Below are 576,716 nucleotides of genomic sequence, written 5' to 3'. Positions count from 1 at the left end.
CAATCTATACTACTATAATAAAGGAAGAACTCTCAGCCTTTGAGGTGGGTAAACTCGGGAACCACAGCGCCAATCCACACACCTGATACACCGTTGGAATCGTCAGGGTGTGTAGATGGTTATAGGCTATATAAATTTAAAAAAAAACGTTATTTAAAAAATGTAAAGTAAAAAAAAAGTAGTCCCTCCGAAGCAGCGCCGGCCGCGACGTGCGTGCTCACGTCAGGAGCGCGGGGAGGAGCGGCGTCCAGGAGCGCGATGAGGAGCGGCGGACATGGCGCGGGGGAGGAGCGGTGACGTGAGGAGCAGCGGACAGGCCAACGGCGGTGCGAGCAGCGGACAGGCGGGAGGAGCGGCGGCTCAGGTAAGAGGACCCATGTCGGGGCAGGCGGGGGTCGGGCAGGCGGGGGTCGGGGCAGGCGGGGGACAGGCCGGGCGGGGCCCGGGCTGCTGCACAATGTCGGGGCGGGCGGGGGTCGGGGAAGCCTGTTGCACCCGGGCTGCTAGTTAAGTATAAGCATTGTGTGAACTTAAATTGAGTTAAATGTTCTGATATTTATTTGGTGCCGAACCATTGAGGATGTTATAAATGTTGTCAATGAATATCATGAGTGATTTAATATGCAAGGGCAAAAGCAGTGCATGGCGAGGGCGTAAGTAATAGTTACTTTAGGGAGAATTTCAGTAGTTTTGTTAGTTTCAAATGGTATGTTTTATGTGACATTGTCACCTAACTATGACATCCCTTTAACCTTTGTTTCCTTTTTTTTCCAGTGAATTTCTAACATTTTTCAATGTAAAGTTAGACAGTCTTACAATTCCTAACTATAACATCACTTTAACCTTTGTTTTTTTCAGTGAATTTCTAGGGTTTTTGTAATGTAAAGTAAGATGTCTGTTGAAATGCATGGAAGGGGCTTGCCTGGCATTGTCTGTTGTGCTGCCCATGCCCAAGCTTGCTGCCCTAACCCCACTCCTCCTTGCCCTCCATTGTCCAATTTCATACCCTTTCCACCACGTCCAGCCCTGTGTGGCAGTTTCCACCACAGCCAGCCTTGTGTGCCAGTTGTTCTGCCATTGCCATTTCCGCCTGCCCTGCACAGTTAGCTTGCTGCCCCCTACCCACAGCCTCCCTGCCCTCTTTTGTCCGAGTCCATGCACCTGCCCTCTCTCTCCTGCCCCGCATTGTCCGATGTGCTGCCACTGCCCACCAGTTAGCTTGATGTCCCTGCCACTCCTCCTGCCCTCAGCTGCCCGAGCTATGCCCCTATCATTGCACTCCTGCTTAGCCTCCGTGCTTAGCTTACTGCCCCTATCCTCCTCCTCCCTGCCCTCTGATATATTTGTGCATGCCTCTGCTCCTTCCCTTTGTCCATGTTCCATGGACCTGTCACTGCCCCTCCTGTCTACTTGAGTGCTCTGTTGAGCTACCACTGCCCTTCTTGCCTGCCCAGTGAGAGCGTGGTCTGTGGGGATGTATGAAAATGTGTGCGTATGAATGGGATATATGTGTATGGGTTATTAGAATCTATATCATATGTACTTGTAGAACAGGACATACCTTTCAACATATGTGGTACCGTTACATGTCTAACACAAACATACAACCACTTTAAAAAAAAAAAATCTTCATAAATGTTCATATTATTAAACATGTTTCTGCACTTCAAATTTGTCCAACTTATATAATTATTTTATTTTTCAGCTATATATATGACATTGTGTCTCCCAACCACTGGGAGCAAGAGTGTTGCTGTGTGTAATGTGACACTTGAAATGGGAGAAAATTAAACTGAAGCGTTAACTTTATGTTCATGTGGATTCCATAAAACTCATCATTAACATTTTCTCCCATTTCAAAGTGTTGCATCTACAAAAAGCAGGCATCTTGGACCTAGTTGCCTGTAGACATTTTATTTTGAACATCATAGTGTTGCGGGGATTGTGCACATTTACAGAACTATGCACAGGGAACCAGGACCTCGGTAGATAGTGGTGTACCTCAGTACCCAAAATCCCCAAAACCGACTAGCAATAGCGTCTCATTCGTTCTCCGACTAACAGCGAAGCTGCCAATGATTAGACAACCCAGAACACGACACTCCTGACTCTCTCGGGAGCAAGACAACTCTTTCGCTCACCGTTGCAAAGTCATCCTGTTCCCCGGGCACCCCCCAACTTTTTGCTGACTGGAACTGGTGGTAACTGACCCTCACTGACCCTGGGCTCTGTTTAACCAGGCCCAGTGCCAGTGCCAAACTAAAAGGAACACATTAGAATACAGTTAAGACACCCAACCTACACTAGGGTACACTATAGTATGGTGGGGTACCCCTGTAATTGGCATGACATTCCCCATAAGCCCCTAGTATGTAATAGGGCAGGGGATTGAAACTACCTAGAAGTCTCCAGTATCCTGGGGCATGGCAGTTTAGAGGCCAGTAGATTTTCTGCACTAGCATGTGTGCAGTGCTGAAGCCTGAGGTCAGTTTAAAAGCAGCACTGGTGGCCAGGACAGGGGTGGGGGGGTCAGTTATCTATAAGGAGCGCCCTTATAAAATGAGTTTTTATATGCCTGGGTAAAGTGAAATTTTATATTTCACTCTCCACATTGTATTAAAGAGCTGCTCAAATTCGACTTTGATGCTAGAAGAATTGGGTAAGGATGATCTGCAATATTTCTGCAGATTCAGCACCCCTGAAGTCTCCCCTAGTTGCACAGGGGGTGGGGGTCCTGTAGAAATTAGGGAAATACTTATAAAATATGTTTTTATAAGCCCTGTTGCTAGAAAACTGGCCCAAGTCATTTTCTCCATTGCAAACCCCATGGCCCATAGGTTAACATGGTAGGAAGTTATTGATTAATAAATATTGATAGGAGAGGACTAGCCGTACCATTCAAAGACTTCCCAGAATGGTAGTAGTAAATCCAACAATATTATATTGTTGAATTTCTCCTAAAGTATACATACAAGAAGTTATACGACTTTCTTGTTTGTAAGTCCAAATTCAGCCTTCCACTGGTCTGCCCTGATTGGTCAGAGTTAAGTGGATTAGCCAGGCTGCTTTGAAGAGTTGATAAGTGTTGGACAGGCCGCATGTTCGAGCTGTACCCCCTCCCCGCAATGGGACCAGGACCCTGGCTCTCCCTGCATCCCCAGCCAGAGTCCACCAACGACCACCCGAAGTACCCTGCAATCCCTCCACTACAAGACCCCAGCTCCGGACCCAGCTGGCCCGGGTCACCATCTACCCCACGACATCGACCCGGCCGCCATCTTGGGGCACTGCAGCACGAGGCCGCGTGGCCTCAACTCGACCCTCACCCTGGGCCCGGCCGGGCCCGACATCGAGGCACCAACCTCCCCCCAGGAGGCAGAGTGACCACTTGGCGAGTCAATGGGAGAAGGAATCGTCAACGGCTCTCCTCCGCCAGGTGTCGATCCCCCCAGGCCGCCTGGGCGCTGGCTCCACCCCCCTGCTGGGTGTCTGGACTCCCTCCTCCCGGACCTCCCGGCCCCCAGGCGCGAGGGTCCGGACATCAAAGGGGACCAGACCTATAACTGGGGCAGGACCAGACCAGGAAGGCAGTTGTATCCTGGAGTCGAGAGACCCGAGAAGAACTCATCCGTGACTTGGCCTGCTGGCGCTGCCGCGGCCCCTCTGCCTCGTGAAACCATCGTCTTGGCCTGCTGGCGCTGCCGCGGCCCCTCTGCCTCGTGAAACCACCATCTTGGCCTGCTGGCGCTGCCGCGGCCCTCTGCCTCGTGAAACCATCGTCTTGGCCTGCTGGCGCTGCCGCGGCCCTCTGCCTCGTGAAATCATCTTGGCCTGCTGGCGCTGCCGCGGCCCCTCTGCCTCGTGAAACCATCGTCTTGGCCTGCTGGCGCTGCCGCGGCCCTCTGCCTCGTGAAACCATCTTGGCCTGCTGGCGCTGCCGCGGCCCTCTGCCTCGTGAAACCATCGTCTTGGCCTGCTGGCGCTGCCGCGGCCCTCTGCCTCGTGAAACCATCTTGGCCTGCTGGCGCTGCCGCGGCCCTCTGCCTCGTGAAACCATCGACTTGGCCTGCTGGCGCTGCCGCGGCCCTCTGCTTTATGAGACTATCACCTTGGCCTGCTGGCGCTGCCGCGGCCCGATCCACAGACCCTCCAGCTCGAGGATTGTGAGCTCGCCTTTTACCACCACCTGTACCGATCCGGTACTAAGACTGTCCCGCTACCCCCTTTCCCTACAGAGACTAGAAGTGAGAGGACCCCCGGGTCCAAGTTATCCTGTATCGCTGATATCCTTGCCTTAAGAACCTTATATAAAGCCTTGAACTCGACTTGGTGTGGTGCCTGTTTGTGGGGAGGGAGGGTACTTGTCTGTACGATCGCCGGAGACGGTCCCCCTCGGGGATCTCTCCCTCGGTATCCGGCCGACCCTCAGGGTCCCCGTCTAACATTGGTGGCCAGCGACGGGATCCGAACCTACGCATAATCGTACAGAAAGTCACTCGCCCCACCACACACAACAACCATGTCAATAGAGAGCGGAACAACGGAAAAATTTCAGATGGAAAAATTGGAAGACTACAACCACCGGGAACTGAAGCAATATTGCATAGAACTTGGACTTCCAACCACAGGTCTTAGCACAAAGGAAGACTTCAAACGAGCCCTAGAAGCTTGGGCAGAAACGGGTACGGCCGTACCCCGAACACAAACAACCGAAACGAGCCCCGCACCAACTAAAGAAAGAACGGATCTCTCCCTGGAAGAGATCCGAGAAAGAGAAAAAACCAGACTCCACGAATTAGAACTTGCCCGACTTCGCTTGGATGGGGAACTCAAGCTGGCAGAACAAAAAATAACCCTGGAACACTTACGACTCAGGGAAGAGCGGGAAGACAAGCAAAGACAGAGGGAGCTAGAGGAAAAGAGACTAGAATACGAACATGAGCGCAATCTCAAAGCACTGGAGATTCAGAAACAGAATAAAGACCTCGGGCTCCCCGAACGACCGACCCCGTCTGCCTCGACCGAACCCAAGGTTCACATCCCCAAAGATGTCATCCGGGAATACCACAAGAACGATGATATCCAGCAGTGGTTTAAAGCCTATGAGGTGGCAATGACCTCCCACCGGATTCCCCGAAGCGATTGGGGAGCCGGATTATGGGGGAGGTTTGTCAACGAAGGGCGGGACGCCCTGCTGCAACTCCCGGACCAGCTGATGACCTCCTACGACCACATGAAGGCCGCCCTCCTCACTCGATACGGGCTCACACCTGAGATGTACCGCCAACGGTTCCGCGACTGCAAACGGATTCCGGGTACAACTTGGGTGGAGTACGTGAACTTTTTTAGCCGAGCCTTCGAGGGGTGGATCAAGGGCAACAAAGTAACCACCTACGACCAACTCTTTGACCTTATCGTATGGGAACACCTGTCGAACAACTGCTTCGTGGAGCTCCGGCAACACCTCCTGGACAGCAAGCTAACCGACCCTCGACAACTCGCCGCCGAAGCCGACCGGTGGGAAAGCACCCGAGTTGGCCGGAGCGCACCCAGCGAAGTATCCAGATCGTATCGCCCCCGAGGGGGAGGAGGAAGTCAGGGTCGGGGGAGAGACCCCGGCCCCTCGTCACCCCCCAGAAACCCCTCGACCCCGGTTGGCCGGGGAAGCCCTGCCGTCCGGGCCGGTTTCCGGGCCAACATTACGTGCCACAGGTGCCAGCGACCCGGCCACTACGCCAGTGATCCCAACTGCCCAAAGAATCCGAACACTACTCCCCGCCAAGTTGCAGCGGCGGCCCTAGGGGAAGAAATAATCCCGGAAGACCAAGAGGAGTACGAGACCGATCCCTCTGAATGGGCACCCGCCGCCATGGCACTGGTCTGCTTAGGGGAGAGAGACATGATTCCGCGGGCCCCCCTTCCCGCCAACACACAGAAGTACGGTCAATGGGTCAACATCAATGGCCGCCGGGCGGAAGCCCTCCGCGACACCGGGGCCAGTGTAACGGCGGTCCGACGCCACCTCGTCACTCCAGACCAAATCTTGCCGAACATTCTTTGCCCTGTTCGATCAGCCGACAATTCCGAAAGCCTATGCCACATGGCCTGCGTCCCCTTCGAGTGGGGAGGAGTAACAGGGATGTTAAAAGTAACTGTCCGCGATGATGCCCCCGTGGACTGCCTCCTAGGAAATGACCTTGAAAGCTCTCCCTGGGCAGCTGTCGAACGGAGGGAGCACCTGGGGATGCTTGGCCTCCCCGAATGGGTCTGCGTCACGACCCGGTCCATGACCGCCCGCGCGGTCCCCAGCCCAGAAGAGCCCGAGTGGCCAGAACCTCCTCCCGCGCTCATCCCAGAGGAGGCCGCCCCAGAAGCCATTCCCTTGACCCAAACCGAAGAAGGACCCGACCAGCTTCGGGACGTCCCTGACCTGGCACAATGGCGGCAGGAGGGAGGCCCCACGCAGGAACAATTCCGGGCCGAGCAACAAACCTGTCCTTCTCTCGAAGGACTCCGGCAGCAAGCCCTGGCCCAGAGCACCGGGGATACCTCGGGGGCCCACTGGATCTACTGGGACCAAGACCTGCTCTACAGCGAGCAGAAAATTGCAGAACTAGGGGCCAGTCGGGTGCTGGTGGTGCCCCTTCGCTTCCGAGACTTCCTCCTGAACTTAGCCCACGATGTCCCCCTTGCCGGACACCTGGGGCAGGATAAAACCTACGACCGCCTGGTGACCCATTTTTTCTGGCCCCACATGCGGAAGGATGTCACCAACCACTGCAAGGCCTGCCCCACCTGCCAGGCCAGCGGAAAAAGTGGCCGAAAAATCAAAGCACCATTACAACCCTTTCCTGTCGTCACCACCCCGTTTGAACGAGTGGGAATAGACATTGTGGGGCCCCTCGACCCTCGAACAGCCCAAGGACACCGGTATCTCCTGGCTCTCCGCAACCAGACCCGGCGGTTCCGAGACACCGCCAAAGCCAACCTCGAGGCCAGTCAGGAGGACATGAAGAGGTGGTACGATCAGCACACGTCCTCCATTGAGTTCGAACCTGGACAACAGGTCTGGGTGATGTCCCCGGTTGAGCCCTGTGCCCTCCAAGACAGATGGTCCGGGCCCTTCAAGGTAATCGAACGCAAGGGGCCCGTCACCTATTTAATCGACATGGAGACTGCCCGGAACCCCCTACGGGTCCTCCATGCCAACAGGCTCAAACCCCATTTTGTGCGATCCGAACTCAGCCTCCTAATGGCTACCGATACTGGGACAGAAGAAGACTCCGAACCCCTTCCGGACTTACTGAGGGCCTTCGAGCAGGATGGCTCAGTGGAAGGGGTCCAGCTCTCCGAGGCCCTGTCCCCGGAGCAACGCCAAGACTGCCAAACGCTCCTGAGGCAGTTCGCCTCCCTGTTCTCCCTCATCCCCGGAGTCACCCCCTGGTGCCTCCACGATGTGGACACCGGGGACAGCCCTCCTAGTCGACACCGAGCATACCGCGTACCAGACCGGGTACGAGCCTGCATCCAGACCGAGGTGTCCAAGATGCTGACCCTAGGAGTGATCGAACCCTCAGACAGTCCCTGGGCGAGCCCAGTCGTCCTGGTTCCCAAGGCAGCTGCCCCGGGCGTTGCCCCTGAGCTCCGGTTCTGCGTGGACTATCGAGGGCTGAATGCAGTTACCCGGACCGACGCTCATCCCATCCCCCGGGCAGACGAGCTAATTGACCGGATGGGGGCCGCCCGCTACCTGAGCATCTTCGACTTAACAGCGGGCTACTGGCAGATCGGCCTCACCCCTAGGGCCCAAGAACGATCCGCCTTCTCTACCCCAGACGGGCACTACCACTTTAAAGTCATGCCCTTCGGCATGAAAAACGCCCCGGCAACGTTCCAACGGCTGGTAAACCAGGTACTGGCGGGCCTGGAAGACTTCAGCGCCGCCTACCTGGACGACATTGCTGTGTACAGCCACCAGTGGACCGACCACCTCCGCCACCTGCGGGAGGTTCTACTCGCCCTCCAGCAAGCCGGGCTCACCATCAAGGCCAGCAAGTGCCAAGTTGGCCAAGGGTCCGTGACCTACCTGGGACACCAAGTGGGAAGCGGGCTGGTGGCCCCTCTCCAACTCAAGATTGCTGCCATCCAGGCCTGGCAACCCCCTACGAGCCAAACGGAGGTCCGGGCCTTCCTGGGGCTCACCGGATACTACCGGCGGTTCGTGAAGGACTATGGCAGCATCGTGGGGCCCCTCACAGAGCTCACCTCCAAAAAGAGCCCCAAAACCGTCAACTGGACCCCGGGCTGCCAATCAGCTTTCGAGAAGCTAAAGACCGCCATGTGCACGGCCCCCGTGCTCCAGGCTCCCGACTACAGCCGGGAATTCATTGTGCAGACGGACGCCTCCGATCATGGTGTGGGGGCCGTCCTCTCCCAACTCAACGCCGAAAGGGTCGACCATCCGGTGGTCTTCATCAGCAGACGCCTCTTGCCCCGAGAACAGCGCTGGAGCACCATTGAGAGGGAGGCCTTCGCCGTAGTCTGGGCACTCAAGAAGCTCCGGCCATACCTCTTCGGCACCCACTTCCGGGTGCAAACAGACCACCGACCCCTGCAATGGCTGATGCAAATGCGGGGGGAGAACCCGAAGCTGTTGCGCTGGTCCATCTCCCTGCAGGGGATGGACTTCACGGTGGAACATCGTCCAGGCCAGGACCACGCCAACGCCGACGGCCTGTCACGCTTTTTCCGCCTCAGCGAGGAGAGTCCCCAGGAAGATGGCTGACTCTCCCCGCCTTCAGCTGGGGGGGACGCATGTTGGACAGGCCGCATGTTCGAGCTGTACCCCCTCCCCGCAATGGGACCAGGACCCTGGCTCTCCCTGCATCCCCAGCCAGAGTCCACCAACGACCACCCGAAGTACCCTGCAATCCCTCCACTACAAGACCCCAGCTCCGGACCCAGCTGGCCCGGGTCACCATCTACCCCACGACATCGACCCGGCCGCCATCTTGGGGCACTGCAGCACGAGGCCGCGTGGCCTCAACTCGACCCTCACCCTGGGCCCGGCCGGGCCCGACATCGAGGCACCAACCTCCCCCCAGGAGGCAGAGTGACCACTTGGCGAGTCAATGGGAGAAGGAATCGTCAACGGCTCTCCTCCGCCAGGTGTCGATCCCCCCAGGCCGCCTGGGCGCTGGCTCCACCCCCCTGCTGGGTGTCTGGACTCCCTCCTCCCGGACCTCCCGGTCCCCAGGCGCGAGGGTCCGGACATCAAAGGGGACCAGACCTATAACTGGGGCAGGACCAGACCAGGAAGGCAGTTGTATCCTGGAGTCGAGAGACCCGAGAAGAACTCATCCGTGACTTGGCCTGCTGGCGCTGCCGCGGCCCCTCTGCCTCGTGAAACCATCGTCTTGGCCTGCTGGCGCTGCCGCGGCCCCTCTGCCTCGTGAAACCACCATCTTGGCCTGCTGGCGCTGCCGCGGCCCTCTGCCTCGTGAAACCATCGTCTTGGCCTGCTGGCGCTGCCGCGGCCCTCTGCCTCGTGAAATCATCTTGGCCTGCTGGCGCTGCCGCGGCCCCTCTGCCTCGTGAAACCATCGTCTTGGCCTGCTGGCGCTGCCGCGGCCCTCTGCCTCGTGAAACCATCTTGGCCTGCTGGCGCTGCCGCGGCCCTCTGCCTCGTGAAACCATCGTCTTGGCCTGCTGGCGCTGCCGCGGCCCTCTGCCTCGTGAAACCATCTTGGCCTGCTGGCGCTGCCGCGGCCCTCTGCCTCGTGAAACCATCGACTTGGCCTGCTGGCGCTGCCGCGGCCCTCTGCTTTATGAGACTATCACCTTGGCCTGCTGGCGCTGCCGCGGCCCGATCCACAGACCCTCCAGCTCGAGGATTGTGAGCTCGCCTTTTACCACCACCTGTACCGATCCGGTACTAAGACTGTCCCGCTACCCCCTTTCCCTACAGAGACTAGAAGTGAGAGGACCCCCGGGTCCAAGTTATCCTGTATCGCTGATATCCTTGCCTTAAGAACCTTATATAAAGCCTTGAACTCGACTTGGTGTGGTGCCTGTTTGTGGGGAGGGAGGGTACTTGTCTGTACGATCGCCGGAGACGGTCCCCCTCGGGGATCTCTCCCTCGGTATCCGGCCGACCCTCAGGGTCCCCGTCTAACATTGGTGGCCAGCGACGGGATCCGAACCTACGCATAATCGTACAGAAAGTCACTCGCCCCACCACACACAACAACCATGTCAATAGAGAGCGGAACAACGGAAAAATTTCAGATGGAAAAATTGGAAGACTACAACCACCGGGAACTGAAGCAATATTGCATAGAACTTGGACTTCCAACCACAGGTCTTAGCACAAAGGAAGACTTCAAACGAGCCCTAGAAGCTTGGGCAGAAACGGGTACGGCCGTACCCCGAACACAAACAACCGAAACGAGCCCCGCACCAACTAAAGAAAGAACGGATCTCTCCCTGGAAGAGATCCGAGAAAGAGAAAAAACCAGACTCCACGAATTAGAACTTGCCCGACTTCGCTTGGATGGGGAACTCAAGCTGGCAGAACAAAAAATAACCCTGGAACACTTACGACTCAGGGAAGAGCGGGAAGACAAGCAAAGACAGAGGGAGCTAGAGGAAAAGAGACTAGAATACGAACATGAGCGCAATCTCAAAGCACTGGAGATTCAGAAACAGAATAAAGACCTCGGGCTCCCCGAACGACCGACCCCGTCTGCCTCGACCGAACCCAAGGTTCACATCCCCAAAGATGTCATCCGGGAATACCACAAGAACGATGATATCCAGCAGTGGTTTAAAGCCTATGAGGTGGCAATGACCTCCCACCGGATTCCCCGAAGCGATTGGGGAGCCGGATTATGGGGGAGGTTTGTCAACGAAGGGCGGGACGCCCTGCTGCAACTCCTGGACCAGCTGATGACCTCCTACGACCACATGAAGGCCGCCCTCCTCACTCGATACGGGCTCACACCTGAGATGTACCGCCAACGGTTCCGCGACTGCAAACGGATTCCGGGTACAACTTGGGTGGAGTACGTGAACTTTTTTAGCCGAGCCTTCGAGGGGTGGATCAAGGGCAACAAAGTAACCACCTACGACCAACTCTTTGACCTTATCGTATGGGAACACCTGTCGAACAACTGCTTCGTGGAGCTCCGGCAACACCTCCTGGACAGCAAGCTAACCGACCCTCGACAACTCGCCGCCGAAGCCGACCGGTGGGAAAGCACCCGAGTTGGCCGGAGCGCACCCAGCGAAGTATCCAGATCGTATCGCCCCCGAGGGGGAGGAGGAAGTCAGGGTCGGGGGAGAGACCCCGGCCCCTCGTCACCCCCCAGAAACCCCTCGACCCCGGTTGGCCGGGGAAGCCCTGCCGTCCGGGCCGGTTTCCGGGCCAACATTACGTGCCACAGGTGCCAGCGACCCGGCCACTACGCCAGTGATCCCAACTGCCCAAAGAATCCGAACACTACTCCCCGCCAAGTTGCAGCGGCGGCCCTAGGGGAAGAAATAATCCCGGAAGACCAAGAGGAGTACGAGACCGATCCCTCTGAATGGGCACCCGCCGCCATGGCACTGGTCTGCTTAGGGGAGAGAGACATGATTCCGCGGGCCCCCCTTCCCGCCAACACACAGAAGTACGGTCAATGGGTCAACATCAATGGCCGCCGGGCGGAAGCCCTCCGCGACACCGGGGCCAGTGTAACGGCGGTCCGACGCCACCTCGTCACTCCAGACCAAATCTTGCCGAACATTCTTTGCCCTGTTCGATCAGCCGACAATTCCGAAAGCCTATGCCACATGGCCTGCGTCCCCTTCGAGTGGGGAGGAGTAACAGGGATGTTAAAAGTAACTGTCCGCGATGATGCCCCCGTGGACTGCCTCCTAGGAAACGACCTTGAAAGCTCTCCCTGGGCAGCTGTCGAACGGAGGGAGCACCTGGGGATGCTTGGCCTCCCCGAATGGGTCTGCGTCACGACCCGGTCCATGACCGCCCGCGCGGTCCCCAGCCCAGAAGAGCCCGAGTGGCCAGAACCTCCTCCCGCGCTCATCCCAGAGGAGGCCGCCCCAGAAGCCATTCCCTTGACCCAAACCGAAGAAGGACCCGACCAGCTTCGGGACGTCCCTGACCTGGCACAATGGCGGCAGGAGGGAGGCCCCACGCAGGAACAATTCCGGGCCGAGCAACAAACCTGTCCTTCTCTCGAAGGACTCCGGCAGCAAGCCCTGGCCCAGAGCACCGGGGATACCTCGGGGGCCCACTGGATCTACTGGGACCAAGACCTGCTCTACAGCGAGCAGAAAATTGCAGAACTAGGGGCCAGTCGGGTGCTGGTGGTGCCCCTTCGCTTCCGAGACTTCCTCCTGAACTTAGCCCACGATGTCCCCCTTGCCGGACACCTGGGGCAGGATAAAACCTACGACCGCCTGGTGACCCATTTTTTCTGGCCCCACATGCGGAAGGATGTCACCAACCACTGCAAGGCCTGCCCCACCTGCCAGGCCAGCGGAAAAAGTGGCCGAAAAATCAAAGCACCATTACAACCCTTTCCTGTCGTCACCACCCCGTTTGAACGAGTGGGAATAGACATTGTGGGGCCCCTCGACCCTCGAACAGCCCAAGGACACCGGTATCTCCTGGCTCTCCGCAACCAGACCCGGCGGTTCCGAGACACCGCCAAAGCCAACCTCGAGGCCAGTCAGGAGGACATGAAGAGGTGGTACGATCAGCACACGTCCTCCATTGAGTTCGAACCTGGACAACAGGTCTGGGTGATGTCCCCGGTTGAGCCCTGTGCCCTCCAAGACAGATGGTCCGGGCCCTTCAAGGTCATCGAACGCAAGGGGCCCGTCACCTATTTAATCGACATGGAGACTGCCCGGAACCCCCTACGGGTCCTCCATGCCAACAGGCTCAAACCCCATTTTGTGCGATCCGAACTCAGCCTCCTAATGGCTACCGATACTGGGACAGAAGAAGACTCCGAACCCCTTCCGGACTTACTGAGGGCCTTCGAGCAGGATGGCTCAGTGGAAGGGGTCCAGCTCTCCGAGGCCCTGTCCCCGGAGCAACGCCAAGACTGCCAAACGCTCCTGAGGCAGTTCGCCTCCCTGTTCTCCCTCATCCCCGGAGTCACCCCCTGGTGCCTCCACGATGTGGACACCGGGGACAGCCCTCCTAGTCGACACCGAGCATACCGCGTACCAGACCGGGTACGAGCCTGCATCCAGACCGAGGTGTCCAAGATGCTGACCCTAGGAGTGATCGAACCCTCAGACAGTCCCTGGGCGAGCCCAGTCGTCCTGGTTCCCAAGGCAGCTGCCCCGGGCGTTGCCCCTGAGCTCCGGTTCTGCGTGGACTATCGAGGGCTGAATGCAGTTACCCGGACCGACGCTCATCCCATCCCCCGGGCAGACGAGCTAATTGACCGGATGGGGGCCGCCCGCTACCTGAGCATCTTCGACTTAACAGCGGGCTACTGGCAGATCGGCCTCACCCCTAGGGCCCAAGAACGATCCGCCTTCTCTACCCCAGACGGGCACTACCACTTTAAAGTCATGCCCTTCGGCATGAAAAACGCCCCGGCAACGTTCCAACGGCTGGTAAACCAGGTACTGGCGGGCCTGGAAGACTTCAGCGCCGCCTACCTGGACGACATTGCTGTGTACAGCCACCAGTGGACCGACCACCTCCGCCACCTGCGGGAGGTTCTACTCGCCCTCCAGCAAGCCGGGCTCACCATCAAGGCCAGCAAGTGCCAAGTTGGCCAAGGGTCCGTGACCTACCTGGGACACCAAGTGGGAAGCGGGCTGGTGGCCCCTCTCCAACTCAAGATTGCTGCCATCCAGGCCTGGCAACCCCCTACGAGCCAAACGGAGGTCCGGGCCTTCCTGGGGCTCACCGGATACTACCGGCGGTTCGTGAAGGACTATGGCAGCATCGTGGGGCCCCTCACAGAGCTCACCTCCAAAAAGAGCCCCAAGACCGTCAACTGGACCCCGGGCTGCCAATCAGCTTTCGAGAAGCTAAAGACCGCCATGTGCACGGCCCCCGTGCTCCAGGCTCCCGACTACAGCCGGGAATTCATTGTGCAGACGGACGCCTCCGATCATGGTGTGGGGGCCGTCCTCTCCCAACTCAACGCCGAAAGGGTCGACCATCCGGTGGTCTTCATCAGCAGACGCCTCTTGCCCCGAGAACAGCGCTGGAGCACCATTGAGAGGGAGGCCTTCGCCGTAGTCTGGGCACTCAAGAAGCTCCGGCCATACCTCTTCGGCACCCACTTCCGGGTGCAAACAGACCACCGACCCCTGCAATGGCTGATGCAAATGCGGGGGGAGAACCCGAAGCTGTTGCGCTGGTCCATCTCCCTGCAGGGGATGGACTTCACGGTGGAACATCGTCCAGGCCAGGACCACGCCAACGCCGACGGCCTGTCACGCTTTTTCCGCCTCAGCGAGGAGAGTCCCCAGGAAGATGGCTGACTCTCCCCGCCTTCAGCTGGGGGGGACGCATGTTGGACAGGCCGCATGTTCGAGCTGTACCCCCTCCCCGCAATGGGACCAGGACCCTGGCTCTCCCTGCATCCCCAGCCAGAGTCCACCAACGACCACCCGAAGTACCCTGCAATCCCTCCACTACAAGACCCCAGCTCCGGACCCAGCTGGCCCGGGTCACCATCTACCCCACGACATCGACCCGGCCGCCATCTTGGGGCACTGCAGCACGAGGCCGCGTGGCCTCAACTCGACCCTCACCCTGGGCCCGGCCGGGCCCGACATCGAGGCACCAACCTCCCCCCAGGAGGCAGAGTGACCACTTGGCGAGTCAATGGGAGAAGGAATCGTCAACGGCTCTCCTCCGCCAGGTGTCGATCCCCCCAGGCCGCCTGGGCGCTGGCTCCACCCCCCTGCTGGGTGTCTGGACTCCCTCCTCCCGGACCTCCCGGTCCCCAGGCGCGAGGGTCCGGACATCAAAGGGGACCAGACCTATAACTGGGGCAGGACCAGACCAGGAAGGCAGTTGTATCCTGGAGTCGAGAGACCCGAGAAGAACTCATCCGTGACTTGGCCTGCTGGCGCTGCCGCGGCCCCTCTGCCTCGTGAAACCATCGTCTTGGCCTGCTGGCGCTGCCGCGGCCCCTCTGCCTCGTGAAACCACCATCTTGGCCTGCTGGCGCTGCCGCGGCCCTCTGCCTCGTGAAACCATCGTCTTGGCCTGCTGGCGCTGCCGCGGCCCTCTGCCTCGTGAAATCATCTTGGCCTGCTGGCGCTGCCGCGGCCCCTCTGCCTCGTGAAACCATCGTCTTGGCCTGCTGGCGCTGCCGCGGCCCTCTGCCTCGTGAAACCATCTTGGCCTGCTGGCGCTGCCGCGGCCCTCTGCCTCGTGAAACCATCGTCTTGGCCTGCTGGCGCTGCCGCGGCCCTCTGCCTCGTGAAACCATCTTGGCCTGCTGGCGCTGCCGCGGCCCTCTGCCTCGTGAAACCATCGACTTGGCCTGCTGGCGCTGCCGCGGCCCTCTGCTTTATGAGACTATCACCTTGGCCTGCTGGCGCTGCCGCGGCCCGATCCACAGACCCTCCAGCTCGAGGATTGTGAGCTCGCCTTTTACCACCACCTGTACCGATCCGGTACTAAGACTGTCCCGCTACCCCCTTTCCCTACAGAGACTAGAAGTGAGAGGACCCCCGGGTCCAAGTTATCCTGTATCGCTGATATCCTTGCCTTAAGAACCTTATATAAAGCCTTGAACTCGACTTGGTGTGGTGCCTGTTTGTGGGGAGGGAGGGTACTTGTCTGTACGATCGCCGGAGACGGTCCCCCTCGGGGATCTCTCCCTCGGTATCCGGCCGACCCTCAGGGTCCCCGTCTAACAATAAGGAACCCCTCGGGTTAATCACTCTGCTGGGAGGGCAGTGTGCTGGTCTATAGGAATGCCATGCCAGGGGGTGGAGTCGTAAACCATCCTCTTCAAAGGCAGAGGGGAGGCCTGGGTTCCAGTTTCACTCTGACACTCTTGATCCAGAGTCAGGGCTAGGCTTAGGGAAGGTATGTGCAGATGGTAGGAGGAGAGTCCATGGAAATAAGCCATCCCAGGGGGTGTGTTTAGACAGCTCGTACCTACTTGCTGGAAAATCAGCCATTATGGATTTGGAAGAATGATGCACTCTGGGACAAAATAATGCCACACTCTACAGGATGTGGTCATTACTATGAGGAGTTGCCCTGCTCTCATTGGTCAGAAGTGACCAGGTGCTTGACCCAGAGAATTATGAATACGTATCTGAGAGGGGCAGAGCACTGCAGACCTGCTGCTTAAAACTTACTGAACCAAGAAGTGCCCTGCTGAAAAGATTTTGCTGTGCAAGGAACTCTGAGGCCTGACCTCTGAAGGCTGCACCAAGTGAAACTGCAGCCTGTGGATTACCTTGCTGCCAATGGACAAGAGCGGAACTCCCTGCAAGCTACAGGTTAACAGAGCTCACCTGGACAGCCCCACAAAGAATTCAAAGCCTGGAGTACCAGTGGATTTGTAAGGGTTTGTTCAAGTGGATTGCAGAATTGAAGTTTCACACTTTCAAGGACCCTCTTGGAAATTCCAGAACCTTGGATTGTGTGTTGGATACTTTGGGACCCGCAAGCAGAACTCCAGGAAGGTGTTCTAACTGGACCCCGCTTGCTGAAGAAGGCGGCCCACCACAGTGGTGAGAAAATTCTTCAGAACAATTTATAAAGGTGTGTCCCTGACAGAGAAAACGAAATGACTAAAAGCGGCACTGTTGGTTCCTAAGCACTAGAAAGTGACTAATCTTTAAAAATTCATATCTCGGGTTCCCTACAGTGGATTGTTTTCATTGTGGTGTCATTTAAAAGGTAAAAATATTACCTATTTTTATAAATTGTTGGAGTTTTATTTTGTGTTGTGTCTTAATTATTTACTGAAATGGTGTTTTTAAATGCTTTACATACCTGTCTTTGAAGTTAAGCCTGTCTTCTCGAAGCCTCGTTACCAAGGGTTGAGCATAGGAATAATTTTCTAAGACCCATGCTGGGTCCTATCATGTGTTAGTGGCCTTATTGCCAGTGGCAGACCTACATTTGCCCCTACCAATAACCCACTTTCCAACACTCACTCACTCATACTTGTCCACAATAAGAGTAATCAGAGCCACGATATAGTTTCAAATGTTTATTTTAACAAGCGTGCTCTATGGTGCAGTACACTTGCCGTTACTAGCAGAAAAATGATCAGAAACAATATTGTCAGCATTGTCACAATTCCATAGAATACAAACGGGATTATCATTTTATAAAGACAGTGGAAAAGAAGTACAATACCTAACCACCCTCCTCGTGCTAAGATATACTTTATTATAAAAAAGAAGACCTCTGGGCTTTGTCAGCAGATCCATACCTCAAGGCCTAGATGAAAGGTTTCCATCTCAGGACAAGCACAGCTATTCTCCTTGGAAAGCTTCCTCTCCAAGTGCGTGAACAACACGCTTAGCTTGCAGTATTAAAGCATACGACTTTCAGTAGTGCAGCTGTGTGTCATGTTATGTCTAGGTGCGAGGGACTGACCAGAACAAAATAACAAGGGGCATTGTTGATCAACCTTGTACAGTGTGTGCAGACTAAACCTCAGAGCACAGCAGAGAATGTGAAAAGCAGACAGTTCTCATGTGCAAAGGGCACAAGCAAAGTCTTGCAAAATGAAGGCATATAGTGCCGTGCGCAAAAACAGCCTCATGGCAGCGAAGCTCATGCTAACTTAGCAATGTCGACAATGTACCCGCTGTCCATACTACAATTGGTCCATCAACCTTTTATAAGTTATTTGATATTGATAATTGACTAGTGTGTTCTCCATTGTTATACACCATTTGGTAGGTTCTTAATCAATGCAGAGGTAGGTCCAGAGAGACAGATGCATGTATGCACCCAGAGGCAGGTACCGAGAGACAGGCTGCTGGATGCAGACAGACAGATGCATGTATGTAACCAAGCTGTTGCATGTATGTACCCAGAGGCAGGTCCAGAGAGAAAGATGGGTACATGAGACATGGGCAGAGCAAGAGGTAGATAAAAAGAGAGAGGTGCATGAGTGAAGTCTGAGGCAGAGGCTGTGAAATTAAATTGAGACTGTAACCTCCAGTCCCTGGTTCCTAAAGAGAAGGCATAGAACGGGCCAGCACAGAGTAAAATAACAGCCTGACTAGCTCTGTCGGTAGAGCATGAGACTCTTAGTCTCAGGGATGTGGGTCAGCCCCATGTTGGGCGAAACGTTTCTGTACACTTTTGCCTCTTTTTCACCTATATTAGTGAGACTTAAGAAATACCCTTCCTGCTCTTTGTTTCATGATCGCTATCTTTAAGGACTCATTCACACTGCGCTTTCCACCCTGGGAGGCACCAAAGTCGAGAAGGGCTCATCCCTATCTCCTTTGAGCCCATTCTTAGGTATACAGCCTTTACAACGAAACTTTTACAACGAACTACCATTACAACAAAACTTTTACAACGCAAACCATTACAACGCATAGCGCTGGGGGCACTCTAGGATAGGGAATAGGTTTAATGTACTATCCAACACCTTCCCTACTATCCATGGGGACTGGAGTTGGAATAGTAAATTAAACTATTCACTATCCAGCGCCCAAAAGCATTATGCGTTGTAATGGTATGCGTTGTAAAACTTGCGATGTAAATGTAGGCGTTGTAAAAGTATGCGTTGTAACGTCATACATCCCCATTCTTAGCTAGACACAGACACCTATACTCAGGCGCACAGCTACAGTTGGGTTGAGGGGGCTTTAACCCTCCCATCAGGTTCCCTGGGCTAGGCTGGCTGGGCTGGAGCTGCTGGCCTGACCTTCAACAACAAGGTATCTTTGCCAGGACAGTTGCAGCCCTGACAGCCCTATGGGCGCCTTTATTGCTTTGACAACCAAAATACGAATCCATGTTATCATTATATAACATGATTGCTTCTTTCCATAATAAAGAGTTGTGCCTTGCTATTTAAATTGAACGGGTGAGTCAAAGCTGTAATTATCACACCGCACACCCACCAACAAATAATAGGAGGGAAACCCAGCAACAATCTCACTCTAACAAAAGAACTAGAATAAATACCCATCAAATGGCAGCTAAAAGATTGACAATGTTTTGCCAGAAGCATTTTTCCTTCCATTTAAGTCTATAAAGTTAGCCTTGTATATTAAAGTACAACACACATTTTAAAAGCATCTTGCCTCATGTTTTCTTGGTGCTGTGATATTGTGCAACACTAATTAAACATAAAGTGCCATTAAAGTGCACAAAGGATATATAGCTTTTCGACATCAAGGAAACAAGAATGCTCCATTATTTGCAGACATCTACACACAACCTGCATAATTGTTGAATTCCATTAGGAGATTCTCAAACTTTCATCTTTCTGGGACTGATAACATAAACATGATTTAGTTAAAGTCAGCGCACGTCACTTGCACGGATGCAAAATTGGAGCAGGACCAAGGCTGATTTGTATATCACTGTTTCCAGTCACAGGTTACATGGGGGGCAAAAAACACTGGACTAGAATGCGGCTCCAAGCAGTTACCAGTGGGTGAAATTAATTCAAGCATTCCATCCATCACTTTTTTGCTTTCTTCGGTGTGACACTCAAAGAGCGACGGGTGTGCCCAGACCTGGGTCCTATGTTCAAGGTGTTATAGCACTCAAGCTGTACCTTACTGTTTAGGCCCAAATAGGCCAAAACTGGTTTAGGGTTACTTGTGTTCCCATTCATAGGGCTCCCAACCTGGTAATTTTGTCTAGGCTGCTCCTATCTCAGCAGGACCAAGAGTGATATGCATATTTCCTGTACTTTTCTGAGATGACATGGTGGACAAACAACAAAACCAATGGCCTGGAACATGGGCCCAAGTTACAAGTGACTGATATATTTCAAGCATTCTACCAATCACTTGCTTGCTTTCTGCAAAATCTGATACATATTTGTGAAAAAGGCTACATGAATGTTGCTGGAGTTTGCACCCTGGCCTGTTCCACCAGCCAAAAAGCCATGCAGCTGTTAAAGGACTGGTCGCAGTAAATATGGTGACCATGTAGTGGCAAGCATTCCCTCCAGCAGGATGGTTACTTTTTCTGGCTTTGGGTGATCTACATTTGATGCAAATACCACTTGTATCCCACCCTGGAGATCTCCTTTATTAGAATCTTTGGTGGCAAGCATTGCAAGCAGTGTGGTGGAGGACTGGGGAGATGGTAGATGAAAGATTGATGGAGAGAGCAACAACGTTTCCCAGTGGAGAATATGGTTGAGGAAGGTCAGAAGAGATACTAGTACAAGGGACTGTAGGAGAGTAGGATCTGCTTTTTATAGTTACCCCCACTTTTTGCTGCTGTTTCACTGTTTTCAACTTAGATTGGCTGGGATCCTGCTATCCAGGACCCCAGCCTAGCTGCTTTCTCCTCAAAATTGATTGCACGTACTTTAGGTACACTCCAGAATGCATAATGGCTACCCTTACAAGTCCCTATTATATGGTATACTATTTACCTAGGACATTAGTACCCCAGAAGCCTCCCAGGGGCTGTAGCATGTATTATGCCACCCCTGGGAGACCATTCAAAATGACACAACAGGTCAGCTACTGCAGCCTGTGTAAGGTGGTGCATGCACCCCTTACTTAGATATAGGTTCACTATATCTACCTTATATCACCGCACATATAAACCTATCAGTCACCCCTATGGCAAGGCTTATCAATCCTGAAGGCAGGGTGCTGGGTTTTATGTGAGAGGGTGCCCAAGCATGAGCAGAGTCCCTCTGCAGTCTTCGGAATCTATTCTCCGGAGTTGTTCTGTGATGCAGCCAACCATATAATCTTAAATGCATTATAACCTCGTGGTAAATGCTAACTTTAAAACGACTGCAAGGAAACATTTTGTGTTTGGTATCAAACACCTTGGAATCATATCTCCCCACCAGTAACTGGCAGGGGAGGTATGATTCCACTCTCCTAAAGGGACATATGCGACACACCGGTACACCCGGTACCAGCTTTCTCGACCATGGCTTCACCATGGATGCTGCCAGCCACAGACACGAGTCTGCCCTCCTGCTGCTGAGCCAAGTTCAAGCAGAGGAAGGCTTGACAATAGGCTTCCTGTCACAGGGAGGTGTAACCACCTCCCAGACAGGCTTTAGTGTGTTGGGGGCTGGGTGAGTGCCCTCTCAGAGTGCTTTGATGTCTGCACTGGGGGCACATTTGGTGTCCCTGGGCATAGCCCAGCTCAAACCGGTTGCAGGAACCATTTGCTCCTGCTCTGGCACGAAACTGGACAAATTACATGGGTGCAGCCACCCCTCTGTCCTGACCCTCCTATGGTTGGGTCCCCAGAGTTTGTCCCACCTCTTCCTTGGGTATAAAGTAATTACCCCTAACTACAGGACTTTAGATTTTACCTGGACTAAACCCTGCTACAGAAACTAAGTACTTCGACGATCTGCATGATGCTGGACAACTGAAGAATCTCCCTTGGAGTAAAGGAGTTACTCCCCTGCTAAGCAGGTACCAAAACGCATCTGATCGGTTTCGATCTCCGAAGCTCCTGAGGACTCTGAAGATTTCTGCAACACTGAAGGTGGGTTCCCGAGGTCTCTGAGGTTGATCTGCGCTCTCAGCAATTCTGATGCCCATATCCCTCGTGGGCACCATGCAACCTGAACCCCTGTGCACCATGCTCTTTTGCAGCAGCATATGCTTTCCGGTGACCCATCAGGCTGTGCTTTGGGCTACTTGTAGTCCTGACCCGAGCAGTGTTTCCACTGAAGATTACCGGCCTACAGTCCACGAGTGTTCCGTGGGATGGTATTTCGTGATTCATCTCGAGGTCCCTTCTCGATCCCTGGTCCATTGGCCTGTGAGTCCCTGTGAAGGTAACTTTAACTTTCCTTGGGCTTTCATGGTTGCTCCTGATGTGCCCTGACTCTCCATTTCTTGGAGAGTCCCCAGGTCTTCAACGAAGCTGATTTCCTCTGACCACGTGGGTTACAGTTGCCAAGGCTTGCTGGTGTTCCATTCGAACACTGACCCCCCAGCACTCAACTTCCTTCATGGGACAGCTCACCTCCAGACTTTGGTCATCCTCGACGTCTCCTGGTCCCTGTGGCTGCAGAGTCAAGCATCGCGTCAACTCACTTGAAGCACCCGACATCGGTGGGCATTCGTCTACCGTGCCCCTGGTTTTATTTTTTTGTTTATTTTATTTTTAAAGTTATGTATAGTGCTAGCTAGACCAGTAGGTATCAGAGCACTTCACCTACATATTGTGCAAAACTGAAGGGCCTTACATTACCTAGAAGGCTGACAGTAAGTAAGCAAACCACGGATAAAGAATACAGCATGAACAATAAATAACTGTGCAACGGAGGGGGAGAGAAAAAAAGAAAACAAGGTGATTAGCATAGTCCGTTCACCAACAATCCTTGAATGGGAGTCAACTCGGGATATTGAGGTCTAGGTCAGTTGACGTTCAGGAAAGTATTGGTTAAGGAGATGGAGTTTGAGGTCCCTTTTGAAACAGGAGAAGGAGGGGTTGCATCTGAGGACTCCAGGGAGAGCGTTCCATATCCTGGGAGCGTTGCCAGAAAACGATCGGTATTGGGTGGTTTTCTTTTTCATTTTTGGCGGAATGAGAAGGAGTGAGTTGGAGCTTCTCAGTGTTCTGGCTTGACCTGCTCTTACCAGTTTGTTGTTCAGGTAGTTGGGGGCCGGAGAGTGGAGGCTTTTGTGTGTGATGCAGGCCAGCTGGTAAATACATCTCCCTTCCATGGGAAGCCATTTGAGGGATTCGAGAGCTGGAGTGATGTGATTAAATCTTTTTACTCCAGATACAAGTCGAGCGGCCATGTTCAGCACTGCCCATAGAGGGGCTAGGTGAGCTTTTGGAGTCCCTGAAAGGATGGCGTTCCCGTAGTCGATTTTAGAGAGAACCAGGGATTGAACTACTGTCTTGAGGTCATCATGGGGAAGAAAAGGTTTCAATATCTTGAGGTGTTTTAGAGAGAAAAGAACAATTTTTGCAGAGTTTTTGATGTGGGCCTCCATTAATAGGTACTTGTCAAGGGTGATGCCTAGAGACTTAAGTGAGTCGGATAGAACGAGGGGGCAGTTTAGGGCAACCAGATTCTTGAGCCACTCTTGGATAGGACGATGGTTGCTTTTTGGAGAGAATAGGATCAGTTCCGTTTTATCTGGGTTGAGCTTTAAGTGTTTGACGTTGAACCAAGTTTGGATCTCCGTTAGAGTGGCATTGAGGTGTTGGATGTCATCGTAGGACTTGATTTTGAAATAGATTTGGGTGTCATCCGCGTAAAGGTGGTAACTCACTCCAGGTTTTTTCAAGATGATTGTAAGAGGCTCCATGAAGAGATTGAAGAGGGACAGGGAGAGGATTGACCCTTGTGGTACCTCAAGTGTGACTTTTGTTGCCTTCGAGAGACAGGAAGTCACCCTGAAGTGACCAACGCTCTGTCCCCTTTGCTTTCAGGTTCTTCCCATCTCCTATCCAGGCTTGGATCACACCGGACACTTTTCCTCTTCCCGGCAGCAGCACTTTTCAGCATCACGCCATTAAAAACGAAGAAGATTCTCAACATCACTTTACACCTATGCACCCGGCTTCCCTGGGTTAGGTAACACAAGTACTCCGGTGCTTACAGGGGTGCTGGCCTAAGAACCTTCTATGTTTGAAAGGGTTTGCTCAAAGTCCTCTCCAAAGTGTCCTTAATCTTTAAAATTCCAAACAGCGACTTTCCCATAGAGTTGTACAGAGCTCGCGTCTGTGTTCTCACACTGAACCCGTCCTCCGTGGGTCCCCTGTGTCACTACTTTGGATGGTTCCTTGGGGTCACCGCGATTCTACGTCCTCTGGGCACTGTGTCTGGTTAGGTCGTGGTTGCTATACCACTTTCTTAGTATATGGTTTGGTCTACCCCTGGAGCCTGCTGTGTATTGTGCTACTTACTGTTGTTCTAGTGATTTAATATTGTGTGCTTTGTTCTCTAATCTCATAAAGAGGTTAGTAGACAGTGTTTAGTAATAAATACATATATTTTCTATATTCCTTGTGTGGTTCTCCTTTCATTTGGTCATTCAAGAGATTCCGATGTGGTAAAACAAGCTGCTTTACATTCCTTCGAGACTTAGACTGAAGGCTGCTCTCCATACCTACCACTAGGATAGCTTTCAATAAAAGTTGTCTTTAACCTAATCATCAATAAGGGTTGTTTGGACTGGTACAAGGTGCCCACTATAATTAGTGGTCAACATATACCAGGCCAACTGCTCACAGGGACTGTAGTGGAAGTTGGAATGATTGTAAGAGTAAAGGATGCAGCAAAAGGATGAACATTGCTAAACGCAGTAGAAGGAGGAAAATGTCGGTGGTAGAGTTGAAGGAGGAAGTATGAGTAGGCCAATCACTAAGGAGAGCTAGGTAAGGGGAGAAAACGTGCCAAGCTGTTGTATGATGAAGAGCAGAGCAGGGACTCAGAAGGATGTGGAAGGGCTTGCTGCTCTGGGACAACTGGGTGATTCATCTTGTGGAAGAGGATTGGAGAGTGTTTGGTTGAGGATGGTAGAGAGAAGGGCAGCACAGATTGCATAATGATGTTCACAGTCTCCTGAATCACTCGTGTTCTCTCACTATTGTTATGCACATGCCAACATGAAGTACTTAAGAGAGATCTAGGGAAGGAGGCACTGAAAGAGAGAGAGAGAGAGAGATAGAGAGAGAGAGAGAGAAAAGCCTAAAAATAGAGACCCAGACAAAGTGACAAAATTAAGGGACATTTTCGGTTGATGAGAGAGATACTCAGAGAGACACAACGATGAAGAGAGAGAAACATATTAGTGGTTCAAAGTTAAGAAACTTTTGACATATATTTTTAAAACTAAGGGACTTCAATTGTTGTCTCTGTCTTAAAATGTTACATTCCTTATTTGTATAGATTTTTAAGCTGTGATAAGGTCATCTAAAAGAACAGAGTGGGAGAGAGAAAACATGGGCAAAGCAGAGACAATAGGAAAGGATACTTGTGGGTGAAGCAGGTATTGGCCAAGACATTGGTTTCTAATTGGATAGGCAACAGTGATTTGTAGGTAACCAACCGTTGGCATCTTACAAGGGGTAGGGAGTGAAGAAAAGGAGATGTAGTGGGCAACAAGAGGGATGATGGGAGGGAAGTAGGTTTTTGGGGTGACAGTGAAAAGAACCAGATAGTGACAGTGCTTTGTAAATCATGGTATACTATTTGTGATGCTAAGGTAGGTTAGAGATTGTCCCATTGATGAAGCAAAGCTTCGCATATTTTGCGACTTGCCGAATTCATGAACCTCGTCTATGTGTAATCCAGTAATAAGTTGTACGTCTTACTAACGTTTATTCTATGTTTAAACGAGGTTTCCCGACGCTTGCCTATGTGTTTTACTAAAATAATTAACTCGAGTATTTTAAAATGGCCGCTGCTTGGAAGTAAGTGTCTGCACATGCGTCAGTCACACTCACGTGTCCTGATGTGTTTGCAGAGTTGGAGGGAAATAGATGCGCATGCGTAATACATAGCTTTGCCAGTAACGTGGTACTGCTCGTGCCACTGCTCTTGTGTCTGTTTATATGTAGCTAACATTTAGGTTGCATAAGTATATTTTATAGTGATAAGTTGAAAGTACAAACCCTGTGATGTGTTTTCATAATGTTATTTCTATGTATTAATTTGTTCTCGCTTACTTTTCATGTACCGCGGGGAATGGGGGTCTGACTGAACTGAATACCATCTTGGAGGGCCTTTCTGCGCATGCTCCTCCATCTGGGGAACTGACAGCCTTGACTGGTGGAACTTGGCCAGCTGGCAGAGATGGGCAAGATGCTCCTGAGAACTGACCTGAAACCCCAGGAAAATGGAGCCATGTGTCCCTACTCGGCAACAATGTTAATTGTCAATTGTATTTCTCTGCAGTTTCTCATGGGAACCCCAATCTTGCTAGGCGGTACCCAAAGATGCAAATTAGGCATCCAAATAGTGTGTTATGATTGGTGTGTTACCCAAAGCCTACCTTAGGACCAATCCAAATTGAGGGATTCTGACACTTTGCAACATTGGGGGGTGGTACACGGTCCCCAAACTGTATATCTACCCTGGGTTCACCTAGGGAAATTGTCCGACTTGTCTGGTTTAGCTGACCTGTCACTGACCCATCGTACTCAATAGGTGACTGAAGATACAGAGCGCTGCGGAGCACTCTGTCCGAAATTGACCATAGACTAAGGTTTTACTGAACCTTAAAGTGCTGGCGAAGCACTTTGCTGGGAGTTCGCTGATCCAATCGGGGTCTTGATTGATAGCTGCAGAGAGGGTGGAGCGCAGGCGTTGCTTCCAAACTGCGGGTGTGGTCCTGTCCTGAGCGGTCCTGTCCTGAGGGTTTGCTGTCCTGTCCGGAGGGTCCTGTCCTGATTCCTAATCTGAGGGTATCCTGTCCTGTCCTGGGTGTCCATTCTGCACCTGCTGTCCATTGAGGGGTATCCTTCCTTGAGGGTTTCCTGTCCTTAACTGACCCGTGGCCAGGGTTTGGTTTTCACACCAGTCTAGGTAAATATTGCTCAAAATTCTTTGAACTTGCACCTTTCTATTTTTCTGTCTTTGCTTCAATAAAGAGACACCTTTGCACATGTTTGATTTTTCCATGCTTTTGCCGCAACTATTGAAACGTAAAGTCAATTGCATATTTTCTTAACTTGATCCTATGTTATCCTACCTTTTAGAAATCATATTTTGCATTGCAGTTTGTCATTTTCTGATATGGTCTAGAACGGCCTTACTTAAATTTTCCAAAGAACTTTTGCCCTAAAATGCATAGCGTTTCTTGTTGCATCTCATATTAGTATTTTCATGATTACCCTGACTTTATTTCTCTATAGTTATGTACTTTTCATTATCTTGGTTATTGATTGTCTCATTCTTGTAAACGTAATGCTCAACGAAAACAAACTTTAGATAAAGCTTTTAAAACTTCCAGTTGTCCGTGGTCATTTAAAACAGTATTGAATGTCATTTTGGGTTGGTATTTTGCTGCCTTTCCTTTTACAGCTAGCTCCCTGATCCGTTGAGGTCATAGGTACCCGTGTCGGTGGATGGTAAGTCGGGTACGCTGAGTAATAACAGTAGGGAAACACACACAAATTGGTAGAGCCCGTGAAGTCGCCCGATCAATGTATATGGTAAATTGAAAGTATATGGGCCCTGAAGCCGGAAACGGCGAAATTATTGGCTGGGTGACCTCGCGCGCTCTATCAGTTTTTCTGGCTAGCAGAGGATGGTTAGGGACTAGTTGAAGGTTAGGCAGGATTAGTCAGACTAGTTAAGTCGGTAGCTGCTAGTATATTAATGCTGCTATAAGAGCGGCTGTTCCGAGGGACCCGATCACTCTCTTGTGAATACGCTGCTGAAATTCATGAATTGTTTTATTATTGTTATTCTTGTTCTTATCTTGTTATATGTATTAATACATGCATTTGTAAACCGTGTCAGTCAGTGTTGTCCGAACTCCCCGGGGAATTGAAAAGGCAAGTGGTGAATAGAATCCATTGCCTTGAGGTCACAGGCTTAAGGAAAGTTAGGTGCAGGTTAGGATAACCGGGAAGCACTAACTAGGGTTTTTCTGAATACGTGTGTGAATAGATGTCAGTAACGAGGTTCATTGGCAAAATTCCCATAGTGGCGTAACCTAGTAAGGGTCACATCGGAAGAGTAGCAGGTTCCTTGGAGCTTGGGTGAAAGCAGAGGGGTCCGCTGGGAAACCTTAGACTCGGATATATCCCGGAAGAGTGGATGAGTTTAGGGGAATAACAGGTTCACCGATGCTAGAGTGAAGGGTAGGCGGAAGAGATCTGCCCGCAGCGCGTGAAAAGTAAATGGAAGTAGTTTACTTGCAGTAAAACAACGCTGTCCTGTCTAGACACTTGAACACTGTGGCGAATGTGTATTCGTTGTTAAATAACCAAGCACTAGCACTTTAGAAAGAAAGAAAGTTTCCGTTACCTTGTGAAGGGAGGGAGTCAGTCACGAAGCGCCTCTGACGTCACTCCGTGCCGCGCTGGGATTGGTAGAAGCAGCGGGCGGGTAGCGGGGCTGGAATTGTAAAGGAGGGGTGAAGCGCCGGAGCGTGAGGACAGTCTCACGAAGGGGCCGCGCACCCATTGGCCGAGATTTTTGAACGCGTGCACCCATAGGTCGCACGAAATTGCAAAAGGCGTTCTGATTGGAGGTGACATTGTAAACAGAGTTAAACGTAGAAATCGTATGTGGCACTCGTATTGTCCAGAGACTAGACCCGATCCAAGAAGCCAAGGGTTTGAAAGGGATCAGTGGAAAGCCAATAGATACGATATTATGTACGGGACTAAGAGAAAGATGTCCCTTGGAAATAGGGTAAAGAATTATTTCAAAACGGACAAACCAATTAAGTCCAGAGAGGGCGTTATTGTCCCGCCACCGAATACTCCCGCCTCTTTCATGATGTTTGATCGAGGGTACAATACCTGTGTGTGGTTGGAAAATTGGGTGAAGTACACAAAAGATGACGGAATATTGGCGTTTCCGTTAGACGGTACTTTCAATGGCAGGATTTTATTTAATTTAAGAACCCGCATGAATGAATTGCATCCCAGACCGAGACTAACGCAGTATGAGGCATTAGAGGAATGGGAGATTGAGGCTTTTGAAAGAGAGAAACCCCGGTTGGACAAAGGTCTGACCAAGTGGTACCCAAGGCTGAAACAAGAGACCAGAGATAAAAAGATGAAACAGTGGAGACAGAGCATGATTGTTGAGGGTCTGTTTCCCATGATGCCAGCAGGTACCCCTTCTGCGGGAGAGAAAAAGACAGAAAAGAGTAAGCATTGGGGAGCGCTTGGAGAGTCAGACGATGAATTGTTAGATGACATCTTTACGAGAAGTCCGCCCCCTTATGATGAGGGAGCCCGACTTTCCAGTACAGGAGGGAATCCCCAGCGTCCATCTATTAAGGAGGAGGACAGATCCCTAAGTAGGGGGGGAGGTGGTCAAGTACTGCCCTATTTTGAGAATCCTGGACCCGCGGAGGTACGAAATATATATCCTAGTATGCCCGTGAGCCCGGAGGAAAAATATTCCCGTGAAAGAGCCTTCTTCCCCGGACCTCTTTATGAAAACGAAGAAAAGCCATTAAGTTCAGGAATGCCCTTTTTGCAGCCTCCATATGGGGAGGAGCGCAGGTCATTTGGCACAGGAACTTTGTTCCCAAAACCAAATTATGGTGGGGGACCAAGTGAAACGCATCCTACTGCCCCGAGTCTTACCCCTCACCTGACCCCACAGATGATACCTGACCGGACATTAGGAAGAGTACTAGATGAAAGGGAGCAAGAGGCCCTAGCTAGACAGAGGACAGAAATAATTCAGAAAATCTCCCAGTTAAATACCAGTCCTGAGGCTTTGACTATTCCGGTAACAATCGGACCAGTGGTTCCGTTGTATGGGAATAATCAAGGAAGTCCAAACCCTCCAGTTATGAACCCTATCATGGCCCCGCCGAGGCAGGAGCCCCTACTGATAGACGATCAGTCCAGTGAGTGCGAGTCCGAAGTTGCGTTTTTGGACCTGCCAAACAAACAGACCGGGAAGTTAGTGCAGAAGAGGCATAATCCTTTTAATGCGAAAGAAATTAAATTAGAATCAACGTCAGGTACTAGGAGTGTTTCTTTGGTAACTCCGGAAGAAATTGAGAATTGGAGTCGTGAATTAGAAAAACAGACTCCGCAAACGAAACCTTTAGACCTCTACAAGCTGAGGGTAGAAATAGAGGAATTGATGGCAGGAAATGTGGGATTAGACAGATTAAACACCTATTCTGAAGAAGAGTTGCTGTTTATGTGTAAAAGCCTTACCAGAAGTACTAGGGTGCTCCACGAAAAGTTGACAGACACTGCAGCTAGTATGGGGGTAGATATTTCAAGATCCAAGCCCTTGCAAAACCTTACAGAGCTGAATTCTCAGACAAAGATATAGAGAACTTGAATGTGTCAGGGAAAAAGTTGCAGATTAAAGAGTTGATTGCAGTTTTGCAGAAATGGGGAGATGTGGAAAAATGGAGAAGCAGGTGGGCACGAAAGAAAGATGAGGCTCGATCCAGACAAGCCACCCCTGAGTTCCCTTTGAGAGAAGTAGACAAGCCCGAAACATTATGCCCCATGCGTGAAGTGCCAGGTGGGAGGTATGTGCACGTTCCATGGTCCAGACAGGATATTGTGTCTTTTACTAACGATTTCCCGAAATTACGCGAGAAGCCAGTTGACTGGTACCGGCAAGTGGAAAGGTTCGTAAAAGTGCAAAAATGCCTGTGGAAAGACCTGGATGGATTTTTCGACATTGTGGTCCCGGTAGATCTATGGACCGAGTGTAAAATTGCCATAGGCTGGCCTAGTGAGGAGTACCCGAGGGACTCTAGCACAGGGGAGCCGTCGATTGAAGTGATGAAAAAATACGAACAAGTAATGCTGCATTTGAAAAATAAGGTGCCAGCAAAGGAAACTGATTGGACCAGGATAGATAGAACCACGCAGGAGAGAGACGAGACAGTGCACTCCTATTATGAAAGGCTGTTGCAGGTGTTTAAAACATACAGTGGTATAGATAACATCGAAATGAAGGATATGACGCATTTCATTTACAGGTTTGTAAACGGTTTAAGGCCTGAAATTTGTCAGTGGATAAAGGATAACAAAATTTGTTGGCACTCCAAAAAGATAGACGAGGTCCTGCGGTACGCAAAGTACTGCGAGGACGAGATGGCAGAAAAGAAAAAGGCTCTCAAGGAAAAGGTCATGTGGGCTCAGGTGAAGCTCGCAGAACAGCAGGAAAAACAGTTGAGTAATATGGTCAAAAACACTCAGAACCAAAGTCCTGGGGGTGGGGGAGGAGGCAAGCCCCGGCCCAAAATGAGCAGGGAGGAGGCTATGAAGAAATTTCCCTGTCACCAGTGCGGAGAAATTGGACACTGGCGTAACGAGTGTCCTTATTTGCCTGACGATAACCCCAAAACACCTGATTTAACTCCACAGACGCAGAAAGAAAGACCAAGAAAGACTCAACCACAGGTAAAAACGGTTCAGGTGCCCCGAGCTCCTAAGCAAGTACATAGGGGAAAAGGCGCAGAGGGTGATGAGATAGAAGTCTGGGAAAGCAATGAGAACAGAAATGCAGCAACTTCGCAGTATCTGTTGAATGATACCTTCCTTTGTGATGACCAGTACTGACGGGGCCTGAGAGGGGAGGACGAGGAGTGCGTACTTGGCGCCTCCTTGCCGGTAGACCAGTCTGGACCATACATTGAAGGAAAGGTTGACGGAAATGATGTCACTTTTCTGTTGGACACTGGCGCTACCCGTTCTACTGTGAGAACAGTGGACGTTCCAAACCTACCCCTCTCGGGAGAAGCCATCCAAGTAGTGGGTGTATCTAATCAATTGATTAGTACTCCTGTTACCAAGCCCATGGAGATCTCAATTGGAAACTTTAAGGAAATGCATAGATTTGTCGTTTGCGACACCAGTCCGGTGAATTTACTGGGACGTGATTTGCTGTGCAAAATGAACTGTACCATCTTTTGCACACCAAAGGGTGTTGAAATTCAGACCCCAGATGAAGACGGCATTTATAAATTAATGTTAATCAGACCTGACTCAGAAATTAAACGAATGACCATGCAGGATTTGCCCCAAGAACTACAAGAAGCAGTGAAGCCAGAGGTATGGGACTTTACTGGGAAAGATGTAGGGTTAATGAAAAACGTGGACCCCATACAGATAGCAATCAAGGACAATGCAGTATACCCCAATACTAAACCCTACAGGATGAATGCAGAAGTGAGAGCAGGTGTCACTCTGGAAATACAGAAATTGCTAGAAGGAAACATCATACAGGAAGTAATGAGTAGCCCATGTAACTCACCGATTATGGGCATCAAGAAGCCTAGTGGCAAGTACAGAGTAGTGCAGGACCTACGAAAAGTCAACAAGATAGTAGTCCCCTGCTGCCCTATTGTCCCGAACCCAGCAGTGATTCTGTATCAGATTCCCTGGGATGCTGAGTGGTTCACTGTGATAGACCTGTGTCATGCATTCTTTTCCATTCCCTTGCATCCAGATAGCAAATTTCTTTTCTCATTTGCCTTCAATGGTCACGTGTATGTCTGGAACAGGGTCCCTCAAGGGTACACAGAGAGCCCCTCTATCTTTAATCAGATCTTGAAAAAATGTTTGGAAACTTTGGTCTTACCTGGAAACTCTGTCTTAGTGCAATACATAGACGACCTCTTGGTGGCGTCTAAAAGTCATAGGGATTGTGTGATTGACACCATTGCCCTCCTGAATCATCTGAGTGAGAAAGGACATAAAGTGGCCCCTGACAAATTACAGTTCTGTGCAAAATCAGTGAAATATCTGGGGCACCAGATAGAGAAAGGGGTCAGGAAAGTGACGTCAGAAAGAGTGAGAATAATACAAAAGATGCAGTTACCCCGTACTCAGAAAGAGATCAGAATGTTCCTGGGTGTGATAGGATACTGCAGGCAGTGGATTCTGGGATTTGCAGTCCTAGCTAGGCCCTTGATAAAAATGACCAAGAGAGGAACACCAGAAATTGTAGAATGGGATGATGAAAGCTTAACAGCCTTCACCAAACTGCGAGATTGTCTGTGTACAGCCCCTGCCTTGGGAATGCCAGACTATTCCAAAGAATTTGCCCTATTCTGTGACACTCGTGATAATTGTGCATTGTCAGTCCTGACACAAGATCATGGCACAACGAGAAGGCCTGTGGCATATTTCTCTGCCACCCTGGATCCAGTAGCTGCTGGATTACCAGGTTGTCTGAAAGCAGTAGCTGCTACCTGCGCAAGTTTAGAGCAGAGTGAGTCCATTGTCATGGGACATCCGGTAACTGTGTATGTCCCACATGGAGTGGTAATTTTACTGACCAGAACAAAAACTCAGTATCTCACCCCTAGTCGGCTGACTAAATACGAGAGGATTCTTGTGGGTGCTGCAAATGTAAACATTGTTAGGTGCAGTATTTTGAACCCTGCCACCTTACTCCCCGACCCAATGGATATGGAAGGTGGGGTGGATGATGAGCATGATTGCATTGATTTAACAGAATTCAATACCAAGCCACGTCCAGACATTAAAGAAACACCATTGCCTGTGCATGACAAGGAATTATTTGTGGATGGTTCATGTCTGAGACATGAACAAGGAGGCCTGAGTGCTGCCTATGCGGTAGTCTCCTTAACCAAAATTGAAGAAGCAGGTTATCTATATCACATAAAGTCTGCACAAGTAGCTGAATTGATTGCTATGATAAAAGCTTGCCAAATTGGGAAGAACCTACGCATAACAGTGTATACTGACAGTCAGTACTGTTATGGGGTTGTGCATGACTTTGGCCAGTTGTGGCTACAGAGGGAGTTCCTGACTTCATCAGGTACCCCAATTCGAAATGGAAAAGTTGTTCAAGACCTTTTAGAGGCAATCCAGTTACCAAAGGAACTGGCAGTGGTGAAGTGTGTTGCTCATAAGAAGAGCATGGACACTGTATCACTGGGAAATGATTTTGCTGATCGAGTGGCCCAATGGTGCGCCAGAGATCGGTATATTGTAAATCCAAAACGAGGGGGGCCAGGAACCAGCTGCCAACTTCAGGTGTTTGAAGAAGTGCCTACATGGGATGAAGTGAAAGAGTGGCAGCAGGCGGCACCTTGGCAAGAGAGAGAGAAGTGGAAGGAAGATGGGTGTAGACCAAGACGTGTGGATGGTGTCATCTTGGGCCCAACTGGTATGCCTGTGTTACCCAGACACTTACTTAGCACAATGGCGAGGTTGATACATGAAGGATCACACATTGGTAGGGACGCCATGATACTAGTGTTCCAACAGACTTGGTACAGTAAAAAGTTCAGGAAAGTAGCAGAGTCCCTCTGCCAGTGGTGCCTGTCATGTCAAAAGATGAACCCAGGGAAGAAGACAGTGGTGGAACTGGGGAAGATTGGGAAGTCCGGGGGTCCCTTTGTGAGAATACAGGTTGATTTCATCACCATGCCCCGTTGTGAAGGGAAGCGATATGTCCTTGTCATGGTCTGTTTATTTTCAAAGTGGGTGGAAGCTTTCCCTACTCCCCAAAATGACGCAAAAACAGTAGCTAAGTGTTTACTAAAGGAACTGATACCTAGGTTCGGGGTTCCAGTCACTATTGAATCAGATCAAGGCTCACATTTTCAGAATGAGGTGATCGCCGAACTCTGTAAGGCCTTTGGAATATCTCAAAAGCTTCACTGTGCATACCGTCCAGAGGCTTCTGGAATAGTGGAACAAATAAATGGAACTATCAAAAACAGACTAGCAAAACTGTGTGATGCATCTAAGATGAACTGGGTGAAGGCCCTGCCCCATGTCCTGATGGGACTCAGAAGTGTTCCTGACCGCAAGACAGGCCTAAGTCCCCATGAAATCATTATGGGAAGAGTGATGAGACAAGCATGGGTGCCAGGAAGCAAACTGTTGAGTATTACTGATGATTTGGTGCTTGAATACTGCAAGAGATTGGGTGACCAAGTGCGTTCTATCTCTCGCCAGATCGGAGAAGACGCCATCCTCAATCCAACGACTCCCCTCCACAAACTGGTCCCGGGGGACTGGGTGAAGATAAAGAAACATACTCGGAATAGCTGCCTGGAGCCAAGGTGGGGAGAGAAACGTCAGGTGATCCTGGTAACTACCACAGCAGTAAAGTGTGCAGGGGTTCCACGTTGGGTACACGCCAGCCACACCCAGAAGGTATTACCAGACGAGGAGCCTGGAGAAGAAGGGCGTCCAGCAGAGGACTCTGCAGGAGCCAGACCAGAAGTAGCTGACGACGTACAGCCCAGTACCAGTCGAGCTGCAGAATCAGCAGATGTTGGCCCAAGAATAGTTGATAACGAACTACCAGGAGCCCAGCCTGCTGAAGGGGTCCAAGAAGCTGAGCCAGAAGTAGCTGAAGACGAGCTGCCGAGCATATGGCCAGAGGAGTGGATACCATTGATTGATCTCACTGAAGACCCCATTCGAACAAGTGAGCGACTTTGGGAAGGTAGAGAGTGGAATAGGGAGGAAAAGCAAGGCACAGGCGAAGAGCCTCAGAATCTTGAGATTCACATCAAAACTGAGGAAGGAGAAGGTCAGACAGGGACAGAACAAGTGATTGATACAGAACAAGTGAATAATACGGAGCAAGTACTCGAGACTGAACAAGTGAAGGATACAGAACAAGTGATTGATACTCCTCCACTGACTCCTGATATCGGGAAGGGACAGACTAGACATAGCGCAATAGTTCGAGCAGAAGAAAGCCCAGAGATCGAAGTGCTTGAACAGGATCAGATAGGATTAGAAGAACGTGTTCAGGAAACAGAAACAGAGACATTTGAAAAGCAAAAAAAAAATTCTCCTGAACCAGGCCAGATTAGTAACCAGGCAGAAGAAATAGATGCTAGCCCTGGAAACAATCTGATAGAAGAGGAAGAAACTGAAACAGAATTGCCACAAACTAAGGAGAACAAGAGGGCCAGAGAAGAAAACGAAGTCCAAGTACCAACTAAAAGACTCAAGAAAAGAAAGCACATTGAGCCTGGATACATAAAGAAATTGAGACTGAGAATAAAAACAGTAGAAGAAAAACGTGCAGAAGAAAGGAGAAGTGCTCGCATAGCAGAACAACCAGAAGACACTTCCAAAAGAAGGAGTGATCGAATAAAGAGACAAAACAAAAAGTACAAGTCACCTGAATGGACACTTGTGTTGGAAGAATTTGAAGATCTTGATCTAACTGACGAAAGCGACGGAGAACCCGTCCCTGAGTACTCTGCCGAAGAAGAAGACGAGCCACCGTGAATTTGCACAAAGTAAGCTACTGGTGTAAAGACACAAAGAGGGGTCGAGAAACTTCTTCTGAGCCGAAATGTCTGATTCAAACGTGAATGGTAGACCTAGTCGCAGCTGTTGCAAAACATGCTGCAAGGTATGTGTCTGTAGTATAGTTGTCCTGATATTACTCTGGATAGGACTAACAATTTTCATTCCCTTTGCTGTAAGCAAAAATACTAATATTGTCCCTACTGAAATTGTAAATACTGACAGTGATGAGCTGACAACACAGAGTGTAGCCAGACATGAGAGAGCACTGAGACAAACAAAACAAGACTTAGAAGCATCAGATGAGGGAGAACTACATTATCATGGAATTAAAAATAAGACGCGCTTAAATGTTTTCGCAAACTTGTTAATACACTATGTAGAGACTATGGAAATTGAAGATTGCTATGTCTGCATGAAGCTACCTACCTCTGTAGCTGAAGGCGTGACATACCATCACTTGCCGCTGACATATGGAATCTCCTGTAGCATTTTAGCTAGTTTATTTTACAAAAGAGGACCGTTACAGTACTATTACTCTAATAATGACGTGATCTTTTCTGAGCTTCCTATACGTGGGAACTTGAATCCTGTACATACCAAAAGCGACGTAATACGATATATGGGAGACTATTTCCTGACTATTGGTGATATTGACATAGGTGACGCACACAGAGATAACTTGACTTGTTCTTTGCGTGAGCAGGAAAAGATGTTCCTGAACATGGCAGAGAAAAGGAGAATTAAAATACAAAAGAAAGCAAATGACGAAAGTCAGAAAAGACCAAGGTGGGCAGAGAACATGGAAGGAACCTCAACTGGTGGGGCGGGTCCTGCTCTGTTGCTGGATTTTGAAAAGAAAGGCAAGCTATGTCTTCACCGCGAGAAGACTAGCTATTATAATAACATTTTCATTGGTTCCAGTGAATGCGAACATAATTACAAGGTAATTGGAGGTTGGGGTTTCAAAAATGGGTCAGAGCCTGTGTTTCCTGGAATTTATTATATCTGTGGGGACAAGGCTTATTTCAAATTGCCGGATCACTGGTATGGAAGTTGCTATTTTGGCATTGTCTTCCCGAAAATATACCATGTGAATGGAGTTGCTGGAAGCAGTGAAAATACTAATGGCTTAGTGCGTAGTAAAAGAGAAAGTATAGGTGAAATAATGGGTAGTATTTTCAGTGCACTGATACCTGGAGTGGGAGTGGTTCTGAACACTCACAGAATTTGTAAATTGTCCACTATAGTGGATGCGTTGTCTACTGACACAGCTCATGGATTTCTGCTGGTCAATACCGAAATGGTTGCGATCAGATCAATGGTTTTGCAGAACAGACTTGCTCTTGATACCTTATTAGCAAAAGAGGGCGGAGTCTGCCGGATGTTGAAGGCGCAACATTGTTGCACTTATATTCCGGACAAAAGTGTGCAGCTCAAAAGATATGTGAAAAACATTACTAATTTGGAAAGGGAACTCAAACCACTCGAGGTTGACAGTGCCTGGAAGAGACTGGTAGATGGTCTCTCAAATGTAGGTCATTGGTTTGCTAGCATAGGTAAAAGCTTATTGTTTAAGATACTGATGCCAATTGGAATTATAGGTCTTATCCTATTTTTCATATTTGCCTGTTGCAAATGTCGCAAACACACCGGAAAGCATCAAGTGAATGCCAGAGGAGTGAAACGAAGTGTGGATGAGCTTGAATTAGAGGAAATGAATAATCAGATATACAAAGGGTGAAGAATTGTCACCCTACTAAAGATGAGAAAGAAAAGTTGAGCAAATTGTTGGAAGAGATAGAGATGTATAAGGTGTGAGAAGTTGGCATCTGGTTCCATTTATTTTGTGATGATAGTAAATATCATCAAAGAGGGGATTGATGAAGCAAAGCTTCGCATATTTTGCGACTTGCCGAATTCATGAACCTCGTCTATGTGTAATCCAGTAATAAGTTGTACGTCTTACTAACGTTTATTCTATGTTTAAACGAGGTTTCCCGACGCTTGCCTATGTGTTTTACTAAAATAATTAACTCGAGTATTTTAAAATGGCCGCTGCTTGGAAGTAAGTGTCTGCGCATGCGTCAGTCACACTCACGTGTCCTGATGTGTTTGCAGAGTTGGAGGGAAATAGATGCGCATGCGTAATACATAGCTTTGCCAGTAACGTGGTACTGCTCGTGCCACTGCTCTTGTGTCTGTTTATATGTAGCTAACATTTAGGTTGCATAAGTATATTTTATAGTGATAAGTTGAAAGTACAAACCCTGTGATGTGTTTTCATAATGTTATTTCTATGTATTAATTTGTTCTCGCTTACTTTTCATGTACCGCGGGGAATGGGGGTCTGACTGAACTGAATACCATCTTGGAGGGCCTTTCTGCGCATGCTCCTCCATCTGGGGAACTGACAGCCTTGACTGGTGGAACTTGGCCAGCTGGCAGAGATGGGCAAGATGCTCCTGAGAACTGACCTGAAACCCCAGGAAAATGGAGCCATGTGTCCCTACTCGGCAACAATGTTAATTGTCAATTGTATTTCTCTGCAGTTTCTCATGGGAGCCCCAATCTTGCTAGGCGGTACCCAAAGATGCAAATTAGGCATCCAAATAGTGTGTTATGATTGGTGTGTTACCCAAAGCCTACCTTAGGACCAATCCAAATTGAGGGATTCTGACACTTTGCAACATTGGGGGGTGGTACACCGTCCCCAAACTGTATATCTACCCTGGGTTCACCTAGGGAAATTGTCCGACTTGTCTGGTTTAGCTGACCTGTCACTGACCCATCGTACTCAATAGGTGACTGAAGATACAGAGCGCTGCGGAGCACTCTGTCCGAAATTGACCATAGACTAAGGTTTTACTGAACCTTAAAGTGCTGGCGAAGCACTTTGCTGGGAGTTCGCTGATCCAATCGGGGTCTTGATTGATAGCTGCAGAGAGGGTGGAGCGCAGGCGTTGCTTCCAAACTGCGGGTGTGGTCCTGTCCTGAGCGGTCCTGTCCTGAGGGTTTGCTGTCCTGTCCTGAGGGTCCTGTCCTGATTCCTAATCTGAGGGTATCCTGTCCTGTCCTGGGTGTCCATTCTGCACCTGCTGTCCATTGAGGGGTATCCTTCCTTGAGGGTTTCCTGTCCTTAACTGACCCGTGGCCAGGGTTTGGTTTTCACACCAGTCTAGGTAAATATTGCTCAAAATTCTTTGAACTTGCACCTTTCTATTTTTCTGTCTTTGCTTCAATAAAGAGACACCTTTGCACATGTTTGATTTTTCCATGCTTTTGACGCAACTATTGAAACTTAAAGTCAATTGCATATTTTCTTAACTTGATCCTATGTTATCCTACCTTTTAGAAATCATATTTTGCATTGCAGTTTGTCATTTTCTGATATGGTCTAGAACGGCCTTACTTAAATTTTCCAAAGAACTTTTGCCCTAAAATGCATAGCGTTTCTTGTTGCATCTCATATTAGTATTTTCATGAATACCCTGACTTTATTTCTCTATAGTTATGTACTTTTCATTATCTTAGTTATTGATTGTCTCATTCTTGTAAACTTAATGCTCAACGAAAACGAACTTTAGATAAAGCTTTTAAAACTTCCAGTTGTCCGTGGTCATTTAAAACAGTATTGAATGTCATTTTGGGTTGGTATTTTGCTGCCTTTCCTTTTACAGCTAGCTCCCTGATCCGTTGAGGTCATAGGTACCCGTGTCTGTGGATGGTAAGTCGGGTACGCTGAGTAATAACAGTAGGGAAACACACACAAATTGGTAGAGCCCGTGAAGTCGCCCGATCAATGTATATGGTAAATTGAAAGTATATGGGCCCTGAAGCCGGAAACGGCGAAATTATTGGCTGGGTGACCTCGCGCGCTCTATCACCATTGAGGCATGAAACTGCTCAGACGCTCTGCAGTATCTAAAGGCTGACCTCTCATCTGCCTTCTTGTAATAGTAAAACATTTTTTTTTTAATTGAGATCCATCAAAGTTTCCAATTCATCCATATAATACAGTATAATTTCTTGGCTATACACCATTAATCAATAAGCACAGCATACGTACTCAGGAATATAAAATAATGCACAGAGCAGAATAAAAGCGAGAGTACCACTGCTTTAAGAATCATTAAAGACCAGATACAACACAGATTTTAGCGATAAGGAGCTATTAAGGTGCATAAAGTGCGTAAAGTGCAAACTAAAAAATTATGTGTAAATGTGGAAAATGTCGTTCCTTGTATATATATATATATATATATATTTATATATATATATATATATATTCACTGAAAAAACCATAGGTTATAGACCATATATAGTTAGGAATTAGCATTTAAAAAACCTTATTTTACTCACACAAAACCATTGAAATTCCATATATAGTTAGTTGCACTAACTATATATCGCGCACCCGCAATCCACTGCTGATCATGTCACATATTACATCATTCATGACATGGTCAGTGACATCACTGATGACATCACTGATGACATCTCAAATGACATCACTGATGACATCACTGATGACATCTCAAATGACATCACTGATGACAACATCCAGTGACTGTATGTTTCTGTAAAGTTAAAATATGTCTTACATATTGAAGAATGAGTGGATGTATAAGTGTCTGGATGAAGGATTTAGTAGGTGCGTGACTGACTGTATGAGTGAGTGATTAAATGTGTCTCACTGAATGCATGGGTTAGTGACTAAACTGTCTTAATTTGTGCATCATTATGTCTGTTGTTCTGTAAACTGCTGCATGTGTTGATCATTAGCTATACGAGAGGCTATATGTGTTATTAATTGGTTGCCCAAGTATTTCTATGGGAGATTGAGTTTGTGTGGGGGTGGCTGGAAGGTGTGTGACTCTATGCATAGATGTGTGAGCAGTTTATTCACTAGGTGTATGAGTTCAAGAGTGCATGTGGAAACAGCTACATGGGCAGTTGACTGTGTGCATGCGTGTATTGATGAGTGAATGGATATCTCAATGCTACATGTCATAGTAAGTACATATGTAAAACACAGTACATGTGAGAGTTGGCATATATAAATAACTGTGCATGAGAGCCACTGAATGAGTGAGTGGTTGTATCGATCATTGTGAACTTGTATCAGGGATTGTATAAGAGAGTAAATATGTGTTAGTATATGTTTCAATAAGTAAGGTGTGTTTGAGATTGTTTCTTTGCATGACTGACTGGGTGTGTGAGTAACTCCATGGATGAGTGGCAGTGTGTGAGTGTCTGTATACACTGAGTGTATCTAAGGTTATATTAGAGTCTGAAGAGGTTTATCGTATTAGCACAAGAATGATGTCAAATGAGATGTCATCAGTGATGTCATCAGTGATGTCATTTGAGATGTCATCAGTGATGTCATCAGTGATGTCACTGACCATGTCATGAATGATGTAATATGTGACATGATCAGCAGTGGATTGCGGGTGCGCGATATATAGTTAGTGCAACTAACTATATATGGAATTTCAATGGTTTTGTGTGAGTAAAATAAGGTTTTTTAAATGCTAATTCCTAACTATATATGGTCTATAACCTATGGTTTTTTCAGTGAATTTCAATGGTTTTTTAATAGCAAATATCATAAGCTGTCGAATGTCAAGTACGTGGTAAGTAAAAACATTTTCGTGTTTATGCACACTGATCTGCTTTGAATGCTGCCCCCCACCCCTCATTTCTATTAGGAGTACTCTCTCTTTGCAGATAGTGAAGGGTAGTTAACGCAGGCCTTTGCCCCCGTTGTAATCCGTCGTGCCTGCTTCTCTCTCCATTTGATTGATTGTTCTCTTTGGTTCATTCTCTATTTACAAACAAGCACAGAGTCGCAATACTCTGTTTAGTCTTTGCAGATAGCGAAAAATCGTGTAAAAAAACAAAAGGAATCGAGCAAAATCAGTAGGCCACTAATGGGATCTCTTTTTGACCTCCCTAAAATAGAAACATTAGGAACAACCTGTTGATAATACCAATGTGTATGTACATAAGCGTCGTTCATTTGTGTTCACAGTACCCCTTCTTGATTGTTTGAATCGAGCATTGAATTGTTCGAAGTTGGTTCTCTTAAGAATCTTCTCTGCCTGCAAACGAGGAAGAATAGGAATATTCTCTCTCCCTTTGCAGATAGTGAAGGGTAGGTAACGCAAACCTTTAACACGTCGTGCCTATTTCGTTCCTCATTGATTGATTGTTTCCCCAAACATTGACTGTTTGGGAATTGGTTCTTTTTGGAGGTATTCCCTGTTTGCACATATATGTAGGAAAATCTTTGCAAATAGTGAAAGGGTACGTAATGCGGACCTTTCTCCCCCGTTGTAATCTGTCATGCCTATCTACTCCCCACTGATTGATGCACCTGTTTCACCCGGACCATTTACTAGAGATACGTCATCTGGCCCGACCAGAGAGCACCCCTAGTGAAAAGGACATATGCAATAATAACGAAGTGATCACTGTATCCTGTTAACAGAAACTTTAGCATGAAACAACCTGGAAAGAAAAGAATAGGAAAACGAAAATCAGTAGGCCACTGATGAACATGAACTTTTATTAAACAACGAACAAAGAAACGATAACATAACATAATGATAAAACCTATTAATGTCCTAGAAACAAGAAAACGTTAAAATATGCCAGTGGTGAGAGACCAGAAAAACAGTAAGAGAAACCAAATCACCCCTCGCTGTCCCACCGCCTGCCACGCCAAAAAAATCGATAGACTAGGGAAAATGCAAGTCAGTAGAACATCCGCCCCCACTCTGGAAACTTCCAAGGTGGGGCAGGGTTGCGGCTACGCCCAGCCGGGAGCAGCCCATATAAGGCGGGTCCTGCTGCCACGCCTCGGCCAGGAGATCCTAACGTAGGGTGTAGCCGGAGGAGAGGCCGAGGCCAGCGGGACCCGGCCAGGGGATTGCCTTTACAACGCTGAAGAGTTGCAGGGGGGGGAATATCTCCTCGACCCTCCCCTCTCTCTCCCAGTCCGGCCGCGGTGGCCCTTGACAGTTTCAGGTAGTCCCGCCACATGCTCTTCCGGTCCGGCCACCAACGGTCGGGGGGCCGAGGCCGATGGGATCCGGCTGCAGCCGATAAACCAAGGAACCCGTTCATGGGGCCAGAGCCAGGGGCGTCCGGCCGACATCCACCGGAAGCCCGGCCCGAAGACGGACGGGACACTTCTTCTTTCTTGAATAATGGCTGCGACAACACTGGGGGGGGATGTCTTGCACATGCCTCCGACCCCCCCCCCCTCGTCCTCATCGCCTGGTCCGGCCATAACAAATCTCAAGCGAGACGCCGTGGGGTGCACTGGGAGGGAGAGACGATGCGAACAGGCCTCTCCCGCCTCCCCAGTGGAGGCTTCCCACCTGCACCCTCAGCGCTCCAAGCGCCCGGAAAAGGGTTCTTCCACTGTGGCGATGCTGCAACGTCTCGCCCGGCAGGGTGGAGCCCGTCCGCTCATTTGACCCCGCGATCGCCAGTAGCTACCGAACTCTCAAAATGGCGGTCGACCTGGCAAGAGCGGGCCCAGCATAAAGAAATGGCCCGGTCACTGGTTGACTCCACCACCGTAGTCCTCCACGACCTTGAAGATTCTAGAGGAGCCGCGGGAGTCTCCGACCCCCGATGGGGAATGACTGCCATGATCGCCCATGGAGTGACGAAACTGTATCCGCGGGACGTCGGCGCTCCCATGCTGGCGCCAGCCTCACTTTGAATTACTAGAATCCTGCAGACCTCAGTTCCGGTGAAAGCACAGTGTGACCCGGTAGGAAAAATTGTTGCACCCCCTCCCCTTTTTGACTGATAGTTCAAACCACCGATCCTTTCCTTTGCCCTTTTAACGGAACTTTGGACTGCCTCCCCCTCTTTTACATTTTCTAGAGAAAACAAAACATTAACCACTACATTAGCATAGCAGTTGACACCAGAACTGTTTTCAAATTGAAAACCAACAACATCTTCAACAGAATCCTTTTTGTTTCTGCTGTGACCCTGCTACAGCACAGGCATTGTCCCCAGCAGTAATTCTGCAATGCCGGTAAGAATAGCTGTGGTGCCTACTGGACTCACTCACCCCCGCGGCGCCCCACGCCGTTATTTGCTGGGCGGCAACTTACTAGACATCACTTTCGTGCCATCTAGATTTCAGCGCGTTCTGCTGCCTTGGAACTATTCGCACAACAGACTGCTACTGACGACCCACCCCCAGGCAACATCTTCTGAATTTTCATAATTTGAAAGAACTAGTAACATGTCCTCATCAGGAATTCAAAAGAACTTGCCACGGTCTCTTCGTTGTTTAAATGTTTTTACTGTTTTTGTTTTGTTGTATATATTTATATGTTATTAAAGTTTTATATTCCTACTACTTTGTTGGAGTGCTATATATTTTTAATGTGACACATAATTGTAAAAACTTTGATGTACAAAGAGTCATTCCTGGAATCTTCCGCTTCAGGCTCGGTCCCCTCCCCAATCACAATACAGGATGGTTTTCAGATAGTAGGAACACGTGTGGTGTGACGGATCTCATCGGGTGTGGGCCTTGATCTACTATAACTCCTTTGAAGAGGGGTGATTCTTTACAGCTGGAGCCATAAACTACATCTGCAGGGCTAGCTGATAGCCTGGACAATCGGACACAGAGGAAGAGGAGTGTCAGAGGGTGCGGTAGTGAATAGGGCGAAAGGGAGGTGTCGGGCGGGCACAGAGTGTGATTCTCAGGGAAGAGCAGCGCAGATGGGGGGAGGTTTATTGCCCATGCATAAGACAGAGAGCGGGGGTGACCAGTGCCTGGGGAAGATGCTTGCGAGGGTGGGGAGCCATGCTACGAATCGACAGCGTGCAGAGAGTGGGTCTGGTCAAGGCATCTAAAATGGCTGCCGTGCACGACAAAAGTGTGGCATTTCAAAAAAGGCAAGATGGCGCAAACAATGTTTTTCAACACTTCCTCATTTCCTTCGAATCGAACGTTAACAGACGTTGGTGCATATTACCAAAGTTAAGCGATATTTATCGCTAACGATGCTTACCAACGAATTTTTTACCGCTAAGCATCGTCAGATATTATCGAAGATAAACCTTGCTATTATCAAGGTTTATCGCAAATGCGATAATAAACGGCCGCAATGCATGAATATCGCTAAAAAGTCAGCGATATTCATGCATTACCGAGCTAATGCTCTTAGCCATGTTATCCACCTCCCATTGGATAACATGGCTAAGAACTGCTCAGGGCAGGTGTTACTTTTTGGAGATATTCGCGCTTAGCGCGAATATCTCCAAAAGTTGGTAATAGGAGATAGATATCTTGCATGTTGTAATGCAAATTATTGTGGTATATGGAACTCATACCATAATCTCTCAGGAAAGCAGAAACTGATCCTTTTGGGACCGCCTGAAAAGGCTTAGGGGGTGAGGGGTACTCTACTTTGCCCCCTTTTCACGTTCCGAACTATTTTATTTTACTCTCTTCTGTAATTACACAAAATAGCAGCGATAAGATGCATCGGAGACACACAGTGAGAGAAAGGAGGCCGGAGATGAAGAAGAGATGTCAAATACACATTGGAGATAATATAGTGGCAGAAGGGAAGTAAATATGAGTAAACTTACCATGTAACATAAAAATGTTGCACTCTATACTATAAGTCTCATTTTATACTACAATCACTTCGCTACAACCTCATAAATTAAAAATAAAAATGAATAATGTCTCAAACAATTTTTGATTTCTAAATATAAATTTATTCTTCAGAATTTTCTAAATTTGAAAGAACTAGTAACATGTCCTCATCAGCAATTTCCTCATGAAAAGTCTGCAATGAAGATTCTTGTAACTCTATGGTCTCCAAACATTCGATAAATTCGCCATCAACAGATTGATCAAAAAAATCATTCAAGTCATCTCCTCCTTGTGACAATATTTCATTATTGGTGCTGTCAATTTCAATCAATGTAGTGGAATCATTCAAGTCATCTCCTCCTTGTGACAATATTTCATTATTGGTGCTGTCAATTTCAATCAATGTAGTGGAATCATTCAAGTCATCTCCTCGTGACAATATTTCATTATTGGTGCTCTCAATTTCAATCAATGTAGTGGAATCATTCAAGTCATCTCCTCCTTGTGACAATATTTCATTATTGGTGCTGTCCATTTCAATCAATCTAATGGAATCATACAAGTCATCTCCTCCTTGTGACAATATTTCATTATTGGTGCTCTCAATTTCAATCAATGTAGTGGAATCATTCAAGTCATCTCCTCCTTGTGACAATATTTCATTATTGGTGCTGTCCATTTCAATCAATCTAATGGAATCATACAAGTCATCTCCTCCTTGTGACAATATTTCATTATTGGTGCTCTCAATTTCAATCAATGTAGTGGACAATTCAAAAGAAATTGCCACGGTCTCTTCATTGTGAGCCATTTTATTTTGAAATTGCTTGCTGTAAATTGCAGAAAAAAATAATCACTTTCATTTATCGTTTTTAGTAATACATAATATAAAACTAACTTTATCAAGTATTTAGTATAACAGAAGGACTGCAAATAAATAACAGAAAACATTTTTCAAATTATCTTCAAGTGTACAACATAGTTCCCCTTACAAATTAACGACTCACCTTTTTAAAAGTAGGAGAAGTGTTAGTACTGTGTAAATCAAACACCAGAAATTCACCACCAAAAATTCCTCACAAATGTACCTCAGACAGTAGTATCACAAAATGGCTGTGGTTTCCTCTCATTTGACATATATACATAACCAATTAACTTTCATCACACACAAATACAAAACCAAAGTAACATTTTAATTGGTTCTAAATTTCAACACTTTCAAATGTGTTTTCCCCATGCAATTTTCCATAGGACATTTACATACGTCTACAGCCTGAATGGCTGAACGGAATTACACCAAACTTGGCAAAATGGTACATCAAACCTAAGAGGTCAGGAAGGATCTACTATGCCCCCTTATGGTCATTTCCCCCTTCGCTTTGGCCTCCTCTTGTCTCTCGATCCTACCGAGAGACAAGATGGCGGCCGCTACGGACTGTTTGGAATGTTGACAGACGCCGGAGAACCAATCAGCTTCGCAAAGCTCCGTAACGCGAAAACTACGCGAAGCGGAGCGCTGTTACAGATATATATCTTTTTTTGAACGTTAATTTCTCAAAATCCACTGGAGCACATATATTGAGACCTAGCAAAGGCACATCGGGCTACCAGTCCCTAATATTTTGCCAAGTTTCGTGCAAATCCATTCAGCCGTTCGATTATTGACATTTAGATACGTCTACAGCCTGAATGGCTGAACGGAATTACACCAAACTTGGCAAAATGGTACATCAAACCTAAGAGGTCAGGGAGGATCTACTATGCCCCCTTATCGTCATTTGCCCCTTCCCTTTCGCCTCCTCTTGTCTCTCGATCCTACCGAGAGACAAGATGGCGGCCGCTACGGACTGTTTGGAATGTTGACAGACGCCGGAGAACCAATCAGCTTCGCTTCACAAAGCTCCGTTGCGCGAAAAGTACGCGAACTGGAGCGCTGCCCGGTCCGCTGTTACAGATATATATCTTTTTTTAAACGTTAATTTCTCAAAATCCACTGGAGCACATATATTGAGACCTACAAAAGGCACATCGGGCTACCAGTCCCTACAATTTTGCCAAGTTTCGTGCAAATCCATTCAGCCGTTCGGGCTAAAAGTGAGGCCAACCGCCCTATGGAAAACTTAATGTTAAAAACACGTTTTGGGACCCCCCTTTTTTCTCGACCCCCCCTGGACGAACCCCCCCCCCAATTTTCAGGGGCTGCTCAGAAACAAAATGTGCCATTTTCCTGAAAATTTCAGCCAATTCCGTCCACAAACGCCAAAGTTATTAGACATAGAATTTTCCAAAAACCCATAGAGAAAAAATCCTAACTATATATACCTACTGGCGACCGCCAGTAGGTAATATATATATATATATATATATATATATATATATATATATCACTCCACAGCAACTTTTCTTCAAAGAAAATACTCGCGCTCGGAAGGTGCCACAGTTTATTTTAGCAAAAATAAACTGTGGCACATTCCGAGCGCGAGTATTTTCTTTGAAGAAAAGTTGCTGTGGAGTGATTAATTGCCAAGAGACCTGCTCGGCTTTCTCTCGCCATCTGTCTATGGGCTATGGACTTCATGCAAACGGGTCGTCTGAAAAAAAAATATATGTATATATATATATATATATAAGCCGCAGTTTAAGAATTACTCAATAACTGTCTTTTTTTTTTTAAATGATACAAATGTACTTTACAGTGATTGGTTTCTGTGACAGAGATTTTACATCAGCTATGTACCGTTTTAATAACTACAACAAATATGTATGTTCACAAAAATAGGAGCTTGGCATGTTCCGAGTAAGGGACATCACAGTATACATGGAAAAAAATCCAAGAAAAAACCATGACAGTATACAACCAAAAATCTATGAGATTTACCGATGTTATACATATCACACCCTCTTTTTCCTTTTTTCCTTTGCTAACAACTCACACTTTAAAACAAATGAATTTTGAACGTTGTTTGAAATGAAGAAAGATGGATTATTGTATTTAGAAACTTTTTCATCAGGATTTTGTCTAGTCTGTTTTCTAAATTAACGTGGGTATTGCACTAGCACTTTAAAAGAGACATTCTAGGCTCCAGGACTCTATGGTCCAGTAAAAGGCTTGGAGCCGAAATGCGTAGACTGTCCTCTATCATTTATGATGACACTATGGTTTGAATAATGCACTTTCCATTTATTGGTTAAGTGAAGAGATAGACCCTATCCCAGGACTTTCAGCCAGCTATTAGATGCCAGTTTAATTGGGCATTCGGTCTCCAAATGCGAAAATATTTCATTCCAGAACCCCTGAACCAGAGGGCACTGAGTGATTATATGCATCCAATTAGCAGCCAGTTGATTTAAACAACGGAAGCAGCAACTGGACTGGTTAGGGTTAATCTGGGGGAGCAACTGGGGGGTTCTGTATAGTAGCCATTTGCTAAAAAATAGCATCCAGCGCCAATTAGCTCCACGTAACACGCTAAAATTAAGTTTATTAACTTCAGTCCACATTCTAGTTGTTAATTCCAACCCTTCATGTTTTTTCCCATTTTGTCATTGCTTTCTGAGTATGGTCTAGACCTCTCTTAGGGCCATATGTATCATCATACCGTTTAGCGATTCCTAAATAGCGATTTTTAAGGAATCGCTATTTAGAATTCGCAAAACGGTATGTATGTACAAAATCGCTTTTTTATAGCGATTCCTTACCATTCCTAATTTGCGATTAGGAATTTGCTAATCGCAAATTAGGAATTTTTTCAAGGGTGCAGGGGTGTCTCAAGAACACCCTGCTGCACCCCTGAAAATGACATTTGGGGACATATGGTGCACACACATGCCCTAAGGGCATGTATGAGCGTCATATGGCACCTTTGGAATTTAAAGAAATTGCATTTTTAAAAGAATTCGCAATTTACCACCAATTAGAAGTTGGTGGTAATCTGCGAATCCTTATTGGCATTTTTGCATTAATATTTGTTTGATACATTGCATTTAAGGCATCGCAAATTTTGCGATTCCTTAAGTGCTATCGCAAAATAAGGAATGGCAAAATGTGCGATTCCTTATTTTGCATCAAACATGTTACATACATACCATTTTGCTAATTAGCATTCGCAAAGGCCGAAATTCACAGAATTTCGGCCTTTGCGAATGCTAATTAGCTTGATACATATGGCCCTGTGAGGCCAAAAGTTTTTCTCATTCCCCGGGTCCCCTATCTACATCTGCTTCAAATAGCACGAGCACCATATTTTTACTCTTGTTTATTTGAACCAGATCCAAATTACTGAAAATACAGCGATCTATAAGAGCCAAGGAGAAGGAAATCATTTTGGATTAAATGCGATTTCAGAAATATTGAGCCACCTTTCCACCACCATAAAGTCAGATACTTTCCTAAACTCAGCTTTGGCCCATTTTCAGAATATTTCAGATGAAACTTTAGTCCCTAATTCAGATGCGAGTTGGGATAAGAGGGTTGCAATGTTAAAAACAGGAATTGCTTATCTTCTAAAAAAAATCCATGCGTGTATGAAGAAACCACTGCATGCTCTTATAACGGATTTTTGGGCGAGATTTAGTTATTTTTTGCGGATAGCATATCTGATGTACTGAGCAAATTAACAACATAAAGTAGTTCTCAAATATTCCTGTATGCGATTCTAGTTTGAACCTAGACATATATTGTGCAAAGTATGCAAAATAATAATCTCTAAGATTAGGGAGCACTAGCCCACCTTTCTCCAAATCCTCATATAAAGTGCTTAGTGCAATTGAGGGAAGTTCTTTTTCTCCAAATATAGGACGTAAACATAGATTTGATCTTTTTGAAGAAGGATGCAGTTAAAACACACAGAATAGCTGAAAATAAGAAATTGAACACCGGGAGTACAGACATCTTAATCAGCGAAATGCTCCCCATAATGGTTAATGGAAGAGAGTTCCAACGTGAAAATAAATCCTGTACTTTTAAACGCAGGCGGGAGAAATTTAGATCATATAAATCTGCAATCTGGGGTGAACATGTAATTCCTAAATAGCTCTTAAGACTGAGAACTCGAACATGGGGCAATATCCATGTGTAAAACATCTGGCTTACATCTACATAATATTATTTCAGTTTTAATTTTATCAATTTTATACCCACTGAGACCTTCATAATGTGTGAAAATCTCAAAACCTTCGCCTTATCAGAGTTGATAATTAACATAATATCATCTGCGTATAATTTTAAATTCCCCATGGATGGCAAAGGGGAACGAATATCTGAGTTATCTCGGATTGCAATGGCCAGTGGCGCGATAAAAAAGGCAAATAAAATGGAGGACAGTGGGCATCCTTGTCTGGTGCCTCGCTTAACACTGATTTTTCCCACCTCACCAGAATAGACAAGAATGCTGGCTTCTGCATTGTGGTACATTCTTGGTATCAACCCTATGATCTGGGGGGGAGAGGGGTATGCCAAATCTAGACAAAATACAAAATAATATCTCCCAGACCACAAGGTCAAATGCTTTCTCAGCTTCCAACAAGAGCACCAGGGCCGGTATAGTCTTGGTTTCAAAGTAATCCAGTGCTTCGGCTAAATAGTGTGTATTCGTCCCTAACTGTCTCCCTCCAATGAAGCCGTTTTGAGCAGTGTTTGATGCTGTTGTGTTAAATCTGTTACCTAAAAGTTTTGTGATAACTTTGTAATCCGAATTTAATAATGTGATTGGATGATATGAGTTGGGATTCTCGCCATCCTTCCCCTTTTTAACAAAGCTTACCACATTCCCTTTAAAATACGAAGCTTGAATCGGGCCCCCCTCTTCCATTGTATTGGCAACCAGTAGAAAATACTCAAGTTAATCCCCTGAAACAGCTTTCAAAAAGTCCTGCTGGTCAGCCATCTGGTCAGCAGGCTTAGCCATTCAGGAGGTTTCTAATAACCTCCGACAATTCTTCTTTAGAGAAGGGGCGCATCATATTTACCCTCTTGGTCTCAGACAGCATTGGGATATTCTGTTCCCGAAGGAACGACTCAAGTGACTTGCTATTAATTGATTGTTTTTGTCCATAAATGCATCTATTATGTTCCAGCATTTTCCCCCCAATGCTGATCAAGTCCTCGGTCTGCATGCCAGTCACATGACATTTCAATGCATTTATCTGATTACTTTCATCTTGCTCCCGAACCTGCCATGCAAGGAACCTACCAGTAAAATTGCTTTTTCTTGTATACCTTTTGCATATAAGTGCAATTTAAGAATACAGTGGCATATTACCAAGCAATAGCGATAATTATCGCTATTGCTTGGTTAGAGACAACATTTTACCGCTGAGCTGCGGCGATTTTTATCGCAGATAAACCTTGGTATTACCAAGGTTTATCGCAAATGCGATAAAAAACGGCCGCAATGCATGAATATCGCTGAAAAGTCAGCGATATTCATGCATTACCGAGCTAAATCTCTTAGCCATGTTATCCGCCTCCCATTAGATAACATGGCTAAGAACTGCTCAGGGCAGGTGTTAGCTTTTGGAGATATTTGCGCTTAGCGCGAATATCTCCAAAAGTTGGTAATAGGAGATAGCGATGTTAGCGACTGTTTCCAGTCCCTAACATCTTGGCACGCCCACTTTGCATGTCATTAGTGATAAATATCACTGACATGCAAAGTGGGGCCCAAGATGGTCGCTATCTCCTACTAGCTGTCGCTAACTGGTGTTAGCGACAGCTAGGTAATAGGGAGATAATTTTATCTCTGCTTTCTTGGCTTTTAAAGCCAAAAAAGCGGAGATAAACCCCCTTGATAATATGCCCCACAGATTTTAAATAATAAGCCTCACTTAATGCCCGTTTATCCTGATCAAGGTTTCTTAGATTAGGAGCTGAAGGGATTCTAAATAAAGTTTCATAATATTGCTGCACGCTCCGTTCTAAGGTTTGCTTTAGTTCTTTCTTTTTATACATTTCGGCATCTTTACCTATTCTCAACCCCCAAATGTATGCTTTTAAAGAATCCCAGACAATATGAGGGGGAGTGGTCCCATGATTAATTGCCAAGAATTTCTTCATCTCTGTTTTACAATATAAAACTCAATTTTCTTCCTGAAAAACCTGTTTATTAAGAACCCATCGACTAGAATATACTAAAATTCTCCCTAACTCGACCACCAGAACAATCATTGCGTGGACTGAAAATCCATTTGGTAAGATTTGTTTATTGGTAAAAATCAGGGTCTTAGATACAAGGAAGAAATCTATACGGGAAGAAGCGCCAAATCTACCCGAAGAACAGGTGTATGCAATTTTGGTAGGGAACGTTTCCCTCCAGGGATCAATTAACCCCAGAGTCTTACTATAGGTTTGAATAATTTTAGAGGCTTTTGATTTTAATTGCCTTTTGGTTTTAACTGAGGAATCAATCTTAGGATTTTGCAGGAAATTAAAGTCTCCACCTATAATTACTTCGCCAGGAATTTGTATTAATGATGGGAATAATTCAACATATTCAATAATTCTCGCCTCGGCGCCTACTCGAATCATGGGTTCACACTCTGCAACTCTGGGCAATAGCTTGCTTAATCTCCACAACGGCCCCACCGTGATGGGATGCCTGGCCTTCACCTTGGGGATGCCCAGTAGGGGTTATCTCGCAGGGAAAAGCCAGGACGGGTTCCCAAAGCAAGCGCCTTGAGACCTTACGGTGAAGGGCGCTATATAAGAACGTATGATTTATGATTTATTTTACATATGGCTCAGTGTTATCTTCGACTGGGGCATACATGCTAACAAATGTGAGACAACTTAACCCCAACCTACAGGTCACTCAGCACCACCTTACATTTTTATCATTCTCGAAGTTTACCACGTCTATGAATTTCTTACTCCAAAAAATTGCAGTGCCCCAATGTGCTGCCTGGGAAGAGGAAAAACCCTGGTATGTAGCCCAGGATCTAAACATGGGAAATTCTGCTAACTTCCCTGCCGGTATATGAGTCTTTTGGATTAAAACCACAGATGGACTTTCTGTTTTGTTACGTGTTATGTTAAAATTATTTCTAGAGCGCATGTGCACTGATTGGTTCCTTGGCGCTAAATATAGGAGTAGCCGGACCCTGGCGAGATTATTCACATGCCTGAATAAAAAGCCATGTCTTAAGGAGACTCTTGAATATAAGTAGGTCTGTGCAGGATCTGATACGGAGGGGGAGGGTATTCCAAAAGTGGGGTACCAACACCGCAAACCTGCTGCCACCTGGTCTCTTCTGTTTGTGGGGTGGTATGACCAGGAGATTCATGTGGACAGAACACAAGTTGCGGGTGGGTTTATGTCTCTTGATAAGATTGGAGACAAATTTTGGTTCAGCATCATGTAAAGATTTGAAGATGAGACACCCTTCTTTTGATGGCACAGTGTTGTGATATCGGGAGCCTTTGTAGCTTACGCATAAGAGGAGAGGCGGGTTGCCATCTCAGCTGATGGAAAATCAGTCTAGCTGCCTGATTCTGCACCTGCTGCAGTTTCTTAACTAGATACATTGGCAGACCAATTGTTTTAATCCAAGTTTCAATGGCCTGCATTTTCTTTTTATTATTAAGGCTATTAACATTTGAAGAGACCACCTTGAGAGTGTTGTTCATCTTAGCTCACCTTATCTTATAACACAGTATAATGATAATGATAAAAAAGGGAATCCTCCAGTGTGAGAAGCGGACCCCAAGAGCTCTGCTGATCAATAAAGCACTAAGCTCAACAATAGTGCTTCTCATCAAAGAAACTTATAATATTCAATTGCTTCTTCCTGAATACATATACACATACACAATTATGCATACAGTTCTAATCATGATTTCCGATGTAACAAAACATTGTGAGGTTGGATCTCTTTTTATCCCCTTGCTCCCAATTGCCCAACCCCATCACCAAACCTCCCCCACGTTGTTCCCCGCTCTGCCCCTTCCAAAAAGCCGTGGTGAATGGCTTGCCACCCCACCCACACCTGACAGGTTTATCCCACTCCCAAAGCTGGCACCTTGACCTTATGCAAGAAGTTATTGGCCTACCCTCCCCCTCTCCCACCACCTCAGGAAGCTGAAGAAAGTAGCCAGAGAAAGACCCTGAAATAGAAGATTTTAAGGAGAAGGGAAGAAAAAAAAAGGATGAAGAGAAAAGACAACAGATATACAGCTAACCATAGGGAAATACAGGACTTATGACTTATTAGATATCTGCTGTAGTAACCCTTGTGCTTCTGGGACATTGCAAAAGATGTGAATCGTCCTTTTACAAGCACCTTGAGTTTACTTTGCTGAGCAATCGTTGCCTTAGCCCCCTGTTCATTAAGCATTGTAACAAAGTCTTTCCGTTTTTAGGCTGCTGAAGCGGACATGTCTGAAAAAATACGGCATAGTGAGACTTCAGGTGTATTAAACTGTTGTTACCTGACTGCTTTGGTTAGAACTTGTTCTTTTACTCGATAATCTCGGTAATCTCCAAAATAGACCAATATCATCTGAGGAAATTTTCAATTTAGAGGTAGATGTGCTTGCACATGATGGGCTCTCGTGATAGTAAGATCCCCGGTATACTCCGGGAAAACATATTTTAAATAAAGGAACCAACATATTGGAGTGACTCCTGTCCCTCTAGCCCCTCGGAATGCCGAGGATACAAAGATTTGAATGCCTGGAATGGTTCTCCAACTGCTCCAACTTGTATTCCATGGAGGTCTTTTGGCTCTGGGAAGCCCCAACCTTTTCCTTCATTATAACTACATGGTTATCCAACTGCGATATTCTTGTTTTAGCTTCACTTAATCTCTCTGGAATTTTGGCCATAGTATCTTCAATTTGTTTGAGCCGGGCATGTATAGCTGCTTTCTCTATAGTTTACAAGGCTTTGAGCTCCCAAATTTTCCTACAAAATTAAATTAAGCAGGCTCTTGGCATCCCACTGCAAAGTGAAAGGTGTAGCCACATGAGAGAAACCCTCCTGAGAAAGATCAAACCCGGACTCCTTTTGTCCAGCTGACTCTTTTGCCATTCTTGAAACTGTCTGCTTTATAATTCCTGGCACAGACAGTTCCTGCGATATCTCCGTGGGGCACGCTTGAAGCTGCGGCGAAATATTACAGTCACCATTAGAAGAAGTGTCTTCTGAAGAAGATAGAGACTGTGGGGGGGAACATTCTCCAACCTATCTATGCCACGGCTTGTACAAAATGTCACCTTAGGGAATAGAGAGTAGTCTTTAAATTCCTTAGATTTTACAACCTCAGCATCGTGCTCAGAATTGGCCCCATCTAATTCTGTCACAGGTATCTGATTTGGAGAGGTACCCCCCTGTTGTTCACTGACGGCAGGGCTAAGGCTTGTCTCCAAATCTGCTGATTCCTCCTCCTGACAGGTTTTCTGGGAGAGTTCTGGGGCTAGCATACTATGTTCTGGATTTTCTATGGGCATTGCCAGGTCTTTCCACAAGGAGGCGGCACGGTTTGGCCAGGCTTCATCCAGCCCCACTCACTTTTTCACCCACTGAGCCAAGACAGGCGACTAGATGAGTTGCCGCTCCAGTAGCTTTTGAGCAGTTCCACATTTTTGGGACTGATTCCAATCATTTTTACTGTTTACCTTTCCTCTCCCCTTCTTCCCCTCCTTCTGAGGAATGGTCACAGTCTCAGATTTAATGTCCAATTATGTGCTGTATGCCGCAGTTGTGAGAAGTATAGGAATACAAAAAGAGTCAAGTAACATATACTAGCTGTGCCTAAGACTCCCCCAGCGACCCTCTACTGGATAGCGCCTAAAACTCTTTGTCAGAACAAACAGCAGAGCGCATGCACTTACCCCCGGTGTGAAACCTGGTGGTCTATAACAATAAAAGGGCTTCATTTACTTCCTATGTGTCGCTAAGCTGCTGTCAGGAGGAGGGGTGGGGGACAGCCCAACATGCAGGAACGTGTCTTATTGAGTTTTTAACATTCACTGTCCATAACCAGTGGATAAAAAAAGAAAAGAAAAAAATACATTAAAAATTCAGAGTTCACCATAGGGCCAAAACAAGGAATGATGCCAGGGCAAAGAGGCAAAAATGGGGGGCTCTGATACCAAATCTTCCAACTCCACTCCTTCAGTGTTCCCTCCTGAACACAGGTCACACAGTACTGCAGAATCACTGATTCTCACAAAGCTGCAAAGCTTTCCTCCCCTTTTCCTCTGTCCCTCTTCTTCCCAGTGAAAGCACAGCTCAAAGCGCCTCAAAAATGCTCAGCCAAGAATCCTCTCAGGTCTTCGAGAAGCCCGATGCAGGGTACGACGTTACCCGTGGCTATTCTATAAGCCGACCGCAGCCATTACCGTGAACGTACATCTTCCCGATGTGGGGGGAGGGAGTTGTCTGTGATGAGATCAGCCGTAAACCATACGGTCCTAACAACCCTAATAATAACATTTCAATGTGTGCCCACTGCTGAAGATGGAGTAAGGTTTGGAGGAATAATGGAGGTCCTAGGCGGGCATCAAGGTTAGGAATTAGGTCATTTTACAATTGTTTAAGGCGTGTGTGAGTGAATGGGCTAGGTTAAGTGGAGGAGCAGTGATCATTAGTCATGTTTATCCCAAAAAGTTTTCTTAATTGTTCTGCATTTCCACGCATCACTGCTGTTAGAAGCCAGACTACCATTGTTCTATAAGTACCTTTGTATGCTTCTACTGAACATTAGCCCAAGACATAATTTTTCATGATACGTTTGCCCCACATAAGGATTACAAGGAAATATATACACCATGCTATGTGTAAAAGATTAAGTAAACAAACATTACATTTTAAGTTGTAGCATTTTTGTCCATGTACTGTTCCTGCATATTTCTCGAAAGTATTATTATTCAAGTCTCTTCTGAAAATAATATTCAAGGATGTGATACATCTAGCGTACTCACACATAGTCGACCTCACCTTACCTCACGGGAGATAAACACGGTGCGGACCACCTCTCAAGCATGGCAGCGAATTAGTCAATTAGCAAAAAAAACTCCGAGATATGCCCCCAACCTCCCGCTGGCTCACCATCCCGAATTATCAGTGACGCTGGAAAAAAACAACATGTCACTATTGGAACAAGTGAGCATCACCCAGCTGGGCGACTTATACCCGAATGGCACGTTTATAACTCCGGATGATTTGTCATATATCAGCAATCAGTCGCTGCTTTTCAGATTCTTGTATCACATACTGAGAGCTGCTGCCCGGGTATTATACCCTTCCTTTCCTGATGAGCCCCCTACTTTGCAACCGTTACAAACGTTATTGACCACAACCACTCACCTACATATCATTTCACGACTGTACAGGCTGGTTCAATCAGAAATTGGAGCTGACACGCAGATAGCTCGTGAAAACTGGAATACTCTGCAAGATAACCCTCTTACGGAGGAAGACTGGACAGCCTGCTGCACACTGATTACGCTGCTAACTCCTAATGGTAATCCGCGTCTCATCCATTATAAATATATACATCAAGTACACCATACCCCAGCCAAATTATGCAGGTATAATCTAAGGGATGATGCTAGATGCAAAAGATGCGGGACGGATCAGGCAGATTTTGCACATCTTGCATGGTGCTGTGGGAAGGTGCAGCAATATTGGGAAACTGTGACTAGTCACTTAGGGCTGATGGTATCATGCACGCTGGCATGCACGCCGCGACTGCGTTTACTTGGCCTCGATATACCATTGAGGTCTAGGAGAAAGAAATTGGTGGCCATAATGTTACTGCTTGCAAAGCGGAGGGTGTCTATGCACTGGGACAGTAAAAGAACCCCAGCGTTCAAAGATTGGATACTGGATGCCATATACTGTAGAGACAACTTTGTATTATATGCGTAAGAACTGCCTGCTGCTTCTAAGCCCTCAGATATTTGGGAACCTCTTACTGATTATTTACGTAAACACCCTGATTTGATTAAGACAACCCTTGATTCTTTGATTTGATTGCTGACAAGTCTTTTCTTTTTTCTGTGTTGTGAATACTTAGCCATGTGATAGTTGGGTACTGTGTACTATGGATCTTCTTGATATATTACGGTACAAAAGGGGGTGGAGATGGACGGAGCATCTGAACCAATCAAACACTCACACCCAGTCAACAGATCTGGGTTTGATCCATCACCATTCTTTAGCCCACTCTGCCACCCCAGTTCAGACATGGCCATATGGAAATCAGTCTAACCCTGTGCCTCATGAGAACAGTCCAGCCCGAACTGCCACGCCATGCCTTCCTTGGACCGGAAACAAGCTTCCGAGGACCGGTTTGTGGCATTTCAGCCGTCTTCAGCCCGACTTGCTTGAATCCAGTGGCAAAGTGAGCAAGGGACTCACGTCTGAGCATACCCTGCCAACTTATGGCAAACAAAGCGGTACAAAAGGGGGTGGTGATGGACGGAGCATCTGAACCAATCAAACACTCACACCCAGTCAACAGTTCTTGATATATTACGCATTATATGCCTGTTACGCATGTGACCGATGTTCTGTATTTTTTATTGACAAAATCAATAAGTAAATTAAAAAAAATTAAAAAAGGATGTGATACATGGTTGGGTATTGGGTCTGTGCTGCTATGGACTTCAAATGACTTAAATACCAAAGCAGAAGTGACATCAAACACATTCACCGCAAATAGCTACTCACAGCTGACACCTTCACCCTCCTTGACTTCCACACCAGACTCTCATTGAGTCCTTTAGCTGGAAGTGAAGAAAAGGAGTGTGAACCAAAGAACAATTGAACTGGGGTTAATATCTGATATTCCCACTGTATTGATGAACCCCAAAACCAGCAGGTGGCAGGACAGTGACAGATTAGCAAATGGCGTAACAAGGTTCACCTGTTGATAATCTAGTTACATCTAATTTGTATAGTTAGAGGCACCATTGATAATCGCACTTTATGCTCAGTTTCTGATCTCCATGTGCTGTTAACACTATATTCTTTCCAAATGATAGATGCATTTCAAGCAATGTTACTAGCCGAGTGTATCCAAACAATGAATACTTGATGAGAGATGGAACTGAAGATTATTATGCACTATCACTAGAAATAGATTCACTATTATGTATGTTACAGCGCCTGGGCATGAGGCATCCTTCTAAGGGACAGCAAGAGAGTTGCTTGTAATAGGCTTGTTGAAATGAAGTAGGAGGCAATATGATGATTCAGATTATGGATGTTTTATTTAAATTGGATGGTAAACACTTCAGCCTCTGCAGCGCAGCCACCATCGGGTCAGATTAGGCTCTCTCCAACTGACTTACTTTAAGAACAAACATTCTGGACCAAATGTATCAACACATTTCCCCATTGACACAGAATGGGCAAAACCCTTTGATACATCTGGCCCTCTATCGCTAGGAACAACCAGAACACAGTCCCAACATTCTAGTTCAGCTAACACTGATTTACAACACATATCAATGTTAGCTATAATACCGGATACTACACACCTCCCTCCTTTCCTATTAAAGAAAGAGAACAAAAAAGTATGTACATGCCAAGTGAAAATGCACAGTAAAATCATACATACTCATTTAGATAATAGGGTCTCTTAGAAACCCTTGAGCTTTTCTTCAATACAAATTTGTTGGCACTAGTGCCTTTGTCAGAATCATCATAACAAAGTTCATCTTCATTTCTCATAACTACTTTCGCCACGCGACCCACATTCCAGATGCAATGGTCTTCTGTCCTAACAGCATTTTCGAAAATGTTGATGACTTTCATGGGAGATGACAATTTTGATCCTGTACCAAACACACCACCACGAGGAATTTTGACTCTAATTAAATCTCCAACCTGAACAACAGGTTTCTTGGTAGCTTTGCGAGAGTCGAACAACTCTTTCCTTTTAGAAGCTAACTTGTCTTCCCTTTGTTTTTTTTAACTCTTCCTTTGGTTTTACAGACAAATCGTCATTCACCAAGTCATTAACCCATGAAGGACAGACTAAAGTATTTGCTTTCCTTCTTTTGAATAACTCAAAAGGAGAGAAACCTGTGCTAGTGATGGAGCAAGGATTCGCATGTTAAGCGACTTGCTTGTATTCATGAACCTCGAATAACCCTAACTACGTAACCAACCTGTTTGTCTTACTAATTTACCTTTTCTTCATCTATATTGGGAAACCGAGTGAAGCTTGCTTATGTGTCTATTAAAATTAATACGCTTGCAACTTAAAATGGCTGCTGCTACACGGGAATTTAGACTGCGCACGCGTCGGTCATAACCATGTGACGTGACGTATTCGATGTCTTGGTGGGAAATTGTTTGCACATGCGTAATAGAGCTAAGATGGCTGCTCTGTGTTCTCACATGCCTGAAGCTTGCATTGCTGCTTTCGCTAAGCTGTTCGTTCTGCCTAATCTTAATGCTGTAGTTTATTATAAAGTAATGGGAGTAGTATAGTGATTCATGGTATACAGTGAAATCATTTATTCCGTGTTCTAAAACTGTTTCTTTTCCATTTCATGTAACACTTCAAAACTTGGCCTATCATATCATGCTGTACTCCATCTTGAATGATACTGCGTCTGTGCGAGATCCGCGAGTCCGCAGAGCAGTGACCTTTGAATTGCAGCCAAGGAGCTGACTGACTGAGAAGATGCTACTGGGAACCTGAACTGCGACCCAGCTAGAAGAAGCTGAACTGTACTGCAATTGTAACAATTGTATACAATGTTATATTCACCATTGTTAACCAAAGGCATATGTCATGAGAACCTGGAATTTAAGGGGCGTGTACGGAATCTGAATAAAGAGCCTGAGAAAGTCTAGAAAATAGGTGGTGTGATGACCTGTCCTCCTCCCTTGTCCAATCAAAATTGGGGATCCTTACACTTGCAACATTGGGGGGTGGTACACTGACCCGAAAAACAGTATAACTAGCGTAGGTTTAGCTAGAGAAATTGTCCGACTTGTCCGAATAGCTGACCTGTCACTGACCCAACGCACTCAATAGGTGACTGAAAACAGAGAGCTGCGGAGCACTCTGTTGGGATGTTGGAGAAACCCAGTCAGGTTTTGGCAGATTCCTTGCAGAGAGGGAGTAGCGCAGGAGTTGCAACCAAAGCTGCAGGTGTTGGTCTTAACCTTTGGTGAACCGGTCCTGATCCAAATTCTGGGTTATCCTGTCCTGACTTTCCATGAGCTGCGCCTGCTCGCCTACTGGCACTTAAGTCCTTGGGGTTCCTCCCGTCTTTTCCAACTGACCCCAGGCCAGGGTTGGTCTTCACTCTATCCTAGGTAAATATAAAGTCTGTGTGGGTGATTGTACATTTCCTTTTCTAAATTCTCTAATATTGCAAAGCTTAATTGCATATGTTCCTTTTCTTTCCCCGTCCCTTGGTAAATAGACTTTCACGTGTTTTCATTGATTGCTAGTGTGTTCCATTTTTCTACCCACCTTTAGCTAAATGCTAAATCGTTTCTATATAGCATATGTTCCTTTTCTTACCCTCCCTTTTAGAAGATATGCTGAATTTAATAGTATGACAGTAGAGCGTGAGTTACCTAAAATAAATGGTAAGGTATTACGATTTGGTATTATGGGCCCAGGTGAGTATTAGTAAAAATGTCCTAGCTGGGTGACCTGCGCGCTCTATCAGTAGACTTTTCTGGTAGCAGAGGTATGGTTAGGGATTAGTTAAAGTTAGGTAGTTAGTTAGTTAGTAGGTTAAAATTCATATTTTATTGATCAATCAAATGTGCTATTATTGAAATGTTTATTTGATGCTGCTATATTGAAGTTTATGTATTAACCAAACTTGTTCGCACCTGTTATATGTTTTGTCTGGAATCCCCGGGAACAGAATAGCGGGTGGTAATAGAATCCCCATCGCAGTGAGGTCACTTACTCGAGGAAAATTAGTGCATGGTTGGGCAGAACTGGAAGCACTAATTAGGGTTTTTTCTGTGTGAATGATTGAATAAATGATAGCAAAGAGTTCGCTGGCAAAACCTCTAATGTGATATAACCTAGTAAGGGTCACACAGAAGGAGTAGCAGGTTCGTCGAAGCTTGATTGATAGCAAAAGGGTTCGCTGGTGAAACCTTAGATTTAGTATACATCCCTAAGTGGATAAGTCGAGGGAGTAGCAAGTTCTCTAATGCTTGTGTGAAGGGTAGGCAGAAGGGATCTATCCGCAGTATATGAAAAGTGAACAGAAGAGGTTTACTTGCAGTGTAAGAAATCTTTCCTTTCTAGACACTCGAGTACAGTGGCGAATGTTTTACGTTGTAAATTAAACAAAGCACTTGCACTTTAAAGAAAGAAATTGAGTTCCTGTTTCCTTGTGGAGAAGTGTGGGTCAATGGTTAGAGCAGGCAGACCTCGATGCAGAGCTTTGGACAGGGACCAGGGTTCGATTCCCGCCTCGGTGGGTCTCGGGCTCATTAATTCCACTGACCGGCTATTCTCGCCTCAGTGCCTATTCTGATCATGGGTCTCGCGCTGCAACTCTGGGCAATAGCTTGCTTAGTCTCCACAACGGCCCCCACAACGTGAGGGATGCCTGGTCTGCACCATGGGGGTGCCCAGGAGTGGACACTTCACAGGGAAAGCCAGGAAGGGTTCCCTTGCGGTATTTGTACAAGCGCCGGGAAACCCACTGCGGGTAGCTGTGCGCTATACAAGTACAAAAACATTTACCTTGTGGAGGAGGGAGTCAGTTGCGAAGCTGCACTGACGTCACTCAGTGGTATTGGTCGAGACAGCGGGTGTGTAGCTGAGATAGCATTGTAAAGCAGGCGTGAGCGTGAGAACTTGACTCACGGGAAAGGCTCCGCACTCATTGGTTGAAAATTATTGCAACCCCAGTGTTGATTGGTTGTTGAGAAAAATAAGATGCGCTAGGATTGGAAGTGATTTTGTAAACAAAGGAACTTTGCGGAAAGTATATGTGGTATCCAACTTATCCAGAGATTAGACCTGATCCCACATACCAAGGTTTTGCTAGAGAACAGGCGATACGAGGTAGACCTCGCAAAATGTACGGAGGCAAGAGAAAAATGACTTTTGTCGACAAAGTTAAAAATTACTTCAAGAAAGACAAGCCCATTAGAATTAGAGAAGGAGTTATTATTCCCCCACCAAACACTCCCGCATCCTTTATGATGTTTGACAGAGGTTACCATTCTTGTGTATGGTTAGAGAATTGGGTGGAATATACTAAAGATGATGGGATTTTTGCATTTCCCTTGCATTTCCCTTGGAAGGTACCTTTAATGGAAGAATTTTGTTCGACCTGAGAACCCGAATGAATGATTTACATCCCAGACCTAGATATGAGGCGTTAGAGGAATGGGAAATAGAAGCTTTTGAGTGGGACAGACCAAGAATTGATGAAGGGTTCAGTAAGTTTTACCCAAAGGTTAAAAGAGAAACCAAAGAAAAAAGAATGACAGAATGGAGACTGAATATGTTAGTGGAAGGACTTTACCCAGTACTAACGGTAGAAGAGCCTGTGGGAGGTAAAAGGACTGAGAAGACTAGACATTTAATGACCAGTGGTGATTCCGATGATTACATGGAGGATTTATTAATGAAAAATCCACCACCCTATAATGAAGAAACAAGAATAGTAAATCCAAATAACCCGTTCTTTAGGCCTCCTTATATTGAGGGGTCAATCTCATCAAACCCGACTGCCCCGTTTTTAAAGCCACCTTTAATTCCACAAGTGATACATGAGACTTCTATCGAAAGGGTGTTACAAGAAAGAGAGAAAGAAGCTATAAATAAACAGAGAAGTGAATTAATTCAGAAGATTTCCTAGTTAAATACAAGTCCTGAGGCTTTGACAATTCCAGTAACTATTGGCCCAGTTGTTCCATTGTACGGGGATAAACAAGCTAGTCCGAAAGCTCCAGTTATAACCACGTCAGTAGTACAGCCAAGAAAAGAACCCTTGATAATAGATGATCAGGCAAGTGAATGTGAATCAGTGATTTCCTTAATGGATTTACCAATACGGGAACCTGAAGGTGGTTCCATGAGGAAAACCACTCCTGTACCCGCAAAGGAAGTACAGATAGAAACTTCATCAGGTACGAGAAATGCCACTGTAGTAACTCCTGAAGAAATAGACAGATGGACCCGAGAAATAGAGAGACCAAAGATACAGCCCAAGCCATTTGACATATATAAATTAAGAATTGAAATAGAAGAGTTGATGGCTGGGAATGTGGGATTGGAAAGATTGAATACCCTTAGTGAAGACGAATTGCTGTTTGTCTGCAAAAGCATCACTAGAAATACAAGGGTGTTTTACGAAAAATTAATGGGTACTGCAACTAGCATGGGAATCGACATTGGTAAATCTAAAGTATTGCAGAAACCATATCGAGTAGAATTTTCTGACAAAGATTTAAAAAACATGAATGTGTTGGGGAAAAAGGTCAAGATCAGAGAGCTGATTAATTTGATGCGATCAAGACAATTTGGCTTCAGAATATGTTTTAAAAGAGACAAAAAAGGTAGAGAAATTATGTCCCATGCGAGAAGTACCAGGTGGAGGATGTATGCAGGTGCCCTGGTCCTGACAAGATATTGTATCATTTACAAACGACTTCCCAAAATTACGAGAGAAACCTGTAGAATGGTACAGACAGGTTGAAAGATTTGTGAAAGTTTCAAAATGCCTCCTGAAAGATCTAGATGGGTTCTTTGACATTGTAGTTCCCGTAGATTTGTGGACAGAATGTAAAATTGCTGTTGACTGGCCAAATGAGGAATACCCTAGAGACCCAAAGACAGGGGCTCCTTCCGAAGATGTCATGAGAAAGTACAATCAGGTGATGTTGTACCTGAAAGGAAAGGTGCCTGCAAAAGAGACAGACTGGACCCAAATAGATAGAACTACTCAGAATAGAGATGAAACTGTACATTCAGATTATGAGCGTCTGTTACAAGTGTTCAAAACGTATAGTGGCCTGGACAATTTTGAAATGAAAGACATGACCCACTTCATTTATTGATTTGTGTTAGGGTTAAGGCCTGAGATCTTACAGTGGATCAAAGACAATAAAATCTGCTGGCAGGCTAAACCAATTGATGAAGTCCTAAAATATGCTAAATACTGTGAAAATGAGCTGGAAAATAAACGAAAAGAATTAAAAGAAAAAGTAATGTGGGCACAGGTAAAATTAGCAGAGCACCAAGAACAGCAGTTAAGCAAAATGACAAATACTCAGAATCAGGGCCCTGGGAGTGGGGGAAAGCAGAGGGTAAAAATGAGCAGAGAAGAGGCTAGAAAAAAGTTTCCCTGCCATGGGTGCGGAAAGATGGGGCACTGGAGGGACGAGTGTAAGGCTGTACAGAATGATAATGTGCAAATTAATGATTTAAATCCACAGACGCAGAATGAGGTACCACGGAAGACCCAGCAACATGTAAAACAGAATCAGTTGCCTCATGCACCTAGGCCAAATTATAGGAGCAAAGCACAACAGGGTGAAGACACCGAAATTTGGGAAGGAAGGGAGGATAGAAATGCAGCAACTTCGCAATTCCTGTTAAATGATACATTCCTCTGTGATGAACCTTACTGACGGAGCCTGAGGGGGGAGGACTAGGAGTGCGTGCTTGGCGTCTCCTTGCCGGTAGACCAGTCAGGGCCATTCATTGAAGGAAAGGTTGAAGGAAATGATGTCACCTTTCTGTTGGACACTGGTGCTACCCGTTCTACTGTGAGAACAGCAGACGTTCCAAACCTACCCCTCTCGGGAGAAGCTATCCAAGTAGTGGGTGTTTCTAATAAATTAATTAGTACCCCACTTACAGAACCAATGGAAATTAAAACAGGGAATTTCAAAGAGATGCATAGATTTGTTGTCTGTGATTCAAGTCCCGTGAACTTACTAGGACAAGATTTGTTGTGCAAAATGAATTGTACCATCTTTTGCACTCCAAAGGGTGTAGAAATTCAGACCCCAGATGAAGACGGAATATACAAATTATTGCTAATAAGACCTGACTCAGAAATTAAAAGAATGACAATACAAGACTTACCTGAAGAGCTCCAACAGACAGTGAAACCAGAGGTATGGGATTTTACTGGAAAAGATGTAGGATTAATGGCAAACGTTGACCCAATTAAAATAACCATAAAGGAAGATGCAGTTTACCCAAATACTCGACAGTACAAAATAAGTGCAGAAGTAAAAGCAGGGGTTGCTATTGAAATAAAAAAGTTAATGTAAGCAGGCATTTTGCAAGAAGTGTTGAGCAGTCCTTGTAACTCGCCCATAATTGGAATAAAGAAACCAAGTGGTAAGTACAGGGTCGTACAGGACCTGCGCAAGGTTAATAAAATCGTTGTTCCTTGCTGTCCTGTTGTGCCAAACCCTGCAGTGATCTTGTACCAAATACCATGGAATGCTGGATGGTTTACTGTCATTGATTTATGCCATGAAACTTGGTGTACAACTACACCAACAATGGAGGGTTTTTGTTGTTATAACTTAAAGGCTTCCCCCTCTCATATGGGTCGGCCCAGTGGGGGCTTAGCTATTTGGTCCAAAATAAAACCCGGGGTGCAAACTAAATTGATCCCTACACCAGGTACTTGTTTTATGGCTATGAGGTACATCAACAGAATGAAATTGTGTATTATTAATTTTTATAATAATGATTTTGTAACTCGTCCTAATGATAATTTTATTTCATTGTTTATTTTTATTGATGATATTATGGAAGGGAACAAGTATGGGCCCTTTGATGGCATTTGCATTGGGGGGGATTTTAATGCCCATATGTATCGCACTAGCCCACTATGCAAAAACGGCGAGGAGCTGAAAAACCATCTAGCCTCCCGCGACCTAGTAAATGTAATGGAAAATGTTGGTTCTAGTGTAAATAATATAACAACACCTACTTTTATAGGTCATGGCTGTGCCTCCACGATAGATTACATATTTACATGCCCATCAATAAGCGATATAATTTTAAAAGCAGAAGTCATCTGTTCCACTTATAGCGACCACTATCCGCTTAGAATATATTTACACAATCCTCAGACCATGAAGGCTGCAGCAAAGTCAGAGATTGGGCCACAAAATCTGGCATTATCTACCGATAGATTAAGACTAGTATGGAAGGGGGTGGACAATAAAGACATTCTAGCCAGAGTAATTAAGAAACATCCTGAGACAGTAGAGACTTGTCTATCACTCATGAGTCCTGGTAGTGATGTGGTTGATGCCTTTGGCAACCTTTGTGGGGCCATTAAAAGAGAATCCTCTAAACCAGCTAGGAAGAACATAGTTCATGGTCCCCGCTGGTTTGATTCTTCTTGCTCTAAGGCCAATAGGGACCTGAGGGATGCCTTAAAAACGACTCCAAGGGATATTTCACTCGTGAGAGAGTTAAGATCAAAATATTAAATTGCCCTACGCATTAGATCCGAGGCTTTAGTGATTAATCACTGGGAATCTCTCACGCGTACTGCCACATTAAAGGATACAACAGGCTTCTGGAGAGAAGTTAAATCCCTAAGATCTTTTGGTTCTAGCATCAGCCCAATCAACTGTAACATAACAGGTGAGGCGTGGGTAGAGCATTTTTCTCAAATGTATGCTATATCAGCCACTCCTCAAGATACTGTCCCCCTATCCAAAAGCGCTGCACCTCTGACCTTTTCACTAATGGAGGTCGAGGATGCTATAATTGATAGCGCCAGTAATAAAGCCCCCGGCCGGACGGGCTTTCTATTGACCAGATTAAATCAGAAATTAATTTCTGGGCCCCCCTTTTATGCAACCTATTTAACAACCTGAGTGATAGCTCAATCCCAGAATCTTGGTCGAACAGTGTCATCGTACCGATATTTAAAAAAGGTGACAGGTCGGATCCCGCCTGCTACCGTCCGATCTCACTGATCGATAATACGCTAAAGGTTCTTGGAAGGGTAATCTTTAAACGGATAAGGAATTGGGCTGAGGATAACAACGTTCTTCATTGTAGTCAACTGGGATTTAGAAGCCAAGTAGGCACTGTTGAACAATGTCTAAATTTAAATTTGATTATGGCTAAATACATTATTGTTAAAAAATCCCCTCTTTATTTAGGTTTCATGGATCTGAGTTCCGCTTTTGATTTTGTTAATCGTTCTAGGTTGTGGTCACTTTTGCTTGATTATGGTTTGGATGACTCACTGGTATATTTTCTTTCTGATTTGCATAGGGACTTAAAAGCGAGAGTACGAATCAATAATGATGGTGATTTATCCAATGATGTTCTTATTAGCAGAGGAGTCAGACAGGGCTGCGTACTCGCCCCACTGCTTTTTATTTTATATATTAATGGGTTGAGTAGCACTTTGAGTAAGATTTCTAAGGACGTCCCAATTATAAATGGCTCCCCCATTACTACTTTACTCTATGCGGATGACGCAGTATTAATGGGGCGTACCCCGAATGCTTTACGCATTTTAATTTCTGGGTTTGTTGCCTTTATGTCCGACCTTGGTTTAAACACCAATTTAAAAAAATCTTTTATCATGAACTGCGGCCCAAAAAAGTACAATATCACATCAATTAAATCCGGCATCAATATTCTAAAATGCACTAGCACTTTCCCCTATTTAGGGTTGTTATTCTCCAACTCAGGCTCATGGCAGCCACATGTTGCCTATGCGAGAAATAAAATTGGCAAGTCAATTAATTAAATTTTATCTCTCCGCCAACCCAAACTGGCTGATGTTGTTACACCCCTGCTCAACATTTATCGTACTCAATGCCAGCCAACTGGGACATATGGAGCAGAAGTGTGGGGTTACTGTAACAGCACGGCTCTCCAGTCGGAGGAAAACAGATTTTGCAGGAGGGTGTTGGGGGGAGTCCTCTGTGCCCCTACATTTATTTGTCACAATGAACTGAGGCTGCCATATATTGTTGATTTTATTAGGTCCAGGCCTGCTCTTTTCTGGATCAAAATATGGTTAAACCCAGCAGCATCCTTAACGCGCAGTATAATATCTGACTGTTTGTTAAGTGATAGATTCTATCACATACCTTGGTTAAATGCAGTCAAGAATAGCCTGCAGAGCGTGGGTCAAGGTTCATTATTTAGCTCACCTAATTCTATTGTACCCGCTCATAAGAATAGTATTAAACGGGCATTGCTTGACTCATATAAAGAGGAACGAATGAGATCTGAATCGTCTAAACCTGTTGTTATTAGATATCTGCGCATTATTGACTCAGGTAGTGATAATTTGAATAATTTTTACAGATATTTGTCAATACCAATAGGAAAGTGGAACCGGAGCCTTTTATTTAGGTTTCGGGATGGAAGCATAGTTAATTTGCTCAGCTTCCCCCTTGGCTATAACAAAAAATTAGATGAGTTGGATTGTCCCTGCCCTTATGGCGGAAAACAAAGTTTATTGCACTATCTCTTCTTCTGTGGCCACTACAAATTGTATACCTGTAAATATTTAAGGCCGATTCTTCATAAATATAACATTAGAGACTTCAATCTCGCATTAAAATTTTTGCAAATGCTGCACACTGATTATGTTATATATACTGTGAGCTGCTTTGTAAAAGTTTGTGTGAGATCGAGGGCAAGCATGGAACATGGATAATGGATAACAGTAGTAAGTTACTTTTATGCATTTTTTGTACCCTATCATTTTGTTGCAAATTGACTATAGATTTAATTGTATTTGTGCCCCGATACAAACGATCACTTCGGGAGTATATAAATTGAACATTGTGATTATGGATTCCTATAGATTAATGTTCCTCCCTTCTTTATGTATTTTGCACTTTATATTATGTACATCGCACTTTATGATATATGTGCTGCCTAAACCCAATTGGACAATCAGTTTTTCAATCTTTTTAATCTTTTATACATGTTTTTAATCTGTTTTAAATGTATTTTCATTCTGTATGTACTTTTATGGATGTACTAAAAATCCGAATAAAGATCATTTGAATTGAATTGAATTGAATGCCATGCATTCTTTTCAATTCCATTGCATCCCGACAGCAAATTTCTTGTCTCATTTGAATTCGACAGTCATGTTTATGTCTGGAATCGTGTTCCTCAGGGGTACACAGAGAGTCCTTCGATTTTTAATCAGATTCTGAAAAAATGCCTTGAATCTCTGATATTGCCTTGAGAATCAGTTCTGGTGCAATATATAGACGACCTCTTGGTGGCGTCTAAAAGGAGGAGAGACTGTGTTGTTGACACCATTGCCTTACTGAACCACTTAGGTGAAGCAGGACATAAAGTGTCGCCAGACAAATTACAGATCGGTACCACCTCAGTGAAATATCTGGGGCACCAGATAGAGAGAGGTATCAGGAAGGTTACCACCGAAAGGATTAGAATAATTCGAAATATGGAGCTGCCCAATACCCAGAAAGAAATAAGAATGTTTCTTGGGGTTATAGGATACTGCAGGCAATAGATTGTGGGTTTTGCAGTCCTAGCAAGACCATTGATAAAAATGACAAAGAAAGGAGCTAAGGACCCAGTGGAGTGGGATGACGAAAGCATGTCAGCTTTTGTGAAATTACGAGAATGTCTGTGTACAGCTCCTGCATTAGGAATGCCTGACTACTCGAAAGAGTTTGCACTGTTTTGTGACACACGAGACAATTGTGCACTTTAAGTCCTGACCTAAATTCATGGTTTGACCAGACGTCCAGTGGCATATTTTTCCTCTACTTTGGAGCCAGTGGCTGCTGGATTACCTGGATGCCTGAAAGCCATAGCTGCAACGTGCATGAGTCTGGAACAGAGTGAATCCATCATTATGGGACACCCTGTATCTGTGTATGTTCCACATGCAGTTGTAATTTTGCTGACCAGAACAAAAACCCAGTATCTCACACCCAGTCGGCTGACTAAGTATGAGAGAATCCTTGTAGGTGCAGGAAATGTAACCATTGCCCGATGCAATATTTTGAATCCAGCTACCCTACTACCAAATTCACTCACAGCAGAAGTGAAGGGAGAAGTTGAGCATGACTGCATTGATTTGACTGAGTTTAGCACAAAATCACGCCCTGACATAAAGGAAGAGCCCTTAACTGATGAAGATTATGAGCTGTTTATAGATGGCTCATGCATGAGACATGAGGAAGGAGGCTTAAGTGCTGCTTATTCAGTATGTACTTTGGGAGGTCCAGTGGAAGCATCCTATTTGCATGGAGTCAAATCTGCACAAATAGCTGAATTGGTTTCATTGGCAAAAGCCTGTAAATTTGGAAAGAACATGAAAATAACCATATACACTGATAGCCAGTATGGTTATGGCGTTGTGCATGACTTTGGCCTATTATGGATGCAAAGGGAGTTTCTGACTTCTTCAGGTACTCCTATCAGAAATGGACATTATGTGCAAGACTTACTGGAAGCAATCCAGTTACCAAAAGAATTGGCTGTGGTCAAGTGTGCTGCTCACAAATCTGGCAATGACAAAGTGACAGCAGGTAATCGATATGCTGACCAATTGGCCCAACATTGTGCAAAATACAAAATGGCTATTAATAAAAAGATTGGGGTAAACGGAAACAGCTGCCAACTTATGATGCTAGAAGGAATAAATACACGGGAAGAAGTGAGAGATCTACAGGATGCAGCAGAGCCAAAAGAAAAAGAAAATTGGAGGAAATTTGGGTGTCAGAGAAGGGATGAGGATGGTGTCATTGTTTACCTTGATGGTATGCCTGTGTTGCCGGACTGTCTGCTTGCTCCTATGGCTAGATTGATACATGGAGACACTCATTTGGGAAGAGATGCTATGATTCGCATCTTTAGGCAGACATGGTTCAATTCGAAATTCAGAAACGTAGCAGAGGCACTCTGCCAAAGGTGCCTGGTTTGTCAACAATTCAATCCCAGAAAGAAAACTGTAGTTTTGCCAGGAAAGATTGGAAAGGCAGAAGGCCCTTTCATACGATTACAACTCGACTTTATTCCGTTACCCCCTTGTGGAGGAATGAAGTACGTCCTTGTCATTGTCTGTCTGTTTTCAAAGTGGGTGGAAGCTTACCCTGCTCGCAGAAATGATAGCATCACTGTAGCCAAACTGTTACTTAGGGAACTGATACCACGGTACGGATTTTCAGTCACAAGTGAATCAAACAGAGGAGGGCATTTCCATAGCGAAGTAATAAGACAAATTTGTGAAGCATTCAAAATTACGCAAAAACTACACTGTGCATATCGCCCAGAGGCTTCTGGAGTGGTAGAACAACTGAATGGCACTATCAAATCAAGATTGGGAAAAATGTGTGAATCTACTCAAATGGAATGGCCAGATGCTTTGCCACTTGTTTTGATGGGACTCAGAAGTATTCCAGACCGGAACACAGGCTTGAGTCCACATGAGATACTGATGGGAAGAGCAATGCGGCAAGCATGGGTGCCAGGATACAGACTGATAAGCATATCTGATGATTTGGTACTAGAATACTGCAAAGAACTGGCTGACCAAGTGCGTTCTATCTCTCACCAGATTGGGGAAGACGCTGTCGCCAGACCGACAACTCCAGCACATGACTTGAACCCAGGTGATTTGGTCGTAATAAAGAAACATACTCGGAAGAGTTGCCTTGCACCGAAGTGGGGAAAACCACGACAAGTAATTCTGGTTACCACCACAGCTGTGAAGTGTGCAGGTGTGCCACGGTGGATCCATGCCAGCCATACGAAGAAAGTGACCGAACCTGAAGAAACTGAGGCGGAAGGTTGTGCAGCTGAGGGGTCTCAAGAGATTGGTCCTGAAGTAGCTGAAGAAGAACAACCGAGCTCCAGTCAAGATGATTGGGTTCCAATAATCGACCTGACTCTAGATCCAATAAGAACAAGAAGACAAACCTATTTAGATAGAGAGTGGAATAGTGAGGATGAGACAGGAATAGAAGGCGATAATCAGATCATCGAAATCCAAATCAAATCTGAGGATGAGGAAGATCAGATAGGGAAAGAACAGGTTATTGACACTCCTCCAAGAACTCCTGAGCCTGAAAAGGTACAGATAGAAATTAGGGTGGAAGTTCAAGCGGAAGAAGATCAAAAGTTCGAAGTGCTTGAACAGGATCAGATAGAACTAGACAATTGTGTTCAGGAAGAAGAAATTGAAACAAACCAAAGCCAAAATCAGTATACACCTGAACAAGGCCAGTTTAGTAACCAGGTAACCAGGCAGAAGAAACTGAAATAAGACCTGGAACTAGTCAGACAGGAAGGGAAGAAGAAGACAATGAAGTAGATGTGCCACAACTGAGCGAGAATAAAAGAGCCTTTGAAGAGGGCCAAAGCACAGTGCTAGTTAAAAGACTCAGAAAAGGAGACAAAGTACCTAGATTTGTCAAAAGACTGAGACTAAGACTAAAAACTATCGACGAAGAACTTGAACAGGAAAACAAAGACTCCAGTAAAACTGATCCGTCTGTGATTAAAACTAGGAGAAGAAGTGCCCGAATAAAGAGACTAAATAACAAGTATCAGAGTCCTGAATGGACTTATCTTGTGTTGGAGGACTTTGAAAACTTGGAAATAAGTGACGAAAGTGATGAAGAATTGATTACTGACCAGACTGACGAAGAAGTGAAACCAACCTGAAGATGCCCTGAGTAAGCAACCTGTGCAAAGTTACAAAGAGGGGTTGAAGCTTCTTCTCGAGTCAAAATGTCTGATTCCTCTGTGAATGGAAGACCGAGACGAAATTGTTTAAAAACATGCTGCAAAGTATGTTTATGTAGTGTAGCATTAGTACTTATACTATGGATAGGACTAACAATAACTATTCCTTACATGATGAGTAAAGATACTAATTTATACCCTACCAAGCCAGTGACAACGGATACAGAAAATCCGCAAACGAAAAATACACCACAAAGAGTAGATACACAGGAGAAAGCACTTAGCCTTAGACAATCAAGAATGGACTTAGATGCACCAGATGAGGAAGGACTGCACTTTAATAGATTTAAGAACAGAACTCATTTAAATGTATTTGCAAACCTTTTAGTACATTACGTAGAAGCAATGGAGATAGAAGACTGTTACGCCTGTATGAAGCTGCCTACTTCAGTAGCTGAGGGTGTGACATACCATCACTTGCCACTAACATATGGAATTTCCTGTAGTATTTTAGCTAGATTATTCTATAAGAGAGGACCTTCTACAGTATTATTACTCTAACTCAGATGTGATATTTTCTGAACTTCCTATACGTAGTAACCTAAATCCTGTACATACTAAAAGTGATGTAACACGTTATATGGGTGAATACTTTCTAACTATAGGTACAATAGATTTAGGTGAGGCACACAGAGATAACTTAACATGTTCATTACACGAAGAAGAGAAAATGTTTCTAAATATGGCAGAGAAAAGAAGAGAACGTTTCCAAAGAAAAGCAAATTACAAAAGGCAGAAAACTCCTAAATGGGCTGAAAATATAGGGAGCACCTCAAATGGTGGAGCTAATGCTGCTATGTTGCTGGATTTCGAAAAGAAGGGGAAACTTTGTCTTCACAGAGAGAAGACTAGTTATTATAATAATATATTCATTGGCTCCAGTGAATGCGAACACAATTACAAGGTAATATGAGGTTGGGGTTTCAAAAATGTGTCAGAACCTGTGTTTCCCGGAATTTATTATATGTGTGGGAACAAGGCTTATTTCAAATTGCCAGACCATTGGTATGGAAGCTGTTATTTTGGTATTGTCTTTCCAATGATATACCATGTAAATAAAGTCACTGGAAGCAATGAAGGAACTAATGGATTAATACGTACTAAAAGAGAAAGTGTTGGAGAAATAATAGGTGATATATTTAGTGCATTGATATCTACAGTGGGAGTGGCTCTGAATACACACAGAATCTGCAAATTGTCAACAGTAGTAGATCGGTTATCAACTGACACTGCTGGAGGTTTCCTGATGGTCAATACCGAATTTGTTGCGATCAGATCTATGGTTTTACAAAATCGACTTGCTCTTGACACCCTCTTGGCAAAGAAGGGCGGAGTCTGTAGAATGTTGAAAGCGCAACATTGTTGCACTTACATTCCAGACAAAAGTGTTGAAATCAAGAAGTGCATGAAAAACATCACTAATTTGGAAAGAAAGCTTAAACCACTGGAGGTTGATAGTACCTGGAAGAGATTAACTGATGGTCTCTCCTCTGTAGGTAGTTGGTTTTCTAATCTAGGTAAGAGTCTTGTGAGTAAAATACTGATGCCAATAGCGGGAATAGGTTTATTAGTGTTCATAATAATAATTTGCTGCAAATGTCGAAAGCGCAAAAAGAAATATGCTGTGAATAAGAGAGGAGTAAAAAGGAATGTCGATGAACTCGAATTAGAAGAAATGAATAATCAAATATATAAAAAAATGAAAAATTCTCATCCAAATAAAGGTGCTGAGAAAAAGCTAAATAGAAAGTTTGAAGAGATTGAAATGGGTGAAATGTGAAAAGTTGGCATCTGGTTCCATTAATGGTGATGATAGTAAATATCATCAAAGAGGGGATTGATGGAGCAAGGATTCGCACGTTAAGCGACTTGCTTGTATTCATGAACCTCGAATAACCCTAACTACGTAACCAACCTGTTTGTCTTACTAATTTACCTTTTCTTCATCTATATTGGGAAACCGAGTGAAGCTTGTTTATGTGTCTATTAACATTAATACGCTTGCAACTTAAAATGGCTGCTGCTACCCGGTAATTTAGACTGCACATGCGTCGGTCATAACCATGTGACGTGACGTATTCGATGTCTTGGTGGGAAATTGTTTGCACATGCGTAATAGAGCTAAGATGGCTGCTCTGTGTTCTCACATGCCTGAAGCTTGCATTGCTGCTTTCGCTAAGCTGTTCGTTCTGCCTAATCTTAATGCTATAGTTTATTATAAAGTAATGGGAGTAGTATAGTGATTCATGGTATACAGTGAAATCATTTATTCCGTGTTCTAAAACCGTTTCTTTTCCATTTCATGTAACACTTCGAAACTTGGCCTATCATATCATGCTGTACTCCATCTTGAATGAAACTGCTTCTGCGTGAGATCCGCGAGGCAGCAGAGCAGTGACCTTTGAATTGCAGCCAAGGAGCTGACTGACTGAGAAGATGCTACTGGGAACCTGAACTGCGACCCAGCTAGAAGAAGCTGAACTGTACTGCAATTGTAACAATTTTATACAATGTTATATTCATCATTGTTAACCAAAGGCATATGTCATGAGAACCTGGAATTTAAGGGGCGTGTACGGAATCTGAATAAAGAGCCTGAGAAAGTCTAGAAAATAGGTGGTGTGATGACCTGTCCTCCTCCCTTGTCCAATCAAAATTGGGGATCCTTACACTTTCAACATTGGGGGGTGGTACACTGACCCGAAAAACAGTATAACTAGCGTAGGTTTAGCTAGAGAAATTGTCCGACTTGTCCGAATAGCTGACCTGTCACTGACCCAACGCACTCAATAGGTGATTGAAAACAGAGAGCTGCGGAGCACTCTGTTGGGAGGTTCGAGAAACCCAATAGGGGTTTTGGGAGGTGAAAGTGCTGGCGAAGCACTTTGCTGAAAAGGTTCGAGAACCCAATCGGGGTTTCGGCAGATTCCTTGCAGAGAGGGAGTAGCGCAGCCATTGCAACCAAAGCTGCGGGTGTTGGTCTTAACCTTTGGTGTACCGGTCCTGATACAAATTCTGGGTTATCCTGTCCTGACTGTCCATGAGCTGCACCTGCTCGCTAACTGGCACTTAAGTCCTAGGGGTTCTTTCCGTCTTTTCCAACTGACCCGTGGCCAGGGTTGGTCTTCACTCTATCCTAGGTAAATATAAAGCTTAATTGCATATGTTCCTTTTCTTTCCCCGTCCCTTGGTAAATAGACTTTCACATGTTTTCATTGATTGCTACTGTGTTCCTTTTTTATACCCATCTTTAGCTAAATGCTAAATCGTTTTTATATAGCATATGTTCCTTTTCTTACCCTCCCTTTTAGGAAATAAGCTGAATTTAATAGTATGTTCCATATCTTACCTTCCCTATAGTATTGAGCTAAATTAAAATCTCAAAATTCAAATAAGTTCTTCTTTAAACTGTTATCTGAATTGCAAAAGTCTTTGAGTTTAGTATGTTCCTTTTCTTTACCCTCCTTTAATCAAAGTGCAAAAGTCTGTGATTTAAATTAGCATGTTCCTTGTCTTTACCTTCCTTTATTTCAAGTTTCTAAATGATTAGTATACTCTATCTTTTGCATAGCTATAAGTTTTTCTTGATTTTGATTATAGATAGTCTCATTACTTTCCTGCTCATGACATATGAAGATGATGATGATTAGATAAAAGTTTGAACCTACCCAGAGTCTGTGGTTATTTCATTTTTCAAATGTTATAAATGTTCTTGAGTACCTGACTTAAAAACTCAACTCCCTGATCCTATGTGTTTGGGTTCCTAGTATCTACATTGCTAGGTTATAGATATAGGAATTAGAGATAGAATCACAAATCATACTGATAGTAGAGCGTGAGTTACCTAAAATAAATGGTAAGGTATTACGATTTGGTATTATGGGCCCAGGTGAGTATTAGTAAAAATTTCCTAGCTGGGTGACCTGCGCGCTCTATCACTAGAATGGGGAGTTATTCTGTAGTTCTTCACTTTACAAAACAACTCTTCCTTCCAACACAAATTGTTCGTAATTGCACGTTGTATGGCCTCCTTTAATACTTTGTTTAACCTCTCAACCATGCCATTTGTCTCGGGATGATACCAAGCTGATTTCTTGTGCCTGATGCCCCTTTCTTTCAAGAATTCTTCCATCTAGCGGGAGACTAACTGTACCCCATTATCGGTTAAGAAAGAATCCGGAAAACCTTCCCTCTCAAAAACTTGCTGCAAAAACACAATAACATCACGTGACTCAATAGAATTGGTAATGCCAACTTCTGGCCACCTGGAAAACATGTCAACTAGCAACAAGTACTAACACATAATTATCAGCACTCGCACACCGAATGGGACCTAAGATATCAAAGGCAACGTCTTTTCAGGGTTCTTTCGGTATATCCCTTATCCCCATAGGCTGTACTCTACATTTAAATGTTTTGTCAGCATTGCAACACTCACCACAATCTCTCACCGCACGTTCAACCTGGATATTCATTCCAGACCACCAATACATTTGTCTCAATCCCTATTTGGTCTTTGATATACCTGGATGACTCTCATGAGCTAGAGAAATCAATCCCTCTCTCAGTGATACTGGGGGAATTCATCTAGTACCCCTAAACACAAGTCCACCTTGAACAGACAATTTGTCTTTGACTCTCCAAAAGGTTTGTAACTTCTCACTATTTTTATCAGAATTAGACCACACACTTCCAATCTTTTCCTCAGCCATTTGTAATATGGGATCTTTACTAACTTCAATCAACCACTCATCTTCTCTAATGACTCCCTCTCTTATCAAACAAACATCCAAACTCTCATCTTCATCAACAACATCCCCACTCTAATCAGATATATTGACTAGGGAGAACAACAGTCAGCAACCCAATGTCTAGTGCCAGGAACATATTTCACATCGAAATGAAACTCTTGTAAACCAATTACCCAACACCTGATCCTAGCTGAGACTACATCTAACCCTTTCCTTTCACAAATCTCCTTGAGAGGTTTATGGTCAGTTTTAACTACAAACTTGCTCCCCCACACAAACTTTCTGAGCTTTTTGCACAGCCCAAGACACAGCTAAGGCCTCTTTCTCTATAACTTAATAATTCTGTTCTGTCCCTCTCAAGCTCCTGGAGATAAACAAAATAGTTCTCTCTGAGCCATTATGTCTTTGTAAAAGAACTGCTCCATGTCCTTTAGAACCGGCATCATACATTATAATGGATTTATAACCTGGCTCAAAACTCTGTAGGCAAGATCCCCTCTTAACATTTTCTTTATTGAACAAAATTCATACTCACACTCATCATTCCACACAAAGGGGATGCCTTGCAAGGATATTTGCTTCCTGGAGGGTGATTAAAGAGCAGCTTAAACTCACAGCGCGTTGCTTGTTCTCTTGTAAAAGTTGATCCGAGTAATACGAAGCAAGGTCAGTTACAATGCAGCAGTCAGGTATTTGAAAACGAGGTGTTCAATGTAAATAACTTTAGAGTTGAAGTGTTGTCATACAGGAATAGGTCCGCTCTTCTCCAAGTCATCGCCAATAAAATGAAGTAGGAGGCGATATGATGATTCAGATTATGGATGTATCATTAAATTGGATGGTAAACACTTCAGCCTCTGCAGCGCAGCCACCATCATGTCAGATCAGGCTCTCTCCAACTGACTTACTTGAAGAACAAAGATTCTATCACTAGGGTCAACCAGAACACAGTCCCAACATTCTAGTTCAGCTAACACTGATTTACAATACATATCAGTGCTAGCTATAATACAGGATCCTACACTTGTATTTTAACGTAAACCTATTGAGTGCTGAGGGATGGGCTACGAACAGAACAAAGACAAAACAAATGCATTTAAACTGCACCATTTGTTACACATTTTGCAAAATCTCTCTTGTTTGCTTAAATATCTTATTTGTTTTTTTAAGTCTTAATAGGTTAAGACTAATTTAACAGGCCTAGAGCATTTTGGAATGCACTATCTGCTTGGTCTACTGGCCAAATGTGCATTCAAATGTAGCTTTCACGGTTCATTCTGCTAAAATGTCTTCCTAGAGAACCATTAAACCCCACTAAAGAATATTAAATTGAGGCAATGTTGTTGGCCAAGTGTGCTTCAAAGTGCACCAAAGGCTGTACATTTTCCAGAAAAAAATTTCCCCATATTGATCAGCTTACAACAACAGACAAGAGAACCCTTACAACACGTTTTGACCCAGGTTCTGAATATGGCCCACTGCCCCCTTTTTAGGTCTCGCCTTTCCCATTCCGCAAGGAATGGATAGGGGAGAATTATAGTAGGTAAAAAAGTTCTCAAACCATCGGCGGATTTCAAACAGTTCACGTGAACACAAGCACGTGCTTTTCCCCCACAGGCTTTTTTTAGGTCGACCTCTGCCAATGCGCTTGCGCATTGTAGATGCCGAGAGAGCTTCGCACTTCAAAGGTTCCCTCCCAGGCATCCCCCAGCGTGCGCTCGGCCTCAGGCTGTTTCACTTTCACGGCCGCGAGGCCGTGCTTCAAAGGGATCCGCTCCCGCGCCCCCTGCTTCACACTTTTCACGGCCGCCAGGCCGGGTCTCGCATTTCTCCTCCCCCCCCACAGCAATGCCAAGAGCTTGCTTTAGGCTTCCTTTCCCAGCCCATGGCAAAGCATTTTTCAGCTTTTTAACATTCGCGTTATTCTGTGCTTACAAAAACCCGCAAATATGTTTTTTGGGGTTTTTTTCCAAGCGAAGGGCTTTTAGGCTTTCTTTCTCTGCCGATGGCAAAGCATTTCTCTTCTGCACTGCACGCTAACAATTCATATTGATAGCGGTGCGCCTTTCCCCAATGCCTTAACATTTAATAATAGTAGGCAGCACATTGCCATAGCGCGTCTACAGTATATATTTTGTGAATTGTTTTTATTACATTTGTAAAAATACAGCACATAAAGTTGCCACGTTTTGTTATTGTCGTGTGTGCCGCAAAATTGTTTTACTTCTAAAGGCTATGTGCTTTTCCAAAGTGCTGTGCAGAAAGCTTTATGTTTATGACGGTACGTACCAATCTGCATTCTAACATATTGCATTGCAAATGCTTGTTTTAATAGTGCAAACCGGACAATATCGGGCAGCCCTCCGTTAATCTCTCCAGCACAGACGCCGCAGCCTCTCCTACGGTTGCAGTCTATGCTCCTGCCTCTGACCAAGACCCGCCTTTGCCACTTTGTGGCTCGTGACCTGGCCATGGGCGAGGTAGAGGAGAAGGGAGTATCTGTGAACTTCCCGGGGCGCGGATCAGAAGGCGATTAAAACAAAAAGTACTTACACGTGGAAGAGATAGTAATGCATATCGGGTATATTTTTTTAAATAAATTAACATTGTGGCGTACGCGCTGGTATGCCATACCCTTTGCCGCTTCCTCTGGTCATGGTTTTGTAAATCAGCTCGAAGCCTGCTATGCCCCAATGTTCCCCCTCCCTCCCCCATCCATGCCCTTCCTGTGGTGTGTCTTTTTTTCCGACACGGTGTTCGCTTTATGGTGTTTCCTGCAGGGCGCCTTTGTTTTCTTTCCTCTGCTGGCCAACACATTGCTATAGTGCGTCTACAGTGTATATTTTGTGAATTGTTTTTATTACATTTGTAAAAATACAGCACATAAAGTTGCCACGCTTTGTTATTGTCGTGTGTGCCGCAAAACTGTTTTACTTCTAATGTGTATGTGCTTTTCCAAAGTGCTTTGCAGAAAGATGTATGTTTATGACGGTACGTACCAATCTGCATTCTAACATATTGCATTGCAAATGCTTGTTTTAATAGCGCAAACCGGACAATATCGGGCAGCCCTCCGTTAATCTCTCCAGCACACACGCCGCAGCCTCTCCTACAGTTGCAGTCTATGCTCCTGCCTCTGACCAAGACCCGCCTTTGCCACTTTCTGGCTCGTGACCTGGCCATGGGCGAGGTAGAGGAGAAGGGAGTATCTGTGAACTTCCCGGGGCGCGGATCAGAAAGCGATTAAAACAAAAAGTAATTATACATGGAAGAGATAGCAATGCATATCGGGTATATTTTATTTAATAAATTAACATTGTGGCGTACGCGCTGGTATGCCATACCCTTTGCCGCTTCCTCTGGTCATGGTTTTGTAAATCAGCTCGAAGCCTGCTATGCCCCAATGTTCCCCCTCCCTCCCCCATCCATGCCCTTCCGTGGCGTGTCTTTTTTTTCCGACACGGTGTTCGCTTTATGGTTTTTCCTGCAGGGCGCCTTTGTTTTCTTTCCTCTGCTGGCCAACTGGCCTATCTTCCTTACAGTTGGTGTTACATTTCAAGCAGCGTGTCTTGCTGAAAACGATCACAAAGCTTTTAGCAGACACTGCTGTGTCAACAACGGTCAAAGGCGAGCTGAACAGAGCTCACCTCTGATCGTTTACATAGCAGTTTTTTTTTTACTTGAAGCTTCTCAACCGTGTTCAGCAACACACGCTGCTAGTCACAGCTTATGTTGCTTCACACGTCAGCAGCACAGTTACGGAATTTGTGTGTTCTTGTTGGAACTGGTGCTCATGTACAGTGCTCCAATACCTTCAGGTCGAACATGCACTCTATTAAACAGCACTTACATTGTCATGAGCAGTCTTTTTATTTTAGAGGCAAGCTGAAGAGAGCTCACCTCTGACTGTTGACACAGCAGTTTCTGCTTAAAGCTTCACGACAGTTTTCAGCAAGGCACGCTGCCAGTCAAAGCTTGTGTTGCTTCAGACGTGAGCAGCACAGTTCCGGGATTTATGTGTCCTTGTTACAGCGCTCCAATACCTTCAGATTGAATTTGCACTACATAAAACTGCAGGACAAAAAAAAGCATAACATTGGCAAGCCCACCATTCACATTTCAGGCAGTCACTTCTCAGGTCATTTCGGAAAGTGTTGTAATGTTCTGGTGAAGAAAATAACCGCTTGTTTGTTTACACTATAGGGTTGTCCGATTTCCCTTAACACAGTGGTGTCTCAGTTGAGAAACTGCGCATAAATCACATCTTGCATTTAGATTTTAAAAATGTATCTGAGAGTGTAGTTTTGACACTTACCTTGTTGTGCCTTTTGGCCCTCTGCAACACCACATCATCACTCAGTGCTACCCCAGCATCACTCAGCACCACCACATTATCACTCAGCACCACCACAGCACCACTCAGCACCACCACAGCACCACTCAGCACCACCACAGCATCACTCTACACCACCACAGCACCACTCATCACAACCCCAGCATCACTCAGCACCACCACAGCACCACTCAGCACCACCACAGCACCACTCAGCACCACCACAGCACCACTCAGCACCACCACATTATCACTCAGCACCACCACATTATCACTCAGCACCACCACAGCATCACTCAGCACCACCACAGCATCACTCAGCACCACCACAGCATCACTAAGCACCACCACAGCATCACTCTGGAACACTACAACATCACTCTGGAACACCACAGCATCACTATGCGCTACCACAGCATTATTATGCGCCACCACTGCATCACTCAGGGCCTCCACAGCATCACTCAGGGCCTGCACAGCATCACACAGGGCATCCACAGCATCACTCAGGGCCTCCACAGCATCACTCAGGGCCTCCATAGCATCACTCAGAGCCTCCACCGCATCACTCAGAGGCTCCACAGCATCACTCACGGCCTCCACAGCATCACTCACGGCCTCCACAGCATCACTCACGGCCTCCACAGCATCACTCACGGCCTCCACAGCATCACTCACAGCCTCCACAGCATCACTCGGGCACCACAACATCACTATGCGCTACCACAGCATCACTGAACGTCACAGCATCACTCGTCACCACCACAACATCACTCCGCGCCATCACAGCATCAATCTGTGCAACCATTCAACAACAACTGGTTCAAATATGTTCTCTCAATGTATCAAGCTTTATTACAAATGTCACAAAAAATGTGAATATTTCACTTCTGTTCTTGCATTTTCGTCACAATAAAATACACTGAACATAATCTTTACAAAAAATATTTACAAAAGTTTAAGCTATTGCCATTATAAATTACAATAACTTTTATTTAAGTATTATTTATTTAAAAAAAATTAAAAGCCATTGTTATTTTTAATATCAATACATCTAAGTCACGTAAATACAAAACATGTTGCATTACAAATGCTATGGGTGTCACATTTGCGAAAGTTATAACTATTGGCATTGTAAATGACAAAGCTATTAATTTAGTTATTTTCAAAACCAACACATAAATAAAAAAATTGTCATTTACAAGACCAATAGCTCAAACTTTCCTAATGCGAGACCTATTGCATTGCAAATGCTTGTTCAGAGTGTTAGCCCTGACCAAAGTTTGAGTCTAGTTGGGCCCCTGCCTGTACCTATATATTGCGAGGTCTGAGTCCATTACCACTATCCCCAACCCTCACCCCCTCTAAAGGGAATTAAAGGATGTGATCTCTCTTAGAGTGAAATCAAAGTGTGTATAAATATGAGATTATGTAAGAAGTGGGATTTGAACCCACGCCTCCATTCGGTGACCAGAACACCCAGCTGGCAGCTCTTGAGTCTGGCGCCATCCTGACAGCTGAGTCATGCCATTCGTTCTGTGAAATGGATACACGTGATAGCGCTTTCTTCGGTGTTATTCAGCTGCACTTCGCGCCCACAAACTTCCTCTCCCCAACGATGTGAAAGGAGCTGAGGCTGAACTTCCCTCTGGTTAACCCTAATCCTCGCTTTGCACAGCGAGAAAGAACAGCACAGTCAAGCTGTGTTTCCATTGTCTTCTTCTGTTGCACGTGTACTCTGTGGTCTTCTGGGCGCTACGTCTGATATGGTGTTTACAGCTGAGAAGATTCCACGAATGACCTCCTCTGGCATGAGCATGTGGATTTAGTGATGGGATCCCAGATGTACAAGTCAGACTAAGAACGGAGCCCGACTGAGACAGCTTCCTGGGCACACACACAGCTGCGCCCGAGTACTTCACAGGTCTTTAAAATACCATTTGCTTGTTAATGAGACTTTGTTGCTTTTCACCCCTTCTTAGAGCGTCTGCCTCCCCACTCTGCCTATTGCTGGAAGAATTAGCCCTCCACCCCCTGAAACTGTTATTAGCCTCCCCCTTACCCCTCCCCCCCAAATTTGACTCTAGTTGCGCCTCTGGAAGGAAGCGAATAGACATGTGCCCAGCAGTGGGTCCGGACTGAGGCAGTGGGTCCAAAGGTGGGTCCATGAGGCTGGGCCGAGAGAGAAAGAGAGAAAAAAGATGCGCACGAGTGGAGTCAGAATTAGAGGCTGTGAAACAGAGGCGTAACGCACAGCCCCGTAGCCCCCCAGGTGCGGCGACGCCCAATGGGCTCAAGGGCCCCACTCAGAGAGGAGGATAAGAAAACTCTGTAAAGAGACAATCTTTAACAATAATTTAGAAGAAGGCCAACTGGATGGGTCCCTTCACACTGAGATATACTTTTCATGGGAACTATGGAAGGTGGGGCCCCTCCAAGGGGAGGCGCAGGAGCCCATCTCTGCTGCCAGAGATCGCCCCGCCCTCCTGTCTCGTGCTCTCCAGCTACCAAGTTTCCCAGGTCCATGCGTGATGTGCTGCCTCAGCTCTGGTGTTCCTTCTTTGAATTCTGGGAATGGTAGCCCTGTTAAATAATGGAATAAGAGTCCCAGAATTCCTGGACTGGTGTGGTAGATTTGCGACACACTGATTCTTGACGCTAGGCCTTTTTCAGGCACAGACAAATTTCCCAAAAGGCCAGTCCGACCCTGCCTCCCGCCAAGACTAGAAACACTAAATCAATTCTGCCGGTTTATTTATTTAGTGCATTTTCATAAAGCGCAGACATTACTCAAAGGTATCAGAGCGCTGTACAATAGAACCAGTTACGTTACAAGAGAACAGCGTTACACAATAGAACATTACAAAGATAAATAGGAGACTTAAAAGGAAGAGTACACAAACACAAAATCCAATACAGCACGCAAGGGTGTGAAATGTACAAGAAAAAATACAAATTTACAATGATGAGCGAACTTCCAAGAGGGGCCTGAGAATAAAAGTCTTAGGGCCAGATGTAGGAGCCCAAATACCGGTTTCGGCCGTTACCGACCGGTATTTAGGAATTGGCATGTAGGGGCCATTATTTTACAGAATCGGTAAATTTACCGATTCGGTAAATTTACCGATTCTGTAAAATACCGAATCGGTAATTTTACCGATTCGGTAAATCCAAATGTAGGTGACACTCCTGAGAGTGTCACAGGCCCTTAAGAGTCGGTATTTTACCACACAATCCTATTGTGTGGTAAAATACCGAATCCAGGTGTGCATGCACATCTGTGCATGCACACTGTGCAATGTGACACACAGACATGCTCTAAGGGCATGTATGTGTGCCACATGTCACACATGCCTTTACTTCGGGTGCTAGAGGGTGTCAAAGTGATACCCCCTGCACCCTTGCAACATTCGGTATTTACCGATTCGGTAAACACCGCGTAGGAACTACCCGAATCGGTATTTCCCATTGATTCCTATGGGCTTCACAGCCCATAGCCCATAGGAATCAATAGGAAATACCGATTCGGTATTTACCGAATCGGTAAATACCGAATGTTACCAAAAAATACCTACATCTCCCACCTTCATATTTACCGATTTATAAATACTGAATCGGTAAAATTCGGTATTTATGAGTCGGTAAATGTCCCTGACCTACATCTGGCCCTTTGTTCTGAAAGTGTCTTTGGAAGAAAAGAGAATTGAGGTCAGCTTTGAAGATCCGGGTAGAGGAGGTGGCACGGAGCAATGTTCCAGATTCTCACCGCATTGCCTGAGAAGGATTGCGCCATTGATCTTTCCCTTTTTAAGGGGGGGGGGCTCAAGCAGAAGCTCTTCCGCATTGCGAGAAGGTCGAGAGCCTCTGGACAATTTCCAGACTGGTTTGTCAGCCAGTGCTCCTATTAGAACATTGAAAAGATAAAAAATATATCAATGGTAATTAATATGTACATAATTTGGGCCAGATTTACTGATCTTTGGTGTGACACAGCAAGGGTAGTTGCTACGCGGTGTTGCGTCAACGAGAGAGATCAGGGAAAGGTACATTTAAAGAAGAATGGCAGACATGTTTCTTAGAGTTCTACAAGACACAAACAGCTTCCAAATGGCACTGTCTTGCATGTGATGCTTTCAAACAATCGTAGCCTTTCATCCGACAACGTTTTGCATTTTTGGACCCATATTTAAATTTTTACCATTTTGAGAAAGGGTTAAAATCCCAGCTTGCAAAGTGTTTTCTACAAACCACCAGGACTGGCTGGGGTGACTGAATGTGTCAGCTTGGCTGCTGTTCACCCCTTTCCCTTTCATAAGGTCTCATTTAGGTCAGGGGCTGTGTTATCAGTAGTCCAATAGGTGCAGTGGTACCAGGGACCAGGGTGAGAGATGCCATTTACACCCTAATTCTAACAGTTTTTTTGTAACAAGCCTAAAGATCAAAGGGCCATTTTCTTTGCTTGCATTGGGGCATGTGGCAGTCTTGCTACTCCATTAATGTAGCTTGTGCCCCGGGTATTTCTTTTTCGTTGACTGCTCGATCTTCAGTGCCCTCCAAAACCTCTGCTGTGTTAGCTATGAACTTTTTAGGTCGAGACCTGCGTAGGCTGCGCTTGCGCAGTCTCACAGGGGAGATCTTATGTGTAGAGTGTGGGGGCTTGAACCCGCCCCTATTCTCCATTGGCTGGCTTCCTAAACGGAGGCCAGCCATTGGAGGAGAAGGGCATCACTCCGTTCAATCCTGGATTCGGGGGGGGTGTTTTTTACTTTCTGTCTCTTTTCTTTCTCTCCTCTTCCCATTGGCTGAAATTTTACATTCCAGCCAATGGGAAGAGGAGAGAAAGAAAACACGCCCCCGGATCCAAAAATGATGCTGAGTTTCTCCGAGGCATTCTTGCTTCGCCTCAGAGAAGCGTGGTGGTGTCATGGCAGAGCTCGCTTGTTACTTCAGGGTTACATCGACGCTGCTAGCTGCCTGCTGTCCGAGAGACCGTCGCTCATCTGCTCAAAAACCCGCCACGGAGGCACAGACCCAGCCGGGGGCCTTCCAGTACCGAACCAAAATCAGCTTGCCCTCTGTTCCCGTTCCCATTACTTTACGTTTGACGGCCTTGGCTGTTGGTGTGGGACGGGGCAACGGGTAATTTCTGTGGGAGATGCGGTCGAGGCAAGGACCTTCCATTTTTTCCGCATCGGGTGAAGCGGTGCCACGCTGCGGACGGCGGCGAAGGGGTCCGTTACTACACCCTCCAAAGTCTCCCTAAGGAGCTTCCCCTGAACACTTGGCGACTCAAGTGCTGTGAGTGCAGGAGCCGTACTCGGCTCCTGCTGAGTGCACAACTCTGAGTGATCCATGGAGCTGGCCCGGCTAGGACCGGGTGCAGCTTGCGGACCGCTCGGTGTGGCCCACACTGAGCACAGAGGGAGCTGCCCGCCAAAGGGTGGTCAGCAGGAGCCATATGCAGGAGTCATGACGGTGGCTCCAAATCCAGGGACTCCTACCGGTATACTCATTTGCATCCTGCCTCCACTGCCTCAGCACAGCACGATACAGCAGACACCAGGAGGACATCATGAAGTGAGTGGTATCTGCTGATTCAGCACTTTTGTGTTGGTTGAATTAGGCTGAACTGAGTTGTTCACCCCATGTGGAGACAGGAGCTTTCTACTCTGAAGGACACAGAGTCGAGCACCAGGAAAGATACCAGTGAACATAAAATTCCAGTGTTCAAAAAGCCGAGAACACTAACAATTAGCGTATTACTATCAAGGTGGAAGGAATGATTGGTAGTTCCGCCTCAGGCAGATCTAGTGTTAAAAAAAAAACCTTTCTTTATGCTTACTGTATGGAAAGCGCAGCAAAAATGCTCAAAGTCCAGTGAAGTGTGTTTTTTTCCCCAACCCTGCACTACACTTCAGTGGATTGTAAACACCGTAGTGATTGCAGAATCAGTTTACGTTGACCATTCCCCTGAAGGCTGCACCGGCTCCAAGCGCCTGCGATCGCTTCCTCTGTTCTCCTCGCACATGTAGTGTTATTGTTGCACAATGCACACTTTTAATTTGAGAAATACTCGCAAGGCATAGTTTAGAAAAATGTGATGGTTGCCCAAGACTCTGCAATATTCTCTGCACTGTTGGATTTGTTCAATTATCGAGCCTTCTTCTGTCATCAGCCACTAGACATTCACATATGCCCCTGCTTGACACGATAACGTGGCCGGGGCTTGATGACACAATTTATGTGTCGCTTTACCCCATGATGTGTACCTGGGATTTCTGAAGCCTGTTTGAGCAAGACATAATTCTCATCCTTCAGCCCAGCGCAACGCACTTCAATGCCTCGTCAGGGGTAGTAAGTACTATATGAACACAATTGCAATGTTCTCCCACTTTTAACATGCAGTTAGATTTCCGGTCCAGGCTTTATTGCGAGCCTTCTATAGGAAGTCGTTTTCGCTTTTCATTATGCACGCAGCACTACAACTCCCATAATGCAATGTGCAACGCAGACATGGATACTCTATTCCTGCCTGACAGGCAATAACCTGAGATTTGTTTCCCATTACAAGCAGGGCCCTGAGTATCGTGGGGCTGACTGAGTGTGCCAGACAGACACACACCCTTTAATAACACCGCAGCAGTCTGGGCAGGAGCAAAACAGATAGTTCATCATCAGGCTCTGTAGCTATTCAACTAACAGAAACGCATGGCTCCTTTTAACTGTAATAAGGTATCTAGATTTACATTTTAGTATGGGATACTCTTTTTTCTTTTTACCCGGATCAGAACCTATCACAAGAGCCCCATTTATTTTATTTGCAAACGCCAAACTTATTTTTTTCTTTTTGATATATCATCTGATTAGGTGTGTGCACACTGGAAGGAATCGCAGATGTTTACTTTAGCCCGGAGTAGAATAAACAGAATTAATTAAGCAACAATACACATAAGCTGTTGAAATGTCATATCACCATGAAATCCGGCAGCAGGCAAGCCCCAAAACACCAGTCCACCAACACCATACTCCAAATAAGGACCAGAAAGTTGATTGAAACCAACAGCTAGTTCGTTTTGTGTGTTCTGCCTTGGAAGGAACCCCAAAGGGCTAAGGCAGATCAGGGATGCTCAAGAGAGCCCCGGACTGCCTGCTCGTGCCCGCGTGCCGCCTATTACTTGGAGCATCGGAGGCTCCACAGGAGGGAGTCTCGCAGGCAGCCACAGCGCGTACAAAGCTTTCAGAAATCCCAGCAGGAATCCCAGAGGCAGGGCTCCCGCAGCCGCGGTGCGAGCCCTGCGTGTCCAGTCGTCGAGGGACGCCCAAGAGCTCCGGTGAGTGGGGCTTGGTGGGGGGCACAGTGCTGGTGAGCGTGAGATTGAGCAGGAAGCTGACGGAAAGAGTGTGGTGTACAGTGGCACTGAGCTCTGACAGCTTGAGACCCGGAACAGATGGTTTCAAGGCACTGTGTCAATACAAGGTGCTCCTGGGCACTTGTTTTTTTTAACATTAACTTTTTAATTGAGAGTAGAAAGTGCTTTTTTATGTCCTTTTTAGGTCTCGCCCTGGAATTAGCATCCAAAGGATGCTTCCAGGGACGGAGACGTATAGTCAGCTGTCTCGAGGGAAGGACGGACGAGAAGGTGCACGAGCGCAGTCCAGGCTGGATTGCTGTGCGCGAACGCGCACGTTCCGTCCTGCGCCGCCCTCCCAGCCTACCGCGCATGCATGCATGCACACAGACAGACACAGACACACACACACACGTCGCAGACAGACACTCGCTCGCAGACAGACACTTGCTCACACACACACACACCCTCCCCCACAGTCACACACACGCACTCCAAGACACATACATACACGCACGCACGCACGCACACACACACACACACACAGGCCGCGCACGCGCGCGCGCGTACATGCTCCCCCCCTCCCCCCGCCCGCCCGCCGCTCAGCAACGCACTCACCGGCTTCCTCTCCTCAGCTGCAGGGCCCGGCAGCAGGACTCTTCTTCCCTCCTTCGGCACCGGGGCGCAGGGTAGGCTCCTGCCTGCTCCGGTGCTCCCTGCTCCCAACACGGCTCCAATCGCGGCTCTTCCGTGGGAGGCGGGGTAGGCTCCCGCCCTCCTACTTCCTGTTTCCGGGTGTCGCGCCGGCCTGCCTGACTTCCTGGTCGCAGGCCGGCAGAGTAACGAGGATGTTTTGCGGTATGTATTTATTTAGTTAATTATGCATTTTTATATAGCGCAGACTTTACCCGAAGGCGGTATTTATTTATTTATGTATTTATGCATTTTTATATAGCGCGGACTTTACCCGAAGGCGGTATTTATTTATTCATGTATTTATGCATTTTTATATAGCGCGGCTCGAATCCACTGCAAAGTAACCTGGCGCAGCTTGCAGGCTTCCTAAGGCCGTGCAGATAGATAGTAGTCGTTGTCTTTTGTTGCGCACGTAACTTCATCCAGATGTACTTTTCGGACCGTTGTTCCCTGAGACTACCAGTGCATTTCTGCTTCGTCAATTTCTTGAATGTAGTTTGAGTTTTAAGCCTATGGAGTGAAGGGAACTCGGTTTGCCATGTACACCTCCCTAATGACTCAGTAACATAAATCAATAATACCTGCCGGGCTTTTTAGATTGACGGTTTTTCAAAGCATTATTCGAATAGGTGTCGACATTACTCCGTTTACCTACCTCGAAAGGATGAAAGACTGAATTGGCCATGCCGCGATTCTAAACAGTGGATGCAGCTCGCAGCAGACGTCAGCTGCTAGTGTTTATTTCACTGAGTGTTCATGTCTGAGCTTGCTGTGGGTCTGCCAATTTAGATCTGCTATTCATTCGTAGAAGTCTTTTTAATCGAGGATGCGTGCACCCATGCACACCAGGACGCAGGCGCCGCCAGCTCATGATGCACGAAGCACTGTTTGTTTTCTGGGGCTGTTTGTGGCATATTGCTTTTGTGTTCTGCTTGCGTATCACGTATGTTTAAAGTGCTGTAAAGAACACGCATGTCTGATGGTTGGTGAACTGAAAGCCGGCCAAAATATGTCTGCTCACATGCCATCGATAGGAGAATTCCCTCACGATTGCTTTCTCACTCGTACTACCTGCATCCACGCTTTTTCCCACCACGCCAATTCTCGCCATTTGTTAAGTAGCTTTCTTTGTGACTTTGAACGGTACTACATTGTACATCTTTTTTTGTAATCGTTTGGTGCTATTAAAAGTGTCACAACATTTGCACAATGTTCATCCATTGATTCATTCCGTCAGATCAAACTGATGACAGTTAATTTAAAAGATAGTCGCGTTTTGTGGCACGTGCCCCGTTTCCTTTTGGCCTCTGTGTTCCAACGTCATTGCAAAATAATTTGATCTGGTAAAAAATCTGACCGTGTTGGTCAGGTGCAGCTTCCAGTCCCAGTACGGCTGTGCCATAATCGTCATCACATATGGTCAACAACGCAGCCAGACCAACAGAGGAAGGACGCAGTGTGCTTTGGTCATTTGTGCATTTTATTTATTGGCGAGGCGCTGATATGAAGAAAGAGCCTTTGTACACAGGTGCACAGTGTCAGAAGGCAAGATAGCTTTTCTTCCGAGTTCACAGCCTCCTATACTAACGTAAAATAGTGACTAGTGGTTTTTGAGTGATAAACTCTGCCGATAATACACATTTGCTTTATGGCAGGATGGCACTCTTCCTGCTTCTCCCTTCTCTTCTTACACTCACCGTGTTTTTCTTTGTCTCTCTAGCTGTGCTGTTTCTGTCTCTTTCACCTCTTTTGTCTATATCTATCAGTCTTTCACTGCCTTTGTCTCTCTAAGTTTTTCCTTCTGTCCGAATTTATTTCATTCTTTTTATTCCGATTTTACCCTCACAGACAGTTTTATCTGTTTGTCTGCTATTCTTTCTCTCTATCCCCTTTTCTCTCTATTTTTCTTTCTGTTTCTCTCACTGTATGTCTTTTTATTAGAAGTTTCCGCGCTTTTCTGTCTTTCTGTATCTTTTTAATCTTTGCCTTTGTCTCTAACTACTGTGCATTCTTGCCTTTTCTTTTCGCCCCTTTCTTGCTACCTTTCATTCTACTCTTCTATTTATCTCTTTGCCTTCTACTCTTGCTCTAGCCCCAATTAACCTCTTCTTTATTGGTTTCCAATAGGTTTACTCGATGTGATTAGCACCTTCAGGGGCAGAGCTACACAATCTTAGTGTCTCTAACAGGAAGGCAGCCAGGTTCACAACACATATTGCATTGCAAATGCTATAGGTGTCACATTTGTGAAAGTTAAAACTATTGGCATTGTAAATGACAAAGCTATTACTTTAGCTATTACTATAGCTAAATAAAAAAAATGTAATTCGCAATACCAATGGCTCAAACTTTCCTAATGCGAGACCTATTGCATTGCAAATGCTTGTTGTATGAATTGCAATGATTTTAATTAATTGTGCAAATAAACATATCTATCTATCTGCTGTCAGTGCTGCACATGTTTCCTGTAAGAGAGACTTGCATTTCTTATTCTTAAGTATTTCACATTTTCTCCTGCTCTACCTTTACTTGCTAACACTTGCTGATTTAGGCAGTGTGCCACCCCTATTGACTACCAATTTGCTTTTGTGTAGTCTTGAAAGCATGTAAATGAGCACGGCTGGGCTTGATAGACCTAGCCTGAGAGTGGCAGAGGCACTAGGTTTCTATTGGCTGATCTTGGCCATGTCCCGGGGGCCTTTGTTCGTGGGGCTGAGCACCAATTACTGACTCTTGAGTGCGCTGTTCTGCCGTTTCTGAGCCGACACTAGGGCCTGCTTTAGCGCTGGTGGCACCCAGTGTGACAATGTTTGTTGGCGCCCCCTAATGGCTACCTCTGCCACGGATTACCTCACTACCACCTTTTAACAGTGCCCCTCCGGTATCCATAACCACACTCTCTCTCAGACGCATTTAATTAGTTTTATAGCACCGCCACCACTCACACCAGTGTAGGGTGTCAGAGCACTTTACATCACACACACTGTTTGTTATTCTCTATATATTAGATACCCTTGTTTGTCAGCTGTGTGTTGCAGGATATAATTTGAGACAGAGTACAATGCTGTTCAGTATGTAATCCAGTGGATTACTCCAGTAGTTTGCTCCCAAAGGCTGGTACATGTTGCTAGTAGAGGATTGGATAGGCGCTAAATTGTTCAGGGTACTTCCCTATAGGGCACTTTTCCTCATGGTGTTTTGTTTTGTCTAGTGTATCGATGGGTGGTTTCCATTAACCCCTTTGCCGCGGCGCAAATTCCGCCACGGTGCGGGGGTACTAGGTGGTGGGCGTGGTACTGCGGTGCTCATGATGGCTCCCGGCCGTCATAAATCACGGTGGGCGTGTGCTCATGACGGCGGGGAGCCGTCCGAACTCCGCCCACTGATTAATTCTCCCGCACAGGCGGGGAATGAACACCATGTGGGCGGAGTGGCAACGTTCTGACGGCTCCCGGCCGTCATGAGCACACACCTACCATGACTCATGACGGCTGGGAGCCATCATGAGCACCAAAGAGGTTATAGGTGATGTGCATGTCTGCAGGTTCCTTGGCGATTCTTAACCTGTACATCTTTGAATGGGTGCTTGCTTTGCACGGTTATGGGTATATTTTAGGGTCTTTGTGATTAGAATTAGCATCATTTCCTTTGCAGAAATTTTGCGAAATATCCATCAAATCACTGAAATTATGCAAAATCCTGGCTTTATCCTTTTGCATTATTTTTTTACAACAAAATGTGCCTTTGCATTTTTTTTGGCACGAGAACACATATCACACTAAAAAAATCTAAATTGCTCGTTACACCAGCAACAGTAGCTCACTTAGGTACATTCTCTCTCTTCCTGTGCTCCTGTCATAGGATTTTTACCCAACCAAAATGTAAATTATGCGAGGTGGTGTAATCTCAGGCCTTTTTGTTTAACAATCATAATGGAAAATGCAAGAAGTCACCTGAGATTATGCTCGTGTATATGAAATTCCACCTTAGCCTAATTGAGATCCAATCGTGGTGCTAGTCTAAATATTCTGATTTATGTTATCTTTTTATGTTGTAGGTAAATATGTTTTGTAGTTTATATGACTCTTTGGTGGTCTTTCTGCTGTGTGGCACTGTAGTGTTTAGATTGTCAGAGTACATTATTGCTTTTGTCTTTTAGTTTCTCTTTGTGAATGCCTAGGTGGGCGCGTGTCCTGGATTATCATAGTGTTTGTGATGCAAGTGTCTATGACAGAATAAAAATTATTGCCCCCCTAAGTTATATTAGTTCAGTTAGGACAGAGTCAAATAGTATTGCGAAGGGACTTTCTGGCTTTAGGATTACTGCAAATAAACTCCTTGGGAATTGTTCCTGGCTCTGGCATCTCACAAGTGAAACGTGCAGCCTGGTCAGTTCACTAGCCAACAAATAAGGCTCGGGTGTGAACTGCACTGAGAGTTATGACCCAGGGGGTACGGAACCCAGTGAACAAAACAAACAAAGCCTCCTTAACCAGTTTCAAAGGGATGTAAATGGCCAGTGAAAAAAATCACCCAGCGGAGACCACAGCATCTCAAGCTGCAGCACCTCGGGCTGAGACACACTGGCTGAGACACGCGGAGGAGTGGTGAGAGCTATGGGCGCTGCATGCATGATCACAGGTAACTGGAGGCAGGTCACAAGTGCAGGGCTATTATACATAGCGCTTTAGCACAAATGGCCCCGCGAATCACACAAGGGAGAGGGGGAATTCTTTTCTCCCCCACACCCTTGTCCCCCCGCACTCCAAAATATGGGGAATATATCCCCCGTGTCCCCCACACTTCCTACGCCCATGCTCAAAGAAGTACACAAGACATGCTGACCAAGGCTTTTCAATATTTATTGAAGCTTTGTGATTTTTGCATGAAATATGTGCACTGTGATAACCAGTAGAATTAAACAGATTGGTGTAATCAGCATTACAAGAACAAAGAAAGGCTGAACATTTCCACCATTGTGCTAAGACAGTGAATATATGCAGGCATAAAAGTACTGAGTATAGTTGTACTCCTTCCTAGCGCTCCCTAACCTAGTATTGCCTACGGTGGGTGATCTGCCAAATCCCTGCCAGTATGGACTAACTCCTCGTTACATGTGGGTAAGTGTCATCAGGTTGTCTGTCTAGGTGTAGAGCTGGACATCCCGTTTGTTGGTATGCAAGAATCAGCTGAGCTGGAACTCTGCCATATGTTAACCCACAGTATCAGCTGAGTGCTCCTCTGCCCAAATAAGGAAGTGGTTGTGTATTTATAACACTAGAACCCATGTGGCCATGTCGCAACCTCTGTCAGGCTGTAAGTGTTAATTCTAGTTGGATAGCGTTGTTGCCTTTCGAACAATAACATAAATAACATTTGCGTAGTAAACTTCATCCCTTTACTAAATATTCAAGGTATCGTGATAGAGGGCCTACAAAGTGGAAATGTAATCAATTTGGATTTAGAGAATATTATCCTGCATGTTCACGCCCGCAAATGTATGTAAAAAGTCACTGTGTGTAAAAGAGAAGGCAACTTAACCTGTTTGCTGCTTGGAACATTCTGCGCCGGTGCGGAGTGTTCTATTAAGCGGGCGGGACCACGTCGGCCAACGGACGTGCGCAGCACTACGGAGGTAGTGCTCGCAACGGCCGTTGGCCGACAGAAGCAGCAAACACGTTAAGAAACGTGAGTGTGTAAAATGTCAACATTTCTAACCAGGCCGATACTGACCATGTAACATTTGAAGCCTTGCAGCAGCTGAGTATCTTTGGAAGAAAGACAGGAATGCTTGACAGATTGCTACCCCTCTTCACTCAAAAATGTTTCAGTCCAGTCACCCCTTTTACATCACATGGTAGTCGGATCCTGGGTTTCCATCCTCAAGGTATGGAGATTGGCGGATGGCACTCCAGAAACCTGACTGAAAACGTGCTGGTTGTGCAGCCGAGCATAACTTGGATCATTTCTTCAGAGACTCTCCCTTTGGCCCACTTCACCCCACTTATGTTTGCCCACCCAGGGTTGAACACAGATGGAGAGCTTTGGATTTGAGCTAGGGTCAGGTATTGGAGACTCCGTAAGCGTTAGGTGCCCAGAGTGTTTAATCTGACCACTAGGGACAAGGTAAATTTAGATCAGCGGGCAAAATTAAGCATTTCTGAGGGGAAGAACATACGTTTGCTTGGTTGTAATGAGCATTGGGTGCTGAAGCTTGTTTCCTGGGAGCGCTGTGGGAAAATTGTGAAAACTACCAGCAAATCGAAGAGACACTGACTTTCTTTCTTGTTTGATGGTTGCTTTTTACCCAAGTGTCCTTATGAGGAGCTGGTCACAAAAAAATAATTATGATAATTTCTGGTGTGAGGGACCAGGCCATATCTGATGTGTCTTGTGACTATTATATGTGAGTCCCAGTGCTGGAAAAACATTTGTCAAAGTTTTTGATTTGAGCGCCCTGTTGGAATACTTGGTGGTGTTATTGCTAGCAAACTAACCAGCGGTTTTCCTCTGAAAGATACGTCTGCACAGCTGTGTGTCGAGAAGAGTTTTACAAAACCAGGGGATTGTCCAGATTATATTGAGGTACTCTGTCAGAGCTATCAGGCCCATCTCTACACTGCTTTGTCAGCCCAGGTTCTGGAGACCCAGTTCTGAAACAACAGCAGCATGCGCAGGTCGAGAAAGAGGTAAAGGAAAGAGGTGCATTGCAAATGTCATTTGTGGAGCCGAGAGCACTGCAGTATCACTGGTGCAGCTGGTCAAGGCTCTAGTTACCTGTCTAATAGAGATCTCAGTGGAAAATGAGGGCCTCGTTTTTAAGGAGGTCACGCAGTCATCTTGCTGCGCTGCACTGCGTGACAGGGAAAGATCTAGAATGCACCGTATTTTAGGCACTACAGCACATTCTTGTCCTTTCCCTTGCTCTGGCGCCCTTGTGGCAGTCTAACGCCAATGTATGCACCCTTACTCCATGGTACAAGGCTGCCTGTGTTGCATGCAGGATTTGCTTTGTGCAGGAAGGGCCACCTTCCTGCACAAAACATTCCTGGAAGGCATATTCCTCTTACTATGTGTGCTGCAGAAATTTCTCCTTGTTACGCCTCCCATTAGAAGGTGTATATTTATGGCGTATCCCCAGGTGTACATGTTCTTGTTAATCTGGGGATGTGTCAAAATCCACGGGAGTTGCGTGGAAACACCCACTGGGGTACCAGTGACATTAGAATAGAGGAGTGTAAAGACAAACACCTGGTGCCTTTACCATCTCTTCGTACGGAGCTGTGAGTTGTTCTGGAAAACCACATACTCAATATGGTTACTTATTTATTCAGTAGAATACTGATTCATTTTTGGCAGTCCTTCTGTACATAGATGATTTTACTCTCCTTTTGTGAACCTATTGATTAAACTTGGTTAATGCCAGCTTCATGAGCTGGACATGAATAGCCAACAACAGAAGATCACACAGTGCTTTGAAACACACGCCTGACAACTGCTGTTAGAAATGTAAACAGACACTGCGATGGGAAGGTATGTCTGGCCAGTCACCCATAGGCTCATTTCTGTATTGTTCGTTGTTTCTTGTGTTGTCATCATGGTTGCAAGCTACGTAATCTTTTCCTCAGGTCAGGAGTCCATTTCATGTTATTTCCTGTAATATAATTGCCTGATTAAAGATCATGTGATATCATTTCAGGTGATGCTTTAACTTGGCTAATTAGTGCTGTATATGTTATCTATGAGGCAGTGGGATGGCTCTTTTCTGTGCTGCACATGCTTTGTGGTGAAGGGCTGCACTGATGTCTAGCAAGAAGTATGAACAGTATTTTGTGAAATGGAGACCGCCCGCGGCATATTTCTGGTTTGCATTCTCTGTTAAAGAGGGTGGCCAGCACAGCTCCTTTCCATGCTATATCGATTGAGAGTGGGGAAGACACTGCTACTACTCCTGGCCATATATGATTTGTCCAATGTTTGTTTCTTTGCAAAATTACTTCTTTTGTCCTTTCTGTGTGGAGGGAGCTTACAGAACTCATTCATGTGCAGTGCCTGTTCTGGAAAGCATATTTCACTGATGATGCTAAAAGTGTTCTGTGTGAAGGAATGTTTTACAAAACACAAACCTAACGATGAATCAACAGAGTACTGAACATTTGTTGAGGGTTTGCTATACGATTTATAAGAGTGTGTACAGTAAGTGGCGATTACACAATACATTTAATATTTTTAGGCACAAGGAGATTATGTGATTTGCCCAGACTTACATAATGTTGAGTCAAACGTCAATGCTGGGATTCCAACCGGGGGTCCCCAAGTTCCAAGGGTAGCAACCGAGCAGTGGAATTTTTAATAAACAAGGTAAACATTACAATCTGTGTGGGTATATAATATATGTATAAATATATTTATTACTATGATTGTGTGTGTATGTATACATTTAAAAAAATAAATATATATGTATATATATATATATATATTAATATTAATACAGTTAACATATTAAAAATCAATAAAATGTCAAATACATATTTTTATTAATTATATATATATATATATACACACACACCACACTAATAAATGTTAATATAAACAATATAATTTAAAATATTTGTATTATGTTAGACTATATACAAATTATATATATATATATATATATATATATATATATATATATATATATATATATATATATATATATATATATATATATATATATATATATATATATATATATATATTTATTTATTTTTTTCCTCAAAAAACTGAATTCGCAGCCCACCTCTTGGTTAAAAAAGATGTTATTTATTGCAGATCACAATATTCTCCTACGCGTTTCGAACCAAATGTTCCTGTTCACTGTAGTCTATAACATTTGTCCCTTTTCCCTTTCACCTTTTATAGCTTGCCACTTTCAATCCTTTCTGGTGCATTATGGGCATTGTGGTTTATTCGTTGCATGTTCAATTCACTATGTTTACATATATAGTTGTGAAGCATATATTTGCATACCTGTCTGTGGCAACATCATGCTGGGGTTATAATTTATATATCTGCAGTATATATGCGCACGTAATATTGAATTCAAATATAGCGTAACAGGACTCTTTGTTGAACAATATATATATATATAATTTTTTTATTGGAGCTTGTCCACCATAATGCCTTTTGACCAACTCAGTGGTCTTGATCACATGACACGCCCACGCTTACAACTCTGTTAATACACCCTTGCATTGTACACTAAGGTAAACAAAAAAGAAATTTCCTCACTCTGTTGCCGTGATTAAACATAAATCTCATACCAGATATTCTCATAATGATTGAGGTTATATGTCAAATCAAATCATAATAATTCTGTAAATCATCATTATCACATGATTCTTGAGTCTTTCGAATGTACTCATGATTCAGGAATTACAATTCTTGTTCCATTTGTTATATATCATTGCTGACATTAATTAATTAATCCGCTAGAACAACAAAACAAATATTACACCATAGTGGCCTTGTTCATGGTTATTTACAACTCATTAATCCAATGCATCAATCTTCCTAAAGAAATTAATTAAGATTTACTACATATCAGAGCCTCCGTGGTCACATTTCTGCATAGTGCTTACTTTTATTTATCCCACATGAGAAATTTATTTAAAAGAATATTGATAGTTTTGCCCCTACACATGAATAATTAGAATATTTCTTTCAGAAATCAAATTAGATCAACAGCCAAAGGTTTGCGGAAACATTTTGTTTTTTCCTTCCCTTCATTCAGCGCGTGGTCATGACAAATGGATGTTATTCCACATATTTAATAAAACTTCAAAACAGTACCCTGATCATCCCCAATTACTCAAAACCTGAGCTACATATTCATTTACAAACTTGAATGTAGCTCTTCATCAATATTAAGGCTATTAGGGGCTTTGCAGTCCAATTTTATGATATATTTCATTTCTAGTACCCTCAATTGCTTTGATCAATCTCCTTCTCTCCTATTTGGTCGTATTGCATCTATCACAAAATATGTGATCCTTTTGGGGTCTTTATTATGATAGATCTCACAACAATGAGTCACCGGATAGGTTGGATCATTATTTGCGATAGCACACACATCCTGAAGAATTCTTTTATGCACCGTCAATGTGGTGCTACCAATATATCTTAGCCCACACTTGCAAGTTAGAACATACACAGCATATTCTGTTCTACAATCGAATGTTCCTTGATAGAAAAGAATTTGTTTGTGCAACAGAGAGATGTATGTCCTACTATTTACACCTATGCTACATGCTTTGCATCTCAGACATTTTTTGAAACTTGGTTTGGGTTTTAATCCCCCAACTCTCTCCACAATTTCTGGACTTCTACGTACAGATTTATCTTTCAATGAGGGTGCTTGTCTAAAAGATGTTTCTGGACATCTGGGTACAAGGACCCTACTACAGGATCCGCCTTTACTATATGCCTATTTTTTTTAACTAAGGCCATCGTATCCTTCCCATGAGTTCTGTCTTTATGTTGTTGTGAATTTTATCTCATTTTTGTTTCTGCCTGTGACTTTCTGCTTTTTAGTATGTTTGGCAACAGAATTGTCTCCCCATCCAATTTGTTTGCTGACGCCTGAGCGTACCCCAGGGATCATCCCTCAGCCCGACGCTGTTCAACGTCTACATGGCTCCTCTAGCCCACGTCGCCCGACAACACGACCTCAACATCATCTCCTACGCCAACGACACACAGCTGATCCTCTCCCTCACCAAGGACCCTCAGACCGCCAAAACCAACCTCCACGAAGGAATGAAGGCCGTCGTCGAATGGATGAGGAACAGTCGACTGAAGTTGAACTCAGACAAGACGGAGGTCCTCATCCTCGGTTCCAACCCCTCAGAATGGGACGACACCTGGTGGCCAACCACACTGGGAGCAGCACCTACACCCACCGACCACACACGCGAATCATCCTCGACTCCACCCTCTCCATGACCAAGCAGGTCAATGCCGTCTCCTCCTCCTGCTTCAACACCCTCCGCCTGCTCCGCAGGATATACAAGTAGATCCCCACGGACACAAGAAGAACAGTCACCCAGGCCCTCGTCAATAGCAGGCTGGACTACGGCAACGCTCTCTACGCAGGAATTCCAGCAAAACTCCTAAAGTGCCTACAACGTAGCCAGAATGCTTTGGCACGTCTAATCCTGGACGTCCCCCGCCGCAGCCACATCACCCCCCCACCTGAGAGACCTGCACTGGCTCCCCATCAACAAGAGTATCACCTTCAAGCTCCTCACCCACACACACAAAGCACTCCACAACACCGGTCCAGCATACCTCAACATACGACTCACCGTTTACATCGCCACCTGCCAGCTCCGCTCCGCGGGCCTCACCCTTACCGCCGTCCCCCGCATCTGTCGAACAACCTCCGGCGGCAGATCCTTCTCCTTCCTCGCCGCCAAGACATGGAACACCCTCCCCACCCACATACGGCAGACCCAAGACCTACTCACCTTCAGAAGACTCCTCAAGACCTGGCTCTTCGTGCAGTAGCAGCACCCCTCCCCCCCAGTGCCTGGAGACCTCTCACTTTGTGTGCTACAATTGCTTCTATCTTGGAGCATTTCCCCATATGGAATGCTTAATATAGTGTGTTTTGGATGAAAACTCTTCACATGTAGTGTTGTGTTTCCAGCTGTAGACTTCCTATACAACCTGGATTCCAATTTACTGTTCTCAATATACATTTCTAAATCTAGAATTGTTATATTGGTTTTGCTAATTTCATTGGTGAAATGTAGGTTCAAAACATCGTTTTAACAAATTCCTTTGCTGATTCCATAGACCCCTTCCAAACAACAAATAGGTCGTCAATAAACCTGGCCCACACAATTACATGTTCATCCCATATTTTTCCATGGACCCTGTGGAGCACCTGCTCTTCCCACCTGCCTACATGCATGCATGCAAAACTGGGGGGGGAAACAGATGCCCTTCGCAGTCCCACAGATGTACTGAAACAGTTCCCAACCAAACAGGAAATCGTTGTTCTCTAAACATCTCTTAGCCATGGTGAGTATCATCTGAGTGTGTTTATACAGACTCAGTTTATGTTCCTTAAAAGTGATCCATGGCCCTCAGGCCATCCTCATGGCAAATGGCAAATTTCTTTTAATAGCCCCACCGGCCCAAATCCCGAAGTGCAAGACTGGATCAAACATATTATGGCGTTCAATGTACAACCGATCATTGTGGATTCAGCGAAGTCACTTGGAATAACTTTAGACAGTAACCTCAACATGCAAAAACATATCAGTAATGCTACAAAGGGAGCCAACCTTCAGATAAACACATTGAGGAAACTAAAACCCTTCCTTTCACACAATGACTTTAAGCAGGCAGTACAAACTCTGGTTATACCTAGTGTGGAATACGGTTGCGTCACCCTTTGTGGATTGCCCAAAGCATCAACTGCACCCCTTAGAGCCTCAATCAACGCTGCAGCAAGACTCATAACTGGATTTAAACGTATTTCCCACATATCCCCGGACCTTCAATCCCTAAACTGGTTACACCTAGATGCGAGAATTCAACTGAAAATTGCATGCATGACACACAGAGCCTTACATCAAAAGACCCCCAGTTACCTGGCACAGAAACTGACGATCTCTGGTGGTACCAGACCCTCAAGAAATGCGGAAAAATTACTCCTGAAACCACAAAAGTTCTATAAGAAATAAACCTATAATAGATCCTTCTCTGGGATAGCACCCAGAATTTGGAATGCCTTACCCCCTGAAATCAGACTTAACCCGTCCACTATTGCTTTTAAAAAGGAAGTTAAATCCAACCTCATGCCAAATACACATGAGTTTGGTCTGCTGAATCAATAGGACGAAAGACAGATAAGCTCTCAACCACAAGCCACTTAATGATGCCAAATATAACTATATTGTTTTTCTTTTTATATTCTTTGTATTGCTGTGTGGATCTATTTCTTATGGCTTGTATATGTAACATTTACTGTTTGTATAGCGCTCTGATATCCGCTAGGATCTTGTTCGCGCTTTATAAAACTCTTCAAATAAATAAATTAGAACAAAGTCATCCTCCATTGGCATATCATACATTTGGTGCAAAAAGTCACCACTTACTTTCACATAAGAGGGCAATTTTCTCACGTGCTCTTGTAGAAAACAATCTATATATTCATAAGTGTTTTAAAGAGGGGGGAGGGGAGGCGGCAGGGGGGTGCCGGTACCATGGGCACAGGCTCATACACCGGTTAGGCTGGATTGGATCGAGCCACTGTTGGCGGCCTATCCGCGGGCGGATGATGCGGCGGTGTTGCGCCGGCGCTTCAGGGAGGGTTTTCGTTTGGGGTACAAGGGTCAGCGGATTGCGCGGTGGGCCGATAACCTGAAGTCTGTGAACGAGCACAACGCAGTACTCCCGCAATACAGGACGTTCTTTCTTGTTTTCTTCTGCCCGCACTGCCTTGGGGGCCAGGACTATGGGTCCCAGCATCCTCAGTAGCTTCCAGCCTGTCGCCAACGACCCACAGCTGTGCCTGGAGGCACCAGAAATACAACACAGCACTCCCTCAGCGCGTGATGTTCTTTTTTGGTTTTTTTTGCCCGCACTGCGTTGGGGCCAGTACTACGGGTCCCAGCATCCTCAGCAGCTCCCAGCCTGCTGCCAATGACGCACAGCTGCACCTGGCCTGGAGGTACTCGAAATACAACGCAGCTCACCCGCAGCAGGGGACGCGTGCGGGCAGTGCCCGGGCAATCCCTTGCAAAGGGCGAGCCCATCCTTGCCAGGAAAAGGCAGGGCAGGGCAGGGCCACCCCTCTTGGCTAGGACTTTCTTTTGGAAACCGCGGTTAAGACGTTACTGGTTTATTCTTCCCACTGGGGCTTTACGGGGGGAGGCCGACCGGAGGGAGGCTTGCCCCCTCGAAGTGTGTTTTGGGGCCCCGGGAAGGGGGAGGGGGGTTGACAGGCAGGAGACTGGGGCGAGGCTGTTTTGGGCTGGTTGGGCTGTCATTGGGCTTTTATTGGGCTAGTCTTGGGTTCCTTGAGCTTGTGAGGGTATTTAGCCGGCCATGTCAGGTCACTGTCCACCATTTTAGGGACAGTGATACGGCAGCCGGTGGTTAGGCAGGGGCGTTTTTGATTGCGACGGTTTAACAGTAGTGGTGAGTTTTGAGGGGTGGCAGGAGCTTAGTTGGAACATTGAGTGGGAGTGGTGCGCAGTGCTGGTGGCGGTGGTGCAGGGCGGATCGCGGTGTTTATTCGAGGCCTCCAGTTGGCAGATTGTCGAAACATGGCAGCAGGCGACGCGATGGCAGATCCTCGCGTGCGGGAGGAGTTGCGCCTCCTCGATGAAGCCGGCGCCTGGATATTATGAAGGACGACGTTCGGGTAAGGCCCCCGCGGCGCGCTGCCAACGGCGCGGCGGCGGCAGTCCTTGCGTGCTATGAGCCGCCTAGGTCACGCCTGTGGCATGAGGCGGGTGCGGGGAGGCGGGGCGGGAGAGTGCGAGGTGGCGGGCAGCGGCGGGGAGCAGTGGTGGCGGGGGGAAACGGCTAAGGGTAATCGGCGCAAGGGTGTATGCAAGAAGGCGCTGTTGTTCGTGGGGGTACAAAAGGGGGTGGTGATGGACAGTGCATCTGAACCAATCAAACACTCACACCCAGTCAAAAGATCTGGGTTTGATCCATCACCGTTCTTTAGAACACTCTGCCACCCCAGTTCAGACATGGCTATATTGCGTGCTATGAGCCGCCTAGGTCACGCCCGTGGCATGAGGCGGGTGCGGGGAGGCGGGGCGGGAGAGTGCGAGGTGGCGGGCAGCGGCGGGGAGCAGCAGTGGTGGTGGGGGGGAAACGGCTAAGGGTAATCGGCGCAAGGGTGTAGGCAAGAAGGCGCTGTTGTTCGTGGGGGGGCAGGGGGCCAGATGGGGCATCTAGTGGAACTGGGGATGGTTGGGTTGTGGTGGATGTGGGGGAGGGGCTGTTAGAGAGCATCCTATCGAGTTGGCAGGGGCTGCAGGGGGGCAGGGGCCTGGGGGGCCGGCAGGGGTACTGCATGGAGAGGGGAGGGGGCCGGGGGGGGCTGGAAGGCGGGGTGGACGCGGCAGGTGGATCAGGGGAGGGGAGAGACGGGGAGATGGGGGGGCCCTGGGGGGGGTCGGAGTGGGGAGGGCAGTGGGGGACTGATGGGGGGTCACCGCTACTGATTGCGGAGTCAGACGTAGAGGGGGGAGAGGCCGGGGGGGGAGAGTGAGTTGGACTGGGGGTCGTCGTCGGGTGGGGAGGAGGGCGTGGTGAGGGCCAGCAGACCGCCGTCACCGCTGGGGGCGCGGGCGGACAGGGGGTGGGGAGGCGGCAGAGGGGCGTGGGGAGCGGGGGAGGGCGGGGGGGTCGAAGAAGAGGGTTTCAGGGAGGGTGGGGCGGCAGGTAGCTGGGGGGTGCGAGGGGGTGTGGGATCTGCGGGGGAGGGGGGGCGAGCGCGGGAGGAGGGTGGGAGGAGGGGAGGATTGGGGGGGACAGGGGGAATTTGGGGGGGCGGCCAGCGAGGCGGGGGGCATTCCGCGGAGTGGGGGAGAGGCGCACCTAGGGGGTAGGGGTATACGGGGGGCAAGTTTTCCCCGGCTTGCTGGACTTTCCCCTTTTTTTCTTGGCAGGAGCAGTTGGCTGTGTGCTCGGGTGAGCAGTATGCGGCTCCGACCCACCGAGAGGATGGGCTGGCTCAGCCTTGTACGGGCAGTCGCACTCCAACGTGGGACCCCTCACGGGAGAGTGTAAGATGGCGGGGGGTAGGTCCACGCCAGCTCCACCCCGAAGGGTCGAGACGGCCGCTGGGGGCTGGGGATGGAGTGTTGCGGCAACAGACCAAGCTGACTTTCAGGATGAGTGCGGACGGAGAGCGGGTGTGGATTTGGGGATTTTGATGAGGACGGGTAGGGAGAAGGCGGGGATTAGCAGGATGACTACTGTGGGGGGACAGGCAAGGCAGTGGGGGGACGGTTGGGAAGGTAAGGACCTGGAGTCAGAGGAGGAGGGGGAGATTCGGGAGGGGGCGGGGGAGAGGAGTAATGCTGTTGAAAGTGTCTTACAAGTACGCCCCCGGCAGGCAGCGCCGAGAGTGACGGCCCCCCAGCAGAACTGGTTAGGTGGCGGGATCCCGTGCGGCCGCCAGCCTTGACGCCAGGTAAGGATGGTGGTAGAGTGGGGAGTGGCTTGGGCAGGCCTCATGGAGGCCAGGTGTCGGTGGGTACAGATGCAAAAGGGGAGGACTTGGTGAGGCTGGTGAAGGGTAGGTATGTGACAGATGCCGGGGTGGGTACAGACAAGGAAGGGGGGGTGGTGCATACAGCGCTGGTGAACGCCGGGACAGGGGGGGTTGGTGCAGCGGCGGAAGATGCGGCGACGCCTGGGGGGGCTAAGGCGAGCACCGCGGGGACGACAAAGAGTTGCGATGTACCGGTCCGGAGGCTCCCGTATATGGAGGTGGCGAAGCCGCTGGGGGCGCATTTGTCCTTAGCAACCAAGGAAAAGATTTGGAAGGGGAATACCTGGAGATGTTGAAATTGCTCCACAATTGATGGCCAAGGAGGGGTCGAAGGAGGAAGAGCAAGAGCTGGCCAGGAGACCCAAGGTGCCTGTGATCATCGAGAATTGGTCGGCAGCTTTCCTGATATACGCTAGCGTATACTGTGAGAAGTAACCGGATCGGTCGGTCGCCTTATTCAAATATATGGATGTAGTGCGGCGGGCCCAAGTAACCTATGGCGGGTATGTGTGGTCACACTACGACGAGGAGTTCCGGTCCCGCATGGCGTCAGATCCGGAGGCCAAGTGGGGGGAGCTGGATGCAGATCTGTACCAGCAGACGATGAGTGGTGCGCAGTTCGGACACACCATCTACACGGCCAGCGGGTTACCGCTTGCGCTGACCCCCTTTTTGGCCTGACCCACCCGTGGGGGGGTGGGGTCGGGGGACACCGCTAGTCAAACCATCGTCGGGGTCTGCTGGGACTTTAATAAGGGCGCATGTACCAGACAGGTGTGCCGTTTTCGGCACGAATGTTCCAAGTGCGGGAAGAGACACCCAGTGGTGCGCTGCTGGGGGAGTCGGGGGAGGGCCTGCACAGTGGCAGCAGCCAGCGACGGTTGGCACAGGGGGGAGGGGAGGCAGCAGGGGGGGTGCCGGTACCATGGGCACAGGCTCATACACCGGTTAGGCTGGATTGGATCGAGCCACTGTTGGCGGCCTATCCGCGGGCGGATGATGCGGCGGTGTTGCGCCGGGGCTTCAGGGAGGGTTTTCGGTTGGGGTACGAGGGTCAGCGGATTGCGCGGTGGGCCGATAACCTGAAGTCCGTGAACGAGCACAAAGGGATCATCCGGGACAAGCTGTTCAAGGAGGTAAAAGAGGGAAGGATGGTGGGCCCCTTTCATGAGCCGTCCCTGCCCGATCATTTCCCCGATCGGGTTGTCCCCAAAAAAGAGCCAGGACAATTTCGATTGATTCAGCACCTGTCGTGGCCAGAGGGCACGTCAGTGAATGACTATATATCGGCAGACCTAGCGTTGATGTTGTACTCGTCGGTTGACGTGGCGAGGAGGTTGGTGACGGCGGCGGGACAGGGTGCCCTTATGGCGAAATGCGACATCAAATCAGCGTTTCGGTTGCTGTCGGTACATCCGGCGGATCACCAGTTGCTGGGGATCCAGTTCGACGGTCTCATCTTTGTGGACATAGCGCTTCTCATGGGATGCTCGGTTTCCTGGGCATTGTTAGAGAGGTTCAGTTCCTTCTTGCAGTGGGCTTTTTCCTGGCGCACAGGCTCAGAGGGAGTGACGCATTACCTGGATGACTTCTTCCTGGTGGGTTGGCCCGACTTCTTCCTGGTGGGTTGGCCCGGATCGACGTACTGCCAGCGGCAGCTGGACAGTTTTACGGACCTTATGGGCTACCTGGGGGTCCCCTTGGCGCCAGAGAAGACTCATGGTCCCAGCACGGTGCTGTCCTTTCTCGGTATAAAGCTCGACTCAGCGGCCATGGAAGCACGCCTACCGGGCGATAAGCAGACGGTGATGGTGACACTGGTGGGAGACATGCTGGCCAAGCGGAAGGTGATGGTGAGGGAGGTGCAGGTTCTACTGGGCCACTTGAATTTCACGTGCCGCGTGGTGCAAGCGGGGCGGACGTTCTGTCGTCGATTGGGGCTGGCTCTGTCAGGTTTGACGCTGCTGCATCATCATGTACGCCTGTCGGAGGGATCGAAGGAAGACTTGCGCATGTGGTTGGCTTTCCTGGGGCGCTTCAATTGGGTGCCGATGGCGCCGCCGGAGGACTGGGAATAGGACGTCGCTATGTCATCGGATCGGCTGGAGTCGGCGGTTTCGGCCTTTACTGGTCAGGGCGATGATGCGCAGAGCAGTGACCGGCTAACTGGCAGGCAGGGGGGAGGAGTATTGCCTTTCTCTAATTGTTCCCGTTGGTGGTGGCCGTTACGGTGTGGGCGCAGGACTTGGCGCACAAGCGGGTTTTGTCCCTGGTGGACAATATGGCGGTGGTGCAGGTGGTGAACAGGCAGTCGGCTAGGGATCCGCAGGTGTTGAAGTTGATGCGCGTTTTCGTGTTGGCGTGCTTGGAACATGACATTCTGTTTCAGGCCCGGCACGTGCCGGGGGTGGACAATGACATTACGGATGCTTTGTCGCGTTCACAGTGGCGGAGGTTCCATGGGCTAGCCATGGAGGCGGACGAGGTCAAGACGCCGGTGCCAGCGGAGCTTTGGTCTGTGGGAGACCGTGGGTCATTCAACTGGTGAAGGCGTCGGTGGCAGCATCCACATGGAAGGCGTACGAGCAGGCTTGGCATGAATGTATGCGCTTCGGAGCGGTAAGGCAAGGGGGCAGGTGGCAGCGGGAAGAACAGGTGGTGCAGTTCAGGCTCGGTGTGATGGACAGAGGATTGTCGAGGGTGACGATTGCGGCCAAATCGTTGGCGGTGGCGTTCATGGGGAAGCTGTGGTGGGGTTATGCAACTTGGGTGGTGCTGGGGTCAGGGAGGTCAGCGGCGGTGTGCCCAACAGACTGGGGGAGGCGACTAGCGGGGGGGAAGACACAGGGGGATGTGGAAGTTTTGGACGGAGGGGGACCGGTAGGGTGACAGCGGCTCCTCAAGTGTTGTCGGTCCTGCGGCACGCCCTACGGTTTATGGGTGAGGACCCGAAAGAGTTCGGGACGTATTCTTTTCGCATTGAGGCGGCGACGGAGGTGGCACGGCGGGGTTGGGGAAAGAGGAAATTAAACGGTTGGGGCGCTGGCAATCAGACTGCTACAGGACTTATGTCAGGATGCGGGGGTAGGCATGGAGTGAGGACGGAAATGTTTTGCCCGCTGCTTACATGTGTGTCTTTGCAGGTGCGGTGGCGGGGCCAACTGCAGCGGCGATGAGCATTTACATGGTGGGCCATTCCTTTGTTAAAAGAGTGGAGAGGGCTGAATGGGACAAGCACAGGAACCTCAATTTGGAGCTAATTGACCAGTTGTTTTGTTGTCATTGGCGGGGAAAGGGGGGCATGTGCTGGCACGAGTTAGTGCCGGCATTGAACAATGTTGTGCGGGGGGGAGGAGGGGGGGGGGTTTGCCCTGATGTGCTGGTCATGCATTTGGGGGGAACGGATTTGGTGCAGTGTCAGGGACTAGCGCTGGTGAAGCAGATGAAACGGAGATACGGAAGCAGTGGGCCGGGTGCTATGTACTTTGGTCGGAGTTTGTCCCTAGGCGTTGCTGGAGGGGAACAGAGGGGCCGGCGGCCATTGACAGGACAAGGAGGAAGATTAACAGGGAGATGCGGGGGTTTTGTGAGAAGGAGGGTTTGGGTAGGATGGAGCACCCGGAGTTGAGATATGGCGCAGTGTCTTTCTTTAGGGAGGACGGTGTACATTTGTCCCGGTAGGGGATGGAGTTATATATTGTGCAGCTGACGGAGGCAGTGGACTGGGCTCTGGGGGTGCGTAGGTATCTGAGGGTGCAGGTGTCCTAGGGGGGGGGGCGAAAGTCGTAGTGGGGCTTTCGAGTGGCGCTTTTTCCTAGTCTGGGGGGGGGGTCAGGATATGAGGACTGAGGTGTTCCTGGACCGAGAGGGGGGAAAGTGTACATATGACAAGTATTTAACAGTTAGCCAGGCATTGTGCAGTTTGCATTTATGTGTATGTTGTTCTTCGGGGGGAACCATTTTAGGGGTGGGGGTTGGGGTTGTTAGGTAGTGCATATTTAGTTAGGCCTAGTTTTGTACGGCATAGGCCAAGGGTTTTTGGTATTGTTAGGGTGCACCTGCTTCCAATAAAGGAACCTTTGTCACACCTTATTTGTGTCTCCTGTTGATCTGTGCCCCCCCCTCGCCCGATGGGCCCCAAATGCTGCCTGTGCTAAACTGTGCTTAGTCACCTACTACTAACTGGTTCTACCGCAGCGGAGCACTAGGTGGTTCGCGGGGAGGAGTTTCTGCAGAGGTGAGAAGGAAAGTGCCCCCTAATCACGCCGAGGGAAGAGTTTGCCTATTACACCCCACAACAGTGAACTGGGTTGCTCTTTAGACATTTTTGACAATCTTTGACTGTTGTACGATTAGTTTGTATTTACTTAACTCTAGCTGGCACAGATCTTAAGCGGCGGGATTAATTACATGCTAGAACCGCAAGTACACAGCTTGAAAGCTGCTTCCCGCTTCACCCGTTAATTCTACTCTGTGCATATCCTGTGGTTTGTTGATTATATTAATCCCAGGTGCTTGTTCTGTGGTTCCTAGCTGGGAGGTTATACGGGGGTTCTGCTAAGGTTTAACAATGTGGAAACGCACCTGCTCTGTTAAACAGCTTCGATCCCAAGCAACCCCCTCATCCTCATTGCCCCCAACCTCAATCGATAAATCTCAACCTCAATCGATACAATCTTACAGAGGGCCATAGGTGTGTAACATCAGAAATAGAACTCACCGAAAGGCGATTGTCACTTACCCCAGATCTTTGTCTCCCGCTGTTAGATCAATCTACCTCTAAAACTGCTACCCCACCTTCGACACCTAGGGCAACCGTGCCTCCGCCATCCCCACGACAAGAAGCCGCACCAAAAATTGTAACACGAAAGAGGGGATATTTTTCTAGCCTACTCAAGAATGGGAAGCATAAAAAAGCAAGTACATGTGGGGGGGCAGCCAAAAGCAAGAAAGTTAAAGAAGGGGCTACAACCAGCGTGGAGCCTTTGGACAACCCTGATGCAACTGCAGATGGCACTGTTAACATTCGAACAGATATGGGTTATCCCCCTTGGATGCTGAACTTGTTAGCGAACTACCTGACCCAACTTAGAGCTATTGTGAAGGAAGAAGTTGCCCCCCTAGCTGATCAAATACACAATTTGGTAACATTGAGGGAAATAGGCAAGCACACATATGCACCAACACCACACAAACCTCGTTGAGGGGGATTGATTTTAGCTGCCAGGTAAACAGCTCAAGCTTGACATCTTCAGATAGATCTGGTTTGGCAAGGAAGCTAGATTCCACCAGTCTCGGGGGCCCTAGTCGGGCCAATGATCACACTCAATTGAGAGGCAAAACCATCCTGACGTCCACGCAAAGTTCAGGTGTACAGCAGACACAAGATCACATTACCCACACAGCATCTAGGAATGTTAATTGTGAGGTTGGGTATGACAACACAACACACAACATGCGGGGCATAAGCTAAAACAATATTATTCCAATAGGGCCAAGAGAGAGTAGAGAAGGGCCGGGAGGGGAAGAGAGCTCAGTAGGTAGGACAGAAGTAATGATCTAGCCTACTATAAATTTACCCCCAGACTCATCTCCTTATGTGGTCATATTGAAAGGAGTACCAGAATTTAAAAACGGTCAGAGGGAGACACATCTGGACTTCAGAAATAAAAGCCTGTTTTAGTTGGCAAGGTACAGACGACTCCCCTATGACAGGGCAGGGGAAATTTTAATCGTCCAGAGAGTGGGTTGGGTGGGAAATAGTAACAAAAATACAAGGGGACTGTGTGGTCATCAATTTTAATAATCCCCAGACCGAATGTAGGCTAATAAGTCAGAAACGCAGTCCCCAAGAGCCCCAAACCGGGGTTAGGGTCTTTCCATTGGACTTTTTTTATTCCCACTGCTTTATACCAGATAGGGTCAACACCAACCTAGATCCTGGTAGGTGGTCACTGGAACATCATAATGTTGGCCACAGATATCCAACTCCCAGACCCCTGTTCTATATCATTCCTGTAACAAACAGATTTAGGGTTTTAGAAGAAGTGGATTGACAAACACTAATAGGGGGAACAGGCCAGGGAACCAGAGCCTTGAGGTCTCTTGGAGAACTAAAGGAGCATGATAGCGGTCAACCAATAATTCAGCCTGCCACCCTCGGGGTAGGGACATATTCAAAGGACCTGGATATACTAACCCAACAGGCATCCGGTAGTGTAATAGGGCTACGGGAAGAGTTGCTTGGACCACTAGCTGCCCCAATCCCTGTCCCACTAAAGAACAGCGACATGAGGACAGAGAACCTGTTAGAATACTTGGTAACCTCCCCTCGCCCCAAAGAGGGTGTATCCAAACCCCTGATACCTATGCCTTTGATGTTACAACTGACAAGCATAATCTAGGTAGTAAGCTGAGGGTCCTATCATGGATCGTTGCTGGTCTAAAAAGCAAACTGTCTTGCCTTGATTGGGGTCTTTTTGTGGACCAACATGATATCTGTATGTTCCAGGAAACACGGGCAAGTGAAGACTTTGCAAGGGTGGGGTTTGCGTCATTCCTTGTTCCACCCCGGGTGGTAGGGTTAGACCATCCGGGGGCCTATGTATTTGGGTTGGCTCACACCTGAGCTGGTAAGAAGATGGAATGACATCAATAAGGAAGAGTTGGTCGGTCATCTTCTAAACTCTGTCGAACTAAATATAACTAATGAGAACGTCGAGGTAGGTAGTCAAAAATTACTCGACAAATTGAAGAACGCCATTGACGTTGTGGCTCCAGCAAAAAAGGTGAAATGGGTGGAAAGAGGGAGGGGGGCTCCCTGTTTTGATGAAACCTTAAGATCCAAGAAACAGGCGCTTTGAAAGGTGGAGAGAGCATGGAGGAGGGATTATAACAATAATACCCAGAACCTATATGTGCAGGAACTTGCTCAATACAAAAGGGCTATATTAGCTCGTAAAGCAGAGTTTTTTGAGAACAGAATAGCGTCAGCCCGGGTTCCGCAAAAAGAAATCTTTAAAGTACTCAAGGAATTGAGAAACATTAAAGAGCAGAAACCAGAGTTCTCACAGGTAGACTGTCAGAATTGCCAGGATTTCTTCATAAGAAAAATTGAAGACATCCAGAGTGAAATATCTCGGACACCAATTTTGGATTGTCCATTACTTATCGCACCAGATCCCCCTGAGGTACATCAGTTTATAAATACATTTCCCTTGATCACTAAGGAGATGTTGGCCAGTCTAGCAGAGAGAGTAAATTCTGGCTCGCAGGCAGACCCTTGCCCACCTAATGTTTTCAAACTAGCGATGTCAGGTTTGGAAGAGGATGTACTCACCCTCTTCAACAGATCCTTAGAGATGGGTCAGGTCCCCACTTTGTTCAAAGAAGCTAGATTGATACTGCTGCTTAAGAAACCGGGGGCCGACGTTAAAAATCAAAAAAACTATAGGCCCATCTCTCAACTACCTTTCTTGGCCAAAATGATGGAGCAGCATGTTTTGACACACCTTTCAAAACATCTGGAGACCAACGCTCTGTTAGAGCGAAATCAGGCAGGCTTTCGAAAACACCACAGCACGGAGCTGGTGATGATATCCATTTTGGATGAATTAAGATGTAGAGCTGACAAAAAGATCCCCGGGGCCCTGGTGCTCTTAGATCTCTCAGCTGCGTTTGACACGGTGAATCACAACCTACTGCTGAAACGCCTGAGAGATCTGGGCATCGGGGGGACCGCACTGGGCTGGTTAACTTCATTCCTGCAGGGAAGATCGCAGAGGGTCCAGTTGTCAGAATTGATCTCTACATCAGCGGCAACAACCTGTGGGGTACCGCAGGGATCCGCCCTCTCACCGCTCCTTTTTAATATATACTTACAGCCTCTGATTGCCTCTCTAAACCAGATGGAGTGTCAGATTTACAACTATGCCGACGACACACAGATTATCATACAAATTGAGGATTCACCTGGAGCCCAAGCTAGGTTGCATAACATCCTAAAGTTCACGAGTAACTGGATGTCCTCCAACTCCTTAAAGATCAACCCAGAGAAGACCGAAGTGTTGCCCATCACCATCTCGGGCAACCCTTGGGACGACCTTCTCTGGCCTCCGGAGTTGGGCAGGGCCCCGATACCAGCGAGGGTGGTGAAAAGCTTGGGTATCCACATTGATGGTAATCTATCTATGAAAGATCAAGTGTCGTCGGTGGTAGGCACATGCGTTGGCCTCCTCAGGCAACTCCGGAAAATCTCTCCAATGCTGTCTTTTTCCACCCTAAGGACGGTGGTGTCTGCAATGATTCTAGGGCGTTTGGATTATGGGAATGCCCTTTATGTTGGGCTTACCCAGCAATTACTCTCGAGACTGCAAATAGTGATGAATGATGCAGCTAGACTGATCTTTGGAAAAGCTAGAGGCACGCATGCCTCTCCTCTTCTATACCAATTACATTGGCTCCCCATCAGGCAGAGGATCCTATTCAAAGGTCTATGCATCGCACACAAGGCGGTCTTTGGTAATGCCCCCAGCTACATTAAAGCCTGACTGGTGCAGTACATCCCCAGAAGAACTTTGTGCTTGTCTGAGGACACTCTTTTGGTAAGCCCGCGTTATCGTCTGACCACTCTTGGTGGACGTGCCTTTTCAACTACCCTGCCGGCAGCTTGGAATAAGCTACCACCAGGTCTACGGAAGGAACCAAATCTATTGCCTTTTAGGCAAATGTTAAAAACGGTGCTTTTCCGAGAAGCCTGGGGTTCAATATAATTTGGTTTGCCTGTTTTCTTGAGATGATTCGTTTCCCAAGTACAAGCGCTTAAAGACCAATCGGTGATAATGCGCGATATAAATGTAATAAATAAATATATAAATAAAGCTGTAGAGTTAACCAGCTGAACCCCTCGTCTATTGACATTCAATGTGTAGCACTCAGTTTTTCCACCAACCTGAAACTGGATTTTATTAACATCTATTCTAGGCCTGTAAATCTGTGTAAGGAATCCCTGTCGGTTGACCAGATGAACTTTTTTATTCCCACTGTCCACCCAAATATGTGGTTTATTGTGAGGGGGACTTTAATTGCCAATTTGAGTCTCTTGCTGAGACCACTGACATAATCTCTAGTGAGGAGGACTTGCGATGGTTAATCCCTGATCCACAAGTTCCACTTATTAAGGCTTGGTCCCCGCTGGCACTCCAGATCAATCACACTGACCCACTCCCTGAGAGCGTGCAATGGGCGCACAGTATCGGACACACCGGGGAATCTAACATTTAACAGAATAGGCCTAGCCTCTCTCCTGGATTATATTGTAGTTGAAACTAGGTTATGGCAAAGGGTTCTTGACTTCGCTGTCCTTCCACGGCACGACAGCGATCACAACGCTTTGTCCATAGATTTGAATGCCGGAACTTGGAACTGCTATGGTCAGCAGTACCCCCCCGGATAATAGACTAACATTCTTCAACAATAGGAAAAGAATAAAGTGGGGGGCAATCCAGCAGTCACCCGAAAAGCTGACCACACTATACACAGCAATTGTTCCAGTCCTACTAGAATTTGGAGAAGCTGCCACAGTGGCAGGAAACTCACTTTCCAATAACTCCTTGGCCACGGGGCTAATTCCCCCGCAGCGTGGGGGGAAGTGGGGCCGCGCGCAGCACCACGGTGCTTGTGATGAGCTCGGCTCGTCAGGCTGCACGGTGGCGCTGTGCTCATGACGAGCTGGGCTCGTCATGACCACACCCATTGCCACAGAACGTTCACCACAGCAGGGGAATTATCCCCACGTGTTAGTGCCGTGGCGGTCATGACGAGCTCAGCTCGTCATGAGCACAGCGCCACCGTGCCTCATGATGAGCTGAGCTTGTCATGAGCACGCAAGGTGTTAACAGAGGTGCAGATTTGCATGCAGATCTGGCTTCTAAATTGGCAGATATATTCAATCCAAAGATACTCTCTAAGGTGAAAAAATGGGTTACTCGATCCTGGATTAATGATAATTGCCACAACACGAATCAGGCTCTGCTAGAGGCAATCAAAGCTAAGAATACGTTTCTAACTAAACACATGCAAGTATTGTGTAAACAGAGTATCCGACATGCAAAACAGACCTGGGAACTGAATAGATGGAATGCCCTAAAACCCCCCCTATCCAATAAAGAAATTAAGGAATTCTAGTCTATACTCAGCACAGGCAGTAGGGAAGGAAACCCAGCAATAGAACCAAACATAGCTGTAGAAGCATGGAAAGTACACTTCCAGGCTTTATATCCCATGAAGGAAACATTTGGCTGCAAGGAGGACAGACCCACAATCCTGCCAAGGGCTAATTGAGAAGGAGCCCCCGAGATTATCTTTAAATGCAATAAACAAGCTTGCCTCTGGCAAAGCACCAGGATTGGACAAGCTACCGGGGGACCTCTTCCAGGAAGAACCAAAATTATGGGGACCCTACCTATGGGTTTTAGTTAATGCTATCATGAAATGTATGCCGATCCCAGACCCCTGGGCTGGGGCAGAAATCATCCCAGTTTTTTAAAAGGTTTCACCTCTTCTACCTGCAAACTACAGACCGATCAGTTTGATTGATGTCATGCAGAAACTGTTTGCACAAGTACTTCTTGATCAGCTCCAGGTGTGGATGGAAGAACATGAAATATTGAGTCCTTACCAAGCCGGCTTCAGAAAGAACACCTCCACTGTCGACCAAATGTATAGACTCCAACTTTTTTCGGGGAAAACAGTGAGAATAGAGTGTGGCAGCCTCTATTTAATTTTTGTGGATCTGAAGGTAGCCTTAAAATTAGTGCCCAGAGATAAATTATGGGGGTACTTAGAGATCTGGGGATCCCCCTTACCTTTTGAGTATGCTCATGAGATTGCACAAAGGCAATTTTGCCCAAGTAAAGTGTGGGAAAGTCGGTGAACTAACTCCCCGATTCCTAGTTGACAGAGGAGTATGACAGGGGTATGTGCACGCACCCACCCTGTTTTGCCTCTTTGTCAACGCATTGGTTGCCCAACTCATTGAGGTAAAGGACAATGACTCCCCGAAGTTAGCAAGCAGAAAGGTCCCAGCAATGATGTTTGTGGACGACACCCTCTTAATGTCAAAGCCTCCCATGGGTATACAGAGAGTTCTTGATAGCTTTGCCATTTTTTTGTAGCAGTAGGGGGCTGGAGATTAACACCAAAAAGACTAAGTTTATGGTCTTCAACCCAGCCAGTAAGTCCCACCCCAACCCTTGTCTAAATGGCACTATGCCGGAGAAGGTGTCGGTATTCGAATATTTAAGTGTCACTCTGACAGAAAATATGGACAGGGGGCCACAAATAGCCAAAACTAGGCTCAAGCTTGCACAGACCACTGGGGGAATTGTAAAATGGTATAGAAATTCCTTCCACAAACCTGCTAGTCCTATAGCAGAGATTTATAAGGTACAAGCCAGGGGCGCAACTATGTACGGGGCTGAACTATGGGGTCACTGTTGTCCTAGTGATGTTATGTTATGTTATGTTATATGATATTTATTAAGCGCACTGTCACCGTGAGTTTCCTGGCGCTCCAAGGATCCTAAAACTATAACAGAGGAATTTAATGACAATGGGAAAAGAGCAGGGTTTTTAAAGATTTCCTAAAGGCAAGAAGGGAACCAGAGGTCTTGAGGGGGAGAGGAAGAGAGTTCCATAGCTTAGGGGCCAAATAAGAAAAAGTGCGGCCACCGGATCTGGTGAGTTTGACGCGGGGGACAACTAAGAGGTGAAGATTAGTGGACCTGAGGGCACGGGAGGGACAATAAGGAGTGATCAGGGACGTGAGGAAAGCAGGAGATGGACCAGTAAGTGCTTTAAAGACCAGGCATTGGACCTTGAAAGCTATTCTTTCACTGACTGGGAGCCAGTGAAGTTGATACAGTAAAGGTCGGGCCGACTGCCATCTGGAGAGATTGAGCGCGAGTCTGGCAGCCTGGTTCTGGATGAGTTGTAACCTAGATAACAAGGAGTTGGGGAGGCCGTGATAGATCGAGTTTGAAAAGTCTAGGCGGGACATCACCAAGGCTATGATGACTTGTAACAGTGCTGCAGGGGTTAGGAAGTGGGCGACCTTCCGAATCCTGTATAGCTGGAACATACAGGAAGATGTTACTGCACTCACCTGGGCCTTAAGAGTGAGGCCGGAGTCAATAATGACCCCAAGGCTCTTCACACGGTCAGCGGGAGAGGGAGGAGTACCAAGCTCACTGGGCCAGAACTGAGGGCCCCAATAGGTGGCACTACTCCCGGGAAGGAGGAGCTCAGTCTTGCCCGGATTGAGCTTTAGTTGGTTTTGGCACATCCAGTGCTGAATGTGTGTCATAGCCGATTGGAAGTTGGACACAGCGTCAGGGGAGGTGAGGGGAAAGATAATCTGCAGGTCGTCCGCGTAATTGAACACGGTAGCGTCCCACCTGCTTAGAGAGTGAAGGAGGGGTAGAAGATATAAATTGAAGAGGAGGGGGGACAGGGAGGAGCCCTGGGGGACCCCGCAAGATGACGCAGCACTGGTGGCGCTGAACGGGCCCAGCCTGACTGCCTGAGATCTCCCCTCTAAGAAGGACTTAACCCAGGACAAAGCAGGCCCACAGACTCCGGCGGACTCGACACGGTGGAGTAAGATGTTATGGTCCACCGTGTCGAATGCCGCCGATAAGTCAAGAAGGACTAATGCTTGGGGTAGTTCTCTATCCGCCTTACTTCTAAGGTTGTCCAGTACAGCGAGGATCACAGCCTCGGTGGAATGGGCTGGTCGGAAGCCGGCCTGGTTGAAAGCCAGGAAGTTGGACTCCTCGATGAAGTGTGATAGGCAAGTAGTAACATGTGCCTCCAAAACCTTAGACAGAAAAGGCAAAAGGGAGATGGGCCGATAGTTTACAAATACCGCTGGGTCCGCGCCAGGTTTCTTTAGCAGGGGCACCAATACGGCCTCCTTGAATGACCTGGGGACTATGCCAGTACTGAGGGAAGAGTTAAGTAGGGGGAGGATACAATGGGGAAGGGAGTGACAGATGTCACGAAGCACGAACGGGGGACAGCAGTCCTTCGGGGAGCCAGATTTTACTCGCGAGGACAGCTTGGCCAGGGAATCAGAATCGAGTATAGGAAATCGATCCAGAATAAATGGATTGATAGGGGGAGGTGTTGCTGTAGTTAACGGGGGGGAATGGGATATGGAATTTTTAATTGTGGTGATCTTTTCAATGAAAAAAGAGTTTAGCGCATTGCATGACTCAGCGGAGGGAGGCAGGTTGGGAAGTGTCCTGGCGTCGGATGTTAGTTCGCCAAGGACTTTGAAAATCTCCTTAGATTTGTTGGGAGCTGTTAGGATTCTCTCAGAGATGAAAGCAGACTTGGTGGATATGATGGTTTGTTTGTAGATTTTCCGTGCGACCACGTACGCTTCCCTATCGGCAATAAGGTAGTTGCGCCTCCATCTACGTTCCAATTGGCGTAGCTCTAGATGTTGTTGTTTTAAGGTCGAGTTATACCAGTTGTGAGACTTATTGGGGCGTGTTCGGGGGAAGCAAGACAGAGGTGCAAATAAATCACTGGCCGTCATGAGCCAATGAGAGATGTTAGCATCAAGAGTGTTAACGTCTGAGATGTCAGTAGTTGATGGCTGAGTATCAGCGAGAGAGGAAAGGAAGGCAGGTGAATCAAGGAGCTTCCATTTCCGGGCAGTTCCTCCTGCTAAGGGAGGAGATCTGACTGATCCTTTTACGACGATGGAGGACTCGATCAGTAGGTGGTCAGACCAGACACAGGGGGAGACGATCGGACAGGAGAGCGTCACCCCCTGAGTCCAGATATGATCGAGAATATGGCCTCCGATGTGGGTGGGGGAGGTGATATGCTGAGTCAGGTTTAGACTGAGGAGTGTCTCAAACAGTTCAGTGGCATGGGGGCCCGCGTTAACATCGTTGTACCAGTAATTAAAATCTCCGAACATAACGATGCGGCCTGAGGAAGTCATCAGAGCAGAGAGTTGTTCACAGAGGGCAGCGGAGAACAAGGGCATAGGGGTAGGGGGGCGGTACAGAACGATAAGGGACAAAGCGCCGACCTCAGTTGCAAGGCTGATGACGAGATTCTCGGCCTCAGGAAGGCATAGAGAGGAGGACGTAATAACAGGCAGGTCTTTACGTATGACTGCCGCCACCCCACCGCCACGCCTGCCGTTGGGCCGGTTGGCGTTCAGCATGTAGTAATTGGGGGGTAGGGCAGCCAGAATATCAGGGAGGGAAGAGTCAGATAGCCAGGTCTCCGTGAGCAGCAGGATATCTGGGCTCTCTGCTGTTAGTAAGAGAAAAATGTCGGCATGGTGCTGTGGGAGGGACCGCGTATTAAGATACAGGATGCGAATGCAGGACTCAGGCAGAATAGGGGCCGGCGCTGGCGCCTGGATAAGTGTAGGAAAGGGCAGGTCGGCCGAGATACCAAGAGAGACCAAACGGTCCCAAATCGTCGATGGAAGAGCGCACGAGGGAGACTGGAGGCTTCTGAGTGAGGCAGGGGTGTAGGTGATCAGGGGGGCAGCATCTCTGGGCCCTGGTCCCGGCCCGGCGCGGATGTGAGCAAAGTAGAGAATAGTTTTACGAGGCAGATATTGGGCCTCCCCCCCCCGTACCCGCTTAATCCCTCTACGGCTGGATTTAGGAATTAGACCGATTGGTGATGAGATTGGCCTCAGACCCTTAACTTTTTGGCGTAGACTGTGGTGACCCCGGAACAGGCAGTATATTGGTCAAAACTAAGAGAGCTATTGAGGTTCTTGGGTGTCGAAAAAACCCTGTGGTTTGCATACGTAAAGGATGAATGTAGTAGGCTGGGAAAACCAAGTCTCTGGTGTAACACAGAGGAAGCGTGTCTTGCAACCTCACGCTCAGAATTGTTAAAAACCTATAGATTGAATACATTTGCAGCTATCCAAGGTAGTTCAGGTCTAGGACATTTGACAGCCGAATTCCTGTCAATCAAAGATGATTATGCAATAGAGCCCTTCCTGGACGATATCCAACCAATCCTGGCAAGGAAATTATACGTCCAGTTTAGATTTGGTATCCTGCCGCTCCGTTCCTTCTTCTGCAAATGGTCAAAACCTGCGTTACGAGGGTCCCCTGCCTGCAATTGTGAGGAAGAGTCGGAGCTTCACGTTTTTTTTTGTCCTGGCTACAAACTAGCCAGGCAGCGCTGACTTAGTCAGCTGCGCAGGAATTTAGGATTTGTGCAATGTAAGGAGGCATTTAGAGTCCTGAAGTTTGACACTCGCAAGCCCATTGTTTTGGCTGTATCCAGATTTTTTACTTCAATGTGGCACATGCGCTGGACCTATCTAAACCTGTTATCTCAGTCCTAATTGTATATACTGTTTCCATTCGCTAACATTTTTTCCAAATTGTTAATCTTTTTTAATGTTGCAAATCCCAAATTTGCTGATGAAATAAGCTCTTATTCCGCTAATAGGAAGTGTACATTTTTTTATCTTTGAGTTGGCCTTCTTTTCAAGGGGAAAGATTCTTGATAGTTGATTGAGAACGGGTTTGAGACACAATTTGCCCGGATCCACCACTTTATGACCTCTGCATTGTTTTTTAACATTGTTAAATTAAAAATACTTGCATAGCCACCAATGATTGTTCTCATTTGACATGGCTTTCTGTACAAGCATTCTCTTTGTATGCACTTTTGCGGTCCTAGTTGACCGAAATAAAGTTTTTGGGAATAGAATGGTAATTGTTTTTAAGTTTATTGTACTCTGTGGACTCCACATCCCAGAATGCCTCCTAATGGGTAAGACGGGTAATTGTATCTAAACCAAATCTGAAAAAGGATTCACTGACCGTGAACAAGACTTGTTGGAGTTGAAACGCGTTGGTGTTTGCTAGACGCTGAAAAAAATTGTACAAATAATTGATCAAGATTGGCGTGCAGCGGTTTATCTCTTTAACCTTTTGCTTAAAAAATAGAGCATAATAATATGGTCAACGATATTTTCAATAAAAAAAAATAACAAAATAGTATTATTAAACTCAGGCTGATAACATACGGCATGTCACACTGGTTGTAATGGGTCCCTGACGGGTGTTGGGTTAACTTTATTGGCAGGCCCCCATAGCATATCTTGCAGGGGGGGCCCTAAGGGTTTGTTATGCCACTGGTCCCACAGATTCCGTCTGGATGGTTCACTGAAAAAAGACGATGTTCTCTGGGAGCAGGCATACTCCCAGAATGTACAGCTGTGTAGCCTTGAAGTAACAGTTCACTATGCCTGGTACAGGAGACTCTTTCCCATCCCTATTCGGTACATACCCTGGACAAAATTTAATTCGGCAAGCTAAATCTCACGGTTCTCTACAATAAACAATAATCTTTTTCTTATTACCAAGCACTTCTTGATAAGGCACTTGCAGAGGACAAAAAAACAAGAAACATGCAGTGCATTTGTAAAAGAAATGCCTTGAGTGACTGAAGCCTATGCGCATTATTTAGTCCAGACAACGGTTCAAGGTATTGAGAAATTACAATTGTACAAACAAAATATAGCAATAATCAATTATTTAAGACAAAGAGCATCTGTGCACACATAAAAAGTGAAAAATAGAAAACCAAGAGAAAGGCCCATATAAGAAATATTTAGAAAAGTATACAAAATGTATTCAATATATAGATAAAAACAAGTTTATAACATTGAGCTCAGGAATGTATATTAGTACACATAACATTTGTTATAAAATACAAGACCAGACAGGTGGCGAACAGAAGGGATTACACTGAGGAAGGAGTTTCAGAACAACACTGACACCATAACAAACAAGACAATGTGTCCTTCATTAATTGCGGCCACAGTTGCGTCGACGGCGTTCGACCTTTGTTATGAAAACATGGTTGTCATCATCAGGACATAGATTTAGCTGAGCATCCAACAAAAAAATTTCTAGTGACACGATGATTGATTGTGACAAATACCATTAACGTTATACGTCACCAATGCTTAATAGGAAATCTTAGTGCAATGGTGGAAGGTAGATACGTTTTTTTATTAACTTCTATCGATATATTCGTTACTCCAGTGGCTGCATGAATGAATCTGGCAAAGCTTTACCACGGGCAAGGAGAACAAATCTCCTCTATGCTTCCGCGAAAGCGTCCCTCACGCGACATCGAAGTCTGGAAGCCCAAGGCATGTCATCCCCGAGGAAAAAAGATGATGATCCACAAATACAGTTAACATGAAAAAATACAAAGATTATAATACAGTTATATATATGACTCTTATTACATGTAAATTCAGCTACCTAACGTTAATTGATTAATATGATGCACATAGATTAACAATGATATCGAAAATGTGAAAATATGATGCAGATGTGCATGAAACACTAGATTGCACTGCACCCCTGTTCATGAGCAGTGGTGTAACGAACCTTGAGGGGGCCCTCCTGCAAGGTACATGGAGGGGCCCCAGCTCTGTATTTAATTAACTCCTCTCAGGCCAGAGTAATTTGCTGAGGAGGCCTCTGCAGCTCGGGGGCCCCCGCACTGCAGGGGGGATGTGGGGGCCTGTGTTACGCCACTGTTCATGAGCCATTCACTTACTGACTGGCGCCCTTGTCTTTCTGTTTTTGGAGAATATAAAACATAGGTTGTTGCTTCCCCCAACCTCCAGTCCTCCCATAGTGGCGTGCCTCTTTCCCCTACCCCCTAACGCCCGAAAAAGCATTATGACGCGGCCAGCTTTGTCAATATATTGGGTTTATGCCATGTTGTACAGCAGTGTGACTGCTGTGCAGCCAGGCGCGGCCTGTACAGGTAAGAGCAATGGGGCAGGAGTGAGGGTTGGGAGGGGAGTCGACGAACGACGCAGTGGCGTAACAAGACATGAGGGGGCCCCCCAGCAAAGCACATGGAGGGCCCCCCCCCCTCCCCTGGCATCACGGACCACTATCTACCACTTTGCCCTACCACCCAGAAATCTAGCATATTTTTCTTTGAAACCTCCAACACTTAAATGAAATGCCTCTATATTGGCTTTCTCTAAGTTCTAATGAGAAAGTGGGAAACACTCTTATCATACAAGCCAAGCCATTTGTAACAATACTGTCCAAAGCAGATTATTTAACTGAGGCAGCAATCAGAACAATGCCGAGGAGTGATCCTATTGTCTCAGGAACTGCCTATGGCTGAAGAACAAAGAACAACTATGAAGGGTCTGAAATAGAATTGACAATACCTTGAAACTTTGAAAGACCAACCAAAACCTGCATAAAAATTCGACTGACGATATACATGAAAAGTACCCAAGCTATAACTCAGTATCCTGCGAAAGTCAAGAGAAATAGACTGGTGAATTATCTGCATGCCACACACTAGCGACTGTCAAGGGTTGTGCATGATAATAACGTGAGCTGAGGAAGCAATTTCAATCATAAAGTCTTATTAGTAAGCACTGCAAAACAGGCAGGCAAACAAGGCTGAGGAAGAAAACTGTTTGGATGCTTCAGAACATTGATGCAGATGTTTGTCTGCTTTAATTTATCGTTTCTGTAGTGTAAACAATGCTAAATACAAGATTTTAGCCACATGTATTACAGACAAGAGCGAGCAACACCATAAATAACACTACATGTAGAATAAAAACAAACCATATCAGCAAGCAAGTACCTAATGACAATCTATACAAACTGTAGTTGGTAAAGCAAAATAAAAAAGTGCTAATACTTTCAAAGTGCAAAATAAAGCAATCACCAATCCGGCAATATACAAAAATCAAGCATGTTTTGTAAAACGATCCAACTTTCTTCTTGCGTGAAAAAACTTTTAAAGTGCATGGTAAAAAGTCCAGCAGCTTCCCTCACAAGGACTGACCTGAACCACCAGACTGGGCCTTACTTCATAACAAACAGAAGCCTCAGACCTCAGTGTCTCAACACTGGCGGTATTTACAATCTACTAAGAGTATAGACACGTCTGCTGAATTACATATTTACAATTGCCTCCAAATGGCTCTATCGTTACGTGTCACACCGCCAGCCAGGCCTGGATTTTAAGCCAACAGCACCTTGCATTCTAGGAGTTGTGCTGTGACCATCTAAGTAAAGGGTAAACATTCCAGCATGCAAAGTGTTGTTGGATAAAAGCTATGAATGGACACAACATGATGCCAATGCCACTTGGCGGCTATGTTTTATACAAGCACAAGGGGATGTTTAATTTCCTCAACACAAGCTGCAGAAGTCTTGCGTCAAATAGCAAACACGTTGTGTGGAGAACCCAGAAACGTGCTGTGTTTAGCCCCCGTGTGTGGACCTGAGGTGTCATTCTCTAAGAGACCCAGTGGTAAAAGCCCACAGTTGTCTGTAATGCATGTTAGTGCCAGGCAGTGGTCAAAGTGGTGGGGAAAAAGTTGGGGAACTGTGGGAGGAGAATCAGAGGGCGGGAATAACCAATGGATTGGGTCAGTGGGTGGAGTGAGAGGTGTGGCAGAAAGAGCTAAATATTCCAATTTTTAGTATTCGTTTCCCATTTCACTAACCGGTTACAGCTTATTACATTATTTAATTTAACCAATAGATACACATGTTTATTTAACCCCTTCGGTGCTCATGACGGAACGGTTCCGTCATAAGCGTCGGTTGCCCTGTTATCAAGACGGAACCGTTCCGTCATGAGTCCATTGGTTCTTTAGAACCTTCAACACCGCAGCGGAATTCGCGCAGCACTGAAGGGGTTAAGGTTAAATATTTGTTATTGACATTACAGTACATTCACAAAGTGGGATACGTTTCCAATCACAGAATGTCCCAAACATCCTTAAAAGTGAAATTGCAAGCCATTTGTCTCCCAGCCATGGAGTTTCTGTCATCAGCACTTCTCCTCCCTTTTCCCACAAGAGCAGTTCAAACATGAATGGCAAAATATCCTAGTTAACAAATGTTTTCCACATAACTATGGCTTTGCCATATTTGCCACATAATACATCATCTGCTGTATAATCTGACAAATTTTAACTAATAAATTGTTTATAGCTCAAACACATCAAAAGTTACTACAAATGTGACTTGCGCTGCTGTGACGTGGAGGGCCCTTTGCAAAGGTTGACTGGTCACCTTTCTCACTGCTGCAGTTGTATGTTCCATTAATACTAATAAGGAAACATCTTTGCAGTGACTGTTAGCATGTGTAAACATGTCAAAATAATAGAGTATCGAAAAATGTACAGCACCACTAATACCAGTGTAGGGTGTCAGAGCACTTTACATCACACATATTACACAGAGCCAATCATTCATATGTGTGTAAATCACTTTGTAGAAAATGTTACATAAGACAAAGGACTACCAGGTGTAGGAGTCACATGACAACCATACTAATAAGCAGCATAGTTTAATAGTGATTGGTCTGGAGAAACACAAACTCAGAATTAAACACATAATACCATGGTTGGGGGTTCTCTTTAATAATCAGAATTGATTTCTAACCAAATGAACCCTTTTATGCAACATTAGGATAATCGAAGACTGGAGAAAAAACCTAACGCTCTAATTTATACCCTGGAGTTTGCATGCAGCTCTTACATGACAGTTAATCGCTCACTGTTCTATGTTAGGATTATAACTTTTTAACTGCAAGTAACAATAGAGTATCTCTGACAAAAGCAGTAATCCACTGACCCATTCACATTATGTGCACTTTGTGATCTGTATGGCACATGTTCTTAGCAGCATGCACATGACACCTCTGCCATTCCTTTTCATGAGTCAATCCTTCCGCTAGACAAAACAGCATCTCTCTCTAATAAGAACATTAATCAAGGGTGTTATCAAGACATTTTTATTGTTGCCCAGAAATGTTGGAGACCAGGAAGGAGGCAGCAAGTGCTTTAAAAACCATATTATACTTACAAACAAGACGCCCCGACCTGAAGTTAGCACCCGGTGCGGTCTCACTGCCCTAGAGCCTCCCTGCTCAAGGGTCCTGTGACCTCAGTGACAGAGTCACTGCCACTCTATGGTGTGCTGCTTCATAGGTCTGTCCCCAAGACTGGATGTGTACTTCATGGATAGTGGTGGACAGGCCTTCAAGGTTAATTCACACTTGCCACCGCTAGGGTCCACCTGCTGGTGCTAAGACACCAGGGCTTTTAAGATCTTGCGGCACCTTCGAAGGTGTAGCACAGGAATGTTCTCCCTCAGGAGAGTGGTCTGGGAGGCTGGTCAGTAAGACTGAACCTGGTTCACCAGTTCCACTTCAGCAGCTCGGACCATAGCGCCACATCCTCCCCCACACTGAACACCATACTGCCCCACTTGGAGAAACTTGCACTGCACTGACCAGCTATAAACACCTGGATGTGACTCAATTCTAATTACGCACTAGACAAGAGCAATATGCTGCCTAAAAAATTAACAACATCCTAGAACAAGCATTTAAAAACAAAAACAAATATAATAGGCATTGTTATTTGTAATGTGAATAGCACAAACTTGCATAAATGCGAGAACTATTGCATTGCAAATGCTTATTTTCATTAGCCATATCCTCAAACCCCTCCCTGTGCCACTCCTCACCTCTCCCAACTTCACATCATTCTCTGCTAGAGGTAGTCACCATGGTCCCCCTCACCTTCCCTCCGTCTTGCAGTTAGATTCACAGACCTATTAGCCCATTCTATATCCTTCAACCACTCTCCTCTCGTAACCCTTTATTTTATTCTGATTTAAACTATTTCTCTAAACAGCAGTTTCCAACTTATTGATGCCTACACTCCGGAGTTCACACCATGTGCTTATTATGGATTGCATCCCTGCCACAGTCATGGGACTACTCAGATTCTACATCCTGTGACTGTCGACGCTGCACAGTCCACTGAGACGCTCCGATGTGATGCTGTTAAAGGCCACAGACAATAGACTATAGTTGGTTGCATCCTGCTTATTCCTATAGGTTGATACCCGCTGCTCCAGGATTTTAACTCCAACGTGCACTCATCATGGATGGTTGTGTAAAGCCCATACTTATGACTTGCTCCTTGCCACTCATAGTTGGACTCCTCAGGTACAAATCATGACTCACTGAATAAGTGTTGCACCCTGCCACTCATGGGTGGAATCCTCAGAACATATTATGGCAGATTGTACAAAGTCCACTCCCATGACTTGCTCTTCAGCTGTTCTTCGATAGATTGTCAAAGCATATACCATGCCCAGAGGGATTCTGCAGATTCCTATTGTTTTCTTCTCTGCTACTCCTGGGGGAACTTCTCAGAGCTTATAGCATGACTGGTTTTATAAAGATCATTCCTGTGTTTCTCCTCGCCGCTCCAGGGGAGGACTCCTCAGAGAATATACTACGACTGGTTGTATAGTCCATTCCTATGATTTATTCTCTGCCGCTCCTGGATGAACCCTCCAACATCAAACCATAGTGGGGGTGCACCCAGCCTATTCTTGGGGGTTTTCTTCTATAACAACCTCTTGGGTCAACTCCTCAGGACACATAGCACAGTTAGCTGTCTAATAACCAGTTCTATGGATTACTTCTCTACCACACCTGGGTGGAGCCTTCCAAGCAACAACTAAGGCTGTCTGCATAATGAGCATTTGTATGGGTTGCTCTCTGTGGCTCCTAAATGGACTTCTCAGGTACATACCATGGCTGTGGCTTAACAATGCTCTTCTGCTGCTCCTGGGTGGACTTATTTAGGAATATAGCATGGCTGGGTGTTTAATGACCATTACTATTAGTTGTTCCAAGACACTCCCGAGTGGACTGCTCAAAGCACATCGTGGCTGGCTGTATGATGCCTATTACTGTGAGTTGCTTCCTTAGTAGACTCCTCAGTACAAAGACCATGGCTGGTTATCTAATATCCATTCTAAAGGGTTGCTCCCTGCCTCCCCATGGGGTACTGGTCAGAGGATATGCCATGGCTGGCTGTATAATGCCCATTATTATGGGCTGCTTGTGTACAGATACTAGGTGGAGGCCACAGTGAAAATACAATAAAAGATGTAAAACTGCACCTCCCGAAGGGTAGAAGCCTAGACCACTTGGAAGATTTCTTCTGTTCCATAACCAATATGAAATTATTTTATGTCATCACTGCAAAGATGGCTGTTAGCCACATTCATAATCGAGCAAATCCTCACACTTTTCACCTTCTCCCATACTTATGTGAAGCTACACATTTGCTGAAACATGGGATGCATGCACAACACCAAAACACTTTCCATATGAGCCATACTGCACTCACATATTTCTTTATCCATTCAGCTATTAGCATCTAATGCATGAGAATCTGCTCACTTCCTTTTGCTTCATTCAACTCCAAAGTGCAGCAATAAATATATTGGCCCTTACACAAGACATTGAACATCTACCAATAAGCCACATAGCAGACACACACTCTTCCAACAAAGGCCCTCCCAGTGATTAGCATGCTACTTGTCTGTGAATGCACTTCAGTGCAGGGACAATCAGGGCTTGTAAGCTGCATATAAATGCAATTAAAATACACCACGCCTAATATTTGACAGATACAATGGCATTTACCCAATTTCCAAAATACAGGAATGTCAGTGTCAAGAGTGATTTTGCCCCTACCTTCTTAGGGAAAAACACTGCCTGCCATATATGCACTTCCTTCAAATCTCAGAAGGGACAAGCACTCTTTGAGAACCTATAATTGGGAAATTACTACATGTTTTACTTGCTTCCTCTTAAATATGTTTTGCACAGTGTATCATTAAGGGGTGCGGCATGCCCCCCCCCTTCCGAACTGTTAAAGTGCACGGTGGAACGCATTTCACTTACTGCATACATCCTGGCCCGCTAGCAGCGATAGAGATCGGGGGTCACCTGACCAATAATTTCACCATATAGTTTTCGGGCCCATAAATTTCAATTCACCATATACATTAATCAGGCGACCTCACAATTCTACCATCAGCAACCCTGAATTCCTCTATTTTATTCTAGTGTACCCGACTTACCAATCCACTGTTACGGGTACCTATGACCACAATGGACAGGGAGCTAGCTGTAAAGGAAAGGCAGGCAAAATACAAACCCAACTTCATAAACTTTGATTTTCATAAAATGACCACGGACAACTGAGAAGTTTTAAAGGTTTTATCTAGAAATCAGTATCTGCGAGTATTAGGCTTACAGTTAAAAGGCAATCAATAATCAAGATAACAAAAAGTACGTAACCATACAAGAAAAGTGTAAGGGCAATCATTAAATTTGTAACTAGAGTGACAGGGAACACGCTAAGATGACTTTAACGGAAACTCAAGAATGGACATCTATAAATGAGCAAGCTTATTGCATGTACTAAAATTATGCTATTGGGACGTACTTCATGAGAGAGAATTTAGAAACTTATACACCTATAGAAAGGGTAAAAGGTGGAAAACCGCTATAATTCTAACATTATTATTTCAAGAATAGAATTCAGGAGAAAAATATAAACCACATTTAAATTCATAAACAGTATGGAGAGAATTGTGCTCTAAAAGGTAAGGTAACTTGGGGACGGAGTTCAGGCCCTGACGGTGTTTCCTTGGCTCACAGAGTGGACACTGCTGTTGAATTATTGTCGACGAGGGATCCACCGCAGTGGCTGAGAGGCCCTCTTCCCTACCACTAACCATGACGAGAGGTGGGGGCGGCACTGGTCCTGCCAAGCATGGGCCGATTGATAAATTCACGGGACCCGGTGGGGGATCCGGAGCCTCCGGGGGTGGCCAGGGCACAGGTCCTGATAATGCGGCCCTAATGGCCGCCATTACGCAATCCAGGGACATGCTTGATGCCAAAATAGGCGCGGTTGGAGCCGATGTCATGCTGCTGCGTCAAGATCTCCGCAATGCTGTGGCCCGCATCACCGAAACCGAGACTCGGATTACCGGGGTGGAAGATGATGTGGTGGCCCTAAAGAAAAAGGTGGAGGACATGGCCAGGATTCAAAAGGGGCTGGCACTCCGGGTCGAAGATGCGGAAGGGAGGGCGCGAAGGAACAATCTGCGCTTTGTTGGATTTCCAGAGGATTGTGAGAAGGGGTCCATGGATGTGTTCTTGACGCACTGGTTGGAGAGTTGGCTTCCCCCGGACGTTCTATCACGCTGCTTTGTAGTGGAACGCGCCCATAGGGCCCTGGCGCAGAAACCGCCGGCGGGAGAGCGACCACGTCCAGTCATCGCCAAGATCCTCAACTTTCATGACCGGGACGTTATTCTTAGGGAAGCAAGAGCGAAGGAGGACTTGTCGTTCGAGGGTCACAGGATTATGATTTTCCCGGACTATACCAGGCTGGTGCAGCAGCAGCGCCGATCCTTCCAGGATGCGAAAGCCAAGTTACGTGGACTGAAAATTCAGTATTCACTTTTGTACCCTGCTCGTCTGCGTGTTGTATTTCATTCCAAGACCCACTTCTTTGACACCCCGGAGGCGGTGTTTAACTGGACGGATGAGACAGTCAGGATCCGACCGAATGCCCAGCCGGGCCTGAACTCTGGAGCATCGCGTGGGTCATCGCCGGAGAGGGGCGAATCCTCCAGCAGGAGCAGGAGACGCGGGAAGTCTAGGTCGCGGCGCCGCTCCCAATCCGGGGGTGACCTGCTGGATGGTGCACAGTCGGACACTGCTCAGTCTGGGACTGGGACCTGAGGATCGTAGGGCCCCCTCTTGTCTCCTGAGCGTCATTCGAGTCTCGCCTTGGCTGGTGGCCATAGGGGTGACACTACTGCTTGATGGGCTGGCGCATGGTGTGGAGTGGTCTGGGCCGTGGCTAGACACACAGGGGGGGGGCGCGATGTTTGTAGTAGTTCTGTCCCGCTGCGCTTAAGCGGTGGGCCACATGTGAGTAATGGGGTTCGGGGTGCTGACCCATGGGCGGCCTATTCCTCCCGTGTTCGAGGGGGGCCCTAAGGGGAGGTACTGTTAGTTGGGGTGTGTGAGGGGATCCATTGGCCTGGGGGGCTTTGGGCGCTCTGTTTTGGGCCCGGGGCTCTTTATGCCGCGACAGGTACTTCACTGTTTCATGAGGTATAGGGGTGGGGGAGGGGGGATAGGCGGGGGTTTGGTAGTTGGGGATGTTGTGCTGGGGAACGGGGTGGGGGGGGTGCAGGGTAGTTGGGTGGGGATGCACGTGATTTTTGCTGCTGTGATTTTTGTGCTGCAAGGTGCTTGGGCTAGGTCCGAGGGTTTCCAGATGCTCTCCCACCGAGACTATGGGTGATTCCCCGGAGACGGCGCCTGTTAGTGGCTCCATGAGGATTCTTAGTTGGAATGTCAGGGGAATGCTGGACAAAATTAAAAGGGGAGCAGTACTGCGCTGGGGTAAGAGGGACTCGGCGGATGTCATGTTGTTGCAGGAAACACATATGTTAGGGACGAAGGTACTGAGTCTACAACGTTTTGGTTATACCCAGGTGTTCCATGCAGGCTTTACCCGGGGGTCGAGAGGGGTGGCTGTCCTCATTCATCGACGCTTGTCTTATACTCACGAGCGCAGTTGGCTTGATCCCCAGGGTCGGTTTGTGTTTGTCAGGGGCATGATTGGTGTGGAACCTGTGGTGTTCGGCAGTGTGTATGCTCCCCCTCCCCTGCAGTGGTCTCTGGCGGAGCGCCTGTTTGAATTGTGGGCCGATATCCCGGACTGCCTGGCTGTAATAGGGGGTGACTGGAATGATGTGATGGATGTGAGTCTGGACAGGCAGAGAATGCAGGTGGCCGCGGGGGCGCCTACCCCTACGCGTCTGAGAGCGATGAGCGATGGGCTAGGTTGGGTGGATGCATGGCGACATCTACATGCCAGGACACGTGAATACACGTATGTATCGGCGGTGCATGGCTCCTTTTCCCGGTTGGACTGTGTGTTTGTACCCGGGGCCTTCCTCGATAGGGTGAAGCAGGCCGTGATCCAACCTCGAGGATTGTCGGACCATTCCCCAGTCGCAGTGCGGATTGCACTGTGTAAATCCCATCAGCCGTTCCGTTGGCGGATGTCTTCGTGGCATCTCCAACGGACGGAATATACGACCCACATGCGCGGTGCGATAGCCCAATATTGGCGGGAGAATTTGACCGAAGACATGGACAGCGTGACGGTCTGGGAGGCCATGAAACCCACGCTGCGGGGCGTGGACATCGCCTGGTGTGCTGCCGCCCGTCGGAAGCGTCAGGAGGCCACTGTAGCGGCTGCGGCTGCGGTGAGAGCTTTGGAGGGGCAGTGTAGTGGAGATGCAGGAGATGTGGCGCTCAGGCTACTTCTCCAGGCACAGCGATCCTATGCTTCGATCCTACTGGACGAGGCTCGGCAAGCCTGGCTGGCCACGCGGAGTAGGGTGTACCAGTGGGGCGACAAATCATGCACTATGCTCCACCGACTATGTCAGCAAACTCTACAGCCGATCTCTCTGCCGGGCCTTACCGACGGGGAGGGGATTGCCATGACGGACCCTGCTGCGCTTGCGACGAGTTTTGCCGACTATTATAGGGTACAATACGCTTCGCGTGATTGTCTCCCACCGGAGGCAATTGACAAATTCATAGCTGACCTTCCCCCCCGGGTGATATCGGATGAGGCCAAGACAGCTCTAGACCTTCCCCTGTCGGCGGAGGAACTGGGCGACGCGCTAGGACAACTTAACACGGGCAAGGCGCCTGGACCGAGTGGCTTTCCCAGTGAATTCTACAAGAAATTTCATTTGCAGCTGGGACCGCACTATCGGCTGGCTTTGGAGGCGGCGCGGGAAGGTGGTTGCTTGCCGGATGACTGGCGTCACGCTGAAATAGTGGTGTTCCTGAAACCGGGCAGGCCCCCTGACAGACACGAGTCGTATCGCCCGATTTCCCTTATTAATTTTGAGGCCAAATTGTTGGCTAAGGCGTTGGCAAATCGTCTTCTCCCGTATGTTGCAGAGCTGGTCCACCCGGATCAGGCGGGATTTATGCCGGGCAGAGCGACGAGGCACAATATCAGACGGGCACAGGTAGCGGTGGGTGCGATGGGGGCGACTGGGGAGCGGGCGGCGCTCCTACTGGCAGACATCGACAGAGCGTTTGATTCTGTCAGCTGGACGTACCTATTTGCTCTGTTACCACGCCTCAACTTAGGTCCGGTTTTTGTCTCTTATGTCAAACTGTTGTACACCGACGTCACAGCCTCGGTACGTGTCTCGGGCGCCATTTCGGAGAAATTCCCGATTGCTAGGGGGACCCGGCAGGGGTGCCCCCTGTCCCCGTATCTCTTTGCGCTAGTCATGGAGCCGCTGGCAGCCTGGGTGCGCATTGACGCGCAGCTTCGTGGCTTTGTATGGAGTGCGAGCCTCACGGACAGAATCGCACTGTATGCGGATGATGTTCTTTTCTTTTTGACAGACCTTGATCGTTCAGGCCCGCGTATATTGGAGATAATGCGCATTTTCGGGGACGTCTCGGGACTCTACCTTAACCTGCGTAAATCGACTCTCTGGATACTAGGGGGCCGGCGCGATGTGTCTCCTTGGGCAGTGGATCTACAGGTGGCGATCGGTGGCCTGAAATATCTCGGAGTCTTCCTGTCGGAGTCTGCTGATATTGCGTGGGAGCGTAATATACAACCGGTGTGGGACAGGGTTCAATCCGACGTCAAAACGTGGTCGCGCATGCCTCTGAATATCTATGGCAGATCTGCTATTTTTAAGATGGTGGCCCTCCCTAGACTGCTATACCAGCTACAAAACCATCCGTACAGAGTGGACCCGCAGTGGTTCCGGCGTGTAAACTCCTTATTGGGCCGGTTTCTATGGGCTGGGGGTGCTTCTAGGGTGGCACTGCGGACCTGCTTTTTGTCCACATACTGTGGAGGTCTCGCGACGTCAGACATATTGTCCTACTATCAAGCCTCTCATTTGCTGGTCTTAAATGAGTGGTGGTACGGTGGCCGTGATGATCCGGCGTATGCCCTAGAACATTTTCTGATGGGAGGTGCCACGCTCCATACCCTCTTGTATTCGGCCAGGCGGCGGAAGTCGCTGCCGCATGCGACTCAAGTGGTCTTCCTGATATGGAGGCAGGCACTGCGTCGAATGGGCTGGTGGGGACGGCTGACGGCCGAAACTCCGCTGTGGAACAACGGGCAGCTCCCTGCACTGGCTTCCCTGCAGGGGTTTGGTGGCTGGGATTCCATAGGGATCTCGTCACTTGGTAATATACTTACCGGGACTACCCTTAAATCCTTTGAAGCGCTCAGCGCCGAATTTGCGATGCCTAAGACCCAGTTTTTTAAGTACCTACAGCTTCGTCATGCTCTGGCGCCGAGTCTGGTGGAGCTGGACCAGCTTCCAGACTTTAGCCCCGTGGAGGCTAAGCTTTTCATGGGAGACCTAGGGGATAAAAAAGTCTCGAAAATCTACCAAACACTGGTCACTCACTGCTCCTCTTCCCTGGTGTCGCTGAAGGCCTCTTGGGAGGTGGATGTTGGTCCGCTGGATGAGGATGACTGGAGAGAAGCGTTGGAATCCCCCCGGGGCACAGCTATAGCAGTGCGGCTGCGATTCATACAATATAAATATTTACATCGGGCCTATTACACTAGAGAGAGACTGTGGAGGGCGGGCCTGATTGCTTCCCCTGATTGCTTGCGCTGTGGGGCTGAGAGAGGCACATTGGTGCACACTGTGTGGTCGTGTGTGGGCCTGGTCCGGTTCTGGGGTGGAGTGTGGGACTGCCTGTCGGAGGTGCTGGGATGGGAGCTACCTCGTACACCTAGGTTGGGTCTTCTTCATATCCTGGATCAAGTGGGTGGTAACATCTATAAGCGCCATCTCCTTCTGTTAGGCCTTGTTGTGGCCAAGAGGGATCTGGCGAGGGCCTGGAAGAGTGACCGCGCCCCCCCGCTTAACGCTTGGAAGGCGGGCTTAGACTTCCTCATGGGGCTGGAAAAGCCAGTGTTTGAAGCCAGGGGCTGCCCTCGGAAACATTACAGGATCTGGAAGCGGTGGGCGGACTACAGAGACCTGACATTGGATCCTCCCGCTGAAACGAATGATGATCTGTCCGATGATTGAGACCTCGGGGCCTGGAAAGTTCCAAGACACTTAGTATGTTTCCTCTTGTATACTGCAGCTGATTGTGATCACGTGCATCGGGTTGGGGTGGGATAAGGGGTGGGTAGTTGGGACTGTTGCAGTTGTGGGGGGGATAATGGGGCGGGTAGGGGTTAGTCATAGGTTTGAGCCATACGTATATTCTGCTGTAATTTGCATATTGACGTGCTCTCCTGCTCTTGGAGAGCTGTACACTTGATTGCTTGAACTTCTAATAAATACAGTTTTGAAAAAAAAAAAAAAAGGTAAGGTAACATAGGAACATGCTATGAAAATTCAAATGGTCATTCATATAGTAGATTGCGGAAAGCATGGAAAATATAACATGTGCAAAGGTATGTCTTTATTGAAGCAAAGACAGAGAATAGAAAGGTGCAGTATAGAGTTCTCAGCCCTATCTATATATTTACCTAGAATGGTGTGAAAACCAACCCTGGCCACGGATCAGTCAAGGACAGGAAATACCCCAAGGAATAGCAGTCATCAATGGGACAGCAGGTGCAGAATGGACACCCCAGGACAGGACAGGAAACCCAGATTAGGATCAGGACAGGACCACCAAGGCACGACCAGCACCCGCAGTTCGGAAGCAACGCCTGCGCTCCACCCTCTCTGCAGCTATCAGTCAGAACCCCGATTGGGTTAGCGAACTCCTCAGCAAAGTGCTCCGCCAGCACTTAAGGTTTAGTAAAACCTTAAAAGTCTATGGTCAATTTCGGACAGAGTGCTCCGCAGCGCTCTGTAAATTTAGTCACCTATTGAGTGCGTTGGGTCAGTGACAGGTCAGCTATTCAGACAAGTCGGACAAATTCTATAGCTAAACCTAGGCTAGATATACTTTTTTCGGGTCAGTGTACCACCCCCCAATGTTGCAAAGTGTCAGAATCCACAATTTCGATTGGTCCCAAAGTAGGCTAGGTTAACACACCAATCAGAACAGACTATTGCAAGCCTAAATTTACATTCTTGGGTACCGCCTAGCAAGATTGGGGTTCCCATGAGAAGTCGCACTGAATACAATAGGAAGAATACATTGTTAATAATGTAACACATTTTAGTTTCTCTGGCTGGGTGAAGGTGCATCTTCCCAGGCACATCTTGGCAGCGACTTTCTCTTGGCGCTGTGTCAATGCCACCTCGCTACTTCTGATTCTGCGCAGTACCGAGGATACATGAAAAGTAAGCGAAAACAAATTAAAACACAGAAATAAATGATATAAACTACATAACCTGATTGTATACTTATGAATTATCACTTTAAAAATATACTATGCAATTATTTATTAGTGCAATACATAATAACACGAGAGCATCTGCACAAGCTTCACCACATTATTACACAAGCAGCCATCTTATGGCTATTACGCATGCGCACCCTTTCCCTCCATAATTATAACTACGTCATGTCACGTGAGTGTGACTAACGCATGCGCAGAAGCAATATTCTAAACGGCGGCCATTTTAAAGACACAAATTAATCGTATTAGTAAAACACATAGGCAAGCATCACTAGGATACATGTATATAGTAAAAATAAAGGAAATTAGTAAGACGTACAATTGGATTACAGAGTTATACATGAATCGAGGTTCTTGATTTCAGCAAGTCGCGTAATGTGCGAAATCTTGCTTCATCAATCCCCTCTTTGATGATATTTACTATCATCACGAATAAAAATGGAACCAGATGCCAACTTTTCACACTTTATGCATCTCAATCTCTTCCAACAAGCGATTCAATTTCGCTTTCACATCTTTGCTAGGGTGAGAATTTTTCACCTTTTTGTAAATCTGATTGTTCATTTCTTCCAATTCAAGCTCATCCACACTCCGTTTCACACCCCTTCTATTCACCGTGAATTTCTTTGTGTTTTTGCGACATTTGCAACAGATGAATATGAGGAAAACGATGAGACCTATCACTCCAATTGGCATCAGTACCTTAAACAATAAACTTCTACCTAAATTGGCAAACCAATGACCTACATTGGAGAGACCCTCTATAAGTCTCTTCCAGGCACTGTCAACCTCCAGTGGTTTGAGTTCTTTTCCCAAATTAGTAATGTTTTTCACATATTTTTTAATCTGTACACTTTTGTCCGGTATGTAAGTGCAACAATGTTGCACCTTCAGCATCCGGCAGACTCCGCCCTCTTTTGCTAATAAGGTGTCTAGCGCAAGTCTGTTCTGCAAAACCATTGATCTGATCGCAACCATTTCGGTATTGACCAGCAGTAATCCATGAGCTGTGTCAGTAGACAACACATCCACTATGGTGGATAATTTGCAAATTCTGTGAGTGTTCAGAACCACTCCCACTCCAGGTATCAGTGCACTAAAAATACTACCCATTATTTCTCCTACGCTTTCTCTTCTACTACGCACTAAGCCATTAGTGTTTTCATTGCTTCCAGCAATTTCTTTCACATGGTATATTTTCGGGAAAACAATGCCAAAGTAGCAGCTTCCATACCAGGGATCCGGCAATTTGAAATAAGCCTTGTCTCCACATATATAATAAATTCCGGGAAACACAGGTTCTGACCCATTTTTGAAACCCCAACCTCCAATTACCTTGTAATTGTGTTCACATTGACTGGAACCAATGAAAATGTTATTAGAATAACTAGTCTTCTCGCGATGAAGACAAAGTTTCCCTTTCCTTTCGAAATCCAGCAACAAAGCAGGACCACTCCCACCATTTGAGGTGCCTTCCATGTTTTCAGCCCATTTAGGAGTTTTCTGTTTTTTGTCATTAGCTTTTCTTTGGAAACTCTCCCTTCTTTTCTCTGCCATGTTTAAAAATATTTGTTCTTGTTCATGTAAAGAACAGGTCAAGTTATCTCTGTGTGCTTCATTCAAGTCTATAGTACCTATAGTCAGAAAGTATGCTCCCATATAACGTGTAACGTCACTTTTGGTATGTACAGGATTCAGGTTTCCACGTATAGGAAGTTCAGAAAATATCACGTCTGAATTTGAATAGTAATACTGTAATGGTCCTCTTTTGTAAAATAAACTAGCTAATATGCTACAGGAAATTCCATAGGTCAAAGGTAGGTGATGATAAGTCACGCCTTCAGCTACAGAAGTAGGTAGCTTCATGCAGACATAGCAGTCTTCTATTTCCATAGTTTCTACATAGTGCACTAAAAGATTAGCGAAAACATTTAATTGTGTCTGGTTTCTAACTCCATGGTAATGTAGTCCTTCCTCATCTGATGCTTCTAAGTCTCGTTTTGTTTGTCTGAATGCTTTTTCACGTCTTTCTACACTTCGTGTTGTCAGTTCTTCAGTGTCAGTGGTCACAGTCTGAGTAGGGTCAATATTAGTATTTTTGCTTACCATAAAAGGAATGAAAACTGTTAGTCCTATCCAAATTATTATCACTATAGCTATACTACATATACATATTTTGCAGCATGTTTTGCAACAACTGCGTCTAGGCCTTCCATTCACGTTTGAATCAGACATTTTCGTTCAGAAGAAGATTTCTCAACCCCTCTCTGTATCTTTGCACAGTTAACTTACTCTGCGCAACTTCAGGTTAATTCGTCTTCCTCTTCTGTAGACTGATCAGCAATCGGCTCTCCGTCACTTTCGTCAGTTATATCAAGATCCTCAAAATCCTCCAAAATTAAAAATGTCCATTCAGGATCGTGGTATTTTTCGTTCAGTCTTTTTATTCGATCACTCCTTCTTTTGGAGCTTTCTCCAGCTTGTTCTGCAATTCGAGGACTTTTTCTTCTTTCTGCAAGTTTTTCTTCTACTGTTTTTATTCTCAGTCTCAGTTTCTTAATAAATCCCGGTTCAATATTTTTCTTTTTCTTTATTCTTTTAGCTGGCACTGTGATTTGGCTTTCTTCTAATACTCTTTTATTTTCGTTTGTTTGTGGCACTTCTATCTCTGTCTCTTCCCTTCCTATCTGACTAATCCCAGGTCTTGTATCTATGTCTTCTGCCTGGTTACTAAGCTGGCCTTGTTCAGGTGAATTTTGATTTTGGCTTTCGAGTGTCTCTGTTTCTGTGTCCTGAACACGTTTTTCTAATTCTATCTGATCCTGTTCAAGCACTTCGATCTCTTGATTTTCTTCTGCTCGAACTTTTGTACTAGTTCTAGTCTGTCCCTTTTCAATTTCAGGAGTCAGTGGAGGAGTATCGATCACTTGTTCTGTCCCTGTCTGACCTCCCTCTTCGTCCTCAGATTTGATGTGAATCTCAATGATCTGAGGGTCTTCGCCTATGCCTATCTCTTCCTCTCTATGCCACTCTCTATCCTCTTGGGTTCGCTCTCTTGTTCTGATTGGGTCTTCAGTTAAGTCGATTATGGGTATCCAATCATCTTGGCTGGTGCTCGGCTGTTCGTCATCAGCTACTTCAGGACCGGCGTCTGCAGACCCCTCAGCTGGACAACCTTCAGCTCCAGGTTCCTTGTCTGGGACTACTTTCTGTGTATGGCTGGCATGGATCCACTTGGGAACGCCTGCACACTTCACTGCTGTCGTGGTCACCAGTATTATTTGGCGCTTTTCTCCCCACCTCGGTGCAAGGCAACTTGAACGAGTATGCTTCTTGATTCTAACCCAGTCACCAGGAACCAACTTGTGAACTGGAGTTGTCGGGTTGGCGACGGCGTCTTCCCCAATCTGGCGAGAGAGAGAACGCACTTGGTCACCCAGTTGCTTGCAGTATTCAAGTACCAAATCATCAGTAATGCTTAACAGTTTGTATCCTGGTACCCATGCTTGTCTCATCACTCTTCCCATTAGGATTTCATGGGGGCTCAGGCCTGTTTTCCGGTCTGGAATACTTCTGAGTCCCATCAGAACAAGAGGCAAGGCAGTAATCCAATTCATGCCAGTAGAGTCACACATTTTTGCTAATCTCGATTTTATAGTGCCATTTATTTGCTCTACTACTCCAGAAGCCTCTGGACGATGTGCACAGTGCAGCTTTTGTGTAATTCCAAATGCTTTACAGAGCTGAGCGATTATCTAATTCGGAAAATGTCCGCCTCTATCTGATTCAATAGTGACTGGAACCCCGAACCTAGGTATCAATTCTTTCAGTAACAGTTTGGCTACTGTTATGGCATCATTCTGTGTGGCAGGGTAAGCTTCCACCCATTTTGAAAACAGGCAGACAATGACAAGGACATATCTTTTTCCCTCACAACGAGGCATGGTGATGAAGTCAATCTGTATTCTCACAAAGGGACCCCCTGATTTTCCAATGTTTCCCAGTTCAACTACTGTTCTTTTACCAGTGTTGAATTGTTGACATGTTAAGCACCTCTGGCAGAGTGATTCTGCTACCTTCCTGAACTTCGGATTGTACCATGTTTGTTGGAAAACCAGAACCATGGCGTCCCTACCAGTGTGTGAATTTCCATGTATCAATCTTGCCATAGAGGAGAGCAGGTGTCTAGGTAACACAGGCATACCCTTTGGGCCCACAATGACACCATCCTCACTCCTTGGTCGACAACCAAGTTCCTTCCACTTCTCTTTCTCTTCCCAAGGCACAGCATGCTGCCATTCTCTCACTTCGTCCCAGGTAGGCACTTCTTCAAACACCATAAGTTGGCAGCTGTTTCCAGTTCCTCCCAGCTTAATATTTATGGACATGCGGTCTTTAGCACATTGTTTTGCCACTTCATCAGCAAAATGATTTCCCAAAGATACAGCGTCAAGGCCCTTCTTATGGGCAACACATTTGACCACTGCTAATTCTTTTGGTAATTGGATTGCCTCCAGTAAATTTTGTACAATCCCTCCATTCCGAATGGGGGTACCTGATGAAGTCAGGAATTCTCTTTGTAGCCATAATTGGCCAAAGTCATGCACAACCCCATAACAGTACTGACTGTCAGTATACACTGTTATTTGTTTGTCTTTTCCCAGTTTGCAAGCTCTTATCAATGCTATCAATTCGGCTACTTGTGCAGACTTTACTCCAAATAAACACGATGCTTCTTTAATGCTGTCCAAAGAGACTACAGCATAAGCAGCGCTTAGGCCTACAAGTTCGTGTCTCATACATAAGCCATCCACAAAGAATTCCTCATCATGTACAGGCAAAAGGGGTTTCCTTAATGTCGGGGCGGGGTTTAGTACTGAATTCTGTCAGGTCAATGCAATCATGCTCGTTCTCTCCCTGGTCTTCTACAACCATTGAGTCAGGGAGTAAGGTGGCTGGGCTCAGTATATTACACCGAGTAATAACTACATTCGCAGCACCCACGAGAATCCTCTCGTATTTAGTCAGCCGACTAGGGGTGAGATACAGAGTCTTTGTTCGAGTCAGTAAAATTACAACTGCATGTGGAACATACACAGTTACAGGATGTCCCATTACAATGGATTCACTCTGCTCTAAGCTCATGCAAGTGGCAGCTACCGCTTTTAGACACCCAGGTAATCCAGCAGCCACTGGATCCAAAGTGGCAGAAAAATATGCCACTGGGCGTCTAATCGACCCATGCTCCTGGGTTAAGACTGACAATGCACAATTGTCTCGTGTGTCACAGAACAGGGCAAACTCTTTAGAATAGTCAGGCATTCCCAAAGCAGGGGCTGTACACAGGCAGTCTCGTAATTTAGTGAATGCTGTTAGGCTTTCATCATCCCATTCAACTGGGTCCTTTGCTCCTTTCTTGGTCATATTTATCAAAGGCTTTGCTAGGACTGCGAATCCCACAATCCATTGCCTGCAGTAACCTACAACCCCAAGGAACATTCTGATCTCTTTCTGAGTACGGGGTAACTGCATCTTTTGAATTATTCTGACTCTTTCTGAAGTGACTTTTCTGATGCCTTTTTCTATCTGATGCCCCAGATATTTCACTGATTTTGAACAGAACTGCAATTTTTCAGGGGCCACTTTATGTCCCTTTTCACCTAGGTGATTCAGCAAGGCAATGGTGTCAATCACACAATCTCTATGACTCTTCGACGCCACCAAAAGGTCATCTATATATTGTACCAAAACAGACTTCCCAGGTAAGACTAGCGATTCGAGGCATTTTTTCAGGATCTGATTAAAGATAGAGGGGCTTTCTGTGTACCCTTGGGGGACCCTATTCCAAACGTACACGTGACTATTGAAAGCAAATGAGAAAAGAAATTTGCTATCTGGATGCAATGGGATCGAAAAGAATGCATGACATAGGTCAATCACGGTGAACCACTCAGCATCCCAAGGAATTTGATACAGGATTACTGCGGGGTTCGGGACAATAGGACAGCAAGGAACAACGATCTTGTTTACCTTTCTCAGGTCCTGCACTACTCTGTACTTGCCACTAGGTTTCTTGATTCCAATTATGGGAGAATTACAAGGGCTGCTCATCACTTCTTGTATGATGTTTGCTTCTAGTAATTTCTGTATTTCAATGGCAACTCCTGCTCTTACTTCGGCACTCATTCTGTAAGGCTTGGTATTGGGGTAAACTGCTTTTTCTTTCATGGCTATTTGTATGGGATCTACATTTGCCATTAAACCTACATCCTTTCCAGTAAAGTCCCACGCTTCTGATTTCACTGTCTTTTGAAGTTCTTCGGGTAAGTCTTGTACAGTCATTCGTTTAATCTCTGAGTCAGGTCTGATTAACATTAACTTATAGATGCCATCTTCGTCTGGGGTCTGAATTTCAACGCCCTTTGGTGTGCAAAAGATAGTACAGTTCATTTTGCACAACAAATCACGTCCCAGTAAGTTTACTGGACTGGTATCACAAACGACAAATCTATGCATTTCTTTAAAGTTCCCTATTGTAATCTCCATGGGCTCAGTAACTGGGGTACTAATCAATTGATTAGATATACCTACTACCTGGATTGCTTCTCCCGAGAGGGGTAGGTTTGGAACGTCCGCTGTTCTTACAGTAGAACGGGTAGCACCAGTGTCAATCAATCAATCAATCAGTGACACTTATAAAGCGCGCTACATACCCGAAGGGTCTCAAGGCGCTGGGGGGGGGGTGCCGCTACTGCTCGAACAGCCAGGTCTTCAGCTTCTTCCTGAAGGAGAGGTGGTCTTGGGTCAAACAGAAAGGTGACATCATTTCCATCAACCCTTCCTTCAATGTATGGCCCTGACTGGTCACAGAGAAAAGTGTCATTTAACAAATACTGCGAAGTTGCTGCATTTCTGTTCTCATTACCTCCCCAGATTTCTATGTCGTCACCCTGCGGTGATTTTCCCTTAAAATTAGGTTTTGGCGCTCGGGGCACTTGGATTGTTTTTACCTGCTGCTGGGTCTTTCTTGGTCTTTCATTCTGCGTCTGTGGAATTAAATCAGGTGTTTGGGTATTATCATGCTGTAAATATGGACACTCGTCTCGCCAATGTCCAATTTCCCCGCACTGGTGGCAGGGGAATTTCTTTTTAGCTTCTTCTCTGCTCATTTTTACTTTTGGCTTTCCCCCACCCCCAGGGCCTTGATTTTGGGTACTTTTACTCAATTTACTAAATTGCTTTTCCTGTTGTTCTGCGAGCTTTACCTGTGCCCACATCACCTTTTCCTTGAGGGCCTTTTTCTTATCTGCCATCTCGTCCTCACAGTATTTTGCATACCGTAGGACCTCGTCTATTTTCTTGGACTGCCAACAGATTTTGTTATCTTTGATCCACTGACAAATTTCGGGTCTTAAACCGTTTACAAACCTGTAAATGAAGTGGGTCATATCCTTCATCTCGATGTTATCTATGCCGCTGTATGTTTTAAACACCTGTAACAGTCTTTCATAAAAGGAGTGCACAGTCTCGTCCCTTTCCTGCGTAGTTCTATCTATTTTTGTCCAATCAGTTTCCTTTGCGGGCACTTTTAGCTTCAAATGTTGAATTACTTGATCATATTTCTTCATCACTTCTTTAGAGGGTTCCCCTTTTCTAGAGTCCCTCGGGTACTCCTCACTAGGCCATGCTATGGCTATTTTACACTCGGTCCATAAGTCTACCGGAACCACAATATCAAAGAACCCATCCAAATCTTTCCACAGGCATTTCTGAACCTTTACAAACCTTTCCACCTGCCTGTACCAGTCCACAGGCTTCTCTCGTAATTTTGGGAAATCATTTGTAAAGGACACAATATCCTGTCTGGACCATGGAACATGTATGTATTTTCCACCTGGCACTTCACGCATAGGACATAACTGTTCTGGTTTATCAGCTTCTTTTAGAACAAACTGAGGAGTCACTTGTTTAGATCTAGCCTCCTCTTTCTTTTTGGCCCACCTGGCTTTCCACCTGTCCACATCTCCCCATTTCTGTAATACTGTCAATAACTCTTTGACCTGTGCCTTCTTCCCTGACATGTTCGGGTTTTCCAGATCCTTGTCTGAGAAATCTGCTCTGTACGGTTTTTGCAAAGGCTTTGATTTCGAGATATCTATTCCCATACTAGATGCAGTGTCAGTTAGTTTTTCATGGAGTACCCTGGCATTTCGAGTAAGGCTCTTGCAGATAAACAACAGCTCTTCTTCTGTGTAGGTATTTAATCGATCTAATCCTACATTTCCTGCCATAAGTTCTTCTATTTCTACTCTCAGTTTGTAGAGATCTAGAGGTTTTGACTGAAGAGTTTGTTTTGCTAATTCTCGACTCCATCTCTCAATTTCTTCAGGAGTTACTACCGTGACACTCTTAGTACCCGAAGTTGATTCCATTTGAATCTCCCTCGTATTGAAAGGATTATGTCTTTTCTGCATCCTTTTTCCTGGTTCCCTAATGGGCATATGCATTAACGACACTTCAGACTCACATTCACTTGTTAAGTCGTCTACAATTAAGGGCTCTGATCTCGGTTGGGCTACAACTGGGGTAATAACTGGAGTTCTTGGACTTCCCTGTCGATCCCCATACAATGGAACCACTGGTCCAATAGTAACCGGAATTGTTAAAGACTCAGGACTTGCATTTAACTGAGAAATCCTTTGAATTATTTCAGCTCTCTGCTTAGCTAGTGCTTCTCGTTCTCTGTCCTCCAATATCCTTTCAACGGAATAGTCATGTAATACTTGTGGGGTTAAAGTTGGAGCACAACTCGGGGCAGTGGGAGGTGTCTCTCTGGGTCTTTCACCATAACTAGGTCTTGGGGGCAAAGTTCCTGTACCTAGTGATCTGGGTTCTTCCTCATATGGAGGGTTTAGGAACGGCATTCCTGAACCGGATGGTCTTGCCTCACCTTCGTAGGGAGATCTAGAGCAAAAGTCTCTTTCCCGGGAGTATCTTGTGTCCCCACTAGCTGGCATTCTTGGATAAATATCCCTTGCATCTACGGGACCTAAACTCTCGGTATAGGGAGGCATGAAGCAACCCCCTCCCACACTGGCAGATCTGGCCTCTTCCTGGGGCGGAGGTCTTCGAGAATTATCCCCTTCACTAGAAGGCCGGTGTCCTTCATTATAAGGAGGTGGACTTCTTAAAAACAGGTCATCTAACAATTCATCATCCAACTCTCCAATAGGCACCCAGTGTTTGCACTTTTCTGTTTTCTTCTCCCCTGCAGGAGGACCACCCACTGGCATCATTGGAAACAGTCCCTCTACAATCATATTCTGTCTCCACTGTTTCATCTTTTTGTCACGAGTCTCTTGTTTCAATTTCGGATAAAATTTTGTTAACCCTTTATCCATTCGTGGCTTATCCCTTTCAAAAGCTTCAATTTCCCATTCCTCTAGTGCTTCGTACTGCGTTAATCTAGGTCTGGGATGTAAATCATTCATTCGGGTTCTCAAATTAAATAGAATTCTGCCATTAAATGTACCTTAAAAATGGAAAAGCCAATACTCCGTCATCTTTCGTGTACTCCACCCAATTTTCCAACCATACACACGAGTGGTACCCTTTATCGAACATCATGAAAGATGCGGGAGTATTCGGTGGCGGGATGACAACACCTTCTCTGGTTCTAATCGGTTTGTCCTTTTTGAAGTAATTCTTTACTTTCTTTACAAGGGACACTTTTCTTTTGTTTCCGTACATAATGTCGTTTTTAACACCTTTCCAATGATCGTTCTCAAACCCTAAATGTCGCGGATCAGGTCTAGTATGCGGTCTGTACGAATGCCACATACGATTTCTGCGAGTGACTTTGTTTACAAAATCACCCCCAATCCAAGTGCGTCTCTTAATTTCGTGCGACCAATGAAATGCACGAATTTAAATATTCTCGATCAATGGGTGCGCGGCCTTTCGCGAGACAGGTTCTCACGCTTCGGCACTCACCCCTCCTTTACAATTCCAGCTCCGCTACGCACCCGCTGCGTCTACCAATCCCAGCGCGGCACAGAGTGACGTCAGAGCAGCTTCTCGACTGACTCCCTCCTTCACAAGGTAACGGAAACTTTCTTTCTTTCTAAAGTGCTAGTGCTTGGTTATTTAACAACGAATACACATTCGCCACTGTACTCAAGTGTCTAGACAGGAAAGATTTGTTTCACTGCAAGTAAACTACTTCCATTTACTTTTCACACACTACGGATAGATCTCTTCTGCCTACCCTTCACACAAGCATTGGAGAACCTGCTACTTCCCTAGACTCATCCACCTTTCCGGGATATATCCAAGTCTTAAAGTTTCACCAGCGAGCCCCTTTGCTTTCACCCAAGCTCCGATGAACCTGCTACTTTTCCGGTGTGGCCCTCACTAGGTTATGCCACAATAGGAATTTTGCCAATGAACCTCGTTGCTAACATTCATTCAATCATATATTCAGAAAACCCTAGTTAGTGCTTCCAGTTCTACCTAACCTGCACTAACCTTCCTGGAGCAAGTGACCTCAAAGCAAGTGGATTCACTTCACCACTCGCTATTCAATTCCCCGGGGATTCCCAACAACATAGAAGACGTTTTACGAACGAATGGATAAATACATATAACAGTATAATAACAAGAATAACGATTTTAAAACATTTCATAATCTTTTCAAAGCAAACATTTCAAGTGAGTGATCAAATCACCTGAACTGCCTACCTTCTTAGCAGCAACAAGGTTTGTTGCTTAGCAGCATCCAACTTATCTAACTTATCTAGTCCTACCTAACTTTAACTATTCCCTAACCATCCTCTGTGCTACCAGTAAATTACTGATAGAGATCGGGGGTCACCTGACCAATAATTTCACCATATAGTTTTCGGGCCCATAAATTTGAATTCACCATAGACATTAATCAGGCGACCTCACAATTCTACCATCAGCAACCCTGAATTCCTCTATTTTATTCTAGTGTACCCGACTTACCAATCCACCGTTACGGGTACCTATGACCACAATGGATCAGGGAGCTAGCTGTAAAGGAAAGGCAGGCAAAATACAAACCCAACTTCATAAACTTTGATTTTCATAAAATGACCACGGACAACTGAGAAGTTTTAAAGGTTTTATCTAGAAATCAGTATTTGCGAGTATTAGGCTTACAGTTAAAAGGCAATCAATAATCAAGATAACAAAAAGTACGTAACCATACAAGAAAAGTGTAAGGGCAATCATTAAATTTGTAACTAGAGTGACAGGGAACACGCTAAGATGACTTTAACGGAAACTCAAGAATGGACATCTATAAATGAGCAAGCTTATTGCATGTACTAAAATTATGCTATTGGGACGTACTTCATGAGAGAGAATTTAGAAACTTATACACCTATAGAAAGGGTAAAAGGTGGAAAACCGCTATAATTTTAACATTATTATTTCAAGAATAGAATTCAGGAGAAAAATATAAACCACATTTAAATTCATAAACAGTATGGAGAGAATTGTGCTCTAAAAGGTAGGGTAACATAGGAACATGCTATGAAAATTCAAATGGTCATTCATATAGTAGATTGCGGAAAGCATGGAAAATATAACATGTGCAAAGGTATGTCTTTATTGAAGCAAAGACAGAGAATAGAAAGGTGCAGTATAGAGTTCTCAGCCCTATCTATATATTTACCTAGAAGGGTGTGAAAACCAACCCTGGCCACGGATCAGTCAAGGACAGGAAATACCCCAAGGAATAGCAGTCATCAATGGGACAGCAGGTGCAGAATGGACACCCCAGGACAGGACAGGAAACCCAGATTAGGATCAGGACAGGACCACCAAGGCACGACCAGCACCTGCAGTTCGGAAGCAACGCCTGCGCTCCACCCTCTCTGCAGCTATCAGTCAGAACCCCGATTGAGTTAGCGAACTCCTCAGCAAAGTGCTCCGCCAGCACTTAAGGTTTAGTAAAACCTTAAAAGTCTATGGTCAATTTCGGACAGAGTGCTCCGCAGCGCTCTGTAAATTTAGTCACCTATTGAGTGCGTTGGGTCAGTGACAGGTCAGCTATTCAGACAAGTCGGACAAATTCTATAGCTAAACCTAGGCTAGATATACTGTTTTCGGGTCAGTGTACCACCCCCCAATGTTGCAAAGTGTCAGAATCCACAATTTCGATTGGTCCCAAAGTAGGCTAGGTTAACACACCAATCAGAACAGACTATTGCAAGCCTAAATTTACATTCTTGGGTACCGCCTAGCAAGATTGGGGTTCCCATGAGAAGTCGCACTGAATACAATAGGAAGAATACATTGTTAATAATGTAACACATTTTAGTTTCTCTGGCTGGGTGAAGGTGCATCTTCCCAGGCACATCTTGGCAGCGACTTTCTCTTGGCGCTGTGTCAATGCCACCTCGCTACTTCTGATTCTGCGCAGTACTGCACTCCAACATCGACTCCCAAGCACCCCATCACCCCTCCGTACCGAGGATACATGAAAAGTAAGCGAAAACAAATTAAAACACAGAAATAAATGATATAAACTACATAACCTGATTGTATACTTATGAATTATCACTATAAAAATATACTATGCAATTATTTATTAGTGCAATACATAATAACACGAGAGCATCTGCACAAGCTTCACCACATTATTACACAAGCAGCCATCTTATGGCTATTACGCATGCGCACCCTTTCCCTCCATAATTATAACTACGTCATGTCACGTGAGTGTGACTAACGCATGCGCAGAAGCAATATTCTAAACGGTCGGCCATTTTAAAGGCACAAATTAATCGTATTAGTAAAACACATAGGCAAGCATCACTAGGATACATGTATATAGTAAAAATAAAGGAAATTAGTAAGACGTACAATTGGATTTCAGAGTTATACATGAATCGAGGTTCTTGATTTCAGCAAGTCGCGTAATGTGCGAAATCTTGCTTCATCAGCAGCACCCATCTTCTGCTGTGTACCCATCTCTCTCGTGTGCCTGACGTCTGCGTGCTGTGCAAGGATCACCGCACAGGTCTCATTCTTAGAATGCCCCGGCTCGGGTCTGAAGGGGCTGATGTGTTAAGCCTGGAATGCCGCTGCAGTCTGGTTGCCAGTCCGCTCTGCAGATCCGCAGTGAGCACTCACTTCATATCTTGCAAAAATACAGCAGGTTTGGCTGAGAGAATACGGGCCTAGGACCCGCTCTAAAGTTTACTTTCAGCTTTCATTTTCAATGCCCTCTCTGCCTGGTGACATTGCTTCTGTTTTGCCTGCTAACCAGTGGGGTCAGCACAACATCAGCAAGTGAAAGTGAAGGGGAAGGTGTTTATTTCGTGGGTGCCCATGTTAGTTCCCGTTTGTGCGCTCGCCCGTGCTGCTATGTGCACGCCCGGCCGCACGTGTGCCTGGCTTTGTGTGTGCTCTGGGAAAGGGCATATTTTTACCTCAGACTCCTCTGGGATTCAAAAAGGAGAAGTTCCCCTCCCCACCCAGTTTTTCGCCACCTCCCGGGCTGCACTTATGTCAGAAAAAGACAACGTTTCGCTGATTGCCTAGCTTCGCCGCCTATGGGGGTTTATGCGATGATAGGTAGATGTCTAGGGAACCCCACATATTCGCCGGTCTCTGTGCACACAACAGGAATGTAACCTGCAACGCTCCTTTCTGTTTTCTTCTTCGACCTTTCTCTATCCTTTCTATCCTCCGGGGCGTGGGACCAAGGATGTCAACCAAGCAAGCAAGGGGGCGGAGGACGACATCGACAAGCAGAACTCGAAAGACTGGCAATCGGACTAACCCCAATAAGACTGGAAGCTGGTAGCGAACTTCCCCCCCCCCACCCCGGGCGTTTTCTTCTTTTCTCTTCTCACCCCCCCTTTTTTTTTTCTTTTCTTTTCCCTTTTCCCTCCACCCATGTATATTCTATGCTCCATGTAAATATATATTTTTATACAATAAAAAATTACAGAAAAAAAAAAAAAGAAAAAGACGTTACGTTTCCAGCAATTTTTTTTTCTTTTTTGGATCCATTTCACAGGGGAGCAAATAGACGAACGGAGGAAAGAGAGGGTAAAACCCATTTCCTGAAGACTCGGTTATCAGGAGCGAGACTGAAAGAGAAGGAAGACTCAGAGGCTGGCGTCACTGTGGCGAGCGCGCACAGTTTAATTTATGGGGACAATGGGAGGCCATACACGCGCGCAGGAGCACCATTTTATTGGCCAAGACTGAAGAAGCTTGATTGCAGGCACAGACTCGCAGCCGTCTCTCTGCCGAGAGTGAGGGGCCCCTGGAGCGTAGGGCCCCCCTCCCCGCACCGCAGGGGCTGCGTGGGCCTGTGTTACGACCCTGGAACGACGACGAGGGAAACTCGTCGGCGATGCAGCAAGTAAATTTAAGTTTCCCTCGTCGTTGTCTGTCGAGTGCCGCCTCACCGCTCTTACCTGCACGGGCCGCAACTGCTGTGCAACACGGTTGAAAGTAAAGAAAGAAAAGAAGCAATATGACTCGACCAGCGTTTACTGCGTCAAAGCGCATGTTTTCTTTATACTTTCAGCCACGCTGTACAGTAGCTATGCTGCTGTATAATGTGACTGAAAAGAAAACATTGACAAAGCCAATAGACCTCTCATAGACGAGACTAATTACATAAATGCCAATAGGCCCGATTCAGGTGGGAGACTCCTGCTGATTTTTTGGAGCAAACAACTGCTTACTTTTACCTGTCTCCCCCCCAACATTGCCTGGGCATCCATGCAAACCAATATAGAAATACATTCCCCTGATTTATTTTTCCCTAAAATCTCCTACTTCCCCGTTTGGAAATGTTGGCCTGCATGTAATTGGTTTTGCCAATGCTTGTTTATTGACAAGCAGGAGCCTATTCTCTTTCCCAGTCTGATCCTGAGCACACTCTAGATCAGAGTTACGCAATGGATTAGACATGATAAATATTATGTCCTTTTGGCCGCTATGTCTGAACCCGTCCGGTGAGAACGCTTCCACTTTCGTTTTCGGCCGTGATGAGGCAGTCCGAAACCTAGGCTGCCTGTTCCAACAAGAGAAAGGGCGTACAGGTGACACGAGGCCCCACTTTTGTTCCAGGAGTTTGTTCCAAAGGCCATCGAGGATCCTTGCACCGAAGACCGACATCTCTCCTCGTATGTCTGTGGGGCTGCGTCAGCTCATGCCAGGAAAGTAAAACAGTTACATTTTTCAAGCAGAGCAAGAGAGGGAAAAATGGGTGCGGCAGATGAAGGGCGGGGGCGCGAGGAAAATAGGGAGAAAGAACTGCAGAGTTGGGAGGCAGAAATAAAAAATAGAGGGGAGTTGGGGCAGAGGAGCAAGAGAATGAGAGGTAGGATATGGGCAAAGAGAGGAGGGAAGAAAGAAACTGAATACGTAAGAGAAGAGGTGAGGAGACGGAGTTTGGCAGCGAGGCTGCTTTGTTGCCAGGGTAACCAATTGTAGACTCGTTTGTTCTAATTCATGGCACCAGGTGCGTTCCTCGCTGCCACGCTCAGTGGAATCAATGCTTTAAATGGGCAGGTGCTATCAGGTACTCTGTACCTGGATTTCTTTAATTCGGAAGGGATAGTACCGGCACTGCTCCAATGCTTTTAATGGGAGAGTTCGGCACTTCTCAGCAGCACACAGGTTTTCTGTGACAAGGAGTGCCTGCTGCACTTCGATATTTTCAATTCTAGCACTGAATGGAATCAAGCTGAGACCAGGACCGGCTTTAAGGCCCGGCAACGCGTGCCATGGCACCGGGGGCCAAGCTCTGGGTGCGCTGTGTTTTTAATGTCTTATGGGCTTTAAAGTAACTGCTGCAGAGTTACATGCACTCTCAGAAATTTTCAGGCAACAATAAAAACGTCAAGGTTACTTTGGTTATTAATGTACCTGCCAAAGATAGGGCAATTCTAGTCTAGTCGCAGTTTTAACTCTCCATAAGGTAGAACCTGTGGCCACTGGTGGGAACGGGGGTTGAGCAGAAAAAACACCCTTATCTTTTCATCGGCCGCGTCTCTCCTCCGCTTCTCTGCTCTGCCTGACTCCAGTACGGAAGAAGCTGCAGGAAGGACCCGGCACAGAAGCTCCCCTTAGCCAATCAGAACCACTCAAAGCACTATTGTGATTGGTCTGAGCACCGTGGATCAGCGCTTCGATCGGGACAGGGAGCCGGTGCATATTCCCCACCAGGCTGTCAATTACAGCCTAGTGCAGAATATGCAAAGTGTGCATGATTGCTTGGCACACTGAAACGGCCATTCAAGCAGTCATGCGCACTTAGTGTGCACAGTCCACTCCTCCCACCCTGAGCCACCAGCCAGCCACACCCTTACTCAACCCACAGCAACCAAAAATAAATCCATAATAACCTTGTTAATATGGTTTTATTTTCCCCCTTTTCACGGCTCTAAGAGCAGTGGGGCGACGCTCCTCTGCCTTAGCAGAGGAGCCGCCACTAAGTAGAGATGAGTGTTAATGCTGCACAAGCGCATATACCCTGCATATCACAGAGTTGTATTTTATGTAGCTGGCTCAGTGGGTTACTGCTTTTGTCACGGAGATCCTTTTGTGACGTGTGGATCATAAGTTACAATCCTAATATGGCACAGTGAGCTATGACCTGGCATCAGAGATTTGCATGACATGTTGAGTAATGATTTGCTGTTTTGATTTTTCCTTGTCTGTGTTGTGTGGTCGGATTGAATTGTTTCACAGGATCAGCACTGTGAGTGGATGGCTGTAAGTAATGGCCAAAATGGCTGGAGAGTCCTGCAGCGCAAGTTTGTAGTACCAATATCTCTGGCACTTCTTCAAGGGACCGCATGTGTAGTTGTCAGCAGAGCACAACACCCCCTACACCCATTGGGGTAAAAGGACCTCCGTAACCCCTTTTGTGTGTGCCAGCCCAGGCTGCTGCAGCTCCCAGGACACACACATATCTTTAGCTGATATGTCTTGTACTTAAAATCATTACAGTATAAAATACAATGAACTTCAATAAAATACAGTAAAATACCCCCCCCCCTCCATCTTGGCCAAACCAGGTAAAATCATTGGTTCAGCTATATTGTCCCAAGACTAGCTGTGTTCACTACTATTATACATTATTAAAAGAATAAGGGTTTTGAATTCACCACGAGACCACGCTTACTGGAGTCTGAGAGACGTATAAAGGTTCGACATCATCAGTCACACTGCGGACTTCTTCAGACCCTTAGTCGACCCAGGTTAAATACCTCCGTCCGGTGGTACTAGTTTCTTTTCGGCGTCTCCCTGAGTTACCTATGGGCTGCCAACTTTGGAGCGACCGGGAAAGCGCTAAGCCCACTATCGGGGCCCATCGGGGTAGTAGCCTTTAGTTGGGAGTCGAGTGCCATTTTAACTTGATGGATGAACTTGCCTACCCTGGCTAATAAGCAGGTCGTGGATTCTGAAAAACACCAGTCCGAGGCCTCTCTGCATGTTCTATGGCCCAGAATTCGTAATGCCGGACGCAGCAATCGCTGTCGGTCGCTGGCCAACTTTGTGCAGCAACATAGCAGATGTAGCCAGGATTCTCTGCGATAGTTGCAAAGTCGGCAGGCAGTGGCTCCGTCCGTGCGTGCCCAAATTGGATTAAAGTCCGCAATCCTGAGGGCCAAAAGGCGCATAAACAGAATTTTCTGTCTTGCTTCGATTGTTAGTGAATCTTTCAGGTATGGTTGGGGTTTACCGGGGATGTAGGACTTGTCCAGGGCCAGTGTTAGTGGATTATGCCGGAGCGAGGAAAGGTCAAACTCAAAGGAAATAGACTGGACTTGGCGCTTAACGGCTTGGGCCCAAGCGGAATATGGAATTTCATGAAGATGCAGGCTCCTTCCCTCGATCTTCAGAACTTCAATGGCTAGTTCCACCTTGGAGTGCCATGGGGAGCCTGCTTCGCCAAAGATGGTTTTTAGCGAGTGCTTTAAGGTGTTTTCGGGCGATTTCAGAACTCTAATGTAATATTTTAGCAAGTCCCCCAGTAGTGCCAACTCAGGACGTTTCAGGCCTATTTCTAGTCTGAGCCTGTTGTTCCGTGCCTGTCTAGGGGCCCGTAGCACCATCTTATATGCTTTCACCTGGGCCGCTTGGACCACTTTCTCAAAGGCCCCTGGGTAGGCTATATGGCCGTACGTGATGGCGGGGATCAATTTAGCCCTGACTACTGTCAACATCGGATCTGCAGAGGGACTGGCCAAGCCACGGCTTAAACGTCTTAAAGACGAAATTATTTTGTCAATTTTTGATTTAAGCTCCTTCAGGTGTTTAACTGCAGTGGCCCTCTCTGATACCCATGTACCCAGATAGTTGTAGGATGGGGCCGTGGTGATTCGGTGCTCCCCCAGGGACCATGAAGCTTTTGTTTTGTGATGGTATTTGCCAAAGATTACTCTCTTGGTCTTGCTCACATTGATACGTAGCTCGTTCTCCTTGTTGTAGGTGGCAAGACTATTTAAGGCTCTTTGAAGGCCTACCCTGGTGTAGTCCATGATTACTGTATCATCTGCGTACTGGAGCGTACCCAGGACCAGCTTCCCCAATCTGGGGGGTGCTAGGTTAGCATCTTTCAGGGCATGCCCCATGTCCGCAGTGTACAGATTAAAAAGTAGGGGGGCCAAAACACACCCCTGCTTTAAACCAGAATTAGTGGCAATTCTTGTGGTTGCGATTGTGGAGCTTAGTTTCACCTGGACCCAGGTCCCCTCGTAAAGTGCTTTTATGGCTTTTATAAGATCTTTGGGGATCCACCAGGTCTCTAGTTTTGCCCAGAGCCGGCTTCTGTTCACTCGGTCGAAGGCCCTTGAATAATCTATAAAGCAACAGAACAGGGGCAGCTTATTCCTCGTGTTAGCCTTCTTAGCGAGGTACGAAAGCGCTATGATGTTGTCCAGCGTGGAACAGTTAGCCCTGAAGCCGGTCTGTGAGGGCGGAAGAATACCGTTCTTATCCACCCAGGTCTCCAGGTCCTTTAGAAGAAGGCGGGCGTAAACCTTAGCTTCAATATCAAGGAGGGCTATCAGTCTGTAATTAGCCGGGTTCGAGTGGTCACCTTTTTTATGAATGGGAAAAGGATTGAGCCTTTCCAGGAAAATGGCAAGATTGCGGTTGCGAATGAGTGGTTAAATAAAGGAGTAAGTTTGGATGCGAAGAAGGCTGGATCGGTCATGAAAACCTGGGCGGGGATCCCGTTTGGGCCAGGGGCGCCGTCGGTTCTGATGGCCTTGATGTGCTTTGCTATCTCCGCCTCCGAGAATTTTCCAGGTCGGGTCGGTCTTGGTTCTTTGTTCAGGGCGCTTTCAGTTTTGATGGTGGTAGCTGCCGCCTTGGACCACCCGGTGTTGCAGTGAGACGGCCGATTAGGCTCACAGGTGTACAGCCCCTTTGCATACTGTTCCCACACTTTTCCTGCAACACTGTTAGCCTTATTTGTGCCTCCTGGTGACAAGCTGTTGATGTAGCGCCAGAGCTTGCTATTGTCTTTTCCTTTAATTAAGGAAAACACTGTCAGCCAGTTCTGTTTGGTCCGCTTTCTTTTCAATTCCCAGATATTCTTTTTGTAATTGGCGCGCAAAACGGCAATGGGGGGCCCTCCTGGCAGGTGGATACCTTTCTTTTTTGCCCTCACTGCCTTGTTGAGTGCATACTTGATCTGATTAAGGCTGTGGGTTTTTAGGCGGCCTGGCCTGAAGTTTTTTTGACTGCTTCTTGGTTGGTGAGTGTTGCCCAGGCACTTCAATATATCCTTGGTCAATGTTTCCCATAGGTGTATGGTGTTCTCACTGTCTTGTGGCCTTAGTACTGCCACCCTGTTGGCTACAAATGCCGTGAGTCTGTGGCTAAGGTTGGTTGACCATTTTATTCTTTTAAGGACTAAATGGTGTTCTTCGCCTGTGGTCGTACCAATTACTTCGTAGGGGTCCGCCTGTTCTCGTGTCAGATTGAATGTGGCACGGAGGGGCCTGTGGTCGCTTTCGGCTGTGTCATCCACGGTGAAATTGCAAAGTTTGTGAGCCAGTCCTGCATTAATGAAAATGTAATCTATAGTGGAGACATTCCTGAAGGTCGGATAGGCGGTCCATGCGGGGTGGTTCATTTTTTGTGTCCTGTGGCTGGATTGCAGTTTGTAGTTTGCTAGAAGTTCAATCAATTGAACTGACTTCTTACTAGGGGGAGCCACAGGGATCAGGTCCAGGCCTCTCAGATTAAAATCACCGGCTATAATTACGTCGTAGTGCAAGCGGCTTATTAATAGGTCTTCCAGGACGATGGTAAGTGATTCCAAGACGTGAGGGGAATAGAGTTTTGCTGGGTTGAGATAGCAGTTGATTAGTAAAAGCGGGCGGGGTGTATGATCCGCTCTCAGCCCTTCTATTGTGATGGCTTGCAGGTCAGATGACTCCAGATCTAGTTCTTTTACATTAAATTTGCAGGCGTGGCTTACGAAGATGGAAAGACCCCCTGACGGGCGACCAAAGATCGTCCTTTTGGTTGCTGATTTGAAATATTCGTAAAAGCCAGCTATTGGGGATGTTGACCTCGCCCAGGTCTCCTGGATACATAATATATCCCCCTGTGCAAGATAATCAAGAGTGGATGTGTCCCTGCGGATATTATTTAGCCCCGCAATGTTCCATGAGATGATGGTAAGCTTGCGATCTTGGCCCCTTGATGGATTTACGCGTACAGTGTTTTCATAGGTGTGGGCGAGGTTAGGAGCCCTGTCTCCATGTGTCCTCCGTGAGAGCCAGTCTTTGCTGAGGCCGCTGCACACTGCACTGCTTTACTTTTAGCAGGATTTTTATTTTTAGCGGGGTTTTTGGCCTCCCTGATTTCAGCCCCCCGTCTGGACTGGTGGATTTTGTGCCTTTGAGGACCGAGATAGGTTCTTGAAGGCCATAATGAGGTCTGAGGACGTGCGGATATTTAGCTGATATGTGTTGAGCAGCTCTGGAGATGGGGCTTCATTGGAAGCTTCTACAAAGGAGAGGTGTGGCGCAGCAGCTAGAGCAGCTGACTCCGGTGAAGCGGCAAGAGCGGTTGACTCTGAAGCGCGGGGCTCATGGTTCGATACCCACTGCAGGCAGCAGCTCAGCTCTCCATCTTGTGACTCTGGGTAGTAGCTCAGTGGCGTAACAGACCCACCCCCCCACAGTGTGGGGGGCACTCTTCTATTTAGAAGGGGGGCCCCCTCAGCTTGTTTGTCCAGGGTGTGTGTTTCCTGTAAAGCAGCTGCAGTTTGCAGCCTGCTTTGAGCTGCTCTGTGCTGACACAGGCTGACTCAGAAGTGAAGAGAAACAAAATAACTTTGGTTTCACTTTCACTCCGAGCCTGCTAGGCCCCTTACAAGCGCAGATGCCCCTCTCCTCAAAGATAGTGTCTTCCTTAGAGCACTGCTTGTCTGAGAGGGCAAGAGGCTGCACTGAACTTACTGGGGCAGAGATAATGTTGCTACCTTTAATTGCAATAGACAAATATAGCCATCTGTTCACAATTTAACAATTTGCAAAAAGGCCCCAATAAGTTTCTGAAATAGAACTTGGCCTTTCTGCCTTTGTCAGGGTCACCAGGGCAGCTGTAGAGCACACTTAAAGTGTTTTCTTCTTACATTGCCTGTTTAAACTATGAACTAATAAGGGGAAAAAAATATCAATCTGATTTTTCTAATTGTTGTACCAGCCGGGACATTAAAATACAGCTCATGTCCATATAAAACCAGTTACGTGGCAACCATAGGAGGAGGATGTGTGCAACTGCTGAAACATAACCAGGACTCTATTTAGGGGCAATGGAGGGGCAAAATATAGCTGGAATGTTGTATGAGTGATGAAGGATGTGGAGGGGTGATTGCATATGAGTTATTGTGGCAGATGAGCGCTAAGGAAGTGGACCCCCTCCCTCAAACAGCTCAGGGATAGCATTTGTTTGAATAGTTAAATCCAGGCATGGTGTCCTCTGCACCCAAGGGGAGTTGTTGTGTGGGGAAGTAATATATGTCAATCCAAGCAGGTAAACTGAAAAGGTAACTCAATTACAAGTATTATAAATGTATTAGCCAAATCAGCAATTACCCATGCCTGCTTGGACTATCACAGACATCTGCACTATTTTCTCTATGCGTTTTTTATTGTATGCATTGTCTAGAATATCACTAGTGGGTAATGTTCCCTCTAATTTTTTTCCTCTGTGTGCGGCAGTGTAAGGTCTCTGTGCGCTGCAGCCAAGGTTATGTGCGCCAGGAACCAGACCGTGTGTGTGGGTGCAGCGTCTAAAAAAGGGGCGCTGCCAACATTAAAGTGAATGTGCCTATGGGGTGCTTTTACACAAAGTGTAATAAAAAGAAAGAAAGCTTTTGTAGCGAAATTACCTGAGTTAATGCCTAAAGAAGATGTGAGGGAAGTGGTTTAATATAGGGTGTGGTTGTGCATCCTCACTGTGTAATAAAAGCACAATTAAGTATCAGGTCCGTATGAAAAACCTTAGCTCAGTTCTGGGTAGCTGTGGTTCGGAACCACAGCAGTCAGGCTCTGAGCCACAGCAGTCAGGATTTAACAAATGAACAAGTGATAAGCATTTAGCAGTACCAAAACAGTTGAATATAAAGAAAAACATTTTTGCATTTTTGTCTTAAAAAAACACTTCAATGACAAAAATCCACATAAGTGTACCGGTGATATGAATTTTCAAAGAAACAATAAATCACAGATTTTGACTTAGAACAATAAATCACTGCAATGTACTGCGACTTTCGATTTAGAGTTAGCCATCAAAAGTCACTTGGCAACCAGCTCCGAACTGAGCCAGTCACAGGGAACAATAAGGTACAGAGTAACAGTTACCTTGCAGTTAAAGCAGTCTCCACTCTAGTTCCATAGTCTACTGGTGAAGCTCCATAGGAATCAAAGGAGTAGTAGTGATGCAAGGGATAAAGGATGCTGAGCAGGTGTCGGGGGACCTTCCTGTGGCCATCCCTCAATCCATGAACATAGTGAGGCAACTTTGGTCCCAGAGGTCTTGTCCCTTGAAGTTCATGTGAAGTGCAGCCAAAAAACAGATACAACTGGGCCTCCACTACCGCGAAACCCATTGTTTCTTTTAAATGTCAGTAACTCCCTTGTCAAGCCACAAACCTGTACTCCAATGACTCTACCGGGTCCAGCACAGTCGGGTGAAACTTTTGAGGGCCTGAACTTGATCTCTTAGACTGCACTTTAGCAGTCAGTGACAATTATGTGTTCTTAGCTACCAACTCACCATGGCAGGCTTCTTCAGCTTTTATGGCCCTGTATATGTTTTAATAGCCAATGGGCTACCAGTTCTCCTCTCGCCTAGGGACGACATCCAGCGAAGAGTGGCATCTGGCTAGCCCAAAACATACCATTCTACCCATTCCCAAAAAGGCAGAACCTTCCCTTGATGTGTGAGGCTCCCTAGTCCATCCCAAAGGTGTGTCCACCTGGGGGCTATCTACCCATGGAAAAAAGGTTTGGCAACAGCTTCTCTCTTTGTCCGAAATGCCAGCCTATCTGCTAAATCAAAAGAGCAGCACCTCTCGAGTGTGACTACCATTTGCCCTTCAAATATGGCTTTCCCTTTGAAGCTCACCTTTTTGGCTCACACCCTGTTTGGCCTTCCAGCTAGAATGAAATCACACCTCCTGCCTTGGCAGATCCTTTGTTTTCCTTCCTGAATATGGTTCTCACCTGTCCCTAAGAGGGCAGAAGGCTGTCAAGAGAACAAAAGCTTGTGTGCAACCAAAAACAGTCGGGAAATGTTGGGCAAAAAAGTGGCAACTTTCTAAAGTTGCCATGTGTGCAAATGTTACATTAAAATCGACTAGTTACGCACTACCATCTTTTAGTAAAAGTCTACCCATATGTTGAACATAATGGAAGTATGCGTGGGTCTGCACAGTTGTTTAAGTGAGGTGTGTTTTGGAGTCATGCAGGGTCATGGAAGGTAGGGATCTCCAAACATGTTGTAGTTACTTTATGCACAAACAATACAAAATCCTAAGATAAAAATATGATTGGACTTGAAGGAACTATGAAAAGGACAAGGCAGAATGCAAAGTCTTTTGTGTTTTCCCCAATAGTAGCAGCAGGTTTCCACCAGTTGGCGTTCAATGGGTAACACAGAACCACTTTATTTTTTCCCCGCTTTCTATAGCACAAGCATGGTCACGGGTTTAGATCGCTTTACAAGAAGTCGGGTTGTAACAGTTGAAAAGAACAACCATTTAAGTAAAAACAGTGACTAGAGTTAAAACATATAAGGTATTTGCCCAAGCATCTATCTAGTGGGAAGGCATTCAGCCTTTGTCAAAATTGTATTTTGAAGAGGTTGATCTTGAGACATTGGACTGCTGGGCACATTACGTTTGAGTGACTGTATAGTCACAATATTTTATACTGCACACCTTGTTGTAAACAAAATGAGGTATACCAGGCACTTACAATAGCCAATGGCAAAGATGCACAACACAGTGTTTCCAAACACATCGCACGTATATATGGTCATCATCCTTATTAAACATATCTAGCCAAAGACTTACGTATCCGTCTTGGAAAGAGGGTTACTTCTAAAACACTCTCTACGCAGTGTTCATATTTAGCATCTATTAGTATATTTTCATGTTACATGCAATCTCACTTTAAGTGGCACAACAAATGACGTTAAACAAATAAACAGTTTAGTTGTAGTATGCCATCGAGGATTTCAAATGACATGTTTATTCACGTGTCTGCTGGCCTGGACACCTGCCAGATATTATCAGTGGCCAGTGATCACATTTCACAAATACCAAAACCCTTGGAACCATGTAAATGGCGTTAACTGGTTTAAACGCCGAATATAATTTAATTGTTAACTGAGTGTGGTGAAATCGCTCCCGTGAAATAAGGGCGATGAAAACGTTCAGTTAAATAATACAGGAAAATGCGAAATATTAATGTATTAAATGGTGAATAGAAAAATATATCAACAAAGGGAGGTAAAGAGGGAACAATAAGCCTAGATAATAAATAAGGAAAACAAAAACATGCATGCGCATTGTGGATAGGATGTACTATGCATTTTGAAATACTAATACACTGTGCACTGGAAAGGATGAAGGGCGCGATACATTGTACATGAACGAAAAAAGAGAATGTGTGATGTTAAGTGTAGCACTGGAGACGCTGGTGTTAGCAGCAGGCTTGGTGGAGAGGTCTGCTTCCACCCGGCTGACTGGTTTTGACAGCAGAGGAGGCACCGGCTCTTCTGGGTACAGGAGTCGGGCCTCATAGCCGGGGGCAGAGACAGGGCTGGGCCTGGGTGGGCGCGACTGGTTTCAAGAGACTGTTTTTATGAGTGCCCGCAGTGCAGGAGGTTGCCCCGAGGGTCGGGGCGAAAGTGACAGCCTATAAAGGGCCTGCGGTACACCGGGCCTTTGACAACACTGGGCGGAGTGGGGTCACTGTTGCTGTGTGTCTCTGCTTCCTTGGCGGTGTCTGGGCTACCGCTGTCATCGCCCCGGGTGTCCCCGCCGCTCCGCCCGCAGCCTTGGTCTCTGATCTACCCTGTGTCGTGTCCAGGCTCCCGGGCGCACACACACAGTTTTTCCGCTGCCAGCCGCACCCGAGTACTTCACAGGTCTTTAAAAGACCATTGACGTGTTAACGAGGCTTTGTCTCACCCCTTAGAGCCCCTGCAGCTCCACTCTGATTATAGCAATATGCAGAGTGGAGCTGCAGGGGCTCTAAGGGGTGAGATAAACCCTCGTTAACACGTCAATGGTCTTTTAACTGTCTGTGTGCGCGCCCGGGAAGCTATCTCAGCCCGGGCTACACACACGAAGGGGGGGGTGGTAGTGGTGGGAGGGGGGTGGGGAGGCAGGGGAGGGGAACGGAGAGACGTAGCCCTTGAGCCCTAAGGCGTTGCGTGCCTGGACTGCCAGAGGCGACCCTGTGTTTTTACGTGAGTCAGCCCCCTACTGCAAGCTGCTCGAGGGATCGGCTATGTGCGCGCTTCACATAGGTCAATGCGCGCTCTGGGTGAAAGAGGTGGGCACGCGCGCGCGGGTTCGAGGGAACAATGCTAGTGGGACTATCTGTAGTGTCCTTAGAAGCAAATTGTAGGGGGGCATACATTAGGCCATAGTTAAACTGGTGACTGTACTTTTTTAGATTAAGTAGCCTCTGCCATACATTAAGGATATAGAAACTCACTGAGGAGTTCCATTACCATATAGCGGAACAAGGCCAAAGGTGACTTACAATATCATTATCATCTACGGCAGCAGGTACTTTATTCCATGTAATACATGGTCACACCATCACCTTTCCCACAAGCCACTTGAATCCTTGGGGTGTAGCTAGTGGTGTAACAATAGCCCCCGCTGAACCCATGGTGCGGAGGGCCCCCGCAGCACCCATGGCGCCCCCTCCTGCACTGTGCATGGGCGGTGAGGTTCCTGTCCTTAAAGCTCCTGACTAGGTCCGGGGCATGGGGGGTCCCCCTCTGTGAAATTTGCAGGTGGGCCCCTTTAGTATCCATTACACCACTGCAGTAGCTCACTTAATCTCACTGACGACCCCAGTGCCTGGATATTCTCAGGGGTGATAAATTCATGCTTTACAAATCTGGAATTACAGAGTATTTGAAGAGCATAAAAAAACTGTGGGAACTCTGATCCCGAGTTCAATGTCTGCCAGGCCGCAATAAATAATCTGCAACTATCTTGTCGACCGTTTACCTTCAGGCAAGCACATATAAAATATAAAGCACACACCTTGAATGAAAAAATGTTAAAATAGTGGGAAATGCATACTTTTTTCCTTTGAAAGTAAAATTGGTTAATGGAGTAACTGCAGATATCTGTGTGTGTACCCAGACAGTCACACAACTGAGTCCTGGTTCGGCACCGTTAGAATAGTGACATGTGTTTATAGTGCGCTGAAGTCCCAGCCTTTGCAAAGAGATTAAGGGGAGATTTACTACCTTTCACGCAACTCAGCACAGCAACCTACACTGCATTGTGTGAAAAGGAGAGAGCAGAATAGTTCGCCATCTGCTAAAATGTGGCGAATAGAGCATTACAACGCATGTCGGTAAAACGTGAAAGGCTTGGTTTAGGGGGTAGAATGTGTTGGAGTTAACTCCAACACCTTCCCTACTGTTGCACGCACTGGATTTGGAACAATAAATTATGCTATTCCAACTTGCAGCGCACCCCTGACAGCAAGTCGGGGTAAAGGTATGCGTTGTAATGGCATGCGTTGTAACGTCATACAACCCTCAGACATAGTTTAACACTTTTCCCACTATATAGGTCTGTTGTGCAGTGTAGCACACATGCAAAGTGGTAAAAATATTTCTCCAAGTCAAAGTCAGGCTCAAAGATGTGATATTTTTCTACACAAACCCGTCTATAACTGTTAGTAGATAGGGCTTATAAAACATTGGGTGGTTGCATGGGAACATCCATGTACCACATATGGTACGTCACCTTGATGCAAAGCAATGCTAGCACTACTTTGTGTTACTTTATGGCTACTTTCCTGCGCAAATATAGTTTTTCACTTGAGTAAAACACAAATCAAATGTTTGCAATGATTGACGCAAACCGGATGCAAATTGTAATACGCAATCAGACTACACTTAGCACAAATCATTTTTAATACATTTCCATTAGAAGGATGCACTACAGAACACATCTCATACCACCCTTACATTACCTCTCAGAAAGAATACACCATTGTCACCACGAAGCCTCAAATTACTCCATCAATTAAAACCAAACACTGGCTCCCAGGCACCCTTTAGGTTTGCTGATTTACCAATTACACCCATTTACATTTCTTTCAGTTAGTAGGCACCCTGGCAAGAAGGTTTGTTTCTTCTTTCGCTGCCTGGCTTTCCCTTGGCTTTACAGAAAAAGAGACCCTCCCTTCCTTTCCTTTAAGCTGGAACACCTGAAGGTTGTATCTTTTTTCTATGTTTTTTTTTCTAAGTATAGAAACTGTTATTGTAAAAATTAAAAAAGATTGGGAGTATCGTTCCCAATAGATCCCTCCCATATCAACCACTAAGGTCTTCCAATAATGTAAATGTAAATGTGTCGGATTTGTAAAGCGCACGGCTACCCGTAAGCGTCCCGGCGCTGGAGACCGCTGGGGAACCCGTCCTGGCTTTCCCTTTGAGATGGTCCCTTCTGGGTATCTCCAAGGTGAAACCAGGCATCCCCGGCGTCTGTGGGGGGCCGTTGTAGAGATGAGGCAAGCTTAATGCCCAGAGTTGCTGAGTGTGATCCCTGGTTAGAGTAGGCGCCGAGGCGAGAATTGTCGAGTCCGCTGACCCTGGTCCACGACCCTGCCGCGTCGGGAATTGGACCCTGGTCCCGGGCCGTTCTCTGCTTCCGGGTCTGCCGCCTCTAACCAGTGAGCTACACCACTCCACTAGGAGTGTCACCTCTATGAACACCACATCCACAGGCTGGTACTACCTACACCAAAGAGATTTCACCTCTATGAATACAATAGCCGGAGACTGATATAACTCACATCCCAGACACTGTTACCAAATTGCTTCTCATGCCTCATGGTGTTGCACTCTGTCTGCGTACTCAACTCACTTAAAAGATGTGCATATAAGGCATGGGCCCTGATTAAGAACCATGAAGAGCTGAATTCCCATGTGGGAATTCATTCCATACAATTATAACAGGTTTGATGCTCCTGCACCCAGATTTACTTGGTGCGGGAACAATTAACCCGATTTTACATACCGGAAAATCACTGTCGGAAATGGTTTTATTGTAGCTAGGACCCTTTCCATGGCTCCCTCCCAGACTTCAGACAAGGCATGGGGGGTGGCGCCGGCCACCTTTCTCCACTTCTCCCTTCACCCTCCTCAGCTCCCTTCATCCAGCCTTATAACACCACCCTGCTCTCTTTTACCACAACACCCTGCAAACTTTTACCACCTGCTGAAAGCATTAAACTCTGCAGAAAAGGGGACACCATGCCGAATACCACCAGGTCAATCTAGGAATTCCCCATTCCAGGGGATTCAACTACTAATGCAGATTTTGTACCCCCAGTACGTTGCAACTTGTAATTGGGGCTATGCTTGGCTACTTAAAGTGCTTGAGGATAGATCAACAGGGATGAAAGGCCTAGTTGTCAAATCCCACCACTTCAGCAAATACACTGCGGGATAATTCATCACACGTTAACTTCAACAAAAAGACAGCGAATACAAGATTCCATCATATCCTGTATGTATAGGTTTTCAATATATTTAGAAGGTGCCCTCAAGCTCTAAATGTAAAGCAGCATATTTTAGAAGAACTTGAGCAGAAATGATGGGTTATGGGTCTTGTACTTTGGAGATGAAGCCTTCTCAACTGAGGGATAACTTGGGTCTCTGGCGCCTGACCTATGGATAGACTAAGGAATAGATCAGTTACTTGAAGTTTCAACATGTTATTTAAGTCTAACCAGAGGCACGCCTCTCCCACCTAAAGCAAACACCTCTATGATCAGTTTCTCAGAATAAGACAGATGTAGAATTTGCTTGAACCTATACCTTGTGTGTTTTTTTTTCCAGGATGGTGTTTATGCAGGGGCAGTACAGCAATACTCTCCATGTGTAGTCTTGGCCTCACTGAATTCTGCCTCTTCAAACTAGTGTAGTTTGACAGCATAATGCTTGTTAAACCTTAGTCTGATGCCAAACTAAAGATGTGTCTGTCAAAAGCGGCTTAACTGTGATATTGGGTATAATACATTATCAAAGCAAAAGTGCACAGTGAAAAACTATGTCGTGCACTATTTGTTCCAGGGTTACAGTGAAAAACAGATAACTTTGTTGCTGCCTCGTTTCTCTCTTGTGGCCCACTCAAGGTTGTCTCTTTCTCTACCCAGGCCAGGCTAATTGCTATGATAAGTATAGAAGTTTAAGAACAACCATTATAGAGAATGCGGTTATTCTTTTCAAAGGAATTCTGGAGAACATTGTGACAAAAGAAGCATTTTATAATGTACATTGATCTGCAGGATTTAAAAACAATATAGATACTAGATATTTTAGTGGACTTCACACTTTATGTGCTGGGGGTTCAGAACTTAATTGAAAACATGCTTTTTATGATAACGTAGGCTACTAAATGGCTCTATTTGTATTATGTTAGAGGCATCTCTTTGCAGGAGATTGCCCATCTGCCACACTTTCAATGTGTTCTGACAGTTGAAGAAATACATGTGTCCTCTGTATGCGAGAACTCCATTTGTTGCAAAGTTAGTTCAAGGTAACTACCTTTTTTGTCAGTGCCTTAGGGCTGGTGGCTTCCCCCATGGATGTAGCTCAGTCAGCTTTTGTGAGAACTGCTTGATGTGTGGGGCTACAACAACTATTTTGTTTTGATTTAGAATAGCACAGATAACTGGCAGAATAATTGACTGGTGGTAATATTGCCAACTGATTGACACTCCCTTACTCAATCTCAGGAAGAATGGGAGAGGCATTAGGAATCGAACCTGAGACTTGAGAGTCGCATATCATTTTAACTCACCACGCTCAATGTTCTGGGACCTGTACATGTGTACGGCCTCAAACAAGCATATGTTGCACTGCAAGGGAGTAGCTAGAAAATTAAAATAACCACCACTTTGAGCCATACCGCTAGTCATACGGAGCATGCATAGTCAGCAACCCCAACCCTCTGTAGAAGAATTCTATTCACACTTTCTTCCTTCTTCTAACCATCTATCCATGCTCTCAACCTTCCATCTATCCATCCATCAACTTGTTCTTCCTTTCATCGTTTCATCCACTGACACATCAACTTTTAGTCTCTTCAATCCATCTACCATTTCATACATTCATTCTTTCATCTACCAATATATCCATGTATTTCTCCATATTTCCACGATTGTGCCTCTCTTCCCTCCTCTATCTTTTCACATATCTGTCCATTTGTCCATTCACTCAGACTTGCACTTATCGATTGTTCTACACTTAAGTATATCCTTTCATCTTTCCTCTCTTCTTCCTTTTGCACTTCCACCTATTGTTCTACATTTGTAGTCTCTCCATCCTTCCACCCTGTCATCAATGAATTCACCCTTTCTTACTTTAGCATTCTTTTTTTATATCGTTCATTTACTCTTTCTATTTTCCTCTCTCTGTGTTTCCCTATTTTTAGGTTTTGCCTGCACAGCACTTGCGCTGTGCTTGTTAAATCTCTTGTATTTAATATATCTTAAAAGTTGGTTCTAGTCAGTTCTCATAGAGAACTACTGTGCCCTTTACTTCTACTAAAGCTGTTCACACTGTTTAAGTCCCATTCACTGTCAAGATAAGGTCTCTTCCCACGGAAAAGGCAGCCAGCTTCTAACAGTATGCTGGAATGCTTGCTTTTTATTACTTAGTTGTGTGAAGCAGATGCTTTAGCCTTAAAACGTTTGTGGCATTTCTTGTTCATGCCTCAGTACCTTTCTTTGTATGTTATAGGCATTATCGGATTGATTTTTTCAACCTAATCTATTTGGTCATTATGATACAATTCTAAATGTTGTAATAAACACTGCTTGTTAAAAATAAGGTTAATATACAAGAGCAATGCTATATTGTACTACTAAACAGGCAGCCACAAGTGCAGTTACCTTGCAGAAAACAGGGTCAGGATTTGAATGGTGCAGCAGGTGCAGTAGCACTGGGACCAAAAGTTGTCAGAACTTCTCTAAACACATAATATTGCTATATTTGACTACTAAACAGGCAGAATCAATTGCAGTTACATTGCAGTTAAAATGGAATTGATTTGAATGGTGCAGCAGGTGCAGTGGCACCAGTGCCAAAAGCTCTAGGGACCCCACTAAACCCAGATTATTGCTAAAATGTAAAACTAAGCAGGCAGTCACAAGTGCAGTTACCTTGCAGACAACAGGATCGTGATTTCAATGGTGCTGCAGGTGCAGTGAAACCAGGAAGAAAAGCTCTAGGCACCTCTAAAAGTGTGATATTTTACCATTAAACGGGCAGTCACAAGTGCAGTTATCTTTCAGGCACTAGGGTCATGATTTTTTTTTTTTTTTAAAAACCTTTATTCGAGCAAGCAAAGGAAATTACAAGAATGGGCCTACAACCTCACGGGCTGGCCGCTAATAGTAAGGCACAATGAAAGAGGCAGAAAATCACTCCCGTGGTCAGGCACAAATCAGGTACCAAGCATTACTCCAAACATAGTACAGAGCATATTAATTTTCTGTTTTATACATAAAAACAACAAAAACTGAAAAAAGGCGAATGCACAGTAATCAAGGTCAGCCCAAATAGCGGAGGGGATGGCCAAGAATCAGGAGAACATAGCACGAACCATGGGACTCTGACAGGGCCGGGGGGGGGGGAGGAGCAGCGGGGAGAACCGGAAAATCACAGAACAGTATGAAAAGGTTTCGGGAACGCCAGCCTAGGGAGATAGGGTAACATCAGTAGTGTCAACCATGGGAGGGGTACAGATATCCCCACGATATTCATTCCACTGGCCCCAAATCTTCGTCCACGCCCTGGGTCTGCCCCTGGCCACATATACGGTCTTCTCATGAAACATGGACCAGTCCATGTTATCCTCCCATTTCGAGACCTCAGGGGGTCTGGACGCGCCCCAGAGTTGCGCAATATCCCGTTTTGCAATCATATATCCCAGGGTAGCCCATCTGGTCTGGGCAACAGAGTAGTCGGTGGGTTCCCACACATTCAACAGACACCTTCGCGTCTCCGGCCGCAGGGCCACACCAGTCACAGCAGTCATCACCGCAAGCACATCAGTCCAGTAGGTCGCCACCACTGGGCACTCCCAAAGAATATGTAAAAAAGTAGCACTCGACCCACAACCACGCTTACATAACCCATCCGGGGAAAAGCCCATTGTCACCAAACGCGGACCAGTGACATATACTCGATGGAGGATTTTAAGTTGAACCAAACGGAGACGGGCAGGGATGGCTACCTCTTTCGGAGAAGAGAGTGCCGACTGCCAATCCTCATCGTCCAATTCCATCCCATCGCCGACCCAAACCTCCCGAAGTCGGACCAATAAGTCCGCCCGATTATTGATCAGTTTTTTATAAATCAGGGAGATGGTGCTATCAGGCAGGTGGCCATCAAGGATACGATCTTCGAGGGGGGAAGACTCGGGCAGGTTCTCATCAGGAGTGAGGACTGAGGCGAGGGCGTGTCGGACCTGCAGATAGCGAAAAAACTCTCTACCATTCAAACCGTATTCCGCCTGAAGGGTCTGGAATGACTTCACACTCCCCTTCGAGCAGACATCACCCACCTTACATATCCCAATCATGTCCCAGCGGTCGAAGCCCTTAGTAGACCAGAGACACCCCAAACGTTCAGAGGCATAAAGCGGCGTCGCAAGTGTCATTCGATCCTCCCATCCCAAACTCACATTCGCGGCTCGCCACACAGAGACTGCAATCCTGGACGGGCCCACGAGATGGCGCCCGGCCGATCTAGAATAAAGCGCTCTATTAAAGTCCCCACCCGGCAGCTGGAGTCTATCCATCTCAAAAGCAGGATTACGACCCGGTGAAAACAGCACGTGATTAATGGCAGACAACTGGGGAGCCCAATAATATCTCTTGATGTCGGGGAGCGCCATGCCCCCATCATACCAAGGGACGGTGAGTTTCGCAAGGGCAATACGTGGACGCCCGTCCCAGATCAATTGCCGTTGAAGACTCTCGATCTCCCGGAAATAGGTCTTGGGGATGTCGTCATAGGAGTTCTGGAGTGCATAAAGGAACCGCGGCAAGGACATCATTTTAAACAGAGCCGCCCTGCCCAGAGGAGACAAAGGGAGCTTACGCCAACGGGCCACGTCCAGTCGCAATCTAAGCAACGGGGGGAGGAGATTACGCTCAAAGCGGAGTGAGGAGTCCAATGTAATGAAGATCCCTAAATACTTGAAGCCGGACTGGACCACCTGGATAGGAAGTCTGCTCGGCAATGGGGGCAAAACACCCGAAAGAACATACACGCAGGACTTGGCCCAATTAATAACGAGGCCTGAGTTGGCACCAAATGAAGCAAGAACATCAAATAAAACAGTGAGAGATTTACGCGGGGAGGTGAGATATAAAAGAATGTCATCCGCGTAAAGTGAGACTCGGTCCTCAAAATCCGGCGACCAACGGATCCCTTTAAGCGAGGGCTCCCATCGAAGCCATGCAGCCAACGGTTCCAGGGCAAGTGCAAAAAGCAACGGAGACAAGGGGCAACCCTGACGGGTTCCCCTGCCAAGGTCGAAAGGGGCCGAAACTCTACCGTTTAGCACCACTTGTGCTAAGGGTTCAGCATATAATAACTTCACCCAACCGATAAACTCAGGCCCGAACCCAAATTTCTCAAGAGCCGCCCAAAGATAAGGCCATTCCACAGTGTCAAAAGCCATCGAGGCATCCAACGACGCCAAAATGGCCGGCTCCGTCAGAAGCCCCGCCCTCGCAATCGCACCGTGGAGACGACGTAAGTTAAGAGCCGTGTTGCGATGCGGGATAAATGCGGATTGATCTGGATGGACCAAGTCATTAACGACCGTCAGGAGGCGGGTCGCTAGGAGCTTAGCCAATACCTTGGGCTCAACATTCAGCAGGGATATGGGTCTATAAGATGAACAAAGGTCCCGCGGTTTGCCATCCTTGGGGATGACAACTATTGTAGCCAAACGCTGATCATAGGGGAGAATACCCCGTTCCCGGGATTCCAGAAACATATCACGAAGATAGGGCGCCACTCTGTCGGGACGTAGCTTGTACAGTTCAATTGGCAACCCGTTCGGGCCCAAGGCTTTGCCCGAACGGAGTGAACGGATGGCAGTAGCAATCTCGTCAATAGTAAAGGGGGATTCCAACGCTATACGATCTAAATCGGAAACACTGGGCAAAGCTATATTGCGCAACAGAAGGCGAGAGTCAGCCACATCCCTCACAGACACAGGGGTATAAACCACACGAAAATACTCAGCAAAACATTCAACTATTCCACTCGGGTCCGTCACACTCGCACCATTCGACGATTGAATCACGGGCACCACACGATTAGCTCTCTCCTTCTTATCCAACCATGCCAGTAGCTTACCCGCTTTGTCCCCCACATCATACAGACGACCCTGTTGCTCCCGGAACATCAATTTGGCAGCATCCGTGACCATAGACTTATAGGCAAATTGTTTCCGACCCAGGGCGTGGAGTTTCGGAGATGTGACACCAGAATCCAAAGCAGCCTCCAGTTCAGAAATCTCACTCTCAAGGTCCACCACCTCCCGATTCCTCGCCTTCTTAGCTTCAACAATAAGGGAGAGGGCCTGCCCACGAATCACCGTCTTAAAGGCCTCCCACAGGGACACCGCGGAGGAAACCGACCCCTCGTTATCCAGAAAATATGTGTCCAAAACCTAAATCAAAAGGCTGCGGGTCTCGGGGGAGGTAAGGTACCATGGATTGATAGGAGCCACCCGGCCCACTGCCTCCACTCCAATCTCAAAACGGAGCCAGAGCGGAGAGTGGTCAGAAATGCCCCTGGGGAGGTGTACAATCTCACGCACCGCTGGCGACTGTGCCGCAGGCATCAGGAAATAATCCAGTCTAGACAGACTCCCATGGGCCCCAGAGTGGAAAGTGTATTGAAGCTGAGTGGGATGCATAAGCCTCCAGCAATCCACCAAGCCAAACGTGTCCAAGAACCCACCCAACCACTGTTGGGCCGCAGGAGTATCTCTAGGGGGGTGGCGGTCGTGTAAACCGGAGAACACAGAATTAAAATCACCTGCCAGAAAGAGAGTACTATCAGGGAGGTCCAACAACACACGGCCCAAATCGGAAAAGGTAGAAGTCTGCAGGCCGGGGGGCACATAAACAGTAAATAAGGAGAGGGTACGACCCTCATAGCGACCCACAAGGACAGCATATCGCCCCCGATCGTCTAGAACCACATCATCAATAGCTAGGGGGAGGGAAGCCCGAACAAGGATACCCACACCCCTAGAACCCGAGGTAAACCCCGAATGCGCTGCGAGGCGATAGCCCCACCTATTCATCGCATGACAAGTATTGCCCACCAAAAGAGTCTCCTGCAAGAAAACAATATCTGGAGATAAACGTCGTATACATTTCAACACCACACTCCGTTTGATACGATCCCCCAGACCGTTAACGTTCCACGAAACAAATCTCAAACCGCTACCCCCCATCCCACCCAGCAACGCCAAAACCCCCCATCAATGAGCATGACACAAGAAACATCATCAAATACAGGATAGAGTCGCCTTGAAAACAAAACACACAAACAACGAACTTCCCAACCACCCACCCCCCAACAGACAAAAGAACACCCCCCACCCTGCACCCCTGCAAAAAGCTAAAAAGCCACCCCAACCTGCAGTGTGCCTGTCGCCCAAGAACCCCCATTCTACACAAAGACCCCGGAGGAGGAAAGGCTCCGTCCCACCCGCCACTCCGAGCAAGACCAATAACGAGGAAAAACACACAACAAATCACATACACAGTAGAGGCACGTAGGCATACAATCCTGGAAAGAGTTACTCAAAACAAGGCCCCAGGCGTAGACGAAATGTTCAGCTCTCCACACCACCTTCAGCACCGCCCGGGTGGGCAGTGGACTCAGTCTCAGGAGGTCGGTCAGGCAGAGAGTCCAGCCAGTCATTCACAGCATCCGGCCGATCAAAGAAAAAGGTTCGGTCATTGTACTCAACCCGCAGCCTAGTCGGAAAAAGCATAGCGTAGCGCAGCCCCAAGTCCCTAAGACGCTTCCTGGCACCACAAAATCCCATTCGCTGCTTCTGGACCTGTTGGGAAAAGTCCGGATAAAAGTTCACTGTGGCATTCTCAAAGGCCACCGGGCCCTTCACACGAGATGCTTGCAGGATAGCGTCCCGATCCCTATAGTGGAAAAGCTTTGCAACAATAGGCCTCGGCGGGGCACCTGGCTTACCCTGGCCCCCCGGAACACGATGTGCACGCTCCACTGTGAAAAATTTACTCAGTCCAGATGGAGAGAGGTGGTTTTGGATCAGGTCCTCAACTAGGAGATCAACCGAGTGGGGTTCTGGATTCTCCGGAACACCAACCACGCGAACATTACAGCGACGTGCCCTGTTTTCAAAGTCTTCCAAGCGCCGGGTCATGAAATCGTTCACCCTACGGAGATTGCCAATCTCCGTCTGTATCTCCGAGACGTCTGCCGTGAGGCTGGATGACTTGAGGTCCAATGACTTCACCTTCTCATTGGTTTTCGAGAGATCGGCTCGAATTAAGTTCACCTCAATGGCCACGGTGTCAATTTTGTGGGCCAAAGTTTCATATTGTTGGCCTATCGTCTCCCTCATGCCAGAAATGGCACCCATGATGTCTTGCAGGGAAGGCTCCGTTGACGTGTCCACGATGTGGTCAGACGCGCTGGGACCGGGCAGGGCAGCTCCGGGGGATCCCTTCGAGTGGGTATAACGGTCCATAACGTTAGATTGGATCGGACCCCCGCGCAGAGGCGTCTTCGTCTTCCGTGTCTCTCGGTCCCCTCTGCCCGCCATTTTGGAGACTGCGTCACAAGGAGATTCACCAGGTTCAACGGACCGGGCACCAGAAAGTGAGGCCTCGGGACCCAAGGGCCGCAACTAGGGTACCACTAGGATAGAGCCAGCCAAATAGGAGAAAAGGCCAGCCAAAGGCCCGACAGCCGTCTCGTGCCCCGGACCCAGCCCTGGCCAGACTCTCTTGCCGATGTCTCAGTCTGAGGCAGAATCGAAACCGAAACTTAAGAGGGGGACCCTCAAGTCCAATCCCCCTGCCGTTGTTGTTCAACTCCAAGACGGCCACTGAGCCTCACCCAGTCCCGGGCGCACCTCAAGGGCGGAGCCCAAAAGTTCGAATCACCGAAACTCCGGCACCCGGTGTCGAAATCAAATTCTGAAAGGTCCAGGTAGATCAGCCCAACGTCCTCTACATAAATCCTCGTGAAAAATCAGGATTAGTTCAGGATATTATGCCGGGAGCGGCGGGGGTACGGGGAGCGCTGTGCTCACGCGGCCATCTCGGATGTCCGCCAAGCTCCTCCTCTAGGGTCATGATTTGAATGGTGCAGCAGGCGCAGTGGCACCAGGCTACAACGTTGTCAGACTCCTCTAAACACCTACTATTGATATATTTCACTACTAAACAGGCAGTCACAATTGCAGTCACCTTGAAATTGAAAGAGGCTTTATTTAACCCCTTCAGCGCGGATGACAAAGCCAGCTCGTCATGGGCGTTACCTGCACTACGCGCATGACGAGCTGGCTTTATCACGTAACGCGGGTTTTTTGAAAATCCAGCGCGCAGCGGGAAAACCCGCTAGCGCGCATGCGGTTAAATGGTGCAGCAGGTGCAGTGGCACCAGGGCCAACTGTTGTCATAACTTCACTAAACACCAAATATTGCTATATTTTACTACTAAACAGGCAGTCACAAGTGCAGTTTTCTTTCAGGAAACAAGGCCATTATTTGAACGGCGCAGCAGGTGCAGTGGCAGCAGGACCTGAATTTTTTAGAACTCCTATAAACATCAAATATTGCTATATTTTACAACTAAACAGGCAGTTTATAAGTGCAATTATCTAGCAAGCACTAGGGTCATGATTTCAATAGTGCAGCAGGTACAGTGGCACCAGGACCAAAAGCTCATGCACCTCACTAAACGCCTAATATTGCTATATTTTATTCCTAAACAGGCAACCACAAGTGCAGTTATCTTGTGCACAATAGGGTTATGATTTGAATGGTGCAGCAGGTGCAGTAGCACTGGGCCCAACAGTTATCAGAACTCCTCTAAACACATAATATCGGTATATATTTGGCTACTAAACAGTAGTCACAATTGCAGTTACCTTTCAGTTAAAAGAGACTTGATTTGAATGGTGCAGCAGGTGCAGTGGCACCAGAACCAAAAGATCTAGGGACCACACTAACCCCCGATTATTGCTAAATGTTATTACTAAACAAGACAGTCACAAGAGCAGTTTTCTGGCAGGCACTAGGGTCATGAGTTCAATGGTGCAGCAGGTGCAGTGACACCAGGGCCTCAAGCTCTAGGAAACCCTCTAAACATCAAATATTGCAATATTTTACTGCTAAACAGGCAGTCACAAATGCAGTTCTCTTGCAGGCACTAGAGGCATGATTTGAATGGTGCAGCAGGTGCAGTGGCACCGGGCCCAAAAGTTGTCAGAAATCCTCTTAACACCTAATATTGCTATATTTTACTACTATACAGGCAGACACACTTGAAGTTATCTTGCGGTTAAAAGGAACTTGATTTGAATGGTGCAGCAGGTGCAGTGCACCGGGGACAAAATCTCCAGGGACCCTACTAAACACAGAATATTGCTAAAGTTTACTACTAAACAGGCAGTCACAAGTGCAGTTATCTAGCAGGCACTAGGGGCCAGATGTAGGAGCCTAAATACCGGTCGGTAACGGGCGATTTCGGCCGTTACCGACCGGTATTTAAGAATTGGCATGTAGGGGTCCTATTTTACCGATTCGGTAAATTTACCGAATCTGTAAAATACCGAATCGATATTTTTACCGAGTCGGTAACTTTCGGATGTAGGTGGGACTCTTCAGAGTCCCAAAGGCCTTACAGATTCGGTATTTTACCACCCAATCCAATTGGGTGGTAAAATACCGAATCCAGGTGTGCATGCACATGTGTGCATGCACACCTATGCCATGTGACAGACAGACATGCCCTTAGGGCATGTCTGTGTGCCACATGGCACACATTCCTGTATTTGGGGTGCTAGAGGGTGTCAAAGTGACACCCCCTGCACCCTTGCAGGAATCGTTATTTACCGATTCGGTAATTACCGAATCGGTATTTTCCATTCATTCCTATGGGCTTCACAGCCCATAGGAATCAATAGGAAATACCGATTCGGTATTTACTGAATCGGTAAATACCGAATTTTAAAGAATCGGTAATTCAATTACCGATTCTTCCTAAATCTCCCTTCTTCATATTTACCGATTCATAAATACCGAATCGGTAAAATTCGGTACTTATGAATCTGTAAATACGATTTTCCTACATCTGGCCCTTTGGCCATTATTTCAATAGTTCTCCAGGTGAAGTGGCACCGGGGCCAAAAGTTGTCAGAACTCCTCTAAACACCAATTGTTGCTATATTTAACTACTAAATAAGCAATCACAAATGCAGTTACCTTGCAGGCACTAGGGTCATGATTTCAATGGTGCAGCAGGTGCAGTGACACCGGGACCTCAAGCTCTAGGAAACCCTCTAAACACCGAATATTTCAATATTTTACTACTAAACAGGCAGTCATAAGTGAAGTACCTTACAGCCAATTGGGCCCTGATTTGAATGGTGCAGCAGGTGCAGTGGCAGCAAGGCCAAAACTTGTAATAACTCTTCTAAACACCAAATGTTGCTAAGTTTTACTACTAAACAGGCAGTCACAAATGCAGTTCTCTTGCAGGCACTAGAGGCATGATTTGAATGGTGGAGCAGATGCAATGGCACCGGGCTCAAAAGTTGTAGAACGCCCCAATGCACATAGTATTGCCATTACATCAATTAATTTTATTTCCCTCTTCCATTTTTCAAAATGTTGCTATTAGTTACCCTCACTATACCACTAGTAACAGCACAATATATTGCCTTTTTGTACATAAACGTTTTAACACTTTAACAGACTTTCTGTAACTTGCATTGTACAACTGCTCAGCAAGCTACAACTTTCAACACAAAACAGCGTATTATTAATCACATAAGCTAAATCTAATGCATTTCCCAATTCTTGTTATCATTTCTCTTTTTGTGTTTTCTTCACTGTGCATGTCAGCCCCAGGACACAACCCTCTGTCATAATATTCCCTAACAGTGTTATTTATGAGCATTTGTTTACAAACCTGACACATGAGGCCGTGGAAAGTAAATAACAACTCCAGCATCAAAATAAGCCACACGTTTATTGCAGGAAAAGGGACCTCCAGACACTGAAAGCAGCTCAAGCAGCCAGTCAGCTAACTGCCTTCACAACTCCACATTCAAGTACAAACATTCCAACATTCCACAAGAATATACCATAACACATGTCAAATAGATGAATGCAGAAGATAACAAATACATGTTCTCATAAATATAACTGCTGTATACCACATATCCCCTTCCCACAAAAAAACACAAAACAAAAACATAAATCCAAAGGAATAAGAAAAGCATTAAAAGAAAATAACTGTTAGGATTATTGACTACAATTCTGTTAAAATTTCAAATCCTACCATCATCCAACTTTGCAGCCCCCTCAAACACTCATGTCACTTGATAAAGTCTTGTGAAATGTGACGAAATGCACGATCCATTTGGTACATTCACCTTTACCATATCTCCCACCTTAACAACAAGGGCCTTGACTACTTAGGGGAAGTCATACCGTTTTTCCTTCCACCCTGCATGCAAAATTCTCCAGCCTTTTCCATCTCAACCATCTCATGAACACTTGAGCCTGAAGTGTTGTATGTGTTTACCTAGAGTGGACACATCACAGTACATGTCTCCGTAATTCAAATGGAGAAATGCCCATTGTAGAGTGAGGATTAAACCTATATTCCACCACCCTATCCTTCACCCTTTTGATCCAATCATGTCCTCCCAGTTTTGCAGTTTGAAAAATGTCTTTTAGTACTCCAGCATCCCATTTGTTTCTGGGTGGTACAAGGCACACTTATTGTGTATAATACCTCTCGCATTCAGAAAGATCTCCATCTCTTTTAAAGTAAATTGTACTTCATTGTCTTGTCAGGATACACAGGGGACTTAATTCCATAGAGAACACCGAAACCAAAATCCTGCTCACTGAAGATGTAGAGATATCTTGCACTACACTGACCTCAGGCCTTGTCGAAAGCATGTCTATTAATATCAACAAATACTTATACGTACCATCAAAGCGCTAAGGTCCCACAATTTCGGACACTAATTCCTCCCACACACCTGCTGGAATCTCATGACGAATAAAAGGAGATGACCTGATTTTCAGTTTCTTTATCACTCAAGCGGCACTAATAACAATCTCTTACAATCCTCTCCACCGAATGTCCGTACCAGGCCACCAGTAATTTGCTCTTAATCGTTCCTTAATCTCGCATGTGCCTTGATGACCTTCGTGTGCGAGCTACACCAACCGATTTCTCACATGACACAGAGGAACTAACCTTCCACCTCTGGCTACTAGCTTGTTGCTAACAGAAAGCTAATCCCAAACCTTCATAGAACTCATGAAATCTGTTCACTACCTGGACCTACACTACCATCCTCAATGGCTTTGCTGACCTTTGAGAGAATTTCATCCGTATTATTTCACTCAACCACTCAGACTCAGAAACACAGCCCCCAGAAACTTCACACACCCTGAACTCATCTTCTTTCCACCGAGTATCTTCATCTTCCCCAACACATAAAGAATCTGTGATCAACCTCGATACACAATATGCTGTTTTATTGTCAATACTAGGAATATAGGACACAGAAAAATGATAATTCTGCAAAGCAACCAACCATCTACATATGTGATAAGAAACATTATCCAACCCTTTCTTGCCAAAAAAACTCTTGAAGAGGCTTATGATCAGCTTGAATTACAAACTTCACGTACCATAAAAATTGTTTGAACTTCCTTACTTCCCAGTACACTGTCAAAGTCTCCTTCCCTACAGTGGAGTAAAGAACCTCTGCTCCTTTCAATGATATTGAGGCAAATGCAAATGTAACTTCACTACCATCCCATCTCTGCCTCAACACAGCACCCAAACCTTACTTGCTTGCTTTTATCGCATGAATTAAAGGCACCCCCGGAACAAAGGTCTTTAAAGACCACGTAAAAGTTAAATTACTTTTGATATTAAAAAAATCTTCTTGCCATTTTTGCATCCTAAATGAAGTGGGCCCTTTTCCTGAGCAACAAGTTTGACTGGCAAAATTAGAGATAAACTTGCTAGAAAATTGTCCATACCCCACAAAACCTGTATGTCTTCTTTCTTGGAGGGATGTGGCAAATCTGCAATGATTCTGACCAGTTCAGTTCTAGATTTTATACTGTCAGCCATGATAACATGACCCAAATAAGTTATTCCAGGTTGACAAAATTTGAATTTGCTGACATCATTCAAAATAATACCTTTAAGACTTAGAACAATCTACACTTCACTGACCTTGTCTAGAAGAGAGTCAAAAGAATCAGTGAATATCAACAAGTCATCCTGAAAAAAATTCACTCTACAAATTGTAACTAATATATCTATCATGATCATATGGAAAACAGATGCCGCCAAACAGAGATAGAATATCATCTTGTTAAACCAGAAAACACCAAATGGAGTAACAAAAGCAGTAAAATCCTTGGATTTTTGACACAAGCAAACCCGGTGGTAAGCAGAGGGTAGATCCATTGCGGTGAAGGCCTTTGCATCCCCCAATAGGCTAACAATCTCAGAAATATTTCGTAAGGGAATCCTGTCCTTAATTACTTCTTTAAGGATCCTTAGATCAATGTAAATTCTGAACTCACCAGAATTCTTGGTGGCAACTACTACAGGTGCCACCCATTGGGTATCTTCTACTGTTTCAATTATCCTCTCCTAACATAATCGATTCAACTCCATCTTGACTGCACCCTGCAGAATAAACAGGGTATTCCTAACCTTCGACACAATGGGCACAGCACTGTCCTTCAGTATAATGTGATGCACTTAGCCCTTAATGCAACCCACTTTTTCAGAAAACACTTCTGGAAATTAACGTAACAACATCTCTGGAATGGTATCCACTTTTCTGATTTGTACCTGGGTATAAGCATTGGGATCAAGATAAGTGCCCAAAAGCTTCTAACGAGGCCTACTCAAAACACGGAAACACATATTTTACCATTAGTGGTATTACCTTGAAATCTTATTTCTGCCTCAAACGACTTCATCAATTCAATTGTTTTTAATCCATAACTGTACCGATTACATATGGCTCACACAGATTGACTTTCCTGAAGAAGTACTGTGCATAATCCTTATATGCACCAAAGAAAGCCTTTCCCCTAAATCTATCATTGTGGAAATAGAGATACCATTGAGAGCTACACCATTGAAAGGGTGATCACAATAGATATGCAATTCACATCATTAACAATTTGAAGCACAATATCTGTTTCTTCGGAACACACCTCCATCACTTTTCTTTATTCATGTTGGACTTGCAGCATTTGGCAAAATGCCCCTTTTTGCCACAGATTATATACAAAGTTTTAGTGGCAGAACAGTCCTTGAAATTAGCCAAGATATTGGGGTTACCACATCTAAAGCATGAAAGCTTATTTATCTTTTGTTTCAAAGAAACAAATTGTACAGAATGAACAGGTCCTTTGTCTTTACATAATTCCTGTATGCATAACATAGACTGTTCGACTGTTCGACACATTTACCAATTACTAACTTCTCATTAAGCTTGGGTTCATTCTTGGACCAGAGTTCTTCTTCTCTTATCTTATCACATTTACATTCCAACATGAATTGGTCCCTTTTTCTTTTTTCTGTACTGTCCCCAAAATGACAGGAAGAAACTAGTTTTTATAAAGTGGGTTACAAAATCTTCAGTGGATGCATCCTTCCCATGCTTTCGTTTACCAAAGTCCTATATCTGTAGAATAATAGATGCTTTAGTGAGCAAATGAATAGCACATTTCTTGATGGCAATCTCAACTCATTCAAAGATTTTGTAGCGCCCTCATCTTCACTCTGACTTTCAGTACTAGGCAGTTTCTCAAAAGATTATTGCCTTTCCGCTGCTCTTAAACAATGAATAAGCATAGAAGTTTTCTTTTCTGGAGACAAATATGAACCACACACTTTTAAATAATTTATGAGGACTTTCAATTAGACCATTAAAGAACAGGTTCACCCAGGGAAGCTAATAAAAATGGAGGAGGAGAAATATTTTGCATGATGGAAGGAATAAGAAAGAATAAAGAAAAACACAAAACACATGAGCACAGGAATAATTAAACACAAATAGCAACAAGAAATGAGACTTGAGAAAAGAAGTAATAAATAAATAAAACATTTAAACATTAAAAACATTAAACATGTACCCAAAATCCACCTAAAAGCAATCAATGCCGCACCAAAAAGAGAGTCTTTCCTCAGAAAGAAAGTATTTATTGTATTTCAATTATAGACAAGCTGGGCCAAAATATGAGCTTCAAAGAGGTAGCAGGTTCACTCAAATGATACTCCAATTTCAGGAAGGCATTGGGAGCAGAAGATAGCAAGTATGAGACCTGGAATATTGTATTGGAGCCGTAGCAGGTGAGCACGATGCAGGGAGAAATCCAGCAATGAAGTAGCAGCGAGTGGGGCCCAGCACGAGGAAGGAGCGAGGCAAAGGAGGCGGCAGCCAGGAGCGCTTGCAGGCATCACCGCTATGAAATGAATTGAAACAAATGAATTGAATTTAATTCATTTATTGACTGTACAATTAATTACAATCATTACAGTAAAGGCAAGTGACAAATAGAAAAATAGAAAGACTAAAAATAGTAAAACTTCAAGTTGCGTTTGGTAAATGTGACGCCCCCTACACCTGGCTTGCGCTCATTCAGCCGCCACCTGGGTTTGTAATCATAGTCATGTGACCTTGCACAGGTTTGTGGAGCCCCAATGATCCATAAAAGTAGTCTACTTAAAAAGTCTATAAACCTTTCATCTTGGCACTTCAGTTAATGTTCATAAAATAGCGCAGTCTTAATGGGGGGCCGGGTTGAATGGGGGCGAGAGCCTCAGTGCTTGTTGGGGGCCAGACTGCTTTCTTCCCCTTGATTTGCAGTGCTCATCACCGAAGTTTGATTGTGTTCATTGGCAGCCTTTAGGGCGATCCTGATCTGATGCGTGAATTTCCCCAATCTTGCTAGGGTCGTCGTGATTGTTGTGGAAAAGCACAAGGCTGAAGCTTCACTACACAACTTTCTTACGTTGGTGATACAAATAGGTGTAGGAGTCGCCGGCGTACGTTGTTGAGGTTGGGGCAGCATTATAGGAGATGCAACCAAGATTCCCTCATGTAGGAGCACAATCTACAATTTGTGGATTCTGCCCTGCTGGCCCATGCAGGGTTAAAATTGGACATTCCTAGTGTGTTTAATCTCATGAAAAGTCAAGTCAAGTACATTTGTATCGCGCACAAATCACATCCGAAGAGTCTCATGGCGCTTGCAGATGGCTCTGACAAGAGGATCGGTGGTGGTTTAATTTCCGAAAAGCCAGGTCTTCAGCTTCTTGCGAAAGCGGCTGTGTTCAGGGATGATGCAAAGATGAAGAGGCATTTTATTCCATGTGGCGGGAGCAATATAGGAAAAAGCTTGACCGCCGTTTCTGGAGGTATGTATTCAGAGAGGGGTCAGCAAAGTCTCGTTACTAGATCTAAGTTCTCTACGAGGCTGATACCATTTTAGCTTTTGAGACCAGTATTTAGGACCATTTCCCTGCATATGCTTGCGAACCAAGCATAACGTTTCAAAAAGGATCCGCTTTTTTACTGGCAGCCAGTGAAGGATTTTTAGACAAGGGGCAGAGGAAGATCTTCGCGGAAGGTTGTGAACCAACCGAGCTGCAGTGTTCTGAAGAACCTGGAGCAAAAGAATGTTGCTTCGGGCTTGTGGTGTGAGGGCCTCGCTTAGGTAGGGTTGTGCTTTACCTACGATGTAGGAGTTGTTCAGCGGCAGGGCCGGACTGGCCATAGCGGGCACCGGGTTATTCCCCGGTAGGCCGCTAGGGGGGGGGGCTGTTTTGGGCCCCTGGGGGCCGTTTTTGTTACCGGGAGTCGGCAATATCGCCCAGTAACAAAATTGGCTGAAACTGGCCCTCGCAAACTGCTCGGCTGCACTCCTCCTCACAACAGGGGGGGGGGCAGCTGAGCAGTTTGCCAGGGCCGGTTTCTGTTCCCAGTCCGGCCCTGTTCAGCGGGTCTCAGTTGGAACTTGAGCAGAGAGATTTGAGGTCAAGTTCAAAAGATGTTTCGCACACTTGTCTATTTATAGCTTTTTTCCAAGCGTTCGGTGGAATTTCGTGCAGTGAAATGCTCTCTTCCTCGATCTTCAGTGTGTTGAACGCTTTGCAAAGACTGATGTGCCAGGCCGAGCATGGCCCCTCGAAGCTCAATTGTTGTCTTAGAGAGTTGGCAGGAGCCCTTAAAATCCTTAGATATAGCTTTATGATGTTCCCCTGGCACTTCAAGTCTGGCCTCGCCAGACCTAGCTCCAATCTTAGCCTTGATTTCCTCTCTGACTTCGGAATGAGGAGAACTGATTTATATGCTTTGGCTTGGGCTGAGTTTAGGTGGGCGTCCTGTGACTCAGGGAAGGCCAGGTGGCCATAGCTAATGGCAGGCATCAATTTTGCTTTTAAGACGGTCAATATTGGTCCAGCAGAAGGGCTTATCAGGTGTTGGCTCAGTTGCTTTAGCAGGTACATAACCGTATTGGCCTTGGAGGACTGCTGTTTCAGGTGTACGTTCGCCTTGGCTCGTTCCATGAGCCAAACCGCTAGGCAATTATATGAAGCCACTGTATTGATTGGCAGGTTTCCCATTAGCCACTGTGCTTTCTTTTACAGATAGTAGCTCCCAAAGATGACAACCTTGGTCTTCCCCTGGTTAACTGTCAGGTTGTTGTCGTTATTAAAGAGATTCATTGCATTTAGGGCTCTTTGTGGGTCCACCCTCGTGTGGTCCATTATAACTGTGTCATCGGCGTATTGTAACACCGGCAGCCTCATGCTTCCTAGTCTCGGTGCTACTTGGCTGGCTCCTTTCAGGGCGTCCCCCAAATCCGCAGTGTACAGGTTAAAAAGGATGGGGGCCAGCACGCATCCTTGTTTCAGCCCATTGTTCGTTGTTATTTTGGGGGACAATGTGCCTGCGCTAGTTTTAACCTGCACCCAAGTGTCTTCGAATAGCGATCTAATTGCCTTCAGGAGGTTTGGTGGGAACCCCCAGTTTTCTAATTTCCACCATAATCTTCTGCGTATGACTTTGTCGAAGGCTGTGCTATAATCGATGAAACAGCAGAAGAGTGGAAGGTTTTCTTCTTTGCTGCCTGTGTTGATAGGTGTGCTAGCGCCAGCACATTGTCCATAGTTGATGACTGTGACCTAAAGCCGGTCTGATAGAAGGGAATGATACTTTTTTCTTCAGCCCAAGTCTCCATATCCATCAGTAGGAGGCTGGCATAGGCCTCGGCTTCGAGATCGAGCAGGGCGATGAGCCTGTAATTTGATGGCTTTAACCGATCCCCTTTTTTTAACATAGGGACTAATATGGATCCCCTCCAAGAATGCGGGGTTTTGGCTGTCGAAAAAGAGTTGTTGCCCAGAGGTCTGTGGCCTTTTTGAAGACCGGTGCAGGTATCCCATTGGACCCCGTCGTCCTCATGTTCTTGAGGGTCTTGATAACCATTTGGGGGTTTATCTGGGCTGGCGGTGTGCAGTGCACCTAAGCCTGGTCTCTCTGACCCACATGGGAGTTGCCAGGGCTAGAGGTAATTTCTCTTAGCTTTGTGATGGATTGGTGAAGTTGTCCCACCCCGCGTCTGGTCTCTACTGAGCTGCCTTTGTTTAAAGGGGTGATTGAATATAATTGCTTCACGTGGATCAGCCAGTCTTGCTCTGCTACTCTATTTTCTCTTAGGACTCCTGCTGCTCAGCTGATTTATGTGCCTCCATAATCCTGATTGATTCTTCTGCTTAAGCAGGGAGAAGACTTCGAGCCATTCCCTCTCTGTGTGGGCTTTTTGTGTTCCCATAATTTCTTCCTTAGGGCTGCCCTCAGTGGTGCGACCAAAAGACCCTCCGTTTGTCTGCGCCCTCTTTTCTTTGTTACAAGGGCCTTGCGCAGGAGCCGTTTATTTTCGCATATACCTTTAGTTGGGCAAATGCTTCCAACAGTTGGTTGCACTTTGGACCTGGGGCATTGTGACTGGGGATGACACATCTTCCCATGTAGGTCCTCTACAGTGTTCTCCCAGTTCTTTATGGTTGAGAGTGACGTTGATAGGCTCCCTTCCTATTCTGATCCAACCAGATTTGGAGCTTCTTGCCTGTCTTGTCTGACCATTTGATCCTCCTCAGGACACCATGTTTTTCGTCCCCTCTTGACTCTCCGATGACTTGGAGAGTGGTAGCTGACGGTAGTTCCAGCCGAAACACCGCTCTTAGTGGCCTGTGATCGCTTTCCGTCCTATCCTTGACTACAAAATCTACCAAACTCGCCGCCATTGCTTCACTGACCATGATGTAGTCGATTCTTGAGATGTCCTGGAAGGTCGGTTGGGGAGGCCAGGAATTCGAGCATGCTTCTTTCAATGCATGGGTTATGGTCAGCTTGTGATTATTGAGGAGGTCATGAAGGGGTGCAGCCCTGCCAAACCCCGAAGGGGGGGATTCGGCTTTATCAAGATCCTTCAAGTTGAAGCCCCCAGCTAGAATAACCTGATGAAATGTGTATTTATTTAAAAGGTCATATAATTTCCGTGACAGTGCCTCCATCTGGTCTTTCATGGCGGTCTGAGCCGGGTTGATATAGCAGTTTATTATCAGGAGGGGCATTGGATGTAAGTTGAGACTCAGGCCTCCGATCTGTAGGGCTTGCAGCCCGGATTAGTTCATTTTAATATCTGTTGCAGTGAGGGTGCTTGCATGTTTTATAAAAACTGATAGACTGCCAGACGGATGGCCAAAGAAATTCCTTTTTGATGCTGGGACATAGTGTTTGCGGTACCCTGCCAATGGTGTGCTAGACAAAGCTCAAGCCTCTTGATGGCAGAGTATGTCTCCAGTTTCCAGGAACTGCTTCAAGTTTCCATTTTAGCCAGTTTTGCTGATCCCTGCAATGTCCCATGAGATTATGGTTAATTGCTGCTTAGAAGATGTTCCTCCCCTGGCCTCTCCCCTGCAAGGCCTCGTATCGCAGCTGTTAGGGATGCTGCTGCAAACTTCTTGTTACTCCAGTTTGGTCCAATACGAGGGGGGTTGCGCACATGACCCGATGGTTGTTTCGGCATGAAATCCTGATGCCCATGGGGTCCTTGGAGCCCGTCTGTCTTCTGCCAAGGAAACTGAAGCTGTTTGTCCCGTGCAGGACCGACCAGGGACCCTTGCCCTCATTGTCTAGGACCTGATCGATACCCTCTCCACCGACGTCACATTCTTCACGGAATCCTGGACCAACGCCACCTCCGGCCCGACATTTCCACGGCCATCCCCGACGGCAATAAGATCCAGAGAAAGGACCACCCCCACCGTCCAGGAGGAGGACTCGTCATCGCACACTAAACCCCCCCTCCGACTCTCCACATCCAGCATGAGTGACCCCCACTCCAACACAGAACACCTCCACTTCCAGATCCAGACAAGTCCCACGACCACGCTACGCGGCACCCTCATTTACAGACCGCCGGGACATCGCACCCATCCCGCAACCACCATCACCGAGCTCGCGGCACCCCACACCATCACCTCCGCGGGCCACATACTACTTGGGCACCTGAATTTCCACCACGACAATGGCGCGACCTCGACTCCACCACTCTCCTCGACAACCTTGACAACCTAGGACTGAAGCAGCTGGCCAACATGCCCACTCACAAAGCCGGACACACCCTCGACCCAATCTTCGCAGGAGGGACAAACTTTCGCTTCAGCCACACCACCCAGCCCCTATGGACGGACCACCACTACGTCCACTTCATCTTTAGCACCACCACCACACCCAAGCCCCCCTGCACCAGCCACGAAGGAATTGGAGCAAGGTCACAGAGGAACACCTCAACACCACACTGCTTCAAGACCCCCCCCAGCACCACGACCAACGCCAACTCCGCAGCCATAGAATTTCACCGCTGGATCTCCTGCTGCGCCGACAAGCTTGCACCCCTCCGCCACCCCACCAAACAACACCCTCTGAAGGCCGCCTGGTTCACCACAGAACTACAAGAAGCCAGACGCTCCTGCAGACTCCTAGAGAAAACCTGGCGAAACCAGAAAACCACGGAAGCACGGAACAACCAAAGGAGCACCCTGAATGAATACCACCAGCACATAAGAGACATCAAACGGACCTTCATAAGAGACCAAACCCAGACCAACACAACCAACGCCAAGGAACTGTTCAACGTCATACAGCAGTTCGCAAAACCCCCCAGCGAAGCCACGAATGACACACCTTCCCAGGAACTCTGCGTCAAGCTCAGCTTCGACTTCCACCTGAAGAACAAGGTCCTCTACGACAACTTCATTGAACAGACTCCAGACCCCCCCCTATGCTGCCTATAAGCCAACCATCTTGACCTGGAATCCTGCCACCGTCGAACACATCACCGCGACCATGAAGAAAACCCACTCAGGAGCCCCAATGGACCCCTGCCCACCACACATATTCCACAGGGCCGCCGCCGCCATCTCACCCGAACTAGGATGGACCATCAAAGTCTCCTTCATATCCGGCATCTTCCCAGAAGACTGGAAGCGGGCCGGAGGTTAAACCCCACCTCAAGAAACCACGGCTGACCCTACAGACCTGAAATACTACCGGCCCATCTCTCTACTCCTCTTCGCACCCGCATCCGCAGAAACAGAACAGGTAGGAGAGCCTTCTCCTACATCGCAGCCAAAACCTGGAACAAGCTCCCAGTAAACATCAGATGCTCCCCGACCCTGCACACATTCAGGAAGGACCTGAAGACCTGGCTCTTCGACTGATCCGGAGCTTCTCCCCCCTCCACCACCTCCCCCAGCGTCTTGAGACCCTCACGGGTGAGTAGCGCACTTTATAAACCCCTGATTGATCGATTGATTGTCTGGTGCTAAGACGTGTGGATATTTTGGGTGTAACAGAGTCTGAACATCAATGCCTCAGTCAGCGAGTAGTGTGGAGTTATTCAGGACGGCTTGTAATATTTCCTTTTGCTTCAGGTCCACCACTGTTGAATCGCCATGTGTGTCCCCCTTGATGCTCAGGAATCTCACCCAGTTTGTATCTGGTCTAGGGTGGCAAGATGTTTAAAAAGGCGAAGGATATTGCACCGGTTTAGAACGTCGTGCTGTTCCGTGCTGTGGAATCTCGGGGTGAGGACTACCTCATGGACAAGTGTTGGTGTGCCAGGGGTTTGGGCCGCTATTCCCCTTCCTGGGGCGTACTCTGCCGAGATTGATACAAGGCTTATGCTTCCTTGTTTGCTTAGGGCAGATCCTACTTGTGGCCTCTTGCTATGGCCTTGATTGCTCCTGGTGCCGGACTGGTGCACAGGGCTTAGCAGGAGTGATTTTGAACCATCCGGCTGCAGCGGTATTGTGACCTTCGCTGGCTGGAGGGGTTTTTCCGCAGGTGCAGAGCTTGTTCCCGCTATTATTTCACTGCCTGTGGGCCGTCCTGAACTTCCAAGTGGCTTTTGGCCCATTGCGGTGGGTTTGCATGGTAAAATTGGCTACGTTTGCTGGTCTCTAGGGGATGGGGCGATGGAAGAGTCCTTCTTACCCCAATTTTTGGCTATTAAGTTTGGGTAGAGCTGGCAAGCTTTGCGGCCTCTTGTGGGGGTAAGTCATTGGTCTTCCTTAGCTGCTATTGTCTCCCTCTTATCTTTGTTTTTTTCAGTTGTTTCTTCAGCTTCTTTTTTGCTCTCCTTTATAGAGTGGGTTCAGGAATTACCGTTTTGCTGGGTGTAGGTTTTTGTGAGTCAATTGCCAGGACATCGCTACCCCTACTTCCCCCACTGTTGGGGCTTTGTGTACCTTGGGCTACTTTGGATCTATGGGTGGAATTATCGATCCTGTGTGCCACTTTTTGGCCTGGTCCGACTGTTGTCTTCGGGCTGGATAGGGCTCCTTCTGTTTGTCTCGCCGTCTGAAGATAGCTGTTAGCAGTTGCCCTATCATCTGTCTTGCTTGAAGCGTTTCCCTGCTTCCTTTGGCTATCTCTACTATGCCCGCTAGGACCTCAGGAAGAGACGCCCATTTTTCCATGAGGATTGAGCAGGAACAGGAACATTCCCCCGGGTTGGAGAGCAGGTACTGGGTGATCCTATTTTCCAGTTCTTCCACCCTGGAGCTTATGTTGACTAGGCGGCCTGCAATCGATTGCAGGAGATCTGTTTTGTCTTCAATATTAGATGACTGCCACAGAAGTGCTCTATTGGTAGCGCTGTTTGTTTCAGTCATGGATGATTTCTGCAGGTCTGCGTTTACTCTATAGTTGGGGGTATTGTGGTCTACTTTTTTGTTGGAGACCCGTAGAGGCTCTAGTAGCCCCAACCCCAGCAAGGTTGGGGGTTAGTTCTAATGTTCTCTCAATAGTTTGGTCTAGATTTTGGAGGAACAAAGATGTGAGCACTCCTGCCGCTGGAGACTCTAGGCACAGGTCAGCTGAATGCGACCGTGGGCAGGGCTTGCAGGCATTGGTGGGGGCACAGTACTCTTCGCATTCTGGAGGTCTAGCCCGTGGCCGTGACCTTTTGACTGGTGGATTTGCACCCTTGTCACTGCGACATGTTCCTCTTTGATCAGAGCTGTCTCGTGATTCTTGCCAGTTGCCAGTTGTGGGGTTGTGCTCCTTAAGGGGTATGATCACTGGATAGTCCATTGGTCTGCACGTAATCGAATTGCATGCATGCTGAGTCAACCGTTTCCTGCTCATTGCTGTGCACCCTTGGGTGTGAAAGTGTAAGCGAGGGCCCTCCGTGTGGCCTTTTGGAACTGCTCTCTGGAACGATGCATGGGTTGTGGCCATGGGATGGTGTGTCCTGGGCTGCTTGCACTTGCCAGCCCTTGGTGGTGTCCTGGTTGGTGCTGGGGGTGCCATTTTTCTTGTAGAAGTATCTGATCGCCCCCATTTGTTCTGCGTCTTGAGGCATTTTGTTTAGGCTTTCTGTTAGTGATTTGCTCCTAGTAATCTTTTTGATAGAGGAATGACTATTAGCAAGTTCCTCAGGGGCCGTGTGCAGTCGGCCCTTTCTTTTGGGACCCATTTTGCTGAGTGACGCGCTAATGAGGCTAGGCCATTTGGCTGAGAGGCTGACCGGCCAAATGTACTGTGGAGTCATTGGTCACAGTGGGTTTATTGATTTGCTGGGCTTGCCAGGATTTGCCAGGATTTGAAGGAGTAGTAGCGGGGTGGAGGTGAGAATCGGCACACCCTCGAATTGTGTCTGCTGTTGTTAGTCCCTGCCTTAGGCTGCTGTTGATTCTGCTGGAACGGGACTGGTGCCTGGGGTGTCAGAGCACTCCGGGGTGCTCCTCCAAGTGCCCAACTGCTCCACGTCGCTCGCTTTCCGTTTGTGTACTTCTGCTGATGGAGTTACTTCTCTTGTTAATGCTGGGCTATTGCAGGGATATGGCTTTTGAAGAAGGGCATGGTTATGTGCTATTCCTAAGGTGTAGGATTATCCCTAGCTGGATAGCAAAGGAGCAGGGAGCAGATGGAGAGAGGCAAGTGGGGCTCGCAGGGCGGATCATAGTCTGCGCCCGATCTAATCGGGCCGCCTCCGTGAGGCTGCCAAGGGCACACACTCCCTGCGGCCAGGAACTAATGGTGGTCACGTTTACCGTTAGCCTGTATGCTGCTCACCTGTGCTCCATAATTCCCCCTGTGCAGGTGCTGCCGCTGATGCAGCGGTTGGAAGTTGAGGCGGCAGACGCTGTGGAGAGGGAACCACGCTCTGCCGGCCGCCCGCCCATGTGGGTGCTGTGTAGGGACCCCCGCTGTGTGGGGACCAGGCAGGTGGCAGGCTTGGGTCTTGGGGTCAGGAGCCACCGGTATCGGCGTCTTCCTTCTCGCTCGTCTACAATCGGCTGCAAGGCTGCGAGGCGGTGGCATTGGCGGTCAGCGTGAAACCACGGACTGGAACTTCCGCTATCAGCTGAAATCAAACCAGCGAGCGAGATAGAGCAGCAGGCAGAAGCATGTGAGGGCAAGGGCGCTTAAGTTCAGAGGAAGGAAACGAGCGAGGAGGCTACAGCATGCTACCCAATGGGTGAATCCGAAAATTCAGAAGAAAAACAAAAAGCAAATGGCTGGTAAATGTTGTATCCGAAAGGCCCACAATAAATATGCTAATACAAGTCAAAATGCCTCATTCGAAAAAACAAACACATCGCATTGAGAGGTCATCCAGGGTCAATGGGAAAGCAGTGTTGAAGTTTTCAAATGAAGAAACTGGCAGGTTCAACAACTCGTCGCCAGTGTGGAAAGTAAACAACAACTCCACCATCAAAGTAAACTAGCTATTTATTGCAGGGAAAGGAAACTCCAGCCACTGAAAGCAGCTTGGTTAGACTTGCATATCTATTGTCTGCTTACCCCATTCATAGCTCTCCATTCAAGTACAAGCATTGCAACATTCCACAAGAACATACCAAAACACAGGCCAAGGGGAAGAATGCAGGGGACACCAGATACATGTTCTCATAAATAGAACTTCTAACTTCTGAGAGACCATCTAACAATAATCTCGCCCTTCCATCCATCCCTCCATCCGTCAACCTGTTCAACCTTTCATTGTTCCATTCACTGACACATCCAATTTAATCTCTTCAATTCATCCATCTTTTCACCATTTTATACATACATTAATTCTTTCACCTACCAATATATTGATGTATCTATCCATATTCACACTCATCAATAGTTTCTCTCTTCCTACCTCTGTCTTTTCACATGTCTGTCTATTCTTCCATTCACTCAGACTTTCACTTATCAATTCTTGCACTCTTCAGTCTATCCTTTCATCTTTCCTCTATTCTTCCTTTTGCACTTCCATCCATCGTTTTACCTTTGCATTCTCTCCATCCTTTAACCTGCCCATCAATTAATTTATCCTACTTTTCTTTTTTACATAATTTTTTATATTAATCGCCACCATCATCTCGTACTGTTGTCAAATCAGGATCCTGGGAGGTAGCGTCCTGGGGTACATCCTCTATGTGGGTGATCGCCTGCAATAGTGGATGATCACTGTTGGATTCCAGTGTAAGTTTGTGCTCTGTCAGGTCCGGGGTGGCATGTTTCCTGTTACCAGGTTGCTTTCTTTTATCTAGCCTCTGTGACAGTTCCCCCTCCATGTCCGATGAAGGGTCAGCTCCGGAGAGATGCTGTCTCGCCACAAGAGGTGTCCCAGGGTGCTTTCTATTTGTGGCGCCAACGCAGGGTCCTCTCCCCTCCCCGCTCTCTGAGTTTTGGGTCAAGCCCAACCCCACGGTATGGCAAGGCAGGAAGTTCCTAATGATTTATGCCTCATTTCCAGGGGATGACGCTCCTCTATCCAGGTGTATGCCTCCTCCGGCATCAGGAAGAAGAACGTTTTACTTTCAAAGATGACCTTAAGCTTCGCCAGTAAAGGTGGCATGTATTCAATGTGGAGGGGACGCAGTTTTTTTAACAGAGTCAAAGGTCTGCCAATATTTTTGCCCTTCGCAGGAGTTGTCGGGAAAGACCATGATTTTGGAATTGGCGTGTCATATCTCCAGAAGTATCAGGTCTCAGTCTGATAATTTAGGAAGCGAGTGATTAGTGGCCGAAGGGGGTGCTTCCAGTGGTGTTTTTTTATTGGGCATCCTGTGGGCTCATTCAATAACAAACCAAGACTAGAATTGTGCAGCTCGAAGGGACTATTTAAGCCATTTGTCCAGGAAACACCCTGTATTGTAGCCTTCAGTACCCTCTGGAAAACCCACAAAGTGTAGATTATTTGTACATGTATGATTTTCAGTATCATCCACCCTCCAGAAGACATCTTTGAGGGTAGGTGTGAGTTCTGTGACCTCTTTGCAGAGAATATGGGTTGTGTCTTCCACCTCTGATATGCGGCTTTCCGCCTGGGTCACTCTCGCCAAAACGTTACGCAGATCTTGGCAGAGTAAGGTGACTTCTGAACATATTTCAACTATTTTCCCCTCTAGCACCTCCTTGAAATACTGTATTGCCTGTAAGATTGCCTAATTATCAGGCATGGGTGGTGTCTCTCCCTCTGCTCCGGGCTGAGGGGCCATGACCCTGGTATTCTGGTCCATTTTCCCCTGTTCCGTGGGTCATGGTTCTTTGTCCCTGGCCATAATGTATGGGCGTGAAGTGACTGCTGAATGTCAGGGAACACTGGTGGGCCGCTTATGTACCTCTGCTGGTTATCTCTTTTGTGTCTTGTATGATGTAGGAAGGCTCAGGAGAAGGAGGTTCAGAGCATGTCCCCAAAATGTGTGTCACCACAGAGCAGCAGCCCCACCGCGTGTCCGGTTGGGGAGCCCCATCCAGGTAGCGCAGCAATAATCCTGTCCACCAAGGCCCAGGGTTTGGTTGTGCTCCGGGGATGGAGTCTTTTTCGCTGCCCCAGTGTGGCGTAATGTAAATATCTGGGGCCACCTTCGGGTTGTGGGTCTCTGGATGATGTCCGGTTCATCGGGTCATTACAATGTTCCACTGAGTCTTCCATGGCGAGAGAGGGGGGAACCATAACTATTAGACACCCCCACGCTGCAGCCAGAAGCCACTCTTCACCGGGGAGACAATCTCAAGCCTGTGCCTGTCAATCATAGGGCCCAGGGTCCCTCCGACACTGCCTCCTTCAGCAGCCCAGCCAAACAGTTTCTTTACCAGGGCTTCTGGAGTCCGTAGGCTTCCTCTCTCTGATCTGCAGCTAGTGGGTATAAGCTGTGCCCTCACCCAGCAACCTGACTCAGGGGCTAGTCACTATCTGCCACCGCCACAGTCTCGGCCGGTCCTCACCATCGCGGCCATGGGTTCGAAAAGCCCCTTCAGGCAGGATCTTAGCTGTGGGGATCTGGCAAGGCGACGCAACCCCGATCGGAGAGGAGTAGACCCCAGTAGGCCACCATTCCTCCCTCCCTATGACGCTTTCCGGGCCGCGAAGTTTCACTTCACTTCCACAGCCTCTCGGACACACCTCTCCCCTCACCAGTCTCTGCTTCATCTCCACTCAGAGAGGCACCACCATTCCGGCGTGGCTCCCAGTGGAGGTCCGGAGGGGTGTCTCAGGCACCAGAGCCCTCACGAACAAGGTCGCACAGGCCCCTTCTCTCCGCATCTGTCTCCGGCCAGGAGGCACAGTCTCCGCCAAGGGTCAGACGTCTCTACGGGATCATCCGTCAGCCCAAGCAGCCGGGAGGAGGACCCAGAGCCCCAACAACTCACCCCCATTCTCACCTCCGCAACTTTAGCCCCCAAGGGGCGCTGCAATCATGCTCACAGTTCTCCCCCTGCCATGTTGAGGAACAGAGCAGTTTCGCTTCCAGGGGCGGCGACGACGTCGGGGAGGGATCATCCTCCACCCTGTCAACAGCCTCTTATCTCCCCAACGGTCAGGCCTTTGTTACTGGATCAGATGTGTCACTGATGGCAGGAAAACAGGCTGATTCATAAACAGGAGAGCTACTAGTCAGCCATATTGTCGGATATGCCCTCGCAAATGTACCTTTGATTATCGGCCATATAGAAGTGTCTTTCTGAAGATGAAATTATAAATATTTCATAAGCTCCTCATTTCACAGAAGGATTTTTTCAGAGAATCGTCAAAAAGGGTCATTGTATTTAAATAATCCTTGCAAAAAAACAGGTTCTAAAGTGCTTTGGTTTGAAATCTGTAGAAGCTGAATTTTGGTTGTTTCACTCATTCCCCTTTTTAAAGATGTCTTTCAGTAGCCTATAAACATTTTCAAATCCACTAAAACAAGTTTGTTATTACATCAGTTTTGATCAATGTATTTAAAATGTATTGGCTCCAACGATAGCTCCCCTGCATTGATTGAATTATTAGCCCCTCCTCTACTGGTTGACCTTTTAGCCACTCCCCCAAAGTTCAGCTCTAGTTGTGTCCCAGTCCCTCCCAAACACATGCTGACCATGAATGATAGGTCATTGAGTGAACCGAGAGGCATCCCCCCAAGAGAGTATATCATATAGTTGCTCAGTCATTTTCGCTGTGAGGCTCTTGGGCTAGGAATATGCGATTGCTCCATTTTACCGAGGCACACACTTTCCAGTCTTGGGCAGTTCTGTTCCAGATCACTGTTTTCAGGTGTGCTGGTCTACTTTGTTTAATTTAACTGCACCATAACGGTTACTTGTTCTAGTATTAGGTTGTTGTAAAGTGCTGTATCACCTCCTGGTTTCATGGCACTAAATTCTCTATTGGGAAATGCAGGCAAGAGTTTCTTAAGGGAGCAAACAGAAAAGAAGAGACTACAAGGTTTTATGGAATGAGAAGAAATTGGAGATTTGCCTTGCAGTGAATGGCAGCTGGATAAACAATTTTGCTCCTAGGTGGCTAAGTAAAGACCACCCTGTTCTTTCTGTTTTTTCTTCATTCAAAGTTGCACCTCCAATTATAGCGAATGTACAAGTTTGTAGTAGTGTCTGGGTGACATAACTAGAGCTTCTATGGATGGTAAACTCCTTGGGAATGCAAAAGAGCCATTTAAAAACTATTCTTTGTTCCCCTGCTAACAAGTTGAGTGTTCTGAGAGCTCTTGAAACATGATCAAAATTCTTCAGTAAGCTGACCAGTCTGATTTTGGACTCTCTATAAAGCTTAAATAAGTTAGAAACTGGAAGTCCTAGAAAACGACCCTTGAAGTAGTCTAAGTTGGGAGAGACTTAGGCCAATGACAAAATGGCAGACAATTTGGAGGTAAGATTGGCAGAACTCGTCTGAGTAGACAACGAGAATAATATCTTTCACCTCAAACAGCTTTGATTTGAGAGTGTTTTGATAACTCATTATTAATTAAGACAACCATTGATCTTGGCTTTATAAATGGTGCGGGAAGCACCAAAATAAGTGAGCCACATGATGTTGTTTCATCACTCTATATTCCGACCCAATAATAGTAGCTGTACTTTATCTCCAATGAACTTTAAAATGTTTGCTCTGCCCAAGGCTGGTCAGCTTGCGTTTCTACTCCATTGAGCTTTAAAAAGGTTTGCGCTGCTCAAGGCTGGTCAGCTTGAAGGCAGCTATGTAACCTGTATAGAAAAGTAGGAGCAATAGCAGTGCAACAGTAGGACTGAATCAATTTCGATAGAGGAAGAACATTGATGTTGAAGAGTAGTGGTGCTGGATGAGCCTGGTGGCACCTCCAGTGTGGGAGAAGATTTCTTTGACATAAAATGTCCCACCTTCCAGAAAAGATTTCCAGAATACAATATTATATCAAAGAATATAAAAAAACTGGTCCCACGCCTTCTCTCAGTGCTATCTTCCCTACTTTCCTTTGGCAGCGGTTTCCACAGGATTAAGCGACCTCTGTATTATTTTTCATGGTCATCATGTCCTTCTGTCACCTCCCTCAGCAGTATCTCATTCTCAAGAAGGTCCAGAGACAAGTCACTTGTTTCCTATTCATCTTAACTCAAGAAAATGCATATCTCAGCAATTACCATGACAACCTTCTAATCTGCTACGGCAAGTGCTCCTGATAGCATCCTGAACTTCTTTCTGGAATGCTGCACACCTACCCATACACCACTATACCAAGCACCTCTGTTTGACACACCTTTTCAACATTCTTAGCTCTTTTCCTCTCAACCTCTTTCTGTAGGTGGTCAAGTGGGCATCATGATGGCAGAGGAGTGTGCCAGCCTAGGTTCTCCAAGGAGCAAAATGGCTGATGAGCCAGTTGTCAAGGGACTGGTCCTGTAATCTGGTCAACTCCATGTCTATTGCTTGTTCCACAGCAATGGTTACGGTCTGCTTATCATCCACCCCTGTGGTCCACCCACCGCATCGTAATCGGAGGAGTTGCGCGGAAGGACCAACCACTGCTGTTCCGATGGACTCAAGGAGCTCGTCAGAGCATCTGAAGTAATTACAAACCCATAATGATGGCGGAGCCAGCCTCGGCCTTTCCAACATGGAAAGGCTGTCGGAAAGTGACTTTGGGGCCCCTAGCAGGGCCTTCTCCCTCCTGACCTTCGGCTATGGGGCCTGGGGGGCTAAACATCCTTGCGCCGTGTGGCAGGCACTGCATGGTGCCTGCCACACAGTGCAGGGATGTTTAGAAACATCCATTTTTCAATGTCAGCCTGTGCTGCAGACCTTTTCCGCCTGCCGCACAAGCTGCCATTGAAAAATTTATGTTTTTGACCGCCGATAGGGTGGTTGCATCCAAATTGTGTGGTCGGAACCGCCGACCTGTGGTCTGGTGGTTTCCAATCCACAACGATGTTGGGCGGACATAGTAATCAGGCCCAATATGGGTTAGTACCCGGGCATTTTCAGTGTTTTATCACTTGAGGAATTACATAGATGACAGTTATCTTTTCCAAAATGCAGAACAACCAGAGAGCTAGAAAATTTATTGAATGTTACGATTTGATACCATGATTGGATAGGGTGAACTTGAGGGTGGGATATCAGCAGCATCAAAAAAACTTTGCAGACCGGGCACAACAAACAATGTCCACTCAGGAAAGTTTAGTGCCTTCAGTGGAGCATCTGCAGTGGTGGCTCTTCTGAAAGCACATAGATATCTGCCTGCCTGGCAGAAATCTCTAAATTTGGCAGGCAGTACACCAGGTGAAGGTAGGCTCCTGCCATGAATAATGGAGGTCTGCTGTACTTCACAGGCCTCCGTCTCCGTGCTTGTTAAATTATTATTAATCATTTTCTGATCTGTCAGCGTCCATTTTTAATGTGACTGATTAGTACATCAGATGCATCGAAAGAAAATGAAAGGCTGTTCACAAACCAGTCAGTCTGCAATTTGAACATGTTAGTTTACGAGCTGCACAAAGTACACTGGGCCCTAAGCGAGGGAACAGAAAAGGCATTGCATGTGAGACAGCTTTGTGGTAGCATGGTGGGAGATACACTGAAGACGGCTAAAATGCCAGAAACCGGTTCTCGGTAGCTTGTTTCCGGTCCAGGGAAGGCACGGCTTGGTAGTTCGGGCTGGACTGTTTCCATGAGGCACAGGGTCAGACTGATTTGCATATGGCCATGTGTGAACTGGGGTGGCAGAGTGGGCTAAAGAACGGTGATGGATTAAACCCAGATCAGTTGACTGGGGTGAGTGCTTGTATTGTCAACACTCCGTCCATCATTTCCTTTGGGAGATACACTTCTCCAGAAGAAGGAAAATGCTGAAAAAAGGGCCTCAACAGTAAAAACTAGATCAGTAATAGAACCTATCTGAGTTCTCTTCTATATCCGGGTCGCCTACAACACAACAGGCAACACAGCATTTCTTTTGTGAGGGGTCTTGCTCTCTTGGGATCCTTCTTTTTCCTATTCTCTCGGTGCATTGCAATTCTCCCTGTGTCCATAGGGCATCAACCATCAATTGTTGAAGTTCTGAATGTTCCCTCTTTGTTCTTGCAGGGGTTCCAGGGATGGCATTAAACACTCGCTCTCTTCATCTCTTCTGGTTCATGGTCCTTGACCTTTTGGCCTCCACTTCAGGTAAGAACTCTTCCTCCTGCCAGTAGAAAGAAGAGAGACACTTAGGAAGCACCCGAGGGGCTTTGTCTTCAGGGGTTTGGAGGGTGGAACTGTAGTAGTATTTCTTTTTATTTTGCTGTGAGTTTAAGGGGCTTTTTCCATAGTCTGATATAGTGTTCAGTTCCTGGGTCCTTTAAGTTCTTGTAAGTCCATGTCTTGTAAGTTCATGCCTTTGTATTTCAGGACCCCTTGACAGTTCCCTGGTAGAACGGAGGGATTTTTAGTAAAGAGAGGCTTATGGGTAATGCTGGATTGCACTGTGGGCTCTGGATTCCATGCTGGAAATAAGATGGGGACCATCTATAGAAGGTAGAAGCCCCTAGAACGACATACACAGTGGGTATAGTTGTGAGTTCTGGGGACATCAGTGTGTGCCGATGGTTTCCCTGTAAGTTTCCTGGATTCTGCACTACTTCCAGCTCCACATACTTGCATAGTTGTGTGAAAAAGTATGAAAAAACAGAAGCGTCCTGCCACTTCCAGCACTTTATTGTGCTTCGATCATGTTTCTGCAGGGACCTCCGCCCTGGACTATAGAATTTACATTTTCATGAAGTAATGAACATTTGTACTGAATCTGCACAGTACCACAAATACACTGAAAGATATAGCTGTAGGAAGCTGGCTTTTTATGTAGTAGTGCCAATGTAAAGGCACAACATGCACAAAGTACCGACTACCCTTATTGGTTTACAGGGATTCAATTAATAATCCTAAATTCTCTATTTGTGGTAGTGTGGTCGAGCAAATTAGTCTTATCAGGGACAGAGCACTTGCACAAGAGCTTAGTTAGCAGGCTTCGGAGCACTGTCAGAGTAGAAAACCAGCATCTGATAGTTCAAATGGGGGCAAAAAGTGGGAGAAATCTGCTTCCTACAATAGCTGACTGTGCAAAGAGAAAGGACCATGAAATAAGCCCCATTCATACAACAAACATACAATATTACATGCATACACTGCTACACACGTGTAAGCAAAGCAAAGTCATGCTGAACGACAACTATGTGCTGTGTGCTACATAATCCTACATTTTTATTCAGTATCATTAACTTAGTTCAACGATTAGATAATAACATCTGTTGTTTGGAGTGGATAGGATTTACAGAAGTGAGGCATGACGTGCTATAGAGAAAATATGTTTCATATTAAATGAGGTTCTCTTTATTTGAGCCCATGTCAACATCTAAAATATATTTTTAAGTTTACTTTAGTTTTTATACAGCACTATATATGTCCTCATGCTCTAAGAAGTTAAAACAAACCAGCACTAAGGTACATGTTCTCATTACATACACATTTTATATACTTTTTATTTTGAGGGCAAACTGGGTCTCTGATTCATTGTTTCGGTCGTGTCAATGTCCCCTAATGACTTTGTGATGAGAGCTTACATTTACTCTTGTGTTTTGCTGTAGTTAGCTTGTTGCAGGATACCCTGCTTTTTCTGCCTGGATACGGGAGGGAGGTGATATAGCAACAGATATCTTCCCTACTTTGACGTCATTACGAGAGGCCAGCAAATAGCGTAATATTTATCGCATCAATGAAATCCAATGGAAATTATTGGGAGCGATTAGATCGCACTGATCATAATTATTGCTAATGGAAAGGAGCCATAATATGGGGCATCAGCTGCTTAATGCATCACAATTCGCATGTCCCGGCATTTACTGAGGTCTTTTTTTGCTAGTAAATTCTAGCAGGTTTGGCCCGCAGAAATTTATTGGGAGATGCAGACTTTAATCACACTCATGAGCTATTCTCACAACTTGTAAATCCTGCACAACACTTATGGCGCTAAGAGGACATTGCGCAGGGCTTGAAATTTTCCAGGCACCTGTAATCAGACCCATAATGCAGACATTTTTCCTAAATTTCATGGATTGGCATGGTGGAGTTGTCTTATACACTGTTCAACTCAGCTCTGCTCATAGTATGAGTTAGCTGCTGGGCTCCTCATACCTCCTTAATGGGTGTATGAAAACATAGAGTGCACAGTGAGGATAGGCCGAGATTGGGATACCTCTTGAAGGCAGCAGGATATGGTGGTAGGTCGTCCTCACCCCTAAAGAGGCAATCTATTTTGGCCTGAAGCACTTTGCCAACGTTGGAATATTAAGGAGCAGAATCTGGGACCCTACGACAACCCATCCTTCCTGCAGGTTGTTCCTGCACCCAGAGTGGAAACCACAAGATGAGGTGGCTGGGAGGACCTTTATTCAGGTCCCAGTTAGATTAACCAATCAGGGAGATTTTAGCTTGGGTTTGAAACTGACCCCAGGGAACCCCACTTCGGCAGCTTAGAGGGGCTAGTTAGAAGTGCTGTATCAGAAGTTGGGTGCACACGAACAAGTTGTAAATTGTGTACTTATCTGGAAATATCCACTACCAAAAAGGGCAGTGTGAGGCCACCATTTTTCCACTTGGGTAGATGAGGGAAGAGGCGATCTAGTATTGTTAGTATCATGAACAACTTCATTCAAGAAACACTTTTATTTTTAGTCAGTTAATATGGCATGATTGTGCTGAAAGTGTCCTTGGCTTGGTAAGGTTGGTGATCACCACAGATGCACGCCTAAACCAGCAAGTGACTGACCCTGGAGGTTTTGATTCTGCTGGACAACTGGCTGACCTACTTCTTGTTCTATTAGGCTGCTGACAAGTCATCTTCTGTCCACTCCAGAGTTGAGAAATGCCGGTATGTGTTGATAGTGTTCCTGACTGCATCTCTGTTCCCCTTTGCAGCCAAGTTCTCTGTCCTCGGGCCCCAGTTTCCCGTTATTGCTGTTGTTGGAACAGACACCATCTTGATGTGTCGCCTTTCCCCGGCCACCAATGTGCAGGATCTGGAGGTGAGATGGGTGAGTGACCGTCAAAACTCCATTCTGAGTCTGTATCGTGGTGGCAAGGAAGTGGACGTGCGGCAGATCCCACAGTACCAGGGACGGACGAAGCTGGTGAGGGATGGCCTAGAAGGTGGCAGCATTGGGCTCCTTATCCGTAGCACGCAGCTCTCTGACGAAGGCGAGTACCGCTGCTTCGTCCAGTCTCAGACCTTCTATGACCAAGCCACCCTGGAACTGAAGGTTGTAGGTGAGTGAAAACTGACAGCATCCAAGAGAATTGTGTATAACATTAGGAGGCAGAAAATGCTGGCAGTTTCAATAAGAATATATGTATTGCTATCAATGATTATGTCAATGCCTTGCCTCCAGTCAGAAGGGTCTATGCTTGTTTGGCTGTTTGCATTGATAGTTTCCTTGATATGATTTGGCGCTTTACACATTGTGTCTAGTGGATGTTGTGTACATTGCTTTCAATAGGTAATTATAAGCATGGCTTCCTTTGGTGTTTTCGTTGACATTGCTGCTATGGGTATTGTAAGCATTGCTTCCAGTATATGATTGTATTCATTTCTTCCAATGAGTGATTTTCTTTTCATTACATTTCTTCTTAGTGCTGTTTATACTCATTTCTCCAAAGGCGGTTTAAATGCATCATGCATTACTTACCATCAGTTCTAGTTGCTTCCAGTGTATGAGTGTGTGAATTAATTCCCTGAGGCTATTGCTTCTAAGCATAGCTTTCAATGGTGGCCAAGAAACATGGCTGACACGACAGCTCCCGGCCGGCCCACCTAAAAATCCTACTTCATCCTGTAATCTGGAATGTGCCATAAATATTAAGCAACCTGAGGTATTTTCAAATACAAACCTAGCTGCACCTTCGACCGGACGGATGTGGAGACAGGGGGTGCTGGGCCACTCGTGCAGAGTGCGCGGCCCCTCTCTGCACAAACCCCACGTGGCAAGGCTGTTGCCTACCTTCACGCCTGACTCTGTGGCATGAATATGGAGACCGGGGTCTGAGTGGGCCTCGAGCAGTGCCTGGTCTGTGAGGCGGAGCGAAGGAAAGATGGGTGGGATGGCACCGGCTGTCTGGCTGACCCCGTTGAGTGCTGCTTGTGGGGACAGGCTGGTGGCCCTGCCCCTTTGCGCTGTCTCTCCTTTGCTGTGCGTAGAAGCACTGGGCGGCGTGGCACAGGCCCCATTGACGGTTGAACTCAGTGGAGGAGAGGCTGCAGCGCCATGAGTGCTGAGACGACCAGAAAGGTCGCTCCCAAGGTACAGATGCAGCGGGAGGAGATGAAGTATCCCTGAGGCCCCATGCTGTGGGAAGAAGGTGAGCTGGGGTTGCGTTGTTGTCCACTAAAAGTTTCTGGCCTGGACGGCATAAGAGGGGCCACCGGCAACTGTGAAGAATAACAAATCTGTAGGGCCTGCAGAGGCTAAAGAGCGAGACAACCGGGCGGATGACAAGGCTGGGGGTGCCAATCCGCTCATACCGAAGTGTATTGCCCCCCTATTTAATCCTGTGAGGAGTGATGAATTAAGACTTAACTAGGGGTCCCACAAGGGGGCCCTGGACCCCAAAGGAAAAGCGGGGACGCCTGGACGCATGGCACACTCCTGAACCTGTGCATACAGGAGCTAGCAAAGGGTCGACATAGCAGCGACATGGACATTGGGCCCGGGCTCTGAACAACACAGCCAGACTCATCCATAGGGGGGAGCCTCCTGTCTCCCTGCAACATCATACTTGATCCTCCTCACTAGCATCAATAAGGAGGAGGGGGGACCATGGGCTGAACTCCCCTTCCATAGTCAGCCAGAGAAGCGGAGACACAGGGCAGAGGCCGGCTGGGGCCAGCGGGCTGCTGACCTCCTGGGCAGGAGGCTAGTGGTCACTGACTGGGTGGAGTGCGGTGCACCTTGTCCTGGCGCACGGAGGTGGGGAGGCAGTGCCCAGGCAGTACACCCCCCTCAATTCATCACGCAACAAACGACCGGGGAGATGAAGATGACATGGAGAGTAGTGCCGAGCCCTCGCGTGCTGAGCTTCTGGCTGCTATCCAGGGTTTGTGGAAGGAACTGGAGAACCAGATAGAGGCAGTCTAGGTCGATGTCAATCTCCTACATGTTACAAAAAACAGTGGTCCCTACTCGTGGACACAATGGTATACTGAGCTAATAATCACACACCTGATAAGTGTTATGTCTTTTGTCCAGCCGGACAAGGAATTTATTTAACAATTTTCTTAATAAAACTGAATGAACACATTAATAACAAGTGGGCACAGCCGTGACCCACAACATTCAGACAAAACAATGAACAGAATGGTAAAAGGAGCAAAGCAAAAATATGTCTGTGTACTTGTAGTCAGTGTTACAGACAGAGATTGTTATAACCACACCATTGCATTTCACAATATTTTAAATGTCATATTGCATACGGGGGCAGACCTCCGCAAAATAGCCGACAAGGTAACCCTAGCAGAGGAAGACATCTCAGACCTTACGGGAGACGTGGTTGCCTTGAAGAGGCAGGTGGCTCAAATATGCTCCTCAACGAAGGCCCTGGAATGCTGAGCGGAGGTTGTGGAGAGCTGAGTCAGGCACAGCAACATTCAAATGCTGGGCTTTCCCGAAAGGGCAGAGGGGAGATCAGCAGAGCAGTTCCTCAAGCAGTGGATCAGAACTCAACTGCGCCCAACAGGCCTAGGAAAAAGGCTTGTGCAACGCTATTTAGAGATAGAGCCCTCCTCCAGGCACGACCCCATTTATATGTAGGACAGAGAGTCTACCTCCCGAGCGTGTCCACCTTAACCTCGAATCTTCACTATGCCTAGGAAGACTTTAACCAACCGAGATAGGCGAAGGCTTAATCATTGGATATTATATTTTAACAAAGACAAAAACAGAATCCCTCACCCAAAACAAAATGGGGTCCAAAATCTGTACCTCTTTTAAGGTCTGATCCGAAATGTCTAACTTAGAGATAGCTTTCATGGCTCATAGCCAGTCCAGTTCTGTCGGGGGGGGGGGGGGGTCGGAGAAACCCATAGTTTACAAATCTCTCTCCATGCCAGCAATATAGCATAAAACAAAAACTTAGCATTATCATCTGTGCCCTTACCTTGCAGATCCATTCTTCCTGATATAACTAGCTCGGGCTTACCTTAAACTGCAAGCCTAGGACTGTTGACATACGGCTACTCATGGCCTCCCAGTATTATCTTATCTTTGGACATAGCAGAAACAAGCGAAGATCATCCTCATTAGGACTTTTGCATTTAGGGCACTCCACCACACCACCAGAGCTGAATTTAGAAAGTCTTTGAGGAGACCAATACGCCCTGTGAATTGTAAAGAAATGCTTCCGCCTTAAATTTGCAGGTTTCACTATTTTATAAAGCATAGACATTTTTTTAAGTTGTCTTTATTGATTTTGCAACATAATACAAAACAAAGGCACAGTGGGCCAGCTTGTTGCCAGTCATAGCACATACATAACACATATTACAGGTGTAAGCATATTATTCCTGTTTCTAGTACGCATTTCAATTTCCCACAGTAATGTCACTTTATCCCAGATGTCAGGGCATGTTCCAACGACAAAACAATATATAGCGGCAGGGGTATATAAAAAAAAAGAAACCAATTTAGGCAGTACATTGCATATCCCCAAACAGACCGCATTTTGCACATACAGAGCCAAAAGGAGAGCCATCCATTGGACACATTAACCATCTCATTACATCGTCCCATATGAACAAATAGAGCAGTTTTACAAACCCACCGGCCCCTCATTTTGACCCTCATCTTGCACTTCCTGGTCTGTAGTCGACCTTGTCCATTCCAAGAAAGGTTCCCATATATCAGTCGGGCGGGACGCGGAAGGCATCTGCTCCCAAAAGAGTTTGAATTGAGTGTGCCCATAGGTTACATCCGTTAACCAATTTTTGAAGTCTGGGACCCGTTTCCTACCCCAGCGGATAGCAACCTGCCTGCGAGCATAGAGCAGTAAAAGGGCATGTAACCTACGCCTCTTGGGCACCGTGTCACGCACATACCCCAAAATACCCAGCAACGGGGACGGCGGGTCGTCCCTATCAATTATCTGATTCACTGCGCAAAATATCTCACCCCAGAATAATTGCAAGTGCGGGCATTCCCAAGCCACATGAAGAAAGGTAGCCTGTTCGTACCCACATCTCCAACATCTGGCATCTTCCCTCAATCGCATGGGCTGCAGACTGACCGGTGTCCGGTAATATCTGTGCAAGAACTTGAATTGAATCAATCTCAAGCAATAGTTTGGGGACAAAACAGACAAATGCCCACAGCAATACCCCCACTGTTCTTCTGTCATCTGCGGGTTCAATTCACTATTCCATAACTCCATGGACTTGGGTTTCAGGACTGGATGAGCGGACTGCATTACAGTGTATAGTCTTGTGACCAACTTCTTAGATGACTGTGTTTTAAGAACATTTTCCAGTGCTAACATTGTCGGGGGGCTTCATAGAATCCCTCATATATCGCGCGACACGCTGTGCGTATCTGGTGGTATGAAAACTTTTCAGCAAACAGCACTATACCTTCTTCTGTATCTAGAGTGGGAGGCCTGAAAGTACCCTCCGGGTAAAGATCAGCAAAAGTATACAGTTTAAGAGCATCAATTAGGGCCTTACCAAAACCTCTCTCCATGCACGGTAACATAGGGTTATATTCCAATAACATTGATGGCGCATATAGCGTCGTAATACCTGCCCGTTTCTGCAGTTCACGCCATACCCAGCACAGTGTTCCAGCAGTATCAACATCTTCCCTCGGACGCCTTGCAGTGCGATACAATGCAACAGCCAGTGTTACTGGAGCCACCGCATCCCTCTCAACCGCAACATGGGGCTGAAACGGGGTCTCATGTACCCAGAAATGAAGGAACTGAGCTTGCGCGCATAGGGCATATAGTTGCATATCAGGAGCCCCCAATCCGCCCTGTTTTAGGGGAAGGGTCAGAAGGTCCCAGAACACACTGGCCTGTCCACCTGCCGAAACCAAGAACAGCAGTTGCGAGCGCAGGAGCCCAAAAAAATGCTTGGTAAGAGGTATCAGCACTTCACAAATACATAAAGAAATTTAGGCAAGATGACCACCTTCAACAGCGCCACCCTACCTGCCACAGACAGAGGCAGCTTAGACCAAATAGCAACCTTCCCTTCCAGCCACGAGTAAGCCCTCCCAAAGTTCAGGGTCCAAATGTCCTGTAGGTTCCGACTTAGCCACACTCCCAAATATTTAACTTCAGTGGCCTCCCACCGCAGGGGGTACTCAGAGCAAACCTCCCTCGTACTATCGGTAAGTGGGAAGATCACTGATTTCTTGCAGTTGATAGATATACCCGCAAATCCCCCAAATCTTATAAACTCACGCAGCACTGGGGCAAGATTCACCTCCGGGTTGAGAATGTAAAGGGTTACATCGTCCGCATATAGTGATATCAAGAGGCTACGCGTGCTAAATCCCATGCCTCTGGCGGTATGGTGCTGTCCTATCTTTGCTGCTAGTGGTTCCATGGCTATGGCAAATAATAACGGCGACAACGGACATCCCTGCCTTGTTCCCCTCGATATTTTGAAAGAGTCTGACACCATGCCATTCAACCGAATACGGGCCTAAGAGCCTCATATAACAGCTTTATTCGCTTTATAAATAAAGGGCTGAACCCCATGCGTTGCAATACCAAGAATAAATATGACCACTCCAAGGAGTCAAATGCCCTAGTGGCATCTAGGAATATTGCCGCAGCCTGAACACTAGGATGCAGGTAATGTATAACTGAGAATAACGTGCGCAGATTATGCGACGTCGACCTCCCTGGGATAAATGCCGACTGGTCCGGTAGTGCAATCATTGGTAACATCGGTTGTAGACGGTTTGCCAGCAATTTGGCATATTTCTTGACATCGACATTTATCAAAGATAGTGGCCTATAGGAGTCTAGTTCTATTTCCGCCTTTTCAGGCATCAATAGCGTAATAATCATAGCCTCCCGCATGGATTGGGGCAAGATGCCCGTTTCCAATGCCTCTTCATATACTGCAAGTAATCTGGGTGCCAGCTCCTCAGCATATGCTTTGTAAAAGGCAGTGGTCAGACCATCCGGACCCGGGGCCTTATTTAACGGAAGACTCTTAATCACTTGTGCCACATCTTCTTTCATTATGGGCAAATCCATGTATAATCTGTGGTTATCATTAAACCACCAAGTGCAATAGATTCCAGGAATTCCGACATGTTGTCGGTTTCTGACACCCCAGTCGTTCTATAAAGGTTGGAGTAGAAATCATGAAACGCCTTCAACACTCCCTTCTGGCCCCTAATGGTCTCACCATCCATATTATTGATCTCGTGCACAAATGTGGTATCTTTCATTGGTCTAATCATATTTGCCAGTGTGTGTCCCGGCCTGTCTCCCTCACCATAGCGTCGGGCCTCCGCATATTTACCAAGGAATTTCACCTCCCTATCTGCTTCTTCCTCAAATTCCAACAGTTTGGCTTTTAAAAGGTCTGCCGTCTTGGGGTCTGTGTGCAGGTATATCTGACTCTCTAGATCTTTGATTTCTTTTTCCAACCTAGTCAATGTCCCTATAATGGCCTTTAACACTCCTGCCTGTCTTGCAATACACTGCCCTTGTATAACCACTTTAAAGGCATCCCATAATGTAGCTTCAGTGCCCACTGAGCCCACGTTCGTGTCAAAATACGACTCTATGTCCGTCCGTATTTCCTCCTTAAATGCCTCGTCTAATAACGCATTCTGGGGTAGTCGCCAGGCAAAAGCACGTGAGGGAACCCCGGGCAGGGACAGACGGAGGACACAAGGTGCATGATCCGACAGTGAACGCGCCGCATGAGACACCTCCACCGTCCAGGTCGCATCATCTCTTGATATCAACCAGAAATCCAGTCGGGACCAGGCCTGATGCTGAGTGGATATACATATTCCTTTCATCAAGTCAGGATGTCGTTCTCTCCAAACATCCAAAGTCCCCCATCTAACATTATATCCTGTAGGGCTGTGCGCGCTTGGGGATGTAAAGATCTAGCAGTGCCTTGTCTATCAGCAGCATCTGAGATCACAGCGTTAAAGTCTCCGCCCCATATCACAGTTTGGCATCCTAGTGCTCTAATCCTAGACCCCAGTTGTCTGAAAAAATCAGGGTAGTCCGTATTTGGACCGTACACTGCAGCAAATGTCACCTCCCTACCACCAAATCTTCCATTTAGTATGACGAATCGACCTTCTGAGTCTACATATGAATACGCACACTTCCAATCAGCACCTTTCTTGATAAGAATAGTAATCCCCCTAGCATAGCTAGAGTACACCTCCCCCCATCGGCTATGCTTAAGTCTCTGCGACGCGTCACATTTAAATGTGTTTCCTGAAGAAACAAATATCTATAGCATGTCTCACTAGATATGCATGGACAAGTCTCGCCTTTCGGCCATCATTCAACCCTCTGACATTCCACGTTATAATGTTCAAAGTCTGACCGTTAGTCATCATTCCATCAAACCAATCTTATAGCATTGTCCATTCTGGTTATAACATGGTACTAGCAGTATTTCTGTGTTACTTTCATGGCTATGACATTTTGGCACATAAAAAAAAACAATCCAACCCCATTCCCACCCACCACCCACACCAACCCCAATCAGGTTGTAGCCTATCCCTCCCATTAACAATTTCTGTGAACATCAAACAGACCTTAGGGAACCTTCCCAAGAGGGCGAGGGTAGGCCGGCATACTCCCCCACTTTCGCAGGGTGGCCGGGGTACGACAACTAATGCTCCCCACACACTGCGGGAACTGGTGAAATTATTTATTATATCCAAGTGTCGGGGGGGGGGGAAGACCGCACACATCCACGCCAGCACGCAGCAGTGCAATAACCACGGTGGAGAGTAGACCAATGTATCCCAACAGACAAATCATCTATTGCTGATATTTAAAGAAAAAAAAAGAACAAAAGAATAAAGTTTCTTCAATCATTGTCACTCAGCCTGTCAGATGGTGGTCCGTCTCCATCTCCTCTCTTCTTGGACCCCCTGCCAGCAACATGTTTGGCGAATTTAAGCTCAGATTACGCGTCTGTGAAATAGTGCGCAGTCCCGTCGTGTGGCACTTTCAATTTCGCTGGATACAACAGGGAGTATGGGATTTGTGCTTGTAGCAGGAGCCGCTTAGCTGGCAGGAATTCCCTTCGAGCTGCCTGTATTAGCGGGGTAAAGTCCGGATAAAATGATATGGAGTTCCCCTGGTGCATGGTCTGGCCTTTCTCTCTCGCTAATCTCAAGATGGTGTCTCTATCTTGGTAATTCAGCAACTTTATTAGAATAGGTCGTGGCGTACCTCCCACCGGCGGCTTCGGGCCCAAGGTTCTATGCGCCCTCTCCACAATAAACACGGTTGAAAGGTGCGGGTCAAAGAGTGTATGCAGGAGATCCACCATGTAATCCTCCATTTTGGACATCGCCGTCGTCTCCGGGATGCCCGTGACGCAGATGTTACTTCTGCGAGAACGAGCCTCTAAATCATCGTTCTTCGGTCGTATTACTCCCAGCAGTTCATCCATTTGCATGTTCCAATTAAGTTATCCATTTCAGTTGACCAGCTCTGAATCTGCAGGTATTTAAACCTAGAGAAGCTCCGACCCCATTCTTGTTCGCAGAACCCCCAATACATCAATTTGCCCTCCAGAAATAAATTCTTCCATCTCTGGGGGCCCACCTCTTTTAATTGACGAGCCAAAGCATCCATTGACCAGGGGGAGACCCTGGTGCGTTCCTAATCGAAGCCATATAATTATAATATGGAACCTTTAATGCCTTTCTGATTCTGAACCACAGCTCTGCTAAGTCCCTTAAGACCTTTAACCTGACCTTTAAAAAAAATTTCGGGTCAACAAACTTATACAAAAAACCCTGCTCATTAAAATTACTATTTTTGAGCATTGCACAAAACATATTCCCAATATCTGAATGTGTTGGAGTATTCAATAGCATTCTACAGTTTTTTAACAGGAAGGCCCATGAATACTTTTGAAAATCCGGAGCCGCCAATCCTCCCTTCACAAGTTTTCTCCTTAGCTTCTTCCAGGAGAGGCGCGGCCCTTTAGATGCCCACAAAAAAGAACTAATCTCGCTCTGTAACTTTTGAAACCACTCTTTCTTAAATAACAAAGGAACTGTTCCAAACAAAAAAGCTATCTTTGGCAAAATCATCATTTTCACCAGATTCATGCGACCAAACAGTGACAGCGGTAAATGTGCCCAACCTCGGAGAGTAGCACTAATCTCTTTTTGTTAGCTTAAAAAAATTAACTTTAGTAAGGTCCCTGATATCCTGCGTTATCCTGACCCCAAGATATCTCATCTCAGCCTTACATCCAGTTCCCTCGACATTCAGATTCCAGGCCATGACTTCTGTTTTATCTCTATTTATAGCATAACCTGAAACCGCCCGAACTCCTTAGTCAATTCTAAAAGGCATTCCATTGACTGATGTAAATTATGGGTATAAATAATTATATCATCGGCATATAGCCCGATCTTTTTTGACCAGCCCTCAAATTTAAATGGAGCAATTCTCTCTGCAGCTCTTATCTTCAATGCTAGGGGCTCGATGTATAGATTAAATAGAAGTGGCGATAGGGGACACCCTTGTCTTGTCCCCCGCATAATTGGAACTGGTTGGGTTAAAATCCCATTAACTAACACTCGGGACGTAAGGGAATGATATAGGGATGCAAGAGATCTGCTAAAGTTCTGACCTAAATTGAGGTGTTTTATCAAAGCCTGCAAGTATACCCAGTTTACACAATCATACGCCTTGGCGGCATCTAACGCGATAACCGCCAAGGGAAGATCATGGGCAGCGGCCATATCCATGGCACCAATAAGTGAGAAGGTTAATTCTTTCAAGTATTTGCCCTTTATAAAACCTTTTTGGTCTTCACAAATTAACTGTGGAATAACAACACTCAATCTTTCAGCCATAATTTTTGCGAACAATTTATAATCACAGTTGAGTAGCGATATAGGCCTGAAGGAGTCCATATACTTTGGTGACTTCCCTGGCTTCAGTATTAAAATAATATTAGCCTCATTCCACGAGGGAGGCAGAGAAGCCTTACCCAAAAGAATCTGATTGAATAACTGGCAGATAATTGGTGACAGTATACCTATCATCGATTTGTAAACTTCGGCCGGAAGACCGTCTGGCCCAGATGCTTTACCTCTTTTTACTCCTTTGTTAACCCGTTCAACCTCTAACTGGGATATTTCTTGATTTAGTATACCCTTAAACTCGTCAGGTAGAGGCTCCAAAAACTCTAACCAACCCTGTAACGCCTGATCTTCAACCCTAAGATCCTCGTTGTAAAGCTTTAGAAAATATTCGTGAAAAACAGCCCCTATTCCTTTACTGTCCGTAACCGTCGAATCTAACACCTCAACTCTTACTTCTTTAATCAGATTGCGAACTTGGTCTTTTTTCGCCTTCCAAGCTAACAGTTTACTGCTCGCCTCACCATATTCAAAATGCGGAAGTTGACTAGCATTCCATTTCTCCTTAACCCTTTAACTCAGAATTCCCACTAGGAGAAATGGGATGCTAGTCAACCTATCAGACCTTTTTGTCATCGAAATGGCGCACAGGGTCCTGGTTCCCCCGTCTCCACCGGGAGCTCCTCCGCGTGCATTAATTGCAAAAATATTGAACTACAGGGACAGAGACTGCAAACTCAGGGCCGCTAGAGAACAACAGGACATATGCTATGAAAATAACAACATTTCCATATGCCCGGGCTACACCAAACAAGCGCAGGAGTTAAGCGGAAGTTGAAACTCAAGGTTCTGGCTCAGGGGAAGGCACACTTCCTTGAAACTCCTGAGGAGGTATGGGAATGCTTGGTGGTCCGAGGGTATGTGCTCCCTCCATGGCAGCAACGGGATCTGAGGCAGTGGTGAGGCAGTAGGCCCTGGCCTGGACCAAAGGGTGACAGTAAGGAGCAACGGCACATTCCTAATGAGTAGTGATGTACCTGCGTCCTTGTATATGGAGGGGGAACCTGCGACCTTGAACATTGGAGAACAGAGACGGTTGCTGGGAGCAACAGCTGACGTGGTTCCAGAGACCATGCTGGAGGTGGAGGCAGATCCAGATGCAGCTGAGGAGTAAGGGCCAGGAGGCCAGCCCTGGGGTGGTGGTGGGACTTGAAGCAGCAACTAAATGATTGCATGTGATTTGAGGATGGGACAGAGTGACCTGGCTCAGTGGGTAGGCGGACTGCTGCAAGGGAATTCCAGTGGCAGGTACAAAGGGGGTTCCACCCAGGGAACCAGGAGATTCTGGCACTAGGACACAAATTTATGGTTAGGGTAGACCTTAGACTTTCTGTGTGGACGGGTCTGGACAACCTGTCATGTACTGGATGAGAGTGTTGGCCCCAGTTGGGCGAATTAGGGTGACGTGTACATCCTGGCATGATTCAGAAGCAGGTATTAACGAAAGCACTGTTGCTCGCACAATGTCCGTGGGTGGGGGGGAGTTCATTTCTGCAAGTTCTCTTGTTAAGGTTCATTTTAAAGGTGTGCACCATAGAAGTTCAGCAATGGGTAGGCAGGGGCTTGCACCAGACATCGGCACAAGATTATTCCACCATGGGGACAGTGTTTAGACTCCTGACCTGGAATGTTGGGGGGTTGGGCACTTGTACTAAGAGGCATAGGGTGTTAACCTTCCTAAAATGTCATCACATATCTATAGCATGCCTCCAGGAAACGCACCTGGATGATGGTGGCTCAGCCAGGGTAGCTAAGAAGTGGAAAGGCCAAATACATAATTCCTCCTTCTCTACTTACGGCAGGAGTAAACTGATCTGGGTGGCCCCGGGCATACTGTCACCCCAACTTACAGTGAGTCTGATGTAAATGTCCTTCTGTGAGGCACACTCGATGGCAGGGATATTGCTATCCTGAATACATATGCATCAAACACTGACAACCCCATGTTCTTCCAGGTCATCCAGGACTTACTGGCCAAGGAACTAGACATCCCATTCATATGGATGGGAGACTTTAATTGCGTCCTTGACTCTGAGCTGGATTGGCACCCCCCTAAATCTGGAACGAAACCTAGTGTGACACAAAAGCTCCAAGAGGTCATGCATGAGTTAGGGGCCCTGGACATCTGGCAGGAGGCTCTCCCACTCTTCCACTTTTCACATGCCATTCACTTACTCACGGAACGCACAGTAGGCGTGACAGAGTTCTGGTTTCGGGCACTCCAGCTTTCCCCAACACAGTTGCAACCCACTTGGCGTGTTTCCTTTCCGATCATGCTCCGGTGCATTGCTTGGTGAGGTGGGGATCCCCCATATTAGGTCCGAGGAGATGGAGATTTCCCGTCAGATCTGCTTGGCGACCCAGTGGGGAGGTCCGCACTCTCCATGTTGGTAACACTTTACCTGGCGGTGAACTGGGGGGCCAATTGGGAGGGCTTCAAGGCAGTGGCACAAGGGGTCTGGTATGCGGGGTGAGGAGACTGCTTCTGGGGGAGCTTGATATGGAAGAGAAAGCCCTAGCTGCAATCCAGATGAGGGAACCGACTGACTCGGACATGGGCGAGCGTGAAAGGGCGCAGTGCGTGAGCATAGCGGACATCTGGAACAGACTAGAGAAGTACACATTGACATGGCGGTGCCATAGGCTATATGCCTAGGGGACAAATCAGGGTGCCTTCTGACTTGGAGCCTGTGAAGGGAACAGACCACCCCACTGACAACGACCTTGAAGGCTGAGGGAGGGAACCTAGTCCACACTAGAGTGTGAATACTGGAGGTATTCCAATGCCATTTACAGAGGGTCTATACTGTGGAACAGGGGTGACCATGGATCATTATGTTCCCCTCCTCGGGGAGCTGGCTCTCCCGCAACTCTCGCCCATGGGCGTGACAGAACTGGCCACTAAAATTACTGTTGGCGAAATCCAGGAGGCCCTGCTGGCCATACCAGGAACCAAAGCCCATGCAGCAGGCGGTTTTCTGGTGGCCTTTTTTCAAGCTTATTCGTGTCAGCTGGCACAGCCTTTGCTACAGGTGTATGAGGAGTCCTTTGCAATGGGGCTGCTGCCCCTGACTATGTGTGAAGGAGATGCTACTCAAACCTGGGGGGGAACGACGAGATCCGGCAGTATATAGGCCCCTCACCATTATAAACTCAGGCATGAAAATACTGAGCAAGGTCTGGCAGCCAGACTGGCCCCAAATATGGTACACCTAGTTCATGAGGACCAGTGTGGGCTCATACCAACCAACAACACGGGTATGAATATTAGATGACTGATGCACATCCTGCAAGAAGTGCGACACAGCAACGAGGAGCTAGCTCTGGTGTCCATAGATTTAGAAAGGCATTCGATTTGTTGGACTGGGGATACCTTCTGGAGGTGCTGAGGGTTGCTGGCTTTGGTCCTCGGTTCCGCCGCTGGGTGCAGATACTATGTACAGCACCCAGTGCTAAAATCTGGGTGGGACATAGCAGGTCTGGAGTGACAGTTGAGGAGAGGGACGGGTCAAGGATGTCCACTCTCGCCACTGTTGGTCACCTGGCAATAAAGCTGCTGGTGATCCGGGTGTGGAGGGAACTGAGGCGCTGGGGCATTAGCGGGGACGCAGCATATCATATCCCTATATGCAGACATCGCTTTGTTTTACATCTCCTCGCCCCGGGAGGCGGTCCCAAAGCTCCTTCAGGTATTAGAGGATTTTGATGGCGCTCAGGATTGCGGCTAATCAAGCACAAATCATTGATCGTTCTTTTGGCTCGGTTGGCGAGCCTTCCCCGGGACGACCTCCCACAGCTGGGCCTGCGATGGGAGACTGAACACTTTAGCTACTTGGGTATACAATCACCTGCAATCACCGCCTGCATCTGACCACCCTGCGGGGACCCCGGACGGGACCGCGGTGGGAAGACCTATCATCGCTGAACCGGGAGGTCGGTGTGTGTGCCTATTCCCTGCGGTCTGTGTGCCTGTCTGTTCGTGGCTAGACCTGCGTGTCCCGGAGATCTGGGTGCCTGTCTACTCGTGCCGGGGGCTGGATCCATCGCAACCCGGCGGCGCCCGGAGAGGGTAGCGCCCTGCTGCCACGGAGGGTTCGTTGCCCTCATGCCGGCCTTTCACTTGCTGCCCAGAGCTGCCGGAGTGGAGCCCTGAGGCGGGCGGGATCTGGGGGGACGAAGTACGACTGGAGCTTGCCCCGTCTGCGCCTGGAGCAGGAGATTATCGAAGGTGCTGCGCTGTCGCCCAGGGAGATGCATGAGAGAGCCCTGAGGCGGACGGGAAAGCACGGGAAAGCACACGGCATCGCTGCCTAGGGAACTGCAGAAAAGGGTGAACAGGCAATCGGGAAACACACAACAACGCCAACGCCTATCGAGGCGGGAGGGGATGCAGCTCAGCTGCTCTGGCCGTGCACAAACATTAACCATCAACGGGCCAGAAATCGATGCACAATGCAGCGGTGCACATAGACCCTCGATATATGCAAAACTCTGCTGTCAACTTCAACGTACTTGCTGATCAAAATTCACAATAAGGTATTTATTTACCCCACTCGCTTGTACACATTTCTTAAAAAACCTCCTTTGTTCAAAATGGCTGGGGTAATAAAACTGTAGCAATAAATCACCTCCTGTACCTCCGATGCTCACGAGGCCCGTCATCTTAACTCCTCCACACAAGACCACCAAAATAGAGATAAGACTCCTTCCCATCAAGCTTGGAACTGGGCTTGCTCAAACGGAAACTGAAACTGCCCTTCCCTGTTCTCAAAGCAACAACAACAAAAAGAGGACTATCGTCTCTATCTCCCCTACTTGGCGGCCATTTTAGACTGGTCTCTCTCTCTCTTTAGCGGCCATCATGGACTAGTCATTTTCACGATCTGACCATATCCTAAGAATGGGCCTCTTTAGACTAATCTCAACTACCGCATACTTTTCATAGCTCTGTATCTAAACCTTCGTGGGATTAGGTATTGTATATAATGCACCGATCGCTACCTCATATATTTCTGGCTGCTCACTAGTGTCATTTTGACTCATGTAGCTTGTTGTCTGCACTTGTATTTTGTTCCAGTATACCACTAGTATTATACTTCTACTTGTATACTGCACATTTTTGTAAGCGACACCCAGTTCACTTTTTTATTCTTGTATTGCACTGATTGCTACCTCATATACTTTGTACATTTTTTGTAAGCTGCACCCATTTCACTTTTTATTCCTGGACTGCACCAATTGCTACCTCTTATATTTTGGTTATGGTGGTTACTCACTAGTGTCACTTTTGTCCCATGTTATCGTTCACCCTCCCATACCCACCTAAACAGCCATCCCAACATGGATCCGATCGGCAAGCACACACATAAAATCAACTACCCATCCACACTCACCAAAAAAGCCGCTAAACGCTTTAAACATAACTTCCTGAGGTCCCACCCTGAAACCCCCTTTGCCGACACCTACTACTCACCGGTCAATGGATCCCTGAACACCGATATCATCTTCCACACCACACGCAGAGCTCAATGGAGAAAAGCGTTCCTCACCTTACTCAACGTCTCCACCACCAGGAAATCAGCTCATGGCCTAACTCTCTCCATCACATCCACCTAACTCTTCCCAGGCAGAGCTACCATTACTATCTACAATAACGGGATAGTCCTATTTCAATCCACAGATAGGAACCTGGAACTTCTAGACAACCTGTTCCCCACTTTCAAGGAGCACCTCTCCAATCCGCGGACCTACACTCATATCACCTACGGTCCTACCACCCCTGACTTCACAGCTCCCACCACCCATAACACCTCTAACCTATCTCAGCACCAGGTAGCTAACACACACTCCTCATTCAGAGACACACCTACCACCCCGGACTTCTCAGCTCCCTCCCACAACCCTTCTATCCCAGTTCAGCACCAGGTAGCTACCACACACGCCTCAAACACAGACACAGATCTCTCCCTCTCATACACCATTCGCACCCCCACGCCCCCTACCAACCCTCGGACATCCACGCATACCATTAACACTCCTCTCTCCCCTGTCATCGCAGCTCCCACCCACAACACATCTAACCTAGTTCAGCACCAGAACGACACGCACAACGACAAATCCCGCCCTTTATCCCCCCATTCTCAATCCCCACTACCCTCTAACTAACTGAGCAGAACACACCTCCTCTCTTAATTTAACTCCCCCTTCCCACAACAGGACCATCACCAAGCCCATTTCCCCCTTCAATCTCAGCCCCCATTACCCTTCCTCCACCCCCACCACCGCTAACATACACCCATCCTCCACCTTGATCTCTCCGCCTACCACCAATGCCCTCACTCATACCACCAACCTCCTCCCCACCTCCTCCACACCCCTCCCGCCCAAACCCTCTCTCCTCCCCACCTCCTCCACACCCCTCCCGCCCAAACCCTCTCTCCTCCCTAACACCATCCCGTACACCGACACAACGGAGCCCTGCACGAACACCAGCCCACTCCCCGACATGCACACTAATTCCCTGGGCAGTCATTCAACTCTGATTTCCACCCCTACCTCCAACACTTACCCCACGTTGGACAAGATTATGGCCACCCTCATCCAGATCAAAGAAGACATACACAACATCAAAGATTTACTCTCCACACACCCCATACACCCCTCACCCACCTCCTCCAACAACCGCCCGCGTCGCCCCTACCACACCTCACGCACCCCCACCTCCCCTCCCAACATTTCCCCCACCCTTCCGGTGGACTCTCTCACTCAACACTCCCCACACTGGACTTCAATCCCTGCTCGCAATCGCAACAACCGCCCTCGTCGCACATGCAACCCTCTTTCGGACCTCGACACACTCACCCTCCTCCGCTCCTACGACCCAGCCGCCCAAAATCACACATCCACCACACACCTCACCATTTCCACGATACACTCAAATCCCCGTAGACCCCCCACACTAAACAGTAGAATCTCCATCCCTAATAACCTTAGAAAAGTCCCTCTCACTCTAGAACCCTCTACCACCCTCAACACACCCCGTCTCAAATGCACTCTTCTCAACTGCAGATCGGCCTCGAAACACTCCGCTGCCATCGCTGATCTCCTCTTATCACTGGACCTCGACCTAATCATTCTGACTGAAACCTGGCTTACTGAATCGTCGTCACCGATAATGGATATTCTGGTTCCTCCCAACTACCACATCATTAGACTTGACAGGTCCGGCAAAATAGGTGGAGGAATCGCATGCATCTACAGGAACAACCTCTCTGTTCTGAAAGTCAACTCCACCTCCCTACCATCCCCAACATCCTGTGAATACGTCTGCCTCGACATTATTAGTGAGGGCAAACCGATATGCTCTCTTCACAGCATTTACCACCCACCCAGGGACAACCTTACCTTTTCCCAACAAATCATGGATATGATCTCAACCAATTCCGGGCGGCGCTCACCCAAATATACCTTGGCGACTTCAACCTCCACTGGAACGATCGCAATGACGCAGTGGTAAATAGTCTCAAAAATGTCCTCGATGCCCTTGACCTCACCCAGATTTGCAACAGCCCGACCCACGAGAAAGGCTCTATCCTCGACCTTATCATCTCCAAAGAAGACTCTATCCAACTCGAGTCTATCCAACCCTGTGACTGGTCAGATCATCATATTGTCACATTCTTCATCAATGAAAAAGTTCAATTTAACCCGGTTCAATCCTCCAAGCCCAAAGTCTGGAAAAGAGACCTGAAAAAGCTCGACCCAAGCTCTCTGCCTCCTAACAGCTGCAATCTCCTACTTCCACCTACCGGCGCTACAGACATCCAATCCTTGACTGACCACTATCTCAAAGCTATGACCTCAATAATTAACGAGGCTGCACCTATGCAGCTAAAAAGAGTCTCTACTAAAACCTCCAATCCATGGTACGATGGGAGTCTCAATGACGATAGACGAGACATGCGAATGGCAGAGCGCACCTGGAGATCAGCTCCCTCTGCACTGCACCTAAAAACTCTGAAGAAAAAGAGAAACACCTATTTCAGGAAAATAAAACGCTCAAAATCAGATTTCTTCAGCCTCCAGCTCGACCAAGCAAAAAACCGTCCGAGAAAACTGTTTGAGCTAATCAGAACACAATCCAAGGAACAACCACAACCACTCAGCACTGTGCGCAAAGCACCCTCCTGTGAAGACTTCTCCGCCTTCTTTATCCAAAAAACTGACAACATAAAGAGCGATCTCCTCATTGACGCAAGCCTCTACTCCAAACCCCACTGCATAGCACCCACTGAACCAAAAAACAATGCCTCATGGTCATCCTTTGGCACCTACTCTGAAGAAGAAATTGGCAAACTGCTCAGCACCCTGAAACCATCCAATCACCTCACGGACCCCCTTCCTGCTAACGCTGTTAAAGACTTTACCCCTTTGCTTCTCCCACTCTGGACTAAAATTATCAACAGCTCACTTCAACAAGGAACCATACCTGTGAGAAGTTGGCCTGATGTGCAGTGCTCACTATTCTAGTGATCACTATATATCAGTCCAAACAACCCTTATTGATGATTGGTTGTAAGTCAACCTTATAGACCAGCTATCCTAGTAGCATGGATACGAGCAGTCTAAGGCTAAGACTCTAGAGGGCGTGTTAAGCCAGCTGTTTTACCATCACATTACCCCTTGAACACCCAGTGAAAGGACACCACACAAGTGTTATGAAAATAAACAATGTATTTATTAGAATCACAACAACCCTGTACTCTTTATGAGGACAGGGTGCTAAGCACACAACAAAACTCTTACGAAAATACTTTTAAGTTAGCACGTTACACGAATGCCCGAGGGGCACGAAAAACCATATACTTTCAAAGTGGAATGCGAATTACTAGCAGGTAAGTAACGATTCTCAGAGGCTTTGGGATCGCTAGGACTGGACTACTGAACCTTTAGATTACTAGCAGGAGGCCTAGGGAACTCGGGTGCAGAGTGTGCACTCTCACGCGGGATGCGGGACAAAGTCTATGGAAGCTAGAAAAGGCAAAGTTAGTGTTCACGGGCGAACCCGACCTGGTAGGAAGAAAACGACAGTGGATCCTGACCCTAGGATAGTGAGGCTATGCTGGGACACCGAAGTGCCGAAGTTACCTAGCCCAGGGGCTGCAGCTGCATAGGTCTGAAAAGACGTCGGGGATCTCGTTGCCGGACCAGGAGCCTGGAAGAAGGAAGTTGCTGGCAGGCGACCAGTGAAGGAAAGTTCGTTGGATCCAAGCCTGGATCGAGGAAGAAGAAACCTGAAAGCAGAGGGGACCAAGTTCTTGAATCACTAGCCAGTGATTAAGTGGGCACCAGGATGGCACCGGGCGAAGTCACCGCAGTCAGGTGAGTGGGCGCTGCTGGGCTCTGCAGTCTCTCGGACCAGGAGGCGTTGTCGGCGACCAGGATGGAGGTGCGAGCTGTCCCACGGAGGATGAAGTCGTTGGCGTCGAAGTTACCCAGGATTGGGCAACAAGCCTTGGCTAATTCAAGCCCACGCGGTGGACTCAAAATGGCGTCTTGAGTGGACCAGGAGGGTCCGGGGTGCTCCTCTTCTGGGAGGGAGCAAGGGCCAGTCTGGAGCAACCAGACCAGCAGCAGAAATGTCGTCGGGCGTCGTCAGGGAGGCCACAAGCCAACGGGCTAGTAGCCAAACAACGCGGTGAGCAGCGGAAAGCAGAAGGGCCCCACGCAGATCGTGGAGATGCTGGGGGGCTGCTCTTCGGTGCTGGAGCTGCTCAGGGTGGGGGCTTCTCGGACCCCAAAGCACTCACCAGGAATTCACTCGGCGGGCTTGCTGGAAAGAAGTCGTGCAGTCTTGCAGATGGCCGGTCCCTTGAGGTCTCGTCGCACCCACGGTTCTCAGCTGGGCTGTAGAGGTGGGTAGAGGTCAGAGGTGCCAGGGAAGCCGGTTCTCGTCGAGCTGGGCAGTCGGATTCCGGAGGAAGGACTTGCAGCAGGCCGCAGTGTTCTTAGATGGTGCCTGCGGATGCAGGGTGACTACTCCTTAGTCACAAGGGAGAAATCTTAGGAAGAAGTCTTGAGTTCCTTTCGCAGAAAGTAGTTTCAGGATTCAAAGATGATCTGATTTGGAAGGGGGCCAGTCTCTACCTTTATCCTGTAAAAAGGGGCTGGCACGCGACTAAGTCCTGCCCTATGGGTGGGACTGGGAGGGGGGTGGTTACACCCACTTCCTTGGCGGGCTTTTCCCCAGCACAGGGTCTGGAGTGACCCTGGAACTGGTTCCAGCCAGCCTATGCACAGTGAGCACCGGGGTGCCACGTGCAGTCACCTTCCTCTAAAGCCCTGCCTACCTACAATACACAAAACCCTGTCTGGGACGGTGCTGGCACCGCCCCTGGCAGGAAACCCTTTGTCCTTATCTCCTGCTCTGGGAGGACTCCCAGCAGCAGGAGGGCAGACTTGTGTCTCGGTGGCAGCATCCATTTTTGTGGATGCTAAGGCTCTGTCTGACTTTTAACCGGGTTATAGGTTACATGCATGTCGTGTCCCTCTAGAAGGGTGGAATGCTAACCCCGTCGCCAGAATTGGCGAGGGGTTAGTATTCCAATTCGTATGACACCTTACTCGACATGTTTTGATAAAGCGATACCAGAGTTGGCACATAACCGCGAGGATTATAATGCACTTAAGAGTATATGGTATGCGATATCATGGAAACGGCTAAGGGATAGATCCCGAAAGCCGCAGACAGGCTCAGCTCATGCCAGAGCACCATCTCACACGATTCCAAGCACTCTGCCTTCAGGATTGTTAAGGCCTGCCATAGGAGTGACTGATAGGAGATCTGTGTGTCCATTTTTAGGGTTAGATATAGGTATACTATATCTAAAGCAAAGGGTGATTACACCACCTTGCCCCAGCTGTCAAGCAGCCAGTTGTGTCAGATTTGGATGGCCAGCCAGGGGTGGCATAATACATGCTGCAGCCCCTGGTAGGCCCTGGGTACACCTATGCCCTGGGTACCTAAGGTACACTGTACAGGGACTGATAAGGTGACTCAGTATCCAATTTAGATATGTACCTAAGGTACATGGAATCCATTTTACAGAGAGAGCAGTAGGCCTGGGGCCCTGAATAGCAGGGTCCCAGGTCAACTAAGTCAGAAAACCAGCAAAACACCAGGCAAAAAGTTGGGGGCAACCATAGTCAGGGATCAACCTTCCTACATAACCCCCCCCAAACGAAAGGAGATAAGGCTATCCTTGTCCAGGTAAGCCTATATTGCCTAAGTGGCCATTTAAGGAAGTACCAGCACTGGCATGGTTACCCCCTATGTCATGGTCCACTAAGCAATCCCTCACCCTAAGGGTGTCTGAGGGTCTCCACCATAGGGAATCTCTACCTGTGGTGTGTTTTGTCAAAGAAAAAGGCTGGTGCTGAAATGGAGTACTGAAGTGAGGCTCCACTAATTTTGGGCTCAACTTCCTCCAATCATTTTCCACCATAGAGGCCTTTCTTTCCAAGACTGAGTTGTTTTGGGCTCTCAGGGTCAACCTCTGGCTACCTACAGCTGGAGGTTGGGTCCCTCTGTTTGGCTTACTGGAGGGACAGGTCAGGTTTGGGGCCCTCAGGTCCCAGGTTTGGCTGTGCCCAACAGTGTCCATCTGTGGGAGGTCCCTAACTAAATTTAAGGGGGATCCCTCAGGAGTCTGTTTTATTTTCACTTGGCTAGGATTACTAGCTTCAGTGCCCTTAATCTGTTGATTGAGAAATTCTTTTGGACAGGGGGCCCTTTGGGGTCCAACACTGGCCTCCCTGACCTCTACAGCCCTGGGCTGACTGAGGCAGGGTAGAGAGGGGCAGGTTACCTGCTCCAGACTGGGTCCCACCTTGGAAGGGTCCACTGACATCAGGGGTTCTGCCAGGCTAGGCCTGACTACCTCTGTGGCAGTTTCTTCACAAGGGGTCAGATCAGTTCCCTGAGGAGGCTGATCCTTTCCTAAAGTCTGGTGGGAGGGAGATTTCTCTTCCTCCTCAATACTCTCTGTCTGAGTGGAGTGATCCATAGTTTCAGGCTTCACAACACTGTCATCTGTCTGAGTTTGAGCTGTGGCCATCACAACTCTCCCAACCTTTTCAGGAGGGGGCTCAGTTTGGGTGTGGGCTGTTACCATGACAGCCTTGACAACCTGTTCTGGGAAGGAAGTTGTCTGAGATGGGGTTGTGACTGGCACAACCCTCCTGACCTGTTCAGGGAGGACATCTTGGACTGGGGCTGTGGCTACCACTGCCCCACTAACCTTACCATGGGTGTTCACCATTCTAGAATGGGTCTCTTGCTCTACTTCAGCCCAGGCTGAGAGCTCTAAATCATTCCCCAGTAGGCAATCTACAGGCAAGTTTGGTGACACTGCCACTCTCTTGTGGCCAGTGACACCTCCCCAGCTGAGATTGACCACTGCCATGGGATGATTTCTCTGTACTCCATCAATATTGGTCACCTGGTATGTGGCACCAGGTAAAAGTTGCCTGGAGGGGACTAGACTCTCAGTCACCATAGTGATGCTAGCCCCTGTATCTCTATAGGCCTCAACTTTTATACCATTGATGAGGGGCTCCTGTCTGTACTTGCCCAAAGTGTTGGGACAAGTTGTGAAGTTGGCAAACCCCATGCCAGTCTCACAGACAAGAGTATCTAAGTTTGGGGACATGGTTAGGCCAGGGTCCCCAGGAACTCCCAAAGTAAATGCACCCAAATTCTTGGGGGCACTCCCACCACCTGGGGGATTACTACTAGTAGTAACAGGAGGTTTGGGAATGTTACTTGGGGGTATGTTTTCCTTATTGTTATTCTTTGGGCAACTGCTGTCAGTTTTTAAATGACCCACCTGTTTACAGGGATAACAATAAGGTTTCTTCTGGTTGTTTGAAGGATTCTGGGACCCACCCCCCTCAGAGGATTTTTGGGGCCCTGATGTGGTTTGATCTGGAGATTTATTCCCACCCTTCTCTTGAGGCTTGGTTGATTCCTTTTTCTGGTCACCACCTTGGTTCTTGGGCCTAATCCTGGTTCTGACCCATTTGTCTGCCCTCTTACCCAATTCTTGTGGAGAGGTCAGATCAGAGTCTACCAGGTGCTGGTGTAATAACTGGTTCTGACAATTATTTAAGACTTGCTCTCTCATAATTAGATTATACAATCCCTTGAAATCAGTAACCTTACTACCCAGTAGCCAGCCTTCCAAAGCCTTAGTGGCACAATCAACAAAGTCTGACCAGTCCTGAGACTGAGTTTTCTGGGTGTCTCTGAACAGCAACCTGTACTGCTCAGTGGTTAAACCAAACCCATCAACCAGTGCATTTTTCAGGACCTGGTAATTGTTAGCATCCTCAACTCTAGTAGTGAGGAGCTTATCTCTACCTTTGCCATCAAAGGAGAGCCACAGTATAGCTGCCCACTGACTCTGGGGAATGCACTGCACAGTGCAGGCCCTCTCCAGAGCAGCCATCCATTTCTGGATGTCATCCCCTTGCTTAAAGGGGGGCACTATTTTAGTCAGGTGTTTAGTATCTAAACCCTTCTCTCTATCTCTTGGGAGATTGCTGCCACCAGTGGGAGCTAACCCACACATCTTCTGCTCTCTAGCAAATGCAAGCTTTTCTTTGGCCAGGGCAACTTCTTCCCTTTCAATCCTCAGTCTAGCTTGTCTCATCCTTGCTTCATGCTCTCTTCTCTGAGGGGAAGTCAATCTCCTCTGAGAAGAGGCATTAGAGTGCAGAGATCTAATGGAGTCCCTAGAAAGAGATCTATCTCTCCTAACTCCAAGGTTAGGCCTTATTAGGGTCAGTACTGGGGGTCCCCCAGATCCTTCCCCAAGTAGGTCTAAGTTGGCCTTAGTTAGCCTTCTGACTACCTCAAGACCCTTGTCTACCTCATCCCCAGAGAGTACCTCCTGATCCTCCTCCTCAACTGCTGAATCAGTGTTGGGGAGGTCTGGATCCCCAGAGGTTCCCTCTAAGGCTGGCATGCTCTCATGTAACTGAGAGAGCTTTCTGGCATCATGTGTCTCTAAGAGACCTATCAGAAAGGGAATGGTGGGGTTAGACCCCTGCTTCAGTTTCCTGGAGACACAGAGTTGTCTCATCTCCTGAAAATTGAGAGCTGCATATCTTGAAGTGACCTGTGGAGGGTCAACACTGACCTGGGGAGTCTCAGTAGCGTCCCCCTGAGTCGACATGCTTTTCTAGTGAGGTGTAAGTGGTGCACTTACCTACACTATATGTTTGCCTACTGATCCCTTGCTAGAGTTGTAGTTTAGGGTGTGCTAGGCCCTAGGAGCTACAACAGCTGGTTCAGTAGAACTCGGAGTATTCTAAGCTAAGTTATATGTACCTTTAGTACTTATGTGATCTTTCACAAGATATTCTTAGGGCATGTGTGGTAAAACAACAGCAAGCTCAAATCCCAACCGCTGCTCACCAATGTGAGAAGTTGGCCTGATGTGCAGTGCTCACTATTCTAGTGATCACTATATATCAGTCCAAACAACCCTTATTGATGATTGGTTGTAAGTCAACCTTATAGACCAGCTATCCTAGTAGCATGGATACGAGCAGTCTAAGGCTAAGACTCTAGAGGGCGTGTTAAGCCAGCTGTTTTACCATCACATTACCCCTTGAACACCCAGTGAAAGGACACCACACAAGTGTTATGAAAATAAACAATGTATTTATTAGAATCACAACAACCCTGTACTCTTTATGAGGACAGGGTGCTAAGCACACAACAAAACTCTTACGAAAATACTTTTAAGTTAGCACGTTACACGAATGCCCGAGGGGCACGAAAAACCATATACTTTCAAAGTGGAATGCGAATTACTAGCAGGTAAGTAACGATTCTCAGAGGCTTTGGGATCGCTAGGACTGGACTACTGAACCTTTAGATTACTAGCAGGAGGCCTAGGGAACTCGGGTGCAGAGTGTGCACTCTCACGCGGGATGCGGGACAAAGTCTATGGAAGCTAGAAAAGGCAAAGTTAGTGTTCACGGGCGAACCCGACCTGGTAGGAAGAAAACGACAGTGGATCCTGACCCTAGGATAGTGAGGCTATGCTGGGACACCGAAGTGCCGAAGTTACCTAGCCCAGGGGCTGCAGCTGCATAGGTCTGAAAAGACGTCGGGGATCTCGTTGCCGGACCAGGAGCCTGGAAGAAGGAAGTTGCTGGCAGGCGACCAGTGAAGGAAAGTTCGTTGGATCCAAGCCTGGATCGAGGAAGAAGAAACCTGAAAGCAGAGGGGACCAAGTTCTTGAATCACTAGCCAGTGATTAAGTGGGCACCAGGATGGCACCGGGCGAAGTCACCGCAGTCAGGTGAGTGGGCGCTGCTGGGCTCTGCAGTCTCTCGGACCAGGAGGCGTTGTCGGCGACCAGGATGGAGGTGCGAGCTGTCCCACGGAGGATGAAGTCGTTGGCGTCGAAGTTACCCAGGATTGGGCAACAAGCCTTGGCTAATTCAAGCCCACGCGGTGGACTCAAAATGGCGTCTTGAGTGGACCAGGAGGGTCCGGGGTGCTCCTCTTCTGGGAGGGAGCAAGGGCCAGTCTGGAGCAACCAGACCAGCAGCAGAAATGTCGTCGGGCGTCGTCAGGGAGGCCACAAGCCAACGGGCTAGTAGCCAAACAACGCGGTGAGCAGCGGAAAGCAGAAGGGCCCCACGCAGATCGTGGAGATGCTGGGGGGCTGCTCTTCGGTGCTGGAGCTGCTCAGGGTGGGGGCTTCTCGGACCCCAAAGCACTCACCAGGAATTCACTCGGCGGGCTTGCTGGAAAGAAGTCGTGCAGTCTTGCAGATGGCCGGTCCCTTGAGGTCTCGTCGCACCCACGGTTCTCAGCTGGGCTGTAGAGGTGGGTAGAGGTCAGAGGTGCCAGGGAAGCCGGTTCTCGTCGAGCTGGGCAGTCGGATTCCGGAGGAAGGACTTGCAGCAGGCCGCAGTGTTCTTAGATGGTGCCTGCGGATGCAGGGTGACTACTCCTTAGTCACAAGGGAGAAATCTTAGGAAGAAGTCTTGAGTTCCTTTCGCAGAAAGTAGTTTCAGGATTCAAAGATGATCTGATTTGGAAGGGGGCCAGTCTCTACCTTTATCCTGTAAAAAGGGGCTGGCACGCGACTAAGTCCTGCCCTATGGGTGGGACTGGGAGGGGGGTGGTTACACCCACTTCCTTGGCGGGCTTTTCCCCAGCACAGGGTCTGGAGTGACCCTGGAACTGGTTCCAGCCAGCCTATGCACAGTGAGCACCGGGGTGCCACGTGCAGTCACCTTCCTCTAAGGCCCTGCCTACCTACAATACACAAAACCCTGTCTGGGACGGTGCTGGCACCGCCCCTGGCAGGAAACCCTTTGTCCTTATCTCCTGCTCTGGGAGGACTCCCAGCAGCAGGAGGGCAGACTTGTGTCTCGGTGGCAGCATCCATTTTTGTGGATGCTAAGGCTCTGTCTGACTTTTAACCGGGTTATAGGTTACATGCATGTCGTGTCCCTCTAGAAGGGTGGAATGCTAACCCCGTCGCCAGAATTGGCGAGGGGTTAGTATTCCAATTCGTATGACACCTTACTCGACATGTTTTGATAAAGCGATACCAGAGTTGGCACATAACCGCGAGGATTATAATGCACTTAAGAGTATATGGTATGCGATATCATGGAAACGGCTAAGGGATAGATCCCGAAAGCCGCAGACAGGCTCAGCTCATGCCAGAGCACCATCTCACACGATTCCAAGCACTCTGCCTTCAGGATTGTTAAGGCCTGCCATAGGAGTGACTGATAGGAGATCTGTGTGTCCATTTTTAGGGTTAGATATAGGTATACTATATCTAAAGCAAAGGGTGATTACACCACCTTGCCCCAGCTGTCAAGCAGCCAGTTGTGTCAGATTTGGATGGCCAGCCAGGGGTGGCATAATACATGCTGCAGCCCCTGGTAGGCCCTGGGTACACCTATGCCCTGGGTACCTAAGGTACACTGTACAGGGACTGATAAGGTGACTCAGTATCCAATTTAGATATGTACCTAAGGTACATGGAATCCATTTTACAGAGAGAGCAGTAGGCCTGGGGCCCTGAATAGCAGGGTCCCAGGTCAACTAAGTCAGAAAACCAGCAAAACACCAGGCAAAAAGTTGGGGGCAACCATAGTCAGGGATCAACCTTCCTACATAACCTGACTCCCTCAAAGTTGGACAAGTCACACCTTTACTAAAGAAACCTACAGCCGACCCCTCTGATCTGAACAACTACCGTCCCATTACCAATATTCCCACTCTCGCCAAACTGCTGGAAAAATGCGCACAACTACAATTGACCAAACACATTGATCAGTTTGACCTCCTCAACCCTCATCAATCATGTTTCCGAGCAGGGCACAGTACAGAAACTGCTATGACTCACATAATTGACGACGCACTTCAAATGCTAGACCAAAACGACACTTGCCTCCTCATCCTTCTTGATCTCTCTTCAGCATTCGACACCGTTAAGCATGAGAATTTACTCGATCTACTAAACACAAGAATGGGTATATCTGGAACTGTTCTCAAGTGGTTCACTTCCTTTCTACACAACAGGACGCAGAAATTCAAGAGCAACAACATGATGTCCTCACCAATACCTGTATCGCTAGGCGTCCCACAAGGATCCTCCCTATCCCCGACCCTGTTCAACCTAGTCATGGAACCTCTCACCACCCTGCTACAAGCATCCAATGTACACTTTCACATATACGCCGATGACACCCAACTTTATCTCAAACTACAATCCCCCAAAGACATTTTGCTCCTGAACTCAACGATCAGAAGCACTCAATCCTGGCTTGCCGATAATCATCTCAAACTCAATGCTCTGAAAACAGAATTCCTTTTGATCTCACCTCCATCGAAAATTTCTACCACTCAAATTTGGCTTAAACACCTAACCGCACTCAATGTCCAACCCACCATTGTGGAATCAGCAAAATCTTTAGGCATAGCACTCGACACCAATCTCAACATGCAGCAACATATCAGCAAGGCAACTAAGGGAACGAACTTCCAAATAAATACCCTGAGGAAACTTAAACCCTTCCTCCCAGCCAAAGACTTCCAAACCACAGTACAAGCACTAGTCATCCCTCGAATAGAATATGGCAGCATCGCCCTCTGCGGACTCCCCCTAACTACTACCGCACCACTAAGAGCTTCTCTAAACGCTGCAGCAAGACTCATCACAGGGTCAAAAAAGCATTCTCATATCTCCCCTGACTTGAAATCCCTGAACTGGCTGCCTTTTGAAGCCAGAATACATCTGAAAATAGCCTGCTTGACACACAAGGCAGTACACCTGAACTCACCCGGCTACCTCACTCAGAAGCTGACAATCTCTGGCGGTTCTAGAAACACTAGAGGCACAAACAATCTTCTGCTGAAGCCTCGAAGATTCCGGAAGGAAAAAACTTATAAACGCTCCTTCTCAGGAATGGCACCTAGGATCTGGAACTCACTCCCTCCCGAAACCAGGCTCATCTCCTCCACTACACTCTTTAAGAAAGAAGTTAAAGCTATCCTCATGGCTAAATACACCTGAACTATTATTTCGGACTCTTTAAAGACTCTGGACCGATCTGTACTACATGTTCGACCGCTTTGCTTATTTGTATGAACTGTATTATTGATCTATATGATTGGCTTTGCCCCCACCTATTTGTACTGCTAGCGTTACTGACTTACCTGTTTGACTATGCTCCCTCATCTACCCCTTCTTTGTAAAGCGCTCTGATATCTGCAAAGATCTTGTTCGCGCTATATAAAACTTTCAAAATAAATAAAAAATAAAATACAGGTGGCAGCAGAGGATGCACAAATGCTGTAACTCAATGTCTACAAGACGATTGACGCCTTGAAGCGCTCAGTGAGCTTCTGGAACACCCTTCCGCTTTCATTAATGGGCAGGCTGGTAGTAGCCAAAATAGTGGTGCTGCCCGCTGTCTGTACATGCTACAAAATGCTTTATGTCCAATACCCAGGCGGATATTCAGGACACTGGATTCCATACTAATAGATCTTTACTGGGCAGGCCATCGAAGCAGAGTGGCGCTTGCCACACTGAACCGCACATATGAGGGCGGCGCACGGGAGGCACCAAGACTGGACCTTTATTATTATGCCACACAGCTACAGCATGCTGCCTAGTGGCTCGATGAATAGGAGAATTGGGGAAAGAGGTTACTCCACGATGGGGTACCGGCTGCTAGCCTGCCATCGTTGTTGCTGAAGGGAGCGGGAATCTCCTACACAGTGCCATACGTGGTGGGACAGACTGCACGCACCTGGCAGACCTTTGTTGAGCGAATCCTGAAGCGTGCCCTGTTTCACCGGGAACTATTGGTGTGGGACCTCACTCCGGTTAGAAGGGTGAAGTCCAATATGTCCTATCAGGCGTGACAGGAGGGGGATGTAACCTGCTGGTGGACCTTTATCCAGGGGAGAGCTTTATCACTTATGAACAGGCGTGTAGGGACTTTAGACAAGGACAATACCTGCAATACACCGGACGGACCAACCTACTCAAAGAGATATGGCCCACACACCCCTCAATACCAAATCACACTCAGACTATGGATGTAATACTTACATGCAGAGCAGGTAGGTGCCTCGTTTCTCTGTTGTATAAGGCCATGAGGGCAAATGCGAATGTTCCCCCCGAAGGGCATTTGCCGCATGGAACGCAGACCTGGAGGTGCCCCTGAGGGACGGGGACTGGAGGACAGTGGGCGCTTGGACGCGCACGATCTCATGCAATGCCTGCTTCCGGCTCATCCACTATAATTATACACATCGTATATACATGACCCCAGAGAGACTGCATCGCATACGGAAGGGGCCATTTTCCTCCATCTGACCTGAGAGTGCCCCGAGGTATGACTGTTCTGACAGAGGTGGTAGAGAGGGTCAGGAGAAGCGTTGGGTTCCGTGTGCAATTGATGCCAACTCACTGTCTACTGGGGTTAATACGTAAACCTAAAAAACAAAGCAAGACAGCTTACAAGCTCCTTCAATTACTACTAGTGCAAGTGCGGCGTAGAATAGCGGTTGTCTGGATGGGAGTATGGGCACCTGAGGTCACGGCATGACTGAGAGACGTGCGTGAGTGGACACTAGCCAAGGAGGTACATATGAAAGCGTGTCATAGAGACGAGAAACTAGAGGAGGATTTAAGGGCATGGAGGAAACTCTGTCATGATTTACTGGTCGAGGAGCCTCAGCCAAGCCCATGAAGCACATCTGGGAGAGGGCGACAGCACAAGCTCAGAAGGGGAACGGGATTAGATGGTTATTACAAACGGGGGGACTCCCATGTGATTGTTTATGCTATGTCTAACTGCCGGGATTGCAACAAATGTGTTCAAGCCTATGCTATCTATGAATGTTGACTTTGGATTGTACACCTGTGTTATTTGTCATTCAAAACGGATAAATAAAGTTAATTAAATAAATATATAGCTTTCAATTGATGATTGTATGGGTAGCTGCACATGTTGATTCCAGTGGGTAATAGTACACATTGCTTCAAATGTGCCATTGTACACATTTCATCTCAGGGCAATTATGCCCTTTGTTTTCAAGATGTGATTGTTAAATTATTCATTGCTACTAATGGGTGATTGTGTGGCTTCTAATGGATGAACAATGTATTTGGCTCAAATAGATCAATGCTTTAACTAGTGTCAGGGCGTTATACTCACCATTCTACACCGATTGTCCTATAAAGTCATTGAGTATTGGTGTTGGATCTAAATATTGCAGTGCACCAACATCTTGAAAAAATATTTTGAGGAAATAATATTGTGGGACATAATATTCCATATAATTTGAATTTAAAACAATATATGTTTAAAAAAATATGTATTAGTTTTAGAGTTATAAGTTGCTATAATTTTAATGTGAAGTTTGTTTAGTTATGTTTGGTGATGTATATAAAGAATAAGATTTTGTTTAAATGTTTTAATTTCAAGTCCGATTGTTGGGTTTGTGAGGGAGTAGGGTGGGAAATGTTAGAAAATATTAATATTTTCATTTGAATTGGTTAATTGGTTAATTAGATTATTTTTAATTTTAATTCATTCTAATATGCACATTTCTTTCATGTATGATTTTTTATTGTCAGTCAGTCAAAATATCTTTATTCGGTTCAAAGAACCATAAAAGAATCAGAGCATAAAATATTCAAGCTAATCCATCATAAAGTGCATTCATAATTATAAAGTGCCAATTTGTGCAAGATCACATTAGTACATAAGTACAAAGCAAATTTAAATATCAATCCATGCAGTTCATAAGAGAACACGTTCTTAGAAGCCAATGTAATATTATACATAATTCTAAGTTACTAGGTCATAGGGAAGATCGTTTATACAAATGTACAAACGCCAATCTAAAGTGCAGTTGCCATCTAATCACAAGGAATACAATTCGGAGAATAAAAACGGTGACATTTTTTACAATATTTTCCACAAGTTAAAGCAAGAATTACTAAAAATATATTTTGTAAAAATATAAATACTGTAAACTTTAAAAAGAGTGCTATCTTAATGTTTTCAGATGTATTATAACAAAGATCCTAGTTACAATTTCAGGCCATTCTACAGTCTAATATAATTGGCAGCTAATAAGAATCTCGAGACTCCAAACACAACAAGCTGGTTTTTATCAGTTTTCAGGATACGCAACATTTCCATGTACCTTCTCACACCCAACTTTCTTCCTAACGGTGCTATCCATTTCTGTCTAGCTTTCATGTAAGTAGGAAAAAATAAAAGAACATGGGCTATACTTTCTCTAGAAGACAGCTGGCACATTTTGCACTTACTATCTTCCTCTTCGTTGTAAGCAAGTCCCCACCTGGCCGTAAAGGATCTAACTAAGAGGTTTCCGTACCTTAATTTTAAATACAATATTTTTGCTAATTGAGGTTCTACTTGATCAAGGAAGACCTCAAAGCAAGGAACGGTCATTAGTTAATGGCCCAGCGCGGCTGTTAGATGCAGTTTTTAAAACAACATGGTCCCAAAAGATCCTCTTAAGTTCTAGTTTTTGAACTAAGGGTCAAGTTTTCTGGGTGGAGCCAAAACTCGCTGAGCCCTAGATCTGTTAGCCACCTATGCACATTGACCAGCCAAGGGAAGGATACATATGTATCTAGTGCAATTAATTCTTTCAGTGCCATTCTGTAGATAGAGAGTTCTTCAGTAGCCCATAACCTGATCCAGTATGATAGTGTCATCAAAGCTGCTCTGTCTTCTATACGTTTTAATCCTAAATCATATGTAAACGGAATCATCGGGGTGTTTTGGGGAAAGGGGATCAGCGCCTTTAAGATCCTGTTTTCCCCCGTGTCAAGTGTAGTCATTTGCTCACCGCCCCACAATTCGGACCCATAAAGAGCGGCAGTTTGAGCCTTCGATTTGTATACCTCCAATGCCGGAGTAATAGATTTAGTGTAAGAGGCATGGAGTTTTTTCAATATGGGCGCCGAATTCTGTGTTAGGACAATTCCTGATTTCTTGATATGAGAGCGCCATGAAAGCTTGGAGTCTAGGGTCATGCCTAGATAGACAAAGTTGTGAACCCGCTCTATTGATGCACCGTTAAGTGTAATATTGCTTTTAAAACTTTTATGGGGCCTAATGCACATGTACTTAGTTTAGAGGGATTTATTTCCAAGCCCTTTTCTGTGCAGTACACCTCCAGCTTGTTGAGGAGGTTCTGGAGCCCCCTGGGAGTCTGCGAGAGCAAGATAGTATCATCCGCAAAGGTGAGGGTGCACACATGGGAATCACCTAGTTTAGGCGTAGCATGTTTAGAGTTCAATAAGGAGTCGACCATATCGTTAATATAAAGGAGGAAAAGGGTTGATGCCAGGACACATCCCTGGCGCCCACTTCTCCTCCCCGGGATTTCCTCAGTTAGTTCCCCGGCTACACCCCATCGAACTTTTGCATAGTTATTTTCGTGAAGTCTTATCAATTGCACCAGGATATTTTTGGGGACACCTTGTTTTAACACATTTTCCCAAAGCAAATCTCTTGGAACTAGGTCAAAAGTGGCCTTAAAATCAATAAAGACCACATACAAACTACCCGATCTTATTTTGGTCTATTTCCAGGCAATGGCTAACAATCTAAACACCTGATCTATAGTGCTGATTCCTTTTCTGAACCCCGCCTGGTAAGGGGACAGTATATCTCTCTCTGTTAGCCAGTTATGTAACCTTTCCAGGAGGTGCTTGGCATATATTTTTGGGGTGATCGGCCTGTAGTTGGCGGGATTGTCTCTGCACCCCTTCTTGTGTATAGGGACAATCACCGCCCCTTTCCATGAAACAGGGATGGGTTGGCCACTGCTTATCGCATTACACAGTAGGTTCATATACGGTGCCCATACTTCTGGATCATGTTTAAAAGGGTCCCCCAGAACATTATCGGGCCCTGGGGCTTTCGATGCCTTAATTGATGCTATTGCCTCCCTAGTTTCTGAGATAGCAAAGGATATTGGAACAATGTCATTAGATTTTAACAGCTCTCTAATTGAACTTGGGTTCTGGAAGGGTGCCAGTTCCTCTGGTGCATATAACTGTGCAAAGTGATTGAACCAGGTAGTGGGAGCCAGGTGATAGCCCTGGGTGGGCTTACTAAATTTAGTACCATTCGAAATAATCCGCCAAAATAGTGAATGGTCTCTCGCCCTTGCTGCAGTTAGCAGATCTTCCCATCCTGCATCCTCCCAGCATTTACGCTCTGTCCTTAAGATCTGATGATAGCTTTTCCTTGCTTGCCGAATCAAAACTGGTTCTTTGGAGCTCAGAGTACTAATTAGAGTTTTTTCAGCAGTTCTACACGCTTCATTAAACCAGGGATGGGCTAGTTTAAACTTGTTCTTCGGGCAGGGTTTCCCTGTTGCTGCTCTAGTAAGTAATGGTGACATTTTTGCCACTAACACAGAGTGGATTTGAGTAATTAAAATAGGATTTGTAACATCTTTAGAGAGAAAAAAAGATAAAAGATCGCTAAAATGTTATAGATGGCAGTCAGCGATTCGATTTTCCCTAAAATTGTTGACCATCTTAAGGCCTTCTTATTATTACACAGCATAGGCTGAGGAACCTGCACTCCTGGACAATGCTGAGGTTGGATATGTCTAGCTTCTAACATTAGGCACAGGGGGAAGTGATCACTTTCCCTCCTTTCCTCCACTCTAAAATCAATTACATGTCCCCAATATATAGCGCTTATCATAATATAATCTATTGGTGTAAACGGTTGGCCCCTGGTGAAGGTATTTGCTCGCACAATGTCAGATGGGCACCTGCCATTACATGCGCGCATACCTTTTTCTATAGTGAAGTTAAAAATCTGGAGAGCTGAAGTAGTACACCTTGCTATTTTGTCAGTATTTAACTGTGGGATGCCTAGTACTTGATCTTCTTCCTCAGTAATGGATGACATACCCCACAAGAGTTCGTAACAACAGTTAAAATCACCTCCAGTTAAGATAGGACAGTCGTAGAGTCAATGATCCCATCTAGCTGAGTGATTAGCAGAGTTTCCTTCGCCAGATCACGTGGTCTTATGTATATATTGAGGAGTAAGAAAGTAGATTTGTTTACAAGTCTTAAAAGTAATCCCTAGATATCATCTGAACCTGTCCATACTTCGTCTATTTCAACATCTAGTTGGTTCCTAATCCAGATTAGGAGACCACCAGAAGGTCTACCTTTATTGTAGTGCATTGCTGCTATGCTGAATGTACGATAACCCACTTTAAATATTGGTTCCAGGGCCCATGTCTCCTGAAAGAGGCATATATCAAATTTATCCATGTAAAGTTGCCAATCTGGTTCCAGAATTTTTTTTGCTAGTCCAGCTATACTCCAGGGCAAAATGTTAAGGTTACTTATTTTAGGTATTATAGGAGCGCTATCATTAACTGTAGTCTGCTCACTTTCCATAGTGGCATTAAGGTTAACAGGAGGAACGGCAATCCATCCCCCTACAGGTTCCTCGGGAAAATTTCCCTTATCTGAGCGCCCCGAATAATCACACTGCTCCCCATAATTTAACACTACCGGGTTAGGAGGCTCAATTAGTCAATCCACTAATCCGAGATCACTTTGGGGGGTCAGAGCACTTACTCGGTTAGTTGCAGTAGCTTCTGTCACAATGGGATTTATTCTAAAACCAGGATTATGTATTGTTGTTTTATTTTGTCTAATCCCCATCTTTGAGTCAAAGAAACCATGAGTTCTCAAATTAAAGGCTATCAGGTTCTCTGCCATTGCTCTCGAGTGAAAGGTTACCCTAATATCGTCTAGGTCCCCCCCTTCTTGCTGTTGCTGTTCAACATTTTTAATGTCAGATTTAATTATGGAAAGGCAGTGACGTTTAGACCTTATCCAGTGGATAACCTTATTAGACAGGGAATCCCTATCCTCCATTATTCCCGGCTTCAGTCTGGGGGTATTGGTTAAGAAGACATGTGATTGGTTCAATACCTCGTGCAAAGAATGGGAAGATCCCTGTTTTAAAGTTTGGTGGTGCAACTCATGATGCACATCTTTCCTCCAGTTGTTCGTCCATTCACGAACACTTCTGCCTAAACTTGCGGGTGACCTGTTATCAATTGCCACATTTCTCTGGTTATTCCCTTGTGCACATGCATGCCCACGCAAGCTAGCAGGTGGTAAGCTATCGGGGATCCTCCTCATATGGGGCAGAATTTGCTCTCTGCTGACTCGACTATGCTGTTCCGGTCGAGCTAGTGGTTGGAAACATAGATTTTGTTGGCGGCCACTATTGCGGTCGGCAATACAGGGCCCTTGATTACTACATGACTGGGGGTTAACTGGAACAGTTATTTGGTGGGAGCACTCAGTCAATTTAGTAACATTATTTTCTGTTCTTGGCTCGCTTGAGTTAATCCCACGAGCATTGGGAATAAGGCCCCCCTCGTTTAACTGGGTATTATTAGTGAGTATTTCTATCATCTTTTTAATCACACTGACCTCCTCCTCAACTGTAGATAATTTGAGGGCCAGTGCAATTATCAAATTATGAGTTTTGGTAAGATCAAGGTAATGGGAGGGAGGTAATGCCGGAGGGTTATCCAAGCTCCCATTAGATGTTTGCCCCCCCCCCCACATGGTAGTGCTCCAGTCGTATTTCTAGGTTTTCAGCTAAAACAGAAAATCTATTAGAACATTCAACAGTTACAATTTCATCTTTGATAACAGTGGCTATAGACTGATTACATGCAAAATCGTTGTTTAAGACATCAGAATTACTTGTCACGGCCAATATCTTTTGTAACGGTCGGCTGCCGTTATAAGAGGGGGAACTTTTTCTATTGGTTGGTGAACAATAACTACATTACGATTAGTAGTTACCCTGCTTGGAGACTTGTTCTTATTATAATAGGATGACATTTTGTTTCTGCCTTTGGTCACGTGCTCCTTTCCATCTGCTAAAATATTCTCTATTTCCTCTATGAGGTTATCAATATCCCCCAGAGTACAATTATCAGCTGCGGTTTTTGTCAGTTTGTGAGTCCTCGCGATCTTTTCCCTACCGGTGGTTACTTCTGCAGCTTTTCTTTTCCCCATTTCTGGTAGTATCCCTGGGCGGTGAAATCAATCTAAGATGGAAATATAAGGGAGCCCAACCTGCAAGTCTCTCCGCGTCTTTTGCCTACTGTGGCTCAAGACACCCAACCAGAACTTTGATAATTTATTACACTTCTAGGTAGCTATCCTCAGATTACAACGGTAGAGATCACCATCTGACCCAGGGTAAACTACACAACATATAGTGGATTTCAGGGTGCAAGAAGTCCACCACGATAAACAAAGTTCCCAATGGCGATGGTCACACAATACAATAAATCAGTTCTCTTATCGGTCGAAACTTCAGGATAAGAAAAAGGACCGAGAACTGAACTTTCAAGGGGGTTGGCCCAGTCCAGTCTTATTCGGGCATAGATGGGCTTAGATGGGCCCGCCCTTGGCCCGGGATTCGCCCGCCCGTGTCCCGCGCTGCGGGAGCCCTGCAGGCTTTTAGTAGCACCTCCTGGTGTCTCTGGTGTCTGAAGTGTCCCCTGCCGCGTGAGGATGACGGGCACGGTAGTAGCAGCCCCCGTGGGCTGGTCCAAGGGGTTAGTGCCCGGTAGAACAAAGCAGCAACAGGAACAGCGTTGGCAGGGACCCTCGCTGCGGGAGCGCTGCAGGCTTTTAGTAGTGCCTCCTGGCGCGAGGCGATGACGTTGGTAGTCTGCGCCCACGAGGACTCTGGGAAACTGAGTCCCGGACGTCTCTGGTGTCTGAAGTGTCCCCTGCCGCGTGAGGATGATGGGCGTGGCAGTAGCAGCCCCCCATGGGCTGGTCCAAGGGGTTAGTGCCCTGTAGAACAAAGCAGCAACAGGAACAGCGTTGGCAGGGACCCGCGCCGGGAGCCCTGCAGACTTTTAGTAGCGCCTCCTGGCGCGAGGCGATGATGCTGGTAGTCTGCGCCCCCGGGGACTCTGGGAAACTGAGTCCCGGGCGTCTCTGGTGTCTGAAGTGTCCCCTGCCGCGTGAGGATGAAGGGCGCGGCAGTAGCAGCCCCCGTGGGCTGGTCCAACGGGTTAGTGCCCGGTAGAACAAAGCAGCAACAGGAACAGCGTTTGCAGGGACCCCCTATTGTTATTTTTAGGATAATGTTTATTTGCATATTTTGTAGCATACATTCTTAGGTTGTTTTTAAATATTATTTTGAATTTGTTTAGGCCGGTCATTTGCAGTGGAGTATGATGTGAATTATTTGAAATCTATATAATTTTGATTTTGTAAGTCGGTTAATTCATTTTTAATTAATTAATTTGTTTATTAAATATGCAAGGCGTCCAACATATTTTTGGGGAAAAATTGAATGAGTGCTTGATCGTTTTGTAAAATTGTTATATATATTAATATTTGTGATATTTTTTATTATGTTTTGTGTGCACTTATTATATTTGATAAACTATAATAATTCTTTATTTTGGTGGGTTGTTTATTTCTAGGAAATTAAAAGTCTTTTAAAATATATGTTTAATAATTTATGTTTTATTAACACTTGGTTAGATCGTTCAATAATTTTGTAAATTATTAATTAAAACAATTTATATTGACTTCATGTTTGTATATTTTATATGTATTTATATAAATCTAATACGTTGTGTTTTCAATTAGCATGTTTATTTTATATTCTGTCTATTTCATTTTTTTTTAATGCTGGCCTTATAGGCATTCATTTTTTAAGCTGTGATTTCAATTTATATTTACATTCATATATATCTATTTGATGTATTTACTGTATTGTGTTTGCTATGCTTTTAGTGGCAATAATGTTTTATCTTTTATTTTCATATGCATTTGCATATGCATTTGTATATAGTTTTACTTTCATCCTATGTAATTTTTTCAATTAAGGTTTGGGACAAGTTCATGTCTCTTCTTTTCAGAGGTCCAAACGTTTTCTACTGCTAAGCAGATTGGATGGGAAATAGTATTGGTGATCTCTTCAAATCCAACACTTACCCTAATATTGTTTAGGTTGGAGTGGAAATAGCAAGTCAAACCCCCCCAAAGCAGTGGTGGCTGCCTGGGATCTGAAGCAGTGGGGCAGCGGGATTGGGGAGTGAGGGTACAATAATAGGCACAGACAAATAAAATAAAAAATAAATTGTTTCTCTACCAATGCTGGTCCAGTCCCGGCTGGTCACACTACACAGGCTTTCCTGATGCTGTTCTTATGCTGGGAATGCTATTTCCAGCATGAGAGAAGCGCTGGGATTGGTCTGAGCACCATGGTATGGTGCTCAGAGAGGGACTGAGAGCCTGTGGCTTTTCTTCCACCGGCTGTAAAACACAGCTGGGTGGAGAAATGCTAAGTGCGAATGACGGTTTGGCCGGCCTAAGAACGCCAGCCAAACCGTCATGTGCACTTAGTAGTTCCCATCACGCCTCATCCCCAGTGCTGTCACACAGAGTGCATGGCTCAGGACCACCCTTTGATGCATTCGCTGGCAGAAGCAAGTAAAAATAAAAATAAAATTGGTTTATTATCATTTTATTTTTTCAAGTGTTTAACTCTGCCTGACAATGTCATGAGTGATGTATTATGTGAGGTCATAAGCAGTGCATTGCGGGGCGCGAGTTATAGTTAGCACAGCTAACAATAACTGCTGAATTTCTCTGGTTATGCACAAGTGAAATATCAGCCTAACTATAACGTCCCTGTAACCTTTGGTTTATTAAGTGCATTTCTAAGTTTTTTGTAAATGCTAATTGTTAACTATGACGTTCCCGTATCCTTTGGGTTTTTTCAATTTGTACGTTTTTTAAAAATTTCTTAATTATAATGTCCATTTTTGTGTAAGTGAACCTGTAAGATTTTCGTACTTTCTTTCTATAATTGAATATTGTGTATTATATTTATATAATACACCACAGATTTTTTGATTTCATATGTGTTAATCAGAAAATACATTAATAATTGGTTTTATTTTTAACAATTTTTTAAGTCAGCACAACATTGTTGCATTTACAGTGGAGATTCGGTCATCAGTAAATGTATTTCTATGGCAGGACTGGAGGCTCACATTATGCTTTTCTTTCTCCGCTATTTATTATAATACCAAAACACAGCAGCCTCAGAAAAGCGTATAAAGGAAAAAAATGCTTATATCACAACATAATAAAGCATTATCCCTAACAAAGTCCACAAAACAAAGTCTCTTGAACCACGACTCCCATCATTCCAACGAGGATGATATCCAATGAGTCCTTCCATTATGTCCATGACCAGTATATAAGGAGTCTCTTCTCAGTGTTCCTCCTCTTTCTTCGCTGCTCCGCAGCCAGTCAAGTGTTTTTACTTCTCTCCCAGAGTTTTGTTGATACTACTTTGGGGTGGTTTGTTTGCTGATCCTTTTGTGGGGCTGCTGGGTCTCTGCTGTTTCTTTTCACAGAGCCCCAAGCGGGTCATGGAAGCGGCGTTTCGCTTCTTACGTGCCTCTGGTTCCCGTGTGGTGCGGTGCGCTGTTGACCACTAGAGGGCATTGTCGTGTCTCGTTGGTCCCCGGTGCGGAACCTTCCCCTCGCGGAGGAACCGCGCTGGAGGTCAGCGGATGCGGAGCCTTGCCCTTGAGCCTCCTCACTGAACACCTGGTTCCCGGGTCTGTAGCCCCCTTTATTCCCCTTTTGAAAGCCCGGTAGGGTCTGTATTGCGGTTGGAGCCGCGTTTGACGCCGATTGGCAAGACCTGCACTCGCTTCTAGCTGGTGTGGTAGCGCGTGGTGAGGTGGGCTGGCCTGGTCCCTTGAGGTGGGTCGGCGCGCTGTGGGGGTCGAGTGCACCCTATTGTGGCCAGTCCCTGGCACTCAAAACCTAATTGCAGCCCTCCGGCCTGCCTATATTTTCAAACGCCCCGCGTTGGGTGGTGTGTGAGGTTCCGGTGTTCGCATCATGGAACAGGGCGAGTATTACGAAGATGTCTCGCACTCCTATTTGCAGGACGAGGAGTTTTACCAGGCAGTGGATAGCTCCATTTACCGTTGCGTGACTGAGGCGGTGACCCCTATGGAAGAACGCCTCTCAGCACGCATCGTGGAGGAGTGTGCTAAGCTCGCCCAAGCGCAGGGAGGCCAACAGCCTTTTTCCCTCCCAGGTCCATCAGGTGAGGGCCCCCCTGCTCCTAAGAAACCCTGCAGAGACTTTCACTTCGCTGGATAAAGCCCAGAAGAGTATCAAGGGCGTTTTCCAGCAGCGTTTCTCCCAAGGGGCCGGTCGCGGTGGTCATCACACCGGCAATAGAGGGCAAGGCTCCGGGCGAGGGCAGTACAACACCTCTGCTAACTTCAACTCCTTCTACCCTACCGAGGTCAGCGCTTCGGAGGACGGGGCTTCAGGAAGAATTCCGGTACCAGTAACCCAACAGGTGAGAGTTATTCCTGTGGAGCAGGTTCGAATTGGGGGCCATTTGGCGGCATTTCTGGGGGCATGGGAGGAACTTACAGCGGATGCGTGGGTGCTTCAAACCGTCCGCGGGTTCCATATCGAATTCTACGACCCCCCCCCTCTCAGGTGGGTACCCCCCGTCCTATAGCTTTTTCCATGGCCGATGCCCAGTTGATAGACGAAGAGGTCTCAGAGCTCCTCCGCAAGGGGGCCATTTGTCGCTCAACTCGGCACCCTTCGGGTTTCCTCAGCAATCTGTTCTTGGTCGACAAGCCCGGTGGTGGGCGTCGACCGGTGATCAACCTGAAGGAATTCAACGGTTGGTTGATCTACCGTCATTTCAAGATGGAGGGGATTCATCTTCTTCGGGACATCCTCCTCCAACGAGATTGGATGGTACGGTTGGACCTCAAGGACGCTTACCTCGTGGTTCCGATCTACCCGCCTCATCGGCGTTTCCTTCAGTTCCTCTGGAAGGAGCAGGTGTTCGAGTTCACCGTCCTCCCGTTCTGTCTCTCCTCGGCCCCGTGGTGTTTCACGAAAGTGCTGCACCCCGTGGTGGAGTTCCTGCAGGGGCAGGGTATACGCCTGATCGTATATTTGGACGATATTTTGCTGATGGCGCAGTGTCCAGTCAAGTTACTCTCTCAACTGCGCCAGACAGTGGCTTTACTTCAGAAGCTCGGCTTCATCATCAACGGGGTCAAGTCGGTCCTCACGCCTTCCCAGATAGTGGAGTTCTTGGGGTTCGTCATAGACTCCGTCGACGCTTCTCTCAGCCTTCCGTCACGGAAGTTGTCCAAGATCAGACATGTCTTACGCCAGACTGTGGCCAAGTCTCACACATCCTTGCGACACGTCGCCAGGGTGGTGGGCCTTCTGTCGTCCTCGATCCAGGCTATCTTCCCGGGTCCGCTTCATTACCGGGCCCTTCAGCGCCTCAAGGCGTACCACCAGCGCAGGGGCATGTCTTACGACCAGTCGGTTCCCCTCTCGGAGGAGGTGAAGGCCGAAATGTCGTGGTGGCTGTCCCACATGGAGGCCTGGAATGGCCGGGCAATTTTCGGGTCAGCTCCGGACCTCATTATCGAGTCCGACGCCAGCAGGGTCGGTTGGGGAGCGCGCTGTGGAGATTTTTCCACAGGCGGCACCTGGTCGCTAGAAGAACAGAAGTTGCATATCAACTGTCTGGAGCTTCTGGCGGGTTCGTTTGCAGTACGCTGCTGGGCAGGGGACTCTGCGAGGTCGTGTGCTCTGGTGAAGATGGACAATGTGTCCGCGATCCGCTACGTGAACCATCTAGGAGGTTCGAGATCCCGCGCCCTGGCGAATTTGGCGAAGGAGTTCTGGGATTATTGTCTGGACCATCATGTATCCGTGACGGCGGAATATCTGCCGGTTCGAGCCAACCACATAGCAGATTGGCACTCCCGGTATCTTCGGGATTCCAGTCTGTGGATGCTGGGCATTCAGGTTTTTCAGTGGTTACACAATCTGTGGGGTCCTTTTTCAGTGGACTTGTTTGCGTCCCGTTTGGACCATCAACTTCCGAGGTTCTTCAGCTGGAGGCCGGATCCGCTGGCGGAAGCCACGGACGCTTTCCTCCAAGACTGGAGTCAGGAGAAGCCCTTTGCGTTTCCCCCTTTTGCAATGGTGATGCGGACGGCGGCTCAGGTTCGCCGGCAGGTGGTGGAGCTGGTTCTGGTGACACCGCTCTGGAAGTATCAAGTTTGGTTTCTGGTTCTTCTGGAACTTTCTTGGGATTTTCCAATCCTACTCCCCCAGTTTCCACACCTGCTCCTCAATCCGGATCGGGAACCGCATCATCTTATCACTCAGGGTTCTCTCCGTCTAATGGCATGGAGGCTTTCCGGAGACGCTGGTCGCTCCCAGGCCTTTCGAGATCGGCTGAGGGACTCTTGTCCAAAGCCTGGGCAGTCAGTACGTCAAAGCGCTACAAGTCCGCTTGGACTAAGTGGGTACGTTGGTGTCTTCGACGGGGTTTGGATCCCCTGGTCGCGGGAGTTGTTCCCGTCCTGAATTTTTTTGCAGAATTAGCCACAAAGGGTTTGGCATACCGCACGATTAACTCTATGCGTTCGGCCATTTCAGCGGCACACCAACCAGTTGACGGCTCGCCAATTGGGGTACATCCTTTTGTGTGTCGCCTTCTGCGGGGAATCCGGTTGTCGTTGCCTCCGGAGCCGCGGTACTCCGTCCTCTGGGACGTCAATGTGGTGTTGAACCTTTTCCTCTCTTGGCAGCCTAACAGGTACCTGTCTTTCAAGGAGCTCTCGGCTAAGTTAGCGATGCTTTTGTACTTAGTGTCTTGTCGAAGAGTGTCTGATGTGCGAGCCTTAGACGTCTCAGCACGTGTTTTTTCACCGGATGGTGTCACCTTTACGATTGGTCGCCGCACGAAGTCGGCCTCAAAGACTATTTCTTATCCGGCTTTCGTGGATGTTCCGAAGTTGTGTGTTGTTCAGTGTCTGAAAGCCTACGAAGAGGTGACTTGGGACATTCGCCCTCCGGGCGAAAGACAATTGTTGATTGCCTTACGAAAACCACACCATGCGGTCTCTTCCCCCTCTATAGCCAGATGGGTGCGTTGAGTCATGCAAGAGGCAGGTATTGATACCAAGCGTTTTGGAGCACACTCTGCCAGGGCCATGGCCTCTAAGGCTTTCTCAGCAGGAGCTTGTTTGGAGGATTTAATGCGGGCCTCTGACTGGTCCTCGGATTCCACATTCAAGAGGTTTTATTTTAAGCCTGTGGTGGATATTGCTCATTTGGTGGTAAGTAAGCTTTGAACTAGCATAATCTGAGCCTCCGGTCCTGCCATGGAATCGAAATTTGCCTAGCTAACGTAACGGTAAGTTTCAATTCTATTAAGGACACGGAGGCGAGGATTATCCCACCCATGACGTCGGCGAGCGACTTCCCGCCCGTATGTCAGTAAGTAACTAGGTTTTCTTGGGTTTAACCTTACTGTGAGTCTTCGCCATGTTGTTATGTCAATGCGTTTGTACGATGATTTGTCTTCCGTTACAACGCTTACGCTGTTGTTTTTCCCTGCTAGGAAATGATGGTTCCAAGACAGACCAATGAACTGAAAGCGTAATTCGCGCGAAGAAAGAGGAGGAACATTGAGAAGAGACTCCTTATATACTGGTCATGGACATAATGGAAGGACTCATTGGATATCATCCTCGTTGGAATGATGGGAGTCATGGTTCAAGAGACTTTGTTTTGTGGACTTTGTTAGGGATAATGCTTTATTATGTTGTGATATAAGCATTTTTTTCCTTCATAAGCTTTTCTGAGGCTGCTGTGTTTTGGTATTATAATAAATAGCGGAGAAAGAAAAGCATAATCCTCGCCTCTGTGTCCTTAATAGAATTGAAACTTACCGTTACGTTAGCTAGGCAAATTTCGATTCTCCTACTGAAAAATACTCTTAAAGACATTTTTTAAATAAAGTTCAACTCTAAATATAAAGTAGCTATTCCTTTAACTTTTCTTTCTATGATCAATTTGGAAAAAAAAGCCACCATCTCACCCAAAAATGTATGCGCTTCTACCAACGTCATCTCATTGACATCGAGAGAGTGCGTATTCTATCCGAATTTCTTTGCCGCGAGGCAAGAGGTTTGAGTTTGTTGTGTATATATATATATATATATATATATATATATATATATATATATCTTCACACGCCGGTTCCTGGTTTCCCAACCTTGCGAGCGCTCAGTGTGGGTGCGTTCCCTACGGCGGAACCTCGCCGTTGATTATTTTCTCACTCCTTCGCCAACACGAAAGTAATGGGCGCACTCGCGCTGATTTTCCACAATTTGATTTATTTAATTATATTTCAGCATGAAAACAAACAAACAATCTACGCGTTTCAGTGCTCCTGGCACCTTGCTCACGATGAGCAAGGTGCCAGGAGCACTGAAACGCGTAGATCGTTTGTTTGTTTTCATGCTGAAATATAATGAAATAAATCAAATTGTGGAAAATCAGCGCGAGTGCACCCATTACTTTCGTGTTGGCGAAGGAGTGAGAAAAAAAAAAATATATATATATATATATATATATATACATATATATACATATTCTACAGTGTATTTATACAGATATACTAAACTTATTCAGAATACCTCTACATATACGTTTCAGAGTTGTTGAAAAACGCGTGCTATCCACGACTACCGACATCATCGCAACTTTCTCAGTCTTTGCGGAAACTGAAAAAAGTACACTAAAAAAGCTCTAGTGGTAAATACTCTGTAAAATATGTATGTATATATATATATATATATATATATATATATATGTGTGTGTGTATATATATATATATATATATATATATATATACATACACTAAAAAGTACACTAAAAAAGCTCTAGTGGTAAATACACTGTAGAATATGTTTATATATATATATATATTTATATTTTTTGGAAGCAGCAGTGGCAATTGGGCTGCGAGAACTATTTCTTTTGGGTTTTATAGCCAGTACAACGCCGATTCACGGCGATATACGTTAAAGTTTCTGGCAATGGAGATCAGTCAGTACTATACTCATGCATGCTTTACTGATTTCATAAAGATGTATGTGGAAACATTGTTTTGAGAGCATTATGACATGTATTAATTCCATTTACCATTAATACTCGTTTCTACTATGTAGAGTACAATATGTCTGCCATATCTAACCCAATTTTCGAACACTGTAAGAAACGCTAAAACTCTATGGTGCATGCACTTATTGTCCACCTTTTGTTTCTGTGATTTGCTTTAAACAAGCGTCACTGAGCTAATGCCGGCGACCCTGAGGAAGGACTACTGTCCGAAACGCGTCTGTTTTCTTCGTTGCCGTGTGAAGAATAAACATCTTTGTCTCAAACCTGGAGTGCTTTCATTCTCTTTCCAGGACGGGAGGGAGTTTCAGGAGCTTTGAATATTTCACGCGCTCAACCGGCGCGAAATAGCACCCGCCTCAAGAGTGCCTCGAGATTTTCCGGTTGGACCGAGCTACAAAGACGTTTATCGGGAGCACCGCTGAAAAAGTACCGGACCGGAAGCAACTGGAGTCAGCGGATGGGCGCGCGGCTGAGACTGTACAAATACCGGTAAGTCGCCGTCCCCGCGTATATTGACTTCTGTTTAGATAAACTGCAATCTGCAGGGTCCATTGATTTACTCTCACAGCAAGGCGAGGAGGTTTGCGACATAGTAACCCAGGGAGGCTTCCCTGTGGTTAATATTCACACAGACATGTGCGACGAGGAAGAACGCCGCCAAGCGGCATTGGACGTGTTCAAAAAGCGTGCTTCAAGCGCGACTGCAGCTTCCAATATGGGAGATAGTAGGGCGGCACCACAAAGCACCCTGAAACATCTTTTTCTAAAACTTGAACGGATGAGCGAAAGAGAGATCCGTAAATGGTGGGAGGCTACCTCCTTACAAAATTACATGGATGTCAATCGCGTACCAAGAGGCCTTCGTATTTACACAGTCCCCGCCTATGAAAGTCCCGACCCTATGCTTCTGGAACAGTGGGCGGAGCTGACAGCGGCATTCTGTAAAGCCATGCTTGAGCTTCTTGTGAAGTTCGCATGGAGTGACAGAACCAAAGCGATTGCGGAGATAGCCTCTCTAGAATTGGAAATTGCAAAAGAATCTGATGAAGCCACTGTGAAACAACTGCGTGAAGAAATGAAAAAACGCCTAGTCAGATATGAAATGAAGATACGTCAACGCAAACAAGAGAAATTCGAGAGGGACGAATGTGACTACATGCAGGGAAGAATTCTAACATTCTCAAAAAAATTTGATGGTCCGAGAAAAGCCCTCAAGAAAAACAAAGCTGTTGGACCCGTTGAAGAACCCCCTACATCAGAATCCTCTGCCACAGATGAAGAGCACTCCGAAGAGGAAAGACCAACCACAAGTGAAACAGGGAAGAAAACTCCTTTTCATTTGGAGTTCGACCTGATTCGCAGCACATGGTTGAGAGGAGGGAAGCTGAAACCACCCGAGAAAGAAAAAGACGAAGAACCAGACGAGGCGGGTGGCAGAGGAAGAGGAAGGGGCAGAGGAGCAGGACAACAAACCCGCAAGAAAAGAGGCAAGAAGTGGTAGATGAGGGCCTCACCATCATCAATCTCACAGAAAATCCCCTAACACCAGCCGAGGAAGATACCCTTAAGTTAGGGTTAAGCTTCTGTCCAAATCAAAGATTGGAATACACTCAGACACGCATTGACATGTTCAATCTGACTAGGAAAATCAAACTGCATAAATTTCACAAACTGAAGCCACAAACCGAGGGAACAAAGAAAACACGCAAGAAAAGCACTATATATCCCACTGATGCATTATCCGTCAAAGACATGAATACAGCGCATGTGTTGGAGGAACTTCGTGCGGAACAGTTCGAAGAGGTTAGCGATACTAACGCACTGGGAAGAGATAATATCGAACAACAATCCCCCATCACAAACTTTAAAGCTCCATCACAATTTAACCCGCAGATGCCTTACGATGCAATTGATACCTTTGCGGACGCTGTCACACAAGAACTTATGCATCATAGACAGTCCATCGTGAAAAGACCACACAAAAATCACAACTTTACACTGGCTCAATCAGGGATTTTAAATAACCTACAGAAGAATAAAGAAATAGTGATTAAACCCTCAGACAAGGGCGGGAACGTTGTTCTATTGAGTTACCAGCAATATTGTGAAGAATCTCTCAAACAACTTGAAGATCCCAAATATTATCAAAGAGCAACCATGGAACAATACAAAGAAAGTATCCGATCGTACCATCTCTTACTGACAAAATGGCGTAACAAATCCATGTTGGATACAGATGAGTTTTTGTTTTTGCGCAATCCTGAACCTGTATTGCCGACCTTCTATCAATTACCGAAGGTACACAAAGATCGACAAAAACCTCCTGGACGACCCATCGTCTCCTCTAAAGGGAGCTTGACGGAGAATTTATCTATTTATATTGATTCCTTTCTTTCCACCTTTGTCAATACCCTGCCTTCTTTTGTGAAAGACACTAAAGACTTCATCAAACAAATCGATCATGTCATTTGGGATCCATCCTACTTGTTGATTACCTTAGACATAACCAGTCTCTACACATGTATAGAACATGAACAAGGTGTAGAGGCTGCCAGACATTTTCTAGATATGAGACCAGCCAAATATGCCCTACATGGACAATTTCTGATTGAATGTCTGCAATTTTCCTTGACTAACAACTTTTTCTTGTTTCAGAATGCCCTATTTAAACAACTGAATGGGACCGCGATGGGAACCTGCTTCGCCCCCAGCTACGCGAATCTCTTCGTAGGCTGGTGGGAGGAGCAGGTTGCCCTAAGAGGTGATAACCTCAAATGGGCTGGTCACATTGTTGTCTGGCGTCGGTATATCGACGACTTGTTCCTGGTGTGGAGGGGCTCCTCCACACAGGCCGAGGAATTTATCTCAGATCTTAATATCAATAATTTGAATCTTAGATTCACAGCTGACATCAGCGAACAGGAAGTGCACTACCTGGACTTAAGAGTCTATATCCATCAAGGCAAATTAGAGACAGGTCTTTATCGCAAGCCGACGGCTGGCAACAGTACCTTACACTATGAGAGCGGCCATCCATCTAGTCTGATTCGGAGCATCCCGTATGGGGAACTCCTAAGACTTCGACGGAATTGTTCTTTGGAGTCTGATTTCATTAAAGCGGCCCAAGAAAGCATTGCTAGATTTCTAGTAAGAGGATACGATAAAACTCTCCTTGATAACACCTATAGGAGAGTCCTGAGAATTCCTAGACACCAACTCCTCACCCAAATGCCCCGCCCCATGGATGATGCAGACTCTAAAAGCAATTTCCGCCTGATAACCACGTACTCTGATGAGGTTTCGAAGTTACGCCATATCCTAAACAAGAATTGGCACATCTTAAAAACAGACCCTGTTATAGGTAAAGACGTTCCAGAGAAACCACTCATAACGTTTAGGAAATCGAAATCTATCAAGGACGCCTTGGTACAAAGTCATCTCATGCCACTACCACCTAAATCTACAGGCACATTGAAGGAAATGAAAGGTTTCTTTCCGTGCGGTAAGTGCAAAGCCTGCGATAACAGCAGAAGGACCTTGTCTTTCAATGTACCAGGATTAAATAAACCTAAACTGATTAATAAATTCATCACGTGCACGACACCCTTTGTGGTGTATTGTTTGATTTGCCCTTGTGGTCTTCGGTATATCGGAAGCACTGTGAATAGTGTGAAGCTACGAATACTTGAACACCAAAGGGCTATCATGAATAAAGATCCAGCATATCCCGTGGCACGCCATTTTGCCGAGAAACATGGAAGTAATAGGGAGCTATTACGCTATTTCGGCATTGACCATGTACCGGCTAATCCTAGGGGTGGAGACAGATTGCTCCGTCTCCGGAGACTTGAATCCAGATTCATTATTGATTTACAAACCAAGAATCCTATGGGACTAAACATAGGTGAAGAACTGACTGTGCATCTTGGTAAATAATAATGAAAACAATCTATTTACTTGCTACAGTCTGGATCTCGCATGATAAATTCCAAATTCCACATGTTCCTGACAATATGATCTTTGCAATTGTTTCCTTTCCTTTTCTTTCCACATCTCAATTTTCTTTCCACATTATGTTTTTCATAAACTGAATCCCGTTCTTAATTGTTGTTTGTAATTTAGCACTTTAGTAAATGAAGTACAGTGATCTAATGTGATTAGAACATAAATCTATATAGAATAATATCAGTCCAACCATTGTATGAATAAGAATATCTACATATACTGATGTATTGCAATCTTCATAGTTTGATTCTATCGTACACATGGTGAATCTGTATGATCTTTTTTAATGATGATTTGTAAATATCATTTGACGTGCTATCTTACTTGTTATTCTCCGGATAACATTTCTATGTTACCGGAGCGATGCCGATCCACGGCCTGATTATTTGTATCTCTTATATTTTTTGGAAGCAGCAGTGGCAATTGGGCTGCGAGAACTATTTCTTTTGGGTTTTATAGCCAGTACAACGCCGATTCACGGCGATATACGTTAAAGTTTCTGGCAATGGAGATCAGTCAGTACTATACTCATGCATGCTTTACTGATTTCATAAAGATGTATGTGGAAACATTGTTTTGAGAGCATTATGACATGTATTAATTCCATTTACCATTAATACTCGTTTCTACTATGTAGAGTACAATATGTCTGCCATATCTAACCCAATTTTCGAACACTGTAAGAAACGCTAAAACTCTATGGTGCATGCACTTATTGTCCACCTTTTGTTTCTGTGATTTGCTTTAAACAAGCGTCACTGAGCTAATGCCGGCGACACTGAGGAAGGACTACTGTCCGAAACGCGTCTGTTTTCTTCGTTGCCGTGTGAAGAATAAACATATTTGTCTCAAACCTGGAGTGCTTTCATTCTCTTTCCAGGACGGGAGGGAGTTTCAGGAGCTTTGAATATATATATATATGTATATCCAAGTTCTACTCTCCTCGCTATCACTAACGCAGCGTTCGCCAGGAAATGAGAGAGACGGACTCTTGCTTAATACAGCAGCCGCTGGTATTCTTTATTTTTCAAATCTTTTGTGCATTGCTGTGGTAAAAAAACAAACGCGTTTCAGCGTTCCCTGACGCCTTGCTCGCTGGTGTTTTGTGTATTGGAACCCTCCTCTTTTTAAACAAACATGCAAACCTACGTGATTGGTTATGACTTCCCAGTGAAAATAAACAACATACTTCATGCTTTTGTTACTCCAGCAGTAATAAACTGAAAACAAATTCAATGTGTTTAAGATGTAGTTCGGTCATTTTCTAAAGATCAAATATATCCAATGTTAAATTGTATTTACATTTTTTAGATAGACAGAACACATCATTATAGTGGTAAAACAGTGAAATTGCAATTAGAGATGTTTGACCCTTTTCCCTTTTCTTCCTTAAATAGAGGGTTCTCTGTACTCACACCGCTTTATACCACCTACAATTTTATCCTTAATTGTTGTGCTGACCATGGGTTCATGATATCAAACCATTTTAGTGTTAAGTGCAAACTTAAAAATTAAATTTAAAATCATTACTCGTTGAAGTTTGATGTTAACATTTCCCAGCCAGGAATATTGCAACAAAAGTTGTATAGGTACTCCAACAGTGTAATTGTAATATCAGAGGGGGAGTTGAGGGAGGGGAGGCGAACGATCCTGTATCATGTGATAAAGAAAATATAACTGCACAAATACAATATGTTTTTCAATTGATAGGTCACATAGATGGATTATTCGTTTCAGTTGTGTCAATATCGCATATACGCTACCACCCATGATTAACATTAGAGAATGCCACTGACTACCTAATTCATTCCTGGGACTATAAGGTGACGTTATTCACCTGATGAGCTTATGTGACCTTTTGGTATGTGTGGTTCCTTTGTTGGAGTGCTTGTACTGGATTCTTACCATGGTTTAATCCATTAAATTGGCTATCAAATGTTCTTATAAATGTCAGTTAGTCATCTCAACTATACAAGTAATGATTTAAAGCCTTTCCCTATTACTAGCATAGAATTTATATATAATTCTCCCAATTATTGGAATCCAAAAATTTGTCCATTGTATTTTTGGTCATAACAAATCTCTCTGTATGAATGCTCATCTAAGGATATACAAGTCCACTGTATTTTAAAATTATCCCAGGAAGTGGTGTAGGTCTTCGCAAATGTTAAGGCCTCGTGGACTCTTGGTTTCTAGTTCCACAATGTAACTGGTTTCTAGTCGACGAAGTTGTTTTTCCCTGTCTCCTCCCCTTTTGCTGCTAGGAACATGATCTATTACAAAGTAGTTGAGGACATTGAGATTGCCTCCATGCTCAGCTCTTACATGCCTAGCAACCGGGTAGGTCGGGTCCGAATTCACTGTGGCTCGTAGATGTTGTAAAATTCTTGCCTGTACCGGAAGCTTAGTGCTCCCTACATATCTTAATCCGCACTCACATGTTAGAATATACACCGCATACTCAGTTTTACAAGTATAATGTCCTTTGATTTTAATAGGTCGATTTGAGAATGCATTGGTGTATGTTGTGGTGTTTGAGCCAAATTTACAGGCTCGGCAAGTAAAGCATTTAAAAAAGCCATTTCGAGAAGAAAGCCAGTTATCTTTGTTCACAATCTCCGGACTGGTTTTCACCAAGTCTGACTTCATAGAATAGGCCTTTCGAAAGGTGAAATTGGGCTTATTGGCGTACATGTCTTTAAGAATACTGTCAGTCATCACAATAGGCCATTCATTATTAACAATTTTTGATATTCTTAGATTGTCTGCTATAGGTTGATATAAATCTACATGTTTGAGAGCTGTCTTTCTCTTTATTTATATTGATCACAGAGACAGTTCCTTCCTCATTTGTGTCCGCCCTAGGTTGTAATAGGGTTTCTCTTTTGATCAAGGCAACTTTACGCAGGGTCGCTGTCAGTTTTCTCTCATTATAGCCTCTATCTAGTAGTCTCTGTTTAGTTAGATTAAGAGCTTCCTCACATGCAAGTTCTGTGCTGCATGCTCTCTTAACCCTGAGAAATTCTCCATAGGGTAGGCTGGCTATGGTGTGGCTGGGGTGAAAACTGCTGGCATGGAGCAGGGTATTCCCTGCTGTAGGTTTCTGGAACAAACTTGTTTCTACTTGTCCTGCCCTAATATTAATCTGGATGTCAAGGAAGCTAATGGCAGTTGCATTAATTTGGTGTGTGAATTCCAAATTACATGAGTTGTTATTAATGATTCCCATGAATTCAGTTGCCTCCGTCTCCGTACCTTTCCTGATCATAAATATATCGTCTATAAATCTCCATAGACGTACAATATGTTGGTCATATAGGGCTTTGTGTTCCCCCCCTGAGGACATGCTCCTCCCACCAGCCCACATGTAAACATGCGTAGCTGGGGGAGAAGCATGCCCCCATAGCCACGCCTTGTTTTTGCCTGTAGATAGTGCCATCATATAAGAATCTGTTGTTATGGAGGCACCAATGTATCATACTTAATAGCATTTTATTGTGGCCATAACATTCAATATTGCGATGATTCAGAAAGTATTCTACTGCTGTCAGGCCATCAGTATGTTTTATACAAGTATACAGGGACTTGATTTCTAGAGTAATTAGCAAATACCCCTCTTCCCATTTGACTTTACAAAATTTAGCTAAAAAGTCTCTAGAGTCTTGTATGAAAGAGGGTAATGTTCTCACAAAGTCCTGTAAAAAGTATTAGACGTGTTTTCAAAAGTACTATTTTGAGCGGAGATAATAGGTCTACCTTGTAGCGGGTTGGTTCCCTTATGAACTTTTGGGATTAAATAGAATGTGGGCAGCTTAGGATGGTTATTCAATAGGAATTTTAATTCATCTTTCGTGATTAGATCTTCTCGTGTCCATTTGTTAAGATCTTTTCTAAAAGTAATACGTTTCAGAGTTGTTGAAAAACGCGTGCTATCCACGACTACCGACATCATCGCAACTTCCTCAGTATTTGCGGAAACGGAAAAAAGTACACTAAAAAAGCTCTAGTGGTAAATACTCTGTAGAATATATATATATATATATATATATATATATACACTAAAAAAGCTCTAGTGGTAAATACACTGTAGAATATGTGTATATATATATATATATATATATATATATATGTATATATATATATATATATATATATATATATATATACATACACTACAGTGTATTTACCACTAGAGCTTTTTTAGTGTACTTTTTTCCGTTTCCGCAAAGACTGAGGAAGTTGCGATGATGTCGGTAGTCACGGATCTTTTACAGTGTATTTACCACTAGAGCTTTTTAGTGTACTTTTTTCCGTTTCCGCAAAGACTGAGGAAGTTGCGATGATGTCGGTAGTCGCGGATAGCACGTGTTTTTCAACAACTCTGAAACGTATATGTAGAGGTACTCTGAATAAGTTTAGTATATCTGTTCACTATTATAATATTGCAAGTTCTGCTTTTCTTTCCATTTTTAAACAAAACTACTTTAAACGTATATTTTGCATTTCCGCTTCACAGCGGTAGCCGCGACTATTCAGTCACCGCGAATATCATGTGACCAGGAAAGAAAGGAATATCATTGGATAATATACTTTTCAGCAAAATCAATAGGAAGAACATACCCACTGCTCCTTCTTGAATCTTCTTTCATAGAACTTCATTCTGAGCAGGTGGAGTAATTTTGCAGTGGAAACTTCTTGCTGTTTTTTTTCTATCAGAAAGGGCAACACAGCAAAAAGATAGTGGTCAACAGCAACAACAGCTGAACCAGGATGTGGAGGGGGTGGACAGCGAAGATCTGAAAGAAGAGGAATTGCCACAAAAGAGCCAGTGTGGCTTGGGATGTTTTTACAATCCCATCAGGTGAATCAAAACCAACTGCCAAAATTGTGCAATGCACAATTTGTGAGAAGACCCTCTCTAGAGGTACCAAAAAGAAATATTCATGTGGGACAACATCCATGTTATACCATCTAGAAACCTATCATAAAAAACCTCTCCAATAGGCGATCAATCACAGGGAAGTTGGAGGACCATCTACTTCAGTGGCAGCAGCAACAATTCCTGGTCAAAACTCCCTTATGAGGTGCAGAGTACAACAACATATATGGCTCTAGAGATGGTCAGAATGACCTCGTACTGCATGGACTGTAGTGTTGTCATAAGTGCTGGTGAACAATCTCTTACACCTATCCACAATACTGCAAGACAGCATACATGCAAATCTTTTCCTCTTTTATATGATTTGCAAATTTTTCAGTGCATGTTTTTTAGTTCCTGCTGTCCCAGTTGCCATTTTTGTTATTATAAAAAACAAAACAAAAAGTACAACTTTACAAAATCCTTAGGAATTTTTGTTTCCTGTTGGAACAGCTTTTTACAGTTAAAATAAGATAAAGTGTGTATATATGTTGGAATGAGTGTATGACTGGTGTATAGATAATTGAATGAGTGCACAACCGGTGAATGGATGTTACAATGAGTGCTGCAGTGGTACCTGCATAAGTAGTGATTGGATAAGTGCAAACGTAGTGATTGGATGATTGCATGTGTGTGTGGGTAGTGTGTAGCTGAATGGATGAGTGCTCATGTAGTGGCTGAGTGAATGGAAGAGTGGAACAGTTTTGCCTGAGTAAATGAATGGGTGCATTATAATGTCTGGGTGAATGAATGAGTGCATGGATAGTACCTTTGTGATTAGTTGAGTGCATGGGTACTGCCTGAGTGAATAGATGAGCGCATGCATTGTACCTGAGTAAATAGATGAGTGCAAGGGTAGTGCCTGAGTGATTGGATGTGTCCATAGCTAGTGCCTGGGTCAATGCATGAGTACATGGGTAGTGCCTGAGTGAATGGGTGAGTGCATGGGTACTGGCTGAGTGATTTGATATGTGCACCGTTAATGCCTGGGTGAATGCATGAGTGCATGAGTGAATGGAAGAGTGCAAGTGTAGTGCTTGGGATCTTTTGACGAGTGTTTAGATAGTGCCAGAGTGAATGGATGAACACATGCATAGTGACTGAGTGAATGATGAGTGAAAGTGTAGTGCCTGGGTGATTGAATATGTGCATGCTGTTAAAGTATGCCAATGCACTCACCTGAAAACCAGGAACGTCTGCAGGAGCGATGATTATTCTCCAACCCTTCCAGAACACCCCTCAGTGCTGCTGATTATAACAGAAGTCCTGACAGATGTTCCAAAGGGGTAGGTGATTGGACAGAGAAAGAGAAACAAGATAACAGGGTCTGCACAGCTCCTTCACCTGGACCAGCCACGGTTGTCCGGAACTTGCACTTTTGTCGATAAAGTAACAACAGAGGAGAAATGTAATAACTACTCTTCCTAACCTGTCAAATAATATTTTAGATTTACATAACAACAAATAAGTACCTCTATATTGGGACTTGGTGCTGTGTGAATTATCGTGTTTCTTGGCCACTTTCTCAGGAATACTAAACTAAGAATAAATAACAGGTTAGAGTGTTACCTGAATGGTAATAGTATAAGAGGTAAAAGCTTATCTTGTTTACAGCTCATCTTGTGAAAATTCTTCACTCCTGAAATTATATTCTTTTGGAGGTAAATGAGTCAATGGTCTATCTTGCAATGTAACAAAGTCTCTGGGTATCACTGAACTTCTTGAGAATAGACCACAACCTCAGAGCGTCAATGAACCATCAGAACACCAATAAGTAGTCTCTGAGCTCTATGCACAAACATTTAAATCACACTTGTATCCCTTAAAAAGAAGAATATCACAGAAACGCTGCTGATATACTCAGCACCCATTGTAGTAGTTGAGCGCTTGAATGATATCACAATCTGTGGTCAAGCAATGTTTACATCAAGTTCACCTTTAAAATTAAGTGCCTCTAATTGCATTTCCAAAGTTTAAATCAAATGAAAGTTTACCTTTAAAATTAAGTGCCACTAATTGTCTTTTCCAAAGTTCAAAACAAATTGAAGTTCCCCTTCCAAATTAAGCGCCAATAATAGTCTTTCCAAAGGTCAAAACAAATAATATGTCCAGAAAAGCCAAGAACGATAAAACAGCTGAAATCACTTAGCTGTCTCCTATCGTGGTCAGGATCTTTGAATGAGTCAGCAGGAAGAAACTGTAGTGAGGCGAGGGCCTTGTGTGTGCACATTGCTATGTTACCATAAGCTTATTAGAAATGTAAATGCAATTTTATCCTTTTGCTGCTTTTGCACACAACACTGCATGTATCTGTTGTTGTAAGTTAGGCTACGTGAATGTCTTCACATGAGAATGGCTTGTTTTCAACATCCCTAGACTAACATCGTGACCCTAGTCTGCACAGTGAGTGCTAAAGCCTCCAAGGTTATTATAACAATGTAGCTGTTGTTCGGGCTAATCGGCTCATGTTTTAGACATAACATGCAGACAGCTGCATCTAACGAAGATACAGGCGCCTTTAATATTGCACTGTAGGCATGATTTCACACACTTGGAGAACAATCCGTTACCAGAGAGAAAGAGCTTTTGCAGATCCTGATGTGATTCACTTCTGCTGATCTTGGCGGTATGGGGTCCCCTATTCAAGCCTAAGAGACCTTCTGTATTTTAAAAACCATAGTTCCTAGCTAGGGTGGGTCTGCAAGAGTAGCGCCTTGGTGATTGGATGAGTGCAAGGGTAGACCCTGGGTCACTGGATGAATGCAAGGGTAGTGGGCTGGTGATTGAATGAGTACACAGATATGGTCTGGGTGCTTGGGTGAATGCATGGATACTGTCTGCATGATTGAGTGAGTGCATGAGTGCATGTGTACTGCCTGGGTGATTGGATGAGTCCATGAGTTGTGCTTGGGTGACTGAATAAGTGCATACATAGTGTCTGGGTGTTTGCATCGTGCATGGGTAGCACCTGGGTGATTGGATGAGTGCCTGAGTAATGGCTTGGAGATTAGATGAATTCAAGTGCAGTACCTGAGTGATTGGATGACTGCTTAGGTAGTGGCTGGATGAATGGACAAGTGCAACTATTGTGCCTGGGAGATGGGATGAGTACATGAGTAGTAGCTCAATGAATCCATGACTGGATTAGTGATTTGACACATGTAATATTTGTAGACCTCCAACAACTGTGAGGAAATACAAATTTATTTAGAACATTAGGTAACCAAATAACATACATTATTATTTTTTACCAAAACTTTAATTCAACATAGACAAATGTTTTACTGTTTTTTCCTGTTTTTAGCTTTCATGCTTGTTTACTTTCAATAGTGCTTTGTATGAAGACTCATTATGAAACAGTTGGAAAAAACAATCAATGGATTATAAAAGCAAACAAACACAGTATATCATTATAACTACGTCTTACTGTTCACTGCACTCACTACAAGTTTTTTAATACTGGCTTGCTTACAGCTTACTACCATAATGAAAACAACTATATGGTAAACTTGTTTCTGATATTATTATATCTGGTACAAAATGTCCAACAATTATGAAGCAGTTTTCATTTTTGCATATCTTTTTGTAAACATCATCCCTGTTAGGACAAATGATGTCTAAAATGTTGTTAGTCCATGTATGAATAACATAACTCATAGTACTACGTAGAAGTTGCTGTAGCAGAAAGAAAAGGGGACTTTTTTTGTCAAAGGTATTTTTATTGACAAGTTCAACTGTTGCCAATATTGTTGTTGTATTTTTATTGACATTTGGTGTTAAACAAGAAAAAAGAACATGCGACAATCCCGCACATCATTCCACGCAGGGGGTAGCATTAGCAGCAGACCGAGGATAGCATGATAAGCTGGAGAAAGGTCCTTGTGTTCAAACCTCTAGCATATAGAGTGGTTCACTAGGAGGTGCCGTCCCGGCAAGCATGAGAGACACTATCCGGCTTGCATTTTAGATAGAGGATAGCTGAGAGTCCCGGTTGTGCAAGCTCATGTCAATGCGAATTAACACCTAAGCCCCCCGGGTAATTTGACCACAATCAGCCTATAGTAACGCTATCAGAACCTTCCGCGGGAATGTGACTTGGCATGCATTAATATAAACAAACAATATGAGAGACGCCATACTGAAACACAAAGTACGAACAAACCCCCTCTCCACTCCCCCCCCCTCCCCTCCCACCTCCCCAGTGGTGGTAGCAGCATGCAAAGGACAGGGGACCAGACATGTAGCGGCAGAGATTCAGGTTAAAACAAGTGGAGAGTTCGAACGCTAGGAGGACACACTGCAGATGGTAGGCCCTTGGAGAGGAAAGCGACCAGCGGTACTCAAAGTTCTTAAAGTCGTCCAGGATAATATCTGCCATCCTCTCCATACTCAACAATTTCCATTGCCGCAAATGCCAAAGAGAGGTGGCCGGTGCTTCTTTCTTCTTCCACGCTGCGGCCAGGGTAATTTTGGCCGCTCCGATGCTGAGCCACATGATCCTCTTGTCTGCCCTAGTCTGGTGTTCGAGACAAGGATCACGGAGACCCAACAGGGTAGAAGCCATTGAGGTAGGTATGGGGTATCCCAACATATCTTTAATTTGGGCGAGAATTTCCTCCCAGAACGGCCAGATAATGGGGCAGTCCCACCAAATGAGCTGGAAATTCACTAAGAGCCCACATCACCTCCAACATCTATCTGAAGTGTCAGGGAAGATCAATTTCAGCTTGGCGGGGTGTAGGTACCAGTCCATCATAGTTTTCATGTGTGCCTCCCTAAGCTCCACCGAATGATTAAACTTGGCAATGTCTGACCATAAGTGTGTCCACTCGGCGTCTGAAATGTCCTGTTGAAGGACCCCCTCCCACATGGTCATATACCGAGGCCTAGGGGTAACTGCAGTGGAAAGTAGGAACCCATATAATAAAGTGATGACACTTTTCATGGAGGAAGTCTTGCTCAAGAAGGCTTCGAACTTCGTGAGAGGCCGAGTGGCCGCCCCCCTCACCTAGGGGGAGAGCGCCCAGTGAAGTAGTTGAGCGCGGTGGGATCGCTCATTCTCCTGGACCCCGTAGTCCCTCCTACAGCTGTCAAAGATGAGTGGGTCAAAGTTGTGAAATAGGTGTGTGAGCGCTAAGCATCCGCCCTCCTTCCAAGCCCCAAAGGGGCCCCTGGTTAACGCTGGGGGGAAGGCGGGGTTAAAGTGTATGGGCGTGAAGGGGAGGGGAAGGTGGTCCACCTATCATCTCTGGAGACTGAATCCCAAACCTTCAGGGTGGTGCCAGTGGGGGTACTGATATAGGCATTCTTGGGTCTGTCGCACTTGGGCCTCCACACCAAATCCCAGATCGTTCTCCCTGCAACGCTCCTATCCATGTGCAACCAGTGTTTTTCTGATTCTTGTTGTGACCACTCTACTAGTATACGGAGTTGTGCAGCTTTATAATACAAGTGAATATGAGCCAGCCCCACGCCCCCCTCTTTTCCCGGTCTGCGTAGGATTGCGAAGGAGAAGCGCGCCTGACCTCCCTGCCAGATAAAGCGCAGCATCATAGACTTCACCCGCCTGAAGAATTCCCCGTCGAGGTCTATAGGAAGGGCCTGGAATAGGTACAGGAGCTTGGGGAGAAGGGACATTTTAACTGAGTGAATCCTCCCCAGCCAAGAAATGAACATGGTTTTCCATCGGGCCAGGTCGGCCTGGATCTTAGCTAGGAGCCGAGGGAAGTTAGCAGAGTAAAGTTTCCCCAGCATGGGGGTCAAGTGGATCCCCAGGTATTGAATAGAGGAATCAGTCCACGGAAGAGGTGTTAGCGACTTGAGATGGGGAACTTCAGACTGGGGGATTGTGAGGTTAAGGACGTAGGATTTGTCATAATTAATTTTGAACCCCGCTACCGCTTCGAAGTGCTCCAGTGTTGCTTGTACGTGAGGAAGAGAGTGGGCCGGATCATAGAGGGAGAGGAGGACATCGTCCGCAAAGAGAGTAATCTTATGAGACTCCCCAGTGAAGGGCAGTCCACGAATATCGGGGTTGGCTCTCACCGCTATTGCCAGCGGTTCTATGCTAAGGGCAAAAAGCAGAGGTGACAGCTGACACCCCTGCCTAGTGCCCCGTGAATGCTCAAAGAAGGGAGACAGGTGGCCATTCACCACCACTCGAGATCGGGGGGAGAGGTAATTTGCCCGAATCATGGTTAAAAATTTGGATGAGAAGCCGAACAAGAATCCCCTGTCCACCCTGTCAAACGCCTTCTCGGCGTCCAGTCCCACCAGACCTGCCGGGATTTTAAACTTATTGTCCTGTTCAATCAAGTGTATCACCCGCCGTGTGTTATCATGGGTCTGGCACCCCTTGATGAACCCTGACTGGTCCGGGTCTATGAGTGCCGGCATCAAGTCATTGAGCCGCTGGGCAATGATAGAGGAGTAAAGCTTCGCATCCAAATTTAAGAGGGCAATCGGCCTATAGGAGGCGCATTTACTAGGATCTTTACCGGGTTTGGGAATGATAGATATTAGAGCCTCGGCCATTGTGCTAGAAGTCTCGCCCTCTTCCGCAATGCTGTTGAACAGCCGGACTAAGTATGGGCAGAGTTCAGAGGCGAATGTCTTATAGAAAATGGGCGTATACCCGTCCGCCCCCGGGGCCTTGTGGGGTTTTAAAGCCTTAATGGCAGCCAATACTTCTTCTGGTGAGGGGGCAGAGAACGCCTCATTCCATTCTGCTGAAACCTGGGGCAGGGCTAATCCCTGTAGATAGTCGTTTTGCGCAGTAGCGTCAAGGTTATCCCCTGCATAAAGATTCTTGTAGAAGGCCCCAAATAGCTCAGCCTTTGCCTCGTCCTGATGTGTCACTCCCCCCCGAGTGTCATGAATTCCCCCAACGTATTTCCGTTCCCTCTTGTCCCGAAGCTGCCTGGCAAGGTGTCTCCCCACCTTGTTGCCCTAGGAGTAGGAAAGACGCCGTAGTTCTAGCAGGGTGTATTCGGCCCTATTATTATAGTGGGCCGCAACCCTAATCTGGAGGGGTTTTCTTTATGCGCTTTCTCTAATGTGGAGAGCTCCTCCTCTAGCTGCTCTCTTTCCCGACCGCGCTGCCTATTAAGAGCAGCATTCATTCATGAATTCATTAAATCTTTATTTCGGTTAAAAACAAATAATCGATACAGTGCAATATCAACATGAATTGAAAAACAGAATAAAATAAGATAGGGCTTAGTACAAGCATACATAGAGTATCTGCGGAGGGGGAACGTCGTTTACGACGCAACTTTTAGCACGCAGTGCTATTACAACACGGTTTTTAAATTGCATTCTATTACAACGCATGACTCTGGGGGGCGCTCAAGGATAGGGAATACTTTTATTTACTATCCAACACCTTCCCTAGTGTCAACAGGGACTAGTGTTGGAATAGTAAATTAAAATATTCACTATCCAACACCCCTTTCTGTTATGCGTTGTAAAAGAATGCGTTATAAAAACCGCGTTGTTACAGCATGCGTGCTAAAAGCATGCGTTGTAACAACGTACATCCTCTGCAGAGGGTTGGCGATTTAGGGCACAAGATTTATCTAAATATTAGGGAGTTTTACAGATATAGTACAAGTTCGTCGGTCGAGGAAAACCTTAAAACCTTAAAAATGTAAATTGATACAATAATTTAATTAAAAGCTTTAAAAAGTACCAGGCAGTTAAATTCCCAAACCAGTGCATATATTGATAGTACGCAACCTGGGGATACAATTAAATTTTTAGGCCATATGTTTTTCTAACTATTGCCACAGCAAAAAAGAAGCGGCTGAGACTAAAAACTATAGTCTGTGACGTGTCCCCCTTAAATATTCTTTCCCCATCTTTCATTTTCCTGAGTCCTAAACGGAGACAGATGGGTTTAATCCATTTTTTCCTGGCTTGTAAATATGCAGGGCAGAGGAACAGGACATGAGCCTCATCTTCCCTAATGCCCATGTCACACAATTCACACATATCATGTTTGGTATTCTCTATGGGCTCCTTATTACACCCCCACTTAGATGTTCTAGATTTAATTTGCAGAATGCCATAGCGATACTTGAGATACAATGATTTTGCCAATGTAGGCACAATTTCGTCCATGAAACATTCAAATTTACTTTCAAGTTTAACATTGAGGAATTTGAGGGTCAATTTCCCAGCTTTCGGATTTTGCAGAAAGCAGCTATGGATATATTCCCAATACCTTGCTTACAGCAACTTTTTTGAAAGACGCGTAAGGGAATCCGGATCTGTCCAGAAGCTGTATAAGCCCAATTTTTCAAACCAATTTTCAATGTGCACTAACCAAGCCAATCTTGTAGTGTTCTTTATTTGCATAATTTCCATTAATGCATTTCTGTAGTCCACTAACTCGTCAGTAGACCACAAGCGGACCCAGTATAACAGTGGGCGTAGGTCGGCATGATCGTCAGAACGACGTATATCTAAGTTCAAAAATAAAGGAATTAAGTGGGTACAACCTGGCACAGATAAGAGTTGTCTAAAGAAACTATTTTCTTGTACAGAGAAAGCATCTCCTCCTGCATGGCCCTATAGTTCTGCCCCGTATGAGGTAGCCGATTGAGCTTTACACTTAAATAGCTCAATTGCTTGTGAAACTGCTCTGACAAAGCTACTCCTATGCTTCCTGATTATAGGGGCTTGATTCTGTGTTAATAATAACCTCGATTTTTCTATTTGTGGCTTCCAATTCATTTTGGTGTCGAGGGTGATGCCCAGGTATTTAAAATTTTGGACATGTTCAATCTTGTCATTATTTACCTTGAAAACTTTATGAAAACCTTTGTGAGGGCTAATCGCCATAACCTTAGTTTTAGAAGAATTTATTTCTAAGCTTTTATCCAGGCAATAGGACCAGAATTTATTCAACAAGTTCTGGAGGCCTTTAGGAGTCTGAGAGATTAAAATCGTGTTATCCGCCAATAGTAATGCCGGAACGGCTTGACCACATAGCTTGGGAGAGTCATGCTCGCAGCCCAAGAGAGTGTTTGGGATGTCATTTACATAAAGAGAGAAAAGCGTTGGCGCCATAACGCAACCTTGCCTAATGAATGCCTCTCTTTATATCTATTCTCTCGGTTAGCTCCCCGTTTGGGCCCCACCTGACTCTTGCATAGTTTCGCTCATGCAGCCTTATTAATTGAAAGAGAATGTCCCCGGGGATACCCATGTTCCTTAGCGATTTCCATAGTTTTCCATTCGGGACCAAATAAAGGCCGCTCTGAGGTCCACAAAGGCTACATATAAATGTGACTTCCTTATGTCTATATATTTCCAGATTAAACATATAAATCTAAAAACCTGGTCTACTGTACTTATTCTAAATCTAAAACCTGCCTGGAATTTAGTAAAAATCGAATTTTCCTCGATCCAAGTATTCAGCCTACTTAAAAGCTGATGCACAAACATTTTTGGAGCACGTCTATCAGACTAATAGGTCTGTAATGCGATGGGTTGGATCTGTCTCCCTTCTTAAAAATAGTCACAATCTCTGCGCCCCGCCAAGTCTCCGGAATTGGGCCTCCTCTTAGGATCTCATTACAGAGTAAATTAATGTACGGTGCTCACAATAAGTTCTCGTGTTTCCAGAGATCACCAGGTACTCTATCTGTACCCGGGGCTTTCCCCTGTTTAACTGCTTTAATAGCTGATATCGTATCGGCTAGACTAAATTCTAGGGGTATATCACAAGTGCCTAAATCTGTATTTTCATATGTCCACTCGTCATCACCCCCGTCACCCGAGTACAGTGTTGAGAAGCGTTTTACCCAGACACTTTCCTCAAGATACCTATCCCTCGATCGGATTCCATCTTTAGTACCACCAGCAATAAGCTTCCAAAACAAAGATTGGTCTTTGGATTTACAAGCTACAAGCAAGTCTGACCAAACTTTTTCATCCCATCCCTTTTTTGCTAGCAAGATTATTTTTTTGTAGTCCTTTCTTTTGTCCCTAATAATATTTATTTGGTTCCCTTTTACAGCTTTTATTAACTCTGATTTAGCCTGACGACACACTCTATTGTACCATAGTCCTTGTTTTGGACAACTATTTCGGCCAGGTTTAATTCTTTGAGTCTCTTTTGAGAGAATCTCACTAAGCTGCATCGTCGGATTCCCATGTACCTCTGTTAGAGAATGGCCCTCAATGTTAGTATCAACTAACGGTGACATTATTGTTACATAAAGATCATAAATTTTCTTAATGGTGCTCATGTTGGCCATAACAGCAGGCCATTTTAAGGCCCTGCGGTTATTAGACTCTAAGGGGTCATCGGGTAAGTTGCTATCACAGGAAACCAACTCCATAGGGAGTGCAAATAGTGAACTATGGGCGATTAAATTGAGAGGGAAATGGTCACTTTCAGTGCGATTATCCACCTTCAGGTCAAGAAGCATTGGCCATAGGGGCACAGAAACCAATACATAATCTAGATGACTAGCACAGCGATCTCTTTTAAAGGTGGGTTTACTTGGACAGTCTGAAGGTAAACGCCCATTACAGGCGCGTAGGCCATGTTGCATTGACATTTTTAACAGCTGCAGGGCACTTTTCGTGCAGGCTATAGTCTGGCCTGCATCGATACAGAGAATATTACTAGCGTTATCTTTTTCCCCAAAAATATCTTCTAAGCCCATCATTGGTTCAAACTTCCTATTGAAGTCTCCTCCTATAATCAACTGGGTTTTATGGCCTAAAGTAAAGATGATACTATCTAACTGGGCTATTGTCACTGATTCTTTGTTTGATGATTGTGGTCTGTTATAGACGTTAATAATACAGACTACCTGACCTTTAATGTCTTGGGATTTTATGGCCAAAATGTCAGGACTATTAGCGTCTATCTGTTTAAAAACAATGCCAAAGGAGATTCTTGCCCAAATTATCAACCCACCTGATGGTCTACCTTTGTTTGTATTTGAGGCCGGTATAAAAAAAGACCTATATCCTACTTTAAAGTGGTTATCTACTCCCCATGTTTCCTGGAACAGAATGAGGTCTCCAGTATTAATGTAGTCGTGCCATACAGGGTCAGACATATTTTTCTTTATACCAGCGATATTCCATGAGATTATTTTAACTTCAGCCCTGGCTTTGCCGTACCCTTGTCTATTATCCATATCTGTGTGCCCTTCGGTTATCAGTGCATGCAAGTTAGCTTTTCCTGATTTACCCAACGGCGCTGAGTTACAGTGCTGGGTGGTTACATCCCTTCCATTGCGGCTAGCCTCACTCCCCTGAGAGTGATTAACTGTTACAACTTTTCTTTTATTTCCATTAATTACTCCCAGTCAGTCAACGCCTTCTAGCCTATAATAATCTGTGAAGCGGTTATTAATAACAGCCGGGGGGTAGGCATTAAAGCCTCCCAGCATTTCTTCATTAGCCATAGTTTGCTGGCTGTCAAAAGGTCGCATGGCCTTTACACTATAGAAGTAAGTGAGATTTTTTACTTGGATAGGACCCCTATCAATAGAGCGGTATTCTTTGGAAATGAATCTCACTACATTGCTATCCCTAAAGTTAACAATGATTATGTCGCCAGTATGTCTTTTCGTCTTCTTCCTATCCAATTGACCCTTCTCGCAAACAGTACTTCGCCATTCAGATGTCTAGGGATCGGCCTATTTTTATTCAGCCAGAATGTCACCTTATTTTTTAATTCTTGGTAAGATTCTTGTTTCCCACTCTTTAGTTCTGGGACGCCAGTGAGCACAATTACATAAGGTAATGACTCTGGCGGTAGATCTACCCTAGCCAAGGAAGCTATCTGATTGCTGTCATGATTATCATTTGGTATTTGGGTAGCTTCTAGGCAGGAACCCTTCTCCAATGCACTTTTGTTTGCATTGGTTTTGGGACATTGCACAATTTTGCCAGAGACTTCTTGGGTCTTTTTATTGGTAGTGGAGTCTTTTTGAGGTTTTTTTTTTAGTCTTTCTGTTGGTAATGAAATCTCTTTGCGGGACTTCTTTGATCATTTTATTAGCAGTCGGATCTTTTTGGATTGTTTCCTTTATTGACTGAGTGGTAGCTAGGCCATTTGTGCTCCCTGAAGAATTAATAGCATTCAAGGGAGGGGACACCAGACTCATCGGTCTCCCTCTAACTTCAAGTTTAATCATATTTTTTAAGGAGGTGAAGTTGTCTAGGGTTAGCTGTTCTAACCTATCCAATTTATCTTTTACTAGTTTTACTCTTTCGAGGAGGGGGAGGATCAGTGATTTTACAATGTGCTCAATATGAGCCACTGGTCCCCCAGCTTCCTCTGTCAGGGCAGATGGAAAAAGTCCTTGACTATTATCTCTGGTAATTGGGGTACGTCCCCCTTGGGCACCGTCAGGTCCTGGTAATCCTCTATCTATAAGTGATCCTGATTCAAAGTTTACAGAATCCACCATTTTCGTCACTCTTTGCTTCCGCCCTTTCTGTGTAAATTCTGCTTTTTTCCTTTTTGTGGTCCCTCCTACATTAGCTCGAGTTTGAGGCTGTTTATTAGTCATTATTGAGGCAGGCACATCATTTATTGGGAGTATCTCCTCGCCTAATAATAGGTCAGTGTTACTTAAGTAGCTAGCCTCCTCATTAATTGACTTAGTCAATGGCCTAGCTGGTGTATTTGGAACAATATCCTACATTGCAAGCCTCAGAGAGGAATTATCTAGTGAAAGGGAGGGATCTCTAATTGGGTCTTCAGGCTGCAGGGTTGGTGTTTGTGAGAGCCTACTAGCAATAAAAAACGATGCCAAAGATTGATTTTGTGATGGCGAACTAATATCGTTGCTCTCAACCCGGGGTAATTCTGCATAAGAGTCCAAGAGTATAGAATCGGTGGAGTTTGCCAATGTTACAATGGTATCAGTATAGACTTGGGGCAGGCACATATTTGGGGGAAGCGAGAGTCGTCTCTCGGTGCTTTCAATGGCCGTTACAACTACCCCAATTGTCTTTTGAAGCATTCTGTCTATGGCAGTCAAACTTGGTAATGGGGTAGTAGAAATGCATTTTTTCTGTCTAGTACTAGACCTTGTAGTGACCGGAGTTGTTTTGCCCATCATACAATTAACAAGGTAAACAAAGGCGTAAAAGTACCTTTTAGTTCACATGGGGTATCCAAGTAAGTCAGTTCAGCAGAACCAAAAAAGGTGGACCAGCCCAGCCGGGTCGGCCCCGGACGGCCACAGACCGCCCGCCCTTTGCCCGGGCTTAGCCCGGCGTGTCCCGCGACAAGGGGAGTACACGCTATTTGAAGCACCTCCGGGGGCAGGAGATGATGGTGGCGGCTCCTGCCGCAATGCCCCCAGGGAGGTGTAGTCCTCCTCTCAGCAGCCGCTGGTGTAGAATGCGGTGGCGGGAGGACTGCAAGGCAAAGATGGTGGTAGCCAGTAGCGTCTTCAATGGAAGGACCGGGAGGGACCAGGTAATGCTGCAATTTGCCCCAAAACAAACAAGAGGTAACACCCGCTCCACCGGGAGTACGCGCTATTTGAAGCGCCTCCGGGGGCGGGAGATGACGGTGGCGGCTCCTGCCGCAATGCCCCCAGGGAGGTGTAGTCCTCCTCTCAGCGGCCGCTGGTGTAGAATGCGGCGGCGGGAGGACTGCAAGGCAAAGATGGTGGTAGCCAGTAGCGTCTTCAATGGAAGGACCGGGAGGGACCAGGTAATGCTGCAATTTGCCCCAAAACAAACAAGAGGTAACACCCGCTCCACCGGGAGTACGCGCTATTTGAAGCGCCTCCGGGGGCGGGAGATGACGGTGGCGGCTCCTGCCGCAATGCCCCCAGGGAGGTGTAGTCCTCCTTTCATTGGCCGCTGGTGTAGAATGTGGTGGTGGGAGGTCTGCAAGGCAAAGATGCTGGTAGCCAGTAGCGTCTTCAATGGAAGGACCGGGAGGGACCAGGTAATGCTGCAATTTGCCCGAAAACAAACAAGAGGTAACACCATTCAGTGCCATGCAGTGCCCGCAAAAACACGCCTTAAAGGCATCCCATGTGGTGAAGACCGAGGTGTCCCCTGGGTCATTAAGTCTAAAAAACTCAGTTATAAGTCCTCGCAAAGTGTTACAGGAGGGTTTGTCCCGGACCAGGGAAGCTGGGAAATACCATCTAGGGCTGTCCTTACTCTTCGCGCCCCACCGGAGGCCCACCGCGAGCAGGCTATGGTCGGAGACAGATATTGGGAAGATCTTGGCCTCGCGGAGGTCCCCTCGGAGGGACTGACTCAGGAAGAAGTGGTCAAGTCGAGAATAAGAGCGGTGGACGTGGGAGAAGAAAGTGTAGTCTCTAGATTGGGGGTATAGGAAGCGCCAGGCATCAAAAAGGCCCATGTCAGAAATCTTTTGTTGCGTGTCGGGGGAAAACGTGCCCGTGTCGGATCTTTGTGAGTGAGTGCTATCTAGGTCCTTCTGTGACACACACCACGCAGGACACACACTCGACCCTATCTTCACCTCCAGCAAGCACATCTGCTTTACTCACACCACACCCCTCCACTGGACGGACCACAGTTGCATCCACTTCATTTACAATAAGACCACTATCCACAACCACCCTCAACCAACTCTGCGAAGAAATTGGAACAAAATCACAATCGACCAGATCTCCACATCGCTTCTTCAAAAACCTCCTGCCTATTCAACGAACCCTAACCAAGCCGCCACCAACCTCACACAATGGTTAACCCAAACCGCAGACAAACTAGCACCCTTGAAAAAACATCAAATCAAGCAAGGAAGCAAGAACGCCCCCTGGTTCAACGATGACCTCAAGAAATCCAAGAAGCTCTGTTGTTCCCTTGAGAAAACTTGGAAAAAAGACCCAAACACTATCACCCAAGCCGCCTTCAAAAACGCCACCCGCAAACACCACCAACTAATCCGAACAACCAAGAAATCAGCACTCAAAGACCGACTAGACAACAACGCCCACAACAGCAAGGAACTTTTCAACATCATCAAAGAATTCACCAACCCCACCGCCAGCTCCAACGACATCACCCCCTCTCAAGTCCTCTGCGACTCCCTCGCCTCATTCTTCCATGACAAAATCGCCGATATTCATAACAGCTTTGACAACCAACCCGTAAACCAGTCCACCCCACTCACCTCCGAACCTGCACCTCCTCCAAATAACCTTCTCGACTGGAACCCAATCTCCACAGAAGACACCATTCGCCTGATGAACTCCATCCACTCAGGATCCCCTACTGACCCATGCCCCCATCTCATCTTCAACAAATCAGACTCCATTATCGCACCCCATCTTCGAGACGTCATCAACTGCTCCCTCAACTCCGCCACATTCCCAGAAAGCTGGAAACACGCCAAACTCAGCACCCTTCTGAAAAAACCCACAGCCGACCCTACCGATCTCAAAAACTACCGCCCCATCTCGCTCCTCCCATTCCCGGCCAAAGTCAATGAGAAAGCCGTCAACAATCAGCTCGCCGCCTTCCTCGAAACCAACAAATCCCTCGACTGCTCACAGTCCGGCTTCCGAGCCAATCACAGCACCGAAACCGCCCTCATCGCAGCAACAGACGACATTCGAACACTTCTAGACAACGGAGACACAGTCGCCCTCATCCTCCTTGACCTCTCTGCAGCCTTCGACACAGTCTGTCACAGTACCCTTATACAACGCCTCAGAAACATCGGAATTCAAGGAAAAGCATTGGAATGGATCATCTCGTTCCTCGCAGGAAGAACTCAGAGAGTCCGCCTCCCCCCTTTTAAGTCAGAGGCCACCGAAGTCATCTGCGGCGTCCCACAAGGATCATCACTCAGTCCCACCCTCTTCAACGTCTACATGAGCCCCCTCGCAGCTATCGCACGTCAACACAACCTCAACATCATCTCCTACGCTGATGACACTCAGCTGATCCTCTCACTCACCAAAGACCCAATCACCGCCAAAACCAACCTACATGAAGGGATGAAAGAAGTAGCCGAGTGGATGAAGCACAGCCGTCTGAAACTGAACTCTGACAAAACGGAAGTCCTCATCTTAGGTGCATCCCCTTCCGCCTGGGACGACTCTTGGTGGCCTACGGCCCTAGGAAAAGCTCCCATACCGACGGACCACGCACGGAACCTGGGCATCATCCTGGACTCCTCACTCTCGATGACCAGACAAGTCAACGCCGTCTCATCATCATGCTTCAACATTCTACGCATGCTCAAAAAAACATTTCGCTGGATCCCCACCAAAACAAGAAAAACGGTCACCCACGCACTGGTTACAAGCCGTCTGGACTACGGAAACACCCTTTACGCCGGTACCACCGCAAAACTGCAGAAAAAACTCCAACACATCCAAAATGCTTCAGCCAGACTCATACTAGACATCCCCCGCGCAGACCACATCTCCGTTCACCTGAAAGACATTCACTGGCTCCCCGTCAACAAGAGGATAACGTTCCGCCTCCTCACCCACGCACACAAAGCCCTATACGAACTTGGTCCTGATTGTCTCAACACGCGCCTTTCCTTCTACACCCCCACCCGCCAGCTGCGTTCGTCCAACCAAGCCCTCGCCACTATCCCGCGCATCCACAAAGCCACCATGGGGGGAAGATCCTTCTCCTACTTAGCGGCCAAAACCTGGAATTCCCTTCCCATCCACCTCCGCCTTACTCATAACCACCTAGCCTTCAGAAAACAGCTTAAAACCTGGATATTCGATAAGTAAACCTCCCCCCCTTCCTCAAGCGCCTTGAGACCCCCTGGGTATGTAGTGCGCTATATAAATTCTGACTTGACTTGACTCTAGATTGAAGTCCCCCATGACGATCAGATGCCCGTCAGCAAAATCTATGACTTTCCCCACCAGGGTTTGGAGGAAGACATTTTGGCCAGTGTTAGGTGCATACAGCACAAGGAAGGTGCAAGGTCCGCCCCGCAGTAGGCCCTTAACAATAACCCAGCGCCCCTCCTTGTCACTCTGTACTCCCAATGGTTGGAAATGTAGGGTTGAGCGGAACATAAGGGCCACTCCCCTCTGCTTCGTGGTGGCGGAGGACCTATATATCAGTGGGAACAGTTAGTGCTTAAGGCGTGAGTCCTCTGATTTGGCCAGGTGGGTCTCCTGGAGGCCAACTATGTCTAACTGATGATCAATGATATATTTCCAGATCTTTTGGCGCTTCTGGGGAGAATTCAGCTCTTAACATTCCACGTCCCTAGAGTTAGTGGCATCATTGGAAGTCCCTTTGATATTGCTCCTCAAGGGCCGCCCACCTCAGCCATCTGTGCTGAGTGGTCGAATAACCGACTCCCCCACCCTCCAGGTCACAAGTGTGGCATGCGACCACCCGATCGTACCAATTCCAACCCTCTCCATGTGGCCTCTCCGCCCTGTATGCCCCCTCCCCCCTTACCGGCCCACCTCGCTCATGAGTACCCCTGAGTCAGCTCTCTGATCAAACCCCTGCTACCACCACTACCCCCCCTAACCAGCCCCCCAATCCCCCCAACACCCCCCAGAGAAAAACACAATACACATAGCAGAAGAAGACAAGTCTCATGGACAGGGGAACATGGCAGCAGTCAGTTTTCTTCCAGTTCGTGACATCGACCTCCCTCACGAGCATGGATAGAAAGCACAAGTGTTACCTCGTAGTGGTAGCCTCCTCCGGCGCCTGCAAATGGCCCTCTCGGTCTCATGAGGCCGCCTCACCGTCGTCCGTTGCTGCATCAGTAACCAGGGCCACAGAAGCAACTGCGGCACCCCTCTCCTGTATCCTTGCTGATAGGTCGGGCCTCCCCACCAACACGGGTTTGCCCACTCTCTGCCACTCTGCAGAACGTCATCGTCGTCTGCTAGTTGAGCCGCTGTCTCCTGACGAGGAGTCAGGTCGCTCCAAGCCCAGAAGATCCAATGCCACCGCCAGAGAGCGCACCTGGGCCAACTTGTTCTGCCAACTGAAGATGAGACGGAATGGGTGCCCCCAGGAGTAGGGCACTTTTTGCTCTTGTAGGTATGTAGTGACTGGCTTGAATTCCCGCCGTTTTTGGAGAGTAGAAGCCGCCAGATCTTGAAATAACAAGGGGCGATGATCCCGAAATTGGAGGGGAGCAAAGTTGCGTGCCTTCCGGAGGATCGGTTCCTTCAGTTGATAGTCATGCACACAAACCAATATGTCAGGGGGAGGTGCTTGGGGGCCTCGCGGCAAACCATCGCGGTGCACTCGGTCCATTCGTATGGTTTGCAGGTCCTCCTCATTCAGGATATGTTTGAAAAGTGCCTCAACATACTCCCGCAAGTCCAACCCCTCTCCTTTCCAAGGCACTGAGCGAATCCGGATATTGTTGCGATGGGACCTATTTTCCAAGTCCTCGGTATGGGCTTGTAGATCGAGGTTCTGCTCCGTCAGGCGGATGACATCTTGTTGAAGTCGGTGAATGTCCTCCGCTGTTCCCACGTCGTGCTCTTCCAACGTTGCGACACGTTCCCCCACTCCATTCACGTCCCTCCTCACTTCATGCAGGTCCGAGGCCAGTTGGGAGCGCAGCTCCGATATGTCTTCTTTAATGGCCTCAAAAAGTTCAACCATGAAGGCCTTGGTCACGGGCTCCTCATTCTCACCCCGTCTCAGGGAGTTTTCGGGGACTGGCGAGGAAGGCTGCGTCGCTCCCTGCGACATCCCGTCTTTCCCAGTTTTATCTTTTTTCAGTCTGGTTGACGCCATAACTGCTGGCGCTCCCACCCAATACTAGGTCTGGAATACGATAAGGGGGGTCACCACATCCGTCTAATGTCCCCCTCGCTCCACACTGCAAAGAGGGCCTACAGAATCGTATCAGCCGGTGCAACCCCAAATCCAGTGTCCAGGCCCCTCTCAATAGATCCGGCGCTACTAGCTCTGGTCACCAGATCACGAAAAAGTGTACGGGGGGGATCACCACGTTTGTCCAGTGTCTCCCTCGCCCATACTGTAATGAGGGTCTTCTGAATCGCAGCAGCTGGCATAGCCCCAAGCCCAGAGTCCAGGCACCTTGCCTTAGACCATGCGTTGTCAACTCTATTCGCCACAGCCCACAACTTGCTGCGCTCGTATGCCAGATCTCAGGTGCTCGCAGGGGGCCTTGGGCAAGTCCGACCAGCCCCTCTTCATTGTCCTCCCCCTCTGGGGGTCAACACCCGCTGCCGCCGGCCAGGTTCAGGGGTCTACCCTATCGGGTCCCGTGGCTCCGCTGCGCCTCACCGCTGTCGTGCTGCTTGGGGCCTGCTCGTCGATGATGCCCATTAGGGGATCCCCGCATGGAGCAATATGGCCGGGTCTCCACAGGCCAGAGTGCTCCTTTCAACAGGGACCGCGCTCCGCACATGGGGTGCACTCTCTCTCCCCCAGTTCTCCGGTGTTTGCCCGACCCCCAGAGTTCCAGCCAGGCAGGGGGGGCGGCCATGGACAGGGAGACACTGCGCTTCTCCACACTGCCCCAGAACTGGGCCCGCACCGTCTGCGGACCGCAAGCTGTGCTCCCCGGCTCCACTCCTCACCTTTCTCGGGGCCTCGATGCCAGTCCGGCGCAAACCAGCTCCGGACGGCGTCACCTCCTCTAGGCCGCCGGAGTTGCTGCCCCCGCTTTTCAGGCCGCTCCGTACTCCCCACTATCGGTGGGATATGGGCCTTGCTCACTGGCCGCTCCGCGGCTCGCAATGCGGCCAGTCCACGCCGCCCAGGCTCCTCCTGGCCTAGCCGCCGTAAGGTTCCCGCGGCGGTAGGCCTCCTTGTTCCTAGGGTCCCGGGGCCCAGGTCCGTCGTTCCCAGCAGGCCGTGCCGCAGTGCCGCCCCCGCAGGCCTCTACTCCGAGGTCGCAGCGTGATCTGGGATCACCAGTGAGCGGGGGGGTCCGCTCGGTAGGCCAGCCGGGTCCTGCAATCACTCCCTCTCCAACTAGCGCTTCCTCGCCGCCGGGCCTAGAACGCCTCCCAGGCCGCGCGCGGGCACAGGCCAGACTTCTGTTGGTGTCGCTTCCGCCATCCGCCGGAGCAAAACAAAGGACCGGCCTCGGCAGGCAGCAACGGGGCACCAGGCAACCCGAATCCGAGTCCGGGTAGGTGCTGAAGAGGGTGCTATGCAAGGCTATAGTGCACAGGGCGCCGGAGGGACTGTAGCACACGTCCTACTCCGCCGCCATCTTGGCCACGCCCCCAAGGGGACTTTTTTAAGTGGTGAATAGACTTTTCACATGCAACTTAAGGCGTCTGGTATTATAGTACCTCGATTTACTCTTTATCTGTAGTAATACACTGTAGTCCTTAAATATTTATAAAATTGCTTTCCGTAGTTGAAAATAGGCCTTCATTTCTTACAGCTTGCTGTAGACAATACCCCCAATAGATCAAATAATGTCTCTTAAATACATAATCCATATATATATATATCAATACTATACAAAAAAAATGTAAATCTTAGATTCTCCATAGAACTTTGGTTCTAGACACAGCAGATATGAGTTTGGTAACTTTTTGGGTAGCCTTGATTTGAATGTTACTTGTATGTCATTGAACTCTGTCCAACCTGTTTGACATCTTAAATATATTGTGTAGTGTCCAGAGGTTATTTTAACTCTTTCATTAAATATGATTGCTATGTTGTGAAAGTCCTTTTTGAGATGGAAATGTGTGCTGCTTTAAAGTTTGTAATTTTGGTTCCTAACTTAGTACCATCCACCCTGCACCGTTGTAGCATGACTATGATATATTTTCCATACCTCTGTAGAAACAATGTTGACCTAAGTTCTGATCTGCATTTTGGACAGGTCATATCTTGATGGGCGTTTGTAGTTAAATCTTCAAACAGCACAGCTTCACAATCTGGTAATGTCAAGTAGAGGAATCGTTCTGAATTGATTTCAGTGATAGACGTAAATTCACTATCTTCACAGTTATGGGTCTATTTATAAGTTAAACTAAATCAGTCATTGACATTCACATTTTCTTCATCTACTAGCGCTAGAATTACCATTAGAAATTCTTGAGCATCCTTCTGAAGATTTTGGAAGACTCAGTGAGTTTTCTTATTCCAGTAACAGAATGTATCATACTTCTATTACTTCTTAGTTCTTCAAAGAAACAACGCAGTTGTGAAGACATTCTTTTGTCTACCTTTTCTTTAATAGAATTTGTAAAACAAGGCAAATGATATAGTGCATTTAACACCACTTTTGCATAATAGTTCACTCCAGATTTATTATCAAAGTGAGAGCCTTGTATTTCCTCATTGTGCTCTAGTTTCCTTTTCTTTCCTCCTTGTTGATTTTCATTTTGTTCATCTTTCTGTTCAACTTGTGATAGACTGTTTAGATATTTCCTGCTTCGGACACAGTATTGCTTTTTGAACCACAGGATACTGGCCTAAAAGAGGTGCATATTGAGCTCTTAATCGATTATAATCCTCAATAAAGATCACATCAGCACTTATTTTCTTCTCATCAGAATCAATCAGAAATAAACCAGATAGTTTTCTAAATCGCAACATAGAAACATATGCCATTCCTTTTTTGAATACACTACTACGAATATTAACAAGACCTTTATCTACACTTAAACTTGGGATTTATGAATAGTTACTGGATACTCTGGGAACTGCTTTTGCTGGCCATACAAGTTTTTCACAAGTAGGAAACGTACAACGCATCTACCATCTGCTTAACTTCAGCAATATCATCAAATGTTATGGCTAAGTATTCCACATCATTTCTGTTTGGATATTTAACAAACTTTATAACTTTACCTATTGCACCATTCACTAGCCCTTCTTCAACAATTAAAATACGACGTAAGATTACACAACAATATTTACAGATATGTAACTGTTTCCCTAATCCTGCAGTTTTCAAAACAGACTTTTCTAAACTATCCAATTTCGATTGCAGTTATTCTGCTAGTAGCGCTGTAACTCCTTGATGTTCCCTTTTATCATTTGCTCTAATTTTGACGATCTCTTCTTTTTCCAGTTGCAATAATTGTTCATTGAATTTACTACACTCCTCAAGAGTTGGCATCAAACGAACAATAGACTTCTCTTCCTTAACAATATTGTACATTATTTCAGCAGCTGAAACATTACTTGGAAACACATTTCTGATGAGGCGGTTTGTAATATTGTCTTTCCCTCTTTTCTGAGGAATCCCACTGGTATATCCTTTAGTATATCTGCATAAGGCATATCTGATGCTTGGCGCACATTTTGGATGAACTCTTTGTATTGAAAGTTTTCTCAAATGTTTACATTTTCAATGCTTCCTAGTGAATACCTTGTTTCATTATGTAGTAGTTTCTTGAATATAGGTTGTCCTATTACAAGAGTTAGTTGTAGCAGGTCTCCAAAGACTATTAAGTGTTTTCCTCCAAAAAGTACATCGTAGTCAGTTTTTAATATTTGCTGCATTCCTAAATGTATAAAAGCTAGCATTAGGTTAGACACCATGCTCAGTTCATTAATAATTAGTAGCTTTAATTTCTTTAATACTCTTGCCACTTCATGACAAGCATCACCAGATAATTTGTTGTATTGTAATTTGTTGTCAGATTTCAACAGACTGCATTAATAATCAATGAAGGTAACTCCTTTAAACATTATGAGCAGCTAAGCCTGATGGTGCAGTGACCACACACAACACATTGGAATCTGTTCTCTTCTGAAGGTACTCTGTCAGTACTTTAATCAAGAAGCTTTTTCCAGTTCCAGCTTGACCACCTATGTACAATAGAACTGGTGTATATGTAGAACATGCACACTTTTATTCTCATGGACAAACCCATATTCTACTTTACCTTTTACCTCTTAAACATGTATTTATAATCTGCATTCTTTTGCTGTATTAGTAGTTCTAGATCCACAGTTTACTGTCTTACCTGCTGCATTGCATTCTCCACCTCATTCATAGCTATTGCAGCTTCATTTTCACTGATTGGCTGTCCAGGAGGATCTTGACATCCAGGTGCTCAACTTTGACTGCCCGGAGAACTCTCTCTTGCTATCTCAGCAGCAATTGTTTCTTCCTGTTCAATCTCATCTCTCCACATTTGAAGATACACTGGAAACATAGAACACTCAATGCTGTCTTTCCCAGCATTGAACGAGTCTTTATAACCATCAAATTCTCCTAGTAGCTCACTTTCAGTTTGCCATGCCTTAAAAACGGTAACAAGGCTAAATAGAAAAACTCTGGTTTGTCTGCAGTTTGGCAACTTAGCATTCAATGGTTGATTACATTTTCCTTGTTATATCTCACCAAACATCCTTCACATCCAGCCCCAGCAAATTTTCCTTCATCTATGTTTTCACTGACATTACTTCTGAAAGTATAATGTTGAAGTCTTTTTATAAAGACACATGCTTTCCAGATAATGACTTCTTCTTGGATAGTACGTATTTAGCATGTTACTCTTTAGAATATCTGTACTGTGTGGCTCAAATTCTGCAAGATATAGAATTTCAGGAAAACACTTCAGTACTCTGTTACGAGTCTTACCAAGCCCTAAACTCACCCATAGAACTCCTCTACATTTAGAAAACAAACTAGCTGAGCTTAACCAGTCTACACATTCATACGAGCCTAAATATCTGTGAGAAAAAGCATTTTCAAACTAAAACTGTACAATTTCTTCGTAAGACTCTTATCTGCTGAAATCTCTTCCCACTTCTCTTTCATGTCCGTTTTCTCTGACTTTGTTATATAAGATGTAACATACCGAGCAACAGCAATTGAGTTGTCTGCAACAAACTGCACATCCATGTTTGCATTCCACATCTTCAGAATCACAGGGATGTTGTCATTAATATACTTGGAGGCCTCTGTTCTTCTTAGGTTGTATGTATTTTTTGGTGATTTCCTTGTAAGTGAATGTCTGACTGCCGACAAATAGCTGTTGACTCTTCCTTGTGAGATGACAGGTCATGGGAATCCAAAACGATATCTTGTATAAAATTTCCCTTTTGCTCAGTATCTTCGCTTGTTGTCTTAAAATGTTGTCATAACTCTCCTTTGGGATGCCACAAGTTATATATTGCTCAATAAAAGACAACTCAGACTCATCACTGCCTGTTCCAAACTTTGGGGCATCTTTTACCCACAACAGCATGTGAATGTGGGGAGCACTTCTGGCTTGGTACTCTTTACGCCAAAATAAATCAATCACTTCAAGAAGAGGAGGTTTTGTTTTGTTCAAGATGAAAGTCACCATTGCTTGAAATCTGTCATTAAAATATCTGCAAACATTTGCAGGGTCTAGTGAGCCCAATTATCCTGGTGTCTTCAGATGAATGACTTTTGTATTTGAATTTGCCTCCTGCAAGAATTCTAGAAGGTCATCCCAGGCATATTCAGCACAGCTCAGAGTCAGGAACCAAGTAGCTACTCCAAGGTTCCTCAACATGCACTTGATTTCACCATGACGCCAATACCAATATTCATTAGTAACACGCTGACATGCCATTAGGTTTATTAAACTGTATTCCAAGTGCTCATCTTTCCCTTGAACTTTTTCCAAATGTTCGCCTGCAGATATATATTATGCAAATTAACTCCTGTTAGAATATGATTCATAGCATATGAGAGGCCAGACAAGTCACTCTCAAATAATAGGTGAAAGATATACGGAATACACTGATGAAATCTAGGGTCTTCTGAATAATGTCTACTACATCTATACTCAGCTGCAGGTATTTGCACAGACCCCTTTTCATACCTGCCACCTACTCCAGTAGGAAAAAGATGTGGGAAACACTGAGCTTCTAAACCTTTTTCCCACACACCTAATGGAGTTCCTTTAGCTCATTTGAAACAGCTCAATGGCATCACCAAAAACCTCTTTAGAATGCAAAGGGTGGATGCTATAATGTCAATAAATTTCTTCTGTCCTGTACTGATCGACCTTTTCAATCTGACCGGTTGATGGAAATGTCTGACCCTCCACATGTGTGGTATCTTGCAGGCTTTCCACATTTCTATAATAAACATTGTTTTGTACCAGATATATAGTTGCTTTTGTAACTTTGGTAACATCTACTAACTCCTGCCATATCTTCTTGTTCTTGGTAGGCACACCATTTACAAGAATTACTAGTCCTTCCTCTAAATCTCTATCTAGCCCTACCATTTCAATGTTTTTCTTGACATCTAATGGCAAATTCACTATTCTACCTTTTAGACCTTTTTGCAGGTCTGTTGGGGGTAACTTGCCTGTCTTTGTCCCCATAAGTACTATAGCCTGAAATGGCTGTATAGTTTGGACAAGAATGGACTCATAAATATTTAAAACTTGAAGTGCTTCTGGAATGGGAACCAGTTCTAACTTGTTATGCACAGCTCTAGCAGGCATTTTATTATACTCTAATTTATTGTAGCAGTACTTGCATATAACTTACCGTGTGGACAAGTGAAATCTTTCTTCTATAAACAAATACAGTGCAAACTTTTGCCAGGTATCATTATTCTCTATTTCACTTTTTAAATATAAGTCAATAGTACGCGTTTGATTGTTGTAGTGAGTGCGTCAACAGCATATACCAACATACTCTAGTTTTTCAGCAAATACTGTCTTACATTTTTTAATCTCTTTCAAAACTATCAACTGTAGTACCAGTGTCCTGTTCTACATCTCCTCCTGTCATCAAGTCTTCAATTTCCCTACAGTCCTGTTCTAGATCAAAGAAACGAAACTGCACATCATCACAAACCGTTTCTACCTCTGCCACAGTACCATGCAAAAGTGCCCTATTCATTTCTTCTAAACATAAAGCAGGAGCTTTCACACTAAAGTTTGCATTGTTGAGTGGTGTACAGCTAACATCCTAAAATGACAAAAGGTGCTTTGGCACACTTTCTTTCATAAACAAGCTAGTGAGTGTCCCTGCAAGTGTGTATGCTTTCTCAGCTTACAAGGATCTTAGGGCCAGGTGTATCAAGCGTGTTTCCTGTTCGCAAACGGGCTGATTGGCAGAACGGGAAAAAGCCTTTTGGGTTGTATCATCCCAAAAGGCTTTCACAAAATAGGGAATCACAAATTTTGTGATTCCCTATTTTGCGAATGCATTGAAGGAATCGCAATTTGAGATTCCTTAAATGAAATGCAGGAAGCAAAAAAAAATTGCTACCTGGCTTTAAGGAATCGCAAATTACCACCAACTTCAAGTTGGTGATAATATGCAAATTCCATGAAAAATGCACCTTTTTGCATTTTTCATGGTGCCATGTGGCGTACGTACATGCTCTTAGGGCATGTATGTGCACCACATGTGCATACATGCATATTTCAGGGGTGCAACATGGTGTCCATTTGGCACCCGTGCACCCTTGAAATTGCATGCACAATTTGCGAGTACCTATTGGGTTCTCCCAAATTGCACATGCAATTCCCATTCATTCCTATGGGCCTTGAGGCCCATAGGAATGAATCGGAAGCCATTCCTTATTTGTGACTCACAATTTGCGAGTCGCAAATAAGGAATATGTAGGAATCGCAAATATTATTGCGAAACCCACATACATTGCATTTTGCGATTCCATAACAGCAAATCGGTAAAATTTACTATTATGGAATAGCAATATCCAATATTGATACATCTGGCCCTAAGCCTTGTAAATTACTTATTTTGTGTTTTAAACTTTGCATTGGAAATATACATAGGAATGTTCTAAATATATCAATAGATTGCTGTCTAATACTACAAACACAATTACAATTCTATTTGTATGCAGGTTCCCAACTACGCCTCCCTTGTACCTCTTCTGCAATAACTTCTACATTTCGAGGTACCATTACCTCTTTTGCTATGGGACTGCCATTCTTTATTTTATGCAAAAGAAACAATTGATGGACGGCATGCTGGACAATGCAAACATTTACCCCAGCCACAAAGATCTGGGTTTAATCTTTTGCTCACTACACCACCCCAGTTTGGACCCTTGGATGAAGGGTGATGCCCTGAAACCGGACCCAGGATGCTTGTGTCCGGTCCAGGGAGGACCTGGCTTGGCAGTTCGGGCTGTACTGTTCCCACAAGGAACAGGGTCAAGACTGATTTGCATATGGCTGCGTCCAAACTGGGGCGGTGTGGTGAGCAAAAGAATGATGGATTAAACCCAGATCTTTGTGACTGGGGGTGAATGTTTGCATTGTCCAGCATTCCGTCCATCAATTGTTTCTTTTGCATATGTCAACCTAAGTGGGAAGGGTATGCCCAGACATGGGACCCATGATCACTACACCACTGGATTCAAGCTAGCCTGGCTGATGAAGGGTGATTTGATGCCTTAAATCGGTCCCAGGATGCTTGATTCTGTTTCACGAATCTTCAAGAAAGTTTCCCAAAAAAGTGGCCCGTTTTATCTAGTTCTGCATGGGAGGTTTTGGAGTGTTCCGTCAAACGGGGGCAGAGAAAAGGGGGGGGGGGGGGTAAAAATGTGGGTTTCCCATGTAATTTCTTATAATAATTTTGAACACGACAACACCCAAACTGCTGGACAGAATTACACCAAATTTGATAGAGAGCTAGCTCTTGGTCCAGAAAGATTAGGTTGAGGCTAGCAGGGCAAATGTGCTGCTCTGCGAGACAAGCCGTTGCTACTCTCAATCCATTGGCCACGCCCACTGCTTCCCATTTGTTCTTTCCTTTGCCTGTGAAAATTGCTTTCTTTTTATTTGTTTAAGGCTGCTCGTTGTCCCGCATTTGGGTGGGTTTTAACTTTGGTGGCGACTGCCCCTGTCACACATCCCCTTACTTTTGGCTTTACTTCTCTTGTGTTTGGTGCACTTTTTTCTTTTTTTGCGTGGAATGGTCATGTGCCTGCCTGCCTCTTCTCCTACGTGCGCCACTTCATCTTTCTTCATAGCTGCCAGCTGTCACGCATACCTTTCTTGGACGGTCAGCGAAGATGCCATTTCAAATTAGCAAAAAACAAAGCATCCAGTAACAAAAACCCCTTTTAGACCGATAAGCAAGTCTCACCCCAAGTAGCTGGGAATACAGGCACACACCAATGCGCCCAACGAAGGCAGATTGCTGGATTACAATACTAGAGTTTTGGCAGCATCTGATGTCACTGTCGTTTCATGGTCATTCATTGGATATCATTTAGACTTACAGGTCCTCGTGCTTAATGTTTACTACCCTTAGCAATAGACGTATCCAATGCCCACATAAATATGTGCAGTTAGAGGCCATGTTTAAGTAGGGTTGGGAGTGCCAGTATCCCAACACTGCCCATTCTCCCACTGGGCGATAATAGGAAACACAGCAAGACTGTCAAACCTGCCTTACTAGAAACTATGTAGAGTGTGAATGGAGCTGGTTACTGACAGTCTCTTCTAAAACCAAGTTATACAGGAGGCTGAGGTTGTAGTGAAGGCAGGCCCCTACTTGCGCACATTGCTGTGCTAGCATAAGCTTATTTTACCGGCACTTAAACTCCCATTGTCAGACCTGCGCGGTACAGAATACTCACAGTTCTGCCCTTGTGGATAGTCTTGTGTGTAAAAGGTTTAAGACCACACTTGACATGTCCAATGTTTTTTTAGCCATAACCTGTCCTCTATTAGTAGTTAATGGACAGCTTTCACCTGTGGCGGCAAAAAAAAACAGTTCCGAAGATTAGCTATAGGCTATAAGTCCTGGCGTCTTTGCCGCCCGCATACTCTCTCTTTTGGAGACTCTCGACCCTGATGCGTGCTCGTATGTGGATAACATTTATCTCACAGACGAAAAATTATGGACGCATCTGTGTCACGTTGACCGCATCATCTGTATGTTTGCGGACTTCTGTTACAAATTTAACTTTGCAAAATCACACATTGCAGAGTTTACAGTGTTGTTCTTGGGCTATGAGCGCATTAATGAAGGTCGAGGTTTGGCACCTCATTCCTGGGGAAATGCGCACAGTTGCGCGCTCCTACTACTCTGAAAAAACGACAATTTTTACTGGGTTTTTTGAATTTCAGGTGTACTTACATTTCCAATTATGCCCAGTGTATCAAGTCGCTTTATGCCTTGTTACACCTACTTACTCCAAATCTTGCTGGCTGCCTGAACATTCTGCAAATTTGCAATCTTTGCAGTCTGATCTTCTTGAATCTAGATTCTTACTGACTCATGACAACCACACCAACCGGGTGTGATCGTGGGACTATGGCGGGCCGGAAAATCAGGCAAGGAGGCCGTATGTGGTGTGCAATGATGGGTCTTTAATCGGTTCAGGAACAAAGTCTTTACAAGCAGGTAGAAGGTATTGCGGGAATGGAGCTCCTGGCGATGATGTTCGGTCGTCTCCTTCGGGCGATGGAACAGGTACTCCGGTGAGGGGGTGGACTGGGCGATCCTCGGAGGAAAGGGAGAGAACACAAGGAGCGGTTAGTCCTGTCTGTTTCGCTAGGTTCTTGTCCCGTAACCAGCACCAGGAGTGCATAGGAGGTGAGAGCGACAGTGAGGGACGGGTAGCGGGACGGAAATCGGAAGGGAAAAGGAAGAGGGTGTCAGGTGAGGGATCGTGAGCGGGAACCTATATACTACGTGCTATACAAGTGGGGATGTGCTATATAAAGTCTATACAGTGAAGGCCAGGCCTGGTGCGACTAAAGAGAGAGGTACAATATTTACAAGGCACCTAGTGTGCTACTGAGGTGGATTAGGTAGTACTCACACGCTCCGCCGCAACTCCCAAGTGAGTTGCGGCCGCTCTCCAGCCTCCTCCTCTGGACTCCACCAGTCTTCGCTCCACTCTTCTTCTTCTTCCTTCGTCTGGTCTGCTACAACGCCGGTCCGAGCCTCCTGCCACGAGATCGCTGCTCCGACGGTTTCTCTGTCTGTGCTTCCGCTTTTTCCTGGTTCCGGCTGTGATTCCGAGGCGGGACTTCCGGGATCAGGAGGTTGCGGTTCCGGGAGTCGTCCGTTCTTGATTGGCCCCTGGAAGACAGAGAGGGGCGGGGTGCTGGTTGTCAGGGCCGTGTCCAAGGACGCTTCCTCGCAAGCTGCCGTGAAGGGTGAGCGCCTGAAAACGGGAGGTACGGGCGGGGCTGGCGATAGACCCGTACCACATTCCCTTCCCCTAGCTGTCCTTCTTTTTACGGGTTGGACTTAGGGGGTACCGGGAGAGGAAGTCAGCGTTACCCTGATCCGAACCCTTGCGATGGATGGTTTTGAAGCGGTAGGGTTGAAGGGATAAAAACCAACGGAGGATCCGGTCATTGTGTCCTTTGTTCTGGGCCATCCATGCTAATGGGGCATGGTCTGTGTAGATAGTGAAGTCTCGTCCATCCAAGTAGTAGCGGAGGCTCTCAACTGCCCATTTAATGGCCAGAGCCTCCTTTTCTACGACCGCATAGTTCATTTCGCAGGGAAACAGTTTTCGGCTCAGATATAGTATTGGTTTCTCGTTTCCATGTTTGTCTGTTTGGGAAAGAACGGCCCCTAGGCCTTGGTCTGATGCGTCCGTCTGTAACAGGAAGGGATGGGAGTAGTTCGGACTGGTCAATACCGGCTCCGAGGTCAAGGATGCTTTTAGTACATGAAAGGCCTGCAAGAGGGAAGGCGTAGGGTTTCGCAGGGTGTCTTCGGTCTTGGCGGTCTTCTTTAGTAAGTCTGTAAGGGGTGCTGCTCTTTGGGAGAAGTTGGGGACGAACCTCCGGTAATAACCTAGGAGACCTAGGAAGGCTCGCAGGTCTTTTCGGGTTTTGGGGAATGGCAGGGCTTGAATGGCTTCTACTTTGCTCTGTTGGGGTCTGATGACTCCGTCTCCCAATAGAAACCCAAGGTACTTGACGGTTTGGGCCGCTAAGGTGGTTTTAGCGGGGTTGATGGTAAACCCATAGGAACCCAATGAAGCGACTACCTGTCCCAGGTGTTCTAGATGTTGTTCCCAATTGTCACTGAAGATGATGATATCATCGAGATATGCCCCTGCGTATTGGGAGTGGGGCCTCAGTATTCGGTTCATGGCTCTTTGAAAGGTGGCAGGGGCACCATGTAAGCCGAAGGGCAAAACAGTGAAGTGGTATAACCCTGTTGGAGTGGAAAAAGCGGTCTTTTTCTTATCCTGCTCTCGCAGGGGGATTTGCCAATATCCCTTGCAAAGGTCGAGCGTGGAGATGAATTTGGCTTTCCCTATCCGCTCGACCATTTCGTCCACACGTGGTAGGGGATAAGTGTCGAAGGATGACACCTTATTCACCTCACGGAAGTCTATACAGAAACGGACCGATCCGTCAGGTTTGGGTGCAAGAACAATGGGCGAATTCCAATCGCTCGTTGAGGGCTCAATGATTCCCATGTGTAACATTTGTTCGACTTCTTGTTGGATGACGGCCCGTCGGGCTTCGGGGACCCTGTAGGGCCTCAGTCTGACTACTGTCCCTGGTTCGGTATGGATGGCATGCTCCGTGATCGTGGTGTGCCCCGGAGAGGAGGAAAAGACGTGGGACGAGGGAAAAAGGACCCGGTGAAGACCTTGTTTTTGTTTTACTGATAATCCGGGGTCAAAACAGGGTACAAAGGGGGGGTTGTGTGGCAAGGCACTGTAGTCAAGACGGGCTGGGGCCCCTCCCACTTCTTAAGGAGGTTGATATGATATATTTGGGTCGTACCCCGTGTGGGGTCTAACTCTAGTTCATAGGTTACTGGGGTTACCTGTCGGAGAATGGCATAGGGGCCTTGCCATTGGCCCAACAATTTTTGATCAGACGATGGCATCATTAAGAGAACCAGATCTCCGACAGCCAGGGTACGGGTTTTGGTGCCTTTATCATATTGTCCCTTCTGGTGGTTCTGGGCGTTTTGCAGGTTTTGACGGACAATGTCACGTATGACGGCCAGGTGGGTTTTTAGATTCTCTACGTATTCTGGAAGGGGCCGAGTCCTATCTGGCTCGGCTTCCCAAGCCTCTTGGGCCATGTCCAGAAGGGTGCGGGGGGCCCGACCATACAGGAGCTCAAATGGTGAATAGCCAGTGCTGCTCTGGGGTTTGCAGCGAATGGCAAACAAGGCCAATGGCAGCATCTCTTCCCAGCGCCTGGCCTCTAGGGCTAACAGTTTCTTTAGAGTCAGTTTCAAGGTGGCATTGTAGCGCTCCACTAACCCGTCTGTTTGGGGGTGGTATGCTGCAGTTCGGATCTGCTTTATCCCGAGGTGGGAACACACAGATCGCATAAGGCGGGAAACAAAAGGGGTGCCCTGATCCGTAAGGATCTCCCTCGGAAACCCTACCCTAGAAAAGATAGTGATGAGTGCTTTAGCTATAGTCAGTGTGGTGGGCTGCCGTAAGGGAACGGCTTCGGGGAAGCGGGTAGCGTAGTCCACAAGGACCAACGCGTACCGACAACCACTTCGGGAGGGAATAAGGGGACCTATAATGTCCATCCCGACCCGGCTAAAGGGGACATCGATGAGGGGGAGCGGTTGCAGAGGAACCATGGGAGGCCGGTATCGGCTGTTTTTCTGACAAACCGGGCATTCCCGGCAGTAGGTTTTCACCTGTTGATGGACACCCGGCCAATAAAACTTCTCCAGGATGGCCTGACTTGTTTTCTCGTCTCCGAAATGCCCCCCCAGGAGGTGACTGTGGGCAAGAAACAGAACTTTGTCTCGGAAAGGACCGGGGATTATCAGTTGGGGTGCCTGCTGGGGCCCTCCCTTTCGGTACAACAGTCCTGCTTTCCTAAAAAAATAGGGACCTACATGTAAGGGGTCTTCGTTATCCACAGCTCTGGCCCATGCTTCTTGCAGGAGGGGGTCTTCCCTTTGGGCGGCCCTGAATTCTCTGTCGGTCTGCCAGGGGTGTTCTGCAGGAATCACCGGGAAGGCGCTAGAGTGGCTCCTTTTTTCGTAGCGTTTCTGGGTTCGCGTTTTCTTGGGTCGAGGCGTTGGAGCCATCACTGGTTGTTCCTGTGAGAAAGGGGCTTCTTTCCACCAACGAGACAAAGAGTCGGTGGTGTCTTGTAGGAGTCCGGGGAGCCCAGGATAATCACTCCCCAAGATCGCCTGTTCTGGGAGACGCGGGACCAATCCGACGGTGAGATCGGTCCCTGGATCAGTGGGGTGTTGCACTCGGATCCGCGCTGTTGGATACCTTCTCGTGTCGCCATGAACACATTGTATATCGACCATACCCCGATGTGGTCCAACGGGGTTGATCATGTCTTGAGGTCGGAGGACACTTTGCCGGCATCCTGTGTCAGCCAGGGCGAGAACGGGTTGTCCGTCGATGTGCACCGGAATATGGAAAGGAGGAGGGGTAGCCCCCGGGCTGACACAAACATAGTTCCGAACGAGGCCCACCTCCATGGGCTCCTCCTTTTGTGGGCACATGCGGGCAATGTGGCCATATCCTCCACAATTATAGCATTGCGGCCCTGGGTGTGGAGGTCTATACATCATGGGAGCAGGTAGCAAGGGAGGTGGCTCCGGTCTTCGTGGGAGCAGGGGTCTGGGTGGATGGCTGCCACTTGAGGTGTGCGATCGGGCATGAGGTTCTTCACGCCCTCGTTGTAGCTCTTGGGCTCTGTTGTAGGCAGAAGCTATCTCAACCGCGGTATCGAGCGTGAGGCGGGCGTGTTGTCGCACCCACCGCTGAGTTGCCGGATGTAGAGAGGCCAGGAACTGTTCCAAGTATATCTTCCCTAGGATATCGTCCTTTGATGACGTCTCAGGTTTCAACCATCGGTTTGCCAAGTCTTTGATGCGGAAGGAGAGGGCTCTGGGGTTTTCTTGCGGTCCCTCTTTTGCTTGCCGCAGTTTAACCCTGTATGTCTCATCATCGATACCTAAGCGCTCCAGGATACAGGTTTTAATATCTGCATAAGGTGTATTCCCCTGAATGTTGGCCTGTTGGTATGCGGCCTGGAGATCCCCGGTCAACAGCGGGCCCAGGTATTGACCCCAGCGGTCTTCTGGCCAGGTGGCTGCCTGTGCGAGCCTCTCGAAATTGGTAAAGAAATAGTCCGGATCCTCCCCCGGCACGTATTTCTGTAGTACGATAGATGGGAGGGAGGCAACCGGTCTCTGTCGACCCAGGGCATCACTAAGCTTTCCCATGGCCTGGTCGTGTGCGGCTCCTTGGCCTTTGAGGACGTCATGCAGTTGACCTCGGTCGTCCTCCGCGGTTTTAAGGAACCTCTCCATTAAGGCTCCCCACTGTTCTTGGGTTTCCGCCATTTTCTTGATGACGGCCTCCATGCTTCCAGCTGATCCCACTTCTGACACCACCTGTGATCGTGGGACTATGGCGGGCCGGAAAATCAGGCAAGGAGGCCGTATGTGGTGTGCAATGATGGGTCTTTAATCGGTTCAGGAACAAAGTCTTTACAAGCAGGGAGAAGGTATTGCGGGAATGGAGCTCCTGGCGATGATGTTCGGTCGTCTCCTTCGGGCGATGGAACAGGTACTCCGGTGAGGGGGTGGACTGGGCGATCCTCGGAGGAAAGGGAGAGAACACAAGGAGCGGTTAGTCCTGTCTGTTTCGCTAGGTTCTTGTCCCGTAACCAGCACCAGGAGTGCATAGGAGGTGAGAGCGACAGTGAGGGACGGGTAGCAGGACAGAAATCGGAAGGGAAAAGGAAGAGGGTGTCAGGTGAGGGATCGTGAGCGGGAACCTATATACTACGTGCTATACAAGTGGGGATGTGCTATACAAAGTCTATACAGTGAAGGCCAGGCCTGGTGCGACTAAAGAGAGAGGTACAATATTTACAAGGCACCTAGTGTGCTACTGAGGTGGATTAGGTAGTACTCACACGGTCCGCCGCAACTCCCAAGTGAGTTGCGGCCGCTCTCCAGCCTCCTCCTCTGGACTCCACCAGTCTTCGCTCCACTCTTCTTCTTCTTCCTTCGTCTGGTCTGCTACAACGCCGGTCCGAGCCTCCTGCCACGAGATCGCTGCTCCGACGGTTTCTCTGTCTGTGCTTCCGCTTTTTCCTGGTTCCGGCTGTGATTCCGAGGCGGGACTTCCGGGATCAGGAGGTTGCGGTTCCGGGAGTCGTCCGTTCCTGATTGGCCCCTGGAAGACAGAGGGGTGGGGTGCTGGTTGTCAGGGCCGTGTCCAAGGACGCTTCCTCGCAAGCTGCCGTGAAGGGTGAGCGCCCGAAAACGGGAGGTACGGGCGGGGCTGGCGATAGACCCGTACCACACCGGGTAATAAGAATTGTGCCTATTGCTTACAAATCTCACTTGTACACTTCGGCTGAAATGCGTTTTTCCTCTGTGGAAAAAGTGTTGACCGCAGTTCAGATGGCGATTCTGAAAGAACGAGCGCTGTCGCAGGGGAAACGCATGTTGGTTGTTACACCGTATCCTTCCTTGGAGGCAGTGATGAAAGCCAGTGTACCCAATTCAAAATCTTTGCATCCTCGGTGGATACAATGGGCCACATCTTTGAAGTCTCCGAATGTCACTTTTATTTTTGATTCCTCTTTGCAGACTCAAGAGTACTTGACGGATGAATTGGTTCATCCTGCTCCTCTGACCATGCGCCCACTAGAGGATTTCCATTGTATCATATAAACAGACGGATCGGCGCAACACGCGACGGGGTCAAAGCATGTGTATTCTGCGGCCTGCGCAATAGTGGTTGGTACTATGGTGAATGGAGAGTTAAAGTCTGATGTCGTGCATAGACAGACATTGGAGGACTGTGCCGCCCAATTGGCAGAGCTCCGTGCTCTGGTGCTTGCACTGGAGTACGCTGACCCTAGTGTGACTACTCTTATTGTAAGTGACTCTTAGTACTGTGTACAGTCTTACAACGACAATTTATTCTTTTGGACTCAGAATGAATATCGTGATTCCAAAGGTAGCACGATTAAACACAAAATGCTATGGGTTCGAGTGGCCGAGCTTAAAGAGTGTTTGCCACTCGTGTGGTTGTACTTCATACTCTTGGTCACCAACGCGTGGGGGTACACGCTGTTGGTAACGGTCTTGCTGATGAGGCAGCAAAGCAGCAGTTGTGACATATGTAGTAGCAGCAGTTACATGTCACAAAAGTAAGACTGATGATGACATCTTGGCAGCTATTGCTGCAACAGAGAAAGGAGGTAATTACTCTAAAGGTTTCCCTTCTAAGTACTCTTATAATTTAAGTCCTGATAAAGTTCCCTATGTGAGAATTAATGACATTGGTGTCCGGTTGAATCCCAACGCGGACCGCAGGCAGACTTTGATAACAGCGGCTCACGAGGGTATGGCCTCCACGCATGCCGGCGTGTCAGCTACTGTATCTCTTCTACAACAGCGTTACTGGTGGCGCGGATTGTACAAACAAACTCATGATTATGTCCTTCATTGTGACATTTGCCAGCAGATTAAACCTTCTACTGCTGTGCGCCCACCCCAGACACAGTTGTACATATCTTTTTTTTTTTTTTTTTTTTTTTTTGAAAACCTTTATTGTACAGAAAGAGCTCACAAATACGGGCCTACAACCCACCGGGCTGGCCACCACAGAGCCGAATGTCAGGAGCAATGCACAGAGTATCACAATATACAAAGGCAAAGAAACAGGAGAAATAACAAGCATCTTAGAGCAATCACAGGAGATAAGAATTAGAAAGGTAGTTTTCTTATTTTTAAAGGACGGGTTAGGGAGTACAGGAGTATGGCGGGCCGGGAGACAAACCAAAGGGGCGGGGCCGCGGCGGACAGCAATACAATGATCGTAAAAAACACAGGAGAAACAAATACGAAATAGGCAGACCAATAAGCACCGGTCAAAACAACAGACATGAGGAAAGGCCATCGCACACATCGTCCAATGCCCGCCCACCGCAGCTACCACCTGTCCCACCGAACAGCACAGAAAAGGACCCAAATACAAGAACAATACGAAACGGACCCCCAATAAAAGAAAGGAACCCCGCATAAGGGGGGGGGGGGGAAAGGAAGGGGGAAGAAGGAAAGGAAGGGACTCTTATCCAAACACCCGCCCCCGGGCGACGAAACAGGAAAACAATAACCCGGTACAAAATAGACATTGAAAATACAGAAAACACACCCAGCAAATCAGAATCATCGTGATACCGGAAAAATACCCCAGAAAGACACCAGGGGGACAGACGACGAGACAGAGCCCCGAAAGAAGGGATACACAAGGGCCATAGAACCAAAAAGGGAGAAGAAAGGAGGAAAAAGATCCCCCAAAAACAGCAACAGACCCCCCCACCCACCCCACAAGCCCACCCTACACCCCTGCAAAAGGCTACGGCCAACCCCCCAGCAGCGTGCCTGTCGCCCTAAATAGAACCCGAAATATAGGAGAAAGAAACAAGGTAGAAACAAAGGCAAAAAAGAAGGGCCAGGGAAAGGAAGGAACATTACACATGGGAGAGGGCAAAAAACAGGATAATCTGCAACCATCCTACCACCTGTGAAAAGGGGAGAGGCAGAGCCCACGGGAAGTTAAACGACATCAGGATAAGTTTCAGGAGTCCCACGAAGTTACGCAACATCACAACAGCACATGTCGGTCATAGATCAAAAACAAGACTACCGCATATAATAAGTCATTTCAGCCCTGTCCGCTTTTGTCCAAGGTTGTAATCATCCAAACAAACAAAGTCCAAACGACGAGGGACACAGGGTTCAGGAGGAAATCCAGCGGCAGTCCTGAGGAGAAACGTGAAGGAAAATACGGAGAATATAAAAAAGTTACGGTACAATCTTCGCACCGCAGGCACAGTTCTATGGACAAGTCCAACGAGGCAAGTCCAGCTGGGTCGGCACAGGCGCCCCGGCCGGGGAGCCGACGCGATGAGAAACAGAAAGGATCATCGAGGCCTGGACAGGATGCAAACGGACCGCAGACCAGCGGCCGAGGCAACAAAGCAGGACGACGAAGGGCGTCGGAGAGTCTCCAATTCAAGGATGCGGCCTCCGCCGGAGGCACGGAGACCAGGAGCACACCAGCCGTACCCTGCAGCAAGGAAGCAAAATCCAACGATGGGGGCCCGCATAAATCAAAAAGTGGGTCCGCCTCCACAGGGGAAACAGGCACAGCCACGGAAGTCCGCCAGGAGTATAGTGCATCCAGGACAACTTGAAGTGCAGGAAACCCTTCACAAGATCCGACATCCGGGCCGTGTGGCGGGCCCCCAGTGCTCGCCCAGGCCCGGCAGAGACTCCCAGGGTCGGCCGCCATCTTAAGAGCCCAGCAAGCCCTCGGTCGTCGGGGGCCCCGGCCGGAGCAACACCAAAGCAAAAGGAGGTCAGCCGAACTGCGGCGGGGCGCCCCAAGGCAGGAAGGAGACCCACCAGAAGAAGGATGTTCGGCGGCCCCCTCGCGCCGCCGGCCCCGTTCTCCGAGCCCGGGCGGAAAATCCAAAATGGCCGGGCCGGGGAACAAAGGGGGGACCAAGACGGATAAATGAGGAGGCTCTCCCGCAGGAGGCAGCGTCCGCACCCCTAGGCCCAGGCCAGTCGGGTCCGCCAACGGGCACAGCCGGCCTATTCGCACATCAGCCCCCGCAACCAGATCCACAGCGCCAGCAAGGGCCGACCATCGCGCTCCGTCACGTCCCGTCGCTGCCAGGAGGTCCAGGCCAGTCCGCCCCGAAGGCTCCGAGCGGGACCACCGCACAGGATCGACGGCACCCAGGATCACCGGAGCAACGGGTAAGTGTCCGCAAAGTGCCCGCGGTACCGAAACACCGAAAGGAGGGCTTCCCGGGGCAGGAGAAATACAGGATAATCGAAGAAAACAGGTGGTTGAACGGAGCCGAGCTAAAACGCGGCCATCTCGGTCGCGAGCTCCAGTTGTACATATCTAATAAACCACTTGGGTGTGTTGCGGTCCTTTCTCCTCAGATACTGCGTATAAGTACATCTTAGTTGCAGTAGACTAGTGCACACGCTTTGTTTGGGTGTGGCCACAAAGGAGTGCTGATCCCCGAACTGTCATAAGGGATTTGCTTGTCCTTGTGGGAATTTTTGCATGTGGTACCTTTCATTCGGACCAGGGTTCAGCATTCACCTCTAAGGCGTACAAGGATGCCATGGCTTCCTTGGGGGTGAATGTAAAATTTTCGTCTCCATACAGGCCTGAGGGCAATAGTGTTGTGGAGCGAATGAACCGTGAATTAAAGCAATCCTTGACAGCTAAGGTTTTAGGTACAGGTCGGAACTGGCTAGCCCATCTCTATAGCGTTCAATGTGCACTTAATAATCTTCCTAGAAGGTCTCTGGGTGGGCGGACCCCATACACAATGCTCTTTGGCATCAAAATGTTTGTTCCGGACCTTGAGGGTCTAGACATGGCGGTGTCTGCCGCATCCTTTGACGTAGATGAACATTCTGATGTTTTGCAGAACCTCCAAAAGACCAGAGACATTCTTGAAAATGAACAATTGCCCTACACATCTGATGCTGCTCTTCAGATTCCGGTAGTTGGCTGGCTACACGAGTCGGTGACCTGGTCCATGAGAAGATGGAAAACAAGAAGGAGTTTGGCCCCCCGTATCGAGCACCAGTTCATGTACTTGGCGTGCAGGGCACAAGAGCAGTCATTTTACCTCCACTTCCTGGTCGCAAGGAAAACAGGTACATCTCCGTTGACAAAGTCAAATTACAGCGAGTGGTCGATACTTCTTAGTATGACACCTGAGGTCTCTTATCCAGCGATGCTGCGAAATTCTGTTTTGGCTCCGGCAAGCTACACCGGACCTGACGTTGCCATCGAGATGCCTACAGTTACAAATACTTTATTGAATCCACCGGCTGGTGATCCCCTTGATGATACTGAGTATACTTACCCTACAGATTTGCCAATGCCTGATTTGCAAACAAGTGCCGTTAACCAGTCACGCTTTTCATTTGACACTGACTCTACCAAAGTCACCCTTAAAGAATTCTATTTTTGCTGCTTGGTTTAAAAAAGAATTTGGATACCTGCTTGGACTTACATTTGACTGGTGCTCTTCTCCATTTTTTATTCATGTCCATTGGATATGTGGTGTATTTTGTCTGCTTTGTGAATGGTCATTATGTTAAAGAAAGATCTACAATTAGACTAATTGATGGAACTTTGGCACCCCACTCCTTATCACATAGAATGACAAGGGACCAGACTTTTGTGAATATCACTGCTTGGCCTGTCTTGGATGGGATTGTGTGGGATGCTGTGAAATTTCAGATCCATGACCCCACCGAGGTTATAAATATTTCCAATGTATTACGTGTTTCAATGGGGGATGTGGTGAAACAAAACAGGCGCTCTGATGATTGGGATGTCCACGCCGCACAGGCTCTGTTTTCTGATTTGAAATATTATGCTGCTTTTGATACTAAAGATTTGTATTTAGACTCAGCAAATTATGTGGACTTATTTTGCTACCAACATTATGGCAATCATTTTTTGCATAAAGCAAACACATTTAGAAATGTGGTTAATTACACACAATGAGAACATTGTCCTGCTACCGTTGAAGGCAGCTCAAAAACTCTTTTAAAGAAGTGTACTTATTTTACTGATTTTAATCAGTCCAATCTTGAGGTATTTTTTTTTAAGATGACTGCTAAGTCCTCTCCCAAAGTTAGACTTACCCCCTCTAAATTATTGTATTCAATGTCCTTTATCGACCAATTGGCTAAGAGGGCTATGAACTGTGGAAAGATACTGTTGATCTTAAATCTGTTTGGGGTTCTAAAGGCTGGCAGGTAGAAGGCACTAAGGCTTTGCATCGTGCATGTCTCATCCCAAACCATATGTTGTTTCTGAATTCGACAATTTCACAAACCACCGGCTTTGGATTGGCTACGTCCAAAAAGTTAAATTCTCCTTCAATATCTGATTTGGGAAAATACCCTACATGGTACAATCACACCGATAGGTCCCTTACTGAGTTACAATCTAATACCAAATTCCTCTTTTAACATTTCCAGTTTTGATTCCCGAGGTTGGTTGTTAGGGCAAAAAAGTTCAGGTCTGTCCCAACATCGTTTTCTGGGTCTGCCCCAGGCTATACACAGGTTAGGGTGGATCCTCGTTTTGAAAGTGACTACACTGTTACTACCCATTCGGTAGGCAAATTACGTCAAAGTTGGCTCAAACATTCCACCTTAGCGTCTGTTAAACTCCATTTGTCTAAATTGACTGCAGATGTCGATCTAAATGATTTTGTTAAAGGCCCTGCAGGTCGAAAAGATTAATTTATGGTTTATATGCTGTTTACAACGAAGTGTGGAAATTATCACAAATAGAAGCTGCATCTAGATTACGTGCTATCGACCAGGCTAATTTAGAAAAACTGTTTGCAGTTGTTGATAACAGTATTAACACCCTTTCTTCCTGAATTTACACATTGGATAATATTGTTTCATCTGTTGTTGATATTGTACAGGATGAAGTATCTGTTTTGTGCCATGGTCAAAATCAATTACGTTCCATCATGCAATTTTCTTGGACATTACAAACGTTAAAGGTTGGTAAAGTTCCATAGGACTGCATGAATACCTCTTCTCTATTTTACCATTTAATTTGACTGTTAAGCAACAATTTATGTCTATGAAGGATGCTACGTATTCACTTTTGCATATTGAAAAACTGGAACCTTTACCATTTTCTGTGGCCGCATATATTTCAGTTGTATGGCTCATTCATGGGTTAATAACGTTGCCTTTTCCCTTATTTAAATTCGATTCATGTATGAAGTACTATGCTATAGGCAGATATGAACCTTTGTGAAGTGCCTATCTCCATGAAGTTTGGTCTCTGCCATTCACCTATAGATGCCTGAGGGAGGGTAAAGAAGTTTATTTGAAGGGTGAAGATTGCACTTCAACACCTGATCACTCATTAGTTTGCAGGAACATCCAATTGCTCTGCTCTTGTAATTCTGACGCACCGAATTTAACCTGCATTTTGAAAAGGATTCGGTAGTTATTTGCTTTTAAATAATGAACATTGCTGTGGTATGCTGGCAGGGATTCCGTACATTGTGACTGTTTCCCGACATGTAATCTGTTGCAAAAATGTGCTATTCCCTCCTCCGCATGGGAAGTCGATGTATCCATCTGGCCTTCCACTCCGACCTTGAAAGCAGAGTTCAACAAGATGAGTCGAATAAGGGCTCTATTGTCTCAAAAAGAAGTCGCTCTTACTTCTCCGCGTGAAACATTTGTCCTTCACATGGCAAGCACGTGTACCGAGGTGCATGCCCTTTTGAAAACTGATCTCCCCCTGCATTTGGATGCTTTGATTCACACTTTATTTAATGCCTCGTCTGCAGCCCATAACTTACTGGCACGCAGTTATCTCGAAGAACACCGAGTTGTCCTCTGATGGTGCTGGAGGCTCCGGCTGTCGAAGAACATGTGTGTTCTTTTCCATTAATGAATTGGATGACTGAAATGTTCGCTGATGATAACAACGACTTCCTCTTGGAGGCGGTTGCAACGTACTGTGCCTATACGCTGTTGGATTGAAGTAATATTTTTTCTACTTCATAGACACCTACTGGACTCATGATTTTTTCTTTCTCTGCATTACATGTGTTGGACACTATACACCTACCCTGTTGGGTTTTAACATTTTTGTGGTCATTCATTTTTTACTTGTTTCTGTCTCACTCGAACTTGAACTCTGCTTTCCAAAATTGCCCCCCTTTTTATGCGTTTTCCGATCAGGGGGGGGGGGTGTAGTGAAGACAGGCCCCTGCTTGCGCACATTGCTATGTTAGCATAAGCTTATTAGAAGTTTAAAATCCATTTTGCCTTTTTGCCGCTTTTGCACACGACACTGTATGTAACTGTTGTTGTAAGTTTGACTGCATGACTATCTTCACATGAGAATGGCTTGTTTTCAACATTGTGACCTTAGTCTGCACAGTGAGTGCTAAAGCCTCCAAGGTTATCATAACAATGTTAGCTGTTATTTGGGCTGATCGGCTCACGCTTAGACAACATACACGCAGCTGCAGCTAGCTGAGATTCTGGCGCCTTTAATATTGCACTGCATGCATGATATTATACAGTTGGAGAATATCCGTTTCCAGAGAGAGAGGAAGAGCTTTTCCAGATCCCGCTGTGATTCACTTCTGCTGATCTTGAAGGTATGGAGTTCCCTATACAAGCCTAAGAGTCCTTCTATATTTTATAAAACATAGTTCCTAGCTAGGGAGGGTGGCATAGAAGGCACTATAGGACCTGTTTCCACTATCATTATAATATGATTTCTCCTTTTGTGTCTTATGGAATTGTAACAATGCTGATCGTATTATTTTTAATCATATGCCTGCTTATGTTAGCAAAAATACTGCATCTTAGAGCACGTCATTAAAATAAACATTTTACACTTTATCGTGTCTCTTTTTACCCATTTTGTGGACTTGTATGAGAATAACAAACGAAAGAGTGTTCTTGATTCTCACCATTCCTGATATGAACCTAAGTCGCATGTTCTGGGTTGTCTAATCATTGGTTCCTTTGCTATAGGACGAGAGCTAATGTGACACTGATGCTAGTCGGTTAGGGGTTCTAGGTACTGAGGTGAGTTTTCTGGTCCACCACAATTCACTGAGGTCCTTTGTCTCTGTGCACAGTTCTGTGTATGAGCAGAATCCCTGCAACAAGGTGTTATTCGGACTGACGCTGATTCAATGCTGCAACTCAACCTAGAAAGCGCCCACTTCTTTTAACTACTGATTCCCATCAATGTGACAGACTGGGTTTTGCACACAGATTTAACCTTTAGAAAAGTGTGTCAGCTTTCATTTAATTTTTGCAAAGGACCACCAACTTTGGCATGAGGAACAGAGACAAAGGAACTCATGCCATACTGTCCATCAGCATCAGCAGACAGTAGCTCCAGAGCAAGTCCGGTGGCAGGAGTGCTGTCTCTTGGATGAGGCATCGCATGCGTGTATAAATAAAAAGAAAAAAACTGACATCCGAAACTAACACCTGTCTGTACACTGATCATAAAAGTGTCCCTATATTTATACTTACGCTCATATATTACCATGGTTGCCACTTGAGTATGAGAAAAATAAAACCATATCTTTCCGATAGGACTATGTTTTGGGTATAAATCTGGGACTGTAAACTTTGTGAACTTGAACACACTCTAAAATGAGTGTAAACACTACTATCCTTTTCTATAAACTTAAAGCCATACAGCTGCCAAATTTATGGTTAGCTTTCGTGTGACACTGTTTTCAGTGCGATTGTGTGACGCTATTACACTTTATTGTGAGCTGAGCAGTTTATCTCCTTGTATTGAGTTATATTTCTAATATCCCTGTTGTGCAATGTGATGGTCTGTAAGAAGCCTTAAAACAGCATCAGTGATGGTTGCAGCCTAATTGAGTCTGCACTATCTTAGACCATAAGGACGCAGATAGAGATATTTATAAAAGAGCATTAGCATTATATCATACCAATAGCAAAAAAGCACGAAAAACACACATTTCCTTTCAATTGGAGGAAGCAGGCTCTAATTCTAGGATCCTATTTAATATAGTCAAATCCTATGCGAATCCTAAAGCCTATGAGACAGGGGAATCCCCCTCCCAAGCACTCTGCAATAATGTTGCTACCTACCTCACCCAGAAAATTGACTCCATCTACTCAAAAGTCATTGCTGCCAATTCTATTCCCCTACCTGCTATACCTAACACAACATTCACACATAGCTCTTTTCATTTGCTTCACGTCTTCCCTTCGCTTAGCCCTCTGGAAGTCACATCCCTATTAGAGAAAACCAAATCAGGCTCCCCATTGGATATAATACCTGCCAAAATTGCCTCTAAATTTGCTGTTGAGCTTGCCTCTCCCATCTGTGATATTCTTAACAATTCTCTCAATAATGGCTATCTCGCACCTGCCTGGAAAGATGCACAGATTATACCCCTACGAAAGAATCTCAAAGTTCCGATCACCGATTTTAGCAATTACCGTCCCATATCCCTGCTCCCCTTACAGACCAAATTAATCGAAAAACAAATAAACAGACACCTCTCAGAGTATCTGGAAAACTCACAACAGTTTCCCAATCAGGATTCAGAGTCAAACATAGTACCGAATCCGCCCTCATTGAAGTCACAGACAACATTCGGATGGCCCTGGACAAAGATCAAGTGGCATTTTTGGTGCTGCTTGATCTTTCCGCGGCGTTTGATACGGTCTCCCATCAGATCTTACTGGAGAGACTGGACGGTATAGGTGTCAGAGGTCTGGCCTTACAATGGCTCACTAGCTTCTTGACAGACAGGACACAGACTGTCACTATGGGCACATTTAAGTCAACCACGACTAAGGTTAGCAAGGGGGTCCCCCAGGGCTCCTGCCTCAGCCCGACCCTTTTTAATATTTATGTTTCCCCCCTAGCCAGACTGATGAGAGAACTCGGTTTTATCCCGATCTCGTATGCTGATGATACTCAGCTCCTCCTGACCTTTGACAAAAACAATCCGCACATCCAACAGATATTCTCGGAAGGCATTAAAGCGATCGCCGCTTGGATTCAGTCCCACTTCCTGCAACTTAATGCAGGTAAGTCAGAGATAATGTTGTTCGGAGGAGCTGACATCTGCTGGACTCCTTCCTGGTGGCCAGAGGAACTGGGCACTGCTCCCACTCCCAAGGATATTTAACAACAAGGGGTGGTGATGGACAGAGTTTCTGAATTAAGCAGAATACTCTCACCCAGTCAAGAGATCAGGGCTAGATCCAACACCGTTTTTTAGCTCACTGCACCATCCCAGTTCAGAACCTGGCTATATGCAAATTAGTCTGTTCCTGTCCCAGTGCATGATGGGAACAGGGCAAACCAAACTACCAAGCCAATTCTTACACTGGGAAGGAAACAAGCTTCCGGGGACCGGTTTCTGCCATTTCAGGCGTCGTCGGCCCGGCTTGCTTGAATCCTGATGGTGCCAGAAACTGGTCCCCGGTAGCTTGTCTCCTTTCTGGTGAAGAATTGGCTTGGTAGTTTGGTCTGCCCTGTTCCCATGATGCACTGGGCCAGGGACAGACTAATTTGCATATAGCCAGGTTCTGAGCTGGGATGGGGCAGTGAGCTAAATAACGGTGATGGATCAAGCCCTGATCTTTGGACTGGGTAAGAGTGGTCTGCTTAATTCAGACACTCTGTTCATCACCACCCCCTTTTCTGAATCGTTTTTGGCCACTATAGGTGTGGCAGGGTATACTCAGACATGAGCCCCTTGCTCACTGCTCCATCAGGATTCAAGTAAGCCGGGCCGACGAGGCTGAAATGCCAGAAACCGGTCCCCGATAGCTTGTCTCCTTTCTGGTGAAGAATTGGCTTGGTAGTTTGGTCTGCCCTGTTCCCATGATGCACTGGGCCAGGGACAGACTAATTTGCATATAGCCAGGTTCTGAGCTGGGATGGGGCAGTGAGCTAAATAACGGTGATGGATCACGCCCTGATCTTTGGACTGGGTAAGAGTGGTCTGCTTAATCCAGACACTCTGTTCATCACCACCCCCTTTTCTGAATCGTTTTTGGCCACTATAGGTGTGGCAGGGTATACTCAGACATGAGTCCCTTGCTCACTGCTCCATCAGGATTCAAGCAAGCCGGGCCGACGAGGCTGAAATGCCAGAAACCGGTCCCCGGTAGCTTGTCTCCTTTCTGGTGAAGAATTGGCTTGGTAGTTTGGTCTGCCCTGTTCCCATGATGCACTGGGCCAGGGACAGACTAATTTGCATATAGCCAGGTTCTGAGCTGGGATGGGGCAGTGAGCTAAATAACGGTGATGGATCAAGCCCTGATCTTTGGACTGGGTAAGAGTGGTCTGCTTAATTCAGACACTCAGTTCATCACCACCCCCTTTTCTGAATCGTTTTTGGCCACTATAGGTGTGGCAGGGTATACTCAGACATGAGTCCCTTGCTCACTGCTCCATCAGGATTCAAGCAAGCCGGGCCGACGAGGCTGAAATGCCAGAAACCGGTCCCCGGTAGCTTGTCTCCTTTCTGGTGAAGAATTGGCTTGGTAGTTTGGTCTGCCCTGTTCCCATGATGCACTGGGCCAGGGACAGACTAATTTGCATATAGCCAGGTTCTGAGCTGGGATGGGGCAGTGAGCTAAATAACGGTGAGGGATCAAGCCCTGATCTTTGGACTGGGTAAGAGTGGTCTGCTTAATTCAGACACTCTGTTCACCACCACCCCCTTTTCTGAATCGTTTTTGGCCACGATAGGTGTGGCAGGGTATACTCAGACATGAGTCCCTTGCTCACTGCTCCATCAGGATTCAAGCAAGTCGGGCCGACGAGGCTGAAATGCCAGAAACCGGTCCCCGGTAGCTTGTCTCCTTTCTGGTGAAGAATTGGCTTGGTAGTTTGGTCTGCCCTGTTCCCATGATGCACTGGTACTTTTATCGCAGCAACTACAAAGAAAGGCAATTGAGAGTGGACTACAAGTAAGGGAAAGAGAGAAAAGACTTCAGCTCTCACTGTGTAAGAGAGAAGAGACTTCTCAGCACTCACTCAGATAAAGTAACAAACGGCCATCTTGGAATGGGGAGCAACCCCACCAATAACTAAACATCCTCACACAAGATCCACATGCAAACAAGGAAAGATAAAGAGGAAAAGTGTGGTAATAAAGAAAAAGGGCTAAGATAGTAGCAGCTTACAAAGAGACATGAAAGAGATCAAGTAAAACAGTGGAAAGATTAATGAGATCATAGCTATAATTCAAAAGATAACAAGGTGGTCTCTAGGAAACCTGGAAGGACAGAAACTAGAAATCACTGAAAGATCTTCACGAACTAAAGAACAATTATGTCGGTCAGGTACACAGAACGTGAAGACATGAACGCACAAGTAATAACATACCCACCCAAGATTTCTAAGAACGCGGCAAAAAAGGTCAAACACAACTTACTGAAGAAACACCCAGAACAACTGTTCTTGGACCCCTCGTTTAACACAGATAGGGGCATTATCATAAATGACCTGATATTCTTCACTAGAAGAACGGCGACCTGGCGTAATGTCGTGACAAAAAGTCTAAATATTGAAAATATAACCAACATCCCACACGGCACAAAAATTAGGAGCAAACCTTCAGCATGGTGCAGAGCGGTCCTAAACATAACTATATACAAAAATGGAATTGTACTCATCCAAGCAGCAGACAGAGAGCTAGTAAAATTTGACAAAATATTCTCAACGTTAAAAATAGAAGCAGAAAACTTAAGATCCCAGACACCTCGAACACAACGAGTAGTCAATATAATCAAGAACACTTCTTCCAATACTGATGGAACACCAAACATAAACCTTCAAGATCCACCACAACCAACATGCCATGGAGAAAGACCTAATCATCAACAAAACTTGACGCCACCAGATATCACAAATGACTTAAACAACTCGGTCTCCAGAGTAGCCTACAAAACGGGCTGCCGGAACGATCTAATCACCAACACTGGAGATTTACCTGGAACTACGATGGCCATACCGGAGAAAGAGATTAAAAGGATAGGGTTAGCTCCTAACCCTCGAAATAAAGAGAAGAGCCAGGCACAAATAGAAATGCCGGTGCCGATACCACATGACGCCACAACACTTGAAGAGGGTGGCTCAGCGCCAAGTGAGATCTCCTATGAAGATAACCACAAAAAGAACAGGGCAGAGGATACCAACATTCCACAATCTCCCTCGAATGCGAATCCGGAGTCCATTACAGCTCTATCCACTAAAACACCCTCTACACCTAATATCATAGGAAGCAATGGAGACACCTCTAATAAAGTCAAGAATCATATCAAAAATAAGGATACAGCGACTAGACCGGTAGCAATGAGAAAAGACCTGTCACGGAGGAGGGAAAATTGTAGAACGAACACAGCCAGGTCTATGTCACATAAGAAATTTGTCCGAACATTGAAAGAAGTCAATGAGCTCAAAAAACTAATAAGCAACCTAGCACAAGACTCGATGAATGTCGCAAAGACAATTGAGAAAATCTGGGAGATGACGATGAATACACACACGAAGGTCGCACAAATCCAGAATCTTGTACTCCGACCCAACAGACCAAACAGGACCAACCCCTTAACAAATAAAGAAACCCTGGCCCTACTGCAATCTTATGAACAACCGGCTCAGGGAAAGGAGGAGTATATCGAAATTGTACCGATTGACTCGAATAGAACGTCCAGAAAGAATGACAGGAAAGCAATCCACCACAACTTACAACATATACAGGCAACTACAATCGACACGGAAAATGAAAACCCCGTTAACTCACAGAAAGCCCTGAAATGCCTACTTCTTAATTGTCGCTCGGCAACTAAACATGCATCGGACATAGCCGCCCTCATCATCAACAATGAAATCGACTTGGCCATCCTCACGGAAACATGGCTCAGTGAATCATCATCTCCTACCATTGATCTCCTAGTACCACCTCAATATAACATTGTCAGGCTAGACAGACCAAGGAAAGTGGGAGGAGGTATAGCGTGCATTCACCGGTCCGAGATTAAGGTCAACCAATTCCAATCTGACCCCACGGAATCATGTGAATACCTTGGTCTTAACATAAGATCACTAAACAATCAAAGCTATAACCTGCATGCGTTCTACCACCCACCGGGAGAGAACACTAAGTTCACAGAGCAACTAATAGAGATTATAACTGCCAACTCGAACTCGGATGCCAACAACATATTCCTAGGTGACTTTAACCTCCACTGGGACGACGGCAACGACAAAATGGTGAACTCGATTAAAGACTTCCTCAATGAGCTAAACCTTACGCAAGCATGCACCCAACCCACTCACTCACAAGGAGCGACCCTCGACTGGATTATTTCAAGAGACAAAGAGACTTCAATCCTTGCTATAGACCCGTGCGATTGGTCGGACCATCACGCCATAACATTCACGATACTGACAATGAAAAAAGGTAAGACCGTGCAACCTCGCAAGTGCAAAAAACTAATTCGAGACACAAAAGAAGCCAATATTGAATTACTAGTGGAAAGATGTGAGAAAGACCTGAAGCCTCGTAACAACAGGCAGAATGACAATGTCAACGAGCTGACAGATCATTACATAACCTCGATCGGTAATATAGTCAACGACACCCTGCCTCAAAAACTGAAAAATGTCTCAGAAAAACCAAAAAACCCCTGGTTCAATGAATCATTGAACGAAGACAGGCGAAAACTGAGAATGGCTGAAAGGAAATGGAGACAACATCCCTCCTCCCCTGAGCTGAAAGACCTCAGAAAAACGAGAAAACAATATAACAAAAAGATAATCAACACCAAAAAAGAATTTATAAGGGCTGAACTTGACAATGCCGCAAACAGACCAAGAAAACTCTTCGAGATCTTAAAACAACAATCTAATAAACTAGCTAAAACCTCTCAAGAGAGCTCAAAAACTCCCATAAGCTGCGAGGAGTTCTCTTCATTTATCATGGAAAAAAACAAACAACTAGAAGATGAGCTCACAAGTGAGGCAGCTAACCTCACGACACTTCCCTCACCTATAAATGAAGCCAAGGCGACAACTGAAGACCCGCATACAAAAAATCAGGCAAATTGGGACACATTTGAACTATACGACCAGGGAAAGATCGCCAAAACGCTAGCAGAACTCAGACCGAACAACCACTATCAGGACCCTCTACCGGCAAAGTGTGTAAGAGAAATCAGCCACACCCTAATTCCTATCTGGACTGAGATAATAAATGCTTCACTTGCACAAGGGTCCCTCCCTGACTGCCTAAAAACTGGGCAAGTAGTTCCCATCATCAAAAAACCGACAGCGGATGCATCAGACCCGAAGAACTATCGACCAGTGACCAACATCCCTCTACTTGCCAAACTTATTGAGAAATGCGTGCAGGGCCAACTGAGTCAGCACATCGCTAAGTTCTCATTACTAGATGACTGCCAATCAGGCTTCAGAACTGGGCATAGTACTGAAACGGCGATCCTGCATATTGTTGATGATGCCTTACAGGCCCTAGACCAAAATCATGCATGCCTACTGATCCTATTAGACCTATCATCAGCATTTGACACTGTAAATCACGAATTATTGATGACCAGGCTACGTGACAGGATGGGCTTATCTGGAAACGTACTGAATTGGTTTAACTCCTTCCTACAGAACAGGACACAACTATTCCTAGTCAACCAAGTTATCTCCTCCCCGTGCCCGAACACAATAGGGGTCCCACAAGGCTCAACGTTATCCCCAGATCTATTCAACTTGTATGTTGAACCTCTCACGGAGATTCTCCGTAAATCAAAGATCTCCTATCACATGTACGCAGACGACACGCAAATATATATGAAGATCGCCTGCCGAGATGACATTGACCTAATGAATGAAACATTAAAGCGAGCGTTACAATGGCTAACAGCTAATCATCTAAAACTTAATGCCGACAAAACAGAATTCCTACTAATATCACCTGGAAGAAGTCAACCAGAAGTAAAAGATTGGACTAAATTGGTAACTGCTCTGAACTGTACTCCGATCCTAATCAACTCAGCTAAATCTCTAGGAATCACATTAGACCAGAACCTTGACATGAAAGACCACATCAACACAATGGCCAAGAGCGCCCGTTTCCACCTGAATTATCTAAGAAAATTGAAACCCTTTATCTCAGAAGCAGATCTAAAATTGGCTATCCAATCTCTGGTGATCTCGAGAATTGAATATGGCCGCACCACGTTAGCTGGCCTACCAAAAACATCTACTGCACCACTGAAAGCCTGCCTCAACACCGCGGCAAGACTCATCACGGGAACGAGGAAATTCGATCACATATCTCCCCATCTAAAGGCACTAAACTGGCTACCCTACGAAGCGAGAATTAAAATGAAGATGGCCTGTATTACCCACAAAGCGGTTCACTACAGCACGCCTAGATATCTAGCCAAGAAAATTAAGCTATCGGGAGGCAACAGACCAACGAGAAGCGCCAAGGAGCTGCTACTACGACCGGCCTTCTTCCGGAAGAAAAAGACCTATGACCGAGCATTCTCCGGAGCCGCCCCCAGAATCTGGAATTCACTCCCTCCTAACATCAGGGTGATTCAAAACACTGTAAAATTCAAACGGGAACTCAAGAACCACTTGATGAGTAAATACCCTACATAGAGACACATACCAACCATTAGTATGAACACTCTAGACAAATAAGATCGGACTCATCATATTGCTGATTATTCATGTAACTGCACTGATAATACTATGTAACCCTACCTCAGCCAAACCTGACGATATGACTACGACACAAGCCAAGCCTATGCACCTCATAAGGCTAATGTCACAGGCATTTAGAATATATATATATTTATTTAATCACCCTGATATCATATCGCCTACTACCTCATATATGTGTGTTATCATAATCTGCTACTATAATGTCAATCTGTAATTTGTAATCTTTTTATGTTTTTATGTTTCTATGTTTTTATGTTAAGCGCTCTGATACCCACGGGTCTTGTCCGCGCTATACAAAACTCTACAAATAAATAAATAAATAAATAAATAAATAAACTGGGCCAGGGACAGACTAATTTGCATATAGCCAGGTTCTGAGCTGGGATGGGGCAGTGAGCTAAATAACGGTGATGGATCAAGCCCTGATTTTTGGACTGGGTAAGAGTGGTCTGCTTAATTCAGACACTCTGTTCATCACCACCCCCTTTTCTGAATCGTTTTTGGCCACTATAGGTGTGGCAGGGTATACTCAGACATGAGTCCCTTGCTCACTGCTCCATCAGGATTCAAGCAAGCCAGGCAGACGAGGCTGAAATGCCAGAAACCGGTCCCCGGTAGCTTGTCTCCTTTCTGGTGAAGAATTGGCTTGGTAGTTTGGTCTGCCCTGTTCCCATGATGCACTGGGCCAGGGACAGACTAATTTGCATATAGCCAGGTTCTGAGCTGGGATGGGACAGTGAGCTAAATAACGGTGATGGATCAAGCCCTGATCTTTGGACTGGGTAAGAGTGGTCTGCTTAATTCAGACACTCTGTTCATCACCACCCCCTTTTCTGAATCGTTTTTGGCCACTATAGGTGTGGCAGGGTATACTCAGACATGAGTCCCTTGCTCACTGCTCCATCAGGATTCAAGCAAGCCGGGCCGACGAGGCTGAAATGCCAGAAACCGCTCCCCGGTAGCTTGTCTCCTTTCTGGTGAAGAATTGGCTTGGTAGTTTGGTCTGCCCTGTTCCCATGATGCACTGGGCCAGGGACAGACTAATTTGCATATAGCCAGGTTCTGAGCTGGGATGGGGCAGTGAGCTAAATAACGGTGATGGATCAAGCCCTGATCTTTGGACTGGGTAAGAGTGGTCTGCTTAATTCAGACACTCTGTTCACCACCACCCCCTTTTCTGAATCGTTTTTGGCCACTATAGGTGTGGCAGGGTATACTCAGACATGAGTCCCTTGCTCACTGCTCCATCAGGATTCAAGCAAGCCGGGCCGACGAGGCTGAAATGCCAGAAACCGGTCCCCGGTAGCTTGTCTCCTTTCTGGTGAAGAATTGGCTTGGTAGTTTGGTCTGCCCTGTTCCCATGATGCACTGGGCCAGGGACAGACTAATTTGCATATAGCCAGGTTCTGAGCTGGGATGGGGCAGTGAGCTAAATAACGGTGATGGATCAAGCCCTGATCTTTGGACTGGGTAAGAGTGGTCTGCTTAATTCAGACACTCTGTTCATCACCACCCCCTTTTCTGAATCGTTTTTGGCCACTATAGGTGTGGCAGGGTATACTCAGACATGAGTCCCTTGCTCACTGCTCCATCAGGATTCAAGCAAGCCGGGCCGACGAGGCTGAAATGCCAGAAACCGGTCCCCGATAGCTTGTCTCCTTTCTGGTGAAGAATTGGCTTGGTAGTTTGGTCTGCCCTGTTCCCATGATGCACTGGGCCAGGGACAGACTAATTTGCATATAGCCAGGTTCTGAGCTGGGATGGGGCAGTGAGCTAAATAACGGTGATGGATCAAGCCCTGATCTTTGGACTGGGTAAGAGTGGTCTGCTTAATTCAGACACTCTGTTCATCACCACCCCCTTTTCTGAATCGTTTTTGGCCACTATAGGTGTGGCAGGGTATACTCAGACATGAGTCCCTTGCTCACTGCTCCATCAGGATTCAAGCAAGCCGGGCCGACGAGGCTGAAATGCCCGAAACCGGTCCCCGGTAGCTTGTCTCCTTTCTGGTGACGAATTGGCTTGGTAGTTTGGTCTGCCCTGTTCCCATGATGCACTGGGCCAGGGACAGACTCATTTGCATATAACCAGGTTCTGAGCTGGGATGGGGCAGTGAGCTAAATAACGGTGATGGATCAAGCCCTGATCTTTGGACTGGGTAAGAGTGGTCTGCTTAATTCAGACACTCTGTTCATCACCACCCCCTTTTCTGAATCGTTTTTGGCCACTACAGGTGTGGCAGGGTATACTCAGACATGAGTCCCTTGCTCACTGCTCCATCAGGATTCAAGCAAGCCGGGCCGACGAGGCTGAAATGCCAGAAACCGGTCCCCGGTAGCTTGTCTCCTTTCTGGTGAAGAATTGGCTTGGTAGTTTGGTCTGCCCTGTTCCCATGATGCACTGGGCCAGGGACAGACTAATTTGCATATAGCCAGGTTCTGAGCTGGGATGGGGCAGTGAGCTAAATAACGGTGATGGATCAAGCCCTGATCTTTGGACTGGGTAAGAGTGGTCTGCTTAATTCAGACACTCTGTTCATCACCACCCCCTTTTCTGAATCGTTTTTGGCCACTATAGGTGTGGCAGGGTATACTCAGACATGAGTCCCTTGCTCACTGCTCCATCAGGATTCAAGCAAGCCGGGCCGACGAGGCTGAAATGCCAGAAACCGGTCCCCGGTAGCTTGTCTCCTTTCTGGTGAAGAATTGGCTTGGTAGTTTAGTCTGCCCTGTTCCCATGATGCACTGGGCAAGGGACAGACTAATTTGCATATAGCCAGGTTCTGAGTTGGGATGGGGCAGTGAGCTAAATAACGGTGATGGATCAAGCCCTGAACTTTGGACTGGGTAAGAGTGGTCTGCTTAATTCAGACACTCTGTTCATCACCACCCCCTTTTCCCACTCCCAAGGAGGCGGTTAAAATCTGGGAGTCAGAAGAGATCGTAAAATGACTTTGGAGACACACGCCAATACCACGGCGGGGTCCTGCTATTACATTTTAGGCCTCCTGCGCAGGATATTCCACCTCTTGCCCATTTCTACTTAGAAAACACTGATGCAGGCCTTGGTACTTAGCAGGATTGACTATTGTAATGCCCTTTTGTTCTCAGCTAATACGGCAGCCATAAAGAAACTATAGGTTGTCCAGAATACCACCGCCCGCCTCACGGTCGACGCTCCGGCTAGAACACCCTCTGCTCCTATCTTAAATCAACTACATTGGCTCCCTATTATCAAAAGAATTAAGTTCAAAATAGGGTGCATCATTCATAAAGCTCTTAGAGGGCAAGGGCCTATGCACCTGACCCGCAAATTGACCCCCTATTGTCCCAGCCGCTTACTCAGATCTAGTTCTGATCTGCTGATCACAACTCCCAGGATCAAAAAAGGGCGCAGTGGAGCTAAGGCCTTCTCTTTCCAGGCCCCGATGTTTTGGAATAACTTGCCGATACATTTAAGAGCTTGCCCAAATCTGACCCATTTTAGAAAAATGCTAAAAACGTATCTCTTTTAATCATATTCAGGTCCTGTTACAATGTTCAGTCCAAGCGCCGAGATACCCTCATGGGTGATTCAGCGCTATACAAACCAATAAACATAAACAAACATAAACATTATTTATTTTAGTCTCCAAAGTCTAGGCATTTAGAGATATTGCTTTATTTCTCCATATTTGTACCAATCTCAATAACCCCTACATTCTCAGTGCACCCCTGCAGTCATGGAAACTCTGAAACCCTCATACATTATAATAAATGCAAAGCACATTGTGGTCAATACTTCTAATCTTCCTCCAACTGAAAGCTGATAGCTCTGGCTTAACACTTATAAGGTCCCAAAGGCTACACCTATTGGCTTTGCCAATGCTTGTTGTGTTTTGGTGTAAATCTGTTCAGTAGTTGTGGATTTATTAAAGCAAAAACAAAATTGTATTTCTAGAGACGCAGACCCTACCATGGATCTGTGAAGTGATGCGCTACTAACAACGCTGTGGTTGGCTGACAACAACCTGACTGGTTGCAATTGCCATTTTAAGTATTGGGGTCTTAGAATGTATCTGCAGAATGATGAAAGGGATCACGGTAAAGGTACCCTGATCCCATGGGTGCATTAGAAGAATATGTCTTTTTACACCGCGAGCAAATACCACATGGTAGTTTACAACGCAGACGTTACATCGTCCGCGTTGTTACCACGCATGGCTTTACATCGCAAGTCGTTTCTACGACATACACTAGATGGCGTGCTGGACTTAGGAACAGTATAAATTACTATTCCTACTCCAGTTAGTGCAACGGAAGGGAATGTGTTGGATTTAAAAATCCAACACATTCCCTGGTGTTGCGCGCCATCTAGCCCAAGTTGTTGAAACGACTTGTGATGTAATGCTATGCGTGGTAACAACGCGGATGATGTAACGTTCTCGTTGTAACCTACCTCCGTGGTATTACCCGCGTGGAAACCGCTGTTTTCCGTATTAGAATGTCAGAGGGACCTATGTTAGGAACGAAATTGAGTAAATATAGTTTTTTTTCCACTTCAGGCATCCACAGATCCCCCATGAGGCTTAGCATGCCCACATGCAAATCCATCCCAGACACGCAAATATTGATGCACAACAAAAAAAACACTTTCAGACACCCACACAGTCATTCACAGACCCACACAGGCAGTCTAACACCCACTCACAGGCCCACACAGCTACTCGCACAACCCACTCACAGACCCATACAGACACTCTCACACCCACACAGACACTCTCACAGCCACTCACATACCCACACAGCCACTCACAAATTCACTCACAGACCCACACAGGCACTACATGGCCACTCACATATCCATGCAGGCACTGACAGACCCATTCACAGACCTACACAGGCACTCATAAACCCAGTCACATATACATGCAGCCACTCACACACCCACTTACAAACCCACTCACAGACCATACAGCCACTGATACAGCCACTCATAGATGCATACCGCCACTCACACACATACTCACAGACCCATGTATCTACTTGCACTCATACACCTATGCAGCAACTCTTGCACTCACTCACAGACTATACAGCCATGGACACACCTACTCACAGACCCATACACCCACCCACACACCCATGCACCCACCCATACAGCTACTTAGACACCTACTCACTGACCCATACAGCAACTCAGACACCCTCTCGCACACCCATATAGCTACCTTCACACCCACTCTCAGACCCATGCAGCCTCTCACACGTGCACTCATATACCTATTCAGCCACTCTTGCACTCACAGACCATTACAGCCACTCATACATCCACTCATTGATCCATAAACCACTCACACACTGTAACAGTGTAGACTCGCAGGATACTCCTGTTCATGATCACAGGACATTACAGGAGGTTTTTCCACCTTCAACACCCCTCTTCTACCCTTCACAGCACATCAATACCGGGCCCAGCGCGCAGGAGACCGAAGAGATACACTGGCCCTTTAATTCTGAGACAGCGGAGGAATGGGCGGGTCTGTACAATGAGGCGGAGACGTCTTATACGGAGGAACGCCAGAACCAGGTGTGCTTGTTCACCCGGAGAGAAGAGGAGTTTCGGAGGGAAAGTATCGAGGAGCGGAGCAGTACTGAAGCGGAGACGGAAAGAGCGGAGGAGTTGGAGTGCGGAGAAGCATCGGCGCCAAGAACGGAGAAGAAGCCAGGAGGCCAACGTCCTCACGAGTCGCCCGGCCACACACCCAGGGGAGGTGTGTAGCTAACCCAGGTATGCGATACTATCCAGAACTGGGTGGGACGTAAGGGCGGTTCCACTAGTTAAACTAGATATCCCCCTGTCCCGGTGTACCCTTCCCTGAGCACTACCCTTCACATTTAGTATACTGTACCAAAGAGTGCTACACGGGTTACGGCGTCCTCACACCTTTTCCCCTGCACTTGTATAAATAAGAACACCCATCTCACGAGACATTATTTTTGTCTGTTTAATCCGAGAGTCAAAACGGACACGGAGGAAGTAAAGCCCCGACGGAGTCTAGAAGGCTTTCGCCGACTCGACCCATCCAAACATCGCCACAGGAGGTCCAGTAGAAGTCGATCTCCACGTCAAACTGTGCACTTAAAGAAAACGTGTACTGATCACCTATACAATATAATAAAACCCGTTAAAACCAAGACCCGCTTACTGCCGATTTCTCATGAACCCGTCACACACACCTACTCACCCATTCATACAGCCACTCAAGCACCTACTCACTGACCCAGATAGCCACTCATACACCCACTCACTGACCCATACAGCTACTCACACCTCTACAAAACCTCTCTCACACCCACTTACAGACCCATGCAGCAACTCACACACACATACTTATACACCGATGCAGCCACTCTCATACTCACAGACCTGTACAGCTACTCATACACCTTCTCACAGACCCATACCACTACTCACACACCCTCCCAAATTACAATGCAGCTACTCACACACCCACTCATAGATAGATACAGCCACTCGCACACCCACTCACAAACTCATAGTGCCACTCACACACCCACTCACAGATCCACACAGACACTCATACACCCTCTCTCAAAGGTTATAGGTTACAGTTGAAATTAAAAAAAACCTTGGAAATTCACTAAAAACCCTAAGGTTACAGGGACAATATAGTTTGGAAATGTCATTAAAAAACATAGAAATTCACTGGAAAACCAAAGGTTACAATGGACGTTATAGTTAGGAAATAGCATAAAAAAACGTAGAAACTCACTGAAAAAACAAAGTTTAAAGGGACATTATAGTTAGTTTCAGATTTTGCACACACAAAACTATAGAAACTCAGTTATAGTTACCTGAGCTAACTATAACGCAGGCCCCCATAATGCACAGCTTATGACCTCACATATTACATCACTCATGACATGGTCAGTGACTTTATGTTATGCCGTTTTATAGAGCGCACAGCTGCCCCAGCAAAGGGGCGTCCCAGCGCTGATAGCAGAAAACTGCCAAACTATAGACAGAAGAGAAGCCTACAGTGGGAGAAGAGGTAACTTTTGATTGCCTTACGGAATGCCAGGTTCATGCTGCGATTACAGATAGGAAGCACGTTCCAAAGTTTGGCTGCCAAAATACGGAAGGAGCATCCACCGGCACGAACCCACCTCTCCTGAGGAACCACCGCCAAATGCTGCCCCATTGACCGAAGGTGATGGGAGGGAGTATAAGGTATAAGCAAGTTGGCCAGAATGCCTGGAGAGGAGACATTTAGAATTTTAAAAGACATGCAGAGGACCTTAAACTCTATACGTTTGGCCACAGGCAGCCAATGTAGCTGACAGATAGCACTAGTAGTGGAGCACGTCCTGGGCAGGCTAAGAAGAGTTCTAGCTGTAGCATTTTGAACTATTTGTAGTCTCAAGATTTCTGCCTTATTTGATCCCAAGTAAAGCAAGCTGGCATAATCCAATCTTGACAGAATGGAGGCCTGAACAATAACCTGCCTGATAGACGGGTTGAAAAAACCTACCAGTCGTTTGAGCCCTCGTATAATGCCGAAGCAGGTACCTGCCACTTTCTTGGTTTGCGTCTGGAAGCTAAGGGCAGAGTCTACCCAGACGCCTAGATTTTTTACCTCCTGTTTGGGAACAGGTACACAGCCCAAGGTGGCAGGCCACCAGCATTCACTCCACAGTTCAGAGTCTCTCCCTACCAGCAATACCTCAGACTTGCTGGCATTGGTGTTCATCGACTCAGCGATAACCTCGAGGTCCATAACTTACATGCGTACCGCACAGAATCATCCGAGGGTGCCACTACCAACTGTGTGTACTCCGCATATGATAATGCTGAGAGCCCTCTGCTCTTGGCCACCACTGCTAACAGTTGGACATATAAATTGAACACTGTTGGGCTCAAAGCTGAGCCCTGCAGCACCCCATGTTTTATGGTGTGGATCTTAGAGGCAAAAGCGGGGACTGCTACCTGGAAGGTCCTCTCAACGAGAAAAGAGGCGTACCACTCCAGGGCAGAATCCTCAATGCCCACCTCCTCCAATCGCTACGGCAGGATCTGGTGGGAAACCGTGTCAAATGCGGCACTGATATCTAATAGAATCAGTGCCGATGTGCGACCCTCGTCTAGAGCCCCCCCTCAGATGCTCAGTCACAGCTACGAGAGCTGACTCCATGCTGTGACCAGGACGGAAACCATTCTGAGAGGGTCCAGTATGTTGTTATCCTCCAGATGACCTGTCAGCATGGAGTTGATGTAGGCCTCCGAGATCTTGGAGACCCAGGGCAGGAGAGAGATGGGTCAAAAGTTTTCGCTATGTCAAGGGTAGGCTTGTTTAACAGGGGGACCACCCTAGCTTGCTTCCAAGATCTAGGGACGACAGCCGTAGATAAGAACAGATTAATCACCTTGCTCAAAGGTGAAAGGAGCACAGGTAAGGAAAGGAGCACAGGTAATATTACTGATGACATCGCTGATGACATCACCCAGTGATTGTGGAATGTTTTTAAATGTTTTTGAGTGATAAATATATATATTAAGATACTACAAAAGTTGAATTAGTATACTTTGTGTACTACTGAGTAATACTATTTCTAACATATAATGTTAGTGGCTGTGTATACATGTGTGAGTAGCTGTATGGGTAAATAAGTGGGTGTGTGAGTAGTTATATGGGTGAATGTGGGTGTGTGAGTGGCTCTATGGGTAAATAAGTAGATGTGTGAGTAGCTGTATTGGTGAATGAGTGGGTGTATTGATGACTGAGTGGCTATATGGGTGAGTGACTGGGTATGTAATTGGCTGTATGGGTCAGTGAATAGCTGTTTAAGTGGGCGTTTGGTTAAATGAGTGGGTGTGTGAGTAGCTGTATTAGAAAGTGTGTGTATAGGTGAGTGAGTGGATGTGTGAGTGCTTGTAAGGATGTGCGGATGGATATGTAAGAATTTGTGTGGGTGTGTGATTGTTATATGGGTGAGTGAGTGGCACTGTTGAGAGTGGCTGGAGGTGTGAGTGAGTGGCTGTGTGAGTAGGCGTATAGGTAAGTGAGTGGGTGTAAGAGTGGCTCCATGAATGAGTGAAGTGAGTGGGTGGGTGGACGAGTGAATTTATGAGTGCATGAGTGTGTGAGTGGTTGTATTAGCGGTTGTGTGGGTGAGTGAAAGGCTCTGTGGATTATGCCACGAGTGATATTATTTGAGATGTCATGAGTGATTTCATTGACCCTGTCATGAGTGATACAATATGTGAAGTTATAAGCATTGCATTCCAGGTTATAGCTAGCTCAGGTAACTATAACTGCAGAATTTCTATGGTTTTCTGTGTCTAAAATCTGAACCTAACTATAACTTCCCTTTAACCTTTCTTTTTTTTCAGTGAATTTCTATGGTTTCTTTAATTGCTATTTCTTAATTATAAGGTTCCTGTAATCTTTTTTCTGTGTAAATATATAGATATATATATATATATATATATATATATATATATATATATATATATATATATATATATATATTACCTACTGACAGTCACCATTAGGTAGTTATATTGAGGACCTAGATTCTATAGGAAACTAGCCTTGTCTTTGGGGCAGGTTGATGAAACTTCACAAACTTTTCCCAAAAAAGTGTGCCGGTGGGTCTCATTGTGCATAGAACGTTTTGGGGCAATTCGTTAAGTGGGGCCCGAGAAAAAGAGGGAATAAAAAATGTGTGTTTTCGATGTTAATGCCCTTAGGAATTTTAGACATGATTCCAGCCAGGACCGTTGAAAGGAATTACATCAAATTTGGCAGAAAGCTAGATGTTGGTAAAGAAAGTGACCTTTATGTTATTTGGTGTAGTACTTGAAATTTTAAAGGGAAAACAAATGTTATACCTAGTCATGCGGATCCTCCGCAAATCCTTTATGGATCCTACTCGGATTCGTGAATCCACTTGCCAACAGCAATACTCTGATTGGCTGGCCACAATCTGAGAGGAAAGTTGCTGCTGCCATTCTCTCCATCAGGACTCAGTTCCCAGTGGGGGAAAATAAAGTTAAAAAGTGATAAAAGAGGTCAGGGTAGAGGTACCCTGACCGCGTGGGACTAATGAAGGGGTCTGTGAGGCACCCCTCATGGGCAAGACATTGTCTAAAAACCTTTTTTTGTTAACCACACAAGGAGCCGTGGATCCTCCCTGGATCCTCACAAATTCAGGTGGATTCAGGGAGGATCCAGGGATCCAGACCCCAATTAAAAACAAGCATTGCATTGTTTTTGGAGTTAGAGCTCTTGGCATAGCCAACAGGTAAGTGACAGAAATTGGCACTTTGCATGTACCGAGCAGAGCTTAGCTCCATGAAATGACCTGACAGCCTAAAACGTGGTTTATATCCTACAAAATAAAAAGGCAGATCTGGAAGACCAGGTGGAACCGCAGATGTATTGGGATGACCGGGGGGGGGCGGAGCTAGCTCGCAACCAATATGGCTGCTTGAGCCGAGAGCTTCCCCATCTCACAAAATATCCTTCATCTATCCTGCGCGTGTAACTGCTTCCAGCTGTTCATAACTGAAGGACTGAGACACTGGGCGGTCGTGGATTTCCGACGGCGCAAGTACGAGCCTCACACTCACCTGCTGTCCCGGAAACGCATTGTGCGGCCTGGCTGCACGGAACGTGCCTGGAGCCCATGGCCTGCATCAAGGGGCGGTGCTGCTGCCTGCGCCGCGGCGGCTCGACTTAGCCGGTGGGAACCTCGGCGCTAGGGGACCCTGAGAGGATCAACTCCCTTCCTTCCGCCTGCTGTGTCGCTACCGGACGACGAGGGCTCAGAGGCGGCATCAGAGGACCCGGAACCCCTGGCGGACTGTGGGGCCTGCGCTGCGGAGCGCATGGTTGCGGCCAGCGGGGCCGCCTGCGCCTGGGAGCAGTGACTGTCCTCCCCACAGTTGGAGAGGAGGGGTGCACTGCGCGTAGACGGAGGCCGCGCCGGTCTCTGGAATGCTGCGGCGGCGCTTGTGCCACTGCTCACCCGTGGCGGCTGGAGGCTGGGTGATTGCCCTGGAGTGGAGCGGCCTCGAGAGACGCGGTGTGGACGGTGGGACTGGGAGAGTTGACTGGGTGTGCGGCTGCGGCCTAAGTGGTCCCACCCTCCCTGTCGAGGGCTGAAGTCGTCGTTAGTGAGTACAAGCTAAGTTGGCAGGGGTCTGGACGAGGCGCTGGGTGTTCCCCTGGAGCTGGTGAGTAGTCGGTTGCCCTTGGGCCTATACCTGGGAAGGCGCAGAAGACATTTGTGGAGAGAGGGGGAGGCGGTGGTGCCATATATAGATCTGTCAGTAGCGGTCAGGGGGTGCCCTTGAGTGCCTTGGGGATTTGCCTTAAGCCCCAGACAACTTGGTGGCTCGGCGGCGGACCACCCCCCGAGCTGAGAGACTGGCTGCCTGACGCTGCGGAGACGGGATTCCTGGAGGTGGTGGTATTGCCCCCACTGTGCGCCTGCTGACCGCCCGAAGGTGCTCCTGAATTGTAGTGCTGAACTGGGTGAACGCATTAGAGCCCTGCTGGTTCGGACCCACGTATGGATGAGTGACTGGCTGCGGGCAGGAAGAGCCACGGCAAGAAGGGACTACGCGGAAAGTGACGGGACACCCCTGCGACGGTGCCTGGGACATAGCGAACCGGAGGGCAGCCTACCAAGGGGTTTTCCTCCATTCCAAGACGTAGAGGGTCATCTAGAGCCGCCAGGATGGGGCGCACAGATCGGATACAACCCAAACTATCCTTTGATCCTAAGAAACCCAAAACCGGTGAGTCCTCAGTAGGAGAAGGTCCTGGGGAACAGGAGTCCGCGGAGGAGCTTCCTCAACAAAATATTCGTAGTCTGTAATTGGCTATGGAGAAGAGTCTGCAGGGGGGATTGCCTCGCTGGGAACCAAGATGGACGCCCTCACCTATCGAATGGACCACATGGCAGAGAGGCTAGACAAACAGGCGGAGAGGATCGACATGTCGGGACGCCACCTCACTGAGGTACAGGAGGCGCAGACCTCCCTTGACTCTGAACATAAGCAGTTGAGCAGAGTGATGCAATTATTGCAAGACAAGACATTGGATTTAGAGACTCGCCTCAGAAGGTGCAATCTGCGCATTACAGGCCTGCCAGAAAATACACAGACCGGGAATATGGAGGTGCTCGTTGAGAAGCTATTAAAGAAACTACTAGTGAGAGGGCCTTCTCGGAAATGTTTGTGGTTGAGAGGGCCCACCGCTCTCTAGGCCCGAGACCAAAGCCGGGAGCACCTCCGAGGCCTGTGATCGCTAAACTGCTCAATTACAGGGATGGTGATGTGGCATTAAAACTAGCGAGAGAGAAACAGCTGCTACAGTACGAGGGTTCTGTCCTTTCATTGTTCCCGGATTTTACCGCAAAAGTGCAGGAGGCACGGAGGCAGTTCGTGCCGATGAAACGCCAACTACGAGAGATGGGCGCAGACTATGCAATGCTATATCCAGCGAAGCTACAGGTTAATAGACAGGGGAAGTCCATGATCTTCACAGATCCTAAGGTTCTTCAGAAGGCCCTCAAAGACTGGCGCAGAGAGGGGCGTCCCTCCCCGAATAGAGAGGCGGAGGCGAGGGGGGGTTCCCTGGACGAGCAGGACTAACGGTGATACTCCTGGATGGGTTGCTCAGCTTGAACTGAATTGCGCAGATGGTTTGGACGAGGAACACTACGGAAAGGGTGACATGATGGCCCCTGCGCATCTCATTCTAATAGGCAGGGTGATACTGTATGGGCTACGAGCTGTGAGGGAGGGCGCGGGTTTTAGTGACACGACAAGAAGACGAGATGACAGTTTGATGATATGCAAGTGTATGCTGCTCTTATTCAGAGGAGTGGTCGACCAATGTTTTGAAATCACGCAAAATGCAGCATTTGGGCGCACTAATGGGCGAGGGGATCCGAAGGACAATGAGGCTGCGCCTGAAGTCGACTTAAGCCTCAGATGAGTGCACGCTTGCACTCCCCATGATTAGTGCGCCCAGGAGTAAGGATTGTGATTACACGTGGCATATCATGGCACCGGGATGGGGAAGGGGCGGGCGGCTATATGTCTTTATTTTGTATAGTGATTGCTGTTTTGCTGGTTACCTGCGCCCCGCGTGAATTCCACTGTGCTGGTAAAGTAGGTTTTGTTTTCCCTTTTTGGTTACAGGGGTTTGGGAGATGGGACGGGAGGGAAGGGAAGTTTTTTTGGGGTGGGGGATACTCGCGGCCCAGTTGGGGATGGGCTGGCGTGGGAGCATGTGGGGAGGGGGAGGGGCGACACTGCGGTGTGTCGCATGGGTTGGGGGTGAATCTTTGAAGGGGAGGGGTGTTTTCCTGGGTCATTAGACATGGCAGCGGCGAGGTGTGATGCATGGACATGTGTGCAGACCACATTGCGGAGACACGTACACCGACAATTACAGACGGGATGACTCCACCAGGTGAATCTACGGATACACTGACATTGATAATATGGAATGTCCGGGGTCTTAATGACCATAGGAAGGTTAGGAAGGTTTTACAATATCTTTCGAGACATGGCGTCGACATCGCACTCTTACAGGAGACGCATCTACCTCCAGACAGCCACATTCTGCGATACAGGGGCTTTTTAGGCAATATACACGCGGCGGGATTTACATCACAGGCCAGGGGGGTACTCACATGGGTCAACCCGAAGTCGATGCTACAGATGACACCACTGGAGATGGACAGGGATGGGCGGTACACGATTACAAAATGCTGCAGGAAGGGTATGGAGCTCTGCATAATGAACACCTACGGTCCTAACTATGGTCACCCTGCCTTCTATTCTGATTTAGCAGTTAAGATTCTGAGGCATTCGGGGGGGGGGGTTTCTGTGGGGGGGCAATTTTAATATGATGAGATAACCCAATATTGACAGATCAGACGGGCCTGAACGACGCCCCTCGGAGGCGCAAATGACCCGCCTGGACTTACAAGATGTATGGAGACACCGACATCCCGCATTAGGGGGATACACGCATTATTCAGCCCCACATAATATACACACTAGGGTAGACTACTGGCTGGCCACAACTTATTTAACTCAACAAGTTTCGGCTTGCACTATACTACTGCGTACTTACTGAGATCATTTTCCCTTGTTGTTGATAGTTTCTGCGCCAGCAAAGTGCATTCCACCGTTCGCTTGGCGTTTTCCCCCTTACTCCCTATTAGATGGCTCATTTAAGGAGGAGTTGGCCGTGGCCATTGAGATGTTTTTTGACACCAACATGGGCACTTTGGACTCGTTCCAGACTGTTTGGGAGGCCTTTAAGGCGTACATCAGAGGGGTTATCATTTCTAAACACTCGGGAGTCCTTAAGTCGATTCGAGCCGGTTACAGACTTTAGAGTCCAAACTGCGCAACGGGTGAGGCTCTTATCCAGGAACTTGCCCAAACTCTGCGCGAATACCACGAGGAGGCTGACCCTGAAATCAAACACTTGGGAAAGTACGCTACTGCAAGATCATATGGTGAGGGGGAGTGCTCAGGGACGGTGCTCGCGCAACTGATTAGGCAGTGCAGGAGCAGGATGTCGATACCAGATATGAGACCCTCTTTGACGGACGAGCCGCTTTAGGATGTACAGGTCGCGGAACGATTCCGCGAGTATTATGCGACCCTGTATGTCTCCCGAGGCCCTGCCCCGGAGGAACGCATACTAGACTACCTCTCTCATATTGAGCTTCCCTGGCTCTCTAATGTGCATCGCAAATTTCTAGTACGCCCGATTAAGCGAGAGGAAATCGTATGGGCATTATCTGCTATGAGGGCTGGGAGTGCGCCGGGAAGTGTCGGCCTTACTGTTGCCTTTTACAAGGCATTCGCAGACCTTCTGATTCCTCGGTTACTCACCCTATTTGAGGACATGGCAGACACGTGCACTAAGCGGCCCACTATGCGCGAAGCGATATTGGTGGCTATTCTTAAACCAGGAGAGTCCCCGGGGGACTGTGCCTTGTATCGCCCCTTGTCACTATTAAATGTAGATGCAAAAATATTCACTAAATTGATCGCTAACCGCCTCAGCCCCATGGTCACTTCAAGGGCCACCCCAGAACAGGCACGATTTGTTCCTACACGCAACCTCACGTATAACCGTAGGACGGTGTTTGCAGCGTTTCAGAATACACGTCCAGAGGTCCCGGCTGTTGCGGTTTTCCCGGACATGGAGAAGGCCTTCGACTCGGTCGAGTGGCCTTTTCTGAGACATGTCCTCAGTCGGATGGGTGTGGGTGCGCTGTTTCTTCAGCTTCTAGCTACACTGTACACCTCCCCTACGGCTCGTATACGGATCGGATCACTGATCACGGACATACAGATAGGCAGAGGCACGAGGCTGGGCTGCCCCCTTTCCCCTATCCTGGACGCACTTGTGGCTGAGCCGCTTGCTTGCGCCCTACGTGAATATCACGGGCACAGGGGTATAGGGTTTCCCACATATAATTTGATCGTCTCCACGTACGCAGACGATACTTTATTATATGTTCGTGACCCGGAGGTACACTTATTGGCGGTCCTGCGCGAAGTGGTCTTGTTTAGCACTCTCTCGGGCATCCATGTAAATTGGAGCAAGTCCCTCATATTTCTGCTCACACCAGCTACGAAGAGGTTTGACTCGGAATACCCTATTCAATGGACCACAGATGCGGTACGACTTCATACGGACTCGGAGATAGTTCTGCGAGAGAACTACGGGGTAGCTGTCTCCAAGCTGGAGGATGATGTTGAAAGGTGGATAACTTTACCACTGTCGCTGTTGGGCCGTATCTCACGCATGAAAATGATTGTGTTGCCCCGTTTTTAGGTCTCGTTCCTATTCCATTCCGCAAGGAATGAATAGGACGAGACTATTGGGGCTAAACTAAGAGCTAAACTAAGCTCTGAAAAATGCGGATTTCCAGAAGTGCATGTGGTCTCGTGTACGCGCTTCTATCCGCCTGCCTCGTTCACACTTCTTTCACAGCTTCACTTCAAAGGGCTCACTTCACACTTCACAGCCGCCAGGCCGTGTCTCGCATTTCTCCTCCCCCCTAATTATTCACCCCTGCTGTTGACCCATCTCCTAGACTCTCACAATTTAGAGAAACTAGCTTTTTTTTTTTTATTATTTCATTTCGCCAATGCTTGCTTTCAGGAGTCACTTTTAGGGCCGCCCGCGACAACCAGCCCCACACCCTCTCTCCCTCTCTCCTCTTCCTCGCGCTCGCACAACTCGCGTTTTTTTAAACTTTTTTATTATTTCATTTCCACCAATCTATTTAAGTGATCTGCCTGCAAGGGCAGGAGAATGTTCGAAATTGTTATCTTTTTTCAAATAAAACTGGTTCATACTAGCACCCTTACACCAGCAAATACATTAAACTTACGGGCACAACTCACAAACAAGCACCAAGCGCAGCAGCTAAAAGACGTCATGTTCAACAGCGTCTGCAAGTCCAGAGTTGGCCAACAGCACTGGCGCAATGAGACTATAAACCCACCACTTATTAAAAGCACAGGTACAAGTCACAGAAAGCTAAGGTGCAGTCGAAGCCAGGTTTGGTCAAAGCTTCCACGAAATGAGCCATTTGTTTGCCATGTTCATGGCGGGATGAATTGATGGAAAAAGTCATCTTTATTGTGTTTTTGGTTGGCTTTTGTAAAATGCTGTCTGTTGTTCAGTGCCCGCATTTAATTTCTGAACAGAGATGTGTCTCGAGTAACAACCTCTGATACATCCTGCTCCTCTTGCTTATTTTCACAGGCAGCGTTTGGATTTCAATTCTGCCGCCACGTATCATACACAACATTTCGTCGCTATGAAATATGCAAAAGAGATAAAAGAGCAGCTGAACCTTTGCCATGCAATGAGTTCTCTGAACACGAATTGTCTTACTAATGATGCGCAAATGAAAGCATTGTATGCTGCAGGATTGATATCTTGTAGAAAATACACTTGATTCCTGTGGCATGATGCTGGCAGCACAACCAATCGCAAAGTCAGCAATTCCACGTATCCCATCACAGCCCTTATTACATCCATTCGGTATTAGCATATGAATGCCACAAGAGGCGTTTATAAAGCCAAGCTGTGCGATTCTATTGCAATGGAGAAATATGTGTATCTTATTTTTGAGAGAACATAATTATGCGTGAAACTATTATTGTTGCCCTTGTGACTATATTGTTCGAAAAAGTAACAATTTCTAACTTTCCAAAAATAGCAAGATAATTTTACAAAATTTCTACAAGAGGAAACACAATTGGGAACGCCTGAAAAAAGTAGGTAGGTTAGGGGAAATTACGGGTATTTGTTCCTTCTTTTATATTTATTCGAGCATAGATTACAAAGCCAATCAGCAAAAAATCGGTAGTTGATAACATATTTCTGCATTGTAGATCTATGTAATACAATTATTCATTTGATAATTACATAATTCATTAAATTGCATGTTATTGTAGTCTGTGTCGTTCTGTTTGATTCTATCCTATGTGTTTTATTACAACAAACATCCTTGGATTTTCACATTAAAATATGTGGGTGATATCAGGCTGTCACGGTGTATAACCGAGTCTTTCATCTTTTGCCTTAAAGCCTTCAATGATTGTTCAAGACATAGGGCCTTCCTTGGAACCTGGCAGAGGGTGCAGACGAGAAGGCTTGCTGGGCAGGAGTCATGTTTACACTGCTGTCTCTCCAAACTTTCCCACTTCTGGATATCTAACTATTTAGTTTATGCAATGGAATGATCCATATCGGAGCAACATTGGTTAACCAACGGCCTGGCCCCATAAAGATAGTGACTAATTTGGAAGAGTTCCTTTTGTTTATTAAGGTCTTTCTCTAGGCGGGACAAAAAGCATATGATTCATGGGGATATGCCACCCAAAATGTATATTTTTCCGTGAAGAGAGTTATCTCTGATATCTAGTTCTATTATAGATTCTGGAGTCAAATGGATTGGGGTGTTCAAAATATTGGGGTATAGATGATTATTGGGCGTTCTGCTCCCATAGGGACACATCACTCGGTTGTGCGTGTTAACCACCTGTCATGCATTTCATACACTTTGGCATGCCGGTTTCACATGCATACTATCACCCTCACTCTATCTATCTATCGCCCTCACTCTATCTATCTATCGCCCTCACTCTATCTATCTATCTATCTATCTATCTGCCTCACTCTATCTATCTATCGCCCTCACTCTATCGCCCTCACTCCTATCTATCTATCTATCTATCTATCTGTCTGTCTGTCTGTCTGTCTGTCTGTCTGTCTGTCTGTCTGTCTGTCTGTCTGTCTGTCTATCTATCTATCGGCCTCACTCTATTACCCTCACTCCTATCTATCTATCTATCTATCTATCTATCTATCTATCTATCTATCGATCGCCTTCACTCTATCTATCGCCTTCATTCTATCTATCTATCGCCCTCACTCTATCGCCCTCACTCTATCTATCTATCGCCCTCCGTCTATCTATCTATCTGTCTATAGCCCTCACTCTATCCGTCTATTTATCGCACTCTATCGCCATCACTTTATCAGTTTATCTATCTATCTATCTATCTGTCTATCTATCTCCCTCACTCTATCGCCCTCACTCTATCATCTATCGCCCTCACTCTATCTATCGCCCTCCCTCTATCTATCTCCCTCACTCTATCTATCGCACTCACTCTATCTATCTATTGCACTCACTCTATCTATCGCACCACCGCAGCATCACTCAGCACCACCACAGCATCACTCAGGGGCACCACAACATCACTATGCACTACCACAGCATCACTGAATGCCACAACATCACTCGTCGCCACCACAACATCACTCAGCGCCACCACAGCATCAATCTGAGCAACCATTCAACAACAACTGGTTCAAATATGTACTCTCAATGTTTCAAGCTTTATTATAAATGTCACAAAAAGATGTTAATATTTCACTTCTGTTCTTGGATTTTCGGCACAATAAAATACACTGAACATAATCTTCACAAAAGTTATTTACAAAAGTTTAAGCTATTGCCATTATAAATTACAATAACTTTTAATTACGTATTAATTATTTAAAAAAATTAAAAGCCATTGTTATTTGTAATAGCAATACATCGAAGTCACGTAAATACAACACACATTGCATTACAAATGCTATAGGTGTCACATTTGCGAAAGTTATAACTATTGGCATTGTAAATGACAAAGCTAGTAATTTTGATATTTTCAAAACCAACACATAAATAAAAAATTGTCATTTACAATACCAATAGCTCAAACTTTCCTAATGCGAGACCTATTGCATTGCAAATGCTTGTTTATTCCTGTTTTGCAACATTCCTATGGTGCTATCGGGCCTATTCTTTCAACAGCTGCAATCGTTGATGGTCCGATTGGCTTGGGCTGGGAAACAGCCTAGAGTGGCATGGAACATTCTTATACGCCCGTATGCAGCAGGCAGACTGAACGCCCCTGATCTAGAACTTTATTATCGAGCGGCGGAGGGTGCGCATGCTTACCACTGGATGCATGGCCCAGCAGACATTCCACACATACGCATTGAATCGATCGTTGCAGACCCGGTACCTCTACCCGCCCTGCTGGCTCTATCTCGAGACCGGCGTACGGGTATTCTGGACTCAGTGAATGCAGTCAATCATGCATGGTATCATGGATCCGAAAACTCCTCTTGCTTGATGTTGATGGTTGGCCCCATGTAAGGACAAAGGGCATGTTGAACATACACCATATGGGCGACCTGTTTGCAGGGGGACCGCGCGCACCTGGAGTGAGATTGAAACAGAGGATGTTCCTATCCGCTGTTATCGCTCTTCCAGTTCCACAGGGTGAGGCATGCGCTTAGGGATATTTTAGGGGAGGATATGACAGAACCCCCTGTGGTCACGGCTTTCGATTACGTCATTGCCGCTAAGACCCCCGCTAAACAAATAACCAATCTGTATCGTATAGCCCTGGCGGAGATGACGGCGGACTACGCTAAACCAAGCATGGCAAGCCGACTTAAATACGGATCTGACGGTAGAGATATGGCAATACTGCTGCTCGAGTACGAGGAGAATTTCTCAAAACGGTCGTCACAGGCTAATACATTTTAAATACCTAAATAGGACTTACTATACACCTGATAGGATCCACAGATATGGCTTACGTACAAGCCCTAATTGCGAGAGATGTGGGACGCAGGTGGCGGACTTCTTGCATGTGGCTTGGTCTTGTACAGGCATTTTTGCATTTTGGTGTAAAGTATACGACAAGGTAAATGAGACCACGCAATTAACGCTGATGCCGGATCCATTATTAGCCATACTGGGTTACTCGAAGCCTCTGCGATAGGAGCACAGGAGATTGGTTTACATGGCCTTTCTTCTAGCTAAGCGGTGTGTAGCGCTCTCATGGATGCGAGGCCCGGTCCCTACTCTATCACAATGGACCAAGGTGATGATTTACTGCAGCACACAAACTGAACTTTATAGTCATTTATTACCCCCTCGCAATAGACCGAAGAACTTCTGGTCCATGTTCATAGATAGAAGGTTCACACTAGACACTGGGGAAGAGGGGGAGGCAGATACACATACATGCGGGGACGATCCGGCTGGGGACTCATACGACAACTCGCAGAGCGACCACCTCTAGCGCACTGTGACTTAGGAGGGTAGATTGCTCATGGAGGGATGGATTGTAATAACCCCGGGAAGGGACGAATGTGTCAGATTGTTTGTACTTGGTGGGTCTCCCGAATATCTGCACTATGGGTCTGGATTATTACTGTGTAAAAGTAACGCTTTTTGTCTTTACCCTCCTTTTATTGATTTCCGAGTGCTATCTGTGTATCTACTGTCGCCAATTAATGCCAATGACTGTGATGGTTGTTTATTTTTAAAATGCCAATAAAAAAAATAAAAAAAATTAAAATGTATTGGGATGACCAACGCAAGCAAACAATAAGTGAAATCGCCTGGGCATGACCCAAGCACGCAAATGCGGGGGAATCGGACCCAATGCACCAATAAAAACCCAGATTTCTAAATTGCACAACTAAGAACAAATAGCAATTCATGGGCATGCCAAAAGCTGATAGAGGAGATAACAACAGGTCTCGCAGACATAGCATGCGCCCTGCCTAGGCTCAACCTAAAAAGCATAAACTCACTCACAGATCTACTCATCTACTAATACACCTACTCACACACCCACTCACAGACTCACACAGCCTCTCAGATACTCAGACAAGCACTTATACACCCACACACCTACTCACACACTCACCCACACAGCTTTCACTCACACACCCACTAATACCTACATAACCACTCATACACCCATACAGCCACTCACATACCCACAAAATCACTCACATACCTACTCACAGACCCAAACAGCTTTATAACACCCACTTACAGACCCACACAACCACTCACAGAGCCACTCACACACCCACCACACACTCACATACCCATTTACTTACCCATAGAACCACTCATATATCCCTTCATACACTTCGGTTGCAGTGATGTTATTGTTAGAAAATAAAAACCATAGAAATTTCATTAAAAAAGTCAGGGACGTTATAGTTAGGTAAAGATTTTACACACACAAAACCATAGAAATTCAGCTGTTGTAGTTATCTCATTTAACTATAACGTGTGCCCTAAGGTAACTATAACCAACACCCTCACCATTCATTGCTAATTATAACCACATATTACATCACTAATGACATCTTCTATGACATCATTGATAATATCACTGCAACATTTGCAGTGAAATTATTGATGAGTAAACTGTGCATGGCGGAGATGGGAGCTATAGTTACCTTAGGGCATGGGTTATAATTATTGGAGATAGCTATAATTGATGACTATCTATGGTTATGTGTGTGTATATATGTATATATTCACTGTAAAAAACAAAGTTACCCAGATGTTCTAGTTAGGCAGACATTTCACTCGTACAAAACCAGAGAAATTCAATAGTTATAGTTAGCTGAGCACTATAAGTCATGCCCCCGCAATGCACTGCTTATGACCTCACATAGTACATCACTCATGACATGGTCAGTGAGATCACCGATGACATCACTGATGGCATCTCAAATGACATCATCCAGTAACTGAGTTTTTTTTAACTGCAAATGGTTTTAAAGTAAATTAATTGTATGTATTTTTAGTTGTACTTTTAAGGTCATATTGACCGAAATAAAGTTATTACTGACTGACTGAGTGTTTCCAGTGACTGTTTAAAAAAAGTTTATCAGTGTTATGAGTATACATACCGAGGTGTATTAGTGAATCAGTGGGTCTATGAGTGCCTGTACGGATAATTCAATGGGTGCGTGACTGACTTTATAATGAGTGATTAGGTGTCTCATTGAATGTATGGGTGAGTGACTAAGTTGTGCGAATGTCTGGATTAGTCTGTCAGTTGGTGTCTAAGTGGCTGTATGGGTTGGTGAGTGGGTAGGGGAGTGGCAGTATGGTTGACTGATTGCCTCTGTGTCTGAGTACCTGTATGACTGTATGAGTGACTGTGTGGGTGGGTGAGGGTTGTGACTGCCTCCATGGATGAATGAGTGGTTGAGTCATTGGCTGTATGGGTTAGTGAGTGCATCTGTGAAGGGCTGTATGGGTGACTGAGTGTGTGTATGGCTGTGTCGGTGAGTGAATGGATGTGTCAGTGGTATATGGGTAAGTAACTGCATGTGTGAAAGGCAGTATAGGTGAGTTTTGGAGTATTTGAGTGACTGCATATGTGAGTGAGTGATTGTGAGAGTGACTGTATGGATACGTGTATGCTTGTGTCAGTGACTGTATAGGTGAATGAGTACATGTTAGTATCTGTAGGAATAAGAGAGTGGGTGTGTGTATAACTGTATAGGTGAGTAAGTGGTTGTGTGATTGAATCTATGGGTGAGTGAGTAGGCGAGTGAAAAGCTCTATGGGTGACTGACAGGGTATGAGTGACTGTATTGGTGTATGAGTGGATATAGCAATGGCTGTATTAGTGAGTGAGTTGGTATATGAGTGGCTGTATGGGTGACTGAGTGGATGTGTGTAGACCTTTGAATTAGTGAGTGGGTGTGTAAGTACTGGTATGGGTCAATGTTTTTGAGAATGGTAGTGTGGAAGTTGGAGTGGATGTATGAAAGGTTATATTGGGGTTTGAGTGAGTGTGTCAGAGATAGTGTGGATGATATCATCAGTGATGTCATCAGCGATGTCACTGCCCTTGTCATGATTGATGTAATATGTGAGGTCATAAGCAGTGCATTGCGGGGGCGAGTTATAGTTACCTCAGCTAACTATAACTACTGAATTTCTCTGGTTTTGTATGAGGGAAATTTCAGTGACTTTTGAAGGTTTTTTGTAATGATATTTCCTAATTATAACGGTCCTGTAACCTTTGGTTTTGTCAGTGAATTTCTATGGTTTTTATAAGTAGCAATGGTGTTTGCAGAGTGGTGAGAAAAGGGAGCAGGCCTCTGACCAACTCTCAGGAATCCTGCTGTGCCGAACTTACAGAATGTACCAGGAAGGCTTCTTGGTCCCCAAGGTCCCTTAGCATCCAAAAGAAATTCACTCCCCAACCATTAGTGTGCAAGGAGATACATTTGCAGAGTGGTGGAGAAAGGCCGCCTATGTCCAGGAAAGTGCCAGGAGGCGGTTAAATTGCAGCCAGGACTCCTGCAGCGTGGGAGTCTTTTGTGGACTGTTGGTTTGCTGCTGGTCCCGTGCCACACCGGGAAAAGGAACGCTCTTGGTCCTGTGCCACGCGGGAAAAAGGAGTGCGAGGCCCGCGAGTCATTCTAACGGGCAGAGGGGGGCATAAAACTACATCCCCCAACAGGCCCTGCGGCGTGCTCGCCGCCTACGTCCAGGAAGGCGACAGGAGGTGCTTAAATTGCAGCCAGGGCTCCCGCAGAGCGGGCCCATCCGAGCCCGTCAGAGGCTGGACCACCCGACTGTGATTCCACTCATCGAGTTGTACATCAGTCGTTAAACAAGGTATTTATCTGACTTTTTGCATCCCAGGGTTCAGCACTCATGGTTCAGTATCAGAGAGCATCGACACATTTTGATGGCGAGGAGGGTGTCCTGGATTGGTAGAACCAGGAAAGTCTTTTCAGGGGACTGCGTGATCGTCACGCTCAGACACCCTGATCATGTGCACAAGATTCTCTCTCAGAGCAGCGGGTTCCATTCAGCTAAAGTGGATTCAGGGATTGAACCACTCCCGTTGGGTTTCTTTTACAGACCACTGGCCAACTCCAGTCAACGATATAGTCATGTGGGTCAACAGGAGGGTGTAGCTTGGTAGGCTAACTAAGTGCTGACAAATAACGCCTTTGTCTTATTAAGAGACCTAAATGACATTGATTGACTACACCTGAGCGAGGGGGCAGATAGTCATTGATACTCCCCTGACCAAAACAGATATAAGGGGGAGGGGAGATTAAATCAACCTGGGGAAAGCTGTAGCTCAAACCACTCATCAGCATAAGGATCCAAATGACCACATGGAAGGTTGTACAAAAGAGACATCCACTAGGACTTGTAGCCCCGTGGCAATAGCCAGTGTAGAAGGGCTTAACGGGAGAGAAATAAAAATAGTCTCCTAGAACATAGCAGGCCTATCCACCAAATTTAAGAACGAGCAATGGCTGCTACTTATAAGGGAATTTCAGACAATAAGTTTGCAGGAAACATGGGAACCAGCAAACAACATTTTTTTCCTAGAAGGATACAAAACCTTCTTTTTTCCGGCGCACAAGGCAGCTTCAGGGAAAGCGAGGGGAGGGCTGATTATATTTATAGACCTTACACTACAAGGAAGATGGTCAGATTTGGCTTGGGACTCGGAGGTTGCTCAGGGTCTCACATTTTTTAATAAAGGTGATAGGTTATTTTTCACAAACTTTTATAATGTGACGCCACATGCATAGGGTTCCACCAGCCTGTATGAACTGAATACCAGACTCACCTAGACACAGGAGCGAGGGCAGATGGCGCTACAGTTGATCTTAGCGGGCGACTTTAACTGCCATTTGTGCCCAAATTTGAGGGTAACTCAGGGGGACTGGTCATCATGCCGCTCTGCGATGGTCCACACATGGAGCACACAAAGGAGGGAAAGGAACTTAGTGGTCTGTTAGATATGCATGCGCTAATACATACGATGGACCTAACTGTTGTTAAACAGGGTAAAACGGTTCACCCCATCTTCAAGGGAAGAGGAATGTGCCTCATTTATTGACTACATCTTTGTCTCTGTATCACTCAAAAACTGTGTATCTAGTTTTAATATCGGGTACAGCGCCTTTAGTGATCACAATCCCCTGGCCTTATGTCTTGTTGATGCACGCAGCCATCCAGTACCGCACCGGGTAGGGGGGGGGGGGGGGTGGTTGGGGCAACGGATCAAGGCAGGATGGACACAGGTCAATAGCGAGGCCTTATATGGCTTTTGTTTTAAAGAAGGCGAGCAGGTTATCTTGAAGAGTCTAGATCTCGAAGTGGAAGGGAAGTGTCTAGATCTCAAAGTGGCAGGGACGGAATTAGTTGAGGCTTTTAGGAGTGTCGCCCAAATAGCTGATAGTTTGCTGAGAGCCCCAGCTCATGTGGTCAAAATGGACACCCCAAGTTGGTTTGATCCACAATGCCCACGTGCACTTAGAGAGCTGAAAGCTGCCCTAAAGATCTCACCAAGAGAGAGGGACCGGGTGACCGCTTGCCGCAAAAAATATAAACTAGCTGTAAAGGAATGCTAGGGTCAATTGCAACAGTAAGCCTGGGAAGACCTGACAGAGGCAATGGCATTAAAGGGCTCCACTGCCTTTTGGAGAGTTATAAATAAGCCCTGTTTCCATCACGCTAATAAACCTGGGTTAAGCAATAACATTCTGCCGACACAATGGTATGATCATTTCCAAGGGCTCTATAATTATCATCCAAGCTCGGACCAGACCCAGGAGCGGAACTTAGAGCAGAACATACCCCACCTATATTCTTTGGGTGAGGTAAAAACAGGAATTGAGGGCCTAACAAGGAACAAGGCCTCAGGCCCTGATGGGATTCCACTGGAACTTTTTATAGATAAAGTGGATTTATGGGCCCCTCTCCTAACTAGGGTCTTAAATGCAGCAGCGGACACAGTAAGGCCGGCATCATGGTCCACTGCTACGATCGTCCCCATTTTTAAGAAAGGTAATAATGACAGCCCACAATGTTATCGGCCGATTTCCCTTATTGATGTGTTGGCGAAGGTCCTAGTCCGGGTGGTTTTAAGTCAGTTGACAGATTGGGCAGAGGAGCATCAAGTCAGGGAGATCTACCACTGATCAGTGCCTCAATTTATATCGTATTACAGCCAAATACACAGTGGTAAACCCAGGGACGATGTATCTGGCATTCATGAACCTGACCACAGCCTTTGACAGAGTAAACTGTGGGAAATTGTGGGCATTTATGGATGGGCACGGGGTGGATCCGGGGCTCATTAACATCTTAAAGTCCTTAGATCTGAACACCATGGCTGCGGTAAGATATAATCAGGATGGCAAGATTACAGAATCCTTTAAGTGTTCCAGTGGGGTCAGACAGGGTTGTATATTAGCCCCTTTTTTGTTCACCCTGTATATAAATGGTCTTGACCACGCACTGAGTACCATACAGGCATATACACCCAGGATAGGTACCCGCAGGATTTCGGTTCTGCTTTATGCAGACGATGCAGTATTCCTCGCCCGAAACCCTAAAGGTCTGCAGCTCCAGATAGATGGTTTTGTGTCATTTATGGAGAATCTGGACCTGTCACCTATTCTCGCAAAATCTCATGTTATGTAAGTGGGGAAGAAGCCAGGTAGATCCTATAACTATGCAATTGGCTCTCATTGCCGAGGAAAGGTTCAGTCCTTTTCATAATTGTTTGTTTTTTTGATGGTCGATTAAATTTTAAATATTTACCAGACGAGAAGTGTTGGGCTATGACTAGGCGTACTGGATCAATAATGAAATTCGAACACAGGTTAGGACGCTGGACCCCAGAGCAGATTTTAAAATTATATAGCTCCATGTGCTGTACTAAAGTGCTATACGGAAGTGAGGTATGGGGCTTTATTGAGGCTAACAAGTTGCAAATCGAAGAGAACATGTATTTTAGACGTCTGTTAAAAGTCCCACAGAGTACGCCAGCGCATATTATTCATGAAGAATTGGGGGCAGATATATTACTGACATGATTGCAGTTAAACGCCTAGTCTGTTGGGTAAAGATCTGGGCAAACGAGGAGGCGGTTTTAAGCAGGCTGGTTATACAAGACTGTCTTTCTCTCGATCATGGGCTTAAAATCACTTGGTTAAGATATGTGAATGAGTCATTTGAGAAAATGGGATGTGCAGATTTATTCACCAACCCTTCCATTATGAGTATGCAGGACAAGGCCTTGGTCAAGGATCGTTTTTGTAAGCTTTCTTCGACACCCCGTGGGAACAGAGAGTTTGCCGAGCCATCGGTGGGAGAACATCAACTAGTTAAGTCTACCGAGGGCATTGAACCATATCTGTCCTGTCTAAGCAGTGCTCATGATAGATTTTTAATGTCCCGGTTTAGGTTAAACCTTTTGCATCATGTACTAGCGGAACCTGCACGGTTTACATCGTCAATAGAAATGAAGGGGCCCTGTGGCTGCGATCACAGGTCTCCACAGGACACTCATCACTTCCTTTTACAATGCCGATTCTATTCACATCCGAGAAGACTTTTCCTGAAGGGCCTCCTAAAGGATGCAAGATTCAGACAAGCGCATGTGGCTCTGCTTTTTTTTAAAACTGGCTCCAGAAGTTTTTACACTTTTTTGTATTACTAATATTTTAAGGGCTGCATTTAGATTAAGGACTAGAAGGGGCGGCGGAAACCCATAGACCTCCTGCTTGCCACTCTTTTATACTGTTTTTAATAAAAATTTCTCTGTAATTTTCTAATGGCGTGCTATAGGCTCAAATCAAGTCTGAAAAGGAATTAGATGGACAAGGGACACGAAATATGTGATGTGTAAACCCCATACTTATTTGTCGAAGCTGTATTATGTAGAACTTTACTTTTTTTGACCATCAATTATATAGAATTTTGAATGTAACAACAAACAGCACCATTCAGAGCTACATTGTACATTGTCAGAGTAGGGAGAAAAACACATCACAGTGACATCAAGGCTACACAAGTAAATCAATAATGACGTTTCCACGTATATCTGAAGAGCGGACCACTCCATCTCTGTCGTCTATTACCCGACCCATTTGCCCCACATGCGGCGAAATTTCTCAAGACATCCCCTGGCTACATATAGAGGCCCCTCCTGCGCAGCTCACCAATCCACCCCCCTGTGCCAGCGCCCTAGAGTGGGTGGGGTAGTGTCCAGCCAATGAGCAGCAATGTCCCTTTTGGCAATCACCAACGCTGTATTGAGGAAGAGCTTCTCAGCCCTGGAGCCATCCAATCCGTCGGTGATGCCCAGCAGAACATGTATGGGATGAAGAGGCACCTCCCAGCCCAGGACACCTGTCAGGTCTTGTGTTAAAGATTCCCAATACCCCTGTATCGCAGTACACAACCAATACACAACCACACCATATGGTAAAAGTCGGCGTGGGAGCAGCGGGGGCAGTGAGCGTCAGGCCGAAGCCCATCGCGGTGAAGACGTAGGGGTGTAAGATAGGCGGAATGCAAAAAATTTACTTGGACCAGGCGGAGCCTCGCTGATACCGCAGTCGTTCTAGGGGCCATCAGGGCGTCCCTCCAATCCTCATCCTCCAGAGCCCCAAGCCAGCCCTCCCATTTGACTCGAGTAGGGAAAGGGAGTTAGGGGTATTGTTGGTGAGTGAGCGGTAGATCCGAGAGATCCCACCCTACCCCATATCACCTGTCAGAACTTGCGTCTCGGGCGGGCTATATTCAGGCAGGGAAGTGCCATCTGGAATGTTAGAGTGAAGGGCGTGGCGCAACTGCAGATATCGGAATAATTGAGAGGGATAGAGGGAGTGTCTAGCCTGTAAATCATGAAAGGACCGAATATGACGTCGCTCAACAAGGTTACCCCTAAGAGATCCTATTGCCGAAACCCTGACAAGGAGGCAACTTCACGGAACCTGGGGCCACACCACAAGGGAGTGTATTGAGTCAGCCTCCCTGCCCATTGAGTATGACGTAGTGATGCACGCCAAGCCAGCAATACTCCGCGCGTGACCTCAGGGAGAGCTCGAGGAACTACGGCTCCGTAAAGCATGCCCTGATGGAGGAGAAGCTTATGGTGTGAAGTTCCAAGCGATACGTCGGGTCGGACCAGCCGCCATTAAACCAGTCGTGGATCGCAAGGAGACGAGTCGCTAAATAGTAGAGGTAGAGGTTCGTCATTCCGAGACCTCCGTCAAAAGGTGGGATTCGGCAGTGGGCCAGGGCCAACCTGGACCTCCGACCTCCCCAGATGAACTTTTTTAATGCTGTACCTGTAACCTTTTCTTTTTATTTATTGTATCTTTTATGGTATTTTCATATGCCGAATAACGATTGTGTATATATATATATATATATATATATATATATATATGTGTATATATATATGTGTATATATATATAGGTACCTATTGCATTTTGAATATTTAGACTATTGCAATCTAGGTGGAACCTTCCCTTTTTGCAGCAGTGGCTTGTTATACATCTATGCAGCCTGCGTACTATCATAATAGTGGGTATTGATAGGCACTTGTCGTAATTATATTATCTAAGTCCCGAGCTGTAGGTTAATATTGTGCAATACCTATTATTCTTGCATTATGCTTTTATATGAAGTACATTTGCACAACCTTTACATTTTAATACACTATGTATTTATTTGTATGCGGGCCACATTCAAGTGTGTTTAGATACTCTACTGCAAAACTGTACTAATATAATGCCCAAGTCTGTTGTCTGTGTTTATCATTTGCACTTTCCTACCGATCAGTTAAATTTTTAGAACTGGTTGGGCTTTTAATGCACTTTAAATACGTCATTTCTGATGGGGCGCATCATGTGATCAAGCTCCTTCGTGGAGTGAAACGCGTCATGAAAGACACTTGTCTTAAAATGCCGGAATAAATTTTGCACTGCTTGCACTTTGGTATCCTGTGTCGGTCCGTGATTTCAAAAGGAATACTAAAGAGGTCTGCACCTGAAAGTTTTCCCCCAAGCATCAGGTGGTCAAGAAGCTTTTTCATATGATATATATATATATATATATATATATATATATATATATATATATATATATATATATTTTTCTTTTTGTACAAGTGCTCAGCACTTGGGGATGCACGCGGGAGACCGCAATCTGTTTTTTTGGGCAGCGTCAGCCCTTTCACCTCGAGTGTTCGCCTGACGCGTTTCAGATTTGTTCCTTCTTCATAGGCTCACTCCAATAAAATGCACAGCAGCTGACACATATTATATCCTCCAAGGGCTTTATTTCTGTTTTCCCAGTGGTTGCTGGGACTCGTAGTGTCAGCTCCCGCCTTCTGCTCAATTGAGATGAGGTAAGTATATTATCCTTCGACAAAATTAGTGCCGTGAGGAGCTTATGCTGCCTTTCTCCAAGCACTCGTAAAAAGAATATATATATATATATATATATATATATATATATATATATATATATGGGGTGTAACGGTTACAACGCAACTTTTACAACGCACTACCATTACAACGAAACTTTTACAACGCAACATCCATTACAACGCATACATTTACAACACAGTCATTACACCGCATGACACTACAACGCATACCACTACAACGCATTCCATTACAACGCAGTCATTACAACGCATACCATTACAACGCAAAACTTACCATCCAATACTTACCCTACTGTTGCACCCCCTGGAGTTAGAATAGTAATTTTAACCCCTACACTATCCAATATTTTCCCTACTGTTGCACCCCCTGGAGTTAGAATAGTAATTTTAACCCCTACACTATCCAACACTTACCTTAATTGTAATGTAATATAATGCGTTGTAATGGTATGCGTTGTAAATGTAGTATGCGTTGTAGTGAAATGCGTTGTAAAGGTATGTTTTAAGAATTCGTTGTAATGGTATGCGTTGTAAAAGTGTGCGTTGTAATGGATGTTGCGGTGTGAAAAATGCGTTGTAAAGGTATGCGTTGTAAAAGTATGCGTTGTAACGTCATACATCCATATATATATATGTAACTGTGAGGGACCCAGCAGAATGACCCGTAAGAACTATCAACAATGCAGTCGACTTTGCTGTACCACAGCTCATGCGGGGCAAGAGTAATGCCCCTGAATTAGAAAATGCAAAAAACAACAGGTGATGGACAGAATGCAGAACAATGTCATACATTCTCCCCAGTACAGAGATCTGGGCCTAAATCCATCGTTTTTTTGCTCACCATGCCATTCCAGTTTGAACCCAGCCATGTGCAAATCAGTCTTGACCCTGTGCCCCATGGGAACAGTCCAGCCTGAACTGCCAAGCCAGGTCCTCCCTGGACTGGAAACAAGCATCCAAGGACCGGTTTCGGGCTTTCAGCCCTCATCAGCCTGGATAGCTTGATTCCAGTGGCATGGAGAGCATGGGACTCACGTCTGAGCATACCCGTCTCACTCGGGGTGACAAATGCAAAAAACAACAGGTGATGGACAGAATGCAGAACAATGTCATACATTCACCCCAGTACAGAGATCTGGGCCTAAATCCATCGTTTTTTTGCTCACCATGCCATTCCAGTTTGAACTCAGCCATATGCAAATCAGTCTTGACCCTGTGCCCCATGGGAACAGTCCAGCCCGAACTGCCAAGCCAGGTCCTCCCTGGACTGGAGACAAGCATCCAAGGACCGGTTTCGGGCTTTCAGCCCTCATCAGCCTAGATAGCTTGATTCCAGGGGCATGGAGAGCACGGGACTCACGTCTGAGCATACTCGTCTCACTCGGGGTGACAAATGCAAAAAACAACAGATGATGGACAGAATGCAGAACAATGTCATACATTCACCCCAGTACAGAGATCTGGGCCTAAATCCATCGTTTTTTTGCTCACCATGCCATTCCAGTTTGAACCCAGGCATATGCAAATCAGTCTTGACCCTGTGCCCCATGGGAACAGTCCAGCCCGAATTGCCAAGCCAGGTCCTCCCTGGACTGGAAACAAGCATCCAAGGACCGGTTTCGGGCTTTCAGCCCTTCTCAGCCTGGATAGCTTGATTCCAGTGGCATGGAGAGCACGGGACTCACGTCTGAGCATACCCGTCTCACTCGGGGTGACAAATGCAAAAAACAACAGGCGATGGACAGAATGCAGAACAATGTCATACATTCACCCCAGTACAGAGATCTGGGCCTAAATCCATCGTTTTTTCGCTCACCATGCCATTCCAGTTTGAACCCAGCCATATGCAAATCAGACTTGATCCTGTGCCCCATGGGAACAGTCCAGCCCGAACTGCGAAGCCAGGTCCTCCCTGGACTGGAAACAAGCATCCAAGGACCGGTTTCGGGCTTTCAGCCCTCATCAGCCTGGATAGCTTGATTCCAGTGGCATGGAGAGCACGGGACTCACGTCTGAGCATACCCGTCTCACTCGGGGTGACAAATGCAAAACAGGTGATGGACAGAATGCAGAACAATGTCATACATTCACCCCAGTACAGAGATCTGGGCCTAAATCCATTGTTTTTTTGCTCACCATGCCATTCCAGTTTGAACCCTGCCATATGCAAATCAGTCTTGACCCTGTGCCCCATGGGAACAGTCCAGCCCGAACTTCCCAGATCAGTTGACTGGGGGTGAGTGTTTGTATTGTCAACGCTCCGTCCATCATCACCTTTGGTTTTTCTTTGTTCGCCCTAAGTTGGCAGGGTATGCTCAGACGTGAGTCCCTTGCTCACTTTGCCACTGGAGTCAAGCAAGCTCGGCTGAAGTCGGCTGTAATGCCAGAATCCGGTCCTGGGAAGCTTGATTCCGGTCCAGGGAAGACATGGCTTGGCAGTTCGGGCTGGACTGTACCCACAAGGCACAGGGTCAGACTGATTTGCATATGGCCATGTCTGAACTGGGGTGGTGGAGTGAGCTAAAGAACGGTGATGGATTAAACCCAGATCAGTTGACTGGGGGTAAGTGTTTGTACTGTCAACGCTCTGTCCATCATCACCTTTGGTTTTTCTTTGTTCGCCCTAAGTTGGCAGGGTATGCTCAGACGTGAGTCCCTTGCCCACTTTGCCACTGCAGTCAAGCAAGCCCGGCTGAAGACGGCTGTAATGCCAGAAACCGGTCCAGGGAAGCTTGATTCCGGGCCAGGGAAGACATGGCTTGACAGTTCGGGCTGGACTGTTCCCACGAGGCACAGGGTCAGACTGATTTGCTTATGGCCATGTCTGAACTGGGGTGGCGGAGTGAGCTAAAGAACGGTGATGGATTAAACCCAGATCAGTTGACTGGGGGTGAGTGTTTGTATTGTCAACGCTCCGTCCATCACCACCTTTGGTTTTTCCCTGAATTAGAAAAGGCACCCGCGAGGAGATGATGATTCTTAGAAGATAATAACAAATCTTCCATTCCCGGGCAACCTCGTTGACTCAAGGGCGGAATCCTGGACCTCTAGTGACACCCCCCAAGCGGGAATTCCCGATTGAGTTAAAGAGTCTGTAGAATAGCGGAATGAGTATCATGTTTTCCTGATATCCATTTCTCTCTATTGATAATCTTTAGTTACTTGTCTGTTCAATGTTTTGTCAGGAATGGCACCATGTGTTGTGCATATTGACAGGGGGGGATTTGCCGATGGGCTTGGGCCGCTAGTGTGGGAGGGGGCACAGGGAACTGTGGAAACGTTCTTATTTGTATATTGCACTAGGCTATCAATCACACACAACATGTACAATTCAGCGAAAGACTGAGGGATGCCCATTCACACAAAAGTTGCATATGGAGCATTACGATGCAAAGAGCACGCCAAGTAAAAATAGAAGCGTGCAATACAGCTTCCTGCCCTGGAACTTGCGGGGTCTGGGAGACCCTCGTAAAGGTAGGCATATTTTAAATTACTTGGACAGACATAACATCCATGTGATGTTACAGGAGACACACCTAGACCCCGGCAGATTGAATAAATTTGCGGCGCAATGGGCCACGCATACATATTATGCATCCTACTCCACGTACTCTAGGGGCACTGCCATTTTGATCAAACGCGGGACACCATATCACCACACGGTCTCACACCAGGACCCACAGGGGAGTTATTGCCTGATGTGGGGGTGAATTGCCACTCACTCCATTACACTGGTTAATTGCTATGGCCCTTACACCAAAGATTCCTTGTTCTATAATGTACTTTGGGGCACCATTATAACAGTTGGTTCTACACACCACATTTGGGGGGAGATTTCAATTTAGCACTAGATCTGAGCAAAGACAGATCAATGAGTGAGTTAAAGCAACATGTAGCTGTGGGAAAGCACCTTAAGGGCATCATACAAGATCATTTATTGATAGATGCATCGAGAACACTACACCCAATGCACAGAGAGGGCATGTTCTATTCCAGTGTACGTGCTAGCTGGTCCCTGATAGACTATTGGCTAATCTCCAGGGGCCTGGTGCTTAATTTTGCCAGACCAATCTGGATTCGTGCCAGGGAGGGCAACCTTTCACAATTTGCGCACCATCTTCGCATTAATACAGGATATAGATCCCGAGCTACATGCAGTGGCAGTCTTTTTAAATGCCACCAAGGCGTTTGACTCCCTGGAGTGGGACTATAGGGAAATGGGAGAATCTGTTCATCCCTGCATTGCATGGCAGACATGTCGGGGTGCCTGCCATGCGGTGTAGGAATGAACAGGGGGGGCACCATAGGTGCACCCTTGGCCCCCAACCAGAGGCCACAAGGAGAAGGGGGCCCTCCTAGGGGCCCCCAAACTCACTTTCTGACAGGCTTTCCATGTCGTAAAGCCCGGCATGGAAATGGAAAGACAGATGGAAACCAAGCATTGTAATCCCAACGGCGAAAACGCTGTCCATTGGGATTGCGGGCCGGACTTCGACTGGCCGACGGCTCCTGGAGCTCGTCAGAAGCCAGCCTTAATGACTGGCCGGTTTAAATTCCGACCACCTACCTCGTAATTAGGCGCTCGGAATTGAAACCGCGATGAGGCTCAGAAAACCTCTGACCTGTGGTTGGAGACTTTCGCGGGCTCATTGTAAGAAGGCCCTTGGTGTTTTAATACTTTTCTACTTAGATGTGTCGGGTTAACATTTTGAGAAACACTGCATATAAAATTCTGCACATTTAACTGTATCACAGCATATAGCTCACTAATTCTTCTGAGTACATACAAAAAGTGTGTGACAGGTTACATGTATAATTCATCAAATAGTTCTAAAAGAGTACGTTTTCCTCACTAAAACTTGTAAATACATGTGTTTCTGGTTGAGTACAACTATCCTCCCTGGATGACTGGGAGAGTGCATAAAAAGTGCCTGGGTAATTCCCTCATAATATAGGGAGTGCCTGCATGATTCCCTGAGTATTTAGGAACTACATTGATGATTCCATATCTGCCTTTGTTAGTGCCTGTGTATTGTCATGACTATATTGCTACTATCTGGGTGATTGGATGAACACATGGGTGTTGCCTGCATAGTTCAATGAGTACATAATTTGTGCCTGTGTGATTGGCAGAGTGCATGTGTAGGGCCTGGGTGATTGAATAAGTCTAGATATCACACTTGATATATAATTGCATACATGGCTCTCTAAGAGCATACATTGCTCTGTAACTCATTGCGAACATTCATTGGTAAGTTTCTAAATCTGAAAACATTAATTATCACTTTTTCAAAGTACAAAACTTTTTCTAAATGGCATACCTACATCATTTTGCAAATATTTCTTGTGTCTTTAAAACACATATTCAGCATTTTTCAAAGAAAAGTTACACGCCAAGTGAAGCTAGCACAAGAAGTCTCATGAGACATTCTGCACTATTAACCTTCCTCAGTTTTAAACACTGCATGTTTAAAGAACTACACCACCCTGATCATATACATGAAATGTCCAAAAGCTTTAAAGAACATAGATCACCATGTAAACTTATGTGATTTCATAATAGATATACACATTTAGGCCATCTTTCCAAAAATATATAGTTCTCTGCATCTTTAAGTAAGCTCAAGAGTCTCATCGTACATATAACTATCTACAACCACAAAAACCATATCTCACCATTTAAGTATATGCAAACCGGTCATATAAGTTAAAAACCACATTGACAAATACTATCTAATACATACTTAATAAGTATTACTACTTTATAATTCATATACAGAGGCAGCACGTCTCTTCTCACACGATACTTAGACATTTAAAACATTTCATTTTTAAAGGAATTGCTCATAGAAACTGTCAAAAGTACTAACATCTTAAACACATACTCTCTGCGATTTACATTTCATCTGATATATTTTTTCACATCAGTGTGATACTCTTTTAAATCAAACTCCCATTTACATCTTCATTTATAATGTTCATTTTATAAATAATTAAAAAGTTATATACATACCAGTGAATTGAGTTTGTAGATTATATTGTTGTTTTAACTCTTTCTGGATAGTTTTGACACTGTTACGATTTTTAAAAACTAAGCACAAGAATAATACACCAATCTCATAGAAAGCAACTATAAAATGGCAACTTTCTTCAACTTTCCACTCTATGATCATGACAAAGGCAGCAAATGAAATCATGTCTTTCATTTTAGACTACGGCATCTCCATTTGTGAATGGTTAGCATCTGTTAACCCTTTCCCTCTGTTTCATAACGAGGTTCCTGTCTGTGTGTTCGAGAGGTTTTCGCCATGATCGCTAAGTAATCGCAAAAAAAGACAGCAGTCCAAACCGATATTTAGCTTCAGCTTTTTTTTATTTAAATACTGAACAACAGTTTATGACATAGTCCTGAGTTGGAAATTAAAGTTTGCCATTACTTGCGCTGTAAAAGGACCAAATGATGGACTGAATGCTGAACAATGTAAACATTCACCCCCAATCACAAAGATTTGGGATTAATCCATTGTTCTTTTGCTCAACACTCCACCCCAGTTTGGACCTAGCAATATGCAAATCAGTCTTGACCCTGCTTCTCATGGGAACAGTCCAGCCCATGGGGAGAAGGGTCAAGACTGATTTGCATATGGCTGGGTTTAAACTGAAATGGCATGGGGAGCAAAACATCGATGGATTTAGGCCCAGATCTCTGTACTGGAGTGAATGTTTGACATTGTTCAGCATTCTTTGTTCTTCATTTGTTCTTTTTGTATTGGTCAACTCGAGTTGGACGGGTATACCCAGAAGTGGGTCCCGTGCTCGCCATCCCCCTGGAGTAAAGCTAGCCTGGCTGATGAGGGGTGAAACCCAGAAACCAGCTCTTGGAGGCTTGTTCCCGGTCCGGGGAGGAACTGGCCTGGCAGTTCCGGCTGGACTGTTCCCAAGGGGAGCAGGGTCAAGACTGATTTGCATATGGCTGGGGTTAGACTGGAGAGGCATGCAGAACAAAAAAACTATGGATTTAGGCCCAGATCTCTGTACTGGGGTCAATGTTTGACATTGTTCACCATTCTGTCCATCAATTGATCTTTTTGCATTACTTACATTGTGTCACAACTCCTCAACATAAAAAAACAATTCTGTCTCTTGAACACCCTTTCCCCCAATACACTCTTAGCCCAGTGTATCCAGCAACCCAGAGGAACCAGTAGGAATATCACGCGTGATTGAAAAAATACATTTTGGACACTTAACTTGTGTCCCTAACACACCCATTTCTCAAGCATGGGATCAGAGTATTTCCACCCTGACCCCTTATGTTAGCTTTCACACACATTTCTGCCCCAGAAACCGTTCCAAGATGATAAAATAGTGGCTGCAACTTTCTGTTCAGGTTGCGGAATCAGAGCATTCCCGTTTGTGCACGCAGTAGTAAATCATCACGAAACTGTTGCGAAATATCTGCCGCCAGGGATATATCTATAATTTTTGGCTTAAATTTGTCAAAAAATACTGGACTAATTTGCTCCAGGTAACAAAAAGCACAATCAGCGTAACATCTACCTTTCTACCAAATGTGGTGTAATTGGCCCTACGGTTCGGGCTGCAGGTTTGACAACGCGTTCATATGGTAATTAACATTACAAATGCACCCTTTTTTGCACCCCTATTTCTCAGTCCCCACTGCATGGATCACCCCCAAACTTTACATGACACACGGAAACTACTTTGACACTTTTTTGGAAAATTTCATGCAGATTGGCCAAATGACACCAAATTTTTGGCATGTCAAAAAATGCTTTTTCTATGGAAAGTAGATCCTACCTATAACTACCTGTATATCCTACTGGCAGTCACCAGTTGGTAGTTATAGTTAGGATCTACTTTCCATAGAAAAAGCATTTCTTGACTTGCCAAAAACGTAGCTGTCATTTCGCCAATCTGCATGAAAGTCTCCTTTCGCATTTGGTGGAACCTTTCTGATAATCCGTCATCCAAGATTCATTCTTTCTTTGATCTTTGATTCATTCTTTGATCGTAAAATAAATGGCTATATATATATATATATATATATATATATATATATATATATATATATATATATATATATATATATATATATATATATATATATATATATATATATATATATATATATATATATATATATATATATATATATATATATATATATATATATATATATATATATATTCAGCTCCACTGTCACAAAATGACGAACCAGCACTCTCGTTAGGTTAAATCAACTAAGATTTATTGAGCAAAATTGGTAACAACGCGTTTTAGCCTTCGCTTTCAGTGTCAGCTGGCGTCTTGAGGCGGAAGTTAATATTGGCAAACCATTTATACAAAATAAACAAAGGACTTTAACTTTCAGTTTTGGTTGCCATCTTAGAATGGCTAATTCGTAGTGAGATGGTGCATTTGGCTTGTTCCTTATATACAATATATACAACAGACAGCGTATGGCAAATTAATTCATTCAACATTTTCGTTATTAAGCCCTGTATGGGTTAAATTAGTTGCCTCAAAATCATAATAACATCATGTGAATTTCATTGTATATACAGTTAGTCGCCATATCAAAGGTACAACAACCCATATGAATAGCCAGTTACTTTGATGGTCCTATTTCAAGTTTACCATGATCCAATATATACATATTTACATAGGTTTACTAATTAGGCCCTGGATGGGCTGGCATTTGATTTCACAGTGAGAAACCTTCTCAAAGTTGATACTTTCTGTGTCCAAATGGAGCCTCCACATATACCTATATGTAGTTCATATGTTCTTGAATCAAGGATCCCTAATTACTAGTATTGATGGTAACCAGATAAATTCTTATTCTTGTTGATAATCTTTCTCCCCTGACAAATGAGCTGCTCGTAAAGAATTTCATTGAAATTATAAGTGGGTTATGAGTTCCTCCCCTGCATTTAAACCCTTTGGTGACTTAGTCTGTAGTTCGATGACAAATCTAGACTGTAGACGTCGTAGTTTTTTCTCCTTGTCACCTCCCCTGATGTCAAATGGGATACAGTCTAGACAAAAGAAGGTTAAAAGGTTCCTATCGCTGTTGTGATAGTTGGCAAAATGCCAGGCCACCGGGTAATTCTCATCTCTGTTAGCGATGGCCCTTTGATGTTCCAGTATGCATTTTTTAACCGCATTCACTGTACTCCCTATGTAGCGATAGCTACAAGGGCATTCCAAACAGTACACTACATGAGTGGTAGAAGATGTCATGAATTTAGAGATCTTTGTGCGGAACTTCTTATCTGGAACTTGAAATGTTAAAACCCTCCTGCAGGAGCTGCATGCCTTACACTTCCCGCATGGATACGAGCTGTGCAGAGCCTGCAGTCTTGAAGTTGATCTTTCCTTTGCAAGATGGCTTTGTACAAGTTTATCTTTTAATGATCTTGTTTTTCTGAATGTTATCAAGGGGTAATCTGAAAGTTCTTTTCCTATGGTGTTATCTGATTTCAAGATTTTCCAGTTTCTACGCATTATTATTCTGACTTTACATGCTGCGGAGGAGTAATTGGTGATCAATCTTAGATCACCTGCCCCTTCTTTAGATACTCGACCCCGTGTGTCTCTCAGCAGTGTTAGTCTATCCCCTAATTCTGCTTTTTTTGTGGCCTGTTGTAGTACTTTCTGTGAGTAGCCTCTTGATCTGAAGCGTTTTATGCTGTTATTTACTGCCTCATCATAGTCCTCCTTTCTAGAGCTGTTTCTTTTTATTTGTAATAGTTCCCCATAGGGGATACTATTCACGAGGGTAGTAGGGTGGCTACTTCGTCCGTGAAGGACTGAGTTCCCAGCCGTGCTTTACCTATACAAAGCAGTTTGAACCTTTCCAGACTCAACGAAAACTCTAAGGTCCAAGAAGTTAACCTCCTTCTTGCTCATCTCATGGGTGAATGTTAGATTTAAATCCTTATCATTGAGGGCCGAGATATATCTTTCTGCTGAAGTCATGGATCCCTTCCAAATAATAAAGAGATCATCGATGTATCTCCTCCAGCAGATCACCCTGTCCACCCATTCCCCCTTGTCATTGGCCCAGGCCACCTGCTTCTCCCACCAGCCCACAAACAAGTTTGCGTAGCTGGGGGCGAAGCAGGTGGCCATCGCCGTACCTCTAATCTGCCTGTAACGTTGGCCCTGAAAAATAAAGATGTTATTGTTCAGACAAAATGCAATAAATTCCATTATCATTTCGCTGTGTTCCAAATATTTGGCCAAACGGTGTCCAAGAAAAGTTCTCACTGCCGCCATTCCATCAACATGTCTTATGCTTGTATATAGATTAGAAATATCAAGCGTTATCATAATAAAGTCATCTTCCCAGCTAACATCTTGAATTTTCTTAATCGGACGGCTTTATTATAATTGAATCGTCTTGTTCCAAACTTTGGATTGCTTTTCTCTGGTTTGATGATATATTCCATTTCATTTTGCCTTTCACATTTTCTTCTTGTTTTGATAAATTCTGAAGTTCTTGAGTCACTGTTTCCGCAAAAATATCAATTGCATCAACTGGGGACTGGGGGCAGAAGCGTGATGGGGGTTTGAATACTCTTTGTTCCCCTATTTGGGTTATCCCTAGTTCAGCTGCTCTTCTTGTGTTGTCTTTTTGTACTGGCTGTTGGGTACTGTTTTCACCCCTGAGTTCCTCTAGTATAGCTATGGTTTCTAGGTCCTGGATGTTAATGTTCGTCGGTTCTTGTACTTCAGTATGTCTGCTTGCCGCACCCCTCGATGTTTCTCCTCCTTGGATTCTCTGTTTGAAAAATTTCAACAACTTCAATTTTCGAATAAATTTAAATAAGTCTATTCGAGTTTGGGTATACTCATAACAGCTTGTTGGTCAAAAAGTTAAACCCAATTTCAGAACATTTTGCTCATCTGATGTCAGAACTCTTGTGGAGAGATTGATGATTGTTAAATCATCAATTAATTCCTGTTGGTTCGTGTTTTCCGGTTCCTGAGTTGTCTCGTTCTGCTTTCCATGCCTTCTCCCCCCCTTCTTGTGATGCGTTTGTATTTGCTTGTTGTTCCGGAGGGTGGCCCTTGCCTCCCCTCAGACATGATTGACAGATAAGATCGAACTCCTCGCGAAAAGAAGGCTGCAGTCTTGGTCCTTGTCCAAAGCTTCCGATTGTTCAGCGCATGTGACCTCCGACTCCGAGGTGTCTCTGACCTCTACTGCCTTATGTGTTCTTGTTCTCAAGTTGCGACGTGGAGCATCGTACTTTCTTGCGAACGTGAGTATTCTCGTTCGAACTTTTGTTGTTTGCTTTGTTAAATCTTCTTTTCATATGTTGTTAGCCGTTTTTTCATTGACCCTTTCTCTTCATCATGTTTCAATTGTTAGAATCTCCTTTTCTAGTGATTCTATATCTTTTAAGGCCTTTTCTCGGTCTCTCCAGGCAAATTTGATCAGGATTTTTAGCATTCCTTCTGACGAATGTGCATTGTACTCCGCCCACTCGCTTAATAAATCCGGGTCCGGATTTTCATATGCCGGTATTGTATAGATGCGGAGGCCACGCGGTACCCTACTCACCTCCACATAGTGCTGGAGGGAGGTGGCCTCCCACCATTTCCTAATTTCCCTCTCGTAAAGTCTCTCCAATTGGTGGTATTTATTCCTCACATTCGAATGAGCAGCATCTTGTGTCTGGGTCGAGTCCTGTGTGTTTCCTCCAGGAAGTAATTTGAATACGCCAGTCGCCGCCTCCCGACGTGCTGTTTCACTAAACATTAAATAGATCTTAATTCACTGCGCTTCCTAACTCGCTCGTGCCGTTAGATAAGTAAATGCCGTCGGTTCTCCTACCTCCGTCTACCGAGACGCTGTAAGCTCCGTTGATATCGCTCCGCTTCCTCGGGACGGGTATTGCTTCTACGGCTTTGTACGGCGGTGCAGAATGCTTTCTTTTCTATTTCGCTGGGGGTGCCCGGTTCGGTGGTGGCGAGCCGCTAACGTATTCAGCTCCACTGTCACAAAATAACCGAACCGCACTCTCGTTAGGTTAAATCAACTATGATTTATTGCGCAATAATGGTAACAACGCGTTTCAGCCTTCGCTTTCGTCAGTGTCAGCTGGCGTCTTGTGAGGTGGAAGTTAATATTGGCAAACCATTTACACAAAATAAATAAAGGACTTTAACTTTCAGTTTTGGTCGCCATCTTAGAATGGCTAATTCATAGTGAGATGGTGCGTTTGTCTTGTTCCTTATATACAATATATATAACAGACAACGTATGGCAAATTAATTCATTCAACATATATATATATGAAAGCTACAAAGTTCCCCACCGGAACAAAGACGCACTCAGACATCCGCTAGCACCAGGCTTTTATAGGGTAAGAGCGGAACCGGCATGCCGATGCAAATAACAGCTTTCGTGTCGAGTTATGCATGCCTGAAGCGTTTCTGTGCTGCCACACTTCATCAGAGGCTTCAACAGTCTTTCGTGCTGTTCTAACCCATACACACACAAGGAAAAATGTCACCCTTCGATGGGCTGCTCTGTTGAGCGTATTGACTTGTGGGTGTTGTAGTCCGGATCAGCAAACTCTACCCTAATGAGTGCATGTAAATATTGCTGTTGCCAAAAAGTTTCGAGCCCACAGATGGGCCTCCGCATGTGGGTGCCGTTCAATATCCCAAGCAAATGTCCCACGTGGTGGCTCTGTGAACTACAGAGCCCGTGGCCCCCAACCTTAGTAGGGTGGTGCATCTTTCGCGGCCGGGGACGCCGCGTATAATGAAAGCTCCAAAGTTCCCCACCGGAACAAAGATGCACTCAGACATCCGCTAGCACCAGGCTTTTAAATGGTAAGAACGGAACCGGCATGCCAATGCAAATAACAGCTTTCGTTTTGAGTTATGCATGCCTGACGCATTTCTGTGCTGCCGCACTTCATCAGAGGCTTCGACAGTCTTTCGTGCTGTTCTGACCCATACACACACAAGGAAAAACATTTGTTTGTGTAAAATGTAAATAAGTTACTGTTTTTTAGACTACTGTTTAAAACTACATATCCCATAATGCCTCAAAATGGTCAAATTGAGCTGTTTGTATCTATAATTGCAATCCAAGTAGGACTCACTGAACTGTGACCAAGACTTTGCAGTCGAAACACATTGGTTGTTAGTGGTACAATTAAAGTAATGTCTTGAATGAGCTCCTGTAGTGCAGCATATCTTCTTATGTTTTCAAGAATGATTATGGGTTGATTCCACCTGACATGCCAGCACCAGCGATGAGAGCGTTGTTTTTGGAATCCCTTTGGATGGAAAAAAATAATAATTATATATATATATCTACACCACATGCCAAAACTCCCCATCTCAGATATGGGAGTCACATATAAGAAGAGTTTATTGTCAGGCAGAACAAAACACCCGAAACGTTTTGGAGCTCACAGCTTCCTGGTCACGTGACCAAGGGGCTGTGAACTCCGAATCGCGTTGGGTATTTTGTGCTGCTTGAAAATAAACAAAACACAAGGTGCGGCCCATACAGGTAAGAGCGGTGAGGCGGGGACGGGCAGGGTGAATTTGACAGGCTACTGGATAGGTAAAATTAAGTACATAAAATCACTTACCTTGCGCTCGCGGCATCGCCAAGTCGGTGCGTTGGTGCTATTTGAGGGGTTTGCTACCCCACCACGAGCTCACCGTCGCAAGAAGCGGGGTTATTAGCAAATTTAGGTGTCTGATATATACACTTGTCAAGAGCTGGTTTTATTAATTCCATATTGATTTACATTGTACTTTACAAATCTAAAGCTGAAAAACGGTGTCTTGGGTCGTAAAAGACTTTTCTTCTCTTTGTTTTGAATAATTTATAAGGCACTCTAAGCTTGTGAGTGTTAGGTTTTAATTGTTATGTTTGTATTCAATTAATTCATTATTGATGAATTAATTGTAGTATTTTTTTATTTACAGTTTTATTTAAGTTCCACATTTCTTAAGTTACTAATTTTTTGTTTACTTTTTTGTATTATATATGTATATTTTTAACGTAATTTTACGTAATTTTTCAAATGTATTTAACGGTTACATGATCTTAATGTCAGGTCTTTCCGTACTCCTCTGGGTCCGGATGATGCTAAGTCACAGAGCGTTAGATCGATCAAGTGAGGGAAGGGAAAGGTAGGGGACAGCAGGGATGAGAACCTATAAAACAAAACAACAGAGATTAAAACACATATACACATATAAGACTACACTCAGTAAGGTCTCGCTATATTCCATAACTACCTTATCTACCAAAGCGTTGCACGTCCGTGCATATCTCCAGAAAAAAACAACCGATCATGTTTCGGTGGATATTCCTATAAGATAGAACACAACAGTTTTAGACATAGACCTCTCACGTTCATCTCACACAGCCCCGGTATGTGTGTGGGTAACACACCCTGTACTCTCACTTCTCAAGCCTGCTCACCGGTTCTTTTTGTGGGCATCCGGTTACAGTAGTATCAAACCAAGTCTCAATAAAAAAAAAAATCATAAAACCCACAATAAATAGTTCAGGATATGGGGTAAGCAGGTAAGTACGTAGATTTAATTTCTCCAGTTGTCCAATCAACTATACACCGCTTTTTCCTCCAGTATATCCAGTGTTGCGCAAAAAAGAGAAAATACCTTGAACCATGAAGTCAATGTCACCCTTGCCCTACAAGTAATTCCAATGCGGTTTCCTCACCGCCTTGCCCATAAATAAGAAGACAGTCTTTGGGGAATTGAAAACAAATAACGTAAGGAAAGGCATCCGCGGTTGCTTCACTGCTTCTCCTTGAGCCGTTATTGGCGCGCGTATACCGTCCGGTGTAACCGCTGTTAATTGAAGTCTTCTCAAATAACAAACAGGACGCCTGCACTCACGCTTCCGGTGTGTGATACGACCCTCAGCATACGTCAATACAAGGACGGGAACCAGCTCTGCCGAGCTAGATAACACGGCTTCTCGCTCTCCATTCACACACGCCGCCAAAAGCTCCAAACCATCGAAGTGCCAGAATTACGCATGCTCACGTGTGCGCGCCGCGTTGTCTTGTAGACGCTGACTCCTCCTCCTCCGCTATGACTCCTGGGAATTGTAGTTTATCTGTTAGGTAGGCGCTTATGGTTGCGAAATCCTGACACTTAAATATATTGTCAATATTGTACTTTTGAACTAAGTATGTAAAGTTCATGTTTTTAAACCTTAATATTATGTCACAGAAGCTGATTATGAGCTAGGTTCTGACTGTTATTTTCCATTCTCCAGCAGTTGGCTCTACTCCAAACATCCATGTGGAGAGTTATCAGGCAGGCGCAATCCGACTTGTATGTAAATCAGGTGGCTGGTACCCAGAACCAGAGGTAATGTGGCAAAAACATGGTGGTGAGAGCTTACCTCTGTCCTCCGACTACCTCAACACTCCCCTGCAGGATGGTCTCTTCCAGGTGGACAGCCCCCTACTGATAACCGGAGAATCCAGCAAGGACCTGTCCTGTGTTGTTCGCAATCGTTTCACAAACCAATCGAAAGAGGCTGTAATATCCATTGCTGGTGAGTGAGTCTAGATCTAGGTTTTAATGCCCTGGATAGGTTTCCCTTACTACGATAGCTCCTCCAGGAGTAGAGCCTAGTTCAGGTGTTTGTTTTCATCTCAATGTCTGTGTTTTTTCTCTTTGTGGAGCCTTGCACTGTCATTTCATTTCATTGCCCTGCCTGTAGTTTTATTCCATATGCAGAGCCTAGTGTTGACATTTGATTATATCTCCAATACTGTGCTTTTTTTGCTATGTGGAGTCTAGCGCATGTATTTGGTTTCATATCCATATCTTTACTTTTGTTCCATGTGCTGTGTTTGGTTTCATCTCGATGTTTGTGTTTTAAATGACTATCCAGAGCCTACCACAGAAATTTGGTTTCATTCCCATCTGTGTGAATTTGTTCTTTATGCAGAGCCTAGCATGGGCATTTGGTTTCTTCTATATCAAAAACAACATAAGAGTAACCAAAGCAAAAAACCAAATAGAGGCTAATCGCAGTAAAACCAAAAGGCAAAAAACTCTGAAGTTAGTCAAAGACACTGTGAAAAGTGAACCCTCATGCACCAACAAAGTCGGTGACTGGCTTCATCATTGGGTTCTTTAGTATAGGCTAGTGAGTTAGTGCCCATATGTGCAAAAAGTGATTAAAAGAGAATGTCACCGTTCCCTGAATACATTTTAATAGAGGGACAGTACACCTTCAATAAAAACAAAGTGAAGACGGACAACAACAGGCTGAGTCAATTTGAGCCATGTTGTCCTTCAAAAATCGTGGTCAACATGTTTCTGCTTTTACGTGCTCAGCATTCGTCAGGACCATAACCTACCTCAACAATGGTGTGCGCGCTCTAAGGCGCATACCTTTAGGTGAGGGTAGACCTAATAATTTTACCTACTCACGGAATTCCCGTGGAGACACTCCTCAAGTGTATGGGGTCTTCAATTTTAACTACAGGGTGAATTCACTACCTGGGCCCGTGGCAGGGGAAACCTTCACGCCAGGAATCTTTATGTCCCGGCGACTGCCCACTTCTTCACCTATTTCGGTCACATCCACGGCCCGCATTTGGTTCCTTCTCCATGTCTGTGAATTTGTTCTTATGCACAGCCTAGCATAGATGTTTGGTGTCATCTCCATCTTTGTGAATTTGGTCTTTATGCAGAGCCCAACATAGATGTTTGGTGTCACCCCCATCTATGTGAATTTGTTCTTTATGCATAGCCCAGCATAGGTGTTTGGTGTCATCTCCATCTGTGTGAATTTGTTCTTTATGCAGAGCCTAACATGGGCATTTGGTTTCATCTCCATGAATTTATTTTCTCTATAGAATGTAGTATCGACTACTGGTTTAATCTCCTGCATTGGTTTCACCTCTGTGTCTCTGTTCTACATGGAGAGTCTAGTGAGTAGTATTTGGTTACCTCCCCAGTCTTTGCTCTTATTCTCACTGCAGAGACTAGTGGAAGCTCTTGATTTCTCCTAGGTTAATCTTATTTTCCAAGCAGAACCTAGCTGTTGTATTATACTTTAGAAAGCATATTAATGCACATCACAATGGGATGATGGAATGTTCTTTGGGGGAATTTATAGTGATGATTAGAATGTTTGGGGCAATGCATTCCAGCCATTGAAGAGATAGCGTGTATTCAGTTTCTTGCTTGGGAGTCTGTATATTTGAACAACTTGTATTAATTCAAATAAATATTGAATACTTGAACTATATTGTTGTTATGAGCCCCAATGTACCCCAATATGGGCCTAGGTAGTTGCACGACCGTTTACCTACATTTGTCCTACTTTGTTTTATATAATGGCTCTGGTGCGGACCTTTACCTAGTTAGGTGCTGAATAAATGTCATGTCGTTTTCTTCGAAAACTGCCCTCATTTATCATGCATGAGGATTCTTAATATCACAACAGGATTACCATCTTCTGTATAATAACTTAGAGTGCCACTATCATCATCCTTGGCCGAGAAACCCACAGTACCATGAAACATCTAGGTAGAACCCCTGAGGGTACCTTTTGAGTCTATACGTACCACATCTTGTTGTGCAAGGTAGAGGAGAAACTTCCAGGCTGACACAAGATCCTGAAGTCCGTGCCCGCGGACAGTCCAGCAGGCAGTGGTCTGACATCCCTCGTTGGGTTTCCAACTCGAGACCAAGACGGGGGTCCTTTGTTCTCTCCCATCAGGTAATAGGGTTTGCTCTTTTCTACGGGGATTCTTGGCTATACACCTACATACATGCTAGGTACACTTCGGTACATCCAGTTAGGGTTTGTAACGTAAAGAGTACTCATGATTAATGCCAAGTATCAATATGCTTTCATATATTCATTGTTTTAGCACCATGGTAGAATTCTACCTTTTATTCACTCTGTTGGTGCTTATAACTGTAAACATCTGTCTCTGCCTAATGGTTATTGCAGCCCATGTATTTTATACTAGAATGACGCTGGTTCAATAAATGCTTATTGAAAATGTTCCCACCGTTTATTCTGTATATCTCTCTGAGACCGAGTGAGCACGAGTGACTGAGCGAAAAGTACTGTACTGTTTCCTCGATCCCTAAGGAGTCAGGGTTGTCATGTTCGATAGTTGCCAGAAACTATTCGCTCTTTGGTAAGGTTGGGGGGCTTATAGTGGCACTGTGTGCTAGCTGGTCTTCAGACTAACATATCCTCTGAGGGTGCCTGGAATCAGTCCGGATACCAATCCCTTGATTTATTTTGTCTAAACATGCAGATTCGATATAGATTTGTAGGAACTACACAACATGGTGTCGCCAACGTTGCTTTGGTTCTTATTTTACAGTCAAATCTGAATAGTTCAGTTGTGTTTTTCTCAGAGATCCCTACTCACATACCCAGAGATATCTGCAGTGGAGAGGGACAATCACCGGCAACTGAGTAGGTAAACCCTATGTATTGGCTGTAGGTTTATTCAAGCTTGAAGGATTATAGCTCCGTACATTGTGCAAAAACCTTATCTCTATTTCTCTGAAACTCCTTTGGCAATGTCTATCCAAGATGATGCTCAGGCTGCATTAAATGTAAATGCAGCAGAGGAAGGAGAGCAGGAAGGTGCTATAAATTGCAGGAAAATTGTTGAAATGCACAGACTTTAAAATGAGCAGATTTTGGAGTCCCAGCATTAGGTGGGACTGTTACTTTCATGATTGAGGCACACAACGCATACAGAACAGAGGTGTTCTATTCTTGGGTAAAATTCCCACCTGCAAATGCAGGTACACATACATTTAATTCTTACACTCTGTCTGAAATACCAGATGAATACTCTCTGTACAAGGACATAGAAGTCCCGCTCAATCACCAAGAGCATATAAATTGGTTTAAAGGTACCCTCCCCATACCACAGATAAAGTGAGACTCGATCAGCTCAGCAGAGTTGGAGTGACTTGGGCTGTTCTAGCTGGTTACACACCGCATCCAGAGATAGATACATTACCAGCAGCAGTCTTACGTCCACTTCATGAAGAAATAGTAAAGCCATACAGAAATCTTACACAGTTTGTTATGAGAACACTCAACCTACAAGGGTCACTTGGACCGCAAGTAAAATCACTGCACAAATGCTCAGCACGATTATGGGATGAAGACCCACTAAACGTAAGCAAATGACACTTTGGATAGCACAGAAAATTGCATAGCTTGAGGCTGTGTTTCCACACACAGTCCCGAAAGAAAAATACAGAATACTGAAGATCTGCTTGCCAATGGGGATAGCTCCCCTGATAGAGGATTGTACCACTTGGGGTAGAGCCTGCGCTGCCGTCTATATCAGGACTCATGGTACCCCCTCAACAGCAGTCATACCAGAAGTATTAAAACAAATACAGAACCAGTACAGGGCAGACCCTGCCCTGGACTTAGGGATACAATTAATAGGCAATTGTGCCCAGGTACCCACAATTATGTTGACAAACATAAAAGGGGAGGCAGCAGTGGTGGCTATACACCAACGCCTGAGGGAATGCACTCCTGCACAACAGGAGCGGGAGTTACTAAAATTATCGAAGAGATCTATGAGTCACTGGGAAGAGATAATTTGGGAGTTAGACCTGTAAAACCACAATTAATGAATAATGCTGAAAAGGATATTCCACGGAAGCACTCGATTTTTCTAAAAAGAAATGGGATAATAAACAATCAAAAAACAAGCAGAATAAATCACAAGCACAGGGTGTGTCTCCTCAACAGGAGCCCACTGACAGGAAATATAACCTGAGAAATCCTAATAATATTAAAAAACCTGACAGGTATCAGGATACTGATACACATTCCTCTCATTCCTTTCAGGGTTCATCTAAAAACTCAGAGAGGGAAGGACATTCAGAACGCAGATCAGAATAGCGAACTACCCCAAGAGATACACATCGCACTTCAGACTACATTATCAAAAAAGAAGACAAACCGAAAAGTAAACCTGAATTTAAAACGAAGAAAGTGGCTGGTCTTAACATAAGAAATACCCAGGTTACTGAGGACTCAAGTTCTGAACGGGGAATGGGCTCTGATGATTCTAGACAGTGCAGCAGAAGTAACAATAGCTCGCCAGAACCTGATGGAATTTCTGGTGACAGCAGCGTTGAATGAGCATATCACAGTGGAAACACCTGATACTAGCGTAAGTGTTCCATATCAGTTATATGAGATTACGTTCCAAATGGAGGGGGACATCTCCAGAAAAGTGAAAGGTCTCTTCTTGGAGAACCTGACTTTTGGATACAATATCCTACTGGCTGAAAACATTTGGCCGCCTGAATTTGGTATGGACTACCTAAAAGGAGAAGCCATACTATTAGCAGCCTTCTACGACCTCGTTCCAGAATCACTTAAACATTCATATGTGCAGGAGGGGGCAGTAGCACTAGCTCCAGCATTATACCGCAATGATGCTGAATCACCTCACCATGAAATCCCAGTAAAAACGACTTCAACTCCACAGAGGACCCAATAAAACACGATGCAAAAAAACAAGTTAGGGAGATCTTAGATCAACTTGAATATCAAGGTGTGATTGAGAATTGCACCTCTTTCATGAATAATCCTTTGTTTCACGTAATGAAACCCGACAATTCATTCCATCTAGTTTTAGACTACAGGCATTTAAACACATGCACAAAAACATTAGCAGTACAAAATGCACACAATGCCGCCTTAATGAATAACATTGTGTGGAAGAAATACAAAACACTAGATATCGTCAAGTCAAGTTAGTCTTTATTCGATAATTTCAATCATAAAAGACACAATACAAACATAAAAGTGTCATATAATATCATATAGGCATGAGAAGAGATAAGAGAGGAACATACCGGTTGATTTCATATATACAAGAAACATTTACACAAAATAAAAGGTATAGTATCCTTATTCATGCCATAAAATCATACATTTTAATGCAAAATTTAAATATCATCATTATCGAAAATTTCCTAACATGAATCTGACAATTTGAGCCATACCAGGCGATGTAATGTTTTAAGTTTAAAAAGAGTCATAAAACAATTTACACAGAATCTTTCATAAACACAAGCCGCTCCTAAGGACATAATTAAGATGAGGGTGCAGGTACTATGGAAGCCTTCCAATTTATTCTGCGTAATGCCCAGGTCCAGCTAAGAAATTTTGCCATGGCAATTACTATGTCTTCTCGAGTATTGGTTTTCAAAATACGCAGAGCGGTCTCATAGGATCTGGTGCCAAAATTAGAGCACAACGACTTAAGCCACCTGTTTCGCGGGCCAATATATGCTGGGCACACGAACAGTACATGAGCTATAGTCTCTACCATGGAGGGGCACATGGAACAGTAAATATCTAAAACATCATTCCATTTTGTCGTAAAAGATTTCAACGGAAGAGTGCCCACTCTAAATTGGTGATATAGCTTCCTTGTGATAAAATTCCAATCAATGGATTCTTTTGCCAAAATATAGCACCTGAAAGCATATATATGACAGCATTTTTGGCCCAAGGTTCCTAACTCCAATTCTGTAGATTGCCTCAAGGGTATAAGAATAGCCTCGGGTTGTTCTCTGCAAGAGTATCAGAGTTACTTCATAATTTTGATGAGGAGGCATTGTCCTATGTAGATGATATCTATCTGACCGATGATGAATTATTGGATCATTTGAACAGGGTGAACATAATTCTGGGATTTGCCTCTGAGGGCTACAAAGTTAACTTTAAAAAATAAAAAATTACCCACTTCAATGTCCTGTTTTTGGGATATAAGCTCTCAAGTGAAGGGAAAACGCTAGCAGCTAATTCTTTTAGAAAATGTGCACTACTTCAACCTCCAAAAACTCGGAAAAACTTACAATCCATTTTAGGATTTCTAAATTTTGGCAGAACATACATTTTGGATTACGCAGAAACACACAGAAACTCTCCATTCCTTGCAAGCTGACATGATAGCTTCCAAACACTTACACACACGTGTAAACACCACGAATTTGGTGATCTGTGTAATCGCGGGTCAATCCGGGTACACTTACCTAACCTTCAAAGAAGACGAAGCAGTACTGATTGCAAACAAATCTCATTTGTACACAAATGCTGAAATGAGTTATGCATCAACTGAAAAAATACTGACAGCAGTACAGACTGCTGTAGTGAGAGAAAGGGCACTAGCTCAGGGGAAACGAATACACGTTGTGACTCCAGTACCAACCTTAGAGGCTGTTACAAAAGCAAGCATTCCAAACGTGAAAGCACTGCATCCAAGATGGATACAATGAGCTAATTTTCTCACTGCAACAGATGTGGACTACAAATGTGATTCTACATTAAAAACACAAGCATTCCTACAGTACGAACAAGAATATCCTCTCCCGAATGAAATAATGCCTCTAGATCAGTCTGAATACATCATTTACACTGACGGATATGCACACCCTGCAGTAGGAAGTAAACAGCAATACAGTACCGCATGTGCGATTGTGAAAGGACGTTAGCGGGACAATAAGTTCCGTCCTAGCAATACGCAGAGGCAGTCTCTAGGAGATTACACAGCACAGCTGGCAGAGCAAGAAGCCCTTATACTGGCACTTAAAAATACGGATCCGGAATTCCCCACACTAATTGTGTGTGATTCATTTTACTGTGTCCAGTTATATAATGAATATCTCCATTTTTGGGTACAGAATGGGTTCAGAGATAGAAAAGGTTGCAAAATAAAGCACAAGTTGCTTTGGGAACAAGTGGCGGAGCTGAAAAAAGGCTTGCCACAGGCTCTCGTATTTCATACGCTGAGTCATCAGTGTGTTGGCATACACGTTGAAGGGAATTCTTTGGCTGAGGAAGCCGCCAACGCGACAGTGAGAACTGCTGCCGTGGCTGAAATCACTCGTTCTACCACGGTACAGATAATGGTAGCTGTCATCACTACGCATAATAACAGCTCAGCCTTACCAAACGGTTTTCCACTCAAGTACTCCTACAAGTTAGATGCACAAAACATACTGTATGTTCAAATTTCAGGAGTGGGGGGATAGAGTAATACCAAACATGGATCGCAGATTAGGTTTCATTCTAAGTGCACACTAGGGTCTGAGTTCAGCACAAGCAGGTACTACTGCAACAGTTTCACTACTGAAACAATGTTATTGTTGTCCAGGTCTTACCAAACAGACCAAGGACTTCGTCTTTAAGTCTGACATCTGCCAGCAGATGAAAGGTTCCACCGAAAAGCGCCATCCACAGACACCACTCCTGATATCAGACGGACCTCTTGAATGTGTCTATTTGGACCTCTGCCGCTCCTTACAATCTGACGTGACTTACAAGTACATCTTGGTGGCAGTGGATTCATGCTCTAGACTCCTGTGGGTTTGGCCCCAGCACTCGGCGGATGCTCAAACTGTTATAAAGGATTTGCGAGTCTTCATGGGGACATACGCAATTGGCACATTACATTCTGACCGTGGCCCTGCGTTTAGCTCTCGAGCTTACAAAGAAGCTAAGGGAAGTTTGGGTGTGGTCTTGTGGTACTACTCTCCATATCATCCCATGGGAAATTCGATTATGGAGGGGATAAACCAGGACTTAAAGCAATCCTTAACAGCGAGGGTATTAGTTTTGGTGGCAGTTGGGTCACTCATTTATATGGGGTGCAGAGGGCACTTAATAACATGCCAAGAAGTTCCCTAGCTCGCTGTAATCCATATGAGGTCCTGTTTCGGACTAGAACGTGGTTACCCAACCTCGATTGTGGCAGCACAGTGGTGGATGAAAAAGCTTTTGACATCAGCGATCGTTTGGCTCTTTTACAGAACCTCTATGAAATCCGGGCATTACAAAGCAGCATCCAAGTAAAACGCACCGCCACTTGGGAAGTGAAATCTGTTCCAGCAAGACCTGCCTGGGTCCCAAAGATCAGTGACCTGGTCAGAGTAAAGATTGGGGACAAAAAAGAATTTGGGCCATCTTACAGAGCACCTGCATCAGTCGCAGGAACAAGAGAAGCACTTCTTCTGCCTCTTGCCAGCAAAAAAGAAAATAGATTTGTCTCCATTGATCTGATCAAACCAAACTATGTGGCAAATGCTGAATAGCAGGTCTCGTGGGCTCATGGGTAACCATCAATCTCCTCTCTCTACCATACAGGAAGTTCTGACAGAAAGACAAATAACATTCTAAGAGTCTACTATATGAAGTAATGGAGTTACCAACAATGGAATGGAACTCATGCCTATTGAAATTGAACAGCAACAAAACACAAATGAAACACAGATTCAGCCTATTACCAATATCTATGTGAATATGTCTCAAAATCAGTCATCTGCCAGTTCTACACAACCTGCTGAGCTACCAAGGATAGATCGAAAAGCATCTGGCTACTTTATCGATTTTTATACCCTTTCTCCAGATCCGAGTCAACTTGAGTCACCGCCAGCATCTGTTTCCCACAAAGAAAAAATATATGATCTCTACCTTTGGCTGAAAAATACTTACCTTGTTTCTCCCTGACTTCAGCTCTGGATTGCAATTGGTCTACTTTTCCTAGTCCTTTGGATTGGTGTAGTGACTGTCTTTTTCCTGCTTCTACATGGACACTATCTCCCAGAATGCTCTGCAGCACCACATGTGAACTTGGTCCTGAAACTACATACATCATCTCATCGTGAACAACGAGACCTGTCCTTTGTGAACATTACAGCAGTTACCGTTCTTGAAGGGATAGTTTGGTATGGGGTTCGTGTGATGTATTTGGCCCCATTAAACTTTTGAAAATACTACATTTGTTTACATTTTCTTTGAATGATATCATCACCACCAATACGTTCTCAAATGATTGGGATTTTGAAACTGTAAATTCTATGCTGTCTAATTTAGAACAATCTGCTGCATTCTCCAGTAACGAATTGTATGATGATACATCTGATTTTGACACCATGTCATCATTTCTTGCACAAAGCAAGTATCCCACATTATGTTTTTACTTAATATCAATGGGAACATTGCCCAACATCGCCAAAAGGTAGTTCACAAATGTTTGCACAGAATTTTGCTTATTTTTCTAGGTTCAACACCTCAGATCCAACATCTTATTATTATAAGGTTGCGCCTACACCTGCAAGGAAAAATATGCTCACTAACACAAAACAGATATACTCTGCTTCATTTAATTTCCAGCTGTCTTTACAGGGTTTTAACTTTTGGACGGACACAATAGACACAAAATCAGTCTGGGAGATAAAGATTGGTAAGTTCAGGGAACCTCATACCACAGCAGAATATTTTCCTGAACAACACAGTGCAACAGACTGCTTGTCTTGGAATAGCCAAGATTAAGGACTTGAACACACCTCAGATTCCCTCACTCACACACTTTGAGGGATGGCCTAATTATACACAACTTAGTGAGGATACGCTACATGTCATTATACATGATGGTTCATAGAATTCCTCAGACCCCAATTGGAAAGGATCGTTGGTTTGGCTAATTGACACAAATGGATGTCAGTCAAGATTCAGGGGTACCACCAACGGGTTTTGTATCTACAGGCCTGACCAGCACTACGTACAGCGAGAACTCTCGGGGTGGTGACATCTTACAGTGTTTGGAAGTTATACCTAGAGCGGCTAAAAACCTCAACACTGTCCCAAGTGAAACAACACTTGTCCTTACTATCAGATGACATGGATCTTAGGGATTTTTTGTTAGGTTCCCAGAAACCTCATCAGAAAGCAACAGGAGGATGTTGTGAGATGACAGGATTAATCTAGAAAAGGCTTTGGCAGTGGTCGACAATGGTATGACCACACTAACATCCAGGATTTATTCACTGGGCAACATTGTGTCTTCTGCAATAGATGTAATAGAGCAAGAGGTGTCTATTCTTCAGCATGGGCAACTGCAATGGCGGTCCATTCTATTATTGAGCTGTACTCTACACTCATTGAGCTCTGGTCACGTGTCCTGGTGGTGTATAAACAGTAAGTCTCTGTTTTCTACATATAACCTAACAGAAAGACCGACGACAATGGCACGACGAGATGCAAAATATACAATGCTGCACATTGAAAAATTGGACCAATTACCTTTCACTCTGGCTGAGTGACCCTCCACAGAATGGTTAACCCATGGCCATACATGGTGGCCCACTGCCCTCGCCAACCCCCCAAGCCCCACGGACCACGTCAGAAACATCAGCATCATACTCAACTACTCCCTCACCATGACCCGACAGATAAACGTCATTGCCTCCACCTGCCTCTAACACCCTCAGCATCCTTCCCAAGGCCTTCAAATGGATCCCCCCAGAATCTGCACGTTTTTTGGACAACATAAACTGAGGGTTTGGTGCCAAGAATGGGTCTGGGCACCCCTGCCGGATGTGTTGTCCTATAGACCAGCTAGCTCACAGTGCCACCATAAGCCCCCCTAGGCTTACCAGAGAGCGATTAGTTTCTGGTAACCACTGAACATGGTTCACTCAAGGCGCACTCGAGCACGGAGTACCGACGGAGAGCCACTGCTAGTGAAATGCGGCAACCGCCGCTAGTGAAACGCGGCAACCGCCGCTGGAGAGACGCGGCAGCAGCCGCTAGTGAAACGCGAAAACCGCCGCTGGGGAGACATGGCAACGCGGCAACCGCCGCTGGAAAGACTCGGCAGCAGCCGCCCCTGAGTCGCGGTAACCGCCGCTAGTGAAATGTGGCAACCGCTGGAGAGACGCGGCAACAGACCCGCACCGCACCGGACCCGCACCGGTCCTGCCGGATCCATCGGATACACCAGACCCGCATCGGGCCCCTGGCTCACCTACCTCCCCTGGGCTCACGTGGGCTGTTGGGCCGACCTCCCCCTCTCCCTCGGAGACTCTGAGGCGTGGGAGGTGGCACTCCCTCGGACCGGTCTGTAGCGGGATGCAACGCCCAGTGTGCGGATCCCGCCGGCGATCGTCCTGGTGAAGGTGGGCAGAGCTGCGGAGTGAGGTGCAGGTGTAAGCCATTCCAGCCCACCCTTAATTGGAAGACTGAGGGTAAGGAAAAGTCTGGGGCCGGGAGCACGGGGAGTGGGGGGGTCTAGACGCTTGCACTCTTCGTCCTCCCGCTGCCTGCCTCTCCCCTCATCTGCCTCATCCGCCTACACCGCTTGCCGCCTATACTGCTTGCCGCATCCTCGGCTGGAGTAGAGCCGTCAAAGGGTTGGTGAACTGACAACGCTCGTCGGCGGCACAAGTTCAAGTTCAAGTTCAGGCATTTATAAAGCGCACTACTCACCCAGAGGGTCTCAAGGCGCTAGAGGGAGGGGTTCATTGTTTGTCGAATATCCATGTTTTCAGTTCTTTTCTGAAGGAGGTGTGATTCTGAGTAAGGCGGAGGTGGGTGGGGATTGAGTTCCAGGTCTTGGCAGCCAGGAAGGAGAAGGATCTGCCACCCATGGTGGTTTTTCGGATGCGCGGGACTGCGGCGAGGGCTTGATTGGATGATCTTAGTTGGCGGGTGGGATAGTAGAAGGACAGTCGGGTGTTGAGGCATTCGGGTCCTAGATTATAAAGGGCCTTGTGTGCGTGGGTAAGAAGGCGGAAAGTAATTCTTTTGTTGACGGGAAGCCAGTGGAGGTTTTTTAAGTGACCGGTGATGTGCTCTTGGCGCGGGATGTCTAATATGAGTCTCGCTGATGCGTTTTGAATGCGCTGGAGCTTTTTCTGCAATTTTGTTGTAATTCCGGCATAGAGTGTGTTGCCATAGTCCAGTCGGCTCGTGACCAGTGCATGGGTGACGGTTTTTCTTGTTTCGAGGGGGATCCAGCGGAAGATCTTTTTGAGAATGCGAAGGACGTTAAAGCAGGAGGACGATACGGCGTTGACTTGTCTGGACATTGAGAGAGAGGAGTCTAGAATGAAGCCAAGGTTACGTGCATGGTCTGTGGGTGAGGGCGCTGATCCCAAAGCGGAAGGCCACCAGGAGTCGTCCCAAGCTGAGGGGGAGGATCCAAGGATGAGCACCTCCGTTTTGTCTGAGTTGAGTTTTAAGCGGCTCTGTTTCATCCATTCGGCTACTTCTTTCATACCTTCGTGGTGGTTGTTTTTGGCGGTGTTTGTGTCTTTGGTGAGGGAAAGGATTAGCTGGGTGTCGTCGGCGTAGGAGATGATGTTGAGGTTGTGTTGACGTGCGATGGAGGCGAGGGGACTCATGTAGACGTTGAAGAGGGTGGGACTGAGTGAGGAGCCTTGAGGTACGCCGCAGATGACTTCGGTGGGCTCTGAGTAGAAAGGGGGGAGTCGGACTCTCTGGGTTCTCCCGGCTAGGAACGAGATGATCCAGTCCAAGGCTTTACCTTGAATGCCGATGTTGTTGAGGCGTTGTATGAGGGTGTTATGACAGACAGTGTCGAAGGCGGCGGAGAGGTCGAGTAGAATGAGGGCCACTGTTTCACCGTTGTCCAGGAGTGCTCGGATGTCGTCGGTCGCCGCAATGAGGGCGGTTTCGGTGCTGTGTTTGGCTCGAAAGCCGTTCTGTGAGGGATCCAGGGAGTTGTTGGATTCAAGGAAGGCTGCGAGTTGGCTATTGACGGCTTTCTCGATGACTTTGGCCGGGAAAGGGAGGAGGGAAATGGGTCGGTAGTTTTTCAGTTCTGAGGGGTCTGCTGTTGGTTTTTTCAGAAGGGCGCTGAGTTCGGCGTGTTTCCATATTTCTGGAAAGGTGGCGGAGTTGAAGGAGCAGTTGATGACGTCGCGGAGATGGGGGGCGATGATGGAGTCAGCTTTGTTGAAGATGTAGTGGGGGCAGGGGTCAGAAGGTGAGCCAGAGTGGATTGAGTTCATGAGGCGAATGGTGTCTTCAATGGTGACTGGGTTGCAAGAGTTAAGGTAGTTAGTTGGAAGGGTGGGATCTGAAGGGGGTGGGATGGGTTGTTCATTGGGAGTATTCTTGAAGCTGTTGTGGATGTCGGCAATTTTGTTGTAGAAGAAGGAGGATGACGCATCGCAGAGGACTTGGGAGTTAGTGATGTCGTTGGATGCTGCGGGAGGGTTGGTGAATTCTTTGACGATATTGAAGAGTTCCTTGCTGTTATGAGAATTGTTGTCGAGACGGTCCTTAAATGCTGATTTCTTGGCGGAACGAATCAGTTGGTGGTGTTTGCGGGTGGCTGTCTTGAGGGAGGTCATGTTGTCTGAGGTTGGTTCTTTTCTCCAATTCTTCTCCAGGGTGCGGCATGTCTTCTTGGATTTTTTAAGGTCATCATTGAACCAGGGAGCCTTCTTGCTGGATGATTTCAACTGGTGTTTTTTCAGGGGTGCTAGTTCGTCTGCACTGTGGGTAATCCACTGCCTGAGGTTGGTGGCCGCTTGGTCTGGGTCTGTTGCAGGGGTGGGAGTATTTAGGCTGAGTGATGTGAGGAGTTGGTGGGTGGTGATTTTGTTCCATTTTCTTCGGGGAATGGGTTGTGGACGGTTGTGGGTCAGGGTTGTTTTGTAGCTGAAGTGAACACAGCTGTGATCCATCCAGTGGAGAGCTGTAGTGTGATCGAAGGAGATGTGTTTGCTGGAGGTGAAAATAGGGTCGAGCGTGTGTCCGGCTGTGTGAGTGGGGGCGTTAACAAGTTGTTTGAGTCCGAGATTGGCCATGTTGTCCAGAAGGGTGGTGGTGTTGTTGTCGAGAATGTTGTCAAGGTGGTAGTTGAGGTCTCCTAGGAGAATGTAGTTCTCTGAGGCGAGGGCGTGCGGGGTGACGAAGTCAGTGATGACGTCGCTGAATTGAGATCGGGAGCCTGGGGGTCTGTAAATGAGGGTACCACCGCCAAGCTCCAGAAGAGACTCCAGCGGATCCAGAACGCCTCAGCCAGACTCATCCTCGACATCCCACGAACCAGCCACATCTCCGGACCTCTGAGAGACCTTCACTGGCTCCCCGTCAACAAAAGAATCACCTTCCGCCTCCTCACCCACGCACACAAAGCCCTACACGACCAAGGCCCGAACTACCTCAACAGCCGAGTCAACTTCTACGCTCCGAAACGCCACCTCCGATCAGCCAACCACGCCCTCGCCGCCGTCCCCCGCATCCGAAGAGCGACTACAGGAGGAAGCTCCTTCTCCTACCAGGCCGCCAAGACCTGGAACTCCCTCCCGACCGACCTGCGCCTGACCCAAGACCACCTCTCCTTCAGGAAGAAGCTGAAGACCTGGCTGTTCGAGCAGTAGCGGCACCCCCCCCCCCCCAGCGCCTTGAGACCCTACGGGTATGTAGCGCGCTCTATAAGTGCCACTGATTGATTGATTGATTGATTGATTCCTCTAAGTGTGGTCCTGGGGTCGGTGTGGATCTGAAAGTGGAGGTGTTCGGCGGATGCAAGATTGTCGTCAGAGCTGGTTGTAATTTTGATGGTGTTTCTATGGACGATGGCGATGCCTCCTCCAGTTTGATCGGTGCGGTCTTTCCGAATGATCTTGTAAGTGTCCGGTATGGCTATGGCGATGTCAGGGGCAGAGGATGCATTCATCCATGTTTCAGTGAGGAAAGCGATGTCAGGTGACGCGTTGTCGATTAGGTCCCAGAGTTCGGTTGCATGTCTGTGGACCGAGCGGGTGTTCAGTAGGATGCATTTCAAGTCGTTGGGTTCGGAGCTGAGTGTGTAGGAAGTGTGTTTGGTGAGGGTCCTGAAGCAGTTGAACTTACAGGAGAGGCAGGAGAATGGGCCGTGGGTACGTCCTGGGGTTGCTGCGCAGCAAAGTGGGGTGCGTCCGGGGTTGAGGGCGAGGAGAGTAGCGGCATCATAAGTTACTCTGGGGGGTTGGGAGCGGCATAGAGCAGGGGGACGGGCGCTGGGTGCGGTCCAGGCGCGGACGGGCGTAGACGGGCTTACCTTTGGCGCACCTTCGGCGCGGCCGCAGCGCGTGGACGCTGCGCGTTGGGGCATCAGTCATAAATGGAGAGAGGAGGGGGGCGGGGCATGGGAGGGTCAGCTGGGAGGCAGGATCTAGGTGCAGGGAGGGTCTGGGACGGGCCAAGGGGTCAATACAAAATGGCTGCAAGGTAAACAGATGCACGAAAGTGAAATATCCAAAGCGCTACGCACCTCGAGGTGCACCACAATGAAAGCGCTAGCAGAGGTTTATGTGAAGTAAGTAGCGTTATACACAGAGCTATTTGTAATCAATGTCAGTTGTTTAATAACATGAGCGCTGCACACAGCTAATCAAAATGAATGAAATGCAGGCAGAAGTCACGAGCGCTGCACACAGCTAATCAAAATGAATGAAATGCAGGCAGAAGTCACGAGCGCTGCACACAGCTAATCAAAATGAATGAAATGCAGGCAGAAGTCACGAGCGCTGCACACAGCTAATCAAAATTAAATGCAGTCAGAAGTCACGAGCGCGGCACACAGTTAATCAAAATTAAATGCAGTCAGAAGTCACGAGCGCTGCACGCAGCTAATCTAATGAGATGTAAGCGAGATATAAACAGTACAGCAAGTTGAATAGCAGTAGTATATACTATACCACCAGGAGAGGGAGGTGAAGGGAGCGACCGTTACTGCGTGGAGCAGGATGGTCACAGCTCTACACGAGGGCAAGCGCAGGCTCTACCTCTGTGGGTGGGAGGGTCAGCTGGGAGGCGGGATCTAGGTGCAGGGAGGGTCTGGGACGGGCCAAGGGGTCAATACAAAATGGCTGCAAGGTAAACAGATGCACGAAAGTGAAATATCCAAAGCGCTACACACCTCGAGGTGCACCACAATGAAAGCTCTAGCAGAGGTTTATGTGAGGTAAGTAGCGTTATACACAGAGCTATTTGTAATCAATGTCAGTTGTTCAATAACACGAGCGCTGCACACAGCTAATCAAAATGAATGAAATGCAGGCAGAAGTCACGAGCGCTGCACACAGCTAATCAAAATGAATGAAATGCAGGCAGAAGTCACGAGCGCTGCACACAGCTAATCAAAATGAATGAAATGCAGAAATGCAGGCGTCACATAGCTTCGCAAGGTCATCCCTTTTCACACGCGAGCGCGGCTGCCGATAGAGGCGGCCGCCGAGTAAGAGCCTGCGGGGTGGCCGTAAGGCGGTTTGACTAGGTCGTGCTGACCTGGGGTCCTCCCCATGTGCACCGCTCGCTAACAAAAGTGACTGCTTGTCCCCTCAGTGCGCCAGCGCGCATTAGATCTTAGATCGACCGTGCAGCCGACAGCTACAAGACAGCCACTACCTAGAAAATATCTACTACTCTTCGTGCGAGCCATCAACCACCAGCGACTAGCTATTACCAACTATATCTGCGATTAAATCTGGAAATCACAGTCAATTGACAAGCTGGACTCTATTAGGCCTCAACAGGGGGCGCGCTTATACTATTGGCACATAATTACAAGCAAAACTACAATTGCAACTCCAACTCCTGCCAGGGCCACTTAAAAGCGCAAGTAAATAAGGATAAAGCTGAGTGGCCTAAATGCCAAGAACAATGAGATCAGGTAGAGTCAGACTACAACTAAAGCCCAAACCTAATGACAAGCATAAAGCATGGAAAAGGAAACTTGGAAATCCAGAACCAACGTCTCCACTAAAACTAAATAACTCTCAGGTCATTAATCCATTCAACCTCAACAAAAACACTCAGGAGGATCCAACCATGTCTGTCATGGCAACATCACCTTCAAATCAAAACTCAACCTCAATTCCAGTTTCAAGTCAGACGACAAACAAAAATGATCAGTCAAATACTTCCCTGAGATCACTCAGCCCAACTTCGGCCCTCCAGCACCCAAACAGGTCTGCTCAATCTGGATTATCCTCAGTATCAAAGACCTCATCAACAACCCTGGCCAATCTTATAACATTTGACGGACTCCCAGCAAAGAAAAGGCTATGTACTTTTCAACCTAAGATTTACACCAAATTTTTCTTCCTTAAAGACCCAGGTACAGCTATTTACTCTAGGACAGAGAATATTCGAGGCCTCCAAACTCCGCTCCTTCAAGGCGAACCTCTCTGTAGTCACACGATGATGGACCAAAAGGATCTTCCCCAACCATCTAACATCTTCTTTCCATCCAGGAACGGGGCCGCCACGGATATACACATACCATCACCACTCGACCTAAGAAAAACCACAGCTCCAATCACTCTAGCAGACCATGATCCCGCCACCTTCAACCCCGCTGAAACGGAATCCGACAGTAAAACTTCCTTGAGAGATTGGAGCCCATCAATGAATGCCGAACTGCTTGAACCGGCAACCCATCAACATTTGCTCAAGCAGAGTGGGACCCACAGCAGAAAGTCCAGTCCACAACACCTTGGAAGCAAAAATGCGTCAACGGTAATCGAGGCCATGATACATAGCGAGGAGGCAAGTGATGATGCGCCCAATCTCCAGCCAGTCAGCAGCTCTCCAATCGCAGTGAAGGTTACCCGTTTGAAACCTCAACTTTTCCAATGGACGCCAAGGGTGAAGGACGCGAGCCCCCTTTCTCCCACCAGGCGGGTACTCCTTTGACTCTGTCTAAAACATCCCACTCGAATTTGAGCAGCACTAGTGAACAAATTACTCCAAATACCCGGCCAGAAGTACCAACGGCATCTCAACGCTGCACCTTATTGCCGTTCAATGATTCCCAACCCATAAACAACTCCATCAACGACGACATGTCCTCAATAGCAGCCCAGGAGTGGGAGGAATTAATTGCCACATACAACGTCAACTCTACCGAAGGGAAACCGCCTACTGCCGCCTCGCAAAAAATAGAAGGGCCCAGTAGCTTAGGCAAACCAGCTCTTGAAACTCCATGGATAACAATCTTAAATACCCTACAATACTCGGCCTCCGCTCTGGACTTCCAGTCACAAAAAATGGACCTACAACTTTCTGTCTTACAATCTATGGCTGACTCCATTGCCGGAATTGATTGGAAAATCTCTGAATTGAACGGCCTCATAAGGCGGGGCCAAGACGCTGTCTTTGCAGACCAATCATCCCCTTCAAAATTGGTGCAGCAGCTCTTTTAGATAAGCTCTCATCTCTCCCATCGATGTTAGGGGATTTGATAAGTGACTTAAAATCAACAGCCCTCCGAACCCTTAAGCCACAAACCCCTGACCCATTTCCAGCACCTCCATCAATGCCAACATGGCCAGTGACCAAGCCGTCTGGTGACCTGAACCCTGTTACCATTTTATCCTCAACTCAAACATTATCCCTCGGTCCACTTGAATCAGAGTCAACGTCTACCACTCAGCTCACAGCGGAACCCCCTTCGCACTGCAATGCCAAGTCTAGGAGAAAGAACAAAAGGAACAGTAGGAACTGGACACTAACAGGTGCAACACATAACATAGAAGAACATTTGATATCCTCTCCCTCAGCGGCTGCTGATACTGGGAGTTTGCCAACCAATGACCAGCCTTTCCCTCTGCACAAGGTTGCATGCAGCACCCCTCCAGTGTCTCCATCACAAAGTGCAAAATCAGTCCACAAACTTATAAAGAAATTGACACCTAAAAAATACAAACAGATACCGTTACAATTCAAAGCAATACAACTTGACCATAACACTGCTACCATAAAATCCAAACTAATCGACGAGGGTTTAACAACAGGCAACGTGGATACCCTCACGGCAATCACCACAGAGACCCCTCAACAGTCTAAACCAAAATCTACCAATACATCGGGGCCCTCGAGATCAGACAATCTCCAAAGTGGGCTTTCCCCTGCCCCTGACACAACACCCACAATTTTCTTCTCTGAATGAGGGCGACCTGAGAACAAGAGTCCGGCAATAGTCTCACCAACATTGAAGAATCCAGGCACCCCAACCTCAATCTTTTTCATTCCTGAATATAGATCCAGAGGCAGGGCCGATATTCTGAACAGGGGTAACATTTTAAAACTCATGCACTCACTAACAAACCTCATAAATATCAGTACCACTGACCTTCTACAAGTAGGGTTTCAGTCCAACACTGTCCCCCAAGGCCCAGACATAACAAAGACAATCTGGAACTCCTCTGAGATAGCGCACAAAATAATGAAAGATGAAGCAGCGTTCCAGCAATGGGGGATTGCTCTGAAACTCGAAAAGCAACCACGCTACCCTACTCCTCGACTACCCTTTACTTGGCCACAGTCTCAAAAAAAGACTAGCTCAATACTAAAGGAAGCCAGGAGCAGTTCACCCGGGATTCATACTGGAAACACAAAAAGCCCTTGACCTGGCCAAAATAATAACCAAGGCAGTCAACTCTTGTATACAACCGACCCCAATTGGAAGTCAATGCAGCGCACAGTCACCACTACGAATACAGACAACTGACAAAAAGAGCAAACTCCCTCCAATTCCTAAGTGAGGCGCAGGGACATAAGAATTTGTTCCTGGAACATCAATGGCTTACAAAGCAAAAGGAACGACCCTGAATTTTTACAATATCTAGCCACATTTGACCTCCTACTTCAACAAGAAACCTGGGCGGACAAGGCATTTGACCTCCAGGGGTTCACGTCTTGTTTTATCACGGCAAACAAAAATTCAATCTTTGGAGGCAGTTCAGGAGGGCTGACGGTCCTCGCCTCTATATCAACAATAGGCAAAATTTAGGCAATGGATTTTTGTATATCCACACCAAGTGTCATCCAGGTTGTAAAGCTCTCACTTGGGCTAAAAACGCAGCCCCAGGAGGCAATCATAATTAACACATATATTCACCCCAAACAGAAACATAAGGCGATAGAAGAGCTAGCAAAAGTCCTAGGAAAAATAAGGGAAACAAGAGTGTCTAATTATTCATCCTGGCTGGTGACTTCAAGACGCTCCTCATCAGCAAAGATCAAGACAGCGATCTTATTCAAGAACTGAACAGAGTATGGGGCGTGCCGCCACAGAGCGATTTAAAAAAATAACAAACGGATGAAGCCCTCAAAAAAACTCCTATATCATCTGGAACAACTCAATCTAAGGGCCTTAAACGACCGCTACGTTGAAGACGATCCCCCAGTAGCCACCTTCCATACTAACTCACAGTCTTCGCACCTCGACTACATGTTCGTATCTCTGAATATGTTTTGCTGGGTTTTTTCATTCAAAGTAGAAGCGAGTGACCACAGTGATCACTTGCCTTTAGTGGCTGAAATAAGATCCAACTCGACACTGGAAATTGAGCACCTTACTGGCCCAGACACAGATGTCACTTCAAACTTAAAGCGACTACGGTGCAACCCCGCCAATATCGATTACATCAGCCTCACTGCGAAAACTCTCTTTCCTCAAGTCTCTGGGTCTGCAACCAAGCTGTCGGACGTCTGGCAAAACTTCATCGACGCCATGATGGCGAGAATGAGATGCACGGTGCCTATAAACTCTGGCCAAGCAAAGGGGTTTTCAGTTCGGAAATCTCTAACACCAAACATGAAAACACAAAAACGAATAATTAACCAAACTCTGAGACTCATGAGGAAGGACCAGGCAAACTACAGCTTGCAAACAATCCTGCGGGAAGCGAAAAAACAGCTCTAACGTATGAAATGGGAAAGCCAAAAGCAAAGAAATGATGATCTTTGGGCTAAGCTTGTCCACGAGGAGAAGCAAAAAACAGCTCCAGGTTCTGGCAAATGGTAAAAAGATTATAGAACCCCGACCACTTATGGCTAAACTCTCATATATCAGAGGAAGTATGGTCAAAATACCTACTATCACACTTCAATGAAGATGTTACCACGTGTGACACGACAATAATGCCTCCTGATATAAAAACCTTAAAGCCTGGCAGCAAGGAACAACTCAATCATCATATGGTCGTAAGCGCACCAGAAATATGGGAGTGTGAAGGAATAACGCCAACGAAATTTGACTATCCCAATAAGGAAGAAAGACCTACAAAAGATGCCAAGCAAGGGTCAATTAAAACTACCCCAGCAGACATCAGACGGCAAATAAAAAAAGGGAGACCCAATGGAGCGCCAGGGCCGAATGGAATACCGTCTATGATGTACAAATCAGATCCATACTTCTGGAGTGCATCTCTGGCACCAATATTCAACAACGCAAATTTAAATCAGACGCTCCCTGACTCATGGCATGGGTCCGTCATAAGTCCGATCTACAAACACGGGAAGAAGAGTCACCCAAATAGTTACCGACTTATTGCCTTGCTCGACGTAGAAGCAAAATACTTTGCAGGTCTCATCTTGGAGGAATTATCATCATGGGCGTCTGAAAATTCCATCATCCCCCTTAACCAGACGGGCTCCTGTAAAGGCCAAGGGACCACAACTAACATCATGGCTCTGTCCCTTCTGATGGGTGCAGCAAAAACAACTAAGTCACCCTTGTTCCTTACATTCATCGACTACACTTCCGCCTTCGATCACGTGGACCGCAACAAACTTTGGAAGAAATTATTCAGCTGGGGTATTCCGAAGCACTTCTTAGACGTCCTAATACTGCTCCATTCCAACACTTGGATCAAAATTAAGCTTGGGGCAGGTACACACCTTTCAAGACCAATTAGGACGACAAGCTAGCTGCCTGCTAGCGCCGATCTTATTTAATCTTTTTTGATCGGATCTGCCTGCAGAACTCGACAAATGCCGCAATCATGCTCCCAAGCTTGGACGTATTACCCTCTCAAATTTGCTATACGCGGACGATCTGGTGCTGATCAGTCGTACCCAAGTAGGTCTTCAACATCTCCTGAATGCAACTTACGCCTTTTCAGCAAAGAACGCCCTCCAAATAAACCTTCACAAGTCTAAGGCCAGGACTATCAATTACAGTAACAAAAGGACTCCTGAATGGCGAGAAACTTGACAGGGTAGCCTCATATAAATATCTGGGTGTCCTTTTGGGCTCAAATAACAACTCTAGGCCTCAACTTCACTCCATCCGAGGGAAAGCTGTAATGACTTATCTAGCACTAAAATCATTAAAGGCAAAACTCCCTGACCTTACACTTAAACCATTCCTCGAATTCCTGCGTGCAAAACTACAGCCAACGCTCACGTATGGGAGTGAATCACTCCACGGGAGGGACGCCGTACTGCTGGACACAGTCATAGCTAACTCCTATAGGGCTATTTTTAACCTTCCCTCATACGTTTCCGCCGCCCAGATTCGCTTGGAATTCGGCATGGTCAAGCAAACTTTAGAAAGGCGGAGTGCCTACGTAGCAAACTGGCGTAAGATCCGTAACACAGAGGCCGACTCCCTAAATGCCAACGTATGGGAAGAGTTACTACGGCACCGCTCCTCGCTACCTAGAGCCTACCTCTTTGAATCAATTGAAGTCCTAGGTTTGTCCGCTACATGGGAAACGTCTATAGATCTCCAGTCCTTCAAAAAACTGGCTAAAAAATCAGCACGCATCATTTCAGTGATCGAAGATAAGAAAGACCTAGCAAACAGAGCGCACGGATGGGCAACACTGGGGGATTATGGCAAAATACAGCCACAACCATATCTCAACATTGGGATGAAAATTCAAGTCAAAGAAAAATTCCTAAAACTACGCCTGGGCGTAATCCCGATACTGCCGCACCTGCCACCTTGGGAGAGAACACCGGCCTCGCAACAGTGTCGCTTGTGCAAATCTGGCAAAGAGGATATTGTTCACGTGATCTGTATATGCCCTAAACTGAGGGACTGGAGGTGCAACTTATTGCTTCCATCCTTCAAGTCATATGCAGTTCGGACCTGCCGGCAGGCAGTCAGACTATGCTTCAACTTTAGCGACACAAAATTCAACTGCCAGGTCGTGAAGTTCTTTGACTTAACAAGAAAAAGACTTGATACCATTTGAAGCTCTTTTATTAGTACCCGAGGACAACCTTGATCTGACCATTGTGAACTTTGATCTTTTTAACCTCACTGAACATGACAACCCTGACCCCTCAGGGATCGCAGAAACAGTACAGTACTTTTCGCTTAGTCACTGGTGCTCACTTTCTCTCAGAGAGAAATACACTGTGGGGCGTTTTCACTAAGTATTTATTGAACCAGCTCCATTCTAGTACAAACTATATGTGCTGCAACAATCAGGAGACAGCAGCAAATGAAAATGATTACAAGCACCAAAATTGTAAATAGTATGTAGAGTTCTACCATGGTGCAACACAGTGAATATATACAGGCATATAGACAATGCAGTAATCAAGGGTACTCCTACGATGCGGACCCTACCTAAGTGTACTTAATATGTATATAGGTGTAAAGCCAAGAATCCCTTGGGAAAGACCCCAGGCCATTACTTGATGGGATAGGAGAGAATGGAGGACCCCGTCTTGGTCTCAAGTTGGACACTCCTCACGGAGATGTTAGACCGCTGCGTGGTGAAGCCTCAGCATGCAGGACCCTCGGTATTAGCAGAGGTTCTTCTGCAAGCTACCTATTGAAGGTAACCTTGAGAGTTCTACCTATATTGATGATGTTATAATTGTGATTATGCAAACTAGCCAGTTCTACCTAAATCAATAATTGCAATTATGCAAAATAGCCCTGCCGCTCGTGGAGGAAGATAGCAATGACTTTTGTACTGTGTATGTTAATTCTGTTATGTCCGTCATGTGCAAGAGATTAACCTCTTCCATGCTGATGACGGCCCCCAGCCGTCATGCACTACGGTGCTCGTGTGTTGATGACGGCTGGGGGCTGTCATAAACCCGCCCACTTGCGATTCTGCTGCACAGGCGCAGAATCGCTGCCGCATGGAAGGGGTTAAGAAATGATTGTAAGAACCCTCATGCATAATAAATGAAGCCAGTTTTGGAGAAACTAATTGACATTTGGTATGACTGTAACTAGGTAAAAGGTCACCACTGGAAACATAATTATGGAAAGTCAGGACAATGTAGGCAAAAGGCTTCTTTTCTACATAGGCCTAACTTAGGCAATATAAAATTATACTGCTAGGATTCACCTCCATGTCTGTGCTCTATGTTTCACCTCCATGTATGTGATCTTAAACTGCCAGGATACACCTCTATTACTGTGCTCTTATACTTCTATGATTCACCTCTATGTATGTGCTCTTCAACCTTATGCAGTTCCTATGCTTTGCCTCCATGTACGCTTGTACTGCAGAGATTTACCTCCATGTCTGAGCTTGTATACTGCTAGGATTCACATCAATGTTTGTGCTTTTATTCTATATGCAGAGCCTTTCTTCAGAAAAATCTCCCCCTCGGCCTTGGGGCTCGCAATTATTTTGGCGACTTTGTCGGCCTTTTCCCCCCTGCTGGTGTGTTTCATCTTTAAAGAGCACAAACAGAAAGGTATGCGAGGGCATGGAAGGGGGTGTGATGGGAGAGAAGGGTATTTAGGGAGGAAGAGAGAGTATGGGGGAGAAAGGGTTGAGGACGTGGATAAGGGATGGGTAACGGGGAAGAATGAGATAAGGACAGAAAGGATTGGAAACGGAGAGAGCACAAGAAGGCAAAGAAGAGGGGTGAAAAGATGGGGATGGGTTAGTGGAGGGATGGTGCAGAGGAAATGGGGCAGGACTGGAGGAAGAGAGGACCGGAAAGAAGATGTGGAAGGAAATGAGGAGGGGAGAGAGGATAAGGAAAAAAACAGGGAAAGGGGAGAGAGGATGTTGAAGAGAGAGGGAGAGGAGATGTGGAAGGGCGAGAAGAGGGCAGAGGTGATTATGGTGAGGGAGAGAGGGAAGGTCAGAGGAAGAGGAAGGGGTTGATGGTTGAGAGGATGCCCACGTTAAACAACCTCAGTATGATGATGGTTTGCTGAGTAGGGCCCTCTGGTATCCTTCTGCCCCTGGCTAGGCTCTGAGTTCCACTATGCGACCAGCAGAGGGGGCTGTGGTACTAAACAGCTCCCAATGTATCTGCAGCGTGTCAGATAGCGCTAGCCGTTAGGAAGGATCGCCATCGGTTATACCTCCTCTCTGCCTCCCCGGTTGAGGTGCCTACAATCTCTATTTGCTTTGCGGTACATCCCATCACTCTTGGCCATTGGACTCGGGCTGGCTTGTCACTGTAGCTAAGTTTAAGGTCCCTCTGTGGGAGGCTGACAGTTCCACAGGTAAATCAAACACACAAAAAGTGATGGGAGAAATGCTTGATAATAGATTAAACCACTGGCAATCACTCTTGGTAGCACTGTCTGCAACCCATTGTTTCTTGCCCACTGTGCCAATCTTGAGAGAAGCCCGGCTTATGAAAATCAGCACTGACCCTGCTCCTCATTGAACAGTCCACCCCAAACCCCAAAGATAAATCCAAAGGTAAAATGACAGTGGTTGACAAAATCTGGGTGACGCATCATGGCAGCTATTTTGTGTTCTTACAAGTGATGGCAACACCCCTATCTTGCCTCTTACCCAAGGCTCTAAGGGGGATGAAAAAACTGGGAGTCTCTCAAAGGGGCGTGGCCAATGTAATTAAAGGCGTGGCTTAAAAACACTTACACTTAAAATCTGTGCTTAGCCGCCCGACTGGTGCTTTGCTGGTTCTGTCATTTCATCCAGATATATGATACAACAAGTAACGTCATGCCTACAAGAAGTCAGGACTATTGGCTTTGTCAATGGTTGTTAGTTGCATAAGATAAATAAGCAGTAACTATGGCTTGTATATAATATTGAAAATGCTTCCACCTAAAACCCTGGTGACACCACGATGATGTTGCTGCTCCTGAGTTTCATAAAGAGAAGGGAAAATCAGAGGGAAAATGACTCTTTAAAGGATTTCCCTTCCCCTACAACGCTCACCTGGCATTACGTCATGACGTAACTTCTCCACTTGTGAGAAGTGAACAGTGCGAGCACGCGCACGTCGATGTGCCTGCAGTCTGGAAAAAAATGGACTGCGTGTGCCAGGGCACAAAACAAAGCTCGATAGGGACCCGTTTTGAGGTCTCCTTAAAAATTGCCGGTGCTCAGCACCGGGAGGACCCAGACCACTTAAAGCCCTGCTCTTACCCTCAATTTAGCCTACATAGCCCTCTTTCCAACCTCTAACCTGCACTTAATCCCCCAATTAGAGAAGTAGCTTCGGTGGGAGTGGGGGGTTAGAGGGTGTCTTAAATCCCCCTAATAATTGTATTTTCTGATGAACAGTTGGGTACAAGTGCTTTCAGGTCGGTATGGTAAAGTGTCTGTCAGATTTCACCTGGGGTTTTTGCATGCAAGCACTGACAAAAACACATACTCTCTCTCAACTCAGTTTTGAAAGTACTCAAAATGTTGGTCATTTTACAAAATATTGTGTTTCTGTCACTTAGTACTTCTACCGAGCCGCATTCCTCTGCCTTTCCACTGCCCCTTAAGCCCTTCTCATGCGCTCTGCTTGTCTTATAATGTATTTTAACATTTTATGCCAGCATGATTGTTGAAAAATCCGAAGCTCACTCCCCAATCTTAGTATAGAAGCTACACCCCTGCCCACAATTCTCACCCTACGAATCTCGCCATACATTTAGTGTTCACTAAACAGAAGCCATAGATTGACCTCATTATCCTAAAAGGCTCATAGTCCTCAAACTGAATCTAACCATGGCCAATCCTCTCCATCCCTTCAATTGACAAATCCTACATCTCTTTTTTTTACTCATCTTATAGCATTATCAGATCCTGATGGCTTTAGTGCTCCTATCGAAGTACATCTAGGCACTAGCTCTACCCTCTCTTTTAACAAAGATGCACTACAATGCAACTAAGGTACTCTCATCCAAATGCACTAAAAGTACATGTCAAGTCAAGTCAAGTCAAAGAATTTATATAGCGCACTACATACCCAGAGGGTCTCAAGGCGCTTAGGGAGGGGAGGAGGATTACTTGTCAAATATCCACGTTTTTAGTTGCTTTCTGAATGCTAGGTGGTTCTGGGTAAGGCGAAGGTAAGTGGGGAGTGAGTTCCATGTTTTAGCTGCCAGGTATGAGAAGGATCTGCCTCCCATGGTAGTCTTGTTGATGCGAGGTACAGTGGCGAGGGCTTGGCTGGAAGAACGTAGTTGGCGGGAGGGGGTGTAGAAGGACAGTCGTGAGTTGAGGCATTCTGGTCCGATGTCGTAGAGTGATTTGTGTGCGTGGGTTAGCAGTCGGAAAGTGATCCTCTTATTGACGGGTAGCCAGTGGAGGTCTTTCAGGTGATCAGAGATGTGTTAGTTACGCGGGATGTCTAATATGATCCTGGCTGAGGCGTTTTGGATTCGTTGGAGTTTCTTCTGGAGTTTAGCGGTGGTACCTGCGTAGAGGGTGTTTCCGTAGTCCAGTCGGCTCGTGGCCGACTAAACTCCAGAAGAAACTCCAACGAATCCAAAACGCCTCAGCCAGGATCATATTAGACATCCCGCGTAACGAACACATCTCTGATCACCTGAAAGACCTCCACTGGCTACCCGTCAATAAGAGGATCACTTTCCGACTGCTAACCCACGCACACAAATCACTCTACGACATCGGACCAGAATGCCTCAACTCACGACTGTCCTTCTACACCCCCTCCCGCCAACTACGTTCTTCCAGCCAAGCCCTCGCCACTGTACCTCGCATCAACAAGACTACCATGGGCTCGTGACCATAGCATGGGTGACTGTTTTTCTGGTTTCGGTGGGGATCCAGCGAAATGTTTTTTTGAGCATGCGAAGAATGTTGAAGCAGGATGAGGAGACGGCGTTGACTTGTCTGTTCATTGAAAGTGAAGAGTCCAGGATAACGCCTAGGTTCCGTGCGTGGTCTGTCGGGATGGGTGCTTTTCCAAGGGCTTCCGGCCACCAAGAGTCGTCCCATGCAGAGGGGGATGTGCCTAAGATGAGGACTTCTGTTTTATCTGAGTTCAGTTTCAGACGGCTGTGTTTCATCCATTCGGCAACTTCTTTCATTCCTTCGTGTAGGTTAGTTTTGGCGGTGCTGGGGTCATTGGTGAGAGAAAGGATCAGTTGCGTGTCATCCGCGTAAGAGATGATGTTGAGGTTGTGTTGGCGGGCGATGGCCGCGAGGGGGCTCATGTATACGTTGAAGAGGGTGGGACTGAGTGAGGATCCTTGTGGAACGCCACAGATGACTTCAGTGGCTTCGGACTTGAATGGTGGAAGGCGGACTCTCTGGGTTCTTCCGGTGAGGAACGAGGTGATCCATTCAAGTGCTTTTCCTTGTATTCCGATGTTTCTGAGGCGTTGTAAAAGGGTTCTGTGGCAGACTGTGTCGAAGGCTGCAGAGAGGTCGAGGAGGATGAGGGCGACTGTGTCTCCATTGTCCAGTAGAGTTCGAATGTCGTCTGTTGCTGCGATGAGGGCGGTCTCAGTGCTGTGTTTTGCTCGGAAGCCGGACTGTGAGGAGTCGAGGGATTTGTTGGCTTCGAGGAAGGCGGCGAGCTGGTTGTTGACAGCTTTCTCGATGACTTTGGCCGGGAAAGGAAGGAGCGAGATGGGGCGGTAATTTTTGAGTTCGGTGGGGTCCGCTGTGGGTTTTTTCAGAAGGGCGGTGAGTTCAGCGTGTTTCCAGCTTTCCGGGAAGGTGGCGGAGTTGAAGGAGCAGTTGATGACGTCTCGGAGGTGCGGTGCTATGGCGGAGTCTGCTTTGTTGAAGATGTGGTGAGGACATGGGTCTGTGGGGGATCCTGAGTGGATGGAGTTCATCAGGCGGATGGTGTCCTCAGTGGAGATTGGGTTCCAGTCGTTAAGGGTGTTCGAGGGGGGAGAATCATCTACATCTGCGCAGTCCCTACCGTTCTACAGTTCAGTAAGTGTGAGCCTTAATTGACCACACCACATCCCACCTATACCCCAGCACACTACCTGAGGTCTCTTCAAGTCTAAACCCACTGTCCTGCCTGACCTTCATTTCTCTCCTTGCTTCTTCACCTGTGTTAGACGAGTAGTCGCAGAGTCACATGTGCATCGTCTTATTGTTCAGTCCCAGCATACAATCTGAATTGCATTGGGGTGTGCGAGAAGGGGGTGCGGACAAAGGCAATACACCCGCCATCCTTGCCATGCTTTTCTGCAAGCCTTCTATTTTACCGCTATAACAGACGCTTGATCACCTCTAATACCATCACTCTTCTAGCCCCTAAAGTTCCTGCAACATCCTTGTCTTCGAAACCTCCGCCTTTGGTTCCAGCCCAGAAAAAAAGTACGAATGTGAATGAGACAAAGCTTCAGCGATGCATTATCCACATCAGGAATGTCTTTTGTCTAAAAAATAATATACAGGATCATGCAACCATGCACAAATACCCTCAACAATCTCTGCTTCTTCTTACATCTTGCTGCCTGCCTGTTAAATAATAAACCTGTTGCCTCATTGCAGCAGCGGCTGGTACAGAATGGGGGTGGGTGGTTTGGAGGGAGGTGAAAGAAAAAAAGAAAAAACCCACTTACCTCCTCTGCAGGACCGCTGTCCCTCCATCTCTCCTCCGGTGTTGTCTGCCTCCAGAAGCGGGAAGCACCTAGGCTCCCCATAGCTAATTACGACGCTGCTGTCACCATGATGGCAGCGTCGTGATTGGTCTGAGCACCGTGGTTCGGCGCTCAGATGGGGACTGGGCGCATGGGCATGTTCTGCACCCAGGCTGGGCATCACAGCCCGGTGGAGAACATGCTAAGTGCGCATGACTGTTTGGCCTGCCCAAGACGGCCTGACAAACCGCCATGCGTACTTAAATGCATGAACCACTCCTCCCCCTGGTGGCTGTGAGACAGCATAGCCCACCCCGCAAAATTATCTCAGTAAGGAAAAGTAAAATGATAACGACGTGTTCTTACCATTTTTTTTCCTTTTTTCCATTGTTGAAAAGCAGTGGGGGGGTGCTCTGCCTCAGCGGAGGAGCCGCCACTGCCTCTTTGTCAATGTTCACCAAGCTCTAACTTCACAGCACCAGTAGCAACACCTACGAAAAGGACCACAAAATGCTGCCCTAGGCCCCTCTGACAACTAGCTCTCTCGCCGCTTCCATGTACACTACCTTCCTGGCCAATCTAGCCCACAAGATGCTCAGGACATATCACGTCTCACAAAATTTGCACCATCCATTTTGGCTCATCTCAGGGTCCACATCATTAGGTCTTCTTCTAAGAGAAGGGCCACACCCTCAGATCTGTCTTTACCACCACTTTCAAGCGAAATCAATGGTGTGGAAGAACTACCGGACTTGAAAATCTATGTCAGCCTTCCCACAATGCGGGCAGGTGTAAGGACGGGTAGGTGCTGAGAGCCAGCACACCAGCGGAAACTCCCGTTTAGGAACGGTGTACCTTACGCGCTAGCCCATGGAGCAACTCTCCTCATGATTTTAGGTTCCTTCAGGAGCGGTTCAACTATTTAGTTGCAGCCTTGCTGTAGTGTTTCACACACTTGGCCCGCCCTGATTCAGCAAGATTCTTTCAACCCCTTCACTCACTTGCACCGCCACCACACCACAGCTTGTTTGGTTCTGATGAAGCACCATGGATCGTTGTGACCAAAGAGGCCCGTAACATGTTGACCTTTTAGTTACTTGGGCACATTACTCCTGTTGGAATAACTCACGACCTTTGGGGTCTTTTACTCTGACAAGGGTACCCTCACAATAAATATATCGACTCCTGGTATCCCTTAGCCAGTTTTAACTTTTTACACACTCATTCACCCTTCACATAGGACTCCTCCTCACCACACACACCCGCACGCATCAGATGGCTGTTCTATAAAAGATCTCCGCTAAAGTGACCCTTCGGACCCGTAGGGCATTGCAGCGCCGGCCTGACGAGGTGCAAAGGCTTGATGATGAAGCATGACATTCTTCGGTGTGTGTGAGGGCAACAAGAGACAAGACATGCGCTTGCCTCTTACTAGTGGGTTCTAAACCTAGGTACCTCCTTTCACCATTTTTTCCCCCTACTTCTGGTGAGTGGGTGACTTTAGCGCCCCACTTTTGGAACAGTTACCCCGCCATTTGGTTTCATGATTAGCATCAGGAGCCCGGGCATGATAACAGGAAAAACCACATCGCCATTCAGAAGCTAAAAGGGGCGGTGCAAAAAGTAGAGGCGACGTGTCTCGAGATTTCAGAAAGAATGACCTCTGTTGAAATACGTACGGAAAATCTTGAAAAAGATGTGTCCACTCTACAAACACAAGGGAAAGAGCAGGAGGGGATAGTCAGAGACTTAATGATCAAGGTGGAAGACCGTGAAAATCGCGCAAGGCGCAACAACTTACGTTTCCTTGGGATCCCCGAAAATGCAGAGGGGAATGATTCAAGGGGTTACATAATATCATTATTGAAAGAAACATTCCCTGAGCTGCATACCTGGGATCTTGCCAAAGAAATACAACGGGCCCACCGTTTCCTCTGACCCTCTCAAAATGTCCACAGACAAATACACAGTACCCATGGGCAATGCTCATAAATTTTGGCAATTTTCTATTACGTGAAGCGATCTTCGACCTTACTTGCCCAGCAAATAAAAAAGAATATAAAGGCTTCACGTTCTTCTGTAGACCAGACTTCGCCCATGCAACAGTTGAAAGAAGGTGGAGGTTGAGACAGTTATTCACACCCTTTGAAAAAATTGGAGCCACCGTCTACTTGCAGAATCCGGCACGATTAAAGATCATCATCAACGGCACCACAAGAAGCTTTACTAGCGAGATACAAGCAGAAGCATACTTAAGCGAACTCACAAACTCAGACAAAAACAGGAATAAAAAATAATGTATCTAATTGAAACAATGACAAGAAGCATAAGTAGAAAATATCTAAAATGAGATAATATGCAACTGGTAATTAATGTGAATGAAAGGCACAGGAAGCGAAGTGATAGGGAGATTGATTTGGTGCATATAAGTAAGACAGCATTCCGACATCCCTACACAACATTACACAAAATGAAAAGGGGGGTACCAAAAAAAATAAAAAAAAGTACTTCACTTCCACAGGCAGGGACATAGGTTGGGGCTTCTCAACCGCTTGGAGCGACCGATTACTAGGGTGCCCACAAACTTGGTTCCGTAAGAACCAGGCAAAATCCCAAACCGGACTCTAAAAGAGTCTATGCGCCTTACATTGGGGGATGGGGAGGGGGGCGGCGGGAGGAGAAAGCGAGGGGGGTGGGGGGATTAAATGGATGGGGGGAAATCACTAAAATAGGCAACCAAATTGATAAAACAAACAGAAAGAAGCAATTCAATGCTCAGCATAAGATCAGCAAAAATAAAACCCAGAAAAAAATATCTAATAGCATTCTTTCATCAAAGCCAATAAAAAAAAAAAAAGGAGCCCGGGTACTGGACCCAAACTAGCTCCTAGTCCCTCCTCTATTTGATTAGACTTCCCACTCAGACCTTCAAGCAAAATCCAAGTGTTCCAACCCATTTTGCACCTTCTTCAGCTCCAATTTATTAACCACACTACTTCCTTGGAAAGTCTAAGAGTAGCTTTACATTAGAAAAAGTTATGCTTCTATATTGACTGAATTTATTTCCGTGCCAATGATGGTGATGCTGGCACTCCCCCCCTCCATGATCTAATATCCGAACTTGAAACTGAAACAAACCTGCTGCAAAAATAATCTATGCTGTTCAAAAACCCTGCATGAAGACTACCACTCCATCATCAGTGCCTTGTCAACATAGGTGTAACTTTAAAAATGCATCCTTGGCATCTGAAAATCATGTGGGTCAATCAGCAGCAAAAAAGGCAGATTTAGTTTTGCATTTGATCATGTCTGAACCCCTCCCAGATTTCCTCACAACCTGCACTGAATCATCTAAACTTACTGCAGTGAAGTCATTCACTAAGTGCCCTTCTGGCCAGCACAAATGAGGAATGATGTTAATCTCTTCTGTGTCTTTAATGGGGACCACATCCAGAGGTTAGTAGCCCTTTGAGGTCCTCCACCTGCTGTTCTACTAAAGTGCTTACAATGTCATCGACATATTCCTGCACTTTTTTTTTTTACTATTTCAGGCAACTTCAAATGATCTGCCCATCTGCCCACTGCCCCATGTAACCTACAGCCATGTTTAAAATCCTCCTGTAATGCTGCCTCTTGGTCTAGGTAAAAAAAACACACAGGAAAAAGTTCCAAACCACCAATTTAAGTGGAGTATTAGCCTTTACATATATCCCCTTGTCTACCTGGCCTCTCACGCTGTAATGTGCTGACATTTTAATCACTCGTGCCAAAAACTAGTTTGAAGCCCTTTTGTAGACGCTCTTATTGTCGGCCCATACTGCACTCCCTGTCTGCCCATCTCTTCTTGCCAACCCCCCTCCACTTCTGTGTGGGTGAGGCCCCACATAAAGGATTTTGAAGGTAAGGGGAGTGCCTTTGCGATATGCACGCTCTCCTATACTTATCCAGTTCCCTGAGACCGCATACTGATCTTCATCCTCCTTACTCCTAAGCTCATCTAATTGGCAAAATTATTGTGAGGCTTCCTGTTAATGTTTATATAGTTGAAAATGTGACCCACCACTGTGGGTAACATTTGCATTAAACAAAAGCATAAATCAGAATTTCTATTGCCAAATTTTATGTTGCTACTAGTACTTGGACTTACTGCCACTTCTCTTCATTGGGTCCTTTTTTGCATGCTCCTAATTGTGGAATAAATAAAAAATGGGTACCAACTCCACTATGCATATTGTCGGCCTGTTTCAAAACCTGTCCTTTGTAGTAGTTTTTGTAATATTACAGTAGTACTACAAACCATACTACAAAGTGTTATTCACAAACTGTTCTTTTGAAGTAGCTTACACTTTTGTAGTAAGTCATTTCCTCTATTATTTTCCATGGGAGGATGTTGCAATACCTTTGGTTGGTTGGCCATTAGTAGTGCTGGACTTCGTGCAGGCTCTAGTTTCTCTTTTCCCTTCTGTAAAACACCAAACACTCTTGCTCTGTGAGGCACATGTCCCCTGCTCATGGTCCCTATTACTGTCCACAGTGGCCACCTGACAACCCCTTCGGCTCCGTGGTGTGACATTAGCCCACGCAGCCCTTGTGGTGAAGTGGACCCCCTCCAGCACTGTGCACGGGCGGCGGGCCCCTGGTCTGAGATCTCCTGATTGGGTTTGGGGGGCCCCATCCATGTAGTTTGCTGGGGCCCCTCTCAAGTTTTGCTGCGCTACTGCATCAGCTCTTCTTTCCATGCCCTCCTGGCCATACTTCCAGTTTTTTGCCCTGTGCGCCCCCTCCATTACTCCTAATCGTCATCTGTTCCCCTTCTGTTTCTCATCTTTGTGGTCCAGGACCACTTCCTGATCCTTCCATCATATTTTTCTCATCACTCTTTCCCCATCGTGTTTGTAAGTGGCTGCTGCCCCTTTCTTAAGCTGACATCAAATAGCTCCATCTGTTGTTTCCTTGTTTCTGTAGTCGGTGGGCCACACAGGACAGTATCCCCTCTCTGGGTCGGTACCACTCAGTCGCGCCTGACTTCACTGGCACCCACGTTGCCATAATTAATTTTACTTGACCTTTCTTTCCCTTTACGGTTGGATTCCCCTGAAATCAGTTGAGCCCACTGACCAAAGGCCCACATGTCTTGAACCAGACGCAACAAAAAATTATCCACGGGCTCCTTTACCTGCCCCCTTTTCAGCCCTGTTCCCTGTTTCTCTTCCTTCTTTCTGTTCTCTAAGCCTTCCAACCTTCTTCTCACTCCTGTCCATTTTCCATTTCTACATCCTCTGTCAACTTTCCATTTCTACACCCTCTGTCCACTTTCCATTTCTACAGTCCCTTGCTACTGGCACTCTTAGCACTGCTAGAGCCCCTCTTTACTTTTGAGGTCACACAACCTCCTGCAACCTTTGTGCTTACTGCTCCAACAGTCCCACCCTCTACAGACACTCTACAGACACATCACTCATCCCCTCCTGTAGGCATCCTCCTTCCTCCACCCTGAGCTTCTTCCCACTGCCAACAAGTCGCAGAGACATAAGTTCAACTTACCTGGAAGCTACTGATCTAACCGTCGTTGACCCCCTTCTATTACTGAGTACGTCTGCCCTGTCTTTGCTCTTCTACTTCTTATTGCATGTCTAAGTGCCTATCCTTCTAAGTATATCAGGGATGGCATTAGTGCTGGGGTGGTGTGGTGGGCAAAAGAATGATGGATTTAACCCAGATCCTTGTGACTGGGGGTGAATGTTTGTATTGTCCAGCATTCCGTCCATCAATTGTTTCTTTTGCATATGTTGCCCTAAGTGGGAAGGGTATGCCCAGACGTGGGTCCCGTGCTCACCACACCACTGGATTCAAGCTAGCCTGGCTGATGAAGGGTTATGCTCTGAAACCGGTCCCAGGATGCTTGTTTCCCGTCCAGGGAGGACCTGGCTTGGCAGTTCGGGCTGGACGGTTCCCACAAGGAACAGGGTCAAGACTGATTTGCATATGGCTGGGTCCAAACTGGGGTAGTGGTGAGCAAAAGAACGATGAATTTAACCCAGATCCTTGTGACTGGGGGTGAATGTTTGCATTGTCCAGCATTCCCTCCATCAATTGTTTCTTTTGCATATTTCGCCCTATGTGGGAAGGGTATGCCCACACGTGTGTCCCGTGCTCACCACACCACTGGATTCAAGCTAGACTGGCTGATGAAGGGTGATGCCCTGAAACTGGTCCCAGGATGCTTGTTTCCGGTCCAGGGAGGACCTGGCTAGGCAGTTCGGGATGGACTGTTCCCACAAGGAACAGGGTCAAGGCTGATTTGCATATGGCTGTGTCCAAACTGGGATGGTGTGGTGAGTAAAAGAATGATGGATTTAACCTAGATCCTTGTGACTGGGGGTGAATGTTTGCATTGTTCAGCATTCCGTCCATCAATTGTTTCTTTTGCATATGTTACCCTAAGTGGGAAGGGTATGCCCAGATGTAGGTCCCGTTCTCACCACACCACTGGATTCAAGCTAGCCTGGCTGTTGAAGGGTGATGTCCTGAAACCTGTCCCAGGATGCCTGTTTCCGGTCCAGGAAGGACCTGGCTTGGCAGTTCGGGCTGGACTGTTACCACAAGCAACAGGGTCAAGACTGATTTACATATGGATGGGTCCAAACTGGGGTAGTGTGGTGAGCAAAAGAATGATGGATTTAACCCAGATGCTTGTGATTGGGGGTGAATATTTGCATTGTTCAGCATTCCGTCCATCAATTGTTTCTTTTGCATATGTCGCCCTAAGTGGGAAGGGTATGCCCTGACGTGGGTCCCGTGCTCACCACACCACTGGATTCAAGCTAGCCTGACTGATGAAGGGTGATGCCCTGAAACCGGTCCCAAGATGCTTGTTTCTGGTCCAGGGAGGATCTGGCTTGACAGTTCGGGCTGGACTGTTCCCACAAGGAACAGGGTCAAGACTGATTTGCATATGGCTGGGTCCAAACTGGGGTGGTGTGGTGAGCTAAAGAATGATGGATTTAACCTGGATCCCTGAGACTGGGGGTGAATGTTTGCATTGTCCAGCATTCCGTCCATCAATTGTTTCGTTTGGCATTAGTGCTGGTGGCGCTTGGTGCGACAATCTTTGTTGAGCACCCTCAGTGACCTCCTTCTAAACGGATTCCCTCACTACAACCGTCCATCTGTGCCCCCCATCTCTCCATTGCCCATCTCACGCATATATTTAATTCCTTTTATAGCACCACTCATCGCAATGGTGTCTGAGCACTTTAAATCACACCCACACCGGTGCACACTATACAGAGACAATGAATCATATAAGTGTTGTGTAAATCAATTTATTAGAAATGTCACATAAGGCATTTCGGACTACAGTGTGTAGGAGTCACATATCATGCATGCAGTTTTCATGCAGATCTTTGATGCCAGGTCATAGCTCAGTGTGCTATATTAGGATGGTAACTTATGAACTGCACGTAACAAAAGGATCTCTATGACAAAAGCAGTAGCACCCTCAGCTATCTACATAAAATACAACTCTGATATGCATGGTATATGCGCTCTGCAGCAGGCACATTAACCCTCTGCTCGTACTTTATGGAGAGTCAGAATTGCAACGTGACTAGAATTTACCTCACCTCAGCAAGTACATTAATCATCAGAGTTGTCTTGAGTTTTCATTGTTGCCTTAAACTTTCTGGGCGTGCAAGGAAACCTGCAGCAGGTGCCTTTTAACCCCTTAAGACACTTCAAAATACATCACCCCCTGGGCATAGACGCCCGGTGCCATGGCACCGGCTGCACCACCTTAAGGCTGGCTCTGGAGTATATCCTCTCAACCTCACCACACGCCCTATGTTTCTCCTTCTAGCTGGCAGCAACTCTAAGGGCCAAAGTAGCACCCACCCCTGCGAACCCATCACAAGTGGAAAAAAACAAAAAATACACAGAAAACCATGCCCAACTGTCCATCAAAGTGGCCCAAGCCTTTCTTTTTAGTTGTGATATCACAGTGACTATCACTATACTATACTGACACCAACAAGCCACGTCATAAGTAACTGTGTCAAAGGTGAGTGAGGGAGAGGACCAGACAGATCCTTTGATGCTCAGGGGCGGCCAATGGAATAAGCTGGTTGCTTCCTGCGCGTCAGTCCAAAAACATATCCCACCCACACTCAACACCGTGGCCAATCCCATGGCGACTTTTCAATTGAATAGACTACGGTTTCTCCACGCTCCCCCCTCGGTAGCGGAGTGAAAGGGAAGCTGATAAGTGAGGATAGTGCGATGCAGGACCAATAGGAGGCTGAGGAAGATGTGCAAAGAAAGGAGACTGAAAGGGAAAGGAGACGAATGTGGGGAAACCGGCAGGAGAGGCACCCTGGGTCCTAGAAAGGCAGTGGGTGGAGGGGCTGGGATGTTTGGCCACCTGTAGTGCACCATGCCCATCTGAACCGTTTTTCTTCTTTTTTTCTAGTTTTCCTCTCCAGAGAAGTAGGTGAGTCGTGTGTGTGTGTGTGTGTGTGTAGGGAATGGGAGTGTAATATATATTCATTTTTGTGCATTGTATCAGCATTTTCCTGATCTTAGTTTGCAGCACTGACGCTTCTTTTTCTCTTTTAGATTTCAGAAGAGCTGCCATGAAGCCAGGTAACACCCCCTCCTACTCGTAGGAGTCAGTACTTCGTTGTCGATAATCCCCTGCCCCGCTAACGATCACTGTCTCCCACCCCCTGTCTCTCTGGTCCCCTACTTCCTTTGTCTATCCTGCACTCTCCTTCCTCCCTTTGCTCCCACAACTAACTGCTAAACCAACACTTTCCCACCGAGGACATCGATTCACCCAAAAAACCGGCCCTGCAACAAAATCGGCCGCAAACCTGCCCTGGCAAAGAGCTCGGCGGCACCCCCAACCCCTGGGGAGGTTGAGGGTGTGGGGGGGGGAGCACTTTACTGGGGCCGGATTTGGTTCCCATTCCGGCCCCGATGAAGAGCCTTCTGTGGGGAGAGGTGCTGGGCCGCGGCCAGGGCGACTGACGCTGGAATCTGGGGAATCACGGTTCGATTGCCGGCACCGGTGGCAGATTAGCCCAGCACCATGTTACTCTGGGCAATAGCTTGCTTAATCTTCCCGACGGCCCCCAGCGCCTGGAGACCCTTACGGGTGAATGTTTGCGCTTTACAAATGTGGATTATTATTTCTGTTTGCTGCTAAGCAAAGGGTGGTAGCTGCAAAAAGAAAGGAGGGTCCGCAGAACCCTGATTTCTTTCTGTTTCTGCCACCCCCTTCATGACACGTTAGTGGAAGCAGGGCCTGAGACAGGGGTACAAAGAGCACGCGGTATCCATGACTACCCTTTATTGATGCCTACCTGCCCTGCACCTTGCCAACCCTGAGCGTTTCCCTTCTCTTAGCTCAACTAGTCCTGGCAGCATGTGCACAACTGTAAGTCATGACTGCGTTCTCGGCTGACCCTGCCTTCTCTATCAATACTCTGCTTGCACCAACCCACTTCCTGTCTACTCTGCATTATTTCACTCACTGTCAACCCTCTGATGTTCTGGCCCGGGTTTTAGTGTAAAGTAAAGTTAGAAAAGGCAAGGATGAAAGGTCCATGGTCCCGACATTATTGGCTGGGCAAGGAGGCATTGTAAGGGAGCATCGGTCAATCTCACCCTTGGGGAGCAGGCCAAGCACAAACCCATTTTGCGTAGGAGACAGGAGGCACAGTTAAATAAGAAACATATTTTAAGACTTAAAATAACCACTATCCGGACAGATATTCAATAACAGAAAAATCAATGAAACAAAAACAGGGTGTATAAATGAAACCTGCTACCCATGACAAATGCATGTTATGTATGTTATATGGATTTGTAAAGTGCAAGTAATCACCCAAGGGGTATCAAGGTGCTAGAGAAGGTGTGTAGATCACCTACAAAGTCTTAGTTGAAGAGCCAGGTCTTCCGCTTCCTGCAGAATTCCGGAAGCCCCTTAGGAATAACAAAATAGTGACATATATAAGCAAGTATGGTCATTCCAAGGGTGTGAATCTAGGTGGAGAGCAGTGGAGTGCTGAATAAGCGTAGAGATATGAGTTGTGCTCATTTACAATAAAGCAGAGTGACCATGATTTGATTTGATTTGATTTATATTCTTGTATAGCGCTTGAATCACCCCCGAAGGGGTATCTCAGCGCTTGGAAACGCAGCAGAAGCAGAGGCGTGGAAGGTTAGAACATGGCGGTTTTCAGGATTCTCATGAACTTTCGGTGGTCCTGGCACTGTCTTAGAGCAAGAGGGAGTGGGTTCCAAATGAGTGGGGCTTGGTAAGAGAAAGACTTACCTCCAGTTCTAGCCTTTTTTATCGTAGGGATTATGAGGAGAGATTGGAGCATAGCGTCCGGGGCGGGGTGTAGTAGTGGAGTCTCTCTGCTAGATAGGGTGGTCTGTTACCCCAAATTCCTTTGTGTGTGAGGCAGCAGATCTTAAATTTCACACGTTGTCATATGGGCAACCAGTGTAGTTGGCAGAGGAGGGGAGAGGAGGCTGATCTGGGGGGCGTTTAGGACCATGTGGGCGGCAGTGTTCTGTATCATTTGCAGTCGGTTTAGTGAGGACTCATTTGCAGCGATCAGAAGGGCATTGCAATAGTCCAGTTTGCTTAGTACCAGGGTCTGGGTTAGGGTCTTTCTGATTGAGTCGGGGAGATAAGGGAAAGCTTTCCTTAGTAGGCCTAGGGTGTGGAAGCATGAGCCCACTGTGTGTGTAACATGTTTCTTTATGGTTAGGGAATGTTCGAAGTACACTCCGAGGTTTTTGACTGTAGTCGCCAGGGTAGGGGGCTTGCCTTGTTCTGGGGGCCACCATAAAGATGACCAGAGAAGGGGGGCATCTCCGAAGAGCAGAACCTCCATCTTTCCGGCATTCAGTTGGAGGAAGTTACTTTCCATCCAACGTGATATTGCCAACATGCCGGAAGAGAAGGTAGATTGGGCGGATTGAGAGGTTTTATTGAAAGCAAAGGTAGGTTGGGTGTCGTCCGCGTAGGATATAGGTACGAACCCATAGTTCCTCAAGAGGGTTGCTGGAGGGGCTGTGTATATGTTGAACATAGTAGGGCTCAGGCATGAGCCCTGTGGCACCCCCTTGGTGAGTACCTGAGGAGTGGACCGAAAGGAGCCTAGGTTGATGGTGTGGGAGCGGTTTGAAAGGAAGCTGATTATCCATTTCAGGGCTGTCCCCCCGACTCTTGCCTCCCTAATTCTTGCGAGCAAAGTCTGGTGATCCACCGTATCGAAGGCGGCGGATAGGTCTAATAGCACTAAAAGGGTAGGCTGGTTCTGATCTAAGGAGAGCCTGATGGTGTCGGTGACGGCCACTAGGGCCGTTTCAGTGCTGTATTTTGGGTGAAAGCCTGATTGGGTAGGATCCAGGTAGCCATCCCTTTCGATATGGTTGGAAAGATGTTTTTTAACGTGCTTTTCCAAGACTTTGCTCAAATAAGGGAGGAGGGAGATGGGGCGGAGGTTCGAGAGATTTTCTGTGGGGAGTTTGGGGTTCTTCCGGATGGGGATAATTTGGGTAGGTGGCCTTCTTCCAGGGACTGATTTAATAAGGAGCAGATGGGTACAGATAGTTGTTCTGTCAAAGATGCCATGATTTTGGCAGGTGTAATATCAAGTGGGGAACCTGATTTTATTATGTTCATGGCGGTTTTGGTTTCTTCTTGTGTTAGAGGGGGGAAATTTTGTAGAGTATTAGGGTAGGGGGTATCGGGAGAAGAGCTTGAGGGGGGAGGGAGTTTAGTAGTGACAATATTGTTGTAGATGTTTTCGCTTTTCTGTATAAAATGCTTGCTGATGTTGTCACATAGCATTTGGGAGGGGTTTTCTTCTGATTCACAGGCTTTGGGGTTGGTGAAGGTTTTCAGGATTTGGTACATAGTTTTGGGGGAGCTTAATGTTTTTGTGGTATAGGGTGAGGGCGGCCTTGAATTTCTCTTTGTTGGCTGTGAGGTTGGTGCGGCGCCATTTCCTTTCAAGGTTTTTGCATCCGGTTTTTTCTTTTCTGGAGTTCTACGGAGAACCATGCTGCCTGTGAAGCTCTAGGTTTGGAAGAGACCGTTTTTATCGGTGCAATCAGACTAATGGCAGCTAAGATAGATTTATTGAAAAGGGTTAGGCTGTCTTCGGTATTGCTTCATGGTAAGCTTTTGGTGATCGTGAAGGTGGATGCGAAAGAAGCTGGATTAACTTCATGCCATTGTCTGTAGTGGGATTGTTTTCGTGGGATGGGCCACTGGGATACCCTGGGATCCTCCAGTTGGAGGTTGATGATAGCATGGTCTGACCAGCTAACTGGCTTTGGGGCTTTGCAGGTGAGGAGGGGGGAATTAGTGAAAACTATGTCTAAGGCGTGCCCTGGTGAGTGAGTCGGACCGTTGCTAATTTTGTTTATATTCAGTGTGGCAAGGTCTGAGAGAAAGGATACAGTGTCTGCCTTGTCAAGGTTCTCGCTGTGGATGTTGAAGTCACCCATAAGCATGAAGTTGTTAGAGGAGATCACGTGTGGAGCTATGAGTTCCATAAGCAGGAGAGAGAAGTCGGCTAGGGAACCTGGGGGGCGGTACCAGAGCCCCTTTCCAGTTAAATTGGGGGGAGAGATCGAGCCTGAATATTATGATCTCGATTTGTTCGCTAGAACGTTGTTCCAAAATGGAGGGTTTTGCCCTGTGATTGTGAATAATCCCTCCTCCGGTTTTGGCCTGTCTGTTGAGTTTAAGGATTTTATATCCTTCTGGCAGGGCAATAGTGATTGCTGGGGTGTTAGTGGGTTTAAGCCAGGTCGGGGTTCTGAAACCCACATCCGGAGTGTCGGTATCTAGTAGGTCCCACATCTCGATTGCGTGTTTTGGCAAGGATCTAACGTTACTCAGGAAGCCTTTCAGGGAGGATTTTCGAGGGGAATTTTGGTTGGGTTTCCGCGTGTTATTCCCTGGGGTCTGCATTGGGTGCGGGTTTGGGAGGACACGATTCCTGCTGAATGGAGGCATAATTCATGCTCTGGTATCTGCAGTGTGGGCATGAAAAAAACCCTTTGAGGTCTTGGAGGTGAGGTGGGTCCTTAATGTGGTGGTGTTGTGGGAAAAAGGTGGTAGTGTTCTCCGATAAGCGTAAGCTCTGACCTGGAATACGAGATTTTGGGGTGTGCAGTAAGATCTGGTCTTAATTGGGCAGGGTCCCTGGCGGCTGGCGGCGGTCTGGCGCTGATGGGCGCAGACGGGCTTGTCTATGGTGCGCATGAGTTTTTGTAGTTGTGGAGGGGTGGTGTCTAGAGCGCTGACCTCCTGTTCGCCGGAAGTACCTCCCTCCATACAAACGGGATATCCCGCGGTGGACCAGGGAGAGCGGCTCGGGAGAGTCAGCGTGGTGCAGGTAGGTGATTTTTAAAATGTACAGGATGCTCGTGAGTTATCACAAAAAGTGCCTAATTAAAATAAAAGCGATCGAAAATGCAATTAAAAAAAATATCAGCCCTCGGTAGTAATCACCGTGGATCTGGTCCAGTGGTGCAGGTCATGGGAGTAAAACAGATAGCGCCTGTTGGCCTGATGCTTTTGCTGCTAACAACGTTGATGAATTGCAGGAGAGTTGGGACAGTTCTGATGTTGATGGGCTACTAGGATTGTAGATGGAGAAGGTCTTTCTTCTGGCTTTACCTTTTTTGTAGGTTTTTTTCAGTGTAGCAATGTCTTGGATTTGTTTGCCACTGTCTTTCTCAGGTGGATAATTCAGAGTGAGGTATGCAGGGGTACCATTCCTCGAGGTCTTCTATGTGATGCGACCGGTCTTGAAAATGACACAGGCTGGTAGGAGGACTCAGTGTAGTGCCTTCAGGTTATGGCTGTTATGGTTGGATGTTTTCATGTCTTTGATGATTCGTGGCACCGCTTTGAAGGAGGCCAGTGTTAGTGTCAGTGAGATTGCAGAGCAAGGTGTTGCGATTGTCCAAGTGCGAGGATCTGTTGTTCTGAAGTCAGTTACTAAGAGAAAGGTTTTCACTTTCTTTAGGAGGCCTAAGTGGTACCATGTTGTCTTGGATTTTTTGGCAATCTGTTGGTCGAAGGAGAGGTCATTGTCTACAGTGGTTTTAAGTGATTTATGTTGGGTTTCTGAAGGAAGTTTGTTTGTTTGTTTGTTGGATTTATATAGCGCTTATAACCCAGGGGTCTCTAAGCGCTTTGCCTTGGGAACCCGTCCTGGCTTTTCCCTGTGAGATAGCCCCTACAGGGCATCCCCAAGGTGAAAGCCAGGCATCCCGCCGCGGGGGGCCGTTGTGGAGATTAAGCAAGCTTAATGCCCAGAGTTGCAGAGTGTGAACCCATGATTAGGTCAGGCACCGAAGCGAGAATTATCGAGTCCGTGGACATTTGAGCTCGAGACCCTGCCGCGTCGGGAATTGAACCCTGGTCCCGGGTCTGACCTCTGCTTCAGGGTCTGCCTGCTCTAACCAGTGAGCCACACTTCTCCACTCTACAATTTTATTTCAGACAGAGAGGCTAGAAACTGTCTGCTGCTATTGGTGAGCAAGAGGAATTCTACCTTGCTTGGTTTGAGATGTAGGTAGATACTGGTGATCAACTTTGATTTTGCAGGTTTTGTGTATTTAATGTTGTGAGTGGTGGATATTTTCAGCTAGAGTTGTGTGTCTGCCTGTTACTAATTGGCTCTGCATGAGAATAGAGTTCCAAGGCGTTCCGTTTAGGGGTAGGCTGGCTTACCGTGGCAGAGAATCTCACATACGTAATGTTATTTATTTATTAAATGTTTTATACAGTGCAAAATTGTCACCTTATAGCACGCAGTACCTTCATTGTTGAGCCTGTGATCCCTCTTGATCGTGTTCTGATTTTTCACATTGCTAAATTCCCCCTTGTTTCCAGATTTCATCCACTCTCCCCACTTTACCTTTAATTTTGATTCCACTCATTCTTCCCTTTCTCCTTCCAGAGACTGTGACTCTTGATCCAGAAACGGGAAACCCTGATCTCATTGTGTCTCCTGATCTGAAGAGTGTCACCCGCAGTGACGTGAAGCAGGATCTTCCAGATGGGCCCAAACGATTTAGCTCTGCTCGCTGCATCCTGGGTTCCAACACTTTTACCTCAGGGAACCACTACTGGGAGGTACTAGTGGAGAGCGCCGGCGACTGGGCCGTCGGCTGCACCAGAGAATCTGTTACCAGGAAGGGGCTGATTACACTGACCCCTGACGATGGCATCTGGTCAGCTGGTGTCACAGGTGGCCAGTACCAGGTCCTTGCCAACCCCCGTCCTCCACTATTCTTTAACAATAACCCCCAAAAAGTGGGCGTGTACCTGGAGTATGAGAGGGGGTGCCTGTCCTTCTACAACGTAGATGAGGAGATGGACCATATCTACACCTTCCGGGTCCGCTTCACTGAGATGGTCATGCCCTTCTTTTGGGTCGGGTCCGGGGTGGAAATTAAAATTTGTCACTGAGCACAGGTATTTACAGTCTATTTCAGCTAACAGAGGCTTTGAAGAAAACACCCTAAATGTACTATTAGAAGACTCATCGATAGCACCTCAAGATGGGGGGCGGGACTTTGTTATCTAAGCTCTCCTTGACGACAAAATGATAATGTGTTTCTGGGAGGTTTCAACCTCCATAGAGGCTCTTTGAGTGATATAGCTTCTGAAAAGGTTCAATCTTTCCTCGAAAGACACGATCTTTGCCAGTTTGTCTCTAAACCTACTCTTATCAAAGGTTAACTCTTGACGTACTCATTGCTAAACTTGACTATCTCATTCTCTGACCCTATGACTGTTGAATGGTCAGATCGTTTGGTGGTCCCTTTCACTAACCTAGATATGCTTTGTAGGTCTGTATCTCCACCCCTTTGTAAGTTGACTTAAACTTAAACTGTGACAACTTCCCGGAGATGATTAGAAGACTAACGGAGCTATTCACAAAGATAACTTTAATATTACAAAATGTAAGCAAAATTAAAATTAGAAATAAATGTAACTTTAATTTTTAACAAAATAATTACATTATTTTAAATTAATTTTAAACTTAACTTTTTGCAATGTTTAATACATATTGAATACATTAAAACATTTCACTTTAGCTAGAATTTTTAAAAATAAATCTTTTAAAATAATGGTAATTTAATATATTTAAAGTTAAGTTAACAGTGATGACGCATGTTTGTATGTTCTAAATTTCAAATAAATATATATAATATAATATATATAATTAATTTTCATTAATATTTCATTCACATAAAAATATTTAAACTTTTTTTGCAAATATAATAATGTTTTCTTTACTTTTCCTTATACTTAACCATAGGGTGATCTCTGCCCTGAGGGAGGTTGGGTGCACCTCGTACCTTACTACCCATGTACATGGTTATGCGGAGGTGTTTGTGAGGGGCCAGTGTTTGTTAACAAGGTAACTGGCAGGAGGGGACAGAACAGAAGGTGTTCTCTTTAGGGACCATTTCAACTCTAGATGGGTTATTATATTTATTAGTTAGTAGCAGCAGCAGTCTTTTTAGCTGCTCTGTTACTAGTAGCAGTAACACCAACATTAGAAGTTCTAGCATTAGTAGTACCATTAGTAGTGGTATTAGTAGCAACGGTGTTAGTAGTAGCAGCAGTGCTATGAGTAGTGGCTGTATTACTAGTAACACTAGCGCCAGTAGTTGTACTAAAATACTATTTGCAGTAGTAGCAATAATACCAATAGTAGTAGCAACAGCAATCACAGTAATACCACTGCCACTAGTAATAGTAGCAGCAGCAGAAAAATAATAGTAATAGCAGTAACACCCTGGGCAGTAATTGTATTAGCAGCAATAGTAGAAATAATAGTAGCAGTAGTAGTTGTAGTACCAGTAGCACTAGAAGTAGTACCAGGTGTACTATTTGTAGTAGTAGTGATAATACCAATAATAGTAGCAATGCTAGTAGTGACGTAGGAGTAAAGTCCTCATTGCTTCTTAATAAAGCCTTGGAATTGAGGTGGAAGTGACCCCACGGGCAACCCAGCCTGCCCTTTTCTCTGCCTGCATTAACAGTATACCTCTAACTTAATCACAACATTTCCCACTGTTTGATTCTGTAAAATAAGATGATGCAATGAATTATTACCTTTTAGAGAGGAGGAACGTGGACATCTACAGTGAAGTAACATGAGCCAGAAGAAGACAACCCTAAAGCAGTATTGAGGTATTGGTCAGGAACACCTGTAGTTAGAAATAGTCTTAGGTCCAATATTAACCAACTTTAATTGCCATCTTTGTAAAATAGTAAAACAGCTTTGTGATTTAAGTAAACTCTTGGAATGTATTTCTACCCATGTTGGACAGGCCACATGAAGGGCTCGCTCCCTCCCCGCAGGACAGGGCCCGGGCCACCGTCAGCACCATTGCCCGGCCCAGCCGCCATCTTGGACACGGCACCACGCGGCCGTGCGGCCTCAGCCCGACCCCAACCCTGGGCCTGACCAGGCCCCGACATCCCGGCACCACCCTCCACCCAGGAGGTGAACGGCCCACTTGGCAGGTCAATGGGAGTACGAAGTGTCGATGGCTCTCCCCCGCCAGGTGCCGAGCACCCCCAGCCTCCTCGGGCGCTGGCTCCACCCCCCTGCTGGGTGTCTGGACTCCCTCATCCCAGACCTCCCGACCTCCAAGAGCGAGGGTCCGGACATCAAAGAGTGCCAGACCTATAACTGAGGCAGCCCCAGGACAGGAAGGCAGTTGTATCCTGGAGTCGAGAGACCCAAGAAGAACTCATCCGTAACTGGCCTGCTGGCGCTGCTGCGGCCCTCTGCCTCGTGAAACCTTCGTCTTGGCCTGCTGGCGCTGCCGCGGCCCTCTGCCTCGTGAAACCATCGTCTTGGCCTGCTGGCGCTGCCGCGGCCCTCTGCCTCGTGAAACCTTCGTCTTGGCCTGCTGGCGCTGCCGCGGCCCTCTGCCTCGTGAAACCATCGTCTTGGCCTGCTGGCGCTGCCGCGGCCCTCTGCCTCGTGAATCCATCGACTTGGCCGGCTGGCGCTGCCGCGGCCCTCTGCTTTGTGAGACTATCATCTTGGCCTGCTGGCGCCGCCGCGGCCCGATCCACAGACACTCCAGCTCGAGGATTGTGAGCTCGCCTCTTAACGCCACCTGTACCGATCCGGTACCAAGACTGTCCCGCTACCCCCTTTTCCCTACAGAGACTAGAAGTGAGAGGACCCCCGGGTCCGAGATATCCTGTATCGCTGATATCCTTGCCTTAAGAACCTTACATAAAGCCTTGAACTCGACTTGGTGTGGTGCCTGTTTGTGGGGAGGGAGGTAACTTGTCTGTACGATCGCCGGAGACGGTCCCACTCGGGGATCTCTCCCCCAGTATCCGGCCGACCCTCAGGGTCCCCGTCTAACATTGGTGGCAGCGGTGGGATCCGAACCTACGCATAATCGTACAGAAAGTCACCCGACCCACGACACACGACCACCATGACAACAGAAAGCGGAACAACGGAGAAATTCCAGATGGAAAAATTGGAAGACTACAACCACCGAGAACTGAAGCAATATTGCATGGAACTTGGTCTCCCAACCACGGGTCTGAGTACGAAGGAAGACTTCAAACGAGCCCTAGAAGCCTGGGCGGAAACGGGTACGGCCGTACCCCGAACACAAACAACCGAAACGAGCCCCGCACCAACTAAAGAAAGAGCGGGTCTCTCCCTGGAAGAGATCCGAGAAAGAGAAAAAACCAGACTCCACGAATTAGAACTAGCCCGACTTCGCTTGGATGGAGAACTCAAGCTGGCAGAACAAAAAATAACCCTGGAACACTTACGGCTCAGGGAAGAGCGAGAAGACAAGCAAAGACAGAGGGAGCTAGAGGAAAAGAAACTAGAGTACGAACATGAGCGCAATCTCAAAGCACTGGAGATCCAGAAACAGGATAAAGACCTCGGGCTCCCCGAACGACCGACCCCGTCTGCCTCGACCGAACCCAAGGTTCACATCCCCAAAGATGTCATCCGGGAATACCACAAGAACGATGATATACAGCAGTGGTTTAAAGCCTATGAGGTGGCAATGACCTCCCACCGGATTCCCCGAAGCGATTGGGGAGCCGGATTATGGGGGAGGTTTGTCAACGAAGGGCGGGACGCCCTGCTGCAACTCCCGGACCAGCTGATGACCTCCTACGACCACATGAAGGCCGCCCTCCTCACTCGATACGGGCTCACACCTGAGATGTACCGCCAACGGTTCCGCGACTGCAAACGGATTCCGGGTACAACTTGGGTGGAGTACGTGAACTTTTTTAGCCGAGCCTTCGAGGGGTGGATCAAGGGCAACAAGGTAACCACCTACGAACAACTCTTTGACCTTATCGTATGGGAACACCTGTCGAACAACTGCTTCGTGGAGCTCCGGCAACACCTCCTGGACAGTAAGCTAACCGACCCTCGACAACTCGCCGTCGAAGCCGACCGGTGGGAAAGCACCCGAGTTGGCCGGAACGCACCCAGCGAATTATCCAGATCGTATCGCCCCCGAGGGGGAGGAGGGAGTCAGGGTCGGGGGAGAGACCCCGGCCCCTCGTCACCCCCCAGAAACCCCTCGACCCCGGTTGGCCGAGGAAGCCCTGCCGTCCGGGCCGGTTTCCGGGCCAACATTACGTGCCACAGGTGCCAGCGACCCGGCCACTACGCCAGTGATCCCAACTGCCCAAAGAATCCGAACACTACCCCCCGCCAAGTTGCAGCGGCGGCCCTAGGGGAAGAACTAATCCCGGAGGACCAAGAAGAGTACGAGGCCGATCCCTCTGAATGGGCACCCGCCGCCATGGCACAGGTCTGCTTAGGGGAGAGAGACATGATTCCGCGGGCCCCCCTTCCCGCCAACACACAGAAGTACGGTCAATGGGTCAACATTAATGGCCGCCGGGCGGAAGCCCTCCGCGACACCGGGGCCAGTGTAACGGCGGTCCGACGCCACCTCGTCACTCCAGACCAAATCTTGCCGAACATTCTTTGCCCTGTCCGATCAGCCGACAACTCTGAAAGCCTATGCCACATGGCCTGCGTCCCCTTCGAGTGGGGGGGAGTAACAGGGATGTTAAAAGTAACTGTCCGCGATGATGCCCCCGTGGACTGCCTCCTAGGAAACGATCTTGAAAGCTCTCCCTGGGCAGCTGTCGAGCGGAGGGAGCACCTGGGGATGCTCGGCCTCCCCGAATGGGTCTGCGTCACGACCCGGTCCATGACCGCCCGCGCGGTCCCCAGCCCGGAAGAGCCCGAGTGGCCAGAACCTCCTCCCGCGCTCATCCCAGAGGAGGCCGCCCCAGAAGCCAGTCCATTGACCCAAACCGAAGAAGGATCCGACCAGCTTCGGGACGTCCCTGACCTGGCACACTGGCGGCAGGAGGGAGGCCCCACGCAGGAACAATTCCGGGCCGAACAGAAAACTTGTCCCTCTCTCGAAGGACTCCGGCAGCAAGCCCTGGCCCAGAGCACCGGGGATACCTCGGGGGCCCACTGGATCTACTGGGACCAAGACCTGCTCTACAGCGAGCAGAAAGTTGCAGAACTAGGGGCCGGTCGGGTGCTGGTGGTGCCCCTTCGCTTCCGAGACTTCCTCCTGAACTTAGCCCACGATGTCCCCCTTGCCGGACACCTGGGGCAGGATAAAACCTACGACCGCCTGGTGACCCATTTTTTCTGGCCCCACATGCGGAAGGATGTCACCAACCACTGCAAGGCCTGCCCCACCTGCCAGGCCAGCGGAAAAAGTGGCCGAAAAATCAAAGCACCGTTACAACCCTTTCCTGTCGTCACCACCCCGTTTGAACGAGTGGGAATAGACATTGTGGGGCCCCTCGACCCGCGAACAGCCCAAGGACATCGGTTCATCCTGGTCCTTGTAGACCACGCCACCCGCTATCCCGAGGCCATCCCTCTTCGGACTGTGACGGCCCCCGTGGTAGGCCGGGCCCTGATGGGGATCTTCTCCCGGGTGGGGTTCCCCCGGGAGGTCGTCAGTGACAGGGGCACGAACTTTATCTCCAGATATATGAAGTCCCTCTGGCAGCAATGCGGGGTCACCTACAAGTTCACGACCCCCTATCACCCGCAAGGAAACGGACTGGTCGAGAGATTCAACCGCACCCTCAAGGGGATGATTAGGGGTCTAGAAGAACCCCTTCGACGCCAGTGGGACGTGCTACTTCCATGCCTCCTGTTTGCCTATCGGGAGGTCCCGCAGAAGTCCCTCGGCTTCAGCCCATTTGAACTCCTGTACGGGCACCCCGTCCGGGGCCCCCTCAGCCTAGTCAAGGAAGGTTGGGAGCAGCCTCCCCAGAAAACTCCCCCGGACATCTACAGGTATCTCCTGGCTCTCCGCAACCAGACCCGGCGGTTCCGAGACGCCGCCAAAGCCAACCTCGAGGCCAGTCAGGAGGACATGAAGAGGTGGTACGATCAGCACACGTCCTCCATTGAGTTCGAACCTGGACAACAGGTCTGGGTGATGTCCCCGGTTGAGCCCTGTGCACTCCAAGACAGATGGTCCGGGCCCTTCAAGGTAATCGAACGCAAGGGGCCCGTCACCTATTTAATCGACATGGAGACTGCCCGGAACCCCCTACGGGTCCTCCATGCCAACAGGCTCAAACCCCATTTTGTGCGATCCGAACTCAGCCTCCTGATGGCTACCGATACTGGGACAGAAGAAGACTCCGAACCCCTTCCGGACTTACTGAGGGCCCTCGAGCAGGATGGCTCAGTGGAAGGGGTCCAGCTCTCCGAGGCCCTGTCCCCGGAGCAACGCCAAGACTGCCAAACGCTCCTGAGGCAGTTCGCCTCCCTGTTCTCCCTCACCCCCGGAGTCACCCCCTGGTGCCTCCACGATGTGGACACCGGGGACAGCCCTCCTATTCGACACCGAGCGTACCGCGTACCAGACCGGGTACGAGCCTGCATCCAGACAGAGGTGTCCAAAATGCTGACCCTAGGAGTGATCGAACCCTCAGACAGTCCCTGGGCGAGCCCAGTCGTCCTGGTTCCCAAGGCAGCTGCCCCGGGCGTTGCCCCTGAGCTCCGGTTCTGCGTGGACTATCGGGGGCTGAATGCAGTTACCCGGACCGACGCTCATCCCATCCCCCGGGCAGACGAGCTAATTGACCGGATGGGGGCCGCCCGCTACCTGAGCATCTTCGACCTAACAGCGGGCTACTGGCAGATCGGCCTCACCCCTAGGGCCCAAGAACGATCCGCCTTCTCTACCCCAGACGGGCACTACCACTTTAAAGTCATGCCCTTCGGCATGAAAAACGCCCCGGCAACGTTCCAACGGCTGGTAAACCAGGTACTGGCGGGCCTGGAAGACTTCAGCGCCGCCTACCTGGACGACATTGCTGTGTACAGCCACCAGTGGACCGACCACCTCCGCCACCTGCGGGAGGTTCTACACGCCCTCCAGCAAGCCGGGCTCACCATCAAAGCCAGCAAGTGCCAGGTTGGCCAAGGGTCCGTGACCTACCTAGGACACCAAGTGGGAAGCGGGCTGGTGGCCCCTCTCCAACTCAAGATCGCTGCCATCCAGGCCTGGCAACCCCCTACGATCCAAACGGAGGTCCGAGCCTTCCTGGGGCTCACCGGATACTACCGGCGGTTCGTGAAGGACTATGGCAGCATCGTGGGGCCCCTCACGGAGCTCACCTCCAAAAAGAGCCCCAAAACCGTCAACTGGACCCCGGCCTGCCAATCGGCCTTCGAAAAGCTAAAGACCGCCATGTGCACGGCCCCCGTGCTCCAGGCTCCCGACTACAGCCGGGAGTTCATTGTGCAGACGGACGCCTCCGATCATGGTGTGGGGGCCGTCCTCTCCCAACTCAACGCCGAAGGGGTCGACCATCCGGTGGTCTTCATCAGCCGACGCCTCTTGCCCCGAGAACAGCGCTGGAGCACCATTGAGAGAGAGGCCTTCGCCGTTGTCTGGGCACTCAAGAAGCTCCGGCCCTACCTCTTCGGCACCCACTTCCGGGTGCAAACAGACCACCGACCCCTGCAATGGCTGATGCAAATGCGGGGGGAGAACCCGAAGCTGCTACGTTGGTCCATCTCCCTGCAGGGGATGGACTTCACTGTGGAACATCGACCCGGCCAAGACCACGCCAACGCGGATGGCCTGTCCCGCTTTTTCCGCCTCGACGAGGAAAGTCCCCAAGAAGATGGGTGACTCTCCCCGTCTTCAGCTGGGGGGGACGCATGTTGGACAGGCCACATGAAGGGCTCGCTCCCTCCCCGCAGGACAGGGCCCGGGCCACCGTCAGCACCATTGCCCGGCCCAGCCGCCATCTTGGACACGGCACCACGCGGCCGTGCGGCCTCAGCCCGACCCCAACCCTGGGCCTGACCAGGCCCCGACATCCCGGCACCACCCTCCACCCAGGAGGTGAACGGCCCACTTGGCAGGTCAATGGGAGTACGAAGTGTCGATGGCTCTCCCCCGCCAGGTGCCGAGCACCCCCAGCCTCCTCGGGCGCTGGCTCCACCCCCCTGCTGGGTGTCTGGACTCCCTCATCCCAGACCTCCCGACCTCCAAGAGCGAGGGTCCGGACATCAAAGAGTGCCAGACCTATAACTGAGGCAGCCCCAGGACAGGAAGGCAGTTGTATCCTGGAGTCGAGAGACCCAAGAAGAACTCATCCGTAACTGGCCTGCTGGCGCTGCCGCGGCCCTCTGCCTCGTGAAACCTTCGTCTTGGCCTGCTGGCGCTGCCGCGGCCCTCTGCCTCGTGAAACCATCGTCTTGGCCTGCTGGCGCTGCCGCGGCCCTCTGCCTCGTGAAACCTTCGTCTTGGCCTGCTGGCGCTGCCGCGGCCCTCTGCCTCGTGAAACCATCGTCTTGGCCTGCTGGCGCTGCCGCGGCCCTCTGCCTCGTGAATCCATCGACTTGGCCGGCTGGCGCTGCCGCGGCCCTCTGCTTTGTGAGACTATCATCTTGGCCTGCTGGCGCCGCCGCGGCCCGATCCACAGACACTCCAGCTCGAGGATTGTGAGCTCGCCTCTTAACGCCACCTGTACCGATCCGGTACCAAGACTGTCCCGCTACCCCCTTTTCCCTACAGAGACTAGAAGTGAGAGGACCCCCGGGTCCGAGATATCCTGTATCGCTGATATCCTTGCCTTAAGAACCTTACATAAAGCCTTGAACTCGACTTGGTGTGGTGCCTGTTTGTGGGGAGGGAGGTAACTTGTCTGTACGATCGCCGGAGACGGTCCCACTCGGGGATCTCTCCCCCAGTATCCGGCCGACCCTCAGGGTCCCCGTCTAACAACCACACTAGCATTTATAGGGAGTTTGATATTTTTCACATCTTCATTGTAAGGGCAAAGGCTGATTTTGAGGCTAAATAGTGTTTTGTGTTGTTTCTTCTTCCGCTATACCCATGAAAGTATAAACCCTCTAATCAAGTATGAATGTAAACCATGCTGGGGACCTGTCTTTGGTGCTCAGTTCCTGTATTGAGCCTGTCTTGTAGAAATGCATTTAATGGCAACTAAAGTAAAGGGCAACGCCATATAAAATAAACTGATTTGCTCAAGATCAATCAATTTAGTGAAGCAGCTGAGTCAGGACTGAAATGTAGGGCTTCTTGTTTCAAGCAAAGTGGTTGGCAGAGTGTCTTGTGAAGTAATGGTGGAAAGATGGCCTCCCTAGGTTAGGGCCCTCTCGCTAAAGAGGGGCAGCTAGGAGCTATAAGCAGATATATGAAAAGCTCCAATCTTTGTCACACACATTTTGTTCAGCTGCTCCCCCCTCCCCCAAGAACAGAAAAGATGCCTAATAAGGGAACATCTATATTTGTCCTGGGATTCACCTCCTTATACCAGCATTAATGTTTTGGCAATATCAGTGAGCATTCAAGGACCCTTAAATGTGAAACACTTTGCACTTACAGATGAATAACTCCCTGTATATTTTACTACATATTCAAATACCTTAATAAAAGTGAAAAGTCATACCTAAACACTTACATGTTAGAAATGGGCCTGCTACATTAATGATTAACCTGTGAATGCATTTTTCAACACTGCAAAAACAGTATTTCGAGCGAATATTTGGGGCACCAAAATGTGTAAACAATGATAACAACTGATTTTCAAAATTTGGAAAACACTGAAAAATACCCAGTGTAGTTCACAAAAAATAAATACTGAATACAAGAACACTACTTAAATGTCAGAGTTTATCATTGTTCTAAGTATTTGTCAGTAATACAAACATGCCAGCTTGGGGGTAGTGGCATGGCTGCAGTGAGATGAGGAGTTTAGTTTCAGAATAGGTGAGGCAGTGGCTTAATGCAAAATGTCCACCTCCCCTGTAGAATTGAGTGAGGGGCTGAGTCTCCCATATCCTACAAATATTCATTGGCCTTCAGGTGAATAGGGTCTCTCTAAAGGATTGGAGCCTCCTGGAGGGTGGGGCACCTCTGCGCCAAGGGGCTGTATGTGTCTGTGTTACGCCCCTGGAGTGAGGAGGCGTCTCGGGTGGTGGTGGTGGGGGTGGCGGGGGGCAGAACATGATTTGTGGTAACAATGTATGGCGCCCTTGCAGCGATTGGCAGCAGCGCACATAGCGAACAGTCTCCCTAATATTTTTGGACCCCTGCTCTCAGGGGTTATGTAGCATCAACAAAGATGGCGGGCTGATGAAGATGTATGCTGGGCAAGTTTTGAGAACTGTGTACTAGAGACCCAAGTAAATTCCGTCATGAATGATCCAAGTGCAGCTGGTCTCATCTCGTGGAAGAGAGTTACAAGTGATCAGCAGAGCCTGGAACCAACTGCTAGTTTATCTCCACTTCATGGACTCTGAGGAAACATTAAAAAAATGTTTAAAGACCCGGCGCTTCCTTGCTCTGGATGCACCCTGCCAAGCCCTAAATTAAATCGCTTCATCTGGTTTCATGTTAGGGTTCACAGTGTCCCATAGCATAGCACCAGGATGCTCAATTACGAGTGACAGTGCACTTTAGAAATGCAATATTCATTCATTCATTCAGTATGAAGCTGAGCAAGTGTAGGGGTAATAGAAGAAGAGTATTAGGGAGAGGTTTGTCCTCGAGTTAGGAGTTAGCATGTTGGGGTGATTGGCATCATGGCATAGGCAGGTTTTTGGAAGGTGTGGTTTGGTTGCTGGTGCTTTAGAAGATGCAACCAGCGGTCCTACCAGGATACTATGGAACGTTTGGAAGGGTTGAGCTGATGCGGAAGTTAACAGTAGTGGAGGTTGGGTCAGAGCATGTGCTGGCCTAATTTCGCATTTTGTGTTGCATAAGCAGGGAGGTGGCTGTAGTGTTTTTGCATGTGTGGCTAGGCAGTGGGATTTGAGGGAGAGGACTTTAGGAAACAGCAACAGAGATGAGAGTGTGGGATGAGGGCATAGAAAGTCAACTTATATGTTGGAAATTAAATATCGCAGGTGAACAAAAATGTGAGCAATAGTTACCAGCTGATTTGAAGTTGGTAAATAGGTGGATGGAATAAAGGACACAGCGAAAATAACAGTCCTGGTCCGATAGGTCACGTCAATAAACGTGGCGACCATTGGGCCAGAGAAAGGAATAGTGGGTCAAACAAGAGTTAAAAATTAAAAGCTTGAATACTTTTGTTTTACAATATTTGAGTTTCTGCTATCCTCCAACCCCTAGAGAAATCCTTGACCATGCCTTGTCTGCCCTTAGAAGGTGACGTGTACAAAGGGAGTGCCTTAGGTATGCAAACGGAATCCTTTGGACACTGTGAGACACAACTCACTACGAATACTACCCAGGAACCACTGACTGCCCAAAGGAAAGTCTCACAAACATTGGCTGACATCGGTTGTATGACGGAACAACTCAGGGAAATACTTTGCATGCCTTTACAATGTACTTTTTACCCCACATTTTTTAGAACACATATGCTTTTACAACATAGATATATATATATATATATATATATATATATATATATATATGTGTATATATATATATATTACCTACTGGCGGTCGCCAGTAGGTATATATAGTTAGGATTTTTTCTCTATGGGTTTTTTGAAAATTCTATGTCTAATAACTTTGGCGTTTGTGGACGGAATCGGCTGAAATTTTCAGGAAAATGGCACATTTTGTTTCTGAGCAGCCCTTGAAAATTTGGGGGGGGTTCGTCCAGTGGGGGCCGAGAAAAAAGGGGGGTCCCAAAACGTGTTTTTAACATTGAGTTTTCCATAGGGCGGTTGGCCTCACTTTTAGCCCGAACGGCTGAATGGATTTGCACGAAACTTGGCAAAATTGTAGGGACTGGTAGCCCGATGTGCCTTTTGTAGGTCTCAATATATGTGCTCCAGTGGATTTTGAGAAATTAACGTTTAAAAAAAGATATATATCTGTAACAGCGGACCGGTTAGCGCTCTGGTTCGCGGACTTTTCGCGCAACGGAGCTTTGTGAAGCGAAGCTGATTGGTTCTCCGGCGTCTGTCAACATTCCAAACAGTCCGTAGCGGCCGCCATCTTGTCTCTCGGTAGGATCGAGAGACAAGAGGAGGTCAAAACAAAGGGGGAAATAACTATAAGGGGGCATAGTAGATCCTCGCTGACCCCCTAGGTTTGATGTGGAGGTTTTAAAAGGGCCCCGCGGGGCAAAAAAAAATAATAATAATAATAATTGAACGGCTGAATGGATTTGCACGAAACTTGGCAAAATATTAGGGACTGGTAGCCCGATGTGCCTTTGCTAGGTCTCAATATATGTGCTCCAGTGGATTTTGAGAAATTAACGTTCAAAAAAAGATATATATCTGTAACAGCGCTCCGCTTCGCGTAACGGAGGTTTGCGAAGCTGATTGGTCATTCTGTCACTGGGCTATAGTTGGGCTACATCTGGCTGATATTTGGGCTACATTTGTATTTTTGTGTGTCTGGCGGCCATCTTTGGGCTACATTGGGCTTCATTGGGCTACATTCGGCTAATTAGCAAATAGCTCATCGCAAACTAGGAATGGTAAAGAATCGCTATTTATTCCTTAAAGTTCGCTATTTAGGAAATGCAAAAAACTTTGATGATACATATGGCGGTTCATCTCTAACAAGATAAGAAGCATAGGGATACATTTATGATGACTGGCGCATCACCAGGGATGTGTTAGTCATTCTGTGCCGCTGTTCCGTCACCTATGGTGTGCTGCATTTACAATGCGGCGCATCATGGGGCAAAAACAGCACAGATGCGTGATGTATCTGTGCCGTAAAGGTGGCGCATTGCTGGAGTTGTATCGCAAGTGTGATGAAGCTCCAGCAAGGGTCGGGGGTGCCCCTGTCGCAGGGTTTCTGTTCTCACACAGAACTGTGGACAGAGGATTGGAACCTCGGCGAATTAGGGTGTCCCAAAACTCACGTTAGTAATCAAAAACTCCTTAGCAAGCTAGGTACAGTGTCACATTGGATATAACAAACTCTCAATGTTTAGACAATCCAGAATATGAACTTATAGTACCTCAGGATACGTGGAACTCATGAACAGTCGGTCGTTATATATTTCTTAGAAACCAGAACATGGAGTTAAGAAGAACACATGTGTATTTGAAATGTTTATTTACTAATGCCGTCTTCTCAGGCGTAGTACCTTAGATAATAAAAGTACACATATTATCAGTAGCAAAATTACCAGCATAGTTACTAGTACATAAAAAGTGAATGGTGATAGTATGTTAACATGCTGTAAATGAATAAGAGTTAGCAACACTTATAAGCAGCCGCGGGCCGTGGAGGGAGTTACGGTGAGGCAGGGAGGCGGGGAGGGGGAGAAGCAGGGTGGAGAATACAAGTACACATATTATCAGTAGCAAAATTACCAGCATAGTTACTAGTACATAAAAAGCGAATGGTGACAGTATGTTAACATGCTGTAAATGAATAAGAGTTAGCAACACTTATAAGCAGCCGCGGGCCGTGGAGGGAGTTACGGTGGGGCAGGGAGGCGGGGAGGGGGAGGGGCAAGGTAGAGAGGGCTCCACCCTGCTTCTCCCCCTCCCCGCCTCCCTGCCTCACCGTACCTCCCTCCACGGCCCGCGGCTGCTTATATCTCACCCTCCCTAATACACATATTATATTATTTGCTAAGAAGGTCTCTTTGTGTTGGTTTAGGGCGTGCCCATACTTTAGTGTCTTAGATTTGAAGGAATCACATCAGCATACACCAGCTCTCTCTTCATGTGAACCGCATCAACTGTTGTGTATGTGTGTTCGGCAAAGCAATATAAAACCCGCCTCATGCCCAGAATTGGCAGAAGTTGCACTTATGTTATGAGTATGAAGTCGTGGAGATCAGACCTCATAACAATTCTGTATCGTGTTGTTCTTGAAACTTTAGCACTCGCTGTACAGATATAGTTTAACAAGTAAAGCAGATAGTAGACCAATAACATATTATTCTCATGTAAACCACGATGAACTACTAGGTGGAAAGCTAAAGCAACAACTAAATGTCGTGTGCAGAAGTTGCAAAAAAGGAAAAATGGCGTTTAAACCGGTAATGAGCCCATGCTAACTTAACACGGTGTAAAGATATCCAGGACCTAGATGACACCTCCTCATGATCCGGAAACGAACTGAATAAGATAATAGAAGTGCCATCTCATGAGAGCAGATTGCAAGTTTATATGTGGACGGTCCGCAAGGTAAAGCATTAAAAACTAGGAAAATTCAATGCTAAAGAAAAATAAAACAGCCAAGTACTTTATCGAGTCTTAAGCCAATAGGCAAGGTAAATAATAAAAACTTGACAATTAAGTCAATGAATTGTCAATGAAATGCTAGTACTCAGCATATGAAACATGAAAAAGGTCTATGACATAACTGTGTATGCAAAATAAGCTGCAACAGCCTCCAACAGGAAGTCACCGTCTTCATCCGAAAACAGTTCAGCCATCCAATTTAAAAGCGGAAAAGAACATACGTGCTCTCCCAGCACCGGATCCTCTATCACCATCAGAGGACAGCTCAGTGGGTTTTCAAGAAAGCTGTGTTCCAAGAAAGACTGTGCTGCCGCCAGTAAATTCCAGGGACCAAGTAGTCCATGCATCAATGCCACAGCCATAATCCTTTCGCCAGGACAAATCAACTCGTGAGTAATGATAGGAGTCATCAGCTGATTAAAGTCGACGTCAGGAGAAACCGGTCCGCAGAGACACAAATCAATGGCCCAATCGAAATCACAGGTCAGGCAGTGAAATACAGGCTGGACACAGGTGAAGTAGGAGAACCGAAAAGATAATCCATATGCCGTGCTTAATATCGCCAACGGCATTGTGCCATAATATTCTAGCATGCGATTGCGGAACAGTGTCAGCAGCTGCAGGGTCGGAGGTTGCATAGGAGGGACATCCATATTTAAAAATGTAAAAAAGCACAAGAGCGTCCGCTGGTAATGCAAGTAAAAATGCAATCCACGAACCAGAGTGGAGAAAATGGAATGAAAGGGAGCAGGGATGACTCCAAAGATTTTCTCAAATGAAGTCACGAGACCACTGGTAACAACTTTAAAAAAGTGTGCCAGGGATTTTGTGGAGGATGCGTTAAAGATAGTCGGAAACATGTTGCTGAAATTGAAAGGCAAACCTGTGTACGGGTGTTCGCTATGTGAAGTACGAAAGTTTCACGGGCCGAACTCAAGGCCACCTCTCTGTGAGACAAAAGAGCTCTTATTCTTGTCATGCCGTTGAAACGTGTCCCAAGGTTGGTATTTGTGGCCAGATTGAAAACTCCCTATGTTCATGTGTGGGAGGAAATAGAACATTTCTGCAGCAAATAACCCGTTCACTTACTGTTACGATAAAAGGAATACTTTTAATTAACTCAGAACAATCTTCATTATTGAGCATCAAATAACTACCATTTTCCAACAACTTGAACGTGGGGATGATAGCAGGAACTGGCGTGCCTTGCAACACGCAAGCCATATTTGGTCGGTGTTTGTTGCATGAATCGTGTAACTGTATGTGCCTACACATTAGTGAATGATCTGGCGTCTCAGTGCATTCCTCTCCATTCAGATAAACTTCTTGATCATCTTTGAAACATCTGTATGTGTATGGAAGCGACCAGACCTCATGAACAAAAGCACTACCTAAAGGTTCATAAAGACCTATTGGTATATATTTCATACAATTTGAAAACTTATATAAAGCAAAAGGCAGCGTTATTAAACCGTGGATAAGGCATGTTGCCAAAAAACCCGCAATCCTCTGCTGATGATGTCACTGAGCATGTCATGAATGATGTAATATGTGACATCATCAGTAGTGGATTATGGGTAATAGTATCTCTAGTTTACTCCCCTATAGCTGTCTTTCTTTTAACATAAGTGTGTGTTTCCTTCCCTTATACTTACTGTTTTTGGTTCGCTTCCAGTTCGCGTACCAGCGAGCGAACTAGGAAGCGAACTAAGAGAAATAGAGGTTGGCACAGTTCCAAATATTGTACCAATTTTTTAATAACGGGGAGGTAGTTCTGAAAAGAACTTTTTTTTTTATTTTTCTGAACATTTTTTTACTGTAAGGTTCCCGATTCGCGAAGCGGGAACGAAGAAAAAAAAATATTTAAAAAAATAATTATTCATAAACATATAAAATATATTTTTGGATTTAAAGAAGAATAAATTTTACAGCTACAGATATTAGCTGTTAAAAAACCAATGAAATTCACTGAAAAAACCATAGGTTATAGACCATATATAGTTAGGAATTAGCATTTACAAAACCTTGAAAATTCACTGAAAAAACCATAGGTTATAGACCATATATAGTTAGGAATTAGCATTTACAAAACCTTATTTTACTCACACAAAACCATTGAAATTCCATATATAGTTAGTTGCACTAACTATATATCGCGCACCCGCAATCCACTGCTGATGATGTCACATATTACATCATTCATGACATGGTCAGTGACATCACTGATGACATCACTGATGACATCTCAAATGACATCACTGATGACATCATCTAGTGTCTGTGTGTTTTTGTAAAGTTTAAATACGTTTTACATATTGAAGAATGACTGGATGTATGGAAGACTGAGTGTGTGTGTGGCTGGCTGGGAGGTGTGTGACTCTGTGCATATCAATGTGTACTTGTATCAGTGATTGTATAAGAGAGTAAGTATGTGTTAGTATATGTGTGAAAAGTATGGTGTTCTGTGTTTAACTATAGATGAGGAAATCGAAGTGTGATTGATTCTTCACAGGACTGACTAGGTGTATGAGTGCATATGATAGTGTTCTAATAATAAGTGACTGTATGTATGAGTAATTGTATGGGTGAATGAGTGAATGTGTGTGTAGACGTACGAATCAGTGAGTGTGTATGTAGTAACTGGTATTGGTGTGTCATGATGTCATCAGTGATGTCATTTGAGATGTCATCAGTGATGTCATTTCAGATGTCATTAGTGATGTCATCAGTGATGTCACTGAAGTATGGTGTTCTGTGTTTAACTGTATAGATGAAGAAATGGAAGTGTGATTGATTCTTTACAGGACTGGCTTGGTGTGTGAGTAACTCCATGGATGAGTGGCAGTGTGTGACTGTCTGCATAGGTGTATGAGTGCATATGATAGTGTTGTAATAATAAGTGACTGTATGTATGAGTGATTGTATGGGTGAATGAGTGAATGTGTGTGTAGACGTAGGAATCAGTGAGTGCTTATGTAGTAACTGGTATTGGTGTGTCATGATGTCATCAGTGATGTCATTTGAGATGTCATCAGTGATGTCATCAGTGATGTCATTTGAGATGTCATCAGTGATGTCATCAGTGATGTCACTGACCATGTCATGAATGATGTAATATGTGACATCATCAGCAGTGGATTGCGGGTGCGCGATATATAGTTAGTGCAACTAACTATATATGGAATTTCAATGGTTTTGTGTGAGTAAAATAAGGTTTTGTAAATGCTAATTCCTAACTATATATGGTCTATAACCTATGGTTTTTTCAGTGAATATATATATATATATATATATATATATATATATATATATATACATATATATATATATCTCAACGCCAACCCCAATTTCTTCAGTCATGAAATGGACACCGACACAGTGGCAAGAACAACGGTTTGTTTCTGATATATAATATAATATATATATACGGGACACAAGGCTCTGCCCTAACCACATCATATACGGCTGACCAGCTGCGCTCGCTAAACGCCGATTGGCGACTGAATCAAGCCACAAAGGTATATATACATAAATTGGGTATCGCTGCACCAGGCTCAAAAATACATCCCCTCCTTTCCCCTATCACAACTACTTCTGCCCTTCTCCTTAATACTAGATCGGCTGTTAAGCACCAGGTTGAAATCTACGATCTCCTGGACTCAAACTCCCCTGACCTCCTGTTCCTTACAGAAACCTGGTACAAATCCGATTCCCTACCCTGTGTTCTAGCCGCCCTCCCTCCTGGATATTCAATGCACTGTGCTGATCGGCGGGACGGTAGAGCAGGAGGCGGAGTAGCTTTGGTTGCTCGTAAGGAACTCAACTTCCAGACTCTTGCCACGCCCACCCTACCAGCTGCTGACTGCCTTGTGGTGCGCTCTACTCACCTTAAAACACCGATCACGTGTGTTATAACCTATCGTCCCCCTCAGTTGTCTCCCAACTTCCTCCCTGCTTTTCAGAATCTCCTAGCTACCCTGGTAGTCAACAACGCCTCAGTTTTAGTTCTGGGCGATTTTAATTATTGGCCCATGGATCTCGCCGAGGACTCCCCTTCTAAAGATTTCACACAAGCTCTCTCTAGTCTTAACTTTATCCAACATGTCCAACGCCCCACTCACATCGGTGGCCACATCTTGGATCAGATATGGACGCTTAACATCCCTGTTTCCCCTCCCATCCTCTCCCTGTCTTTGGTCGGACCATTCTCTTCTCGCTTTTTCCATGGACCTGAATCTTAAAACTCCCCCGCCCGCTCCCAAAATCACCTGGGCAAGGAACTGGAGCAAAGTGGATATAACCTCTCTCTGTAATTCACTTACAGCCACCTGTCCCGATACCACGGAACTAGATCCTCGCTCTCAGACTGTCGCACTGGACCAATGGCTTATTTCGGCCTGCGATCCAGTGGCTCCTCTGAAGCGTATGACCATAAATCACTCCCATCAGGCTAACAAATGGTTTACCCCGGCTCTCAAAGCCAAGAAATTGGAGGTTAGACAGGCCGAACGTGCCTGGCGCCGTACCTACTCACCCTCTAGCCGGGAACACTTCGCTACGGTACTTAAGGGATACAAAATCTCCTTATTGACAGCTAAAACTGACTACTTCTCTGGACGCATTCTGGTGGCAGAATGTCAACCTCGTGCGATCTTCTCCACTGTACACGAGCTAGCCGCATCGGACAGAACTTCACCCAAAATTCCTCCCTCCCAGGCATTATGTGACTCTCTCAATGATTACTTCATTGACAAAATAATTCTCATCAAATCTAATATTCCCCCCCTCCTACTTTCACATCCCCCCAACCTTCTGAAAACCCTTGCACCATCACTTTCATTCCCCCACTTACAAGAGAGTTGCTGCTATTCCCCCTACTTAATCGAGTTAAATCGGGCTCCCCGGCCGACATTGCCCCTGCATGCATTTTAAGCCAGCTTTTTCAGGCGATCCCCTTCCCCGTTCTGGCACTCCTGAACAATTGCTTTGCTTCGGGCCTGGTCCCGGCTCCGTTCAAGGCAGCTACTATTCTTCCAATATTGAAGAAACCCGGAGCGGACCCCTCCTCCCCTTCAAATTATTGCCCCATATCCCTTCTTCCCTACCTTGGAAAAATTGCAGAGTCCCATGCCACTCAGGTGCTTAGCTCCTTCATCGAAAGCTCCAGCTATCTTGCCCCCTGCCAGGCAGGCTTTCGCCCCCGGCAGTCCACAGAGAAGGTAGTCATCTCAGTAATGGACCAACTCAGGGAGGGCCTTGATACTAACATCCCCCAAGCCCTGGTCCTTCTGGACTTATCGGCCGCCTTTGACATGGTGGACCATACCATTCTCCTGTCCTGTGTCAAGGCGGCAGGCATTGGTGGCCAAGCTCTTGCCTGGATAGGCTCTTTTCTGGAGGGACGCACACAGGCGGTCCACTTGGGCGAATTTTCCGCCCCACCCAGCAAAGTGAACTGCGGGGTTCCTCAGGGCTCTTCCCTCTCTCCCCTCCTGTTTAACTTATATATTTTTCCCCTTATTTCTGCACTCCAACAAATGGAGGTCACAGTTTATAATTATGCTGATGACCTCCAACTTATTTTTAATTTTTCCCCTTCTTCATCTGCCCCGTCTAGCTTCCAGTCGGTCCTTCTGTTTATCCGTGGTTGGATGAATGCAAACCATCTCAAACTCAACCCGGATAAGACAGAACTGATCTTGACTGGGGGCAGCGGTAACCCTTGGTCACCTTCCTTTTGGCCCGTTTCTTTTGGTCCCCCCCCCCCCCACCCCCAATCTCTCGGTTAAAACTTTTAGGGATTTGGCTTAATCCACAGTTGACACTCCATACCCACATTAGTTCTGTTGTTTCTTCTTCCTTTTTCACTTTACGTATCATCAGGAAAGTCTCCCGCTTTTTTTCTCCCTCTGCTTTGAAACTGATTGTTATGGCCATGATTTTATCCAAAATCGATTATGGTAACATCATCTATAACGGCGCACCGGCCTATGCACTCCATCGTCTCCAGCTGGTGCAGAACCAGGCAGCCCGCCTGGTACATGGCCTGCCAAAATTCCATCATTCGTCCCCTCTTCTCCTCGCCCTTCATTGGCTCCCAATAAAGCAAAGAGCCCTTTTAAAACTTGGCTGCCTTACTTTCCAGGCTCGGGCTGGCACCGCCCCTGCCTTCATTAATACAGCCATCACCAACTATGTCCCTGCCAGAGATCTGCGTTCCTCTTCTGAATCCCTCTTAGTCATCCCTCGTTTCAGAAAGAAGCGCTCCGGTGGCCAGAAATTCTCAGTACTCGCCCCTCTCTTTTGGAATTCCCTTCCATCCTCCCTCAGATCCCTGTCTTCCTACATAGAATTCCGTAGTCACCTTAAAACTTTTCTGTTTCAACAAGCATTTAGTCTATAATTCTCCCTTCTCACTCATCTGAAATCCTATAGCGCCAAGAAGCTGCCAGCGAACGTGCGCTTTACAAACACCTCAAAATTCAAATTCAAATTCATATATATATATATATATATATATATATATATATATATATATATATATATATATAAATGTGTGTGTGCGTGTCATCCCACTGTGTTTTCCTTCCGAACCACCACACAGCGGCACACAGATTCCGCGGCAGTCAGTTATTTAAAGACTTCAAATTATTAAGTATTGAACCAACTTTACTTCTGGCAACCAAAAAAATAGAATTAATGAAACGACCAACGTGTTTCAACTGATGCCTTCAACTGTGTGTGTATATATATATATATATATATATATATATATAATCCAAGAAAGAAGTGACTCAAACAGATATATTCACTAAAGAACAAAAATATATTTCCACTACAACGTTTCAGCTTCCGCCTTCCTCAGGTAGTTTCAAGATGGTAAGCTCAGTGGCTGCACAGATGACACAGCTGAATTTTCAAAAAGCATCATGAGTGAAGATTTCATTTGGAATGTGGAATCAATGCAGTCCTGAGAGTTCTTGAGATATGCAGTAATCAAGATGTGTTGTCAGTAATGTTCAGTCCATCTGGATGCAATGATTTTAAACGGTACATCCAGAAGTTTTCTCTGGAGTCCAGTAGTTCTTCCTTTGAGACATGTTCCACGGGGAAAATCTTCAAATCTGATAGTGAATGATCCACAAGGTTAAAATGATTGGCTACAGGCTGGTCAATTTTCTTATTAATTATTGCTGATTTGTGGTTCCTGAATCGTGTGCGGAGGTCATTCATTGTTTGGCCTACATATTGTTTTTTACAGCTTTGTCGTTGGCACTGAATCACATAAATAATGCATGTTGAGCGACATGTAAGATGCTGTCTTATTGCATAGGTCCTTCTGGTAACATAACTAGTAACTGATGATGTTTGTAAAAGGTATTCACACGTGATGCACCTTTTAGAGTCACAGCAATGAACCCCTGCATTTGTTACAGCTTGTTTGAGTTCAGCTCTCACAATAAGAGATCGTAAATTTGGAGCTCTGCGGTAAGCAATGACTGGCGGTTTTGGAAAAACCTTTTGCAATTTTTCACAAGTGGACAGTAAGGGAAATGTTTTTTGCATTATATTTCTGTAGTTGGGAGCTGATGGATGATAGTCAACTACAAATGGAGTTCTGTCACTTTTGTTTCTGGCGTTGGTATTCCAAACAAGTGCTTCTCTGGGTAACTGCAAAGACTTGTCAATTTGTTGCTGTATGATATGCAGAGGATAGCCTCGCCTTCTAAATAATGTAGCAAGCTCCTTTAGATGGTCTTTACAGGTTTCCTCATTGCTGCAGATGCGTCTTATTCTGAGTGCTTGGCTGTAGATGATGCTCAGTTTAGTGTGATGAGGGTGACATGAAGTCCAGTTTAGATATAAATGAGCATCTGTAGGCTTGTGGTACAGATCAGTTGTAATTTTGTGTTCATGAATGGTGATTTTTTTGTGTTTTCCTTTTCCTTCCGAACCACCACACAGCGGCACACAGATTCCACGGCAGTCAGTTATTTAAAGACTTCAAATTATTAAGTATTGAACCAACTTTACTTCTGGCAACCAAAAAAATAGAATTAATGAAACGACCAACGTGTTTCAACTGATGCCTTCAACTGTGTGTGTGTGTGTATATATATATATATATATATATATATATATATATATATATATTCACTGAAAAAACCATAGGTTATAGACCATATATAGTTAGGAATTAGCATTTAGAAAACCTTATTTTACTCACACAAAACCATTGAAATTTCATTTGCACTAACTATATATTGCGCACCCGCAATCCACTGCTGATGATGTCACATATTACATCATTCATGACATGGTCAGTGACATCACTGATGACATCACTGATGACATCTCAAATGACATCACTGATGACAACATCCAGTGATTATGTGTTTCTGTAAAGTTTAAATATGTTTTACATATTGAAGAATGAGTGGATGTATAAGTGTCTGAATGAAGGTTTTAGTAGGTGCGTGATTGACTGTATGAGTGAGTGATTAAATGCGTCTTACTAAATGCACGGGTTAGTGACTAAACTGTCTGAAAGTGTGCATCAGTATGTCTGTTGTTGTGCAAGCTGCTGCATGTGTTGATCAGTAGCTATATAAGTAGCTATATGGGTTATTGATTGGTTGCACAAGTATTTGTATGGGAGACTGAGTGTGTGTATGGCTGGCTGGGAGGTGTGTGACTCTGTGCAGATCAATGTGTACTTGTATCAGTGATTCTATAAGAGAGTAAGTATGTGTTAGTATATGTTTGAAAATGTAAGGTACTCTATGTTTAACTGTGTAGATTAGAAAATGGAAGTGTGATTGATTCTTTACAGGACTGACTAGGTGTGTGAGTAACTCCATGGATGAGTGGCAGAGTGTGAGTGTCTGTATAGGTGTATGAGTGCATATGATAGTGTTGTAAAGATGAGTGATTGTATGTATGAATGATTGTATGGGTGAATGAGTGAATGTGTGTGTAGACGTAGGAATCAGTGAGTGCGTATGTAGTAACTAGTATTGGTGTGTCAATGGTTTCAAAAATTATACTCTGTATTTAACACTGGGTGTAACAGAGGTTATATTAAAGTGTGAGGAGATGCATTGTATTGTCACATTAATGATATCATCATTGATGTCATTTGAGATGTCATCAGTGATGTCATCAGTGATGTCATTTGAGATGTCATCAGTGATGTCATCAGTGATGTCACTGACCATGTCATGAATGATGTAATATGTGACATCATCAGCAGTGGATTGCGGGTGCGCAATATATAGTTAGTGCAACTAACTATATATGGAATTTCAATGGTTTTGTGTGAGTAAAATAAGGTTTTCTAAATGCTAATTCCTAACTATATATGGTCTATAACCTATGGTTTTTTCAGTGAATTTCATTGGTTTTTTAACAGCTAATATCTGTAGCTGTAAAATGTATTCTTCTTTAAATCCAAAAATATATTTAATATGTTTATTAATAATTTTTTTTTTAAATATTTTTTTTTCTTCGTTCCCGCTTCGCGAATCGGGAAACTTCCCGTTAGCTGACCTTGATGCCGCGAAATAGACCGCGAGCCGGTAAACGTTTCTTTACCGCAACTGCCGCGTTAGAAAACAACATCGTGACGCCTCCCGTCCACATGACGTTTCGCGTTGTCGCGTGATACGTCATATGACGTGCTACGTTAGCGAACTGGTACGCGAAGCGAGGCGCAAAGCGCAGGTTTCTGGAAGCAAACCGTGAGGCCCTGCAAAGCGCGTAATGTAAACACAGCAGGTCATGTGACTTGGTAATAACACTTTTCATTGGTTCATTTCACTTTTGGTTTCCTAATGATGTAAGACTAGGTCATATAATCTAAAATGAACACTTTTCATTGGTTGAGAACTATTGTTTTTCCCAAATGATGAAAATCCCTCCTTCTTTCCTCACTCTGACTTTCATCATTGTGAGAGAAAGACCCTTTGTTACCAGTGAGCAATGGCTTCTTTAGTAGCTTCAGCTGGTGCTTCCCCACCACCTCCACCACATCCAAGGAAGAGTGGACCACCTGCTCAAGTTATAATTCAGCAAGAAGAGGAAGAAGAGGAACAGGACGAAGAGCACGAAGAGAGGCACTTTTTGCCTGAGGAGCCCAGGACGTCTCACCGGAAAGAAAACTTCATTTGGCAATTTTTTTAAATTCCCAAAGGTCAGAAAAAAGTAAATGCAAGATACGTAACTTGCCTTATATGTCAAGATAGACTGTCCAGAGGGACCGACAAAAAATACAGTTTCGGAAACTACACAATGCATCGCCATATGACTAGGTGGCATCCTAACAACTACAGTGCTGCACAGTTTCGTAACGACCTAGATAATCTCCCTATTATGGCCAGAAGATCTGTTGTACCGGAAGTAACGGGACCAGAGGGCAGGGAGATGGTGCCAAATATACAAATGAGATTTCGTGAAGTAAAACAAGTCTGCGTACATTGCAGTGGATTCATTTGCTACGGAGAAAGTAGCATCACTCTGATCAACAGAGCTATTGACAATCATGCTCATGTTTGTCCGAAACGCCCCAAACAATAAATTCTTTTTTTTTTTTTGTTGCTCCTGTTGAGCCCTTTACAATGAATCGTTTTCGTTGCCCCCTCCAAAAAAAAACAAAAAAAATATAAAACTGTTCAGAAAAATTCAAAAAAAGTAAAAAAATGTTCAGAAAAATAATTAAAAAAATATAAAACAACAAAAACAATTAAAAAAAAGTTCTTTTCAGAACTACCTCCCCAGTATTAAAAAATTGGTACAATATTTGGAACTGTGCCAACCTCTATTTCTCTTAATTCGCTTCCCAGTTCGCTCGCCGGTACGCGAACCGGAAGCGAACCAAATAAACAGTAAGTATAAGGGAAGGAAACAGACAGTTATGTTAAAAGAAAGACAGCTATAGGGGAGTAAACTAGAGATACTATTACCCGTAATCCACTGCTGATGATGTCACATATTACATCATTCATGACATGCTCAGTATGTATGGAAAGGGGCAGATTTATATTAACTAGCACATCCCCAGAGATGCACCAGTTAACGTGCACCGCTGCTCTACCACCCACAGTCTGCCGCATTTACAATCAGATAGGACAAAGCTGCATCAAAACCCTGCGCCTGCTTGAAGCAGGCATAGATCTTGACGCAGGTAGGGTGAAAGCTAAAGCAACAACTAAGTGTCGTGTGCAGAAGTTGCAAAAAAGGAAAAATGGCGTTTAAACCAATAATGAGCCCATGCTAGCTTAACACAGTGTAAAGATATCCAGGATCTACATCAGTTTGGGGTTCACGAACCTGGCAGGTAAAAGGCACTGAGGCTTTGCACCGTGCATATCTCATCCCAAATCATATGTTGTTTGTGAATGAAACAATTTCCCAGACCAAATGCTTTGGATTGGCTACTTCTAAAAAATTAAACACCCCTACTATCCCGGAGTTAGAGGAATATGATGGTTGGAGTAATTTTACTCGGTTGTCCATTAAAGATTTACAGGCCCTACTCCATAATTCTTCCTTTAACATTTCCAGTATAAATCCAAAAGGTTGGCTGCTTTGGCAACGTGCCTTATCCACGGTTTAATAACGCTGCCTTTTGCTTTATATAAGTTTTCAAATTGTATGAAATATATACCAATAGGTCGTTATGCACCTTTAGGTAGTGGTTTTCTTCATGAGGTCTGGTCGCTTCCATACACATACAGATGTTTCAAAGATGATCAAGAAGTTTATCTGAATGGAGAGGAATGCACTGAGACGCCAGATCATTCACTAATGTGTAGGCACATACAGTTACACGGTTCATGCAACAAACACCGACCAAATATGGCTTGCGTGTTACAAGGCACGCCAGTTCCTGCTATCATCCCCACGTTCAAGTTGTTGGAAAATGGTAGTTATTTGATGCTCAATAAGGAAGATTGTTCTGGGTTAATTAAAAGTATTCCTTTTATCGTAACAGTAAGTGAACGGGTTATTTGCTGCAGAAATGTTCTATTTCCTCCCACACATGAACATAGGGAGTTTTCAATCTGGCCACAAATACCAACCTTGGGAACAGATTTCAACGGCATGGCAAGAATAAGAGCTCTTTTGTCTCAGAGAGAGGTGGCCTTGAGTTCGGTACGTGAAACTTTCGTGCTTCACATAGCGAACACCCGTACAGAGGTGCAGACCCTTTTAAATACAGATTTGCCTTTCCATTTCAGCAAGATGGTTCGGACTATCTTTAACGCGTCCTCCACAAAGGGCCTGGCGCACTTTTTTAAAGTTGTTACCAGTGGTCTCGTGACTTCATTTGAGAAAATCTTTGGAGTCATCCCTGCTTTCTTTCCTTCTATTTTTTCCACTGTGCTTGGTGGATTCCCATTTTTACTTGCATTACCAGCGGACGCTCTTGTGCTTTTTTACATTTTTAAATATGGATGTCCCTCCTGTGCAAGCTCCCGCCCTGCAGCTGCTGACGCTGTTCCGCAATCGCATGCTTGAATATTATGGCACAATGCCGTTGGCGATATTAAGCACGGCATATGGATTATCTTTTCGATTCTCCTACTTCACCTGTGTCCAGCCTGTATTTCACTGCCTGACCTGTGATTTCGATTGGGCCATTGATTTGTGTCTCTGCGGACCGGTTTCTCCTGACGTCGACTTTAATCAGCTGATGACTCCTATCATTACTCACGAGTTGGTTTGTCCTGGCGAAAGGATTATGGCTGTGGCATTGATGCATGGACTAATTGGTCCCTGGAATTTACTGGCGGCAACACAGTCTTTCTTGGAACAGAGCTTTCTTGAAAACCCACCGAGCTGTCCTCTGATGGTGATAGAGGATCCGGTGCTGGGAGAGCACGTATGTTCTTTTCCGCTTTTAAATTGGATGGCTGAACTCTTTTCGGATGAAGACGGTGACTTCCTATTGGAGGCTGTTGCAGCTTATTTTGCATACACAGTTATGTCATAGACCTTTTTCATGTTTGATATGCTGAGTACTAGCATTTCATTGACAATTCATTGACTTATTTGTCAAGTTTTTATTATTTAGCTTGCCTATTGGCTTAAGCCTCGATAAAGTAGTTGGCTGTTTTATTTTTCTTTAGCATTAAATTTTCCTAGTTTTTAATGTTTTACCTTGCGGACCGTCCACATATAAAGTTGCAATCTGCTCTCATGAGATGCCACTTCTATTATCTTATTCAGTTCGTTTCCGGATCATGGGGAAGTGTCATCTAGATCCTGGATATCTTTACACCGTGTTAAGTTAGCATGGGCTCATTACCGGTTTAAACGCCATTTTTCCTTTTTTGCAACTTCTGCACACGACACTTAGTTGTTGCTTTAGCTTTCAACCTAGTAGTTCATCGTGGTTTACATGAGAATAATATGTTATTGCTCTACTATCTGCTTTGCTTGTTAAACTATATCTGTACAGCGACTGCTGAAGTTTCAAGAACAACACGATACAGAATTGTTATGAGGTCTGATCTCCACGACTTCATACTCATAACATAAGTGCAGCTTCTGCCAATTCTGGGCATGAGGCGGGTTTTATATTGCTTTGCCGAACACACATACACAACACTTGATGCGGTTCACATGAAGAGAGAGCTGGTGTATGCTGATGTGATTCCTTCAAATCTAAGACACTAAAGTATGGGCACGCCCTAAACCAACACAAAGAGACCTTCTTAGCAAATAATATAATATGTGTATTAGGGAGGGTAAGATATAAGCAGCCGCGGGCCGTGGAGGGAGTTACGGTGGGGCAGGGAGGCGGGGAGCGGGAGGGGCAGGGTGGAGCCCTCTCCACCCTGCCCCTCCCCCTCCCCGCCTCCCTGCCCCACCGTAACTCCCTCCACGGCCCGCGGCTGCTTATAAGTGTTGCTAACTCTTATTCATTTACAGCATGTTAACATACTGTCACCATTCGCTTTTTATGTACTAGTAACTATGCTGGTAATTTTGCTACTGATAATATGTGTACTTCTATTATCTAAGATACTACGCCTGAGAAGACGGCATTAGTAAATAAACATTTCAAATACACATGTGTTCTTCTTAACTCCATGTTCTGGTTTCTAAGAAATATATAACGACCGACTGTTCATGAGTTCCACGTATCCTGAGATACTATAAGTTCATATTCTGGATTGTCTAAACATTGAGAGTTTGTTATATCCAATGTGACACTGTACCTAGCTTGCTAAGGGGTTTTTGATTACTAAGGTGAGTTTTGGGGCACCCTAATTCGCCGAGGTTCCAATCCTCTGTCCACAGTTCTGTGTGAGAACAGAAACCCTGCGACAGGGACACCCCTGAGCCTTGCTGGAGCTTCATCACACTTGCGATACAACTCCAGCAATGCGCCACCTTTACGGCACAGATACGTCACGCATCTGTGCTGTTTTTGCCCCATGATGCGCCGCATTGTAAATGCAGCACACCATAGGTGACGGAACAGCGGCACAGAATGACTAACACATCCCTGGTGATGCGCCAGTCATCATAAATCTATCCCTATGCTTCTTATCTTGTTAGAGATGAACCGCCATATGTATCATCAAAGTTTTTTGCATTTCCTAAATAGCGAACTTTAAGGAATAAATAGCGATTCTTTACCATTCCTAGTTTGCGATGAGCTATTTGCTAATTACAAATTACCCATTCATTTCCATGCAGCAGGAGGCCCATACGAATGAAGGTGCAATTTGCGATTAGCAATTACCTCATCGCAAATTACGAATTTTTCCGAGGGTGCAGGGGTGTCTCAAGAACACCCTGCTGCACCCCTGAAAAAGAAATTTGGGGGCATATGGCGCACATAAATTTTGAAAACATTCCTTTACCTCAAAAACGATTTTCAACTCATAATTTGAAAACACTGCACATGGGGAAATGACTTAAAATGTCCTTAAGACACATAAAAGCGTTTTTTGATTGCCTTTGCAGCATGTTTCAGTCACCTTTAACATGCCTATGTAACGCAAACATTCAAAATCTAAATTTGCCATGCACAGGTGGGAGCATATTTACAAGCAATTTGCTCCACAGACAAACTTCTTACATTGAAATGGGAAAAATAACATCAGAGACTCTCAAGTACCTTATAAAGAAGCAGACACCATTATGTCCTTGTCATCAATATTAAAACCTTTGCTTTTTCTCAAAAACGATTTACAAGTCATAATTTGAAAACACTCCACAGCTCCTATGCACATAAAAACCCTGTCAGTACTAATACTTCACATTTTCTCCAATTACAATTTCTCAAAGAAACAAAATCTATTTGTAAAACACTTGAGACAAAGCAACATTTGAAAAACACAACTTTCTTCATAATTTTCTCCTTAAAGCACACTATTTTCTATCTAAATTAAAGAAATCTTTTCTCACCTTAGCAAATACTTTGAGTTTCAAAACAGTCTCAGAAACACACCAATTTGTCTTCAGCAGAGCAAAAGGTATGCACTCCAGAGTCTGCAGCTATCAAAAGCACAGAAATGCTGTAATTCTTCACACATATCTCTCATGTCACCCAATCAAAACTCTTCCCTCACTTTTTTTCAAATGAAAACCCTTCCCCCCTCTGCCATTTCATGCCTTTTCTGCATGGCAACCACGTCTTGGAAGACCTCTGGTGTTTGCAAGTTCACACAACAATGTTGCAATTGAACTCTGAACTCTCAGTGCACCTCATATCCACTGCATTCTTTCATTTAATGATTTTTTCTTCACCACTCAAAATACATCTTTCAAACAACTCATCCATGCACCCTAACTTTCTGTTTTCAGCAATCAAAATCCACCAATCACCGTTACTGCTTCATTAACACAGAAACTCCACAGTTTTTTTCATTTTAAACTCTTATTTTTTCAACTGCCATTTCATTGCCACACTTCATCTGACTGCAGGAGGACCTTCTCTCACCATGTTTTCTGTCTGGATTGTTGGACATAGTTACATCTATTGGGCTCAGAGGTATGCTGAGAACAGGAATTTACCTAACCTCAATTTACAAGATGTGGAAATTAAGTGGTTTGGCCACAGAGGATTAAAATGTCACCAATTGATACCATTGGTGAAAACCTTTATGCATTTGCCAAAACCTGACCTGTTAATTGTGCACTGTGGAGGTAATGATTTGGGCACTTTGACTGGGGTAGGTCTGGAAATGCTTTTAAAGGACACCTTTGAGCAATTGATGGCACTTTTTCCTCAGACTGCCTTGGTATATTCAAATATATGCCAAAGACAGAAATGGAGGTAGTCAAACCAATTTTGTCCACAAATTGAGAAGTCGAGGAAGCATGTAAACAAATCTGTTTCAGCTTACATGAGAGACCATGGAATGGGCTCCCTGTACAACAATAACTTGCGTTACTACATGCAAGATATCTACAGAGGAGATGGAGTTCACTTCTCAGATGAGGGCAACAGAGTTTTCATTTTGAATTTAAGACTGTGCATTGGTACCTACTTATAAGTACCTAAATGTACCATAAACCCAAAAGCTCTTCTCAGAGCTACCCTACATCTGATCACTCACAATTATTATTTTACTCTAACTTTTTTCACTAATTTTCAAGAAAGTACGCTCCCCAGAACGCTTCCCGGTTCGCGAACCGGGCGCACTCCACGCAAAAAAACTAAAAAAACGATATATTTTTTTTTTGCCCTGCGAGACCCTTTTAAAGCCTCCACATCAAACCTAGGGGGTCAGGGACGACCTACTATGCCCCCTTATGGTCATTTGCCCCTTCGCTTTGGCCTCCTCTTGTCTCTCGATCCTACCGAGAGACAAGATGGCGGCCGCTACGGACTGTTTGGAATGTTTACAGACGCCGAAGAACCAATCAGCTTCGCAAAGCTCCGAAGCGGAGCGCTGTTACAGATATATATCTTTTTTTGAACGTTAATTTCTCAAAATCCACTGGAGCACATATATTGAGACCTAGCAAAGGCACATCGGGCTACCAGTCCCTACAATTTTGCCAAGTTTCGTGCAAATCCATTCAGCCGTTCGATTATTATTATTTTTTTTTTTTTTGCCCCGCGGGGCCCTTTTAAAACCTCCACATCAAACCTAGGGGGTCAGCGAGAATCTACTATGCCCCCTTATGGTCATTTGCCCCTTCGCTTTGGCCTCCTCTTGTCTCTCGATCCTACCGAGAGACAAGATGGCGGCCGCTACGGACTGTTTGGAATGTTTACAGACGCCGGAGAACCAATCAGCTTCGCTTCACAAAGCTCCGTTGCGCGAAAAGTACGCGAACTGGAGCGCTGCCCGGTCCGCTGTTACAGATATATATCTTTTTTTGAACGTTAATTTCTCAAAATCCACTGAAGCACATATATTGAGACCTACAAAAGGCACATCGGGCTACCAGTCCCTACAATTTTGCCAAGTTTCGTGCAAATCCATTCAGCCCTTCGGGCTAAAAGTGAGGCCAACCGCCCTATGGAAAACTCAATGTTAAAAACACGTTTTGGGACCCCCCTTTTCTCTCGGCCCCCCCTTGACAAACCCCCCCCAAATTTTCAAGGGCTGCTCAGAAACAAAATGTGCCATTTTCCTGAAGATTTCAGCCAATTCCATCCACAAACGCCAAAGTTATTAGACATAGAATTTTCAAAAATCCCATAGAGAAAAAATCCTAACTATATATACCTACTGGCGACCGCCAGTAGGTAATATATATATATATATATATATATATATATATAATTTCCCAAGTTGCTAAGTCCAGCAAATACGCACTCAGAGACAGAAGTCTGAAGAAAAAGGGTGTTTATTCCCAAATTACGCATACATTTGGAATAAACACCCTTTTTCTTCAGACTTCTGTCTCTGAGTGCGTATTTGCTGGACTTAGCAACTTGGGAAATTTTAAATACTAACGGCTTTGGGTTCGCCAGAGTAATACGCCACCTGACTATGGGAGGAATGGTCTCGGAAGGACCCTAACTATCTTGGACATATATATAATCTCAAAGTCCACAGTGCTCCTTCCGGAACCGTAGACCCAATGGGGGGTGGTGCGTGCGCCGACGGATCTTACTGACAAACAATCCCCATTTTACAAAAATCCAATAAACGAACTCTAAAGACACGGTATGAATAAACTGTCAATAATCCATTTAAATTTCCGCTTCACATTACGTGTTTCGGCTGCCCAGCAGCCTTGATCACATGCTGGGCAGCCGAAACGGGTAATGTGAAGTGGAAATTAAAATGGATTATTGGGAGATAATTCATACCGTGTCCTGAGAGTGCGTTTATTCGATTTTTTAAAGACGGATATATATATATATATATACAAGGTAGTTGTGGGGGGAGACCCCTCCACACCCCAAATGTACCTTATATGCATGGTAAAGGCATGCCTTGTAAAGGCATATTCGTTGTGAAAACATGCGTGGTAAAGGCACAACATGATAAAAACCTAGTGGTAATAAAATAATAATAATCCAAAGATTACTCTATAACAAAATGTCTTCAAAGCTGTTTCTCTCTTCTATAGAATGAGGCGAGATCATAATAAGCTGAGTCTTCTGTGTAAATTTTTTTTATTTTTTTTAAAAGACCTTTATTGTCCAGCATACAGTGTACACAGCTCCATAGCTTACAACCCAGCCGGGCCAGCTGCAGGTAATGAACTTTGTGGCTCACAGAATGTATATACACCTGTGAAATTCCGGCAACCCTGGGGTCCGGCAGCGTAGATCAACATTGCACAATACATCATGATTTGTATACACTTGATATCTAGTAAATGTGTGGCCTGTGGGTTTTGTTTTTTTGATATGTGTGTAGTGTCACGAGGTGGTGGTGCTGATGTAACCTTCGTTTATAGCTGCGGTGTCTGCCGCGTCCATCACTGCCAATGTGTCGCATCGGCGAACATATCAGTGCGGGGTAACATTGTGACGGGCACGGCGCCGTTCGAGGGAGCTTAGAGGGTGTTCAGCGACCGAGTGCAGATGTGGCGTGTAACCTCCAGATGTGAAATTGTTCTGAATCTCAGTGTCTAGACGGGGTGTCCAAGCTTCGGTTGTCCCATCCGTGCGTGCCCAATGGCGTGAAGCAGTATAAAGCGTGAAGATGTATGTGCACGGACATGGTCCAGTTGGGTATGTATCTGTATCGACAATTAACTACAAAACAGGGACGTGGGGCTCATAGGAGGCAGGTAGGGGATTGGTGCATGCAGAGTTCGCCATAGTGCCGAAGAGGTAGTAATCTGTATCAGCGTGTCAGTCGTGTCTCGCGGGGTATGCAGGCGGGGAGGGTCGGGACTCGGGAATGTACGGGTCGCTTGCGCAGTGGGGCCCCAATGAGGGGGGGGGGGTTCCCCGCGTGACTGGAGGGTGTAGCTGTCCAATGTATGGGTCGGGCCACTGCCGTCGCCACTCTCGCAGCGGCGCAGCCCCGGGAGTGGGGTACGTCATCGACAATGCATGGTTTGAAAGCGCTAGTCAGACAGTGTGTCGAGTCCGATGGTGAGAGGGAGTCGCATGGTGTATCATGAGTGCTTAGTGTGGTGCCACATCAGATAATGAGGGTGGCAGCATATGGTTCCTCACGTGATCCCCTGTTCCGTGCATTTCTGTGTGAAGGAGTGTAAAATGTCCTCCCACTGTTGCGCTATGGGAAACTTTCTGAGCCCTGCTGTCTCCTCCCGCCGCAGAGCAGAGCCCTCAGCCCGCGCCCAGTTCGTCAATGACAGGTACCAGTGCCGGAGGTGGGGGGGGTGCGGCCGCCTTCCATCTCTTGGTAAGTAGTCTTTTGGCTGTGATAAGGCCGAGATCCCAGTATCTAGCCTGGACTCTATTTAGGTGCGTGCGCTTATACAGCCCTAATATACAGGCTTCCCACGTATGCGGTACCTGCTCCCCAGTACAAAGTCGGAGTATCATGGTCACACCGTCCCAGTACTGTTGGAGGGCAGGGCAGAGCCAGAGCATGTGAAGTAAATCTTCGCCGATGAGAGAGCAGCGGCCGCAGGCAGTATCTGCTACTGAGAAGTATTTATTGATCTTGTCTGGGGTGAGGTACGCACGGTGTAGTATATAAAATTGTATGAGTTTAAAGCGAGGGCTGCGGGGGATGTTCACCGGGCCAGCCAGAACCACCGCCCATTCCTTGTCCGTCCAGTCCCGTCCCCTGTCTGTCGCCCATTTTTCCCTTAGGTGAGCAGGTGCCGGGCATGTGTGTTGGAGGAGTGCTCGTGCCAACCAGCGAACAATGTGCGTACCGTTACTCATAACATGCAAGTATTGTATGAAGTGGTGCATCTGCGGTTCATTAGACATGTCTCTCTCCCCAGGCGGCAGTCAACGTGTGTACGAGAGATGCGTGTGCCAGGAACTGGCCGGCTGGGAGGGATGCGTCTTCCACAAGGGTCGCAAAAGGCAGAAGAGCGCCGTCGGAATAAAGGTCACCCACTGTTTCCACCTCCGCGGCAATCCAGCTATGCAGCCGTCCAGCAGTCAGGATCCCCGTCGTCGTCGGGGTGCCTAACAGTGGCAATATTGGCGCATATGGTGTTGTTGCTCTCGTTAGGCGCAAGCAGCGAAGGAAACACCTGCGTGCCACCGCAAGCAGTAGCTGCGGTGGGCGGGGAGTCCGAGTCAGCGGGTGGAACAGCACTTGTATCTGGAACAGAGACCAAATGGTGGTATCTGTAGCCGTGTCACTTAGGTTCCTACCGCCCAACCAGCACGACACCCACTGCATTTGTGCTGCTAGATAATATAGCTCCATGTTAGGAACTGCTAGCCCGCCGTCTATGATGGGCACGTAGAGTTTTGTCAGCGTGACCCGAGGTCTGCCTTTGTTCCAAATCCTGCTTCGTAGCAGGGTCTCAATGTCTCGAAACACCCGGGTAGGCACATACGTTGGTGTGTTCGCAAAATAGTATAGTAGCCGTGGCAGCACTATCATCTTAGCCAAGGCTATGCGGCTAGGAACGTTGAGCGGCAGTGTGTTCCAGAACCCCACCTGTGCTCTGATAGAGGCGATCGCCCTCATCAGATTGCCGTCCAGAATGTCTATCGGGTCTCGGTATACGCGTATTCCAAGGTATCTGAACGTGTTGGGATACCACTGCAACCTTCCACCCCCGATGCGTATGTCGCATTCGGGAACGTCCGGGCCGAAGGAGTAGGCCCCCGATTTGGCCCAATTCACTCGCAATCCCGACATCTCTTCAAAGGTGTCGAAGACGGCAGCGAGAGACTCCGGGACGTTACTGAGGTCCCTGACGCATAGTAGCAGGTCGTCGGCGTATAGGGATACTATATGTAGTCCGTCCGCCAACGGGATTCCCCAGGTAACTCCCTGCGACCGGAGTATCATGGCCAGGGGTTCCACAGCCAGAGAGAACAACAGGGGCGACAGTGGACAACCCTGCCTAGTGCCTCTCCGCACGCGAATAGGATCAGAGAGCAAGGCCCCAGTGCGGACCCGTACCGTGGGTTTGTGGTATAAAAGGCCTACCATTGTTAGAAAGTCATCTCCCAACTCAAATTTTTCCAACACCGCTCGCAAGTAGGGCCACTCCACCGAATCAAAAGCTTTCTCCAAGTCAAGCACCAGGCACCCCCGCTCGCGGCCACTGCCTCGTGGCATATTCCTGCAAGCGAAATAGCCGGCGGATATTGTGGGATGTGTGTCTCGTCGGCACAAATCCATTTTGGTCGTGGTGTACCAGCGTGGGAACGAAGGGGGCCAGCCTGCGGGCTAGCGTGGAGGCAAGAATTTTATAGTCCGTGTTCAGGAGCGCGAGAGGGCGATAAGAGCCCATCTGCGTAGTATCTCTGTCAGGCTTGGGCAAGGAGACAAGCGTCGCCTCGTTAAGAGTCGGTGGCAAGTTGAAGTCATCAACAGCCGCGGAGTACATCTTCACCAGTTGCGGAACCAGGATGTCTGGGGCGGCCTTATAAAACTCGGCCGGCAAGCCGTCCGGTCCCGGAGTCTTGCCGTTCGAGAGGTTGAAGATGGTGTCACGGAGTTCCTCGGGATCTAGTGATGCTCCGAGGTCATCTTGTTGTACCGCGGTTAGGGTGGGTAACCGTATGGCAGAGAGATAATCCACAATGGTGGGTAGCGAGGCATAGAGCCGGGACTGGTACAGATTTGTGTAATGCTCCGTGAACGCCTCATGTATTTGGCGTTGGGAGTAGAGTGTCCTGCCATCACCGGCTTGTATGGCCGATATTGGAGCCGACCGGTCTTCCCGCGCGATCAGCCAGGTCAGCAGTCTGCCCGGTCTGTCTCCCTGTCTGTGCGTCCGAGCAGAGTGTGCCGCAAAATTTACACACTTCAAACGGTCCAGTAGGCGGTCATGTTCCGTCTTAGCCGCAGTCAGTCGGGCGGTCGCACCCCCCCTCGCAAGGTCTTCGAGGCCTAGCAGTTCCGATTCCAGTCGTGCCAGATCTCGTTCAATTTGGCCTCTCATGTGTCCCTGCGTTCCCAGGCAGTACCCCCGCGTCACCACCTTGAAAGCATCCCATTCAATCTGGGGAGAGGACGCTGTGTTAGTATTTAGTTCAAAGTATTGGGCTGATTGCGCGAGCAGGGATCCTCGGAACGTCGCGTCGAGTAAGAGGTCTGGCTGAAGGCGCCAGGTAGGTATGGGGGGATGTGGGGCGTCCCATGCAATGCTCAGTGTGTGGGGGTTATGATCCGAGTGGGTGCGGCCCATGTATTGAGAATCTAGGATCAGCGGGAGGAGGTCAGGGGTAACCATGAATCTGTCCAGGCGTACATGTAATGCGTGCGCGCCCGACCAATATGAGTATATGCGTGTCGTGGGGTTTCGGACCCTCCATGCGTCGTGCAGGCGCCATTGTTGGGCCCAGTTGAGGAGTGTCTTCGTCGTGACGTGTGCTTGAGCGTTAGGTGGGGGAGCAGTGGACCTGTCTAGGTGGACGTCCAGGACACTGTTGTAGTCGCCTCCGAGTATCCATGGAAGCCCATGCCAAGGCGCCAGCGCTGTGGAGAGGCAGTCAAGGAACCCACCCTGTTCGGTGTTTGGGAAGTATATGGAGGCAAGTACGACCGGGTGTCCATCAAGTCTGCCCCTAACTATCACGTACCGTCCTCCCACATCTATCTGTGTGCCCATAACTGCCCAGGGGGTCCCCGGCCTTATCCATATGAGCGTCCCGCGGGCATAGGAGGAGTACTCAGTGGCATGAATTTGTCCCCGCCATCTCCTGCGCAGCGCATGGACCTCAGCTGCATTTAAATGTGTTTCTTGTAGTAATACTACATGGAATTTGTGGCGGCGTAAGTATGAGTAAATCTGGTAGCGCCTCGATGGTGTGTGCATTCCCCTCACATTCCATGTGCATATCTTAATCTCAGCCATATCTGCTACCACCGCTGTAGGCATCTGCCTCCCCCGCTATCCACCCCTCATGTGACCGTTCCCTCGAGGTTTCCCGCCCTCCCCGCGTAACCCCTGCGGACACAGATCTCGGCATGTTCAGCAAAGGCATAGGCAGTACTCTGATGTGGGGAAGAAGGAATGTAACTGGGTTCATTAACATTGCTAAACAGTAGAAAATACCAAGAGGTCGGCAACCAAACATGTTGCCGTCCAAACACGCCAATAGGGCGAAAGATTAACGTTCAAGTCTAGGGGGCAGCTTAAGCTAGGTACCAATAAGGCAGATCTTCAATGTCTAAGCAAGTGAGATCGATCTGTCGCCCTTCCCCGGGCTACTAACGGTTCCCACCGCATAGTCTAATGTGGCTTCCGAGTAGGCCATGTCTTCTCCAGTGGTCGGCCTCCGGGTGTCTATGCATACAACAGCGTTAGGAGCTATGTGTGTTCCCCAATCGTGCGTGGCAGGAGTGTGTTTACTCGGTGTGGACGGAGGACTTAACAATCCCACCCCTAGATCGCCCTTTCAGTGTCCATACCTCTGGGTGAGCACTCACTGCGTCAGGATTTGTCCGACTGCTGCCAGGGCGGCGAGGGGCTGTTCCAGGTGTAGCCGTGTCCAAAGTGTCCCAACGATTGTTTATCCTGGAGTCCCACCTCCGCCACCCCGGTGTCGGCCGTTAGTCACACATGGTATGAGTTAGTGAGGCATGTCAGCCGTTTGTGGCGTGACCACCGGAAGCTCCCCCGAAAGCTGCGAGTCTGGGTGCCCGTAGATAGCTTCATCATCGCTTTGAGCCAGTTGCGGGCTCGCGGCCCGAGCACTATCCGACGTCGGCGAGGCACTGAGCTGGGTGACCCTCCTGAGTGCGTCTCGTTGTTCCCGGAGTATTTGGTCCAGTGGTGGGGAATGGTGAGTTGTGTTATCTGGGCGGTCGTTTGTGTTGCCCCTATTCCTACGGCCCGCGGCTTCGGGGTCGTGTCTCAGGATGTTGCATATTTCTCGGCGTCGTGTCCGTTCCGCTGTCCATCCAGTCGCTTACCTCGGCAGGGCTGTTGAAGAAGTAAGTTTTGTCACGTGCCACCACTCGCAGCCTTGCGGGGAAGAGTAGTGAGTATTTGAGGCCCGCTTCTCGCAGCCGGCGCTTCACTTCCAGGAAATCATGGCGTTGGCGTTGCACTTGTATGGTGTAATCTGGGAAGAACATCACCGTGGCGTTGTCAATCCGGACTTCCCAGAGTCGCCTGGTTTCCCTTAAGATAGTGTCTCTGTCCCGGTAATTTAGGACCTTGAAGAGCAGGGGCCTCGGGTTGGAACCGGTGGTTTGAGGTCTCGTGGGCACTCGATGTGCTCGCTCCACTACAAACTGCGGCGAGAGTGTGTCCTCAGGTAGCAGCTCGCGTATCCAATCCTCCACTCGTTGGGTCGGTCTGGCGCCCTCCCATTTCTCCGGGACCCCGACGAGTCTAATGTTGTTTCGTCTCGCCCTCCCTTCCGCATCCTCCGCTCGGTCCTCCAGGAAGTCTACTCTAGCCAGGAGATCTTGTACTTGCTTGTCAGTCTGCGAGACTGCGGGGCTAAGGTCTTTGACCGTTCCCTCCAATGCTTTAGTGCGATCAGCTAATTTCCTGTGGTCTTCTCGTAGGTGGGTAAGGTCTATGGCAACACCATCATCTATCTCAGATTCCAGGGACGTCCTGGTCTGCTGAAGGGATTGTTCCAAGCGCTCCATGGCAGCGAGCATTGTGTCCAATCGTGTTGCGACTTGGTCTGCCGCCATCTTGCGTGTTGGCTTGTCAAGCTTTCCCTTCGGCGGGGCTCCTCCAGTACCAGTGCGGGTCCGCACCCCTCCGGACATGTGCGAGGCGGCTCCACCAGTGGCAAGTGCAGGGGACGGGGCTACCGTCGCTCCCAATTCAAGGTATGTCTTCCGGACTCTGGGGGGGTCGCACTCGATGTCCGTTCCCACAAGGCAGCGCAGCCGGCCCTCCGCGCAGTTCTAACGCAAGGTGCGCTGTCATGCAGTGGTGTGCTGCAGCAGGCTGCCAGCGCCAGGACCAGGGGTCACGTGTTTCCCACTGATGGTTGAGTTTCTAGGGCAATCCAATCTCCCAGGGGCACAGGGCTCAGGTCTCCCCCAGGCCAGCGAGAAGAGTCAGCTCACAGTCCGTGGTCATCGGGGGGTCCAGGATCAGTAAACGCGGCGGATGGGTAGAGCCCGTCAGCTGTGCAGCGCAATGTCTTTATGCCTCTCAGAGAACTCTCCGTGGTTGCAGGATTCAGATCTTCGGCATCCTCCTCATGTAGTTCCCCGCTTTCCGAAAGGTGGGTCGCGCTCCGGAGCACCGCAACCAGCCGGCACTGCGCTTCTCAGGATTGCTTGCCGTGCCAGGATTATGGGGTGCAATAAATCAGGGGGGGGTCACAGCCCAGCAGAGGTACCCCGCCCCACGCCGATCTTGCAGTAAGGGGGGGGGGCGCGGTGCGTGACCCGGTGGGGCACAAGCGTTTTCACCGTGTGCGTGTGGCTGGTGCAATCCGGCCTGCAGGGATGACAGTGTCTTAGTGTGGCCCCAGGTTCGCCTGCGAGGGGAGTGCCAGCACGTAGGGGGTCGCCATATTGTCCCACTCTCAGGCAGTCGGGGGGCCCTCTTACCTCCACCTCCGGCTCGGTTCCCGGGCGCTGGTCACGTCTCTGCGGCTCCTCGGGCAGGCAACCAGCCCTCAGCACCACAAGCTCGGGTGCCGTCCGCCCAGTGGTGGCGCACCGCCGTGCGGCAGTCGGTCAGGTTATTCGTGGCCGCTCCGACTTGGGGGGAGAAATCTGTCCGGGCTCAGGGCCCGGCCGCCACTTCGGGCCGCGCCTCAGGGTCAGAGCGGCGGGCCTCCGCTCCGGGCTCTCTTCGCCGTGTCCGCAGGTCCGGCCACATCAGGAGCTCCCCGGTCTCACCGCAGCGCGGCGCCCGGGCAGGCAGTTCAGCGTCACCAGCCCAGGTCCGGGCCGTCGCCAATCCTCGGCTCGCCCGCGACGTATTCCTGTCGCGAATGGTTCCGCTCCAGCAGGGGGTAAGGGGGGTGCAGGGATCAAGTCTCCTGGGGGCTCTCCGGGGCCCACGCCTCGATCAGGACTGGAGCAGACAGGTCTGGAATTCAGGCCGCGTGGTGGGGCCTTGACTCGCGGCCCAGTCCCCGGTCTCCCCCAGTTGTCCCCGCCGGTCTCGCAGCAACGAGGCCCGCTTGATAGCCTCAGGAAAGTCCGGTGCGTCAGCTATGGTCCGCAAAATCAAAAGTTGGCCAGAACACCGGGAAGAGTCAGTAGGTGGTCCACCTGCAGTTTCAGACGGTTTCGGCCATAAATGTCGGAGAATTCGCCCGGGGAAGGGGATGCTCGGCTCGGAGCTCTACCCGGGTGCTGCTGTCCGCATTGCGTGCCTAGCCACGCCCCATCCTGAGTCTTCTGTGTAAAGGTAGGTAATGTGAATAGATCTGAATAAAGCTGCACTTTGGGGAAACCCCACATGCTAGGAAAATGGGTTCCAAGACACAAAAACGCCCAGTTTTTTACTTTTGACTTCTGGTAGTTAGGCCTCCACAGCTATGTGACCCTCCCTGTTTGAATCACACCCACTGGTGAAATTGGACTATAAGTTTTAACCTGTAGCGTATGCCTTTTATTATACGGCCAGCTTCCCCTGGACCGCCAGGGTAAGGAGCTCTGGGTAGGCGCCAGGGGACAAAACAAAGAGTTTGTGTGCATTGTTCACGTTGGATGTGTGGATTAGGGTGAGCATGGAGTGTGTTGGAACATGGACCCGCTTTCGATATGCTGTGTGTGAATGGTACACAAGATGGAGGATGGAGAGAGCCTACCAAAGGGATGTAGGTTGTACAAACGTTCCTGAGGGCCTTTGAAGTGGGCCATGCTCAAGTGAAAGGATGGAGGGAGACAGATGTCTGAGTGAAGAGTAGAGATGGTGTCTCCCCCTTCCTGCTTTATTCTTCTTCTATTTTTGACAGTTTGTGTAGGAGTGAATTGGGAAGGCACCGCTATCCTAACTGTGCTTATGGGTCTGCACCTGCCTTGAGGGAAGAGACCATCTCACTCTGAGAAGAATGTTGAAATAGTGCCCCACAGCAGGACACCATCATTAAACAGAGACTACAGCTGTGCAGGAAGAAGAAATAAATGAGATCAACCAAGCATGGGGTCAAGATGCCTTTGGAAGGTGGTACATGTGGCTGGAGCCTGCCACCTGGAGGGAGGATGCAGGTGCCTGGGGAGTGGCTGACCTTATATGTTTGCGGGGTCAAGAAAGTTAGTCAACCAGTGTGAAAATAACGTTTGAACCAGTTTTTTTTGTCCCTCAGGCAATGGACTTGATGTTAATGTTTAAATACTTAACGTCTACGTAAGGGTTCTCAAAAATTGGTCCATGCCAGATGTTTAGCATATCCCCATTTAGATAAATGTAGTTCTAAAACTCTGGCATGGATCCGGCCCTCCAGGATTTTGGAGATCCCTGATCTACCTGAAGGTTACCTGAAGGTTGTTTTAGATCTCTTTAGGCAGAGGCCTTAGGTTAAGGTTTATATTGTGTTAAAGCATGTAGTTTTGGTTTAAACACATAAAGCCATTGTCAAAGGCAATTGGCCCTTCGTATTATTTATGATTATTTTTCCTTTCATTTAGGCCAAATAGTGTTTAATGCCAAGACTTCATGTTAATGTAGTATGCCTAATTATTGGTATTGCTAATTATATATGTCAGAGCCTACAGGAACACAATCTGTATCATTGTGCATCACAGATAAAATAAATATTTGAGATTTATGGGGTTAATTCCCCCTATGGTGAATCCTTAGGGTAGATGACTTGCACCCTGGTTATCTGTGAGGTGCCTTGGCGCCTGCTGTGCAGGATTTGCGCTTATAAAGTATGCTGAGTAGGCGGATGCACCACCCTTCAGGACTAATGAAAGTAGTTCAGTTCAGTAAATCTTTATTTCGATGATTAAAACCCATCATAAAAATACATTTTTAAAATTCATTAAATTTACATTTCTGAACTATATTAAAAACAAAATTTATACAATTCTAAAAACATGGTATTATATACATCATTGCTTAACCTCTTGTGTTTCTTAATCTTACTACAACTTTTAAGAAATTCATAACAGAGCATAAAGTACGCGTATCGTATGCTCTTTGTAAAAAGAGTAGTGCAGTTTTAGCATGACAAAATTTTGTCTCTCTTAAAATATCTACCAAAAACCTACGTCGGGGAATCCGATAAAATGGACACAAAAGTACAAAATGAAGGGTGTCCTGCGGAGACCTATTGTCGCAGCCGCAGGCACCCTTCTGCTCAACAGTTACAGTAAAACCAGATGGATAAGATAAAATATTAGGTAACAAATTGAGCCTAAAACGAGACATTAAAAACCTGTCCTGCTGATTGTACATCAAGAATAGATAGGGTTCCATGCCCGCCCCATTACTAACTAAACAATGAGCCGCTACTGATCTCTTTAGTGAATCAGAGCCTAATCTCCCAGTGGCAAATTTTTCAAACAGCAGTTTTTTGATACGGGGTTTACAGGAGGTGGAAATTGCGGTCGGATTGCTAAAGAGGTTATGCTGATCTATATTTTCTAGCATACCCTTGACATATTTCAGCCAAGGGATTTGCAACCCCTTATCCCTTTGTAAGCAATCTCCGACAATTACCTTGCTTAATTCTGCCTCAGGGTTTACCCATATTCTGAGCCATGCCATAACAGGCCTCACCTTTACCTGATCTATAATGTATGGGGTCCCAAGTTCAGCGTGTGCAATTTCTGCTGGGGTGCTCTGTGGGATCTTTAAGATCCTACGAAGAAATGTATCTTCCTCCAGCTGTAAATTTTTTGCATCCCTAAAACCCCAGACTTCTGCTCCATACAAGGCCTTTGCAGTACTTATGGAGCCATATAGACTCATTACTTGTTCTGGTGACCAGCGACCCAGCCTGCGGGCAAAATTTAATATCGCACCATTTGAGGACACCAGCTTTGTACAACGTTCCTCAATTAGGGATTTAAACTGTATCTCACCATCAAATAGAAGGCCCAGGTAGGGAAAAGTGCTTACAGTGTCCAATGTGTGGGTCCCTATTTTGAACACAAATTTCCTGGAGGGCCTTTTGCCTGCCACCATCACAAAGGACTTGCTCAGGTTCACGGAGAGATCTAATTTGCCCATGAACTTTACAAATCCATCAACAAGATATTGTAAACTCCGTGGTGTTTGTGCAATCAGGACCGCGTCATCCGCATACAGCAATACCGGAATTTGGCGCGTTCCTGCTTTGGGGCAGTCTACATTCTGGGCGATCAGAGTTCTCTCCAAATCATTGATGTACAAAGAGAACAAAAAAGGGGCGAGAATGCACCCTTGCCTCACTCGGCTGGTGAAAAGGGATCGGTGCTCCCCCCTCCGTACTGAAGCGGACCCTCGCAGTGGTGTTCCAGTGTAATTCTCTGAGGATATTTATAAGATCAGGGTCAAATCCCAGGTTATTCATCATGGCCCATAGTTTGTTCCTATTTACATTATCAAAGGCTGCAGCCAAGTCCATAAATGCCATGTAAATAGTTCCATTACTTGCTTTCGTGTACTTGGCAACTAATAAATAGAGATTGAGACACTGATCGCTGGTTAATTTACCCGATCTAAAGCCATACTGGGTATCTGCTATGATATGGTGCTCTTCTGTCCCGGCCATAAGACGATTCAGTACCACCCGGCCCAGTATTTTAGCTGAGATGTCAATCAGCGATATTGGTCTATAGCATTTAGGGTTGTCCCTGCTCCCCTTCTTAAAAATGGGGACAATTAATGCGGTAGACCAAGATCGTGGGAGTCCAGATTTAATGGCCGCATTTAGAACCCTCGTCATGATTGGCGCCCAAAGATCCACATTACTTCGATATAAGTCTGGCGGGGTACCATCGGGCCCTGGAGCTTTGTTTCGCGTCAGGCCTTGAATAGCATTAGTTATTTCTATGAGTGAGAAATCTATTTTCAGACTTCGTGTCCCATCCCAACCCCCTTCTGTGATTGTCTCATGGCTGTGATTGTAGAGACTCTCAAAATGGGTAACCCATTGTTCAGGGAGTATGTTGGTGCTAATCACCGGAGCAATACTGTCCTGAAAACAAGGCCTATTAATAATCCTCCAGAATTCTGTGAAATCCCTGTTCTCTCCTGGTTCCCTTAGATCAGCCCAGACTTCCACTTGCAGCACGGCCTTTCTCAGTTTTAGCATGGTTTTATATGTCTGTCTGCAAAGGGCCACTTTTGATTTATCCCTGGGATTAGCTTTGAGGCTCGATTTTAGGTCTCTTAGTGCTCGAGAGCAGTTAGTGTCAAACCATCTAGGGTATGTGTTGTTCCGTCTGGGTCCTTTTGCTTCCAGTAATTTATCAACCAAGTTAGTTAGCAACCCAAACACCGGAACCAACTCAGATCCCTCTATTAAAGGCTCTAAACAGTCTTCAATCTGCTTTTTGCCTACTTCTATTAAGGATTTATAGAATTCCTGGGCATTGATTTTCGACCACCTTAGTCGCCTCCCCTGATCAATTGGCCTTAACATGGTATCAACTTGTTTACTCCTTTTCGAACGGCCACTATATATTAATTCCAGAGCTAGGGCATTATGGTCACTGAAAATGACCCATTCCTTTCTAACCTCTATGATCCACTGTTTTGCAAAAGTGGATATCATCATATAGTCAGTCAGTCAGTCAAAATACTTTATTGCGATAACTTAATATCATATAAAGACAGTGGCAAAATACAAATTTAAAATACATGTGCAATAAATACATTATTTAAAAACAGTTAAAATACATAAGAAGTCATACAAGAAATCAAACATATTGTACAATGTGCAAGGTACCCAGATCCCTAAAATACAACAGATCTAAAACCAAATATACCACCATTGCTAGTCCTGTTACAGTTTTATAAAGTTCTGTTTATACTTTATATGCTATACTGTTGGGGGAGGATTTATTCTGTTCTTTAACCTAATATTCCTGCTCCTGATGGCACTCACCAGGAAACTAGCCACATGGAACATAATCCTGGGAGTCCCTAAAAGCTGTAAATAGATAAGAGCAGGTTTTACTTGAGTAAATCCAGCCTCCTTTAGAATGGGCACAAGAAACTTCCTCCTCGCCTCAGTGTAATGCCCACAAAACATCACTAAGTGCATGGTATTTTGTACGGAGAAATGATCACAGGAGCATGGTAACGCCTTTTCTGGGGTATTCCATACAGGATAAAAACCAAGATTAAAATGTATCAAATTAAAACGAAACCGTGTTAAAATAAACCTGTGGTAAGGATGAGTCACCGTGTTCAAGTAGTCTATAATGGAAGAGCATCCTCTTCCTTTAAATGTTGGAATAAGGATACCCTCTATGCCCGGGACAGATAAATCAATCGTATGGGATAGCGCGTGGGTGACTAATAGTTTAGATAATGTAGTTCTCTCCTTATTATGTTCAAAATGTGGCCCACTCTCTACCGGGCAGGCCAACCAGTCTGCAGTTACGGGGAGCAGGTTTGGGCAAAGATGACAGTTTAGATCGCCCATCACCAAAACAATTGGTTATGTCCCCCCCCTTTTCTTTGTTCGGCCTCTTGGTTGAGTCTACAATCTAGTTCCTGCAATACAGCATTATTACCGTTTACAGGCCCTGAGTTATAGATGTTAAATAACAGTAGCCTCAACCCGTGCCCTTGAAATGTAACTGCCCGAAGAGTATGTGATGTCCAGGAGGGTAGTGTCCATGTTCCTTCTAAATTAAGGTCAACGTACAGTGCTAACCCTCCCTTTGCCCTTCCCGAACTGCTTTCTTGAGCTGGGACGAAAAAACATTTATAGCCCTCTATTTGATAGGGAGAACATTCGACCGCCAAGGTCTCCTGGAATGCTGAGTGTTTGACATGAGTTTGTCCCTCCTCATTGACATAACCCCCTGTTCTCTCCCATCTTGCTTTACTGGAAGTTCAACGAGCCCCTTTCCCTGATTATTTCCCCGGGTTCCCTGGGCAATGAGTTCGCTACCCTCATTTTTAGCCTTCCTCCCTTGGTAGTTCCCTAGTTGAGATAGTCATTCATTTTCATCCAGGGACCGTAGAGGACTGAATCTATTTGTCCACTGTAAGCCGCCCTGACATAATGTAGGCAGGCCTACATGCCCGGTACATATCTGGTGCTCTACCCTTTTTACAATAAATATAACTTGGGGTGTGTGCGACACATTTTCCTGGGTAGAAATACCCTAGTTGCATGGATCGTATGGTACTAGTCTCGTTCCTGTTGCAATTACCCAATATATATTTCACTAAGTTGGTGTTCCTAAAATTCGCAATAATGCAATTCCCTTCGATATCTTTCCTCCTGCTTCCTATCCAGTTTACCCTCCTCACATGGAGAATCTCTCCGGCTTCCCCCCCTTGCAGTGGCCTACGTATATTCAGCCAATTGATTATCTTGTTTTTTAATTTCATGTGTGACTCTTTCTGCCCCGCCCTGAGCTCAGGTACCCCGGCAACGACAACAACATAAGGGCATGCTTCAGGTGGTAAGTTTATACATGGTAAGGGGGAGTTCAATCTATCATTTAGCTCGCAACCTGTCTGATGTGTGTCTGCCAATCTGTGGGTTGTGAGATTCCCTATTTGTGTTGGTGGCGTAGTTGTTTGCTGTTGTGCCTTATCGCTGTCTCTGTTCCCACCCTTTGGCGCGTTTCTAGCCCCCACCTGGACTGGAAGGTTGGGGGATACGTGGACTTGTGCCTGGTATGTTGCTCATTACTGACACAGTTGTTGTTAGCAGGAATTTGCCGAGCTGATGGAATAGCTGATAAAGTGGGATTTCCAGTTGGATTACTATTTGTGGACTCCTTTATCTTACCTTGTTTGTTCAATTCATTAGCGATTTTATCTAATTTGCTGACTAGTGGTTTTATTTGGCTTACGATAAAGGCTTCCAGGTGTTTTTGGAGGGCCGTTATTACATCATCCATCCATCCTGGTGGGCCTGAGTGGCATGGGGATTCTACTACCATGACCTCATCCTCTATCTCTTTTGACCTATGCACAGCGGTGCCTGATTTCACTCTCCTAGGTTGGTTCTTCCTAGCGCCCCCTCTTTTAGTTCTATTTCTCAATGTTCCCTTTCCAACCCCGGCTGAGGTCCCCACAACATCTGGTACCGGTTGGCCACAAGGAACGCCTTCAAGCGAGATTTCCAGGCTGCCGTTTTGTGAGGCCTCCAGTATATTCGTTTCCATGACTTGTGTGGGTGTAGAAGGGATAGTTATTGGTGTGGCGGATAAGCTCCTTTCCGTACGCTCAATCTCTCCAGAGACAACCCCAGTGACCTTCCTCAACATTAAATCAATCGCAGTAGGTGGCGCTATGCGAGATAGTGAGACATTGGACTCAAGCCCTGTTGTGCTAGGTGTAAGGGGTGTGTATGCATTTCTCTTGGTTTAGCGTGTTTTAGGCTTGCTGGCCATAGTGTTAGAACGCGCAGGGGGTCTGCACATCTCTAACCTCCAGATATGCTCACTCCGGGAATATTTGGGAATTATTGGCTACTCCTCCCGCCTCTCTGAAAGAATACACCAGTATTCACCCCTTCCCGCCCAAATTAAAGTCCACTAGGCAACAATCCTCGACAGTGTCCAATATCCTTTGGCTGCCGTGCTATTACCCTATATAGGGTTAGCCGAGTCCACAGTACCTGTTAATAGGACCAAGGGGGTGGCCCAGCCCAGCCTCCTCTGGCCACTGATGGTCACAGATGGTCCCGCCCTTGTCCCGGTACGCTCCCGTGTAGCGGGGAATAGCAGCGTTCTTTAAGTGCCTCCTGGCGCGAATTACCAGTAGGCAGCTTCCGGCCACGTTGCAGGCTGGGAGGTGTAGTTCCAGGCCGCAAGCCCCCCCCCACACAGCGGCCGCGGTCAGTTAGTGCAGGGATGCGGCGGTGCGGGGAGAGCAGGCACTGTGGCAATCGGCGATGAGTCCTGCAAAGAAGGGGCAGGTTCCACTTACAGAACCCCCAGCGATTGAGGTAGGCGACTGAAAATGCAAGGATCACCCTGGTTATCTGTGAGGTGCCTTGGCGCCTGCTGTGCAGGGTTTGCGCTTATAAAGTATGCTGGGTAGGCGGCTGCACCACCCTTCAGGACTAATGAAAGTAACAAGAAGTTACTTACTGTTTGGTGTACTGATTTCCCAGTTGTATCTTCTGTGCATATTTCAAATTTTACAAGTAGTATTGCGCTGTGTGAGTATTACATTATTTTCCCTTTTTAAAAATAAAAGCACTGACTGGACAATATTTTGAGTGTTATTATTTGCTTGTTTTGTAATTGGGGGTAACAATGATAAGGGGACCCCAATACACTAGTGGTAAATGACCTCAATTGACTCAGTTGAGTCCCTGAAGCACCGTCATGCCTTTAGGCCCCCAACCTGTACACACCCCACAACTTATAGTGCCCACTGAGGTGTGTATATTGATGGATTCACTGCCTGGTTTCTTCCAGACAGGAAGAAGCTGCACCAGCCCACAGAGAGTCTCTGAGCATACACTCTGTCATTTGTGCAGGATTCTGTGATTGACAATGTCAAAGCAGTCAATAGATCTAAAAGGATGAGGGTCTGCAGCAGCTTCTAACACCTTAAGCTAGTCAGTGATTGCTGTAGAGACTGAGTTATTGCGGTGGGATGGGCTGAAACCAGCCTGGTAGTTAACTACCCGTGGACATTTAAATATAGGGCCTGAAAGAGTCCTCTTATTCTTGGCCCAGTACTCCAGAGAGATAGGGTAGATGCACTTACAGGTAGGAATTAATGCCAACGCAAGGGCGCAAGCCGCGAACAAAGACCTTTTCCTACCAGTCCCAGAAAGCATTGCTTCAGGTGTTACACCTGCGTATAATTACTGTGGGTATTTACTGGTGCTTGCCTTCATGTCACATGATCTGCCACTGAAGAGGGCGTTGGCCCGAAACGCGTCTGGCAGGAAAAGGACTTTGTTCGCGGCTCGCGCCCTTGCGTTGGCATTAATTCCTACCTGTAAGTGCATCCCACCCAGGGGCAACTCTTTCTTCCATTTGTTAGCGGCCGACCCGGTCGCGGGTTTGCACTACCGCGGAAAAACTGCGGGTCCACAGCTACCTCATTTGGGCAGCTTACTGTGGTACGGGGGGTGCCTTTTACTTGCGGGGTGCCTGCGGGGACATTGGCAATCCTTTTAATACTTTTTTGCATGTGAATGGTGGCGGCGACCCACTTGGGTTCTACTAAACCACCAGTCCCAGAAAGCATTGCTTCAGGTGTTACACCTGCGTATAATTACTGTGGGTATTTACTGGTGCTTGCCGCTTGCCGTCATGTCACATGGTCTGCCACTGAAGAGGGCGTTGGCCCGAAACGCGTCTGGCAGGAAAAGGACTTTGTTCGCGGCTCGCGCCCTTGCGTTGGCATTAATTCCTACCTGTAAGTGCATCCCACCCAGGGACAACTCTTTCTTCCATATCCTTCCGGAACCGTAGACCTGTGGGGAGTGGTGCGTGCGCCGATGGATCTTACCGACAAACAATCTCCATTTTACAAAAATCCAATAAGCGAAGTCTCTGGACACGGTATGAATGAACTGTCAATAATCCATTTAAATTTCCGCTTCACATTACGTGTTTCAGCTGCCCAGCAGTCTTGATCACATGCTGGACAGCCGAAACGGGTAATGTGAAGTGGAAATTAAAATGGATTATTGGGAGATAATTCATACCGTGTCCTGAGAGTGCGTTTATTGGAGTTTTTTAAAGACGGATATATATATATATATTTATACAAGGTATTTGTAGGGGGAGACCCCTCCACACCCCAAACGTACCTTATATGCATGGTAAAGGCATGCCTTGTAAAGGGATATTCGTTGTGAAAACATGTGTGGTAAAGGCACAAAATGATAAAAACCTAGTGGTAATAAAATAATAATAATCCAAAGATTACTCTATTACAAAATGTCTTCAAAGCTGTTTCTCTCTTCTATAGAATGAGGCGAGATCATAATAAGCTGAGTCTTCTGTGTAAAGGTAGGTAATGTGAAGAGTTCTGAATAAAGCTGCACTTTGGGGGAACCCCACATGCTAGGAAAATGGGTTCCAACACACAAAAACTCCCAGTTTTTTACTTTTGACTTCTGGTATTTAGGCCTCCACAGCTATGTGACCCTCCCTGTTTGAATCACACCCACTAGTGAAATTGGACTATAAGTTTTAACCTGTAGCGTATGCCTTTTATTATAAGGCCAGCTTCCCCTGGACCGCCAGGGTAAGGAGCTCTGGGTAGGCGCCAGGGGACAATAACGAAGAGTCTGTGTGCATTGTTCACGTTGGATGTGTGGATTAAGGTGAGCATGGAGTGTGTTGGAACAAGGACCCGCTTTCGATATGCTGTGTGTGAATGGTACACAAGATGGAGGATGGAGAGAGCCTACCAAAGGGATGTAGGTTGTACAAACGTTCCTGAGGGCCTTTGAAGTGGGCCATGCTCAAGTGAAAGGATGGAGGGAGACAGATGTCTGAGTGAAGAGTAGAGATGGTGTCTCCCACCTTCCTGCTTTATTCTTCTTCTATTTTTGACAGTTTGTGTAAGAGTGAATTGGGAAGGCACCGCTATCCTAACTGTGCTTATGGGTCTGCACCTGCCTTGAGGGAAGAGACCATCTCACTCTGAGAAGAATGTTGAAATAGTGCCCCACAGGAGGACGCCATCATTTAACAGAACTACATCTGTGCAGGAAGAAGAAATACCTGAGATCAACCAAGCATGGGGTCAAGATGCCTTTGGAATGGTGGTACATGTGGCTGGAGCCTGCCACCAGGAGGGAGGATGCAGGTGCCTGGGGAGTGGCTGACCTTATATGTTTGCGGGGTCAAGAAAGTTAGTCAACCAGTGTGAAAATAACATTTGAACCAGTTTTCTTTTCTCCCTCAGGCAATGGACTTGATGTTAATGTTTAAATGCTTTACGTCTACGTAAGGGTTCTCAAAAATTGGTCCATGCCAGATGTTTAGCATATCCCCTTTTAGATAAATGTAGTTATAAAACTCTGGCATGGATCCGGCACTCCAGGATTTTGGAGATCCCTGATCTACCTGAAGGTTGTTTTAGGTCTCTTTCGGCAGAGACCTTAGATTAAGGTTTAAATTGTGTTAAAGCATGTAGTTTTGGTTTAAAAACATAAAGCCATTGTCAAAGGCAATTGGCCCTTCGTATTAATTATGTTTATTTTTCCTTTCATTTAGTCCAAATAAAGTTTAATGTCAAGACTTCATGTTATTGTAGTATGCCTAATTATTGGTATTGCTAATTATATATGTCAGAGCCTACAGGAACACAATCTGTGTCATTGTGCAACACAGATAAAAAAAATATTTGAGATTTATGGGGTTAATTCCCCCTATGGTGAATCCCTAGGGTAGATACCTTGGTGCCTGCTGTGCAGGGTTTGCGCTTATAAAGTATGCTGGGTAGGCGGATGCACCACCCTTCAGGACTAATGAAAGTAACAAGAAGTTACTTACTGTTTGGTGTACTGTTTTCCCAGTTGTATCTTCTGTGCATATTTCAAATTTTACACGTAGTATTGCGTTGTGTGAGTATTACATTATTTTCCCTTTTTAAAAATAAAAGCACTGACTGGACAATATTTTGAGTGTTATTCTTTGCTTGTTTTGTAATTGGGGGTAGCAATGATAAGGGGACCCCAATACACTAGTGGTAAATGACCTCAGTTTTGACTCAGTTGAGTCCCTGAAGCATCTTCATGCCTTTGGGCCCCCAACCTGTACACACCCCACAACTTATAGTGCCCACTGAGGTGTGTATATTGATAGATTCACTGCCTGGTTTCTTCCAGACAGGAAGAAGCTGCACCAGCCCACAGAGAGTCTCTGAGCACACACTTTGTCATTTGTGCAGGATTCTGTGATCGACAGTATCAAAGTGGTCGATAGATCTAAAAGGATGAGGGTCCGCAGCAGCTTCTAACACCTTAAGCTAGTCAGTGATTGCTGTAGAGACTGAGTTATTGCGGTGGGATGGGCTGAAACCAGCCTGGTAGTCAACTACCCGTGAACATTTAAATATAGGGCCTGAAAGAGTCCTCTTATTCTTGGCCCAGTACTCCAGAGAGGCAGGGTAGTTAGGGATTGCCCTACAGTGAGAAAGATCAGTGCAGTTGACTAGCAGTTATTTTTTTTCTATTAACAGGCGCACTCTTTAACCCCTTCGACGCTCATGACGAGCTCAGCTCGTCATGAGTTACACCTCTTGTACGCTCATGACGAGCTCAGCTCGTCATGAACTGCGGGTTTTTAAAAACTTCAGCGCACAGCGGGAAAATGCGCTGCACGCATGGGGTTAATGAGGCCGGAACTTTAGTAGTTATGAGGATAGGTGGATGCAGTATTATTTGTTTTAGCATCTATTGGAGAAGCAGAGGTTTTACCATCATTGATTGTCACCTCTTTCAAATAGTTTGAACACAGCTCTCGAAGCCTACTGCTGACATTCCTACTACACCTCATCAGATTGAGATTTTTAAGTTTGCAATCTTCAGACCAAACTCATTTACCTATTTTAACTGGGCTCTTCACGAATAATAGTTCAGAGGATTTAATAAGATTTTGCATCGTTGTTCAGAAAATTGACACCAAAGCCAATTAAATTCCTACAGGGTCCACATTATACATGTGGCGCATTTTCGTTCAATGCACTGGGTGCACTTTTTAAAAGGTGCGCCCAGCGGTATAAACAAAAATGCACCGTATTGAGGTGAATGCACTGCCCTCAGGGCAGCCAGGACCTTGCGCTACTCTGGGTAGAGCGCATTCATGTGAAAAATGGAGCGGCTACTTTGAAGCCGCTCCGTGTTCTCAGAGTGCTGCGGCAACCCGTCTGCACTTTTAAGGGGGATCAGAGATCGCCTTCACAGGCGGGTGCAGTGAGTGACTGCACCCACCTGAAAGGGAATATCTGAGTAGTTTGTAGTTTAGTTTAGTTTATTTGTTTAGCACAGTTATTTAAAACCATTGCTGTGAAATATCCATATTAGCACAATTATCACATCAAGAAACAAAACTGATGAAATACACTGTCATTTTAAAAAAATCTATACATTTAAAAACAATTTTAAAACTACCAGTGTTAAGTTACTATTGAAGTCCAAAAAGTGAAAAGATTAGAACAAGAGGTGCTAGACAAGGGGACGAAAAAGTCAGTAATACGTTTTTGGGGGGGGGGGGGGGAGGAAGCGTAGGAGCCGAGGAGGGTGAAAAGAAGTTTGCCAAGAGTCTCACAAACTTTCCAACCCTGGCAAGCGCTTGAATATCTGTGGAGGTAAAACACAAAGCCGTCGCCTCCCAGCATGACCTATTGCCCCATTTTAAAAATAAAGGTTTTAATAAATGTCTTCTGGGGCCATCCATAGCGGGGCAACAACACAGTAGGTGCGGCCATGATTCTTTGTGATATGAGCCCAGTCTGCAGGCCCCCCCCTCCTTTGAAGGAGCCCATCTGTAGGGTGCCGTAGAGCGCAGGCCTAGAAGGCGCATAGACAATATGTTCTTCCGTGCCACTGCGTTCAGGTTTTCCAGTAGATAGAATTGCGGTACCCCAGGCTGGTATGAGACATTCAAGGGAAGCAAGACAGTTGGTGTGTTTAAAGCCTGAAGGTCCATCCAATGGGAAATTAGTTTTGCCTGCTTATTTATGACTTTTTTCCACACTGAGTATGGAATTGTGTCTGAGATTAGCAGGGAGCTGTCAATCTCTAATGATTTAATAGCCTTTGTCATTTGACGGTTCCATGGGTTTCCAGGGCTGGTAAAGATCTCTTTTAGGCAGAATTTTAGGGTGGTATCTGCTGCTTTTGATGACCTTATAAAATATTTCAATGTATCTGCCTCGCAGTAGATGAACTGCCTTTGTAGTCCCAGCTCCAGACGTAGTCTTGTTCTCTGAATGAATTTCGGGAGATGAAAGATTTTTTTGTAAATGGAAACTTGGGCATGGTCAAGGCTGACACAGCATGCACCGGGAAAGGCCTGATGTCCATAGTTCAAGGCGGGGAGTAGTGTGGCTTTGATCACTTTCAAGATAGGTTCTGCAGAGGGGCTGCTCAGAGACTGATTCAAACGAGTCAGGGAGTATGTTATTGCACCTGCTCTTTTTTTCATGGCAGCTAAATGAGCTGTTGATCTTGAGGTCTCGCAGAACCATACTCCTAAGTAATTGTATTTTGCTGTTGAGTTCATCGTTGCGGGCCCAATGTGCCACCTTAAACTTCTCTTGTTCTTACAACGGCCGAATATCATCACCTTGGTCTTTTCTTGGTTGATTTTTAGCACGTTGGCCGTATTTTATGTATGAAGCATACTTAATGCTCGTTGGAGCCCTATTTTTGTCTGGTCCATTATGACAATATCGTCAGCATATTGTAAAATATGCAGATCCCGTTTTGCAGGACCCAGCTTTGGCGGGAGTAAATTGCTTTTCTTCAGATATGTTCCCAGATCGGCAGTATAGAGATTGAACAAAAGCAGGGCAAGAACACAGCCCTGCTTCAAACCGTCTCCGATGGCAATTTTTCTGGAGACTATCTTAGGGCCAGTTTTAATTCGCACCCAGGTGTTCTTGTGCAGGGAGATAAGAGCTCCTAGCAGGTTCTGTGGAATCCCCGATTTGTCCAGTTTCCTCCATAGAATGTCGCGAGACACTTTATCGAAGGCTGCGCTGTAGTCAATAAAGCAGAAATATAGTGGAAGATGGTTTTTTTGTGCCGCCTGCTGACTCAGGAAAGCCAAAGTTGTGATGTTGTCTATGGTGGATGCTGAGGAGCGGACCCCTGTTTGAAAGTAAGGTAGAATATTGTTTTCTGCTACCCAATCTTCTAAGAGCTTGAGAAGACACCGGGCATATGCCTTCGCCTCAAGATCTAGTAAGGCAATAAGTCGGTAGTTTGCTGGGAGCATAGGGGTTCCTTTCCTAAAAATGGGGCATAATATCGAGCCGAGCCAAGAGTCTGGTAGCTGGCGGGTCATAAACACGTTGTTAAATAATGAGGCAAGAAGTTCGGCCCACTCTGCCAACGCACATTTAAAAACCCCTGCTGGAAGGCCATTAGGCCCGGTGGCCCCGTCGTTTTTCATTGCCTTCAGAAATTTGGAGACTTCGGCTGCAGAGGTCAGCTCATGGGGTTCAGTCAGCGTTGGATCGGCATTATCTCTTAAATCGGTCGCCACGAAGTCCGACGTGTCTCTGCCGTATAGTTGAATTACATGCTGGGCCCAGACTTCTTCACAGACTTCGTTCCCTCTGTTGTTATTCGACGAGCGGAGCTTGTTCATATAATTCCAGAACTGGGATAGGTTCTTGCCCTGTAACAGTGCGAATATTTTTTCCGCTCTTTTTGTTCTTTTAATCTCTTCGCAGCCCATACTGATTTTCTGAAGGACTTGCGCAGTAATGCCATATTGTATGCCGAGCGCGCCGTGCCATTCAATTTGTGCAGACGCACAGCCCTCCTGAGGGCTTTTCTTTTGGTGGTTAGCTCTGGGTCATAGATCCGCTTCGGGCGAAGCTCGTAAGACTTTTGTTGGGCCTCGGTTCCCGTTAAGAGAATTTGCAATTTTCTAATTGCGCTGTCCCACCGAAGATGTAAGTCCGTTGAAGAACTATGCCTAAAATTTGGAGTCTCTCCTGTAAGCCAAGTGCTCACCATGGTAGAACCTGATGAATCCCATTTGATTTTCCTGACTAAAGTGTGGAATTCAGCTTGCGTTGTGTGCCCCGCAGCTGTTATTTCTGCGGCGGCTGGCACTAACAATTCAATTGTTACCGTTAAGGGATTGTGGTCACTCTCGTGACGGTAAGGGATATCCATACTAGTTAGTTTGTTTCCTAAAAACGGTGAGAGGAAAATATAGTCAATTGTAGAGATGTTTTTGAAGGTTGGAGGAAGATAAGTCCCGGGATTCTGTTCTAGTCTAATTTGTTTTGCGGAGCTTAGATTGTGATTGTTTAGGAATGTAATCATGGCTTCTTGTTCTTTACTTCTGATGGCCGGACCCACATTGGTAACCAGACCTTTGATGTTAAAATCCCCTGTTAACAGAACTTCTGCTGATGCAAATTCCAGTAACAGATCTGCCAAGTGCTTAATCAATCGCTCTGTAGCGGTTGTTTTTGTGGTTTTCTTTGAGTTATGATAGCAGTTGATTAGAAGCATGGGTAAGACCCTGCCTGAAGATGATAGGCCGTTAATTAATACTGTCTGCTCTGTCATTGAGTTCCGAAGAATAGGGGTCACCCTTATCTTGCATCTGTGCTTAATGTAAATAGAGAGGCCCCCTGAGGGTCTTCCGTGTGTTTTGGCCCAGTGGCGTCACTAGGGTTGGTGTCACCCAGTGCAGGTAACTCATGGTGTCACCCCCTCACTACTTACCCCATGAATCCATGATGGACCGCCTTGAAGAGATGTATTCATCTGTGCAGCACCCACGGAGGGGGTCCTTTTTCTGGGGCCTTTCCAAGCCCACTCCTCTACACCGGAGTCTAAAGCACTGCAGAGGTGTTACCCATCCTTTCATAACTCCTCCCCTTGCTCCTTGGAGGCCATGCGCTCTACTCAGAGTATTTCCCTGCTTGCTTTCGGTCTTCCCTGCAGTTTTGCCACATTCCTGTCCACCCCAGCTTTCTATCACTACCCTCCCTGTTTCGCTTCAGTCTCTCTCGCTTCCCTTCACCTGCCCTCCAGTCTGGCAGCCCTGACCCTGTCTGATCACGTCAAAAGGCCTCCTCCTATCTCGGCCTGCTTGCCTCCCTGACCCTGTCTGATGACGTCAGGATGGCCTCCTACCTCCGCCTTCTGGCCTCCCTGGTGACGTCAGGATAGCCTCCTATCTCAGCCTGCAGGCCTCCTCCGGTCCTGCCAGTGACAGGGAGGCCGAGCAGGGAGCCTGGAGGGCGATAATTTATGAGGAGGGCGACGCAGGATCGATAAACAGGCTGAAGAGCAGGGGTGGGAGAGTGCTGCACCAAGAGCTAACAACGGGTCTGAGCAAAGGAGACTGGAGGAAGAGGCGTCCATCTTTGAAAATGACATTTTAGGAATCAACCAGACAGGTGTTAAGAGGAGCAATCACCTTAAAGTGCTGTTACATCTGTGACTACATCCTCCCCCCTCCCCCCACCCAAATGCGTGCACAATGCAGGCATAGCTGCCAAGGTTTTAGATTGCCATGTGTGACATTGTCATCATTTCAGTGTAATTATGAGTGACATTTCAACGACTATGAGTGACACTTTCTCACGAGCAAAATCAAGCATTGAAGATGAGGGAAACATAAATATCAGAAATTGCACCCCTTTGAGCAACGAGAAACTCTAAGTTAACTACTGAAAAGCGTAGGAAATAATTGTTTAACAGACTCTAGCCAAAATTGCAGAAAATACATAAAACGGTCTGGAAGATGTTCATAATGTAATTATAATCAGCAGAGTGACTTGCAACTTTACTGGAGTTCCGTGAGCAACATGAGCCTTAAGCACGGCGGCATTGGAAAGCAGAAAGTGGGAGGCACACATTTAGATAACAGCTAGGCAGGCATAAAGTACATTTTATTTTTTAGTCGTATTATCATTTGAAAAGGTCACTGCTATATCTGCCAGCTGCCAATAGACCAGCCTAAGGCAGGAGACTCGACTCCAGCTTTGTTTTAACTGCCTCCTGCTTCCCCCACTCCAACACCAGGCCTGGCCTGACAGCTCGAATGTCCCGCAATTGTACGTCCCTGTTTATGGGGCTGAGTCGCCCACTGTGATCCCGACTGTAGCATCGTGCTACTAATGAATACAGACACAGCTTACTGTTTACTGGAGCTTTATTCCACAGGTCTCATCCTGACCCTGTCCCTACTCTAACTACCCCTATCCTGTCTATACTCCTCCTCTTCCCTTCACTCCCATCTAGCTCCACCCACCCAACTGCTAGACTGCTGACTACATAACATCTCCCCCTTTCTTAACAAAATGAAATTAGCTTCTACCAAGTTCGCACTTGTCCACCCAGCTCCATGAATTGGCAGACAGTCTGTTTGGGCCACAGGAAGGTGTCCCCATGCAAGAGTTCAGATCCAATCCGGTCTTCCAGCATCAGCAGGGTCGAATCAGTGATGGGCCGGTCTTTGGTCGATCCTTCCGTTGTCTCAACACAGACATCCTTGACCACAGGAGCGCTTTCTTGAAAATGTGAGACATCGTGCGTGAATTGCTTGTTCTCAGAGTCCACAGTTGTCACGATTTCTTTTTGCTGTGTGACTACTGATGTCTCGGCGTGGTAGTGGCGGTCTGTTCTCCATTGTGGCACTTGCTTTTCTAAGCATTCGTTTGTGAGTTCACTTCGTTTGTCCATTCGGTCAAGGGCATCAACGCTCTCGTGCTCAGGGCCCTGCATATTGAACAATAGAGTACTGAGTGTCCTGATTCGGTTTTGTGACTCATATGCAGGCTCGATAGGTTCTGTCTGCTCCCACTCGCGTTTGTCAGTGTTGAACTCCTTGAGCATTGGGGCATGGGCACGTTCCGTTCTCGTCCCCTCTTGTCTTCGTGACGCTGATCCGTCTTTGTCACCACACCTTGTCTTCTTGACGGAGTGATGGGACGGTCCTTTTCCCCGCCAATGTACAGTGTCCCATATGGTTGTCTTTCTTCCGAAAGTCCTTGGAGTCAGCCTCGCAAACCCTGTCAGGGGTGACGGTACCCTCCTCCGGTCCGGATAAGACTGCAACGGACTGGACAAGTTGCTTGACGAGGTGATCGATTGTTCTGAACCATCGGCGTGAGATGTGTTGCTTTGGATGGGTGGAACAGTCTCTGAGTCCAATGTCTGCTCAGGTGATCGATGCCATGGGGTTTGTCGTGAGCTTGAGTCTGTTGATCCGAGTGATCGTACCGACATGTCTTTTAACTCAGGGAAGTCTCTTGCTGATTTTCTTCTGGACCCTTCTTTCAAGTGTGTCTTGATTGATACACTTCTTGTACCGGTAGACTGTGACAAACTGCTTTTATAGTCAGAACTGTCTTTGGGACATTTCTTGGGATATGTCTCTCGACCTGTCTTCCACGCTGTTTCCGTGGAGAGACTGTCTGACAACCAAGCGTTTATTTCTTTTGTTCGATCCCAAGGCCTTTTGTCGCTGCTCCTCTCGTATGATGTTATTTGTCCCTTCCCAGTTTCCTCATTTTCACTGGTATCATGAGTGTGCTTGCCTATCACTTTCTGGTGTCGGAGTGAATCACCTAGTTTTGTGAGGTCTCCTTCTTCTTCTCGCTTGTTGGGGGCCCTGGTGTCTGTGTCCTGAGAGTGGTGTTTTCGTCGGCTACATGGTTCTTCTGACTTGTCTGTGAAAATTGGTGACCCGCACGTTGCTCGTGCGTGCTTGTGTAGCAGCTCCCAGAGTTGACGTGACTGGTCCGGTGTTCTGTGGCTTGTCTTTCCTTCATACTTGTTGAGCAGGCTGACATCAGTTCTGTCCATGTGATCCGTCCCATTTGACTCCTTTTCAGAATAGTTTGTACCATTTGTTGAGTGACTCCTTGGAGTTGAGCAACTCTCTGAGGTCATGTCAGTGGGGCTGTCATGATCTTGGATCATCTCAGTCTTTTGTCTTCGCGTTTTTGACTCAGAGTAATTCCTGTTACTTTGTCTTTCCCGCTGTCTTGTCGCTGGTCTACCTTCATCCTCCCTCTTTCTGGTTTCGTTTGCCTCTAGGATTTGATGGTCTGACACGAGGGATGTCTCCTTACGCTTATCTTCCTTTCTTGCATTGACATGCAATTCTCTTGACAGCTCTCTTGTTTCGGCTCGCTCTCCAGCTTTAGCCCTCCTGATGATTTCCTTTAACGAGAATTGCCTTCGAAGTATCTTGCGCTGTGCGTCTGGTTCTAGACAGCTCTCAATCGCTCGGAGGCGGACCGCTTCCTCATTTGTGAATGTGTTGAATTGACAGTATCGTACTAACTTTTGTAACCTCGTTATAAAGTTTGATAGTGATTCCCTTGGTTCCCGCCGTGCTGCATTGAAAACGATGCGTTCATGATCGACATCTTCCTTTGTGGTGAAATGAGCACGTATCGTTCTTTTAAGTGTTCTATATGTTCCTGTCTCCTTTGCTGAAAAGGTTCTGATCAGGCGTCGGCCTTCGTGACCCACCAATTGGAGTAGTAGTAGTAGACGTTTTCTATCTCTTCGCTCTCCGGTAGCGTCAAGAAATGCATCCAGTGATTCCAGCCACCGGTTCCATTCTGGACCCAGACTCCGGTTGCTAGTCTGTGTCACTGGGGGTGGCACTCCAATGCAGGGGCTTGATGTATGTGTTTCTTCTCTCACCGACATGATGATGGAATGTGCTGGCATGGCGATGTCGCAGGACTGTTCCCTTACTCTTCTTCTTGTTTTCTTTTGCTGACCCTTCCGGCTGCTAGTCTTTGTTTGGTGGCTTCCTTTGAATTCTGGTAAGGTTCCTCGCTCCCAGATGACTATTTATGTTGTCCGCCTTTGACGCGACTGTCTCGGTGTGCTTCTGTGAGTTGAATCGGGATTTCTGGCCACTATTCAGCTGCACCATATGTGACTCGTGGCTCTACGAATTCCCGCTTCCTTTGGCGTTTCGTGCTAACTGCAGGTGGTCGGTGGTGCTTCCGCAGTGATACGTGGCACTGAAGTCTATTTTGGAACTTGCCTTTGCTCGTGCTTGCTTGTGTTGGCTCTTGTGTTCGCTTGTGCTTGTTTACTTCAGGACTTGCGTTTGCTTGTGTTTGTTCACTCTTGAAATTTGCATGTGCTTGTTCACATTTCAGTCTTGCATTAACTCGTGCTTGTTTATTTTCAACAGTTCGTGTGCACCAATGCTTGTTTGCCACTGGAGCGTCTTGGTGGCGCGAGCTTCCCGCTTATTCTACCTCTTATTTGCTTTTCGCCGCTCGCTCTCGGGTGCCTGCGCAGTTTAGTTCTGGTCATCACTTTTCCAGAGTTCACTTGGTTTGGCTTGTGCTTGTTCGAGCTTGTCTCGCACTTCTTATGCTTTTCCACAGCTCACTTGGCTTGACTTGTGCTTGTTTTGACTTTGTCTCATATTTCTCATGCTTTTCTGCTGCTTATGCGTGTCATTTCTTACTCCGCCTGCCTTTAAGATGGCCGCCACACAATGACTATGGAGTCTGTCCTCACGCCTGCCTGACTCCAAGATGGCCGCCACCAGTCATCCACGAGGTTTGAGCTCCTCTTCACTCTCAGTCACACTCGGTCTCTTTCTGCACTCACCGAGGGTCCTTCCTTCCAGTAACCAGGATTTGGCAGTTCCCCTTCACCTTCTGGCCACTTTCCACCATTCAGGTAGGCCAATGCAGGTTCCCGCGTCTTGTTTACCGCGGCGTGCCGTTTCTCACGCATCGGGGGTGAGACCCGGTGGCGGCGGCATCGGCGCTTTTGTTCTGGCGCCTCCGCGAGTTTCGCTCGCTTCTCGCTGCACTCCTCACTTGTGCAGGACACTTCAGGAAGGCTGGGGTGGGCTCCCAGCCCCTTCCTTCTTGATTCTATGCTTCGGGCACACTCCCGAATTTGGCGCGAACGGAGCGCCGGACACCAGAGGGGCAGCGTCTTGCTTTTCACTGCTCTAACGTGGCCACACACGATCTCCTGGTCGTGGGCAACTTCTCCACCGCTGGCCTCAGGCTGGAGGCGGCGGCAATCACGGGGCACAGACGTCGCGAACAGCGATCGCGTCTGGCTGGTGTCCTGGACAGGTCAGCTTCTTTTCTTGCTCTCCAGTGTTGCTAGTGGGTCACCTCATCCCACCCTCGTCGCCAGTTGTAGCATCGTGCTACTAATGAATACAGACACAGCTTACTGTTTACTGGAGCTTTATTCCACAGGTCTCGTCCTGACCCTGTCCCTACTCTAACTACCCCTATCCTGTCTATACTCCTCCTCTTCCCTTCACTCCCATCTAGCTCCACCCACCCAACTGCTAGACTGCTGACTACATAACACATAACACCGACTGTCCCAGGCAGCCCCGCCGGCCTCACACAGATCCAGGACACCAAGGCTTTGGAGGGGAGCGGAGCTGGCCTTGGTCTCATCTTTACGCTGTTTCTCACAGCTTCTTGCCCCTCTCTCAAAGCTGCCATGTGTGGAGGGGTGCAGCTTCAACTGGGACAGCGAGCCATGGCCAAGGGGGCAAGCGTACTGTGACTGCTTGCTTCCGTTGCAGACCATAATTCTGCCTCAACAGGAAGGAGCCAAGGAGGTGACCTACACGAAAACTGGCTTATTTGCGTGCAGTCTCCCCGCAGCGCCCGGTCAACATGCAGCGCCTGTTATCATGCCGCTGCGCTGCCATGATGCTGCCCAGTGGCGTCACTGGGGTTGGTGTCACCCAGTGCGGGTAACTCATGGTGTCACCCCCTCACGACTTACCGCATGGACCACCTCTGTCGGAAATGTACGGCGCTAGGTACTGTCTTACTCCCTCTAGCTCCCTCTCTCTGTCTAGCTCCCTCTAGCTCCCTCTGTCTCCCTCTCTCTCTCTGTCTTACTCCCTCTAGCTCCCTCTCTCTCTGTCTTACTCCCTCTAGCTCCCTCTCCCTGTCTTACTCCCCCTAGCGCCCTCTCTCTGTCTTGCTCCCTCTAGCTCCCTCTCTTACTGCTTCTAGCTCCCTCTCTCTCTGTCTTACTCCCTCTAGCTCCCTCTCTCTCTGTCTTACTCCCTCTAGCTCCTTCTCTCTGTCTTACTCCCTCTAGCTCCCGCTCTCTCTCTCTTACTCCCTCTAGCTCCCGCTCTCTCTCTTACTCCCTCTAGCTCCCTCTCTCTCTCTTACTCCCGCTAACTCCCTCTCTCTCTGTCTTGCTCCCTCTAGCTCCCTCTCTCTGTTTTACTCCCTCTAGCTTCCTCTCTCTCTCTGTCTTGCTCCCTCTAGCTCCCTCTCTCTGTCTTACTCCGTCTAGCTTCCTCTCTCTCTGTCTTACTCCCTCTAGCCCCCTCTCTCTTACTCCCTTTAGCTCCCTCTCTCTCTTACTCCCTCTAGCTCCCTCTCACTCTGTCTTGCTCCCTCTAGCTCCCTCTCTCTCTCTTACTCCCTCTCGCTCCCTCTCTCTGTCTTGCGCCCTCTAGCTCACTCTCTCTCTGTCTTACTCCCTCTAGCTCCCGCTCTCTCTCTCTTACTCCCTCTAGCTCCCGCTCTCTCTCTTACTCCCTCTAGCTCCCTCTCTCTCTTACTCCCGCTAGCTCCCTCTCTCTCTGTCTTGCTCCCTCTAGCTCCCTCTCTCTGTTTTACTCCCTCTAGCTTCCTCTCTCTCTCTGTCTTGCTCCCTCTAGCTCCCTCTCTCTGTCTTACTCCGTCTAGCTTCCTCTCTCTCTGTCTTACTCCCTCTAGCCCCCTCTCTCTTACTCCCTTTAGCTCCCTCTCTCTCTTACTCCCTCTAGCTCCCTCTCACTCTGTCTTGCTCCCTCTAGCTCCCTCTCTCTCTCTTACTCCCTCTCGCTCCCTCTCTCTGTCTTGCGCCCTCTAGCTCACTCTCTCTCTGTCTTACGCCCTCTAGCTCACTCTCTCTCTGTCTTATTCCCTCTAGCTCCCTCTCTCTGTCTAGCTCCCTCTCTCTCTGTCTTGCTCCCTCTAGCTCCCTCTGTCTCCCTCTCTCTGTCTTACTCCCTCTAGCTCCCTATCTCTCTGTCTTACTCCCTCTAGCTCCCTCTCCCTCTGTCTTGCTCCCTCTAGCTCCCTCTCTCTCTATCTTAATCCCTCCAGCTCCCTCTGTCTAGCTCCCTCTCTCCCTGTCTTACTCCCTCTAGCTCCCTCTGTCTCCCTCTCTGTCTTACTCCCTCTAGCTCCCTCTCTCTCTGTCTTACTCCCTCTAGCTCCCTCTCTCTCTGTCTTACTCCCTCTAGCTCCCTCTCTCTTACTCCCTCCAGCTCCCTCTCTCTCTGTCTTGCTCTGTCTAGCTCCCTCTCTCTCTGTCTTACTCCATCTAGCTCCCTCTCTCTCCGTCTTAGTCCCTCTAGCTCCCTCTCTCTGTCTTGCTCCCTCTAGCTCCCTCTCTCTCTCTTACTCCCTCTAGCTCCCTCTCTCTCTGCCTTGCTCGCTCTAGCTCCCTCTCTCTCTATCTTACTCCCTCTAGCTCCCTCTCTCTAGCTCCCTCTCTCTCTGTCTTACTCTCTCTAGCGCCCTCTCTCTCTGTCCTACTACCTCTAGCTCCCTCTCTCTGTCTAGCTCCCTCTAGCTCCCTCTCTCTTGCTCCCTCTAGCTCCCTCTCTCTCGGTCTTACTCCCTCTAGCTCCCTCTCTCTCTGTCTTACTTCCTCTAGCGTCGTACTCCCTCTAGCTCCCTCTCTCTCTGTCTTCCTCCCTCTATCTCCCTCTCTCTCTCTCTTACTCCCTCTAGCTCCCTCTCTCTCTGTCTTCCTCCCTCTAGCTCCCTCTCTCTCTATCTTACTCCCTCTAGCTCCCTCTCTCTGTCAAGCTCCCTCTCTTTCTCTGTCATGCTCCCTCTGTCTCCCTCTGTCTCCCTCTGTCTTACTCCCTCTAGCTCCCCCTCTCTGTCTAGCTCCCTCTAGCTCCCTCTCTCTGTGTCTTACTCCCTTTAGCTCCCTCTCTCTGTCTAGCTCCCTCTAGTTCCCTCTCTCTCTGTCTTACTCCCTCTAGCTCCCTCTCTCTCTGTCTAGCTCCCTCTCTCTCTCTCTGTCTTACTCCCTCCAGCTCCCTCTGTCTCCCTCTCTCTCTGTCTTACTCCCTCTAGCTCCCTCTCTCTGTCTTGCTCCCTCTAGCTCCCTCTCTCTTATTTCCTCTAGCTCCCTCTCTCTCTGTCTTGCTCCCTCTAGCTCCCTTTCTCTCTATCTTACTCCCTCTAGCTCCCTCTCTCTGTCTAGCTCCCTCTCTCTCTGTCTTACTGCCTCTAGCTCCCTCTGTCTCCCTCTCTCTCTGTCTTTCTCACTCTAGCTCCCTCTCTCTCTCTGTCTTTCTCACTCTAGCTCGCTCCCTCTCTGTCCTACTCCCTCTAGCTCCCTCTCTCTCTCTGTCTTACTCTCTCTAGCTCCCTCTCTCTCTTTGTTACACCCTCTTGCCCCCTTTCTCTCTGTCTTGCTCTCTCTAGCTCCCTCTGTCTTACTACCTCTAGCTCCCTCTCTCTATGTCTTACTTCCTCTAGCTCCCTCTCTCTATGTCTTGCTCCCTCTAGCTCCCCCTCTCTCTGTCTTACTCCCTCTAGCCCCCTCTCTCTGTCTAGCTCCCTCTCTCTCTGTCTTACTCCCTCTAGCTCCCTCTGTCTCCCTCTCTCTCTGTCTTACTCCCTCTGTCTCCCCTCTCTCTGTATTACTCACTCTAGCTCCCTCTGTCTCCCTCTCTCTCTTACTCCATCTGTCTTCCCTGGATTTGTATAAACAAGAGTGCGAGCAACAGTGGCACTGTAGTGAAGAGCAAGCTGAAATTTGGAACTGGTTCACTGGAAAACTGAAGACTGTGCAAGATACTGAAAAATAGGAAACCATGCACCCTCAAATGAGCTAGGCTGCTATAGAGTTGCCTTGTGAGCAAAGAAAATTGCAGTCAAGCATTGCAGATCTCCTGCGAGACGCTGGCGAGTGTGAACAGCATGAGGAACAAGCTTGCACAGGGAGCGACAGTAAAGGTGAGAGCAGAGGCGAGGCTGCAGTGCAGATTGGTGTCACCCCATGTGTTGGTGTCACCCGGTGCGGTCCGCACCCCCTGCACCCCCCTAGTGACGCCACTGATAATCATGAATAACTCCATAACCATATTGGCTATCAGTCACTATGGTTACTTTCACCTCTTTTCCCAATTCACATGCTCGTATCAAAGCAATCAATTCTGCTATTAGAGCAGAATGAATTCCTTTCAGACAAGACGCTTCCAACACTTCTGCCACTGTACAAACAGCATATGCAGCACTTAGAACACCACTCTCTGTTCTCAAGCATGATACATCCACAAACATTACAAAATCTGATTCCAGTAGAGGTTGATCTTTAATGTCTGGACGAGGCTTTGTACAATACTCCAAAACATCCAGACATTTGTGATCAAGCTCACCCTTAACTTCTGCTTCAATGGTGTCTGGTAACAATGTCGATGGGTTGACATTCACACATCTTGCAACTGTCATATTTTAAGCTCCCAATATTATTTTCTCATAACGTGTCATTCTGCTGTTAGTCATGTACTGGGTCTTTGCTCTAGTAAGGAGAATCTCCACTGAATGAGGTACATACACCCTCACAGGAAATCCTATTACAATTCCTTCACTTTGTTCCAGACTTACACGTGTTGCTGCTACTGCTTTTAAACAACCTGGCAAAGCTTTTGCAACAGGATCTAAAACAGCTGAGAAATACGCAATTGGTTTTCTCATTCTTCCATATCTTTGAATTAATACTGACAAAGCACATCCTTCTCGCTCACTGCAGTACAGTTCAAATTCTTTTTCATAGTCAGGCATTCCCAAAGCTGGTGCTTCACACAACTTAGTTTTTAGCTGTTCAAATGCTTCCATCTCTGTTTTGGTCAAAACAATAGGGTCTCTGATATCTGCCTTTGTCAATCTCTGCAATGGTTTTGCAATCAATGAAAATCCACTTATCCACTGTCTGCAATAACCTACCATTCCTAGGAACATTCTTACCTGTCTTTGAGTTTTAGTTGGCTGCATTCCTTGTATCATTTTAATTCTCTCAATTGTGACTTGTCTGATTCCTTTAGCAATCTTATGACCTAAGTACTGTACTTCTTTCTGGCAAAACTGTAGTTTTGATGGAGACACTTTATGTCCCTCCTCAGCCAGATGATTGAACAATGCCACTGTATCAGTTATACAGGCATCCTTTGTTTTTGATTCAACCAAAAGATCATCAATATATTGTACTAACACAGATTCTCCAGGCATGCTCAAATTTCCAATGATTTCTTTAGCAGCTGATTAAAAATTGATGGACTCTCAGTGTACCCTTGTGGAATTCTACACCATGCTAGGATACGATTTTGGAAACGAAACGCAAAAATTGGTTGGCTTTCTGGATGCAATGGAACAGTAAAGAACGCATTGCACAAATCAATCACCGTATACCATTCTGCATCATGGGGTATTTGGTACAGAATCACTGCTGGATTCAGAACAATTGGACAACATGGGACAACAATTTTGTTAACCTTTCTCAGGTCCTGCACAATTCTAAATGTTCCATTTGGCTTTTTCAATCCCATAATCGGTGAATTACAAGGACTGCTCTCAATTTCTCTTAAAATTCCCTGCTCAATCATTTTGTCAATTACTGGAGTAATTCCTTCAATTACCTCTGCAGTCATTTTATATTGAGGTATATTTGGATAGCTTGCACCTTCTTTTATAGACACTTTCACAGGATCAACCCCTTTCATCAATCCTATATTTTTTCCAGTGAAATCCCACACGCTTTCTTTCACTGCCTCTTTCAGTTCAACAGGAATTTTCTCTTTATCAAAAACAGGAAACAGTTTATCTTGTTCTGCCTCAATCATGAGCATTGTCAATTTATACGAACTATCTTCATCTGGAGTTTGCAATTCTATGCCATCTGGTGAGCAATATATGGCACAGTTCATTTTACACAGTATATCTCTACCTAGCAAATTAACAGGACTGCTGTCGCACACCACAAACTGATGCATATCTTTGTATGTCCCAATCTCTATTTCAACTGGTTTTTTTCAAAGGAGTGTTTTATTTGTCTATTGGCTAGACCTACAACCTGGATTGTCTCACCCGAGAGAGGAAGATTTTGAATTTCCACTGATCTAACAGTAGAACGGGTAGCACCAGTGTCCACTAGGAAAGTTATTTCCACATCATTCACCTTTCCGCTCACAAATGGACCTGACTGATCTACCTTAAGAGTGGCTCCAAGCATACACTCTTCTTCCTCCCTCAGGCACCGTCAGAAACTTTCATCCGGCTCACTGGCAGTCTCTTCTTGCAACCAATATTGAGGACACGCATTTACTCTTTGCGGTCTTTTTACCTGCTCACCTCCACTGAATCCTGTCTCTGCACTGTATCTCTGCTGATTCCCATTGTATGACAGTGGCGGTTGCGGCACCTGACTTTGCTGATTTGCTATCTGCTGTTGTTGCGGTTGCTGCTGATTTACCTCAAACTGCACCTGCGGATTCAATGATGTATGTTCCCCATTAACTCTAGGCGGACATTTACACTCTCGTTTCCAATGCCCTACCTTGCCGCAATTGAAACATGGCAATTTATTTTTCAATTCGTCGATATTCCCTTCCAATTTAGGTTTGCCTTTAAACCCACCTTGATCCCCTGTATTCTTATTCTCCATCTGTGCTACTTGTTGTTCTGCTACTTTTACTTGTGCCCACATGGCTTTTTATTTCAACTTTTTCTGTGTTGCATCAATTTCTTCACTGCAATACTTTGCCTGTCTCTACTGAGCTCTACTGCCAATCCATCATGCTATGTCTAATCATGTCTGAAATTTCCGATCTTAATCCGTATACAAACTTATACACAAAGTGGCTCATATCTTTTTCATTTAATTCCTCATAACCACTATATTGTTTGAAAACCAACAACAACCTTTCATAAAATGAATGCACAGTTTCTTTCGGCTCCTGGGTGGTCCTGTCTATTTTTACCCAATCAGTTTCTTTTGGAGGTATTTTATTTTTCAACCACACTATCACTTGTTCATATTTTCTCATCACATCTGGTGATGGAGCTCCTGTTTTCTCATCTCTGGGATACTCCTCCCTTGGCCAGTCCACAGATATTTTACATTCTGTCCATAAATCTGTTGGCACTACTTTGTCAAACAATCCATTCAAATCAATCCACAATACCTTTGACACCTTTACAAATCTGTCAACTTGTCGATACTACTCTACTGTCTTCTCTCTCAATCTGGGGAAATCATTCGTAAATGACAATATATCTTGTCTGCTCCAAGGAACATGTACAGATCCTCGCCAGGAATTTCTCTCATAGGGAATTCAGTTGCCACTGGTCCCTTTTCTCTAATAGGGAAAGCTAATGTAGATTTATCACTATTCTCTTCTTTCTTCTTTGCCCACTTGACTCTCCATTTTCCTACATCACCCCATTTGCGCAACAATACAATCAAATCTTTTATCTGAACTAGTCTTCCTGCAGTGTTCATGTTTTCAATGTCTCTTTCTGCAAAATCTACTCGATAAGTTTTCTGCAATGATTTTATTTTGGAAAATTCTATTCCACATTCACTTGCCACCTCTTGTCTTAGCTCTCCATGTTATGCTTTTACATAAAAACATGAGCTCATCATCCTGGTAAGTTTTTAATCTGTCTGTCCCAATCGTTCCAATTATTAATTCTTCCATATCTACTTTTAATTTAGCCACATCCAACACTTTTGATTCCTGCTGTTTTAATTTCAACGTTTTTATCCATTCACTCAACTTTCTTTCTGATGTTCCCATAGGTGTTTCCGTTAAATCTGTTTTGTCTGCACTTCTCTCTGGAGTAGCAGAGTCAGATTCTGCTCCTGTCGGGTATCCGCATGACAAATTTTGATTAAAAGTTAACTCTGGTGGATTTACACTTATATTTTGTCTTATTTCCGACAAATCAGGATTAGTACTCCCTTTTGCTCTCTGTATACTTTGTTGTAATGGAATAGTTAATCTCGGCTCTTTTATTTTCTGATCTTCAAATATTGGTATCACAGGTCCTATTGTTACAGGGACAGTTACAGCTTCCATATTTTTAGTACGGGTTTGAATCAAATCATGTGCAGATCGCTCATAATCAGACATATTTGGTTGTTCATCATTTTGTCTTTCCACACTTAGCACAATTCTGTGTGAATCATTAATTTGTACAGGTGTACCCGTAATTCTAGCTTCTCCTATCGGTGTACCCGGGACATATCTTGTTTCTACTCTCTCAGGCAAATCTCTAACATTTAATGGTTGTCTTGGCATTTCATTAACTCTTTCTTTTGCCATCGGGGCATTTGGGGTAGTCCATGAAGAACTTGGTTGATATGGGGGCGGTCTCCTATTTAATATTTCTTCTAAAACAGCATCCTCTGATTCACTTTCACCATAACTTTGATTTCCTAATTCAGTATTCTTTTTCTTCTCTGTACTTTTTCGTCCCTCATATTCTTCTACCAATCTGACTGGATACATACCTTTACACACATATTTCCATTCCTCCATCTTCGCATTCTAGTCTCATGTGTTTCCCCAACAGATCTCTACCTCTACCTCTTGGTCTAAGATGCCTACTTAACCTCTCACTCTCCATTTGATGCATCTCATCTTCCCACTCAACCAATGCTTCAAATTGAGTTGGTTTGGGCCTCGGTTCAAGTTTCATCATTTTGTATATCAAATTCCTCAAAATAGCCAAATCAAATGATCCTCCTTCTGGAAAGGCTAATACACCGTCATCCTTAGTATACTGTACCCAATTTTCCAACCAAACACACGTATGATACCCATATTTCGTTAACATATAGGAAGCAGGTGTCTTCGGTGAAGGAAGTATTTTTCCCTCTCTCGTAACTACCTTTTTGTCTTTTACAAACATGTTTTTCAGCCTTTTAAACCATGAAGGTTTCTTCTTATCATCATAATAGTGGTATGACATTTTCGGTAAACTTTCCTGCTTTCAAAAGATCGCGTACTATTCTGTTGCTGATTCCGTAACACCAACCTATCACAGCGCGGTTCACACTAATGCACCCGTTAGAATACGATACATCACTATAGTGCTTAACCAATAGCCTTTGCTGCTTTCTGTGATGAACCAATCAGCTCCTACTCTGTCCCGGTCACGTGGACCAATCCCAGCGCGACACTTTTGACGTCACCAGCGCTCCGGCTTCTGCAGCGCCAACTGACCCCTCCTTTACAGGGTTTTTTCAAGAAGCCGTATTTACAAGATATTTTACAAAATCAGTTAGTAACTTACACAAAACAATTCCACTAATCTGTTTCGCTAATAAAGTGATAGAATTTTCAAGCACACAAGTATTCTGTAACCGGAGTAGACAACGCTTATCTCCTCAGAATTTTTTAGACTTGTCGATAAAGCAACACTACTGGCCTTACCCTTCTATCAGGCAATAACAAACTTGTTTCTCCAGGAAAGCACATACAGAGATCTTTTCCACCTACGTAGAGACAATCCCAGAAATTCACCAGAACGCGTATTGCAATTTCATTTACACACGTTCAAACGGAAAACCCTATTCATATACACATGAACTCTGTATTACCAGTAGGCAGCGCGTCCATCTAACCTACCACAGAATTCCTCTATAGTTAGTAAAGTAGACGCAGCTCCTTTTCCCTTCTTTCAATCTCGGGTTGAGTCCTACTACTCTCCCAGCAGTAAGTTTTAATCAGGATACGCAATGATCCCTGTGCTTGAAGGCTGAAATTTCATAGACTGTCCTCACTATACATTTATCCTTTCACACCTAATGTCCCTAAACAGTGATATGCGACGATACCACCGCAGTATTTGGCAATACTCCTTTTTTGAAACAGACTAATGCACTGTGCGACTTTACCTTGCCAGACTTCCTCCGTCTGCAGACAGAGGCACTGGCTTCACGCAACACTTGGAAGCCTTTTCAAAACTACATGTAACGTAATACAAACTCAACAAATGCTAGTCATAAATCTATGCATCAAATTGTATATAGTACTTTATACATAACCCTAGCTAATTTCCTTAGCAACCACTACTCTGCTACCAAGATATAACTGCTACAGCGCGACTCCAGAAATCATCTCTAATCATTACTCACCATTACCCTGAAACCTTTAAACACACAACCATTCGTCAGTGGGGCCCATAACACTGCACGTTTACTCTTGTTCGCTTACACTTGGCTTCAAGGCTTTTGGTGAATCACACTGGAGAAATGCTGTAACATTTGGTGGAGTGTCTAAAACCTATTTAAATCAGTTATTATTTACACCTATAGATTATCACACTTTACCATGGTTTTATTCAAACATTCAATTATTCAGACGCACCGCCATAGTGGCAATGGATCTGCTAGAAAGAAAATTAGGCGTAGGAAAATCACAAGACCAGCTTTTAAAATTCCATTTTCCCAATTTTATTAAAAGCAAAACTTTATTATGTCTGACATTTATGCATTAATAAAATCTTTATTCAGTAAAATCTTAATCTTTATTTCAAAATGATCATTTTATTTAAAGCTCAGGAAAAATCGCTTATTTTAGAAATCAGTTAAAGTTTAGCAAAGAACAGATAGTTCCAAATTCATTCTCTCCTAACATCCCTAACTAACACCCTCATCTTATCCTTCAATCCTGCAAAGCAAACAAATAAAATCATAAGAGCCTTACATCCAGGAATCGGTCATCAGTCGGGCAGCGCTTCCAGTAGAAATCGAAAAAGCGACCCCTTCTAGACAAAACCAGGGGTTTTTATACCTTAATTCCCTAACTTAATCTATCTAAAAAGTAACTATCACTGCTTATTCAAACTCTGATTGGACAAATTCGGGGTGGGTGAGCATCATCTCACCATTACAACGTCATTTTCTCATTGGTTCAGCAGAAAAATAAAGGGTCTTTGTTTTAGGACAGTCCATAGCTTAGCTATTTCCTTAAGTTGAAACATCGCCTCCCATTCCCACGATCACAACATTCAAGCGTCCATGTCTGGCACCCATCCTAGGTTCCGGGCCAAGGCAGCCTTGACCCTCCTCGAGCACAGGCAGTTCACTCTGACTTGCAGGTTTTGGCACACCTGCGCTGTTCAGCTCTTGCTCACTGCTTACCCGAGCGTCCATTTTTTATTTAGGCCTCAGAAGCCACTTTTGGAACTATCATAGAAACAAACACAAATTCATATTAATTATTGAATTAAAACCCATTCTGTTTACCTCCTACCATACTAATGTTTCCCATTAGTTGTTACCTAGCAAATAAGCCACACAAATACGTTTTATACTTACATAATCGACCACTTCTTAGCACAAAAAACTTATACAATAAGCACATATAGTCTGCGTTTGTTTGTATTTAAGCTGTGCATTAATTCACAACACAATAACAACACATACTAATTAATTATATGGCAACATGCAAGCAAAATTAGTACTCCTGTGTATAATAAAATGTGTGCATCTTATTCTATGGTTGATTAATTTCACAAAACACCTTTAGTAAATGTTATCGTTATAGGACATTGACTTCAAGAGGGGTACACAAAATTTTGCGTTTGCCACCTCGCTCCATCAGTAGTATGGCCATGACTTAACTTTCAGTTGAGACTCAGCATATAGCAGATTAGAGAAGATAAGGAAAGCTTTTTTTATACATACACAAATTATGAAATATTTGATTTGATTCACAAATGCACAAATGTATTTTTTAAATAGTTTTTATTAGCATTGAAGATGAAACAAACAACTAACATAACTGTAAGGGGAAGGGAAGGAGGTGAGAAGGGGAGCAAGGGGGAAAAGAAGAGAGGGGAGGGGAAGGGAGAAGGAGGCGATCACAGTGTCACAGAGGTACATGATACATTATCGATGATAGAAAGGACCCCTATCAAGCATTAACAACAGGATGCGCCTATCCACATTGAATCGTGTATGCAAACCTTAGAGAGAAAGCCAGGCAATAGAGAGTTGGCCGGGCTATGTCCCTGTGACGACTGTGGTAAATGTCCAGGATTCATTGCTGCAGTCAGTGGTAGCAAGGCAGGGGATTCAGGGCATCCTGGGCAATCACCAGAGTCAGTTTCTAGTGATAAAGGTAAGGTGTAGTCCCTGTGATGCAGGTAGGTTAGGAGCAGTTCCCAAATATCTTTGGGGTGTGACCGTGCAGGCATCAATTCTCAATAATTTGTTAATTGCTCCTGACAACACCTAGTCCCTTACAACCAGGTTGGTATGGAGGGGGCAGGAGAAGATAAGAAAATTTGATTTTACAAGACAAGGAAACACAATATTCCTGGGGCGGCTTCACACTGGTTTCACTTTGATTCAGATGGCAGGAGAGAGCTTTACATCTTCTGTTGAAAGGGCAAACCTAAATACCATGGAACGATGCTCTTCCTAGGCAGAGAGAGTCTGTAACAGGTCAAGTGAGAGTATTATCTAAAATGTGAGCAGAGCTGCAAAAGATGCTTGGTGGCACAACTTTGAGTCTTGAATTTCTAGTTGAAGACCTCCATCCTCAAAACTAAAGGTGAGAACAGGGTAGGAGCGACATGTCTCACTACTGAGCTCTGGACCTTGGACACTGGCAGGAGCGAGGAGACCCCACCACCAGGCTTCAGAAGCTGCATTGCCGTTCCTGTTGAAGGGCCAGAGGGACAAAGCTACAAAACTCTGTTGCCTGGCTCCGCGATCGAGCCAAGATAGTGACCATAAGCTGCCAGCACAGAGGACGAATACTGGACGGCAACAAACTCCCCCGTGCAGGATAAAGCGTGAGGGCTCCCGCTCTTCCCTGCTGGAAGGGAGCTGTGGTGGGTATATCTGAGGAACCCCAGGATGGTGCCTTCCCTGTCCTGGGCCCTGAGTGACAGAGTGGGCTGGGCCTGACACAGCGGCTCAGACAGCAAGGCGAGAGGCCTGCGCAGATAATACCACAAACCTCAGGGAGGGGGAGACCCTTGCGGACTGTGGGGTGGGAGCAGAGACGGACCCCCTCCCCCTTCCCGGGCAGTGGGAGCTCTGGCAATTAATTGACATGGAGCGAAAACCCTGTGTAGTGTGACCCCTGGTGAGGCCCTCCACTCCTATCATACACCGAAGGGCCTGGAGCCTGATCCTCTCCTCCAACTACTGGATGTCGTTTTGTGCATGGTGCCTGGCCTTCACACCGGGACTGCCCCCCAGCCTTGCAACTCCCATTGGAAGATAATGGCGATGCACCAACCTTGATGAGCTCTCCCCATGTCGGGCGAGAAGGCGCAGAATAACCAGACCAAAGTGAGAGCAAAAGGCCAGTGGGGACTCCTCCACTATGGCGGACGCGCATTGCCCCACTGCTTTTAAGCAGTGGGAAGCAGAAACATAAAATTATAATAATTTTGCATTATCATTTTATGCTGCTTCCTGCTGCTTTGCGGGCGGGTGGGTAGGCGGGGCTGCTCTGCTCTTGGAGTAGGGCAGGAGAGGAGTGGTTTGCCCACTCCTAAGTGCGCAATGAATGTTTGGTTGTCTTTCTCGGGTCATCCAAACCTGTCATGCGCACTTTCCCTGTTCTCCATGCAGGCTGAATGGAGAACATGTCCAGGCCCCCACTCCCTGGTTGAGCGTTGAACCAGGATGCTCAAAACGAATCACAAAGCTGCAATGCAGCGCTGTGATTGCTCAGGAGAGCCTTGGTGCTTACCATACACAACGCTGCATAGTCAGTGGAGCCTGCTTCCTGTTCCTCGATGTACAAGAGGAGAGCAGGAGCAAAGGCGCAGGACCTGGCCAGCGGCAAGGTAAGTTTATTTTTAATTTTGTATTAATGCACCAAGCACAAACCCCCTTCCTCCCTCAGACCTCCCGCCACCTGCAAGCCATGCAGGCCGCCACTGCAAAAGGCCACTTCATTAGTACACGCAGACTGTGAACTTTTAATATTTTTCAAACCTTGACTCAAAAATACAATAATTTTCCTGATCCTCCCTCTCTTAAAACTCCCTCCAACAATAATCAGGCCATAAGACATCATCCAAACATTCATTCCTCACCATCCCTGTCCTTTCTTTCGCTGTCGTTCACACACAACCCAACCACTGCTCCCCTGTATTCCCGCTACCATGACTACCCTGCAAGGCTCCCAACCCTTCTGGCGTGTCGTGATTCTCCATTTTGCCACAGATCCTAAAGTGATGACTAGCACAACAGACTGCCTACCTGAGCAACAACCTCGCTCCATGGAGCTCAATGTAACCGAACAGCCTACCTCCAGGACCACATCAGCTGACTGGGACAAACTAGGGGACAAGGGACACCAACTGCCAATATTAACGACGGGGTGGGAGAAGGAACATCCTCAGCTGTGGCTACGGCAGAGGTGCAGTGTATGTGCAAGGGCGAAGTAGGTGGAGTGAAGGTTTCTGGATGTTTGGTGGAAGTTCTGGCAGTGGCTCATGTATGCTGGTCCTTCGTCATGCAGGGCTTTGTAGACATGGGTCAGTAGTTTGAATTGCCATCTCTTGTGGATGGGGAGCCAGTGGAGAATACTCAGGTGCAGGGTGATGTAGGTCCATTTGGGTAGGTTGAGGATCACTCAGGACCCTGAATTTTTTATCGTCTGAAGCCTTCTCATGAGTTTGGATGTGGTTACTGCATACTCTTCCGGGCATTTAGGTTTGAAACCATCTTGTATGCTGATGACACAATTGGTCACCCCAATGGTCCATAATCCAATGCTGACCAAAGTCAAATTTAAGAACTGTTTACTAAGAATCTCTATGTGGATGACAGATAACTTTTTGCAGCTTAATACGAATAAAACGGAGACCCCTTTGTTCGGGAAAGCTCACTCAGTCTGGTCAGCCGACTCGTGGCCATTGGAGTTGGGCCCACTACCTATCCCCAAAAAATGTGCAAAGAATCTGGGAGTTCTCATAGATGATAATCTCTCCATGAGCATGTCAAAACCATCTCCGGAACCTGCTTTGGTCTAATGCGAATGCTTAAGAAAGTCTTGCAATGGACCCCATCACAAACCAGGAAAACTCTTGTTCAAGCCTTGATAATAAGTCATATTGACTATGGCAATGCCTTAACGGTAGGAATGAATGAAAACCTCATAACTAGGCTCCAGGTAGTGCAGAACTCAGTTGCATGCCTGGTCTTGGATCTTCCCCTCGGTCTTCTTCGGAGCTCACCTTCCGTTTTCTCCATTGGCTTCCGATTAAAAAACAAATCCTCTTCAAACTTCTTTGCCTGGTCTGAAAAACTCTCCAAGGGTACGGCCCCCTTTACCTTAGAAACAAACTTCAGCCTTACATCCCGGCCCACCAGCTTAGATACAGTGATCTATTACTACTACGTCCCAAACGTATTCTAACAACCAGGTTTGGGAGTCTCTCTTTCTCATACCTCGCCCCTCATCACTGGAATCAGCTGCCTTTGTCTATTCGTCCATACCCTAACTTCAAACTTTTTTAAAACTCTTGAAAACCTGGTTATTCACCTTATCATTTCATCTCGTACTGTGTTACATCCCAGCTGTAATGGCGCCAAAATAAATAGATACAGTGTGTTGCTGTAGTAGGGCTTACATGACTGTTTTTCTCATGCTTATGGGGAGCCATTTGAAGATTCTTCGGAGCATGCAAGGAGTGATGAAGCAGGCAGAGGAGACTGTGTTGATCTGTCATCTCATGGAGCGTTTGCTCTCCAGGATGATGCCAAAGCTGCGGGCATTGTCTTTTGGTGTAACGGTGGGTATGAGTTCAGTGGCCCCCAGGTGTCATTCCAGACGGAGGTTTGGTTGCCAAAGATCAGCACTTCAGTCTTGTCTGTGTTGAGCTTCAGACAGTTGTCCTTCATCCAAGTTGCGACGTTCTACAAACAGGTATGGAAGCTTGTCTTGTTGGTGGTGGGTCTGCTGAGAGAGAAAGATGAGCTGGGTGTCATCGCCTTAGGATTTAATGTTGATATCGTGGATTCTGACGATGTCGGCTAGAGGCATCATGTAGGTGTAGAAGAGGGTGGAGCTGAGTGATGAGCCTTGAAGAGTATACGAAGGTTTAAAGAAATCTTCATGATATTGTGCAGCCCATGGGTTGCACTTTATCCACATATAGCCTATTTTCAAACTGAATACCCAATAGAGAAAGAACACTGAGAGGAACAGTAAGAAGGTGAAGAGCTGACTTTATACTGCATTTTACGAACTCAGCACCAGGTCCTATCTTCCTCACCATAGCTTAGAGCCTCATCTAATGATGCAAATTGAATTCCCAAGCAAACAATCATTGACAGAAAACCCTCCAGGCCAAGCGAAATGATAGAATAACCTTAATTCACCTGCATTTTTCTTAGGAACAATCCACAAAGGGAAAAACATCAAGTTAGCCAATGGCCATGACTCAACCGGGTGTGTCATTCTCCCTTCCTTGACCTCCTTCTCTAGCTTCTGTCTAACTCCTTGAAGGTGTGTTTAGCAGACTTAAGTTTTCAGCAAACCTTCTGACCCTGGGATCTTGATAACCAAGTCGAAACCTGTCTCGAACACACATTTCAAAATCAATGCTACTTCTCTATTGGGATAAACAATAGCCAGTCATTTAGGATCTCTAGTTTAACTGGCATAAAAGCCCTTGTTCCCAGCCGTATAGGATCCTCTGCCACTACTGTTGTGATTGAGTCAAGTAAAAGTGATGAGTGTCAAGTAGTTTATTCAAGATGGTACAATAGACAAGAAGATTAGAACATGACCCCACCAGGAGCAGCCAGCATGCTGCTCAACCCAGCCAGCTGTGAAGATTTGACTCCAAACATTCTGTAGGATGACATCATAGCAGGATTCCGCAGAGAGGGCAAGGATAACATTGGAGTCAAGATACCACATATCCCCCTTTCTTCCATATATAAATAACACAACAATAAGGGACAAGAAAGAAGAACGTAGATGAGAAAAAAAAGGAGGAAATAAGACACATGAAACTACTGAATGAAGAGAGCAACAGGAAAGGATAAGAGAAGCAAAGAAAAGAGGCAAACCAAGATATAAGAACCATCTTCCCTTCTGTACACAAAAGAAAAAGAGCAAAACAACTTCTTCAGAAGAAAAGGAGAAAAAGAACCACAAATAACTGCCCCAAAACATACCCACTGGCCAGAACAGGAATGTAGGAAGGCAGAAGAGGAATGAAACAACAACACTCAGGATTTACAGAAAATGAAAAACACAGAGAAAAGAAACACGGGAGAAAACCAGAGGAAAGCTAAGAATCCACACGAGATACCAGAAGAAGATATCACCAAGAGAACAAAAATGAAGAAAGAAAACAAGGAAGATGAGGAAAAGTATAAGGATAATCCTCACCCAAGAGAAACACCATCATCAACACAAAATGAGAAATATAATGTAAAGACAACAATGTAGAGAGTTCAATAATATAATAACAAACCATGTGTGAAGGTTGGGAGGACTATAACCCACATGCAACCCTTAAAATACAAGGGATTAGAAGTAACAGATGGGACTAAGGCCCATAGAAGCAATAGTCCTTGTAAAAATTGACATTGTAAAAACAAAAAGAGGTTGAGCGAAGTCACCAAATAAATATGGGTAGATTCCATATAATAATACAGAGAGGTGAGCGATGTCAAAAAACAGATAGGGACCCATATATTAATGTAAGTGATGTCAGCAAAAAGATATGGATAGGGACCCATATAATAATGTGAGTGACGTCAGAAAACGGATATGGATAGGGACCCATATAAAAATGTGAGTGACGTCAGAAAACGGATATGGATAGGGACCCATATAAAAATGTAAGTGACTTCAGAAAACAGATATGGATAGGGACCCATATAATAATGCAAAAAAGACTAAAACCCTTGCATAGCTCCCAGGAGGAAGACAGAGATTAGTTGTGCACATGTGACGTGTACGAATATACAAAGAGCAGATAGGACTGAAACCCTCTGCGATTCCTGTGTAGGGAAAATTAAAACATGCATGGACTCTTGCCAGCGTGTACCATGATAGGGTGTACCTACATGGTGTATGCCTAGGGTCCATGAACATTCAAACCTGTGAAAAAATAAACATGAGAACAACAGCATATTGTGAAGAGGAAAAAACACTGGCAAAAACATTTGTATTAGAGGATAAAACATAATGACCATGACATGCAACCCATGAGCGACTACTCACCCGAGCAGCAATTGCGTGAAGAATCCCTTCTGAAAGGGTAACAATAATCACAGTATATGTGTGATTATAAATGTACAGGGAATGTTAACCCAAAATGCAAGAAATAAAACATGAACACCAACCAAATGCCTTTAGAACAAACCTTCAGACTTGAATGTGCTAACAACATAAGTACAGATGGTTGAAGGTGGAGTAAACGACATGTCAATAAAGGCATACTGAAACTTAATGCTGTGCACAAGAGAACAGACAGACAGTCTTAAAATGTGGTATGCCTGTAACCGGAGTGAAGAGAAGCACAGGTATGCAAAGGAACCATGAAAAGACGAACATGTGCCAGACGACTCGCAACTGGTGGGCTTGTGAAGCAACCTTCAACCAAAAAGAGAGTTTTATAGCAGAGCGTCCCTTCACAAAGTGCAGGATGCCCGTTAGAAAAGCGCAGAAGATACGATAAGGGCTAGTAAATCTTTTGGTTGGCGCAAATAAAAATAAGCAGTTTGATGGCATAAGCAATAGAGCCAAATGCGAGTGCACCAGAATAAGTTAGATTAAGAGGTCTCACCATTCCACCACCGAATAGTCCCTTGGAACTGTCACTATCCACCGCATAGTACCAACACTACCTCAAGGCTTGTTGAGAGTACTCGCGGTTGCAGGCTGGCGCGTAATTACATCAATGATACCACACAGTGAAGGAAACCACACAGTGAAGACGGGCTTCATCCCTCGCCGTCCCTCGTCATTGCAAGCCATTTTCAACTATAGCCAAACTTTATTGAACGGAAATGAACACATGATTGGCAAGGAACTATGTAAGGACCTGGCGTAAACAGGTGAAACCCAATAGGCAAAGATATGCTAAACTCAACATGGCAGCACGCACCCTTGAAGACGCGCTGGATGGCTTGCGGTAAAAGCGTGTGCCCAAACGTCTTCCACGGGCAATGAGCTTGAAGAGCATGTGCACGTCACAGAAGACGCCACAGAGGCCTCCCAAGACTTCACGGAGGCATGGTAAGTATGATGAAACTGCGCGTGTAGAGAGTGTGCACGCGGTGGAGGGGCTCGAGGGATTTGAATGTGAGCAGTGCAACCGCCATGGAGGACCGGTAACCCCTATTGGCTCCCAAAACACTGAAATAAAATGCCCCACACACCGGTAAATATGGAAACTCAGTCTCCGATACACCAAATATACCAGCTCTGAAAATATGTTGCAGCATACACAAGAAGACGTTGTGGCCGTAGCTCCTTTCTCTAGCTGAGTAAAACTTGATGCTGAACAGACAGTTAAATGGCAGAGGTTTCCAGGAGACAGTAGATACCACACTTCTTGTCAGGACAGTGAAAACCTCAATGAGTGGCAAGGAACACCGTATATCAGGCACAAAGAAGGCACCACATAAATAGGAGTAGCAGTAAGCAAGCAGTACTCTTCCTCCCCAGTGTGTAGACTATGATAAATTGCAGGCTACGTAGCTTTGAGCCAGAAACACACTTCTTCCAGACAGCATAGAGTAGGCTTACCCTCACTGAAGACACAGAACAGGACGCAGACGTCGTTGAATGGCAGGCTTACCCTCATAGAAGGCACGGCAGAGACGCGTAGACATGATGGGGAGTAGACACCCAAAACTGAAAGGGCAGCTCTAGAAGTAGCACTTCCCCAGATGCACAGGAACAACTGGCAGACTGCTGTGGGTGACCAATGGGAGGTCACTGGTGGGTCCAGGATGCCAGTTGGATTAACCTAACTTGAGTTGCAGTGGATTCTGTATTTTTAAAGTTGCTTGAGGTTCTTGAAGAGGTGACAGACGCAGGTTCGCTTCAGGATCGTCGCCAAAAACTTATAGTGATTGAGTCAAGTACGCAAGATGAGTTTCAGGTAGCTTTATTCAAGATGGTACAATAGACAAGAAGATTAAAACAAGACCCCACCAGGAGCAGCCAGCATGATGCTCAGCACAGCCAACTGTGAAGATTTGACTCCAAACATTCTGTAGGATGACATCATAACAAGATTCCACAGAGAGGGCAAGAAAAACATTGGAGTAAAGATACAACACCTACCATGGCCACTGCCACTGAAATTTGTATGCAACCGAAACTCTGTATTTCTGCATGTCTGGCCCCACATTTTGCAAACTTGTGCTTGTATTTACATTGGTTCCATGGGAAAAAACCCTTTTGAAGCTCCAGCACCCCCCTAGGTTTGCACTTCGATATCTGCTCCAGTTCCCCACCCTTCCTGAGGTGGGACACCTCTGAAAGGGCTGATACTGCAATGCTAATCCGCTTGCTGTATGCAACGTGGTAGGTGGTCTTTACGGATACAGCCACTGAACCCTTAATTCACTCTCAACCTCTCCCCATGACAAGTCTGGTTTTGAAACAATCTTTGCCCTGAATTGTTTGTCATAATGCAACCAGACGAAACCAACAAAATCCATATGTGCTTTTCGAATGATGCCCATATATTTAAATATTGATGCTGATCTCTCTGGACATTTTTCACAACAGATGCTGGCATAAATGAGGAACGCCGAAGACTATGTGTCAGTTGTCGTGGGTGCGCATGGCCTCTGAGCCAGATCACATGCCTCTTCCTGGACCCCTCCTCTGATTGCAATTCTCTGTGAAGCAACTTAAATGCATCAACAAACTTCCCTTTCCATTTTGTTTCCATTTGTCACAATGAATAGGTGTGCCCCTAAAAGCATAGAACCCCCCATGTAAGGTAATCTTTTTAAAACTTCAGATTTGCTATTTGATTTGGTGCCCCACAATTATTTGTCTTTTTCATGTCTTACCATTGTACCCCCTCACTTTTTGTTGGTGTTTTCTTTACCTGAAACTTCTTTTGTACTTACCTCCACATAACTGGAATCAGTACCTACCCCCTTATCTTCGGTGTGGGTTCCCACCACCTTATCCACTAAGTCAGTATTTTTGACTGTATTCCACTCCCACCTGCTCCACCATTTCTTCTCACCTGTTCTCAGCCTGGTCACTTCTGGTGATGTTCTCCTTCTTTCAGCATCTTCCTTGTTTGTTTTCTGAGAATGCTACCCGTTCTGAAATACAACACTGTTTTGAGAGACATTAGTGTTTCCCCCGGCCCAATTTTTCTCCAGCTCAGTAACCTTAGCTTCTTGCCTGTGCAGAATGTTCCCTTCTTCTAGCTCTTCATCATCTTCTTCATAATCCAGTTTGCATTCCATCTGTCTTACCATCTCATAACCATCCACACCAGGACGCTACCCATCCCCCACTCCACCATCAAAAGATTTCTAGTTTATTTTGGTCCCTGATTGATATGGGGCCTTTATGGTATTTCCATCCCTCATTGTCGGGATGGTTGCGCAGAACCTCTTTCTCTCTTCTGGCCTGTAGTTCCAGGTCACTGTTAAGCTGGCCGGGTCATTTACACCACAGCTACTGACCTTCTGCAGTGTCTTCCCGCTGACTTCCTGCAGGTCGCCCCAACCTGCGGCATCTGTGGTCCTAGGCCCTAATCTATTATCAGAAATTTCATCTTGTTCTTTCTCTGTACTATCATCCCACCCACAACCATCTTCCTTGTGGTGTACTTAATCGTATTACTTGTGGTACCTCATTGAGCCTCACTAAAACATTCTCACAGCTGATAGACCATTGTGTGCCCCTATAAGTGACTGTCTGGCAATCCCCACTATCATGAGGACTGAAGTGCACATTTTTCTTAGATAGTTTGGTTGTACCAGAGGCTTCCGCCTTTAACACCATTCTTTTGAATTTTGATGATTGCTTTTATTATCCTCATTTGCCGCTGAATCACGCGATACTTTTCTGGATGCGCCAACCCTTCACCCTTACCTGGTGGTGAAGTCTGCCAGGTCACATAGAGACATGTTGCTGACCTGTGTGAGAAGACCACATGGTGCCCCTTGGAGCTGCAAACAGTAGAGATGCTCTTGCGCACCAACGTTGGGAGGTCTGCATCGAATACCATGCACCACCACTACACCGGGGTGCACAGAAGAGATAACCAATGATGGGCCATGCCTCTCTGCATCACAGGCTGGAGGATGTTGTGCTGGCCAGACACTGTGGTGGGTGAGGCCCCTGAGCTGCGCCAAACTTGTATGGCGGGAGCGCTGCAACTTCACGCCAAAGGGGGCCCTGTTGCATGACCTGCATCCGGAGGTTCCCCAGAGGACTTGACGTCGACTGCTGAACCCTGGCTTGTGAAATCCCACCTGGCTGAGGCTTCTGCTGGCTGAGTCACAGATTTGGAGAGAGCGCAGCTGATTGCACCACAGTGTCAATGCCCAGGTGAGGAGAAGGTGGGACGCATAGCAGAGGAGCAACGGGGGTCGAGTCGGGACCAGGCCTAGCACCTGTTGGTGACGCACCCCCAGTGGCGGCTCATCCGCTGTGGCAGAAGAGTGTCGCCCCACTGCTTTCAAGCAGTGCAAGAAGAGGAAACATAACATCATGATAACTTACTGATGTACTTATGCTATGTATCCTTAGTGGGCAGGAGGGTGGGTGGAGCTGCACTACCCACGAATCAGGGCAGGGGCAGAGTGGTATCCCCACTCAAGTGTGCAATGATTGGTCGGCTCTCTCAGGCCACCCAAAGCAGTTATGTGCACAGCTCTGTTTGCAATGAAGGCTGCATTACAGCCTGCATGGAGAACATGCAGACCCCTCCAGCCCCTGGCTGAACGCTGCGGCACGGCGCTGCAGCATTTTGATTGGCTTAGGGGAGAGATCCTGGTTGCCTGCTTCCTGTTCCTGGGAGCAGACGCAGGAGCACAAAAGACCCGGCCTCGAGGTAAGAATTAAAATAATTATATATTTACAATCCCCGCTCCCTCTGTGTCCCCTGCCCACATCCAGGGTCCTTTCCCGCGTTCCCTACTCCCAGTTGTCCAGTCCCCAATGCAGCACTACATAATAGCAGCTGTTGTGCAGCCATGCGCCGCGGGCATACCACTGGTCTGACAAAGGCAAGCACGTCTAGTTCAGTCCGCCCCTGGACGGCGCCCAGCGCAAAGGACCCTTCCTCTTGGACACTCCACTTATACGATGCCAGCACCCTCCTCGCCATCAACCCTGGATGCCACACCGCCTGCCATCTAGCAACACTGTAGAATTCTCTTGCACCCTCCCCCTGTCGAAACTGCAAATGCAGTCAAGGAAATTTAATGGAGGGTCCAAGGGTAAGTTTAACGACCCCTGCTAGATACAAACCCCAATATACAAATCTCATACAAGCGGTATCTAGGAGTCAAAAAAGAAGACCATGTAACTCAACTGTGGACACGGACACTAACACGACACAAACAGAAAAGTGGATAGCCAAAAGTGCAGAAATGTGTGATATGTGATTACCATATGGCAATTCAAGTCAATGGGCAAATATTCCCATCAGTAACCATCCTGAGCCGCCCTTTTTAACATCATTTGGGTTTCTCCTTGCCCAGGAGACAGAACAACACCACACAGTCTAATGATAGTGTCAAGACTACGTGAGGTGATTGTAATGAGATGTAAACAATAAGGGTGGTATAAGTTAGAAGTCTATATGTGGTTACTGAATAAGCACTGTGTATATTCTCGTGCAAAAATGTGAAATAACTAAAATTGGATAAATTGAGTGAATGGCAATTTTAATATTATTCCTCAATCGTCCAAATCTAAAATCAGCAAAAGTGAAAGTACAGATTTGACAAAATATCTGTCAGCAATATCGGTCGACATGTTTCGGCATTTGGATTGAAATAGTTCATATGCCTTCTTCAGGACCTGTTGTTACTACTGCTTACACTATGAATATTAAAATCAATATCACCTGCAATTTTCAGGTTTCTTAATCCACCACGTACCATTAGTAGTGGTGAAGGCACTTTCACCCCTCCTGGCTGCAGCTCAGGATTAGAGGAGCACCGCTCTGTCCGTCTGTGTCTCCGCACAGTCTTCTAAGCTGTCAAATGCACCATTGCCTCCTGCTGCCCAGCCAAACAACAGCGCAGCCGACCAGCTCAATCGCATCCTCCTCAACGTACGGTCCCTCCACAAACATGCAACAGAAATCTGGGACCTCCTCTAAGCCACCTCTTCAGACATTGCCTTCTTCATGGAAACCTGGAACAACCTCTGCTCTGGACCAGACATCGCCATCACCATCCACGACGGCTACAAATTCACTCATAAGGGCCACCCTAAGAGGCATGGAGGAGGCATTACCATTGTCTAGAAAAGCCACACTCTGACTGACTATGCTCTCTTATGACCCGATGGTGACCATGCAACACCTCCACTTCCAGATCCGGACCAACCCCAACACCCTCCGCGGCACCCTTTCACAGATGCCATTGTAGACCTCATCCCAAACCAGGCTCTCCCATTCACCGACTACATCCTATTCGGAGACCTCAAGTTCCACCTGGACAACCCCAGTGACCAGAACATCATCCCCCTCCTGGGGAACTTCATCAACATCGGAGTCAAGCAGCTAGTCACGGCAGCAACCCACATAGCCCGACTCACGTTCAAGCCCGTCTTCTCCACCAGGGGGAATTTCAACTACAGCCTCACCACAGAACTCTCCTGTACCGACCATCATTGTTTACATCATGCCTTCACCACACCCACTGTACACCATCGCCATCATTACCCCCGTCGCGGCTGGATCAAGGCCACCGACGAGCTTCCCATCAACACCCTCAGCACCACCATTTCTCCAACGCTTACAGACGCCAACACCACAGCGTGCAACCACCACCAATGGATTTCCAACTGCGCCAATACCCTGGCACCCCTCAAGAAAAGACCATGCACACAACACTCCAAGAAGGCCACTCGTTCACTCCCGTCCTCCACTAGTCCAGCCCCACCTGCAGACGTCTTGAGAAGAGATGGAGCCACAACATCAATCAACCCCGCAACACAGTCAGCTGTGCACCATGGCACAAGGGTGGCTGCATTGGCGCATGGGAGCCATTGTGCGCCAACTTAGGGGAAAAAGACTGGGGGGTTTATTCATGAGCCCCTTCTGACAGTTTCACCCCGCTATGCATCATTTCCTTGACGTACTTGCAGCATGATTCTTGCACCACGTTGCGCCGTATTTGCAAAGTGACGCATCTAGGCATATGCGTGACCTTGTGAAGCCCTGTGCCACATTCTACCTGCAGCAGGTATGATGTGCGCAGGGTGGGCATTCCCATGCAACAAAACCTCACAGGAGTGGTGCATTGAAACCCATCAGATTTCACTGAAACAATTGTAGGACATCACTCCGTCAGTACCTTACGCCTGCCTCATGCTGGCGTAAGGGTGACGCAGTGCCACAGGGATAGGCTAGCCTCATGCATTGCTAAAGTTGCATCATGCTTGTGCCACATCTTCAGCAATGCGTGACTTTTGCTCTGATAGATACGTCAGAATTCAAGACGTATCTGTCATTAATAGAGACATGGAGTGCTGTACAGTAAATACAGGGCATCCATGCTGTCGCTAGAATGGCGTAGTGAAAAGTGTTGCAACGCTGTTATATCGCAGCGATGCAACACGTTTCATGAATAAGGCCCAGGTATGCGCCCTATCTTATTGATGGTGCGCATTCCTGCCCTGCAGTTTTGTCACAGGGCAGCGCAGCAACATTCCTTGTAGTGCTGTCCAGCAACAAAACTTTCTGAAATGAGACCCCAATTGTTTGCATAATTTTTAGGAGCTATGTTCTAGTCTTAAAAAACTGCCTCTAACTGCAGTTAGAGGCAGTTTTTTTGGTTTTGCACCATACAAGGAATTCCTTGTAAATATTGCAAAGTGGGGTTAGCGGCAGTTTTTACACGGGAACTCCTACCTTGCATCTCATTTTCGTTAACTCCCGCTAACAGAAGTGGCAATCTTACAAATTCACGTTTTCGCCAGATAACTGCAGCTAACTGAAGTTAGCGGCAACTTGTAAATGAGACGATAAAAAAAGCAGCTGTAACGTCAAAAAATTGATGCTACGGTGGCGTTAACTTCTTGTACATATGCTCCTCCATGTCTTAAATATGATGCCTCCATTGACACTTTATCACAAATATGAAAGACGTTTTAATTTCACCCCGATCGCTTTGAGGGATTAATACAAAACGAGCAGTATTTTCCTTTATAGGGGTTTTTGTATATTGACCTGTTAGTGTATGCCTATTGTAAATGTGATCTGTATTTCTTTGTTTTGGAAGAAACCCCATTTGACATCTTTGTAAAGACTTTCTGTATGAGGAATGTCTATGTTTTAAATTCAAGAATGTATGGCTCAGTTTTGAGACTTGGAGGGGGCACGTGGTGGAATTTAATATATTTCTTGTGTTTGGCCCTCACGTAGAGCACGGACACGGACTTGTCTCCTTCCACTGCTCACATTTTTGGAGCAACTTTTTTATTTTTCTAGAAGCACATGTTAGAAGTACTTGTGTTTTCAGGCTATCTCCCCTGTTTTTGTTGCTTCTTTTCCTTTTCATCCTTCTGCCCCCATCTGTTTCTTCTCTAACCTCGCCCTCCACCCCCGTTTGTAAGTGGATCTCTTCAATCACTGGCAGCACAGCACCCAGGATAACGTGTTGCATGGCTACACACTTACAAGGTCCAAAAAGCGAGACTTGTTGGCTATTCCTATGCTTGTTTCTCCTGTACCTGCTGATACCTGTGGAAGTAAATAAAAGTTTGAAAAAAAGGCGAGGTGAAAGGTTAGGGACAGAGTTTAAGCTTTTGGAAGGAATTAAGACTGGAGCTGGATTGGGGGGAACAAATAAATAATTTGGGCTGATTTTCTTTTGTTGTTCAATATACTTTATACTGAGGGAAATCAAGAGGGTTCTGAGATGAAGAAATGGAAAGAGTGGTGAATAAACCAGGAGGCATGTTGATCCGCTCTCACTGTACCACAGTTGTATGGCTGCACCAAGAGATAGCTGTGAGCCATGTAATATGTTTGCGGCTTGTGCTATTTTTTCTGGTGTAACAATACAAAGAGCAATCCGATGGGGTACTACGTCCAAATACACATGCAAAAGAGGCTTTCTCTCTCAGTGATATTATATCAACGTGTATAATGTCAGAGCGTTCTCTCAGCTTCTTGGTTATCTGTGAAGTGGCTGACACCACTTTGTGTATGTTGTGATTTACAAAATATGAAATAAAAGTGAAGTCTTAGTCACATGATGTCCTGTGAATGTCAGTGTCCTCCTGGGGCTGTAATACAAATAGGGAGCACTGCCCTGGATTCTTCAGTGGCTCATCATTAAGTGCGTCAGGCACAAACCAGGAGAGAGCACCCTATTACAACAAATGTGCTGTTCCTAGTGCAGGCACAACTCCTTGCCTGCACTAGAAAGAGTCCATTTGTGAAAGGTGGACTCAGTGTTTGAAGAGATTGCTCTGCCTTTCACTGCCGGTGGTGGATCCACCTTCCTTCTCAAGGGGATTCCTGGGACCCTTCTGCCCCTGCTCAGGACAGCACACTCACTGTGTGCCACCTTGTATGTTGTGCAGCCAGCGCACCTTCTGACAACCCAGACACAAAGGCAAAGCGCTCCCTCATGCAGATATGCAAGCAAACGTTTGTTACCATGCTGGCATGATCCATATTTCAGGAGGGGTCGCAAAAGCATCTTCAGCCTCTTGCCTCTAGAGTGTAAACAAATGGTGCAAATGTCCATTGTAACTACAGCCCACTTTGTATATGTGCTTCCTTGCTCGACGGAGGAGTAAATTGTAAATGTAAATTGATACTTGTATAGCGCACTACTCCCCCGCAAGGGTCTCAAGGCGCTTGTACGAATACCGCTGTGGAACCCATCCTGGCTTTCCCTGTGAGGTGTCCACTCCTGGGCACCCCCAAGGTGGAGGCCAGGCATCCTTAGCATTGTGGGGGCCCTTGTGGAGATTAAGCAAGCTATTGCCCAGAGTTGCAGAGCGGGACTCCATGATTGGAATAGGCACCGAGGCGAGAATTATCAGGTCCGTGGAATTTTGAGCCCAAGACCCACCGAGGCGGGGAATTGAACCCTGGTCCCGGGCTAGACCTCTGCATCAGGGTCTGCTGCTCCAATCATTGAGCCACACTTCTCCATGCAGTCTGATGCAGTTAGTGTTCCGTTAGCACCACGCCACTTGTGGGCTATGTGTTGCATCCTGAGCTGACTGAAAGAGCAGCTGCAGACAAGGGGCTACAAGCAAGGAGGCCGTCATGATCCCAATGGGTGCATCTGAAATGCAACTATGTGGAATAAAGCCCTATAGGCTGTCCTATATACAAGGTGTCTCTAGGCCCTGCATGAGGGCGATGTGTATAGAGTGTGTTGAGCTACTGTGTGAAATGTTCCCTTAAGCTTCATACTCTGTGTGGCTAGACTTCATTAATGTGACGTGAAGTATTCAAATATATTATTGAAATGCTTTCACTATAGTACACTAGAGATTTATAAACGTGTGCATTTTAATGTTCAGCCTAACCATGAAGACATTTAGTTATCATACATATTTACACTCATCTTTCAAGTTATGCAGCATTTTTTTAAAGTGCATTGCATATGTAATGACTCATTTACTTTGTATATTTGTAGTAATTTTGTGTATATATACATACACATAAAATCATGTTATGGAAGTGCACATTATAGTGTTTAACAAAACTAATTCGAGTAGGCATGAATATCGAAATGTGTTATTCTGTTGACCTTGCAGATGCAGTTTGTTTCAAGGCTTCAGTAGTTAAGAGAAAGGAGCAATTTCATAGTAGTGACAGGGAGGCCTGCGAGAGAAAATCTTGGCAGGGATGTGGAGAACCAACTAGCTGGAGAGTCCTCCTATTGTCCTACTAATCGCATATCATGAATGGTGTGATACTCAAGGTCGTTTAGTCAGCCAAAAAGGTCCATCAGGTGGGAAATGGTAACCACTTCCTGCGCGCCAGCACCATTTCCTCCACTCTTATCTCACTCTTTTGTTATCCTTTCTGTTTTATGCCCATCACCAACAGAGTAGAGCTCAGATATCCAACTCATGCACATGGGCATTCTGTTTTTTTGGCAACGTAGGTGGCCACTCCCGTGGGCAAAACCCTCATAGGCACTAATAGACAAAAGGTCAACCTTCCATCGAGCTCTTAGAAGGACAGACACAAGAGCAGTAAAGTTCTTGAGACAACCAAGGCTTGGATGAAAAAGTTGATTTTTTCCAAAGAGTTGTCCCTCCTTTCATAGAACCTCCATACAATGTCTGTCCTTCAGCACCCACAACAATGTCTGATGAGAAAGAGGACACCTTCTCCCCAACTCTGCAACTTGCAAGTTTTTTCTTGTTCGTTGATGTAGACAATGTAGGCCCACTGATTGCTTGGTGGGAAGTTGCATCCGTTCTAGAGAGAGACAACATGAGACACTTAGAAAGAAGAAGCAACTTCATGACATTTACCAAATAACCCTTAAACAATGTGTAAAGTCTTCTACAACATCGCAGACGTATATTCTAATACAACTGGGGTACAGATATCAACACTGGGAGGGTGAAATTTTCTCAAGGCTAAGCGGGACGCTTTGGGATTTACACTTACAGATAAATCAAATGTTTCTGCAGCAGTAGCCTTCAGAAATTTGAATTTCACATAAACCCATCTTCCACAGAAAGGCAATTATACGTCTCTGTAGCTAATCTATTTGCTTTTGGGTTTTAATTTTGATTCCTACTCTACCTTATTGTTTGTTTTTGTTTCTAAAAAAAGAAAAGAAAAGAAAGAAAACCAAAGAGGACATTGGGTTAGGCAAATTGATATATTAAATACTTTGTTTGCTGGTGTTCTGTTCATATAAATTCATTATTACTCTATTTTATAATTGGCCGAGATAGTAGGATCCATATTAAATTTTCTCAACAGGGGGATCACACATCTTTTATTAACTGGTCTATCAAATACCACTATTTGAAAGAGAGGTTGACTAGATGACTGACGATTCAAATGAAGTTGGATGTGAAACGCTTAAGTAGCCATGTTAGTTCGGGATCGGCGAGTGAGTGCGTGGGTTTGAGTAAGCTCAGAATGGGTTGTACGTCCTGTGGAGAAGGCTGCTTAGTAGAGCAGCGTGACGCAGAGAGATGAAGGCCATTTGTCAGTTGCGGCCATCTCTTGCTTTTTAATCTTAACAAGGAAGAAGAAATTCTGATTCTCACAGTGTTGACACACCGAGGGTCCCTAAGTAGTAGTGAGTGGGGGATTTAGCTGCTGTGATCAGTTAAAGGACTTACGACACTAAAGAACTCTAGGTCAACCCTCCACCGCTAAGAACTTTGCAAAGTAGTGTTTATTTGTTTCTTTGAGAGCAATTTTATGCTTTCTGATAATGAAGTGCCGGAGTTCCCATCTGCAGGATATCTGTGTTGTCTACAATGTTACTCCATCCTATGGTCGGCTTATTATATTTGATTTAATTCAAGGTTGAACTGGAAGTGGGTTGTAACTGAATTCGTGAACCATGGAGCAGAATAAGATCGAGTTAATTGTGGCAGAAAACATACCAAAAGTGAGACCCCCGGGTGTCACAGATAACTTCATCCGGAGTAACATCTTGGTTCTCTTGCCTGGGGAGCATCTGATAAACTAGTTTTAACCAGGGAGCACTATTTATACTTAACAAAAATCATCATGAGATGATTTTGGACATGATGAAAGATCAGGAAATTAAATTTAAAGGCGGTTCCCTCATGTTGAGGATGTAGGTTTTCTTACTCACATTTTGGTGGAATATCAAGTGAAACTTTGTGAAAGCATCCTGAGTCGTGCTTCGTTAGTCTTGACTCAAGAGATCAAATGACTGAAATGACTTTTCTTCAATAGCTTCTTTATCAAAAATTGCTCGTTAAAGGTTTAATGGTGACCAAGTCATTCCTACTTGGAAGCTTGAAATCTTCATCAGAAATGTCAGTTGATAACTAAAGAGATGAAATTAAATGTTTGGACTTTTTGGAAAAATCATTCTCCTGCACCTCAGAAAAATAAAATATTTTCGGTAATATATGTGGCCAGTATGTAGCTCGTTATGATGAACTTTTCCCCTGGTATTCTCCAGGCATTATTTGACATTAATTTGACTTTTTTAAATACATTTAATTTTGCCTTCCTTCATTTATTTTTCTTTGCATTCTAGGTAACATTGTTTACGTCTTAAATATATATCCTCATTTAGGTAAATGGGTTCCAACATGAGTGCCCTGGCTCTGTATGTGTTAATTATTGGACCTAAAGAAAACCAATTCCCCAGGATTCAGAATTTAATGGGTGCGATGATTCTCAACACTTATGAGCTCCTTAAAATGAGGCATAACTTACAAACATCACCACATTATGCTTCAGTATTTTCAGTACAGTTCCACCGGCAAACAAGGGCACGTTTAGGATGCCAATATGTAAAATAACAGGTTTGTGAACTTTACCACAACCTGTAATTACGGAGTATGGTAAACTTCTCACAGATCATGATCTTGACCAATGGGCAAACAGTTGTCATATTAGTATGTTTTAAGATTCATTTGAAAATTATGTTTTTACTCCAGTAAAATGATTCACACATTAATAAAAAGTGTGTACCCCGAAATAAAAGGAAACTCTATGAGTCGAAGTACAAATACCCACTTCCTGAGAGCTATTGGAGTCACAAACACAGATACAAACATCCAGAGCTCTCCGAGTGTCACAGACACAGATACAAACATCCAGAGAGCTATTGAGGTCACAAACACAGATACAAACATCCAGAGAGCTATTGGAGTCACAAACATAGATACAAACGTCCAGAGCGCTCTGAGGGTCACAGACACAGATACAAACATCCAGAGAGCTATTGAGGTCCCAAACACAGATACAAACATCCAGAGAGCTATTGGAGTCACAAACATAGATACAAACGTCCAGGGCGCTCTGAGGGTCACAGACACAGATACAAACATCCAGAGAGCTATTGAGGTCACAAACACAGATACAAACATCCAGAGCTCTCCGAGTGTCACAGACACAGATACAAACATCCAGAGCTCTCCGAGTGTCACAGACACAGATACAAACATCCAGAGAGCTATTGAGGTCACAAACACAGATATAAACATCCAGACCTCTCCGAGTGTCACAGACACAGATACAAACATCCAGAGAGCTATTGAGGTCACAAACACAGATATAAACATCCAGAGAGCTATTGAGGTCACAAACACAGATATAAACATCCAGACCTCTCCGAGTGTCACAGACACAGATACAAACATCCAGAGAGCTATTGAGGTCACAAACACAGATATAAACATCCAGAGCTCTCCGAGTGTCACAGACACAGATACAAACATCCAGAGAGCTATTGAGGTGACAAACACAGATATAAACATCCAGAGCTCTCCGAGTGTCACAGACACAGATACAAACATCCAGAGAGCTATTGAGGTGACAAACACAGATATAAACATCCAAAGCTCTCGGAGTGTCACAGACACAGATACAAACATCCAGAGAGCTATTGAGGTCACAAACACAGATATAAACATCCAGAAAGCTATTGGAGTCACAAACACAGATACAAACGTCCAGAGCACTCTGAGGGTCACCGACCAACATCCAGAAAGCTCTCGAGTCAGAGACATAAATACCCATATCCAGAGAGCTCTGCAAGTCACACCCAGAGCCCTCTCAGAATCGAAGACATTGTTACATACAAGGATGCAAACATCCAGAGAGCTATTGGAGTCCAAAACACAGAAACACTCATACAGAGAGCTCTGAGGGACACCGCCCTATATCCAGGGAGCTGTGGGAGTCAGAGGCACATCCAGCGAGCCCTATAAGTCACGGACATAGACATCCACATCCAGAGACCTCTCAGAATCGAAGGCATTGATACCCACATCAAGAGAGCCCTGGCTGTCACACACACAGATACATACACCCAGAGTGCGCTGGGAGTCACTGACACCGATAATTAGATCCAAACACCTCCAGATATCAGACACACAGAAACCCACATCAAGACAGCTCTGGGAGCCAGAGGCACAAACACCTGCAACCAGAGAGCAAGCAAGGAACCCACATTCAAAGAGACAAGAGACACAGATATCCACACCCTGGGGTCTCTAGGAGTCACAGACATAGATGCCCAGATATAGGCAGATCTAACCTAAGCCAGAAAGCTCTGGGAGTCACAATCACAGATACCCAAAGGCCTCTCGGTGTCACAACACAAATACCCACATCAGGATACATAATTGAATCAAAGGCCTAGATGCCACCACCAAGTGAGGTCCTTGAGTTACAGACACATATACTTACTACCTCCTCTGGTGAGGGCAAGGAGGAGTAGAGGACACAGAGCAGACACCCTCATCCACAGAAACCAAGAGTCAGAGACTCCCAAAAGTCACATACAGAGATCCCCATACCCAAAGAACTGTAGGAGCCACTGTCTCAGAAACCTTCTGCCAGAATTCGCATTGCATAGGACTGAGAGCTCGTAGGTAACTCACCTTCCATGTTGGCATCGCTCAAACTGTTGTGAATAAAAGAGAATATCATGGTTATGAGGAGAAAAGTGAGAGGCCGGTGACACAGACAGAGCACCATGTTTAAGATATCTGGGCACACACATTAATAATAAAATAGATCCTTCGGTGGATCAGCCAAAAATACATAATTTCAAGAGGTGGCCACCATGAGAGGCTGAGGACTACAGTTTACATTGAAGATACTTGAATCCCAAAGAGGTGAATGAGTGCATCTCCCACAAGTTACCTGGAGATAATGCATACTGAGTAACAATCAAATCCTGCCAGAGACAGTCATGAATACATTTGATTTAGTGTGGGTTACTGGAACACCTTGCTCCGAATATTGCCTCATTTTAGTGCAGGATATATGAAAAGGCATAGCTGCAGATAGAAGCATTACGGTGATTAAAATTATGTCAATACATGTACATAATATGAAAATTAGCAACATGATTGATGGCAATCTCTGATGCAATCTGAGGTGGAATTAGTTCATTCGGTTCCCTTCCTTTCCATTCCTAGATATCGCCTACATTAGCACCGAAATCTTGCCAAGATTGGGAGCCTTCTAAACAGTGCACACACACTCCTGCTCATCATGCTTGCATTTTTCCAGCCCTCTCCTTGCCTGTAGGTCGGGCCACTCCCAGTCTCTATTATTTCAATGTAGTGCAAAGAGTCTGTGAGTATGTCACCGCTGCTACCTTGACACAGACTGTTCCTTAAAAGCTTTTTCTCGAATGTCACAGGCACATTTCTCCACGACAGGCTCGAGCACAGTCTTTATATAATAGCTTTCAACATTATTTTGAGTAAAGCTAAACTCATGACCTCTGATGTAGAGTGTAGAAAAAGAGTGTAAATGTGCTTGCTCATTCATCTAAAGCGACTGCATTTTCCCAATAACCATTATATTGCATGACACATACAATACTGATCCACTATCGACGTATAATAAAAATACTGTTACATGTGCCGTTACCATGGAGATACAACAGGGACAATGTAGGGACACTGTACCACCACACTGTCTGGAAATGGCGACTTTGAGACATGCTTCCCCACATGTCAATTCCCCACTGCTAAGAAAAATACTACGAGTTCTATGAATCAGTGATGGAGAATGTTTGTGGAATGTTGTTTCAAGCACAGCAGGCCTGAATCTAGCCACCTAATGCAGAGAGTAACCTGCAGAAATGGCTAGCAGAAATGTGGAATTGAGCACTCCAAGCGTCCAAGTCTCGCTGTCCTGGTTGGGAAGGCAATGCAATTTGATACCATATGCTTTGTTTTTGTACTTGTATGTATGTTTTTGGAAATCATTCTTATTAGGACGTACTCTTGGAATGGATATAACAAACTCTCCCTTTTTGACTATGTTACATTTTATTCAACAATAAATGCATTGATTGATAGATTAGGGTTTGTAGAGCGCGCAGCAACCCGGAAGAGTGCCCTGGTGCTAAGCTTGCATGTCTCTTTGTCTCCTTTTCCTTGAATCTACTGGGCACACGCATATGACAAAATACATTCTTTAACTGTAGGAAAGTATTGAGAAGCAGTACACAGAACGTAGAAAAAGTTGAGAAGTATGAACAATGGGTGTTGGTGGTAAAGGCATGCGTAAAGGCATGCGTTACAACGGAGTTCGTTGTAAGATCATACAACCATCATGTGTGCTTTTGCGTATATGAATGAAAGAAAACATTATTCACACGATTTATTGAATTTACACCCATTGTTCATACTTCTCAACTTTTTCTACGTTCTGTGTACTGCTTCTCAATACTTTCCTACGGTTGTATGATCTTACAACGAACTCCGTTGTAACGCATGCCTTTACCACGCATGCGTTACAACGGAATACTATATTCACGCTTTTCCTTCTCCACGTTTTTTCCGTGGTGACGTCATAAATAGAAAATAAAACGGCCGTTTCCTTCTCCTGCGCCGCCGATTTCCTGCACATCTCCTCTAAAGGTTAGTGGTTTATTTTTGGGGGGGCAAGCCCCCCTTTTTTATTTTTACCCTTTACCACACATGCCTTTACTACGTACATCGTAGTAAAAGTATGCGTGGTAAAGGCAGTCGTTGTAACCACGCATGCGTTGTAATGCATGCGTGGTTATGGTTTTCGTTGAAACGGCCTCGTTGTAGTGGCCGTTTCCCGTCCAAATACAAACTCTTGATTCTGACCAAGGTGCAACATGGAAAGAGCCAACTTGCATGTGATTGACGAAGTCCTCTGCGTTCGGCATTAAGGTGAAGCAGCCATTCTAAATGGCATTACAAGGCACCAAGGGGCACCTGGGCCAACAATTTAAAGTCATGGTCAAGGTCGGACAATTCACACTTTACCTCATAAGAAGCATAAAACTGCTGCATCCTAGGCATGGCTCTAAGTGGTGTAAGGTCTTCTACACAGACGAGACTAGGTGGCATCCATTTAACTAGTCCCCTTTAAAAGCAGACCCTAATCGCCTTAAGTGATCGCTGGTTTCTACATCACCTCATCCTTAATTTCTGAGAGGTGCTACTTAGTGGGTGACACAATGAGTGCTGCAGACAGACTAGTAGCATCCAATTTACAGGCTATGAGTACATGTAGTACAAGGGTCTCCCAAGTACGTTAAGTGTGCCAATTGAGAATAAACCAATTTCACCATATTTTCAAGGAGAGACCAAGCGATTTTGCATTGGTTAGCAGTAGTAGAGTGAAGAGTCCTAATGCCAACAAAAATAATTTCAGAAAATGGGAGGGGTGAAGGCAGAACGTTTGAGAGGAGTACACACTTAAGATGTCAGGTCTAACAGAGTGGTGAGACATTGGGAGAGGAAGGGATTTACCCAAGATCATTTCATTAGGTGAAGTTGTGTTTTACATGTTCGGGACATATAATTGATCTGGTTATAATCCAACAGAAGAAGGTATATGATGAACTTTAACTCTAAATCGTTATAGTTTCTTTTGGCGCTCTTTCATCTCAAAATTAATTCACATCACATCTTCTGTATAGTTTTATTTAAAATATCCATCTTTATTAGTTTGTTGAAATTAATACCAAAATCAATGAGGGGTGGGGAACAGTTATGTGGGAAAGGCCCTCAGTTTCCCCGAACGTATATTCATGAACCAAAAGTGGAGGGTTCTCCAAAACAGTCATTATGCCCTCTTCCTTAGTACTCACCAGACACAGTACATGTGATCTTATAGCACCCTCACCCACATGCTAATCATGTGGCATGCTTCATCATCGGGTCCTCACCTAGTGAGGTACTCACTGCCAGGTGGGCTCAACCTCCAACTGGCACGGAGCACTTTGATATTCTCTATGTTCTTAACGGGATCTTAGGTAAAAAAAAAAAGGTTAAAAATATCTCCCAGGAACCCTAACCCAATTTTTAATAAAATGTGCCCTGTGAATGGTTAACAACATAACATGACACAAAAAGGCATTTACTGAGCCGGGGAACCCTCGCCCAATTCTTTAATAAGAAGGGACCTGTGCTATGGTTAAAAAGTGGGGAGAGGAGTTGGCCTAACGGCTAAGGCGCTCGACCTCGGACCTGGGGAACTCGGTTCGAGTCTCGGTAACGACGCCAAAAACCCCCTGTGATTCTGGGCAAATCACTTAATCTCCCCGTGCCTAAAATGAAAGTGTGTCCTAACGTAACTGGTGCTATGTAAAGCGCTCTGATAACTGATTCGGTTCGGTTCTAGTTCGCGCTATATAGAACTCAGCAAAAAAAAAAAAAACATAATATGGCACAAAGAGGCATTTACTGAGCCAGGGAACCCTAACCCAATTCTTTAATAAGAAGGGCCCGGATATGGTTAAAAGCATTACATGAGACTAAGGGCCAGATGTAGGTAATTCCGATTTACCGACTCTTAAATACCGACTCATACCGAATCGGTATTTAAGAGTCGGTAAATTTGAAGGAGGCAGATGTAGGTAAAAAATTACCGAATCTGTAAGAGTCGGTATTTACCGATTCTGTAAATACCGATTCTGTATTTCCCATTGATTCCTATGGGCCTTGAAGCCCATAGGAATCAATGGGAAATACGTATTTACAGAATCGGTAAATACCGAATCCGGGGTGTCACTTTGACACCCCCAAGTACAGGCACGTGTAACATGTGGCACACATACATGCCCTAAGGGCATGTCTGTGTGTCACATTGCACAGATGTGCATGCACACCTGAATTCGGTATTTTACCACCCAATAGGATTGGGTGGTAAAATACCGACTCTTAAGGGCCTGTGGCACTCTTAGGAGTGTCGCCTACATATGGATTTACAGAATCGGTATATTTACCGATTCTGTAAAATACCGAAGTGGTAAATTTACCGAATCTGTAAATAACTACCCACCAACATCTCAAAAGCCAAATACCGGTCGGTAACGGCCGAATTCGGCCGTTACCAACCGGTATTTGGCTACCTACATCTGGCCCTAAGACATTTACCGAGCCAGTGTGTCTATTCTAAGTCGACAGATTTCATCAGGCCCCTAAGACCCTTGTATTCCTCACCTATAGTGAGCAGGAGTTATACCTCCGCACGCATTCCATGCAAGATCAAGAGATAGTTACACAACCCTTCTACACCGGGTGAGTTAACTGAAAAGTGGGGATTATCCACTTCGAGAATCCTAAAAAAGGAGAAGGAACACACAAACGAAAATGCACCTGTATTGGAATATGGGTAGTTTAAACAATGAAACTGTGCAGTGCACTACACACTCTAAAACAGTGAGGTCTCCAACCTTAGAGATACCATCATCTAAAAGCCAGGATAAGGGACCTGGTGTGACTTAAAGCACCTGTAACAGCCAGTGTTCAAAATATCATGCAGTCATCTCATTATCCAAGTGTATACACCCAGCGCATCACAGATCCACACACAGAGAAATACATGAATGTAAGCCATCAGGCTCCTAGTGTTTTAAGTGGGGGACCTCAAGCTAGCTATAACTTGGAGGAGAGTTCACCTATACGGCTGCATTGCAGATACTAGAATGGGGCAATGAAAACTATATCTATAGGAAAATGTCCATGTTATGAAAACCTAACTGGAAACATGAACTATGAAAAACTATTTACATGAACTATCAGCCCTGAAGAAGAGGGTTCCCCCCTCGAAACACATGTTAGCTTGTTGTAATTAATCTAAACAAACTAATAAAGATGTATCTTTTACAAATGTATACAGAAGATGTGATGTGAATAAAGTTTGAGATGAAAGAACGCTCAAAAGAAACGATTATTTATTTATTATTATTTATTTAGAGGTTTTCTATAGCGCTAGCCAGACCCGAGGGTATCGGAGCGCTTTACAACATGATGAAGAGGCAACAAAATACAGAACAGTGCCATGGTTTGCAAATACAAAAGAGTTCAAATTTTACAGTTCTGCTGAGCGTCAAAGGTGTGTCGATGAGGTAGAGAGGTCGAGGGGTCCGAGTAGAAGCCATGAGGTAGTGGGGTCAAGAGGTAGTCTCAAAGCCTAGGGAAGGCAAGTCTTGTGCTGTAATTTTCTCTTAGCGCTGCCGACCCAGGGGTTGAAAGTTCGGGGAAGGGCATGGGGTAGGTAGTGGTTGTGTGATGTTTGATGTCTGCCCGGAGGGGGCGCGAAGTCAGGTGACTGCCTGGAGGAGGCGTGAGCGTCACGTGATTGCATTCGGGAAGGCGCGGTCGAGGTAAAGGGTTTTTAGGAGGCTTTTGAATTTTGGAAAGGAGGGGGTGGTTCTGATGTCGACTGAGATGGCGTTCCAGATTTTCGTAGCGTTTCCTGCAAACGAGCGGGTTGCAGTCTTTTGTTCCCGCATTTTCAGGGGATTGAGTAAGAAGGAGTTGGAACTCCTGAGGCTTCTTGATTGCCCCGCTTTCTTGAGTTTGGAGACAAGGTATTCCGGTTTCCCTGTGTGCAGGGCTTTGTGTGTGAGGCAAGCCGTTCTGAAGCTGGCCCGCATTTCCACTGGGAGCCATTGTAGATCTCTAAGTGCGTGAGATATATGGTCACATTTTTTGATTCCGGTGACCATTCTGGCTGCTGCATTGAGGGTGGTTTTGAGTGGGGCTAGGTGGGAGCGAGCTGTACCGGAGAGGACTGCATTCCCATAGTCCAGTCTGGACAACACTAGGGCTTGGGTGGCTTGTTTAAGGTCAGTAAGAGGGATGTCGGGTTTGATTTTGTTCAGGAGTTTCAGATTGAGGAAAGCGCTCTTGGCGGAGTTCTTGATGTGCTTGGTCACGGATAGTTTGTGGTCAAGGGTGATTCCCAGTGATTTGACCGAGGTTGGCCAGTTGAGATTTCCGTTGAGGGCATCAATAGCTTTCAACCAATCAACAATTTGCGGGTTTTCTTCCTTGTTGGAGATGAGGAGGATCTCGGTTTTTCCCTGATTGAGTTTGAGGTGGTTCGTTGATAGCCATTCTTGGACTTCTCTGAGAGTATTGTTGAGTCTTCGGATGTTGTTAAAGGAGGAGGTTTCTAGGTAGATTTGGGTGTCATCGGCATATAGATGAAAAGGGATGTTCGCTTTCTTCAGAATGGAGGTGAGGGGTTTCATATATATGTTGAACAGTTGAGGGGAGAGAATGGATCCTTGAGGGACACCTCTGTTCACGGGGAGGAGTTTGGAGGCAAAGGATTTGATTTTTACTCTTTGGGAGAGGTTTTGGAAGAAGGAGGAGAACCATTTGAGGACCACTTCGTCTGCACCTACCCGCTCTTTGAGGGCTTTGATGAGAAGACTATGGTCTACAGTGTCAAAGGCTGCTGACAAGTCTAGGAGGATGAGTAGACAGCAGTGGTCTGAGTCGAGAGAGTTGAAGATGTCGTCCATGATGTTGAGGATTGCAGTTTCGGTGCTGTAGCCTTTTCTAATGCCTGATTAGTGATGGTCTAGCAAATTAATGCTGTCAATATGATTGTTTAGTTGATGGAGAACGCATTTTTCTTGGATTTTGGCAAGGAAGGGGAGGTTGGAGACAGGTCTGAAATGATTCGGTTGAGTCTAAGCCTGGTTTCTTCAGAAGTGGAGTGACTTGACCGACTTTAAGGCAATCTGGTATGATGCCAGTTTTTAGGGAGCTGTTTATGATCTCGCACCAAAGTGGCACCAGGGTGAGTTTCAGCTCTTTGACCATTTGCGAGGGAATGGGGTCGAGGTTATGAGACGATGGCTTGGAGGAGGAGATTAAATTGAGGATCTCACATTCTGTGATGGGGACGAAGGAAGACCAGGTTGTTGCCGGTCGCCTTCTCGTGGTAGTTTCAATTGTTGGAGAGCAGTCTATGTTGGGAGGATGGAGGTTAGTGTCCAATGAGAGTTCGATCATGGTGATTTTTTCGTTGAAGAAATTGGCGAAGTTGTCACATAAGGCTTTAGAGGGCTGGACGATGGATGTCGCTTGTTTTGACGTTTGTTTTTTGATGATGTCAAAGAGTTCTCTTGGTCTGTTTTTGGCCTTGTCCAGCGCGGTGCAGAAAAAGTTGGATTTTTCATTATTGATATGTTGTTTGTACTTTCTTCTTGCTGCTCTGAGTTCATCGTAACGACTGGAGGAGGGATTCTTTCTCCAGAGACGTTCTGAGGCTCTGAGGTGCCTTCTTTCCTCATTAATGGTCTTATTAAACCAGGACCTGGAGGGTAGTTCCTGAGTTTTTTTCAGTTTCAAGGGGGCTAGTTCGTCTAGGATGGAGCACATGGTAACATTGTAATGGGATGCGAGTCCTTCAGTTGAGCGGCCTTCCGGGGAGATTGGCAGGAGGGCGGATATTTTCTCTTCTAACTTATCTGTGTTGATCTGTGCTATGTTTCTCGACCATGAGGGGGGTCTGAGATGGAGGGAAGAGACAAGATCTGTTGGGGGAGGTGGAATAGGATATGGTGATGGTCAGACCAGTCGACCGGTAGGATGTGATCTATAGTGATTGCGTCATGTTTGGCGATGATGGCATCCAGGGTTGCTCCTTTGTTGTGGGTTTCTTTTGAACAGTGCTGGATTAGGTTGTTGGTATGGAGTAGGTCATTAAGGTTTTGCACTGGAACACTGTTCTTATCGTTCCAGTGGAGGTTAAGGTCGCCTAGGATGATGTTGTTGGTATATCGGAGAGAGCAGTGCACGATTAGGTCTGATAGGTGTTCTGTGAACGTGAGGGTGTTGCCTGGGGGATGGTACAGGAGGTGGCAATGCACCAGATAATTGTCGGTGGTTTTGATGTTGGCGGTAAGGCATTCCAAGGAATTGTAAGTGATGTTATCGTTTTCAGACACCAATAGGTTATTTTTGTGGATAATTGCCAAGCCTCCGCCTTTTTGGTCTTATCTATCTTTATTTATGATGGAGAAACCCGGGGGTACGAGCTTATCCAGGATCGGAGGAGAGGAGTCATTGAGCCAGGTCTCGGTGATGAAGGCTATGTCAATGTCATGGTTGAGAATGGATTCTGCCAGCTCTGTAGCATGTTTCGTGGCAGACCTGCAGTTAATGAGCAGGCAGTTCGTGCGGGGAATCTCATTATTAGGTTCCGTAGGGATGGTGATGAGGGAGGTTGGGGGTCTGAGGAGTTTCTGGATAGAGTGTTCAAATCTGATCCCAGTGATTACCTGGATAGTGGATTGCAGGTCGTGGGGTGGAGGGGAAATGTAAGAAGAGGCCAGCTTGATTGCTTCCTTCGGGGACATGGCTTCCATAGCCCTCTTTGGTCTCGAGGCCTGGGAATAGGGAGGGTGAATTGATTGATTTTGGGACGTGGGGTTGGGAGGCCTAAGGTGGGTGTGGGGGGGTATGGGGCTGGAGTCGGTGTTGGGGGGGGTGTGGAGTGACTCGAGGTTGGTTAGGATAAGATTCTGGCCCTGTAATAAGGTGGAGAGTTGGCTTTCGATGCGGGCAAGTCGGCAATCCGTCTCTTGACGGGGGAGGATTGCAGCTGGGAGTGATCTCTTTGGCCTGGGGGAGCGCTGGCAGAGTTGTGCTGACTTTTGTTGTTGGTGGATGTGTCAGTTTGGGTTATGGGGTGTGATGTAGGATGAGAGGGAATGGGATGGGGAAGTCTATTTTTCTTGCTAGGGTGTAGATGACGGGGAAGGGGAGGTTTGGGGAGTGGATTACGGACGCCAGGAGTTAAATGCGGGTGGTTCCGCACCAGGGGTTGCTCTGGAGGAAGAGGGAAAGCGGGGCGTGTCATTGGAGGTGGGGGGATTTTCGATGGTCAGAGGATGCGCTACGGTGGCTCCCGAGGTGGTGACTCGTGTGTGGTAGGGCTCTGCCAGCACGGTTGCCTGCCTTGCACTAGCGGCGATACTCTTGCTCTTAAAACAGTATTTTTAAAAAAGTGAATGACAACTTTTATGGTGTATACTGTGTTTTTATAGTACCAGAAACAGGGCGACCTTGCTCCTGTCTTTTACTTACTTGGCCAGGTTCGTCCGTGCGAGCGGACCCGCCATCTTTAGGGTAGCCCTCACTCGCGGTCTAGTGGTTGAGGAGCAGGCTCCATAAAAAAAGGACACTGGGGCGAGCGCGCAACTATTTCTATTGGCTCCCGAAGTGGTGACTCGTGTGTGGTAGGCACTGCCAGCACGGTTGCCTGCCTTGCACTAGCTGGGATACTCTTGCTCTTAAAACGGTATTTTAAAAAAAAGTGAATTACAACTTTTATGGTGTATACTGTGTTTTTATAGTACCAGAAACAGGGCGACCTTGCTCCTGTCTTTTACTTACTTGGCCAGGTTCGTCCGTGCGAGCGGACCCGCCATCTTTAGGGTAGCCCTCACTCGCGGTCTAGTGGTTGAGGAGCAGGCTCCATAAAAAAAGGACACTGGGGCGAGCGCGCAACTATTTCTATTGGCTCCCGAGGTGGTGACTCGTGTGTGGTAGGGCTCTGCCAGCACGGTTGCCTGCCTTGCACTAGCGGCGATACTCTTGCTCTTAAAACGGTATTTTAAAAAAAAGTGAATTACAACTTTTATGGTGTATACTGTGTTTTTATAGTACCAGAAACAGGGCGACCTTGCTCCTGTCCTTTACTTACTTGGCCAGGTTCGTCCGTGCGAGCGGACCCGCCATCTTTAGGGTAGCCCTCACTTGCGGTCTAGTGGTTGAGGAGCAGGCTCCATAAAAAAAGGACACTGGGGTGAACGCGCCGATGGCGCGCCAAAGGCGCGCCAAAGGCAAGCTGGTCTGCGCCCAAGTCGCGCCTAGTGCCCGTTATGCTGCTCATGTTACCTGTGGGAGTACGTTTCTCCCCGCTGCAGTTCCCCCACTATACTCCCGAGAGACTTTACTTAACATGGGTGAATACGCGCATGAGGGTCATCTCTCGTTCGCTGATTCTGCTCTTCCATTGAACGACTTGTTGTTGTGTGTGATCGGGGGTTTTCTGTCCTGCGGACTCCTCAATGTTAGATCTCTGCCCAAACACGCAGAGGAAATCCAATTATTGGTGGAATCGCATCAGTTAGATGCCTTGTTCGTTACCGAGACTTGGACCCACCTTGATTGTGAAATCGAGCTGGGTTGGGCCTGCCCGCAGGAATATAAAATCCTTCACCTCCCTAGACCTAAAGAACGGGGCGGTGGGGTAGGGGTGATTTTTAGAGCTTCCTGGCAGGTCAAGACCATAGACTTGGACCCGAGTAGTGAGACTGAGTTGCTTGGCCTTTCTTTCAATAGTCACACTGGGGCTATGTTCACGGGGATCATTTGTTATAGACCACCTGGGACCTTCAGTATTTAGCAACAACAGTCATTACTTACCACCCTTACCAATATGGCTGCTTCCCACAAAAAACTGATAGTTTTAGGTGATTTTAACCTGTGGCTGAATGGCTCCCTAGATACGGGGTTGCTTAATCTTCTTCATTCTTGTGAAAGTGTTGGTCTCCACCAATACGTTACGGAACCCACTCATAGGGCAGGCCACCGGCTTGAATGATTTTTTCGGTCCCACAGCTAGTACATCTGAGTGAAATCCTGCCCATGGACTGGACTGATCATCTCCTTATTACATTTTATGTTAGTAGTAAGGGGCCCCAGACACAAGTACAGGGCGTTACTACTGAATTTATGTGTAGGGACTGGAGAGCCCTTGGGAGGCTGAGAACTACGGATGCATTGTTCAAGGTGGAAGACAGTTTCTCTTCAGATTGTCAAGTCGATGAGAACTATGCTACTTTATGTCTCAGGATCACCACGAGGGTAGACTCTCTTGCTCCGCTAAAAATTCGCAAGTATAAGGGCAGAGCTTCGGCTCCGTGTTTTAATGACTCGTTAAAGGCTTTAAAACTAGCCTGTAAACAGGCTGAAAGGAAATGGAGACAAGGATATACAAATACCAGCAGACTGCTCTGAAAAGCTAAACTTGCCGAATATAAAGCCCTGATTCATAAATCCAAATCCGATTACTTCTGCTCCACGATATGTACTGCTGTAAATAGCTCTAAAAGCATTTTTCAGATTTTGAACGGCCTTACTCACCCTGACTGTTCAAAAAAAGCGCCCCCCCCCCCCCCCCCCCCTACGCAGGTTCTTTGTGACAACCTGGCTCTGTTTTTTGAAGGACAAAATTGAGGCCATTATTCATAGTTTGAGTATCACCCCTACTATGAACTGCTCCACTAGTCTGGGGGACGGAGGTGCAGATGTTGGAGTTGGGAACCTTGGATGGCAGACGGCTGATTGTCTGTTGGAGTTTCCTCCTATTACGGAGGAGGACCTCGGCAGACTGGCTCGGGGTATTTCATCGGGATCACCTCTGGACCCTGTACCTCATAAAATTTGGAAAGACTATGGAGATGAACTTTTTCCTACCCTCCGTAGGATCTGCAATCAGTCACTGGCTAGTGGCACGGTCCCTGTCTCCTGGAAACAGGCTCTGGTATCTCCATTGTTTAAAAAAACCTCCTTGAATCCAGATTGTCCACAGAAGTACAGACCTATCTCCTTGTTACCGTTCCCTGCAAAAATTGCTGAACGCTGGGTGAGTTCATGCCTTTCTAAACATCTGGAGCATCATCAATTTCTGGATGAATTACAATTTGGCTTTCGCCCAGCCCATAGAACCGAAACAGCTCTACTCACTGCCATGGAGGACCTTCAAATGCGTGCAGACAAGAGGTCAAGCAGCGGCTCTGATTCTGCTTGACCTGTCTGCCGCATTTGACACGGTAAATCAGGTGATCCTCCTGGAAAGACTGAGTGAGGCCGGGGTGGGTGGGGATGCCCTGTGCTGGTTTCGCTCCTTCCTACTTGATAGGCAACAGGCGGTGTCCCTCCCCCCGTTTCAATCTGTTTTTCCTCGGGTGTCTCATGGGGTGCCTCAAGGTTCGGCAGTTAGCCCGATTTTATTCAACGTCTATCTGAAACCTCTGATTACGTTGATAAAATCTCATCGGATTAATGCTATCAATTACGCAGATGATACTCAACTCATCCTCTCTTGGGAGGGTGAGGAATCGATCTCTCTGGAGTCTTTTCACGATTGTCTGCGAGATACGGCTAGCTGGTTACATAACAACTGACTACAGTAAAACTGAGGTATTGTTCTGTGCTGGAAGTCGGATCCCTCGCCCTTTCCCGGTTAACTTCTGGCCTCCAGAATCAGTGACAAAAACCCAGCCAGTCACCACTGTTCTCAACCTGGGCGTTATGATGGATAATAAATTGAGTATGGACGCGCAGGTTGCGAAGACGGTGTCCAGCTGTTTTGCCCTTATTAGGTCCCTACGAAAGATCTTACCGTTACTTCCCCTACAGGCCCGGGCTTTGGTAGTCAGGTGTACCATCTTAAGCCGCCTTGACTATTGCAACGCGCTCCTGCTCAAGTCACCTAGCCTGTTGTTAGACAGACTTCAAAGAGTTCAGTCCGCTGCCACCAAACTGGCTCTTGGCTGGCCCAGAAGGTCTTCGGCCACAGAGGCGCTGGCGGAACTCCACTGGCTCCCGCTTAGGCAGCAAGTGTCCTTTAAATCTCTCTGTCTTGTCTTCAAAGCCCTGCATGGGCTTGGGCCTAGCTCCTTGCAAACCATGTTTGCCTGGTACACCCCTACCAGAGCACTGCGCTCAGCAACTGCTTGCTTGGTGAGAGTGCCTAGATTCAAGAAGGCTAGGGCCGGGGGCAGATCGTTTGGAGTTGCTGCTGCCAAACTCTGGAATAGTCTGCCTTTGGAGATTCGTCAAATAGAGGAACTTTTCCCTTTTAGGAAACAGGTCAAAACCTGGCTGTTTCCGAAGGTTTAACCTGCTGGACACCTGCTCTCTGCTACTTTTTGTGTTGCCATTTCGCGAAGCCACAAGCGCCAGGATGCCTGTAAGGTGATAGCTGCGCTATACAAATGTCTTAAATAAATAAATAAATAAATAAATAACAGGAGGCGGAGTGGGGGGACAGTTTGGTGTGGGGGGGTTGACTTCCCCGGAGGGTGGGGAGCGGTGGGAGGGGTGGTGGTGTGTGGGGGTTGTTAGTTAGAAGAGAGGGGAAGAGGAGGTCAAAAGCCTCTAGGTTGGCATTGTTGGCTCGGATCAGGACTGTGCCGTTAGAGTAGATGGTCACCGAGGTGATCCCGCAATGTGGCATGGGGGAGGGGGTGTAGAATGAGAGTTTGCAGCTGTGGGTCATCTTGGTCGTTTTGGTGATTTGGCATCTGTCTATCAGGGAGGAAATCCAGTGGGCGGGCCTGATTGTGTGGCATATGAGGTCCACTTTTATTTGGCCTATGACGGAGGAGTGATATAAGTCAGCAAAGAGGGATTCAGGGAATTGCCTGATTAGTGTATGTTTGAGTTTTTTTTTGGACTTCAGAGAGAGGTTGGGTGGGAGGGTGATCGAGAAGGAGTTATGGCCGTGATGTTTTATGTAGGGTGAGGAGAGAGGATTGGGGGAGGGTGTCGAGGAGGGAGGTATTCTGACTGGGGTGATCATGAGGGTTAGTGTAGATAGAGTCTTTTGTGGTGGGCTAATCTGTAGCTAGGGGGTGTGGGGCAGCTAGACCCTGCGGAACGGGGCTGTTTGCGGTGGTTAGGGACAGGGCTGTTGGCGGAGGGCACTTAGTCTAAAAGTAAGGATGGAGGGTATTGAGGGGCGATCGTGTGGGACAGGGGGGGATCATGGGGGATAGGGAATAGGGTAGGTTTAGTTGAATTAGTTTTAGGAGAGGAGTGGGCGGGGGACTCCTAGGGGGGCGGGCAGGGTTTAGGAGGCAGTGAACAAGGCTTGTGATGCGGTCCAGATTTCTTGTGCTGACTTCAGGGGGCCCCTGAGGTGGTTGCGGAGTATCGAGAGATATTGGGCTGGATGTGTCGTCCTCTTAGAGTCAGGCACGAAGAGGCGATAAACTTAGGGGCTCCGGTTCAGGAGCAGGCAGCTAGGACAGAGAGGGCAGGTTCAAGCGGCTGTCTCTAGGGCTTGTAGCACTGCGTGGCTCGTCTGCGCCTCTGTCGGGGTACTCTCAGAGGATTCGGATGTCAGGAGATTCTGAATAGACAGTCCTGGTTGTGCCGCCTTTTTGAGGTCAGACGGAAAGGAGAGGACAAAATAAGCGCTTCAGGTCCGTTAGTGAATAACAAGGCGAGCTGATAGGGACAAGGAGGCAGTCTCTAGGTATCGAGGTCCGGCTCTATTCGCCTTCGTCTGTTTCAATATGCTCCCGGAGAGATTGTGGCCAACAGATTTAGAGAGAGACGTCCTTGCTGGGTCGCCATTTTAAGGTCTGGCGGGGTGCAGTGACCGGTTTTTTGGCTCCGGTTCAGGGCAGGAGCTGTTGGGGGAGTGATTGGAGACAAGAGGAGGTCTCTCAGGCTAGTGGTGGGCGCGACTCCCGAGCACCTGGTCCCCAGAGAGAGTGAGGCCGGTGACTACCGGGCAAGTTGTCCTGGGAGGGCCGCCATTTTGGGGTCAGGAGGGGCTCTGAGGCTGGGAGTGCAAAGCAGGAGGTAGGGGTGCAATGCAGTGGCAGGAGCAAACTCAGTGTCTGGTGTGGCTCGCTTTTGTGGTACACGGAGCCCCCAGAGAGGTTGCTGCCCGAGAAAATTACTCAGAAGGCTGTCCATTGTTGGGACAGGCAAGAAGGAGAGGAGGCGGTTTTAGGCTCCATTCGGCGAGAGGGCCGCTTGGGGCGAATTGGAGGCAAGCGACATGTCCCTGGGGTTAAAGGCCGGCGCGACTCACCTGCGCCTCGGTCGCGGAGCCCTGCGAGAGGTTGCGGCTGGGGTCATCGGGCCGGAATGTCCTGGCGGGTCCACCATTTTGAGAGCAGACGCGGTGCGGCGGAGAGATGCGATCATTTGCGCACCGAGTTGAAGCGTGATTCTCTGGGGCAGCCGACTTCTTCAGCTGCTGATGTGTAGAAGGTGCCCCGTGGCTGCTGGTGTCACTTGATTCGGTTGGCGCTCCTGCGGCTCCGGGAGGAAGTGCCCTGGGGTCGAGAGAGGACAGTGGGGCGCCGATCACCTTTGGGGCCACAGAGAGTGACCGGAGGGAGATGCCGCGGAATTCCTTGTCTTCCGTTCACGAGTCAGGCAAATCCGTCACGGTGAACTGGTGAGTGTGCGATCTTGGTTCCAGGGGCTGGGTGGGAGGCATCAGGAGTAGTTAATTTCTTGGTTTTTTGCTCATCTGTGCTGTGCTAGATCTCGAAGCTCCCACCCTGTGGCCATCTTGACCAACCAATAACGATAACAATTTAGAGTTATGGTTCACCATATACCTCCTTCTGTTGGGTTTTAACTCAAATGTGACCAGTGGGGCTGGTCTTGTAGGTGAAGGTACGGGCCATATACCCTTAGCCCCACATGCATTGATACTGGAATATCCTGAGTAGAGATCTGCCTGCGCGATTACACATTTGCGGACAGATACTGCACTGAAAGCCAGACTGGTGTGTATTTTTGAGCAATTTTTCTGACACTTCACATAAATATGCACAAGGAAATTATGGACATTTTGCCTCACTAAGATGCTTAACATACGAGTACAATATGTGTTTGTGAGCAGGACTTACCTGAGGACAGCCAGCTGCACTCCTCGAGTTCTTCTTGTTCTGCTCTGTCCGCTCCTAGGGGAAGGAAAAAGGAATGGTGAGATATAAATGTGGAAACAAAAAGTAGACAGTAATCTGCACAAGACCGGCAAGCAGGAAGGATCGCCCTTGTGCTATGTCACTATGTTCACTGAAAGAGGAGAAGGAGATATGACGTGAAACAACCCCCATTGGAGGATGAATATGCTGAAGGAGGCTGAACATAACATTCCCTGAAGTTGTAGAGACCACAGCGGAGTATGGGACATGACAGGGAGCTAAAAGGAGTATAGGATGTCTACAGTCCAAGCCGGTCCCCCGTAGGCATCAACAGAGATGCTCTACCAGAATGAGGAAGCATACTGGTAGGACCCAACTCTCCAAGTCCCAGACCAGCCAAGGTCCACGGAGGGGTCATGGATCACATGTGGGTGTATTCTTGGCAACTAAGCACCCAAGTGAAGTGCTCTAATGAGATACGTTGGGGAAGGAAGAGGTCACGACTAACCTTGAGGCTCCAATGTGCAACTGTGATACCCTCAGGCTCAAACACCCAATCTAGGGAATTGCTAGGACAGAAAATTACCCAGGGCCTGATTCACAAAGGGCCTTCACACTCGCGGGGGAGGCCCGCAGTCGCGGGGGAGTCTACGCAATGAATTTTCATTGAGGAGATGCCGCCCGAAGAGAGGACTCCCCCACGATTGCGGACCCTCCGGCATGAGTGCAGAGGACACTGTAAACCAAGCCCCAGTGTTTCTTTTGACATCTTTATTTTACTTTCCACTAACACTTACCATATACTCTTTTAGAGGGTCTACGTTGAAAACTGGCTCCGCCCACGGGTGCTTCATCCCTATGCTCTAAAACAGAAGAAAAGAAAGCTTTACCCAGTTGGCTCTTCTCCCAAGAAAGTCTTGTACGGCTGAAAACCGAACCCTAAAACCGGTCACATAAGTAGTTACAAAATAGTTAAGGAATCAGTAAACCTTCTTACGTCCTCTAAACCTTCCGGTTTCCTGGTGAACTTTTGCAGTTATATTTTAGCAAGATGAAACACTGGCATGATCTCACCATTAACATGGCGTGGCAGTTTGTTTCTGCATTTAGTAGCAGGCTCACTGAGGGAGTGTACTTTGGCTGAACATGCTCATTACTTGCAGGTTGCAGCGGTGATGTTCTCAATCTAGACATTGTTCTCTGGGATTCTTTCTGTCCAGGCCTTATACATGGGGAAGGAAGGTCTGGAAGCCCACCTCAACATGTATCATGTGTGCAATGCATTGCTGGGTTTTGCCGATATGTTGTCTCACTGGACTCCATCCAGCTGGACCTCATTGGGATTCTGAAAAACTATTTACTATTACTAAAACACTTCACGGTTGGTAACTATTCAGTGTTTTTGTTCTGCTTCCTGATCTGCTTTGAGGTACTTTACAGATGCTCATCTCATGTGGCTTACGTGGACTATCTGCATTGGACAATAAGCTGTTCTGATATTATTGGCATTTCATATAATACAGAGTCAACATTTTGAGTAAATCTCTATATGCAAAATAGGTCTGTTCTTGCAAGCACTATGTTGCAGAATCATTGCTGGATAATCGAGGGAGTCTTGAACGGCGGGACGGTGCTGGAAGGGCTCGGTAGCCTGTGAGCCTGTAGGGAAAGGTCAACCTCGGCTGCAGACACCGGAGGAAAAGACACCGCTAAGGTCCCCATTCGAACTGTTGTCTCATAGCGCGGTGTGCAGAGGACACAAGTAGCCAATTAACGGTAGCCCGGTAGAAGGAGGGCACTGGCAATTCTGTATACCCTGGCGCCGATTGGGACACACAGCAAGGTTCTGTGGAACCATTGGATTATACAACGTGATCTTGAGGGGTGTGACGGCAGACCGAGGATCAGAGGTAAGTGGGTGTAGTCTGTTCGATATCGACTCGTAATTTTAAATGCAGAAATTTGCAAGTTTTGTTGTCTAATGGAATAAGCCAGGTGAGGACGAGCTGCTCTTCCCCGTAACTGCGGGAGTGGGGGGAAATACTACTAACCAGGACTTGTTCACTGTGAATCCGCGCCCGGCGCAGGATAAAGTAAAATTAGAAACTATAGAATGGCACCGGCTAAAACAAAAGCCCGTAAAAGCCTAAAAACGGTGAAAAAGACAGAGAAGAACCCCTCGGAGTCTGGGGATGATAATGAGACAGGTAACCCGAAGGCAGTTTTGAGTGAGCCAACAAGGAAAAAGAAACAAACCCTAAGAGATACTCAATCCTTGCTACTGACACCTACACCTACATCTACAACTACATCTACATCTGTGAAACAAAAAGGAAAAAGTAATGATTCATCAGCGTCAAACCCAATCAAAGCCTTTCTGGGAAAACACTTTAAGGGGAAGGATGTAATTAGTAAGGAGCCAAGTACTGTCATAGATATCGACATAAACCCTGAGTCCAGGAGAGACGATGTCTTAACCTCCTTGAACCAATCCACCCTTAATTTATCCGGGGTATCGCTGAACCCACGTTTGTCTTCTTAGCCTAGATTATCCAAACGGTCACTCGAGGGGGAATTAGAGGACGAAGGGGGAGACGTATCCACATACGGACATAATGGACTAAACCTAAATGATCAAAGTGGAACTATGAGGCAACCTAAGGAAAATGTGGGTGTGAACTGCTCTTCTGATCTAGGAAATGAACTTCTGGGAAATGAGCATCTGCAATCACCACTGCACGGGCTTGAGGTTACAGGAGCCTCGAGCACCTCTATGCTTGAGGTTATGTGGATCCTCCAAAAAACCCTGCAAGGTTTGCTAGAGGTTTCCATAGTAAATAACGACCTTCTAAAAATCCAGGGGGACCAGTCTAAAGCAATCTTGGGTGAGTTGACCCAAATCAGAGGTTTAATGCCGGCTCTGGTTAGACCGATAGGTAGAAGCCAGGAGGGGGAAGGTAGTAATGAGGTGGAGGAAGATGTGTTAGGGGCCCCAAACGTAATGAAAGAGGAACCCTCCGTATATATATCCAGGCAGCCAATGATTGTGAAAAAATGGGGGGAAACGAGATATCATACGGGTAGATTCCAGAGAAGGGAGGATACCGGTAAAAAAAGCTGCTTTGAAAAAAACCCTACTAGGAACTTGAGAAGAAGGAAAAGAGACATGATGGAAGTAGGAGCTAATAAGAGGGAAAAAATTCAAAGATCAGAAGTGAATAAAGTAAAGCCACATATGGAACAGGAAGAACAATGGAAAATAATAAGGGAGTTAGAGGATAGAGAGGAAAAAAGTGTGAAAAGAAAGCCATCAGGATCTCGAGGAAAACCAAGGTGTAGTAGGGTCGCGATGGAAGATGACATGAGAGATCAAATGTCAATGATAAGGGAAGCTAGCTCAAAGGGGGTTAAATATGAGGCCAGGCAAACAACCACTAATGACCTATGGATTTTTCTAAAATCCGAAAATGGTGACAAAGGGGGGAAAAAAGCTAGGAAACTAAACCCATTAAATCGATCTCAACTTTTATTTATAATGGGAAAATGTGCAAGTCTTAGGAGTATTGGGACAAAGGACCTCAAAGAAGTAGGGTTTGTTGAATGTAGTACAGGAGGGGAGGCGACTAAGGTCCTATTTCATTCTGCTTGGGTGAAAGAAGTGGTGGAAAAAGCGAAAAATGAGCTACAAAACGAGGGGATCAGACTGGTAAGGAAGGAGGAAATACAGGGACAGTATTTCCTGATGAACCACGCTGGTCTAGGGGTACGGCAGATAAGGCTAATTAACTTGAACTGTAATAATAAGGAGGATATTGCAATTACTGTAACTAACTGTGAAACTGCAGGGTACGGAGAAGGTGTATTTGATAGAAATAGATATGAAGCCCTAGCATCCCCAGAATCTAAGGAGTATGATGAGGAGGGATTCCTTAGTGAAATCGATTAGGAGTCCGGGTCGTCACACAGCCTTTCAGTCCTATCATGGAATATAAATGGTTACAAGAAAATTTCGGCACAGATAGAGTTTGACAAAATTATAAAGAATAACGATATTGTGTGCCTTCAGGAGACATGGCTGTGTGACGATACCCTAAAATCCTTAGTTACAGAAGGATTTGCCCAATACTCTAAAGTAGCAAAGAAAAATAATATGGGGAGGCCATCAGGGGGTCAATTAACGCTAATCTCCACTCAGATAGTCAGATGGGTTGAAAGGCTAAATTTACTTAGTGAGTGGGCACTAGGTTGCAGAATCCTATTGCAGAAGGTAGATCCCCGATATGAGGGAATATGCATCATAAATATGTATATACAGAAGGGAAAGGCTCATGATTATAAGGAGAATCTGAGTAAACTGAAAGAAGATCTGGAGTCAACTAGCGTTAAGTATCAGAAGGATTTAGTTCTAGTAGTAGGCGATTTTAACCATAGATTAGACCCCAGAAAGATTGATAGTTGGCACAAAGAATTGTTAGAAGCCCACAATATTGAAGTAGCACTCTTTCCAAGGGGAGAACTCTCACAGCAGGATGAGTCATTTAGTCAGCTAATGGGGTCCTTGGGCATGGTATGTGCAAATGGAAGATTTCAGCAAGACCGGCCAGCGGGAAGGACTTTTATGAGGGGCCAGCAACTTTGCCCAATTGACTACATGTTTTGTCAGGCCTGGTGTTTTGATAAAATAAGAAATTTTGAGGTGGTGAAAATGACAGGTAGTGACCACTTCCCTTTGAAGCTAGAAATACTCATGCCGAAACGTAAAAGCAGAGATAGGGTTCTACAGGTCAATGTGGACTACCCGAAACGATTAACAACCTGCATATCAGATGAACAGATGGAAAAGCTTAAGCTAACTCAAAGGTCAATTCCAACTGAAGGTATTCATCCTAATGCAGGAATCCCGTGGTTTGAACTAACCATAGGTAAGCTGGCAGATTCCCAGGAGAAGGAATTCAAGTAAAAAAAGTCAGGAATGGGTAGCTATGTTTATAATAAAAATAGGATACCCTGGTTTGACGAAGAATGCAGGGTAGCTAAGGACCTGTTTAGACAAAAGGAGAGAAGAGTAAGGGCCATGTTCAAAGTGGATCTATACCAAACACTTCAGCAACTAAGGTCAAAGTATAAAACATTAATTCGAAATAAAAAAAGTAGGTATGAAGAGAATGTTGGGCAAATATGTTGGAGGTGATTGAAACCAAGGATGCAAGAGGGTTCTGGAAATTAGTTCGAGAGAGTGTGGGCGGGAAATCTGGATCCATGGCCTGTATGGTCCCTGAAGATGATTGGGTTGGCTATCTGGAAGAAATCTATGGAAGATGGCCAATACAATCAAAACCAAGGACTATAGTTTGGTCACGGGTGAGGGACGATATAAAGGACTACTTTACCCCAAGATATATAACGGAGATTATAGCTAGTTTGAACCTTACCCGCGCTGCAGGACCAGACAACCTCCCGGCAGTGATAATTAAAACGAGTCCAGTATGGTGGGCAGAGTTTTTTGCTAAGATGTTCCTGGTAATCCTGGACACAGGAATTGTTCCAGAAAGTTGGAAGGGTGCAATTATAAGGCCTATTCATAAAAAGGGCAGCCATAAATTACCAAAAAACTATAGGCTGATAAACCTCCTGGATATAGGGGAAAAAGTCTTTGCAAAAATAATATTAAACTTATTAAAAGATTGGGCAGAGGAAAACCAAATCATTCCCCCGGAACAGGGTGGGTTTAAATCTGGCCACTCTACAATCGATCACTGCTTTGCCCTTTGGGCCATAGCACGGAAGTCAACGGAATCACGGGGTAGGTTATTCTGTTGTTTTGTTGACTTCCGTGCAGCCTTCGATCTAGTGGACCGGGAGCTGCTGTGGGAGGCTCTAATTAGTCAGGGAATACCTAATGATATACTGCGGCTGCTACAAATGCTCCATACTAAAAACTGGGCACAGATAATTTTAGACTTAGATGGTAGTCTATCAGGGAAAATAGAAATTGGAAATGGTCTGCGTCAGGGATGCGTATTAGCTCCCCTGTTGTTCTCCCTGTTCGTAGCTGACCTACCATCAATGTCGGGGAATACAACTGGGGCAAGCCCGAAACAAAATGGCAAGCAGATAGCATGTTTACTCTATGCTGATGATCTAGTGATTATGGACCAGACCGAGGTTGGCTTGCAAAGGAAACTAAATGTATTTAACGACTACTGTCTAAGGAAAATACTTGTGATAAATATGGACAAGGCTAAAACATTGAGCTTTGGCCGGTGGAAAACTGAGTTCTCATGGTGGATCGGGTCACAAAAAGTGGAATCAGTACCAGAGTATAGATATTTGGGGTTATGGTTCGAGCAGAATCTGAAATGGAATACCCACTTAGAGGCATCTAAATTAAGAACCTCTGCCTCGATTAGCGGTCTGATATTGTTTAACAAAGCCTATGGTGCTATGACCGACAATCCAGTGCTAAAAGCTTATGCTGCTATTGTACCCCCGCAATTTTTGTATGGCGCTGAATTGCTGTTCCTAAGTGGTAAGGAAAACTGGGATGTGGAAGAAGGTAAAAACCTAAAAAAGTTATTTATGCTCCCCCGGTCAGCAATGGTTCAGGCAGTAAGACTGGAACTAGGCCTGACCTCATGGGGTACACAAGTTGGTATGGCTCTCTTGCGATTTTGGCAACGCCTAGAAATAGGCGCAATTACCAAAATTTCACAATGGTGCAAAAATGAAATTCAGGACAGTGTCTCCGTGACTAATATTGATAAAAAGTTACTTAGGTCGACGGGGAAGGAATTATCGCATGCACAGGACAAAAACTATCTTGCTAGTAAAACTTCGATCTGTTTTATGATTGACGCATGGAATAATGATCAATCTTTCCCCTACACTGATAAGTTACCGGACCGTAAATTACGAAATGAGGTTCGGAGGGTAAGAATTGGGGTAAACCCATGTTATATGAACAATTCTGTAAAGCGGGCTATAATCAATGAGGAGGGAATCTGCTTTTGCTCTTTGGGGTCCAAATGTGACATGCTGCACATCTTATTTGATTGCCTGAAATTTTTGGACTTACGTATTACATTTTTAAAACCAATTTTTATGAAATATGAGATTAAAACTAGGACCGAGGCTGTGACACTGATGACAGAAATGGCCCACTTAGGTATTGCTGTGGCTATGGGGAAATATATACAAAAAGTGAAGGCAGTTTTATATATTTTTAACGAGTTTTAACAAATAACTATTTTTAGATCAGATAATTGTGGGTTTTTAGATTAAATATGTTTTAGGAGGTTTTATGTGTGCTAATGAAATGCTTTGTTTAACTTGTTGGATGAACCTTTTATCGACAACGGTCCGAATAAACGTAAAATAAACTTGAGTCTTGAACCCTGGACTCCTCACTCAGGGACTGACTTTGGCGTTCCCATTAAGGTGCCTATTTTCATAGGCAAAGCCATGGAACCGCCAAAGAAAAGCCAACCAGACATGAGAAACACTTGTAATCTGGCAGGCTGCAGCAAGCCTTAGTGCAGGAGCATGGTGGTGGCATACCGCCCACTCCTACACCGCTAAAACTCATAACCAGGCCCTTAATACCTTTCTTGCACTAAAAATACTTCTGTGCCTAAATGCATCTTTTGCTGACATTCCTATAGGCATCAAAAGGACTGTGGCATATCAACCTGGCTCATGGGATAAGCGGGGGATCATGCTCCATGCCATTTGAACTTGCATTTGCCTAGTGTCCAGCACTTACATTTGGTTCTTCAGTTGAGTTTTAGTGTGATGAGATGGTTTTGATTTTTTTAGGGGTGTACTGAGTGAAGTTTGTAATTTGGTTCAATATGTCATTATGAGAGGTGATGGCACTCATGTGGGTGGCTAAGCTAATTTTGAATGGCTTGGTTCTGCAGTTGATCAAGGGTGGGCATAGTGTTTTAGTTATTTGTTGTTTTGGGCAAAAGAAATAGAGTGTGGCCAGTGATGTGTGTAGGATCATTGTCTTACTGATGCACTCAAATGACTTCTAGGTTTGTGATGCAGGGAGAGGCTCCAGGGGACTTGGGTGATACTGGTGCATGGATGTTTAACACCAGGATAGGAGGGCCCTATTGTCTTTTGCAATCATATTTCGAGATCAAACCCAGAGGAGGTTGTTAAAGAGATGGTGGTTGCGGTCATGGCTAGTTGGCAGCAAATGAGGGTCAGTGTGTGTGTAGGACAACTGTGAGGAGGTTCATCAGTGAACTGTAGATTAAGCTTCATATTATTCCTCTTCGACCAGTTCTATACTTTGACAATGTGCTGCAGTTCTCTTTCCATAAGGAAAATGAATGCAGGTTGTGACTGTTGATGAGGTTGTGGATATTGCCTTTGTTACTCACTCCTAATCTTGTTTTGAGAAAGATGCCCGGGCAACGTGGCCGATGAAGGATGAGTGTGGCTCTGATATAGTGCTCAGTAATTTGTTCTTCTAGTAGGGTTTCTCATTCTAAAGGCTAGTGCTGTGTAGGTAGTAGTTGCCCTCAGGAGGGAGCCAGCTGTATATTTGAAGGTCTTGATGCTGGTGCCATACCTTTGGAGGAACTATGTAAGGTGGAGGGATGTAGGCTCGCTGTGGTGTGAGGGTAGGTAACTGGGTTGTTTGGCTGCGAATGAGCTCAGCAAGGGAGTGTAATGTTGTGTCAGTGTTTGTGGGTGCACTGTGTTGTGAACGTCTGTGGTAATAGGCTTTGGATGAGTGGTGGAGTGAGTGGCTCTGACGAATCATCTTAATAGAGTCAGTGGCTCAGTTTGTTGAGGACTTTAGGTGTGACAACATAAGTGATTCTGTTGCAGTGAGTGAGCAGTTGTTGGCACTCACACTTAGGTGAATGCATGTGGGAAGGTGGGTAAGAGATGTAGGGGGTTGCACAACATATACTGAGTCACTGGTGTAAAGCTCTGGTAGGTTGCATATGCTCTGGTGCTCACCTTGCTCAGTCGGAAAGACTTGAAGATGGAACTGAGGTAATCATGTTGATCCAGGAGGGCCGCCTTCTGCTTTGTGACAATACTGTGGTGAATTGCATCCAGCCGAATTAAGTTGGAGGACTTGTGCTCATGCAGAAGTGCCCGAAGACCGCGGTACTTTGACAGCATTATTGCCCGCTCAGCCCGTACTATTTTCTGTAGCATGGAAGGAAAACACATGAGAAGTGATGTCAACAGGATAGACACTGCTATGTACCTGGTCTGCATCAATTTCACCCACTCCCAACGGTGCCTTCCCAACCAGTGACCACACCACACTACCTGCACAATTAAAGCTAGATGCTTTACAGCTGATTGCAAACAGTCTATGGTGACCAGCACCTATTGTTGTTTATCTTGACTCAGCTTCAGCTTGTGCACTAATAACCCTGTTATACTACTGATTTATTTTCCATGGTCCTATAGCTTGTGAAGAGCCTTCTGTAGAGTGACCCTGCTTCGACCTTTGGCTTCCCACTTTGCTTTTGGTTTGTGTTTGTCATTATTGCTTGCACTAGTGGAATCTTCTGCACTGATCCCATGGAATGTAAAGCCTGCACCTGGATAACTGCTGGTTTATTTTACGGTCTCTCTCATTTGGGTATATTTTAGCCATCCAATGTTTGGGTGTAGCTTCTCATCACAGGTCCTATTACAAGTCTCCCCAGGATGTACCTAAAAAAGCCTAGGGTACACAATCAAATGTCTTTTCTGCATCCAGGGCAGGTATGGCATCTGTATCTTACATTCCATGGGTTTTTCTGGTGGATGCATCACTTGTCTTATGAAAGTCTGCGATGACCATATAATGGCGGATTAATCAAGATCAGCACCAAAAAAAAGAAATTAGGTTTTCTACTGTATAAGCTAAAATCTTAGTAACTATCCTAAGATCTAAATTGGAAAGTTCAACTGATTTATAGGATATGCAAAGGTCTTTAAGTTTACCCTCTTTAATTGATGTGTTTGCTTCTCTCACGGAGGAGGCGATGGCTTATTTCTGTTTCTGTAAAAGAGTTGTATAGATTAACTACATGGGGTAATCTTTTATAAAAATGCACAGTAAATCCATCAGGACAGGGTGCTTAGTTTACTGGTATATCTAATTTTCTCTCTGGCCATTCACAATCAAGTCGCTAATATTTTGCCTGGGTTTTTTTTTAGCTTTTTTATAAAAGTGTTGTTTAAGTCTTAGGACAGCTCCTTTTGAACTCCCTGTCAATAATGTATATTTGTCCCTTCAGTGTTGTGATTTCTCTGAGGGAGCCGATGGAGCTCACATTAAAAGATGTTATTCTGCTGGTTTTAGGTCAGCTTTACTTTTGTTTTCGTCAAGTTCTATATCCTTTTTTGGTCTATCCAAGCAGCTATCCATTTAGACCTAATGAGCACTTTAACTGCATCTGAGAGTGTGGCAATTGATACTTCCTCTTACTATTTACCAAAGAAGTAGTCATTATCTGACTAGCTGGATCCTACTCATACACCCTGTCTTTTAGAAGGGTGTGGTTGAAACAACACATGATCTGTTTATTGGGGCGCTGGAGTCCTACACTAAGGACTCATGGTTAGACATTGCAATTAGGCCAACATCTATCTTCACCATGGCACCCTAAAGGACTCCTGTGCCCAGAACATATTATAATCTAGAGTTTGACCTATGGACACTTGAGAAAAAGGAGTAATCCTTATCAGTGGCGTGGATTGGCCTCCAAACATCAAGATGGCTATTCTGTGAAGGCAAATTCACCACCTTGGAATATCCTTAACTAGGCCTGTTCTTTCATCGATTTTTCCCTGATGACTTTTAAGAGCGTTAGGAGAAACTTATCTTGGTTGTGATGATGAGTTTATGAAACTACTGGGGCAGTGGTGACTGCCAACTACAGAGATTGGAGGGGCGAGGAAATTACATTAAATAAATAAAAGATAAAGTAACGGTAAAACATTAAATAGAAGATAAAGTCACTAACCATGCAGCACACGTTCTCCTTGCTCCATTCTTATTCTTCTTTCGTCAAGTCCAGGGCCCCAGCAAACTCCCTTAACAATGCTGGTGCTTCTCTCCTGCTGTTAAGCAGCATGAGAGGCGTCAGGATTGGAGGAGGCCGACTCTCTCGGTGCTCCCGAGGTTCACTGGAGGCCTGCACTTGCTCTCAACCCTGCTGTCTTAAGACAGCAGGGTTGAGAGGTTTAAAGTGCCCATATCTGGCCGGCGAATGGGAGAAGAGTACTTTGAAATGAGGTAGCCAGGCAGCCCCCACTCCTACCACGCCCGACCCATCCTGAAACTCAGTTCGGGACAGGGTGACCCAAAAAAAATATGGTAATTAATTAACTTCATTACCATTTTATTTTTCGTCTCTGAGGGCATTTTAGCGGGGCGATGCTCCTAGGCTATAATGGAGGAGCTGCCCCTGTTGTCCTGGTGACCCAGTTGACACCATGTTACATTGATGAGAGTCCAGCAGCTAGCCACTAGGAGTTAAAACGATGAGGCCACAAGATGGCTCTATGGTCCAGGAGGACCTTGAGCTGAGCCAGATCCCGGCTCAAGCCTCGTTCAGCTATGAACATGAAATAATGAAAGTACCTACCTTCAGCTTCTGCAGGGAGGCCGGAGCTTCAGTCTTGAACCTGAAGTTCAACGTGGGATTGAACACTTCTTCTGTGTAGGTTACCTACAGAAACAAATCAAGAATTTGGTGAGTAGATGAAGGTTTAGAACACTGTTCAGAGAAAATTTAAAAAAAAGGTAGCTGTCAAGATCATGTGACGGTGTCCTACGACTAGTTCACTACGAAGATAGAAAACCAGTTTCAGGACAAAATATTCTCAGATCAAGGGTATGGAAGAGGCATTCACATGTTTCACCAATAGAGATGGATGACTCTGGGTCACCTCCAGACCCGGAGGACTCTTGAGGGATTGGCTTAGGGACATAGAGCCAGTCACGTTTGTGACTCTCTAGGATAGACACAGGGACATAGAGCCTGTCACCTTCAGGACTGGATGAGTATGGGATGGCAGAGAGACACAGAGCCTGTCACCTTGTGGTACGGATGACTCTCTGTGATTGGAACAGAGGCATAGAGCCTGTCGCCTTTATGACTGGATGGCTCTCTTAGATTGGCACAGATAAATATCTTGCTACCTCCAGGGCCAGATGACTCTGTGGGATTGGCACAAGGACCACAGCCTGGTCCCTCTAGGAAAGGATGACTCTTGGAGACTCACACGGGTCACAAGCCTGACGCCTCGAGAGAGAGAGAGACGATTCTGTGAGAATGGCAGCGGGAAGATGCATAGACAGCCAAATACGTCTCGGACTGGATGACTAGAAAAATTGGCAAAGGGGCACAGAACCTTCTGCTTATATCAATGGATCACTCTGGGGAACAGGCACAAGGAATATGAGTGGATGTTTCATTGGTATTGTCACTGGACCGTATAACTCTACACCTCTAGGACTGAATGGCTTTTATAGCTCTATGGCTCATTTGGGTTCATGTGGTAAAGAAGAAACTGCCACCTATATAGACTTCTCATGGCATTGGCACATATGAACAGACAGTGTTGCCATTATGAGTGGAGGGCTTGGAAAATTAGTACAGGGGTAAAGAAGATGTATGGGAGGTTGCTTGCTTTTCACCAATGCCACATTTGGTTACTAAAACTCACGTGAGGACTTAAGACTCACCATGTCAGGGAAGCACTAAACTGTTCAGCTAATCTATTACCATTGTTTAGAGTACTCAGAGTTCAGAGAATATCTGGAAATCTGGTCCCTGATGACCACGTAAACTATCATATGATCACTGGCCTGCCATTCTTGGGGCCGATTACTGAGGATGCATCAGCTAATCTGCCCTAAAAACAACATCAAAAGCAATACCGTCAGGCAGGTGTACCAGCACCTCCTCCGATATCAAGGCAGCGAGACCTCTATCATCAAAAAGGTCAATTATACATTTCAGATCTTCAACACTAGCATCAGCAGTCCTCTTGTCCTTCTAGATCCCTAAGCTGCCTTCAAAACCATTGATGATAGACCTACTTGATGTGGTCTTACTAAGAATGACCTTCGAAGAAGTGGTCACTGCGTGGTTTGCATCACGGAGACAAGCTGGTCTGGATGGGCTGCTCCAGGTCCGAGATCATCCCCGTCACCTGAGTGTTCTTGAAGCCTTCACCCACTTAGCATCAGTTAAATAACTCCTCTACCGTCTAAAGAATTGTTTCTCTGTCCCATTGAAGCTTGCATTTCAAAGGACTACCTCAAACTAAACTCCATCAATGGAGTCGGACATCACTGAACTCAAAACAGCTTCAGGAAAGACTCGGGAGCTTCACTCTACAACTCGTCAAAAGCAACATGGGCTTGGGCTTCCAAATAGCTATAAACCTTAACTTACCCTAACTTCAGGGCACACAAGACAAAGACCGCCTAGCACCATTTTAACCTTTCTGAAAGAAGTGGACTTTAATATCGCCATCCAGGTATTGGCCGGTTACCATCATTCCAGAGGCAATACCGTGGTGGGAGGCATGCCCAAGACCCACCGGACACCCCTGAACAGTGCTTTACATGCAGCAGCCTGCTTCATCGAAGATGTTCAAACATACTGTAGAACCCCACCAACTCTCAGGAATCTCAATTGACTCTCACGGCTTGCTTGCATCACATTCAACACCAGCAGCCATATTTGTAAGGAGGTCAATTTAGGAGCTCCGTGAATGCTGACTTTTAAGAAAACGATCTGCGTGGAAGGGTATACTCAGACATGAGTCCCTTGCTCACTGCTCCATCAGGATTCAAGCAAGCCGGGCCGACGAGGCTGAAATGCCAGAAACCGGTCCCCGGTAGCTTGTCTCCTTTCTGGTGAAGAATTGGCTTGGTAGTTTGGTCTGCCCTGTTCCCATGATGCACTGGGCCAGGGACAGACTAATTTGCATATAGCCAGGTTCTGAGCTGGGATGGGGCAGTGAGCTAAATAACGGTGATGGATCAAGCCCTGATCTTTGGACTGGGTAAGAGTGGTCTGCTTAATTCAGACACTCTGTTCATCACCACCCCCTTTTCTGAATCATTTTGTCCACCATAAGCGTGGAAGGGTATACTCAGACATGAGTCCCTTGCTCACTGCTCCATCAGGATTCAAGCAAGCCGGGCCGACGAGGCTGAAATGCCAGAAACCGGTCCCCGGTAGCTTGTCTCCTTTCTGGTGAAGAATTGGCTTGGTAGTTTGGTCTGCCCTGTTCCCATGATGCACTGGGCCAGGGACAGACTAATTTGCATATAGCCAGGTTCTGAGCTGGGATGGGGCAGTGAGCTAAATAACGGTGATGGATCAAGCCCTGATCTTTGGACTGGGTAAGAGTGGTCTGCTTAATTCAGACACTCTGTTCATCACCACCCCCTTTTCTGAATTATATCACATCTATGGCCACAAGAGAACAAGATCCTTAAAGACATCCGGCTTGTATGAAGACTCAGGAGGCACGTGGGGAAATTGTCATGATTGACTCATATGCTCCACATTGCCCAGTTTCTTCCTCTCCTGTTAGAGCAGATGTGTGCTGTGAGTACACCTATTTTTCACATGACAACATAATTCTTTGTAATGTTATGTTATGTTATGTTATGTTATGTTATGTTATGTTATTTATTCTTTTATATAGCGCACGGCTACTCAAAAAGAGTGTCCCGGCGCTTTTATTGGAGAAGGAAGGCTGCCACATAATAACATAACACTGAATAAAAGAAAAAAAACAGAAATACAAAACAAGTGCAAACAGAAAACCGGCTACTGAGTGAACAACCAGGTTTTCAAACCTTTTCTAAAAGCAAAAAGACTAGAAGCTCCCCGGAGGGCGAGCGGCAAAGAATTCCACAACTGTGGTGCCAGCAGACCAAAGGAGCGGCCTCCCAGGCGCGCTCTCTGCACACGCGGGACGACCGCCAAAAACAGAGATTCTGACCTCAAGGACCTAGTCGGTTGATAAAAGACCATTCTCTTTTGAAGGTATTTAGCTCCCACCAAGTGGAGAGCTTTGTAGGCCAGAGTCAAAGCCTTGAAGGCAATCCGTTTCCGGATGGGAAGCCAGTGCAGAGTTATCAGCAGGCCAGACGCACTGGCCCGCCTGTTTAATCCAAAGATTGCTCTCGCGGCAGCGTTTTGCACCACTTGAAGCCGCTGCAGCAAGTACTCTGGAAGGCCCAGGTAAAGAATGTTGGAGTAATCCAACCTGGACCCAATCAGAGCCTGCACTGTCACTTTCCTGTGCTCCTCGGACAACAGGGGAAGGAACCTCCGCAGCATCCTGAGGATGCCGAAGCAAGTGCCCGCCACCCCAAGGATCTGGGATTTCAATGTTAATCCTTTGTCCATCTTGACCCCCAGATTTTTCGCGACATGGGAAGAGCAGGATGGAGGAAACATGTTAATCGGCCACCAGGCCTGCCAGTCTGGCTCTGTGTCACACCCGAAGAAGAGTACCTCGGACTTATCGGAATTGCACTTGAGGCTGTTCAGATGGAACCAATGAAAAACAGCCCCAAGGCAATCCCGGATACTCTCCTCCTCAAAGTCTCCTCCCCTCTGACAAGAGAAGAGGAGCTGGGTGTCATCAGCGTAAGACACGATCCGGGCGCCATACGACTCCGCCAACGCCGCCAATGGGGTCATAAAGATGTTGAAAAGGGTTGGGCTCAAAATAGAGCCCTGTGGAACCCCGACTCCCAGAGGCGGCATCACGGCGGAGTCTGGCGGCGCCCAGACCGTTTGCCGGCGGCCGGCTAGGAAGGAAGAAAACCAATCGAGCACCGTCCCCCGTAGACCTATCTCAAAAAGTCTTGCGAGAAGGCCATCATGGGGGACGGTGTTGAATGCCGCCGACAAGTCCAGCATCACCAGCATGACTTTGCCCCCTGAGTCCAGAACACCTTTAATGGTTTCTGAGACCTCAAGGAGCGCAGTCTCTGTGCTTAGATGGGGACGAAAACCAGACTGCGTGGCATGCAAGATCTCATTGGTTTCAAGAAAATTGGAAAGCACAGCCTGAACGTGCTTTTCCACAATCTTCGAGAAAGCCGGCAGCAGAGAAATAGGCCTGTAATTGACCGGGGCCTTCGAATCCAGGCCAGATTTTTTCAATAATGGAATCACCATCGCCTGTTTCCAGGCTTGCGGGACCACTCCCCTACTCAATGAGAGATTTAACAGCGGGTTTGCCAAAGGGTTGATCACCTCTGCAACTTTCGCTAAAAATTTAGCGGGGCAAGGGTCGAGGGGCGACCCCGATTTAAGATTGCCCATTATCGCTAAAGAGTCCGGGGCAGACATCGGTGGAAACACATTCAGCGTCACAGCTGGGAAAGCCAGCGGGGATAAGGTGATCTCAGGATTAGTCTGGACCATAGGTCCAGGCGATGGAAAAGAATCCTGTATGCGTTGAATCTTGCTCGTAAAGAAATCAGCAAGATCCGAAGCCCAGGTGCCAGACGGTTTCTCATCCGAGGTGTTAGACCATGGGGAGATAAATTCTCTCACAATGGAGAAAATCTCCTTGCAGGAATTAGAAGCAGCTTCTATTCTCCTAGCAAGATAGGCTTTCTTTTCCAGGCGAATGTCCCGGTGATAAGCTTTGACCACCGTCTGATAGGTCAGCTTGGCTACCGTATCATATTTAGCCCGCCAAGCTCTTTCGGCTACCTTACACTGCTGCCGCGAAGCCAACAGTGCAGCGGTAAACCAAGGCGCCGAGACCCGTTTCGGTGTCAGGCGTGGTGTCAATTCCGGGGCCAGATCGTTTAGCCTGTCTAGAAGCCAATCTTGCAAGGTCTCCAGATCCCTGTCCAAATCGCCCGAGAGGGAACACGGGTGATCCACAGCGGCCTGAGCCAGCAACTCTGGGGTCACTCGATGATAAGCTCTATGGACCCGGCCCTGTTGCTGTGCCAGGGCAACCCTCGGTTTAGCTATGCCTTTGATCGTATATTTGGCAAGCAGATGGTCTGACCAGAGTACACGTGTAATCTCAATCTCCTCAAGCGGGGAAGACGAGAATACCTGGTCCAGAGTGTGCCCCTTCTCATGTGTAGGCCCCTGCAAATAGGGGATCAGTCCCAGCGGGGTCATAGCCTCGGAAAGTTTAATGGCAGCAGGGTCGGATGGATCATCCATCCGAAAGTTAAAGTCTCCTGCCACAATGCAATGTTCCGTTTTCAGGGCCAGCCCCACCAGCACGGAGTCCAGATCTTCAAAGAACGTGCCGGGTGAGCCCGGGGGTCTATACACGAGCAATCCCTTAACAGAATGATGTGGAGACAGAGTAATAACAAAAGCAAGGGTCTCCGAACCTCGAATGTCCTTTACTGGCAAAATCACACACGAGATGCCCTTCCTGACCACCAAAGCCACTCCACCTCCCCTGCCCTTAGCTCTATCCTTCCTGAAGATGTTGTAATCAGGCGGAATTGCCGTCACGACATCTGGGTTGGAAGAATCACCCCACCACGTCTCAGTTAGCATAAGACATAGCGGCTTCACGGTATCAAGGAGCTCAAAAATGTCCTGCGCATGTTTACCCGCTGACCTGGTGTTAAGTAGCAAACAGCGGTAGCCCACACTAAGAGTATTATAGGTGGGGCATGAAAGCTGAGAGCGGTTAGGGCGCCAGCTACAGACCGGGCAACAGGATTTCCCGCGATGACGTCCAGGAAAGACAGTGCGGCAGCCTGTGGCCAGAGTGTCAAAAGAGCGAAGGTCCGCAGAAGAGTAGTGCAGCACCGGTACCCCAGAAGGACACATCCCTAGTGAAAGAGTGGAAGAGCCCCACCCGCCGCTCCGATCGCCTCCGGGACGCTGACGGGCGCAGACGGGCAGGACTCTGGCTTGACTCCGGCGCGAGTCAGGCGCTACCGCTGCGCGTCACCGCTGCGCGGGTGAAGCAAGCTTTAAGTAGGGCTCACCTGTGGTGGTGATAAGCGCTAGAGCGCTCAGCCAGTGGCACAGTGGACACTCGCCCCCCCCAAGATGGCGGCCACGCGCCAAAAACGAAGCCTACAGATCGTAAATCCGCTCAAAACGCGGTGAGGGGCCCAATTTAAAGTGCAGGTATGTGGGCAGTACAAGCACAATTAAAAGCAATGTTAACAAAAGTAAAACAAAGAAAAGAGCAAAAACGGCGATTACACACAGTTTGACCTGGTACACCTTTGGAATCTTTTTTAGCCTGCTCTTATGCTAACTGAGCCACTTGCAATGTTTCAACAGACAAGCATGTGCATGTATCCTGTACATATGGATGACCATTTTCAAATGGAGAATCTGCAGAACATTAGATTCCAGCCCTACAAGTGCACAGTTCTGTCTCCAAGGTCACCTGTTCCAAGGGACACTGTGCTATGGGCCTCCAACACATGCACACGCACCGAATCGACTTTCTTATTGACTTTGGCAGTACATTCCGTAAAATGTGCTACTTGTGGAGAAGAAGAAATAGCTTGTTCATTATGTTATGGAGCATTTATATCGAGCAAAGTCCACCAATTACTTAGCTTCTGGGTGCTTTATACAGACTTCCTTCTGTGGTTGTGATCAATCTACTAAAATACGCCTTGAAGCAAAGTCATTCTGAAGCTACATCTGATTAGGTGTGGTTTGGAGGGGGTGGTGTTGACCCTTAGGGAGATGCTGCCTAATTTGGTGGATCATGTGGACATCCAACCAAACGTGTTTATGTGTTCCATATAATGGGCTGCCTCTGCATGGTGGTTTGCAGCTAGAGTCCAGGTCTTACAGTCCTACGCCTAACACATGCAAGTTTGTTTCTGAAGGACCTTTTAAGGGCGGGGGGATGTATTCTCCTTACTGATGGCAAGAACAAAAAGTAAAACATTTGGTGGTTCTACCTGCTGTTTTCGACTGGGTGATAAATGCTATAGCGATAGGCTGCAGTCTAGTCATGTGGGCTAGTGGTTTGGAAACCTTGTATTTGATTAGTAGCTCTGACCTGACTGTTTCTTGGAAACCTGAATGCATAATGTTACATCACTGTGCCCAGGCCCTACGTCTTGTCCCCAGTCGTGGTCTTCCATTTGCCAGAGAATCCTTTCTGACGGGTCTGGTCAATGCCTCTCCCCCATAATTCTGGCTATGGTGTTTTGAACTTTCAGGTCTAGTAGTCGATCTTCAGAAGGATTTCAGCGTAGCAGGGGACCAGGACTGTGTAAGTATCATTCTTAGGGTGGTGGTCCAGTGTGACACCGAGGTGGTTAAATTTACCGGGGTTCTAAAACACAGTTTGTGTGTAGAAGCGGTTTTTGGATTCCTGTCTAGTTGTGTGTTCCTTTGAGGCTGAGAGTTCTTATGTTGAGCATTCAGGCATTTAACTTAAGTAATGTCCTGGAATGGAGAGAACGAAATTAATTACCGGGCTATTGGTTGCAGTTAGAATAGTTAGCATGTAAAGCACATGAAAGCATGTGTGAGAAGCAAAGTAAGAGGGAGTGTTTAGATGTTTTGGAGAATATATGTTTAGAGGCAAGTGTTGAAATGGGGATTGGTAAATGGTCTTGTGTTTTGTCTCAGAGGTTATTGTACCTCGATGGGAAGGTTTGGAGAGGTGTAGTGTGGTCTACTCTGATGTCTTTGAGGGTATGCCAAGTTGGTGGAATATGCGTCAGAGGGCGTAGGGATAATGACATATTTTTCTACTTTGTTGGCCTGGGGCTCTGTGAACCGCAGGTACATTTGACACGCCGTGTGCTCTACTCATTCTGGAAATAAAAACTCCATGATCTGAACTGAGCCCTATGGGAAGCGCAGTGCAAATTATCTCGTAGGATTCTCCTTGTGTGGGAAGTGAGTGTGTTCAAAATGGCAAGTGGTCAAATGTATGTTGCTTGAAGAAACATGCCAAGAGGCCTAAATTCATCCAAAGGTCTCCAGAACCCTTCAAGTGGTGACATCACAGATCACCCACAATATACTTGGAGAGCCCCAAGATGGCATGGGTTAGAAGGCAAGGCTTTTCATGTCAGCAAAAAAACTGCATTTATAGACAACAACCCTTTGCATTGCTGTAATTTTTAAGCTCGTTCACATGTTGAAAGTGATATCACCACAAGTCTCAAACTACAAAGTGCTGTTGACTAAAAATCCACAACAGACTGATGGTGTCACACATTACAATGTGCTATGTTTTGTAGCCTAGCAGTTTACAATAGATGATAAACTGAATTATCCAGCAAACTAATAAAGCCAGAGTACTAACAATAACAACCAAAGTTGTCTTTATAGCTGTTTATACCTCATCCCCTGAGTCAGTCCCATCCAACAGAGCAGGAAGTAAAGTCAGTAAATGTATCGTCACACACCCCTGTCCGTTTGTACTCAGGTTAACAAGTGACCTACTCTGTCCATTATTGGCAGAGACTTCAGGAAACCACAACAATCCTACCTGAGAAATATCTGTTTTTGTAGAGAGGGCCTTTATCTATGACATATTCACCAGGAATGCTCTGTACACACAAAACCTAATAAACAATTCATCACATTGCAGAAAACCAGGGTTAAGTAAAAACCAGGACAGACTTTTCTTCAATTTCAAGAAAAAAACTGGAAAACAGTATAACACATTTGCAACCACTGCTCTCCCCACAGGGTCTACAACACTTTGAAACTCAAAGCAGCACAGCACAGGCCACTTCATGTAGACCTAGTTGCAAAAGCATTAGATTAAGTACATAGAACTCATGTCATCTTAGCTTAGGTCGTGGGCACTCACAAACTCAAAACATGGAGTAGCTACAATTAACTTACGTGGATACATGTGTGTCTGGCCTCATCGTGACATGTGGGTCCATGTATTGACCAATGAGGTTCTAGCTCCTCAGGATCCGGTTCGGCATTGGTGATGTCATCGAGCTCACGCAGCTGACCAACAACCACGGCTGGTGACCACAGTGTGGCCTTGGGCATGGGTTTGCAGGTGGGGCAAGACCAGGAGCGGGCCACACAGGCCCGACAGAAGGAGTGACTACAGGCAGGAGTGATGGGGTCAGCCACTGGACAGAGACAGCTCTCGCAGCTCACTACCTCATGGGTCGGTGAAGAACTTCCACTGAATAGTGAGAATTCTGATACCTGGAAGGTAGCATGGATTGTAGATCCCAGCATGAAAGACAAAAAAAAGGGGTTCAGGAACAGGGAAGAAACAGTATTGCGAAATGTTTTGTTACTCCCAAATGAAAAGTCTTTTACATTACAGGTAAGTAATTAGTCAGTTGAGTACATTTAAGTAATGATACATTCAGAAAAAGGTAATTGTTAAAATCTAAAACTGTCAATTAAAAAGGATTACACATTTCCATAATATATTACAAGCATTTTGATAATAAATACATGTATATAATAAAATTAATTAAAAACAATATTATTTTAAAAGAATACAAAAAGAGTTTTGAGAAAGGGGATTATATATGTTTGCATGTGTTTCTAAATAGATCTATACACATGTATATTATGCACACTGTGGGTACCGTAAGTGGAGACTTGTATGCAAGTTAATTATTGTAATTGCATTTATATAGGGCTTACTACCCCTGACGAGGGATCAAAAGCGCTTTCGGCGAGTACCATGCAACTCAGCAACCCAAAAAGGATTAGTGGTGAATCAGTAAAGGAAAATAGGAAATTCATTTGAACAGAGGACTATTAGTTGGATTGAAAAGGATCATGGAGGGATAGAAGAGGGAAGGGTCTAGAAAATGTATATTTGGAGATCACAGCAGCAGGGTGAGGTTTGGGATGAGTAGAGGGAAGGGAGGAGAGTCAGAGGGAATGGTTTAGAGAGGCTTGTTTGGGAGAGATGAATAGTAAAAGAGGTTTGGGGTAATGCAAGGAGGGGTAGAGGAGGGAAGAGTCTACAAAGAGTTACTTTGGGGTCATAGTTGTAGAATGAGGTTTGGGATGAGTCAGAGAGTGGAGATAGAGGATATATTGAGGGAGGTACAGGTATGATATAGGGTAGTGAATTGAAAATGCTGAATTAGGGGTATAGTAATAAATATTAAGACACATAATTATATGGAAAGTATAGATTTATAAGTAAGGTAATAAATAAACTCAGACTTTCAAGTGTTTCTGCACTTGAAGCTAATTTGTTTTTATAAAAAAAATTCTTCTTCAATAGTGAAGTAATTGTAGATGGATAGTTATGATAAAAAGGTACTTATTTATGCAGTGACCTATATACATAGTAAACACAGAATAACAGAACTATAAGTAATATGTACATTTGTTAAGCAGAACTAACGAGTATCTGTATATGTATAAAAAATGATTCTTATACACATTTATACAAAGGAATACACATATTTAGGTACATATATATATAATAGAAATAACTGCTTACATACACAGGGAAATGCTGTATATTTATGTTTCATCATGGTGATTATGTGGGGAAGCAGTCTTCTGAATATAAGTTAGTTGTCCATGGATCTTATGTTCGGGGGTAAAGAGTTCCATAGTTTGGCTGCTTGAACAGAGAAGGATGTGCCATCTATATTTTTTTTCTAGTATGGTGTGATTTTGAGGCAAGATGCCAATCTAGAGCTGAGATTCCTTTGTTGAATGTATTTAGTGTTTTTATTCCTGATGAATACCGGTCCTTTCCCATGTATCGCTTTGTGGGTGATAGAAAGCAGCTTGAAAATGGATCTTCTGGCAACCGGTAACCTACATAAGGCCTTCAAGGCAGGTGAAATGCAGGCTTGTGGCTTTATATGTAAGAGTAGTCTGGCAGCAGATCACTGTAGTCTTTTTATAGTTGTTAAAGATGATCCGTGGTAGAGGCTATTTTCATAATTTAGTTTAGACAGCAAAAAAGAGATAATAGCCTGGTCCTTGTGTGGAAATCCCAGGTGGGGGGAGATGTGTCGCAGAGTTTCAATAGTAATGAAGCTAGATCTTGCTAGTTTGTCCACTTGGGTAATCATTGATAGCTTGAAGTCCAAGGTAATTCCAATGTTTCGTACTTCCTTTGATACTTTAGGCAGTGTTCCCATATCATCAGGCCATGCGGCGAGTGAGTCATAATTTTTCCAATCGCCACATGTGAGTATTTCCATTTTGGAAGCATTCAATTTGAGTTAGTTCCATCTCATCCAATGATCAACAGCTCAGAGGCAAATTCAAGTTTGTGAGTTGCCAATGTCTTTGTGGTTTTCTAGTTTAAGCAGTATTTATGTGTTATCTGCATGGTTATAGCAGGGATGTGGAATTCCTATAGCTCAATGCCCGGGACATATTGTTTGGGGTCAAGGGCAACAAGTATTCATGTGTATTTTAACAAGTAGGCACAACCCCCTACAGCACCTACAGCACAAGCCCTTTGGCTGCCAGTTTACAGTACCACATTATGGATCAGGGAAAGGCATTGCCTGCAGTTAAGGTAATATTTGTGTCCATGAGCTAATGCTGTTCAAACTTATATTTATGGTTCATTAATGCAAAACCTTTATAATTAGGGTGAGCGATCTAAGTAAATGTAAGCTCATACTGTACTACTGATAGTGGTTCCAGTATAAAAATGTGTACACACGTTTTCAATGTTTAGCAATATGAGGCTATGTATACTTCCCCTAGAATGCACTCTGATTAGATGCAAATATTTCCAGAAGCTTAAAAGCAAGATTGATGATTCTTTGCTTTCAAAATAAAATGTTCACAAAACAAGGCAAAAACATTTCTCTAAACTACTATAACGCTTCAGGCACTGTTTTCTTTGCAGCATCATTTAGTGAAATGTGTTGCCATATGCTAATATTACCCAAAAATATTCATAATGGAAAATCAGTGTAACCAGTTTTAATAAGATTATGGGGAACATAAAAATAAACAAGCATTGGTAAAGCCAGTAGGTCTGAAAATGTTGGTCAGCCGTTTGGTATTGTCAATGCGTGACTTGTTTTGGCATGGTTTTTGTAAAACCTTATTGGTGTGGGAGCTGCCGGGCCCTCACCGTTATACCAAACATTGGTAAAAAGCAAAAATTGTTTTGGTCTCAAAAAGCACACCTTGCCAAAGTAGTTCCTGGCACTGAACAAAACAACTGTGTTGATTATGCTCCTTGTGAAAGAACAGAATGCTGTCACTCACAGAGAAGCTAGCCGACAGACAGAGGGAGAGTCAAATTTTTTTTTTTAAACAGAAAAGGTTATGGTTATGCCAGACCTAATTAGGGGCCCAATTATTAAATAAAGTCTCAAAAGTCCACCCATGTCCTTGCAATAAATGCAGGTGTAGATTTGCTCATGCGAAAATCTGAGTGTTTGCAAGTTCACTTTCCCTCCAACCACTTTTTTCCCAACCATGATAGACGTTTTTGTCTGCCATTATCAGGAGTAAATTTCCAACCTCTCTCAGTATGGGAAAGATTAGAGAAGAGTTGGTGAAAATCCTTAAAACATGCAAGAGAGTAGGTTTGCACAGACTCAAAAGGGCATTTCAACCCTGGAACTGTTGCTTACCATTACCTTCAGCACCAGTATTTAGATTTGCGGAAACGTGGCAACATAAGAGATTTGCTAATATTCAAACTCAACTTCGGAAGGAGCCCTGGTCTAATCAGAGAAGCTATTTATGAGCTCTTATGTAATGAAATTGCTGCCATAACTTGTTGTCGCATTACATGGCACAAAAGGGAAAAGTGAATTGTGTTACAGGACAAGTAGATTTATGAAGCAACCTGCCTCGTGGACAAGTAGATATTTTATTAAATTCCACACCCCCGTTATAGCATGTGAGGTGAAATTAATTGATCAGTAACTGTAATGACTTCATGCAGATACTGAAAAGCATAGGTGAGATGATAGATCCTTGAGGGACCCCTGGTTTTGTGAAGTACGGTTTGGATGAGAAAGGGAGGGGTATGTATGACATTAGTTCTGGTTTTAAAGTAGGATATGATACAGGCGAGGGCAGTTGACCTCTATGCTGGTTTTGTAAATTCTTTGTAATACAGTGTCATGGTCAACTGTGTCAAATGCAGCGGAGTGGTCCAAGAGAAGTTGTGCAGCAGCCCCGTTTTAGTAAACTGTATTCTTAAGGTCATCCTAGTTGGCATGAGGGCAAATTCTGTGCCTTTTCCTTGACGGAATCCTATTTGGAAGTCTGAAGGTATGGCGTTATCTTCAATGAATTGTGACATCTGGGTGAATGCTGCTCTTTCTATCAGTTTGTCCATGAAACAGCCGTTTGTAATTAAGTTCAGCGGGTCCAGGATTGTTTTCTTTAGTAATGGACGTATTTATGACTTTTTTAGGCCTTCTGGAAAGATTCCCATAGTTAAGGAATCATTGATTCTTCTTACTGGTGTGGCAGTAGAGGTAGTTAGAAGAAATTTCTTGAAGGTTTGTGGTGGACATGGTCAGTAGGGCTGCCGACATGCCTGTTAGCTTATGACCAAGTTCATAAATTCATTGTGTGATATTTGATGGAAAGAATGCAGAGGCTGAGTTAGTCTATTCTTGGAGGTTTTGTTTGGAAAAGGGTCGGTGCTGGTGGTTTTTCTTTGTTTTAAATAGGAGTCTGTGTCTGCTTTTGTTGTGTAATGATTGGCCACTTTGTATGTGAATTCTTGAGTAATGTGATGAGCTCCTTCTAGGCAATTTGGTTTACGAAATTCAGTGAAAATTTGTAAGAATTGTTTTTTTTGCACATTTATCATTTTGGATTTTGTCTGAGTAGTATATTTTCTTAGCTTTTTGGATTGCTGACTTGTATAATCTGTTACGTTTCTGTAGGTGAAGTTTGTCTTGATTGGTGTTTGTTTTGAGCCAGGTGCGTTGCAGCGCTCCAATTTGGTGTTTTATCTCTTTTAGTTCTGTATTCTTCTAAGGTGCCTGTTTTCTTTTGTTCTGTTGTGTTGTTCTTAGCAGCATTAGGATATCATAAGATTCCTGTAGCTTATCTTATAGTTTTTGTACAGAATGTATTGCTTCTAGATCTGTATTGGCTGTTAGTTGTGTTTGTAGGTGTTCAAAATTGAGTTGGTTCCATGGTCAATAGGTGGATGCATGCACAGTGGTTTTAGGTGTGTTGCTTTGTGGGATTTTATGTAGGAAAGCAAGCAAATGGTGGTCTGGCCATGTGACCAGAGTAATCGTTTGAAAGGTAACTATTTCTGGATTGGCAGAAATGACATTTAGGATGTGTCCAGCGATGTGTGTATGGTTGTGGACGATCTGATGTAGGTTTAATGCGTCTAGGCCAGTGATGATTGTTTTTTGATGGAGCATATTGTGTCTGTCAAACCAAATGTTTAGGTCACCAAGAATGCATAGGTTGGAGAGTATTGTCATCAGGTTTGAAACTGTGTCTAGAAATGTGTCTGGGAATGTTGCATTGCTAGGTGGAGGTCTGTAAAGGAATAGGAAGTTACAGAAGGAAGATGGTGTAGGGTTGCATCTGGTGAAGAGAGCTTTACAACCTTGTATGGAGATGCCCGCTTTAGTGATATTTAATGTTTGTTTGAACATAACAGCTAGGCCACCTCCTCTTTTGGCTATACAATTTTGTGTGATAGTTTGATAAACTAGAGGAAAGGCTTCATGCAACACTGGAGGAATGTCATCTCCTAACCATGATTCATTGAAGAGTAAGGTTGTGCGTCAGCAAGAAAGTCGTAGATGTGATGTTTTTTTTCTTTACTTGTTGTGGGTGTTGAGACACCTAGATGTTTGTAGTATATGTGTGGAATGCATTTGCTCTGAGTGTACAAAAATATTTGTGGATGTGAATAGGTTAAGGTGGGAGCTGGTGACTTGACTAAGGCCATCATCTCTGGCCGTGTGCTCGACCAGGCCCAAACAGGCAATTGCCCTTGTCCTCTCCACCCTTAGCTGAGACGCCCGGCCTGAGATGCCCGGAGCCCTGACCTTAAATAGCCCTAGTGATCAGGTGATCCCTTCAGCCAATGGGAATCCTAGCCTTAAGCTTAACCAATCACACTAGCCCTAAGCCCTATGACCAATAGGAGACCACACTCTGTTAACCAATCACAGCCCTAGTCCTAGCAGCCAATCAGAAGGCGAACCCTAAGCCTTAAGTCCAATAGAAAAACCTAGCCCCAGGAACTGATCAGAACACCAAACCTATTAGCCAATCAGAAACCTTACAATAAGCTCTAAGTCCAATAGCAACCCTCAACACAGGGGCCAATCAGAACACAAGACTTATCAGCCAATAAGGACCCTAAAACTGAGTCCTATGCCCAATGCAAACACCAGATACAGGAGACAATCAGAGCACAGCTGTAAGGGGCATGTGACCTTAAGCTCAGGCTGCTGGGCAGGAGGCTGGAGCTGCTCTTCAATTCAGAATCTCCTTGGGAGACAAAGACTCAATCCACACTGGAGTTCCTGTTCAAACCTCTGCAATTTCCGCAAGCAAGGGGCAAATCTAAACCACTAACAATACTGCGTTTCCCACATTTGAACAAATCATTCTCCTGGCCAAAAACAAGTGCTACATACACTTTTTAAACACAGTTGAAACCCTAAGAGCAGATTTCTGTGGTCTCAAAGCACACTCTTCAAAGCCTCTGAGGTGTCTTTTGACTTTTGTTCCTTGCTAAGACCAAATGGGAGCTGGCAGTGGAGTGCTTTCCCACACGCCTTAGCACAGTCTAGGGGAAAACTAGGAGGGAAATTTAAGAAGTCACAGGCAAGTGAAACAGAAGATTTTAAACTACAAAGCCCACATAGCAACAGGTACATTCAAGCAGCCATGGGCAGGTGAAATAGCAGATTTTAAACTACAAAGCCAAATCTGCCAATGTTTCAGGTTGCTTATGAATGGCATTTTCACAATTTCAGTGTAATTATGAGTGACATTCAACAACTATGAGTGACACTTTCTCACAAGCAAAAATCAAGCAATGAAGATTCAGGAAACACATAAATATCAGAAATTACACCCATTTGAGCAACAATCTCCTCACATCCTATATCATTTTACACTTATTTGGACCACTGCAGCTAACCTGAATCAGAAGGTCTAAGGATAAGTCTGGAGTTCAGTGTATAATCAGGCAGCTCAGTTCCTACCGTCGCTAGCTACCCATAGATCGTTAGCAAGATAACACATTACTTGTGCCTAAGTTTAAATACAATTATGCCAATGTTTCTCTAACAACAAGGTGTTGTCTCAGTTTGTGCCCTTGTGCTCCTTTATATAGGTTTGTGTATGTATCCGATTGGGAATACAGGTGTGGCCCTGGCTATGAGGTGGCAGACCAAGAGTCTCCACTGGCATATGTCTGCATTTGATACCTTGAAATGTGTTAGTCTAACGCCTGATGACTAGTACATGGCAGGCCTGCGAAGCCCACAAAGCAGCAGGTACAGGTAAGCAGTCACAGGCAGATGAAACAGCAGATTGTAAACTACAAAGCCCACAAAGCAACAGGTACATTTAAGCAGGAACAGACAGCTAAAACAGCAGATTTTAAGTTACAAAGCCCACAAGGCAACAGGTAATTGTAAGCAGTCACAAGCAGAGGAAAATCCCTTTGAAAGTTACAGGAATTAACAGCACAAAGTCTGTCTTCTTACCACCTTCTTGTTTTTGTTCACTAGGATGTTGGGTACAGGGAAGCTGTGGCTCAGAAAATGGAGGAGGTATACCAGTTTTACTATATTGAAACGAGGAGCACAAGCACTTTACCACTGGTTAGCAGGGCTAAAGTGCACATCATTCTAAACCCAAGCAAAAACAGGGTTCGGCAAAAAGGGCAAAAAATGTGGGGTGGCCCTGCAAAAAAAGCAAATTTTAAGCACATACCTGTTCCAGGGGTAGGAGGAAGTGAAAGGTGTCTGTAAGGGTGACTCTTTCCATACCTCCAGAAGGTAGTGTGGCAGGTGTCTCTAGAATTCACCCTTATCTGTGTCTCTTTCCATACTTACTCCATGGGCAGGAGACAGTGATATAGTGACAGTGGCAGGTGACAGGTAGGTTTAACCTTACCTGTGTCTCTATGCACTCTAAGGGTGTTTGACCCTTATCTGTGTCTATTTCTATACTTTCTCCAGGGTCAGGAGACAGTGATAGGTCTCCCTAGGTTTTGGCCTTACCTGGGTCTCTTTCCATATGTACTCCAAGATGTTTGAGTCTTAGCTGTGTCTCCAGAAGGCAGTGGTAGGTTTGCCTAGAGTGAAGCCCTTACCTGTGTCACACTGGAAGGTATGCCTAGGTTGGAGTCCCTACCTGTGTCACTCTCATGGCCACCTCCAGGGGCTGCACGCAATGATTCAGGTGATCAAAGTTCATGGTGCACAGGACGCAGAGTGCCCTGTGGTCCTCCATGCAGAAGAGACTCAGCTGCTCCTGATGGGCCGGGCACTTGCCCGGGGCTGCCCGCTTCTCGCGGTTCCTGTGCAGCTGCTGAACCAGCTCAACAATTCTCTGGAGCGAGCGGTTAGGCCGCATAGGAGTGCTCTGGCTCTGGGTCCGACACTGTGGGCAGGGGCCCATGGCCAGGCCTCCCCAGGTCCGAGAGATACACGCCCGACAGAAGTTGTGTCCACAATCAGTCAATACTGGCTCCCGGAAGTACTCCAAGCAGATGGGGCAGCTGACCTCCTGCTTCAGCTGGTCTGCAGGATCCATGGTAGCGCCCTCTGCTGGCCTGTGCCGGAAGGGGAAGATCCTGGTACTGCCCTGTGCTAGCCTGGGCAGGAAGTGGAAGATTCTGGTTGCACCCTCTGCTGGCCTGGGCAGGAAGTGGCAGATTCTAGTTGTTCCTTTTACTGACCTGGACAGGAAGGGGCAGATTCTAGTAACGCCCTCTGCTGGCCTGGGCAGGAAGGGGCAGATTCCGGTAATGCCCTCTGCTGGCCTGGGCAGGAAGGGGCAGATTCCGGTAATGCCCTCTGCTGGCCTAGGCAGGAAGGGGAAGATCCTGGTAGCGCCCCCTCTGCTGGCCTGGGCAGGAAGTGGCAGATTCTGGTTGTGCCCACTGCTGGATGGGACAGGAAGTGCTAGATTCTGGTAGTTCCCTTTCCTGTCCTGGGCAGGATGGGGCAGCAGGACCAGAGAAAGCCCAGATCTTCAGATCCTGAACTGCCACTGTTCGAGCTTGCTGAGGTAAGTGCCCAGCCAAGGTCAGGCCTGCAGCAGAGGATCACAGCAGCCCCGGACACCAGCTCCTGGATACTTTCCGTGACTCGCTCTCTGTAGCGCCGATCTTCGTTCCTTAGTTCAGAGCTCAGAACCTGTTGTTGTGCACAGCGGTCGTCTCCGTTTCGTTTCCTGGTAGTGACGGATGCAGAGCAGAGCAGAGCAGGGCGGGGCGGGGGCGTGCTGGCTGTCTGCCAGGGTGCAAAGCAAACTCCTCACAGAGGCGGGTAGAAACCGGAGTGACTGGGAGAAGGAACTGGGAGACAGGGAATGTGGACAACAAGGAAGAGGCTGACACGCATGTGCCAACAGGCACAGCCTCCTGGCACCTGCTCCTGAATCCGAGACTCTATTTATAGATCTGAGAACCTGGCTGAGCATCTTAGTTTCGATTCCCGGCTGTAAAATAAAGAATATTGTGTGGTGTTGGGTTACCTACAGGTGTGTGTTTGAGGAGGGGAATTGGTGGGGGCGGCTCCCTCTGCCCAAAGTCTGACCCAGGCTGTATGCAAACAACTCTGAGAGATGCGAACAGGGCCGGCAAACCGAAAACAGGTAGGTAGACAGGAAAGTACCTATCTATAAGCAGAGCCTCATCTCATTTAGGTGAATGGTGACTGCCATTTAAGAGGGGGATACAAGTTTGAAAATAGGGGCCACTATGTGGACGTTTATAGAGGCATTCTGTTTTTAGTTGGGACTCTGGTAGATATGATTGAACAGAGGTAAGCTTAAATATAAACATCAATGGGCATACAGAAAAACAGACCAACAGCGTCAGAACAATAGTGGCAAACAAAGACAAAAACAAACACTGGTTGTTGCAAAAATTAATGGTATCGTAGTCACAGAGCTGACAAAGCAGAAGTGCCAAGTTTCACTTCACTTATGTTTGACTGTTTTCATCTTTTTCATATTTCACTTCACTTATGTTTGACATTTTTTATATTTTCATATTTTCAGTGCATTTATGTGTAATCAGTCTAGGGACAAATGATTACTGACCGTGCCTTTGGGTAATTTATCCCCATGTTGTGATTTCTATTTACTATGAGCACTGAGGATTCGCTTTGTATTTCCCGTAACTTGGGAATCGCTTGTTCAATATATAGGACTACCCCCACTTCCTATTAATGTGCATTGTATTCATGAATTTATGACTGTACATACTTGTTTGAGGATTATGCATTGATTGTTGTTGTTTCTTTGAAAAAGCAAAAAATCTTTTTAACTTTAATTTGTGTCACTAATTGTGATTTCAATTTTAGGTATTTTGAGTTTCTGTCTTGAAGAAGGCGCTGGTCGCCGAAACGCGCGTCGACAAAATACTCATTATATGTTTTTTATAGAGAGTACATATGTGTCTTTTATGAATTATTGTTTTTTTATGTATTTTACTTTATAAAGTAATTTGTTCCATATTTATCTAACGACCACCAATTGGTTTATTTTTGTATCTGATTTGTATGATTACATGTTTTTTAACTTCATATTTGTAATTATGTTTTGTTGATTTATGTTTAATAAAAAGTGCCTTTAGTTGGAAGTGGTTTGTCCCTGTCCTACCACTATTACGTGGGCAAGTTTCCTTCTACTGCCTAGGTTGATACCTTCACTGTGTTACTCCCTGACCTAGGGGTTGTGTTCTTATCCATTCCTTCAGGGAACCCTTGTTTTTTACAAGTTTGTGTAACATTCAGTGCCTTATGAGTGACATCATGAGTGACACCTTAACCAGAAGAACGCGGTTAAGTTCATGTAATGAGGTAAATATTTGGACTGAGCCCCTCGTAGGAATGTAATTAAAAATCCCACTTTTACAGGAAGTGATAAAACCAGGGTAGACTCTACCAGTAGTTGAGACCAGACTTTCGTAGCAGTGCTATGCCTATAGGAGGAAAATTACACTGGTGGGGTTTCCTCTGGATTTATTACCACTTTTAGAAATCTGAATATTCTGCATTATAGCCCATCCTGAAAACAGGCCCCATAGACTGTTGGCTTGTGCGTGATCTGAGATAGTGCCCTAGCCACAATATCCACACGTTCCCTATTGTTACACAGCAGTAAACTCCTGACACACTTTTAGTTTCCCACTCATCCTTCTCTTTGTCGCTTAGTCTTCTCTTTCTTGTCTCCTCCTTTCACTATATTTTGGTTCCCCACTCTTCTTTATTTTATCTCTCGCCCTCAATCTTGGCTTCTCCTCATACCTTTCCTTTGTTCATGGTCTATCGACTTTATGTCCCATCTCCCTCCATCTCTCTGGTTATCTTGGCTTCTTTTACTCTATTTCCTTGCGTCTTTGCATCATACCACACAGAAAATCATCCTCCCTCTCTACTCCTCGCTCCCTAAGAACATCACTTGCGGTGTACATCAAGGCTCATCCCTCAACCCAACCCTCTTAAACACATATATGACCCACCCTGGCCAACAACGTCAAAAGTCACGGATTGAACATCATCTGGTATGCGGACGGCACCCAACTCATCCTCTCTGACTAACAATCCAAGAACCATCAAGACAAGTTCCAAAATGCATGGAAGAGCTTGCCAACTGGATGAACAACAACTGTCTCACACTAAACACCGACAAGACAGAAGTACTCATCTTCGGGAAAGGCAAGGACACACACTGGAAGAATGAATGGGGGCCCCCTGAGCTGGGCCCAACTTCGATGTCCACAGAACACGCCTGCAAGCTCGGCATCATCCTCCACAGCCAGCTATCCATAAAGAAGCAAATCTGAGCCATCTCCAATACCTGCTTCCTCACGCTCCGAATGCTCAGGAAGGTTTTCAGATGTCTACCTACCAACACCAGGCGAACTATCAGGCAGGCTCTTGTAACCAGCAGACTTGACTATGGCAACTTCCTCTACCTAGGAATAACAGGCCAACTCATGAAGAAAGTCTAAACGATACAGAAGTCAGCGGCCAGACTCATCCTCGACCTCCCCAGTCAGACGCAGATAACCTCTCACCTCAGAAAACTCCACTGGTTACCAGAGAGATGCCAGTAGAAGCTACTCACCCACGCATACAAGGCTACCATTCATGAAGAGATGCCAGCACAAGTTGCTCGCCCAGGCATATAAGGAAATGCACAACGAAGGACCTGCATACCTCACCCAACGTATGACTTTTCACCAGCCCACAAGGAAACTCAGATCTGGATACCTCCCCCTAGGTGCCACCCATCACATTTGCCGGACTAACAGCGGAGGCTGCGCCTTCCCCCCTCTGGCGACCAAGACTTAAAACAACCTCCCTCTGTACCATAGACCCTCACCATCGCTCCAGCAATTCAGGAAGGACCTCAAGACCTGGATGTTCAATAAATAGGAGAACAAGCAGCAAAATCCGACAGCACCTCCAGACTCTCACCAGTGAAGCAGCCATACTCTACAAATCCTGATTGATTAATTGGTTTTTCATCTTTTTTGCCTCCTACCACCCCCTCTTGCTATCCTTTTTTTCTTTACCTACATGTATTACTACCTTCTTTTCTCCCTCTCACTGCTCCTTTTATCTGTCTTCCCTCCAGTCTCCTCTTTTTGTCCTCAGCTCATGCTCAATAAAAGGTAACCCCTAAGTATTATGCTAATTAAACTTATTATAATATTAAACACGCAGGCAAGCTTACAATGTGTCATGAAAACGTTAACATTTCCAAGTAAAATATCAGTTTATGGTTTGCATGCCACATTGTTATGAACAATATCATTTTTATGATACAGCAAAAATAACCTTTCCCTTTTCGGGGGGGCATAAAGGAAGTTTTCTATTGCTCATGATATAATCTAGATCTCTGTCCGACAGCGGCTTTGTAAATGTCAGCATTATGATGCTGAACTATGTCCTTGCCTACCGCAGAACAGAGAATCTATTAAAAGCAACTTGTTTTGCAGTTTTACATAGCGCCAACTCGAACCCGAAGGTAATGGAGCGCTTTACGAGCTCCAGTTGCATTTTACAAGATCATGTTTATTTGTTACCTATGGGGAGATTATGTGATTTACCCAGAATCACAGGATGGCGAATTGACGTCTGGATCGAACCTGGCTCCCTGGTTGCCAAGCCTGCAGATCTGGGGACTTATTTATGAGCCCCTTGCGACGCTGCTGCGTCACTTTTTGTGACCCACCGGCGGTGTAAAGTATGCGTCACACTGCGACATATTTACAAAGTGACACATCTAAGCAGATGCGTCAGTTTGTAAACCTGTGCGCTACATTATAACTGTGTCAGGTATAATGTATGTAGGGTGGGCGTTCCCCCACAAAAAAGGCTGACAGAAGTGTTGCAGTGAAATCTACGAGATTTGAATGCAACACTTCAGGGACGCCACTGCATCAAATCCATGCACCTGCGTCACAGCAGTAGTAAGACTGACGCAGGTCCTTTCACATGGAGCTTGTCCCATGTGAAAGGACACAGTGCTGCAGTTGCGTCTCTTTTCAGACACACCCATGCAATGCACCACTTTTGCGCCTACAGATACGTCAGGAATACTGACGTAACTGTAAATTCTTGCGACATGGAGCATCGTACAGTAAATACCGCGCATCCATGGTGTTGCAAGGAGGGCTCACTGAAAAGTGTTTTATCACTGTCTTCATGCAGCGATGCAGCACTTTTCATAAATGAGGCCCTGGGTATTTCAACCTCCTCTCGTCTACAAATAATTATAAAACTGGAAACTAAAACAATACATAGCCAACAAAGATGGGCTAGAGGAGGAGCTACGCTAGCAACCAAGATGGCCGCGTAAGCTCCCGGCTCCGCCGACCTCCGCCAGCAGCTCGTATATCCTGCTATTAATCCTGAACTCGCATCAGACTCCCGGGTTCATGAAGTATTTCTGCTTCTAAAGGTGTGATCCTGAGGTTTTTATCTTATCGGATGCCGAAGATATGCCGTGTTCCAATTCTCGGCCTACCATCGTGTGAAAGCCGGGGCCTCGATTTCTAGCTCATCCAGGTTGGAGTTGATCAACAACGGCCGCTGGACCTGGACTGAGCCCGGTCCCCCCGAGTGTCTCGTAACCTGTTTGTTTTCGGATGGTGGCATCGTGAACGGTCTGCACCGTGCACACAACAGCGTATCGCACCGGCTGCCGTGTCCGGGGGTCCGATGCCCGGAGACCCTGCTGACCTCCCGGGGTTGACGGACCGGGGCCCTCACTACTGGCGACGGTGTCGATCTTACACGACGGAGAGCGCCCACTGTGATTGCTGGATTTGCGTGACCTGTTGCCCCGGAGAAGCCGGCCTCCGGGGTACGACTCCAGCTCTGCCTCTTCGTGAGAGGGGATGGGGCGGACGGAAGGTACGCCATCGCTGCAGGCCGTCATGGCCGCCATTGAGGCGCTCCACTCACAGATTACCGATGTATTCCAGACACTGAGCATGCAAGTGGACGGTATCTGGGGACCGGTCTATGATTCTCTGTTAAGCTCTCATCCATCTCTGGTACCAGCGGTGCAATATACGCCTGAGATCGAGGTCCCCGGGCATAACCCGGATTTACTGTGCTTTGTTGACTCCCAATTCACAGCCAGCGAGCCCGTGCTTGTCGCTAGCGTTCCCTGCTCAATCCTGCTGCCGTCCCATTTGGATATGGACAGTCCTCTGTGCCGTTACAAATTCCTCAGTGACTGTTGGAAAGACTTGACATCTCTGGACACTATCCTTTGCTCCTTTTGTGGAAATCGTGACTATCTTTCAGTCTGCCGATCCTGTAACACCAGCGTGAACTTTGACAGTCGTTTTGCATTTTCAATTGAAATGGGGGTTCGAGTGGATAAGACTCTCGTGAAGTATCGTACTGGCCAGGGTTGAATTTGAGTTTTGGGTTCGATAACATAGCTTGACTCAATGCCGGGATTGTACCTATAACGTGACGGGAGTTGGGTGGTGCATTGCTACATTCCCCCGTTTGGTCTGTAAATTTGCTATATGTTGGTTTGATTATATTTCGGGGTGATTGCTTCTGGCGGGGGGCACGGGAGACCGGGGGTGTATTTGTTTTCTACGATTCTCCTCCTCCGTCTTTTCCCTTCCTTGGGGTTAGTTTAGTGGGCGACAGGCACGCTGCTAGTGGGGTTAGGTCATAGCCATCTGCAGGGGTGCAGGGTGGGGGGTTGGGGGTGGTTTTTTTTATTTTTTCTTTATTTTGTTCTATGACCTTTCTGTGTCCCTTTTCCCTTCTTCACAAGAGATGTGGCATATTCTCCTGATCGTTGAATCCTCATATCCGGGTGTCGAGTGTTGGACTCTCATATTCTGTATTCTGGATGGACGGGATCCGATGATGTTTGCTCGAGGCTATCTGTACCGTATTGTTTTATCTCAGCTCTAATTTGCTATTGATGTCTTTCAGATGCCTATAACTGTTGTGTATTCTCGTATTTGATCTGCCCGTTCACTGTTATGATATGTTCCATTGGACGATGCCCGATATGTATATTTCTACTCTTGTGTTATACTTAATAAAAATAAATATAAAAAAAAAAACAAAGATGGGCTAAGTAAGGAGACACATGAACAGAGTTTTCGTGACCACATAGAATTCAAACAGGCGACTGAATAATTGATTGTAGTGAAAGTAATGCATGCCGTGGTAGACCCACACAAAGAGAACAACAATGATTCAAAGGAAACAGGATGGGCCTGAATTAGAAGTCGCAATATAACAAAAATAAAAATAATGCCTGCACCCTTATTATTTAGTGACACATAATTATTTAAATGTGGACCAAACCATTAATAAATGTAGGTAGATCCGGTACCTCACTTTGTACCAATTACTTTTTTTATTTTAAAGATGATTTCATACGTGTGTTTATGCACAAATAAACAGATACACTGACATTTATACCTTACTATCTACATATATACACAATTTATACAAGACTGAAATTATCAATAAAGTCAACACAAACCTAACAACATCATAACACAATTTATACAAAAACAATTAATTCTCTACTTCGTGATTTATCTAGAGACACTGTCAAATGCCAGGGAACATTCAAGAATTATTCGCACAATCCTAATGTATAATTAATATACAAATGTGTTCCCATTGGTAAGCCGACGCGTTTCGAGTTGGGGCCACCAGGGTTCCCAAACTCTCATCAGGGCCTTTTGATAAATCTGTGTAGGAAGTGAGAAGAAAATAAAAAATCACTATTCGATCATATCATATATCTCGTGTTGCTCTTATGCCATACCACGATGATTGCCAATCATGTACCTGTAGTTAGATTCACTGTGGGAGCAGTCTATTTGGGGGGCTTTTCGTTGAGAAGGGCTGTATCTCTTGCTTCTGCCCGTATTACCATACCGATGTGCTAGTTTCTCTGGAACAAGAGAGGGAAAAGACTATGTGAGCCCCTTGGTATCACGCTGATAGTTTCAGAAAGATTATCGTATTAACAGATGGAACCTGCACCCGGTCCTACCTTGTCTTGAGTATTATGTACTGCTAGTGGACAATTGTTTGGACTAATGGCATCTTGCAGTCATTACCTATTAAATGAAAATGCGTGTTAGTTCAGAGCTTGAACGCCCTTCACCATTATTTAAAGAACAATGAAGAGAGCGACTGGAAGTCGTACCTGCACAAACATGTGCTTGTTCTGCCGCTTAGCTTCCTCTTGTGTTCGCCACTCAGGGACAAAATTTCAAAGCTCGGCTTGCGAGCGTGTTCAAATGAATTATTTCTGTAAAATAAGTGAATGGGCCGATTAATAGCTCGCATGTTTAGCCTGATTGTGACCTTTATTAAACAGGACAGACACGAACGGCACGGAGCTTACTTGTTTGTTTTTCTCCTAGTCAGCACACCAGTACCCGCTCTCGCGTGTAGTCAGGAATCATCCGACTCGTGTTTGATGCGGAAGACGTCACTTTTGTTAACGATGTGGGTTGGCTCTCAATGTTCAAGAATTATGGGAGGTGTAGTTTTTCTTAAGCTATATCACAATCGATTGTGTAATCCTTTCAGTTGCTCCTTTTGATTGAGCAGGTTGTGAATGTGATTATATGCAGTGATGCTGGGACCCATACTGTTGCAGACGCAGTCACACCCTGGATAATTCGGACATACTGTTTAGTCCGGTTAAAGTAGTGTTAAATTTCAAAATTAAATATGCTTCTTTTTGAAGCAGCATGCTGTCGACATCACCAGGGCACTGTTGACTATTTATTGTGAATAGTACAGACCATTCAAAATCATTTTCATTGTGGGATTTTTCAATGAAGTGCTCGACCATGGGGGCCGTGAGCACCTTTCTTTTCAATCGCGATTTATGTTGGCCTATGCGTGCATTGACCTGTTGGTTGGTTTTCCCAATATAAATCTTACTGCACGGACATTTTACCACATAAATTACATTTTTTGTTTTGCAGTTGGAAAAGGTGGAATGCTTCCATTTGACATTCATGTGTTGGAATTCATTGCCCTCAATAGTGTTGGCACATGCCACACAGTTCCCACACCTATGGTGGCCCTCCAAGGGTTTCATATTCCAGATGGACAATAAATCGTGTTTGTACTTAGGCCTGGAAATGTCCGCCCGGACAATTTGTTGCCCAACACTTTTGTTTTTTTTATAGGCGAATATTGGCCTTGGAAAAGGACATTCTAATCCCTCAAGCAGATGCCAGTTTTTCAAAACTGTCTGACGCATTCTATGCGTATCTGGGCCAAAAGTTGTCACACAGACAGGTCGATCTAGTTCTTCCTTCGGTCTGGACTGTAAGAGGCATTCACGTGGTGTGAACCGTGCCCTTTTGTAGGAATGTTTTAGGAGCTTTTTGGGATAGCCTCGATGTTTCATTTCGTCACAGAACTTCTGTGCGTGGTTGTCATAATCTCCTATTTCACTGCAGTTCCTACGTATCCGTACCAGTTGTCCATAAGGGAGATTTGCTTTGAGGTTTCTTGGGTGGTAGCTTCTATGGTGCAAAATGGTATTTTTGTCCGTAGCTTTTTTATACAGGGATGTTTTTAAATACCCTTCAACACAAGTCACTTCAACATCCAAAAATGTCATTCGGGTCGTGCTTGCCTCCATTGAAAATTTAATGTCTGGATGTCTCTCATTCATCCAACCGTGAAACGCCAATAGATCGGTCTGGCTCCCCTGCCACAGGAGCCAGACGTCATCTATATAGCGCAACCATTGGACAATGTGATCAGAAAAGGGGTTATTCGTATCGACAAATCTTTTTTCGTATTGTGCCATATACAGCACTGCCATCTCCGGTGCATAAGGACATCCCATCGCGGTTCCTTTTATCTGCATGTAGAACTGGTCATTGAAGACGAAATAGTTCTTTTTAAGTGCTATTTCGGCTAGTCTCAGAATGAATGATGTAGGCACTCTATGTGGCCGTGGTCTACTTTCTAGGTAATACTCCATTACCTCTAGGGCCTCGTCCTGTGGGATCTGGGTGTACAAAGACGTAACGTCCATTGTCACCATTATTTGAATTGATGGATCAAATGGTGTCCCCTCGACTTTTAACAAAAAATCGGTTGTGTCCTTCAGGTACGAATTTACCTCTATGATGAAAGGCTTAAGGAAAAAATCCACATATTTGGATATGGCTTCTAGACAAGAATCACAACCCGATACTATGGGTCGACCCGGAGGTTCATGTAGATTTTTGTGAATTTTGGGTAATAAGTACAGGACTGGTGTCCTGGGGAATTTCTTGTTGAGGAACTCAAATTCCTTATTACCCAAGAAGCCCTGTTCTTTACCTATCTCAAGGACGACGTTAATCAGCCCTTGGATCTCCTTAGTTGGATCTTCTGTTAGCTTCCGATACCACGAGGCATTCTCAACTTGTTTCAGCCCTTCCGATAGATACATATCTCGGGGCCACACCACCACTGCTCCCGTGTCGTCTTTCAACCTCTGGATTACAAATTTTGACTTATTTCTTAGCCCAGTGGTTTCATTATTGGGAGATGTTGGTTGGTTAAAGAAAAATGCCTTGAGCCTTAATTTTCTACAGAATTCCAAAGTCTCAACCTTCAATTTGGTAAAATCTGTTTTTCTACACGGGACAAACTTCAGGCCTAGATTCAATAAAGACTCAAATAAGTCAAAATTTGTACCCCATCAAAATATCCCGCAATAAATTAAAGCATTTGAACAAATCCTGCTATCATCCATTAATAAAATGGAGAAAGAGAAGAGATTTGTACAGCCGAATCTTACCAAAGGAGAGCGTAATGCAATCCAGAGGTTGAAAGACGACACTTCGGTGGTCATCAAGCAGGCGGATAAAGGGGGAGCAGTGGTGGTGTGGCCCCGAGATATGTATCTATCGGAAGGGCTGAAACAAGTTGAGAATGCCTCGTGGTATCGGAAGCTAACAGAAGATCCAACTAAGGAGATCCAAGGGCTGATTAATGTCGTCCTCGAGATAGGTAAAGAACAGGGCTTCTTGGGTAATAAGGAATTTGAGTTCCTCAACAAGAAATTCCCCAGGACACCAGTCCTGTACTTATTACCCAAAATTCACAAAAATCTACATGAACCTCCGGGTCGACCCATAGTATCGGGTTGTGATTCTTGTCTAGAAGCCATATCCAAATATGTGGATTTTTTCCTTAAGCCTTTCATCATAGAGGTAAATTCGTACCTGAAGGACACAACCGATTTTTTGTTAAAAGTCGAGGGGACACCATTTGATCCATCAATTCAAATAATGGTGACAATGGACGTTACGTCTTTGTACACCCAGATCCCACAGGACGAGGCCCTAGAGGTAATGGAGTATTACCTAGAAAGTAGACCACGGCCACATAGAGTGCCTACATCATTCATTCTGAGACTAGCCGAAATAGCACTTAAAAAGAACTATTTCGTCTTCAATGACCAGTTCTACATGCAGATAAAAGGAACCGCGATGGGATGTCCTTATGCACCGGAGATGGCAGTGCTGTATATGGCACAATACGAAAAAAGATTTGTCGATACGAATAACCCCTTTTCTGATCACATTGTCCAATGGTTGCGCTATATAGATGACGTCTGGCTCCTGTGGCAGGGGAGCCAGACCGATCTATTGGCGTTTCACGGTTGGATGAATGAGAGACATCCAGACATTAAATTTTCAATGGAGGCAAGCACGACCCGAATGACATTTTTGGATGTTGAAGTGACTTGTGTTGAAGGGTATTTAAAAACATCCCTGTATAAAAAAGCTACGGACAAAAATACCATTTTGCACCATAGAAGCTACCACCCAAGAAACCTCAAAGCAAATCTCCCTTATGGACAACTGCTACGGATACGTAGGAACTGCAGTGAAATAGGAGATTATGACAACCACGCACAGAAGTTCTGTGACGAAATGAAACATCGAGGCTATCCCAAAAAGCTCCTAAAACATTCCTACAAAAGGGCACGGTTCACACCACGTGAATGCCTCTTACAGTCCAGACCGAAGGAAGAACTAGATCGACCTGTCTGTGTGACAACTTTTGGCCCAGATACGCATAGAATGCGTCAGACAGTTTTGAAAAACTGGCATCTGCTTGAGGGATTAGAATGTCCTTTTCCAAGGCCAATATTCGCCTATAAAAAAAACAAAAGTGTTGGGCAACAAATTGTCCGGGCGGACATTTCCAGGCCTAAGTACAAACACGATTTATTGTCCATCTGGAATATGAAACCCTTGGAGGGCCACCATAGGTGTGGGAACTGTGTGGCATGTGCCAACACTATTGAGGGCAATGAATTCCAACACATGAATGTCAAATGGAAGCATTCCACCTTTTCCAACTGCAAAACAAAAAATGTAATTTATGTGGTAAAATGTCCGTGCAGTAAGATTTATATTGGGAAAACCAACCAACAGGTCAATGCACGCATAGGCCAACATAAATCGCGATTGAAAAGAAAGGTGCTCACGACCCCCATGGTCGAGCACTTCATTGAAAAATCCCACAATGAAAATGATTTTGAATGGTCTGTACTATTCACAATAAATAGTCAACAGTGCCCTGGTGATGTCGACAGCATGCTGCTTCAAAAAGAAGCATATTTAATTTTGAAATTTAACACTACTTTAACCGGACTAAACAGTATGTCCGAATTATCCAGGGTGTGACTGCGTCTGCAACAGTATGGGTCCCAGCATCACTGCATATAATCACATTCACAACCTGCTCAATCAAAAGGAGCAACTGAAAGAATTACACAATCGATTGTGATATAGCTTAAGAAAAACTACACCTTCCATAATTCTTGAACATTGAGAGCCAACCCACATCGTTAACAAAAGTGACGTCTTCCGCATCAAACACGAGTCGGATGATTCCTGACTACACGCGAGAGCGGATACTGGTGTGCTGACTAGGAGAAAAACAAACAAGTAAGCTCCGTGCCGTTCGTGTCTGTCCTGTTTAATAAAGGTCACAATGAGGCTAAACATGCGAGCTATTAATCGGCCCATTCACTTATTTTACAGAAATAATTCATTTGAACACGCTCGCAAGCCGAGCTTTGAAATTTTGTCCCTGAGTGGCGAACACAAGAGGAAGCTAAGCGGCAGAACAAGCACATGTTTGTGCAGGTACGACTTCCAGTCGCTCTCTTCATTGTTCTTTAAATAATGGTGAAGGGCGTTCAAGCTCTGAACTAACACGCATTTTCATTTATTAGGTAATGACTGCAAGATGCCATTAGTCCAAACAATTGTCCACTAGCAGTACATAATACTCAAGACAAGGTAGGACCGGGTGCAGGTTCCATCTGTTAATACGATAATCTTTCTGAAACTATCAGCGTGATACCAAGGGGCTCACATAGTCTTTTCCCCCTCTTGTTCCAGAGAAACTAGCACATCGGTATGGTAATACGGGCAGAAGCAAGAGATACAGCCCTTCTCAACGAAAAGCCCCCCAAATAGACTGCTCCCACAGTGAATCTAACTACAGGTACATGATTGGCAATCATCGTGGTATGGCATTAGAGCAACACGAGATATATGATATGATCGAATAGTGATTTTTTATTTTCTTCTCACTTCCTACACAGATTTATCAAAAGGCCCTGATGAGAGTTTGGGAACCCTGGTGGCCCCAACTCGAAACGCGTCGGCTTACCAATGGGAACACATTTGTATATTAATTATACATTAGGATTGTGCGAATAATTCTTGAATGTTCCCTGGCATTTGACAGTGTCTCTAGATAAATCACGAAGTAGAGAATTAATTGTTTTTGTATAAATTGTGTTATGATGTTGTTAGGTTTGTGTTGACTTTATTGATAATTTCAGTCTTGTATAAATTGTGTATATATGTAGATAGTAAGGTATAAATGTCAGTGTATCTGTTTATTTGTGCATAAACACACGTATGAAATCATCTTTAAAATAAAAAAAGTAATTGGTACAAAGTGAGGTACCGGATCTACCTACATTTATTAATGGTTTGGTCCACATTTAAATAATTATGTGTCACTAAATAATAAGGGTGCAGGCATTATTTTTGTTATATTGCTCTATGAATGGTCCAGCCTGCCTCTGTCCCGCTAGGACCTAACTCCTTCTTGTTCCAATGAATTAGAAGTCGGGCAGTAGCAAAAAGAAAAACATTTAAACATGAATTTTGTTCATGTTAAAATATTTTTTACTAGATTCACAGCCTCTCCAGATGTTTGCCGCCACACAGCGTTGCTTTACTTGTCTCTAAACCCACTGTGTCATTGCCCAAAACACACTTGTGTTTTATTTTACTTTTAAATGTAGCCAGGCGTTGGCTGCAGTTAACCCTTGAAAGCTCTGGGAGCAGTCAAATCTCTTTCTCAATCTTTTAGTAGTTATGGCACAGAGAGCAGACTGTGTGTTCAGGGAGGCAGCCCGCCCTGAATAAACAGGCTTGGTGCGATTAAAATTAATAGCTTTACTGGACTTTTGAGAGCAACACTGGACAGTCTCAAATGCCTCTCGTTGGTAAGGCACAGGGGGTGAAATCGAGATTATCAGATAATGTTGGTTTCAGCTGCAACATTGTGCTATAAAGGCGGCTCAACTCATTTTTGGCGCTTTGCCGATGCTGACACTTGAATTAGTTCCCCAGTTCCAAAGTTGGCAGCTCTGGCCATAATGCCACATCTTCTTTTTAATCCAGTTCCCTGCTTTTCCTCAAGTGCACAGGACTCACCTAAGTAATGTATTTGGTAAGTTTATACATGTAGTGTCCTGCTGGACACGTAGCTGTTTCCAACCACTCCCAGAGGGCTGGTCCCACACACTCATCCAACACAGGTATCACATGTGATGTGATGACTGCTGATATAAGGAGCCGGGCAGAGGTGCCCTGGGCAAGTTTAGTATCATTATATGCAAGTCTGTGTCATCCTATATTTAGCACGTGGGCATAGGGCCATCATATTGGTGATGAGGGGTATGAACCCAAATACCGTGCTGCACCACCATTTGCTGCAGTAAAGGAGGAGGATATCTACATCGGAACTGCTGCTAGTGCCTGCCTGGGGAAAAGTTCACATCGCCCCAAAAAGAGAGAGAGGAGTTGCAGCAAGCAAAGATCCTTGCACATAGGGTGTAGGAAAGCTGCTCTTTATATGATGTATCAAAATGAGATATATTGTGCAAAGAGTCCAGGGTTCCCTTATGAGAGGCCAGGGCTTGCTCTAGCAATCCCAGGTTCCTCTTTACGGGGTAGTGTGGTTGAGCGGCCTTCGGCTTATCATAGGGGAGTCTTAGACATTCACAAATACATACAATAGTCAATAAGTGAGACACACGATCCACACCAATTTATAAAAATAACACGTATCTTTATATATATTTAGGCACCAGAAGCAATTACTTCAGGTATTTACGTTTTTCAAACAAATTTCTTTTGTATTGAAAAAGTCGACACAGTGCAGTTTTCAGAAGCTACAATGTTATCCTATAGGACGAAAGCAAGTGCGGCATTCAGGTACAGTACAGCAACCTATGGGACCTGTCTCCAGAAGTTAAGGTGAGTGGTGGACAACGTCAAAGACAGCACGAGCAGAACATCTTCAGCTGCACTAAGGTGGCCGGGGACAGGGGTGCAAAACAGTGTTGGGTGCCCAATATTGCTCTAGGGGGATCGGTCGTGGCAAGAGGCTGTAGGCTTTGACTGGGGGACTAGTTAGGAAGAAACAACAGATGGGCTCAGGCCTCATGATGTTCGTAGACGTAGGGACACCTATGGTCCTCTTCTCCAGGACCCATGGGCGACGGTGCAGAGGTGTCCTTAGGCGCTGGGTTTTCCTTTCCGGAAGCCTTCGCGGTAGAGGGGGCCTGCGAACAGAGGCTGCATGCAACGTCTGAGAGTTCACCAGGGGTGAAACCACAGTTAACTTGGTCTATGATTGGTTGGGGAACCACAATGGCACCGTTGGTCCACTTTAACTCAGGTTTGCAGCGACGGGTGCAGCGATGTCTTTAGGCTTTGGGTTTAGCGGTCTAAACGTCCTCTAAGGGTGCCTGCAGGATGCAGGGAAGCAGGTCCGCTACTTCACAGGAGGTCTTGGTTCCTGGGAAAAGTGCTGGCAGGTCTCCCATGCTTTGGGGGCTTAGTACCTACAGGAAAAGTCGTCTTTTGGCGTAATTGTCGAAGTCAGATGGCAGGGTTAGCGCCAAGTTAGTTGCTGGGTCTTCTGTTCTTGCAGTTGCAACTCTTCACATCCGTCTTCTTTCAGGTCAGCAGGATCAGCTTTTCTGTTGCCAGGGGCTCCCCGAAATACTGAATTCAGGGGCACTAGGGGAGTGTAGGGTAGTAGCCAGTGGGCTACTGACCCTTGGGGTCATTACACCCCCCTATATAACCACTTTCTGTGGGAAATGGGCATAACACTGTGCCAGAACTCCTCAGTTTGCCCTCCTGATGATGGCTACCTTTGAAAAATCATTTTCACCTCTCATTATTCCACCGTAGGGGTTGTTCTAGCCTAAAGGTGGCACATCTACCTGACTAGCTAATTTTCCTGCCTGTCCGGGTGCCATAGAGCTCTGGGCAAAGGGGGTTGGCTTCCTCTCCTGTAAGGAGAGCCAGACTTGCATTTCAAAGGCAGTAGCTTCTTTGAAGCTCCTTTGCCTTGGAATGCTAATCAGTATCTTGTGGGAGGGGGTATTATCACCTCCTCCTGAGCAGGCTTTGTTTCTCACCTCCTCAGAACAAAGTCTATTACATTTGGGGGTCAGACCCTCATCTCTGGTGGCAGGCTGGCAGAAACCAGTCAGCCAACACACCAGGCGCTTGAAGGTTTTCAAGGGGCACCTTTAGGGTGTTCTCTGGTTGCATGTATTAATAAATCCAACACTGGAATCAGTGTGGGTTTATTAATACAAGACGTTTGATACCAAACATCCCTACCTTCAGTGAAGCCATCATGTCACTCTGGAACACTTTTTTACAAGTGTCCATCACATGTTGTAAAATGGCTTCCCTGTTCACTTGCACTGGCAGTAATGGAACTGACCAGAAATGGGGCATATCTGCTCATGCAGATATTACCTCACTTGTAATATTAAGCACCCTGCCTTAAGGCGATAAAGCCTGATGTAGTGTTGACCTACAACTATTACCTATAGTTTTAGGGGGCACGGCACACATGTATGTTTGTCATGTCGTGTTTTCACTTTTGTCTGCACCAAAACATGCAGCCTACAGTGGCCGTTTGGCATGTGTTTGGTGAGGAGTCCCTTAGGATGGCACAATTTGTGCTGCAGTCCTGAGAGACTCTTCTATAGTACCTCATGCCATAGGTATCATTTACTAGGGACATACAGAGAGTGCTAAAGGTATTCCCCATTGGGGGAAACAATTGTACAGTTTTGGGAAAGAGACGTGGCACTGGGGACCTGTTTAGCAGGGACCAAGTGCACTTTCCGTCGAAATCACATTGAATACCAGGCAAAAAGTGGAGGTGACCATGTCAAAAAGGGGCACTTTCCTACATAGAGTCTAAGCCAAGATGAGCCTGAGAGTGACATAAGTTTGGCTCCGGATTGTTTCTCTACTGTGGGGGTAAGAAGCTCACTGCAGCACAGCAATTGCACATGAAGCCCAGCAGCTCCCCTCAACCACATGCCAGTAGCACTGCTGCTCTGTTGACAAGACCGTCGTCTGCATGTGCTTCACTGCTGCGCTTAGCCGCAGGCAGTCCCAGCCGCGAAGTAAGGAGTCCTCCACGTTGCTTAAACTCGGCTGCAACAGGGCCAGCGGCCTACTGTCAGCAGAAAGAGGAGGGTGACCCTGTGCCTCCTCCCCCGTCCACAAGGTGCTAGAGACTGACGGACACCATTGTGGCGGCAGCAGCACAAACCAGGAGCGCCCTCACAGCTCAGAGGACACCCAGCAATAGACAAATCAGAGGAGCTGCTGCAGTCCATTCCCCACAGCTGGTTCCTCTTTCATAATTTGAAGCACAGTCTAACCCATCACGTGCACTAGAAGTGCCAAAGAAGGAGGAAGACAAAACCAGAAAAACAAACCTGAAGTGTAGATACGATCCCCCACACAAAGTGAACTGCTCCCTGTCTTCCATGCTGTAGTGTAGACCGTGGTTGGGAAAGAAAGCTGAGTCTGGCTGAAAGAGTGCTGTATGGCCCCTGGTTGGGAACAGTTGGTACCGCATGCTGCCTGAAAGCGCCTATCGGAGCAGCAACAGAGGAGTAACGGGATGACTTCCCGCCCCCAGAGGTTGGGGCACCTTTGGTCCAATGCCAGTGAGGCCAAAGTGAAAAAAAAGCTGCACTGTTTTCCCTACCAGACCCAAGTACATGCAGCGTTAGGAGTATCTTCCGGCAGGACTAGGAAAAGCCTGTGACATGTTTGGAGAGTGATGTGCGCCTCCTGGTGGCCACCGGCTGGTACCACAGGTTAGATAGGACTGCTTTAGAATGTCCTGCCTGCCGTCTGCCTTCAAAGGAAAGGAAGCTGAGGCCACTGTTGTGAGAGAAGATCTCCCAATCAATCAATCAGGGGCTTGTAAAGCACGCTACTCACCCGTGTGCGTCTCAAGGCGTTGGAGAGGAGGGAACCGGGGGGAGCAGCTCTGGATCCGTCAAAGAGCCAGGTCTTGAGGTCCTTCCTGAACGTGTGCAGGGTCGGGACCGTCTGATGTTCAAAGGGAGATCGTTCCAGGTCTTGGCTGCGATGTAGGAGAAGGCTCTTCCGCCAGTTCTGTTTCTGCGGATGTGGGGGACTTCTTCCAGGGCGAGGTCGACAGAGCGGATGTTCCTCTTGGGTACATGGAAGGATACTCTCTAGTTGAGGTATTTGGGCCCAATGTTGTTGAGGGATTTGAAGGTGTGGGTGAGGATCTTGAAGGTGACCCAAAGAGGCCCTGCTGCCAAAGAGATGCGATCTGTCTGGAGGAGGCGAAGAGGCTGCACAAGAAGTGATGGGACCTACCCTCATGAAAATATTGGAGACCAGCTGCACACAGGTGTGTGGATGATGAGCTGCTGAGTCGCAGGCGCACGGAGCCACGACCAACTGAGCTCAATCCCTTGGAAAAGTGAGATGGCGCCAAAGCCAAGCGAGAGACACAGGCAGGGCCCAGAGCAAGACTGTTGGAACACACCGGTCGGAGGAGGTGATCCAGAGCGTGCACAGCTGCACCATCTTTCAAGACCCCCATTGGAAAGAACAAGGGCCTCAGTGAGCAGTCGAGCATAGCATTGAAGAGGATTTAGGAGGATGCACGCCGGGGATGGAACCTAGGCCACAAGCCCTGAGGTAACAAGGAATGTCCGGGCCCACGGCAAAGAGAGAGAACAGTGCCATTTTCCTTGACACCAGTGAGCCACCTAGCGTGCCTCCGGTAGCAAACTCAAAAATTAACCACGGATCCCAAGCAGTGAACCTGGGAGGGATCCTTGGAAGAGTAGTTGGCGACTTTAAGTGAACGATAAACTGAAGCTGTGAGACAAAGCAAACAGGCCGAAAGAAGGGTCATGGGAGAAAATGAGAAACTGACAGCACAAGTTGGCCCGCCACACATAGATGAATAATCCCAGACCACTCGATGTAGATTGGGAAAACAGCAGCTTGATGGCAGAAGATGCCCCCTGAGGGTGCCAGAGCCACATGAATAGCAGGACTGGCTGTGGCTCGCAGGTAAAGAGAGTGGAAGGGCCAGTGTAGCGTTTGCCTCCTTATTGTAGTAGAACCGCCCCGCAACAGGCCAGAGGCTATTCAGGGAGTGCCTTCATACTACCTAAAGATTGAGTCACTCATTGACTCATTACAGGTGAGGAGTGTCGCACATCCCATAGTGGCAAGCTGCCACCACCGCCAACAGAAAGAGACTGAGATTACAAACTCAGGGGGGAGCAACTAGTGATCGCAAAGACGAAGGGCACTGATCCATAGTGGTGTAAAAGGATCACTGACGTCTGCCCAGCAATACTCTACCCCCGCAACCAGTAGCAACACCTGTACCCCCTCTTCCAGCACAAGAAAGAAGAGGTGTGGCGCCGCGGCCAGGGCAACTGACTCCGGAATCTGGGGATCACAGTTCGATCCCCGGCACCGGCGGCAGATTAGCCCAGCACCATGTGACTCTGGGCAATAGCTTGCTTAATCTTCCCGACGGCCCCCAGCGCCTAGAGACCCTTACGGGTGATTGTGCGCTTTACAAATGTGGATTTAAGAAAGGAAAACTAGCAGGAAGTGAACACCCGGGAACTTCATAAGCAAGGGAAGGAGCCCTGGAAGAAGAAAGTCCTCAGAAGGAGAGAGTAGACTGGCTAAAGGTCCATTAAACGAAAAGGTGCAGTCCGACAGAAAGGACTGGAACTGCGAGAGGTCCTTTATGGGAGAAAACGCACAGTCCTACGAACAGGATGTGACTTGCGAGAGGTCCATGAGAGGAAAACCAGAGACATGTGCCTTGATGCCACCTAGCACCAGACAAAGAGAACACACTTGACGTGTGGCTGGACGCCGCATCGCAATGAAGAACTGTAAAAGGAGAGGAGAGAATAGTTTATGACCAGACCTGTCACGCTGAAAAACCTGTCAACCACAAAAGTGCTGGAGACATAATCTAGGGTGACACGACCAATGACTCGTGCTACTACCTACGAGTGCACCTACTGACATAAGCAAGCCACCAATGTGGAGCACCACACTGGTGACAGCCCAGCCGAAGAACCCAAAGTAATCTGCACGTAAGCACAAATTGCTTATCTGCACCAAGTTTCTGGTGTGACCGTCTGGCCACAGTCACTGGCTGCTTGATGAATGATGGGATCCCAGTTAAGAACTGCAATTGCCGTAGGAGAAGAACAGCACTGGCAACACATCGAGCTACAGGGCTACGAAGACCCTCCAGTCACCCTGGCCCCCTGTAAGTCCTCATCACTTGCCGTACAGGTAGTCTAATGACAACAACACCATAATACCACATGTATCACCTTAAACACTGAAGGAGCATCTCACCACCAGGTTGAAGCCTTACACCCACAAGCCATCAAGAGACCAAAGAGGGACTCCTGGCACTGTGAAGGACCAATTGTCCAGAGCCTATCTGCCAACCCCACCCAAACCTGGGTCCTGTTGGCGAGCACACTCGACCATGTATCATCTACCCTTGCGGTTGCCCGAATGTCTCAGCTGTGGCTCTGTTGGGAGTCCTGCAGCGACCCCCCCCATGTGGCCTACTCGCAGCCCAGCACAGTCCACATAATTCCGTAGTGACCTATCGGATAGGGCCTCAAGGGAACCCCGAATGAGAGATGAGCCTAAAGTTACTCCACTGACGGGTCCTGGGATGTACCGGACCCTCAGAGGAAGATGTCCAAACATCGTTGATCCCATCCTAGTCCTTACAAGGTTGTCCTTCACGGAATCAAGACACCCCAAGAGAAAGCTGTGCAACGGACTCCATCGATGCTCCTGATGCACCACAGTTTGAAATTTTGACATCAACCACACCACGTGAGAGCAGGCTGGACCGACCAACATTGTGTGGGTGGACTTCAACCCAACCAACAGGCTGTCGAAGGGTATGGCCTCAATCCACACTTGTGTTTGTGCCCAGAATCATCTGTTTATATTATGTATGTGAACAGTGATGTCTGAGTGCCCAAAGCTACACCTGTCCCCTTGTCCAAATCTGTCCTGCTCATTGCCCCTATCAATCAATCAATCAATAGAATTTGTATAGCGCGCTACTCACCTGTCAGGGTCTCAAGGCGCTGAGGGGGGGGGGTCGCTACTGCTCGAACAACCAGGTCTTGAGTTGTTTCCTGAAGGAGAGATGGTCCAGGGTCAGCCATAGGTGGGTGGGGAGGGAGTTCCATGTCTTGGCTGCCAGGTAGGAGAAGGATCTTCCTCCGACGGTGGATTTGCGGATTCGTGGGACGGAGGCGAGGGTGAGGCTGGCGGAACGGAGCTGGCGGGTGGGTGTGTAGAATGTGAGTCGGCTGTTGAGGTACTTCGGGCCTGTGTCGTGGAGAGCCTTGTGTGCGTGGGTGAGGAGTCTGAACGTGATCCTCTTGTTGAAGGGGAACCAGTGCAGGTCTGTCAGGTGAGTCGAGATGTGGCTGTGGCGAGGGATGTCCAGGATGAGTCGTGCTGAGGCGTTCTGAATGCGCTGGAGTCTTTTCTGGAGTTTGGCTGTGGTTCCAGCGTAGAGGGTGTTCCCGTAGTCCAGACGGCTGGTGACAAGGGCCTTGGTGACCGTCTTCCTGGTTTCGGTGAGGATCCACCGGAAGATCTTTCGGAGCATGCGCAGGGTGTTGAAGCAGGATGATGATACGGCGTTGACTTGCTTGGTCATCGTGAGGGATGAGTCCAGGATGAAGCCCAGGTTGCGTGCGTAGTCCGTTGCCTTCAATGCGGTGCCCAGGGCAGGGGGCCACCAGGAGTCGTCCCAGGCGGAGGGAGATGGTCCGAGGATGAGGACTTCCGTCTTGTCTGAGTTCAGTTTCAGACGGCTGAGCTTAATCCATTCCGCGACGTCTTTCATTCCTTCCTGAAGGTTGGCTTTGGCGGTGGTGGGGTCAATGGTGAGGGAGAGGATCAGCTGGGTGTCGTCGGCGTAGGAGATGATGTTGAGGTTGTATTGGCGTGCGATGGCTGCGAGAGGGCTCATGTAGACGTTGAAGAGGGTGGGGCTGAGTGAGGATCCTTGCGGAACACCGCAGATGACTTCGGTGGCCGCGGATCAGAAGGGGGGGAGGCGGACTCTCTGGGTTCTTCCGTAGAGACTGATAGACTCAGTGCTGCCTAGTTTTTTAGGTCTCGGCCTGATCCAGCGCATGCGCTGATCTAGGCCGAGACATTTTGGGCCTCTCAGAAATGCTCCTTTGCCGGCGATCAGTTTGCTAGAACGCGCACAAGAGCGCGCAAGCTGATCGCCGGCAAAGTAGCATTTGTGGGGACGCGCGTGCACACCACTCGCGTCACCACTGTGACTGTCATGTAGCTCCTTTGACGGATATTGTCTCGCTTCGAGTCTACCCAGCACTCTCACAGCTCTTGTTTACTTCTAATTTTTGCAAATAGAAAACGTGCAATTGTAAAATGAGTAGGTAGAACGATCCATTGTAGTTCATAGAGTTAACTGCACACTGTTTTTCCACCTCTACTGTTATTCCATTTTCTTACATTCGTTTGATCCTTGTATAATACCCGGACCTTTCCAGTGAGTCTGCGTTTCATTCCAGTCACGGGGGTTAAACATATAATCACCGCTAAACCCGTTGAGGTTTAGCCAGTTTACAAATAGTCTGTCCTATTAGATATTTCGTTTTTTTGTTTACCTTTGTTAAACAAAGCACCGATCTCTGTTGTTAATCATAACACTAAGTCAGCTGTTCTAATGATTAAGTCATGTACATGTGTATTTGGCACAGGTATACCATTTTATGTTCATTTCTACCACACAAAATGGAGTCGATTGAAAACTGAATTCATATTTTCTAATATTTTGCAAGCAACTTGGTTGCGACCTGTGCTAGCGTTGCCGGATTGCCCAAGTGGTGCGTAAGCAAAATTGTGACCCATGTTGAACATATTCAAGGGGGTCCGTTGTGGTGTCATACATTTCTTTTCTTTCTACAACAACCCCCTGGCTCTGCACCGGAAACCGGGCCCCACTGTTGATCTGACGTCAGTGGAAACCATTTGATGTCAGTTTTGAGGCAAACATTGCTCAGGGCGTCACGGTTTCCTGGCGGAAAAGTTGCCCGCCCATACATAATAAGCATGTTTCATATTCAGCTACTCAGCCATCCTTGCATTAAGTGCCTTCTGTATTAACTTAGTCCATCGAAATGTACTCCATTTTTAATGGGGTTTTATGGTTCCAAAGTGTGCAGTTTTCACTCATTAACTCCTTTATTTGCAGACGCAGGCCCCCGGGGGACAGCCCGTAGTTCATTCACTGTTTTCCCATTAAATGGCTCCGTTTTACAAAGTGCTCTTACCATGCATTGCCCTGCAGAACCAAATCAATCGTTATGGCCTCGCGAGCCCGTCCTTAAAAATTAGGGGATGTCATTTAGCTTCGTCGTTTTCAGTTTATGAGAGGCGCAACTCGATGACTAGCTTGTGCGACCGAGGAGTTGGTGTTTTGCGGGAAAATTAACCTGTGGAAGGGCGAGATTTTGATCGATACCTCATCACTATTGATCCAAACCTCGATCTGGTCGACTGAACCTTTGTTGCCTGTCTTGGAGGAAGAAGTGCCCCTTTCTGCAAGCTAGTTCACCCAATAAAGGACTCTGCTCCCAAAGATCACAAACAACTTCTAGCTTTCAAAAGTTTATTGTAAGGATATGATAAGCTGCAAATACAGGCATCTCAGAATGAGATTCACGAGATACACAGGTCCAATTACATACATGTGCTCTCGGAAAGCCCTCAAACGAGCAACGGAAATCACTAACACAAGTTCTAAGAATAATAAAGCTATCAGCATTGACGCATATCTCTCCTTCATTTAAGTTGGGGGAAAACGCACAGGTTAGGCTGTCCCTACCCTGCTCTGGATGGTATCCCTACTTAACCCAATCCCAACCTAACGAAGGTGTCAGCAGTGAATGACCCCCAAGGGAAGTCACTCACTCTAAGTCTCTTGGTGAAAACCTATAGTTCTCCAGTCATGACCCCTCTCTGCCTACCCATCCGCTCTCTAAAGGGTCCTCAGGTATCTGCTCTAACTCCACCCAGGGGTGCTGTCCCTAATACAAAACAGTCAACAACATTTGAGACGCCCCTTGCGAGACGCCCCTCACGTGGTGTAGCTTCTGGCTTTTTCCATGATGCTTTGTATTGGGCCTCATACGTTAGAGTTGACCTTGCTTCTCAGACTCTTCTCCGGCCCGCTGATACCCCTTAAACATTCCGGAACCCTCCTCCATGTCTGGGCCGTCTACTGAACAGACCTCTATTCATTCATTTATAATTGGATCCCCCCTTTTCCTTTGCAGACAGATATCTGCAGCCAAGAACCCAACTCTCATAGACTTCCAAAAAAGGCTTGCAACATTTCTCAGCCCAGACATGTACGTGCAAATCGATGTTAAAACATTTCAGGCCTACAATATTTCTCATCATGATTATAGCATTCAACTTCTTCATTAATTAAAGCATGTTAATATTCTTATTCTATTATTCAGTAAACATCTCTATAAATCATGGCCCATTTAATGCAATGACAAAAAACATTAATACAATCTGTGTCGTGAAAAGAAACACCTTCCCTTTTAGCTCTGGCCCTGAGGCCTACCACATTCTGCGTTTAACCACATACCATCTTATATTTTAACAGCTACACGACATGGATTCAGAAATAATCACATCTACTAAAATCATATAATGTCACACATTTCTGTATTAGTTCCACTTCTACTTAAATCTCTACATTAGCTATACATTCAGAATATAATTACAGATACTATTAGCACTCATGGCATTTCTCCTCATGATTTGTGCTTACTACAGGTAAGTGTGATGCACTCATACATTTAGGTCAGTTTGCGCTCTCTCAGTTCCCCCCTTTGATGACCTCTCGGGGTCATCACTAACATTTAGACTGCAGTTATAGCTGGCATGATTTGTCTCTGCGCTTCCAGAGCCCTCAGGCTCCTGTACTGATTATCTTGTATGGCAGCCAATCTCTGCAGCTGTTCTCTTTGGGCCCTTTCTGACCTTCTTGCTCTGTACCATTTGAATACCCTCACCAATCCCCACAATATAATCCCACAGATCAATACTATGATGATAGGTTTTAGTATATACCACACAAAGCTTTTGCCTAAGGTGGAAATCCACCCTCCAACTTCACTCATTCCGTGGCCCACCTTTTCCCAGACATTTTCTCTACTCAAGTCTTCGATCTCCTTGTGAATATTAGTTATGTTCCTAATAACTTTCTCAAGGGGCTTCGAATTGTCTGGAATGTAAGTACAACATTCCTGGACCTTCAAAGCCTTACAGACTCCGCCCTCTTTTGCTAGTAGGACGTCTAACGCAAGACGGTTCTGAAGAACCATAGCCCTTATCGATTGCATCTCTCCTTCTACCAGCATTAAGGACTGAGCAGTGCTGGCAGACAACCTGTCGACAACTGTTGCCAGTCGTCTAATTTTAACATCATTAAGGATTACTCCCAAAAGAGGGAACATAGCTCCAAAGACATCTCCAACCATTTCTGCATCTCCTATATCTCTCCTTCCCCTCGATGATGTCTTGCCCTCAATGATCACTAAGTCTTGTGCATGATATATTTTGGGGAAGACAATTGCTAAGTAACATGATCCATACCAGTTGTCAGGTAGTCTCACGTAAGCATTTCTTCCACATACAAAATACACATTTGGAATCACTTGCATTCCCTTCAGGAAATCCTTAGTATAGTACTCTATATTGAAAGCATGTTCACAGTCGACTTCTCCCACGTATACATTTTCATAATACGTTTTGGCTCGGTGAAGACATAGCTTTCCTCTCTGCGTCTTATCTAAAGCTATTGGACCACTACTACCCTTTCTCTTGTGTGCCTTCTCTTCCTCGGTCCAATCTGTTTTCCATTGTCCTGATTTTTTCAAAATCTTTTGTCTCCTGTAACGATCATCCACCTGCCCTATGAACTTCTTCTCGACTTCTGACACCTTGCATGTCAGGTTATTTCTACGGGCATGTGAAGTATCTAAGGTAATCCAAGGAATGAAGAACTTGGCCAATCTGTCTTCACTCTTCCAGTAGTCCCATTTGTTCATCTGCTTATAATTTGGGACTTCTGGCAACACTGAATCATAATTGGAGAAATAGTATTCGAAACTATCTCTCTCATAAAATATACTAAGCAATAAGCTACATGTAATGCCATAAGTCAGCGGGAGGTGATGGTATCTAATGCCCTCATCTACAGACGCCGGCAACTGCATGCAGACGTAACAATCCTTAACCTCCATGGCATCCACGTATTCATATAAGAGTTTAGCATAAGCATTTGACCTAAAGTCTCCTTGGGACTCATCTACGTGTAACCTGCGGGCTTCTGCAGCTAATAACGCTTTCTCTTGAGTGTTTTCCCTTTTCTCACCAGCAACAGTAGGTGTAAGCGTTTCTACAGAATTCACATCAGTTACCTTTGCCTCTTCCTTATGTCCCTTTACATAAGAAATTGTTACCACTAAAGCTATTAATATTATCACTCCTACTATTAGTGTACCTATTATACATTTAGCTCTGCGGTTCTGGGTGCCGGCCTCCATTTCGTCAGACAATATGGCTCTCTCTTATCTTAGCAAAAAGTTATTTTCCTCTCGTTCCTTTACAGTCTCTTTTAATCCTTTTGTCTTTAGAATCCACACAACTGGAAGCTGACAACCTTCTTCGCAAAAGTCCTTTAACAGTCTACTATCAGGTTTGTGCCTGTAGCTTCAATAGCATAGTTCAGTATTTCCAAACGAAGATTGTGCTCTTCATGTGCTGTTATCGTTGTACCAAAGTCGGGGAATTGCAATTCTGAAAGGAACATGTGTTTTAACTTGCTGAGGCGGGGAGGTCTGGGGAGCATGAATGTTAGTGACCCTTCTTGTTCGACTCCGGGTACCAACAGTCGTATTTCCACGGTGACAATGGGCTCAGAACTGGACACCACCACCGCTCGGATCCTCCCCGTCTCCGGTTTCCCAGACATTTGTCACCAGATATGTCCACTCAGGTGTGGAGTATCTTCTGTTAGGCACACGCACTCTTCTTGACCTTCTTCGGTCGGGTGCTTCAGCGCCCTGAGCACCTTCTTCTGGGTCTGAGTCTTCTGATATCGGAGGAAGGGTTACCTCTGGAGTTGACCTCAGGCTAGAGCTCCTTCTTTGCGGCCAATTAGCTTCTCCACGTGCCCTTCTACTCCTTCTCCTTCTTGTCTGTTCTCGCTCTCTGTCAGACCTGTCAGTGTCTGACTCGTACTCCCAGCTACTTTCTCCTTCTGTAGCGTCTTCCGTTTCGCTGTTGTACTGACCGTCCTCAGCTTGGTCAGACTCGTTCCCTGCTTCCGCTGGCACCTCTACAGCTTGGCTAGCCCCCTCTATGGCTTCTCGGTCCTCTTCTGGACGTCTATCCGAGAGAGGAGCTGTTTCTTCCCGAGGTGCTGGAACCCTTCGCGTATGTGACGCGTGGATCCAATTGGGCAGGCCTCCCACCTTCACAGCTGTGTTCGTGATCAGGATGATCTGGAAGGGCCCACGCCAACGAATATCCAAGCAGCTTCTTCTCACATGTTTTTTCACCAGGACCCAGTCCCCAGGGTACAGGTCATGGCACGGGCCCTGGCACGATGGAACCTCGGCAGCCTGCACCTGAAGGGACACAGAACGAATGGCGTCAGACAGCCCCTTACAATAGTCCAGGATCATATCATCTGTGATATTTAACAGTGCAGTAGTTGGGACAGATGGCAGCCTCATTGCTCTCCCCATTAACACCTCATGTGGTGATAACCCCGTTCTTCTGTCTGGGGTACTACGAAGGCTCATGAGAACCAATGGCAGGGCGTCAGGCCAACTCAGGGTCGTTGAGGAACAAACTTTGGCTATTCTGGCCTTGATCGTGCCATTGATCTGCTCCACAATTCCTGAGGCTTCTGGTCGGTAACTGCAATGCAACTTCTGATCGATATTTAGAGCTGCGCAAATCATTTTCACAAGCTCGCTGTTAAAATGTGTTCCCCTATCTGATTCCAAAAAGGCCGGCACCCCGAAGCGCGGAATGAGTTCCCTAAGCAGTAACTTGGCCACTGTGAGGGTGTCGCACCTACGTGTAGGGTATGCCTCAACCCATCTGGAGAACACACAAACAACCACCAGGACATAGCGGAGGCGGTTGCACCTTGGCATTTCAATGAAATCTATCTGCATTCTATTGAACGGACCTCCAGACCTTCCTATGTGGCTCAGTGCAACTGGTGTTCTTTTTCCTACGTTCAGCTGCTGGCAGGTTACACAACGCTGGCACACTGCTTCTGCTGCTATTCTAAACTTAGGATTGTACCAAGTCTGTCTAAACACTCTCAGCATAGCATCTCTCCCTAAGTGTACGGGACCATGTATGAGTCTAGCCATTGGACTCACCATCTCATTGGGCAACACTGCTCTGCCGTCTGCTGAGACCCAAAAATGGGACTCACCCATTACACATCCTGCCTTTTCCCATGTTTCTTTTTCAATATCAGGAGCATTTTCTTGCATGTTTGACAGTTCATCCCAAGTATCAACAGTTTCCAGTATCATGGCTAATTCAGACCTTACATTTATTCCACCCACTTCCACCTCTGTGAATGAGTACCCTTGTTCCGCGCAATACCGCGCAACTTCATCAGCATATCTATTGCCTTTCGAAACGAAGTCCTCATTTCTGGTATGTGCGGTGCACTTTACAACTGCGATACCTGCTGGGCATTGCAACGCCTCTAACAACAGGCGCACAAACTCTCCATTGCGAATGGGAGAGCCTGAAGAGGTCATGAAGCCTCTTTGAGACCATAACTGCCCGTAATCATGAACTACCCCATAACCATATTGGCTGTCGGTGTATATGGTGACTCGAATTTGATTGCTGGCCAAGCACGCACGTGTCAAGGCAACAATCTCGGCTACCTGAGCGGAGTGTACTCCTTCCAGGCACCCAGCTTCCACAACTCCAGCAATTGTACAAACAGCATAAGCTGCTCTCAACTGCCCAACTTCGTCTCTTACACATGAGCCATCGACAAAGAAAATTTCGTCTGGGTCGGTCAGTGGCTCATCTACGATGTCGGGTCTGGGTTTGGTGCATAGTTCAGTCACATCGAGGCAGTCATGGTCTGTACATTCATCATCATCCTCGATATCATTTGGGAGTGGCATCAAGGTAGCAGGGTTCAAAACAGAGCATCTCTTGAGGGTCACATTCTCTGCAGCAAGAATAACTTGCTCATATCGCGTGAGCCTGCTGTTGGTCAGATGCTGTGTTTTGGTCCTGGTCATCAACAGTTCAACAGAATGGGGCACGCACACCTCTAACGGGTGCCCCATGACGATATTTTCACATCTCTCAATGCTGACACCCGTTGCAGCAACGGATTTGAGACATCCGGGCAACGCTGCGGCTACTGGGTCTAAAGTAGCCGAGAAATAAGCAACTGGTCTACGGGCATTCCCATGGATTTGGACTAACACAGACAACGCGCAACCTTCTCTCTCACAACAGTAAAGAAAAAATGGTTTATTGTAATCAGGCATTCCCAATGCCGGAGCACGACACAGGTCCTCTCGCAGCTGTAGGAATGCCATCAAACAGTCTTTGTCCCATGGTACCGGATCGCTCACCTCCTTGTGCGTCAGTTTTTGCAAGGGCTTTGCTTTCAGTGAAAAGTTCACGATCCACTGTCGGCAATAACCCACCATCCCTAGGAACATCCTGACCTCTCTCTGTGTCTTAGGCGCATTCATTTTCATGATCGCCTCTATCCTGTCTGGTGACACCTTTCGTTTGCCTTTCTCTATTCTGTGTCCCAAGTACTGCACTTCTGTCAGGCAGTACTGCAATTTTCCCGGGGACACCTTGTGCCCATTGGCAGCTAGGTGATTTAACAAAGCAATGGAGTCCTCCCTGCAAGCTTCTTCTGTTTCTGACGCCACGAGGAGGTCGTCTATGTACTGGACCAGAACTGACTTCTGGGGCAGCACTAGACTTTCAAGATTTTTCTTCAAAAGCTGGTTAAAGATCGATGGGCTCTCTGTATACCCCTGAGGGATACGACACCATGTTAGGACGCGATTTTCCAGCTTAAATGCGAAAAGAAAATGGCTTTCTTCGTCCAGAGGGATCGAAAAGAAAGCCTGACAAAGATCAATCACAGTGAACCACTCAGCTTGGAATGGAATCTGAAACAGTATCACTGATGGATTCGGTACCACTGGACAGCACGAAACGACTATGTTATTAATCTTTCGAAGGTCCTGTACTATCCGAAATTTCCCATTTGGTTTCTGCAGACCCATAATCGGGGAGTTGCATGGACTACCCACGATTTCTTTCAGTATTCCCTGTTTAATCATGGACTCGATCACGGGTTTTATGCCTGCAATCGTTTCTGGAGTCAATTTATATTGGGGTGTTCTTGGGAACTCAGCATGCGGTTTCACTACAATTTTCACTGGGTCCACCCCTTTTACCAATCCTATCTCTTCCCCAGTGAAATCCCATACTTCTGGTGCCACTGTCTCT

General features: G+C 46.3%; 2 protein-coding genes across 2 annotated transcripts; one reads left to right on the top strand and one right to left on the bottom strand.

Moving 5' to 3' along the window:
- The first annotated feature begins 154,298 nt into the window (after positions 1–154,298).
- On the top strand, positions 154,299–403,471 carry LOC144756141 (butyrophilin subfamily 1 member A1-like). Its single transcript, XM_078645707.1, has 8 exons — positions 154,299–154,461; positions 201,783–201,863; positions 204,648–204,995; positions 357,716–358,000; positions 382,625–382,741; positions 396,292–396,312; positions 396,438–396,464; positions 402,827–403,471. Exons 2-8 carry the CDS (start codon positions 201,794–201,796, stop codon positions 403,336–403,338), a joined length of 1,380 nt encoding a protein of 459 aa, XP_078501833.1. The 5' UTR covers positions 154,299–154,461; positions 201,783–201,793; the 3' UTR covers positions 403,339–403,471.
- Positions 403,472–494,608: 91,137 nt separating this feature from the next.
- On the bottom strand, positions 494,609–546,090 carry LOC144756139 (uncharacterized). Its single transcript, XM_078645706.1, has 8 exons — positions 545,039–546,090; positions 536,588–536,911; positions 527,357–527,440; positions 524,721–524,915; positions 516,539–516,604; positions 515,724–515,777; positions 499,687–499,709; positions 494,609–495,547 (listed from the first exon to the last, which is right to left on the bottom strand). Exons 1-8 carry the CDS (start codon positions 545,438–545,440, stop codon positions 495,277–495,279), a joined length of 1,419 nt encoding a protein of 472 aa, XP_078501832.1. The 5' UTR covers positions 545,441–546,090; the 3' UTR covers positions 494,609–495,276.
- Positions 546,091–576,716: the final 30,626 nt, after the last annotated feature.

Source organism: Lissotriton helveticus, chromosome 5_1 (assembly GCF_964261635.1).
Source record: "Lissotriton helveticus chromosome 5_1, aLisHel1.1, whole genome shotgun sequence".
NCBI classification, from domain to species: domain Eukaryota; kingdom Metazoa; phylum Chordata; class Amphibia; order Caudata; family Salamandridae; genus Lissotriton; species Lissotriton helveticus.
Note: the sequence above shows the minus strand (reverse complement) of the source record. Positions and strands in the feature narration are given on the sequence as shown.

What these genes read in the sequence shown, in the direction of transcription:
- LOC144756141 (XM_078645707.1), top strand. Translation starts at nt 201,794, where the DNA reads ATGGCATTAAACACTCGCTCTCTTCATCTCTTCTGGTTCATGGTCCTT. An exon ending in TAAAGAGCACAAACAGAAAG is followed by an intron (nt 382,742 to 396,291) that starts GTATGCGAGGGC and finishes CTTTTTTTCTAG; the next exon opens with TTTTCCTCTCCAGAGAAGTA. An exon ending in AAGAGCTGCCATGAAGCCAG is followed by an intron (nt 396,465 to 402,826) that starts GTAACACCCCCT and finishes TTCTCCTTCCAG; the next exon opens with AGACTGTGACTCTTGATCCA.
- LOC144756139 (XM_078645706.1), bottom strand. Translation starts at nt 545,440, where the DNA reads ATGGATCCTGCAGACCAGCTGAAGCAGGAGGTCAGCTGCCCCATCTGC. An exon ending in CCTCCCTGCAGAAGCTGAAG is followed by an intron (nt 524,916 to 527,356) that starts GTAGGTACTTTC and finishes TCCATGCTACAG; the next exon opens with AAAATAGTACGGGCTGAGCG. An exon ending in AGTCTTTCCGACTGAGCAAG is followed by an intron (nt 516,605 to 524,720) that starts GTGAGCACCAGA and finishes CTTCTGTTTTAG; the next exon opens with AGCATAGGGATGAAGCACCC.